Source organism: Zootoca vivipara, chromosome 13, assembly GCF_965207765.1.
Source record: "Zootoca vivipara chromosome 13, rZooViv2.hap1.1, whole genome shotgun sequence".
Classification (NCBI taxonomy): Eukaryota; Metazoa; Chordata; class Lepidosauria; order Squamata; family Lacertidae; genus Zootoca; species Zootoca vivipara.
In genome coordinates this window covers 20,439,974-20,983,662 of record NC_142596.1, presented here as the reverse complement: position 1 = coordinate 20,983,662, position 543,689 = coordinate 20,439,974, and the positions used below count along the sequence as shown (strand labels likewise).

The 543,689-nt window shown below is 43.5% G+C and overlaps 6 protein-coding genes and 3 long non-coding RNA genes across 47 annotated transcripts; 3 read left to right on the top strand and 6 right to left on the bottom strand.

Annotated features, from left to right (window-relative positions):
• Positions 1-66,358: 66,358 nt before the first annotated feature.
• MEF2A (myocyte enhancer factor 2A) lies at positions 66,359-149,739 on the top strand. Of its 15 annotated transcripts, none has more exons than XM_060282510.2 (11): positions 66,359-66,595; positions 93,044-93,243; positions 102,246-102,449; positions 119,415-119,552; positions 121,929-122,148; positions 122,255-122,314; positions 138,611-138,801; positions 139,596-139,619; positions 143,135-143,261; positions 146,002-146,128; positions 148,125-149,739. In XM_060282510.2, exons 2-11 carry the CDS (start codon positions 93,190-93,192, stop codon positions 148,465-148,467), a joined length of 1,488 nt encoding a protein of 495 aa, XP_060138493.1. In that variant the 5' UTR covers positions 66,359-66,595; positions 93,044-93,189; the 3' UTR covers positions 148,468-149,739. The 15 variants fall into 15 exon arrangements, with proteins under 15 accessions (XP_060138493.1, XP_088513028.1, XP_088513026.1 ...); XM_088656898.1 differs by lacking the exon at positions 119,415-119,552 and adding an exon at positions 119,219-119,350 and having other exon boundaries at positions 66,367-66,595; XM_035132268.3 differs by lacking the exon at positions 66,359-66,595 and adding an exon at positions 66,740-66,843.
• A 10,133-nt stretch (positions 149,740-159,872) lies between these two features.
• Positions 159,873-166,615, bottom strand: LYSMD4 (LysM domain containing 4). 2 transcript variants are annotated; one of them, XM_088656908.1, is made up of 4 exons: positions 166,481-166,560; positions 164,271-165,664; positions 162,881-163,173; positions 159,873-161,334 (listed from the first exon to the last, which is right to left on the bottom strand). In XM_088656908.1, the coding sequence occupies exons 3-4, from the start codon at positions 163,154-163,156 to the stop codon at positions 160,756-160,758; spliced, it is 855 nt and encodes a 284-aa protein (XP_088513034.1). In that variant the 5' UTR covers positions 163,157-163,173; positions 164,271-165,664; positions 166,481-166,560; the 3' UTR covers positions 159,873-160,755. The 2 variants fall into 2 exon arrangements, with proteins under 2 accessions (XP_088513034.1, XP_088513033.1); XM_088656907.1 differs by lacking the exon at positions 164,271-165,664 and having other exon boundaries at positions 166,481-166,615.
• On the top strand, positions 166,572-191,468 carry LOC118092544 (uncharacterized). Of its 2 annotated transcripts, XR_015946841.1 has the most exons (5): positions 166,572-166,939; positions 168,139-168,300; positions 184,091-184,156; positions 185,703-185,756; positions 189,179-191,468. It is a non-coding gene; the product is annotated as an uncharacterized LOC118092544 (long non-coding RNA). The 2 variants fall into 2 exon arrangements; XR_015946839.1 differs by lacking the exon at positions 184,091-184,156.
• Positions 185,751-353,357, bottom strand: ADAMTS17 (ADAM metallopeptidase with thrombospondin type 1 motif 17). Of its 2 annotated transcripts, XM_035130683.3 has the most exons (24): positions 353,016-353,357; positions 349,083-349,450; positions 340,757-340,922; positions 324,233-324,405; positions 315,822-315,905; positions 314,694-314,851; positions 309,004-309,047; positions 282,293-282,398; positions 265,772-265,912; positions 264,432-264,582; positions 257,308-257,409; positions 255,068-255,213; positions 249,944-250,110; positions 248,759-248,886; positions 245,415-245,535; positions 242,489-242,563; positions 236,677-236,757; positions 226,456-226,613; positions 218,079-218,238; positions 216,515-216,650; positions 208,429-208,633; positions 202,035-202,187; positions 189,132-189,309; positions 185,751-186,371 (listed from the first exon to the last, which is right to left on the bottom strand). In XM_035130683.3, the coding sequence occupies exons 1-24, from the start codon at positions 353,098-353,100 to the stop codon at positions 186,220-186,222; spliced, it is 3,438 nt and encodes a 1,145-aa protein (XP_034986574.1). In that variant the 5' UTR covers positions 353,101-353,357; the 3' UTR covers positions 185,751-186,219. The 2 variants fall into 2 exon arrangements, with proteins under 2 accessions (XP_034986574.1, XP_034986575.1); XM_035130684.3 differs by lacking the exon at positions 242,489-242,563.
• A 12,165-nt stretch (positions 353,358-365,522) lies between these two features.
• Positions 365,523-422,942, bottom strand: CERS3 (ceramide synthase 3). 2 transcript variants are annotated; one of them, XM_088656892.1, is made up of 12 exons: positions 422,804-422,942; positions 407,496-407,678; positions 405,380-405,497; positions 397,630-397,748; positions 394,749-394,806; positions 394,113-394,163; positions 393,549-393,641; positions 388,946-389,074; positions 387,486-387,592; positions 385,432-385,588; positions 378,413-378,469; positions 365,523-369,055 (listed from the first exon to the last, which is right to left on the bottom strand). In XM_088656892.1, exons 2-12 carry the CDS (start codon positions 407,675-407,677, stop codon positions 368,930-368,932), a joined length of 1,197 nt encoding a protein of 398 aa, XP_088513018.1. In that variant the 5' UTR covers position 407,678; positions 422,804-422,942; the 3' UTR covers positions 365,523-368,929. The 2 variants fall into 2 exon arrangements, with proteins under 2 accessions (XP_088513018.1, XP_034986673.2); XM_035130782.3 differs by lacking the exon at positions 378,413-378,469.
• On the bottom strand, positions 422,909-448,604 carry LINS1 (lines homolog 1). 6 transcript variants are annotated; one of them, XR_015946830.1, is made up of 8 exons: positions 448,123-448,260; positions 446,573-446,840; positions 445,940-446,461; positions 445,757-445,846; positions 441,819-441,960; positions 441,261-441,595; positions 437,619-437,790; positions 422,909-423,041 (listed from the first exon to the last, which is right to left on the bottom strand). XR_015946830.1 is itself a non-coding variant. In XM_035130781.3 (8 exons), the coding sequence occupies exons 3-8, from the start codon at positions 446,369-446,371 to the stop codon at positions 422,984-422,986; spliced, it is 1,494 nt and encodes a 497-aa protein (XP_034986672.3). In that variant the 5' UTR covers positions 446,372-446,461; positions 446,573-446,840; positions 448,123-448,260; the 3' UTR covers positions 422,909-422,983. The 6 variants fall into 6 exon arrangements, 4 of the variants coding, with proteins under 4 accessions (XP_034986672.3, XP_060138666.2, XP_060138664.2 ...); XM_035130781.3 differs by having other exon boundaries at positions 440,996-441,595; XR_015946829.1 differs by lacking the exon at positions 422,909-423,041 and adding an exon at positions 433,666-434,852.
• A 9-nt stretch (positions 448,605-448,613) lies between these two features.
• Positions 448,614-493,354, top strand: ASB7 (ankyrin repeat and SOCS box containing 7). Of its 10 annotated transcripts, none has more exons than XM_035131366.3 (6): positions 448,614-449,047; positions 454,544-454,632; positions 459,757-459,851; positions 460,450-460,713; positions 471,884-472,489; positions 488,889-493,354. In XM_035131366.3, the coding sequence occupies exons 4-6, from the start codon at positions 460,503-460,505 to the stop codon at positions 489,026-489,028; spliced, it is 957 nt and encodes a 318-aa protein (XP_034987257.1). In that variant the 5' UTR covers positions 448,614-449,047; positions 454,544-454,632; positions 459,757-459,851; positions 460,450-460,502; the 3' UTR covers positions 489,029-493,354. The 10 variants fall into 10 exon arrangements, with proteins under 10 accessions (XP_034987257.1, XP_034987256.1, XP_088513022.1 ...); XM_035131365.3 differs by having other exon boundaries at positions 448,646-449,047; positions 460,447-460,713; XM_088656896.1 differs by having other exon boundaries at positions 448,710-449,047; positions 459,762-459,851; positions 460,485-460,713.
• LOC132593188 (uncharacterized) lies at positions 481,776-527,659 on the bottom strand. 7 transcript variants are annotated; one of them, XR_015946834.1, is made up of 10 exons: positions 527,469-527,659; positions 521,570-521,668; positions 511,219-511,316; positions 510,171-510,308; positions 509,848-509,991; positions 508,521-508,624; positions 487,329-487,420; positions 484,982-485,017; positions 482,521-482,580; positions 481,776-482,399 (listed from the first exon to the last, which is right to left on the bottom strand). It is a non-coding gene; the product is annotated as an uncharacterized LOC132593188 (long non-coding RNA). The 7 variants fall into 7 exon arrangements; XR_015946835.1 differs by lacking the exon at positions 484,982-485,017; XR_015946837.1 differs by lacking the exon at positions 482,521-482,580 and having other exon boundaries at positions 482,324-482,399; positions 527,469-527,658.
• Positions 514,461-518,512, bottom strand: LOC148683648 (uncharacterized). The gene is made up of 3 exons (XR_015946838.1): positions 518,442-518,512; positions 515,985-516,136; positions 514,461-515,752 (listed from the first exon to the last, which is right to left on the bottom strand). It is a non-coding gene; the product is annotated as an uncharacterized LOC148683648 (long non-coding RNA).
• Positions 527,660-543,689: the final 16,030 nt, after the last annotated feature.

Below are 543,689 nucleotides of genomic sequence, written 5' to 3'. Positions count from 1 at the left end.
CAGCGTTTCCATGTGCTGCTCTGGTTTGCCAGAAGCGGCTTTGTCATGCTGGCCACATGACCTGGAAGCTATACGCCGGCTCCCTCGGCCAATAACGCGAGATGAGCGCCGCAACCCCAGAGTCGGTCACGACTGGACCTAATGGTCAGGGGTCCCTTTACCTTTACCTTTAATGACAACTTAAAGTCAGTTAAGCCTGTGGCCCTCCAGTTGTTGGGACTCCCGGCTCCCATCATCCCTGACCACTGACTCTCTTGGCTGAGGCTGATTGAATCTGGAAGTCTTAACAGCATCTGGGATGACCACACATTCCCATCCATGCCTTAAGTCTTAGTGGTGAAGGGGTGGGTCTGCAGTCAGGGCTCTCAGATGTTTAATTAAACATAGGTTAACATCTTCCTGGAAATCTGAATCTGTTAAAAGAATAATAATAATAATAATAATAATAATAATAATAATAATAATAATAATTTATTTATAGCCCGCCCATCTGGCCGGGTTCCCCCAGCCACTCTGGGCGGCTTCCAACAAAACACCAAAATACAGAAATCCATCAAACATTAAAAGCTTCCCTAAACAGGGCTGCCTTGAGATGCCTTCTAAAGGTCTGGTAATTGTTGTTCTCTTTGACCTCTGGTGGGAGAGCATTCCACAGGGTGGGTGCCACTACCGAGAAGGCCCTCTGCCTGGTTCCCTGTAGCTTTGCTTCTCGCAACGAGGGAACCGTCAGAAGGCCCTTGGCACTGGACCTCAGTGTCCGGGCAGAACGATGGGGGAGGAGACGCTCCTTCAGGTATACTGGACCAAGGCCGTTTAGGGCTTTAAAGGTCAGCACCAACACTTTGAATTGTGCTCGGAAACGTACTGGGAGCCAATGTAGGTCTTTCAGGACCGGTGTTATGTGGTCTCGGCGGCCGCTCCCAGTCACCAGTCTAGCTGCTACATTCTGGGTTAACTGTAGTTTCCGGATCACCTTCAAAGGTAGATGTAAGCAGCTTATGGAAGCTTGAAATGTGCAGAGCTGGATTTGTCCTTTGGCAGGCTAAACCTGTGTAGGAAATTTGGAATACAGCTCTTATGTTAACTATCTGACCTTTGGGTGTGTATGTGGGGAGGGGGGTGTTCCAAACTAATATTTTCACCTCTGGTCAAATGAAACAAATAGCACCAAAAGAATCTTCCAAAGCTTAAAAAAATACAAAGGGGAGGGGCGATTGCAACTATGTCTGTTGCTCGGTGGTAATAACATACCCCTTACCTTTTTTCAGAAATTGCATGATCCTGCAATATATCCCTACATCTTATATAAATGTTTCTGCTGTTACTTCTCTTGACCTCTCTACAGTGAAGACAGTGTGTGCTTAGGTATGGCACAAGAACCTGCTTGCTTGCTGCCCAGAAAGCTCTGCAGTTTACATTGGAGAAAACAAGGGGGTGGGGAGGGAGGCTAGGAATTTTGCCATGAATAAGAAGCTGGTGACAGGTGGGCATTAAAATGGTTCAAGTCTGGCCAACAAACACCCTTGGCCTGGTTCACGCTCTGCATCACTGGATAGCTCAAACTCGTCAGGAGCTACACTGTATTTGATAGGACATCATGTATTCAGAGTTCCATTTGGTGTTCATGATCGGGATGTGAATCCACCTTTCCTTTGGTCTGAAAGGGCAAGGAAATGACTTGCAGCATAGGACTTCTGGGCTCGTCTACTAAGGCAAGAGTTGCCAATTTGGGGGGTGGGCGTGGGTACACAGGATTTTTGTGTGAGTGCCATGGGTGCAACCCTCTCTACTCACTTCTCTCCCCTTGATCATGCCCCCCTGCAAAAAAAAAAAAGTGCTACAAAGCATGCATTCATACTTCCCTTTTCCGAGGGATCTGGGTAAAATTTCCAGCAGAATTAATCTCAGCTCTGAAAAATATATAGAGCAGAAAGAAGAAGTAGGTCATGCAAACTTTTTTTTCAGACCTAGGACCCACACTTAATCCCAACATGCATTTGGGGACCCGTTTCTTAATCTTCTATTTGCATGCTGGTAGAAATCCTATTGTGACCCACTTTAGATCAGGTCACGGTCACTAGTGGGTCCCAACCAGTGAGTTACATGCCATCGCCATCATTCATATGGAGTGAAAAGCAGAGAGAAATTCAAGGTGCTGGACTGCTGTTTTCCAACTTGCTTGTTTTCTTCAGCTGCTGATGGGACTGTTTTGGCTCCCTTGCATGTTTGTTTTTAGTTTGCTGCAGCATTTATCAGGCCTGTGCTATGGGCTTCTCTCACACACCCACTGCAACAACAGCAGTTGGTGATGCCAGCCAGGACAGCTATTCTCGGAATAGCTTCCTGGCTCCAGTTGGCAATTTAAGCCGCAGAAGTGTGGCCCTGCCCAACCTCAGGAGGGAGGTTGCAAGACAAGCCATCTCACTGAAATGATGATGCCTTTTAGTTTCCAAAGCAAAGAGAAGCAGACTTTACTATGAAGTGACACAATGCCATTTTGCTCTGCAAGTTCCAGTAGAGATATCACTCTACGTGTCATTCAGAAATGAGCACAAAAAGGATATATGGTTGTGACTTTTCACTTTCAGATACTGGATTATAATCCCAAAGTATTTTAACCTTGAGCTTAAGAGCCAGAGGAGGAGCCAGTCAACTCTGCAGCTGCTGTACTGCTAAATGGGGAATCCGACCAGGGTCCTGGTACTGGTGTTTCAGAACAGACAAAGACTAAAGCTGGTGGTTCTGAGCCCATTGAACATCAGGCTTGGTAGTTTGAAGTCTGCAGAAGCTGAGGCAGAAGTCCCATGACTGCAATCCCCTGGGCCTAACTCATAAGAGAAATTGTACTTTATTTACTACCATGCCTGCAGTACAAGAGACTGCAGAAAACGGGGCAGGGGAAGAGAGTGCTTGTCTGCAAGGCACAGATTCCACCTTATAAGAGTCCCAGTCTCTAGGCCAAGGAGCTGCAGCCTGGAAAGGCCAACTGGAGGAACAGATTTGTATGGCCTCTGTCTCCCTCTTTCTTTTATTGGAGCACGTTTCTCACTTGGAGCTATCTGTGGTGCTGCAACTACCGGCCTGCCTTGCTGCCTTGGGTATCTGGTAAGGACAGGTCAAAACACAGGTTGTGGTCTAAGGCATATGAGACTTCCAACCTTTGGAAACCTAGCAAGGTGTTGCTGTAGGAGAGGAACTGTGAGCTACATCATTGGTGGGTGTTTTTAGAACTAGGGTAAAACACTCAGACGCCTGTGTTTTTGCTATTTCTACAAGGTATAATCTTGCAACTGTAATGACTGTTGTTACACTTACAGGATTAATTTTTTAAAAATATTCCTACATCAGCACTTGCGTTTCTATTTTATTATTCCTGTTATTAAATTGGTTTTGCGGTTCTTGATTTTCAGATGTATCGCTGTTCTCTTTGTTGTAAGTTGTGTTGAGCACAACTCTTTTGTGGAAAGGTGGTATATAAATAAAAGGTAAAGGTAAAGGGGCCCCTGACCATCAGGTCCAGTCGTGTCCGTCTCTGGGGTTGCGGCGCTCATCTCGCTCTATAGGCCGAGGGAGCCGGCGTTTGTCCGCAGACAGCTTCCGGGTCATGTGGCCAGCATGACAAAGCTGCTTCTGGTGAACCAGAGCAGCACACAGAAACGGCGTTTACCTTCCCACCAGAGCGGTCCCTATTTATCTACTTTTGATGTGCTTTCGAACTGCTAGGTGGGCAGGAGCTGGGACCGAGCAACGGGAGCTCACCCCGTTGCAGGGATTCGAACTGCCAACCTTCTGATCGGCAAGCCCTAGACTCTGTGGTTTAACCCACAGCGCCACCTGGGTCCCTATAAGATGATGATAAACCTGATAGGTCTTTGGCCTGATCCAGCAGGACTCACTCTTCTGATGTTCAAAATAAGTGAATTAAATTCTTGGTAGCCGCAAAATCTGTTCCATAACTTGCTAATCCTAGCTTCTACAAAGAAGAGAGGAGAGAGAAATGGACATTTCCAGTCATTTTTGATCTGGCACGATCTGTCAGTGTGAGCATGGACTGTGCTCTTTTCTGTGTTGTGTAAGTGACTGAGCTAAGAGCTTGCTGAACCTGGAGCCGGGTGTTTGCACCTTGGCACTCAGCACAGGAGGACAGACTCCAAAAGGCCAGGCAGCAACAAGCTGAGTCTGTTTCTTCCCGTAGATGGGTGGATGGAAAACTTAATGAGAATCGCAGAGACGGTGAGATACCACATGACATGGTCCTCCTTGCCAGCTTTCCAGTTGGAGAGCTTGGTGCAGTGGAGAAGGCAGTTCTCCAGGAGAAGTTAAAGTGCATTCACACCCAGAAAAATGGCTTTGGGTGGATGGATGCCATGCCAAAACAAGGGAATGATACTGTTGGGTTGGGTTGGGTTCCTCATTAACCATTCTGATGCTTACAGCTTTTCAAAGTTATCCTTATAGGCAAAGAACTCAATTCTCAATAACCAGAAGTTAGATGAAAGGATGTAAAAAGAAGCTCGCTCACTCTTTTTAAAGAGCTAAGCTTCTGGTTTCCCCCCTCTCCCTTGAGCCTATGTGAAGACCAGACAGGGAACTATTTTCAGAGGAAACAGCATCAGAGTTGGAATATGCGAGAAGTATGCTTGCCAGCTACCCTGATTTTGCAGACTGGATTTAAAGAAGAAACGTACTGTCATGCTTTGGATAAACCTCCTCCTTCAACCTTCTGACACATCTCTGTTAAAAGGTTTCAACTGGAAGAGAGGGTAGGGCCCTTTAGAAAGGAGCCAAGGAAACAACAATTGCCTTGTTTTCCTCCTCCGTGTCTTTATTTATTTATAAGGAGATTTATATCCTGCCTTTCCACTATATAACGGGACTCGGGGAAGCTCACAGAAAAGATAAAGACAGATTAAAACCATGCATCAAATAAAGCAATATTGCATCATAAAAATAATCAGTGAAGTTTAATAGGTGATACAGGCAGCAGAGGAAACAAGCCAGCAGTCATAAAAAGAATCAGCAAAATAAGTTTGAAAAAAATAAAATAAAATAGAAATCCATTAGAAGATACTGGAAATGTCATACGGGGGGGGGGGGAGGGGCAGATGAATTTCATGGGGCGTGGAGTTCTACAGCTTGAGTATTGCCACAAATATTCCCCCTATGGGAACTCTTGCTTTTGTCTTCTCCATACTGCCACCACACCTGTCAGCAGGTGGGTGGGCCCTTGCACACTTGTCTTTTGTTTCCAGTCTCTAAATATATATATATATATATATATATCAATTGTGATCTCCTACCTACTTCTCTGCAGTGTTGTTGTGTCCTCCTCTTTTCAAAAATTGTCCTTTTCAGAATTGCACAGAATATAGAAGTGGGCCAGGTGTAGCGTCTTCCCATTACAGTGCTGGAAGGCTGCAAGCATTTCCCCTTGTCTGCAGCTCCTAAAGCTGGGGTATGGGGAACATCAGGCCCAGGGGCCAAACGTCACCCTCCAAGCAACTCTGTCTGGACCTCGAAACACTCCCTAGCCCCTTCCCCCTCCCCAGGTCACCCCCTTCCGAAGTCCTGCTCCATGCTTGAGTGCATTCACCTGGTTGGAATGTTCTTTTTTGAACTGCAATAATGCTTCTTGCTAACAAAGAAGGTGAAGAGTTGTGGGTGGGTGTATGGAAACCTTTGACTCTTACATGGCTGCAGTGTAGCCTGCTGTACAAAGATAGGAGTCAGATCCATGACTCTGCCCACCATTTGCATGTGGCCCCTGGAAGGTTGCCCCAGAGGGCCCTTGAGCTGAGAAAGGTTCAGGAGCTAGCTGCTAAGATCATTTACCCTCTGTTCTATCTTGAAAAGCTTACTAGTATTTTTTTAGGGTGGCTGCACCCACACTTTGGAACTCCCTGACTCAGGACATTTTTGTTTAGGCAAGGCTATCCAGCCGTGCAGAATGTCAACAGTTTTAATCTGGTTTTTAGCTTCTCAATATTAATTATTGGGATGTTTTTTTAAAAACAACAACACAAAACCTTATAATTTTATTGTTTTATTCTTTCTGTAAACCATTTTGAGGTTTTATTATAATCAAGCAGTGTATTAATTTTGTGAAATTAGGTAAATTGTACCCCGTTCATGAACCAACCTTTTACAAAAACCCTCCCACTACTGCCACCTATATTAAGAATGACAATGTGCCTACTTGGAAGCAACCCCCACTGAGTTCAAAGGGGGTAAAACTCCCAATTAAGTGTGCTTAGGATTGCATCCCTAATACCTTTTATTTGTGTATGCTAACTTTCAAAATGTGTCTCTTACACTGCGATCCTAAGTACCTGTTGTCAGAAGAAAGTCCCAATGTGTTCAGTGGGACTCAGTCACCGTGTTTGGGATTGCAGTCTTAATTTCCCTGCAAAAGGAGTAAGACTCATGCAAAATATTCTTTGCAGCTGAGATCTTGCAAAGTTTACTTTGCTTCTGGTAGCAAATTAATGCAATTTAGGAAACCTCATTACAGTGGTACCTCTGGTTACAAACTTAAATCATTCCAGAGGTCCATTCTTAACCTGGAACCGTTCATAACCTGAGGTACCACTTTAGCTAATAGGGCCTCCCACTGCTGCCGGCGTGCAATTTCTGTTCTCATCCTGAGGTAAAGTTCTTAACCCAAGGTACTACTTCCAGGTTAGTGGAGTCTGTAACCCGAATTGTTTGTAACTTGCGGTGTTTGTAACCCGAGGTACCACTGTAATGAAAACAAAACATTGGAGATAAGCAGCTACAGAGACTTATTGAGTGTTGCTCTAGACAGCAGTGGAGCAAGCCGATCGGGCGCCTGAAGTGGCACCCAGGGGCGGGGTCAGCCAGGGCAGGATACTCCAAGGAGTCTGCCTGCCTCCTCCCACGCAGCCGCCCTACAGCTGAAGGGGAGATGGCGGGCAGACCATTTGGGCAGCATGGAGCCTGCGCGCGCCAAAGCCACCGCATCTCTCAGGAGAGATGCATTGCTCAGGCGTGGTGCAGGCCTCGCGGTGAGTGCCGCCCAGCATTTTGTCACCTCCCTCAGTGGTGACACCCAGGGCGGCCCGCACCCACTGCACCCCCCCTTGCTCCACCGCTGGCTCTAGAAACACTCTAAATTCGTGCAGAGCAGAGGGGAGACTCAATAGGCTTGGCCAATATCTTCCCTTATCAGAGTGTGCACCCTTTCTACAGGGCCCAGAATCCTTGGCAATACACAAGGGGTTCACATCAGAACCGCACAGGGCTTTTTTCTGCAAATGCAGAAAGTTTGGGTGGGGAGGAAACACTGGTATAGAATATTATTACTGTATAAAGTTTCCCCCAAATCATGGTAGACAAAGGAAGCATTTCATAGTTGCACAGCTGACACTGAATAATTCTGAAACAACTTGGCTGAGCTCAAACCTGAAGCTGTCAGAAGAGTTAGAAAGGAAAGAACAAAAAGGTCTTGCAGCAATCCCATTATATGAATTCTACACGGCCATCGCCGTGCACAAAACCTACCCTTTTACAGGCCCTCACCTCTCCTCACCTCACCTGTCTTCTCCTCCTGCTCCATATATTCCTGTGCCCAGACCCACATTTTACTGTGTTGGCATAAGCTGGCTTGTGGCCCTGTGTCAGATTTACAGCCTCTCAGAGAGACTTCAGCAAAGCTTTTTACAGGAAACTCAACTCATCCTGCCAATGATGACCGCAGAAGGACACCCTGCAAGTTGGAGGTGCTTCTGTTTGATTTAAGCTCTGTTAACACTGGAGAACAGCAAACCTAAAATATCCTTTTCAGTCAGGAACAGTCAAGGGGTCTGGAACAGCCAATTCTCCCTCATTTCTCTCTCACTTCTCACTGTTTCCTGGACTAGAAAGGTTGTTTACATTGATCAAGAGGCCTTTGTTGTATCTGTGGTTTAGATGCAGCTTTCTGAGTCTCCTTCAGCCTACAGCTCCTGCTTACTCTCCTTTTACCAGAGTTCCAAGATGGCCAACACTGCTTCAATCCGTTCTGTGGTTCAGGTAACTTCTCCTGAGGCGGCAAGTTCAGGAGGTAAGCTGAAGGATAGGAAGCTGCGTTACACCAAGTCAAACAATCAGTCCTGCTGTTGTGTATTGAGTCAAAGGATTTTATATCTGTATTATTATTGTCTGTATTTGCATTAGGATAAAGTAACTGCCTTTTGGTTCCAGAGGGTACAGCTACTATTGGTTCATTTAAGCTGCTGTATTTGGATCCTCTGTCTTATTGGTTTCCTCCAAAAGGCAGCACTGTGATTGCTTGATATTGTTCCCTCCAAAATGTATCCCTTCCTAGCTAGTCCCCTGTCCCTATAAATGTAGCTTTCCTCTCCTCAGTCTTCAGTCTTGTTCACTTTAATAAAGAGCTGTTACTAGAGAACTGTCTCCAGCATGTTATGTCAAGAGAGCTGAAATCACAAACCCCACGTCACAACAACTGGCGACGAAGGTGGGATCCGGAATGCTGAGGAGCGGTTAAACACAGCCCTGCCTCAGAGTCCGGATTGCAGCTTAGAACAAGACTCACTGGCCAGCTGAGAAGACGACCCTGCCCGCTAGGACAATGGAGAGTCCAAGGGTATTGGAGCCCTTCCAGCCATCAGAGCCCCACACATGGGAAGACTACGTCGAACGCTTCGAGTTCTTTGCAGTGGCTCAAGGGATCACCGATGCCAGCAAAAGAAGGGCCACATTCCTGAGCTACTGTGGGCCCGAGACCTTCAAGCTGGCCAAGGCATTACTTGCTCCAGCGAAGCTGAGTGAGACATCTCTCAAAGATATTCTTGCCTGCCTAACAAGCCACTTGGCGCCTACTGAGACCAAGATGGCCCGGCGGATGGAGTTCCATAAGAGGCAGCAGCATGCTGGGGAGTCTGTATCCACATTTCTGGCTGAACTCCGGAAGCTCGCTCAGCACTGCGGCTTCCAAAATCTGGAAGAGACTCTCCTGGATCGGTTTATTGGTGGTCTGAGCAGCAAGAAAGCCAGAAGACGCATCGTGGCTAAAGAAGAGGTTACCCTTGCTTCAGCCTTGAAGGAGGCCACCGCCACGGAGAATTATGAAAGAGAGGAGCTTGATGCCAGTCGCAAGGCCACTAAGCCACAGATAGAAGTTGCGCATGCCATGGACGAGCTAGAGGCTACTCCGAGCCAGAGCCCAGTCCGTGGGGTCGAGTTGGTGCGTCAGGCCTGCACAGTGCACAAAGATCGCCGAGGCAGTTGCCCAGGTTGTGGCGGAAACCATGAGCGGAAGAGTTGTCGTTTCAGGGATGCTATGTGCCGGACGTGCGGAAAGACGGGTCACATCGCCAGGGTCTGTAGATCGGCGGCGTCGGGAGCAACAGGAGCACCTAGACTGGAGCATCGCAGACCGCCCACAGCAACTCGTTTTCTAAAGGACTGCCACTACGTAACGTGGTTCAACGGGAGGGCCGTGCAGTTTCCAGCGCAAGGCAAGGCACACGTCAAGGTGAAGATTGAGGGTCAGCAGTGCGACATGGAGGTGGACTCCGGATCTGCATTCACCATCGTGTCGGACCAGACCGCGAAGACATTCTTCCCCAGGGGTAAGTTGCCCCCTCTGGAGCCCTTCCCGGCAACCTTGCAGTCGTACTCAGCAGGCCGCATCCATGTTATGGGAATGTGTGCCGTGAGAGTACAGTTCCGGGACAAACAGGCTGTACTCAAACTGGTGATTGCGAAGGGCAGTCGCCCCAGTCTCCTGGGCACTGACTGGTTCCCCGCCCTGGGACTGAGTATCTCAGGGCTTAATTCAATCCAAACCTGCCCTGAGATGAGCGAGGCATTATGCAAGGAATTTGCTGGTCTCTTTAATGGAAAACTGGGTTGTTATAAAGGGCCCCCAGTTGACTTCGAGTTGGACCCCGGTGTGGCCCCAATCCGACTCAAACCAAGGCGAGTGCCATTTGCACTGCAACCCAAGATCGAGGCAGAGCTGGATAAATTGGTCAAGCAGGGAGTTCTCTCACCCGTGGACTCTGCTAAGTGGGAGACTCCAATCGTCACGCCCCTTAAAGCAAATGGGGAAGTCAGGATATGTGCAGATTACAAATGTACTATCAATAAGGCACTCAGGGGAAACTCATACCCCATTCCAGTCGTATCACATCTGTTGGCTAAACTGGCTGGGGGCAAGGTGTTCGCCAAAATTGACCTGGCACAAGCTTACCAACAGCTGCCAGTAACCCCACAATCAGCGGAAGCACAGACTATTGTCACACATAAAGGGGCGTTCAGAGTTAACAGATTACAGTTCGGAGTTTGTGTGGCCCCAGGGATTTTTCAAGGGCTCATGGAACGCCTGTTAAGAGGTCTGCCGGGGGTCTTGCCATTTTTTGATGACGTTTTGATTGCTGGAAAAGACCCACAGGAACTGGTTGCGCGTGTCCGTGCAGTGTTGCTCAAGTTCAAGGAGGTGGGGTTGCAACTGAAAAAAGAAAAATGCAGTTTTGGGGTGCCAACTGTGGATTTCTTGGGGTTTAAAATTGATGCATCAGGCATCCACCCCACAGATGCTAAGATTAAGGCCATCATCGAGGCACCACGACCACAGAACAAGACGGAGTTGCAGTCATTCCTGGGACTTATTAACTTTTATCATTCGTTCTTACCCCAGAAAGCTTCGGTAGCTGAACCATTACATAGACTATTGCAGAAAAAGAATGTGTGGCGATGGGGGCGGGAGCAGCAGAAGGCTTTTGACTCCTTGCGAGGAATGCTGAGTAGCAGGAGCGTCCTTGCTCATTATGATGAGTCAAAGCCGCTGGTCCTGGCATGTGATGCCTCTCAATACGGTCTGGGGGCTGTGCTGAGTCATAGGGAACCGGATGGGTCGGAAAAGCCCATCTCTTTCTATTCCCGTACGTTGTCGCCCACAGAGCGCAACTATGCTCAAATTGATAAAGAGGCACTGGCTATTGTGTCCGGAATCAAAAGGTTCTATGATTATTTGTACGGTCGCCATTTCTCCATTGAAACGGACCACAAACCACTGTTAGGGTTGTTCAACCCAAACAAACAAACGCCACAAATTCTCTCCCCCAGAATGTTGCGTTGGTCAATATTCCTGAATGGGTTCCAGTACACCTTGACCCATGTGCCGGGGAAACAGTTGTGCCATGCTGATGCGCTGAGTCGATTGCCCCTTCCTGGCGGGAGCAATGAGGATCCTGCTCCGGCGGAGCACATTATGATGCTAGAAACACTTCCGGGGGCTCCTGTAACAGCTACGGATATAGCTGAGAAAACTAGGAAAGATGCTGTTCTCTCCCGTGTGATCACTTGGGTGGGGAGGGGGTGGCCAGGTGGTCCGCATGAAGAAAAATTCAGGCCTTATGCGACAAGGCAGCACGAATTGTCCATGCATAAGGCTTGTCTCCTATGGGGAGATAGGGTGATAATCCCAGCACCACTGAGAAACAGGGTTCTTGAGACGCTTCACATGGGACACCCGGGAATGGTCAGGATGAAGTCGCTAGCCCGATGTTATGTGTGGTGGCCTGGAATGGACCAGAACATAGAACAATGGGTACGAACATGCAAGGCATGCCAAGAGGTGCGGCCAGAAGTGGCCAGAGCACCAGTCCACTGGTGGGAGCAGTCCAGGACTCCCTGGAGCCGGCTGCACATAGATTTTGCTGGGCCATTCCAAGGGAAGGTCTTTTTGGTTATCGTTGATGCATATTCCAAATGGTTAGAAGTGGCGATGGTCCCTAGCATGGCATCAGCTGCCGTAATCAAGGTGTTGAGGCAGCTGTTTGCTACCCACGGGTTACCTGAGACCATTGTATCAGATAATGGGGCAGCTTTTGTATCCCAAGAATTCAGGGCATTCTTGGCTGATAACTTTATAAGAGGGGTCACATCCGCGCCCTTTCACCCATCCTCCAATGGGCAGGCTGAGCGCATGGTAAGAACAGCCAAAGAATCCATTGCGCGCTTAATGGAGGGTAACTGGTCGGCTCGCATTGCGCGAATGTTATTTTTGCAGCATGCGACGCCGTGTACTGCGACGGGCAAGTCGCCAGCCGAGCTGCTCTTAGGTAGAAGACTGGTAACGGTGCTGGATTATGTCCACCCAGATAAAATGCCAAACCGTAATTCAAGAGCAACCCCCCAGGCTGAGACTGACACAACAAGGTATCTCGCCCCTGAAGATCTGGTCTGGGTGAGGAACTATTCACGAGGTCCGCGGTGGGTGGCCGGTGTGATCACCCGGGCTAGTGGACCTGTGTCCTATTATGTGACCTTGGAAAATGGGCAAGTTTGGAAGAGACATATAGATCAGCTGAGGCGCCGGGCGCTCAGCAGGGAGGAGTCAGATAATTCATCCCTGGCTAATGACGCACAGCTGCGAGACCAGAGTGAAGATGGCCCAGAGGTGCAGTCACCAGGGGCTTCAGCAAATGAACCAGGGTCTGCTAGTCCTCAGGATGACGAGGTACAGGTCGGGGACCCTGAGATGTCTGGGACTCCATCTGTTCCTGACGAAACCCCTATAGCAGCCCCTCCACCACAGGTAACACCCAATCCAGAACCTGCAACACCTGTTGTCAGGAGATCAGGTAGAAGTTGTAGGACCCCACAGTACCTGAGGGATTACGTCTGCTGTGCTCACTAGGGGGGGAGGGGTGTTGTGTATTGAGTCAAAGGATTTTATATCTGTATTATTATTGTCTGTATTTGCATTAGGATAAAGTAACTGCCTTTTGGTTCCAGAGGGTACAGCTACTATTGGTTCATTTAAGCTGCTGTATTTGGATCCTCTGTCTTATTGGTTTCCTCCAAAAGGCAGCACTGTGATTGCTTGATATTGTTCCCTCCAAAATGTATCCCTTCCTAGCTAGTCCCCTGTCCCTATAAATGTAGCTTTCCTCTCCTCAGTCTTCAGTCTTGTTCACTTTAATAAAGAGCTGTTACTAGAGAACTGTCTCCAGCATGTTATGTCAAGAGAGCTGAAATCACAAACCCCACGTCACAACACCTGCTAGTTCAAGGGTGCAGAGCAGGGGCGTACCCAGGATCAAAACTAGGGGGAGAAAGCCATGGTCGTTCAGGGGCGGGGCCAAGGCACGGGAGGGGAGGGGCCACGAATTGAGAACGTGGGCTACAGGGCCAGCGGGCCTGACGACACTGCGGCGGCGGCGGCTGCAGCAGCGGCCACCTTGTGCTTCTGGGGCTGGCGGCGGCTACCCTGCTCGGCCGGAGAGGATGGGAGGAAGGGCCGTCCTTCCTATTGGGCTGACTGCTGTGGTGCGCCAGGCTGCCTGCCCAGCAGGGGGCGCATCGAGGGGGCATACAGAGTCGCTCACGCCTCCGCCTCGCCCGCTCTACTCCTTTTCTGCTGGGCTGGCGAGCGAAGGAGACGCGGCTCCCTGCATTGGCTGCTGCTGCTGCTGCTCTCGCTCAAGGGCGGCGGCAGCCGGTGGACAGAAGCAGAGGCGCCCCTGCAGGGGACGGGACGGGACAGCCGGCTGCCGGTGTCTTCTCCGCCGGACTGCTCTAGGCTCCTGCCATGCTCGGGCTGCGCAGACGGAGCTCTCCCCACTTGCTTGCTTGCTCTGCAGCCTTTTGTGTGTCGTGGTGGCAAGAGCGGGGCCCATTTCCCCTGGCAGCCGTCCGAGCCGAGCCATGGGCTGCATGTCAAGCGAGGAGCAGGAGCCGCCCCCGCCCCCTCTTCCTCACCCTTGGAGGAGGGCCAGCGGGGCGAGACCAAGCAGCAGTCTGCCCCCTGCCCGGGAAGCCCAACTCTGGCAGGAGAGCTCCAGCCCTCAGCTCCAACGGCTGCGCCTGTGGCTGAGGGAAACCTGCGCCCGCCCAGGCAAGGCTGCGCCAGGCCTGTCCCCTCGCTTCCCCTTGCGGTTCCCTAATGCCTCCCTGCCCCTCACTAAAGCAGCTGGGGGAGCCTAGCTGGGACAGAGGGAGAGGCAAAGCCCAGACCCTCACTATTTTCCAGGGACACCCCTGATTTGATCCTGGAATGACCCACTTTTCCTCAGGATGTCCCTATTTTCATTGGAGGGTATGGAGTTATCTGACCCCTGATCTGAAGGCAATCCTGTATAGGGAAAGTTTTCTTAATGTTTAATGTGTGTGTGTGTGTGTGTGTGTGTGTGTGTGTGTGTGTGTGTGTGTGTGTGTTGGAAGCTGCCCAGAGTGGCTGGGGCAACCCAGTAAGATGTGTGGGGTATAAATAGTAAAATCATTGTTGTGAAATGGGACATCCCTCTTTTCATTGGATAAATGTTGGAGGCTGTATTCAAGCCACACGAAATTCAGGGGTTTTCTACACACACCTCCACCCAGAAAAACAAAAGGCATTGTCACAGTTCAAGGATCCAATCCGGCTGGGCAAAAGCACTCAGGGTGGGTGTGGAGTAGAGTCAATGAGGGACATGACCTGGGAAGAGGCGTGGGCAGATGGAGAAGGGTCAGAGCTGGATGGAGAGGCCTGCATTTGGGCCCAGGGCTTAGGTTCCCTACTCCTGACATGGTTCAATAGCAGTGCTTGTATATCAAAGGCTCTCAAATTCTGTTCTAATCCAGTCATGGTGGCAGAATAGTCTGTATTTGATCCTGCACCTGATCTACCTTTCCCCCCTGATGATGGAGATCAAGGCTGTTCTTGACCAAGACCAGATTACCAAACAAGCTACAAGGCCCTAATTTAGGGTTCCTGGTTTTCACCATACAACACTTGTGTAGTTGTCTCATTCTCCCTGAAAAATTTACTAGCCCTTCCTGTTCGGACTGCCATGAGCATAGCTCCCCCCCCCAATCAAGAAAATAAAAAAAAATACTTAACTAACTGACCAATTGCATTGCAGATAACTTGGTTCTGCCCACCAACATTAAGCCCGCCCCCCCCCAAATCCTGGCTACACCCATGTGGGCTGCCCCAGGTCCTGTGCTTTTCATCATGCTGTGCTAGTCACTTTTGCTGTGAAAAAACATTGCCAAAATATGAGTTACGTATACACTTAGATTTCAGATTATTATTTTTTAAAGAAGTGTATTAAATGGTCCGCCAAGAATGACCTCCCCCCACCCAGCAATTTTCAAGTGGTGGCCAAAGTTTGAGAACTACCTTCCCACACAGACTGGCAGCAGCAACTCTCCATGTGCTCTACCACTGATCAGGTGCCTACATATATTTATTTCTTTAGTCAATGCGTGAGACTTTTCTGGTATTCTTCTCCTCTGCATCTGTGCTCCTTTGTGACTCAATAAGCAAAGCATGTGTGTCTCGTGTCCCTCCCAATGCTCTCCCCCCTCCGCCATGCACCATCCCGTGTCCTGAGGCTCCTTTGGCAGCGTTATGTATGTAGAAAGCAGCCACCCACGCACTGAACCAATGGCCTCCAGCAAAGAACGTGTTCTGCCGCTCTTTGCGATCTTGCCCTCGCCAAGGACGATATGCCAGGTGGATTCGAACTGAAACCTACCTAGGCTGGAAACTGGCTGGATGGCTCACTGTTACCCTGCTACGCCAGCCCACCTGCCTGCCCAAATTCGACTTGGCTAATTAGCAAATAGATGGTCTCCTGTGCAGAGGGGCTATTTTCTTCCATTCAGGAAGAGCCCCTTGTTCCAAGTGACAAGGAAGTCCTCCTTGGCAGGGAAAAGAAAACTCAGTCTACATCAAGACCGGCTTTGAAGTGGTCTGCAGTGCGGTAGCCTTAATTGTTAACCAGTTCAGGCTGCACCTATTTTTGAAGAGGCTCCTCCAAATTAGGCTGCGTGACTCACTGAGCTGGTAGCTTCTGTATAGCTTCACATGCATAGGGGTGGGGAGCCTTGCTAAAGGGCTGCATTCCCTCATAGGCAAAGGTCTGAGGGCCGTTTGCCAGTGGTGGACAGGGCCAGAGTTGAAAGTGCAGCCCAGTGTATTATTATTCAGTGGGTGTGGGCAGAGCAACAGATGTGACTCTCTTACAGACCATTTTCCAGCTGTGCCAGAGTCAGAGGTTTCTTAAATCTCTGTCCAGGCATGAGATCATCAACAGGTATCATCACATTTCAAGGTCATTCTATGGCCACATTCACACCATGCATTTAAGGTACTATGATGCCATTTTAAGCAGGCATAGCTTCCCCCAAAGAATTCTGAGAGCTGTAGTTATGGGTGCTGGGAATTGTTAGGACAGGGGTCAGCAAACTTTTTCATCAGGGGGCCGGTCCACTGTCCCTCAGACCTTGTGGGGGGCCGGACTATATTTTTTGGGGGGAAATGAACGAATTCTTATGCCCCACAAATAACCTAGAGATGCATTTTAAATAAAAGGACACATTCTACCTTCTCTACAGATTGAGAAGGCGATTGGGCCGCATCCGGCCCCCGGGCCTTAGTTTGGGATCCCCTGTGTTAGGAGGACTCTATCCCTCCAACGAAGTTCCCTCAGATCCTCCAAATGGTCCCAGATTTACAGAAGCCATCCTGAGTTCTGATTTGATCCCAGAATGTCCCCCTTTTCCTTAGGACTATTTTCATCAGAGAAATGTTGGAGGGTATGGTAGGATGTCCCTATTTTCATTGGAGAAATGTTGGTGGGTATGGAGTTATGTGAACCCCCCCCCCCCAAGCCAAGGAGATAAGTAACTATACAACTTTTGGAAGACATCTGAAGGCAGCCTTGTGTAGGAAAGGTTTTTTTAAAAAATGTTTAATGTATTATTATGTTTTTATATATGTTGGAAGCCGCCCAGAGTGGCTGGGGCAACCCAGTCAGATGGGTGGAATATAAATAATAAAATCATTATCATCATTATTATTGTAAAATAGGACGTCGCTATTTTCACTGGAGAAATGTTCGTGGGTATGTTCCCTGTCAGGGGCGTAGCCAGGATCAAAACTAGGGGGGGGCAAGCCATGGTCGTTCAGGGGCGGGGCCAAGGCACGGAAGGGGAGGGGCCATGAAGTGGGCGGGGCTAAAGGGCCAGCGGGCCTGATGACATCGTGGCGGCGGCAGCAGCGGCCACCTTGTGCTTCTGGGGCTGGTAGCGTTGGCGGCTACCCTGCTTGGCTGGAGAGGACGGGAGGGTCAGGCAGGCGAGAGGGGGTGGCAGGGCGGGCGAGGGCGAGGCAAGACACGGCCGCAGCCACGACGGCTCCGAGGCGTTGCTGCATATCAGCATAATATTTCAACCATGGTTCAAGCCCCACCTTAGGAAAAAAATCCTGCATTGCAGGGGGTTGGACTAGATGACCCTTGTGGTCCCTTCTGACTACAATTCTATTGATATATTACCATAGCATATGCATCATTCTGCTTTCTTGAATTGTCCTACTCCTAGGCATAGCATCCAACTCCTAGAGGCCTAGGTGCCCCCCCCCAATTACTGGTAAATACCGTATTTGAAAGAGTCATCCCCCCATGTTGATGGGCTTTCTATGTGGGGCTTATCTGCCCCCCCCCCGTATTTTATTAAGGATGGAAGAGGGAGGGAAGGAAGGAAGAAATAGAGAGAGAGATAACTCATATTTGTGGGTGTCTCTGGATGACGGTGTGATGCTGGAACTCTGCAGCAAGAGGACAGGAGGGTCGGGCAGGCGAGAGGGGGTGGAAGGGCGGGCGAGGGCGGGGCAAGGCATGGCCGCAGCCACGACGGCTCCGAGGCGTTGCTGCATATCAGCATAATATTTCAACCATGGTTCAAGCCCCACCTTAGGAAAAAAATCCTGCATTGCAGGGGGTTGGACTAGATGACCCTTGTGGTCCCTTCCGACTACAATTCTACGATTCTATTGATATATTACCATACCATATGCATCGTTCTGCTTTCTTGAATTGTCCTACTCCTAGGCATAGCAGCCAACTCCTAGAGGCCTAGGTGCCTCCCCCCCCCCAATTACTGGTAAATACCGTATTTGAAAGAGTCATCCCCCCATGTTGATGGGCTTTCTATGTGGGGCTTATCTGCCCCCCCGTATTTTATTAAGGATGGAAGAGAGAGGGAAGGAAGGAAGAAATAGAGAGAGGGATAACTCATATTTGTGGGTGCCTCTGGGTGACGCTGTGATGCTGGAACTCTGCATGTACAGGAGCCTTGTAAGCAGCTTTCTCTCTGCTTGATTTACAGCAGGCACGTCCAACAGGTAGATTGTGATCTACCAGTAGATCACTGGATGTCTGTGGTAGATCACTGGTAGGTCACTGACACCCCTAAAAAAAGCTCACCCAAAATTTTCCTCCTCCCTCAAAAAAGTTGAACTATGACCTGAAGCCCTAAACAAAAATGGGCCTCCCTCCCTCCTAAAAGAAGCTTCCCTTCCTTTAAAAAAAACTCAACAGCTTTGACCTGAACCCCCCAAAAGGGGGTAGATCACCCCCAGTTTTAAACTCTGAGTAGATCAGAGTCTCTTGGGAGGTGGCCACCCCTGATTTACAGTATACAGATGCAGGAGGAGGGGCAGACTGGAACACCAATGCTTTTTATAAACATCACTGTGTCTGTCAAAGCTACAGCCCCCCCTTTCTTATTCACTTCTTTTTAGCCTTGCAGAGCCACCTTAGTCAAATTGAATCCTCTGAGTCTGCACCCTCATTAAATCGCCAATAGAACTCTTAATGCTCCTGAATGCTCATTAACAACTCCCACTTAAGAACAATAGGGTGAAATGGTCAGCTATCGAATCTTGCCTGGGGATATATGCTCCATTGTCTTAACTGCTTAACTACTGGTAGCCACTTTGTTTTATTTATTTGATGTGTTTTTGTTACTGCTGTGTTTCCCCCCCCCCCCCCAGCAAGCGGAGACTTAGCTGCTCTTGCTAAAGCAAAGCCCTTTCCACTTCAGTTTTTGGAGGGGAAAAGTGCTGGTTATGGTCTGTAAAATACATTAATTTTTTTGCTTCTAGGGGGGCAGCTGCCCCCTCCTGCCCCCCTGCCTACGCCCTTGTTCCCTGTGAAGGAGGGCTGGAGCCCTGCAGTTGGTTAAGAGCTGCTAGGAATTGTAACTCCATGAGGGGTAAACTACAATGCCCATAATTCTTTGTGGGAATTAATGTGCTTTAAATGTGTTTTAAGCAGGCATCATGTTTTCACAACCTAACTCTACTATTGTGTAAATTCTACAATGAGAAGTGCACCCAGATTAGATCTTACCCTAGTTAAATGGAAGGTGATTATAGTAGTGTTGGGAACTCTTTTTCTTTACTCAGTGAAATATAAAAAGATTCCTGCGTGAGTGTTTGTGCTAAAGATAAACAACAAGTTATTCACTGTAAAGATTCAACCTTGGGAAAAGGCCCAGACATGCAAAAGGGGGTGGGGGTGGGGAGAAAATGTTCCACTCTCCCAAAAGCCAGTTTAAAATCATGAAAAGCTGCAAATGGCTATTAAGATATCTTTGAGGATCAAAGTTTCGACTGAGTTTGGCCAAGGGAGGGAGGAAACTTTTCATCTAATCTTCTTCAGAGCTTAAAGTAGGGCAGAATTCGGGTGCTCCATCAATGATTGTTCATGTTTTAAAAATAATTACTTAAGGGAGGTGGTTCCTTCTGTTTGTTCTTTTCCAGGCCCTCATCCTGTGTCCTTCATGCAAAGGACCAGATTTTGAAATGAAAAGAGAGGTCAGCGTGTGAGCCCCTTGCCTATTAGTACCCCTTTGATATACCAGAACAATAGACCCAGGGCGTTTACTTCTCCAACACGGTCTCTGTTCTTAAATCAAAACTTTCTTCCTATTTCTTTCTTATTAGATGCACTTTTTTTTAAAGGCACGCAGGAACTCAGGATTAATTCCGGATAGCAGGGACCCACCCAGAAATACAATCTTGAGTCTTATCTCGAAGTGAAGCAGAAGTAAACACCTTTTTTTAAAAAAGAGTAAAAATAATTTAAATTATTTTTTATATCTCAAATGGAAAAATAATAGAACACAGGCAATAGAAAAAGGCCACTGTGGCATGGCCTAATGGGTCAGAGAATTATTTGTTCAGTAGATAAGCTGCCGGTTCAAGTCCCTAGAGTGTGAAGAACTCACATTTCTCAACCATTTGGCTTTTTAAAAATCGCCACCATGCAATAAAAAATTGGGGGCGGAGCTTCCTGCAGCCAATCGGAAGCCGCGTCAGATGTTCAGCTTCCAAAGAACATGCGCAAACCGGAACACTCACTTCCGGGTTTGTGTCGTTCGGGAGCCAAAACGTTCGAGTTGCAAGGCGTTTGGGATCCAAGGTACGACTGTACAGTAAGATAAAAAGTACTGACTCAGTTTTAAAATGATGCAAGTATTTCTACAATTGTACAATTAATATAGTATGAAAATGACAGGCGTGCTCATTTCTTCCATTCTTAATGTGTTTTTCAAACAAAGGTGCAACCTTGCTTTGTAACCGACCCCTGAAAATTACTAGTATTGGCATCTGACAAAGCCATGGAGTACATTCCAGTGTGTGTGTGTGTGTGTGTGTGTGTATGACGAAAGATGTGGGACGTGGGTGGCACTGTGGTCTAAACCACTGAACCTCTTGGGCTTGCCGATCAGAAGGTTGGCGGTTCGAATCCCCGCGGCGGAGTGAGCTCCCGTTGGTCGGTCCCAGCTCCTGCCAACCTAGCAGTTCAAAAGCACGCCAAAAAGTGCGAGTAGATAAATAGGTACCACTCTGGCGGGAAGGCAAATGGCGTTTCTGTGTGCTGCTCTGGTTTCAGTGTTCCGTTGCGCCAGAAGTGGCTTAGTCATGCTGGCCACATGACCCGGAAAAACTGTCTGCGGACAAACGCCAGCTCCCTGGGCCTGTAAAGCGAGATGAGCGCCGCAACCCCAGAGTCGTCTGCAACTGGACTTAACTGCCAGGGGTCCTTTACCTTTTTTATGACAAAAGAACAGGAGTGTGGACTAACTGGCCCTTATCCTAAACTGTGCAAAAGCACAACGTGCTCCAAAACGCACACGCACACACACAAATATGTTCGGACTTTGTCATTTGTAATGGAAAAATATTTGCCAGATGTTGTCTCTTCTCGTCTCCCACGCTGCTCAGAACCTGTATTAAATGTCACTTTTTGGCAAAGAGCTCAAGTGTGTTATTTGAGAAGAGCCAAGAACATAAACTATACCAGGGGAAAATAGCTGACTTGGAGTTTAAACTCTCTAGCTCAACAAAGGATGGCAGAGAAGAAATTCGATTCGGTTTTTGTTTAAAGGTGAATCTACCTACCCTGCATTTCTTGAAACAATATTTGCATTTCCTGAACCTGGGCCATCCTTCTAAATTCTTACTTCTTTGAAAACGGAGTGGCTCTGCTGCTGTGTCTGCACCACACCACCTGCCCTGCCCACTTTATCTTTTCCTCCTACTAAACAGCAGTGACTCACTAGCAAGGGAGGGCCTCTGCCCTGCTTCTCCACCCGCTCCTGCTATTCACCATCACTGTTGCCCCTTCCTTTGGAAGGGGCTCACTGCTAAGGAGTTTTGTCAAGGCCTCTTTGGTCAAAGGCAACAATCCTTCCAAATACCAGTTGCTGAAACTGGTAGGGGAGACAGCTCTTGTGTTCGGGTCCCGCTTGCGGGTTTCCCAAAGGCACCTGGTTGGTTACTGTGACAATAGGATGCTTGGTTAGATGGGCCATTTGTCTAATCTAGCAGGCTCTTGTTCTGTTCTTTGGAGACTCCCTCCACCCTAGATGTCAAGAACTGGCTGGGCACCGAGGAGTGGTGGCTGGATCCTGATGAGTGGGGACCGGAAGAAGGGAGTTTGGAGACTGACTTGGAAGAAGGGATCTGTGAACTGGGGGAAGCTATAGTAGCCAGGAGATGAGAGTCAGAGGCAGGAGAAGCTGCAGGTAGGGGAGGGTCTAAGCTTCAGTGTACCTAATTCTAGAGGGGCCCCAGAAGTGACTTTAGTCCACATTGCTTAAAAAGTTGGGGTCTCATTTGAGTCACACTGATTTGAGTCAAATTGATTGATTTTTTTGCTGTATATATTTCAACAGTCCCAGGTTTTGAGAGTCACTAGCACAGACATTGTAAAGGTGTGGTGATCTGTCATGGAATGACCCCATTGAAGAAGATAAGAGTGGCTACCAAGACCTTGTTGCTGGTTGTGAAGGAGCCCCCATGACAGTTCAAGCTTCAGGGCCCCCAAAATGTAGATCCGCCACTGGCTGCAGGATTGAAGAGTGAAGAACAGGTGCAGGAGGAGGAAGAGATAGGTCAGGCAGGTGTAGAGTCAAGGGCTTCCACACCTCCTCTTCCTCCTGTCCCCACCTCTCCTGATCTATTGTCTCCCAGGACCAGAAGAGAGATGAAGAGGGAGGAGCAGAAGCAGGTTACATACAGGCAGTGTCTCCACCTGCTTACGTGCAGCTTGGAGGGGTGGAGAGAGATTCATAAGCTGAGGTCGGGGACCTTATTGGGTGCACACATAGGAGTAGCTGAGAGATGTAGGACTGATGGGCATGCCTTTTTCTAGCTTGTAAGTGTGCTTTTTGATAATAAAGAGTTAATTCCTCAAGCATTCTGTGCCTGTCACAGTGACACTAGAGCTAGCCTGGAACTGCGGAATCTACACAATAAAGCCAAGAGGGTGAAAGGGGCCTGCATGTTGGTCCTCTGTAATATCACCATGATCCTCTGACTTTGAGGATCCCAGTGATATTACAGAGGACCAACATTTCCTTCTATATTTATATATTCATAACAGCTCTGCTTGATTGATGAGGCAGAAGATTAAATGGGAGAGAGAACTCTTAATTAGATGGAAAGCATTCTGCAACTTCAAATTTAAGGCCAATACCAAGGAATTGCAGCTCCTTGATAAAAAAGAAATGGCATCGCCAGATTAAAAGAAAAGGGGGGGGTGTAGGAACTAAATTCTACTCAGAGTAAGCCCATTTAAACTAATGGACCTAAGTCTTATCCATTAGTTTCTATGGGCATACTCTGAGCATGATAACATTGGAACTCAATGGGTTGTATCTGATGCTAATCCTGCTGAGAGCAGAACCACTGGACTTAATAAACCTAAAATAGTAATGAATTTCAGTGGGCCTACTCTGACCAGGACTAGCAATGAATACAAACCTAAAGTTTTGTTCTTCATACCCTCTGGACTGTCTAATCCAGGGGTAGGAAACCTGAGGCCCGTGGGCCGGATGCGGCCCAATCGCCTTCTCATTCTGGCCCACGGACAGTCCGGGAATCAGCGTGTTTTTACATGAATAGAATGTGTCCTTTTATTTGAAATGCATCTCTGGGTTATTTGTGAGGCATAGGGATTCGTTCATCCCCCCCCCCCCCAATATAGATCAAAACATGGTCTGAGGGACGGTGGACCGGCCCACGGCTGAAAACAATTGCTGACCCCTGGTCTAATCCATGTCCAGTTTAAAGAAAAGGAACCATAAGAAAGGAGAGGGTGGAGGTGTTGCAAATACAGCAGCAGGGATCATTCAGTTAGTAACCTAAGGGTTAATTGTGTTCTCAGTGCCAACTATCTTGGGGTGGGGTGATGTCGCCTAGCAACCAGGTCAGTGTGGCATGATCCTTGCTTAGCTAACGTGAATTCTGTGTGGTTCTGAGGGAGTTCTTATCCTGTATATGTTGTTGTTGTTGAATGTCAACCTGCTACAAATAAGGCGTGACCTAAGAAAAACTAATCCTCCCTGCTCCTTTCTCCTCAAGTTATACACTGTTTTTGTTCTGTTTCCCCTCAATAACATATTATCACTTTCTTTTCTCACTGGATTCCATATGTGTTATTCAAGTGACTCTGCTAACAGTGGGAAAGCCTTAAACTTGCCCATCTAAAAGTTGGCATCTGGACAGCAAACTAGGCAAACTACTTGGGTCAGCCTTCCCCACTATGCATCCATACCTATATATACATTATACAAATCTATGTTCTCTTTCACCTACCTTTTGGCATGATGCATGTCCTTTTGGCTATGCATGCATGCTCAGTGCACAAACAAGTTTACCTTCCTCTACGCACCCACTTTATGCACTTCCAGGCTGTGTGAAAAGGACTCGTTTTTTGCGCCAGAATTAGTGAGAAGTCAATATTTACCTTCCCTGCCCCAGACTCTGGCCTGGAGTTGATTTTTTTAAAAAAAAATGGATTGGAAGTGGGTTGGCAACTTTAATATATCTACATTGGCACCATGAGAGGAAGAAGGGAGCTTGGTGGGTCCAGAGCCAAGCTGGTGTAATAGACTTTGCTGGGCAAGAGACAAAGACTGAGCAGAATCTGGTCACGGTTAGGGGGTAAGGATGGGGTTCAGTTCTCAAAACCTTCCAGGTTCACATTTCCAGAAACAATACGTGAAATGAAACTATAAGGTGGATGTACCATGTGAAAAGGATCTAGCGGTCTTAGAAGGCAATCAGGTCATGTACTCATAGCAGTGACCCGAGGAAGAAAGGGGAGGGATGCAGAAAAAAGAAACGCCATTGTGCACCTGCAGCAGCACAACCAGATGCCTTCATTTGCCCCAGCTGCAACAAAACATGTCTCTCCTGTATTGGTCTCTACGGCCACAGCAGGCACTGTAACCTTCCAACAGTTCAACTTCACCTCCAAGGCGCAGTCCTCCATTGTCTCCCAAGACAGATAGATGCCAACAACAAGAGGAAGACCACAATTTTAACGTGAGTCAACAGTGTGATGCAGGAGCAAAAGAAAAAAAAACTAATGCTGTTCTAGGCTGCACCAATAGAAGTATAGTGTCCAGATCAAGAAAAGTAAGAGGTCCACCCTATTCTGCCTTAGTCGGACCCCACCTTGAGTGCTGTGTCTATTTCCAACAAAGCATTGGGAAGGACTTTATGAAGGTAGGAGCTATTCGACAGTGGAAGGGGCTACCTAAGAAGGTGATGGACTCTCCTTCATTGGAGACTTTTAAACAGAAGTTTGGTTGGCCATCTGTCAGAGATTCGTTAGCTGTGATTCCTGCATTGCAGGGGGTTGGACTGGATGATCTTTGGGATTCCTTCCAACCCTACAATTCTCTATGGCACAGCCCAATCCATTTAGAGATTTTTGAACCAATTCAGTGGACTTTGTGTAACTGAACTAGCTCGTTCCATGCTCTAAACCATCATTAGCCAAGGATTTGATTGAGCCCAGCGAAGGAAAAAATATATATGCTGTGGTTGACTTAAGTGATTGACACCTTTTGATTTCAAAAGCATCCGTCCTTTGTCATTGGCCTTGCGTTTTCCCTCTTCCTTTCCCCCACCCCTTATTTTTAAACTTTTTTTTTTATTCCACCGTAAGGGAAATGGCTTGCAGGATGTGACACAGAATCTGCTTAAACATGAGAGAAGGAATAGGCTCATGATACAATGCCCCACTTCCCCAGCCCGTTCCCTGCTCCCAGGGGTATTCTGCAACCATTTTAATGAAAAGAATGGTGGCTTAAAAGTGCTGTCAAGCTCAAGACGTTTTCACTGGATAAAAACCACATATGGTTGTTGGTGGGGGGGGGGCTTCCTCTCTTTTTTTGAGGAGCAGCTTTAAATCTTTCAAGCTTCGTGAAATGAAATTTGCTTGGAAATATGTTAAAATATGCAAAGGGGTGAAGCTGTGCCAAAATGCGTGACAATGATGGGATGATTTTAAAACCCTGGTTCCAGGACCTAGCCGCTCTTGAAAGGATCTCATAGACGTTGCAGCAGCAGAATCCTTTCCCGGCATATATAAATGCATTTAAAAATAATAAAGGCAGACCATTCCTCTCCCCTAGTTAGTGATGGTAAGGGGTTACTTTCCGGAAAAAGAGGGTGAATATAAAAGTCCACTGAAAGACTGTACATCACTACAGAAATCAGGAGCGCCTTCTCTTTCCTGTTCCCGAGAAGAACACACTGACTTTATTGCTGTGATCATCCATGACCTACATTTCGGTTTTCATAGCCTTGTGCGCTCTCTAGCTTTCCCTCCCTGATCTTGCTACACTGAAATGACCTGAAAATGGATGATTCATGTTCTTTCAAGACCTGGAAGGCACAGGTCAGCCTTCCCCCCCTCTCTTTGCACATCACATTTCTCCCTCCTGGCATGCATAAAAGAACACAGGAGGAGCTCAGCTGGTTCACGCCAAAGGCTCACCTAGACATAGAATCATAGAATTGTAGAGTTGGAAAGGGACCCTGAGGATCATCTAGTCCAGGGTTCCCCAAACTTGTGTCTCCAGCTGTTTTTGGACTACAACTCCCATCACCCCTAGCTAGCAGGAGCATTGGTCAGGGATGATGGGAATTGTAGTCCAAAAACAGCTGGAGACAGAAGTTTGGGGAAACTTGATTTTGTCCATATTCCTGCAATGCAGCTGTCCCATATGAGGACTGAACCTGCAACCTGGGCATCATCAGCACCAGGCTCTAACCAACTGAACTATCCAGGTTCCACAGTGGCCAACCAGACACTCATGAGAAGCCCGAAAGAAGGACCCAAGTGCCACTGCACTCTCCTTACTTGTGAGTCCCAGCTGCTGGCGTTCAAAGGAAATCCTGAGCTTGAGGGACCAACAGCTTGACTCATCATAGGGCAGCTTCCTGTGCCCTAAATCAGCCTTCCCCATGGGAGTTGTTGCAGTCCATAAGAACTTGCTGAATCAGATGAAGAAGGCCAATCGAGTCCAGCACCCTGCTCTCACCGTCACCAACCAGATGTCTATGGGAAGCCCATAAATACAATGCGCCACTAAGCTAACTATGAACTTAACCACAGTCTCTGTAATGCATGAAGCTCCACAGCTGTGCCAGCGATTGTTTGAAAATTAAAAGCAGCAACTGCAGTGACATCAGCTCAGGAACTCAGAACACTGTTGTGTGAGCATCACTGTGATCTTGCAGGCATCTCTTTATTTTAAAGGTACTACATCCTGTTTCCCCACACTGCAACAGCCAGCAAGGCAACTTACAAGCATGGCATCCAATCAAAGCCATAGATGAGGCCTAATTGTTTCTGGCATGCTGCTAGGATGGTGGTGTCCGCCAGTTCTAAAGCAAGAGAAGTTTGGGCATTGGGCATTGTTTGGTGGGGAAGATGCCTTCAGTAACCAGAGAAGAAATGGATGGGTAGTAGCAAGGGGCAAGAGATGAAGTTTGCATGTCATAGTGGCCAGCCTACATGGGGATCCCAGTGCAATAAAAATACATGCATATATTAAAGACAGGCTAGAAATATTAAAAGAAGAAGAAGAAGAAGAAGAAGAAGAAGAAGAAGAAGAAGAAGAAGAAGAAGAAGAAGAAGAAGAAGAAGAAGAAGAAATCCAATTAATTATAAGGCTGCAGCATAGCTGTGCCCTTTCTGCTTCCTGTCAAGCAGTGGGCATTGGTGTCAGTTGTACAATACTCACGCCATTACAATTTGTCTACGATAACAGAAGCGTGAGAAATATTTCCAGTCCAGTCCTGAGCTGGATTTGGCTTCCTGCTGTGCAACAGACAAAAACCAGACCAGATTAATCAGGGAGCCTGCCCAAGGCGCAAGAAGAAAGAACAGGGAGATTTTTTTCCCCTCCTGTCACTGTAGCTGACTTGTTATAATCCTGTGAATTTTGCAGGTCCTTAACTGTCATTGGAGTGGAACTGCGTTTATTTATTTATTTGTTTTTGCAGGAAGCAAGAGGAGGGTCTAATGTTAATATACTTGGAGGGCATGATCTGCAGGGAGGTTTTCTGGCACGAGGCCTGCAGAAATAAGTGGGAAAGAGCTTAGAAGCATATATGTTCTCTGTTGCGTGCAAGTTTCTCCAATTTGTTTCCACGGGGCTCACACCAAAGAACCTACTCTGCCAAGGATGGGTAAAAATCAAATGCAGGTTGCATTTAAAGATGAACCCACCAAATGCACAATTTCCAAAAGAATATGCCAACTGAAATACAGCCTTTTTCTTTCTTTCTTTTTGAAATTCACACTTTTCTGAATTTTGCAATGCAGAGCCAAGTAATGCATACTAAAATGGATATACATGGGTAAAGTGTACATTAAAAAAAACCTGCAAATTAGTGAACACAATGTGCACAAATGCATTCTATTAGGGGAAATGGCTTAGCAAAAAATGCATTAGGAGCAAATGATGCCAAAATGCTGGTGAATTGTCATTCACCATTGCAAACTGATGTGAAAATGAGGAGAACTGAATTTAAGAATGAAGAGGAAATGAGAAACAGAAAGGAACCAAAATTGACAGATTCACCCGTTTCTACCCTCAGCTAATAATGTCAGTTGGCGTTTGTTATAGCTTCATTTCTTGCAATGAATTGGTAGCATCAACAGAAGAGCAATTGCCCACTCCCCGTTTTGCGTTGCAAGGGAAGCCACAGGTGGATGGGAAAAGAAATTGGTCCCCGTGGTGAAGCGATTTCCAGGAGCTGTGTTAGCGAAAACAAGAAAGAATCTTATGGCAACTGAAGGACTAAGACATTTATTACAGCCTAAGCTTTTATGGCACACAGTCTGCTACATCAGATTCATGAAGTCGTCTGCACCCCACGAATGCTTATGTCATAATGCATTTGTTCAGTCTGTCATGTGCTACAAGACGCGCTGCTTGTTTGTCTTCCGTTTGTTTGTGGTGCAGTCATTGCAGGCAAGCCAGATATACAGACCACTGCTGTCTGTCCCCAGAAGATTGAAAAATCAGTGTGGAAGTGGTGGCTTGGTGTGAAACAAAGCCACAGTATGTGGCAAGCACAGCTGTCTCTGTATCTTTCCTGTGGTTTGGTTTGTGGGAAATTCTGCGGGAACGCAATGCCACCACCACCACCCCCCACTTAGTTTCCATGTGCCCGGTGTGCAGAAAAACAGAGGAGCAGCACCGTTTTTAAAAGTTGTTAAATATGTGTGTAGGTCAGGCATAGGCAAACTCCGGCCCTCCAGATGTTTGGGACTACAATTCCCACCATCCCTAGCTGACAGGACCAGTGGTCAGGGATGCTGGGAAATGTAGTCACAAATATCTGGAGGGCCGGAGTTTGCCTATGCCTGGTGTAGGTGGTCCTTCAATATAGCCAGTTCCCAAATGGTTTAGGGCATAGGGGACGACAGAGGACAAGATGGTTGGACAGTGTTCTCGAAGCTACGAACATGAGTTTGACCAAACTGCGGGAGGCAGTGCAAGACAGGAGTGCCTGGCGTGCTATGGTCCATGGGGTCACGAAGAGTCGGACACGACTAAACGACTAAACAACAAAGCTTAGGAATGCCTTCCCACAGTACACTGCTTTGAGAAGCACCGTAGCTCAGTTTCAGAGCATTTGTGTTGCATATGGACAAGCCCCAGGTTCAGTTCCTGGCAGCTTCAGGTGGAGCTGGCCCTGAAAGCCCAGAGAGTCACTGCCAGTCACTCTAGATCAGTGGTTCCCAAACTTTCCCTTTTATGAACTATTTGAAAATTGTGTGTGTGTTGGCAGACCCCCTTCATGTTTTTTCTGCCTGTTGTAGCAACTGTAACGCACTGTGCTGGATGCTGTATGACTTTTAATTGCATTTAGACAGGCACACTGAGGACATACACCTTGAATGAAGCTTGTGGACCAGTGGTGGTCCATGGAGCATAGCAGGGGTGCCAGCTCATAGGGTCTGAGCTATTCTGCTCCCCATATCTATTGGGAGGGAGGAGGGTCCCCCAATGTAGAAGGAGGCTTAGTGTGAGAAAGGAAGAGCCAGTGACCATTGAATTCACACTGTGCTTGGCTCTACATTTCTTCTCCTCTGATGATGCAATGTTGCGCATGTGGCGCAAGGCCCCCTCAATTTTCGGTGCAAGTTGGCACCTCTGGACCATAATTTGGGACTACGGGTTTGACATAGTGATGTAGATGGACCAATTGGGCTGGCTCAGTATGAGGCACCCTCTTATGTTCCTGTGCTTCTACTTATGTAAGTGCCTGGAATGCTAATTCTATTTTATTATATTTTATGAAGCGCCCCAGCTGGGTGTGGGGAACAGTTTTACAACTGTTAATATTATTGCTCCGATACTCATGTTACTGTTGGTGAGAGACTGAGGTGAAGCCTGGCAGTTTTCTACTTTATTTTAAAAAAGAAAGCAAGCAGAATCAGGTTTTGAACATTTTTTTTGCTCATGTTTGGCCACAAACATTCAAATCTCAGTTGCAATGCTCAGAGGAGTGGGCCCTTGTAGAAAGAGGGTCCTGGAGATCCCAATAGATCAGGGCTGGGGAACCTTTTTCCACTCAAGAGCCGCAGCTCTGCACATGCAAGTTTCCAGGGGTTGTGTGCAAATGATGGATGGAGCCAGAGGGAAAAGTGGACCATGGATGCAGAGCATAGACATGATTGCCTGATCCACCATGAATTTGTCCAGCCCTCTTTTAAAGCTAAGCACTCTTCCACTTGCCCCTTGCCTAGAAAGCATAGGTCCAAGCAGTTTCCCCCTTTCCTAGGGAAAACCTGCTCTTTATTGCTCAATTGGGGCAAACATCAAGCTGGAGAAACCCCCAATTTGCTCCAATTGAGCACTAAAGAGTGGTTTTCCCCAGAGGGGAAGCAGCAGGGCAAGAGGAAGTGTGGGTAAGTCCTTGGTGGCCATCACTGACACACTATGACAGCGAGTTCCATAGTTTAACTTTGCACTGCTTGAAGAAGTGATTTTTTTTCATCTGTCCTGAATCTTCTAACATTCAGCTTTGTTGGATGTCCACGACTTCTTGTGCTATGGGAGAAGGAGGGAAACTTTTCTCTATCCGCCTTCTATATGCCATGCACCATTTTATTAAATTCCGTCACGTTCTGTCTTCCTCCTCTTTTCGCTAAACCAGGCATTGCCAAACTTGGCCCTCCATCATCCTTAACTAACAGGACCAGTGGTCAGGGATGATGGGGATTGTACTCCCAAAATAATATGGAGGGCCAAGTTTGGCCATGTTTGCACTAAACCAAAAGGCCCTGCAGCTACTGAGGTATATTTTGAACCTATTGTAGGACAATTGTGTTTCTGCCTGTCCCCCACTGGCCAGTGTATCTTCAAAATTACACTCTTCTGGTTTTTCCAAATAGTTGCATAACAGCCATTGGTGGAGTATCAGAATGCAATGTACAGGAGTCAGACCATAGCTGCCAAGTTATCCCTTTTTTACAGGGATTTTCCCTTATGCTGAATAGGCTTCCTCGCGAGAAAAGCGAAAACTTGGCAGCTATGAGTCAGACTAAAGCAGAACACTGCGAGATCTGCTTTGTTTTCCAGGAGAAGCATGAGATCTACCAGGCAGAGCCTGGTGCGAAAGGCAACACTTATTGTTTAATTAAATAATTGTGACCAAAGTAATATTTTGTGTGTGCCAGAACTGAGCAATTCTCTCACACACATACAAAAATTCAAGTCTTTTGAATGTAAGTCCTGCTCAGAATAGACCCACTGATATTAATGGACACAACTAACTTAAGTCCATTAATCCCAGTGGGTCTACTCTAAGTAGAACTTACCTAGGCTTGCCATACGTCTGGAAAATTCCGCACATGCCTAGAAATTGGACGCCTAAAATGGCGTCTGGGGATTTTTATTTTTATTTTGAATTTCAAGAGCTATCCGGAATTTCCAGGACGTATGGCAACCTGGGTTTTTTTCCCGTTTTGGGGGGTTTTTTCCGTAACTTTTTTTCAAGAGCTTGGGGGAGGAATTCAAGGGGAGGCTGTGCCCTGGCGGCAGTGGAAGTGACGAGAGGTCACTTCCCTTGGCCCGGGAAGGGAGGGAGGCGATGCAGCGGTGGGGGGGGGGCGCAACTGGAGCTGCATCTGTTGTAAGCCTGGCTGTTTTCGTTTTTTTCAGGTTTTTTTTGGGGGGGGAGTGTTTTCACATTTGTTTTTGCCTGTGCCTTCCCCTGCAGCAGTAGTGGTGGCCCCCAACAGCCGCCCGATGCAGGGAAGTCCCAGGCAGGACTGGAATGCCGTGGGTATGTGGCAACCCTACCCAAAACTTTATTTTGAGAGGGGAAAGCTAGGGTTGCCAGAGTCAATAGAGGACAGGACTTCTGTGCCTTTGATTGCCCTGCTCTCCTTTGAGTCTGGAAACCTTAAAGAGAAACCAGCAGACCGTTTGCTTGGAAATTAAACAAAGGGTCTGCTGGTTTCTCTTTAAGATTTCCAGACTCAAAAGAGAGCAGGGCAATTAAAGGCACAGAAGTCCTGTCCTCTATTGAGTCTGGCAACCCTAGGGAAAGCTCAACAACTTTCCCTGGATTTTCACTTTTGGGAATATGGCAACCCTAACTTACGGTAGGCCCCATATGCACCACACTTTTAAAGTACTATGATACCACTTTAAATAGTCATGGCTTTCCCCAAAGAATCCTGGGTAGTGTAGTTTGTTAAGGGTGCTGAGAGTGGGCAGGAGAACCCTTATTCCCCTTAAAGCTCTAAAGCTCCCATCCGCCCAGCCAGCTTGGCCTGTTTGGCTTAACAGTCAATCCCTCCTCCCAAGGAATTCTGGGAGCTTGAGTTCCACAACTTGAGGAGGGGGCTTGGATTCTCTGCTGCGACTTTAATTAGATGGTTTTTCTTTGCTTAAAGAGAAAGTATATATGATTAATTCTTGTTTTCCTCTTGAGTTAGCTCAAAGAAGTTCAAAAATTTCAACAGGGCTTTGTTTTTTTAAACAAGCAGTTGCTTTTAGGAACCTGAAGCACAGACGAGATTTTCAGGGTTGGGATTTGTATGGGAAAATTTATTACCAAAATAAAGCAGAATAAGCAAGGAAGGCGGCACAGAGGCCGCCATGACTAACTTGTGAAATTCCTGGGAGGGAGGGAAGGAAAGCAGGTTCACATAGATCCCGGGTGTGCAAAATTGCAATAAACCACACATTGTAAATGATTTTGCAAAATGATAACACAAAATGATGTGTGCAGAAGAACATCGGTGGAGCTTTGCAGGAGAGGATGATGCAATGAACAGAGATCCACAGAAATCAAGGGCTCCCACAGTTGCAGGGTGAGAGGAAAGGCGCTCAGTGGTTAGAGCAGGGGTCACCAAACTAAGGCCCGGGGGCCAGATGCGGCCCGATCACCTTCTAAATCCGGCCCGCGGACATTCCAGGGAATCGGCATGTTTTTACATGAGTAGAATGTGTCCTTTTATTTAAAATGTATCTCTGGATTATTTGTGGGGCATAGGAATTCTCCTCCAAAATATAGTCCGGCCCCCCACAAGGTCTGAGGGACAGTGGACCGGCCCCCTGCTGAAAAAGTTTGCTGACCCCCGGGTTAGAGTATCTGGTTTGCATGCAGAAAGTCTCAGGATCAGTCCCAACCATGTGGGACTGAAATCCTGCCTGAAGCCTAGGAGAACTGCTGCCAGTCAGTGTCAGCGGTACTGAGCTAGATTGAGCCAATGGTCAGACTTGGTAAGAGGCAGCATCCTATGTTCTTAAAAGTAGGTCATTTTTAGCTGGCTGGCAGACGCTGGGAAGAAGCAGTCCCGTGTGCTCTGAGTCTGTTAAACCCAGGGTCCATAGCTGATTCTGCCCTGGGGCTCTGCATTGTTGTTGTTTGCTGCGAAATCTTTAATATTGTTTTTCAAACAGGATGTTGCCCGACTTTGGAACCCACTCCTTAAGGAGGCTTGGCCATCTTTGACAAAGTGATCTTCCTTGGGGTAAAATGTTGGGCATTTTCCTTTTGGCATTCGTGTTGGTTTCTTAGAGGCTTTCTATTAGTATCTATTGTTTTGTGATGGGTTATGTTTTGCTCAGGTCATGTGGGTCCAGCAAAGCTTTACTGAAGGTTGGAGTAAATTTACACACATTTGGAACATCAGAAAGCCACCTTATCACTAGTCAGACAATCCACTGGCCCATCTAGCTCAGTACTGTCCACACTGACCGGCAGCAGCTCTAGAATCATAGAATTGTAGAGTTGGAAGGGACCCTGAGGATCATCTAGTCCAACCTCCTGCAATGCAGGAATATGCAGCTGTCGCATAACAGGGATCAAACCTGCAACCTTGGTGCTACCAGTACCTCACACTAACCAACTGAGCTATCCAGGCACTTCAGGCAGGAGTCTTCCCCAGCCCTACCTGGAGATGTTGGGGTTGAACCTGAAACCTTACGCATGGACATCCAGCTTTGTACTGTATACACTGTGACTCTCTGTAGCATTGATCCATCTAGCTTTGTACTGTATACACTGTGACTCTCCAGGGTTTCAGACAGGAGTCTTTTCCAACCCTACCCGACGTTGCCAGGGATTGAACCTGGGACCTTAAAAATACAGAGCTGATGCTCTACCACAGAGCTGCAGATAGAGGGGTGTGTCTGTGTAGAAACACCTGACTTTTGTCTGGCTGGAATGTAGACTACTGCACATAGTAAAGAGTCCATCCTTTTGCCTGTGGCCCTGCCCACCTCTGTCATGTGGCCCCTGGAAAGTTGCCCACAAAGGAATGCGGCCCTCGGACCAAAAAAGGTTCCCAATCCCTGCTCAAGTTGCCTGTGTAAGATTCTCTTATGTCCTACGACCTACGTATACATGGTATATAGCTCTGTTATGCGTCTGTGTGGGCACGTCTAGAAAGCAAGGAGCACGGCTGTGAAACGTGAAGCCGATTCCTGCAAACTCCACCCTCCTCCTAGGGGTCCAAGCGCACACAGCGGACGCCAATCCAAATAGCGGTAAAGTAATAAATTCTGGCAGTCGAGACAGATCCTGGATCCCTCCTAAAACAAAGCAAATGCTGTGGGGGGGAAGACATGCAGGGAGTTGTGATAACTGTTCGCGAAAGGATATGAGCTCTTTGGCCACCTGCTTTGCTCTTTCGGAGAGGCGCATGAGCCACTTCGACGGAGCACAATACCTTCGTGTAATGTACCTCTCAGCTTTCCAGCTCGCGGCATTAAAAACATCCTGCTTCCTGCAGCCGTGTGCCATCTGCCCAGAGCAATCAGCGCGGATCAAAGCATGTGCTTCCCAATGGCCTGGATGCTGTTTCCTCTCCATCCGTGGTTTTGTTTTGGGTATGTCTGAAGTATGCTGTGCAGCCCACATCTTGCCCTGCATCCTCCGCTGCCTGAGTTAGTGCTCCACTTGCAGATTTCTCTTCGTCTGCGGCCAGACAGCTTCCTCTGTGTCTGATTTAATGCCGGAGAGAACCCAGAAGAGGGAGGAAAGCATGGCAAGAAAAAGGTACCAACCTGGGGGTTGCGCTTGAGTGGCTCTTCTGGGGCACAGCTCAATGGCAGAGCATTCACTTTGCACACAGAAGGTCTCAGGTTCAATCTCCAGTGGCATCTCCAGGTAGGAGACACCTGAAACCCTGGAGAATTGCAGCCGGTTAGTACTGAGGCATTGCTCTGACTCATTATAAGGCTTCATCTGTTTCCATGAGTGACCCACACTGAGCTGGTTTCACCAGGGGCTGGGAATCTCCAGCTCAGGAGGCCAATGTGCCCCTCCAGGGTTTCTGATCTGGCCCTCAGGTTACCTTAAGCTCCTTACAGGAAAGGTGAGATATAAATGTAACAGTGAAATCAAATTTAGTCCCTCATAAAGCCTGGCTGCATCAGAGGGAGAAATGAGGCCACAAGCCGCCTGCCCCATCAGCTTGGCTGGGAGCAGCTGTAATTTTCGCTCCTCCTTTCCCAGAAGGGGCCTGTGCAGAAACCCCAGAAATAACATTTGATTATTTCCCTCCTCCATCCCTGTTTTTCTTCTCCTTTTGCATCATGTTTGAGGAAGGTTGTAGGCAGTGCTATTTTTCTAGAAATAAAGAGGCCAGAACACACCACAAACACTTCCCTTGTTCTCCTAGAACAGCAATGGTGCCCGCCTAAGAGGTGCTGGAACTCAGTTCTGGCAAGTTCCGGCTGCAAAAAAGGCCCTGATTGTAGGTCATTGATAGGTAAAGGTAAAGGACCCCTGGTCGGGCTGCAGTGCTCATCTCGCTTCGGGCTGATGGAGCCTTGTTTGTCCACAGACAGCTTTCCAGGTCATGTGGCCAGCATGACTAAACCGCTTCTGGCACAACGGGACACCGTGACAAGTGCTAGAGCACACGGAAACGCCATTTACCTTCCTGCCGCATACTTATCATACTTACTTATCTACTTGCACTGGTGTGCTTTCAAACTGCTAGGTTGGCAGAAGCTGGGACAGAACAATGGGAGCTCACTCCGTCGCCGACGATTCGAACCGCCAACCTTCCGATCAGCAAGCTGAAAAGGCTCAGTGGTTTACGGTAGGCCACAGCGCCACCCACTCTATCACTCAATCAGTGTGGACAATACTAAGCTAGGTGGACCAGCAACATTCCCCACTTCTGATTCCTAGCAACTGGCATTCATAAGCCTACTTCCTCCAGCTGTGGAGGTAGAACATCATCATCATGTCTAGCAGCCATGGATAACCCCACCCTCCATGGATTTATGTGATCCCACTTTAAAACCATCCAAGTTGGTGGCTGTTGCTGCATCTTGTGGGAACAAATTCCATTAGTTTTAACTGTGTGCTGTGGAAGAAGTACTTTCTTTTGCCTGTCTTGAGTCTTCCAACATTCAGCTGCAATTCTTCTATGTTACAGTTCTTATAATGCAGTTATAGAAGTTGGCCTTGATGAACAGCATTCGTTTTCCCAGAAGCGCTCTGCTCCCCATCAGATCCAGAAGAAGTGCGACAGTTAAAATCTAGGCCAGCGGAGTAGGCATTCCTTCAGAGAGCTGACTTGATGGCAGTCAGAAGCCTCACAGGAGGGGTCTTGAGGGAATAGCCCTCCTTCTGCCAGTAGTGGTTCTGAGGCTCTGTTTACACTGCACATTACTTCCTCCAAAAGAACCCTGGAAACTGTGGTTTGTTAAGAGTGCTGGGAATTATAGTTTTCCAGGGTAAACTATAGTTCACAAGTTCTTTGGGGGAAGAAATGTGCTTTCAATGTGCTTTGAATGCATGGTATGAACAGAGCCAGACGACTCTCATCACCCCTGGAAGGACATTCCTCCACCCCAGAACAGATCCAGGAGCAGAACAGTTTTAAACTCACTTTTTCGTTTCCTGACATGGCACACCTCACAGCTACTTTGCAATCTTACAAGCTGTCTGAGAAATCCTCCCTCACCCACAATTCCCTCCCTCTCTATTAAAAAACAACAACAGGCACGCATAAAGGTGCAGTGCCATAAGCCGTGCACAGATTGAACGTTATTAAAAGGAGGCAAAAAAGAAAAACGAAGCGCGATTGCAGGAAACGTTTCTTCCAGTCCTAAGAGGAGATGGTCTGCAGCAGTGGCGGCTGTTCCGGAAACACAAGGAGCAGTTGCGGGATGTCAAAGAAGATCAATCAAAAGGAAACCATCAGGATGGCAAGAAAGGGTCTGATATGAAAAATTAAAAGCTCAGAGGTCTTTTGTTGCGAAGCCACAATGCTGTGTGCCATCTCAGACCACTGGCCTGTGGTTTAGGAATCTGGAAAGAACAAGCTCAGGCAACATGCATGTGGCCCACTCTTGTAGGGGGGTGCTATTTATTATATGTGCATGCCAGGAAAAGGGTACCTAAAGTACATGACAGCATCAGAGGGAAGGAGCGGGAATACAAGACTCAGATGCCTTTAAATGAAACCACGATTGGAGGCAGTCATGTTACGCCTAATAAGCCTTGTGGGTCTGTTACATCTTTCCTGGATTTGCCCACTCCCCTCCTCTCTGTTTTCCTTTTCTTCGGAGAGCCAGAAAGACAGTCTCCAGAAAGCAGAGTGTGGAATCTGACACTAGCATGTAAGCAGGAGAGAGAGAGAGACCCAGAAATGGGATGCATTATTTATGAGCAGAAAACAAGGCCTCGGTGTTAACAAGGGCAAAGTTATTTCAAGGAGAAAATGGCTCCTATTATGTGCCATCAACCCCAGCCAGCTTCCCTTCTGGAAAAATATCAGTATTTACAGGACGCTTCCAGACAGCACAAAACCAGTCCAAGTCGCATCTTATCCCCTTGGGCTAAACACTGTTCTTGGCTGTGTGGTGGTGTGGAGAGCCTCTTGCCCTTTGCTAAGCAGGCAGAGGAAGTTTGACTGTGGAATGAGCACTGGGGGGGGGCAAACCTTGGTCTCCTCAAGTGGCAAACTCTTCTCTCTCTCTCTCTCTCTCTCTGTTTTACATTTCAAAATTATCAGCTGATTCCTTCCAAATAGGTAAATGCACAGAGACATCCATAAAGCAGAACAGAGAGCTTTTTCTGAACGCTGTGTTGCAAGTTGTCTCTCTTTTGTCTATCAGTTGAGCATACAGTGGTACCTCGGTTTAAGTACACAATTGGTTCCGGAAGTCTGTACTTAACCTGAAGCGTACTTAACCTGAAGCGAACTTTCCCATTGAAAGTAATGGAAAGTGGATTAATCCGTTCCAGACGGTCCATGGAGTACTTAAACTGAAGCGTACTTAACCTGAGGTATGAGTGTAATTGGTTCCGGAAGTCCGTACTTAACCTGAAGCGTACTTAACCTGAAGCGAACTTTCCCATTGAAAGTAATGGAAAGTGGATTAATCTGTTCCAGACAGGTCCACGGAGTACTTAAACTGAAAATACGAGGCATACTTAAACCGAGGTATGACTGTATGAACCAACCTTGCCTTGATCCAAGATAGGATACCCACCCACTGCTACTGGACCTGGGATATTAAGCAGCAGAACTTTTAGCTCCTCTCACAGCCACTCCTGCACTAGCAGGAGTGCCGAATTGGCTCCACTGGTGTGTTTGCCTCTCTTCCCAGTAAGCAGCAGCAACCCACCTGCCAAGAAGCTAACCTAGTGGCTCCACCCCAGCCAGCCACTTTGAGTTGTAGCTCAACAGCGGAGCATCTGCCTTGCATGCGGAAGGTCCCAGGTTCGATCCCCGGCATCTCTGCTAAGGGCTGGGAGAGACTTCCTGTCTGTAATACTTGAGAGCTGCTGCCCATCAACGCAGAGAAAGAAATTGATCAGTGGCCTGAAGTAGTATCGTAGTGGCCCGAATATAATCTGCACCCACAAATAAGCTGCACCTTTAAAATTCAAGGGGGGGGGAGGAAGAAAAAAAGACAATACCCAAATATAAGCCACTCCCTTAAAATTGGAGAGAAAAAGAAAAAAGTCAATTACCGGTATAAGGCAGCTTCCTGTGTTATGGATTTATTTAATTGGCAACACTTATCCTGAGCAGAATTTGGTGTTACTTAATACAGAATGTATTTTCTGCCTCAGCAAAAAACCCAACACCCCCGCCCCCCGCAACCCAACTCTGGATAGGTTCCAGAGCTGAAACAATTTCTTTAGGGCAGACAGGGAAGGTGAATCCTGTGTCCCTCCCCTCCCCTCTCACCCCACCCCGCCTGCAGCTGCCATTTGACACTGGCTCATTGGTTCCACCTCAGGCTTCATTAACAGTTATTGCTTTCCCTCCATCCTGCTTTTACAGTTCCTAAGTGAGGGGGGGGGGCTGTTACGCAAAGATACCCCATGAGGAATAGCAGGAGCCCTTTAAGCAAGTAATGAAAAGGAGCTGCCTCAGGTCCTGTTTGCAGGTAGGAGCTGACAAGGACTCCTTCACAAAGCACATATTTTCAGTGCTTCTCCGCCCCCCCCCCCTAAAAATGTTTAGGGGTACTTTCATTTTCCTACTCATATTGAAATACTGCCCTTCAATGAGGCCAAACTTAGATTCAGAAAATGTTTAGGGGTATGTGTACCCCTTCACCCCCCACGAAAAAAAACACTGCATATTTTACTATGTTTTTATATATGCTGTAAGTCGCCCAGAGTGGCTGGGGAAACCCAGACAGATGGGCAGGGTATAAAGGAGATTATTATTATTATTATTATTATTATTATTATTATTATTATTAAACTATGAAATCCACTCCCACAAGAAGTACTTAAGCCAACCATTAAAGGTAAAGGTAAAGGGACCCCTGACCATTAGGTCCAGTGGTGACCGACTCTGGGGTTGCGCGCTCATCTCACATTATTGGCTGAGGGAGCCGGCGTATAGCTTCCAGGTCATGTGGCCAGCATGACAAAGCCACTTCTGGCAAACCAGAGCAGCACATGGAAACGCCGTTTACCTTCCCGCTGTAGCGGTTCCTATTTATCTACTTGCACTTTGATGTGCTTTCAAACTGCTAGGTTGGCAGGAGCTAGGACCGAGCAACGGGAGCTCACCCCGTCACAGGGATTCGAACCGCTGACCTTCTGACCAGCAAGCCCTAGGCTCAGTGGTTTAACCCACAGCGCCACCTGGGTCCCAAGCCAACCATTAAGAGGGCTTTAAAAGAGGGTTAGACAAACTCATGGAGGATAAGGCTCACAGTGGCTACTAGCCATGATGGCAATGTACTACCTTCACTGTCAGAGGAGGTTGTTGGCACCTGTCTGTCTCAAGAGACAATGGAGTGCGCCTCCAGGGGTGAAGTCAAACCACTGGAGAATCACACCACCTGCTGGGGCTACAGAAACCAGTATCTCACAACTGCTGCCTCCTGCGTTGTTTCTGCTGCATTAGCAGCACCAAAGTGACCTCTCCAGGATGCTAGCCTGGGCAGTCTGTATGGAGGCTCTGGGCTGCCCAGACGACAAGATGCCTCTGGACCTCGCTGATGTGGTCCAAAGGAAAGTAGAGCAATATGTTTGGCACCAGCTTGCCTGCAGGAGTTGCCAGAAGGAGGCGTACAAGGGGCCATCCAACCTTCTTAGGGATTTGTCTGGGGTTTACTCCTTAGCTTTTTCTTCTCCCACCTGAATACCAGTTGCTGAGAATCACAATTTGGGAGCGGGCTGTTGCAGTCACGTTGTGGGCTTCACATGGGCATCTGGTTGGCCACTGTGAGAACAGGATGCTGAACTAGATGGGCCTTTTATCTGATCCACCGGGGCTCTTCTTATGAACCACAAGAGCTTCAATGGGTAAGGCTGGTTTAGGATGTAGGAAACTGCCCTATGCTAAGTCAGACTTTCGGTCTGTAAGGATTGTATGTGAATTCCAGTTGCTGGAAACCAGAGGTGGGGTGAGTACTATTACACTCCTGTCCTCCTTATAGCCTTCCCGCAGGCATCTTGCTGACCACTGTGTGAACAGGATGCTAGAGATAATTGCTGTACAATAGTAACTTTCCAACTCACAGTGGGGAGCTGTTTCTCCTTCAAAACCCATCTGTGTTCCAAAGCATTCTTGTGCATGTTCCCTGTCAGTACGGGGCACATTGCAAACCCCAAATAATCATCTGTTCTGTTGCATACCCAACAAATCACTGCATTTAGCAGGAGACGGCCTCTTGCAGACACCATCTCATCAGGAGGTTTATTCTGTAAAGTTTAGGAATCAGGCCTCTAGTGTGGTGGCACTGAACCTTTGGAGCTCCCTTCCATTAGATATCAGATTCTGTCTTTTGGGCACCTATTGAACATCTTCCTTCTCCAACATGCCTTTTAAGCCTTTTTTAAATAAATAAATAAATAAATAAATCTGTATTAGATTTGAAATTCACAAAATGGCTGGTGTTGACATGGTCTGTTGCAAAGCACCCATTTCACAGAAGACAAACTAGTCAGTCTAAAACAGGCACCCCCAAACTGCGGCCCTCCAGAAGTTTTGGCCTACAACTCCCATGATCCCTAGCTAACAGGACCGTGGTCGGGGAAGATGGGAATTGTAGTCCAAAACATCTGGAAGGCCGAAGTTTGGGGATGCCTGGTCTAAAAGAGGGAGAGAGAGAAACTTTCCTAAGAAACTGAATGCAAGGCAGAGGTGGGCCGTGTTCCTTTGCAGCTAGGCATGATAGGGAAGGGGACATTGATAATGACCGAGAAGCTTTGTTTTTCAGGGGGGAAAAACAAAAGAAGCTCATCCGCCATGATGGATCTTCTTCTAATTGCAGTGCTTTCCAGAGCACAACCTGAAAACTTCCATAGAAAACGCCCCCCCCCCAATCATTTATGACTTTGAAAGCTGGAAAACAAAAACATATCTGCAGCCAGAGGAAATTGTACAGACAGATCTGTCACACCATGTCTCCCGTGCCGTTTAAAGCAGATGAGAGGGAGAGAGCCCCCATGACCTCATTTAATATTTTCTATCTTGGTTCATGGTGATTTGAGAGGCAGAGGTCGGCTGATGGAGAAATTCAAAGGGTCCTAATGAGAGCAGCAATGTGCTCCCCTGTTCTGATCATCTCCCGGGTGATAACACTCCAGGTGATCTTTGATGTCACACGCTGTGACTTCCAAAGTACAGCTGAACTGATCTTTCTGTTTCATCGGGAGGTAGGAGTTTGATGCTTGAATAGCCGGCTGTACAACACTTGGCCATCTTTCTTTTCTACTGTTATTCTTTGAGAGGGCGGACATGATTAGGTTGATGGTAAAGGGCACTCGTTCTCTTACAATTGGGATAGAATTGGGTACAATGCTGGTGAACAGCTGGGTGTGTCACTTGTAGCCTCACATATAATCTGTATTTTTTTATTTAAAAAGTGGAAGCAATTGGCATTATAAAACTCTGGCAAAACTTGAGTGCTGCTTTAGATTTCAGTTGCTGGTTGGGAACAGAATGCAACAGGACATAGTGCTTATTGTTCCTTTGCAGCATGTCCAAGCAAAATCATTTGCATCTTACCTGCACAGGAGATCTCGTAGTTATTTCCAAAGGGGGGAGATGCAAAGGCAACATTTGGATTTGATGGGTTGTTTTTTTCCAGAGGAACAAGGAGCCCTGAAGACATGTTCCTTTGTTCCAGAGGTACCAACAAGGTAATCAAACTCTGTCTTGGGCAAACGCCTTGATGAATATGCAAGGATTTTGCATACTTCAGATCTGTGCACACTGTAGTTTTTTTTTGTACTGCATTCAGCCTTGAACCTGCACAAAAATAAATATAAGAATAACTGTACACCTTTCATTCAAACAGTATTTGTCAAAATATATTGATCTTTCAACAATTTACCAAAGATGTCTACATGCTGCTACTATATGTAGAAATGATTAATTGTTTTATCCCAAGGCTGTCCCATGTGGCAGAGAACAAGGAATGCCTTTTCTATGAAAATGCCTGCTACAACCTCAGTTGGAACACCTTAAAATAAAGACTCCCCCCCCCTTTACGACAATTGTTTTATTAATATGCCAACTTCAAACACACATTTAATCAATTAATGAGTCAGTCAACTAAAACTAATAAACTAAAATGCCTTTAATCTGGTGACTATATCATAATTTTACATATTATTATCCATTATCCATTTGCTTTCATCTCCTCTCCCCATTCCTTTTCCCTTTTGCATTGTGTCTATTCAATTATTAGCTTATGAGACAGAGACCACCGTATTTTAATATATATACAGCGCTTAGAAAATTGTTGGTTTTAGTAAGTGTTATATCCAGTGTACCACAAAGTTGAAGTCACTTAGCCGTATACTGGTTCCACTGGGGAAATGTTTTGCACCAGCAAAATGGCATTGCACAAGAGAATGCACAAGGACAAGACCCTAGACAAATCCAGAGTGAGGTCCATAAGATGTTTGGATGGCATCTTGTACACCTCTTTCTGGCAACTCCTGCAGCCAAGCTGGTGCCAAATGTATTACTCTGCTTTCCTTAATCACTTCCGTGAGGCCGAGAGAGGGATCTTGTCGTCTGGCAGCCCAAGACCTCTATACACAGTGCCCAGGATTGTGCCCTGGGGAGGTCAGTTTGGTGCTGCTAATACAGCTTCACCCCCAGAAGCACACTCCATTGTCTCTCGAGACAGACGGATGCCAACAACAGCAGCAAATGAGGGTCTATATGTGCATCTGTGTGATATGACAGTGACCCACCTGCACTATATATCTAAAGCAGGATCATACCACTTTAAGTAGACCTACATTTCTGAGTTCCCTGTGGACAGGGATTGACTGCTAAACCACCCCCAAAATGGTGGCTCTGTGAGGGTAATAGGGGTCTCCTAACAACCTGCCGCATCCTCAACAAACTGCAACTGCCATAATTCATTTGGAGAAGCCATGACTGTTTAAAGTGATATCATAGTGCTTTAAGTGTACTATACAGGTGGGGGCCTAAGTCTTTACAAGGGCTGCTGCATTTTTAAAAGATGAATAGAAGAAGGAATTTCAACAGGTGTAGCTTTTCATTCTTCTCCAGCAAGCACAAGTGCAATTTTCCTGTCTAATAACTAGGGATGGACAAATCTATAGATTTCATTTTCCCACAATTTCTCTTTCCTAACCTTAAATTCAGTTTGCTACATTTCTGCAATAAAGTGTGATTTTGCTAAGCCCTCACAATATTTTATCTGCTCTGTATGCACATATTTTTTTCTATGCAATTTTACCTAAGATACACATTTCAGAAAGCAATAACATGCATTTGGGCATTTTGTCGTCGTCCCCCCAACGTGTACATTTTTTGTACTAAACTTTTGGGATTCGGGATTGTATCACAAAATTTGGAGAAGCATGAATTTTGGAGGACAGGTGCATTTTGGTCCGCGTACCATTTCAGAAGTGTGTATTTGGAAGATTCACGTTCACCTGTGAACCACACCAGATATTTCCCTTCTCCTTACTCACAACAACGTCGCTCCTCAAGCAGTACACTAGCTTAGGCTTCACCAGTGCAACCAAACACATATTTTCCCTCCTTCTGCTAAAAACTAAACAGTCACATCAAGTCAGTTTGTTCTCTGAAGCTTTTAAAAGAGACGTCAGCTATGCTTAGTGTGAAGTTAGGGCTGAAGTAAAAGCTGGATATGTGCCCAGTCCAGTCAGATGGAAATTACATCTTGCACAGGAACCTAAATGCCATCGTCCTCAGCCCCCTTTGCAGCCGGAACTGTGTTAACTCCCTTTTATCCCCCGTGTTGCATCTTCGTTTTCCTACAGATATGACCGTACTTCCCTTCAGATATGATAAATCATCTCTGGTAGCACCACAATCTAGGGCACAGTGAGCGATCATCTGGAATTTCAGATGACACTTAAAAGTATAATAACAAGTAAACAAAGCCCAGGAGGAAAATGTGTCTTGAAATGTGCAGTTCATGTTAGTAGCGCGAAGTAATTAACAAGCTGAAACAGCAAGAGAGGAGCTGCGTGGCTTCTAGTTCTTCAGAAGATGCTGGAAACTTAAATGGGCCAGGTACTCAGACCATGGGGACCACTGGGATAAGGTCAGCCATGACCCCTGTTTATTATACCCTAAGCACTGGTGTTTGTTTGAGGCTGTATTCAGATCAGGGGTTCTCACACAAAGGGCTGCCAACCATTGGTGGCCCATGAGTGTGATCCACACCTTCTATTGAAAGATTGCAAAATAGTTGAAAATGATCTATAGTTGGAGCTGAACATGGTTCATTTCCCCCCCACCCCGAAAACTGAGATGGAGACCATTTAGATCAGGTCTGGATTTTTCCAATGGACTAGCAAATTCCTGGCCTGGGGCCCATTATTTTCATAACCAGTAAAGGCTGGTCCATCAACCCCAGTCTGCCCTTGGCCAACCCTGCCCTTGCCTGCTTTCTTGTTTCTTTCCAATTGCCTTTTATAGAGTGAACATTATCACACATTATCTTTTGTAGAAGGCAAAAGGTTTAAGTGGTCTGCCAGTTTTCAACTGGTCTGCAGGGCTTCTGTTCTGGTTTTGTTGTTACTGAAAACTATCGGTAAACCAAAATGGAGCAACTCTACATTGACATGCATTGTACAGTTATTTTTATAGTTGCCAACATGTTGTTCTGTTTATTGACTTTGCGGTAAAGAACACTCTAATGACAGGTCTAAGGCAGGGGTGGGGATTCTCTGGTCCACAGGCTTCCTGAGGCCTGCCAGGCCTTGGAGTTTGACTGACTTGGCTATTTTAGGCAACCCGCACCCACTTTCCTTGCTCCTGACATCGTATACGATATCAGGCATGAGAAACCTCAAGCCGCAGCTTGAAAATGAAGAAGAATCAGGAGCACACCTAGAGTGCATTCCCAATAATTCCTTTCAATTGCCAGTTTGAACTCAACTCAATGCAAAGGATTTTTTCCCCTCAAGCATGGCTCTCAGCAAAATAAAAAACGAAACTCTCCCAGAAATAGAAACTGGGGAGAAATTGGGTTCAGTTTGCATTTAAATGCAAACCTACCTGCTGCTCACTTTCTGCAGCAATATGCAAACTGAAACATAGGCACCCTTCAAAATTTGCAGTTCCTTGAATTTTGCAAAACAGTTAGCAAGTCAAGCAATGTGTACAAAAATGCATATACTGGGGGCAAAGTGTACACAAAATGCATTATTGGGGGGAATAACATGCAAAAAATGCATCATGTTAGGGAAACTTGATTTATGAAATTCTATCGATTAGGCAAAATTGCATACAAAAATGGGTATATTGGGAGAAATTTGCACTAAGATGCCAATGAATTTTCACAAGGACTTGAAAATAAACAAATCATGAACCACTGTTAAGAACCAAACGCAAAACTGCAAAAATATGGAAATCGAGAGAAACCAACACTGACTTATTTGGCCATCTGTAGCCAGAAGTAGGACAGGGGACTGAAATGTTGAAGGAATGGAGAGAAAAGCTTAAACTTAGGACGTGGAAAATTTCCCAAATAAGAGCAAGGGTTGCACCAGGCCTGTACTTGAGAGAACTGGATGTTCCATAGCTCTTTCTACCTTTAGCCATTAGGACCTTTACGCCAACTCTATACCTGGTTTCTACTGTCAATTTCACTCGATTTCTAAAAGCAATATACAACACATATGGATGTGGAGATTCAGTGGGTGTTTTTGCCTGGAACGCATGAGATTCTGTCAGCAACTGTGAACATAAATGACTTCTTATGCTTTTCACTCCATCAACGTCAAGCCAGCATGTTGAAGGCCTTGTGCTTTTTCTCTGCGATATAAAATTACATTCTTTCTTCTTTTCTTTGCTGCAAGTGAGTTTTGTTGTTGTTGTATAATGCTGAGCACTGAGCATGAAATGAGTGGATCTTGTTTGTTAGTGGGGTTGTGGGTTTTTTGTTACTGGTTTGTTTTTTTAAGTACTGATGCTTCGTCTCTCGAACGATTGAGAAGGCAAACTTGGCAGGCAGGCAGCTCACCTGTTTTCTGCCGTCACGGCATGATAAATAGCTTCACAGAACCTGCCACTATGCCTGGGACACGCCTTTTCAGATGGCACCAAGTGTAAAAGTGTCATTGCAAGCCAGAATGTGGTGGAGGGAGGGAGAGAGAGAGAAACATTATCTCCAGCATTATTGGACATTCTCCCGCCACCCCCCAAGTTATATTTATTGTTATGTCCTGTTAGTTTGGAGGTGGTGTGAGTGGGAGTCACCAGATTGACAACATCCTACCTTGGAATACTTGAAATTTTTTCCAGAGCTTGGTTCTGTAGCTTTCCACTGAATCAGTGGTTTTGGAAATTCTTGTCTAGAGGCATCACTGCTGGTGTACTTTGTCAGTTATCCGCAGTGGTTCAACAAACTCACGCTGGCATTTCAAACAGTGCAGCTTTAGGCATCCAATAGGGCCCCACTGAACTCAACAAATCTCTTCATCTCTTCTTCATAAGCTGTCTGATTCTCATTGAATCAAGTACAGTGGTACCTTGGTTCCCAAACAGCTTGGTTCCCAAACATATCAGCTCCCAAACATCGCAAACCCAGATCGCTCCAGCACCCCCCTGCTCCGTTTCTTGCCGCGGCTGGTGGGCAGGCGCAGTACACAGCACGGTTTCTGTGCGGTGCCCCCCTACCGGGCTGGCGCCCTAGCGCCCCGCACCACCCAGACTACCCCTAGAGCCTGCCCTGAACCCAGAAGTAAGTGTTCTGGTTTGCAAACGTTTTTTGGAAGCCGAACATCCGTTTCAGCTGTTGGCATTGCTTCCGGGGCCAATCAGCCAATCAGAAGCCGCACCTTGGTTTGCGAACGTTTTGGAAGTCGAATGGACTTCCAGAACGGATTGAGTTCAAGAGCCAAGGTACCACTGTATCTTCCTGTGATCAATGTCCATCGAAACAGACCTATTTAACTATTAATTATATAAAAGACAGAAAGGAAGGTTATATCCCTTAGTGTTCATAATACAGGCATCTGCAGAAGGGGAAATAGTGAATTCCTTAGTGCAGCCGATTGCGGCAGGGCTTTCTGTCCGTGTCGATCAGCTGCTTGGGGAGCCCTGCTTGCAAAAGAACAATGGGGAGCTCCCTTTAAGCTCCTGGTTGTTCCTTTGTAGTCTGTGACATAGGATGGCATGGTTTCTGAGGAATGGCCTTGTAGGTCAAATGGGGAGCTGTGCCAGCTGCAATTTGGCCCCCAAACTGGAGGTTCTGCATAACAGGGCTGTTTGTTTCTTGCTGTTTGTATCCGCCTCTATGGACCTAAGGACTCAGGGAAGCTAAATGCAATTTAATTGCCTATATGGGTCTAAGTTTCAAGAGCTCACAGAAAAACAGACACAAAAGGAGAAGAGAGGCAGGGGGAAACCCACACTTTTATTTTATTTTCCATTTTTATTTTTTAATAACTTTTCAAATTTTACATTTCAAATTAAACATCATCTATTATACTATACATTCAATAACTTCCTTCCCTCCCCTTCCAAGGTTTATTTAACTTATCCACCATTCCTGCATATTTTGATATATCCATCTAATTTTATTTTCCTATCTTAAAGGTAAAGGGGGCCCTGACCATCAGGTCCAGTCGTGTCCGACTCTGGGGTTGTGGCGCTCATCTCGCTCTATAGGCCGAGGGAGCCGGCGTTTGTCCGCAGACAGCTTCCGGGTCATGTGGCCAGCATGACAAAGCTGCTTCTGCCGAACCAGAGCAGCACACTGAAATGATGTTTACCTTCCCGCCGGAGCAGTCCCTATTTATCTACTTGCACTTTGATGTGCTTTCGAACTGCTACGTGGGCAGGAGCTGGGACCGAGCAACAGGAGCTCACCCTGTTGCAGGGATTCGAACCGCCGACCTTCTGATCAGCAAGCCCTAGGCTCTGTGGTTTAACCCACAGCGCCACTTGGGTCCCTTACATCACTTCAATATATGTTATACTGTTGAATTTTACTTTAATACTGCCAGCGTTTTCAACTGCACACAATTGTCTTCAAAATATTTGACCCACAATTTTAAAACTGAACATACTTTATCCCTATCCCAAAGTACATTTACTCAGAAGTAATTCCTGCAGAGATCAATGCGATTCACTTCCTAGCAAACCCGCCTAACACTGTGCTGGATTATAGCCACAGTATTTCATTTTAAAAATAATCTGTATATATGTTTTGACACTTTAGAAAATAACATTTACCCAAAAAAGAAGAAGTGTGTGTGGTGGGGGAGGAATCTTGAATGTTAAACTCCATTTTACCATGTTCAAAGTTGCCTTTTGGTACAATTTCCCAGCGCTCGCTATTTTGTTTTTGAAACGTTGCCTCTTAAAATTACATAGCTGTGTTGCTTTCCAACACAATGTGTTGATGAGAAACCTGTTTAAACATTTCATACCAGAAGGCAGGACCAGATTTCACATCCAAGAACTTGCCAGATGGAGGCTTAATTCAAATGAACAAATGGCAAACAAATGATCTGTGCATCTGTAGGGACTGTTTATGAGTTACCCGTGCTTAAATTTTTGAAAAGATGCAGGAAAGCACGAATGCCTTGACGCTGATTCTCTGGTTAGTTGGTGGTCCACATGCTATGGGACGCTTTTATAATCTAGAACAGGCATAGCCAAACTTGGCCCTCCAGATGTTTTGGGACTACGACTCCCATCATCCCTAGCTAACAGGACCAGTGGTCAGGGATGATGGCAATTGTAGTCCCCAAACATCTGGAGGGTCAAGATTGGCCATGCCTGAACACCTGGAGGGCCAAGTTTGGCCATGCCTCTTCTAGAACTTCATGATTATTAGTGCTCATGATGGTTTCACGGTGGTTAGATGCAATCCCACTTTCAATACTGTTTGTACTTGCAAAGGTTTCGGGGGCAGTCATCCTGCTTCATTTCCAATCAGTGCATGTCTCATAGCTTCTTGCTGAAATCCTGTAACTTTTCACACATTTTCCTGGTTTTTTTTTTTTTTTGCTGTTGCCCCATTCTTCTTGTGCTATAGCGCCTGGATGGCAATAATGCAGTAACACTGGGGAAGCATTGCAGGACAACTAATAAAACAGGATGTTATTTAGATGATCCACTATAACCCCAGTACAGTTTAAATCCACCACCAATACAGTATAAATACTGTATAAATCCACCACTAACACACTATTATTGCATCAATGACATGCTGCAGAAGACATCAGTAGAATACACACACACTAGTCTGAAGGGGTCCTTAGTGGAGTCACATCAGGAGATAATCGGGGATGTTTGAGAATTCTATCAGAAACAGAAATGGGAGCAGAGAGGTCAGGAATGGAAACCACACAAGTGAGTATGAACAATATTCATTACTGTTGTTTTTTTTTAGCACACAAACATTATGAAAACAATCACATTGTTAATTGCATTGTTTTTAATGTTCCCCTTCAATTGAAATGCATTGAGATCCATTGTGCAATTAGTTATATGCAACCTTTGGCCATAGCGGATAGCCAAGGTGGATAGTGTATGTGGAAGTTGAATTGTAGCAGAACTGACATAGTGCTGATTGTGATGAACATAGGCCAGGAAGGAAATCATGTATATATCCATAGACATAATTCAAGCCATTCCTTAAGATCAGCTAGACACAATCCTGCACAAGTTCTGACCTCACCAACAGTAGCACTGGAATCGTGGAACTCTTTCCAGAGGAAATGGATCTCACCCTCTTCAGTAAGGCGGTGAACAGGGGACCTATGTCTGTTGTCCAGCTTCTAACTGTTGGTGACTGCTAACTTTAAGACCCCCTCCTGCTCTTCCATCTTTATCGTCAAACCATAAAAACATAAGAGTCTACTGGATCAGGCCAATGGCCCATCTAGTGCACCACCCTGTTCTCACTGTGGCCTTCAACTGTGAAGGCAGAGCATAGCCATCATGGCCAGTAGCCTTCTCCTCCATTAATTTGTCTGATCCTTTTTAATGCCTTCTAACTTGGTGGCAATTGCTTTTCTCCTGCGGGACCAGGGTCCATAGTTAAACTGTGCACCGCATGAATATGTACTTTCTTTTATTTGTCCTGATTCTTCCAACATTCTGATTCATTGGATGCCCTCAAGTTTTCGTATTATGAGAAAAACATTTCTCTATCCACTTTCTCCACGCCATGCATAATTTTATGAATTTCTATCAGGTCACCTCTTCTCTAAACTAAAAAGTCTCAAATGCTGCAAATCCTTTCTTCATGGGGGAGTTGCTCCATCCGCATGATCTTTCTGTTTGCCCTTTTCTGAACCTTTCCCAACTGCTTTTTGAGGTGAGGCCAGAACCAGACTTGAACCAGACAGCCCTTCAGACAGGGAGCACCTCAAAACAGAGGACTGTCATCTGAAACCCCTTCAAATTGAGGACTGTCTTCTGTAAAGGAGAGCTCACATGGCTGTCGTAGCCAGGTTTCATCTTTACTCAGCACATTTCAGCAGCCCCCTTTGGTCTTGGATTGACTGTTGTATTTAAGTTCCGTTGCTCTCCTGATGTTTTTCTGATGCTGTTTGTTTGTTTGTTTGTTTGACACTGTATGTGTGGCTGCTGGTAGCTAGAGCACAAAAGTCCCTGGACAGGAACAGTGCGAGTTGGAATGTCGCCAGTGAAAGAGACAGAAGTCTGAGTTCGGCAGCCAGCAGCAGGCTCCAAGGGCATGCTGTTTACTTTTGGAGAATGGATGCCTGCTATATAAGTCACCAAGTACTTTATGTACAAACAGAGTACAAGCAGAGGCGACAATGCACCCCAACAGGGCAAGCAACCCACCACCCTACAAGGTTCCCCCCCAATCTCTATATTCATCCAGTTCTCTGTTGTCTCAATGGATCTTCTGAACTGCCACACTGCTATGTACACACAGACAGAAAGACACCACATATATAGACACATACACACCTCATCTCTGACCCTTGCCCATTAGTTGGCTGGAGCTGTGTGTGTGATTTTCTTTGACATGGGTTCTTCAAAGGTCACCCCCCCTGGTCACTTTGTTAATTTCATTTCAGAGGAGAAAGGGTGGGCTGTGAACGGTGCTCAGGCAAGCAGGGAGCAAAAGACTTGTTTATACAACACTCATCCTGATTTGTTTGCACAAAGTTTCTGGGGAGGTTAGACAACACCAGCTATTTATGGAGCATTCATTCTGATATCCCACATTTTCCAGCAGGAATGGGATGGTGGAGGGGATTTGATTCAGTTTGCATTCATACTTTCTAACCCAGTATGGGAAATGAAACACAAGCATCCATCAAAATTCCCAAGATTCCAAATTTTGCAGGGAAGTTCTCCATACAAGTAATGTGTACAAGAATGCTTACACGTGGGTAAAGTGTGCATCAAAAGGACTATATTAGTGAACACAACCTATACAAATGCATTATGTTGCTTTGTATATAAAAAAGTTTATTTTCCACAAAATTGCATGCAAAAATGTGTATATTAGAATAAATTGACACAAAAATGCTGATGAATTTTCATGAGGAGTATTTTTTTAATGGAAAGCACTAGAGATGTGGAGAAGTGGACTTAAAGTTTGGGGGGGGGAATGAGATATGGAGATAAAATCAAAATGGACCGATTCACCCATCCCCATTTTCTTGTGCATTTCCCCATCAATTCTTTTAGTGCAAAATGTCCGGTCTTGGGGGAAGTGTGGGATGGAACACTGGGGCAGACAAGTCACAACAGTTCCTAGAGTGTCCACTAACAGGAACTCACCTGGAGGGACACCTGACTACAGGTCAGTTCCTATTCCCTCAGACATGCAAATGAGTTGGATTAGACAAAAGCCCTAGCCTGCAATCTCTCTCTCTCTTAGATACTTCCTCCCTCGATGAGGACACATCTCCAGAGAATCTCCAGTTAGCATGGTTCTCACTCTAGGCCTGCAGCCAAGAGTGAGACCAAATGGAGTCTTACTTTACTAAGTAGTCTCTAGATATATATGTACTTGTAACTTTTCTAAGCAAGCCTGCCTTTCTGAGATTATGCTGTAACTCAGGATGAAACTGTAAGTAAACTCTATCTTATTTTATAAACACTGTGTTGTGTATTTCTTTTAAGAGGGACAAAGGGGACCTTTGCCAGGAAGTGTAATATTGAACTATAAAGTGTAATATTGTTATAGAGATTCTAGCGAATCTAACGCACATGCTTTGCTGCGCACAAAAGGGGAATGTCACTCTGCTGATATTGGAAGCTTGCTAACACAAGCTTGGATAGGATCTATCTAATAATATATCCTAATCCACATCCCTAACATTCCCATAGGAAGCACATTTGTTTTGCAACATTCACACAATGGTTGGCATAAAATGCCTGCCTGTATTATCTCCCACATTTATTCGTGGGAAAATCCAATAATGAATGAAAGAAAGAAACCTCTCTTGCCAATGACCCATTTGCAAATTAAACCCCGTTTGGAAGCATATTTTATGGCTTTAACACCACACCACCTTCCTCCCCCCCATTTTAGAATTCTAATGAGCTCAAAAGCAAGTTTTGTGACATTTTGGTTGGTCTTATAAAGGCATGGTCTGGTTATGGATTTTGGAATCCTTATGGGCCCTCCTGACTTTGTGCCAGCTTGGTGACCCTGAATCAAGTACAGCCTTCTGCCCAAGGATCAATGCCAGTCTGCATTGTAACACTATGGGGCCAAGTAATACTTTTCACAAAAAGGAATATTAAACTTTAATTTAGCTTCTTTGGAGCCATGCCTAGGCAGCTGCCTTCCCCCCACCTCCCTTGTGTAAAATGCCACACTGTATAATATGCGTATGTACACACTTAGCTCTATAAATACTCAGAGTCATCACACACTTCTAAAAGGGGTATATGTGAGCTAAGAAAACACAGGGGACAATACAGTTCCTAAGAGAGGCCTGGGTGGTTTCCCTCCTGCTCCTCAGGGTTGTTAAAAAGAAGGCGGCACAGACTCAGATGGTTATGAAAATTAAAAATCGTCTGAAGGAAACTTGTGAGAAGCTCTGGTTAAGGCTGCGGCTCAAGAATCCCAGCTATGTTATGTCAGAATGTTTAATTGCGAGCTGCAGTTTAATGAATGGAAAGATATGGCAAAAGCAGGAAGCAAAGGGAGCCTGTGAAAACAAAACTCCAATTGCCGTTTTGGAAACTGAAACGTCCGCTAATATCTCTGTGCACGCCAGTATATAGTGTTACAAGGAGGCATTCAGAAGATCGCATTCTCTGGCCCTGAACCAGTTACCACTTAATGCAAGTATTTAATTTCTAAAATCAGAGGATGCAAGGTTGAAGCCTGCCTAATAGTCACACTTAGCTAGGGAGGGGGAACCCTGTGGCCCTCCTGATGTTGTTGCGCTCGAACTCCCATGAGCCCCAACCAGCCGAGACAACGATCAGGGATGATGGGAGTTTTGGTCCAGCAATGCCCTTCCCTGCTCTAGGTCCTGTTCTAGAGATGTGGTTACTCAGTGGTACACATGCCCAATCTGTACATGCCCAGACTTATCTAGCTCTTTTTACTTCTCACATTCTTGTTGGGGCCTTGAAAAGTCTGGCTCGAAGTAAGATGTAGATGAACATTTTTTATGTGCATGCACATTATATGATTATGTATATGCCATGTCCAATCAGACATGTTATCCAGATGCGAAAGATTTTCAGTTTCCGATGGAAAACTGGAAACGGAGAGGTTTTCCATTTTCCAGTTTCCCACGGGTAGCATCTTGTGTGTTTTAACTGGACTGTTCTCTTTAGATTATACGTATAAATTAAAAGTGAATGGATTAAATTCAAGAAGCATGAAAATTAGTAAGAGTGCTAGAACAAAATCACAAAAAATGACATTGGGCATTGCAGCCCTAAACATACTTATCAGGGAGTAAACCCCGGTGAAAGAACTGGGGCTTGCTTCTGAGTCAAGTTGTGTAAGATTGCTTTGCACTGGTCAAATGCATTCCTTCTCTCTCTGTCTGTCTCTGACTCCACTTTCCAATAATTTTCTTTGAACTGAGAATTTATTGATAAGGAATATATTCACAATATTATAGGCTGAATCAAAACCAAGCTAGTCACGCTTAGCTTCCACTGAAATCAATGTGAAATGTTAGTCACGACTAATTTAAACTCCATTGATTGACTAACCTAATGTGGGCCCAACCAATAATTTAGTTTTAAACTCTCCCAATAACAAAAATCATATATCCGAGATTGATTATTAGAGTGTGTGTATTCCCCAGTAACGACTTCAGAAAGCAGCTTAACACTCTTGCTCTCAACGCTCCATTGAAAGCTACAGGATTCCCAACTACATAAACATGCATAACATTGAATTGTAAAATACAGCAAATTAGATAATCAACTCTAAAATATAAACCAGCAAACGATCAGATGACAAGAACAGCTGCAAGACCAATCAGACTCACAAAAGATAAGAAGCTCAAAGGCATTGATGAGTGACATGCTCGAAAATGCTTTAAAGATGGTATGGAATGTTGTGAGAAATTTAATTCTGTAACTGCAAGAACACCCCAGGTTGACAAATATGGAATTGATGCCGTTGATTGCTACAGAAGTGACAGGTTGCAATTCTATATGCACTTAGAATCATAGAATTGTAGGGTTGGAAGCTTTCCCAACAGGGCTGTCTTTAGCACATGTACCACTGGGGTGCAAAGATCCACCCAGTGCCCCCAAATTTAGTTTAGCCACCCCAAAAAAATTTTTTTGGGGGGGCGAACTCAAAGTTGTTGAGGATTTTTTTTGAGAGGTTGTTGAGATTTTTTTGACCTTTTTGGGGGAGGATAATTGCTCACCTGTGACAACGACAAAGCGGGAATAACTGCTTTTGTCGGGAATATCGGGAATATTTGACGCTACAGAGTAACAGAGCGACAGAGGGGGGGCGGGGACTTTAGCTCCATTGCTTCTCACTGCCGCCGATTGAGAGGGGCCAGTGTACAGTAGGTATACATTTGGCGCCCCCCAGGATACATTTGGCACCCTCCAGAATACATTTGGTGCCCCCCATAATTTGGCGCCTGGGTGCCCCGCACCCCTTGCACCCCCAGGTAAAGACAGCCCTGGGTCCCAATGATCATCTAATCCAACCTTCTGCAATGCAGAAATCACAGCTAAAGAATCTCTGGCAGATGGCCTGGGATTAAGTCACATTGATCTCTTCAACCAGGCGTTTGGCTGATTAACATCCTATGGCCTTTTAAATGTGTCTGTGGAAGAGGGCTTATCGGCTTGTTTTGCTTCTGCTGTTTTATTATGTACCTCGTGTTTTCATTTTGTATTTTTATGTTGTGAACCATCCTGTGATCCTGTGAAGGGCACTATACAATTTAAAAAAAATTGGAATGAAATGAAATGGGCCTTACCTCTGAGTCGACATGCATATTATCATGCTGTTAATGCTTTTGTTAAGAGCCCACTTTTTATTAACTGATAGCTATTTATGAGCTGTGTTTTTGGCAAAGCCTTTGCTTTCATTCTTTCTAGTTGATTGATCATCTGCCTTGAGAAACCGTTGATCAATCAACATAATTTAATGCTTCTGCACATTACCAAAACCCCAATACAAGGGGCTGTTGGTTATAGTGGAGTCATGGAGTTAATTTTCTATTTATTTATTTATTGCATTTGTATCCTGACTTTCCTTTGGGGAGTTTCAAGCCAGGTGCTGCTCAGACCCAGATCTGTTCAGTTTCAACAAACTCACAGTATCATGTTCCTTTTTGGGGTGGGTGGGATGTGGTGTGGTCCTCACCCTACAATTGAATAAATTGCACTATTAAGGTGGAAATGACATTTTAATTACCCCCCCCCCAAAGTCAGTTTATTATTTATGTCACCAATTCAAATCTGCACTAGGCTATTTAAATTTAGTTTCTGCTGATTAGTGCTTCCAAACAAACTACAGTACCTTTTAGCCGGTGGCGGTTGGTATATTAGGGCAAATGGGGCACTGCCCCACTATCTTCAGTCTGTCCTCAACCAAACCCCACTAGTCTGCCTTCTTATTTACAACCACTCCAGATGCTGGAACTGCCTGCCAGCTTCCTCCTCCTTAGCCTCAGTTTTGCCCCTTGAACAATTCAGCAGGGTTGAGGAAGGGAACAGAACATCAGTCATTGCCTCTGTTGCCACCTGCTTTTGGTCTCCCTGCCTTCTGCCCTACCAGCCGAAAATAGCTGCCATTGCTTTTATCCCTCAGAACAAAATCACAGTAAAAGCATATAAAGGATTCTCACCCCCCTGGGTGTTAATTGCTGGGTTGTTGTTGTTTTGTTTGCAGTAATAAAAATTAACATTATAGATGTTGCAAAATAAAAGAAAATCAAAATAGTTTGTTAAAAAAAGAGAGAGAAAAGAATGGCAGGCACAATTGCTTAATCTACTGTAGGTTAATTTACCTGGAATAAAGGGTGGCTTGTAAAGGGTTCCTTCCTCTTAAAACTATAGCAAAATAAATTTAAAAGTGTTGAGGTGGCAGCACTTTTCCATCTCTGGTCTTCATCTACTAAGGTGGCCCTCGTGGTTTATATGCAAATATTGTTTATTTATACTTAGGGCCATTTATGGTGAGGCAATTAAAATTTAATTTCTTGATGTTTCATTAAAAAATATATCTCTCTCACACATACACCCAGCGGTTGGTTTATGTTAATAAGCAGCATGGTGTGAAAACTCCAGCGGATGAGTGTGAATCCCAGTGAGACCTGCATTTTTCTCCCTCTTTCATTTTTATTTATTTATTTATTCATTCATTCATATAGAGTGTTTATATGATGCCCAATAACATTGTTCTCTGCGTGACTTACAAGACATTAACATACAATAATAATCACAGAATGATAAAATCTGCGCAAGAAATTCATAATTTTTTTAAAAAATCAGAAATTAAAATGGCATAGAGAAAGCTGGAGCAGAAAGCAAATAAAAAGGAGGCCATAAATCAAACGTTCAATGGAGTCGAAAACTCATAATTTAAAAATCTGGGACAATAAAAGTGGGTGCCAGACAAGTCTATCTGCCTCTGAAAAACAGTTGCTGGGAATTGCAGGTAGGCAGAATGCTATTGCGCTCATTTCCAGCTTGCAAGCTCCCCACAGGCATCGGCTTGGCCACCGTTTGCAAAGGATGCTGGACTAGATGGTCATGGCATGGGCCGGATCCAGGAAGCTTGTTTTACGTTGTCATGGGGAAGGCATTCTGTTTCTTTACTGCAATGCATTTTATCGATTTATGAGTTCCCGTACATCTCAGGCATACCATACAAACAGGAAAAAAACCCATTTTTAAAACAATGCAAAATACTGTACTGTATGACAAAAGATAGTGTTCATGCCACCCCAATCCCCATGAGTGGTGTGAGGTTCCAGGGGTTGCCATTCTTGCCAGGGTCTGTGTTCCCTTTGGGAGACAATGAGGCACAGCAGAGACTGTGGTGCCTTTAGGATATATAGTTTTATTTATGCATATATATAACCTGCACCTAGATGGAGCATTCACATCCTATGAGAGTATAGTTTCCCTCCTTAAGGGCAGCACTCGATTCAAAAGACAGCAAAAAGCCATCATTTGTGTCTCTTCATTCCAGCTTGTCATTCTCATTTCTCCTTCTTATTGCTGTTAACCTTCACACATTCCTTCTCTATGATCAGAGCTCAAGGACACATTCCACCCAGGCAAAAATGCTCAAGCAAAGTTCGAAGGACAGCTGGTGTGGGGTGTGGCTTAGGGAAAAAGGGGTGTGGCCTGAAGACAGCCCCATAGGCCAGAGAGAGAGAGAGGCCTAGAGGGTCGTATCTGGCCCCTGGTCCTGAGGCTCCCCAGTCCCAAGCTACAGCTTCCAGACCAGATTATCTGTCATGGCGGCCACAGAAAAGAATCTGGCACGCTGCAAGCATGCTGGGGTCTCCACCAAATCCTGTAACAATCAGCTGGTGTAACCTGGGTACAGGATTCATAGCTGCCAAGTTTTCCCTTTTCTCGCGAGGAAGCCTATTCAGCATAAGGGAAAATCCCTTTAAAAAAGGGATAACTTGGCAGCTATGACAGGATTGCTCTGGTACAGTGTGCAAAATATTTCTCCTGACATTAAAACACTGACATAAGGGGAAAACAATTTTTAAAAAATCTCATCTGTGGCAGCTGATTCTGAAGAACAAACCTGCAATCAGCACTTGGAAGTGTTTGAAAGAGTTTTTCTTTTAATTTCTCTCTTTTTACCTGTAACTTCAGTCTGGCAAATGCATCCTCCGTCCCCATTACAACATTCTTATACAAGCTGTGTCTGATCTAATCTTATGTACTTTGGCCACAAATCTTGGAAAAGCAAATATTCCCAAGGCAATTGAAATATTGAATGCCCTATATAACAGCATGGAAATATGAGGCAGTTCATAAAGTGGAGTTTGTAAAGTTTAACTTACATTTTGTCAACATTGCAAGGGATAGGGGTGGGAGAGGAAGCAAGCATTTATATATTTTTATTGTACTGGCTTGTTGTGATAGCAGTCCCAAGGCCAAAGACTCACCTAACATTCAGTTTAGGGAAGTGTTTGGTTTTTTTTTAATATAATTTTTATTAGATTTTAACAAGAAATACAGGAAAAAAGAAAAAGGCACAAAAAAGAAAAATACAACAATCAAAAAGAAAACAAAAAACAAAAACAAAAACAGATTCAGACTTCCTCATTTCCCCTTCTTGAGTTCTTATTGTTAAAAATAGTTCTCGCATTTTCTCATTCTAACTTCACATTCTTTTTTCTAAATTTCAACTTTTTCATTGCTATTATCCATTCTCCTTATACTTTGACCTCTTTTCTCTTAACATCCTCTCTCCAAAATTATTATTATCTAATCCCTAATCTCTTTCCCTTACCCAAAAATATATAAGATTCACATCCAGATTTATTACCCATTTACTTCCACCCACACAACAAAGTTCCCGCCCCCCCTTCCCTGAAATCGAAGTCTCCAGATGTATCAGCCAGGTTCTTCATACAATCCTTAATACATTCCAAGATCAGACCATATTATTTCAGACAATACCAGATAATCCAAAACCCCTCAACCCACCCCTAGTCTGTCCCATACCAACTTTTGCCGAACTCTTGCCCCCCTCTTCTGTAATCCCATCACTTTATATCTTTGCACCTTTTCATCATCTTTCTGCCCCCCAACTGTTTGCATCCTCCCCTCTCTCACCGGGGCGCTGATTTTCCCAGCCTCTTTTTTGGGGTGCTTTTTTGCTTTTACCCTCTCCTGTTTCACTTCTCTCACCAGTGAAACAGTGTTTTCTCCTGCTTTTCCTCCCTGTTCCACCCCTCCCACCAGTAGAACAGTGTTCTTTTCAGGAAATAAATCCATTGGTTCAGCATATTGTCCTTCAATATTATCTTTCTCCTCTTCTAGGTTTTTTACATGCGTCACTCCAGCACGGTCCTGGTCTTCCAATCTTTTTTCTTCTCCCTTCTCCTGATCTTCTATTTCTATTGGTTCCTGTGTTTTAAAGTCAGAAACAAATGTCTCGACAGTCTCTTCTCTCAGGAAACAGTTAGGGAAGTGTTTGTATGTAATGCAGATGTGCATGAATCTGTCAATTTTAGTTTCTTTCAGTTTCTCATTTTTCCACTCTTACATTCAGTTTTTGATATTTCTGCAGTGATTTGTGATTTTTTTAATTTTAAAAAACTACCTCATGAAAATGCAACTTTTTACTAAAGTGCGCATGTATGTAGTTTTGACTAATAGACACAATTTTTGCAAGAAATTTCCTGTAATATAATACATTTTTGTATGCTATTTTCACTGGCATATGGACTTTTATGCATACTTACCCCCAAGAGGGTCAATTTTCTACACACTGTTTGGTTGGGAACTGCATTGCAAAATTCGGTGCAGTATAAATGTTGAAGGATATGATGCAGTTCAGATATTGGTTCAAGAAGTGCAAATTAGGTAGTTTTTCATGAAAATTAGAAATATATAGAGATAATTCCGCCTTTATCCCTAAAGCAAACCTGTGCTTTTAGCATTTCTATTTAATGGCTCCCAAAGTGGCTAATAAGCAAATAAATAAAAATCAGAAATGGAAAAGGAGCAACATAAAATAAAAAGAGGTAAAACAGATGTGGCAGATAATGTAAATATCACAGCATAAAAACCTTTATAGATTAATAGAAAACTTGCATAAACCAGTAGTTCTTAACCTTTCTGGGGATTCAAGGACACCTTAAGAATTTGATGAAAACTGTGGACAGCCTTCCCAGAACACACAAGCACAACATTTTGAACATAGTGTATTTTATTGTATTATATTTGTTTTGTGCCCAGTTCAGCGGTCCCCCTGAAGGCCATCCACAGACGGCCCCCCCAGGTGTCCGTGGACTGCAGGTTAAGAACACCCAGCCTAAACAAAACCTCAGTTTGTGGGTTAGGCAAAGAGAATTCCATAACTGGGATGTGGCCACAGAAAAGATCCCCAAACAATCTTGCATCACTCTGTGTTGGAATGCAGAGATTCACAATGCTTCTGCTCAGCCTTTCCTGTTCCCCTGTCTGTATGCTCTGGTTACGGGTGTGATCATAAGCATTGTGAGCACAACTCAAGGAATGGCATTGGGTGGGTATCCCTTGAGTCAGAGCTATCTGCTTTTTGTTAACAAAATGATTTCTTTCTGTGCTTCTGGATAAGCATGAAAATGCTTTTTTAGAAAGGAACCTGTGCTGCTCGAGCAAGTGACACTATAATGGTCAGGGAGTGTTTTTGTTTTGTTTTTTCTGTACTTCCTGAACCTGTAATTTGAATGCAATGCCTACAATAAAAATTTCACTAAACATGGTTCTCTCCCATTTTCAATACTCCATTAACAGCATGAGTACGTGCACTGGGATAGCATATTAGAAGATCATATATGTTTTTTATTAACATGCAAAAACTTTATACATTTTGCCTAGGGTTGCCATGTTTCACAAAGTGAAAATTCAGACATTAAATTGTTGAGCAAAATCGCAGAGAAATTAGATGTTTTTGAGCTGATTCTGAGGAAAATTGGCAAAAACGACACTGCCGACATGGGCTAGGTCTGCTTGCGGCTGCAGTATTCTGGGAAATGTTGGGATGTCCAGGAAATCACTAATTTTGCCGCTCAAAGGAGTATAATCTTATACTAAGTAAAAGGTTAAGGTAAAGGACCCCTGGATGGTTAAGTCCAGTCAAAGGCGACTATGGGGTTGCGGCGCTCATCTTGCTTTCAGGCTGAGAGAGCCAGTGTTTGTCCACAGACAGCTTTCCGCCTCATGTGGCCAGCATGACTACTAAACCGCTTCTGGTGCAAAGGAACACAGTGACAGAAGCCAGGGCGCACACAAATGCCGTTTACTTTCCTGCCACAGCGGTACCTATTTATCTAGATCAACAAGCCCAAGAGGCTCAGTGGTTTAGACCACAGTGCCACCCGCGTTACCTTTAGTATTTTACTGGAGACTAAACAAGGGAAGGCTGGCAAAGTGGTGGGTAGAGAAAAGGTCATTTCCCCCCTCTAACACTCCTGAAACTCCCCCACCTTGAAAAACTGAACAGAGCTACAAAACGTCTCTTCCAGGGTACGCAGAGCAGCCAGCAGACAAGCTGCAATGTTGCAGCATTAGGTCTTACTTGTTACATCCTTTACAATGTCAGGGCACACCCCACATTAAGCATTAGCTGAAGCTGAGCTTTTAATACACCGAGGATGACTCAGACAATCCTAGATCTCCTTCCAATTTGAGAGGAATGGGAAATACCCTGATTTAAACATTGCCAGGAGCGCCTGTTGTCAGAAACGGCTAAGATACTCTACACCAGTAAGAGGCCCAAACAACAGGAGATCTATGCCGCCAGCAGATAGACTACGCAGGTAGAAATGGAGCCACCATTACTGTATAAGTTTAGGATTGTTTCTGACTACCTGAACATTATGCAGAGTGTTTGGAAATGCATTATTCATAGTTCTGGTCACCAAGAGGTTTGGAATATATTCTGCATGTCAAGACTGTATATCCTGAGCTTTATACGAGGCTGCAATCTGGGATTTATATTTGTTCACCATGATAGAGCACCATCTTGAAACAATGCCATGGCCAATTTGCATAATATTTGCATGCATATGCTGGAGGCAACTTCAATACGACACATAAGCCATGTACTTTTGACTCTGTTCTGTGTCAGAAAAGTATTTGAAGCAATTGAAATGACATGTGTTGGGAAGCGTGACAAGACTTTCCTCACCAGCTGAGTCTTCAGCCAAAAGCTTTTGTATTGCTAATATTTAATGGGCAAAACCACAAATAGCTAATAAAAATCAGGAGATGTTTTGGAAATGTTTTACTCACTTTTAAAATGAAATATTAACACCCATTTTTAAAAGGAATGAGCAAAGCGTCAAAAGAGATAGGGTTTTATTTTTGAAAAACATGGAGAGTATCCTGTTCTACAACTTGGGCATAGTTTGCATTAAAAGTTATAATGTTAAAGGTTAATCTGTAGCGCTTTTTATCGATATCAAGGATTTTAAACATATTGGAATTGAAAACTGTTTGCACATTATATTTTACAGACAGTGGGTGGAAGTCAACGTCACACTATTGCAAATATTCTATCTACACAAGCATATCAGGTTGCCAGGCAGAATGATCTGCCCCTTCCTTCCCCCTGTGTGCTATTCTAGGGGTTTTCCTGCCCCCCTATACAGTGGGAGGAGAGGGAGAAGGCCCCATTGCACAAGTGGACACCCTGAAGGTGTTTGGTAAGTGAAACTTCCCCAGTATTTCCCATTTGCTTTACCATTTGGCAAACACTAAAGTTCAACACTGCATTTATAAAAAATAGTTAACAGAAATTCATTTTTTCTGAACATATATTCTTGGGATTTTTGTTGTTGTGGGGGAATAGGAAGACTATGAAAGTTATGAATACAGGGCTGAGTTTAATGTGTATTTGAAGTTTCCCATTTAAGTAGCACTGTCCTCATGAGATCCCTCTCAAACAGCTGCTATCCAGCTAAAATGTGGACAAATCCACAGTTAAACCTCACAGGTCATACCGGTACTTTTGTAGTCCAGCAACCTATGGAGGGGCACAGCCTCCCCGATTGTGTCCCACAGTCTCATATGATGTCATTGCTTGAAAGAGTCACCTTTTAATGTAAACCATTTTCTCTATCTCAAGGTGGAACTTCTCCACTTCCTTGCATTACCTACCCTGTTGTTTCAGCCACTGCTTATCTTTTCTGGTACAGTGGTACCTCGGTTTATGAACACAATTGGTTCCGGAAGTCTTTTCATAAACTGAAGCGAACTTTCCCATTGAAAGTAATGGAAAGTGGATTAATCCGTTCCAGATGGGTCCGCGGAGTACCCAACCTGAAGCGTACTTAACCCGAAGCATGGGTGTAATTGGTTCCGGAAGTCTGTTCATAAACTGAAGCGTTCATAAACTGAAGCAAACTTTCCCATTGAAAGTAATGGAAAGTGAATTAATCCGTTCCAGATGGGTTCGCGGCATTCGTAAACCGAAAATTCGTAAACCGAGGTGTTCATAAACCAAGGTTCCACTGTACTGTATTGGAGTTGGGGCAACAGAAAAATGGTTGGGGAGTGAGGGTGCTGGAGCTCAGAGAGTTGAGTGCTTCTTATCTCATGCTCATTTTACCGTTAAAAATAACACACACACCACTTTTTATTTCAATGACTGAGCATGAGAATGATGGCCATGTTGTTGTCTGGGTTGGCTATCCAAATGGCAACAAACATAGAGGTTTCCTGAGGGCGCTCATGGGCTGGCTGAGCAGTCCCAAATTGGGCAAATCCAGTCTGAAGCTGGGAAGGCACATCTGTGGCCCTCCAGATGTTGTTGGACTTGGGATTGTTTCTGCATCCAACAACAGGCACCAAGAATGAGAAATTGGGGTGTTTTGTTTTTTGTTTTAATACAAGACGCTTTATTCAGAGGAGCCCCTAAAACAGTCTTCTAGAACTTATTATTAACACAATGAGTCCCGTCTGATTGGCTGATTCTGCTTCCCTCCTGGAGCCTGATTGGTCTTTTCCTGCAGGTTGTTGCATTCTAGGAACCTACTTGCCTATTGTTCTTGGTACATAACAGTTACCAAGGTTAATGGAAAGGGATGATGGGAACTGTAGTCAAGTAATATCTGGGGGCCCATAGGTTCCTCACCATTACTCTAAGGGTCAGACCTCTGAGCATAAACAGGTCAATAAAAGATTGCAGCGAGTATGCATCTCCCTCACAAAATTACGCAAGTCCTGCACTGTTTTATTTATTTAACTAGAACTATATACTGCTTAATAAGGGGGGGGGGAATAGGACACATCTAAACGGTCTACCTAAAACGATTTGTTGCTTAACAGTTTTATTGTTCTATTAAGTGTCCTGTTTGGGTGAAATGTGTTGCTTTCAAAAAAAACAAACAAACACAAATGGATTTTTAAAAAACAAATAATTAATGTATAGAGCCAAACAAACTATAACTAATGGTAAAATTATCCACGAGATTTAAAAGTGAAGTAGAAAAAGAAGCTGGTTTTATTGAGAACAAAACAAGTGACATTTCTACATTACATTAGAAATTGCGTGAGGAAAAGTGTTTTGCCCCTGTGCCAGGAGCGACGTGATTGGCTGGCGGCAGGCGGACAGTTTCTCTCACACAATTTTCAACCAATCACTCTTCTCCTGTCACAACGCATATTTCGCGTGTCTCCAAGCTTTTGCCTCGCGCGGCGTGTGAAAATATTATGTGGCGCGTTCTTAGGCTGCTTTTTGGGTCGCGGACGGTAAAGTCTCATATACTGATCTCGTCTAGCTACGGAGGCTGAAAGCTCAACCTATTCCAAATCCGACCAATCCTCGCCGAGGTAAACTGAAGGGAGGGAATCATTCAATCTGCGCATGCGGCCCGCTCCCCTTCCTTGTCTATGCGTCTCTCTGGAGGAAAAAAGAGAAGCCAGCGAGGACGCTCAGAGCGCATGCGTGCATCTCTTTACACTTTCTACACCGTGTCAAGGACCGGCTTCCCAGTTCCGATTGGTCATTTGTTATCCTGTGTATCGCGCTCTGATTGGAGCCGCCGCTCTGTCAAACAGAGGCAGAGGTATCCGCCTACTAACATTCCGCTGATTGGCCGTCAGCTTCCTCCGTCCATTGGTTGGACCTTGACAGTCTTCTCTCCCGCCCTCCGCCCAATCACCTCGTGGCATTGGGGTCCTGACGGTGTGAAGAACGTAAGAGGCCGAAGCGTTCCCCTACTGCTAAGCGAAACATAGTCCTCGCGGCCGGCGGCTGTCTGAGAGGAAAAGAAGTGAGCCAAAGAGAGCCCAGGGACGCGCGCCGGGCAGTTCGAACACCCGCGGGTTCTGTCGCTGACTTAACCGGCCCAGGAAGCGGGGCGGCGGCTGTGTAAAGCGGCGGAGGAAGACTAGAGCGAAGGGTGTGTGTGGCCCGTATATTGCCCGCCTAGAGAGGCTTGAAGGGGAGTGGGCGGGGGTGGAAAGGAGTGGAAGTAGTTCCGGCAGCACCTTGGCCGTGTTTCCTAAAAATAGCGCCCCGTGGATATCCGTGCGCCGGTGTCAGTGTCTCCGGAGGAGCCTCAGTTAGGGAGGCGGCGGCAGGAGCAGCGGAGGAAGAAGGAGGAGGAGGAGGCGGCGGCGGCGAGAGAGGAAGGAAAGAGGCAAACGGGTGAGCGAAGAGGGTAGGCGCGGGTGCTCATTTATGGAGTGGGGGAGCGGCAAAAGGGAGGGTTGTTGGAGGAGAAGGTGGCCAAGGAGTTGGGGGGATGTGATATGTTTTACCCCTCAAGTCCTTACCCCAAGTTAGGGAGGTGATGGAGTTAAGGGGTTGGGGTGTTCTGCGGGGGGGGGGCATAGTATGAGAGAAAATGAGGGAGAAGGTTCCTCCCTCTTTCTGCTCTCCCCCCCAACTCCTTTGCCACCCTCTCCCCCCCCCCTTCTAGCTCAAACAGTTGCAATTTGGGCTGAGAGGGTGAGCCTAGCAGATGAGGAGGAAAATCAAAAGTTTCTGTAGTATCTGTGTGATGACGATGATAATTGGTAGCTAAAATGCACATACAGTCTCTGGGCAGTAAAAAAAAAGTACACGTGTGTTTGTGTGCTTGTGTGTGTGTTTCTCCGAATACACGTCTAGCTCAAGTCGTTGCAATTTGGGCTGAGGGAATGAGGGTAGGCGGTGAAAGGGGGAAATTAAAGTTTTTGTAGTATTTGCATGAAATACTACATGAAAATAATAGGAAGCAAAAATGCACGCACATATAGTCTGGGAAGCAGAAATGCACGTTTGGCTATATTTGTGTGTGTGTGTTTATACCCTAGTATGTATATGCACTTGTGTGTAATATAAAAAAATTCCTTCAGTAGCACCTTAAAGACCAACTAAGTTTTTATTTTGGTATGAGCTTTCGTGTGCATGCACACTTCTTCAGATACATATTGTGTGTAATATGTTTATGTATATTCTGATTTGCTCATGGCTGTAAGCAAAATGTTTGTGTGTGTGTGTGTGTATAAAACACAAATATCTGAATGTATTGTCGGTGTGTACATATACATATATACATGTGTGTATATATGGTTTTTTTACAGACACACATGCTTAAGTTAATGCCACAGTCAAATAAAAATTACATGGCTATATATATAAAAACACCAGACGTACACACAATAAGACATAATACTTTGTGGTGGTTATGCATCTGTTTCAAGATTGGGAAGAGGCACTTTTTGGCGAGCTAAGTTTGGGTCATAATAAGATAAAATAATAGCTGAAGTGGTTTGTTGTGCCTGCATTAAAGGATTGTGCTGCTTTCTCCCCTCTTATTTCTCTCTTCTCTCCCCCCCCTACAAATCTCTGGATCCTTTCCCCATTGATTTTTGGGGGATTGGAATGTTTTTCATTTCTATTTCCTGCTTTTTCTGTCCGGATCTGGACTCGCAGTGTATTAAGATATCAAAAAAGGCATGCTTGGTTATTATTTTTTAAGGGGGAGGAGTTGTGGAATAAGAGAGACTTTAGGGAATGAGTGTGTGCTAAACAGAATCTACCCCCTCCTTCTACTGAGGCTTGTACACAAGAAACATTGGGGGGGGGGGAAGGAAGGAAGGATGTAGGCAGGCTTCTGGTTGATAGAATCATGTTCCCTCTCATAGACTATTAATTCGCTCACATTGTCTCCTAGAGATATCTTTTTTGTCCCATTTTCTTCCACTGTACCCCTTAGCTGTGGTCTGAGAGGTTGATAATAGTAATTTATGCATTGACTTGGATGAGTGTGAGAGCAAGAGATTTTGGAAGTTATGTTTCTCCATCTCCCTCTTTTTAAGAAATGGTGGATTGGTATGTGGAGATGAGGGGGGACTTGTTTCATTTTTGGGGTAAAACTGTACCCTCATTTTATGAATCTGATGTGTGGGTGGAGAATATGGGTAGCAGGTTAGGGAAAGCGAATGGTGTTTGTTAAGGGTCCAGACAGGCCTTCAAGAGCTAACTTTGCTAACGTAATGGAAGGGATGACAGTCTTGTCTGTGGTGAGTAGAGAAGTGGATATATTTGTTTTCTTCTGTTTTTGTTTTTGCTTAGAGTTGTGAGAACCCTCCTTGATAAATGGCAGGTTTTGGCTGGAAATACTTCTCCGTATTCTTTAAGATCAATACAGGTACCTGTTTTGGAAGGGGCAGCAGGGAAGATGTCAATTGAAACAGTTTCTGTTGTTTGCCAGATAATTTGATATTGGAAAGGTGTTGTGGTGTGTGTTGTTAGCAAACTTCAGGGAAAGAAATTGCACTCCAAAAATGCATACGATTTTTAAGCTTTATTTTGACTGCCAGTGAAGAAATAAAGATTACAAAGCAATTGTTTTTTCTGTCTCATGCAAAACAGCACTTCCATTTGAGGAAGCCCATTTGAGGTTACCTCAGCTTATAAAGTTACTTTTCCAACATTCTTTTCCTGTTTATATAGGAACCCTGCTGTTGATAAGGGAATCAAAGTGTTAAGCAAGTATTTTGTCCTTGTTAATGTTCTAATGACATGTTGGTAGACATTCTTCCCTTTGAGTGTGTGACTGATTGTCTTTGTTGCTTACTATAAAGAACTGTGTGAGTGACTTGCAAGGCCTTGTCACTGATGTTTATCCTCGCACATTTCCCCCCTCTTGAAACTCTAGGACTAAAAGGGAGAATAATAGATTGTAGGGTATGACAATCTACAGTCATACCTCCGTTTATGACCACAATTGGTTCCGGGGAGCCGGTTGCTCCCTGAGTTCGTTGCTCCCCGAGGCACGCTTCTGTGCATGCGCGAAGCGCCAATAGAGAGCTTCTGCGCATGCGCGAGCTGCGCAGATCGCTTCTGTGCATGCGCGAGCTGCGCAGATCGCTTCTGTGCATGCGCGAGCTGCACAGATCGCTTCTGCTCATCCGAGCGCCGCGGAACCCGGATGTAAACACTTCTGGGTCCGCAGTGGTCGGAAACCGAAGTGGTTGCAAACAGAGGCAGTCGCAAAAAGTGGAGGAAACAATTTCTGCAAACAATTCTGCAAAGTTTACCGTTTCTCTAAAGTTTGGGTTACTGTCCACTGGAATCACTGAAAGGGTTAGCAATGCACAAGTGCCTAACCACTTCTGGCTCAATGAATCTCCTGTGTTGGGTGAAGTTATTTGGGGAGAGAAGGGAGAAGTGGCATCTGGAAATGCAAGGTAGTGATGTGTTATGGGGTGTATGTATATAAGGTCTTAGCAAATTTAGATGATTGATAGCATTTTGTAAAATTTCCTGCTTTTCAGGGGGTTGGGTGGTCTTTGGGGCCCTTCCAACTCTACAATTATATGATTCTATGAGATTCTGGTATGAAATTTAACACTGCTTTCAATAGAACCACTATTTCAAAGCAGCCATATTTCTTGATAACCTGTAAGAGACTTAATATGAAAGTTTAGCTTAAGATCTTTCAGTTTGTTCAGGAGTCACATTGGTTGTTGCTGCTATGTAAGCTTTCAAAATATAGAAGAACGCTGCGAGAAAAGAGACTGATGCTTTACTGCAAAAGGAAATAATGTCTCTCTTAATTGATTGCTGCATTGCCACCTTCATTTAAATCTGTGAATGAATGTGTAGTAGATCACTAGATTTCTGTGTTTGAGGGCTAGGTTGCACATTGTTGAACATATTTGATTCACATTTCCGTATCCTACTTGGCCAAAATTATACACAGTCTGTCATCTTATTCAGCAGTTGAGGAAACAAGAGAATGCCATCTTGAGCTGAAGGGCATGCATATTTAGTTGCACGTAACAATTGCCTGTATTTCTTCTGGTTGTGGTAGATGCTAAACTATGCATTGATAGACTTCAATTAATTTGTTCCAAAACATTTATTTTCAACTCTTCATTTTTTTAGTGAGGTTTGCAATGCTATCAGTGTGGAAGGAAAGTATGATACAAATCCAAGGGTATTTGAACCTTGCTGAATATTGAGTAAACTTTTAAACTCTTATTTATTTATATACAAATATATTCTGCCTCCTGGACCTCAAAAGCACCCCCCCCAAAAAAGTGGTTGCCGGCTTGTAAATCTTAAGCCCAATTAAGTTTTTCAAGAAAATGGCGGCCAAATTTTAATGTACATTTCCCTTATTTAACTGTAAAGGATGACATTTCCAGCGTCTAGCTTTTAATTTCAGAAATAATTTATGATACTGTAACTTTGGATATTCTTATCTGTGCATCTCAAATATGAAGGGCCCTGTAAAATACCCAGAAATGAATACTTTTCATTTCTCTTGGTGTGGGCATTTACAGAACAAGATGGAAAACCTCCACATAGTTGTGAAGGATTAAATTATTCTTCAGAGACTTTCTTTATTATATTATAGTTATCAGCACCACAGTTGTCTTGAAGATATGGAAGTTCAGATAGAAAATACTTGGGAAGATTCCTTTAGACTTTGATCAGATCCTTATCTTCAATCATAGTTTACACTCAATCCCTACATTTTGTGATTACGTAGCTTTCTGATCACATATGATTGTGCAGATAACAATTTAAAAGGTAGTATGGCTCACATCTGCAGCAAAGTGGCCCAGAGTTTTGATACTTGCCATAACATGGATTTAAACTTAGAGATTTAAAAGCTCAAATTATTTTTTCTTGCGCAAGCTTCCTAAATTTCCAGCTCACATCCTTTAAAAAAAAGCCACTGTTATAATTTCGTTCCATTTAAGACATTTTGTTTTGTCCTACAAATTGTTAGGAGCAATATGTTAATCACATCTAGTTCAACAGCAACTAATAATAATAATAAATAAATAAATAAATAAATAAATAATGTGCTGACTGATACCAGCAATTCAAATGTCTTGAATTTACTTTGCCAGAGGCTTTCTTTTAACAAAAATAAATATACTGATTCTGGAACATTCACTTTTGATTCACTAGGTCATAACTTGGTGGCTAGTATGTGTACATGTTGTTGTACAATGTGAGGGGACTAGATGTTGATGCACTCAACTTTCTAAATGTTTGAATGTAAATTTATTAAGCAGAATATCATTTAATACTAATGCATGCTGAATGAGTTGATTTGCACTTAATGCTTGGGTTTGTTCCAGCTTGTGCCTATAGTGCTAACCTTCAGTGTTATGTGCACAAGCTGGAATGAGTCCAAGGTTACAGTGGGAGGAATTCTATAGTCTCACTTTCTGCAAATCCTCAGGTTTCATTATGTATGAACCAAAGCCAAACTAGTTGGTTTACAACTGTCATGCTTTGAACTTGACTTGTTTAGAAATTGATTAGCATTTGTTTTAAACCAAGGGTAGTCAGTGTGGTTGGTGAACTCAAGATACTATTAGGCTACAACTCCCAACAGCCCCAGCTAGCATGGGCCAATGGCAGAAATTAAAGTCCAGCAACACCCAGAGGGCACCATGTTGCCTACCCCAATTTTAACCCATTTTCTGGTTTGAACATAACAGGCTAGTATTTCTGGAAACTGAAACTAAATGCAGTAGTAGGCATTCTCCTTGTCATGCAGGAAAAAAGAGGGGAGTGCTTGGGCTTCTTTCAGCATGTTCTGTGGTTTAGCGTTAAGTGCAAATGAGTCCTATGCTTACTTATCTGCTGGAAATACTGGTAAAGAACAGCTCGATCCAGCCCCGCAGCAGTTGTCACTTATGAATGTTCATATGGATACAATGTGCTCTTGAACAAATTGTTGGAATTCATTGCCATGTGGAAGAAGTTTGTTCCTCTGCAACTGTCAAAGTGCTGTGACATCATATGTGTTGCTGCCTGACCTTTTGGCTTTGAAAATGAGTGTGGGAGTTTCCAGTGTACAGGGATTAGTGGGATCAAAGAGGAGGTAGAACTCTGTGCTCTGGGGATCAACCTCGTGCTGAAGAGCAATTAGTCATGTACATCACTGCATTTGTGTGCTCATCTTGCTTTTGCAAAAAAAAGAAGAAGAAGGTGTGCACATGTACTTACTGTATTGTGCTCTTGAAGTGTGTGTGCAATGTAAAGTAAGTACATTAAAATTACCCCTTACTGGTTCAGGGAAAGTGCATCAAACTACTAGCTCAGGAAAAATGCATCAAACAATATAACTATTTGAACAGGTTTACTAGTACATTGCAGGAAAAAACAGCTTGAATTGAAGTCTAACAAACAGCTGTTTGGTTAATAGTATATTGTCTCATATCTGTAGGCTGTGCCATAATTCACTTGTGATTTATCTGAAAACTTGGCCATAGCAACTCTATTCTTGACCCACTTTTGCTTTCTCATCTCATCTTCAGCTACAGTTCTCATACTGTAACTGGATTGTTACAAGATATTACAGCTTCCTGAGTTTTCCTTAAATAAGCCTTCTTGAAATGTACTGCATGTGGACGACTGTCTAATTTAGAACTGTATCTGGCGTAGTATCCAATGAATGAGTAAAATATAGCAACAGTTGAAAACAAATGCCTCACCAAGGAAGTCTTATTCCTACGCCCACTATGTAGTGAACTGAAATTATTATTAGTTCTTCCACAGTATTCTTGAATGAGTTAGTATGTGCTTTGTTTCCTTCTCTTCTGTATTTTTAAAAAAAACAAATGCGCTTTTTAAAAAACATGCTACACTTAAAGATCAGTAAACCTGCCACTTAAATTTTGTCTATTTGTATTTAGAGTTCAAAAGCCTTGTAATGATTTTTGGTGGATACTTATAAAGAACATTTTTATACAGGAATATTCTGAATAAATATTTGTGGGTATAGATGCCACTAGGTATATTCACAGGATACAATTAAGGTATGGATTTTCTTGGTTGGATATCACCAGTTGAAACGGCAATGACTTGTCACGTCCAGCCTATAGTGGCTGTCAATTCTGGTGAATGTGACAGCTGAAAACCTAGTTCTCCTGCTTTCATTTGTTTCATTTTTGGTCATGTTACGTTGCTTGAAGATTAATGGAAGGCATGTCACAAATGTTCAGAGCACTGGGGCTTCTTAGGATACAGATGAGGGAATTTCTCTTAGAATACTTCTGATTTTCTGATGTAGGTTGAACTGTGGTCGCACCATCACTGTTGAAGTCCAAACTTGTGCAAAAATGGAAGTTTTGACTGAAAATAAAAGGCTATTGGATAGTCAATCCCCCCTCAGTCTCCCCCCCCCATCTTCATTTGTACACCCACCCTCTTTCCAGTTTACTTCATGCATTTGGATGAAATAGATTCAGATTTATGAGTGTTCTGTTCCTCTAAGCTGCCAGAGCTGTTGTCTTTACCTTTGGAACAAGTAGCAAATGTGACCTTGACCTCATTCACATGTACCCTTGGGAGTTGGAAGCTGCTTCCCTATGCTGTGGTTTGTGTACTGCTCACAAGTGTCCGTGAATGGCTTGTCCAATATTGGTGCTCCAATTCCACGAATCTTTCTACCCTATTGTTACCCTGCTGGGATAGTAGGGCAGTGATTATTAGCATGGACCCTGCCCATGTGATTGCTTGTTCTGTGTTGTATGGCATCACAGCAGAGAAAATCATTGGGAGAAGCATTAGAGGAATTAGGATAGCAAGGTGTTGGGGCATTGTGTTAAACAAAAACAAAGAGAAAGTAGTCTAATGATTAAAAATAAATTAAGAAGCCACAATTATTACAAATAATTAAGATGCCACGATGCAACAATTGAAGGTTGGCATGAAATACTTTCAGAAACGGAAATGTTAGAAGGCAAATATATTTATGAATAACAAGACAGATTTCATTGATGTGGCAAAACATTTCAGCTTCAGCCTTTGTTAGCTGCTCTGATAAAAATGAGAGGATACTGTTGCCAAGGTGGCAATTATAGAGCTTTGAAGATGGAATGTTCAGAAGGACTTCATTTGCTGAAGCTAAGTGATGTTGGTACTATCATCCAGGTTGAAATAGTGTGGTATTACTGTGTCCATTGTGCACAACCAGAAGTTTTTTTCTTTGCTAACATTGTACGCTCAGTTGATAACTGTTGCAGTTATTGATACATCGGACAGAATATGGTTCTCAGAACTAAAATGTTTTATCAACCGGTTGTTCCACTTAATTGAATAAAATTCCACATTTGTGGTTTGTAAAGTGTTTGCAAAGGTCAGTTGTGGTTTTACCTACATACTGAATATGACATCCTGGTTTTTGTACTTGGTAATATAGATTATATTGCAGGACTGGCAGGTGATATACTATGTCCTACCTATCCTGGTGCTATTGAAGGTAACTGTCTCCATGAAATAAACACAGGTGATACAGAACCAAATTGATTAATAAGGCAGCCAAATACAGATGTTACCCAAAAAGAAACATAAGCATAAATTATTCTTAATAATTATGCATAACAGTAAAATCTTGACCTATACTGTACAATAAATAAGACATACTTAAAAAGAAAAATATTTGTTCTCAAGAGAGGCCACATGACCTTGTCTAAGTTGGGTAGCCTTCACTGTGAATTTCGCTGTATTAAATATTACAGACCCATCTGTACTGGAAAACCTATATTAAATCTTATCCATACCACTGAGGGCATTAGCCACCACTAAAGATTTCTCTATCTTTGCTTAGGTATTTTATTACATTTTACTGCATATGCAAAAACACTGATCTCTGGGGATTTTCTTAAATCTCCCTTCCAGACAATTGGCTTCATAGTCTGAAAATGCAGGCCTGAAAGTACGGTACATTGCAGAGAAAATGTGGATTTACTTCAGGCAAGTATTTCTCTTCCTTGCGGTGTGAGTTTTAGGTGGGAAAAATATCAGAAAATCTGGATAAAGTAATGTTCTGTTCTGCAAACAGGTATTGGAGCCACACTTTAATATTGTAATGGCTAAGTTGGATTTCAGCAGCAAAAAAGTCACTGGGCCTAGTCCATGTGTCCTCATTCTTTTACTATTAGCTGTCCAGGTGTTTGTGGAGGATGACTGAGACTGCTCTGTTATACACAATTTGAACCAGTTCATTTATTGTTTATCACATTTAAAAAAGAGAGAGAGAAAATTTCCCTCAAAATGAAATATAAAATTGGCATTACTTCTGCTTCTTCCTGCAGGTGGGCTGTGGGGGTTCCTGGTAGGAGATCTCGGTTTACGCCTCCGTTTACGAAAACCTCCCTTTACGAACGCTGCAGACCCGGAATAGTTTACATCCGGGTTCCGCGGCGTTGGATGCGCAGGTGCGATATGTACAGCTCGCGCAAGCGCAGAAGCGCTTTATTGGCGCTTCGCGCACGCGCAGAAGCGTGCCTTCGGTGAGCAAATGCCTCGGCGTTCGCAAACCGAGGTACCACTGTAATGTACAAATAAATCTACAGTGGTACCTTGGTTTATGAACACAATTGGTTCTGGAAGTCTGTTCATAAACTGAAGCGTTCATAAACTGAAGCAAACTTTCCCATTGAAAGTAATGGAAACTGGATTAATCTGTTCCAGACGGTCCGCAGAGTACTTAAACTGAAGCGTTCATAAACTGAAGTGAACTTTCCCATTGAAAGTAATGGAAAGTGGATTAATCCATTCCAGATGGGTCCGCAGAGTACTCAACCTGAAGCGTACTTAACCCGAAGCATGGGTGTAATTGGTTCCGGAAGTCTGTTCATAAACTGAAGCGTTCATAAACTGAAGCAAACTTTCCCATTGAAAGTAATGGAAAGTGAATTAATCCGTTCCAGATGGGTCTGCGGCGTTCGTAAACCGAAAATTCGTAAACCGAGGTGTTCATAAACTGAGGTTCCACTGTATTGGGCACTACCATAGAAATGAATGGGTTCTGAAATGCCCCAGATTTCCACCCCATATGTCAACTGAAGAGTAACCTTGGCAGCAGAAACCGAGGAGTAGCTCTGGTTTAGCAAACTTGCCTGCTCAGTATGCAAAGATCATGTCTTGCCTGTGTACAGTTTGCATCAAACCATCACATAGGATGATGGCTTGACTTGTAAGGCAAGTTGTTTGAATAAATAATATCTGCATATTGCACAATATCAAAATAGATGGGCTGTGGATCATAGTTCTCTGTTCCCAGTAGTCTATTTCTAATAATCTGTTCATTGAGTAGAGCTTCCTCTACTCTTAACTGGATATTGAGATCCCACTTCAGACTGTACTTCCTTTGCTGCCTCTCATCGTATCCTAAAAACCTGTCATAAAGACTGGCAATCATTCTCCAGTTGGTCTCCCACTGTAAAATTCTTTATGTAAGGGGCACATTTGTGATTACATAATAAATAATCTAGCTCACTCCCACTGTTTAAGGAGGAGTATGTAAAATTCCCTTCTGTGTTATCCTGTCGCCTCCACAGGTTTTACAGGAATTGGAATTACAAGGACAAAATTTAGATTTACTGATAGGTGGTAGAAGTAGAGCTCTCAGTAATAGTTTGTGAAGACTTGGAGGCTGGTGAATTGCTTTAATAGGAGGCTTGTTGACAGCTTCAGCCAGACATTCAGAGTTTGCCAACAATGGGTAGCTTTCTCTGATCACCAGGTGATAGATTTCCATCTAGTGTCTCCCAGCTACCACAAATAGGATATGCTGTTCATTGTTTATTGACACCTACTTTGATGGAGGAGGTTTTTTCTAGGCAGGATGTAGGCCTAGTGGATGTTGCATTTACAATTACAAGAAAGAAATCAGTTACAAGAAGAGAATATCCTCTGGGCAGAAGATGTTCGCTGGTCCTTCTTAGATGTTGTTATGTGTTGGTACAAATTAGAGCTAAGCTGTAGAGTGTAGACAATTAAAAAATGTTTTGCTTAGCATCATTCCTGGTACAGGTATTTCTTGGCCTTTACTGGGTTTGTTTCAGAGTTTAGTGACTATTTTGTTGTTCTTAATGTTGAGAAGGACATCTAAGGTAAGGGATATGTGGATTTTCAGTGTCGGTACTGAAGGTTAAGTTGATAGTTAGGTGTATAGAATTGATGTAATTTTTAAAATTGTCCTAACACCCTTTTTACCATTGGTCTACCATAAAGATACCATCAATATAAGTCAATTACTACCATATAAGTCATTTGCTAACGAGCTTTTTGAAGATGTCCTAGTTTTTCCATGAACAGATTTGCATACATACATGTACACACCCTGCTTGATGCCAAAAGAAATCAAATGCTTGATCCAGATGGTTTCACAGCATGTTATTACAAAATCTTTTCCTCTATATTAGTCAAAGCAGCCATTGAAATCAGTTAGTGAACTATTGAGGAACAGTACATTATACCTGAAACACGACTGGATACTACTATTGTGATAATTCCTATAGAGGGAAAATACTTATTAGTTACCTCATGCCAATTTATCACTTAAACCTCTAGTATAAGATTTTTACTAATACATTACGGTATTATGCACAAATACATATATAGAAACAGCAATCAAGTAGGCTTCATTTGGAAGAGGAAAATGAGAAATAATATATGTTTATTAGATTTTGCATGCAATAAGGAAGAGGAAATGGTGGTGCTGCTCCAATATGCAGGAAAGGCCATTGACAATTATTGAGTGACCCTTTTTATCTGAAATACTAAAATATTTCAACTTTGTAGTGTCATTTTGTACATGGGTATAAACTACTTAATGAAATCCAGAGGCAAAAGTATGTCCTAATGGGATTATTCTGTCAGGTTCTAGACAGTTTCCTGTTATTGCCTCTGTTTATTCTAGCAATCGAATGGTTAGCAATTATAATGAGAGCATAAAAAACACAATAGTGGTTAAATCAATAAATACACAGAAAAACATTTATATGGATTTGCCTCATGCTCTGTCTTTCTGATTTCCAATCCTTTCCACTCTGTTCAAGTTTCTCCTGCCCCATCACTTCTAGTGTGTCCCACTAAGCTTCCAAATGGACACCAGTTTCCTAGAATGATGGAGCACCTGCTGCTCCCACCATTCTTCACAGATACTCATGGACCACAGTTTAGGAACCTCTGCTTTAGTGGTTTAAACAGCTGTAATTATCAATATATGGAGCATTGGTGACTGACTTAACACTAGCTCATAGTGGTCACACTTCTTAATAATTACTTTTCATACTATAAACTGATGAGAGTTGCTATAACATGACTAAAATGTAGGCTTAAAAGGTAAAGGGACCCCTGACCATTAGGTCCAGTCATGACCGACTCTGGGGTTGCAGCGCTCATCTTGCGTTATTGGCCGAGGGAGCCAGCGTACAGCTTCCAGGTCATGTGACCAGCATGACTAAGCCACTTCTGGCGAACCAGAGCAGCACATGGAAATGCCGTTTACCTTCCGACTGTAGTGGTACCTATTTATCTACCATTCTTGCACTTTGACGTGCTTTCAAACTGCTAGGTTGGCAGGAGCTGGGACCGAGCAACGGGAGCTGACTCCGTTGCGGGGATTAGAACCGCCAGCCTTCTGATCGTCAAGCCCTAGGCTCTGTGGTTTAACCCACAGCGCCACCCGCGTCCTTAGGCTTAGATCCTTGTTAATGTAGCGTCTGCTTATGAGGGGTAAGAATTGCCTCCCCGGTCAGGTAGGAAGTCTTTGTTTTGAAGAGAGTGATTGTTGCTACTCCTTTCTTTTTTTCGGCTACTCATGTGCCATACAGGTATGTGTGGTAGTACAACATTGTTAGCAGTTCTTGTAGGGTATATTTACAAAGTGGATGTATAGGTTTTTGTACAACATCTAGGAAAAACTGACATTTGCAAGGGCATCTGTTGCTGGTGCAGAACTGGCAGTTGTAACATATAAACTGGTCTGTGGCCCTGTTCTCAGTCCAAATGGAATTATTTGCCAGGTTAGATACTCAGTTTGCTATTGGCCTGATGCTAACTTGACATGGATTTTGCACACCAATAGATCATGTCAGAGTTCCTGATGTTTTGGGTGCTCTTGGCACCCAAGCCAAAACTGTTGGTCACTGGGACCTTGCCCCTTTAGCTCAATTATGTGCATGTCTTCCTGGAGCCAACACCCACTGAGTTCAGTGAATTTCATTATCAGGTAAGCATGCACAGGATTGTGACTTTAGGCTACTGTGCTATACCCACTTAACTTGGAGCTGCTCTAATGTTTCTGTCTACTGATGTTTTAGTCTGTGTTTTTAATTTTGTTTTTTGTATGTTTTGTTATTTTCTGTAAGCCACTTTGAGACATATAGTGAAAAGAGGGTATAAATTCTATAAAGAAATCTCACTAGTTTAGTATTGCGCTTCTCTCTGCCATTTACACTTGTACTAAAATATTGGTGATAATCCAAAGCATTAAAGTAGATAAACTGAGTTGTCTGCATTTTTGAGAACTGTCTGTCTACTGGTCTCATTTAAAAAAAAACCAAATTGTACAATCAGTGCTACTCTTAGTGGCAGAGTTCTTCACAGATCAACTGTGCATGTCAAAAGTTCATATGGCATTGTTCTAATGTAGAGTTGAAAGGGTAACGGTTCCCTGTTTACTTTACTTAGGGCTCATCCATGCCACATGATGTCCTCTTCATCCAAGTAGCAGTCCATAACACCCCCCGCCCCTAATCTGAATATTTCCAGTCTGTGGATAATCCAATAGGGGAAGAAATCCAATATAAAATCACACAATACATGACTGAGTGCACTGAAGCACATTCTGTGGGTAGGCTTTAGAAGGGTGGTGATGTTTTGCTGGATGCCATCTACGTATTACCTCACCACGACTTCCATGTTGTTTCTATCAGTCCAAAGGAAGGATGCAGCCCACCCTTTTTCACCTGCTGTTGCTGAAGGCATATTTGTGGGTTGTGTGTTTTTTCACAGCTCTTTTGTGTAGAAGTGCTCTTGCACAAAAATAGCTGCATGAAAAATAAAAAATAAAAATTGCTCTTTTTGTACAGGGGTGGCAGGAAATGAAAATGGAAAGAAGAAGAAGCTTTTCAGAATGTGAATATGTATGTATTAAAGTAATATTTGTAGCCATGTGTGAGGGTGTTTCTAAGATAAATGGGATTAAGTACTTTTGTCCCACTTTCATGGCTGCATGGATTAAAAGTTCTGTCTTGGAAGATGTGGGTTTTTTTGGTATTTGAAATAAGGATATAATGCTTCACATCTTTTCAAAGCTTTTGATTCCTATTGTATTTTTTTTTGGCAACTGGTTGTGAAGGGTGTGTGTTAATGTTGCATTTGGAACTTCAGCTTCAATGTTCAATTCAATCCACTGCCATTTTTATAATAGTGTGTTAAGGTTTTCAGAATGGATCTATTTTGTTAGCTATAGTGAAAACAAAAAAAATGTTTCTTACCATATCTTTAAAACAGATGATTGCTGAAGCATACATAATCACTCCAAAATCTTACGTTTTTCACAATGAATTTACAAAAATGCTCCTGACATTAAGTTGTAATGGGGTCAGTACTACTATCAGACACTTGAACTGTGGGAAAATAAAGGAACGTGGGACAGGAAAAGGAAGCTGAGAGTGAGGCAGCCTCTTGAATGTTTAAGGTGCATATGGGATGATAGTCACACATTTCCATCTTTCCTAGTTGAGACAGGACACATGATGCAATGGGAATAACATGGACAAATCCCAAAAATAAAATCAATAGATATCATGAAAGGGCTCTCACAAGATCAATCCCTTGAACAGTAGACTTATGATAGATATACCAATATATCACAATGTCTGATACAAGGATAGAACTATGTAAAGGCAAATGAGGTAATGTCCTGGGAAATACTACTACTTAGGGTTCTAAAACTGATACATACCTTTACCCTTTTACAGCTGCTATTTTATAGTACAAAGCAACAGGGGTGGCAGGAATAATGAGAGAAGCATTGACCAGCTTCATGGTTTTCCTCACATCACTATACATAGTAGGCTACATGCACACATTGTGATTCACGATATATCACCATGTCAAATATTATGAAACTGTTACCACAATACAGACTTCAAACCAGTTTTGGATAATATATTGATATATCGCTCAGCCCAGGGGTCAACAAACAGAGATGCACCAAAGTGTGTTTTCCAAGGTTGTCCGAGCACTTGGTTTCAGGAAAAGATTCAAAATTGTTCAGAGCCTTTCAAGTTGGTTATGGTTACAAGTCTGGAATGAAAAGACTTAAGAGTTAATAATTCTGAATTGTGACTATCCAAAATATTGTTCTTAACATTTATTTTGCCTTGCGTGCCTGCACTCCTAGCACACTGCCTGTTATGTCAGACTGACCTAGCACAGCAGATCCTTAATACTGGTCCTTGACTTGATAGTATGTTATGCTGCCAGAATTGAACATACTGTAGTAATATTGTCCATATCAGTTCTGAATATGTGAATTATGGAATGTGCTTAATAGGATACTTGAGTAACTTTTAAATAAGGTACGTTGACGCTAACTGCCGTACTACCCAGTGTTGTTTGTGAAAGGGAGCTGATGTGCCCTGTTTTTGCTTAGAGCTTTATAAACACTTGCAATTGGAACTGCACCTGCATCTTAGAGTATTACATGCCCCATGTTGTCAGGTGGCTTCAAGCTGTCAATTCCTGTTTGAATTTTTTGCTCTTTCAGTTGAATAAATGAATGTCTTGAGGTATTCCAGTGAAAGTTGACATGAAATCAACCCTGCAGACTTTCTGAACATGTACTTCAAAAGGACTTAGTTCACTAGTAATTACTTAAAACTCCTTTTAAAAGCAGTTCTTAATCTTAAAAAGTCATTAAGTACAAAAATCTAACTTCATAATTTGTGCAGTATAAAAAAAACACACTGCTTTGTTTTGCTTTGCTGCTTCTGTAATCCATCTTTTGTGGGCGTGTAATAATTTTGTAATAAGGGACGTGGGTGGTGCTGTGGTCCAAACCACAGAGCCTAGGGCTTGCCGATCAGAAGGTCAGCGGTTTGAATCCCCGCAACGGGGTGAGCTCCCGTTGTTCGGTCCCAGCTTCTGCCCACTTAGCAGTTCGAAAGCACGCCAAGTGCAAGTAGATGAATAGGTACCGCCCTGGCGGGAAGGTAAACAGCGTTTCCGTGCACTGCTCTGGTTCACCAGAAGCTTAGTCATGTTGGCCACATGACCTGGAAGCTGTCTGTGGACAAATGCCGGCTCCCTTGGCCTACAGAGCGAGATGAGCGCCACAACCCCAGAGTCGTCCACGACTGGACCTAATGGTCAGGGGTACCTTTACCTAATAATTTTAGAAATTCTTTGTTGCATGTTTAAGTTTTGTCTAATTATGAAATCACTTTAGGCAGTGAACTGTTACTGTCTTTCCTTCTGTAACAGTTCTAATTTTTTATCTTTCTTAACATAGCTACCTCTGCTTCCTGGCTCCCCCCCCCCCTTACACCTTATAGAGACTTCTGGGAATTATGGTACAGCAAGGAGTAACTCTAAAGGACTGCACTATCATTTTCTAGGGAAAATTAACTGTAGTTGTCAGAGCAAGGCTCCTGTTGATTATGTACCTTGATGGCTCAAAATTTGCCACTCTTTGTAACATTTTCTTAATAGCCAAGATGAATGAGATACGTTTTCTAAATTTTGGGCTATGCAACAACAGTAAGGTGATGTCATGAGCCGTGCTTTCTTGTCAAGCAAAGCTTCCTTTTAGGTATGACCTGGTAATTGCTGAAGCACAGTGGACTCTAGGGAGCGATTCAGCCTCTTTGTCTTATGTTACCTTGGAATTTGCAGGTTGTGGAGGCTGTAGCTCCTCAAATAAAATAATTAAAATAAAATAAAATAAAATAAATAGCTGGTTTGTCCAGTATTGTGACAAAAGAGCCAAAAGAACAGCATTGTAGAATTGGGGGTGTTGGGAAGATAGGGCTGATGTTGCTTTAATCAAAACTCTTTCTTTAACCGGAGTGCTGGAGAAAGTGCAATCTCTCTCTCTCTCTCTTAAAGAATTAACAACGTTTATAAGACTCCAGTACATTCTTTTATGATGGAAACATGCCTAACAGCTAACCTTAATTTTATTCTGCTTTGGGGGAGAGGAACTGTGGTAATAGTGCTAATGATGAACAAGGAATCCCAGAAGCAACATAGGAAAAGAATGCATTGCATCATGTCACAATTGGCTGTATTTGAAATGTGATATTTAAATTGCCTTGCGTTAAATCATTATCCAGAAAATGGACTTGTTTTAAATTGGATTTCTATTTTGAAGCTTAGATTACTGGAGCAAACATTACTGGTTGCTATTACAATGAGAACATAAGGGTTGTAACTAAATGTAGCCTTTATGCAAACTAGAAGCATAATCCCAAACCATGTGATCCATGTAGTTAACAAGCATAGCATATTTACGTTTGCTTAGACAAGAGAGGCATCTCTGTTTTGGTTCTCTGGCCAGGATACTAAGCAAGACCACTTGCTTGAAGATTGATCCAAAATATACCACAAGCAAGGGCTGGTAGCTACTGAGCAAATTACTGTTTCAGTGAGGGAGAAAGTAAATATCCCTGATATTTAGTTGGTGGAACAATAAATATTCATTAAATTGAACAGTGCTAATTAGGAGAACTTAAAGCAGGAGAACATAATCATGTGTTTGGGCTTCAAGGGCAATAGCTCCTGGATCCTGTTGCTTTGTCTTGGTAGTACCTGGGCCCTCTGGGAAGGCCATGATGTGCACTGTTTATGGCAACATGAGAACGGGCCTTTTCTACAGTGGCGCCCTGTTTGTGGGATGCTCTCCCCGTGGAGGTTTGGCTGACAGCTTCTTTATGCATCTTTAGGCACCAGGCAAAAACATTCCTCTTTAACCAGGCCTCTTTAACCAGGCACCTGATGCCCTTTTAAAATATGTTGTGGAAGTGGAGATTATTCGGTTGTCTTTGTTCCTGTTTTGATCATGTATTTTTTCTTTTTTATATTGTGATTATATATTGTGAACTGCCCTGAGATCTTCAGGTATAAAGCAGTATACAAATTTAATAAATAATAAACATAAAAATATGTGTGCATGCACGTTCCTGACTTATCTGAACTTTATTTAGAAATTATTTTATAAGAACACTTGTAAATACTGTATTTTAAGACATGACAATTCAACAGCACACATTTCTGTTAAAATTGTTTACATTTTAAGAAAAAAAACTTACATACGTACAAAAATTTCTTTTTATGCAGTTTTTCCACATTTGAAACCAATCTCAAAACCAGGCCTATGCAGGGTCAGGGGCAGCCAGGTGCACTTGCCCTGGGCCTCAGAAGGCTAAGCCACCTAGGGGGCTCCTTTTTTGTTTGTATTTGGGGTAGGGTCACTAGCCATGATCCTGCTCTTTTGCCACTTGATTGAATATAAAATGTGAGAAGGCGGCTAAGCACATCACAAAAAGTCACATTGGTGCTGTATCCATTCATCTGGTTAGTACTTTTGTGAAATAGTGCCTTTTTAGAATCAGAAAGATTCTAAGCTGCAGAACTACATGATAAGTAATTAACTGATAGGAAAGATTTGCTAAAATCTTGGCCGGGGAGGGTGGGATACAAATAATAAGTTTATTATTATTATTATTATTATTAAATTTCAATCATCTCTATTTAGCAAAACAACATCATTTTAACTGACAACTAATTAAAAGTAGATGACTTACAGCAATGCAATTTCCACGAATGTACAGAGTTAGGCAGAAAATCATTTTTAAAAACAGTGAATAACACTGTCCCCTAACCCCTGTTTATTGCTGATGCAAGTTGAAATAGTAGACTGCTGTGACTGTAATATCAGCTGTTCCCAGCCAATCATTAATGGTCATTGCTTCAGCTGCTATAGCTCTTCAAGCAAGCAGATAGCGAAAGAGTAGCGGATGTACTGCCAGCCTTGGATCCCTTGGCAGTGATTTCGTTTTCTGAGTCAGATTTGCAAAGACCTCTGGCCTATAGTATATCTCTGCTATGATCTGTTTGTAGAGTTTACTCATAAATCATGATGTTGGAAAATGCATGTATTATCACCTTTTACAGTTTAATTCATGTGTGTTAAGCTGTATGGTGTTAATAATGGCATGTAAATGTGAAACTATAAAACTCAATTTCTGGGAACATCCATTATAAAACTATGGCAACTTCATTTTAAGCACCTAATTAGTGCTTCTTATGAAAGGTGTAAAAGTATTTTTGTGTTGTGCAGAGTGGGGATTTGGAAGGTTTGAACAGACCTTCTATCCCCTAAAATCCCATTGTTTCCAGGAATAGACTAGGAGATGGGGTGGGGGGGAAGCAGTGCCCTGTTGGGATTCTCCATGAGTGTGTGCAGCAGATACCCATGTCACTTTAAAGTGACGTGAGTGTATAAGTTGGGTGAAGGAAACTATAGTAAATGGTCTATACCAGGGATGTCCAACAGGTTGACTGCAATTAACAGGTCGCCCCCCAGTTATTAAAAGTCGACCGTGGTCTATCGCGGGCTTGTTTTTGTCCTGGGGGGAGAGCATTTGGCCCTGCCCCTCCCTTTTTCCTTTAGCTGTACAGTACATGATTTCAAGAATGGAAGACGGAGTTGTCTCTGGCAATCTGACCTGCACCCCTAAAAAAAGGTCAAGAATTTAGACTTGCCTCCCTAAAAACAGCTCATCAACTTTGACAATTTTGACACCCCCCCAATGGGTAGATGACTTCCAGTTTTTTATTCTGTGAGTAGATTGCAGTCTCTTGGAAGTTGGACGTCCCTGGTCTATACCCTTTGCCCAAGGTATGAGCTACATTGAACTTAGTGGGACTACTTTATAGATGTATTAGGATTGGACTGTAAGTCAGCCGCTGCAGTGTAAAAACTGTGCTAGTTGATTAAGTGTCAATAGTTTAAATGAATCCGCTTTGACAGTATTTTTAAAGCTCAAATGTGTGATAATCATGTTAGTGAATGGATAATCTGTGCTGCATATTCTAATGTAGAAATAAAACTGATTGTTACAACAGCTTGCAATGCATGCTTTGGAAAGTAAAATAATGTATAGATGCATTAATAGCATCAGCACTGGCTCTCTGTCTTCCTCTTCTTCCTGCCTCACTCAGGAGGGAGAGCAGGATCCTGGGAGAATGCTTATGCTCCTGCTATGGTGGCTAGAAATGGCCTTAAATTTTATAGTTATTTGGCACTTTCACCTTTCCTAGAGTGAGGCAGGGAAGATGGGGAGGGTGCAGCAAAGAATTTGGCTGGCTGGCAGGCATTGTTGAGCAGACAATGAGACAAATGAGCAGTTGGTCCCGGTGTGTGTGTGTATGCGTGCCAGTTCACTGTTCCGCCACACTCTCCACCTGAGATTATTGCCTCTGCTTGCCTTATGAAAGGTTAAAGCCCTGTTTGTGGTGATTTATGAAGTATTTTGCACATTTAGGCAGCAAATGACGTTTTGAGTAATGCTTAAAACCATTTAGGTAGCCCAATCTTGTGCATGCTTACTCAGAAAAAAATAGATGTTCTGTCGGGTTAAAGGTAGATGTTTATTAAATTGAAGCCTAAATCATCTTAAATTCAATTATAAATGGAGCTCTCAGGTACAGCTATGATTCCAAGGGGCAACCTTTAAAGGGGAACCAAAATGAACTGAGTTCATCTTATAGGAAATATAAGCACATGATTCATCCTTTAAAAAATGTAAACCTGAATGCTGTTTCCATCAGAGCTATACATAGCTAGTCCTGGTGGGCAGTTTTGAGAATGTAGTAGGAGCAGATAAGACGAATCCTTCCCATGACCTTCAGGCAGCAACCCCCTTTGAACAGCTGTCCCCCATTGCCCTGTTCTCTTCACCTGGAATAGATGGAACTGCATTCTTTCCAGTGTTAGAAACTGAGATATGAATGGCACCTTAAACCTAGGTTATGGGCGCAACAATGGAATGTCTAGGCACACTTTTTAAATCACAAGAATACAAAGCTGAAAATGAATGAACTGCAGCTAAAATACTATGTTTGTTTTCCACATGGTCTAGTCCAGGCACCCCCAAACTTCGGCCCTCCAGATGTTTTGGCCTACAATTCCCATCTTCCCCAACCACTGGTCCTGTTAGCTAGGGATCATGGGAGTTGTAGGCCAAAACATCTGGAGGGCCACAGTTTGGGGATGCCTGGTCTAGTCTTTCCCCTCCCCACCCACCTAATATTCCTAAGAGGGTCTCTTCTCCAGTCTTCAGAAAGTAGCTGGTAGTGTGGAGGCAGAAAAAGGTCCTCCTTTCTTTCCACTCTACAGTTTTAATCCAAAATCTTAGGCTCAGTACTGTATCCAGAGCTCAGATACTACTTGCACCAATGAAATTTCCTGTTGCAAAATGCTCCTAGAACGATGGGTGTTTTGAACACTGATTCTTGCCTATTGTTTCAAGATGCCACGTAGCACATATTCCCCACATCATTCTTCCTTGCTCTCCCACTTATTATGTGCTTTTCTGGATTGACAATTGAGATACTACAGTGGTACCTCTGGTTGCGAACGGGATCCGTTCCGGAGGCCCGTTCACAACATGAAAAGGCCGCATCCTGAAGCGCTGAATCTGTGCATGCGCAAAGCACGATTTAGCGCTTTTGCGCATGTGCACGCTCCAAACCCAGAAGTAACCCGTTCAGGGACTTCTGGGTTTGGCGCGGGACACAACCTGAAAAGACGTAACCTGCAGCGGATGTAACATGAGGTATGGCTGTACCTAGTTTTATAACTTAATTCATGCACCTAGAAAAAACAGATCAGTGTTTCTGACCTGCTTCTGCTTAGGGAAGAAACATTGCATCTAACTTCCTGATCTATGCTGCTCAGCCAGAGTGACTTTTACAAACTGTATCAAGGTGCTGAGGCAGACGCATGTGAGAGTACATTTCACTGAAGTTAGGTAGACTTAAAAGCTAGCAAGTTTAAAACTAGGTGGTAGAAGAAAATGTTGCATATGGATCAGTACTCCATCTTTTTTTTTTAAGTGTGCAGTTTGTATAATAAAATGTCATTCACAAAATCAGGTTTTTTATTTGTTAAAGCAGATGGTGTGAGGAGTTCTTCTGAGAAAAACTGGTTAGTACTTGCCTTAACAAAACTATATATCAGCAATAAATAAGTTATTTCATAACTTTGAACATAAGAAAATGTATGCCTTAAGCACTGTTGCACAAGGGTTTTACTTTGGAGTTCAGTGTGTTTCATGACAAAATTCCAAATGTATTCTCCTATTCCGTGACAGTTTAAGTTTACCCAGGAGCATTTGGTGAGGGACTTTGTCAAAAGCCCCCGCTTCTTATTTATTTAAATATATTTTTAAAATTGGTGTCAATGCTTTAATCAATATACTCCACAACTACTCCCCCCCTGCATCTCATAATGTCCAACTGCATTCCTTTTTTTCAAAATTATTTCCTTCTTTTCTGTTCTCCATTTGGGCCAGGCTTCCATTTTCTGAAAAAGCCATCAGTTAGTTTCCTTGACGATGCTTTTTAACCATGCTGGCTAAAAACCAGCTTGATGGTACTTTTTTGATCCATGCTATAAATTCTAGCTGAGCTTGTGGTTTTGAATACCCTGATATTGAATCTTTTCCCCTTTCCCTTTCAACTTCCTTTTTACCAATCACTTCATTTTTGAAAAGTTTCTTTTTTTGAAGTGAACTGTAACTGCCTTGGCGTTCCTAATTTTACAAGAGGGGTAAAATGACAAAGGAGAAAAAAGAATACACCAGGAGGAAGGTGACCAAAGTCTATCTAAATAAAAAACGTCTTTAACTGAAAAACTGCAGCACTCGGGTGTCAGGACTCTTGTTTCTGTGTCAAGGGTCAGATGGAGACTTCTGATATACAGCTGTCCCTGTGAGCCCCATGTCTGTTTCTGGGGAGGGGGTTGTGGGTTTGTTCTGCTTCTGTTTGTTTTTATTATGTACTAGCTGACCTGGCCACGCGTTGCTGTGGTTCTTTCCTGTGATTCTCCCCACTCTGTCCAGACACATGACTTATACTGCCCCCTCCTCCCCCCACCCCCGGCTCATCCCTGTATCATCGCCGTGCCCCCAAGTGTGTGTTGGGGGAAATGATGAACGACTGCCTAATGCTGCCAGGTGTTTATTAATGCAGCCACTGGGAGAGGCTTTGGGCTTGGGCTTTGGGGGTGGAATGGCTGTTTTGGCGGTTGTTGGACGGTGGTTGATGATGTAACGATTTGGTCCCGCCCTCAGAGATCTTCCTTTCTATTGGATGCTGCTGGAGTCTTCAGAGCTTCTGCTGGTCATTTCTAATTTGCACGCCACTTTTTGTGTTTATTCATTATTTTAGGTGTGAAAGGTGTGCTTTTTTGGGAAAAAAAATTATGCTAGATCCCTCCCTGATGGGCAAGGTACGCTTTGTCCTAATTTGATGCAATTCAGTTCAGCGGTTATGGTGAAAGGCTGGCACATCTGCGCGTGCAATGCCTACATTTATATATATATATATAGATTATGTGTTTTTATTTTGTATTTTTATGCTGTGAACCGCCCTGAGATTGTCAGACAAATAAAATAAATGAAATAAAATGTAGGACACAGCTTGTGTTCTAAAAGGATATTTTGTGAAGTTTAAAACTGAGTGGCTGGTGCCTTGTTCAGTTCTGTATCTTTGTTACCTTTGCCCTCTCTCTATTGCCCTTTAAGATACAAAATGTCACCAGGACAGAAGCAGTCTTCTCTGTTCAGTCAGCAAGTATGTTGGTCTAGTACAGGGGTAGGCAACCTAAGGCCTGAGGGCCGGATGCGGCCCAATCACCTTCTCAGTCAGGCACATGGACAGTCTGGGAATCAGCGTGTTTTTACATGAGGAGAATGTGTCCTTTTATTTAAAATGCATCTCTGGGTTATTTGTGAGGAATAGGAATTCGTTCATTCCCCCCCCCCAAAAAAATAGTCCGGCCCACCACATGGTCAGAGGGATGGTGGACTGGCCCATGGCTGAAAAAGGTTGCTGACCCCTGGTCTAGTAGTTATTCCTCAGCAGAGGCAGGAATCTAGTAGTTATTCCTCAGCAGAGGCAGGAATCTAGTAGTTATTCCTCAGCAGAGGCAGGAATCTTGCTATCTTACAGCAAGTCAAACTGCTTGTCTGTCTAGCCCAGCAGTGTGACTGGTAGTGGCTCTTCAGAGTATTGGGCAGAGGTATTTCCTGTGCTTTCATCCTTTTGTTACCTTCTGCCCTTGCTAAGGATATTGTTTCAATTAAGGATGCCATGTGCAGTGGGCATTTGTATTCAGTAGTGCTACCTTCCTAAATGTAGCCTGCTCCATGATGTAAAAAGGGGTAGTATTCATATCAAAGACACATTTGCACTCTTTATCTACACAAAGCTGTATTTTACACTCTGAGCCCAATGGTAACACGTGTCCATTTTCAATTTCTTCTAACTTTTTCTCCTGGGCATTTTAATGATATTCTAAGCTCTAAAGACTTAGATGTCAGAGGGATATTCAAATGGAATTTCTCAAATTATATTCCTCTTATCCATTTTTAATGCTGCATCAGAATATCATGGCTTTATCCTCAGTTGAGGGTGAATGTGAAATGCTATCTGACTAATCTCCTTGTGCTGCCACTGCTTATTAACTCTGAGAATTGTGTTTAGTGCATTTGCCCATTTTCCTATACATGGCTGAAAGGTAGGGCATTTTGTGACAGGTAACTGAGACAATTTGTGTTGATTTCAGTAAGCCATTTCCCCCTTTATGGGAAAGATTTAGAAGACTGCAAACTCTCTAATCCAGGCATGGGCAACCTTGGCTCTCCAGATGTTTTGGAACTACAACTCCCATCATCCCTAGCTAACAGGGCCAGTGGTCAGGGATCATGGGAATTATAGTTCCAAAACATCTGGAGAGCCAAGGTTGCCTATGCCTGCTCTAATCAATCCTATTTTTAAAATTACTTTGACAGACTTAGATTGGTGCCAACGGTCTGTAGACCATGGTTGGTCTTGATAGCCAGTCCATGGTAGTTCTTTCCCATTCTTCCCACTTCTTCAATCTAGTGTCAGATGTCTAAAAAGCAGCAAGAAGTCTTGCAGTGTTGTTTCCAAGATTCAGCACCCAATTCTTCAGGTGCCTGGATACATGTGGGGACTTTCCTGATTTCACACTGGCAACAAGCAGCAGCCCTGCTGCTTATTTAGTATTTCTGAAGTATAAAGTAAAGACACAACACTTCTATAGGCTCAGGAAAAGAGTTGGGAACTGCTTGATTCTGTGCACTAGCTAAACAAAAGGTTCATTTGTCAGTGATGAAGTGTATTTGCAGATCTGTGTTCAAGATGAGCATCTTTACATAGGGCCATAGGCCCAAGGCTTGAGGATACCAAGTGGGGATTTTTTTTTCTTTGAACGTTGAATATGTGTGCACGCACACACTTTGCCCATGGAGAATAATAAAGATAGGAAGGTTCATTTGCTCAAAATGCCTTGTATGTCTATACTGTATATTGTTGCTTGCAAGCATGGTAGCTTAATGCATTTACTTGCCTTTGTTGACTTATCCAACTCCTGCCTTTTCCTGTACCTGTGTTGTCATGTACTCACAGACTTGTACTTTGTGTTCCCTTTACTCCCCACAAGCAGATTCCATTCTCTCCCTTCCTGACTTTCTCTCACCATAGTTCACAATGTGTGGAATCAGGCAAAGTGTGTTTGGTACTAACCTGGATTATATCTGATTGGGTCCCAAAACATCAATGTGTAGTGCCTGCTTAGTTTATTGCAGTCTCTGATATATATATATAAGCTACTCATTTCTGAGGAAGTTTTTTACATTTTTAAGGAAAATGTAACTTGTGAGCCCCAGTACATATGCACACGTTTCAGCTTGCAAGCCTTTTCATTTATGTGGATGGTGACACAGGCTTATTGGAAAAGTTTGCAAGCAGCAAAGAAGTGTTGGATTGGTAATTGGCTTGTTAGTGATGTGTGAAAACTTGCAAGTTTTACAGTAATGAATATAACCTTGAATTTCTCAGCTATTTGTCAGCCTGTATGTTCCTGTGAAATAGTCTTTTGGGAAAATGGAGTGCTACATGTAGAAGTCTCAGAATGGATTTATTTTTAAACGGCATTCAGAAGAGGTTTTGTTCTTGAATAGCATCTTCTATTTGAGCATGCACTATTCTCCAGAAAGAAAAACCAGGAGAATAACTGGTGGAGTTCTTGACTTTTGTACCTCTAAACCATTGGGTAACGAATGCAAACTTTTGAATTGGGTTCTGTGACTAAACTCTGTGTCTTGATCAGAGTACAGTGAACGCATCATATGATATAATTTACTGTATTTCATTCTGATCAGAGAAGAGGCTGTGTTGGTTTGCATTTGACTTGTAATATTTAAACATTTGTGATGTGAAATACGTACTTTTGACACCAGAAACCAATTTTTATGTTTTTCTATTCTAGGCTTTCGTTACGACAGCACAGTGCATGGTCGAGGAAAAGAATTTAGGATTTAGTCCTGGAAGACAACTATCTATCATGTGCTAGGATACAGAGTTTGTGGATACTTTGACTTTTGTGCTTCTGGATTATAAAGAAGGAAAGTGAAAATGGGGAGGAAGAAAATACAGATCACAAGAATAATGGACGAGCGGAACAGACAGGTGAGAAATAATAATGTTAAGCAAAGGTGGTCATTTGATATGGCTTCCCCAATAGCAGAGTCCTCCTCATCTTTTTTTCCTCTTGTGCCATGTCTATTAGATTGTAAGCCTGTTTGGAGATTTGTCTTACTTTTATTGATGCTATATAAGTAAATAAGGTGCTGTGGAAGGTTTTTTGGCTGAAGAGTGGGGGTAAAATGCTTTAAGTAAGTGTGTCATTAATTTGCCAATAACTTGATTTAACGGCATCTGGCTCCACACACTTTGTTGACAGAGCAGATACTGTTTGAGTCATGTGTGAGCCATGTGACCAAATGACCAATAAGAAAAAGTATAAAATATAGAATAATAACTAAGATCTCACAATCCAACAGTTTAGATCAGTGATTGCCAAACTTGGCCCTCCAGCTGTTTTGGGACTACAATTCCCATCATCCCTGACCACTGGTCTTGTTAGCCAAGGATGATGGTAGTTGTAGTCCCAAAGCAGCTGGAGGGCCAAGTTTGGCCATCACTGATTTAGATATTTTCTACCAGCTTCATGAATTGCACCTGCCTAATATTGATTTTTAATTGGTTGGCCCCTTTTGTTGTCTGCTCCCCACCCCCAACATATTAATCTGGCAAAATTCCATTGACCCGGATACAAACTTCCATTGACATTGATACACCAATCTATAAAAGAGGCTCCCAAAGCAGGCCCTAGTATTCTTTTTTCTCAAAGTTCACTACTGAAGAGAGGTTTATGCCAGCTTCCTGTTGAAACTATCAACACTTATTGTTTTAAGGGGGTGGTGGTGGAAGATAACAGTTTGACCTATTGGCAAAATCAAACACAAACTTGTATCTTTTATGGGGGAAAACTCACAGCATCAGACATTAAATTAGCATTTTAACTATATTTGTTCAGTAAGATGAATATAGTAGTAAGGAAACTTCTCATGTTTTCAGCCAGTTCTTGTAGAAATACTATTTCTATTACTTAGCTGTACTTTTATTATGTTCCTTTACACACACAAGATGTCTTAAACTATTTTTACCAGACCATGTGGTTGGCTGGACTATATGTTGAAAAAAAAAATGAACGAATTCCTATACCCCACAAATAACCCAGATATGCATTTTAAATAAAAGCACACATTCTACTCATATAAAAACATGCTGATTCCTGGACCGTCTATGGGCCGGGTTGAGAAGGCGATTGGGGCGCATCCGACCCCCGGGCCTTAGGTTGCTTAACCCTGATTTTTAGTAAGTACATAGGGAGGGAAGTCTTAAAACATTCCTCTTCAGATAGGATTATACCTCAGCTCTATCCTGTATACAAAGTAACTGATACTCTGGGGGATTATAATTAACATGAGACTGTAATTGTAGTGGTAATTACAAACTCTTATCTGCCTGAATGAGCTGTAGGCCATTTATATAATTGAGCTAGATGGAATAAATGGTTGTAACTGGGCTATCAAAGGGACTCAGTGTCAGAATCATCAAATAGTCTTCTTTGTTAACAATTAAGAGAGAACTTTTCCCCATGAAATAAGTGTATAAAAGCATTTTGCAATTGCTTATCAGGTCTGTGACCTTTTTGTTATGTTTTTGCAAAAGCAGAACATTAGATTCTGCAAACATTAAAGCCCCTGATGGACTTAATAAAAGACTGAGAAGGCTTGCCCTTCACTGTTGTACAAAGTTGAAATCATTTTATGCTTTCTCAAATGCATTGTTCTGGTTTTAGATGTTTTTATTGCACAGGAGGAAAAATTGGCTGTTATTACACTTCACTTGAAGCTTGGGTATAGCAGTTCCACTTATGATTCAGTCTAAGATGGATTGCTATAGTGTGGGCAAATCTCCATACAGTGTCAGTGAAATGGTTGGGTATGCAATACACGTGGGTGGGCTGAGGTTAACTACTTGTCCTGAAGAAGTAACTGCTTGTCCTGAAGAAGAAAGCTGCACTTGAGGCCACCCTTATAAGTTATTCAATAGGTGGGTGACATCCACTGCTTTACTTATCTAGACTGTTCCTTCTCCCCACCCTACCAGTTGCTTATCATCTCCCCTACTAATCTAACCCCACCACTGGAGCAGAGTTGTTAGGGTCCTTAATGAGACACCCAGATTTACATACTGTATTGGCCCGAATATAAGCCGCACCCGAATATAAGGTGGGGGGGGGATTCAGTATATAAGGGAATATAAGGTGGGGGGGATTAAAATTCAAGGGGGGGGAGACAATACCCAAATATAAGCCGCTCCCTTAAAATTCAGCAGGCACTCACACCCATTCTGTTTTACCGTATGTTTGTTTCAGCAGTGATACCATAAAAGCAAGTTTTTGTAAGGTCGCGAATTTAAGCCACACTTTAATTTTTCACGGTCAGAATTTGGGAAAAAGGGAGGCTTATATTCAGGTACTGCCTGCCTTATACTTTGAGCCAAGTTGATGGTTTTGCTGTTGATGTTTAAAGCCCTAAACAACTTGAGACCAGGATACTTTGATGAGTGCCTCCCTGGATCATTTTAAATTAATATTTAAGATCTTATGAGGAGATCCTGCTAGCTGTTTGATGACTAGTAGATTGTCACCTGAAAATGACTTTATCATGGTCTCTCTCAGGTAATTTGCCAGGCGATGACAGGAATGATTTTTTTAAAGCCTTTTGAAAACTTAACTTTATGCAAACTTCTCTGGACTCTGACGCTTACATTAAAACAAATTATTTAGTACACTGCTCAGGTTTATTTGTGATACTCAATTGTCTATTTTCTTGTTTTTATTTAATTTATTTTAGGTGATTTTATTGAATGTTGTTGGTATTCTTGCTGTTGCAAACCATTGGTAAACTTTTATTAAGAGATATGGATAGATTACCATGTTGTTCAAATGGTAACTTTATAATGTAGGTAGAAGTCACGGGATAAGCCTCAATTTATTGAGAATAGTCACAGAGCAGGGTGTGCCTGAAGAAATTGTCACTATGTGATTATGTTGTTATTTTGCCACAATGGAGTGTGTTTTTCCCTGTGAGACATAAATTGGGTGGGTGATCTTCCATGGGTTTGGACGCTTCAGCCTAGGCTCACAATTGCTGCCCAAACTATGCAGTTTTCTAAAGGCAATTTGAAGCAACTGGCATCCTGTAAGGGTAAAATGAGAAGGTGGGAGGAGAGCCATGTATATCACTCTGTGCTCTTCGATGGATTAAAAATGTAATGTCTTTGTGGCGCTGAGCAATATATGGATATAGAACTAGATAATACATTTTGGTAAATTTCCTTGTCTGCTATGTGAAGCAAAAGAGAAATTGGGGTTTGGAAGAAGTTTGTTGCAATTTTTATAAGTGCCAGTTAACTGGGTTAGTGCGATTGCAGGGGAATACTTTTCATATGTCTCCTCTGTATCTTATAGTCTGACCCTTAAGTATAGTAGTAGTTGTCCCCTTCATTTCATTGTGTAATACATACCCTAAGTAGCAGCAAAAGTAAATTTGTTGCATTTCATTTTGTTTCAGCATTTGAAATGGTCTAATTCAGGCATCCCCAAACTTTCGCCCTCCAGATGTTTCGGACTACAATTCCCATCATCCCTGACCACTGGTCCTGTTAGCTAGGGATCATGGGAGTTGTAGGCCAAAACATCTGGAGGGCCGCAGTTTGGGGATGCCTGGTCTAACCAAAAGCTTGTGAAACTTTGTAAACATCAAATGAACTTGGAACTGCCTATTAATTGTCTCCAGAAGCCAAAAGCCTTCTGAAAGTCTTGTAATCGCTGCAAAAGGTCCTAAGCAAAGAGGTGTATTTGACCTTATAGCAGTCTTTACTTCAAAACTGACGAACTGTCCAGGCAGCTCAAAGGAGAAATGATCTTCCATCATCGAAGGAGTTCAAAATAAGAACCAGCAGCTTGCACTTGGGCCCAGAAATGCCAGATAACTAGTACAGTACAATTTATTTTTGCTTTCCAGTATTCGTGAGGTGGTGAGCTACAGCATTCTTCACCTGCATGAGCTTCGGAATAGTTTTCATTGACAATCCCTGTAAAATGCATTACAATAAAGGCAACTCCCACCGTACATGCTGGTTCAGTTCTACCCTCTTGTACGCAGACGATACTGCTCTCCTCTCCTATTCCAGAGTTGGGCTACAAAGATATTTAAGAGCATTCTCCAATTACTGTGAAGTGAATCACCTAGCAATTAACTACTCCAAGTCAAAGATTCTTGTTTTTTCTAAAAGTTGGCGTCCATTCAATTGGTCGATTGGAACCCAAAAAATGGAGCAAGTTAAATGCTATAAATACTTGGGTGTCACCTTTCACTATAACTTAAAATGGGTGACCCATCGCAACAGAACAATTAATTTAGCAAGATGCTCGGTTGCACAAATCAAGCGCTTTCATTTTCTTGGTGGGAACCAATTTGTACCTGCAGCAATTGCTGCCTATAAGGCAAAATCCGCCTCCCAGCTTCTATACGGGATCCCCTTATGGATATCCAGCTTTAACAACAAAGTAGAAGGAGTTCAATCATCCTTCTTTCTGCAAATCCTTGGAGTACCAAAATGTGTGCCATACTTGGCTATCTGTGCAGAATTGGGCCAACACCTTCTTGAGACAAGAGGTTGGATCATTACTTTTAAATACTAGTTCTAAGGGTTATGCATATAAAGCAAAAATCGCATATAGCTAAAATTGCTTTCAGAGCCATTATTACTCACATTATAGGTGGGGCATATGCTTATTCCCCCTCTATGGGAGGAAGAAATAGCTGCTCTGCAGCTAGGCAGCCCACCTTCTATAAGGCTGCCTGTAAGGGGAAGGATCAGAGGTGGGAGGAAGCTGGAAGACCCAAGCAGACCCAGTGCAAAGAGAGCTTTGTAAGTTCTTCGCCTTTCCTTCTTGGCACACCCTGTGTTTATTAGCTAATGGTTCAGTGGTTCTGGGGGTGGTGGGGATCCTCTTATGGGAACTCAAATTGTTCTTTGAGTTCTTGTGAGAGCATCCCCACCACTTGCAGAGTCACCATTCTGCCAGCCCAAAGAACCCTGCTTCCAGGGTGTACAGAGTGGTACTTGTCCAGGCAGGTTCAGGTTTGTGGAGCAGCAGAAGAGAGGAGGAAGGAGACAAACGGAGAGAGAGAGAAAGCCAAGCACATATAGTCATGTGTAATGTGCATAAGATGCAGGTTTATCACAGTCCCTTATAGAAGTTGCAGAAGTAACTTCTGTAGCACAAGAGTAGCACAATCCTGTGTTGTCAAAAGGGGCTGGAGCTGACAAAAGCCACTCCTGGTCACTGCCTATGCTTGTTCAGGAACAAAAAAGAGCACCCCCAGGTGTCAAACATGTTCAGATGCAGTGATTACCACCTCATCTATCACAAGCACAATTGATCCCTCCAAACATTGGGATTACCTAGCAAGAGCAGCACTCGCTTTCTGCTGGATGATCCTGAACCTGACCTTTGGGATTTACGTGCTCTATTCAACCTCTGTCCTTAAATTACAGTATTTTGTTGCTCTGAATGTATACAGACAAGGTCTGCATGTGCACTACTCCCCCAGCCCCATCCTTTTGAAATGATGGGAAAGATACTACATGGGCAGGAATCTCCTTTCTCCCCCCACCCTGTCATTCTATATCACCAAAGGTTTGTAAGCATGTAGTCTGAAGCAAGGCAAGAGAGTCCTTACTGCTGCTGGTCCATATTTTACTCCTCACCTACCCAGAGCCTTTGCCTTTGCCTTTGCTGTTGTGTTTCACAAAATCTAAAGCCACTTGTGAATTTACTGTTCACAAACCTGCCTGTTTTTATTTTCCAAAGGGCTTATGGCTTAAGCTCTATAGCTTCTTGAACCACAATAGTGTAGCTTTAGGAATTTTGTACCCCCAAAACAATTTTTTTTATCAGCACAAGCATATATACTAGTCCAGCAACTTACTCTTGAAAATAGTTAGCAATTGTATAAGAACAGATTTTACTTAAAGAAATCATTTCAGCTTATGGAGTGCTAATGCAGGCAGTCTAATGGAAAACCCAATTCCTTCTGTACTTAGAGCAGTGCTGCTGGTGCATTGACCTAATTGTAAAGCTCATTATCTGAATCAGATAAAATTATTGAGCTGAGAAGAATAAATCATAACTCTTCTGATTGACGCTTATTTAACTTTGAGAATCTTTTGGTCATGGGTTATATGTTATCACTTTTTAAAGGTTGCTGCTTTGAACCAAAATGTAAAACTTTCCAGTTATCTATTAAGTGCATTTGTGACTGTTATTATTGTTTATTGAATTTATATCGCCCTCCTACTCATTTAATCCCCACAACAACCCTGTGAGGTAGGTTAGGTCAAGAGGCAGTGATTAGTCCAAAGTCACTCATTGGCCAAGTGGGATTTGAGCACTGCTCTCCCAGATCCTAGTCCAGCTTTCTAACCACTACACCTCACTGTTTCTCTAAAACTCATAAGAATGAAATGAATACTTCCAAGAAAATCTTGGGTAAGCTATTAATAGATGTTCTGTCCACTGGCAGAATATTGTAATTGGTTTAGAATTAAGGTTCCCCCATGTGGTGTCCATGGACACACTCAATGCCCCCCTGTATCTGCCGAGGGTGCCCCCCATTTTAAAACTGAGACTTTAAAGCTTTCTGTTGTTGCTGATGTTTGGGTGGGCAGACTGCCTGCTCCTTTTTGTGGGGTGAGGGTTGTTGCCTGCTTTTTGAGAGGGGTTTATTTGTTTTTGTGCGGGAGGTATTTTGCCTATTTTGAAGAGGGGAATCTGAGCATCACCAGTTTTCTTCTAAGAAATGAGTATTTCACAGTGCCTCCAACAGTTTGCTAGATTTCCAGATGTGCCTCTATGCTTCAAAGATTTGGAGATCCCTGGCTTACAATATGTAGGAAGAATTGGTTCTGCTGCTAGAGGCAGGTAGACAGAGTCTGTTCTGTTTTTAGAGCTGCTAACCACATATCAGAGTCACCTCAGTCATTTCTGTGGCCTTCTTAAATTATGCAGATGAATTCCTGAATAGAACTTTGTAGATTAGACATGCTTTGCTTAAGCTTTGTCTTTGGCAGGTCTGGATATTCTTTTTCTAGTTACAGTATCTGGTAGACAAACTCCCCACCCCGTGAAGTTTGCCATGGAATAATATCATCTAGGAATGCATTCCTAATAGGACTATGTGAACTTCCTTTCTGGATGTGTGCCAGATTTGTGTATATCTATGTACTTTATTTGACTCTTGGTCCCACTTCTTACACATGTTTGGCCAGTGTCCCAGAAAGAAGCACGAATGAGCACATGGACAGATTCAGATAAAGAACAACTTTATAATGCTTTGGTTTATTCTTCTGCAGTAGAAATTCTGTGTTCCTGTGGGACCAACTTGGTTGTGTTTCTGTGGGAAAAGCCTGAGTCTTGGAGCAGTTTCACACACTAGCTTCTATAATGTAATTGCTTTTAGTAACAACTATAAGGAAGGCTATCCTAGATTCTCTACATTCCTTTGATCACTGATGGGAATCTGTGGCCCTCCAGATTTTTTGTTGGACTACAGTAACTCCCATTATCTCTGACCATCGACTTGCTAGGGCTGATAGGAGTTTTGATTAGAACTACTTGAAGGGTCACATGTTCCCAACCCCTGTACTTCAGACAAGTAATATATCTGCTTTGATTAAGGGCACCATTGAAGCTATACTGCCATGCTTGAAGAACGAAAATGTTCATGAAATGTGCATGGAAGTTGTGTGTGTTGCCCCTCATACATTCTGTTTTAGTCTTCAGAGATTTTCACAATGAATTAGATTTGCTGGCAGTAAGTTTAAAATCTACTGGGTCTCTGCTTTCTAACCAGGTTTATTGGTTTGTTCTCTGTTGCAGATACTTCCCCCCCCCCAAGTCACACTGACCTTGTTGCACGTCCAGCTTGGGAAGTGACAGTCTGGTTATTTATGCCTGTTTTGCTTGGCCAGGATATCCATAGTGAGCTAAATGACTTGGGAGCTCAGGAACTCTCTGCCTGACCTTCCTATAGCATCAAATTGTGGCTGAAGGCATAAACATGGGATGCAGAGTGACAAAGATCAGTTGGAGGGGCCAGTTGAGCCGTCTTAAGAGTACACTTACTTATTTTATTAAACAACATTTATATACCATGTGATTGTAAGAAAACCTCTAATTAATTTACATCAGGGCCATAGCTGCCAAGTTTTCCATTTTCTCGTGAGGAAGCCTATTCAGCATAAGGGAAAATCCCTTAAAAAAAGGGATAACTTGGCAGCTATGATCAGGGCATGTTGTCTGAAAGCCCATAGGGCAACATAGGTTCCCTCTGATGTACTGTAGTGGGTATTGAATAGTGCCAACAAATTATTGGATCCCCTTTCCTTGTGTAATCATTCACAACCGGGTGGTTACATGGCTTAGCCGGCTTATAACCTAGATGACCTTCATGTAACAAGTATGTTACCCTGTATTTAGCTGTTGCTTGAATTTTATGTCCTGGTTTCCCAATTCAGCTTGGAAACCTGGAAGACCTGCCTGCTGCCTTGCTAGCCTCTTTCTACTTGGTCTTGAAGTCAGGACCCTGACTAACTTCAGCTACAAAAGCTGAGGCTGCTGAACAGACTCTTGAGCTGGGGTATTTTGAGGAAGTTTTGTTGGGAGTTTTGCTGCTGTTATTGATATTTTTTTTGTATCTTTATTTTGATGTTCAGTTTGGTTATACAGTTTTTGATGTGTTTCATTTATTTTTATGACTACTTTGTTATGTTTGTAATTATGTAAATCTTTTCATATTGTAAGCCGCCTTGAGCATTGTTTTAACTATGGAAAGGCGGCATACAAATAAAATAATGATGAATTCAAACCTATTTTGCTCATATGTTTAAAGGTGGCCATTTGATGGTCCGTTTGTAATGAGTGCATACTCACTTACATTGCTTGCCAGTGGGTTTTCTCAAATTCCTTTCCCACTTTTTCTGTCTAGGTGACCTTCACAAAACGGAAGTTTGGATTAATGAAGAAAGCCTATGAATTGAGTGTGCTTTGTGACTGTGAAATAGCACTCATCATTTTTAACAGTTCTAACAAACTCTTTCAATATGCCAGCACGGATATGGACAAAGTTCTACTCAAGTATACAGAATACAACGAACCCCATGAGAGCAGAACCAACTCTGATATTGTCGAGGTAACAAAACTGTAACCATGAATGAATCCTCATACCTCATTTAGTTTTAGTAAAGCCAACCATACCCTTCTGTACAGTAAATAAAGTAATTAATTTCAATCAACAGTATTTTAAATGATACATTACTTTATCCAAAGCTCTCCAAGATGGGTAACAAACATGAATAAATCACTGGAGGCTGCTCCTGAAGGAATCTTTCTCATAAGGCATTGCATGGATTTAATTGAAAGACACCAAAACCAGGAAGCGCCCAAGGATAACAATCAGAAAGGAGAAATATATTGCAAAGATGCCAAATGATCACAAAGCCTTCTGTTACAGAAGAGCTTGTATTGCACGTGTTTACTAAGGAATAAGAAAGCAAGCCCTTGATAAAGGCATTCTTGCTGAAATACACTGAGCATATTGAACAATAACATATTCTATCTTCTTGGCATCTTTGAGATATACTTCCCCTTTTTGTTTGTCATTGTATCAGCATTATTGCCACGTTAAAGCTGAATATCTGGGGCTGTTTACTGTTTTCTGCAGGTTGTGTTAGCACTCTTTATTATATATTTAAATATAAAGATATTGAAGAAAACAAAGTAGTTTATGTAAAGTATGTACCTCTAGAGAATGAATCTGATTTTTCCTTTCAGAAAACAGGAACTCTGCAAAATCTTGAATAAGATCCTTGTACAAATATGAGATGAGATTAGCAATAGCTATGTTAGACTAATTTAGTGTCTGCATTGTGGAATAATATATATGTGTTTAAATTAATTTTTAAAAAATCGGTTTTTACAGTATGGTTTTTCCATCCACTCTTCTTTACCAAATCAAATCTAAGGGCAGCCTTTAATATGACTCTCTTGCAACCAGGCAATTCCGCTAGTTGTCTTTTGCAGAGGAACCATACTCTCATTTCTGCTGAACTACATTTCATTCCAGGTTTACTCCCATAGTTGTACACTTTTTTTTTATTTGAAGTTTGTATTTTGTTCTGACTAGTATGTGCTTGTTACTGAAGGAAGCATGCAGTAGTTTGGGATTTTCATAGTTTTCTGGTCACACATGACCTGACTTATAGCATTGTTTTGGGTTGAGCAGGATGTTTGTGACTTTATATTAAGGTCCAGTGTATTATGTTGAGTGTTGTCAAACAACTAGAAACTTGCTTATGTTAGCTCCCTCCCCCAAGGGGCAGGTTCTTGTGCCCAATCTTGTGCTACATCTCTCTGAAATGCAGCTCTGCTCCCCCCCAGCTCTAAGCTTGGAACTGAGGAGAGGAATTCTGCTCCTAGCTTGAAGCTAGAGATAGGTGTGTTGACTTGCTTTTGACTCTTCACCTGATTGGTGATCAGAGTGCACTGTTTGGCAGATTCTGTCTCCCAGTAGCAGCTCTGAGCTAGAGATAAAGGATGGGGACTTGTTATTGTTCTGCACTTGTACCTGGCAAACACAGCCAAATAAATAATCCCAAACTTCAGTTGAACTTCGGAGCTAGGGAGGGGGCATGAATCATTCCTTCTCTGATGTTCCAGGCTTTGGAGGAAGCTTTGGGCTCATCCCTGAATGTTGTTTTAAAAAAATCCCAGTCACAATTCCAAGAGCCAAAGACTTTTTAGTTTCCTGCTTTTAGTATCCACACAGATAAGTTGTCATCATGGGACAAACTAAATTATATGCCATAACACTGGGAAGGGAAACCTCTAGCCCTGCAGGCGGTGTTCGACTACATTTCCTATCATCCTGGACCATTGGTCTTGCTGGCTAGGGCTTACGGGGGTTGAAGTCCAATAACATTTGAAGAGCAACAGGTTCTCCACCCATGCTTTAGTAAGCAAATCCAGTTCTTTTGTTGATTCTAAAATTGGTTACCTTTCATAATTACTAATCACGTTTACAAATAAATCTTTGTTCTCAAGTTCAATGTACTACTTGTGCAACAGGAATCTACTGGCTGTCCACACCATGAAAATTATTGTATAAAGCTGGGTGGTGTCTCTTCTTAGGCAAGTAGCAAATGGTTTCTGAGGTGAAGATGGGTGGGACACATAATCTTAGTCAACATTCTGAATTGCTCATTTGTAGGTATTCTTCCTTTATTGAGTTGGCAAATACTGTATAGATACTTGTGGATATGCAGAGATGGACAACAGTTCTTGCTGTGCACTAGAGCCTTCTGTACGTGGAAGTATCTTGCCTGTGTGTCAGCCAAGAAAATTTAGCTGTTACATTCAGGTAACACATGGGTGATTACAGACTGTAATCTGTTTTAACTGTTTTTAAAATTTGTAAATTGTTGTAACCTGCCCTGCAACCTACCCTATTTTTCGCTCCACACGAGGCACTTTTTTCCTCCTAAAGTAAAAAGTAAGAGGAAATGTCTGTGCATCTTATGGAGTGAATGAGTGGTCCCTGGAGCTGAATTGCCCAGGGGCGAAAGGCAGATCGTGCTTTTTTTTAAGAAAGAGCTAAAGGCTAACAAGAGGGAAAGAGAGTGTTGAAAGGACCCGCTCAGCAGCTGATTGCAAGAGATCGCGAGGGAGATAAGGGAGCTAGCTCCCTTCCCGCCTTGCCCAGGCCTCAGTTGTTGTCTGCAGAGGGAGGCTGCTTGTTTCCCCAGCGACATGTGACTGGCTGATTAGATTATCTGTCTGGAAACTGTAGAAATGGGTCCCTTTCCTTTCCTAGAGAAGCTGCAGAACTGTGAGTTGAACCCCATAAAACAGGATTTTTCCCCTTTGCAAGGTAAGCTCAACAACTTTGAGCTGATCCTCAAAAATGGACTTTCCCCCCTTTGCACAAGAAGCTTCCTCAAATATTTAATGGGGGGGGGGCAAAGGCACCTAGGCCTCTAGGAGTTGGCTGCTATGCCTAGGACAATTCAAGAAAGCAAAATATATTTTTTTCTTGTTTTCCTCCTCTAAAAACTAGGTGCATCCTATTGTCAGGTGCGTCCTATGGAGCGAAAAAATACGGTAATCCTAAGGAATCTAAATAATGATGGTGATTAATCTGTCCAGTGAGAATCTCTCCTCCCATATGAAATATCTAGAATATTACCTAATGAACTTATATTTATAAGTATCACAATAGCTTCTTTGACTTCTGGATATATTCCCTTTTGTACCCTGTGTGTCTGACTATGCTTCCCCGCTTTTCACAGTAAAATCTAGACTAGAAGGTTTAGGGTTGGAGTAAATGCATTTACTGTGGGTGAATATGTTTATCCTTTGTGTTGATTCTTTGTAAAAATCAAGGTTACTTTCCTAGTGCAATGGTAGCATTGAAGTGGAAAAGGGCGGGGGGGAAATGAGGCCAGCTGATGGATTTTTTCCCTTTTGCTTGGGCATGGAACCTCTTTATGCTTGCAGCATGCCTTGTGTGGCTGTTCCAGCAAATTATAGTGAGTGGATGAAAATGGAACTAAATTGCAACACTTCATTGACCTTCAGCAGACCTTATTTTATGTAATTGTATAGTTATATTTCACAGTTCATGGCGTTGTGCCAGCATCAGGAGCAAACTTGGGTCTGGCAGAGGAATAGCCTTCAGTGCTTGTGACATGGTGGCATGCAATGCCATGTGTAATGCAATGGTTTTTGCAGCAGTGGCAACATTGGATGAGGCAACGAAGAGGTCAGTTTCTGGGTAGTCCTGCTACTTTCCATCCTATAGGTCTGAAGATTCAAAAGAGCAAGAAAATGGCATCATAGGATAAAGTGCTAGGTAAGGGGGTTTCTCTGGATGCAGGTAGAGCTGGGTGGCTCTGCTTTGCTTACCATGTACTGTTTTGTGACTTAACTTAAATCAGATTGTAAGAGAAGGGTGTGCACTACACTGCTGCTTGCAGTATTTGAGATGTTTTAAGCAATAGCTAGTATAAATATCCAAATAAAAATAAATACAAACTTTCAGAAGTTTCTAATAAAGTCCTGTAACTTTAAAGTTTAGCGTTGCTAGAATTTTATTTATCGCACTACCGTCCTTGGTATGCTTCATTTTTCATCTTGGGAGACCTCCAACAAAGCTTACAAAAATGTAATAAAACACCAAAAAATGAAACAAGCAGTATAACTATGAAATCGCATGAAAAGCACAAGAGCAGCATCACAAACAGAAATAAAAATATTCAGTGGCACACATACTTACTCAGCATTCAGAAACCTTCCTTAGATGACTAGATTCCTCCCCCCTTACTGCTCACTAAAGTGCAAGTATACTTCCTTGGGAGGATGTTGTACAGTCATGGCACCACAATTGAAAATGTCCTGTCCCTTGTGCCCACCCCACTCATTTCTGAGTGCAAGACCTCGGAAGCAATGACAGGAAGTAGACTTTTCCAAAACTGAAAAATTTCCAGTGCTTGATTGGTCCTGTGGAAATTTTCCATCCCAGAAGTTGGTTAATAACCACAAATGAAGGCCAATGACAAATATTAGGCAAGATAGTTTCAAAATGTTCAGTTTTGTTTGCTAAATACAAGCAAAATAATCATGTTAAATTAGGTGGCTCTCTAAGGCAGTGTTTCTCAACCAGTGTGCCTCCAGATGTTTTGGGACTACAACTCCCATCATTCCTGACCACTGGTCTTGCTAGCTAGGGATGATGGGAGTTGTAGTCCCAAAAACATCTGGAGGCACACTGGTTGAGAAACACTGCTCTAAGGCATCAGGACATTTTCTAATGCAATTTACCTGCATAGGAAAAATTTTCAGTTAATTATTTTCCAGAAAAGACACATCAGTCCTCAGATGTTGATGAAAATGTAGGAATAGGTAGATGTATCCTGAAGCAGTTCTTCAAATATCCCTGCACCAAACTGCTTAGGACAAGATGAGAACTGTAGTCCTACTACATCTGGAGGGCCACAGGTTGCCCACCCCTGGTTTTCAGCTTTAAAGGTTAACACAAGCACCTTGAATTACAGCTGGAAACAAACCTTTGCTAGTGAATCTGGCATAAAAATCTGACATACACTGAGAAAATTCCATTAGTAAGTCTTGCTGCCTCATTTTGGACTGGCTGAAATTTTGGACTACTGCTCAAAGGTAACCTTAGGGAGAAGTGTTACACTAGTTGAACCTGCTATGAATGATCTTGACCAGGTCTGCTTTTTCAAGTGTAGAATCCATAAATGGTATCTAAACTCAACTGCCACTTTTAGTTGCAGTGCATTTTAGAGCATCTAAATGTATTTGGAAGTTAACTATCTGGGTTGATTGTGTGATGCATTACAAAAAGCAAGCTGCCAAAACTATGTTTACTGTTTAATTTTATTCTTTGAGGATAGCGATATAGCTTTAAAGCTCTGAAATTGCATGTCATTGTCTGCTAGTTCTGTCCTCTTCTATTAAAAGAGCACTTATTCAGTACAGCCCCCTCATTAATTTAAAGTGACATAGTTCAGGCAGTTGTCTAAAACGTGACCTACCTTCTTGTCCGTCCTGTGTGACACTAAACAGCATCTCTACTAGTCACACATATGGAAAGAAGAACATTTTAATACCTTAAGTTGAAGTACAATTTTAAAATGTTGAAATCGCATGCAGAAGCATGGCTTTAGTGCAGGGGTGGGAGGCCATGAGTTAGGTTTCCAGAGAACTTCAACATGGATGTTGATTCATTTGCTGTCTTAGCTTTTTACTGTGCTATTCTTGTTTAACCCACTGTGCTTTATCACTGGGCGGGAACAGGTGCAAATGAAATGAGACTCATTCAGCAATATATTTTTGTATTTTTCAGGTTTGAACGTAATTTCCATGCTCTCCTATATACTAGGGTGAAACAGCTCTGTGAAGTGTGCAATAGTGGCAACAGAAACAGTTACTAAAGCAGTTCACAGTTTTGGTTAAAGTTGCTGCTTTTTTGAAGAGCAGTTTAGCATTTAGGCCCTGATCACTCAGTGGCTCTTACTGACTCTGGTAAATGGAACCTCTCACTTGCCACGTGTGGCAATTGGAGTTTCCAATTGGCTGAAAGTGACCACTGTTAGAGAGTTAAATTTTTCTGCTTTGGAAGCAAGGGGCTGCATCCCTTCAGCATACTTGGTCTGTGCTGAGTTGGGCTGAGTAGCTGTTTTTAAAATATGGCCAGTCTTGAATTACTGTGTACTTCAGATAGCACAGGTGGTCAGTGCATGTACCTCATGCAGCCCACAGGACCTCTGAGAACTCTGCCCTTTCAATCCCAAGCCAGAGGCAGAAGCTGTAAAGAACATGGAAAAGGTATCCCAGGCCAGCGTAAACAGTGCTTTTGAAAACATGGATCTACTCGGAGCCATGCTTTCAAAGGTAGCCTTGCCTGGAAGTGTCAGCCACCACCATGCCCCAGACAGGGAGAACTGAACTATAGAGTAGGGAACCTTAGAGCCACGGACCCAATACTGCCCTCCAGGCACCTCTATTGGGGCCTTTGAATTCTCCCCAGCCCACACCCCTCACTAGCCCTGCTTTGCCTGACTGGAACATGTCCTTGAACTCTGATAATGCATCTTACTTGTCTGAGTGGAAGAGAGAGGGGAGTGTACTGTAAAATTTGCATTTGTTCCTCTGCCCATTGTCTCTACCCACCATTGTCACGTGACCCCTAAAAAGTTGCCCAGAAGGAAATGTGGCACTTGAGCTAAAAAGGATTTCCTACTCTTGTTTTAGAGGCTGAGCTATTATGCAGTCTATTAATAATTCTTTGCCTTTCTATGAAGATGCTGTGAAGGATATTGTTCTAATAAAAACTCAAAAACATATAGCAGTATTATTGTGAAATGGACACACACAAACCAGCACAGTTCTGCCAGATGCAAGCTTGAATAAATATGTCTTCATACACAAAATGTGTAGTACATTCATAGTCTGATCTAGTTCTAGAACAGGAAGAGGTTTTCATTTAAAGATTGATAGTTCAGTATGTTTGCTTTGAAGGCTGTGTAAAATAAGAACCTTACAGGGTCTTCTGGTCTGTTCCAGGCCCACAATAGTTGATGAGCAGCCAAACACCTGCATCTAGTTCTATAATAACCAATCTTAAAGCAAAGCAGATACCTGGATTTTCAGATAGACATTTACTTCATGATGCTGATAGAAGGGTGAAATTTAATGAGTGAACTTATGTCAATGTTTGTGTGCCATTTTTTGCTATGTTCTGTCCCTGCTTGGAGAGCGCTCTTATTTTCAAGTGAAAAGATACACGGATGAATTTGCTTGTTGTGCCTGTGTTAAAATATTTTAAACTAATCCTAGGTTTAGGGCTAGTTCCCTCAGGACCATGGCACACAGGGAAGGGTAGTTTAACCCTTCCTTGCACAGCCACAATCTCATTGGCGGCACCCGTCCCCAGAGCACACACAGTATTGCAATTAGCAATAGGAAAAAAGTTTCCATTGGATCATAGTGTTGTGGTCCTGATGGAAATTGGGAAGGGGCTTATCCTCACTTAGAATTACATTTTTAAAATTTCTTGATTTTAGCAAGATCATTGTGATTGATGTAGATAGGTCCTCAAAGAACTGCACTGGCTTGTGACAAGCCTCATTCAAAGCCCAAAGGCAAATTTGCTTCTGTTGGACCCCATCAGCTAAGAAAATGTGATGGATCTTTGGGAACCCAGTGAGTTGGTCTGTACAGTGCAAGTGTAATATCTGATAAGTTCTTAGTTTGCCATTGTTATTAGAATTGGTGTGGTTTGTCTTTGACACATGCCTTTTGCTTACTTTATTTTCTGGAAGGGGGAATTATCCAGCTGACAGTTACAAAATGTGCCCCCCCCCCGCCCCTGTAGCAAAATGAATTATTTTAATGCCATGTTCCTTGGTTATTTTTGAAAATGTTGGTAATCTAGAAAAACTTATTGGCCAACCACTGAATTGCCAAAAACCCTATTGCTAAAATTGTAATAATTCAGGATGATGAAGATCCATAATTTTCTTCTATAGTTGCATGTTGGGACAAATTCTGGTTTACCTGCCTCCAGAAAAATGGAACGTATGGGCTTTCCCCCTTGACCTAAAAAGAAACTAGTTCAGCAGAATTAGAAGCATTCTAACTTTGACATTGTAAGAAACCGTTGAATTTTCTATGGCTGCCTCTAAAGTCTATCTTTATGTGTGCCCAGAGGCTTTGTGGATATGAACTGTGGCCATCTAGGCAGAAGAACTGCAAATTGCTTTGGAAACTCCCCTAGATTTCTTCATTCCAAAAAACACACAAGCTGTTCAGTGATGGAAAAAGGAGAATGCCACTTGTATGAATCTGCTAGAAATGTTTAATAATATTTGTCAAGGGCAAGCTGAACATGGGGCTGTTGTGATGTACTCAGTGGCGGAGGAAGGGGGTGCGGTGGGGGCAGGCCACCCCGGGTGTCTTTGCTGAGGGGGGGTGACATTTGGCACGCCGCCCGCGACTCCCAAGCCTACCCCAAGCCTATTATTATTACTTATACCCCGCCCATCTGGCTGGGTTTCCCCAGCCACTCTGGGCGGCTCCCAACAGAATATTAAAAATACAATAAATACAAGTGGTAGGCATTTGTGACCACTGCAACCTGTGCTTCTCTGGAAAGCAATCCGTTGACTCAATTGTTTATTGCTTCTGTGTGCAATTAAAGCAGAAGTATTGGTGGATTGACCCTCTCCCACTTATATCATCCAAAGTGAACCTTGAAGGAGAAATTTTGAATACAAAACATTTTTCATAATGATTATTTTAATCATATAAATGCAAATTAATATTTGTAATTTAATATAAATTTATCCTGTATCATTCTATCCTGCCTGGTGTCACAATATCCTGCCTGGTGTCACAATAAACCTATTCCTAGCCACATTGATTGCAATGAGTCTTGTTTTCTTCAGCAGTGTGTTAATAAATGTATTTAGGATTTCAGTCTTAGAAGTATTTTATTTTGTTTGCTATATACAGTGGTACCTCTAGTTGCAGACACGATCTGTTCCAGGGTGCCGTTCGCACCCCGAAAAGTCCGCCACTAGAGTGGCGCGCGATAGAGCGCTTCTGCGCATGTGTGAAGCACGCAGAATGCTTATGCGCACGTGCGTGCGGCAAAACCCGGAAATATACACTTTCGTGGTTGCCGCGTTCGCAACCCGAAAAGCCGCAACCTGAAGTAAACTCAATAAGAGGTATGACTGTATATTAAAAAAGGCCTGAGAGCATGTTTATTTGCAAATATTAGAAATTTATTAACATTAGATGTAAATAATATTTCATGCTATATGGGGGTTATATTTTCCTATGTGTGTTTATGAATGCTAATTTTAATTGGAATTATGTAGCATACTGAATATGCTATACTATAATAACAGAAGATGGCTCTTTTCTGCAAATTGTAAATATAATTGTGAATGCAAGCCTTTACATGTTCTTTAATTTGATTAAACTCTAGGTAGAGTTTCATTGCACCTGGAACTTAATACCTGCATTTAAAAATTAATCCTCCAGTCGCATAAATCTTGAGTACCTACAAAGTCAAACTGAATATTCTGTTCAATCAAGGTTAGATTAAACTGAAACGGATTCCAGCTGGCATTATACCAGGCTGTTTTTGTAAATCCAGCCAAATTGTTGCTTGACATTAGGGATTACAGAATAATATAACAGGCTGGGTATTGTGTGTGTGGTTTTTTTAAAATTTAAAAATATGCTTGTATTTGTATTAGGCATCATGGTGAATTTTATGCAGGTGTTAGGAGGATGTAGAAATCCTTTGGAAGGGTGCCAAAATATTTAAGCATAAAATAGAATCATCATTTGTGTTTGCTTTTAAGTATGAGTGGAATGAGGATTGAAGTGTAAGTCACAGATAAAAGTATTTTTTCTTGTACTCACTCCTATGATGTAAAGGTGTGTAATCAGCTTGTCACCAGGTGAGCTGCATGGCTGAACAGGCATTTTGTCCCATGTCTTGGATGTCCATATTCGGTGTATAGTGCCATACTAGTTATATTTGGAATTGTCCTTCGTGTCCTCAGTTCAGGAGTTTGGAATGGTCAGCCTTCATTGTACTGACAAGATCTGGGGGACCACATCTGGAGTAATGAAAGTAAAGGTATGCCAAATGGACAAAAAGTAGTGGGTGCCATGAAGTCCGGGAGATTCTAAATGATACGACCCTCTTGTATAGGACTCTGACAACAATCTATTGCCAGTGCTTTCAAATTGCTGCCCCACTGCTACAGCATATAGGTCTTGGGCATGCATACAATTCAGCCAATGATAAAATATAATACATAATTTTCTATATAACAATACAGGTGCATAATAATTAGGTGACAGCAACTTCCATTACTCCATTCTGTTCTCACCCCCGCCTCCAACCACGACAAGGTTAATCTTCATTGAAGTGTGACCTTTTACTATCTGCATCCTTCTGAGCTCTGAGCATGGATTCACCATTATGGAAATAGGGCACTGATTGTGATGATGAGGTGGCCAAAGACAGCTGGTCTTTGTAGAATTGCAGTTTGCTTACATACATATAATAATAAGGTAATGCTGTCATCATCCTGCAGTTTGCTAACAAATGCTGCTGCAAGCTACAACATGACAACAGCCTTCTGAGAGCTGTTGGGCCATCACAGCAGCATTGGCGGGTGAGGAAGAAGGGAAGCAGAGGAGGGAGATGGCTGTGGGTGGGTGCTTAGGTGAGCCATGGAAGAACTGTCCAGAAAGGGCGGGGCAGCTACTCAGCAACTTGGAGGCAGCTGGCTGGCTGGTCCCCACAAGCAGCAGAGGAACAGTCAGGGCAGGACAGGGAAACTCCCCAACAACCATCCTGCTCTGCCACCACCTACTGCCTTCCTCCTCCTCACTCTCTACTGCTGAGACAGAAACAGTGTTGTTGATCTGAGGCAGGCAATATGAGCAGGAGGAGGTCTAAGGGAAGGAGGGTGGGTTTGGTGAGGTCTAAGGGGATTAGACCCTGGTGGGGGTTAGTGAGTAAAGTGAGCAGGGGCTCAGCCCCTAGTAGAAACATGGTTCTCTTGGATTGGAAGAGCATGAGACTAGGACCGTAAGCATTCAGTGTTTGCCTTCATGATTCATGTCCACACAGTTGCTACTGCTGATATATAGATAAGTGAGGTGGGGATGGAATTTACAGAATATATGCTAGGGAACCTTTAATCTCCGGTCCTAATCTGTTTTGAGGTTATGATCATAATGTTAATCCAGTAATAGACAGACAAAATCTGTTGGTCCCTCATTGTGGAGAAAGAAGAGAGTAACATGTCTCCACAAAGAAGGCTCTCTGTCACAGCAGCTGACCTTGAATTTTGTTTAGAAAAGCTTTTTTAAACAGTACAAAACTCAAAATATTTGAAGTACCAAATAGAGGATATGATGCAAAGTGTAATTATGATGGGATTTTGGAATCTTTTCTTTTTGCACCGTACATAGGTGCTTTCCCAACATTTGGGTCTTTCTCACTTTTTGAGCCATGGTGGAGTTGCCTGATAGAAAACAGCCTACTGATTCTGCCCAGTTAGATTAGAGCATTCCACTTGTGCCTCCCTTGACACAAAGAGTAACAGTTTACTCTTATGGTACTTGATAATGATAAAGTAAGTGGTACTCTTATCAGAGTTGGGCCCACAAAGGGATGTTTCTGTGTATGAAATTAGGAGACCAAATGCTTTGACTTTGACTTGTTTTATCAGAAATGGGAGACTGTAACTTTAAGTGGCCCAAGAGTGACAAGAACTTGGTTTAGAGTGAGGGTTTCCAGAATCTGAAGTGGGAGATTGTGAAACCTTTTCCTTCCTTCTGAGTTAAAGCAGGGTTAATTCCATTAATTCCATTCTTAATGTGATAAAAATAAGAATTACGAAGAGTGCATATGTTCTTTTGTTCTGAGTTTAAAAGGATATGCTTCAGAGTGTGGGATGAATTGATTCTAGATTTTTCCGTTAAGACACAGACCGAACACTCCACAATGCTTCTAGATTAAAATATAATACACACATCACACACAAAATAAGGATTGCTGTATTTCTTGGAAATAGTCAGCAGCCTCTGGCTTGTACGGACCTACTTATTTTTTACCCTAACTTAAGATAGTGTTTTTTAATCTACATTTCTTTTTTTCTGGCTATTCAAGTATAAAGTGTTGAGACATGTTGGGCAAAATGTGTGTATTCTGGTATGAATGCCACAAACTTTCTAAATCTATTCATAGTCTTCAGTAATTTGTAAAGGTTAACTGTAATCCAGACTGTAGTGTTAACGTTTTCCCTGCTGATATCAGTGTAGAAGACTGGCAGGCTTAGCCTTGTTGAAGGTTTGGGAGGGTTAGCAGCTTTCAAAGTGCTGGACAGCAGGGCCATGTATGGTTAAGTCCATATACATATCCACCTGATTGGTTAGACTGTGCTGCTAAGTGTTGTGACAGGTGTTGCCGAAAGCTACACCTGTTTTCCTGAGAATGCTGATTTAGTGGGAGTTCCAGGCACAGTCTGTGGGACTTGCAACACCATGCCAAGTAACCCGAGAAGGAATTATATCTAACTGATGGCTTGGGATCTTTACACAATTTGATTGTTTTATGTGGAAATGCTGAGTGTACTTTGGAGCTCCTAGGAAAGAAATTTAGCCAAAACTTCCTATATCTGTATTTGCGTAAGGCCGTTGTCACAGCAGCACTCTTGTACACATTCACAGGCAGCTCTTACCCCTCTTTTACTGCATGAGCAAACAGCATGTGTACAAGTCATTGAGAGGGGAATGAAGGAGCCAAGGCAGCCTGAAAGGAGCCTGTCTGCCTGTAGCAGACCTTCTTACCAAGATGTTGGGTGGTGGCTCCTGGGAGAGATCCATAAAGGAGGGCAGTGACATCCCCCAGATCCTTAGAGGCAGCCACACACAGAATACCCTATAATTCATTCCAGTGCTGGGATGGGGAAGTAATGTGGGGAAACCAATCTACCAAAATTGGGGAAGGGACGTTCCTGACCGAATCAACCTGTACCCACCCAAGCATGGCTTGACCGCCCATATAGTTCTCTGGCTGCATCGCTAAAATAGCTGGGGGGAGGAAAGAGGGAAAGGCAAAGCTGCCCCCCTCCCGCCTCCCTTTCCCTAACTTCTGATATCAGTCAAGAGGGTGGAACGGGGAAGATCAAAAAGTATTTCTGTATGCTACAACCGCGGCTAGAACTTTATTAGCCCCAAAATGGAAAATACAGGAGTTACCGACCATTGAGGAGTGACAGACGAAGATGATTGACTATGCAGAGTTAGCAAAGTTGACCTGCGGGATCCGAAACCAGGGAGAGACAAGGTTCCAAAAGAATTGGAGTAAATTTGTGGACTATATGGAGAAAAACTGTAGAAGTTTAAAGACACTTGCAGGACTGAAATAAATCCTGCGAATTGGTTTTAATTAGTTGGATTAAAAGAAACTGCGAGATAGGAGCTGAAAAGAAAACCGAATGATGTGAGGGAGGGAAGTCAACGCTCGGCAGAGCAAAATGAATTAGAATAAGGGAATAGAAGGGAAAATGCAAAAAATTTATGTTATTTTTGTTTGTTTGTTGTTGTTGTAGTTTGATTGTTCAATGTTGTGTATTTGGAAATGTAATAAAAATCATTTTAAAAAAAGAGGGTGGAATGGGGTGAAATAGGAGAGGACAGGGAGAAAAAAGGTGTCAGGAAAGGATGAGAAAGGGTTGTAGAAGCAGGATGGAAAACCCACCCTGGCTTTGCAGAAAGGAGGAATGTGAGGGTTAAATGCCAAAAGGTCTCATTAGCTTCTAGCCAAGCCATGTTGTTGTTGTTTAGTCGTTTAGTCGTGTCCGACTCTTCGTGACCCCATGGACCATAGCACGCCAGGCACTCCTGTCTTGCACTGCCTCCCGTAGTTTGGTCAAACTCATGTTCGTAGCTTCGAGAACACTGTCCAACCATCTTGTCCTCTGTCGTCCCCTTCTCCTAGTGCCCTCAATCTTTCCCAACATCAGGGTCTTTTCCAAGGATTCTTCTCTTCTCATGAGGTGGCCAAAGTATTGGAGCCTCAGCTTCACGATCTGTCCTTCCAGGGAGCACTCAGGGCTGATTTCCTTAAGAATGGATAGGTTTGATCTTCTAGCAGTCCATGGGACTCTCAAGAGTCTCCTCCAGCACCATAATTCAAAAGCATCAATTCTTCGGCGATCAGCCTTCTTTATGGTCCAGCTCTCACTTCCATACATCACTACTGGGAAAACCATAGCTTTAACTATACGGACCTTTGTCGGCAAGGTGATGTCTCTGCTTTTTAAGATGCTGTCTAGGTTTGTCATTGCTTTTCTCCCAAGAAGCAGGCGTCTTTTAATTTCGTGACTGCTGTCACCATCTGCAGTGATCAAGGAGCCCAAGAAAGTAAAATCTCTCACTGCCTCCATTTCTTCCCCTTCTATTTGCCAGGAGGTGATGGGACCAGTGGCCATGATCTTGGTTTTTTTGATGTTGAGCTTCAGACCATATTTTGCGCTCTCCTCTTTCACCCTCATTAAAAGGTTCTTTAATTCCTCCTCACTTTCTGCCATCAAGGTTGTGTCATCTGCATATCTGAGGTTGTTGATATTTCTTCCGGAAATCTTAATTCCTGCTTGGGATTCATCTAGTCCAGCCTTTCGCATGATGAATTCTGCATATAAGTTAAATAAGCAGGGGGACAATATACAACCTTGTCGTACTCCTTTCCCAATTTTGAACCAATCAGTTGTTCCATATCCAGTTCTAACTGTAGCTTCTTGTCCCACATAGAGATTTCTCAGGAGACAGATGAGGTGATCAGGCACTCCCATTTCTTTAAGAACTTGCCATAGTTTGCTGTGGTCGACACAGTCAAAGGCTTTTGCATAGTCAATGAAGCAGAAGTAGACGTTTTTCTGGAACTCTATACCATACAGCATATAGTTTATGGCAGTGGTATCCAAACTTTTTTCAAAGAGGGCCAGATTTAAAGTGCCATGGGGGCGACCAAAGTTGTTGACCTTTTTAAGGATTGCTATTGTTTGACCTTTTCTTAGGATTTTACCCCAAAATTGTTGACCTTTTTTAGGATTGAAGTTGTTGAGCTTTTGGAGTTGGAGTTTTAAAGGATTTTACCCCAGGAAATAAACTACCACAGGGGCCGGATTAAACCGACCAGCAGGCCGGATTAGGCCCCCGAAATGAACTTTGGACATGCCTGGTTTATGGTATTTGCTTCTACAGGGTGCAGTGATGGTATTAACTTGGATGGTTTTAAAATGTGATTAGACATACTGTATTCATGGAGGATAAGGCTATTAATGACCACTAGCCACAATGGTTATGTTCTACGTCCACCGTTGAAGGCAGTATGCTTCTGTATAACAGTTGCTTGGAATCTCAGGTGGCCAGGAGTACTTTTGCACTTATGTCTGACAACTGGTTGGCTGCTGTGAATAGAATATGCTGGACTAGATAGGCCTTCTTTTATCTGATCATTGTCTTACATTAAGACAAGCTGTTACTAGCAGTGGTTGCTAAGAAATTACAAGGCAATAACAGTTTGAGATCTGTGTAGGTTTGCTTGAAGACCATGAGAGTTCAACTTCTCCAGTGGTGTTTATGAAGTTCAAATAGTTTTGACTAAAGCTTCTCTCCCAGTATTTCTCAGAACAAAATCTTATAAGTAATAAGATGGGATATATTCTCCTTCTTTCTGGATACTATAGGTGCTTATTATTTATCAACCGATTGGATTTCTAGTTTGTAAACTAAGCATGAATGTTATGAGAAAGTGACTTGGGTTCAGAACATACTTTCCCATTAGTGATTTTTTAAAAACACCTACAGTTTTACTGTTAGTTGGATTTTAAACACTGGTTAGAATAGTAGTTTTCAAATTTCCAAAGCCCAGGGAACCTTACTAATGTTGGTTTGTCTTCCAAGGAATGCCTTCACCTTGCAGGAAATTTTTATTTTCAACTAGAATCTCTGGTTAAATTACAAAACATGCTTAAATTTACAAAATAAGTTGCACATTATAGAATGTTGGAGTGGAAGATGGAAGGCAGAAAAAAGCTGCTCAACCCTTTCTATGCCGGCTCAAAAATTCACAAAGAGAACATACTTACCAGCTTGTGGAGAGAGATTTTTGAGCTGAAACAGTGCCAGAGGGGGGAAAGGATTAAGCTGTCTCTGCTTGCCTTGGCTCCCTTCATTCCAGATCTCAGGGCAGTTTTGGCTTTTAAAAAGCCAAGAGAAAAAATAACGCAGAATCCTGTTTAATGTCCAGTGTGAGCCACAGGAGCTGTTAACCTGGATTAGTTATGACTTTACTTGATAAATGATCATTAGAGTGCCTTGCAAGGTAGATTATTCCCTATCTTCTGTCCATCCTTGTTCTGGTATATGCTCTCAGTTCACACAGGGCTGGTGCCTACAATGTTCTCACAAATTCTTTTGTGGCTATTTTTAATTACCAGAGAAAATAGGTAGTGGTTGATGAGCTACAGTATTACAGTTTCTGACAGAAACCCCCATCTCTTAGAAAAGTTTGAAAATCACTGTAGCAATTATAAAGGGCAGGGGAAAAGAGAATTGTAGGTATTGTATCCAGTGCTAGTCTTACATAGAGTAGGCCCATTGATTTTGGGATAGAACCGCATGTGTTTAACAATACAAAAGTATCAGTGTATTTGGATACGCTTATTTCAGTGGCTCTGGTTGTAAAACAGTGTGTACCTTCTTAATGCAAATTTGCGATAAAAAAATTATGGCAAGTTTAGTATTGTCTGTGTGAATTTTCCAATTGTATTTCAGACTTTAAGAAAGAAAGGCCTTAATGGTTGTGAGAGCCCTGATGCTGACGATTACTTTGAGCACAGTCCACTATCGGAGGACAGATTCAGCAAACTAAATGAAGATAGTGATTTTATTTTCAAGCGAGGCCCTGTAAGTACTTTTCTTAGCTCCTACTTTTTATTTGTTGATTCTTTTTATTAACTTCATTATTTAGGCTCTGAACAAGAAGGAAAACAGAGGGTGCGACAGCCCGGACCCTGACACTTCATATGTGCTCACGCCACATACAGAAGAAAAATATAAAAAAATTAATGAAGAGTTTGATAATATGATGCGGAATCATAAAATCGCAGTGAGTACTGTGGTATGGCTTGTGACTTTATTATATGCATGAGAACATTTTGCAACATCTCCTTAACTTTGAAAGCTACATTAAAGATAACATCGTTGTACGAGCTTATAAAGCAGAAATATCCATGCAAGATGCATGAATCTGAGACAGAAATCTTGGGATTTTTGTATGAACTCTGAGAAAGGCACTTTGTATGCTATATGTGATTTGGAAGGCAGCAGGAAAAGCCTCTTACACAGTCAACTTCCTAAGAAGCACTGCTTTCATTAAATTTCTGGTCACAGGGAAACAAAAATGCTTACAGTGTCTACTTTGTTAGCTGAAATCAAACAAGGCCTAGTACAAACCTTTCAGGCCCAGAGAAATCCATTCTGTACAGGCTCCTGTCTTTCTTCAATCTTTTCTCAGTAAACTACAGTGGTACCTTGGTACTCCAACAGCTTGGCTCCCAAACGCTGCAAACCCGGAAGTGAGTGTTCTGGTTTGCGGATGTTTTTCGGAAGCCAAAAGTCTGACGTAACTTCCGCAGCTTCCGATAGAGTACAGGAAGCTCCTGCAGCCAGTCGGATGCTGCGCCTTGCTTTTCGAATGGCTCCGGGAGTCCAGTGGGCTCCCGGAACGGATTAAATTCGACAACCAAAGTACCACTGCAGCTGTTTTCTGTTATTTTGCCATGTATCATCCTAGATCTGTGAAAAATATGCTCCGATAAATACAGTAGTACTTAATAAACGTTAATATATTTTCAGAATTGGGTATTTCTTGGTATAGAAATCAGTTGCCTTTGAAGTAAAAGTACACAAAACCTGTAACTCTTAAGAAGTTAAGGCAGTCTGTATATTGTGATCAGTTGTTTTCGTCCCTCACTAAGAAAATCAGAGAGAGAGAGGGGATTATCAGCATATGCCATTGAATAATTGATCAGATAATTACTGTCCTTAGTCTATAAGGGAAGCCATATTTGAGTGTGATTTTATTTTGAGAAACGTTTGTAAGCCGCTTTGAAAGTGTTTAAGACCATAAAGCAGGATATAAGCATTCTACATAAATGAAAATAAACATGATTGCACAACTATAATTTCCCAATTTTGTTGGCAGAAGCTATGACAAATTTCTTAAAAACCTTGTCTATTGCTAAATATGTCCTAATATTCTTTCATTTTGTTCATTCCAAGACTAGCATTCTGTACACACCAAAAGAAGGGTTTTTTTTAAAGTCCTGTGATCTATTACTCTCTTAAATGAATTGCTAAAGGAATTTTTCAGTGTGCTACTTAAGGCAAAAATCTAACTTATAGTGATGATGTGTTGCTCATATAACAATAGAAAATAACATGGTCATATTATGGTAAATTATTTACCAGTCAAACTATAAGGAAGCTGCTTTTGTTGGTTCTTATTTTATATAGCACCATCCAAGTACATGGCATTTGAAAAGGAGAGGTCCCTGTCATGACAACTTTACAATCTAGAAATTGATATAAGGGCTATAGCAGAGGTAGTGGGAGGTAGTAGTGAATTGTGGAAGAATATGCAGTAGTTTCTGTTACATGTTTTTAGGTATAGTTGAGTAGATTCTGGGGACCAAAGACCAAAAAATTCTCAGATGGGTTTTTGAGGAAGTATTTGAAAGAAACAGGATTTAACATAAGATGTAATGGTTGCTTACATGTACTTAATCATAGTGCTTTTTTTCTTTTTTTACATAAATTGCATTCCTTCAAATCCAATCTTAAGCTAAATTACAAAGAATTATGCATTAATTTATTCAAATTTTTTACTTGAAATATAGTTTTAAAAATGAATACAAATATAATAGCACAACTCTCTAGCTTTTTTGGAACTTTCAGCATAGTTCTATAGCAATACATAATGTGAAGAATCAGGTTTGCCTTGGAACTTTTAGAGTTGAAATAGTATGTTGTATTTTCCAGTAACATCCTTTCCTCCCTCTTTCATTGCATGTTTAAGTGCTCTCAATTACTGTTTCTGATTGCAAAGGGATAATTTTCATTTTCTGCAATAATCAAAATGCTTCTTAAACGTTTGCTAGAAAGTTACAGGCAGATGCCCAGAACATTTTTCATTTTCTACATACGATATTTTGTAAAACATATCTCCATGTGACCAACTTGGAGTAATTATCTGTAGCTCTTGGTAATTATCGGTATCTCTAACCAATTTTGAGAGTGCTAAGTGTGGTTTGTATGTAACAAATTTGAATAGTTTGCATTACATAATTAAGATGTGTGTGTTCTATATGTATGTTTCAAAACTCCTTTTAGAAACCAAGAAGCTGTTTTCTAACATTTTGATTAAAACTTGAGGAAAGTGTAGCTCTTTAAATCTCACATGATTTCCCCCCACTCTTTTCAGCCTGGGTTACCTCCGCAGAACTTCTCAATGTCGGTCACTGTTCCTGTGTCCAGCCCCAATACTTTAACCTACAGTAATCCTGGGAGTTCCCTTGTATCCCCAGCACTGGCAGCAAGTTCTACCTTGACAGACTCTACCATGCTGACCCCTCCTCAAGGCTCATTGCATCGAAATGTGTCACCAGGAGGTCCTCAGAGACCACCAAGTACAGGCAATGCAAGTAAGCAATCCCCCCCCCCCAGTTTCAAAAACCTGCCACTCTTTACTTTTGTAACATTGCATTATCTGAGTGAAATAAATATTCTTCCTCTGTATCCCCCAATTAGGTGGTATGCTGTCCACAACAGATCTCTCAGTGCCAAATGGAGCTGGTTCGAGCCCAGTGGGTAAGTTTCGAAGTTTTGCATTTTGAATACTGCAAGAGGTTTAATTGGCTTAGGAATGGATGAAGAAATCAAAGCAAAAACTGTTTCTTTCTGGACTGACTCTTCTGAGCTGTGGGAAAGGATATCTGCTACTTTTTATGTCCAGCATTTGCTTATGCTTGTTATATGTACCGGTAATATGTTCTTGGATATGTCCTTTTTGGTGTAAGTGCTTAGAAAATGTGGTTACCCTAAATCAGGCATCCCCAAACTGCGACCCTCCAGATGTTTTGGCCTACAACTCCCATGATCCCTAGCTAACAGGACCAGTGGTCAGGGAAGATGGGAATTGTAGTCCAAAACATCTGGAGGGCCGAAGTTTGGGGATGCCTGCCCTAAATTTTGGCATCCAAAGTCGTAATGAGACTTGAATCTTCATAGTACCGTAGTTTCTTCTATTTGAACTAAGTGAACTCTTGAAGGGAATTAGCTACAAGGATAATAGAGCCTATGGGCATGTTTTTATCTCTCTCTGCTTCTCATGTAACTGAGCTTTTTTGCTTTTGCCAGTCTGCAGTTTGTGTAACTTTCTGTAAATCATACTGAAAAAGAGCAGTCTCCAAAGGGTTGGGGGCGGGGGTGGCATCAATCTGTAGGCCTGCATGTCAGCTTGACTTTCGAAGGGGAGCTCCAGATATTTTCCTTGCACTTGTTGACAAACTGGAGAGTGGTGCTGCTTGCTTCAGTCAGTGTAGAGGCATCTGTGTTCCAGTTCTCAAATTACCGGAAGATGGCATGAACACCTGCTGTCAATGTTACGTGCCCACTCACAACATCATTTGATGGTGAAGGATCAGTTAGCTCAGATCAGAGAGCATAGAATCATTCCTGTGAAATCAATTGATTTTTCTATTAGAGCCCAGTTTTCCAGTATCACTGTTATAAGCTAAAACATAAATGTCTGGAAGGCCTTTGATAACAAAGACTATATGTATGTGAATTTGAGGTTGCAGATGGCATGCTGGCTGTAAGAACCTGAGCCCTTCCTGCTTTTGCTCTGGCATTCTGCAGAATTTGTTGAATTCTAGTAAAAGCTTAGGCATGAAAATGGATATAAATTAAGCTGCAGTTCAATTACTTTTTATGCAGTATTTATGAATGACAGAATTTTAGAAAATGTATTTATTAAAGGTTTTTAAACAAAATAAAATACAATGCAATGTGATTTAAAAGGTAATATACAATTGGAAAAGATATTTTCCTGTTACAATACAATTTTCATTAACCAACCCAATTTACAGGTAAATTCACATCCAGGTATGGAGGATTCTCCATGTAGTCATACGGTATGGTGCAGACTGGTGAAGATTAATAGTTAATTAATGTAACTTTAAAAAGGGGGCCAAACTTCATCAAACCAATCATGTTTCACGATGCCCTGTACCACTCTCAAATGTTTGGAGAGGGCTATGGACCAAATAACACTCATGCACTGCTTTTTAGAGGGCCCATTAGCTGACTTCCAACACTTAGCAACTTTTTTTTAATATCCACTGTCAAAAGACGCACAACCAGTTCTTTGGTTGGTGTACAGAAAACTTGGATGGTGTACAGTGCCATTGAAGCAGTACCTTTAAGGATGCATCTTGGATTCTGGCATTTCCTTCGCATATCCTTTCCCAATCAACATCTTCAGTACACATCTTCCCACACCTCCTAGAGACCTGTTTTGTCACCCACTGATTACTTAATAAGCAGTATATAGATTACTGAGGCAGACAGTCTCAGTTGCTGGCTCAACCTGATGCATAAACCTTCAAACAGTGTCCATGACCATAGCATGCCACTCTTTCTCATAAGTTCCCTCCTTCCCCAAGGACCACACCAGCTGTTAAATTGGAGCCACAAGGCTTTAACACCTTGTAACTTCTCCCTCAAAATGTTCTTTGATGAGGTGGCCCTTCACCCCAACATCTCTAATTCTATACAAATGCTTAGACTTCTATTCTTTAAATTGAGTATGGGACTGAAACTGCCTTGGTCGCGCTGGTCGATGATCTCTGGCAAGCTAGGGACAAAGGTGAGAGCTGTTTCCTAGTTCTGCTGGATCTCTCAGCGGCCTTTGACACCATCGACCATAACATCCTTCTGGACCGTCTAGAGGGGCTGGGAGCTGGGGGCACTGTCATACAGTGGTTCCACTCCTTCCTCCTGGGGCATGTTCAGAAAGTGGTGTTGGGGGATGAGTGTTCAGACCCCTGGGCACTCACTTGTGGGGTGCCTCAGGGTTCCGTTCTCTCCCCCATGCTTTTTAATATCTATATGAAGCCGCTGGGAGAGATCATCAGGGGGTTTGGGCTGGGTGTTCATCAGTATGCAGATGACACCCAGCTCTACCTTTCTTTTAAATCAGAACCAGTGAAGGCGGTGAAGGTCCTGTGTGAGTGCCTGGAGGCGGTTGGAGGATGGATGGCGGCTAACGGATTGAAGCTGAATCCTGACAAGACAGAAGTACTGTTTTGGGGGGACAGGAGGCGGGCAGATGTGGAGGACTCCCTGGTCCTGAATGGGGTAACTGTGCCCCTGAAGGACCAGGTGCGCAGCCTGAGAGTCATTTTGGACTCACAGCTGTCCATGGAGGCATAGGTTAATTCTGTGTCCAGGGCGGCTGTCTACCAGCTCCATCTGGTACGCAGACCCTACCTGCCTGCAGACTGTCTCGCCAGAGTGGTGCATGCACTGGTTATCTCCCACTTGGACTACTGCAATGCGCTCTACGTGGGGCTACCTTTGAAGGTGACCCAGAAACATAATAATGATAATGATAATAATGATAATTTATTACTTATACCCTGCCCATCTGGCTGGGTTTCCCCAGCCACTCTGGGCGGCTTCCAACAGAAAAATAAAACACAGTGATCTATTAAACATTAAAAGCCTCCCTAAACAATTAATCCAGAATGCAGCAGCTAGACTAGTGACTGTGAGTGGCCGCCGGGACCACATAACACCGGTCCTGAGAGATCTACACTGGCTCCCAGTACGTTTCCGAGCACAATTAAAAGTGTTGGTACCGACCTTTAAAGCCCTAAATGGCCTCGGTCCTGTATACCTGAATGAGCGTCTCCACCCCCACCATTCAGCCCGGACACTGAGATCCAGCACCGAGGGCCTTCTGGGGGTTCCCTTGTTGCGAGAAGCCAAGTTGCAGGGAACCAGACAGAGGGCCTTCTCGGTAGTGGCACCCGCCCTGTAGAACGCCCTCCCATATGATGTCAAGGCAATAAGTAACTATTTTACTTTTAGAAGACAACTGAAGGCGACCCTGTTTAGGGTTTTTTAAAAATGTTTGATGCTGTACCGTTTTGGTTGGAAGCTGCCCCCCAGATGATGGGCAGGTATAAATAATTTTATTTTTATTATTATTATTATTATTATTATTATTATTATTATTATTATTATTATTATTATTATTATTATATTTGTGCCTAAATTCAGGGTGATCCAGTGGGGGGAATCAGGGGGGAGAATGCTGGTGCCAAACAATCACTTCAAGACTTCCAAACTTCCATAGTAGCCTTGAAAAATGAAAGATTAGGCATGAACTATTAGCTACCATTACACCAACTCTGTAATGCAGATGATAGTGGCTCCTTTTGGATGCAATTTTGTAAGCAAGGAATGCTTCCCTCTCCACTCCCCTTCCTCCCTTTGATGCATGCTGATCCTGCTTAGCTGAAGTGATGCTTTCTTTTTACATTCAAACCATGGTTTAAGATCCTGGTTAGTAAACTGACATTAAACCACACTTCCTTGTTTGGCATGTCAAAGAAGGGAGAAGAGGACTGGAGAGTGTGCAGGGCAGATGCTTCCGCAGAGCTTTCCAAACTATTGCTTAGCAAGCTGAGTGTGTTACATCCAAACTAGGGCAGTAAATCTAGCAGCATTTTAAGCCCATCAGAAGTGAAACTCTGCCACTTCCTGGATCTGCCCCCCCCCCGCCAACTTGGTAATAAATTTAAATATGTCACTGTAGCTTTTAGCTAGGGCATTCAAGTTTCACTGTATTACTGAACGGCCAGCGTCCAGTATTTTGTCAGGATGCTGTGACTTGTCAGTTACTCCAGTGACACACTGTGGCAGGTGGGAATTAACCTCCACCGTCCTGAAAATACAAACTGAAGTCTAGCAGATGCATTCTGAAAGAGGTCCTGCTTAAACTGGAATACGAATTAATAACAAACCACAGGCATTCGCTACATTACTTTATTTATCTAAATATGCTTCGGTCGCCTTTTAGGACAAAGCCGTTGCATGGCAACTTACCCCAAACCACAAGTATTTATATAATAATCCAAAAATGTAGTAAACATTTCAACAATAGCAGTCATCATTAAACCATTTAAATCAGCTGAAATGTTTCAGTATCATTTTTTTCATCCAGCATTGTCAGGGAGTAAATGGGTCTTTAAAAGCATGTATTGATGGTACCATATGCCCATTTGTTGGAATTCTACAAATGTGGGACCACCATGAGAAGCGCCTGTCTCTTGTGCACACTAACTGAATTGATATAAATGGCAGACCTATTATAGACTCTCTGAAGCTGATCTTAGAGCATGGGCAAATGCATACAGGTGAAGGCAGGTCCTTCTAAGGTAATGTGACCCCAAATCAGTGGCAACTTTAAAGATCATTACTAAATTGGCCTAGAAATCCATGGGCAACCAGTGCAAAGGGTTGCCCAACTTCCCCATCAACATATAGATGGGCACATGTTTGTTTAGTTTATTTACTGACATGCTATAATCTTATAAGGTTGCTAATAAGTAGTCCTCTGGGCAACTCCACAGCATAAAATGACAACATGGAATTGAAAATCCAATATCACGAAAGTAGCTTACACCTGTTGAACATTCTACATAGTCTTCAAAGGCAGACATGTGTAGGATACACTTTCGTATTCAAGTCTGGATGTCATTAGTGCATGTGTAACATAGTTTAGGTAAACCCTATCTAGGTAAAATCACATATGCCGCACCATCCTGAATACATAAAGGCACCCTAGCCACCATTGGATTTCCACAGACAACACAAAGTGCAGGAGAACCCCCAAACTCTGAGGAAGTTACATCAGAGGAGGGATGTAACCCCACGCTAGTCTGGTTCCAAACATCCATATACTTAGATTGGTTTCCACAGTCCTTCTGTGTTGTCTTGATTAAATTTTAGCTTGAATGGTTTCATTCATCCCAAAACTGACTCCAGATACCAATTCAAGGGTTTCACAGCCTCCCTGGGATGAGTATGCCAGAACAAGGGCTAGAGCTGTGTGTTACCGTATCTGCATACTGATGAAACTTGCACCCTAAATCTCCACATAACTTCTTTTAGCAAGTGGTAATATTTCAAACTAGATCTTAATTCTTCTTTTGAAATTCCCTATTTTCTCTCTTCTCCTTGATGCTCTTTAGATGTTTCAGTGGCAACATTGGAGCAGCTCTTCCAAGGATTCATCCTGCTACTCTGCTGTAATATTTGAAAACATATTGACCAATGATGATTCCAATCACATAGGTCCTTATCACACATTTGTCACCAAAGCAGAATTCAGGGATTGATAGTTGAGTGGTGAAGTTGAGTGCAGTTGTCCATTACACAGGGTCTTCTTACATAGGAACAATATTGGAACATAGGAAGCTGCCTTATACTGAGTCAGACCATTGGTCCCTCTAGCTGACTGGTAGCAGCTATCCAGGATTTTAGAAAGGGTTCTGTTTCAGGTCTACCTGGAGGTGCTGGGGATTAATCCTGGGACCTTTTGTGTACAAATGAGGTGCTCTGTAACTGAACTTTGCCTCTTTCTCCTGACCTAAACTCTTAAACATTACTGTGTGAATTAAACAGCAGAAAAATGGTTTAAAATCACTCCTGTAACATCTAAAGAATACTGTAGTATAGTCAGTTAAAGATCTGAGTGTGATGGGCACCTCCCTTAGAAGTATTGAAATGTTAATCTCCTGTGGAAAACAGTCATTCTTAGGTTGACTCAAGGCTGAACAAATACTAATATCTGTAATTAAGGCTGAAAAAAATCAGTCATGCATCAAATTGTATCTCTCTTCTCCTCCACCCAGAGGGTACAGTTTTGTGGATGCTGAAAGCAAGAGGAGAGATAGTTAAGATTGTACTGTATTGAAGCCAGAAGTTAAAATCTTCATGTTTCAAAGAACTGTTCATTTAGCTCTTGTTTTAATTTATGAATTTATGAATTCATATTGTCCAACAATTAAGGAGCTTTGAGTTTTTACACTGAGCCATATCCCTTATCAGATGTTCAGTGCTTATATCCAAAGTTAAATTGTCTGAAGGCAATGTGTTCTAACAATTGGCTTTCTATAATTTATGCTAGAAATTAATGTCATAATGAACTCCCTCTGAGGCACTGAGACAGAACCAGGGTTTTAGTCTGCCCGGGAGACTGTTAAGGGGCACCTGCTCTGTGTGACAGATAATAATCTATTCTGAGACAGGGCATCTGATGCAGTTTTGCTTTACAAAACTCAAATGTTGCATATTTGGGTGGGGGCAGTGGCACATCACCAAGCACAGGCACCCTTAGCCCCAGGGCAATATCAGTTTAGATCTAACCTTGGTCCTCGGTTCCCAATTACAGTGGTACCTCGACTTACGAAGGCGATCCGTTCCGTGGCGCTCCTCAGAAGTCGAAACCCCTAATTGGAAACCACTGCTCTAGATATTACTGAACTACAAAACTCATCATACTTGGTCATGCTGTTTGGGGCTGATAGGAGCTGTGGCTCAGTAACACCTAGGGGACCATGTGTTAGCCATCCTAAGTTTAAACCCTCCACATATAAATAGTTATAAACACTGGGGGGGGGGACAGGACCAAGCCAATTCTTCTCAAATGTCCAAACTAATCTTCCATTTTTAATTCCATTTGGAGTTAAATGGCAAAGAAATGTTAAACGTAGTCCAGCAAAATTGTACCCACCCCAGCTGCATTCATACCTGCTGAGGGTAACACTTCATGCATCTGATGAATTGCATGATAGTTCACAAAAACTTGTGCCATAATATTTGCCTACTCTAAATGAGTAGATATTGCATATTCAGTTGTGTATCTATTACTCCTTTGAATATAAGGTTTGTTGATTTTGGTGTTGTTTTAATAAAAATGAATGCAAAAATGCACCAGGGAGAAGGCCACCTGAACTTCTTGGGGGAGGGTATTCCAAAGCACTTGGGCCACAACCAAAAGTCTCCCCAAGAAGTAAAGCAATCTCCAAAATAGGTGTAATTTGAATTAAAGCCTTGCATATCTCAGTTGCTGAGAGAGTAGGCTTATGTAGAAGGAGGCATTTTCTGAGATAATCGGGACCTAGGCTGTATTGGGTTAAAAGCCCTTTGAAGTGGCCTCCGATGAATTGGCAGCCAGTGAAAGCCTTTTCCCATGGTTGATTGCTTAGTATCACCAGATGTTATAGAAAAAGTATAATTTATTGAGAGGGTGAGGTGGGGTGGGAGGTAGATAGACAGCTGCCACATTTGAAAGGCAAATGTGTCCTAATTTGATAGAGTAGTACGGTAGCTCAGCATTTCACATGGTTGGTATGTAAATAATATTGGTGTTGCAGTAAAATAAAGTTAACACACAGGAAGGTTAGACTAGAAAAGGAATCAAGCTGTTAAAATGCTCCGAGAATACCTTCCTGGAGGAACACTGGCTAGTGGGCCTCACAATCTTTATTAAATATCAATGCTATATGATAATGACATGTAGACCTTAATGGCTGGATTGATTAACTACCCCCACCTCCCATTTGAATGGAAGAACCTGTATAGCTGTCTAGTAGAGCAGGCAGATACTAGCTTGATTGCATCCAGATTGGGTTTCCATGAAAGCTTTTCATCAATAAGCAATCCTAGGTATTTAAATCAATGTACTTGCTCGAGGGTGTGACCATCTAATGTCCACGTAGACTTGGTAACCCTCTTACCGAATCATAGCTGTCAATTTTCCCCTTTTCTCGTGAGGAAGCCTATTCAGCATAAGGGAATTTCCCTTTAAAAAAAGGGAGAACTTGACAGCTATTTACCGAATACAGCAACCTTAGTTTTGGCATAGCTAACTTTTAGGTGCTCTTTTTTGCATAGTTGGCCAAATTTGACCAGCATCCTTCTGAGTCCAATTTTGTTCAAAGAGAACAGGACCATAGCTGCCAAGTTTTCCCTTTTCTCGCGAGGAAGCCTATTCAGCATAAGGGAAAATCCCTTTACAAAAGGGATAACTTGGCAGCTATGAGCAGGACTAGGTCACTTTGCGATTTCCAAGAGAGGGAGAGAAGAAGGAAGGGGATGCCATCTCAGGGATGAGATTGATGATGATAAATACAAAAGGTACCAATATGCAAACCTGCTTGACGCCTCTCTTAATCAGGTAATGAGTTTGTGAAGGGATGTATTAAGCTTTAGAAAGTATAGAACCAAAGATGGCATTACCAAAACATAAAAAGCAAATAACCATAATATTAACATTAAGAATAAAAACAAAAAACCAGTAACCAAAATTTTAACTTAAGTCTCAAAACCGTTGTTGTAGCTGATGTATTTTTACCAGGTTCTATATCTGATTCCTAAAACCCAAGAGTGTGAGGCTATGCTTGTGTCTGTCTTCTAAAGTGGACAGACTTTGATCTTACAGGCTTTACAACTTGTTTTTTTCCCCTAGGGTCCTGAGAAACATCAACCTGAGCTCGGTACAAAAGACATACACCCAGCATTAAATAATTCTGAGACTAAGAATTTATTCTGAGTGCATAGTCCTTGCACACAGATATCTTCTCTGGGATTTTTTAATTTCAGCATTATAATTTAGAGTGGAGATGGGGTCATTTTGTTGCTGCTGTTCCAAAGTTTGTGTCTGCTTTGCTGCTCCCCAGTCATCTCACTGCTGCGCTGCGCTGCGCTGCGCTGCGCTGCGCTGCGCTGCGCTGCGCTGCACTGCACTGCACTGCACTGCACTGCACTGCACTGCACTGCACTGATCCAAGCCATTATTTGGCTTAGCATATTGTCTGAACCTGGACTTGCCATTTAGCTCTCTTCAGACTGACCATGGTCTGTAACCAAGGGTTGTTCCTGGTTTGCTGTTTGTGGCTTGTCCCGAGAGAACTAAAGTTCTTAACCGGAAGTACTATGTCCGGGTTAGCGGAGTCTGTAACCTGAAGTGTTTGTAACCCGAGGTGTTTGTTTACCCAAGGTACCATTGTATAAGTTAATTAAATAATAAAAAGCCTGAAGTATGGGGAGCGTCACAAATTTAAACGCTCTTTCTTTTCTGTACTCTCACGATGTGTCCAAGCTTTGATTTTCTAAACCACATAATGCTTCCAGGTTTTCTATTGTCAAATGTAAAAAAAAGTGATGTTAACATCCACAATTCATTTTCAGATGAACACTGAAGGCAGACAGTACTTTCCAGGCACCTGTCTTTATTGTGTAATTTGTATTGTGGTGCAGTTTGTATTGTGGAATATAGAACACACTTATAGAATTAAAGAATGTTGGACTAGAGGGCATACAGCTAGGAATACCATATTAAAAATGTGAAGGTGATAGAATAGTTGGCATTCTTACTGGTTTTTGGTTTTGGTTTTACATTACCGCACAAAACAGCATTTTCCCCTCAGATAATCATATTGGTAGTAATTATTATTCTTTGGTTTAACCTGATTAACATTTCCTTTAAGAAAGAAAAAGGGGGAAAGTCATCAAGTCATTAAGAAAGAAAAAGGGGGAAAGTCATTAATGCCACACAATCCATTAGATCTGCTCTATCTATGAAAATACCTTTAATAACTTGCAGAAATTGCTTCTTAAAAATGTGTCTTGCAGTGGATGGATTTTTTTAAAAATTCAAAACAACAGTTCCTCTTCTCAAATGCTTTCCCAGGGGTAACCAGTACAGTCTCTTTTTCTCTTTTTCACATGTTTTTAAAAGGTGCAAATTACTGGCTCTAATGTGTGCACACACATGCATTGTGCCGTGAAGAGGAAGCTGGCATACAAAGGGTTACCCTGGCTACATTTGGGAAAGCTGCCTGACTATTACATCATCTTGTAATCATTATCTGCCTCTGGCTCCTGACCTTATGCTAAAAAATCCTGCACTTTTAACTGCCCTTTCACTTGGGTTTATAATTTGATATTCTTGGGTTACCAAGGTTTGCATTTAGTAAGGCAGCTTCTAAGATTTTGAAGAACAAATATATTTCCGGATGTTGTGGGAGAAGTAATCTTCTTGACTTAAGCATAGACATAGTCATGCACAATAATCTCTCTCTCTCTCTCTCTCTCTCTCTCTCTCTCTCTCTCTCTCTCTCTCTCTCTCTCTCGTGTGTGTGTGTGTGTGTGTGTGTGTGTGAGAGAGAGAGAGAGAGAGAAAGAAAGAAAGAAAGAAAGAAAGAGAAAGAACATTTCTTAGGTTGAGAGTATTGCTTATCTCTTGCACACAATCTTCTCCTTCCTATTTTGATGCCTTATCTAGAAAATGGCTCTGTTTTCTGGCAGGCAGAGTGCTTCACATCAGTCTGCCTGCCTGAGTGAGGCTCGGCACTGTTGAGAGAGGCTTATGTCTGACAGTGCCATTAAAGGATATGAAATGTTCTCTGAAAGACTGACAGTCCCTTGTAAGAAGGGCTGCAGGAAATGACTGTATTGGGTGTGGAAGGAAAAGCAGAACTGCCTGCTTGCTTGAAGAGAGTAATAGGAATAGTTGGTTAAAAAAAAAAGTACCCCACACTGATGTAATTCCCATTTAAGATAAACAGAATTTTCAAGGAAGTATTCATGAATTTATTTGCTTTGAAGAAACCCCATTGCAATTAAGGGGGATTACCTGAGGTAAATATGCTTCGTGCATGGACATTTAGACTTGTGTTAAAAGACTTTTGAATAATATACAAGCTTCAAGCAGCTGTCTTGTATGGTTGTGAATTCAGTTTCTAATAGACTTCAGCGAAGCAAGTAGACTGTGGTGTTATAAGAAAATGCTCAAGCACAATTAACATTTTCGGTAGCTTAGTGGGTAAATGTGGGCTGTAATATTGGTGATCTTGAGCCCTGTGATGCATTAGCCTTTATCTTAAAGGAGTTGACTGATGAGAGTAAACATGTGATGTGTTCTGCCTCTTAAAGTGCCAGGCAGGCGTTCCTAAGCAGATGTTAGAGACTTCTTGGTGCCAAGAGGCATCACAGCATGGGTGTAGCCAGGATTTATGTTAGGGGGCAGGCTTCATTTGGGGGGGGCAGAACCTCAGTTAGCTTTTTAATTGATTTACTTGATTTAGGGGGCAGCTGCCCCCCCCGCTACGCCTATGCATTACAGTACAGTACATACAGTGGTACCTCTGGTTGCGGACGGGATCCTTTCTGGAGCTCTGGTCAGATCCCGAGGTTTCCGCAACCAGAGGTGCCTGTTCTGCGCACGCACACGGTGTGATAGAATGCTTCTGCGCATGTGCACGGCGCGATACAGTGCTACTGCGCATGCGTGCACCGGGAAAACCTGGAAATATACTTCCGGGTTTGCCGCGTGCATATGCCGAAGGATACGTAACAAGAGGGGCGCGTAAGTAGAGGTACCACTGTATAGGCCTGCAGAAACAATTTTGGTACTGCGGCCTTCCCTGTGATACCATGGTGACTCTGAACAGCATTAGTAAGCTCATGCATGCAACACCTTGAAGCATTCCATTTGTGGAAGAGTCATTGCTCAGTGGTGGTAGCAGATGTCCTGCATGCAGAAGGTTCTGAGTTCAGGCCGCAGTCTGAGCAGGTGGTGATGGGATAACTGGACGAGTGGTCCGTCCTGTTTTTGCCTAAAACCAACTTCATTGGCTGATACTGTTCTGGTGAATGGGTGCAACCTGTTGAGCAAATTGCAGTTGGTCATCCTTTAAGGCAGGGTACCCAATGTGCCCACCAGATGTTCTTCAGCTCTCTGCTAATAGGGGGCTGATGAGAATTGGAGTCCAGCATCATTTGAAAGGCATCAGGTTGGCTCCCCCTCTTTTAAGTTTTTTTTCTCTTTGCTTTTCCAGGTTTCCTCCAGCAATTAATTTTATTCTAGACTAGTAAAATGCAGGTAGAGCTGGTTAGATGCTTAGTGTCAACTTCTTAGAAATCAATTGGACGTGTTTTGCAAATACTGCCTATCGGTTGACTTGTTTGTGTCAACCAGCCTTCTCTGACTCTTCATTTTGGGCTTGGGTCCCACAAGCTGTTCTTGTGTGTATGTATGTGGCCAGAGACAAATGCTTGACCAGATTCCCATCTTTTTCAGCCTGGTTACAATTACTGCATGTTCTTCCACATGCGAGAATATTTATGGTTTGTGCAATACTGTTGCTAAGCTACAGCCATAGTGCAATTGTTCAGACATTAAAAATGTGTGCTTCTGAAGGACACTTGTACATTGCATTCAGAAAAGATACAATGGGAGCCTTACAGCCTCAATTTTCACATGCACACAGTTGCAAAATTTGAAACTGGAATTATAACAAAACAACAACTTAGTACCTAAGACTAATGCCATGCTGAAGCCTTCTCTTCAATTCTGGGAAATCTGCCCTCTCCACCCCCACAAAAAAGAGAGAGAAGGAGACAGTTGATTTATTGTCCCTTTCACAGCATAGGAAATAATTATTACTTAAATTCTTCTGGAGAGCACGGCTTTGCTGCTTCCCTTAAGTTACAAGGTGGCCAAAGGGTGAGGGATCTTCTCATGTTGACTTAAACCGCCCTCAGTGCACTCCATAGCTTCTCCAGTGTTCCAGAGAGTGAGACTGCCCAAGAGGCTGCCTGCAGCATATCTGACAGCCTGGCTGTGTTTTATATGCATAAAGGTAAATGGGCCCCTGACCATCAGGTCCAGTTGTGTCCAACTCTGGGGTTGCGGCGCTCATCTCGCTCTATAGACTGAGGGAGCCGGCGTTTGTCCGCAGACAGCTTCCGGGTCATGTGGCCAGCATGACAAAGCTGCTTCTGGCAAACCAGAGCAGCGCACGGAAACGCCGTTTACCTTCCCGCCGGAGCAGTCCCTATTTATCTACTTGCACTTTGATGTGCTTTTGAACTGCTAGGTGGGCAGGAGCTGGGACCGAGCAACGGGAGCTCACCCCGTTGCAGGGATTCGAACCACCGACCTTCTGATCAGCAAGCCCTAGACTCTGTGGCTTAACCCACAGCGCCACCTGGGTCTCTTTATATGCATAGTAACCTCAGAATTTGCAAATGTGATTTGTTGTATACCTTTGAGCCTGTCAATATAGATATACCATAGCTATTTAGCTATAGATATAGATTGCTATGGCGTTTTAGCCACAATGCAGGTTTGACCTGATTCTTTCTTTCTTTCTTTTTTTAAAAGAATTGCCTGGCTCCCAGGCTCTCCCATGAGCGTTTTCTATCTCACTTTCCAGAATGTCAGGGAAGCTGTAGAGTGCTGCAGAATAGCCTGAAGAGGCTACAGTATTTATTAAAGAACAAATACACTCCTATCCCTCAGCCACTTCATAACTTTAACATTTGAGATTGTTGGCCTGACGTATCTCCCCTGCCCTTTGTGGGAGGGGGCAATTACATATCACTCTTCCCCCCACTAATACCTGACAACCAGAATGGGCCAGATTATTAGAAGGATTTTATGACAGTTCCAGGCAAAAGGTGGCTTGCTAAGATTTAACAGAAAAATAATGGGGGGAAGACATGGAGAAAAGAGATGGACAGACCAACCAGGATGGAATGGCCTGACAACATTCAATGTCAAGCACCGCAGGCATATCTACATATTTAGGTGGCATTCTGTCCTCTTACCACAGGTGATGTTTTAAATAGGTGCACATTCACACAGAAGTGTGAAACATTATTCTGTCCTATGGTTTTCAAACACTGTCCCAGGATTCCTCAGATGCTTACTGGGATTTCTTAACAAGACCACTTAATAACAAGTAAGCTTCCCGGAAAGACAGCTTGCCCACCACTGCTGAGTTTTTTCTAGTGCCCCCTCTTGGTTCATGCATGGTGACACTGAGGACCAGCAATACTGGTTGGTATGAACCTTAGAATATGCTTTGGACTCTGGGTGTTCCTTGGCAGATGAATTTGATTTGAAATTTGAAAGGTAGGGAGTTAGAATGGTGGTTTTCTTACTACCATACTTCCTTAACTTATTCTTAGCTCATTTGCTCAGGAGGCTTAAGGACATGGAGTGAAGAGCCCATTATATGTTGGTTTTTTGCATGTCTCTAAATTGAATATGAAATTTATTACTTGCTGTAATAAAATAGGTCACAGGGGTATACTCTGATCCAATTAATACTATAACCTACTTGCTTGAAACATTTCGTAGTCTATTAACAAAAAATTCCACACATGGTTCTGGTTGGGTTAAGAAATCCTGCTGGTGTGATATTTTTAACAGAATGTTGAGAAATAGCACCTTAGGATAAATGTAGTTGTTGGAATATAATAGGTTTTTTAATGTCTATTGTGCAAGGTGTAATAAGCACCAATAATTCTTTGCAGCAACTACTATATTCCAGGCTCTCCTGTGCAATTTCCATTTATTTCAGTAAGTTTTTCCGAATTCTTTTCCATTCTAAACAAAATGAGAGGCCTTTTGGGGGGTGTTTTGTGTGTGTTTGTGAGACCCACACCATATCCCATTACAATTTCACAGGTTGCTATTAGGAAATGGACAACTGGAACCTCAACAAAATGTTGCAATGTGGAATGTTTCTTTTCAGTATGTCAGCCATAGTGCAAAAAAAGTTGCTTCCAGATTTTGTGGTCCTATGTGTAAATGAGGTTGAACTAGCCAAAACCTGAGTGTTTTCTGTGAACATGCTGGCTGTGGTCCTGCTCCCAGTTATGTGCAATAATTACTTATCATTAAGATAAATGGGATTAACTGTGTGCTGGTTTTCTAGAGGGGTAGTTGTGTTAGTCTGTTGCAGCAAAGAGTCTTGATGCAACAAATGTATTGCAGCATAAGCTCATGGCAAAATAAATGCATTATTGTTTATAAGGTGCCACAAGGCCTTCTGTATATTGGATTGGATCCACAGTGAGTTTTTTAATTAAAAAAACAACACATTTTTTTAAAAAAAATCTGTCAACACACTCCTCAGGCCTTTTTAACTGTTTCCCCCCCCCCCCCAAAGAAGTTCATCAGATGTCATGTAAGCCAAGACCTAGTGTTCCTATTGTCAGCAGGATCTAATGCCTCCTTTGGTGGCATGAGAGTGCGTAGGACCCTGTGTCAGACGAGAGTGCTAAAGCTACTGCAAACGCTATGTTAAAGAACAGATGGCATTAGAACATCTCTGTGACTGTTGCACCTTCTCATCAGTCAAGCTGCTATATCATACCTTAAAGTGGTGCCATCTCCACACATTTACTTTCATTTCCCCCAGGGAACGGTGTACATTCCCCACCCGCTTTTCTAGCCGGCAGAATACAGCATTTCTCACACACACCCCACGCCAACCAACTCTCCTGCAGATCAGTGTTCATCAAACTTACTTGCTTAAGGGGATCCTTTCCTCGGTGACTTGTTTGTTGCAGAACTCCTGCACGCTGTGAGTGATTCTGGGATGTGTCCATGCATCCTGCATGGCCAGGCTTGCTAGGCCTCTCCGTTGCTAAGCAAGACCTGAAAGCTTAACCCAGGACAGTGGTAGCCAGTGTGCTGCCCTCCAGATGGATGGAAGTTGGAGTCAAACAAAATCCCCACGGCTACTCTTTGCCCTAGAGCACAGGTTCCTAAACTGTGGTCCGCAAACTTCGTTCATGGGGCTGTGGTGTGTCAAATAGTCATACAGATTCTAAATTTCATTTTTATTGCTTTTATTTCTTAACATTACAGTTTGAATAAATTTAAAATTTAAAAGTCCTACAGCATCTAGCACAGCATGTTACATTTGCTACAACAATTTTAAAAAAATATTGAGTGGTCTCCCAAGAGCCTCAGCAATTTTCAAGTTGTCTGTGGAGAAGGAAGTTTAGAATCCTCTTCTCTAGAGTGTATCAACATTCTCCCAAAGCTGTCACTTTAGAGGGCAAATCAGGAAGCTGTATTTCGGGGACGTTTCTCCACCAGTTTTGATCTTATTGAGCTCATGCAAAAGCGATTGTCCAAAGTTTGATGCCCATATGTTCACTCACATAGTGTATGATCATTTATTTTTGTCTTAAGTTGGACTTCTTTTGCCTCTTCTCTTACTACAGGAAATGGTTTTGTGAATTCACGAGCTTCACCAGGCCTGCTTAGCAGCACCGGGGGTGGGAATGGCCTAAGCAAAGGGATGCCTACAAAATCTCCGCCTCCCCCTGGCGGGGGTAACCTTGGGATGAACAGTCGCAAGCCAGACCTCCGGGTTGTCATCCCTCCCTCTAGCAAAGGCATGATGCCTCCATTGGTAAGTTTAGCTTTATGACTTATTAGTAGCTTGGAGACAGACAAAAAAGACCTTGATCAGGAAGCTAAGAACAAACATTGGCTTGAGAATGTGGTTTGGTGAGAAACAAACTTGCAAGCACTGATTCAGATGTTACACAAAGCCAGGCGCTCCATGGTTTGTTTTCCTGCTCAACTAAGGGAGGAGCGAAGTGGTCACAGTGAATGGCTTAGTGTTGCGTTCGAACGCAGGCACTGTCAACAGAGCATGCCCATCTATAAGGGCAAACAGATGGTACTGTAAACATGATTCCTATTCCTGCACTGGAGGGCATGTTCATGTGAACTTAGCAAACAGTGGGATTTTTTTGGAAGCAGTTTTCAAGGGCATAAGGGCTTGCTTTTCTCCAAGCAAAGTACATTGAGGCTTCTCCAAAGTAACTGTGTGTGAATTGGTCAAATTCGGGTGTGGACCCTTGGCTTTTGACCATTTCAAATGTGCCTTTCCCATCAATTGTATGTTTACAATAGGAGTCAGTAGACAGGCTGTAAGGTTACTATACTAAGAAGAAGAAGAGTCCTGCTGGGTTAGAGCTCTCTCTCTAGCTTAGCACCCGGTTCCCCCACAACTAGATGCTTCTGGGAAGCTGGCATTGTATCATGTAATGCTTCATTGCCTACTGAATCACATCGTAACTTTGGAATATTAGTGAGGCTAAAAATAGCTAGCTCATCAAGCACCAACACGACTCTTTCATTCTTGAATACTGTCCTATTCTCAGTAACCTTATTATTCCTCTTATTTGCTGAGTACAGTCGGAGGAGGATGAATTGGAGTTGGTGAGTCTGGGTTCCTATTTGGTATGAGACATCAAGATCCGGAGAGCTTTCATGTTAACTGTTGTAGCTTAGACCAGCATTCCCTTTGCTGCAGAGAGAAGCCGGTTGTGATTGGTTTATCTCAAGTTTCTACATTGACCAACAGAATATGGAAAACTAATAAATATTTGCCAAAAACATTAATATTTTTACCAGCGGTATTGCAAAGGGGAATGTTGGAACAGAGCCTCTAACAGCAACTGTCCACTGTGCACATTGAGGAGCCTTGAAATTTTCTTCTAAGGCACCTTATATTCCATGTCAAACTCTGCAGTGATTTACTTCACTCATGAAGTTCTGCAAATTGTAATACAGTTCCTGTGTTGTTGTTGCTGCTGCTGCTTTGCTTCTTGGAGATTACATCATTCCTGGTGAGGTCACCATTTTAGAGATCAAGTTAATTTCATGCTCTACAAGAGAAGCAAACCACAAGGGGGTTCCCTGTTTACCAAAAGAAACATACAATTGCAAGCTATTTTCCAATCTAGTGGGGAGGGGAACTGTTTTAGCCTTTTAAAAAGGTTTTTCACAAAGTATTTTTTATGATTTGGTCTCTGGCACATATAAAGCTCTTTCTTTGTTGGCCAGAACCTGGCTGTCTTTGCTGTTCTAGTGCAATCATTTTGGAAAGAACTGATTTATTACAAACCTGTGTGGAATTATTGTAGTGCTTTTTATCGATTATTTTAACCCCAGACATGTTGCTGATAGGGGGCTCTTGTTGCATGAAAGCATGGGATTGCTGTGTTTGTCTTGGCAAATGCATCGTGTTCGGTACTAGGTGTGTGTTCTCAAACCAAAATATAAAGTTCTGTACAAGGTGTAATGGAGATTATCAACAAACAACCTTTTGCTTCTCTGCATCCATATGCTAAGTGCTAGTGATTATCAAAAGCCCTATAATTTGTTGCACCTGTGCTCAACTTCCAGAGGGAAAAACGTCTTTTCCCTAGGAAAATGCTAAAGTAACAAGGGGCACTTAGCAGAATTCTGCTAACGAAGTCATTATCGTGTGCTATTTTAAGTCATGCTTGTCTTGTGGGTCTAGCAGCAAAGTTCTGCTAGTTTCGCAGCAAAGTTCTTTAGGACCTCCGTGCATAATCTGTTGTGTAGTTCTACTTCTTCATAAGAAGCAGGGCAGATAATTGTTCAGTTACAAAAAAGAAAAAACCAACCTTTTGGTTTAGCGTGTTACGTTAAGGGCTTTCCATAATTCACTCATTCTCCAAAATACAGCAAAATTGTAGCTTTTCAGACCACGCTCTTCACAGGGTGGTATTTATGCAATGTGAATAGTCTGCTATCCTATCTTGTGGTTCGTTCAAGCTTCACCATTACTTTGGAACTGGATGGCTGTCAGTGACAGAGGGGTTGAGTGTAAGTCCCAGATTTGTCTGTTCATTGGAATAGACCCATGGAACCTGTGTGAGTGAAGTTACCATTTCACATGACAAGCACCCAACTGGCAAATGCCATCCACGTAAAATATCGGTAATAGTTGGAAGGGACCTGGAAGGCCATCTAGTCAATGTCCTGCCACAGATATTTATCCATAAGGCACAAGACAAATAACTATTTTAGCACCTTCCATATTCACATTTTGTGAAGTAGATGGTTTTATAAACTGGGAGCTAAAGATGTGCGGAGTTGGTCAACATAAGGTTAGCCAGTGATTCACACTCATGGCCCAGTGGTTCCTATGAACAACTTGCGGAGGGTGTAGCTGTGTTAGTGTGTTGCAACAAGTCTTGTGTGCGCACTGTAAAGACACAAATTTATGATGACATAAGCTTTTGAGGATTAGAGTCCACTTCAAAGGGCTGCTTGTTTCTCCTGCATCTCAATTATGAGATCCACAGCTTAGATACTTTCCCCTGAACTGTTGTGATGAAACATTACATAAATACGGAAGATGTTCCTTTTATTAATTTGAAGCATTTCTAGTATGATGATGAGCTTCACGCTAAAGCCTCCCATTTCAAATAATGAATGCATAAAATGCAGGTGAGGCATCTACTGCTTTGCTTACAAGGTTCAAACACAGTCTGCAGTCCTGGTCATCTAGCTGAAGGCTGCTTTTACATTTTATAGCATTTGAGCACATACACATGAGACTTGGTATGTATCTGCACCGCAACCCCAAACCACTCAAAGGAGATGCATGCTTATTTTAATTCCTTTTAAGCATCCAGTGTTGCTTTTATTGTGCTCTGTGTTTATCCATACATTCTCTTTCCATCATAATTGCACTGTTTGCATTGTGCGTTGGGTGTGTGTGTGTGTGTGTGTGTGTGAGAGAGAGAGAGAGAGAGAGAGACTGTGGCTAAATCTTGCAACCTGTCAAAAGTGCAACACTGAAGTAGCTCTCAATTTCAATAGACAAGGACAAAGAGTGGTTTCAAATATGCAAGCTTATAGAAGAGGGTTGCCCTCTGGTGGTGTGAGTTGCTTCCTGCAGGGAAATATGCAGCTAGTTGGAGAAAAAACCTCCTCCAAGCAACTAGGTCATACGTTTGTCATACAAGTTGAAGGTAGCTGAAGCTATATTTCTGCTCTAGGCAAATATTTCAGTGTGCTTTCTCCATACCATGCCTTTCTCTAGACAGGGAATAGGGATTGTAAGGGTTTTCCTGACTGGACCTCTCCACCCTCCCTGTGTTGCATAAGTGAGTAGAGCAGGAGGAAAGGGCTGCAACTGGGGAGATAATAGGGGGAGATAATACAGTACTGTCCCAGATTGTAGTGGCAGAGGCTGCTACATATTTCTCTCATCCTCTTTACCCCCCCCCCCAGCTCACCGTAGGTTTTGCAGAGTAGCCTGGCCTCTCTTGAAATCTAGCACCCCGGGCAGCTTCATGACCTGCTTTATTGGGTTTAGCTTGTCGCAAAGCTGGATTTTTTAGTCTTGAAATTCAGTTGCTTAGACAGCTCCATTTTTCTCAGCAATTCCCCTCCCCACCCCCAAAAAACCTCACTCCATTGCACCTTGACCAAAGAAACTAAACAAACCCAAATGTTCTCACTTCTGACATGTGGACTGAACTAGTTTTGTATCATCTGTAGAAACTCTTCTTTGACAAGGCATATTACTAGTGTGGAGGGTGACTTTGGAGAGTTGCGTTTATTTTGTGGTGTGTTCACAATCTCCTTTTGGTGCAGTTGGGTTGATAATACTGCACACAATGCATGGTATATTATTTCATATAGTACTACTTATGGCCTTACCTCTTAGGCTTCATTTTACAGAATGCTCATATGGAGTTGAGTGTGACTGGTCCTGGGTTAGTCCTGGTGCTGGGTTAGTCTCCCCTCTGAATGACAGTGGCTCAGAAATAGGTTTACATTTTCCTATCTCTGATGTTTGTCTTGGCTTTCGAGAAATATTACACAAAAGCCATAGACAAGGAAGAGGTTGCCTCAACCTGTGATTTGACTTAACTGGGTTCTATGTTTTTGTTTAATTTTTTTTTTTACAGAACACACAGCGGTTAAGCAGCTCTCAGTCTACGCAGCCTCTTGCAACACCAGTTGTGTCTGTGACAACTCCAAGCTTGCCCCCACAAGGATTGGTGTACTCTGCAATGCCTACAGCTTACAACACTGGTAAGCTACTCACTTGTTTGCTCTCCCTTCTCCCTTGGGGTTTTTTTTTAAGGGGGTGGGGTGGGGAGAAGCCACTGAGAATAACACAAGATTTAAAACTCCAAGAAATAAAAACTTAATAGTATTTTAAATGTCTTAAATTTGAAAAGCTAAGAGTTTAAATGCTAGTGAAATTAAATTTGCCTGGCACCCAAATGATAGTAAAGTAGTAGGTACTATGGAAGGTTCCCTGTTGGGTGTGTGTGTGTGTTCTATGACCTGCCTCACTTGCAGTCCGAAGTGGTACACTCCAGAATTCTGCCACTTCATTCTGCGTAATATGTTGGTCAGCTGTTCGAATCTCTGAAGCAGCTATATCTTGCCAGTGTTCTCTCCCCCCCCTTTTAAACATTTTTTTCTGAAGTATGCTAGATAGTTATTTTAATTTAAATCATGATAGTTTGACTTAGTCCCTGAAGTTATCAATATCTACTCTGCAGACATTTCTGTAGCGAGCTGTCATAGCTGCTTCGTGAAAGCTTGAAGTTAAAAACAAAATAAGTCTTGTTGGTAAAAAGCAAGCAGTGAGGAGACCCCAGAAAACAAAACAAAGCCTGTCTTTACAAATAATAACCTAGTACCTTGTTAAGTGTTTGGTGTGGTCACCGGGAGGTCCCATCCACTCTGTTTTTGCTATAGGAACTCAAACATCTATGGCAATGTCATATTGGGCTCCTTTGACATTGTGCTGGCACAGCAGTTGGTGTGCCTTATCCTAATCACCTACTTGCTGGCACAGCAAATTTGCAGGGATGAGCTCCTAGAGAGATGTGTAATCAAGCACCTGAGGTTTAAACTGCTGTATCTCAAAGACGATTCAATCCCTGGAAGCTCCTGTTAAAATATAATTGAAGGACTTTGACCTCTCTTAATAGTGTTGTAGGCCCTATTAGATGCTCACACCTCTTTCATGAACATTCAGACCTAATTTAAAAGATGTCTCTAACTTACATTTATTTTATTTTATTTATTAAATTTGTATACCACATTTCATCTGAAGATCACAGGACGCTTCACAACATAAAAAGACAAAATGAAAACATAATAATAATAATAATAATAATAATAATAATAATAATAATAATAATAATAGGAGACACAAGCAACATGCATTATGATATTTGGATTGATTTTGCATATTCAAGTGTTCTTGATTTTGAAGTCCAAGGAAGTTCTCTTGACTTCAGTCTCTGATATCCTAGACGATAATTTATGGATTAAAAAAACCACCCGGAGATGAAAATTGTAGCTGTCTCACGCGAACACACTTTTATCTCCTTTCCCCCCAAGAGGGTAGAGCATATATAAAGCTGTATTAGAACGTGATTAAGTGTAGAAAAGCTTTTACAGCTTTTACAGCTCTCTTTCCAAATTCAAAGGAAAAACAAGTGATAATTATGAACTGAAATAACTTCTTATGTGTGAATCAGTAGTGATAACACTCTAAGTACTATATATCCTAGATTTAAAACTAAAATATCTAATTGGTCAAGAACACAGAGGTTTAGTTTTGCATGCTGCATTCATGCAACTTTTGAGAGAGATGTTGTTGCCTTCAACTGTTCGAGTCAGCTTTGCAGCACATAAAATGAAAAATGGGGCTAAAAAAAAGACAGGTAACATGCAGTTCTTCAGTCTTTGTTATGCTGTCCATGGGAGCTTGCTGTTAATTCCATCATTTCTCCCTTCCTTATGAATGTGCACTTAGAATTCATTTTTGGTATATAAATTCTATCAAGGATTATTGTACTTTATTTGTAAGCAGAAAGCAGAGAAGAGACTGTCATGCACAGGCTCACAGCTCCTACCAGTGTTTCAACATTCATCCCCCAAGAGTGAAAAGAACATTTAAAATCCCCAAACTGCCCTCAAAACATCTGTGAGGTCCCAGGACTTAGAGAATGTGGGTAGCAGGGGGCAGGGATGGTCCGAAGGTACCAGAAATCAGCAGACTGTGTGAGTCTTATCAGTTAAGTGTATGTTTGAGAACAGTTCAGACATTCCAGTTTTTTGCTGCGGGGAGGAAGAAGAAGGAAGTTGGCTCTGTCAGACTTATTGTAAGAATCCTGGAGAGGTAGGTTAAGTTTGGGAGGATGTTATGAGTGCAATCTTTCTTGCTATACTATATAGGAATGTTTCTGGATGAAGTAAATTTGAAAGCATACCTTTCTCCCTCTCCAGAGCCAGACCTACCCAGCCCTGCAATATAGCAATAAAAAAGCTCAGATTTGGGACTCAACCTGACCTGAGCCATTTAGCACTACATAGGAGACTAGGTGAAGGTCAAGAGAGAGAAGAAAGAAAAGGGCTACATTTTTCCATTTTCTTTTGAGTGGATTATACAGGAACATAGAGGGGGGAAATCAGCTTTAGAACCATTGGTTCTCTTTGGGCCTAGCCTTGAGAGTCACTTGAATGGAGGGCATGTGTGAATTACACTTTTTAATAATGGTATAGAGAAAATTTGCCCTTTGGGTCTTGAGGTGAAGTTAGCAGTTTTAAGATCACAGTCTTCCAAACCAGGCTCAAAGCCGTTCTGCCATAGTGTGCCTAAGGGAGTTGTCATAGATTCAAATGCCTGTCCTCAACACAGTGCTGGCTGGTATCAGCCCATGGATCTGTGAAACTGAAACTTGCACTTTCTGATGAATACATGGTACAAATAATTTATTACCCTTTCTTGCTCCTTTCTTTCTTTCAGATTATTCCTTGACTAGTGCAGACCTGTCGGCCCTGCAGGGTTTTAACTCCCCAGGAATGCTGTCATTAGGACAAGTATCTGCCTGGCAACAGCATCATCTAGGACAAGCAGCCCTCAGCTCCCTTGTGTAAGTGGGAACACACTCCCGCCCCCATTCCCTGGAGGATTGGCAGCCTTTGCTAAGCTACACCCAACTAGGCACCTCTTGCATTTAGCCCACAAGCTCAGACTTGGCCCTATATGGTTAGGCACAATGCTCTTTAACACTACACTTTGAGTGGGTTGGGTATACATGGGTAGCTTCCTCGGTGTACATACTGATTTGTGACTTGTAGATGTTTTGCAACTCAGTGGACGTGGAAAGTTATTTTGTAGGGAAATCCTTCTGCTCCTGGCTTGTGCATTCATTGTCCAGCACACCTCCACACACACACACACCATGCAAATAGTGATATTTTAACCTTCACTTCATTTGAATAAATACTCCAATACAAATGCAACTGAGTTGACCGTGAATAAACTAAGTGGAGGGGTTGCCAGGAACTAGGCCGCACACTTAGAGCTTGTGCATAAGGCACTAAATGGATTGCCGATCTGAGCACTCAGGCCTCTATTACTGAATTGAAGGAACAACAGCACTTAAAAGTGCTCTATTAGTCATGTGCAAACTTGTTGTTTTTTATTGTCCTTCATGACAGTTTCATTAAGCAGACTGGGGAATGAGTGATCTGAGGCACCCTCTGCATCCTCTATGTTGGGAGCTGCTCCTGGCAGTTGACTAGATGGGTTGCTTTGGATTGCAGCAGTGTAGCTTGTTCTGTAGTGGCTAAAACACTGAATGGCAACATTATTATCTTACATACACCTGTTTTTAAAACTGTTGATTGTATATATATTTTGATAGATTTTATAGTGTGCTGTTTTTATCTATTTAATGAGTATTTTATGTAAACCGCTTAATATATTTTTTAATTAAGTGGTTTATAAATCTTGCTCCATTGGTTGGGTTAATAATGCACTGTCCTGGACTGTCTCAGCATCATAAATCTGGGTGGTGCATGAACACCCATTGTGCATAGCAATTGGCCTGGTTTGCATGCAATGCTAAGCCATGACTTAGGGTTAGGTGTAATAGCCTCTGTGAGCCTCAGCAAAGCCTTGGACTCATAGACTCCCACCTCCCCTCATAGGAATACAGTGGTACCTCTGGTTGGGGACGGGATCCATTCCGGAGGTCTGGTCGGATCCCGAGGTTTCCGCAACCTGAGGACTGCTTCTGCGCGTGCGGTGAAACCTGGTAAAATATTTCTGGGTTTGCCGCATGTGCAACCCGAAGTTTATGTAACCAGATGGTTACGTAAACGGAGGTACGACTGTATAGGAAGCTGCCTTATACTGAGTCAGGCCACTGGTCCATCTAGGTCAGTACTGTCTTCACCAACTGGCAGTGGCTCTGCAGGGTTTCAAGCAAGGGACATTCCCAACTCTACTTTAGAGGTTTTCCTTACATGCAAGCGGTATATAAATTTTGTTAAATAAAAGAAATTAAAGAAGCATGTAGATGCTGGGGTTTAAACCTGGGACCTTTTGCATGCAAAACAGATGCTCTACCACTGAGCTACAGCTCTGCCCTCTTCCTGCACAACCAGGAGGAATGCAGTTGGTCAGTTGCAAAATAAGCTAACTTCAAACCTTGACTTGTTTTAACATACTAGAGTTTATTTTTTAAACCACACTTCCTGTTCAAACATACCAGCAAGCCAGAAATTGGGGGAAGCAGAACGGAATCTCTATGTGCTTGTCTTTCTGGTCACACAGTGGGAAGGGAAGGGGAATGAGACTTGGGGGTGGGGACATGCAGAGTCATGGTTTAGTGTTGCCCGCGAACTAGCCCATTGTCTTTTGGAACAGAAGGGTATGTTAAAACCTGCGTATATGCAGCCAGATTTGTTCTCAGTCTTGTCCAGCGATGCTGCTTTTCCTTTTCCCCTGCCATTTCCTTTTGTATTTGCCTTTCTGAAAGTTTGGATGGCGGGGCTGTGCTTTGCTTATAGCTCATCTCATCCCTATAAATAACATTGCTTTTCTCCTCCCACCCCACCTCCGGTTTTAATTTTTACTAGGACTGGAAGCCAGTTATCTCAGGGTTCCAACTTATCTATTAATACCAACCAAAACATTAACATAAAGTCCGAGCCAATTTCGCCTCCTCGAGACCGAGGGACCCCATCCGCGTTCCCCCAGCAGCAGCAGCAACAGCAGCAACCTCAGCAACAATCACGTCAGGAAATGGGCCGCTCTCCTGTCGACAGTCTCAGTAGCTCCAGCAGTTCGTACGATGGCAGTGACCGGGAGGACCCGAGGAGTGACTTCCACTCGCCGGTTGGACTGGGAAGGCCCCCCAATTCAGAAGACAGAGAGAGCCCGACCGTGAAGCGGATGAGAATGGATACTTGGGTGACATAAGCTTCCCCTTCTCCCTTCCGTTTCTACTTTTGAGTTATCCCAATGAACAGTCCTGACATATCTAAATTTATAAATAAGGACATGAAATAAATATTTATATGTATATACATACATGCATATATATAAATATATATATCTTTGTATACATATACATGTGTGAGTGTGTGAAGCAAGGCACACATACTCTCTCTCTCTCTTTCTCTCTCACACACAAAATCAGCAGGCACTTAAATACCAACTCCTCCTATAGTTGCAGATGCCCCGTGGTTTTTAAAACACAGTATAACAGAAAGAACCCTTTATAGGTATTGATCTAGTCTGGCACTTAACCTGGACTTTGCTCCTTGAATAATGTAACCTGTTTTGCAAAATAAATGTCGTACCCGTATGTAATCAACCAAACTAGATGGCCGAGGCGTGAGGGCTCGCCTGTAGTCGTGTTCCTGTGTGTGTGTGTGTTTTCCAACAGCCGTACTGTCCCCTGTAGTTAAGAGTACGCTTTGTAGCAGCAGAGCCGTAGAAAAAGAAAGCAATACTGTATATAGAATGACCTTTATATTACCCAATCAAGCATGGGTCTCTCTCTCTCTTATGAAAGGGTGCATGGAGAAGGGCTGGCAATGTTAAAAATGAAACAAGAAACCCCCAACACCTGTATTTGCACGTGCAAAACTATACTGGGTCAAATTAAGGGTCCCCCCCTTTTCCTTTTACCAAGTGTGAAAGAGAGACATAAAGAACGTGCATGGAATATTCAAAAGATATTAGACTAGAAGATAGTCCATAAAGAAAATTTTAATATATTAAGTTATAATTGGAAAATGTTTGAAATCTTTATTACGTTCCTCCTACCTTTTTTAAAAAATAGAGAAAAACAATTTTAGCTTGTGTATATTTTTTATTAAAGAAACCATACCCTTCTCTAAGACTATATAGAAAGTTATATACAGTACTTTTGAACACATTCTGCTATGAATTATTTATATAAGCCAAAGCTGTATGGTGTCGCGCCTTTTTTTTTTTTTGTAGAATATAGTTTTGTTTTTTGATTGTCTATTTTTTTGGTCTTTTGTTTTTAGGGGAGGAAGGAAAAAAATATCTTGCAGGCAGAACCTTGGGGAAAAATAAGCCATGAATACTTATTATTCTATATGTAAATTTAAAATTTGAGCCAAACTTCGTGTATATAGCATCTTAAATATATTATCACCTTTTGGTGTAAGTACCTATGTATTGTACGTTCGCCAGATTAAAAAAGTATATTTTTGTGGATTGACGCCAACTTGAAGAAAAAAAAAGGCGAGGTCCTTATTAAGTAGAGTATTCACTGTTTAATATTTACTATTTTGTTCAATATACTGTACTTCCTTTTGGATTTTAATTAATATTATCCAGATTTTTTCAGAGGGTGTTTTAAAAAGGGGCCGTTCCCCACTCACTGGTGGTGAATGTGTGTTAAAACATTTTTGTGCTGTATGGTAAGGCTTCATAATACATTTTATAAATATATATATACATATATGTGTATATATATACATATATAAATATATGTATATAGATAGCAAAGTGATACCCACCCTTCCAATCCCATCCAGAAAACCTGGTGTTAAGTTCATCCTGCATAAATAGAAAATAAAACGCATTTTTTTTGGGGGGGGAAGGCTCTGGGTTGTTGCCTAGCTTAATCATACTCAGAGTTGACTGATTTGAAATTGACATGGCTGACTTAAAAGTCAAGTAATTTCAGTGGGTCTGTCCTGAGTTAGAATTAAGGTGGTTACAACCTGTTATTTTAAAACTGCCTCTTTGGGGGTGGGGGGAGATTATCTTGTTGTTCATGCTGAAGTAGCAGAAACATACATGAGAAGCAAAAAATAAAAGGTTTTGAAGTGGTGTGTGGGTTGGGGACAAAGTGTTTCAGAGGTTTCCTTTTTTTAAATGCTTGGTATCCTTTAGACAGAGTACCACCTCGAATGATGTGACTGGTCAGTCTTTGCATGTGTGTCGGGGCGGGTAGGGGACTCTGATTCTACAATCCCAGCTTGAGAGCTGCTTCACATGATACCTGTGGAAGCAAAACATTTTCTGAAACATCTAACTGCAGGGAGCAATAGTAAGCCAGCAGATCCCTGTGGCATGTTTACATAACCAAGCATGTTTTGTGATGCATATTTGAGTATGTACATGCTACATCTTTAGGGCCAAACTAGATATGGTGTTGAACATGTCCTTGCATTTTGATGTGCACACGTTTTAAAGCAGGGGTCGGCAAGGCTTACCGGGCAAGTGCCGGATCACTCCCGCGGAGATCCTCCATGGGTTGGACCGGCACAGTGCGACACTGGAAATCACTTCTGCTCATGCCCAGACACCAAAAATCACGCCTGTGCAGAAGCGATTTTCGGCATCTGGGCATGCACAGAAGCAATTTCCGTAACCACGGAAGAGAGTCCGGGTGGGTCAGTTTGGGGGCAGCTCGTGGGCCGGTTAAATGGCTTCCGTGGGGCGCAGGTTGGGGACCCCTGTTTCAAAGCATTCAAATTGGTAGAGGTAGGATTTTAAACCCCTCTCTCCTGTTGCAGTTGACTCTTCCAAAGCTGCTATTTGGATTAGGAGAAGAGCTCCCTTGATATTTATTATTATTATTTATTAAATTTGCATACCACCCTTCATCTGAAGAGCCCGGGGCGGTTCACAACAGAAAAATACAAAATGAGAATACAAAATCTATAATGAAGCACAGTTTAATATACTGTTGCATTTGGGCATACATTAGCCGTGCATGCATGCAGTAGCTGAACTAGCCCCTCTGCCAAGCCCCTTAACCTATTATAGGAGAAAGTAACGCCAGCTTAGCAGCCAGCGCCCATAGATTGTCTTTTGCAACCACTGGGCAGGACTTCAGATTGCAAGTACTATTGTAGAGCTGTTGAACCTTTGGAAAAGTAATTTGTATTGTAGCCTGGGTAGGACTTGTGGCCTGTGGGCCAGTTCATGCCCAGTGTTGCCCCCTTGGGAACAGTTTCCAGAGCTTGTAGGCTGGTGGTAAATACCCAGATGCCACATATGAGAGCCTGGCCCCTTCAACTAAGTGGGTTTTATACAACTAAGATCTGCTGATGGTAGACCCACTGCAATGTATTGGCCTAAGTTAGTTATAATAATATTAATAACTGAGTAGGAACAGCCCAATATGTTTCACATCCTGACAATTGTCTTTGCTACCCAGAAATCAGGATTTAAAGCAATCTAAACAACTTTTGGCAAAATATCAATAAAACTAAGCAAGAGCCAAGAGTCGAATGGAAGCTCTCAATTTATTTTTTTCTGTAATATATCCTCAAGTGGCTGTCTTAGTTATTTATTTTTAAAGATGAGCATGGTATGGGCAAAACTATGCCCTGTATAACTCATTTCACCTATAATTCTTCCCCACCTTATGTAAAAGCTGTACAAACTGGTGGTGGATTATGTGCTTTATAGCTGGCTCCGATTTAGTTTTCATTAAGGGTTCTTTAAATGCATAAGCTTCTAGGATCTCTCTTTCTCTCTCTCTCTTAAAAGCATTTTGAGGAACTAATGCACACTAGGTACCCTAGTCTTGATAGGGTAGAGCAGAAAACGTCCCAGTGGTCTGTCAGCTTCCTTCCCCACCCCCACCCCACCCCAATCACACTTAACACAGAAACCACACCACCGCTTCATAGATACTTTTGATGCTTCGAAATGGTATGATTCTCCTGCACTATTTATGCACCTACATGAACTTTGCTGTACATTTGAATGGGAGTTCTTCATTTCACATTTACTGTCTGATTTCTTGTGTGCCTTAATGAGATGGCTTTGCTGACTGTATCCCAATAGTCTCTTATTCCTATGCAGGTTTGTAACGAGTTACATCAACTCCCCCCCCCCCCCCCGTTTAAAAAGAAAAAGATATAGTTTGGGCTTAGTACTTGAATCGAGCCAGCCAATTTCTTTCTTTCTTTCTTTCTTTCTTTCTTTCTTTCTTTCTTTCTTTCTTTCTTTCTTTCTTTCTTTCATTCAAATTCTTAGAGTCAGACTGTTAACTCTCAGCTAATCTCTTCGTTCCAGGATCAGGTCCTATCCATTGTCTCCTGCAAAAGAGCTTTACATCATGAAAACAAAACATGCTGACTTTTTAATATAATTAACACTAATAATGTAACTCTAGATGTTTTGAAAGTCTTACACATTGGTCCTAGAGATAAAGATAGTTGCAGCAGGGCAGAGGATTGTGTGTGTGTGTGTGCAGCTCTGTCCTGTACTTTGGCATGGGAGTGAGTCAGTGTTTCTATGCTGTCATTTGCTATTCCTTCGTACCAAATATTAGATTTTGCACTGAAGTACCTGGCCCCATAATGGCCCAAAATGCCTTTAGGGTGGTACATTGATGAGTTCCCTCGCCAGTCCCACCACACTGCTCCATTGAATAAGAACCTTAATATTGCAAGGCACAAAGTTAAAAGTCACTTAGCAGTATGCTACCCCCCCCCCCCACTGGTGAAATGTTTTGCACTGGTAAAACGTTGTTGCACAAGAGAATTCATAAGCAGGTTGCTAGTAATTTGGTTGTGCAATAGATTGCAACGTCTGTTGTGCAACAGGTTTATGCTAGTGCAACTGCTGCATCAAATTCCACCTGCTAGCACTAGAAAGTTTGTGCTAGTGGATAGAGCATTGGCTACAGCCCCAAGCATTGTAGCTAATATGGCAGTAGAGGCTTTTGATGGCCAGAATCCTCAAACAAGCTCCAGTTTCTGAGCAAAGGTATCTCATGCTTCATAGAAAACCATTTTTGAAATGTGAAGGGAGTTAGGCTACACATCATTGCAGGGCAGAGGTCGGGGAGACAGAAGAGGATGCTATTTAAACCTGCTGAAAAATCATTCTGGGTGCCTGCAGGTCCTTTGCTATGCCCAAAGTAGCTTTACATCTCTCAGTCCCCTTAAGCCCAAGGTTTATAGGGCAACCGTTTGAAGCCATTCCAGATGCGAAGGGAAATACATGGTGTGTTTTCTGCATCATTGCTGCTGTAGAAGCAGGGGAATTGTTGCTTGGAAGAGCTCCTTTGCCACACTCCCCATTTGGGGGAAACTGCCACGCCAGGCCTGTTAGCTTTTCAAATGCAGGGTGCTTTGGGCCAGGGAGTGCTTTCAAAGAAGCGACAATCTCAACCTCTGTCCTTAGCAGGTTCTGAGGTGCTACTGGCTCTTTAAGAGGGCTGTACCACAGGTCTCGCTAAGATTCTGCTTTTGCTAATTCAGCAGCAGCTTGTACAATGAAGCTATTCAAAGACACACACCCCTTTTATTTTTAGAATCACGGAATATTGTGACAGTAAAAATAAATAAAGTGTAAATAGAATCAATGACATTTTAATTGAAGGTTGCAATTGGATTAAATCTTGTGCAAATCCAGATTGCTAGAATGGGGTCAAATGTTGCATATGGTAGACATAGCAATACTGACTTGACTTGACATGTTCGTACCTGGTATCTCTTTTTTTTAAAAAAAGAAGTAAGGCATGTTGGAAATGCTTTAGCCTTTAAACTATAAAGGACACTAATGCATTGACAAGTCTACTGTGCGCACAAGAAATATATAGTAAATAAGGAACATAAATGACTCCTGCCAAATCAACCCTGGGAAGAAGTTTAAAATTTAGAATGTGAAAAGACTTTAAAAAAAATATTGGAAAATTTCCTCACTTTGCTGTGCAAGAAAACACTGCTTTGCTATATTTAAAAAGAAAAGCTTTTTTTAAAATAAGAAAAAATATATGTATTTGGTAAATGTTTGTAGTCAACAGTTCACAGACGAAGCTGTTTGCGGTTAAAGCCGTCTGGCGGCACAAGCTGGACTTTGTTGCCATCTTTGAGACGAATCTTTAAGAAAAAAATTAAGTTAATCTTTTCCCCTGAATGTGGTGTTTTTTTCTTCATTATACAATAAATATTCTAGTGAACTTTTTATCAAATGGTTAAGACAATGCTAGAAGTTGTTGTAAAATATTTGTATCTTGCATTCACTAAAGTAAAAATACTGGCTTTTACTGTGTATATCGGACTCTCTCTCATATTTAAACTGAAGCTCTCAAATCTTTTTTCCTCTGTCAGCACCTAAACTTGGATTTGGTCCTGTTTCCTTGCCTGTAAAGATCCAGGCTTACAGGTACAAATGAAGCACTTGCATATATTTGAAGGTGTATCCCACCCTACATTCCAGCTGTGAGCCAGGTAAAACAAGATGGACTTGAAAGTGTTTCCTTCTGGCTTAAACTTCACTGTTTAAAGAGGAGTGGCCCTCCAGATGTTGTTGTACTGTACTTTCCATCAGCCCCTAACCATTGGCCATGCTGGCTGGGACTGATGGGAGTTGGTGGTCCAACATCTGGAGCACCTTGGATTCTCTGCTTCTTTCACCTTTTTTTTCAAATGCATGACTAGCTTTTAATCCTGGTCTTCAGCATTTGTTTCCAAGGTTCATACTTAATCCTCTTTTTCTCTTTCTGCCCAGATACCTAGATTACAAAATTAAATAAATCAGTTGCCTGTGCAGTGAATTTTGGCTGCTCCCCACCCCCCCACCCCACCCTGGTTTGCTTTTAAGTAGTTGTATAGAATAGGGAATTTTTACAAAGGCAAGCAGTCTTCCTTGTGTTGTCACTCAATTTTCCCCCAACTTTTTTTTTAAAAAAAAACTTTTAACATGTTGTGCAGACACCCTTCCTGTGTCCATTTGTTCATCACTGATTCAGTAGGTGGCGAAAGACGCTTTCTTTTGGCCTAGTTTTAAACTTCACCACTGAAAATGACTTGGGTTTCTTTGGACTGAATCATACCTTTTTAGAAAAGCTGATTCTTGCTCTCACCTTCACCTACGTGTTAGCTTTACTTCCTGGCATGAAGAGCAGGCTGGATTTATTAGTGGCTCCAGAAAATTTGTTTAATTCCTTGGGCTAAAAATATTCAAGAGTGTAGCTACAGGTGCTTAAAAATCAATTCACTGTTGTTTTTCTTAGCTCTGTATGTTGACTTTTTCTGCCACCTAAACCTGATTTTTGTGCAACTTTGTGTTAACTAATAAAGTTCTAAGATCCTGAACAGAGCTGGAACAAAGCACTTAACATTATTTACAATATTTGTGGCCCCTGTGAGTAGGAAACAATGAAGCATCAGGCATAACTTTTCCAATAGGAAGTATCCTCCACTTTGGTATACTAAATGTTATTTCAAAAAACCAAACCAAACCAAACAAAAACCAAACCCAAGTTCTCTGCCACAGACCATAAACTTTTTGTATTAAAACTGACATAAATCCAATTGCGCTAACTTTGAACATAGTTTGAACATAAGAAGCCCATCTAGTCCAGCATCCTATTCTCATAGTGGACAAACTGATGCCTATGGGAAACCCATAAGCAGGGCCCGAGTCAGGGGCGTAGCCAGGATGAAAATCAGGGGGGGCAAGGGGCGGGGAGCAAGGGGCGGGGCCAAGGGGCGGGGCCACATCGGAGCAGCCCGAAATCGGGCTGCTCCGACTCCCTCCTTCCCCTCTGCGATAGGAAGGGACGAGGGGGAGCCAGGATCAGTCCGAAATCGGGCTGCTCCGACTCCCTCCTCCCCCTCCGCGATCGGAAGGGACGAGGGGGAGCCAGGATCAGCCCGAAATCGGGCTGCTCCGACTCCCTCCCCCCCTCCGCGATAGGAAGGGACGAGGGGGAGCCAGGATCAGCCCGAAATCGGGCTGCTCCGACTCCCTCCTCCCCCTCCGCGATAGGAAGGGACGAGGGGGAGCCAGGATCAGCCCGAAATCGGGCTGCTCTGACTCCCTCCTCCCCCTCTGCGATAGGAAGGGACGAGGGGGAGCCAGGATCAGCCCGAAATCGGGCTGCTCAGACTCCCTCCTCCCCCTCCGCGATCGGAAGGGACGAGGGGGAGCCAGGATCAGCCCGAAATCGGGCTGCTCTGATCCCCTCCTCCCCCTCTGCAATCGCTGGGGCAGGTGGAGGGAAAGCCCCAGAGCCGCGCAAAGCGGTTGCCTGGCTTTCCCTCCGCCCGCCCCACAGCCAGCCGGCTAGAAGGGAGGTCTCCCTTCTCCCTTGCTGGCTGTGGGACGGAGGGAGGGAAAGCCAGCCAAACGCTTTGCGCGGCTCTGGTGCTTTCCTGCCGCCCGCCCCACAGCCAGCCAGGGAGAAGGGAGACGGCACCGGGCGGGCAGTGGGGCAGGCTGTCCAGTGGCCCTGCTTCTAGGGGGGGCAATTGCCCCCTCCTGCCCCCCCTGCCTACGCCCATGGCCCGAGTGCAACCCCCCCTCCCCACTTGAAATCCCCACCCACTGGTATTTAGAAGCTGGGGGGAATTGTAGCCCAACAACATATGGTGGTCACTTGATGGGCTAAGCAATGTCTGGTTTTCAACATTGTGATGTATCGCCAGCTAAACATTGTGATACACTGCTGTGTGAAATAAGGATGGAACTATGTAGAGACGAATGGGAAAACGTTCAGGCAGCTGCTACTACAGTACTTAGGAGTCTAAAACTGATACATTTTTACTTACCTTTAACATATTGTTACAGCTGTTATTTTATAGTACAGAGCAACATGGTTGGCAGGAATCATGTGAGAAGCGATGACTGGATTTCAGTCTCCCTACATCTTGTTTTTTCCCCATAGCACACACACACATTGCAATATCACCATGCCGACTGTTATGAAACTGTTACCACGATGTGGACTTCAAACTGATTTTGGATGATGTATTGTTACATCACCCAGCCCTGATGGGCACTGTACCCCAAACAGCTGGAGGGCATGACCACTACTACCCTCTGCTCTAGACTGGCATAAGGATGCCTCTCAAATATTCTCTTACTGGTTCCCTATGTGTACTCTGCCCTTGAATTTCTGTGCTAAAGTAATCTGGATTCTCCACCAAGAAAATCTGAATTATGTGGCCTGCATACATCATGCAATTTTTTAATGTTTGTTTTTGCTAGTGATGGGAAGGGCAAGGACACTGAAGCCTAAACCACTAGATCTGTCCCCCACTTAATTTTCAATGGCTGATGACGTACAATTTTTTTATATATGCTGTAAGCCACCCAGAGTGGCTGGGGAAAACCCAGCCAGATGGGCGGGGTATAAATAGTAGACTAGAAGCTTTTTAAAATGAAAGCTGAGATTGTCAGGAACCTGATTTCTGCAGCCATTGGTGTATTCTCTTTCCCCCCTGTATGGAGCTGTGCTGAGTCCATACTCTATTGCTGAACCCCTTTTTAAAAACAACACATTGCAAGACAGATCAGCTTGGTGAGTCATGCCTGATCCTTGGCCGGGATTGACATGTGTCTAGCCAACATGAGAAACTCCATGCAAGTATTTTTAAAGGTCACTGCTCTGGATTTCCTATCTTAAAAGTCTTGTTTGTTTTTCTTCATAGCTATTTGATTGATATCACAGAATAAAAAGGGGGCTTCTTGCAGAGTTTTCTGAACACAGTCCTCACCTTCTGCTCTGCCATACTGTTCTGGACCCAATTCCTCTTTGTTGTAACTGCGTTGTCAAGTTTGCTACGAGAGAGGTGGAATGGAAATTAATACAGTACTTTGTGCTCTGGCCCGAACATTTAGGGAGTGTCGTGTTTTGCTGTCTGAAAGATCTGCAGCTGAAACAGATTTAGCCTGTTTTCCATTACGATGAGCTTTTGCCAGTTTCCATGGGCATGGAGTTAAGACTTTGGGAGTGATTAAAGTGTGTGTGTGTGTGTGCCTCCTGCCCCACTCCCAAATTAATGCTTTATGGAGAGAAGAAAAGAAAGCCTAGGTGGTAATAGCTTTTGCTGGTCTGAAGAGGCCCTGATCAGCCACAGGAACAGGCAGGTAATTACTTTGGGCTACAATGCTGTTTGCTCAGTTATAGTGATTCAAAGCATCTACTGTATAAATAAAACTGCTTTTCAGGGCACAGCTCTCCCAGCACCATGTACAAAAAGAACACAATATACAGTGTATACACCGGGTGTGTGTATGTGTGTGTGAGAGAGTGAGCCATTTTGAATTGCTTTAGGGATAGCCAACATGATGTCCTTCCATTTCTTGTTGGGACTACAACTCCCATCAGTCTCGGCTAGCACAGCCAGTTGTTGGAGATGATGGGAATTGAGCCCAGCACGGCAGTGGGCCACTCTCTCTCTCTTAGCTAGTCACTGCCTCTCAGCCTAGCCTACCTCCCAAACTTGGTGTGAGGATGAAATGGAAAGCGGGACCGCTCTTTATGCCACCCTGAGCTCCTTGGAGAAAAGGTGATGTTTAAATCCAACAGTAAATAAACAAGCAGCTACGGTAGAGGGCACCACATTGGTTATGGCCACACCTGCTAGTTTGGGAAAGGCAGCCTTGAAGAAATAGATTTCCTTTTCTGCCTTTTGTGTTTGCCATCTTACCAGAAGGACCTCTGGGAGCAATGGGTAGAAACATATGGCTGAAGGCGCTGAAGTCAAACTTGCAAATGGAGCCAATGTGAAAATGAGAGGAGTCTTCCCCATCTGTATTCAGGGGGGAGGAGATTCCCTTCCACTGATGTTTAGAACCATCAGTCAAGGCTTGGGGTCTTAGCCCTGGCGCTTGCTATGAGAAAAATGGGGCAGGAGTGCCCACATATGACTCTTTGCCTGCCTTGTATACCCCACCTTTTCTCAAAAGAGCTCTCAAGGTGGCCTATACTCTCTTCCTCCCTGTTTTACTCTCATAGCAAGCCTTTTACGTAGGGTAGGCTCAGGCTGAAAGGCAGTGGCTGGCCCAAGGGAACTTCGTGGCTGAGTGGGGATTTCAATCCTGGTCTGCCAGGTCCTAGTCCAACATGCTAACCACTCCAATCCACTGGCTCTCCCCTTTAACCTTTGCATCTGTCTTAAAAGGAACAGCCGCCATTTAGTTCAGCAGTGGCTACAATAGCCTCGTCAGAGAGGGCACAGTGCATCAGATGATTGGTCCATTTTGTTCAGGGCTAGCTATTCACAGACTGGCTGTAGTTCTTCAGGCAAATTTCCCCAGCCCTACCTAGAGACTGAACCGGGCACCTTCTTCAGGCAAAGCAGATGCTCTTTATCACTGAGCTACAGCCCTTCCCTAAGCAGTGATGGTGGAGAGCATGTGGTATGTGGAGAAGAGAGGATGAAGATCACCAGCAACACCACCCTGAGCTCATTAGAGAAAGAGGTGGCGATGCAAGTAAAATCATAATCCTTGTATCTCCCACGTATTTGTGTATGTGTAAACCAAGCTTGAGATGACAGCTACCGTAGCTTCTTCTCTGCTTTTTTTAGCAGAAGTGTTTATCCAAAGAAAGCTTTATTGTATGCAAATTAAGACAAGATGACTTAATAAACTGGCATTTAATTTAAATATATATCTATATCGCCCAGGTAATAGGCTAGGCCTGTTTCCTCAGGAAGACCAAACCTCAGAGTCTTGAAAGAGGTAGCAAGCATAAAATGAGATTTGCCTCCAATAACACAAGAAAAGGGGGGTGGGGGTGGGATATGATCACACCTCCACCTTAAAGTGCTGTCATACCGCTTTAACAAGCCTCCAAAGCATCCTGGGAGTTGTAGTTTTGTTAAGGATGATGAGAGTTGTTAGGAGACGCCTCCCCCAATTCCCCTCACAGAGCTACCATACTCAGGTTGGCTTTACAATTGACGGCTCTTCCCAGCAAACTCTCAGAATTGTAGCTCTGTGAAGGGAATAGAGCTCTATGAAGTCTAACAACTCTATGAAGTCTAACAACTCTCGGCACCCTTAACTAACTACAACTCCCAGGATGCCCTGGGGGAAGCCCTGACTGTAGAATGTAAGGTGCAAATGTGGCCAATTTTTTAATAGTGAAAAGGGTGCACAGGGGAGGAGTGCTGACCCTTCTCCCTAAGTGCCATTTCCCCAGCTGAGCCTGCTTCTGATATCTGTCAGAAGACTGGTACTGGGGGGCACACAACCTACAAGAGGTTTCGGGTTCTGCACCCTTACTTACACCCCTTTTTGCTGCTTAAAAGTGAGCCATCCCACCATTCCCTTTGTGACTGACCAGCCACTGTCCATGTCTTGCTCTGTCCCGGTCTTCCTTGATCTCATTTCCAAGTTGAGCTCCTACCAACTTAAGAAGCAACTGATCTGTTGTTGGCTCATCCCAGAACATTATTTCAAAAGCAAAGAGACTTTCCTCCACTTTTTGAGGGGTGGGGTAGGGTGGGATAACAGACAGAGTCATCCCCCTGACGGAAGGAAGTCTCTGTGGGTTTGGATAGTGGGCAGGGGTTCTTTAAGCACAGGGAGGACGGGTGTCCCCCTCAGTGACCCGTCAGTGTTGTTCACAGAAAGAGTTGTGTTGGAGGTAGTAGTCACTTCGAGCTGCTGGGTTTTAAAATAGACAATATAAAACACTGGCAAAATTATTCCTACGAGGAGCATAATGAAAACTGCATTCCACCACTGGATCCCACAGTCTGCTCCAGCACCGATTTCCTTCCTCCCGGAAGGTGACCGGTTTGGTGTTTCGATGTAATAGTCTGTGCTTGGGGAGACGTCCAGCAGAGTTGCTTTCTCAATATCCTGGTCGATCCCTCTGAAATACTGATCGATTTGCTCAGTGTCTTCGGAGCTGACGTCTCCCTCTTTGGACCCAGACAGTTCAGCAGGCAACAACAGACCAGCTCTCTGGGCAGGCAGCAACGCTTCCTGGGTCTCTGTTAACATGCCGTTGACCTTGACTGGAATCCTGATGGATTTTAGTGCATACAAGTCTTGCTCCTGGATGAAGTTGTTGACCCGCTTGATATCTGCAACCTAAGAGAATTCAGAAAGGGGAGATGGGGTGGGAAGTCAGTTATCGAGCTCTTTTTTCATTGTATATAAACAGCTCCTCCTAATGCAAACATTTACTTCATGAATCGCTTCCAAGGGGACACCCCAAAGCAATGTGCAGTAATATAGTAAACGCATATATCAGTGTGGGCCAAACTTGGGTCTCCAGCTGTTTTGGGACTACAATTCCCACAATCCCTGACCACTGGTCCTGTTAGCTAGGGATGATGGGAGTTGTAGTCCAAAAACAGCTGGAGACCCAAGTTTGGCCCACACTGTCATATATGAAACAGTTTCATATACAGTGGTACCTCGAGTTACAAATGCCTCAGGTTACAAACACTTCAGGTTACAAACTCCGCTAGCCTGAAAGTTACCTTGAGTTGAGAACTTTGCCCCAGGATGAGAACAGAAATCGAGTGCCAGTGGCACAGTGGCAGCAAGAGGCCCCATTAGCAAAAGCACACCTCTAGTTAAGAACAGTTTCAGGTTAAGAACGGACCTCCAGAATGAATTAAGTTCGTAACTGGAGGTACCACTGAATAAAAACAACTGCATATATAGGAACAATTTTCAAAAAGCAGAAGTTTAAGACAACAGCAGCATACACACAAAATCAGTTCAGATCCAATGCAGTGACCAGCTGGGATAATAATCTCCCATTTAGAACAGGTGTAGGGAATGTTTGGCCTGCCAGGTGTTGCTGAACTACAACTCCAATCAGCCCCTGCAAGCATGGCCAATGGACAGAGATGTTGGGAGCTGAGCAGTTTCTGGAGGGCCAAAGGTTCCCCACACCTCATTTAGGAGGGTTGTTGAAAGAGGAACCTCTTCAGTATGATATGGCAAAATGTGAGGGGAGGGATGTAGCCTTGAGTTCCTTGAGGCTGGACAAATGGTCAGATTCGCTAAAAGGCAGCTTCCTATGCTGCTGATGGGACAGGAAGCAAACATCCTCTCCTGCAAACCCAAGTACATAGGAAGCTGCCGTCTGCCTAGTCAGACCCTGGTCCATCTAGCTCAGAAATGGCCACACTGCCTGGTTGCAGCACCACAAGTCTACCTGGAAATGCTGGGGATTGAACCTGAGGCTTTCTGTATGATAATAAGGTGCTCTGCCACTGAGCTACTTTTTCCCCAAGTAAACAGAATTCAGCAATCCATAACTGGCCACCTTTTTTTTCTAGCTGACACTCTCGTTCCAACTTCAAAGATGTTTCACCCAGCTATTTTTACTGGGTGAGTTACAACAGCTAAACAGTTTATTGGGTAACAGCCAAACAATTGTTACTCCTCTGCCACCCAAACAACAAAATGATTGCCACGCAAGCCTGGAAACTCCCAGCTTGACTTGGTTGTCAAAGGCTGACCTTGGGTAGGAGACGCCTTCCCCCATCTTGCCTGTCAGTGGAACAGAACAGAGTGCTCTTCCTTAGCCTTGCAAGGTTCTGAGCCAGAAATGTAAAAACAAAACCAAAAAACCCCACCACGGACATCATCAATCGCTTCCAAGGAAGCTGCTTCTTACTTTGCATCCATACTGCAGTGCCAATTTGTTCAGATTGTCATCTTTGCTAACTTGGCGTTCCAGGAGAACCACATCCCCAACTTTCTCTGCGGCAGCGTTGCGCCTCCGTTGCTCCTTCCCTCTCGCTCGCAATTCCATGATGTCGAGCTCCTCCTCTGACGAGGAGTCATCTGAATCCGACGGCCTGCTTCTGAACAGGTAAATTTGGCTGCTTGAGAACTTTTGGATGCTGGCAGGAGCCTGGAAGGGCTGAGTCAGTGCCTCACTCAGCCTCATGCTTTACAAAAAAAACTCTGCAACACAGCACAAAGCATTTGGATTTATTTATTTTTAATGATCATAAAATGAACAATATACCTTAACAACAGTTGGGAGTCTGGGATGCCACAGACAAAGCTTAGCTCAGCAGCCATGGCAGAAGGGTTCAGATTACTCGTTATGCTAAGTAAGCTCTAGGACAGAGACTCAGACCATGCCCATCCTTTAGATTTTGCTGTGACTCATACTCTGACAAACTTCTTTCTTTTTATCATCTTTAATACTGAAACCTCAAGAAGAGCTTTTTCCTTTGGCTATTTCTGTGGCTTCCTGCACTGCATACAGGGTTACAGAAGGGATGGAGGAATCAACGTATGTCTGGGCTATTCCATATCAATTCTGCATTTAGTTCATCCACAAATCTGCCGCAGAAAATGGTCAGAACAATCTGTGGATTAAGAAAACAACAACCCTGCAACTTTTTTTGGGGGGGTATTTAAATACATATTCTCTCATTGTACATATTTTTAAACTATCATCACCATCATTATCTGCCCTTTACTCTTAAGTTCCTAGGGCAGGTAACAACAATTAAAACACAGTGTTAAAAACCGTTTAAAACAACTTACAGAAACAAGGTGGGTGCTAAAAATATACACCTCAAGTGTCTAATGCCAGAGTAAAGAGCTGTGACTTCAGCGTTTGTCAAATCGGTATAATGAAGGTGTCAGATGCACCGCTGGGGGTGGGGGGAAAGGAGTTCCACAACTGCCACAAAGCCCTTCCCCAGCCATCCCTCCCTGGGTTTCTGAGAACATAGAATGATGACCATTGAAACAGCCTTCTACGATTGGCCTGCATAGCTTAGTACTGTCTTCACCAGACATAGCCAATGTGCTGCCCTCCAGACCTTGTTGGACTCCAATTCCAACTGGCCCCTGCCACCATGGGCAACAGGGAAGATGTGGGTTGTAATCCAGCAACATCTGGAAGACACCATATTGGCTACCCCTGGTCTGCAGCAGCTGACAACAGCATTCCAGCATTTCAAACAGGAGGACACCTGGGATTCAACCAGGGTGTCCTTTGGCTTTATCCCTGAGCCCGTCCCCAAAGCAAAGGTTGAACATACCTTCCAGGTGCTCAAAGGTCCCTGTGACAGGAGTGACTCTGCCATCCAAGGCTAAAGATCTTTTGAAAACTTACACACCCTGTTTCAGAACTCTCTATGTCCCAGAACAGCCTGGCTTGCTTCAATGACTTGTCCACAGGCAGGAGTTGTGTCGGGGAAGGCTCAGAGTGGCCCCTTCAAGCAAAATCACTTTGGAACCTTCAGTTATCCCATCCCTTGATAAATGATCATGACTGGGCCATAGTCTCTGCCCCCACCCAGTAGTCTTTTTCGTTAAGTCCAAGGATGGAAAATCAGAGCCACATGTTCAGGTTATCTTATTCCCAGGTCTTTGATCTAATCCTTGGGGGAAATTAAGAGCTACGGCTGTTCTTATTTACTAGAACAGATAAGGTTCCTGCTGCCAAACTAAGCCAGAGATCCTGTTTCCAACAGAGAGGACAACCGGATACGTCTAACAGGCTCTCAAGCAGCATGAAAGCACCCTCACTCTCATCAGCATAGGATCTCCTTCCTAGGCCCCTCAAGGCTTTCTCTGTACATAAGAATTATGCCAAAAGGGGACATCGCTGTTCAACTTTCTATTGTTTTGGCAGCCTATCATATTTGTGCCCTAACCCACCTGATTATCATCTCCCAAATCAACTATTCTATACTGAACTTAAAAATGGAAAGCGTAATGCTGGTGGTCAACAAAAGAGGTTCAAAGACTCTCTCAAGGCAAATCTTTTAAAAATGTAGTATAAACACTGACAACTGGGAAACACTGGCCTGTGAGCGCTCCAACTGGAGGACAGCCTTTACCAAAAGTGTCGTGGGTTTTGAAGACACTCAAACTCGGGGCAAAAGGGAGAAACGTGCAAAGATGAAGGCACGCTTGGCAAACCCTCACCGTGATCAACTCCCACCCGGAAACCTATGCCCCCACTATGGAAGGACATGGATCAAGAATTGGCCCACAGTCACTTACGGACTCACTGTTAAAACCATGTTTATGGAAGACAATCTTACTCGGGGGAATGATCGCCAAAGGAGGAGGAGGTAGGTGTTGCTTTAACAAAAACATTGCCCTAAACTGCAGGGGGGACGGGACGAATTATAGCTACCTGCATTCCCCATTCCCTATTACCCTCCAACCAGATCAAAAGTTTCCTAGCAGAAAATAGTTGTGCAATCATGTAATTTTGGACTCTGGACTCAATTTGGCACACAAACAGCCTTTTTAGATGGCAATGTGTGTCAGCACAGTTTGAAGTAAGCTGGCCCTGCCTTCTTTGGGAGCCCTCATGCTTTTTGCTGAGTCTCTGCTTGAAAGGCCCACTCTGAGGTCACCGCATCACTAGCAGCTCCACACATTAGGCAGTAAACAGCCTGCGTAGAGACTCCAGGATGTGCTTAAAAGCAAAACCATATCCCTTCAATTAGTTGACTAGCACAAAAGGGCAACAGGTTCCTCCCTCCCCCCCCCCCAACCTACTGGGCTAGTATACTAGATGCACAAAGCTTTAGTTAGCATCCCAAACTATGACACACACATCCTCCACCCCGGAAGTCTTTAGTGCTGCAGTCCTGAATTTCAATGCCTCAGTCATCCTCTGCCTCGTTCTGCGTAAGGGGTAGAGGAGTCCTACCAGCACACCTCAAAGAAAGCCGTACAAGTAAAAATAGAAAAACGACTCTCTCTTCACATCAACACACGCCTGACTCCCTTTCTAAGCCCCTGGAGCAAAGAGCAAAGATTCCGACACAGCATTTGTTTACTTTATTGCAATGGAAACTGGTGCGTGTGTGTGTGGAAATGCCCAGCCAAATTCTCTTCTCTGCCCACTCCCAAGCAATAAAATGAAACACGCGTAGCGCGAGATCCTGGCCAGATCTGCTCAGAGGTAAGTCCTAGTGAATTAATGAGGCTTACTCCCAAGGAAAGTGGGCGTTTTAGTATTGCAATCTAAACGCCTCCAAAAGCAAAGCCTCCAGGGAATGGTCTACTCAGAGGCAAGTCCTACTGAATTAAATGGGGCTTACGCTCAGGAAAGTGTGGGGTTTAGGATTGCAGCCCTCCAAAGAACAGAGGAGCCCCCCAGTTGAAGGGGAACACAGAACTCCCAGGTTAAAGGGTGTCCCTTCCAGATTAGCTGCTCCTGCCCCTGAATAGGGCTCCTAATCTAATGCTCCTCATCTAATCTCCGCCAAGCACCATCCAGCCCTACCTGCTTTTATTGCTGGCGACCTGGTTCCCAGCAGCCCCTCTTCCTTCCTTCCTCTCGCTCCAGCTGCCTGGCCTCACCCGAACTTGCTGTTGGCTCCCTCTTCGGCCGGATAGTTCGGAATGGCCCAGGAAAGGCGGGCAAGAGCAGCGTGGCAGCCAATCGCCTGCTACAACGGGCACGGCTTGTGCTTGGTGGGCGGAGGCGGGCGTAGAGCAGTTCCTTGAAGTCAAGTTCGGCGGAGAGGTCAGCGCAGGAACGTGCCTCAGGAGGCGGAGGAGTGAAGCGCCCGTTGGCCTTAAAGGAACAGCAGCCCTGTTTTTTTGGGTTTTTTTTACCTCCCTTCTTTCTTTGCTCCCCATAGATATTGGAAAGTGTGGGGATAGGCAGTTCGCTAGCAGCAGTAGCAGGGGGCTGAGCTTGCTGGGGCCTCATATGAATAATTGCTGTCAAGAATATGAGGTAATCGCTGCAGCCAGATTCTTAGGAACAGGGGGTGCAGCCTTGTTTATTGCATTTTTATACCACCCTCTCCTCCAAAGAGCTCAAGGGGATGCCCTTGTTTTTCCTCCCCTTCCCCGTTTTAGCCTTACAACAACCCTGCAGGGTAGGTAAGGCTGAGAGACAGCGACTGGGCGAGGTCACGCAGGTCTGAACCCCCAGGGTCTTTCCAAGCTCTAGGCCTAAAATCAGCTTAGTAAATTTGCAAGAACTCTGTAAAATAGTCCAATATCATTCTTTCCATATTGCTGGTGGAAGGCTGGGGATTTGAACCCGGGGCTCCTAGATCGTAGGCCAGCACTCTAACCACTACACTGTACTGGCTCTCAAGTCAGGATAACTTGGCATCAATGAAGACAAGGAAGACTTTGCTTAGACCTGCAATTCCTGTTGCATGCACCTAGTAGACGCAGAAAGTGTTTCCAACTTTATTTTGTTCCTTGCTTTCTAATTTTGTGGCATATGTTTGATACATGTTTAATATGTTCTGCCAGCTTGTCTCTGATGTAAACTGTGCCAGATCTTGCCAGGGAATGGCCCTCCTTTTTCCAAGAGCTGCGTGCGAGATTTCTGCTTCTCGCACGCAGTCCATGCAATCAATAATTTTCACATGCCTCCCTTTGTACACACATTCTTGAGTTCTTGTAGGGGAACTCCAAGCTGCAAATGCCCCAGGCCCCATAAACCCTCTGGGAGCCCCTGGTTCTGCTGGTGAGCTTCCGAAGAGACATCTGCTTGGCCACTGTGAGAATGGAGTGCTGGCCTAATGGGCCCTTGGCTTGGTACAGCTGGGTTCTCCTTGGCCTCTGCCATTGTTGGACCGTGCAATTGGCCAGGCTATTAGGAGTCTTTTGCTGATCAAAAGAACAATTCAGGTTTTAGCAGCAGACTTCAGACACAGAGCTGGAGAACACACCCTGTTGTTTTGGAACTGATTGTGCATCGCCCATGGCTTTGGTCTGGATCAAACAATATGGCATGCATTAGACCAACCTTTGCCAATCCAGTGCCCTCCAGATGTTCTGGATCCCAACTGGGTCTGCGTGCTGTCTGGGGCTAATGGGAGTTGTAATCAAAAACATCTGGATGACACCAGGTTGGCAAAGGATTAAATAGGCTTTTCTGTCTTTCCTCTCTTGAAATCTTTCTTTTTTTAATAGAGCAACATTCATCGGCAAGGCGCTTAAACGTGCAAGTTGAAAGATCTCTGCCCCAAAGACCTTGCAATCTAACCTTCTACATGGGAGATGCGTGTTCCTCCTCAGTGAATTAATTCCAGCTTTTGCAACATCACTGCCTGGGGAGAAGCTTATTTGAACGAGGTATGTAAATTTGGCGCCAGTCTGTTTACCTTGGCACTTTCTTTCTTTCTTTCTTTCTTTCTTTCTTTCTTTCTTTCTTTCTTTCTTTCTTTCTTTCTTTCTTTCTTTCCCTTCCTTCCTTCCTTCCTTCCTTCCTTCCTTCCTTCCTTCCTTCCTTCCTTCCTTCCTTCCTTCCTTTCACAGAGTTTTAATAAGATGTTCCTTGGATGGAGAATGTTTGTGTGTGACAAAACTACTGACAGCCTCACATGTGTTATCACATGTGTGTGGTTTTGGGCCAAAGCAGGCATGACTCTTAACTAAACAAACTTGGGACTCAGTTTGTTTTGGGACCCAAGTTGTTGTTGTTGTTGTTGTTGTTATTATTATTCATTTCATTAGATTTCATTTCATCAGTTGCTTTTTTGCAATTAAAAAGTCTCAAAGCAACTTGACAAAAATACAATACAATACGATACAGTATGTGACTTTTCAGACTAAACCTTTAGTGCAGCTGCACTGTGGAGCACATCTTCCCTCAAAATTAGACAGCCATAGTTTTCATCCTATTCTAACACCTTAAAAAAATTATCCAGGCCTTTGACCAGGTCTATTCACTGATAGGAACTTGTCTCCATTTTTTTGGAAGCTTATATTACCTGCTTTATTGTATGATATTCTATGATCCTTCTAAACGTTTAGCAGTTCATCAGTATTTAAAACAAATGAAAACATAATTGTCACAAGGATCAAGCACGATAACTCTGAGCTGTGTGAAAGGTAAACGAATCTGCCAATCTCTGTTTCTCACTGTTTCTCACTTTTCCAATATTTAATTCAGTTCTCTACATTTCCACATCACTTTTCTGCTATTGTTTTTTTTAAGTCCACATGGAAAAGGCATAAGCATTCTAGTGCAAATTTCTCCTAATATACACATTCTTTATGCAATTTTGTGTAAAATACACATTTTCACAAAACTATTTCGCATTGTATAATGCATTTTTGTATGGTGTTTTCACTTGTATGCACACTTTACCCTGGTACATGATTTTTTTGCACACTTTACTTGACTAAAGAACTGCCTTGCAAAATTTGACGTGTGAATTTTGAAGGATGGATGCATTTCGGTTCGTGTATTGTTCTGGAAAGTACAAATTAAGTGGGCTTCCCTTTCAATCCAAGCTGAGTCAGATTTGTCCTGCCTCCCTATATATAACTGTTATAATGATAATTCTCCATAGCCCTAGAATGGACTTCCCTTTGTTTTGCATACAGTATATCATTCTAAAAACACTTGGTGTTCTCCAGCCAAGGCTCAGGCTGCAGCTGTTCAAATTGGCATCCGACTTGAAAGCTTTGTCCAGTACTTGCACAATTAGATATTGCAACCCATAAATCGTTTGAGCGATTATTACTTTCGACATGATTCCTAATCTGGGATTAATAAAAAGCGGAGCCTAGTGAGATAGCAGGTTGTCTTTTTCATCATAGTTGGCCATGTGGGAATCCCTCTTAACGAGATCAATGGCAAAGAGTCAAGGCATTTTCAGAACTCAAAGGTGGCCAGTGAAAGGGAGGTCTTTTTATAATCCTTTTGTGGTGGTAACCTCTGGCACTTAGAGTATGTGTTTGTTTGGAATTTTTAATATTGTGCTTTGTCTAATGCCGTGTTTCCCAAACGTGGGTCTCCAGCTGCTTTTGGACTACAATTCCCATCATCCCTTGCTAGCTAGGGAGGTTGGAAGTTGTATTCCAAAAACATCTGGAGGCCCAAGTTTGGGAAACACTGGTCTAATGGGACAACAGGTTAGCTTTAGTGGAGGACAACAGGCTTGCCATCTCTTGCTGTACTTAGAAGAACACATGACGCTTCCTTATACCAAGTTAGCATTGTCTACACCAGGGGTAGCCAGTGTGTTGTTGTTGTTGTTATTTATTTATTTATTTATTTATTATTTATACCCCGCCCATCTGGCTGGGTTTTCCCCGCCACTCTGGGCGGCTTCCAACAAATACCAAAATACATTAAAATATCACAGATTAAAAACTTCCCTAAACAGGGCTGCCTTTAGGTGTTTTCTAAATGTCAGGTAGTTTATCTCCTTGACCTCCGATGGAAGGGCGTTCCACAGGGCGGGCGCCACTACCGAGAAGGCCCTCTGCCTGGTTCACTGTAGCTTTGCTTCTCGTAGTGAGGGAACCGCCAGAAGGCCCTCGGCGCTGGACCTCAGTGTCCGGGCTGAACAATGGGGGTGGAGACGCTCCTTCAGGTATATAGAACCGAGGCCGTTTAGGGCTTTAAAGGTCAGCACCAACACTTTGAATTGTGCTCAGAAACGTACTGGGAGCCAATGTAGGTCTTTCAAGACTGGTGTTATGTGGTCTCGGCGGCCGCTCTCAGTCACCAGTCTAGCTGCCGCATTCTGGATTAATTGCAGTTTCTGGGTCACCTTCAAAGGTAGCCCCACGTAGAGCGCATTGCAGTAGTCGAAGCGGGAGATAACTAGAGCATGCACCACTCTGGTTAGACAGTCTGCGGGCAGGTAGGGTCTCAGCCTGCGTACCAGATGGAGCTGGTAGACAGCCGCCCTGGACACAGAATTAACCTGTGCCTCCATGGATAGCTATGAGTCCAAAATGTGTGGTATGTGTGGTGGAAGCCTCCAGATGTCATTGGACTACAACTCCCATCAGTCCGAGATACCATAAACAAATGATCAGGGCTGATGGAAATTGCAATCCAACAGCATCTGGAGGTCACCACTTTGGCTATCAACAGGGGTCTTTCCCAGCCTTACCTGATGCCAGGGATTGGATTTGGGACCTTGTGCAAGCAAACCAGATACACCCTACCTTTGTCCTTTCCCTTGTATTTCTTTGTCTATCTATAGTTGGATATTCTATGGCACTCGTATTAAAGGATAGATAGTAATCTTGAGGTCAGGAACGGAATGGAGAGCTTGAGGCCCTCCTGGTGTTGCTGGATTATACACCATCCCCTTGCTGGCTGGGGTGGGAGTTAAAATGCAAGATTCATGGCAGATGAGGCTATAAATGACTCCTAGCCAATGGTAGCTACGGTATGTTCTACTTCCATTGCTGGAGGAATGCCATTAGATGGGTATCACAAGTGCACTGCTGCTCACACGTCCTGCTTGCTGACCTGTCAAGGACACAGACTCTGCAATCATCACCTGAGGCCCTTCTTTGGTTGCCTCCTCCATGAAGAACGGGCCTTTTCTGCAGTGGCTCCCTGTTTGTGGAAATGCTCTCCCCAGGGAGGTTCAGCTGTCGCGTTCATTGTACACTTTTAGGCACCAGGCAAAAATGTGCCTCTTTAACCAGGCCTTTAGCTGATTAACAGTCTATGTCAGGCACCCCCAAACTGCGGCCCTCCAGATGTTTTGGCCTACAACTCCCATGATCCCTAGCTAACAGGACCAGTGGTCAGGGAAGATGGGAATTGTAGTCCAAAACATCTGGAGGGCCAAAGTTTGGGGATGCTTGATCTATGTCATTTTAAGCGGAAGTTATTCTTTTGTTTATTTTTGTTCTTGTTTTTATTGTGCACCTTGTGGTTTTATTCTGTATTTTTATGTTACGAACCACCCTGAAATCTTTGGATGAAGGGCAGTATAAAAATTTAATTAACAACAACAACAAAAACAACCAAATATTAAATGTAAACAATGCTTACATTTAATATTTGGTTGTTGTTGTTGTTGTTATTAACAACTAACTTAGATATGATGCATTTCACATTGTTAAAACAGAAAGATAAGTTTAGGCTTGATAAGGAAGTAAGGGTTGCATTTTAAAAATCGAGAACAGAATAGGAGGGGGAAATACAAACATTTCCCCTATGACTTCAAAATCTGGAATTTTTACATCTCATCCTACGCAGTGCTTCTGGGTACAATAGTTATTTGCCTTATTAGGTAACAGGTTATTTAAGGCGTAAAATTTGGCAAAGAGTTCACTGCCATGTTTGTGATGTGTATATAACTTGATGAGTATCCTTTATTTTCTTTTTGACAAGTGTCCTTTTTCTCAACGGAAAATTTCCCCTAAGCAAGGTGCAAATTTTCCATCGGGATGAAAACATTGAAGGAGCAATTTAACAATTAGTCAGCAGGTGACACTGTTGCCTTAGATTATAGCGAAATGTCTCCTTATAAGCTCCTTATGAATGTACAGTAATAAGCCCTGTTTTCTCGCTATATATTCTGTTCACAAGTTGGTACATCTGCTGCTGAGGAGATGAAATAAGGTCAGGGTGGATCTGTGTAATTAGGGGCCACAAGAAAAGATGCCTGTGTGGTGCTCAGACAGAGTTTGAGGCCAGGAAATACCTGATCCCCATCCCAAATGGGAGTGTTGGCAGAACTGGTCCTACCATTTGCAGAAGAAGGCTGGGAAGTGACGAGATTTTGGAAGTCAAGAGCTTTGTGTGCCTCATAGCCTATCCGTGGGGCTGGCCCTACCATTAGGTGGGGTTTGTTTATTTATTTTACGACTTCATACACCGTTAAATGCCAAAATTGGGTTCTAAGAAGTCTGAGGTAGCATATGCTGGAAGCAGTGGTGCCAGTCTCCGGCCTGATTTCCCTGACCTCGCCACCCCCAAATTCCCCTCAGGGCCTGAACTCAAGACTTGTGGCAGTAGAGCACATGATTTGCATGCAAAGACTCCCCATGTTCAGACCCCAGCATCACCAGGTTAGGCTGTGGAAGTCAACAACAGCAATTCCACATGCAGCCTACGCAGGAAATGGAATGACTGAAGGAGCTGCCTCCCTTGAAGCACCCTCTATTTCTTTGGCAACAAATTGCCCCTAGTTTTCGTAAGAAAGGGGGTACGTAGTAGACTTGCCTATGTAAGGCTGTTGGCTTAGCAAAAGAAATGGGTCTGACCATTTCAGCAGGCCTCTTCTTCTCCAAACCCCAGTCTTACAACTACTAAATCATATGGCTGCTGGTGATCCTGGGAATCATTTAGTCCAGGCATAGGCAAGCTTGGCTCTCCAGATGTTTTGGAACTACAACTCCCATGATCCCTAGCTAACAGGGCCAGTGGTCAGGGATCATGGGAGTTGTAGTTCCAAAACACCTGGAGAGCCAAGATTGCCTATGCCTGATTTAGCCCAACCTCATTTCTGCAATGATCTTTTACGATAGTTTTAGTGGTGTTAGTTTTGCTGATCTGTAGCCTGCCTTAGATCTACATATATTCTGGATAGGGTATGGGTATGGGCATGGACAGTGGCATGCAGTGAAATATTTTGTAGGGGTACAGTTATTGGCAGAGGTGCCAGCTTGCAAGGGTGATGTTGGGGACATCGTGTGTGTGAAGGTGGTGGAAGGGCTCTTGGACCATGTTGAAGTATTGCGCCTCCCTCCCTAAGCCAGGCAGAAGATTCCTAGCCTTTGGGAAGGAATATCCTGGGAGCATTTAGGGGACTAGCCTAGTCTCCTGACTGCACACCACTGGGTATGGGGAACTTTTGGCCATCCAGGTGTTGCTGAACTACAGCAAGTATGAACCTCAGCAAGTATGGCCAATGTTTTCATTTTGTCCCCCGTGTGAACGATGCCATGGCCTTTGGCTAGCGCAATAAAGTTTATGTATGAATGAATGAATGAATGAATGAATGAAGTATGGCCAATGATCAGGGCTGGTGGGAATTGTAGTTCAGCAACATCTGGAGGCCTAAAGGTTCCCTGAACCTGTTCTACAGAGAAGCAGGGAAGAGATGTAACTAGCAGGCAATAAAATAATTAATAATAAAGTATTAAAAATGTGGGAGGTGATGATAGGGAAATATTTTGGTTTGCTGAGCCCAACTTCTAATAAACCTACATATGTGCGTACATATCATTAGTCCTGTTTTGTTGGAACCTTCAGTTATACTGTCAATAATAATTTGATTATTTGAAACCAAACATCACAAAATGAGAGGACGGTTGCCATGTGACCAAATGCAAGTTATTTCATAAGTATGCTTGTCCCTGTTCAAAGAAGTGTAGCTAACGGGCAGTGGTGCGTTGTCCATATTAAAATCAAGGAATGGTGAAGTAGTCATGCACTGGTTTTTGAGATGCAACTGGTTTTCCCTCCCTCCCCCCCCAGACTTCTCTTCTGAGAAAAGTATGGCATTGCAGTCAGATTACAGAGCCTGAAGCTTGGAGGGAGGTTGCAATGGACACTTCCAGAAGGAGACTGCAGAGGACCCAAGAGCATTTGGGAAATTTGCTGTGATATGTCACTGCTAGATAAAAAGAGGAATGAGGCGGCTCTGGCATCTCAACAAAAGGATTTCTAACAGCAGAGCTGAGGAAAATCTCTGCTGGGGTCACCAGAGAGCTGCTGTTCATCAGCACTGGGTTAGGCTGGGTGGAGCAGTGGTCTTGACTGAGTATAAGGCAGCTTTGCAAGGCACAGCATGTATTAGTTACCCTCAAAGTTGAATAATTACTGCTGGTGCAAGTGGCAACTGCAGTTATTCATGGAAAAGAAAGTAGACATGTCTTGGATGCACCTTATACGTTTTTGCCAAGGAGAAACGTGTGGGGAAGCAAATGAATTTGCAGGCTGTAAAACAGCAAGCGAGCGAGAGAGAAATGGCTTAAGTTTTGTTAACCACCTGTGCATTTTTTTAGGTCATGGAGCAAGTCTGTTGGACAGAGTGCTTCTGTCCCGCCAGCAGCTTCCACTCTCCATCTGAGAGCTGGAGGAAATTCCTGGAGTCCCATGATATAGACATGTGCGTGGCTCAAGAAAATGCAGGCGGAGCTGGGCCAAGAGACAGCTCGCACTCCAGCTTTGCTGCCTGCATAACAAATGCCTTCTAAAGAAAACTGGAAAGTCTCCTCCAAGTAAATTTGTCTGGCAAAGGTTAGGACCCAGTATTAATGTAGGTTGTCTAGCTACTAGATTTCTTGTTTCTGACTTAACTGTCTATGGGTAACAGACCTTTTTACAGGATCTCTCCTGAAGTCATTGGCTTTTAATAATAACAATGTAGTTTTTGTTGCTGCTGTTGTTGTCGTCAAACAATCAGTTAAACTTATACCCCTCCTACTCCAAAGAATCCAGGGCATTAAACACACAAAAGATAAAACAATAAAAACATCTAAAGACAATTCCACTACAGTTACAACCTTCAAAAGGCTTAGTGAAAGAGGAAGGTCTGTGGTAGGTGCCAAAAAGACAGCAGAGATGGTGCTTGTCTAATATTAAAAGAAAAGTGCTATTTGAAGCAGCCACCCTTCTCCTTTAAATGAAGGGTGTGTGTGTGTGCTTCAAATAGTGCTTTTGCGAAGCGCCTTAAGGCAGCCCCTGCACTCAACATTTCAGTTGGAATGGGAGCATGGGGACTGCTTTACATCACTTCTCAAAAGTGCTGTTTGAAGCAGCTTGTACACTTGTCTTGCCCCCTCTCAGGAGAAACGCATGAACTGTTTCAAACAGAGCTTTTGAGAAGTGCTTTAATCTCCACTCGTCAGTTGAAAAAAAAAATATTTTTATTAATTTTCCAATTAAAACCAATTATATCACATTCAATATTTCAAATTATACACATATATATATCAATCAAACCGAATGTTATGCCAAATCATCTAAAGAATTTTTTATTTGGGTTCCCATGCTTCAAGAAATTGGGAATTCCTCGCAACTGTCCACTGCCGTCTTTTTTCTAAAGTTCAAATCGTCCTCCAAGTTCATAATAATCCAGATCTTCCCCTTACAGTCACATAGATGTTTTCCACTTTCATCCGATTGTTTCCCAGCTGCTGAGATAAATATCAAACAAAGTTTCACAGATGTTCTTTCTCCTGTGTGAGTTAATCAGTCCAGCCTCCCCATAAATCTTCTTAATGGAGCTCCCTGTTGCGTCGAAGCAGCACGAAGCAGCGCCATCTTAAAAAGCTCAAATCACTTTCGTTTCCTCTCATAGCCATGAAGATTTACGATCATTATAGAATTTACAGCTTTTCCAGGCAGGAGACCCAAACATCAAAACCATAAACTCTTGGTAAATTAATGGATCTCCTTGCCCTATAGCTGAACTTAGCTTCAGGTCGCTGCTCCAATTTAAAGTGCGTCACAGCTCATAAATCCTCCGAACGCGTCCAGAACTCCTTCCGTCCGACTAGGGGGGGGCTTTTCTCATCGGCAACTCCACATCTTTAAAAAATATGCTCGGTAACAACAGTTATAAAGTTCAACTCACACAGTCTTTTGCTTCTCTTTCACTCCAAACAAGCCAGGACATCGCGTCCGGGAAGGTACGAGGCAACAATATGAAGAAAAAAAAATAAAAACTCACTTCCCTTATCGCTCCGTCCCCATCAATCCTTCTTCCAGATGCTGTACAATCTTTGACTCCTCTCCCTCAGCAGCATAAATTTCTCAGCAGTAAACAGCGCTTCTTCCCCTCCTTCTGAAGTATGTCCATAGATTTAAGCCTAATTATCTTCTTTAACCATGGAAATCCCCGCCATGCAGATTAGCGTCCGGGAGTCCTGGCCCTCGTAAGTGCTCAGCCCAAGCTCCCCCCACTCCAAAAACAGTCGGAGTGGGTCTGGGGGCATCGCGGGCCAGCGGCCCCTCTCCGTAACCCCCGGAGAGGGTAGGGGGTTGCCATTTACTCCCCTAGCAACCGCCAAATTCCTTACGAAGGTCAGAGAGATGGAAAACAGGTCCGCCATTCCTGCAGGCGGAAACCGGAACCGCTCCACTCGTCAGTTGATGAGCAGGGATTGCCTTGACTACACAACACAGTTCTCTGCTTAGAACATGGCACACAGCCAACACAGGATTAAATCCTGGCCTCCCAGACCTCATCAGGGCAGATGGGCATGCTTTGAGGATAATGGCTTTGTGGACCAAACTGGATTCACTGGTGGGCCAAGATTAGCCTGCAGACTGGAGGTTCTCCACCCGTGGTCTACCCTGACTGGCAACAACTCTGCAGGGTTTCGGGCAGAGTGTGTCTCCCAGTCCAACCTGGAGATGCCAGGGATTGAACCTGGGACTTACTACAGGCAAAGCAGGTAGTCTACCCCAGGCTTCCTCAACCTCAGCCCTCCATATGTTTTTGGCCTACAACTCCCATGTTCCCTAGCTAGCAGGACCAATGGTCAGGGATGATGGGAATTGTAGTCTCAAAGCATCTGGAGGGCCGAGGTTGAGGAAGCTTGGTCTACCACCAAGCCACAGCCCTTCCCCCAATGGGTTGTTTGACTTGTTGGCCACAAGGGGAACTAGTGGTTTTGGATCACACTCTCAAAGCTAAAATGCCAGCATCTTTCTTTCTTTTTTGCCAGCCCCACAGATTTTGTGTACATTTTTATCTGCAGGTAAAAAAACTTTGATTGATTCATCTACCCAAGGGAGCAGTTCTAAAGAGCTTTAGACTTAAGGGTTTTTGTTTTGTTTTTAAGGAGGCTGGTAATGCTCAGCTGCATTTCTGGGGATTGAAATGAAAAGGTGTTCCATTATCTGGCTTGCTGGAAAGGAATTCCTATCCAGAGAAAACCTCTTAATGTACAAACAGTCAGACTGGCTTGCTGGTAAACTCTCAAGAGACTGGTAAAGCCGTCAACTTCTCTGAAGACTTGAGAGCGAGTGGAGGGAACAGGTGGACTCCGAGGACTGGGGAGCGATTGCTATGTTCTAAAAAGTAAAACAAAAAACCCCAGCCGCCCTAGGATTCTTATTCAGGCACTGTTTTTTGAAGCACTGTAATGGTCTGGTTTTGCCTGTCCCTGATGAACTCAATAGAAGACTGTTCCAAAGGGAGCTGGAAGCAAGAGGGAAGGTACACGGGACTGTTGTCCCTTGGAAATCAGCCGGTTGTACCTGCCAGACCCACTGTAGATGCAGCTCAAAATTACAGGAGGGCGTTTATTGGCAGAAGTTTCCAGTGGCTCCAGCCAAACCTATTACAGCATTAATTCTCACCCTCCCAACTTAATGCAATGCCTCTTGGCTTCCTAGGGAGCCCCCACAGGCCTTCTGTTGTTTAGGGAGTTCAACAATTACAATCTCATCTTGGAGTCTTCCAAGGCTAATGATGTGTTAATAGAGAGCGACCTTTGGACAAGGCCTGTTGTGTTTTGCTGCCGTTTTATAGCCTCGATGGGAGGCTGCCTTGGTTAGTACCTTGGATACCTCCAAGAACAGGAAGGCAGCATTGGATCGAGGAATGGTTATTATTATTATTTAAATTTGTATACCGCCCTTCATCCGAAGATCACAGGGTGGTTCACAACATAAAAATACAAAATGATAACATAAGATACATAATTCAAAAACCATAAACAAACCAATAGCCCCTCCTCCCACAAACACATTGAAAAGGTCATAGAATGTTTAGTCAGCCAAAGGCCTGGTTATCGAGAAACATTTTTGCCTGGCACCTAAGGATATGTAATGAAGGTGCCAGGCAAGCCTTCCTGGGGAAAGCGTTCCACAAAGGGGGAGCAACCACATAAGAGGTTCTCATGTTGCCACCCACCGGAACTCTCATGGAGGGAGTATATGAAAAAGGCCCTCAGATGAAGATGGCAGGGTCTGGGCAAGTTCATATGGAGAGAGGCGTTCCTTGAGGTATTGCAGTCCTGGTCCGTTTAAGGATTTATAGGTTGAAACCAGCACTTTGAACCTGGAAACTAACTGGCAGCCAGTGCAGTCGGGCTAGGATTGGTGTAATATGCTCAGACTATTTTGCGTAGGTGAGATGGGGCACTGTGGCAGGCTTCCCTTTGCCAACCAAAAGTGCAAAAAGGGTGGCTTCCTCAAGAAGAGGAGGAATTCTAGCAGTTGTGGAGGAAGATCAGATGAACAGCTCACCTCTTCCACTGATGGTCTCTGGCTGCTGGCTCCAAGAGCAAAGCAGCAGTTCTCCAGCAGTGAAGCTTGTCAATGTACTGTGGAGCTTATAGTCAGCTAAGCTTCTAGGGCTGCCTTCGATGGAACTTGTACCCTGTTCCCAAGTGGCCTCCCCAGTGGCTTGCTTTGGCTCCGAGTGTTGCCACTTGGTGCTCAGTTGGTAACTGGAGTTTTGAGTACATATGGTTTGATTGCAGCATTGGGTTTGGTGGGAGAAGATTAATCTCCAGTCTCTCTTGGCCTGAGCAGTAATATTGTTCAGGGTGTTGCCACTCCCCGTGCCCCACTTTCGGTCCAACTCTGGTTGTTACAAGGGCCTTGCAGCTGTGCCAGCATCAACATTCTTCACTGTGTTTTGCTGCCTCAATGAAAGTACAGGAAGCTACCTAAAACAAGCCAGGCCAATGGTCCCTCCAGCTTTGTATTGTCTATGTTGACTGGCAGTGGCTCTCCAGGGTTTCATGCAGAGGGTCTCTCCCAGCCCTACTTGGAGATGCCAGGGATTGAACCTGGGACCTTCTGTATGCAAAGCAGATGCTCTAACCACTAATCTGCAGAGCACACCAGCTTGAGCCTATGGGGCAGCTGGCAACTGACTCCCCGGCCAAATTGAGCCCCATCATAACAATTACAATGGAACCTCGAGTTGCGGACGTAATCTGTCCCGGAGGCATGTCCGCAACTCGAAGCGTTTGCATCCAGAAGTGCCGCGTTTGCACACACGGTGTGATTTAGTTCTTCTGTGCATGCGTGAGCGGCAAAACCTGGAAGTAACCCATTCTGGCAACACGAAAACACACAACCTGAAGCAGACACAAAATGAGGTATGACTTTAGAGAAGGGCTAAGACCCAGAGGAAGTGATTTCATTTCCTGATATTCCGGTGGGGCTGCAGCAGTCAAAGGGCCATTTAATGAATCCCTGCTTTTTCAGATGCTACCAATGATGACACATAGCACATCATGTTCCATTGCCTTCTGTGGGTTATGGATTCTGCAGCCTTAATTGTGGCTGCACATGAGGCCACTGCTAAATACAATTTTGGCCTGGTGGAAATGCAATTGAACTGATTCACTTTACACAAGAGAAAGCAAGTACAGTATGAGTTTAGGATCATGGTGCCAACAGAGCAGGCTATCCAGAAGCAACTCAGGTCTGCATGATACAGGTAAAAGCAAGACTTGCAACTATTATGGAAAAAATACATTTATTGTTGTTGTTATTGCTGCTGTTATTATCTTATACATGTTGAACCTTAAAAAAAATCCCCAAATTGGAATGATCTCTTTTAATATACAATTTGTTGCATTATCCTTGACTGGAATTATTATTATTATTATTTGTTTACAGCACCAGAGTAGGGTGGGGCAAGGAATTAGAAATATTACCATGGCTACAGTTCACATGGAAATTAATTATTGGGAAATATATCTATATCTATATATATATACACACACATTTTTGCACTTGGTATTGAAAAACGTAACACAGTATTATTACCTTGCATTAGAATAAAATATCAGTATCCAACTGCAAAGGGTTTTTTTCTAAAAAAAATCATATAGACAAAAGACAAAATGATAGCACCATATGATAGTGAGAATCTACACTCCGTATGTGACAACTTGTGCAATTACAAATGTACAGTACTTAAAAGCAGCGCATAGAAAATGGATTTTAGACAATGGGATTCCTACCCTTGTAATCCAAGAGGGCTGGGCTCAGGGAGCAAACCAAAGGCGTTGCTGTAGCTACACTGAAACCAACAGATGCCTACACAGTAAGTACAGATGAAGAAGCCACAGCCACTGTATATTCTGGCTGTGGGTGCTCCTCATGCACCCATAAACACAACATTGCTGGCATCAAAATGGCAGCCTGTACTCCCCATTTAATCTGGATTTTCCTTTTCCCAAGAAAGCTTGGTAAAACAAAACAAAACAAAACATGAAAACAGGTTGCATCCAATGTAGGATTAAAGTCACTTACTGGCATTCTTGCTGCACTGCTGGAAGATTGTTGTGCAAGGGCACAATGACATGATAAAAGATCTGTGCGTTTAATGGGGAGATGGACAATAGGTCTGGTTTAGGAGGCGGAAGGTGAAAAAGAAAATGTAGTGAACTTCAGCCTTGCTTCAGATCTTGCAATGGCCCACCAGACTTTTTCAAAACCAATTTTTATTTGAACAAACCCTTGCACCATCTCAGCGACCGTTTTGGAAACTGCCCTCAATTTCAAGCACTTAATTCACTGCACAGCAGGGGTGGTGGGAACCCATGGCCAGGGGTGCCAACTTGAATAAAATATTGGGGGGCAGGTAAGCCCCACCCTGCATAATCCATCACATGACACAGCACGCACAGACCATTTGAACAGCAGTGCTCTTCAACTTGGGGATGGTGGCCCCTCTAATATTTTATTGGAGGGGACTGAAGGGACCTCAACCACTAGGAGTTGGCTCCCATGCCCGTGGCACTCTAGATGTTGCTAGACTCAATTGCCCATCTTTCCTGCCTGTTAGGCATGCTGGGCTGGGACTGGTGGGAGTTAAAGAGTCCAACTGCACTGGGAAAACCACAAGTCCTCCATCCCTGCTATACAGCATAAGTGTAAGAGTGGCATGCTGGGTCAAATGAAGACCTAGCCTAGCATTCTGCTTCTAGTGATCCTCCAAGAAGGCACACCATCTGTGCCTTGAAGGGGGTTACCGTTTCCATGTTGTTTATCCCCAGCACAAAATATTGAGAGGTACACTGCTTCTGTGCACAGAGGCTCCATTAGCAATTGTTGCTAGCACCAATTAGCCCTAGCTCCCATGGATTTGTCTACACCCATAAAAAAAGCCATCTAAACTAATTCTCAGTCGTACAACCCAGTCTCTGTATCTGCAAGGGTGAGAGAGGCTGGCATTTCATAGTGCAAGGTAAAAGATACCTTCAGCATGCAGGATCATGGCTCTTTTGATTGTAGCCTAAGCCATGATGCTGTGAGCTAGCTGATGAGGTCTGGCTATTCGGACCATTGCCAAAGTGATGGAAATGAGTTGAAGCTTCTCTGCCGGTCCTCCTAGCACAAAGGCTGGCCTGCTACCCACTCCATCCCAAACAAGACTTTTTCACAGCACCGAACTGCTGGGTTGGGGTCTGAAAGGAACCCCGGCACAACACTGGTACTCTGTAGGGCACAGGCAGGCTACCAACCTGGGATGGGCCTGAACTCACAGAGCAGAAGCCTGCAGGAGCAGAATGAGGATGGGATGACCATTTTACTAGAAGCATCTGACCAGGGATCACCTTAGTATGTTGGTTTGGTTCATTCATGAACAGTTTCCTAGATGTAGCCATAACATCTAGGAGACACCAGCAAAGAGGCCTGAAATGCAGTCTGAATGTCTTTCTATGATTGATTTTGAGGAGGAGAATAAGGAACACTATAAAGACATAACACAGGCCAAAAAACACTACTACAAACACCAAGTGAACTCAACAAGATAAACTGGTTGGATAATTATTAGCTACACTGTACAGAAATTTGATAGAATCCAGAGAAAGTTGGGCAAATTTTTATTTTTATTTTTTGTGGGGTGGTGGTGGTGGAATATATTACCTATTCCTCATCTCGGAAGCTCACATAGTAGTGGAAGTCAGGTTGTTTTATTGTAACCTCACAACAACCCTGTTTAGGTTGACTTCCCCAAGACCATCAAGTGAGCTTTCAGGCTGAGGAGGGATTTGAACCCAAGTCTCCCAGTAAAGTGTAGTCCTAAGCATGTTTATTCAGAAGTAACTCCTAGTGAGTTCCTACCACAGTCACTCACCAATGAGACTTGTGTATACCATCAATCAGCCAAAGTCCAATTGGTCCCAATCCAACACAAACTCTCTGGATTAGATCTGATGTTAGTTCCCATAAACTAGACAAGAAACAAAGGGTTGTAGCCAATGTTAGCCTACCTCAGAGGAGGCCCACTGAAAGTAATGTACCTAAGTTAGTTATCATGTCTATTCATTTCAGTGGGTGTACTCTTGAGTAGGTCTAGCAGTGGATCCAATCCAAAATGTGTAATCTAACAGGAGACCAACAAGCTTTCCCCATCTTAGGGAAGTTTTAAACTACAACTCCCATCAGCCCCAGTCAGCACAGTCATATGATGCTGGGGACTGATAGGAGCACAGCTGATGGGAGTTGTAGTCAAAAACAACAGGAGGGTAGGCAGATGGGGAAGGATATACTAGGCTCACCACCAAGACTAAACAGTGTCTTTGCATATGGCAGCCAAGTCATCATTGCAGCCCTGCCTGTAAATATATGTATAAAGAATAAAGAACCACAGAACCCCACCCCACAAACAACCCGATAATACAGAAGCAGGTTAGCACCAATGGAGCTCAGCGAGTGAATAAGCTCCTTTTGATCCAAACATTCTCATTGCCTTGAGAAGGGTTAGAAGCTGGTCCTGAATTTTCGAGCACCATTATCTTTGTTTCCATCTTGATAAGACCCCAGGTTTGTACTCTGCATAAACCCAGTTCATTGTCTGCCATCTGCCATGCCTGAGGATTTTTTAAAAAACCAACTTGTGTAATAGATTGATTTCAATGTCTTGTCATTGAACTTACTTAAAAACAAAAACAAAATGCATGTCTGACTGCACATCCAGGGATCTTTGTGAGTTCTGATTTCAACTCAGGGCCATTTCTGTATTAGGGGTGTCAGAATGTCCTAATATGAATTTGGCCTTCTGGTCAACAGAGTTGCAGAGGACAGAGTGGCTTCATGGAGCAGAGCCTCCCATTTGCTACCTACTTGTCACCTTAGCGAAGGTGTTGAGGTGGAGATTCACAGCTTAATCTTCATCACTGTGGCTGGAGATGCAAACATGTGACCTGAATGCACTTTATTTAACAGAGCACACCCATGAAAACGGCAATGCCTCTCTGCTTACAGCACTGCTTGCCATAGAGCCTGTGAAAGGTAATGTCTGAACTGCATCGGTCTTCAACAGCAACCCTTTTTATTTCTTTTGAGAGAGAGGGAGAAAAGATTCCCACCACTGAATGCAGGAGCGGCTGGGGCGGTGGGGTAGAGTTGTCCTCCCAGCTGCTTATCTGAACTGGTGGGGTGGGGCAGCAGCAAGGTTCAGCACCGCAGTAGGAGAACCAGATTGGCTGTGCTGGGTCCTTCCCACAGCCCTGTCCTGCCTCTGTACCATCCAGGTGAGCAACAGCAATGCCGCTGTTGGGAGGGCAGCTCTGTGGCACTACCACACTGGTCCAGATCGGAAACGATAAATGGTGTCCAAACTGGAGTGTGGGTGTTTGGAGAAGAGAAACAGGGATACACCTTCTGTCCAGGAAGAGATAATGTAAGGATTCTCTTTCAAAATAACAGAGCCGAGAAGATTTAACCCCTCTTTTTGCTAACCCCTGTACCCCAAATTCAACACATCTAATTCTGTGATCACCGCACGGATGTCCGGACTTCTTGCAAAATAATAGGCAGCACAGGAATGGGAACCTGTGGTTCTCCAGATGTTACTGGACTAAAGCTCTTACCTTCCCTGACCACCAGCCGTGATGACCGAGATTGATGGAGTTTGGAGTCCAACAACCTCCAGAGGGCCACAGTTTCCCCATGCCAGACATAAAAACTTGCTTTCAATGCTTAGTGATGACCCTTCCACTGAAATTTCTGTGCCACATGTGGAGGTTCATTATACAGCTGCCATGGTGGATGCAGTGAGCCAGGCATGTTTTTATGCAGCTCAGCTGGGCTACTGAAACTGGTCTGATGGAAAACTTCACGACTCAACTTGATGTACCACTGTAGAGTTATGAAGCATTTTGAGTTGAACTGGGTCTCTTGGGATCATTACAGTCGTCTTCTATTTATGTATTGCAACACTGGATAAATAAAGCACCTTAATAATAAAAAAAGGCAAAAAGAATATATATTGGCAGAGAGGAAGTGGAATGTCAGCCCTTGATTCGTTTTTCTTCTTCTTTTCACTCCTTTAAAATTATACTCAGTGGAATGCTGGCAGCAGCTGTGGCGAGCTCTCTGCAGAGATTTCAGATGCGTTCATCCACTGCTGTTTGGCTTTCAGGAGCTTTTCTGGCAAGGCCTTTTTTAAAATAAAAATAAAAATTAAGCATTTCATTAATGGTTCTTGCTTTCAAGCCATCCGGCCTCCGCCCGCACTTTCGGGCTGGGAATGGAACGTAGAAGCCAAAGGCTGAAGCATTAAGTAATGTCTCTATCTACACTGAGTTATTTGCCAGAGGCTTACCCTGTTGAGGTACATATAACTTTAGTCAATTTAATCACTTTTCAAATCTTTTCCTCTTTTTTTTTTTTAAGTAAAGGAAAATGGTAGCAAGCCATCCAGTGGCTGGAAATAATCTATATATTACTGGGGTGGGTGGGTGGGTGGGTGGGTGGGGAAGTCGCAACGTCAAAACATCATAAAAATCTCTAGGATTGGCTTCGAGACTAATTTGTCTTTCTTTCGCTTTTTCAGTCGTGGATTGCTTTGGTTCATCCGGTCTGCAAAAGGAGTTTCAAGTCCTATTAGGTAAGCATTGGAATCCACCAAGTCTGAATGGCTTGCTGAAGATCTGGTAGGCAGCTTACCCTCAAGCTTGCAACTTTTCCTGGCTGCACTGGGCCAAGGTCCATCTATTCAAGCATTTTGACGTTTTAACAGTGGCCAGCCAGGTGCCGCTGGTGCCCGGCGGAAATGGCCATCCCCTGTTGTTGGTCACCAGCACCTGGCATTCAGAGGTAGACTGCCTCTGTGCATTGGGGGGGGGGGGTTGTTCCCATTTTGCTGTCATGGCTGTTTAACTATCGACAGACCTATCCCCTCCCCCCATGAATTTTGTCTAATCCTTAAAAGAAAAAGAAAAAAAAGCCATCTAAGCTAAGTGGCTACTGCCACTATCTTGTGGCAGGCAGTTCCATAAGTTAATGACACATTTTGTATGAAGCAGTACATAGGAGCTGTAATACCCTAAAGGAGCAAAAGGCGGGTGTCATTAACTTTTCAATTGCATCTTGCTTGCATAGAAGTCTCTGCAGGTCTGGCAACAGCGCTGGTACCACCTCATGTCCTGGCAGAGATTTTTCTCCCGAATCACACGGCAGTATACCATCCACTGGTCGCCTGTGCACTTGTAGGTCAGAGCAGCTTTTAGAATATAATGAAGGGTGGGAGGAAGAGAGAGAGAGAAAAAAGATAGAAAACGTTTTCTGTGGAAGGGGCTGGGATCACCACCATCACAGGGAAAGGTTTACACGACCCACAATACTCTGTATTTATGAACATATAAAAACTGCCTTATCTAGAGCCAGACCATTAGCTCATCTAGCCTGGTATTCTGGCTGGCAGCGGTTCTTGAGGGTTTCCTCCTAGCCCTCCTACCCAAAGTCATTTTAACTGGGGACTGAACTATGGGCCATGTTTTCCCTGCATGCTTAAATTAACTTCAAGCACATCACCTGAATAAACTGAATAAAATGATCAAGGCTCTGGAGCGTGGATGCCCCCTGCATGCACCAGGGCTAACAGTCAAGCAGAGGAATAGCTAGGCACAGCTGATCCATTCTGTATCTCTTATCTCTGTATCTCTTATTTGTCCCGGTCTTAAGTTCAATTGTTGACATCTGTTTTGAGATTTATTTATTTTTAAAAGAACCCTCATGGAAATTTGTCAGTATTTTACTGTGGCGTTTTCTTTGTTGTACACATTCTTGTAAAGCAACTTTCCCTAATATAATGCACTTTTTGCATAATTTTCACTGCCATGTGCCTTTTTTAACACATTACAGTGCAACACCTCCGTTGATGAACCTTTTGGTTTTCGAACGCTGTAAATGCTTTGGTTTTTGAACACGCTTTGGAAGTCGAACATGCCACTTGACTTCCGCTGAGTGCAAGATCCTGAGGGCTAGCTGTCGGCTATTGAGTTTTCAGTTTTTGAATGTTTCAGAATTCGAACAGTCCAGAACAGATTACATTAGAAAACCGAGGTACCACTGTACAGTACTTGATTGGAGAAGTGCATGGCAAAATTAAGAGAATTGTGAATTTTGAAGAATGGGAGCATTTCTGTTCTCATCTTGTTATGGAAAGAGGATCACATTTCTCCCCCATCCCCACCTGGTCACCCTGAAGCTTGCCTAAGGCTGCCTAGTAAGTTCACAGCTGCTGGGAAACTTGAACCACTTCACGCAGGCCCCATGCCATAGCTCTCATGAAGTATACAGAGTCTAAGGCTGGGAGGGTCTGAAGCTGCTCCTCCTCCAGTCCTTTCCACCACCTCTCCTCTCATACTGGTGCAGGGTGAACACAGAGGCTCGCTTTACTGATCTGGGAGGAAGGTGGTGGCACAGATCAGCGATGCAGGAGGTGCCCTGGCTGAATCTCTTCTCAGGAGCTTTATAATATACAGCAGGTGTGGGAGACCTTTGGCCCTGCAGACGTTGCTGAATGACATTCTCCTATCCCTCCTGGCCATTGGCCATGCTTGCTAGGGCTGATGGGAGTTGTAGTCCAGCAACCTCCAGAGAGCCAAAGGTTCTCACTGCTGATATACACACATATAGGGTTGTCAGACTCAATAGAGGACAGGACTTCTGTGCCTTTAATTGCCCTGCTCTCTTTTGAGTCTGGAAACCTTAAAGAGAAACCAGCAGACCCCTTGTTTCATTTCCAAGCAAAGGGTCTGCTGGTTTCTCTTTAAGGTTTCCAGACTCAAAAGAGAGCAGGGCAATTAAAGGCACAGAAGTCCTGTCCTCTATTGAGTCTGGCAACCCTACACACATAAGCACCGTGCTAGGACGTGGCAAACTAGGAAGGGTGTTTACTTTAGTACTTGACTTCCTGGGAATCTCCATTTTCACTTGGGTGTGTGCTTTGCTTAATTTTTAAACACAAGTTTGTAGCCCTCGCAATTAGCAGGCATGTTTAAAAATGTTTGTTCAGAGCACTGTATACCCAGGGACCTCCCATTTACCATATGTGGGAAATATTTGAAGTGGACATTTTCCAAATGAAGGCCAAATGTTTCCTTTCCACAGAAGAGGAAATCCACATGTGTCAGGAGGATCAACTAGACAAAAGCTTTCCTCCTGGGAGTAGTAGTGATTTCAGGGGTGAGGTGTTTCATCAGGACTGCAGTGGAAGAAAGGAAAGATATGAACCTTCACCCCTCCTTGCTGTGGCTTCCAGTCTGGTTCCCCCACCCTTCCATGGACATTGTTTAGAAGGGGGAACCCCTAGACATGATAATTGCATTTAATCAAGGCCAAACAGCGACATCAGTTAGGCATCTTTTTTTGAAGGTTCTGAATAGCCACTTTCAAATGTTTTTTAAAGGCTACTTTTATTGCTTTATTATTTTTGTAAACTACTTTGAGGTTATATAAATATACTTGATGTGACTGAATAAGTCTATCCAGACATGTAGAAGCTAACCCAGTATTTTAATGTGGTTTTAGCTTATACAGTAGTGGATTTTAATTATTTTTGAATGCTTTTTAAAAAAATTAACTGGGATTTTTTTTTCTGATAATTTTATTGTTGTTTTTTCCTTTTTTGCAAACCACTTTGAGGTTTTATTATAATCAAGTGGCATATAAATATTGTGAAATAAAAAAATAACTAAAATAAACTTGATGTTACGGAACAAGCCGTTATTGGATCTCCTGCTGCTTTTGTTCACTTTTAAGCAGGGTTGGGGGCTCCAGTCAGAGTAATGCTGGTGGGACAGAGATGGGCTTAATCCTGATCAAAATGCCCTATCCTCTGAGCTGCTTTTAACCCTGCTGAGCAGCTCTGCCAAGCCATACCTGTTCTGACACTCTACACATCAACACAAAGTCATTGGAGAACGGTCGTTGGCTTCAGAGTTTGTTTCTTTAGGGTGGCAAATGTAGCCATACTTACCAAGTCTTGGTGAGGTAATTGTGTTCACATTGATCTTCTCGTTACAGGCCTCTTGGTGACACTGTCGGTAGGCTGCAGGCTTGGAGAGGACAGGGCAGTCGTTGCCATGGCGGCCTGTGACCTTGTGCATACACTGTACCACACGGGACTGAAGGCCTTTCCCACAAGTTGAGGAGCACTGGAGAAGAGAAGGTGACCTTGGTGAATTGTATATAAAAGTGGGAAGGCCCATGAAGACAGCGGAGAGGCTCTTGGGATGACATCAGATGATGCCCAATTTGGCTTTGAAAATCCCTGGCAAGTGATGCAGTTAGTTGATGCTCAAACGGCAATATTTTTGGACAGCTTCCCTTTAAAGAAGGATGTGCAATTGAGCTCTGCTGGCTAAAGCTGTCCCTCAGGGGTCTTCCAGTCTCCATTAATGGCAGGGCCCACACCACAGGAAGAGGAGGAGGAAACAACCCTTTGAGACAAGGGGAGAAGCTATTGTGGCGGTTCAGAGACAACAAAGAGGCTCCAGTCCAGTCTGTGAGGTGGGGTTGAGTGGAAGACCACTAGAAATCAGGAATGGGGCCTCTGGTCAGAACTGGTGCATCCTGCACTTTTTAAACATGTTCCAGTCATCTGCAGACTATGAAAACAAATTCACAATGTCTTTTACACAGGCACACATACATCAATGTGTGTTACTTCAATATCTTTTATAGTGAAATGTGAAAAAAGTTCTCTCCTTGCCAAGTTGTTTCTAATCTAATAAACGTAATATATTTTCCCATGCAAATGGGAAAAGTGACTCAGCTGCCTTCCTTGCACTACCAGGAAAGTGCAAATCCCCTGACCAGGTTGCTGTTCTGATAGTTCCACTCAACTTGCAGCTAACAGCAGCAGAAGCGAATTGAAGCGACATAGGATTGGCTGTTAACTCTCACTTTTCTGCATTGACCCTGTTGCTTTAAACATCTACTGCGATATACATTGTACCTCCCTTGCCAACACATGATGCTTGTATGCTCTCCATTGTTGCTGTTCTTGATAGCTCCATTTCCTGATATGTAGGTTGGACGTCTAACATTACTAAATATAACCATTTCCTCACACTTGGGGCTAGGTCCATATAAATCTATCTGGGTGGTCCTTTCAACACAAGCAGACAGACCTGGTTTCTCGACAATGCCCAGCCCTTCTCACAGCTATTCCCAGCTTCAAAAGGGTTTGACTACATTAACACACGTTTGCATGATCCTGCCATGAAGCATGTAAAAGATCTATTGCAGCCTGTAGTCAGTGGAAGAGTCACAATTATGGCCCCAAACCATGTAATATGTGGGATACGAATTTACCTGTTGCTTGACTAGTATCTCTCATGTTTATGAAGATTTTATCAAATCAAAATGTGAGCATGTTTGTGTGGAGATACACATACACACCCCTCGGCAAATGTTTACCTGCCTCTACATTTATGTGTCTGCATCTTTGAGCCCACAGAGAGGGCAAAGATTCAAGGTTTCCTCCGCCTTTTCCACAATTTCTGCCAGCTCTGCTTCTCAATACACAAAGAACCACCAAGTGTGTGTGTTTTTTCTCTTTCCTTGCCTTGAGCTTAGTTTGATTGCTTCTCCTGGGAAACCAAGATCATCACCTAGGCTATGCAATTAGTCTTTTCAATGCCAGGAAGACAGACTTTAACATCTATCTTGAACTGCCTGGGTTTGGCAGCTAAGGAGACATCTGGCTTATTTTAGGGATGGGGTGGGGGGTGGGGAATAAGCTTTCCAGGAAACGGGGAATACAGAAAAGTGTACACATGGGGATTCTTGCACACATTGCGTTGTACTTTGGGAACAGCAAGCATGCTAAGGGCAGAAGGGAAGTAAATGTTGATAATGCTGTAATTTGTACCAAAAATGTTAAATCCTGTCAGGGGGACTCCCTACAGGGAGCCTCCCCCCCATCATCCTGACCAGCACTTCGCCCAGCGATAGCGCTAGCAGCGGCTCAGGGGGAAGCGGAATGGAGGAGGGAAGGCTCAGCGAGGCATCAGAGCTCCAGCACTACTCTGACCAACAAGTGGAGGAGGGACGGCTCAGGGAGGCATCGGAGCCCAGGCACCGTCCCAGCCAGCAAGGGGAAGAAGGGCCACCACTCCTTCCGACGCCCGAATTGAGGCGCACACCCAAACGCAGAGCGAAGGGGCGGCGTTTCGGGGTGCCCAGGTTATTATGCTGGCCCCGAAGCCAACGGGCACCATTGCCAGGTTCTGAGAGTGACTAGGCGGTCATGTTTTCTGCTATCTCTGCACTGTAAATAGCATGCACAATAAAACCTTTAAAGACACAACGGACGAGCATCTTTACTCGGGAGTAGCTGCAACAACACCCTGACAAATCCTATACAGCCTGACTGGGAGATAAGTCTCACTGATTTCACTGGGAGATAATTTTGATGTCCTGGTCCAGATATATAGTTCAACAGTGCACTAATTGAACCTGTAAGATGTGGTGGTGGAAATGTATGTTTGAATGGTCCCCATCAAAAAAAGAAATCCCTGAATATATAAAATAAGAATGGTAAGGAGCAGACTTGGCTAGAGCCCTTCTCCCTCCTAGGTTAATATCCAATATATATATATATATATATATTAAACTTAAAGAATAATTTCATCAGGCATGTTAAAAAATTCTATTAGCTGATTCATAAACACATGCACATTCATATTGATGTCTCATGTGGCTGATATTTGATTCAGAGAATCAGCAAGTTGAAGAGAGGCATACATGGCATCTAGACTTATCAAGCAAATCCAAATCCCCATCAGATGCCAGTCCAATTTCTGCTGGAAGACCCCAGTGAGAGAGAGCCCAATACCACTCTAGATCAGCCTTTCCTCAACCTTGGGTCCCTAGATGATTTTGGACTACAACTCTCATCATTCTTAGCTAGCAGGACCAGTGATCTGGGATGATCGGAGTTGTAGTCCAATAACATCTGTGGTTCCAAGGTTGAAAGGCTGCTCTAGACCATTGCTTTCACTGACAAACTGCTCTTGCCATCAAAAGGTTTCTCTAAACGTTCAACTGCAAATTGCATTAGCTCCACCTTTTTGCAGACACAAATTTAGCTTTTGCTGAACTATAATATTCTGTACTACTGCTAAGCCAGATATTCCCTGCCTCTCTATACCTGTACCTTTTTTTAAAGAGGGTTGTAGCCCAATGCTTTACTGAATTGAAGATAATTTCCGCCCTCCCTTCCCAACAGGTGGGCGGGGTTTGCGAAACTGAGTGGGCTTACCTGGTCTGGTGCCTCCCACCTGGGTTTGGGTGGGTATCATCCTGCCCCCGGCCTGGGAGGACAATGAATGGCCAGCTGGGGGTGGGGCGAAGGCCAAGGGAAAGAGGTTCACCCACCCATCCCTCCCAAATTAATGATATTTTCTTGCAACCTAATATTTTGCATTCCAGGTCAGTGGTCGCTGCTATGATCGTAAGATGGTTGCTGTATTCAGAACAGGGAATGAATTTTCCCTGCATTGGCAGGTTTCACCTTCCCCGTAGCATTTTGTCACAACTTTGGCAGTTTTTAGGCCTTGGCAAGGTATCCTTTAGTCTATCTTCAAGTTGGGGGGAGGCATTTCATGCACCCCCACGCAGCAGCGTTTGCAGGGCCCGTTAAAGCGTTGCTTGCAGGAGTCCCTGGCCCTAGAGCGGTGGCACGTAGGTCAAACTCCTGGCTGAGGTAAGGTGGGAGGGCACGCTGTGTAAGTGTGTGCTTTACAGTCCCCTCCCACTGCACCTCATTGCCCTGCACATCCTCAGTCCCGGACGGACTGAGAGGGTTACATGCCAAGGCCTATGCCAAGTTCCCCACATTCTGAAGTTAAATAAAGTTGTGGCCAATTTGAACCCATACTTTGGTCTCTGGTCTCATTCTTTGGGGGGTAGGCTCCACGGACAGGGTTCAGCGCCTGTGCTCACAAATTATGTCCACAGCAGTCCAACAATCTACTATGCTAGAAAGCCAGTTTTTAAAAATGAATCAAGATTAGTCTGGCAGGATGTATACATGCCTGTTTCTAACTCATTGGCTGTAGTATGACTTGTATGGGCCTTCTTAAAGATTAAAGATTTGCAACTGGCATTGGATTCTGGGGTAGATATATGAGGAAAATTCTTGTTTGGAGTAGATATCAGGTGGTGTGAAGTGGTATGTCTGCTCACCCTCTCGGTGTGGTGTCATGGTGGGACGGCGGAGGCTCTTCTAAAGGCCCCGACAAGAATGGCATAAGATCAATGCTCAGTCCAAATGGGCGGCAGGGGCGTAAGCCCGCAGCACCTATCAGGAGCCGGATCCAAACCTGCACCCAGGATTGGCAAATGGGGGTGTGGGTTTGGATACGGGCTGGGCCAGAGGCAGAGCTGACGGTGCAGGAAGGCTTCCCTTAGGTCCAGTGATTTAGCTGTGATGAAGCATGAAACTGCTCCCCTCTCCCTTCTCAACCAACTATCCCACTCTTTTTAAAACTTGAATGAAAAGTAGACGTGAATGTAGCAGATGGATTTCCAGTAAATCATTCACTGACAGAACATGGCTGTAGTTTCATACCCTAAAATGAAGGATTGGATCCTGAGATGAGGATTTGCAAAATCAATATCCTGCATGCCCATGCCATTAATTTGGGCTAAAGCTTCCAGAATTAATTAGTACATGATGCATTTTTTTCATAAACGGTCAATCAACTCCAACAATTACTTTTAGCATCATTAATTCAGAACTAATGGAACATACATGGGCAGGATCTGGGTCAGTTTATATGGGGAGAGGAGGTATTTGAAGTACTGTAGTCCTGACCTTTTTAAGGCTATATGGCTCAAAACCAGCACTTGGAATTGGGTCCAGAAACTAATAGGCAGCTGGTGCAATTGGACCAGGATTGGTGTCACATGCTAAAACCATCTTGCCCTGGTGAGCAACCTGACTGCTGATTTCTGCACCAGCTGAAGTTTCTGAACAGTCTTCAGAGGCAGCCCCACGTATAACATGTTGTAGTAATCTAACCTAGAGGTTACCAGAGCTTGAGCAACAGAAGTTGGGCTATCCCTGTCTAGATAGGGGGACAGCTGGGCCACCAATCAAACCTGATGGAAGGCACTCTGTGCCACCAAGGTCACCTGAGCTGCAATCTAATTAGTCCATAGCAGACTTTAAGGTACGTACTTTTCAGGGGGGGGAGGGGAGAGCAAAGGACAAAGAGGGAAAGAAACACCAAAGCTATATAATGATTGTCCCTAGTATTGTCAAAAACCATCTTTCAGTTTTTTTGTGTCAAGGAAATGATTTGTTTGATTCCAGTGGGGGTAAGAAATAGAACGCCTTCTGAATTCAAGGGGAATAGTTCAACATTGGGAAAAGGAATAGATTACATCGAGGTGAGAAAAAAATGTATTGGATGATCTTACAAGTATATTGTAGAATGCAAAGGGGCATCTACCTACCACGTTTTTCCCCAACTGCCTCCAAGCTGTATTTTTTAAAGCCCAGGTGATATTGAGAACAAGATGGGGCCAGCATTTTCATCTCTGCGTGTAATTAAAAATGACTTCACCATTTTCAAAGAGCAGAGAGTTCAAGATGACAAGTACATAAATCCATCTGCTTCCTGGAAGTATGTGTATGCCAAAGTAGGAAGAGAGGGGAAGGGGGATGCGGTTGGTAAGAAGAACACATGAAAGGCAAAAGCAGAGGGAGAGATGGGAAGCCTGACCTGCTCCATTGGCTCTGCTGGCCAACTTTGGCTCTTTCTCTCTTTGAATAGTTTCCATCCCAGATGATCATTATCAGAACTAGTGCCTTAATTTTTCCTTTTCCCTCCCCATCCCTTTTCCCTTTTGCATTGTGGCCCCAGCCACACTTAAGCACTGTTCAAAAACTGCAACTGACCAGCAGTGGAAATAAGGGACCGATCTTTCCTACAATGGAGAAAGTGACTTTTCCTGATGGTTGTGATGACCCAGAAGTCCCTTGTCTTGATTTCTAGCATGTAGTCATAGAACCACTTTGCACAAAGCAACCCAGTCTCAGGTGATACCAATGTGAAATTCCTTTACAAATGAAGCATCTGAAAAAGTGAAGATCTGATCATCTAACATTACTGATAATCCACACACCCCCCCCCCCCATGCACACTCTCCCTAAAGGAGCTCTGGCAACCTTATCACCTTATTGCTTTCTTTCTTGGGGCAATAATAAATCTTGCAAAGAGCTGCAGGAAGGAATGCAAACCCAACTGTTGCATCAGCAGAAATTTCTGCAGGCGACATTTGTACGTGCAACATCTGCATGTTGAGCAGTACGCAGAGGATCTGTACGCGTCCATGAGGATTCCATCTGCACAAGCCCTCTGGCATGGGCTGAAGAATCACATGTTCTAAATGTCTGGCTGGCTGTGTCTCGTATTTTTTTTTTAAAAAAACAACCCTCCTCAAAATCTCTTTGCAAACATTTCATCATTGCTCCAGAAACAAACCAATATGTAAAATTGGGGATGGGCATCATTAAACAGCACAATATCACCTGTAATCTGCAGACAGGTGCTATCAGATGTATTTTGGCTCAACCCACCTAAAACTAAAACTTTTCTTAAGTTAATCCAATGGAATTTCTCCTTGTCACTTTCCAATCGACCTAGAGGCTTGCAACGGCTACATCCCATCATTTTGGGTTGTGGTTTCAAAGCAGTATGTAGTTGCAGTCCCTGACCATGTACACCTCTCCTGTTCTTATGCATTCACTTACCCAATTTTCCTAAATACATCAATATCCTCTTTTCCCCGAGCAGTATTATCCTTTCCATACTACAGAAGATGTGGGAGGCTGAGGCTAGGCTGACGGCCACACCATTCACTTAAAGCACATTTCGAGCACAAGTCTTCTCCCAAAGAATCCTGGGAACTGTATTTTATCCCCACAGAGTTACAATTCCCATAAATTTTTAACAAACTACAGTTTCCAGGGTTCTTTGTGGGAAGCCATGTACTTTAAATGTATAGTTTGAATGTGAACTGAGTGTTGAATGCAGGGATGGGGAACCTGTGGCTCTCCAAATGTTCCTGAACTACAACTCCCATAATCCCAGGCCTTGTACCATACTTGCAGGGGCTGATAGGAGTTCCCCACCCCTGGTTTAATGGGTGTCTGCATGAAAAACTTTGACTTGAGAATGCGCAAAGAGGCTTTGGTGAAGGCTACAAGTTTGTGGTGTTTTAATGGGGCCTTTCTGTTTTATTGTGCAGTGTCTTAGCTTCTGTGTCATGATAGCTCTTATACCTGTGGCAACAGCTAAAACAGAACATTATCTGTAATACAGTTTAATAGAAATATTGTTTGTAATAAAATTTCCCCCTGTGTACCTCGGATTTCTCTTGTTTTCTCTCTCTTTATTCTCCCTGGTTTTATAGAATATGGTTTACACTTGATCTTGCCAAAATGATTCAGTTGCAATTAGAAATCTCTCATTACTCCTACAATGATGGATGACTGATAATCCCACATAGAAGACATCTTGGGGGGACGGCACAAAAGAGAGGTTATTCTAACAGGAAATGAGACTTCCCCCAGGTTTCACATGTCCTACTGGGATGGATACCTGCAGCCAGGATTGCAGAAACAAGGATGCCGAAGAAGCAATTGGCAGCTCCTCACGGCAGGGGAGGGCAGGTGGCTAGAGGCAATTTTTCAAATGCACTTTATCATGAGTGACATGACTTGGCGGCGGCAGCAAGAGCCTTCTCAATGCTCTCTCGTTTGCCAAGTTCTCGCTGATGCTTCAAAATGTGTTCCAGGCGGATATGGGTCCCCGGGGTGCCTTGTGGAGAGGCACTGCCAGTCAGGTGCGTGACATGGAAAGTAAGAATCATTTCCCAGCTTGGAGTGGGGGCATGGAACATGGGCATTCTGCCAGATTCCCATGCTCGCCACCCAGCGAGGGGGGAAAAGAAGGGGGCTGCTTGCTTATCATAGGCTGGCCTTAACTACATAGCTATTTATCTCCTACTTGAAATAAGTAAATAAATGCACATTGTGATTCTGCCTCCGGGAGCCAGTTTCTGCTCTGCCTTCTCCACTCTTCTAGGAAAGCAAAGTCTTGCAGCAGTAGCAAAGTGTTAGTAGTGCTGCAGAGTGGGCTGATAAGAGTCAGAGCTGTCAGCCGGAAAGTCCCTGAGTCAACTCTTTTCTCTGCTATGAAAATTACTAGGTGATCCTTAGGCAGAGTTGGTGGAGGAATCCAGTGGAAATGGAAATGAGAGTGTGAGTGGAAATGGATGACGTTTGCTTATTTGTCCCACGTCCGGAACAGAAATCAATCCAGAGAACATGATCGGTATTTGCTGTTGTTGTTTTTGTCTGCAAGTGATACAAAATTGAAGATGTGTACCCCCACCCCCACTTTTGCATTGTGTTTCCTTTGCACGGAAAGGAATGCTGTGGAATCATTTAATCCATTGCAATTAATTATGTAGAATTCCACCACAGCAGACAGAATGACATGGCTTTTGTCAGAAGCCAAACTGCAGTGGAACGGACACAGCTCTGCATGCAACGAACATGGATTAGAACACAAATCTGTGCCTTCTTACACCCCTAGCCTGAGGCAAGATCCTACAGTGACAACAGTACTTGCCTATAGGGTGGCGGTTAAATGTGAACCACTTTTAACATTGTAAAGCTATATATAAATCTTTACTGTTAAGTAGATACATGCCCTGTAGTTTCCTGGATAAGCGTTGCTCCTGAGGCTGTGTTTGTAAGCAGCCTGCATGCAAATGACTTCTTGGAGAGTCCCCTAAACCTCCAGAACAGATTGGGTGGGGGCTGCAGGCAGATATAGACTATCTGCCAGGAAGGAGAAGGAATGGCTGAAAATGGCCCCCTCCCTCTTTCTGCTGATGGATGTGTTCCATCAGCAGAGCAACAGCCATTGGGTTCCACCCATAGGCTTCAGTATGAAATAGGAGACCGATGGCTTTAGATAATTATTTGAGGGCCCCAAGGGCTAATTCAGTGAATTAGTATCAGCTGAATTCCACTCTTGCCTAGAAATGAAAGAAGCATAAGCTGCCAGTTGCACCATCACTGGTTGCTGTAGTTCCACAGCCGTCAGTCATTGTACTTTTTTCAAATCCTGCTTTATGACAGTTCGAAGGGAAAAACTGGAGAGCACTGCAACTATTTCATATGCTCCACTCTGAAAAATAGACTCTATGGTCAATTCATAGCCTGAAGAGGAGGGGTTTTTGTTTTGTAAGCCTCAAAAAATGTTATTTCACCTGTTAATACACAGTGGCTATTTATATTGGCTGGCCCTTCTGGTTCTATGTTCCAGGTTATGAATAATATAATGTTCAATATTCCAAACATTTGGTGATAGAAATTCTCAGTGCGACCTAAATATTGGCTTAGCAGGGAGTGAGTAAGTGAGAAGGCCCTCTCTCAGATGCAAGTTCATATAGGGCCCCTCCAGCCATCCTTTTTTATTGTACATATGATGATTTGTGCTCTTCATGCTATCAGAGCAGTTATGCATGGCCCTGCTTTCAATGCTCTTTGTGCCTGCAGAGGTTTGGGGGCAGTAATACTGCTTCATTTCCAATCAGTGCGTATCCTGCAATTTCCTACTGAAATCCGAGAACTTTTCATATCACAAATGTTCTACAGTTGGTTATTGATCCCCTTTTGTTGTGCATCAGCTTCTCTGGACAGCAATAATGTGGTCACATAGGGAAGCACTGTAGAATAACTATGTAATAAAGCAGAATTAATCCAACACTGACCCTCGGGTCAGTGTCAATAATTATTGCAGAATATACCCAGAATAAAACACCAGTCTGAAGGGGCCCATAGTCACACTTACTTTGGCCACCTGATACCACAAACACTCTTGCTGTCAACTGGTCAAAAGTGGAAATTTCACCCAGAATGGACTAGGTAGGTTTTGTTTTTGTTTTGCTAGAATTCAGTCACTAACAACATAATTCAATGGTTCTAGATTCAGGTAGGTGGCTGTGTTGGTCTGATGCAGTCGAAATATATTAAAAAATAAAAAAATTGTCGAGTAGCACCTTAGAGACCAACCAAGTTTGTTCTTGGTATAAGCTTTTGTGTGCATGCACACTTCTTCAGATACAGTAATACTGCTCTGTGTATATACTGTGTGTATCTGAAGAAGTGTGCATGCACATGAAAGCTTATACCAAGAACAAACTTGGTTGGTCTCTAAGGTGCTACTGGACATTTTATTTTATATTTCAACATAATTCAGCTCTAGTTTTTGGAAACTAAGGTGAAGCTACTGAACCTGTCTGGTTTTTGTTGCATTCTGTGTATTCTTTTGGAAAAAGCAGCTTCTTTGTTTAAAGACCATTAGGTGGGCAAAGATAATATATGTATATTAACTAGACATGGGATAGAATTTTGTTCAGACTGCATTTTTAAGTGAATTGACCTAATTTGCAGCTTCCAGACTATGCACAGATATTAATGCAATATCCATCAGATTTGACACTTCTTCAAATTTTGAAATATGGATCTTGGTGTCAGGGGACCCTGGGAGGGGAGCGAGTTCGCCCAGGGACAGGAACTAAGGGGACCAGCCGAGCAAGCCGGAAGGCGGTGCAAGGGCTCTGAGCGAGGCGGAGAGGTCTAGGGATGCTACCAACGCGCGCGGGGGAGAGGAGGTGTCCGAGGTATCGGAAGTGGGGGAATCGAGGGGGCTGTTTAGCAGTTCGGGGGGGTCCTGGCCCCGCTCCCTCCCCTGAGGTCCGTAGACGGGGAAAGCGTCAGGAGCAAAGAAGGAAACGAGGCGGGCCAAGGTTGTTTTGCTGGTGTAGATCGAGACGCGCACCAGTTCTGGATTCTGACTCGGAATAGGCGGCCATGTCTTTCTGAACTCGTTGTATATAGTATTAAAATCTGAAAAGCCACCACTGAGCCTTGGTGGTCTTTGGTTGTGGGAAGCCGCACACCAGCCCTGACACTTGGCTCAAGACATGCATACAAAAATGTGAATTTTGAGGATAAGTCTAGGAATGGATGCATTGATATATAAAAGAAGTATTTAAATATCCTCCCCTCCACAGGCTTATATGACCAAGGTAGAATACAATATTCCTGGGAAATTTCTGTTTCTTGTGAAAACATGGAATCTAGTAATGTAAAGGGACTTGATATACACGCTAAGGAAAAATTAATAGAATATTTGTCCACACTGCATTATGGAAAGGGAGAATTTTTGGCTTTCTACCACAGAATTCTCAGCATCTTACTGAACAAAACTGTCAAAGGATCCTGGGAATTAAAGCTGAAACAAAAAGGTGTAAATCTGTGACACTAACTATAGTCTCTACTTTCTTAACCTAACATTTGCTTGGCTCCACAAAACCAGATTTATATGGTCACATACAGCCCAGATATAAAGAAATCATATGAAGCCCCAGGGATGTGCTTGTACTGCAGCTGCCCCAGTAAGTGTTTCAGCATAGCCAGAATGCCAAAGTTAGAACGTCTGAACTATGTGGTCTTCTTATAAGGTGCTCTAGTAGGCCTTGAAGGAAAGATCTTAAAGAGATCCACCAATCCACACAGAGGAAGCCATATTTCAATCCTCTCCCTCTTGGCTCATCTCCTGTTACTCCACTGCTCATTTATTCAGTCACCCTCTGCAAAAGGAAAACCCCCAACATATTCAAGTAACAAGCATGCCTCAGAACAATGAAATGTTGTCCGTAGACCCATTTACGAATGTGGCTTCTTGGCCTTATATGTATGTTGCTGATCTCAGTCCAAATATACCATGGATAATTCCTGTTCCAGTGGGGTAGGCTCAATCCCAGTTTGAGAATTTGGAAGTGAAAATAAACTATTGTGAGAATATATTTCGAGTCCTCCTAACTAGATGGGTGTTTAGGAACAGCTTCCTCTCCTTGGCTCAGTGGCTAATAATACATGGGCACAGTATCAAGAGTTTGGAAACCATAAAGCAGCTATGGGGGCATAATTTCACATGGGCACACCATCAACGTCTCCACCCTGTTCTTGAAGATTCCATCCATGCTTGCAATCCTAGTTTTAACAGAGCTAAACTGAATTTTCCTACATTTTTCTCATGCTTCTATGATTTACCTTGGATTTACTTGGCTCAGAGAATGGGAATAGTGTTTCCTTAGCTATATTGCACTACATGCAAAAGCTTTGATTCCTCAGTTTGATTAGTGTATACAGTCCCCTCTGCAAACATGAGAGCAAGCAATGTAGAGGGGCTGAGAGCCACAGGAATCTGCCTTTATGCCAAATCGGATCATTAGTCCACCCAGCCCAATATTGTTGACACACCTTCCATTCTGTGTAGGGAACCTGCTTCTGTGTGGCTGTTTTGGGCCAAGAGAACACAATGGAAGCCTCTTGCACCCTGATCATCCTTGGATACTAGAATTCTCCAGCAGGGATCCCTTGGGAAACAGAGTTAAGATGAGCAAAGAAGATTGCCTGCAATGGCAGTGGGCAGCAACAGTGGTGGAACAGATGGAGGTTGGTAGAGTTATTTCCAGGGGCTCTCCAGGGTTTCAGGCAGACCTTCTGGATGGAAATCATGTGCTGCACCACCGAGTTGTGGTCTTTCTAAAACTTAATAATCACTAAGAGATAACCAGTGGCCGTATCTGCACTACTGAGTTAAGCAGGCATCCCCAAACTGCGGCCCTCCAGGTGTTTTGGCCTACAACTCCCATGATCCCTAGCTAACAGGACCAGTGGGCGGGGAAGATGGGAATTGTAGTCCAAAACATCTGGAGGGCCGAAGTTTGGGGATGCCTGGAGTTAAGGCTCCATACAGGACTGAAAGCATGGCCTTACCTTGGACCAGTCTCCTGTTTTCCACTCATAACAGCCCGTGTAATCCTCGCACTCTTCCTCATCCCTCGGCCTAGTGGCTGCATCACACTTCCCTTGGGGGTTGGTGCATGTGACAGTTCTCTTCTTCTTCCCCTGCCCACAGTTGGACGAGCACTGCAAAGCAATGGGCACAATCACTGGTTGTTGACGAAAACTGACTTGGACGAAAACGGAACAAAAATCTATTGTTGCCAACAAGTTTTTCCTAAGTGGTTTCAGATACAAAGAGTTCTGCTTTCCCAAATGTTTCTCACAATAATCTTCATAAAATTTTGATCGGGAGATTGCGGGCTTATTGGTGGGAGATTGACATTGGGTGTTAACTCTAGCCATCATCCATCCAAGGCTATGTACACACCATATCTTCAAAGCACATTTAAAGCACACCCCAAGAATCCTGGAAATTGTCATCTGGGTGGGAATTATAAACCTGTGAGAAGCAAACTACAGTTCCCAGTGTGCTGCAGTGTGTGTGCATGCTTTAAAAGTATGGTTTGTATGCAGCCTTATATTGTTCATAAATACTACTGAATTCAAAGACAGGCTTAACAGACAACTAGGACTGTTATCGATACATTCTCTATTATGGGGTGAGGAGGATTTCACCAATACAGTTGTTCAACCTTCAGTTTAAATGTGCAAAAAAAATATGTTTCACACCAGAGCTGATCCTAAATTAGTTTGACTGGCAGATAATTTTGGAAGGAAAACTGAGCTTAATAATATTTCAGACATAAAATATTGTGAGCGGCATTTTTAATTCAAACTGTAATGCAATCTGTGACATAAAGGAAACAATAAAAACACATAAAAATCAATACAAATGTTTAATGTGGACACATCATGAAACCACCTCATTGAAGTTCAAGGATGGGCTACAGATCAGCTTGTGAACTTCTGATGTAGGGCATCAGCAGGGAAAAGTGTGGGACATGGCTGAATATTTAGCTCTGCCCCCGATGTCACAGCTTCTTTCAACAACCACATGTGAACATGGTTCTATGCACAGTGCAAGCTCCTGCTTGCTACACAAGTGCTTTGTACCCTTGGGACATCCACACAATCAAGGATTCTGTTCACACAAAATTCCTACTCATAAGCCGTAGCTTTTGCATTGGCCTTCCTGAACACATAATTACATGCAACTAGGGATGTAGGAAGCATTGTTTTCTGTTCTGCCCATTATTTGTCACATGCAGTACTGTTTCCGTTCTGCTGCAGTTCCTCTTCTGCCAAAGACTATGTTACTTGTCTTGCCACATCCATTGAAATTGTATCCACTGAGATAAAATCTAGAATTGTGCAAGTGCTTGCCTGTTCTGCTTTTCAAGCTAAAATTTCTAGCTTTGGGGCAGAGAGATAAAATATTTTCACCCATACCCTTGATCATGCACAATGTATTCACTTTGTTTTCCCTGTTTCCCTCTTCTGCTTTTTGGTATTTTGTTTATTTATTTAGTTGTTTATTTATTTAGTTTCGGTTGAGAATTCTATAGGATGGTTCTAGCCAATCAAAGCTCATATACTAAATGCGGTGAGGTCACAACACCATGCAGCCAATCATACTGGCTTACATGCTGACATCACAGAGAGCAAATACAGCTCATTAAGAGTGAGGGTAACGCTGGCTTCTGGTTCCACTCTCCCCCATGATAGCAGGAGATCGTTGGCAAAGGAAAAACAAGGATGTTTGAGGGGACCGTAATTATCCTTGCAAATTCCCCCCAGGGACTGGGGGGGGCAGGCTTTACTTGTAGTTTGTCTCAGTACCTGGTTCTTGCTCCAGCATGGAATGTGGGGGGCAAGGAGGCACTGAGTGCAAAAGCACTTCGCCTGCCGAAAACCTTCCAACACCGCCATTAAGAAGCAGAGGTTCTCCTGTTAATTGGAGCTTAATTGGGCTAAAGTACAGGCATGTGCTAGAAGAGGTGGGATCACAAACTGCGGAACAAACCAACTGCAAGGTCTTTAAGGTCTAAACCTGAATAAGACTTCATTCAGTGCAAGACGGTGGGGTGGGGTGGGAGGGGAGCCTTTGGTTTCTTTATTTAAAGTTTTCTTCTCTACATTTATGATTTGGTAACCCTCCTCTGAATGTTAGTTCAGATTATATTTGTACAAGCGAAGATGGAAGAAATTGGATTATAAATATGGAATATAACATCAAATGGAACTGTGTGTTTAAAAAAAAGGAAAAAGGGAGGGAAGCTCTATTTTGTAAAAAGGTTTACGATGGAAACTTAGAGCTGACTCTTCCCCTTTATTATTTACAAAGTGATCCGTATAACACTAAGAGGACTGGAATTTAATTTAATTGGAAGTATAATTGCTTATATATCTTGAGTTGGAAGGAACAATGAAAGGAGTCTGTGAGGCACGGGACGGAGAAATTTCTGAAACAACAATGGGATATCAGCTTCACCCAAGGCATGACAGATAACAGCAACAACAGGGGGGAAGAAAGATAACATCTTACAAGGACAGGAAGAAACACCATGGACAGAATAATTGCCACACACAGGAAGAACAAGGATATAGTTTGAGTTCCTCACTTGCAATTTTACAAATCATTTGATGCGTCAACACGAATAGGAGTTATTAATATTGCATTGTTGTATAAGGGATTATTATTATGACCGGAATGCAATTGAAATTAGTAAGATTTTGGAACGCAGAAATAAAGAAAACCATCAAATCTAGCATGCAGGGTGGGCACTTTATCTAAATTATATAATTAGGTATTGAACAATTAGTATTAATAATTGTATTATAATTGGTATTGTTATAATGAGGCTATTATTGGACTGCAATTGAAAACTAATAAAAATTATTATAAAAAAAGAGAGTGAGAGTAATGCTTCTAGCCCTAGTCACATGAGTATTTCTAGCCAATTGGGAATATGATGATGTCACTAAAGGCAAATAAAGCCTGTTCAGGATAATATTTGTCAAATAAATGAGTAAGCAACATTGCCAAGCAGTTATGGTGCTTTTTGACACTGCGGAAAATGTTCACGAAACTGCTCAGTCCTAATAAAAACTCTAACTTTTTCTGGAGCATCAATCTTCACACACACACACACACACACTCTTCAAGGGATCAGCACAGAAGAAACTGTGGACTTGACATTGAATAAATAGTTGGAGATATGAGATACTCCATTAGATCTTTTGAATGCGCTCCAATAATTTTCTCTATTTAGGGGGTCTAGGATGAAAACAGGACTCAACTTGATATACGTTACAATAAACGGGCAGATCTCAGCATGCCTGTCTAATCATCTTAAAAAAATACAATCCAGGCAGTCATGACCTGTTGACCCTGTTAAGGACATGAATGACAAGTGTTTATGAGCTGGCAAGCAAACAGACATGCTTTGAAATACTTCACAGAAACTGCAAAGTGACTTATTGAAGAAGAAGAAGAAAATCTGGGAAGTCTTCCACTTAATTTATGGCTGCTCATTGCATGACCCCCTTATGGAAAGTAACATCTTCATAGTGTGAAAGCAAAAATAGAATTCTGCTGGCTACTGGGAAAGATTCCTTAAGATTGTAAGGATGCTGAAACTCAACAGCTGTGTCTTGAAATGAGTGGCCGGCTATAACCATCCTCAAAAAAGAAAGAGGCTCAATAACTTGGTCCTGTGGAGCAGCATTAAAACACAAGACAGGAAAGGATTCAAAAGGCTTGCCAGCTGCTTTAGTCTCCTCCTCTAAAACAGGAAATCAGGATCAGCCAGACTCCACTAAAATCAGTGGGCGCAACAAGTGTCATTTCGGGGAATGTGCAAATTCTCAGCATATGATAACAGAGATGTGCCCTAAAATGCCTTGCAGTATAGCAGAAAATGTTGAGGCACAAGTTTCTGATTGAGTTCCTTATCTGAACTCTAAGCCTTGCACTGTTGGTTCCAGGATTCTGTTGGTCCTTGGGCATGGCATCAAGTCAGAAGAGGCAGGACATGAAAACGGAGAATTCTCCTTTACTGCATCAGAACTTATTGGTTATTCTGTGCAATATAAGAATGGTAGGCAGCGAGGGCAGTGGGCCTTCTGCTAGTCTTAGGGACTTGCCAAATGCCTGGCTTTGTTGACCTCTGGAGCTGGCCGTGGTATTTCTTCTTTCTCTTTTCCATGATTGCACTTATGAGTTGCTTTTTTTAAAAAAACAAAAAGCAAACTCAAAGTGACTTACAGTATAATACATATTCTGACCTGTGGAAAGGAATCCTGACGAGACCCTCTTGGATTGTGTAAATGTGTGAGAGCAGAGAGTTGTGCCCAACCACTTGGGGTGACAAGTCAGCCTTGCTGGAAACTTGCTTGGCTTTTGCAAAGTTTATGCACGAGAAGTATAAGCAGATTTGTTCAGATTGGTACTAGCTGGGCTGATGCATTTCATTTGTTAATGTATGCAGTCAAGACAAAGGTCTTTTTCAGCCTCGCAACCTGAGATCCTTTTAATGGGAGATGCCAAGGTCTGAACCAGGGCTGTCAGCATGCAAGGAACTGAGTTATGGCCCTTTCCCTTAAACATAACCAGAACTTAAAAGGCCCTGAAAAGCAGAAGCAGGGAATCTTACTAATGACTATATAAAGTAGGACCAGATCTACACATTCCTCTTCATATATGTCAGTCCACTAAATGTGGTGGAGCAATGCATCATCTCAAAAAATTGCTACCGTGCCCCATTAAAGTAAGAATTCATTATTTTTCTCCACAATGAAAGTGAACCTTTGCTTTATGATTTAAGAACGTAATAGTTTGACTAAAAACCAGATTATATTTTGCATTTTATTCAAGTTTGGCAGCCAGAAAAACCCAAAGCAATTCATGTGAAATATACAAGAATTTCCACCAGCACCGTTGAGATTATTATTTCATTTTAAGATTATTCATGCTACAAGTAAACTGTATTAACCATGTACAATATACTTAAAATGACATAACAATTATTCTCCTTCTCAGCAACATGCAGCAATTAACAGCAAATGCCATCTGAGACTTTTTTTTAACAAAACAACTGGTTTACATTTACCAATCAAGACACAAAATTGATTAAAGGAAAACACACCTCTCACTTTAACGTTATTTAAAAAAACATGTATTGCAAAGAAGTGGTTTATCTGGATCCTTTATCTGATGAATCTCTCATGTAGCACAATTCATATTTGTGGAACAAATTCAAGATCCAGATACTTAGAAGCTAAGGATTGGCTAACCCTGAAACCCAATGCCATGCACACACTTAAGGAGCTTTGCTCATTTAATTTAGATAGGAGTCCGAATGCAATCAAGGCATTCATTATATTAAACATTCAGCTGATCCTTCACCCCTCTAGAGCCAGAAAACATCTTTTAAAGTTTTTGTGATAGGAACTCAATAATGTCAGCTGCAAAATATGAACTACACCGTAAAAGATTATGCAGAGCTAGTGGCAGGACTCAATATTGTTAAAAGTCACAATATTACTTTTGTTAAAATAACCTCTTGGCAGCGATATTCCTAAAATCTATTTTCCTGAAAGCAATCACAAGACTCATTGACACAACCTTGAGCAAACAAGGCAAAATGGCATGTTTTGGTAGATACACAGCAGAAGAACATTGGGGCAGTGGGGAGAAGTATTGGACCCATGTTACTAAAATTGGTCTTACGTCAATCACTGCCTGCTTTTCCTAATACATACAGAGTCACTGTGCATTAGGAAAACGAATACGCCTGTGAATACGCCTAGGGCATTTTGCTCTGTTGCATGGTGACTAGTTTTACCCCCCCCCCCCCATGGTGTTATATGTGTGCTGCTGGCCTGAAGGAAATCATGGAACGCACTTCTTGAACCACCTAAACAATCAAATATTCTTGTGGCACCTTAAAGATGAACAAATTTATAATGACATAAGCTTTTGTGAACTCAAGCTCATCATATGATATAGTATGGATGCATGGGGGCAAACCCCACCAACTTGAGCTGCTTCAGGAGGTGCCATTGGATATGTCCCAACCCTAGGTTCTGGAACTGGATTCTGGGAATCTGCTTCTGCAGGTGCTATTTGGGGGATGTAAAAGCACCTACATCAGGGTAGTCAACGTGCTGTTCTATGGGTATTGTTGGACTACAACTTCCATGAGCCCCAGCCAGCATAGGCAGTGGCCAGAGGGATTAGGGAGTTGTAGTCCAACAACATCTGGAGGGCACCCCATTGGCTAATCCTGGCTAGAGAACACTGATTCTTAATAGCCTGGGGGGAAATATCAATTTTAAGACTTCCACAAAATGCCCCCTTGATATTTGGGGTTTTTATCATGGAATTTCTGTCTTTTTCCTCCCACCAAGACTTCCTTCTTACCTTAGACCACTCCGATGCTTCCCATATGGAAAGGCAGTCTCGTCCTTCACAGCTTTGTATTGGTGTCGGCTTAGGGCCGAGGCAGTAAAGATCCCTGGTGTTGACATAGGTGCCATTCTGCAGCTGATAGACACATGCCACTTCTCGGATCTGGATGCCTTTGGAGCAGGTTGCAGAGCAAGAGCTCCACTGCCCAGCCACCCACCTGTTAAGAAAAGAGAGAGAAAGGATTCAATAGGGACACAGCCCTTTGAGGCACAAAGCCACTCATCAATCACTGCCCATCAATCACTGCCTCTTGTTCCTGCCCTGGGTGGGTGTCAGGCCCCACCAACCTGTGTCCAAGTTTTTTATTATTTGAAACCCTACATTTTTTAATGCAGAATTAAGAGGCTTTAAATCTGGACACAAGTAACCCCTGCAGTTTCCTGGTGGTGGGAGATTATGTAGGACAGCAACCTAAATAATATTGATGTTCTTTTCCAAGTCAGGGTTATTGAAGCACACTTCATGCTTATGAGTAATCCTTTCTTCCTTGGGCCCAGGTAAGTGTCCTCCTACCTTGTGTAAGCTGGTTTAAAGACAGGAATGCTTTTGGCATGGCCAGTTCCCCTTATAGACAATGCACCTCAGAACTAAAGTTGCAGGGGGTTCTGGGGTGCCCTCTTTCTGCAGCTCAAATCCTTGAGCTAGATCTGTATACCTGTTTAGTGATGCAAATTGCTTGCAATTTAAGTGCCTTAATGAGAACTATATAATCCCATAAGTTAACAGCAAGTGTTGCCCGTCTCTTTTCATTAAACAAATAAGTTGTATAAAAACCACCCAAGCCATTTATACCAAGGGTCATTTGGGAGCCTGTGGCTTGCAGACCATTGTTATGCTGTTTAACTGAAGCAAAGTTGCTCATGGACACTGAACATCCAGTTCTAAAGGTCTCCATGCCCCCTTTGATGCTCAGCTGCTAATGCTAATGCTAGCTTTTCCAAGCAGATCAACTAAAACTATCAAGAGGGGCAAAACCATCAGAAAAGTAAAAAGAACAAGAGGAGATTTCAGGAGTGATGAGGTCAGAGTATGAAGAGGAAAAGAGAACTACAGTGGTACCTCTACTTACGAATAACTCTACTTACGAATGTTTCTACTTATGAATGGAGCTCCGTCCGCCATCTTGGATGCTGTTTAGATAGGATTTTTTCTACTTACGAATTTTTATATAAGGTTGCTTCTACTTACGAATTTTTTCTCCCAATGCATTCCTATGGGATTCGACTTACACATTTTTTCGACTTACGAATGTGCATTTGGAACGCATTAAATTCGTAAGTAGAGGTACCACTGTACCAGAGAACATTTGGCAATTATGACATCTGCTTTGTTCAAACAATTGACACAAATAGTACACAGCTACCCACATCACATTGCAAATAAGATTCACATTATGATCAGCTCACAATGAAAAATCCTGTAGCCTTACATTCTCAGGTGCTGTGAAATATAACTGCTTGTCCCCAGAGAGATATGGACTCTACAGACCCTTTTGTCAGTCTGCCCTTCCAATCACCCCATATAACTAATTGCTATTTTGTTGAGACCTGAGCAGCAGAAGTGGAACTTTTTGGAGGTCATGGGAAGAATCAAGTAAAGAGGAATGTATTTGATAAATGCCTATATGGCATCTCTGCTAAGTGCTTCCTATGACCTGTCACAGAGGAAGATCCCCTCTGTAATTACAGGAATTCCTCCTCAAAGTGAAGAGCTGGAACAATAGCCCTGTGTGAACATGAAAAATGCATGAGGAGGGGGAGGGAGGTGGCAATCACAGCACCCCTTTTTCAGGAAGTTGGAATCCTGGTCTGTCTTTCAGATCTGTCAACTTGATTTGCCTCCCAACTAAACTAATCTTTGCAACCTGATGCCAAGGCACTGAGGGCCCCTCCAGACTGATTTTTTTTAAAGCCCGGGAGTATTCTGCAACATGTTCTTGACACACACACAGTGCTGTAGTGCTGAAATTATTTTGCTTTATTAGTTGCCCTGAGATGCTTCCCCCATGCTACCACAACACTGTTGTCTGGAGAGGCTACAGCACCATAAAAGCAAAACAAAAATAAACCACAAAGTTTGTGGTATATATAAAAAATAAATACGCTGAAATGCGCTGAGTGGAAATGAAGCAGAGTGACTGCACCAAAACTTTTGCAGGTGCAAACCATAATGAAAGTGGGAACCCGTGTGACAGCCCTGATAGCATCATGAGCACAAATAATCATGAATATGCAATAAAAAGGACACCCACAGGCCACAATTTAAGCACTGGAGCACAAATTACAGATGCGTTGTTAAATATGTCATTGACTGAAAGTCCCAATCAGATAGGGGTGGTGAGATGAAGCTGGGAAGGGGAAAGAGAGGGACTGCTTTACTAATTTACTGTCCTCTCCAGGAGCAGGCATGGCTGCTGTCCACTCCGTGCTGAATTAAGTCTAGCAACGGCATTGTAATCTCCCTGTGATCTATAGCTATTGGCAAAGAAAGGAGAGAAAAGGATTGAGAGCAAAGAACAGTAGAGATGAAAGGAGTGAAAAACTTGGTAGGAGCCACCCTGGTTGTTTGCCTCCAGAACTCACAGTTCGACCGCACACCATACAGTCCTGAGAAAAAGGAGGCTGTGACCTCACTTAAAGGGGAAAGGAATGGGAGGAATCAGAAAGGAGAAAGCCTCTCACTTTCTTTTCCAGTTCGGTGGTCTGTAAGGAAACAGGAAGACGGGCATGAGACGAGCCAGGAATTCAGTACAATGACAGATGGGAAAATGGACAACCCAGACTGCACTCTTGTCCAGGTCTGGCAGAAGTGTCCTTTCATGAACTCGGTACAAAGCTGCAACACGCATGGGGGTGGTTGTGGAATAACTTGAGTTTTAACTTGGTTAAGGACAAATTTACACTGACACTGTGTCAACCATCTTTTTAGTGCCACTTTCTTGTTTTTTAATGAGCATTTTAAAAATGTTTTTATAAACTGATTTTACAAAGGGGGGAGAAAGAAGAGGCAGAAAAATGTTTGGCTAGGGGAGCAAGATCTTCAAATTGCTGATAAATTATAAACATAATTTTCTCACCGGTTTTGAGTGGAATTATTGGAACATGGAACTCTTTCAGACGGTTTGTAGAACTCTGCCTCTTTGAGTATTCAAACACTAATAATGTTTTCAGTATGACAATTCCAAGTATTCTAGTCTTCCTCAATGAATTCTGGGAATGACACTTTGCTGGGGATATTGAAAATTCTCTCTTAGAGATAACTAATCAGAATGTCTGTGTATGCTGGTTGGTTTTTTATTTATTTAAACTTCATTTGCCACTCTTCAGACCTGGCTCTCAGATCAGCATCGTAAGTAAAATACAATAAATGCAATAAGTAGGAATATGCTAAGAAAACAACAAATTGCACAAAAAGTTAAAAGTCCAGCATTAAAAATAAAATACATCAACTTAAACAGCATAATCAGATTTTTTAAAAGTGCTACTAACAACAAGGTGGCTCAGCAGAGGTGGTCCTGCCTCCCACCATCACATGCCAAATTTCAGATGGTGAGAAGTGGAGACAAAGCAGAAACTCTACAGATTAGATTAAAGTGTGTGGGGCATCATTTCTCTCTCTCCTTCATATCCCCTTTGACTCCTCAGCATCCCTTATAAAGTGTGAATTTCTCATTTTTATCTACCAAATCATAGTCATTCTCTGAAATTCACACTTCTGCAAATTTTGCAATGCAGTCCTCTAGCCAAATAGCATGGACAATAATGAACACACTGAGGAATGCATTAGTGAAAATAACACACAAAAACTGCATTGCAAAAGTGTATATATTAGGCAAAATTGCATACAAACACATGTATGTTTGGAGAAATTTACACTAAAGAATGCTGATGACTTTTACTGACTTTTTCTGTTGCAGAAATGGAGAGAACTGAATTTAGGGTTGGAAAAATGAGAAACACAAAAGCGGAACTGACAGACTCTCCCATCTCATCCGAAGAATGACCATGTGAATTTCTGATAGCAATAATGTCAAATAGCAGTACAAACTACAGGGAAATCAAAGCGGTAGCTCTTCTAAGAACCAGAGAGCAGAGCTCGATGTAGAAAACAGGAGAAGTTCTTGCAACGACGCTATAATAATTCTACTTGAACTCTGAAAGCAAACCCAGAGCTTCTTTCTTTAAAAACACACACAAAATAAACTATAGTCATGGTGAAAGAGAAAGGTCTCTTTAAGATGTTCTCGGTCAGAGAATATGCCAAGCATGCATTTCTAATATCTGGGTGGGCAAACACTAATGGAAATTTAAATTCTACAGAGACTTAGAGAATGTGCTTCGGAAAACGTTTCCATTTGGCAGCTTCCGAAGTGTGAATGTGTGGTCGACCTGGAGGGAGCGAGAAAATGTTAGGAGAGAGGGAGAGGCGTGGCCTGCTTGGATGTGAAGCACTGTGTGGTTGTTGGTTGCCATGGTGCTGGTGGCAAAACGAACCAATGAGAGCCCCACACTCTAGTTGTCCAGCCGAGGATAATGGCCCTTTATTGTAACTCTAAATTGGCTCAGGAACTCCAAACCAAAAGCAGCAGTTCTGGAATTATATTAAGGGGGAAGGATTAAAATCCATAGAGTAAGGCAATTTAGACTTCCCTTTCTCAACACAACTGGGCTGGGTTGGCACCACTCTTGGGTCAACCCTGGCTTTTTTTTTTTTTTTTTGCCTGTGGGCTAGCAAAAGGAAAATGAAAGTTTGGGGGTCAGAAATGGCACATGCAGGCGGTTCCGGAAGCTTCTTCAGGTGCGCTAGAAATCCACACAGACCATAAACCAGAGAGTTGGACCACTCCATGGCAAACAGAAAAGGCTCAAAAGGTGCTGTGGAAAGCTGGATTTATTTTTAGAGAATGACCTGACATGTTTCAAGCTTTACATATCTTTTTCAATGGTGTGTTTTTCCCTTTTGCAACTCTTTCAGAGAGACCAGATTATTTTTCTTCAGCTGGTTTACCTCTCTGTCAATGATTCTTTTGGATATTTTCCTCCCAATTTGCCTAGAAATCTATACTGCCGTGAACGTGAAGGCTTGAGAGGAGGGTGGCGGAGCAGCCCCACAAATGACAAGCGTCCACTTGAGATCAACCAGTTTTAATTAATTTTAACACCAGTAATAACTAGATCTGAACTGACACAGGCCTACCTTAAACACAAGCAGACTGCCCAGACTAAGCCAGTCCCTAGAAAAGAAAAGAAGCCTCTGACCATATATGAGCAATGTATGGGCTTGACAAGTCGCCAGGGGATTTGGAGACAACCACAGCAAATACCTTCTCTATGGCTTAGTTTTGAATGAGGTAGCAAATACATTCAGTTTCTTATGTGCAAGACATTTTTCTACATGGAGGAGTACTTATCTATATGAACCCCCACCTGCAAACTTAAGTTGTACAGTCCAGGCACAGGTTTACCATCTCAGAGGCAACTTGGCTTAGGGGCCCTGGCTGTCCTGACTTGGCACACAGAAGTTATTGAAGGATCACAATAAAAAATAGGGAAGGGAAGGGCTCTGTTAAGCTCTCTCATTTTTGTGTCGCTCCAGAAACATTATGCTCATTAAGAAGCTGTCTGGCAACTTATTTAACATCTTTATCAATGACTTGGATGATGGGCTTGAGGGCATCATGAGCAAGTTTGCAGATGACACCAAACTGGGAGCGGTGGCTAATACCCCAGAGGACAGGATCACACTTCAAAATGACCTTAACAGATTAGACAACTGGGCCAAAGCAAACAAGATGAATTTTAACAAGGAGAAATGTAAAGTACTACACTTGGGCAAAAAAAAAAATGAAAGACACAAATACAGGATGGGTGACACCTGACTAGAGAGCAGTACATGTGAAAAAGATCTAGGAGTCTTGGTAGACAACAAACTTGACATGAGTCAGCAGTGTGATGCAGCAGCTAAAAAAGCCAATACAATTCTGGGCTGCATCAATAGGAGTATAGCATCTAGATCAAGGGAAGTAATAGTACCACTGTATTCTGCTCTGGTCAGACCTCACCTGGAATACTGTGTCCAGTTCTGGGCACCACAGTTCAAGAAGGATACTGACAAGCTGGAACGTGTCCAGAAGAGGGCAACCAAAATGGTCAAAGGCCTGGAAACGATGCCTTATGAGGAACGGCTTAGGGAGCTGGGTATGTTTAGCCTGGAGAAGAGAAGGTTAAGGGGTGATATGATAGCCATGTTCAAATATATAAAAGGATGTCATATAGAGGAGGGAGAAAGGTTGTTTTCTGCTGCTCCAGAGAAGCGGACACGGAGCAATGGATTCAAACTACAAGAAAGAAGATTCCACCTAAACATTAGAAAGAACTTCCTGACAGTAAGAGCTGTTCGGCAGTGGAATTTGCTACCAAGGAGTGTGGTGGAGTCTCCTTCTTTGGAGGTCTTTAAGCAGAGGCTTGACAGGCATATGTCAAGAATGCTTTGATGGTGTTTCCTGCTTGGCAGGGGGTTGGACTGGATGGCCCTTGTGGTCTCTTCCAACTCTACGATTCTATGATTCTAACTAATCCATTGGTCCATTTAGCTCATCATTTCCCACACTCCGGCTCCCTAGGGTTTCAAATAACAATGGAAGAGAAATTCAATTCAGTTTTCATTTAAAGGTGAATCTACCTAATTTGTGCTTCCTGAAGCAATATGAAAATTGGGGAAAAGCCATCTTTCAAAATTCACACATCTTTCAAAATTCTGTGATGTAGTTCACCAACAAAATAATGTGTCAGGACTGGCTCTAGGCCCGCCTCCGGTGGCGCGGGGCGCCAGGCCACCAGGGGCACCGCTGCGCCCGCTGAGAGGCGCGGCTGAGGCTGCCCCTGGTGCGCCTCCGCTGTTCAGCGGCTTCAGGCCGCTCTCCGGAGGCGTGTGGGCCTGGGGCTGCCTCCGCCGCGCGCAGGGGCATCGCAACAGGGGCCGGGCAGCACCCCCTGGCCCAGGGCCGGCCCTACGGCAGGCTGGGTGGCGCAGTGCAGCGGCGCCTGCCTGCCGCGCTGGGAAACGGGGCGGGGGGGCGCCGGAGGGATCCATCGCACCACAGCGCCGGGCATGTGCTTAAGACGGCCCTGTAATGTGTAGAAAAATGCACATTCTATGATCTCCCAACACCCTTTCTTGTGTCACTCTCAGAAGGGTCCCTTGGGTATGTTGGATGAATGATGTTTAAGAATTAAAATATCAAGTCGTTATATTCCCCCAGTGGAGCAAAAAAAGAGAGGCTGGGTGGTGCAGATCTACCAAATAAGTAGAAAATGCACAAATGCATTTGTAGATTAGTATGCTTGGAAAATAGGAATTTGGATGCAGTTCCATGCAGCTCCAGAGGTGTTATATAAAGCTTAAAACAGTTTTTAATGTATAAATATAAAACCTGCATTGGCGAGAAGGCTCAGTTCTATCACAAATGCCTTGTTTGTGCTTTCTCTGTTGCATTAACAATGCTCATGCACATAAATAGTGCATGGGAGACAACAATGCAATATGAACCTTTGTATATGAAAAAGTTTATGATGACTGTAATGGGATCTGTAAGGGGGTGGGCTTACAGGGAACAGCCACCCCTCATCAACTCCAGTTCTTCGAACGGCTCTGACAACAGCGGAGGGGCAGGAGACAGGAAGGAGGAAATGAGCAGAGGGGTGCAGGGCTCAGGCAGCATCCAGAAGCACTGCCTACAACCCGTGATACCAGCAAGGGAGCAGGAGCCAGCAGAGGTTTCTAGCAGGGAAACATCAGAGGGGTGTCCTTTCAAATTCACCCCGGAACTGAGACGATCAGTGGCTTGCAAACGTAAGGGGCGGAGATTTGGGAGAGGAGCTGAAAAGCGTGATTGCGAGAATCTGATGATACTGAGTAGACATGTTTTCATGAAGCTCTTGCACTGTAAATAATATCCACAATAAAAGTCTTAAAGACAAGATGGTTTGGAGTGTTGTTGCTCGAGGGTAGCCAGCAACACCCCTGACAGGATCCTTACCTTGACTGGCAGGGGTGCACATTACATCTTCTGACCTGAGGCTCAGGACGGGTCACCCGCTGGCAGGCACTGTCATTCACCAATATCATAGTCTTGTTAACAACCCGTGTACAGGACACAATGGTTTTACGTTCTCCTGGATGCAAAATGGGGGAGGTGGTGTCATTCATTAAATTACCTAAATGTTTCCTTTCTTCAGAGGCAATCTGATTTCAAAAATATCACTAAAAGAAATGCCTTGTTTACTGAATTCCACGTGGTTGTGAACATGTCCCTATCTTCCAACATGGCTACTTTCCCACAGCAACACCCCATAGATATGGGACTCCAACCCAAAGAGCACTGCAAGATAACTCTTCTGAGCGGTTGAATCTAATTTCACCCATATCCATTATCTGGGAGACTTTGAAGCTCGCTAATTTGGAATGGGGCTTTCACAGCTCTGAGGCCTGGTATCTGTCCGCTACAGTGTTTTGTTTTGTTTTTAGAAAAGCTTTTCTTCTTCAGTTCTGAAATGCTTCAGTTAAGGATTCAGATGGGCGAGAACTTGCTCTGCATGCTCTGATCAAGGGGATTGAGGAACTCCCCTATGAGGAAAGGTTACAACATTTGGGGCTTTTTGGTTTAGAGAAAAGTTAAGTAAGAGGTGACATGATAGATTGTAAACCATCCTGTGATCCTTGGATGAACAGCAGTATAGAAATTTTTATAAACAACAACAGAATACAGTGGTGCCTCGCTTAACGAATGCCCTGCTTAACGAAATTTCCGCTTAACGAAAGGATTTTTCGAGCCGAGGTTGCCTCGCTAGACGAATTCGTTTTATGAAAAAATTGTCTAGAGAATCGCGGTTTCCCATAGGAATGCATTGAAATTCAATGAATGCGTTCCTATGGGCAAAAAAAAAATTCAAAAAAAATTTCAATGCATTCCTATGGGATTCGCTAGACGATTTTTTCGTTATAAGAAAAGACCCGTGGAACGAATTAAATTCGTCTAGCGAGGCACCACTGTATCATAAATTTATGCCTGGCATAGAGAAAGTGGATAAATAGATGTTTTTCTCCCTCTTTCCTAACACTAGAACTTGGGGACATTCAACGAAGCTGAATGTTGGAAGATTCAGGACAAAAGAAAGTACTTATTCACACAGTGTTTAGTTAAACTATGGAATTCGCTCTCACAAAGGGCTACTGGCTACGATAGAAGCAGTAATGATTCTGAATACCAGTTGCTGGAAACTGCAGGAGGGGAGAGTGGTCTTGCGCTTGGGGCCTGCTTGCAGGTTTCCCAGAGGCATCTGGCTGGCCACTGTGAGAACAAGATCCTGTTCTAGATGGGCCATTGGCCTGATCCAGCAGGCCTCCTCTTATGTCCTAGGATTGATCCCTGGTATCTCTTAAAAGATTTCGGATAGCATGGTTGAAAATACCTCTTTGCCCATGACCTTGGAGAGACACTATCAGTGAGACAAAGACAGCTGCAAGGTTGAGTACTGTTCTGCAGGCCTTCTACACTAATGGACCACCTTAGATAAATTATTTTAGATAAACAAAACCTTTACCTCCTCCACACTGCACACTACAACCTTCCCATCCGCTGTGGGTCCATATGTACAAGGAGTCCTGATGATGATCTGGCTCACTTCTGTTTTCGGAAGAGTAGTTCACAGGAATGGTGTATTCGTAGTGGATCCCATAATTCTGGTCATGGAATAACAGCACCTAGTTGAGAGCACAGGAGACAGACAGTTGCTGAGGCTGGCATGTGTGGGGTGGGGAGGCAAGACAAATAAATGGAAATCGCCAAAACGGCAAAGCAACCAATAATAATAATAATAATAATAATAAAAGGTTTAGGTCAAGGGATTTATGAGTGAAATATAAACAACACAGTCTACTTCTGGGGAGTAGAAGCCCTGTGGATGCGAATCCATCTCCACAGAGGAGATCATCTGGAAGGAAAAAATGTTTGATTTACTGTAAAACTACGTGTCTATAAAAACCCTGAAACCTAGATTTAAATTTATTTAGTTATAAAAATATTTATATGCCACAATTCATTAAAAAGATCAGAATGGTTTACAACAATTATACATAAAACCATTAAATAAGAACAATATTAAAAAGTTAAAATCAGTAATCACCTAACCTTTATGAAAAGATATATGCTAAATTGCCCACATAAGCCTGTATTTCTTGTGCTGAACTAGCTGAGAATGAAAGCAGTCATCTACCCTTGCTGTTGTCCCTCTAGCAACTGGCATTTGATGGCACATTCCTTCTGAACTTAGAGGACTTTTGACGGTGTAATGCTCTAGAAACTGTGCACTGTAGTTTCATATTGTTTTATTGTCATTATATGCTGTGCCAATCTGGCAGAGAAAAGGCAGCTTGTAAAGGCCTTTAAATAAATAAGATTATACCTTTAATGTGAAACTTGCAGTCTCAACTCCCCACACCTTCCCCAAGTTTGCTGCCGGCAACTCAGCTAGAAGTAATTACTACTGCAGGAAATGTGAAAACCAACCGAGCTTACTCTTAAAGCGACTCATTAATGATTCTGTTGAATTAAGATGCCATTGACTGTACAAGTTTAAATTTGTTTGGGAGGGTTCAGGTGTGCTGGAAGGTGTGCTAGTACTTGGAACAGGTTGGAATGAAGACGGGAAGGCCAGGGGGATGGGCGGGCAAGCAGGCAGGTGACACTGTATCTCATTGCAGTGAAATGGTACATGAGTTTATTGAAACAGCCCGAGGTATTAAGGAGCCCATTGAACAAATCAAGCCATAAATAAACATGGTAGTGCGCTGTCTAATGTGTGGTAGGGAACGGTGCCAACTAGAACTGATCTGCCCCTCTGACAGCTTGAGGCATCTGCTACTGCTTAGACTTTGTGGAATGAGACAAAATAGGTAAAATCAAATGCTGCCTTTTATAAGGTTGCACAGAGAAGCTAATGAACACCGCCCATGTACCAGTGGAGGCTGCTCAATTAGGGGAAATGGAGCACTGCCCCAACAACCATAGTCTTCCCTTAAGTAAAGGGACCCCTGACCATTAGGTCCAGTCGTGACCGACTCTGGGGTTGCGGCGCTCATCTCGCGTTATTGGCCGAGGGAGCCGGCATACAGCTTCCAGGTCTGGCAAACCAGAGCAGCGCACGGAAACGCCGTTTACCTTCCCGTCGGAGTGGTACCTATTTATCTACTTGCACTTTGAGGTGCTTTTGAACTGCTAGGTTGGCAGGAGCTGGGACCGAGCAACGGGAGCTCACCCCGTCACGGGGATTCGAACCGCTGACCTTTAACCCACAGTGCCACCCGCGTCCAGTCTTCCCTTAGTAGGTCTCAATTGCTCGCCTTCTTTATTACCTCCCATTGCCCCCAGCACCTGATTTCTCAGAGGTAAGTCATCTCTAAACACCAAAGTTCTATTAACAATTTTATTCTGTGAACCACTCTGAGAGCTTATTATAAAAGGTAGTATATAAATTTAATAAAAAAAACAAAAAAAAATGTTGCATGCCCAAAGAGGAGAGAAAATGGTTTCGTGGAAGTAGTATAGTGCTTTGCCAAGAGAGGTGAAGGAGTGCTGGTCATAGTAGCTGTAGCTTTATAGGGGGCATTGCACAACACTAAGCCCAATTGTCACCTTGCTTGGCAAGGTGCTTGCCAGGAGAGGTGAAGCTGAGCATTTCTGACACAGAAAAAAATATTTTTTTGCTACAGTCTTTCAATCTCCCCACCCCCAACAGCAACAGAATGCCATGCCAGGTACATATGGGAATAGTTACTAGGCATTCATGGAAGATAAGTCACTCTCTTGTCATGTTCAACTGGAAATTAGACCCCCCAAAATCATTTTTTTCCTGTAAAAAACAAAACAAAAACTAAACCAAGTGTGAGGAACCTCTAGATGTTGCTGAACTACAACTCCCACCATCACTGTCCATTGGTGATGCTTTCTGGGGCTGATGAGAATAAAGTGACGCTGCCTCAAAGTAAATGCGTTCTACTAATTTTTAACCTAGCACAAATGAGATCAAAGTGGAAACTGAAAAAGAAACATACTTTTGAGGTAACGGAAGGAAGATCACTTTTGTACTTAGTACAGTGGTACCTCTTGTTGCAAATGGGATCCGTTCTGGAGGCCCGTTCGCAACATGAAAATGCTGCATCCTGAAGCGCCGCATCTGCACTTCTGCGCATGTGCAAAGCGCGATTTAGCGCTTCTGTGCATGCACGCAGCTTACGGACACGCCGAACCTGGAAGTAACCCATTCCAGGACTTCCGGGTTTGGCGCGTCCGTAACCTGAAAAGACGCAACCCGCAGCGGACATATCATGAGGTATAACTGCGCCCAAATATCCTGTAGAACCTTGAAGACATGGCTCCAGACACTTGCATTTCGCAGAGAATACTCATTGCACCCTCCACCTCACAGCTGTGGTGCCCCCTGTGGCTCCATGCCTAGTGGGGCTGAACCGGTCCCCCATACCCTGCAACATTTCTCCGATGAAGATGGGGACATTCTATTCTGTATCATGAAGATTCTCCCACTTTTGATCTTGCTGCACACTTATACGTCATATAGCTGTCACCTTGAGCCAATTACCTCTCAGCCTAACCTACCTCACAGCATTGTTGTAAAATAAAAAATGTGCGAGGGAAGGGATCATGTACAACACCTTCAAGAGAATGAGAGGAAGGGCCAGCTCTCCAGTAGCTCTTATGAGCTGCCCAAAGGAGGAGGCCAGTGGCAAGCACATAAAGGCAAAGGGGTAATCCCTTGCAGCCACCATTGTCATTGTTGCCCAGGAAACACACCTGCTGACCCTTCTCCCAGAGCCTGGTGCTGGCACAGCTGGCAGGGGAAACCAGGACATTCCGGGATCATATCGGAAGCAGGGGTGGCTTCTGTATTTCTGGGACCATCCTGGAAAAATCGGGACACTTGGAGGGTATGCTGTCCCCACAGCACCACTATATCTGCCTCTACAAATACCACCAGTGTCCAAGGGGTGGAAAATTCACACTCCCAAGTCTGGGTTCAGGATAGCTGCTTATGCCCCAGGCCTGGTCATGACAGTGTGCTAATCCCTTGCTACTTAATTATTTTGTTTAAGGTTGGGTGTTAAGTGTTAAGTGAAGGTGCTGAGGGCTGAGAGTACTCCAGCAAACATCTGCTTTGGACTGTTTGGTCTGGTAGATCCTGCCTTCATGAAGACATTCGGCCAGATAACCCTTGAGGCCCTTCCAGTCCTTTTAATTCTATGAAAGCAGGCACTCATCGCCTTAAAGAATTTTTTGTGTGTGTGCTGATCTGTACGAAAACAGACAAATATCTTTTGCAAGATGGGGAGAAATAAAAAACACATCTGTAGCTACAGAAGGAGCTTTATTAGTCTGAGTTGGAAGCCAAAGCTAAGACAAACCAGACAATAAGCTATAGTTTTAAAGCTTTTTGCAGGATCCAAAACACTCGGCACTCGCCAGCACAAGACGTGAAGCCCCACCCTGCTCTTATTTAAGCAAACAAGATGCTAACGACATTGCTGTACAGCTCGGAGGAAGCCGTCGTATTTGGAAGCATCTCATGGGCTGAGATGGCCTTCGGTTGCCAAGTGGAGGTCTGAAGCAGATCTAGCTACACAAACACTCATTTATCCAAGGAACATACTTACAGTAACATATTTGGAGAAATGCCTTGGGTATTTAAAGGAGGAAAAAAAGAGGGGGAAAGGCAAGCTCCTTCTTTAAAAAAGAAAAGAGAGAGAGAGATCTTTATTATCTCAATCTGGGAACAAGGCTAGAGAAGCTAAGGGCTCATATGAAATAGATTTCATGCCATTGTTTGGCTGTGTGGGTAATTGGGTTTCAAACAGAGGTCAAGATGTCTTCACTCAGGTGATTTGCGCTTTGTCAGTCAATGCTGTTCTAACAGTCTTCAGAACAAGTGGTTTTCAAACTGCATTCCAGGGAACCCTGAGGACCCTCGGAAGCTGCAGAGGCCCTCAGCCAGAAGGTCGGTAATGGGGAAAAACAACCTGCTAGGTGGTCACGAGTCCTACATCACAAAGAACAGCCCTCCCTTTGAAGGACTGTCAGAGCCACCCCACCACTTTGAAGGCACTCCATATTTGAAGAGCTGCCAGGTAAGGTTTAAAAATTAAGAACAATTAACAACTCTACACTTTTATGATTCTAAGGGAGAACATCAAGGGCCTTGAAGATGCCCATCAAACATTAACAGTACTTGGGCAGCAGAATGAGCAGGGACAACACTCACCTGGTCATGGTCTTCATCCCAGTAGGTTGAGATGTATTTCTAAATTATTGTAATTACTGTACTGTTAAATTAACATCTACACATATGAATTAGTATGAGCACATTTCATTTCTGGTAATGTAATAATAATAATAATAATAATAATAATAATAATAATAATAATTTATTATTTATACCCCGCCCATCTGGCCGGGTTCCCCCAGCCACTCTGGGCGGCTTCCAAAAAAACAGAAATTCTAAAATACAAAAAAATGTATTTAATCGTTTATTCTTCTTTTGCAAATATATCAGTAGCTAAATTGCAGCCAACCTAGGACTCCTTATCTTCCTCTGCAATGTGCAACTGCAGAGGACTATGGGGACACATTGGACTGTGGTCCCTTGTGGGGCAGAGATTAGGCAAAAAGGCCTAATGAGTGTTTCACATGAACCAAGTGTACATCTTGGAACATGCTCCAGATTCCAGAATCTTTCCATGATGCACTGGATTTCTGTAGCATATGCTCACCAGGCAAATTAATGTGGAAAGGGTTCCTTGAAGTTAGAAAGTTTGGAAACCAATGGCGCTTTCCAAGTGTTTTTGACTACAACTCCCATTAGCCCCAATTGGCATGACCAATGATCAGGAATGATAGTAGCTGCAGTCCAAAGCATTTGGAAGGCAACAAGTTTAAAAGACTGGTTTAAACAATGTTGGCTATTCTTCCTCTTTATTATGATTACAGTATTTTCAAGTTAAGCTGCTTTTCAGACAGGTTATTGAAGTTGCAAACAATAAATGCCACATATTAAAAACAATTAATAATAATAATAATAATAATAATATCAAATCATGAAGGGCACATAATTAAAGTCCCAGGCATAAATATAACCATCTGTTTTGCTTTTTCTGGGATATAGAATCATAGAGTTGGAAGAGACCACAAGGGCCATCCAGTCCAACCCCCTGCCAAGCAGGAAACACCATCAAAGCATTCCTGACAGATGGCTGTCAAACCTCCATTTAAAGACCTCCAAAGAATGAGACTCCACCACACTCCTTGGCAGCAAATTCCACTGTCAAACAGCTCTTACTGTCAGGAAGTTCTTCCTAATGTTTAGGTGGAATCGTCTTTCTTGTAGCTTGAATCCATTGCTCTGTGTCCGCTTCTCTGGAGCAGCAGAAAAAAACCTTTCACCCTCTTCTATATGACATCCTTTTATATATTTGAACATGGCTATCATATCACCCCTTAACCTTCTCTTCTCCAGGCTAAACATACTCCCAAAGTTGTTCCTCATAAGGCATTGTTTCCAGGTCTTTGACCATTTTGGTTGCCCTCCTCTGGACACGTTCCAGCTTGTCAATATCCTTCTTGAACTATGGTGCCCAGAACTAGACACAGTATTCCAGTATAAGTTACAATCAGCTCACATCTCTCATATTAAAGCTACCGTGTTTCCCCCTTTTTAAGACACCGTCTTATAACTTTTTTTCCTCAAAAAAAACCACGGTGTCTTATTTTCAGGGGATGTCTTAAGGCTTGGTGCTCTGTGCAATCACACATGACACTTTCTGGCACATGCAGATACAGATCAGCTGTAGCGCTGAAATCAGCTGTTCCTGGTTCAGGTGTAGCGCGCGCCCAGCGAAGTCAGCCCTGAGAAGGGAAAATGGCATTTAAAAATGCCATTTGAAGTGATTTTAGCCTGTCGCCCAGAACCGGCTGCTGCAGCGCGGAGCGCCCAGCAGCGCCCGGGGGGAGCGCCCAGCAACACGGACAGAGCGCTCAGCAGCACCAGGAGGAGCGTCCCACCGTGCCAGGCGGCGGGGTGGCAGGCCACCTTGGCATGGCGAGGAAGAGACGAGGCCGCTGGCTCGGGCGCTCCTGAGTCCTGACCCCAGCCGCTTCTACGCGGCAGCAGCAAAAGAGCCATGCGGCCACATGGAGAGGCTAGCGCCCGAGCGGGAGACGCGATCTCTGCAAAGCTCTGCACTCACTTCATCCGCCCGACGGGAAAGCGAAGTGGGGAAGAGAAAAAGAGAAAAAACCGAAGCGGCTCTTTTTCTCTTCCCCACTTCACTTTCCCGTCGGGCGGATGAAGTGAGTGCAGAGCTTTGCAGAGATCGCGTCTCCCGCTCGGCCACATGGAGAGGCGAGCGCCTGAGCGGGAGACGCGCTCTCTGCAAAGCTCTGCACTCACTTCATCCGCCCGACGGGAAAGCGAAGTGGGGAAGAGAAAAAGAGCCGCTTCGGTTTTTTCTCTTTTTCTCTTCCCCACTTCGCTTTCCCGTCGGGCGGATGAAGTGAGTGCAGAGCTTTGCAGAGATCGCGTCTCCCGCTCGGCCACATGGAGAGGCGAGCGCCTGAGCGGGAGACGCGCTCTCTGCAAAGCTCTGCACTCACTTCATCCGCCCGACGGGAAAGCGAAGTGGGGAAGAGAAAAAGAGAAAAAACCGAAGCGGCTCTTTTTCTCTTCCCCACTTCGCTTTCCCGTCGGGCGGATGAAGTGAGTGCAGAGCTTTGCAGAGAGCGCGTCTCCCGCTCAGGCGCTCGCCTCTCCATGTGGCCGAGCGGGAGACGCGATCTCTGCAAAGCTCTGCACTCACTTCATCCGCCCGACGGGAAAGCGAAGTGGGGAAGAGAAAAAGAGCCGCTTCGGTTTTTTCTCTTTTTCTCTTCCCCACTTCGCTTTCCCGTCGGGCGGATGAAGTGAGTGCAGAGCTTTGCAGAGAGCGCGTCTCCCGCTCGGGCGCTCGCCTCTCCATGTGGCCGCACGTCTCTTTTGCTGCTGCCGCGTAGAAGCGGCTGGGGTCAGGACTCAGGAGCGCCCGAGCCAGCGGCCTCGTCTCTTCCTCGCCATGCCAAGGAGGCCTGCCACCCCGCCGCCTGGCACGGTGGGACGCTCCTCCTGGTGCTGCTGAGCGCTCCGTCCGTGTTGCTGGGCGCTCCGCCCGGCGCTGCTGCGCGCTGCAGCAGCCGGTTCCAGGCGGCGGGGAGGCAAGCTGAAATCACTTCAAACGGCGTTTTTAAACGCCATTTTACCTCCTGGTTCCAGGCCCCCAGTTGGCAGGCATGGGGGTATGTCTTATTTTCAGGGTATGTCTTATATTTCTCAAATGCTTAAAATTGTTGCCCTGGCTTACTTTTTGACTACGTATTAAAAAAGGGGAAACACGGTATCATTGCTGGCTTATCATTAATTTTCAGAACTCTTTTAGATGTTCTGCTTTTCCTTTGCAGATATCTTCCATTAAAAGATTAAGTCTGATATAACAGTTCACGTATCTATGGATTAATTTTGGAACTGACCCTACCTACTAAATTTCTATTGCACCCTTCTTGCAAGGAGATCATGCTGTTAAAGATGAGCTTGTCCCATTTTAACATAACAACAGCCCTGACAAGTACATTACCCATTGCTCAATGTTACCCAGTTTCATGGCCTACCCAGAGAATTAGAACCCAGATCCTCCTTTTCCAATTTGAATATATTACAAACCACACCACACTAGTTTGGAGGCTTCTATCTGACTTTGATGCCTGCATGTCAGTTACTCTTGTAACTGAAGAAGGAAGTAGTTAATAATGAACACCAAAAAAAAAAAAAAAACAATTCTACCACAACGAAACACTGAAAGCAGACAATGAAAAAAGCATCAAATTACCATCAAGTGGAGTGGTATTTTAGTTGGTCCTTTGGCTGAGATTTTCTCCCATAGACCTCTTCTCACATACCGAACAGTGGTTCCTGCAATCTGAAACTCACCAGGAAGTTCGATTTTCCAGTCACTGTTAATGGATTTCTTACTGGAATCTTTCAAAGCTGGAAAGAACCAAACAACATGGGATGAAACGGAAAGCAAATACCTCACCAGAGAGAAACTGCTGTTGCCCAATTTCATTTAGGCTGACAGATGTTCTTTTTCTGGGTCCTAAGAGGTTATCCTAAGTGTTCCTCATTGTCATATCTCAGCTAGGGGATTCCTCATCAGAGGATGACCTGAGGTCCAGCATTACAAAAAACAAAACAAAAAAACCCACAGAATCAGGCTCTATTGGATGGCAAGGAGCCAGGATCCTTAGATGTAGCTGAGGAGGGGTCATTTGCATCGTAAGTGAATTTAGCCTCTGGAGAGATGGCGCCTCAAACACAGGCCTCCATCCAAATAATGTGTATGAAAATGTGTATATTGTGGGGAAATGACCATAAAATACTTAAATTAGTGAAAATATATAATATTTAAATATATAAAAATGAGACAGCCAGCTTGCAAAAATGCATATACAGTAGTACCTCGGGTTACGAACGCGATCCGTTCCGGATCGCAGTTCGTAACCCAAAAAGGTCGTAAACCGAAGTGCCATTTTGCGCATGCGCAAAACGCGATTTTCGTGCTTTGCGCAAAGCGCGTGCGCCACTTCTGTGCATGCGCGGAACGTACGTGCGACAAAAAATACTTCCGGGTTTGTGGAGTTCGTAACCCGAATTGTTCGCAACCCGAGGTGGTCGTAACCCGAGGTACGACTGTATATGTATATAGCAAGAAAAATTGCTTATAAAATATGTATATTAGATAAATTTACATAAAGATGCTGGTAAATTTTCATGAGGACTTAAAAAAAATCACAATCTACTGTGGAAATGTGGAAAACTGAAGGTTGGAAAAATGAGAAACTGAGAGAAATACAAAATGACAGATTCATCCAAAGCCAATAGAAATAATTAATGATTGGACAAGCGCTGTTAAAATTGATCTGGAATTGGACTCAACCAAAGAAGCTATTTCTCAAAATAAGAATAAGGGTCAAGAAATAGCTTGGTTTACCCAGGCCCAGCTATGAACCCTTTTCATTATCAGAAGTGCAATGAAATCTGAATTCCTCACTATACCCACCCATCATATGGACCCCAACCTGTATCATGTGGGAGATACTTCCGTGACAGATCTACCCCCTCTATTACCTGGCTGTGGCTGTATGTAGGACTTTCCTTATTTCCTGGTATTTGGTCTGTTTCTATGGCAGTTTTAGGGGTGGTGGTGGTGGGATCAGCAGCTGCTAGAGCCAGGTAGAGGGATGGGTGGGGGTGGAAGTGAGTATGGTAGTTACAAAGGATGGTCCTTTATTTCAATGGTGAGGAACATTTTCCAACCTGAGGGCTGCATTCCAGCACTGGGTGAGGAAAGAGGCAAAATATGGGTGGAGAAATGGATGCAAGTTTTACCTTTTTGTACAATAGGCAACATTCCAGTCATGCAAAAGTCAGAGGTTTCTAAGCACACACCTCTCTACCCAGGCAAGCAAAACTGCATTCCAGTTGGGCCAAAACATGAGTAGGGTCGCTGACAGGTGTGTCCTGGGGAGGTTAGGACTAGGGAGAATCCAAAGGGCCATACAGAGAGGACTAGGGGGCTGCATTTGTCCCTGGGCTTGAGGTTCCCCTGTTTTATTTAAAAGGCTGTCCAGTCTAAGTCTTGTTTAAAGATTTTTAAAATCCTCAGAAGGAATGAGTACACAGGCTTTGAAGTTGCCCATCTACAGTTAGCAGCACCTGGAATGAGCTGGCACACAGGTCACCTGGTCATAGTCTTTCCCCTGTATAGCAAGATGTATTATACAGTACTGGTATTTAAATTATATTATTTCTACATGTGCATCTCTTAGAACGTGCAAATTATATACAAATACATGTCATCGTCTTTCCTATTTTTCAGGGAGCAGAGGTTTCTTCTTCAGCTCAGATGACAATTTTTGCTTTGCATAAAGCCAAGGAATTACAAAAGTTGGCAACATCACTGCAGAATATGCAAATCCCTAATATGTCTATTCCACTCTGGGCTCCTTTGAGAGGAATATAAATTGAATAAAGTAAACAAATATTATGCAGAGGGAAATATATTCATCTTCATGCCACCAAACATGTATTATGCTAAGCTCTCCTCCAGATCACCGGTAGCGGTAGGCACTTCATCATCTACTGTCGCTCCATACTCCAGCAGAGCACTTCAGAGCTACTATGAGGGATGTAAGAAGGCACCACTTCCCATTCTGCCCTGTATTTGTCACATGCAGCAGTGTTTCCATTTTGCTGCAGTTGCCTTTCCATCAAAAATTCCATTGTCATCATGCCCCATTCATTTCAATGCAAAGGGAACACAATGCAAAGGGTGAAAAATGTAATCAAGAACTATCATTCGTGGACTGAAAGCAACAGCAAATATCAATCATATTCGCTGGATTGATTTTCATTCTGAACATGGGACGAATAAGCGAACATTGGCAATTTCTGTTCCCATTTCAGTTTTCCCTAACCCTATTGCATAACCTTAATCATGTTGCCTGGACATATCTGAAAAAAAACTTTATAATCATTATTAATATGGCACCTTTTAAATTAAGCTTCTCATTACTTTAACTGCAGCTCCTGATTTTAATTAAACCACTCAAAGCTTATATAGCCCGAAAGCCAATAACTAGATTTATCCATGTCTGGCTCTTTGAAACATCTCTTTTCCTCCTGGATATGAATTGACCCCATTGGTCTGTCTTCCAAGCTTGCGTTAAAGTCCAGTCTTTTGCTCAATTCAGACTCTTTCCAATTCACTTCCCTGCTTTATGGATACAAATTATAAGGCATTTCCTGTTCAAGGTAGTTTGCAACGGCAACTAAGCCAGGCGGCGTGGGATGGATGTAGGAGGAAAGAAACTGCTCCCAGCGAATGGAACATCAATTCAACGTGAAGCTGGGTTCATTTCCAATGCGCCTTACCCAGTCCACAGTGGAAACAAGACCTACTTGGCCTAAGCTTTGAGAGTGTAATTAGCTCCAGCCATCACTCCAAGGTTAAACACAGCTATGTTTGCACAAACCTGAGGACTTATTAAAGTTACAGTGGCAGGAAATTGTAGTACTTTGATTTCCTAATTATTCTGCTTACCCTGTTGGATTCTTGCCCATGTTCTGCTGCAAGGCTTTGATAACAAAGCAGTCGATCTCTGAGCTCAGAGGCAGCAGTACACTTTAGAATTAACAGGGAAGTCAGTCAGCAGGCCCTGCCCATGTAACAGAGTGAGGCAAAATGCCCACAGGATTTAACTGACATGCAGTTTCTCCCCAGTCTTGTATATGTAAGCATGGTAGCCATAGGTGATCAAAAATTCCATGCATTTGAGCAAGTGGCCTATGTCCTCCCATCCACCCCATGCTCTGCATGTAAACCAAGGAGGCTGGTAGACAAAGGAAATCTTAGAATTACGAATGAGCAAATCTACGGTATCAGTTATCAGCTTTCATTCCGTTCGCCACATTTCCACACCATTTTATTTTCCTATGCAAAGCCTTCAGTGTTTTAAGATGAATTCTCCTAAGATACACATTCTTTTGTGCAATTTTGCCTAATATACACATTTTGGTAAACCAGTTTTCCTCAATTTTCACTAATACAGTGGTGCCTCGCAAGACGAATTTAATGGCGGTGGTGGCACCGCTTGCTCGGGGAAGGCAAGTGCCGCCGCCGCCAGTCGGGCGCTGGGCTCGGGGAAGGGCACTTGGCTCGGGGAAGGCAGGCAGCCTGCCTGCCTTTCCCGAGCCAAGAGAGCAAGCGGTGCCGCCGCTGCCAGTCCCCTGAGCCCAGCGCTGCAGCCCTAAAAGGGAAAAAACCAGTTCTGTACATCTGAAGCATAAACGGGATCTGTGTTGTGCTGATTAGCTGGCCCATCATCATGCCAACCCTCCCCCCACCCCCAATTTTTCCCCATCCCATTCTTGATCACTTTTGAACTTTACTTTTGAAACAACAACAACAACAACTGTACACTTCATATTATAAAGACATTTGCTCCTTATACATCACACCTATTTTAATTAATTTCCCACAGAGATCTGATAATTTTTACACCTCCTTCCTCCTGTCAGATTTTTCTAATGAAATTACTAAAAAGTGGCAAAATTGTATGCATCAGCATGCATTACTAGGAACTAGATGGTTAAAACTCCTTACTAACTATGGTAGCACTCATGTTACAGGTAGGTAGCCGTGTTGGTCTGCCGTAGTCGGAACAAAATAAAAAAATTCCTTGATGTACAGATGGTATTTGACACCGGTTAAGTTAGCTAAAATGTATCATAATTGTGATAACAAGTGCTGGAGATGTAAAGAGGAGGTAGGATCCTTCTACCACATGTGGTGGACTTGCCCCAAGATAAAAGGCTTCTGGGAAATGATTTACAATGAGTTGAAGAAAGTATTGAAAAATACATTTTTGAAAAAACCAGAGGCCTTTTTACTTGGTATAGTTGGGGATGAAATCCCAAGAAAAGATGTCAATCTTTTTATGTATGCTACTACGGCAGCAAGGATCCTAATTGCGAAATACTGGAAGAAAAATGAACTGCCTACTACAGAAGAATGGCAGATGAAGATGATGGACTTTATGGAACTTGCGGAACTGACAGGAAGACTCCGGGACCAAGCAGATGAGATGATGAAGGAAGATTGGAAGAAATTCAAACTATATTTAGGGAAATATTTTAGAACATAAAAGACTGAGCATCTATGGGAATATTTTGTTGTTAAGGCATTAGGGAGGAACAAGATGGGAGGAAAAAAAGACAAATGAATTAAATTTAAAGGACTGAGGTAAAAAGGAAAGGAATAACAACATGATGATTAATATTTGAAGCAATGAATAAGAAACTGCTAAAGACGATTTGAAGAAGAAAATCAGCTAGAAGGGATCTGGGGAAGCACAAGAAACAATGGTTGTAAAAGTTGAATTAAGTTGATATCTGTTTGAATGTATTTTTATTTTCATGTTTTGTATTTGTATTGTATATTTTCTTGTTATTTGTTCTTTTTTATTTTTCTTTTAATATTTGTTTTATGTGTGATGTTGATGTGTATATAAAACCAATAAAAATTATCTTGGAAAAAAAATCCTTCCAGTAGCACCTTAGAGACCAACTAAGTTTGTTATTGGTATGAGCTTTCATGTGCACGGTAGCGCTCAGTAACCCATCCGAAGCATGACTGTGAACATATGACAATGCACACATATCTTAGGGGTTTTTTTTGCTATGTGTTTAATCCTATATAATAATCTCCAAGATGTCCCTGCGTCCAGTTGTCCCGTGTGTCCCTGGGGTACTGCGCATGGGCCCCAGGGACACAGGGATTGGACAGCAGAGACGACGTACACACACGCGCACACGCTCTCCCCCCCCACCCCTCTGCCAACTGCCGCTCCCGGCCGGACAAGCGCCTCAGTGTGCTTGCGCTAAAGAGCGAGGAGGAGGAGGAGGCTGCTTTAGCCCCCTTCCCCCCCTACGACCAGCAGACCAAGGGGCTCAGTACCTTGGATGCCGGTCTGGTGGGACATGACGGCAAGCAGCCGCCAGGAACTGCCGCCTCTCGGGCCGGGGGCAAAGGCAGGAAGCGGCGCCGGGGAAAGAGAGCCGCAACTCAGCGCCTCGCTTGCCTTCGCCCCGGCGGAGGCTCCTTCGGGCCAGGCAGCGGCGCCAGGACTCGGGCTGGAGACACCGGGAAAGCGGCAGAGACGTCTGCTTCCTGTCGGCGGCTGCGAAAGAGGAACGGAGGAGGAGAAAGCAGCGCTTTCTCCTCCTCTGTTCCTGTCCCCCTGCCGCCGACAGCAAGGACGGGTCCCAGGGTTCGGAGAAGCGCTGCACAAGCGCTTCTCCTAACCCTGGGATGTCTGCTTCCTGTCGGCGGCTGCGGGAGAGGAACGGAGGAGGAGAAGGCAGCGCTTTCTCCTCCTCCGTTCCTGTCCCCCTGCCGCCGACAGCAAGGACAGGTCCCAGGGTTCGGAGAAGCGCTGCACAAGCGCTTCTCTGAACCCCAGGATGTTCTAGCGCCCGTTATTAAACGGGCTGAAAACCACTAGTTTGTAATAATCCCCTGTTTAGGGAAGTTTTTAATGACTGATATTCTAACGTATTTTTATTTTTTTGTTGGAAGCCACCCAGAGTAGCTGGGGAAACCCAGCCAGATGGGCAGGGTATGTATAAATATATTATTATTATTATTATTATTATTATTATTATTATTATTATTATTATTATCTGTTGGCCTGTAAATTGCAAATAGCATTTGTTTGGCTGCAATTTAGTGGCTGTTTTGTGATTGTAATAATAATAAAGAATTGATCTATCTATCTATCTGACAACAAATTATTGTAGAGGTACTGTAAATGGATGTTGAATCATTCAGTCTTTTTTTTTTTTAAAGGACCAGCCACAGAAAAAGGACTGCCACCTAGGCCAGCTTGCCCTGCAGATGCAATTTGAGCTACATTATGTCTGTCTTCACCCTAAGTGACATCTGACAAAGCTCAACTGGCAGTAAGCATCCAAATTAATCCAACCAAGACAAATAAAAATGCTGGCTTCCAAAAGCAGGACTTCCAATGCCCCAGAACACTGGCAGTCATTGTTCTCCAAAGCTTTGCTATGTCAAAGTCTTCCGTGTAGGCGTAATTTTAGTCCACAAAACTGGCTGCCGGGTAAGCAGAAATAAAAGCAGTAGCAGGCAAGAGATCAAAGAATGGCATACTGTAATCTTGGATGCTACTCAGCCTCCTGGAGGAGACGAACCTGAAAAAAAATGTCGTATTTGTTGCAGAATGCAGCTTCCTGAGCATCCCAGCTCCCATTTTTAATAATAATAATAATAATAATAATAATAATAATAATAATAATAATTTATTATTTATACCCCGCCCATCTGGCCGGGTCTCCCCAGCCACTCTGGGCGGCTTCCAACAGAAGAATAAAATGACAAGTCTCTAGCTCTTATAGGTGTGAAATAGGGCTGGGAGGGTGCGGGCAATGCCTAGACTAGAGAAATTACAAAAGCTAGAGAGAAGGTTGACAGTTTCTATTGATCAGAGGCTTCTTGCATAGACACAAAGAACAACAAATGTGTTGACCTGCGTAATCCAAGGCTGCAGAATTGAAGTTTTCTTTGGTATTCAATTTTGTCACCATCTCCCCAAAAACAGAGCATATCTCTGCCCCCTCAGTGTTTACTCACATTTGCAACTGCACCAGCTGACAGCACAGAAGGGGCTTTGATCAGCCACGGGACATAGAGGTGATCACACACAAGTTAAGACAAGCATTTTGATGTGTAGTCTGTATCATATCCATTTATTTATTTGGAACATTTTGCTCCTTTAGAAAGCTCAGAAAGCTTCCATCTACGTATTGATAAACCCCACACTTGCTTAGCTTCACCATTGTTAAGAAGAAGAAGAAGAAGAAGAAGAAGAAGAAGAAGAAGAAGAAGAAGAAGAAGAAGAAGAAGAAGAAGAAGAAGAGTTTGGATTTGATATCCCGCTTTATCACTACCCGAAGGAGTCTCAAAGTGGCTAACAATCTCCTTTCCCCTCCTCCCCCACAACAAACACTCTGTGAGGTGAGTGGGGCTGAGAGACTTCAAAGAAGTGTGACTAGCCCAAGGTCACCCAGCAGCTGCATGTGGGGAAGCGGAGACGCGAACCCGGTTCCCCAGATTACGAGTCTACCGCTCCTAACCACTACACCACGCTGGCTCTCTTTGAGGATTACAAGCTCCTAGAGTCTAGGCCAATCCCCTTGTAGGGATTGTAGGTGACAGTGCAACTGAACCAAAAGAACACCCCCTGCCCTGTTTATTATCATAAATTTATGTAATATATTTGAATGCCCTCTTTTCAAGAAAAATCTTCCAAAAGCCAGCCATGCATCAAACATACAAGAAAACACAGTTTAAGGTAATTACATACCCTCTCTCTCTTACACACACCAAAACAATATTTCAAAGCATTACTAAAATTGAAGGAGACCAATTCTAAATCAGCATATTAAAAATATCAAAATCAGGCAGAAGTCCAGAAGTTCTGTAGCTCACATCTAATCAGTTGCTAAAGGCAGTGGTAAGATGGCAAGTTTTACTTAAGGCCTATTTGAAACCCATAAGGGATGTGGCTTGTTTGCTGTCCCATGGAACTGCATTCCACAGTTATGCACCCTTTCCCATTCCTCTGTCAAATTTGTAAGGCTTTTGGTGCAGGGACATGTCATCTTATTCTTATTCTGTAAAACTGTTGTGCACATGAATGCCAATAACAAACACCATATCATGGTGAATTCTGGTGGCGAGTGCAGACAGAAATGAAGCCAAAACAAGGAGGGAAGAACCAAAATATTCAGGGAGACCTCAACAGTTGCAGAACACAAAAAAGTGTTGCTGGTCTCTCTCCCACCCCACCACCCCTTATTCCCCCCACCCAAATCTCAGAATCCAAGAGTGTCTGTTGGAGAAGTAAAATGGAAAAGTGCAAGGCTTGAGTTGAGTTCAGTATCAGATGTGGCTCAGTAGCCACAGAATGTTGAACAGTAGTTGAAAAAGAAACACTTGAACAGGAAGGCATGACTGTCTGGTATCATTAAGAAGACACTGAGCAGAGTGTGAGGAAATGACAGGGTGGCCACTTATACACTGAAGAAAGGAAGTAAGAAATGCATTGCCACAAAGGAGGGCACATATTTACATATGCTTATGTACAAATGCAAATTTAAAAATAATTACTATATTTGAAATGCAAAGACTATAGCAGTGAGGACTAGGGCTAGGTAGCTTGTGTGCCTACTCAGTTTGCTGTCCAGGGTCAACTTTAAAACTCCTGCTCTCCTTTATTATGCTTCTTTTTATCTTCAAACTAGGAGGGATAACCCTTTAAACAGAGAATTCCTCCAAACACAGAAATACTCGCTGACAGTGCTTCAAAGAGAGGATACCTTGGCACCTCAGGAAAGACTACAGCATCCTGTTATAGGTCCCAACTTTCAGTAACAGTGTGCTGGTAAGGATAATGTTTGAACAATTACAGTTGTAGCTATCACTGTATCTCTGCCTTGAGGCACTTTCCCCTAAAATCAGCTCGCATTTATCAGCCCTAAAAGGAGCCCTTGGAACATTTGGGGATCAAAGAGCAATGGCACATGACAGCTAGTTACAGAAATCAATATTACTTCCTCTCTTACTTTGAGTTGTATCCCAAGTTAGTTGAACTTGGAGCAAACCCATATAAATTAATATGAGATAGTTTCTGCCTCACACTGCACCCATGAAAGGGTTAAGTTGAAGCAGCTTCAACGAGTCCCCTGGTTAGGACCTCATTCTCCTCAGAGGGACTTAGAAGCATTTGCAGTATTTGTTCTCTCCCAGGTTAGTCCACTTCTTTCTTTTGGAAGAATGAAGATATAAGAGCAGGGACCATGTCTGGCTTCCAGCTCCCCAGACTCCAAGTGGTGAATCTTCCAAACAGGAAGATTCACACAATCTGCTTTCTTTCATTAACATGAAGATTGCATGTTTTGTTTCTGAAACGGAAACTAATTATTTTCTCTTGAAAACGATTTCAGAACCTCCTTTTAAAATCTTTCTGCTCACTGGATGGGAACATGTTTAAAGCCTCATTTCTGTGACTTCTGATGTTTTGCGTGTAAAGTCTTTTACTTCTTTAAAAAGCAGTGTACGTGGTTCATTTTAGCCTATGCCTTTTTTCCTGGCAAACACATGTGAAAAGGTGGACGGGAGTGGATACAATTCTTGCCCAGTTTTAAAACTGCTTGGGGCAACCAGCCATTGTGAATCCCTGCAAAAGGGAGACAAACGGATCAGATGACTTCCCAGTATCTCACCAGATCTCTCTCTCAACAATGAATGAAGTCAATGAACTTAGATCTATTAATTTTGATGGGTCTACTCTGAGTATTTCTTGGCTGGAGACAATTCACTGTATTTCAGGATAGCAAAGTACGAACATAAACAAAAGGGTAAGATCAAACTATCAGTTCTTTCTTTCTTTCTTTCTTTCTCTTTTACCCAGAAAACTGTGGGCAGGTTTATCCTCCATCACACGGATCCGTCGAGCACCAGCTGGGATCACTGCTGCTTCAATGTAACCTGGGGCAAATGAAAAGGACACATTGATCATAGTATCTCAAAAAAAACAAATAAATAAGAAAATAGATACTGGGTACTTGTGATTTAACATATGAACTCCATAATTTATTTTTTAAAAGCCAATTCCAATTTACATTTTGATGTGGCATTCAAATTTCAGTGTCATGAAGAGGAGGGAGAAAATATCTCTGGGTGCATCTTAAATGTGCTTCCACATCTGAGATTACGATGAATAAAAGTCTAGTTGGTGTACTTTGTGCATGTTGACATTATCAGAGATGTGTCAGGTTGCTCAGGAGTTGCAGATATAGGCTTATGATCCTGAATCAACAAACCTTGTTGACACAAGTAAGAAGACCCCTGGTATTTCAGCTACACCTCCTTGACCAGATAATTCATTAGATATCTTTGTTTGCAGGAAACTGTTTCATATATCTCTATCTATAAGTAGGTTACCCACCTCTCAGCCTAACCTACTGCAAGTTTGTTGTGAAGATAAAATGAGGGGATAAGAAGCATGTGTGCCACCTGAGTTCACTGGAGGATGGGTGGGATAAAATCTTAATTAAACAAAAAATAAGTAAGCAAAGTCTGTTTAAAAGAAATAGCAATTGTGCTGAAGGTCTTCAAATCATCAGGTTTGGGAGCTGAGCTCCTGCTCATGTATATTGTACTCTTGCTCCATGCCTGGCATAAAGGAGGAGCTGTTGATTTAATAGTTTAACCTGTATGAATGACCTCTTAAAAAACAAAAAACCTCAGGTATGCTTTTGCAAAGGTCCAAGAGCATTTGTTACTGATCATGGGCTTAAACAGCAGCATCTGCAGCAATCAAGAATTTGTTGGGTCAGCCCACTAGATGATATATTGCAAACTCTTCTTTCTCCAAACCTGTGGGGAATCTCATGTTCATCTGGTCTCTGCTAGAGGCAACAAGCAGGAAGGTGATATGACCCAAGGGCACCTATTTCAATGTACGGTACATTCTTGGTTTCCCCTTTTGTTCTTGTCTCACTCTCCTAACCCCAATTTGCATTTCCATGTTACCGGATCTCCCCACCTTGACTGCACATTACCTTTTTCATTTTCTTCTCCCCTTGTCAGGTTACCAAGAGAAGCAGCCTGACCCCACCCCTGAGGGAAAATGGAAAACACAGTGGTAGCAGGGATCTGTATAAAGACACCAGTGAAGGCCAGCTGGATGGATGCAGCAGTTTAGGGACCACAAAGTACGTTGCAATAATAATTGTATTGCCGTGTAGGGATGGACAAACGGGTCAATTTTCATTTCTTACCATTTCCCATTTTTTTCCAATCTTATGTTCAGTTCACTACACTTCCATTATCAGTTTGCAAATTTTAAGTCCTCATGAAAATTCACCAGCACTTTATTACACCTTTTCCCTGATACACATTTTAACATGCAATTTTGCCTAATACAGTATATACATTTTTGAAATCAATTTTTCCTCCTGTGATGCACTTGTGTCCCCCCCCCACTAACATATGCATTTTTATCTGCACATTGTCCTAATATATACATTAGTTGGGGAACCGCATTGCAAAATTCAGAGAAAAGCAAAATTCAGAGAATAGCAGTGTTTCTGTGTGCATATTGTTCTGCAAAGTGCAAATTAGGCAAGTTCACATTAAAATTAAAGTTCACATTAAAATGTGAACTGAATAGGATTTCTTCCCCATCTCCTACTTGCATGTAGTGTTGGGTTTTTGTTTTTGTTTAAATATGCTTTTACCACAATAATGTAACCCATAATGGTCAAAGCAAACAGACAGTTGACATATACAGTAGTGTGGTGTTGGTTTTTGGTGGGGTTTTTTTAGTGTGCGCTGTCCAATTCGAGACTTAAAATGACATTGCAGTCACCACACTCTCTAATGGCAAAAATCTTTTGCCAAAACTCATGCACTAACAAACATACCCAACCAACAATGACTACCAGACATGAACACATCGGAGATGAGTGATTAATAGCATGACACTATTACAAGAACATGACACACATGACAATCACACCCTGTCACCACTTTGGAACATGCCCAAAATCTACAATGTGTTTTCTTAATGTTTTTTCTATTTTTTCATTTTTTTAAAAAGAAAATTAATTCAAGTTATGTTTTGCCTGGCCCTGGCCCTCTAGGGCTTCCAAGCCAGATCCTTCTAAAATTGTGGCATCAAATGACTCAACCTGCTGGACAAATCCAACCAATTTCAACATTCAGAGGAAAGCAGGGAATCCACCACAGCAGAATAATTTCTCAAATGCAGGCCACTCCCCACATTACAAGTGCAATATGTGAAACAGCTGGCAATATGTGAAACAGCTGGCCACCAATAGAGGTACAATGCTCCTGAATCTAACTTCTTGAAGGGCTCGTGGTAAAACTCTTGGACATGTTCCTTTGGATTAAAAAAAAATTAAGAATAAAAAAGTTGGAGATTTTAGCAACAACAGATTACAGAAATCTAATCCGGTTGCGAATTCAATAAATGTACTACGGATACATGCAAACTCATTTCCACTATTGCTCTCTTGAGCTTTAGAATTCATTCATATGTTGCTTCGCAAGGGATTAATAAATTAATGGAAATAAACTTGCCAACATTTGGAAAAAACCCGCATCCCTTAATACCTTTTCCATTATATGCAAGCCACATTTCCTTTGGCACTTAGTACCTGCAGTTTCTCCTCCAGAAAGATCAACAAGTCTCATTTACTTTGAGCAACTTAAGTCCCACTGCCAGGACTATGACATCCCATATTTTCAACAGTATCCAGCCTATTCTTCTAGGCTGCGATGATTCAGGTTTGAAAGAATCAACTATATGCAGTTGTGGGATGGTACCATTGCCTACATGTCCTGCCCATCCATCCATCCATTAACTTGAGAGCACTTTTGTTCTAAAGATGATGCTTTGAAGGAGCACTTCATTATTTGATCATTCATAGCACTGTACACAAGCATGCTCCACCTCCGGAATAGCGCTCTCTCTTTTTGGCATGCAATGATCTTTCTGGATAAGCCTGCATTACATCAATGCTTCAGGAATGCAAAGCTGTGATTGAAGAGAATCCTGCATATAAATTATATGGTAGAACACAAATTAGAGGAGACACCTGAACAGAGATAGAGGAAGGGGGGGATAAAGGGAGAACCAAGACTTTCGTCACCATGAAGATTAATATGTGAAGGGTAGCCTGTTGTATCTTCACCAAGAAGGCTAGAAATAAGTACCGGAGAGGGGGTGGGAGAGGAAGCAAGGTTGTTGAGGTATTTCTATTACTAGGCAAAGCTGTTTTCCCCAGCCAGCCAAAACCAGATGTTGGTGTGATTTTCAGTGAGGAAGCTGGTATGGATCTTTCTGGAAAGTGGTCTCTTCAGTGAAACAGATATTATACCGTGGCTGTAAGTGCTGCAAAACTTGCAAATAACTTTCCTTCCCGCCGCATGTTACAAGTTGTGTGGATCAAAAGAAAAGCCAATTTCTAAACAAGCCTTATTGCACCAACGTAGGATGTAAACGTCCTGGTGCAACATAAGGAGAAACTTTCCAGCAGAGCAGACCCACCCACAGCGGCTTTGAACATGTGGGACTGCCTGTAGTCCCACCCTGTGTGCATGCATGGGGGGGGGACGGGACAGGGACAAGCAATATAAGCCCCAGAAGGTTGCTGAATGGAGTATTTGGACATGCACATGCTGCATTTGTGGTGTGCGAACTGTTCTGGCTTTCAATCAGCTACCTTGTTCAAGGTCTTGCTATCATATAAAGCTCTGAACAATTCAGGACTAGGTTACCTGAAATACTACCTGCTCCTCTGTAGACCTGTAAGAGCACTTAGATCTGGGGCATAGCTGCCAAGTCTCCCGTTTTTTGTGGGAAACCCCCGTATTTTAAACTGTTTCCCGCTGGCAGCCCAGATTGGAAAAAATCCAGTAAATCCCCCGGATTTCCTACCTGCCAGGGAGGCTCCATTTTGGGTGCCGGCGCCGCCCAATTTCCAGTGCCCAGACATGGGTAGCGCGGCACCGGAAGTCGCTTCTACGCATGTCCAGACATGCGTAGAAGCGACTTCCGGTGACGTGCCACTGCTGATCCCGCATTTTTCAGCGGGAGACTTGGCAGCTATGATCTGGGGAAATTACAATATATCAAAGGGTGGTGACCTGGAAACAGGCATTTTCTGCTTTTGCCTGTACTGTGGAATGCCCTTCCCTTCTGCCAAATGTGATACAGCAACCATCAGAGGCTTCAGACATCTTGTGAAGACTTGTCTTTTTGCCTTGGCTTTCCTCGACCCATAAGATCGCGCCTTGTTTTAAGATGAATCCCCCGAATCATTGTTTTATTTGCTTTTATACTTTTTATGGGTTTTATGTTGTAGTTTTGTTTTAATCAACAGTGTTCTATATTGCACATAATGTTTTTAAAATCTCTAAGCACTAAGTGGATTGAGAGAAGCTTTTTAAATAAGTAAAACAAATAAGGAGCTTGTGAGTATAAGCTGATGTGGCCCTGACAACTAGCAGTCCAACACCTGGAAGGGAACAGGTTCCCATAATGCTTATTTTCCCCTTTTCCATTCAATATTCCAGCTCACTCCCACACATTTTTAGACCCCAAATATAAGATTGGTTGTGTGTCCTTGAGCAAAGTGCACCCCTTCTGCTGCTGCTCTCTGCTGGGCTTTGTGTAAGCTTCTCACCTGTGTGGCAGATGCATAGAATAAGAGATGGTACACTCAAACTTTAGTCGAGACTATAAACTCACTGGGCTCCTTAGATGAAAGGCATCAACTCAGTGGTGTAGTTGTCAGGGGTCAAGGCAGGGGGAGGATCTGCTGCTATTTCTGCAGCAGTGTCCCTGTCTCGACCCAATCAGCATGAAAGGGGAACTCTTTACCCACTGTATGTTCCAAAGCTAAGCATTTAGGAACACTGAAAACATAAGGTGTGCAAGTTCTGTTATGTACAATATGTAAACAGAAGACAAAGCACAATATGTGCTCAGAAAATAGTAGATCTAGCTAAAAGGGAAACCAAGGAGAGCATTGATTATTACAATTCATCATTATTTTTATTGTTTAGGGAAGATTTTAATGTTTGACAGACTGCTGTATTTTAATATTTTGTTGAAAGCCACCCAGAGTGGCTGGGGAAACCCAGCCAGATGGGCAGGGTATGTATGTATGTATGTATGTATGTATGTATGTATGTATGTATAAATAAATAATAATAATAATATTCTTGTATAACCTTAGAAGGGGCATGCATGTGAGGGTGTGTGGCTGTCATGAAATAAACCTGCACCTCTGACTATGCCACTTCACTACTGCATAATCTAGCAATTTACCCTATTTGTTCTACAAGCCCTTACAGCTGAAACATAGCCAACTCTAAAAGTTGCATTAGAAAGACCAAGGCAAAAAACAAGGGTATTGAATTTCCCAAGATGTGCTTTTTTCACAGAGGACAGCCAAAAGATCCTTATAAAGAAGGGATTTGTGTATTTTGGTTGCAATCCCGGCAAGTCGTGCTGAATATATATGCAAAAGGCTTTAACATTTATCAACAGCTCTTCCTTCCTTCCTTTAGAACAATACCATTTCCGTGTTTTGATCCAACCAGAGGAGGGAGAGAGAGAGAGAGAGACCCAACACCAAATAGCATCTACCCCAGAAGCACCACAGACAGCAACCAGGCTTCTTACACGAGAAACACTTGGGGACTCCCTTTGCCTTTGCCATCACACACGTGGAAACCTTCTTACATTGACTATTGGATACTGAGAAAAAGAAAGGAATTGGCATGGGTTTAGTTACAACACTTGCTCTGTTTTCATGAGTCAGCAATCACAAAATATGAGGTCATTCAGTGGACCCCAGTGTGCATGTATTACACGGTTTCATTCCAAACATCTTTTTGCTATATCCAACACAGTGCCTGCAAGTGTAACTCTAAGCACAGGTGTCACCAGCATTTGGCAGAATTGTGCAATATAAGTATAATTTATAACCGCTTGCATTTAAAAAAATGAATTATTTTCTTATAAAATTTAAATATCTGACCAAGTTCAATTATAACTTTTAGAACGGTTTACATTTATATATTTTAAAAGGCAACACATTCTATTATAACACAAAATAAAAGAGCAGCAATTAACATTGCATGCCCAGCCAAAGTCCCCTCTCCCGGCGCACATAACTGCTGAGTAAAAGGAATGGACACAACAACTGTCTGGGATTTAAACGGGCACAACTTTATTGATTTCAGATGTGGGAAGCTTTGGCATAGGCATCGGGTGTGCATCCCTCTCAGCCCCCCCCCCCCCGGCTGGGGGAACTGAGGCATGACAGGGTCTATTTGGGGGTGGATCCACTGCAAAACGCAGGTTTGCTTGGATGGCCCCCAAGCGCCAAGGGAAGCTCTATGGCCTGCTAGCCCTATGCAGTTGGCTCTTTGGGCAGACACTTCCCTCCAGACCCCTCTAACGGGGTACCCTGTTAACATCACCACAAGGAATAGGGGTGGGTGAATCACCACCTCACCACACCCCGATTAGATGAAAGACTACATGATTCCGCCCAAGGCCTAAAACGCCAAAGTTGTGACTAGTGATATGGGGATGGCGAAACCTGCAGAGCAAGGAAAATTCCTTCCTGGCTCCGAAAACAGCAACCATCACAAGGCTACAGCAAAGCCCGGCTAGCTGAAAAGAAATGGTTAGAGCAGTAAACAACTATTAATGAAGGGAGGGGAAGAGTGGGTGGTGCTCCCGGCTGACTGGATGCTGTGCTGAGTGGTTGGCTGGGCTAAGTAGATGGCCATGCCCCCCCCCGGGCCACCCATGGATTGGCTCATTTTAAGGAGGGGTTTGGTGAGAACTTGTGAGCCTCTGCAGTGGCCATTCTAAAATAGCGCTGCATGTCTGCATGAAAGAGGAAGCGTCACGTCAAGCTGCAACCGCTACTCACCGTCAAGACGGTAAGTGGTAATTAAGAGCAGAAAAATATTAAACAGTTCTAGCTGCCACCACCTTTAATCACAGCACCAGAGCCCCCCCCCCATCACTGCCACCGATCATTGTCCTCGTGGATTATGGCATTAATTTTTTCAAGAATAAAAAGGAAGGATGATGCTGCCATCCTTCAAGAATGTAGATACTACCTGAACTGGTGAAATGGTTCACACACACACACACACACACACACACACACACACACACACACCTGGCTTCCACCACAAACTTGGTTATTTCCAATGCAGCTTCATGCAGTGTTATAACCAGTTCTACTTGTAGAACTTCTACTTGAACTAATATTCAATTGCATTTTAAATTTTTGCTTGTCGCGCATTGCCCTGAGCTCTTTTTAAAGGAAAGGTGATTCATAGCTAGCCTAAATAAATAAATAAAATTCTGATATGCTATTTCACAGTCTGTCCTTGGCCCACCTTGGAGATATTAGTAGCCATGGCAGATGCCCCAAGTTAGGATTATGCCAAACACTGCAACTCTTAACGGTTAACCCCAGAGGAGCTTTGTTGAAATGAATGGGAACTGCACAAGAGAATGGATCTCAGACATTTTTGTAAATTGTTTTATTATTTTAAAGAACTGTACCCTTACTTTATTCCCCCCTCCCAAAGGGGATCCAAAACAGTTAATAAAACAGAAAATATCATTCAGTATTCAATAACATGTTTCACATACACTGTTCCTAACAACAGCAATAATAAAGCCAAAATATTAACATAATAAATCAACAACCCATAACAATTTCTAGGAATTCTTTGAAACCCCTAGCCAAGATTGTTCCTTGTGCACCAACCTATCAAAATGATTGAGTCAATGAAAATGGGGGTAGAGTATTGCCAAAAAAGAGCACATAGATTTGCATAAAACATGTACATGCTGTTTTAGCCATAGTTATTATAATCAACATAGAAATACAATACGTCTCACCATAGTGGAAAAGACTGACCAAGTGAGTTTTATGCCTGGCCTGCCAGCTGTTGCTGGGCAATTTCAAGGCCTCTGCTTTCCTTTCTTATGGTTCTTTATCTTGAACCAAACAGAAGGCACATTGAAGTGAAGGACTATCCTCTGGAAATCCTTTAGAAGATGGAGGACTGTCATCTGTAAAGTAGGACACATGGCCACCCAAGGGCTGAAAATCAGAACACCACAAGTTTATAGGACAGTGGTAAGGCAGGCACACACATTTATTCTAAATGGTAGTTCACAGCATGCCTTGTCTGCTACTTGTCTTCACTCTTGATCTGCATGAGCTTTGGACTATGCATCTGTTCATTGTAAAACAAGATGGTACCGGTAGCACACAGGGAACAATAAGGACCAGTAGATTCAAAGCTATCCTTCTGAAATCTGAAAGTGCAAGGCCTTGGGAAATAAAGATCTTTGGGGCAGAGTGTCTTGAAACCACAAAGTTTGAATCAAAATTGAGTGACTTCAGTCAATCCCTGTATCAAGCTGAGTATCACATTGCTGTTAACAAGTTGAATTTCTTAACTTTGCACTCAAAATGAAGCACATGCCTTAACTTCTGCAAGCACAGACTTTTTTGCATTTCACTTCTCCCATGCCAAGCTATTGAGACTGCCCAGTATCTACTCACCCATCCCTTTAGTATGGTTGAAGTCTCCTTTCACCACTTTGCAGGTTTTGCCATCTCCATTGCAGATGCCGCAACGATCTTCTTTGGCAGCTGATCCGATGATCCCATCACAGCCAATTTTCTAATGATAACAAGAGGTTCTTCATTATTTTGATGGAAAATATTTGCAAAGGGGTCTGTTTTGATTAAGCACAGGATTGCAAAGAGAAAACTGGGCGTTAGAAGAGGTGTTGTTGGGTAGGGCCAAAGTTGCTGTTAGAAAGGGAAACTGCAAAATGGATCTATTAAAAAAAAATCAATGAGACTCTTGCCAACATCCTGCCCTCCTCTGGCCTGATCCACTTCAGCATTTGTCAACCCTAGGTGGAGGTTGTGATTGATTGCAGTTGGGTATAGGGAGGACTTTTGGAGAGTTAGTTTTGTGTTTTTGCCTAATGTCTTACGGTGTGTATGAGTGTTTTCCTTCCTTGTGATAAGTTCCTGTGGGTTCTGCTTAAGCACCTGCCACTCAATCTGGAGAGACTCCTCCCCCTGAAGAGGACACAAGAATCTGAAGACCCTGCCTGTCTCCAGAAAGGGGAGTCATAACTATCAGGAATGTCATTCCCCCCATCTGTAAACTGAAATTCACGGTAAGAAAAAAAAAATCCCCTCTGATATGAATGTTTGTATGTTATTTTCACTATGATATGCATTTACACACACAATTTACCCTAGTACAGTGGACGTAATCTGTGATGGAGGCACGCCCACAACCCGCAGTGTTTGCATCCTGAAGCGCCACGCCTACGCAGGCGCCATTTAGCGCTTCTGCGCATGTGCAAAGCGCAATTTAACGCTTCTGCACATGTGCGAGCGGCGAAACCTGGAAGTAACCCTTTCTGGTACTTCCGGGTTTCCTGTGGTCCACAACCCAAAAACACGTAACCTGAAGCAGCCGTAAGATGAGGTATGACTGCATATGCATTTATGTACACATGGAGAACTGCATTGCATATTTTGTAGAATTTCAAAAAATGACTGTGCTTGTTTTGGGAAGTATAAATTAGGCAGCTTTGCCTTTAAATGCAAACTGCATCAAATTTCTCCTCCATCATTAGACTCCAGTGCAGGTGTAATGGAACTACATTTCCCCCCCACGCCCTCCCCTACCTGGCACGGGTCGCAGGGCTGTGGATGCGGCAGTGGCTACTATACTCCATTAAACCCTGCCACTGCTGGTCAGGGATTTGGACTTCATCCTACGTGTCTTTTGGCTCCCACGTACGTCAGGGCCATTTAGCTGTTGTCTTGGGAGTACTGCCTTACAATATTGGGTGACTGCCTTTTGCAAAACATCTGTGATGGCTGTTACAGAAATTTAGATGTTGTTAAATCCCTTCTTTTCAGAAACTTTTAAACTCCATTGGGAAAGGGCTTACATTTTGCAAGTAAAAAAGAAAAGAAAAAAGAATACTGTACAAGGGGCAAGTTTCCAGAACTTGGGGTGAGGGGAAGCTCGAGGTGCTCTTAATAAACATAGCTATTCTAACACAATTCTCAAATCATTCTTGTTTTTGGATATTTTCCAACACTCACATAGAACTTTAGAGTATTTAAAGATGCTATTATTGAATTCAGCAACCAGCTGGGATGTTACAAAGAGAGAATTATTGTATAAAGTAGAGAATAATGATCAGTGGTGGAAACAGTTGAATCAAGAAGAAAATGCTCATGCCTATTAAAAGAAAGTGTGTGTGTGTGTGTGTGTGTGTGTGCGCACACACACACACACACGCCTGTGTTCAAGAAATGCAGGCAATTGTGTTTTATTTACTTGGGGTAAATACTTAGGGTAGTTTTACAATGAGCTCCAAATAGCCTACATCCAGGTCACTGAGGGCTTTACAGATTAAAAACAACACCCCAAATTGTGTCAATAAATCAGATGTTAGGAAACGGTGTTTGAGAAGGTTGGGGTATACCTAGGAGTTGGCCAAGTTGTCAGCCACAAGAATCCAAAGAAACCAGAGGATGCACTAGAAGTCCTCCAGAAGACGCTTGAGCTCTTGGGCAAATACCCTTGAAGAACATCACTTAACCTCCTCCAGCTGTTCAAGTCTAATATACCAAGTGCACATCATCATGCAATATTGGGTTACTGCAATGCGCTCCATTTGGGGTTTCCCTTGTGCTTGATCTGGAAGCTATAGTTTGTGCAGAATGCTACAGTACAATTGCTGACAGAAGTGAAACCCTACCAGCATATAACACCTCTGCTCAGAGACCTGCACTGGTTGCCAAAGTGCTACCGGTCCAAATTCAAGGTGTTGCTATTAGTATATAAAGCCTTTAAATTTGGGTTCTCAGCGGTTGTTGGACTACAACTTCCATCATCCCTAGCTAGCAGGAACCAGTGGTCAGGGATGATGGGAGTTGTTGTACAACAACAGCTGGAGACCCAAGTTTGAGAAACGTTGCCTTTGGACCTGCTTACTTGGGAGATTGCCTTACCCCAGGCACCCCCAAATTGCGGCCCTCCAGATGTTTTGGCCTACAACTCCCATGATCCCTAGCTAACAGGACCAGTGGTCGGGGAAGATGGGAATTGTAGTCCAAAACATCTGGAGGGCCGAAGTTTGGGGGTGCCTGCCTTACCCCATACACGCCCACTTGGCTGCTTCAATCTATAGAACCGGCACTGTTACAGGTGCAACATAATACTTCAATGCATTTGTAAAAAACAAAACAAAACAGACTTTTAGGGTGGCAACACGCACACTTTTTTATGTTCTAAATAGTTGGTTTTCACTGGTTGTTGTTGTTTTATTACCAAGAATTTAATTGTTTTATTCTTGTTGAAAAACATGTTGAGGTTGTAAGTGGTATATAAATCTTGTGAGATAAATGAAATGAAATGAAATAAACAATGCTTAGCATAGAAACCTAGCTTTGCATATACATGCTCAGGTAAACTTTGGTTCAATATGAAAACATCTTCATATCCTGCATTTAAAAAGACTGCGCCATCTCTGGGAATTCACATTTCTTCTAGCTTTCAAGAATTCTCACTGCAGCAGGAAGATATGACCCAGGGACATAATTTTCATGTGGGGGTATTTTCAAATAAACAGTTCTCGGCCCGAAAACCGAGGCCCTATGGCAAGAGGATGTAATCACAGCTAAGCACAGTCACAGTTCCAGTAATTCCCTGAACACATTTTATACTACCTGCTAGCCTTTCCCAACAGACATGCCTTTGCTGAAGCTTAACATATCATCCTCATTATTATCATCTTCCATAGTTAAGTCATGCACAAGGCAAATATTATTGCTTAGAGAGAATAACAAAAAAGTTACTCCACCTGGCACTTGCCATGAACGCAGAGGTCAGTCTCGTAAGGCCCGCATGGTGTACCGTCGACTACCCTGTCAGACACCAACACAGGGGAATCCTTTCCAAACAGGGAGCAATAAAGTTCACAGGGCTTATCTGAAACACACACACACACAAAAAAAAAACACCAGGCAAGAAAATTGACTTTAACCATCTCATGTACACGAAGCACTTGAAAATTATTGGGACATGTATATGATATGCAACAGATAAGATGGTATTCAATTAATGCGAACTGTCAGTGCAAGAATTTATCCTTGTGCAATGGGACTTCCTTCCATAGCTGCCAAGTCTCCCGTATTCCCCGGGAAATCCCCGTTTTTCCAGCTGTTCGTAGCTGAAAAAACAGAATTTTTTGTTTTCCCCTGGTTTATTCTGGCGCTGCGGCCATTTTTGAACTGGGCGGAGCAGGCTCAGATGCGACTTTTGATGCTGCTCTGCCCAGTTCCAAAATGGCGGCAGCGCTACTTCCGGTCTGCTACTTCCGCCCGGTCCCTTATTTCTCCGACAGCAACTCGGCAGGTATGCTTCCTTCCCTTCTCTTCAGATCTAGGGGGCCAAAGTGGGCGGGGGGGGGGAGTGGAAAGATGTTCCACTGCACAAGCAAAAATCATTATGCCAGCAAATAGTGCTACTTTGGATACAAACCACTATTTCGTATGGTAAAAGATGTAAATTTACTTGTATTAATTTAGATAAACATGGATACCAAACCCACAGGCAATGCAATTCCGAATGCTTGGCCCCCAACAATCTCACGGAACATCGTAGAACAAAATGCAGTGCAACAGCAGGTTTAATTTGTTTTTTAATTATAACAGTTGCATCTGTTTATGTAACTAGATGTAACTGCCCTGAAACTTTATGATGAAAGGTGGGCAAGAAATCTTATAGGCAGACAATAAAATAAATATAAATCAGCAAGTTATATTATCTAAACTATCACCACCAAAACAACAGTACTGGCCTATTTGGTCATTGAAAAGCCAGCACAGTACATATTCTAAATGAATTGCCACACATATGTGTATATCACTCAGTGACTCCATGTTAATAAGTTTAAAATAATACATAAACAAAACCATAAAAATAAAAAACTGTACTGAAGGGTGGGAGGCAGGGGGAAATAATGTACAAGCGTACAGAAATGTACCATCCATGATGACAGCAGTCCAAAGGCTTTTCTTCTTGTTGGTGTACCTCTCATGAGTCTGGCACTGCTGGTCTCGGAATGTGGGCACCCCTTTGGGGCAGGGCAAGTTTTCACAAACTGTGTGTTCGACACTCGTGCCACGGCAGTTTTTGCCTCCGGGTCCAGGGCTGTTAGTGAATAAACACATGGGTAGCCATTAGCAGGAGACAGCTAATGGATCATAAATGCAATACTGTTGTCAGCGTAGGACTCTGAGATGGAACTACAGGGTCGCACCCAGCAGAATGAACCAGAGGGGCCCCACATGCAGGAGGGCTGTTTTGTCATATTTGAAGTAATACGTGTGTGTGTGTGTGTGTGTGTGTGTGTGTGTGTGTGTGTGTGTGTGTTTAACCTAGCAAAGGGAGAATGTACTGTAGACCTTGGAAGCACACATGTCTGTCTGAGCAGAATTTTAGCAATTTGAGTTGTGCTAAGACTAGATGAGCTCTCAAAGGGAGAAAAAAGTAAGGCTTGTGAAAGACAACTTCCCGTGTGAGGTCTACCAAATATTAATCATGATAGGGAAATGGAACATCCATTCCCAGAGGAAGTATGCCTTTTAAAATCAGCTTTGGGGAGCAAACAACAGGAAACCTGCATCACCTTTAATCCCTGCTTCTGGCTTCCCAGTAGTATCTGCAAGACCTGTTGTAAACAGAATAATGGACCATATGCACCCTTGTTAGAATCCAACAGGACTCTAACCACTCTTAATCCCAACCACTAAAATCATTATTATTTTTTAAAACATTGCCATGAAATAAGCAGCATTTGTGTCAGCAGAATTTTCTGGCCAGTTAACTGGGAGGTGAAGGTTAACCAACAAAACCACTAGTCCTCATTCCTCTCTAAAAGGTACTTTTTTTGCTGACTACGGCACTGTAACCCTGATGGGGCTGCCAGATGGGGAGACAGAACAAGAGCCCATCGAGCCCACTACTCTCTACTGCAGTGACTTTCAAGCATTGGCCTGTGGACTACAAGCTTCAATCAGATGTAAGGATGGAGAACAATTGAGAATATCTGTACTTGGCCCTGGCCATTATTTATTTACTTTTTTTCCTGATGATGGAAACAGGCTGTTTTGAACAGGGCTGGCTTATCAAACAAGCTAACAAACAGTGCACATCATTTTCATAGTATGCTGTCGGTGAAAGACTTGGGCTCTTCATTTCTTATCACCTTCAAGTCTAAATACAGAAGTGGGATAAATGCTGAACCTGTCCCAGGAGTAAAGCTTTTTTCACATAAACAACTTTATGTGAAGTTGACTTCACATGACTTTGCTCATGAAAACAAGCAAATCCCTTGCATTCGAAAGAAAGACTACGGTTATTAAGAGTTATGCATGTGCTTCGGTTTACAGAACAAAAACGTTTATTATGTAATCCATTAAGTTCCTTAGAATTTTTCAAGTGGTCTGGAGGTGGAGGATCTACTTCAATGGGTAGCAGCAGTCCAATATCTGAGGCAATGGTCCTTTCCAGCCAAAAGGTTCTTCAACCAGATGCTAGGAATTGACCCTGGGACCTTCTGCATGCAGAGCATATGATCCAGCACTCAGCTACTGGCCCTCCTTAACTCAAAACTCACCACACTGGACTGTCATTTATAACATCCTCTTACCACCCCCATTGATTTCTAAAGCTCTTTACATTTAACACAGCTGCTGAGTTCTAGCATGCAAAATGGTTGCACAGTATGGGTGGGGAACATGATCTCTGTATACACAAGTTACCTTGTTAATAGAATCCGCTGAATAAAATCCAAACCCGAATGCTTTCCTGTCTCAGATGCTACACGTGGGAGAAGCTCATGCTAAAGCTCCCGGGATCTAATCCTCGTTATCTAAATAAGGCCTAAAACATCCAATTCCTAAATCCTCCTTGGCCAGGCAGAATTTCCATAAAAGATTCCAATCTGCAGCTGGAACTCATCTGCGTCACCATGCCAGGAATAGAGTGTCTTTTGTGAAGAACCGTGCCACTACCAAACACACACACACCACAAACACACACGTGTTTAATCAATGAAGTTGGGGAAGGGCCACAGCTCAGTGACAGAGCATCTGCTATGAACGCAGAAGGTCCCAGCCCCAGGCTCCGTTTCTGGCATCTCTAGTTAAAAGAATAAGAACACAGGAAGTCACCTTATGGCATTGAGTCAGACCATGGCTCCATCTAGTCCAGAATTTACTCTGATTAGCAGCAACTCCCTGCGATTTTGGAGGGGGGGGGGGCTTTCCCCTGCCCAGCATGGAGACCAGGTAGGATCAGCTTGCAAGTGACATGAACACCCTCCCCTGCCTGAGGCCCTAGAGCAGGCGTTGGCAACGTTTTCCGGCCATGGGCTGGATCATCACCACTGACGCTGGTCTGTGGGCCGGACACGCTCCGCACTTGTGCAGAAGCAATTTCCAGTGCTGCGCTGCCCATTTCCAGAGTGCCGGAAATCGCTTCTGTGCATGCTCGGACATGCGCAGAAGCGATTTCCAGCTTCTGGGCATGGGCAGCGCGGCACCGTAAATCGCTTCTGTGCATGCCTGGACATGCGCAGAAGCGATTTCTGGTGTATGGGCATGCCCAGACGCTGTTTCTGGCATCTGCATGTGCCATTTTCGGCACCACTCAGCGAGTCCCCGCGCCGCGTGCCGCCGGTTTAGCGTGGTGTGGTGCGGGAACATGCCGAGCGGGCGGCTCGGTGACCGGGCAGCTCATGGGCCGGATAAACGGCCTCCGTGGGTTGCATCCAGCCCATGGGCCAGAGGTTGCCTGCTATGGTTAGTTAGAACAGGTAATACTGAGCTAGATGGATGAATAGCCGGACCTGTTGCAAGCCAACTTAATGTGTGCCTATGCTCTTTTTTTGAAAAGGAGTCAAATACCTGTTAGAAATGAAAATGCATCAATGGCAAAGGAAGGAAGGAGGGCAAAACTCTTGAGACTAGTAGCAGCATGGTAGCCAAGATGCTGAACTGTGAGCTAGCAAACCCAGGATTCCTATCCCACCTTTGCCACCAAATCACTCAGACGTTATTCACGTGAAGGAGCGATGTGGGGAGGAAAGGGCTGTGAAGTCTCACCTCTGCCCCTGGCAGATGACTCAGGGTTTCCCCCAGCCCTGTCCCAGCTTCTGCACATTCCCTTTACTTGGAAACAAAAGGGGGGGGGGGAGTGCTGTTGCGCTCAGGTCATTCTGGTGGGCTTGCTATAGGCATCTGGATGGTCACTGTGAGAACAGGATGCTGGACTAGTTGGGCCTTTGGTATGATCCACTAGGGCTCTTCTTATGTTCATTTTCTCTGGCTCCCGGAACCCTGATAATGGAGGGCTCCGGGACTCAGAGAGGCCTAGACGCACAGGTTTCCCTGCCACAGACATCCATGTTGTGAGGGACAGGGGATATCGCGAAGTCCCTCCCCTCCTGAGTTCAAGCCCATCCCCGAGCACAGGGGGAAGCAGAGAGAGTTCCGATTCCAGTGGGGAAGCAGGAAGTCGTGTCCGAGGCTCAGGCAAGGTAGAGGAGCCAGGGTCCCAGGTGGGACAGGAAGGGGCAAATAAGGGGGGGAGACCCATCCCCCCAACTCCGGAATTACGCAGAAAGAGGAGAGGAAAGAGGATGGGTCTACCCAGGCTTTTGTGTTGGAGAAAGACGCGCCAAAAGCCATTCGGAGGTTCTGAACCCGACTGAACACATAGCTCCGTGTAAATAGCAATGACTTCAGCACTGTAAATACGCAGCACCAATAAAAGAATAAAATGCAGAGCTGTGTAGAGTCGTTACTCTGAAGTAGCCCGCTCCGGCCACTGTGACACATGTTAATTCCGGGATCAGAAGAGACACATGTCATTTTACACCCCACCCCCCGGTCCCTTTATGCAAGTAATTTAAAAAAGAACCCCCCTCAAAATTCATCAACATTTGAGTGTAAATTTCTCCTAATATACACATTTTTGCAAAGCACTTTTTCTTAATATAACACATTTTTTGTATGTTATTTTCCCTTAGGCATGCACATTTACCCAGTATATGCATTTTTGTACTCTTTGCATGGCTGGAGAACAGCAGTGCAAAATTCATTTTAAAAAGTAAGAATTTTCGGGGGAAATTCAGGAAAGTGGGATGGCTGGGTTTTGATTTGCATATTGTTTTGGAAGATGGACAAAATCAATTTTCTCCTCCATCCCTGGCAGAGAACACCACCACCATTACTGAATTCCCCAAACGAAGTATTTTTTAAATCCTCAACCAATAGTTTTGGACAGCAAATAAACCAGCTGCCGAAGAACAAAGAATGCAGACAGGAATATAAAGTGAATCTATAGAGAGAGAGAGAGTGAAACAGGATCGTGTGCCATTTACGAGCCAAGAACTTACATGAGCAAAAGAATGTGAAAAATCAGCGCAAAAATCTGGTGCATTAAAGTAAGAGGCACCGGAGAGATTTGGTTTTACTGAAGTTGATGCACACATTACATTTCTAGTCCGCTCAAGCAGATTTTGTTGACCCCAGATATCCACATAGCGTGTACTATCTAGGCAACTATAGATGAGATTGGCACACAGCATGGTAATTTCTGTGATTTTTCATAGTATTGGGCCTTGAGCAATGCTGCAGCTTTGAGTGATGTGTACTGGAGAGTTAGCTTATGCACAAAAGAAATGAGGAAATGGCAAGGAAAGCAGACCAAGCTACAAAGGAGTCTGCTGAAGTAACGGCTGTATCTTTTGGCCTCTTCCACAGCCTACTTTATTTAATACATTTGTATACCACAGCTTTTCTGTGAAACTCAAGGAGGCATACAGGACCAGAAGGTCTTGTGTCGTGTCAAGGCACGGTCCAACCCTGGTTTGGTTCAGCCAGAGCATCTGTTTTGCACGCAGAAGACCTTAGGTCCAATTCCAGGCATCTCCAGGTACTACTAGAAGATAACCCTAGCTGATACCCTGGAGAGCTGCTGCCAGTCAGGGTAGACTATACTAAGCTAGATGGACCAACAGTCTGACTCAGCATAAGGCAGCGTCCTAGGTTATGTAAGATTCCTTCAGGCTTTAATGTCTCCTTGGAATGAGGCAACTTACGGTGGATTGTCACATTTGCGTTGTCTGAATCTGGCACCGGTCCCACACGTCCTGCTGCACATGCTCCACTGGCTCCACATGCTCCAGTCTCCATCTACATGTTCGGGGATGGGAGTTTTGCTGACACACTCCCCAGTTCGGCACCACTGGAATGGAACAGGGGTTAAATAGCGTGGCCAGTGGCTTGAACGCCACAGGTGCTTTGAAACAAATAAGGGAATGGCTACAAGGATGCAGTTAAGCACAAGCGGAAGCACTTGTTAAGCTGAAATAAAGAGAAATTACAGGTATATACCAGCCATTACCACAGGCAACTCAAGGTGCTTCTCATCTTTTTATCTCCATATCAACCCTGAGAGATGGTGACCGGCACAAAGTCACTCAATGAACTTCATGGTTGGAGTGTGTGCCCATAGTTCTGGACCCTTGCGGTCGCAATATCCTCTTGGAATTAGGTAAATAAATATTGGAGATAAATGTTTCTTTACTCTTGTCATCAGGAGTCTCTCTATATAGAGATTAAAACTCTTTCTCTGAAACTGAACCCCCGGTGTCGTTTTGACTATCTTTTGTCCTTGCCTGGGCGCAACTTAAAGGACCCTTAATGGCTGATGTAAAAGCAGTTGTAAAAACTGCAATCAGAGCCTTGAAACACTTTTGAGGTGATAGTATTATTATTTATTCAATTTATATTTTCCCGCCCTTTATCAAAAGATCCCAGGGGGGTGTACAATGTTAAAAAGACATCACAGAACATCAATGATAACAACATAGTAAAAAACATAGTAAAAAAAAAACCCATACTGATAGGCAGCCTAATACAGTAATAAAGCAATCATCCTGAGAAATATGCCAGAGGAAGATGGATGGGACCAACACTCCAGCTGGGTGTTAGTGAGCAGAGACAAAGGGGTTTATGGGATGTAGGATTTCAGTTTGGATGGTGTAAGCAAGGAAAATTGTTTGGAGCACCATGTGGGCTGGCTGGGGCAGGCTCTAACAAAGAGACAGACAGCCTGGTTGATTTATCTGTTCCGAGACTCAAGCATGCTCTGCTTATTGGAGAAGTAAGAGAACTCTGAGGAAGATTTTTTGGGGCATACCTGCCAAGTTGCTGTCAGAGAAATAAGGGACCGGGCCGGAAATAGCAGACCGGAAGTAGCGCTGCCGCCATTTTGGAACTGGGCGGAGCATGCTCAGAAGTGACTTTTGATGCTGCTTTGCCCAGTTCCAAAATGGCCGTCGCACCAGAACTCGCACTGCAGCAATTTTGGAACCGGGCAGAGCAGCATCAAAAGTCGCTTCTGAGCATGCTCCGCCCAGTCCCAAAATGGCCACCGCATCAGAATTAACTGGGGAAAAACAAAAAAAATCATTTTTTCAGCTAGGAACAGCTGGAAAAACGGGGATTTCCCAGGGAAAACGGGAGACTTGGCAGCTATGTTTCGGGGGGGGGGGACTTATCTGGAAGCCTGTAGTCTGCTGCTTAGAGCATTCTTCTCTAAAATAATAAGAAACCAGTATCAGATACTGATACTGCCAATAGTAAGAGTACAGTAGGCCCCAAACTACCTGCAGTTAACTTACACGATCATAGCCTTGCACACTTTGCGAATGAATGAATGAATGATGGGAGACCTGAAAAAAGCCATCAGAAGGGGCTTTGTGAGATTTCACAACAGCATCCAGAGCACTTGTACAACCTTCCCAGAGCCTGGGAAGCAAGGCAAACGACTTAAAAATATATTTCTGTGCTAGGCTTTCCTGCTGTGGAAATTTCTAAGCCCTCTGCCTTGCGCTTCCCAGCCTCTAGGAGAGTAGCACGAGGACTCTGGAAGGCTTTGTGAGGCTCCCAAGATCTTACCTGCTCAGTGCACCAGCATTAAACAGGTAGGGAAAGGGTTGTCAATTTCAGGGTGTATGTGTCTTCCTGACTGCATAATTTTGCCTTTGCGCACAACCCCCCCAGAACGTAACCCCCACGTAAGTTTCTGGTCTACTGTATTGAGGCTCACTAACTCTTTGCCATAATGTAATTAATGCACACCCCACACAACGATTCCTTAGGAAAACATGCAAAAACATTATCTGAGTAGAAAACGGTCTTGAAAAGCAAGTGGGAGGGCAACTCTTAGAAAACTGATACTGTCGACTGGCTAGAAAAATTTGCTATCAGGCAGCATAGAGACACAGCAAATAAATAAAAAGACCAGGCCTGAATTCTCCCTTAGGGGGGTTACCTTGTCTGCTCCGCATTCTGTGCCATCCAGAGGAGGGTCCAATTTGGTTTTGCAAGATGCATCTCCTTCCACAAGGCACCAGAGACCAGCACACATCAAATGCTGCCAACATAAAAGCAAAGGCATTTTGTCCTTTTTTTCCGGAGATATCAGCTATTGTTTGTGAGGGAGAATGTCTCTCATGTGAATCCAGAAGTATCTGATTGGCTTCATTTTTAAGCAAAGTGATATTTTCAAAGAACAACACTGTTATGTTTTCAGCACTAACCACCTGGGCTGGAAATCTGCATCCACACACACACACACTTGACTGGGGGAAATGTGATACTGTACTTTTTATTTCTACCATATCCCCCTCTTCTCTTTCTCTTCCTCATTCCCCAAAGAAATAAAGTAGATGCTTTTGGTAAACAATCTAGCTGCTTATTTTAGATCAATATGGGAGCTTGAGACTTCCCGATCTCTGCAACACCTCTCTTCTCTGCTCATAATCTGCACCAGTTTCCCCCCCTCTTTGCCTTTATTGCAAGATGAGTGCCACAACCCCATAGTCGCCTTTGACTGGATTTAACCATTCACGGGTCCTTTACCTTTAACTTTTTACCTTCCCTTTTTGTATGCAGCTTTGATTAATATACACATGTTGGTACGTATGCTATTTTCAATAATGTGTGTATGTCTATGCACATTTCCCTCTAATATACCGTATGCATTGTTTGGCTGGAGAACCACATCACACAATTTGTTGAATTCCAAATGTGCCTTAAAAAGATCCTCAGAGAACCTCACCAGGACAATTTGGGATGACCTCTAAAGCATCAACAGAACTGGGGGTCTTGTGTATGTATGTGTGTTTTTAATTTAATTTTTCTTAAAGATTTTTTGTGATACAAAACAAACAATAAACAAGGAAAAGTACATATAGTGTCTCCAGTTTCAATTCATAGACTCTTTTTTCACAGTCCATTTACATTCAATATGCGACACTATGGCAATGAACCAGCAAAGAAGTTCTACTTTTGTTATTGCTCAGAGACACACACAAAAATCTCATGTGAAGTTAATAACATGTCTAATTGCTGTCCTTGTGTTTTATGGTTTTCGTAAGTTGGGGTATTTAAAAAGTGTGACTGTTTTCACTTTGCTGTTTTATATGAAGCTTAAGTGTTTGGTTTCACTGCTTCTGTATATTGCAAGACTTTCCTCTTACTAGAAAATATTTTTCATATTATTATTATTATTAAAATGTATTACAACCCATTTTACACTTACTGGAATGTCTTAAAAATGTTTGCATGGGTTTCAGTTTGGCTGATTGTCAAAAGGCACTCTGGCTTAATGGGGGGAAAGGAAAAGGAGGGAGAACAAACTTTAAATAGAATTGTAAAATACAATGTGGGAATTTAAGAATATCCAAATTTTTAAAGTGATGGCTATAAATAAGCAAAGGGCTTGAGAAACTGAAACACAAGCAGCTTTGAATTAACTTCGACAGGGGATGGTGTGGCAATGCAAAACTACAATTACGCTTCCTTTGAATTAGTTAAGATCTGTATTGTGGAATACCAAGCATAGCTCCTCTCTCTTAAACAAAAAACCAGCCCCAACATTCGCTGAAGGCATTCTCTCTAAAGCTGCTGCATACTGACAAATTAATCTTCCTGCAAAACAGTATGCCACAAGAGGCTGCCTTATAAGTTCATGGGTTGCAATAAAACAACCGAAACAATCTGCCTAAAAAAACAAAAGAGAACTCAGGATCCAACCCCTGGAACCCACAAGGTTTTAAAAAAGTGATCCCCTGTGTGTTCCTGATTTGCTTTGTCCCATTTGCCCTCCTCCTATGTAAGTTTACATCTCTCTCTCTCTCTCTCTCTCTCTCTCTCTCTCTCTCTCTCTCTCTCTCTCTCTCTCTCTCTCTCACACACACACACACACACACACACACACACACACAGTTGCCTAGGATGCTAGTCCTGCTCAGAGTAGACTCACTGAAATGAATTAAAAATCCAAACATTAATTTCAAAGGATCTGCCCTAAGTAGGATTTAGTTGCATGTAGCCTTTTATTATGACCAAAGTATCTTACCCCAAAAGATCTGCACAAACCAGTTTACCTGAATGCATTATTCTCAGGGTGGGGGGACTCATTTGTTTATAATTGCATAATCATATGGGACTAAATTGCATTATGTTGTAAGGACATTTTATTAAGAATTGTAAAGTTGGAAGGGACCCAAGGGTCATCTAGTCCAACCCACTGCAATGCCTGGAACCTGGCATTGGGCTGCAAGAATGTACTGTAAATTATCACATTTTCAAAATGTCTGATAGCCAAGTTCCACTACTTTTCACAGCCTGGGAGTAGTGGCTCCCTCTGATTGTACCCAATGTTTTATGACCAACAAATTTGCTAGGCAATTTTTTTAAAAAGACACAAAAATGAGCATTTTTCTAGCAGATTTACAACTTTGGGAAACGGGGGGGGGGCGCACTGGAAGGATCTTTGCACCATGGCACCAGATATACTTAAGACGGCCCTGAAGGCAGCGGCTGGAGTCGCAAGCAGCAGCCTTGGCTAAGCTGTTCCTTTCCCTTCAGCTCCTTCACTGTCTCGCAGCCCCTCCCCTCCAGCTGACTCTGCCCTGCCTATGATATGAATAATAGAATCATAGAATCGTAGAGTTGGAAGAGACCACAAGGGCCATCCAGTCCAACCCCCTGCCGAGCAGGAGACACCATCAAAGCATTCTTGACATATGCCTGTCAAGCCTCTGTTTAAAGACCTCCAAGGAAGGAGACTCCACCACACTCCTTGGTAGCAAATTCCACTGCCGAACAGCTCTTAATGTCAGGAAGTTCTTCTTAATGTTTAGGTGGAATCTTCTTTCTTGTAGTTTGAATCCATTGCTCCGTGTCCGCTTCTCTGGAGCAGCAGAAAACAACCTTTCACCCTCTTATATATGACATCCTTTTATATATTTGAACATGGCTATCATATCACCCCTTAACCTTCTCTTCTCCAGGCTAAACATACCCAGCTCCCTAAGCCGTTCCTCATAAGGCATCGTTTCCAGGCCTTTGACCATTTTGGTTGCCCTCTTCTGGACACGTTCCAGCTTGTCAATATCCTTTTTGAACTGTGGTGCCGAGAACTGGACACAGTACTCCAGGTGAGGTCTGACCAGAGCAGAATACAGTGGTACTATTACTTCCCTTGATCTAGATGCTATACTCCTATTGATGCAGCCCATAATTGCATTGGCTTTTTTAGCTGCTGCATCACACTGCTGACTCATGTCAAGTTTGTGGTCTACCAAGACTCCTACTTTCACATGTACTACTCTCAAGCCAGGTGTCTCCCATCCTGTATTTGTGCCTTTCATTTTTTTTGCCCAAGTGTAGTACTTTACATTTCTCCTTGTTAAAATTCATCTTGTTTGCTTTGGCCCAGTTGTCTAATCTGTTAAGGTCATTTTGAAGTGTGATCCTGTCCTCTGGGGTATTAGCCACCCCTCCCAATTTGATGTCATCTGCAAACTTGCTCAGGATGTCCTCAAGCCCATCATCCAAGTCATTGATAAAGATGTTGAATCAGATTGGGCCCAAGACAGAACCCTGTGGCACCCCACTAGTCACTTATTTTCAAATCCAAAACTTGGCAGCTATGATACCAAGTGATGTGTAATATTGGTGGGAAATGACTGATTGAGCTGCCTTAATGTTACAGAAGAGAGAGAAGGCAGAAGTGTCAGTAACTGAACTGCTCAGACCGTACAAGAAGGCTAGGGCACATGATAGGTCCAGGGAAGATGAGAGAAGCATCAGCAGCAGAAGGAAGGAGAAGGCAGAGGCCTTCAGGGTCAGAAAGCAGGGATCTCAGAAGTGCAGGAGGGCACAAAGCACTCCAATATGAAATTTAAATTTAAAATAAAAAGGGATCATAACTCAGTTCTCCACCACTTCATTATTGGTCACATAGGCAGATTTCTTTTTTTTTTGAAACACACACACACACGAATTTTAAATTTTTGTGTGTGTGTGTATACAATCCTGCATTGTATATATTTGTATACCATCCTTCATCCACAGATCTCAGGGCAGTTCGCAACAAGAGAGCTTGAAAATGATGAAAAAGGAAGTGCCATGAAGTGGAATGGGCTCAATCAATAACAAAAACACACACAAAAAAAAACCAAGAAAGCTGACAGCTTGAATTAAATCCCTAACCACAACAATTTAAAGCACAATCTAAATACAGCTTTAAAAGGATAGTACTGCTGGTTTCCTCATTGAGGAGTTCCTGATAAAGTATCTAGGAATCTCAGGGTTTGCTAGAGATCCAGTTTGAAAAGCAGAATTTTCTGTATTCCATTTAGAGAGCATTTACAGTATTCAAATCACAATGATCATGCCCCCCTTAAGTTAAACTTCTGAAGTATGACAAGGTCAAAGTGCACTGCATCTAGCTATTTAACAAGGCTATAAATCTTGGGGGAAACAGCTGGTGCTGGGATCAAGGGGTTCATCTTTTTGCCATTATACTGAAATATGAACATGAGAGCAAGTGAAATGTAGCAAATTCTTTAAAAAGAGAGATATAAAACATTCTGCTCCAGTCACCTGATTTATACTGGATATAGTACAGAGGCAAATAATTTGGGGAAAATGTAAGTTCTATGAGCTGCAATTTTCCTTTCAAGCAATTGCCCTTAGTGTGACAGAAGACAGAAATCCAGCTTATGTTTCCCCCACCCTACCGCCAATGATACCCATTTTTAAAAGTTTGGTTTTTGTAAATCCCACACAGGATGACTTTATTCCATTCAGTAGTATTGGTTTCCTCTTTTACCCTATAACATGAACTAACAATAAAGTTCCGTTCAACATTAAGACCACATCCACACATACATAAAAAGCACTTTTGTTCCACTTTAAAAGACATGGCTTCTTCCCAGATAATCCTTGGAACTGGAGTTTGTAAAGGGCCTCGTAACAACTCTCTGCTCCCTTAACAAACTCCAGTTCCCAGGATTCTTGGAGAGGAAGCCATGGATTAAGAGAGGATTAGAAAGTGTAGGGGCCATAACCCTCATTTCCTTGAACAATAGTAAAATAATATTACACAATATTGAAACTGGTTGGACAATTGTGCCTCAAATTCGCAGAGGGTGAATTGGGGACGCCATTCTACTGAATAATCTCCAGGGGGGACTGAAATTCTCTAACAGTTAAAAAAAATGTCAAAACATTCATTTCCAATGAAATTTGGCTCATCCCTATGTTAGTGAACTAGTTGTGCATGTGGAAATCTCAGAGTCACACTGTTCTTTACTCTGACTCTCCAAGGTCAAGGTCTGGGACCCGTACTTTCTAGATAAGGGACAAGCAGAGAACTATGCATCGTTGTTGTTGTTGTTGTTGTTGTTGTTTTACTGAATGTTATCTTAACACCAGATTTCACACGAAATTTCAGCAAATTCAGTAGGGCTGATTTATTGAAAGCTTGTTTCCTTTTTGTAACAAATGTTTATATTTATATTCTGTTTTTCATATATTGTCTTATTGGATAAATATTGGCTAAAAGAACAGTTTGCCAATCTTTTCTGCAACTTAGACCAACTTCTCATTTTAGCCTTCTTCCTCTACTCTACTTATTTCTTGTAGATATTCTGGATGACAGAGCCCTAGCCCTTAACACATCTACTTTGAAAGAAGTCGGATTTCAACATAATTTACCTCTCAGAGCCCTCTCTCATTCTTGATCTTTAGTACATCAGATACAGATTTATACTTGTACATATTAGGCCACAGCATGGCTCAGGATACAGCAGGTAAAAATAGTGACTCCCCACCTTAACCACCATTTTGCATTTCGCTGTATGCCACCTCTCCCAACATATTATTTTGCCCTTGGCTTCAGTTCAGGGGTGGGGAACTTTTTTCAGCCTGAGGGCCATATTCCATTCTGTGCCACAGTTCAGGGGCACCTGCCATTGGTGGGGAGAGATGGAGGGGAAAGTGTGCATAACCATAGATGTGGGTTTTACCTTTGTACAGTAACTAATTTCTGTACACATTCACACACACACACACACACCACGCTACGCCACTGTTGGCCAATGCCTCAAGTTAACTTACTGGGCATACTATAATGTCCTCCCCTATAGAGAATCCTGTGCAACTCTCAAGGGTTCCACAGCTGACGTGCAGGGGTTCCTCAAGAGAAGGCAGCACAGAAAGGATTTCCTGAAGGTTGAAAACTACTGCAGTAGGCCAAGCAGCAAAATACATATGTATATATAAAGGCCTCAAGCCAAGGAAAGCCAACCAGCTTCTCAAAGGGAAAATAATTGAGAATGTCCTTTCTTTTAACAGACACTTCCTGGGATGGTCTTTAAAGATATACACATTCAGAACGTCTCTCAATAACAGCGAGCTTGGTGGTCCACATTCCCCGAAAAACACTACTTAAGAAGGTTTTTAAAATATTTTTTGTGCTCATTGTTTTCATGTTGCATTAGCTGCCTTCCCGATCCAGAATAAATAAAATGGAACAGTTAAGGCTTGAAGTTCATTCCCTCTGCTACAGCACACAGTGAAAAGTTTTATTAATTTGGCACGTCTCATTTATGTAACATTAAAAAATATAAATGGTTCTTATTTTCTGTTTTATATCACATTTCAAGTTCCTGGATTTTTTACTAAGGGGAAGGGGGGGCATTTACTGAAACAATTACCTCCCTAAATAAAGAGAAGAATTACGAACTACTCTCTCTATTCTAAGTGCGACCTCTAGAGGAGAAATGGCCAAAGTCTGTATTCTCAAGGGCCACTCTGTAAACCACACAGCTGTCCAGGGGCCAGAATAAATTTTGCCACCCAAACTGGCCTCCTTGGGAGTGATGAAACTCCATAACAGAGCTGCCATTGACTTTGCAGTTGAGTTCATGTTCTCAGGCGCAGAATTACATGCTATGTACAAAATAAATTTCTTTATTACTTCCATCTCAAAACAATTTGCCCTTATAAATAAAACTGTGGGCATACTTTTTTTTAACCCTGCTTGGGGCCTTATGGTTCGGTCCCCAGATTGTTTATGTCCCAAATGGGTTATCTTACCTCCATATTTTTGCAGAAAGTTGCATTGGTTCCAAAGAGGATCTGGCATTGCTCATCTGCACTGTAGTGCATTCCTGGAAGTTTGTAAGGAAGTCGCACAACATATCGGCTCCGTGGGTCTGTTACCAGTAAACAGGTGCTAACTTTTGACCTGCAGATATAAGACATATTTTGAAGGGCATTGTGAGAGCATTGCTCTATTTCATCAAATGACTGCATTTTCACAATATAACGGACTTCCAATTTAGCAACCTCTTCAAAACATGCCTCCCAACAGTGTACTACTATGTACACTTATTACCTCCTTTTTAAGTGACAGCTTGCTATGAAACTGTGCTATGTATTTGATTTGTAAAAAAAAAAAAAGGTATACAAAACCATTCTGGTCCATAATGAGTGCTAAAGGAGGCTTATACAGTATTGAAAATCTACAGAACAGAATTAACAGCATCAATATCACAATAAAAACAAAAATATCAAATATCAGATTCCCATGACAAAATGCGTTGGCTAAAATCCAGAGAGTTAACCATGAAATTAATGTTCTGATGGATTATGGTCTCAGAAAGGGATTATAATGGAGCTGCTAAAAGGGGGGAAATGGTTATAATCTTATGAAGGGTTTCGGGTAAACTTTGATCCCAGTTCAGACCTTCCCCAAATTCAGCATTGGGAACAAATTGGCAGAAATTCTAAGTAACAAACTAGGCACAATGGTAAAAATGTGACTACCACCAATAATGACAATCACGTGTCTAGCTCTGCTCTCCCTCTCCATAATATCTAGAAGAAAACTTCTCTCATGACATCATAGCATTCTATATCTTCCTACCTCTACTCCAGTCCCTTGGCTGCCAGTAGTGAAAGCTGGGAAAATGCATAATTTTGTGATGCCATGATCTAAGTTTTCTACTAGATGTTATGGAGAGGGATGGGAGAACTAAGACCCATGGTATCCCTTATGCCAGGTTTGGCCCAAAGAAGAATAACAACTCATGAATGTTACGTTTCTCTATTAATTTCATGGCAACGTTGCAAAAGCATAGAACTGGATTCTTCATTCAAACCGACATATTTCAGTTGTCACAAAACACTGGCAAGGTTTGATTTGAAAAGGACAGCAAAACTGGGATTCTTGTCAAGAAGCTGTCAAGGTGCTGAAATATGGGTATCATAACATTTCTGATCTTCTGCCAGTAATGTCTGCAAAACCCAGGATTCAAAGGAGACAGCTTCCACCTTCTGGCACCCACCATTGAAAATTGTTCATCATTTCTGCAGAGAAGACAAGAGACGGGTGTCTTGTGATTCAAAGGGCTTGCTGACAACAGCATTCTTACTTGAGAAACTTTTCAAGGTCATCACGACTGCAGGAAGACCAGGATAGGTCACTGGGATTCCTCCCCTTCACCCATTCTCCGGACATGATGTGAGATCTTCCAGCACAGGACAAGTGGTCATCATCATGGCTCATCCCCATGCTGTCGGAGAAGAAAAGTAAATAAGTAAACCAATACTGTGAATGGGACACTTCCATTTGCAGTTGCAGCTTCTCAATTTCAGTTTCAAAAAGTAACAATATATTGTTTATTTCTAAGAGATAGCAGATTCGTAGTACTGGAAAAGAGTTTTTCAGCCAGATAATCCAAGCTGTAACCACACTAGAGTCCCATAGACTGGCTTGCATGCTGGTACCACTCAATTGGCAGCACCGTCTTCGCAGATTTCCCATTCTTGTGGAACTGCCACAACATTCCACCTTGACTCTGGTCCCAGTTCTGCCAGGATATGCACCTTCAGCTCTACATTATCAGAGATTAGAATCTAGCTGTTTCAGGGCTCCCTATGCACAGTAATGTCACTCGGATCAGTGATCCAGGATGCAGAACTGAGGATTTCTGTCTGTCATTGCTAGGTTAATGGAAAGAAATCTTTCAGTTTCAGCCAGGTAAGTAACTGTACACAGGGTACAAGGCTAATACCTGGCAATCACAAGGTACAATGGAGGAGTGAACACAGAAGCCAATGGCCTCAAATGGTGCCTTTGTGTAAAGACCTGGACACAATGCAAGGCTCTGTACTTAAAGGAGCACCAGATTTAAATACAATAATTAGCTGTAAAACCTCCTTCAAAAACTTGAAAGTGAGATCATACTGAGCACATTTATCTAGATGGAAAATGAAAACTTGTACAGCAACAAGAAAACCAGGCAGGGAAACAACCTATCCTTTCTTCCAAGGAGTTCAACACAGTGTAAATGGGATTGTCCCCTTGTAACCTCACAACAAATGAGCTGTGAATAGGATCAGGCTGAGAGATAATGACTGGCCTAAGACCATCCAAATGACCTCATAGTTGAGCAGTGATTTGAACCCAAGTCTCTCTGGTCTAAGTCCAATGGTCTTCCCACTGCTCCTGGGTTTTTGTGGCCACAATTATGCCCAGTTATGGAATGACATTAATGCAATTGTTAGGTTAGTGGCCTGCATCTGACTTGACAGGTCTGGAGTAATCTGATAACAGCCAATAACCATGTTACAGTGAAAGGCATGTAAAACAAAACTGCTTCTTAATGGCTGATGGTCTGTGACTTGATAGATGTTGTGTGTTTAGGAAAAACTGTTCTTTTCAATGCAGCAAAGGGCCCACAAACCTCACCTAACAATGCAGCACTCTTGCAGTTGAGGCCATGTAATCCTTGCCTCCAATGAGCTGCATTATTTCTAAAGGGAATTCTGGGAAAGCGGCTCCTCTGAGCCACTTTACAAAAGGTCTCCGTCTTTTCCTCACATCTGTTCATGCCTAAAAGGCTAAAGCGAAGGGGGCGGGTGGGTTGTCAGTAATTGCCTTTGTGGTTTGAGTTGGGATGCCTCCATTCAGTCAGCATATATATTCTCACGGCTATGCATGTAATTAAAAATGACTGTTAATCAATGCTAGTAGCTAGCACATGCTGCTTTAAAATAAACTAATGAACAAATATGAATAAATAACAGAGCAAATTTCCCATTCACTCCTCATTGAAATAATCCCAGAATTTGAAAATATTTCCAGAGATCACAGGTCTGAAGCTTTTGGTATGAAACACACTCATCCTTCTCCCCCTTTGGAAAAACAAGTCTTAGATATTCCCATAGGGAATTTCCTAAAACAGAATATAGTGGATTTTTTTATTTTTAAGGGTCTATTAAACGGGAATATTGTAATGAATCCCTGCTTTCTCTTGTCACACATTCCTCTTCTTGCACAAGCCTCTTCATAGTTAATCTAAGCAGGAGTAGCAAAAATGGTCAGAAGTCAGCCATATGCAGCTGCTAGAAAAGCTAGAAACAATGGGCAGATGTCAAGGTTGAGACTGTTGGATCAAATCAGATTAACATTCTTAGTTAAAGCAATTTTTTACATTCAACACCCATTCACACTTGAAATTAAAAGAAAGTGTGTCTTATATCACATACAGGCTGGCTCATGCATGGAAGTACAACTTGTCTGTGCAAAGAAGCTACCTCAGAGATCAAACACAGGCACAACTTCATTATATAGTTTTAACTAATTCATGCATGGCTTTTCTGGGGGACGGGGCCATTTTCCTAGCTCTTACAGCAGTGCAGCAAAGCTGGAAAATGTACATGCCATACTCTGGTGAATGTACAAAACGGAGACCAAGCTGGACCTGTAAGTTCATCCAGGACTGATACCTTCTGTGGAGTGCAACATGGGAGCAGGGAAGAGACCCTGCTGAGTATCCATGCCCATTATCACATGTGCCAACTACCCTGCTCCCAGCACCTGTGAGAATGGCCAAAGTCCATCTTGGCTGTGAGTCCAGGAAGACTTGCTCACCACCTTACAGGCCTTTTCCTATCTGGCCTGGGAGGGTGCGGCTCTGAATGATTCCAGTGGGAGAGGGGGGGTTGTTGCCGTTACTGATATTTTGTTTGTTTTTGTTTTTTAGATGATGATGATGATTTGTATACCACTGTCATCCAAAGGTTACAGGGCGGTTCATAACATAACAAAATGAAAACATAAAATACACAAGAAAACAAAAAACAAACCTATAACCCCCCCCCCCCCGCACAAACACATTTAAAAGGCCATAGCATGATATATGTGGAAATTAATTAATTTGGTTGTGTACATTTTGATGTTTTATTTATTGTTTATGACTACATTTGTTATGTTTGTAATTATGTAAAAACAATTTCATGTTGTAAGCCACCATGAGCATGGTTTTAACTATGGAAAGGTGCATACCGTACAAATAAAATGATTTATGTTTGTATGTATGCCTCCAGGTGGAGGGCCTTTGCACACAAATCTGTATGTTTGAAGGCTTCCATGCAACTTGGAACTCTGCACAATTGCAGTTCCATGTTGTGTGGAAGCCTTTGCATGCACTGCTGTACACAAAAATCTCCCCTTGCAGACATTCATGCTGTATGCACGAATGCCACTGGGTCATGCTAGTCGGAATGGACCTGAACCCTGCTCTTGTTGCTGTACATGCAAATGATAATGTCTGAATAGGACTCTTGTGGTCAAGAAGCTGGGCTTTAGTGCTCTACCTGCCTCATCCTCTCTATGGAGAACTACACCCCCCCATGTGCAACTACATGAACACACTATGCAAATAAACAACACGCACAGCATTTGCTTAACTTATGTCAATTAACCCAGTCAAATAACTTAGCCTTTCTTTGTGCAGAATTTGGAACTGGTTAGTGCAGCGCGCACACAAGTCTAGCTACTGCCCTGAGGCTTTGACCAGCACTCCTGTTAAAAATTGATGGGAGCCTTCCCAGTGATTACGATGCAGAAGAACGTTCTTCCCAATGAAAACTCACAAACAGTTACATAAGCCCTTCTTCTTTGTCCCATTAAAGCTGTATTTTCCCCCTTAGGGTCATTGCAGATTTCCATCCAATGCCACAAGGCCATTTCCCCACCCCAATAAAAGTTTTATGGCGAGCTGTGTTGAAACATCTACTTTTTGGGCCAACGTGCCAAGAAAAACGTGAAGCATTGCTGAAGCTTCCTGAAGGACAAAAGAGCTGCAGCTCCACCTACGACGCATCCTCCTGTTAATGCAAGAGCCAAGTATGATGCAAGTTGGAAGTCGCCTTTCCAATGCAGAGACCCCCCCCCCCCGGTTGTTGTTTTTTTAACTCACTCTTCAGTCCTCAGTGGACTTGAATGTTAGGAATTTTTATTGGTGTTTCATACTAAAGCTGCAACACTGGAAGAAGGCCAGTTGCTAAACCGATTCAATATGTTAAAAGTGTTTCGGCTCTGAAATGCCTAGCCCGGCAAATCTTCAGGCACCCATGCGTGAGAAAAGAAGCAACGAAGGAAGGGCCCTGGTTGAGAGAAGCTGGAGTTTGAACTGGGGGTTGTCTCTGGTGCTAATTCTACTCAGAGTAGACTTGCTTAAATGAATGGACATAACTAATGTAGGTCCATTAATTTTAATGAGTCAATTCTGAATAAAAGTAGCACTGGATACAACCCTTGGAACCTCACAGGAGGAGGCTCCTATTCAGGATTGTGCCTGCTTAGCATCCTCAGTAAAATGGGACATGCAACAGTGTCCCCTGTGATTGACAGACATATAAGGCCTCTGGATTGCCTAGGCCTAATTTTCATTACTACCGGCCTGGTTTTATATCCTTGCCTGGTCAGGAAAGCAGAGCTTCCTACTAGGGATATCGGAGAATTCTGACAAAAACAGAAGTTGCTAATCTTTGCTTATTCGCCCCATGTCCAGAATGAAAATCAATCCAGTGAATACAATCGCTATTCGCTGTTCTCCTTGCTTTCAGTCTGTAAACGTTACATAAGTCATTATGTCCCCCCATTTGTATTTCGTTTCCTCTGCACTGAAATGGAACAGCGTAACAACAACATAATTTTATGGAAAATTATATTAGCTGTATTGAAGTGAGACTCAGCGACCAGTTCAATAGGCTTCTGTGTGTGGAATGGCAAGATGGAGGCCATCTTGCCCTTTACCTCAAGAAGAAAATGTATTGGGTCGCCTCTGCTGCCAAACATAACATGATGCCTACAGACAGGTGTTTTGACACATGGTAAGAGTAAAGAAACTCAGCCCCACTCTAATGAATTAATCTCTCTCCATTGCCTACAAGCATGCAAAATGGATATTTTATTCATCAGGAGAGTGCTTCCTTGGCAGGTGCCAACTTCCAAGCTCTGTTGTAATCCAACAAACGTTATGTGCGAGTCCATTTGCTAGCAACAAAATCCTCCAGCTCAAGAAGTCTAACACCAAAAGGGTATGAAATTTCAGCTGTGTCCATGTCCCAACCACTTTTGCCTGCCCATCAATAGTATTTCTACTTCCTTTTGACGTGAGAAAGGCTGCATTCCAGTTGACAGCCCCTCATAGTTCCCAGCTCTCCATTATTACTCGTATCGGAGCAGCTGGGAAAGATAATTCAAAATCCTAGAGCCATTTGGCTTGGCTGCTCCATAAACTATTTTAGAAGTGCATTGTGCAATCTTCTCTGCCTTCTCCACAGGGAGGGAGGTGGCAGAAGAAATTGTAGGTAATGACTTGGTATCAAAGCAACTCCACAACAAGACATATAAGATGAATCCAAAAGTGGAATTGGCAAGCAGCGGTGGGTTGCCTGTTTGCCTATAAACCCCAGAGCTAATGAAATCAAGTTATTGTATAATAACATAAGAGAATGAATAAGCCACTTGAAAAGAGATACCTTTGTTTCGGAAAACATTTGTCGGAACGTATTGATATTAAGTTGAATTATAGTGTAAGGCAAGGGAAAATGACATATCTTGAACAACAGACACATTTTGAGGATATTAAGTTTTAAATGGATGGGATCTTGCATGTCTTCTAAGTCAGGGGTTAGCAAACTTTTTCAGCAGGGAGCCGGTCCACTGTCCCTCAGACCTCGGGGGGGGGGGCGGACTATATTTTGAAAAAAGGAACCAGTTCCTATGCCCCACAAATAACCCAGAGATGCATTTTAAATAAAAGGACACATTCTACTCATGTAAAAACATGCTGATTCCTGGACCGTCCACAGGCCGGATTTAGAAGGTGATTGGGCTGGATCCGACCCCTGGGCCTTAGTTTGTCTACCCATGTTCTAAGTGATGCCATCATGTTGGAGTTTGGTATCAGAGTGCAGAAATATATAGTCTGGTAAGACTGCTGGTTGAAAGAATAAAGAAATGTAAGATTTATTACTTCTGGCAAACAAAGCCATTGTGGGTGCAAGCTCAAATATGGCCATCATGGAGACATGAGGTTATAACAAAAAGAAGTCTAACACTAACTGACTTGGAGGAGAAGAAGGAAGGAAGTAAAAGCCCAAGGAAAGACAATCTACATGTACTGAAGAAGGAATTGCCAAGAGCAGAATAGATTGCCTCTTTGTCAATTGCCAGTCCCCCCCCCCCTTTCAGGTAACTTATTGCCAACATTGTTGCTTTCCTCCCAATATATCAGAGGTATGTTTTTCAGTAAGTCCTGCATGTACTTCTATTCATATAGTCGAGATCTTCTGCACAAAACTGCTTTGGCAAGCAAAAAACAAAACATAACCAAAAACAATGAAGGGTAAAAAAAAGCAAAAGCAGGAGAATAAACTAAAAGCTACTTACCCAAGGGCCTGGCTACACCGAGCTGGATTTTTGAACTATCTCCCCTCAAACAGCAGGCCAATGCCATATCACCAGCTGCTTCTAAAAGGGCCTTTAATTTCAAAAGCAATTTGCCATGTGGCAAGTGGGGTCACTTTGGAAAAAAGCAAACCCAAGTCCAAAGCGTCCACAGAGTTACTTGCACAGTTCTGTGGACCCCCAACCACTGTCCATATCCTCTCTTCTGCCTGCCAACACAAATAACAATTTGCCATAGAATGCAATTGTGAAGGGTGTGCCCAAATAGTGGATCTGAAGGTCAGATGTGCTCCAGGCATCCCCAGAACAAATGTAGCTGCTTGTTAATTCTGGGATTGTATCAGTGCCAGGAACACATATCCCCTTTCAGATTTGTTGTTTGGGCACACCCTTCCCTATTGGCTTCTATGGCAAATGGGGGCTACTATTAGTGATCAGAAGATAGCTAATGGATAATGGTTGGAGGATGTGTAGATGTCTGCATTACATCCTAATAGTTAAGCAATCTACCTTCTTTCCTTATCACCACGATTTGCAGCAACTGTTGACCTCTAGCATCTTATCCAGTTGCAGGTGGGAAGAGAATCTGGTGACTTCTGTATTCCACGGGGAACAAGTTTCCCCAATTCTACCCCCTTCCTCTAAGCTTTTCCTTAAGTATGTGTCCAACATTCCCAGCGAAATGTCCCAGTGCCAGAAAAACAGCATTGTTTATAAGCATCTTGCAGAGTTTTACTTCAACATACTGGAACTGTGTGGAGAATGCGAGGAGTGCTGAGACATTTTGAGAAACCTAGCCAAAATAATCTTAGTTTAATCAACAGCACTGCAGCTCAGCTGTCTACCCCCACTTGGGCTCATTCTGCTGAGTAAGCCAAAGACACACAGAATAGCTAGGCTATAATGAGCTGGCAAAGCTTACAGCTGTTTTGTGCCAGGATGGTTCTGGTTCAATCCATCATGGCCTTTGTTGGCAGTAATCTCCTTTGCCCAATGACGCAAACCCAAGTAGAGCAGGAATGCTTTCCATGCAACTGTTTGCAGAGTGTGCATACTGCAGATGCAAGACAAGTTAGCGTGTGCAATAGGTAAAAATGTATGCCTTGTTTCTCAAAGGAAAACAAATCTTACATATATAGTGTGGATGTTTAATTGAAACACTAGTGGCTTCTATTGTCCCAGCGGTTTAGTAGGTTTTCCTGGTTCTAAGGCCAACAGCTGAAGAGCATGCTTAGATGGCATTAAAGGAAGGGATATTTGCTCATTACATTGCCTTGAAGTTTTCCCTAGTTGTTCTATGATAGCCTTATCATAGTTAAGGCACACACAAAAGACACAGAAGTGGATAAAGGGAAATATGGGTAGCTGGGATTTACTGCATGAGACTGGAAAGTGGATGGTGAAGTGTGGAGTTAGTGCAGCCTGTGATTTCACACAAGATTCATGATCCAGGCAATTTTAGCAATGGCCTCCCCCATTCGCCACAAAGGTCTAAACCTCAATGGCCTGAAGCCAACAAAAGAGAAAGACTGGGCTATATTCAATGGGGAAATGAACACAAATGAGAGGGAGGGCCATGGCTCAGTGGAAGAGCATCTGCTTTGCATTCAGAAGGTCCCAGGTTCAATCCCTGGCATCTCCAGGAAGGGCTAGGAGGGAACTGAAACCCCGGAAAACTGCACATAGTCAGTGTAGATAGTATTGTGATAGAGGGATCAACGGTCTGACTCAGTATAAGGCAACTTCCTTTGTTCCAGTTGATGGGATTCACCTAACCAGCCTTGTCAGTGGATACCCTGTGCAAGGAATCCCACTTGTGCAATTGGATTTTCTCCTCTCTCTTCTCCCCTGCACCCACACAATTGGTTTGGGGGCAGCAGTTGGCGAATCCCCAGAACAACACAGAAGGGGCGCAGGTTAATTTCATCTGGCAAGCTGAAATGCTTGTGCAAACAGAACGATTAGCAAAGTATGATGTAGTGAAATGCATTCTAAATAAATAATTAGAAAATAAATCAACAGATGGCAATAAGAAGCACCCAAGTGGCAACCTTACATTAAACGCAACCCAGCTGCCATCGTCAGAGTGATGATATCTGTGGAGTTTGCAAATGTCACCCTGGAATATGAAACCAGTGTAAAAAAGAAACAAATGTTGTCTTTTTTAGTGTTGTCAAGCTGAGCACAGAGTACAAATGAACTCTGAAAATATGTTTCCATTTTTCTATGGGTAAAATAATTAATAATTAAAAGGACAAAAAATGTAGAAAAGAAATAGCAGAAAATCAAAACAGCACATGGGCAAACTCATGGGCATACTCAAGAGGTTTCCCAGACATGGGCAATAAATAATAATAATAATAATAATAATAATAATAATACCCCGCTCATCTGGCTGGCTTTCCCCAGCCACTCTAGAGAAGTGCAGTGGAAAGACCTCAAATTAACCTATTGTTTTAAGGGAATATACAGATATCAAGAAATGGCAACTCCCGAAAAAGGAGTACAGTATACCGAAGGAAGGGCGACAGCAGGGCAGGGTAGGGCAGGGTAGACTTACCTCTGTTCCAAACTCTGTTCAACTCAGTAACGTGGCCTAACAACCCAGAGGAAGCTATACTGGCAAAAGGGGTAGTGTAAGTCAAACTACTTTAAAGGCTTGTTTTCCTTCTGCCAGGCTCTGCCAGTAGCCTTGCTATCAAATGAAGTTTGGAGTAACAGTAAATAGCACTGCCATAATCTACCCGGCTCTGCTCCTAAACAGAATCTGGAATAGAAGTAAATTATACCAGCATGATTTGCCCTGGCGTAAGTTATGTTGGCTTCCTATAGTTTGGATTGCTCTGTTAGTTTGCTATTGCCACTTGAAATGCCTGTTCTTAGGAACCTCAACATATTGTGCCAGCAGAATTTCTGCAGTATGTGTCTTTGGAAATCATAGTTAAAAGGGGAGGTGCTGAGCATCATATTATCAATGCTGAATCATATATCTCAGAAGGAGAGTCTAGTTTTTGTTTTTCATGCAATGACAGCCATCTGTAAGTGAAAACTAAAATCCTTAACATACCTCTAGGGGAAACATGAGGGATTTTTTGTTTGTTTTAAAACAAACATCCCTAAGTCGTCGTCATGACATTCCAGAAATCCTCTCTCTGGCCTGCTTCATTATTTGGCTTAATGTCTGCAACGTAGCCTGTGCAACGCTGAGTGAAGCCAGCAACCAGGAAACCTAAAGAAAAGAAATGGCCACCAGCCAGTTTGTTGTTTGTGGTGGCCAAGATACCGGAATCTCCCTCCCATTTATTCTGGGCTGTTCCAAGGGTCCCTTGCGAAATATTTCAATATTTTAATATGTATTACAGGCAAATCTCTGCACTTCACACATCTGGATAATTGCTTTTTTCGACTTCCTGCTTGGGGAGTTGAGAAAACTCACTTGTGTGCCCACGTTGTGTGCAGTGGGATGTAATTTGGTACAGGCCTCATAACTGCTGGAGACAAGTCGCTCTCAGGCTTGTGCCTTGTGGTTGTGTTCTAACATCTTTCTCTGCTCCTACAGACTTCTGCGTGACAAAGTCTTCCAGACACAAGCTCCCTAAGCTCTCATCTAAACCTTCAGTTCAACAAGATGCATCAGACATGGCAAGCTAATGAAAGGGGTCCCAGCGGTCCCATCTCCTGGGAGTAGGAAATAATTACACAGTGATGAAAAGGGGGAGGGGAGAGAGATGGCAAATGAGATTGCCTGATTCAATATGCACCAAAGGCAGTTGAACTAAGAATAAGGCTTGGAATGTGTGTTGCCTAAACCCAAGGGCTTTGCAGTCTGTTGCTGGAGGTGAGGGCTTGTGCTGGAGTGCGGAGATTAACAAGCAGGAGGCTTTTGAGCAGGCATTGACAGAAGGCTTGTCCTGTGGCATTTAATACTAGGCCTAGCCAATCCAAAGGTTGCACGTTGCTGGCATGTTGAGTGTCTCTGTTCCCTGATTCTATGCCTGATGAGGACAGTGCATGTAGGAATGTCTGTTTCTGTTGGAAACAGAAACAGGAATGGAAATTGCCGCAGTTCACATGTTTGTCTGAGGTCAGCAGTGGAAATCGTGCAAGCAAAAACAAGCAGCATTTGCTATCAATTTTTTTTTTAAGTCCACAAACATTACGTAAATAATTATGTTTATTTTGGCCATAGCAGATAGCAAGATGAATAATGTAGGGTTTAGTGGAAGCAGGACTGTAGTGGGTGGGAAAGAGTGCTGGTTGCAACAAACACAGGGCAGGATAGAAATCACTGATACATTTCCTTACAAGAAAGATTGGGATAGGAGTTTAGAGATGGTTCCTGGCAAATGTGTGTGGGAGGGTGCACCCACAGTCTGGGGTGCTTAAATAGGTTAGTTTCTAACTTTAGAATGTCCTTTCCACAACCTTAGGCCCCTAGATATTGTTGGACTACAACTTTCATTATCCCCAGCAAACATGGTCAATGTTTAGGGATGATGTGACTTGCACAGGGGACTTGGGTTTGCAGAAGACTGCTTTAGACCATGGCATTCCTCTGCTCTACATGAAGATCTTTGTGTGCAAGCCTCAGGGCAGGAAGGGTACCCACCAGAAGTTGCACCGAACCATGTAGTTTTTTCCTTCTCTTTCTTGGCCAATAAAACATTCTGTAAAGTTTATGGGCTCTTTCCTTTTTATTGCAAATTCACAATGATCTGTGCTCATTATGCTATTGGAGTGGTCATACACAGTCCCGCTTTCAATACCATTTGCATCTGCAAAAGTTTTTAGGCAGTCACACTGTTTCATTTCCACACAATGCATATGCTGTAACATCCTGCCAAATTCCCATAACTTTCTATGCCACAAAAGTTCTGGACTATTTTTGTTCCGCTTGTGTTGCGCTATAGCCCACTCCGGACAGCAAAAACATGTTAGCACAGGGGAAGCATCAAAGAGCAACCAATAAAGCAGAATAAATCCACCATTAATCACTATTACTGGGACGCGGGTGGCGCTGGGGGTTAAACCACAGAGCCTAGGGCTTGCCGATCAGAAGGTCGGCGGTTTGAATCCCCACGATGGGGTGAGCTCCCGTTATTTGGTCCCAGCTCCTGCCAACCTAGCAGTTCAAAAGCATGTCAAAGTGCAAGTAGATAAATAGGTATTGCTACGGTGGGAAGGTAAACGGCATTTCCGTGTGCTGCTATTTTTTCCTCGGTTTTATTGTTCTATCTTTTTGTAAACCACTTTAAGGTTTTTTACAATCAAGTAGTGTATAAATTTTATGAAATAAATAAATAAATAAATAAATATGTGGCCTTCCAAAAATACAACTTCCATAGGAGGTGGGGGGTTTTAAGAACAGAGGAAAGAAAGAAAGAAAGAAAGAAAGAAAGAAAGAAAGAAAGAAAGAAAGAAAGAAAGAAAGAAAGAAAGAAAGAAAGAAAGAAAGCAATGTGAGAACCTATAGTTTCAATACACAAGGAGATGTTTCATGTATATACTAATCCGCTCTCTAATGGATTCATTCATTAGAATAAACTCTGCCTGAAACTTTTTATAAAGCAGCTGTCTGTAGCAATGTTTTTGCAGTAAATCCAAGCAACACGAGTGGAGGATTTCAGAATCCGACACATCAATTAGTAAGCTCATTCACTTTTTCCACAGCGTAACAGCCGAGGTTGTTTGTGAATGCCAAAACTGAAACTTTGATCTGAACAGACATCATTTGTTTTTCCTCCTGTCAAGCAGCAATACATCTTACCCTTTTAACCCACACCAGGAAGCTCTACCAAGAGATTTTGCTGAAAGCTACAAATATGGAAGATTAGGTATTTTTGGCAAAGAACTTTTGGGGGAGGGTGCCTAACTTTTCATCAGACATAATACATGTGCTGCGTTATGTTTCTCCATTGGAATCTCCGGGTATATATATTTTATCTTATTTTTATCTTATTTATTTATTTATTATATAGCTATACTGCCCTTCATCCAAGGATCACAGGGCATTTTACAATATAAAAACAGAAAAACATAGTAACAAAATGAAATAAAATAAAATAAACCCATTCACAGCTTAAGAGGCCATAGAATGTTTAATTGGCCAAAGCCAATTGTAGAGAAACATTTCTTGCCTACATATAAAGATATGTAATGAAGGCACCAGGTACAAACAAGAACATAACCATACTACAGCTATAAACATACTGTTATGAGTTGTGGGGGGTGGGTGGGTCTGTGTGCCTGAGTCCCCTTCTAATTCCTGGATCCAGCAGAGGTTCATTTCCTGGAATAGCCAGGTTAGCTTCCTGGTGAGGTAATGGCCCTCAAAGCATGGGTCATTAAGGTAACAAAAGAAGTGGCTCTGAGACAGATTTCAAATGGGTGTGCCCCAACTCACTGCTGATGTAGATCTTCACTCGCCCCTCTTTCTTTGGTGGGGAGGGGGCAACCTATTTTGTGGTTTGCCTCAGGTGCCAAAATACCTGCCTCCAGGTAAAGTTACTACAATAACATATGGGACTGCCTTGCAAGATGGTTTGGAAACTGCAGAATGCAGTGGCCAGACTGATAATGGGCCCCAGCCAATCTGGCCATGTATGACCAATTCTGGACCAAGTGCGCTGGCTAATTATTCATTTCCAGGCCCAGTTCAAAGTTCTGGTTTTAACCTATAAAGCCATACACAACTCAGGACCCAACACTTAGCTGACAAGTACCTAACCAGATCACGAGACTAATGGATTGGGGTTTTTTTTTTACCAGCATCAGACTAACTGGAAGTTATGAGAGTGGTGTTTCAGGTTTTTGTGGAATGGTGTGGTTTTAGTATACAGTGGTAAGCTTAATGGTTGTGTGTCCTTGCTATATTTTTATTTATATTTTGTATTAAACTGCCTGTACACCACATTGAGACTGTTTTGTAAACCATGTCTAAGAAATCTAATAAATAATAATATTGATGATGGTGATGATAATTGTGGACTCCTCATTTGGGTGTGCTGGAAAACTACTGAGCTACAATATCTTTTTGACATAGAACAATGGTGTCCTCACCCTCCAACTCAAAGATTAGTGTGTTGTTAAGGTTGAGAATTGATATAACAGCCTGGTTCATATGGTTCAAATAAAAACAAGGCTTCCCATCGTTCACTTCTGTTGAAACCATTCCCAGTTTGGCTCGGCCGCTTTTCAGTGTCAACAGAAGGGGAAGAGGACATTCGTTTTCATCTTGTCAAGTCTGGTAGGAGTTGAAATATTTCCTGTACCTGCCCCAAGTACTCCATCAAGAATTGAGAAGCCATGTATTTCTTTTTTACAGTTACTGAACACTATCAGGTACAATAAGCCTAAAAAACATTATGATTATTATGAGTGGAGTTCGTTTTTACATGAAGGCATGATGTTGAACCCCATACAAACTTCACCCGCTCCTTTAAGTATTCAACATACTGTATGTATTTGGGGAAAAGTTGCTTCTAAACTCAGCAAAGATGATTTTTTTTTAAAGATTCACTTTAAAGCAAATATTTGTTATTAAAATGTTTCCAGTAAAAATGTTTGCAGATCTGTGTCCAATTATTTCTTTTGAGGGTTTTTCCCTTCTTCCCTTTTCATTTTAGTTTTTGTGGTATGCAAGTGTATGAGCTTAAAATAGAATCATTGATTCTTTTTCTGACCTTTTGCAGAAGTTCGTAAAGTGGGTTCGTGGGAAATGTAGCTGAAGGGACAATGTTGGAAGGACAAATGCAAGAAATCAATCAGTGTGTGACTTAAGGGGTTAATTCTGTTACTGGTCTGGCTGACAGAGGACTCTGATTGTCTGGAGGTTCTAGTCATTTGGAAGGGAAAAGATGGTTGAGATTTGGCAGGTGGCAGGAGGGAGAAGGAGGTTTACCTCAGTTTATGTGGTTGAATGTGTCTCCCTGCTCTCAATTAGGCCTGCAAATAAGTTTCTCCTCATCATACCCTATTCTTGTTCAGTTTGTTATCAGGAAGGTTTCTTTTCTCTGGACTCCATCAACTTTATTCCAGTTGTTCTGCTAACAGACAGAAAAGGAATTCCCAACCTCAAAATCAATATCTTCCTTAAAGCTGTTGGCTTAGTACAGATGTGGGGAACCTTTGGCCCTCCAGATGTTGCTTAACTATAACTCCCATTATCCCTGGCCATTGACCCTGTTTGCTGGGGCTGCTGGAAGTTGTAGTTCAGCAACACCTGGAGGGCCAAAGGTTCAGCACCCCTAGCTTAGCACCTCAGTCTGCATTCCTAACCAAGGGTGTGATTCCATGTGCGCTTTCCCAGGGGTAAAACCCTTTGATCCCAAGAGGACTTGCTTCTGGGTAAACATACATGCAATTAGATTCCATGTAGTTGCTCTTCATTCCTTTGCTCACCAAAAGGGTGTCGGACTCATTGTTCAGAGGGCCCCCCTCCAGGAAGTTGTGCAGAATCATGCACAGACCCTCTCAATGCTCCAGAAAAGGTGGTACCTCTGGCTCACCACCAGTCACTTGTAGGGTATCTGATGCTGTCTGCTGTATCATCATCATCATCATCATCATCATCATCATCATCATCACCAATATTATTTACCCACCTATCTCCAGCAGGTCCCAAATGCAAAACTGAAAACAGTTTAAAGAGATTACAATCACAGGAATAGATGGGCCCCTGAAAACACACATTTCAGATGTCAAAGGCCATGGTAAGGCAAAATGTATCTGACGAACATTTTCCGAAACCATTTTCCACCATCAAATAAGCCTGCTCACATACAAGGAGAAACCTGAGCTTACAGCTTCTGCATCAGCACAAGCTTCTGCAGTTGCCCAACTGGCAACTATTTCTGTTTCCTTGGCGGTCATCCCTGAAGACAAAAAAAAAATGTTTGCAATCTCCTGGGGCATGTGCACTGATGGTTTCATAAATAATATTGCATCTGCTTTGGCATTCTGTGTTGCAATAATCCTTGCAAAGTATGAAAAATAAATACCCTCCTTAAAAGCATCTTCTTCTTTGGCAATCACTCATAGCCAAGTAAGATTGGTGGCGCTGTGGTCTAAATCACTGAGCCTCTTGGGCTTGCCGATCAGAAGCCTGGCGGTTCAAATCCGCACAATGGGGTGAGCTCCCGTTGCTCTGCCCCTGCTCCTGCCAGCATAGCAGTTCAAAAGCACGCCAGTACAAGTAGTTAAATAGGTACCGCTGTAGTGGGAAGGTGAACAGCATTTCCGTGCGCTCTGGTTTCCATCACAGTGTTGCATTGCACCAGAAGCGGTTTAGTCATGCTGGCCACATGACCTGGAAAGCTGTCCGTGGACAAACTCCGGCTCCCTCGGCCTGAAAGCGAGATGCGCGCCGCAACCCCATAGTCGCCTTTGACTGGACTTAATTGTCCAGGGGTCCTTTACCTTTACCTAAAAGCATCTACTCCACTGATGTATAACTACTGAAATTCTTTATCCTTAAGCTCAATGTACATAGTCATTTTTATCAGTGGAAAACCAATGTGAGTTGGTTTTTTTTAATGGATTAATACATGCTATATCAAACAAAAAACAAACAAACAAACAAACAAACAAATAAATAAATAGTTGTGTGCCCCGAGCCTGAACAATTATTTACATTTGGATTTTTAAAAATGCATTTTTGATTTCCTATTATTTGCTAAATCCAGAAGCCTTTTGGACAGCAGAGAAATGATTGAAGTTTGTAGGGGCAGTCAATGCTGCCTTTGTGTAAATATAAACTTCATCTATAATAAATGTTCTACTATTGACTATCAGAGTGTGCATTAGCAATGTACAAAGGTAGGCTTAAGAAATGTTGCTGTTCTTCTGCTGGTGTTACAGAAACTCTTTTGCCTTTTCTTAGAATTCCTTAAGGCAATTCATCTAAAGGGGGGGGGAACTTTCAAAATGACCTCGAATATCAAATTGGTGAAATCCAGAGACCGCCTTGGGAAATGCTGAACAAATTTTACTAGTTTCACTGAAATATTTGGTTTTCTTTGAAGTTCACTTACGCTTTGCTTAAGAAATACTCATTACCATCCAGTCACAACAAATATGAAATTTCACTAGGAATACTAGCTGCAACAACAGCAGCAATCCATAACCTGTATGGACAACTCTAGTTACAACACCCTCAGACACTGCTGCAAATATAATGGTGACCTCTTACTTGTGTCCCAATTCATGAGCAATGGTAAATGCCAGGTTCAGCCCATTGTCTTCTGCAAGAACGCACTTCCTCTTCGCACTGCAGATGCCTCCAAGATAGGCAATCCCTGTAAAAGATAATGAAGGGTTCCATCAGTGCCAGCAAAAGCAGCTCATGCCTTTCACAAACACGTTGAAGCAGCTTGTCATAAGAAATAAAATTATGAGTCATTAAGGAATAATACTGAGCAATTTGCTCACAGATTGCTCCAAGGAGGAGGTGCACCAGGATGGAAATCCAATGCCAAACAAGGAGGGGTATGACAGAGGTATATAAAATCGTGAACAATCATCAAAACACTAAGCAGAGAGAAGTTACTTTAAGACAGGTGGCTAAACTGTAGCCCCCCAGATATTCATAGCTGCCAAGTTATCCCTTTTTTTAAGGGAAATTCCCTTATGCTGAATAGGCTTCCTCGTGAGAAAAGGGAAAACTTGGCAGCTATGCAGATATTGCTGGACTATAGTTGCCATCATCCCTGACTGTTGGCAATGAGGATGAGGCTGATAGAAGTTCAACATCGGGAGGGTCGCAGGCAATCCACCCCTGCTTTTAGGATGCTAGGACTTGGGATTTAATGAATCTGAATGGAAGTAGGTTCAAGGGAAACGAAAAGGAAGTACTTTCTTGGTGCAAGTATCAACAGCCTTTAACATTTATTGCCACGTGACACTGTGATGTTATTAGGTAAAGTGGCTTTTTCTTTTAAAATCAAGTTCATGAAGATGGATAAAAACTGTTGATACATAGGTCTATCTTAGCTAGGAATGGAAGCCGAATGTTGAGATGTAGTCGAACTTTGTTTTTGTTTTTATGTAAAATCAAAATTACAAACAAAACAAAATAATCAAAGTTACAAAACATAGCAAGTCAGGCTAGTCGTAGGAAATTCGGGGCTTAATTGGCTATTTATCTGTAAGTGACAATAATTACAGGCTGATCCTGCCCTTGAGCAAAAAGAGACCAGACCTCTCACTAAATTTCAAGGATTTTTATTAAATCTGGGTCATCAAGGCAGAAAACTGGTATCTGTTATAAATTTATATAACCGTAAAGTTGGAAGGGACCACAAGGGTCATCTAAGTACAACCCACAACATGGGGTTTGAATCCATGATTATTAAGTCTCATGCTCTACCAACTGAGCTATCCCAGGTCTATCATTTATAAGGAACTTGTTGATATCTCTAAAGGCTCATTAGAAGGCTTTAAACTTACCTGCATGAAGGACCTCCACCTAGATGACCCTAAGTGGAATGCAATATGGGCACCTACGATCTATAAATCAACCTCAGCTCATGTAAGGGAATGTTCCTTAAAAATTCTGCACAGGTGGCACTGTACTTGTGTGCAGTTTCTCATATGACTTCAAATACCCCACAGGTTATTGTGGCTGCAGTAGCAGGAGAACATTTTTTTCACTTCCAATGGGAATGCCCTCTGGCATCTAAATTTTGGACTGACGTTTTGGAATAAATATTTTAAAAAATTAACATTTCCATTCAGGCCTCCCCACAATTTACCCTTTTGAATTTGTGGGATGATCAAACAGCAACTTTCTGATTTAAGGAACTTCTTATATGGATGTTGGCTGCAGTGAGAACTTATTTGGTTTAGTACATAACTTAAACTCCTGTCGTGGTTCAATAAAATGTAGACTGGCTACTGCAGTGAAAATAACTCACAAATCACACATTTCCAAGGGTAAGGAAGATGCCATTTGGCGAGATTTCCTTTATGTGATAATGTCCTCTCTGTGACATTATTGACTCTCTATTCATCTGGAAAATACAACTGTACTCTTATGTTCTGTGATATTGATTATGCTTTTTAAAAATAAAAAATAAAAATCCAGCTTTGATTACTAGATGATGCATAAAAGGTAAAAGGTAAAGGACCCCTGGACAGCGAAGTCCAGTCAAAGGCGAGTATGGGGTTGCGGCGCTCATCTTGCTTTCAGGCCAAGGGAACTGGTGTTTGTCCACAGACAGCTTCCTGGGTCATGTGGCCAGCATGACTAAATCACTTCTGGCACAATGGAACACCATGACAGAAGCCAGAGCGCATGGAAATGCTGTTTACCTTCCCGCCACAGCAGTACCTATTTATCTACTTGCACTGGCGTGCTTTCGAACTGCTAGATTAGCAGGAGCTGGGACAGAGCAATAGGAGCTCACTCCATCGCGGGGATTCAAACCACCAGCACCAAACCATGCTCAGGGGCTGCAATTGCTGCAGGGTAGGATATGTGTAAATATTTTGCACATGTTCCAACATGTAAACTCATAATCAAATGGAACATAGGCTTGCAGTTGGCATAAACTGTTCATATAATTGACAACTTAAGCCTAGTATTCTGATGGCCAACAGTGGTCAAATCAAATTCCTCATGGAAGTCCACAGACAGGCCACACTAGAGCAATCTACCCTCTATCACCTGCTGATAATACCTAGCATCTGGTGTTCAGAAGAGCATCAGCTGTCTGAACATAAAACAGATTTGGTATTGGCTCTGTCATAGCAATCAATAAACTTATATTCACATAGTCATCCAGTATATGATGGAAATACTGTAGTCACTTCCACTCCAATTTTCAAAAAGGAAGTATTCTTTATTCACTCTGCTTTCATTACCTCTCTGGGTACCTGCTTCCAAAAGGTTTCAAATGTGACCTTTGCTGAAACCACAACATTCAGAAAGCTAGGTAAACACTTCAGGCATGTATGAACAAAACATGCACCCATCTAAAGACTGTTTTTTTGTTTTGTTTTTGACTTTAATTAGGACCTTGTTTAATTGGAAAAGGGGGGAACTAAAGCCCACAGTCCTTCAATAGCAGCTTTAATTATTTCAAGCTTAGTTTCCCCACCCCCAGCTAAGAGACAAGAGATCTATTTACTTGCACTTACTCCCACACAGAGGTGGCCTGGGGTTCAGTTGCCTTTAATAGAGTGAGACAATGGATCCAGCTGCAATATGCAGGGGCCATTCTCACCCAGTTTGTTTATAAGGTTGTTGTTGTTTAATGTAATCCTATATAATAAAGTCCAAGTTGTCCCTGCGTCCAAGTTGTCCCGTGTGTCCCTGGGGTACTGCGCATGTACCCCAGAGACAGAGGGATTGGACGGAGAGACAGGACGCACACACGTGCACGCTCTCCCCCCCCCCACCTACCATTTCCCTGCGGCTGCCAACCGCCGCTCCTGGCTGGACTGAGCGTTGGCGGCGGCGGGGGGGGGGGAGAGCGCGCACGTGTGTGTGTCCAGCAAGGACAGGTCCCGGCAGCGGCGGACCAAGAGGGCGGCATCGGGCTCCGGGGCCTTCCTCAAGCCCCTCAGGTGTGGGGATCCAAGGAAGGAAAGGTGGCCTCCCGTCTGAGCGCTACCCAGCCGGCGGGAGTCCGAGGCGAGGCAGCCTCCGCTTCTTCTCCCCGCACCTGGGCAGGTCCTTGACGAGGGCCTGCAGCTCGGAGAGGAGCTGGTAGTGGCGCTCCTGCTGACGGGCCAGCCGGTCGCCCCCGCCGAAGCCTCCCAGTCCTCCAGCTCCTGCTGCTGTGGCTCCGGCGGCCAGACTTTCCCCCGTCGTCGTCGTAGGTGAAGCCTGCGCCGAAGCGCACCATGGCTGAGGGAGGCGGCTAGGCCCAGGCGCCGGACTCCGCCTCCCCTCACGCCTTCCCCTCGCGCGCTTTCCCTCCGTGAGGGGCCTGCCCTTCAAGGCCAGGCGCTGCTTGCCGTGCCCGCCCCCTGTGCCTCTGGGCGTGAGCAGAGGGCTGTCCCTCTCTCCTCCGCCGAAGCGGAGGGCGAAGGGCGGGCTGCCAGGCGCCCACAAAGGCAGGGTTAGGTGAGACCGTGTGTGTGTGAGGGGACGGCGGCAGGAGGGCTTGGCCGGCGCTGGGGAAAGGAAGGGGGGAAGCCTTTGTGTAGTGAGGGGAAGAATAGGGGGCTCTCTCCTTCGCCACCCTCCCCTCGAATCAGCCCCCCTCTTCCCTTTGTCTCGCCTCCCTACCCCCTTTTCCCAGAGGCGGGAGCGGTGCTCGCTCCGGAACTCATTGTCGGGCAGCAACGCCTCTGAGCGTGTGCAGAGTGCCCACACTTTTCTAGCGCCCGTTTTCTAAACGGGCTGAATGACACTAGTATAACATAATAACATAGAATTTATCTTATGAACCGTCCTGAAATCTTTTGATGAAGGGTGGTAAAATAAATTAATAATAATAATAATAATAATAATAATAATAATAATAGAATAAATATATTCCCCCCTTACCAGTGAAAACTTTCAAAGGCTCATGAGTGTTCATACAAAATGGAGTGACTGTATACAGTATTTGGGTTCATGCTGTGAAATTAGTCAACATTATACGTTCTTATTGCATGAAAAGGTAGGATCATTTTCAAGACCATGAGACGTGTGTGGAGGAAAACTTAATCATCATATTTAAGGAAGAAGGAGTAGCATTATATGTAACAGATGCATACACCTGTGAGGAGATCCATGATTTGGAGCGTGGAGGGCAGGTTGAGAGTATATTTACATGTGAAAAGGATCTACTGTACTGGCCTGAATATACATAAGCCTCACTTCCCCCCCAAATTCCGACTGCGAAAAGTTAAATTGTGGCTTATATTCGCGACTTTACAGTATTTCATCCAGGAGCGCACGGCAAACAGCGGCAGGAGCACGGCAAAGCGGTGCCCGCCCCATGCATAGTCCCCCGTCCTCTCCCCCAAGGCCAGGAAGGGAGAGAGCGAAGAAGGGGAAAGGCCATCGGCAATGCAGCATGCCCCCCCCCCCGAGTATGCGGCCAGGAACAGTGAGAAATCAAGTGGCTTATATTCTGGGGTTTTCTTCTTCTTTTTTCTCCCCCCCTTCCAATTTTAAAGGTGTGGGTTATATTTGGGGGTGGCTTATATTCGTGCCAATACGGTAGTTGTCTTTGTGGACCACAAACTTACATGAGTCAACAGTGTGATGCAGCAGCAGCAAAAAACCAAACAAAAACCAAAGGTAATGCAATTCTAGACTGCATCAACAGGGCTGTCACATAGAAAATGGAGCAAGCTCGTTTTCTGCTTCTCCAGAGAGTAGGACCTGAACCAATGGGTTCAAATTACGAGACTTAACATTAAGAAGAACTTCCTGACAGTCAGCGGGAAAGGAAGCTGCTCGGGCGCCTGGGGCGGCGCGCACCATGGGGCCTTGAGAGTCTGCCTGCCTACTCCTACTCAGCCGCCCTACAGCTGAGGGGGGGGGGAGGCAGCGGGCAGACCGTTTGAGCAGTGCGGAGTCTGCGCGCGCCGAAGCCACCGTGTCTCTCCCAGGAGAGACGTGTGTCTTGGGTGCGCTGCAGGCCCCGCGGTGAGTGCCGCCTGGCATTTTGTCACGCACCCCTCAGTGGTGATACACGGGGCAGACTGCCCCTACTGCACCCCCCCTTCCTCCGCCACTGCTGACAATAAGAGCTGTTCAGCAGTAGAATGGACTGCCTGAGAAAACAGTGGACTCTCCTTCAGTGGAGGTTTTTAGAGTGGATTATTTAGTTATGATTCCTGCATTATAGGGGGTTGTGCTATTGTGTCCCTTCCAACTCTACAATTCTCCTGATTCTCTGATCATCCTTATTCTTTTTTGGAGCAGTATCTTGGGGGGGAAAGCAGACACAGAATTTTTAGAGTAGCCCCAAAGGGCTTTTCACCTATGGTGTGAGCCCAGCTACACAACGTGCTTAACACATGCCAGCATGCTTGATGCCAAATCAAACCCCTTCTCTAATGAGAGCCATATCCTATCAGAATGAAATAAGCCAACGCAGCATAGCAACAACCCTTGTTTTAGCACAATTCAGCTTCAGAGTCTTTTGGACATGTTCTCAGTAAAGCACCAATTTTAAGCCCTTCTTAACTGGCATGTTAAAAGGGGGGCAGATAGTTTACCCTTTTTTGGAAGATGCAGTTGAGTAGAAAATCTTCTACCTTTTGCCAATAAACTAACACTTAATTAGCTAGCCAAGTACAATGCAGGGGCCTCTATGTGGCAACTTTCCATCATGTTCTGCTGTTTGGCAGTTTTTGAAACCTTTGGTGGGAAAAGCTTGGCCATCATACTCTTATGTGCTAAAAGAAAATAAGTGAAAATTGCCAGTGATTAAGGGGGTGGTGTACAAGGAAAGCTGAAATTCAGGCTTACATGAGAATTATAGGCTTATATGGGTATCTGGTATAGTTAATTAATTACATGATGAGGTGTTTGTTACAGCATCCAGAGGACAAAACTGAACATCAGGGCTCCTATATGGAAGAACACAATCAGCAAAATGATCCATAAATATTAAAATATACTTGCAACGTTAAAAAATATACTGTATATAATAAGGAGACAACGGACAATAACACAAATAGGACAATGAATAACAAAAGTTAAATAAACTGGATGCATGAATAATAATACTATGGAACAACTGATCATAGGTCCATTTTTACCATTATGCCTATTTGAAATATGTCCCTATTAGTCCTAAGTCCTTAGAAAAGGTTTTCTTAAGAATTGGGGGAGGGGGCAATTTGTAATTCCTCTTGTGGATCAGCAGGTGATAAGAAGTACGGTAGCTGGGCAGCTTCCTTCAGAGGCTGTTCTCTGAGATGCAGACAAAAACCGGTAATTCACCCTTTCTTCCCAAGGAGAGAGGAGTAAGGATGAAGTGGGAGGTGATGGGTCAAATCCAGGTACCATTCCCTCTAACAGCACACTGGTTTGGAAACAAACAGGACCACTAACAACATAATGAAGATTTCTGCTTTACCAGGGAAACTGGTACATGCCATTTTAAAATTACTCCCCTGGGGCAAAATGTCTCACACACAAAGGGGGGAAATAAGGACTGTACATAAGTGTGTGCACAGTCATGAGTTAAACCACTTGTTCAATGAGATAATATCCAGCAATGCAGAAGGGCTGTCCAAGACCAAAAGTGCTCTGCTTGGGCAACACTACCAACAGACATGCTTTATTCTCTTCTTTGACCCTTGTGGCCCTTTTCAACTCTGCAGTTTTCTGATTCCTCTGGTATAGCAGTGGGGAAACACCTAGCACAAATATCTGGTGAGATCCTCAGAGAGTGAGGTGGAGAATAATTTAGTGGCCACTCAATTCAGAAAAAAGACAAACCCAGGATTGGATAATGACTACCTGTACTTTACCCATCTCAGCAGAACCTGGAGAAGTGAGTCCAGAAGACAGGAAAAGTTTTCCTGCAACTTTTTAAAATTGCAAGTCACACTTGTAGGTACTCTTAAATGGGATGGGCTCTCAGGCCACAACCAGGTTTACCAGGAATATCTACAGAAAAAACTTGACAACATTAATTTGCAGTTTTTAAGATACCAGCTGGGACCTGGTGCTATTTAAGAGAGAGAGAGAGAGAATATTAACATTATGTCTAGCTTGCCTCTTCAGAGTACCATGTTTCGCAGGCTGGAGAGCTGTGGGCTTTTCAAGCTGAGGATGGCTTTAAAAGGTCTTATGCCTTTTAAAGTTATGCTTATGTGGAGTTGAATAAATGGCTCCAATTAATCAATTCATATATTTGGGCTGAACAGTTGTGGTATGTGTGTGTGTGTCTACAGGCTTGGTTGGGAAATCTTTTTAAAAAAAAACAAAACAAAACCAGAGACCACATTTTCAATCAGCTTGTGTGGAAGTGAATCAGCAGGAGAAGCCAAAGCTGGTGTTCCTTTGGTGTTTGATCAATTCCAAATTTGACCACTGTTGTATAAGGTTTACTGTATGATTTCCAGTCTATGTAACAGCACCAACTCTTGCAATATATTTTAAGATGGGGCTGGGGGTGTGGAGCGGGGGAGAGAGTCTTACTTGATACAGTTCTTGTCTTACAAATGATACCTAAGCCAATTCACTCATTTCCCAAAACCAGCATGATTTAATGTTAAAAACAAGCCCAACACAGGAGCATCAGATGCCCAGCCAAAGCAACATCAGCGCTATATTTTCAAGAATTGGCAGGGTTCCTTTAAAAATTACTCCCCGAGGGAAATTGTGTAATTGCAGCATGTAACTTCTGAGTTTGAGTTTGAACATATGATGCTATCTAGACTTGAACAGAAAAACTGCACGCAACTATTAAAAAATGGGTTTATCCCAGTTGTTACATGTAAACATTTTGCAGCTGCTGACTCTACTGCCAGCTAAAAAGGACTCTGCTTAGCTCTGCAAGTAGCCCTTTACAATTTCGCAAAGCAACACAGCCAGCCCATGAGGACATTGCCTAACTGCAGAGGTGATACATCAAATGTTGGTGGATGTAAAGGCTAATGCTGTTCCCCCTCAATTAAGCCTTTAATGATTATTCGCAGGAGCTCCTGTTGACAGCTAAGAAACGCGTAATCAGCTCTGTTAGCAAGGTAATTAATGAAAAATTAACTGCTGCTACTTTTAATTCGTCAAGGAAAATTCTAATTCTTAGGGGGGTGGGGTGAAAGATGCAAAATAGGTAAAGAAGCAATGACTTTAACTAGACCAGTTGCAGGTAGGTAGCCATGTTGGCCTGAGTTGAAAAAAAATGAAAAAAATTCCTTCAGTAGCACCTTAAAGACCAACTAAGTTTTTATTTTGGTATGAGCTTTCATGTGCATGCACACTTCATCAGGTATCAGGTATGAAGTGTGCATGCACATGAAAGCTCATACCAAAATAAAAACTTAGTTGGTCTTTAAGGTGCTACTGAAGGAATTTTTTAATTTTGTTTTAACTAGACCAGTATATGATGTGTGAATTTGTTCAACCTTTAAAAGATTAATTCACAGATAAGCTTCCCCATCCAAGAACCTCAGAGAACTCCATGGGCTAGCTCACACTGTATTTTGCGAAAGAATCTCTGAGTTGACTGTCGCAGCTATCAGTTGCAATTGTTAATCATACAGAGCTCAATTTCAGTCTTCTCTTGCTGCAGCTGACCACTCATTCACCCGCCTTATGGCAGTATCTGGTTTCTGTAGCAGCAGACAAGAACAAGGAAGTCACAGGATGGTCAATTTCACTGCAACTCACTAAATTCCTCTCTGCTATTTCAGGAGGCTACTAGCTGCTGCTGAAAGTGTAGATGGTTCGGAGAACTAGGCAGTCAAGGTAAAGGGACCCCTGACCATTAGGTCCAGTCGTGACCGACTCTGGGGTTGCGGCACTCATCTCACTCTATTGGCCAAGGGAGCCAGCATACAGCTTCCAGGTCATGTGGCCAGCATGAAAAAGTCGCTTCTGGCGAACCAGAGCAGCGCACAGAAACACCGTTTACCTTCCCGCCGGAGCGGTACATATTTATCTACTTGCACTTTGAGGTGCTTTCGAACTGCTGGCTGGCAGGAGCAGGGACCGAGCAACGGGAGCTCACCCCGTTGCAGGGATTTGAACCTCTGACCTTCTGATCGGCAAGCCCTAGGCTCTGTGGTTTAACCCACAGCGCCACCCGCGTCCCGTACTTTTTCAGCTATCAGAGTTAAACACTGCAACAGTCACCTAAAGGCTTCTGGCCACATGTAAGCTCACCTATAGGCTTCTGTGTTAACTGGCTCTATGCTCTGGAATTTCAGAGAAGTGCCCTTTGGATCTATAAATTGAAACCTCTTTGCAGAATTCGACCTCAGCAAGAACAAGGGATTAACATCTGCTGACACAGATCAGTTTGTCCCAACTTTGGTTAGACAACAGGATGCCAAATTCTGGTTTGTATTATGATTTCACTTCCATGAAAGGAAACTGGTGTCCTTAGCAACAATTGTCTTTGTCACTATAGTTAATGAAAACCACACTGGAAACAAATAAAGCCTTTACCAATTTAAAACTACATAGACGATCAAGATTCCTTTGCAGGGCTAAAAACTAGGCACAAACTTTTCTACCAGTGATTTTTTAAATAGTATTACAGTAAAAGCGCCCAAATTCATGCCTGCAAGGAAATGCTTTGGATGTGGTGTGCTCACTACCACAGATCCATCACCATAAACCGTGACATCAGAACATAAGAGCAGTCCTTCTGCATCAGGTGAGAGTTCATCTAGTCCAGCTCCATCCTGTCCTCACAGTGGTCAAATCCCTTCCTACAGTTTCAGCAATATCCCTTCCTACAGTTTCAAGCAACTGGTATTCAGCCATACTTCCTCCAAGAGTGGAGGCAGAACACAGGCAACATGGCCAGTGGCCATTAATAACCCTCTCATCCATGAATTTTGTCTAATCCTCTTTTAAAGCCATCCGGCTTGGTGGTCATCATAATCTCTTGTGGGAACAAATTCCATAGTTTAACTATGTACTGTGTGAAGAAGTACTTTCTTTTAACATATGAAATGCACAGAAGGACCAAGGACCTAGGTGTGGTGTCAGAATTCAGGATAAATTTGCTTCTGTCTTCCATAACTTAGATTCTAGAATCATGGCAGGTCAGTCTGTTTAGGTCTCCAGAATACCGCACGGTCTAGTATTGCTGAATGCTGAATACATAATTCCCCCTGACCTCTGATAGCCAAGATAAGTATTGTTGCATGCCACCTCAATCTCTTGAGCAGTGGAAGATTCCAGGGGTTCCAGAGTCTGTGTTTCTTTTTGGAAATGAGGCACAGCAGAGACTGTGGTGTCTTTATGACATATGGTTTATTTACACATATATACAACCTGAGCCTATGATGGAGGGGATCACAGCATTAACAGTCCATGGGGGTCTTGTTTCTCCCATGGCAGGATTCATAAAAAAAATCAACCATCGTGCTCTGACCCTCTCTCCAGCTTGCTGCCTTTACCCGCCTGCAACTTTCCCCCCTCCTAAATTACACCTTTAAAACTCTAATTCAAACGCTGCCTTCTTCTTCTCACTGACTATGAGTTGTGAGTTGGGTGAGGGGCCCCGTGCATTTGCTGTCTGGCCCAGAGCTTTGCTCTGTTTTCTGAATGGCTTCTCTCCCAGGCAATTACCGGTACCTCATCAGGAAACTGCTGGATACAGGGGTTTAGTGTTCGACACCTAGTTTAGCACTCCAAGCATTGATTAAATTCTAACACTTACTGGGTCCAGGAATTATAGGTAACTGGCACTCACAAACTCATAACAACATTTTTTAGGACCATAGCTTGACTGTAATCTGCTTTAACTGTTTATAACAGTGAACTGTATGCAACTAAATTCTATTCAGAGTGGACTCTCTGAAAATAGCTAAGTTAGGATCATTAATGGGTCTACTCAGACACTGGCGTAAGGAAGGGGAGTGCGGGGGAGTGCACCGTCCCTGGCAGGGTTTCATTGCGGCTGCCCCCACAGCCTGCGTGGGCACTCCACCCCCAGGACGCGCACCAGCCCTGCCCCCACCTGCTCTCCACCCCCTGGTGCCAGAGCATGAAGCTCCGCCACTGTACTCAGTGTAAACCTTAGCTGAAAACCAGCCACTGAACCTGGTATTCATGTCTATCAATTTCAATAGATCTACTCTGAGTAGGACTAACACTAGATACAACCCATTGTACAGTATTTTTAAAATTGCAGTAAACCGCCTCAGAACTTCATGGTGAATGGCAGGTAAGAAATCTATTTAAAAACAAACAAACAAACAAACCCAAATAATAACAATAATGGTAAAGTTTCAGATAGCACAACATGAAGATTTGGACAAATGGCTTTGTTAGATTCATGCACTTGCCCCTCTAGGTTTACAAAATCCAACAAGGAGATGAAGCTGGTTGGACCAAGGTGTGGTCAATTCTTTGACAGGCAAGAGCTATTATCCTCATGCTTGGAACGCCCTGCCTGAATCCTTTCCTCTGTATTTTAAAGCAAGTCAGCATATGTATATATGTGCTTATCATCATCAAACTGCCCCCCCCCGCCAAGTCATTACAGAGGACCAGGGCAGAGTGAAAGCAAGATAAGCAGGAAAAAACCCCATTCATTTTGACATCTGCTCTATGTACAGCAGGACACTCATTATCCCATTAAAACAATCCCTCCTATTCCCTCTCCAGATCCAAGAGCAAGTTAATAAACACCACAGATCTGGCATGACACAGTGGCCCCTTCAATTATGGGATTAGCCAAAGCAGAGGAAGTAGAGCATCATCTTAATGTTTACTCAGCTTTGATGTGCTGATGTCCACATTCCAAAACAATCCCACCCTCTGACAACCCTAGAGAGTATAGGAGATGTAGGCTGCTTCTGCTTGCTTAGAAATCAAGTGGAAATGGAAATGCATTTCCCTGCTCAACATTTCAGTTATTGTCAAATATTTTGAGGGTTAATCAGGAAGATCCTTAGCTCAGGCACTGCAATTAGGATGCTAATGCCTAGAGTGAAAAGTAAGGCCAAAGTTCATATTATTTATCCATGGTAAGGTAAAGGACCCCTGGGTGGTTAAGTCCAGTCAAAGTCGACTATGGGGTGTGGCGCTCATCTCGCTTTTCAGGCCGAAAAACACTTATAGAATGTTTTTTAAATATAACTGCTTTTAGAAGTTTAAAATTATCGTTGCTTTTAGAATGTTTAAACTGTTTTAGAATGTTTTTGCTTTGTTTTTGTTTTTAAATTATAGATCTGTTTGTCACCCTGGGCTCCTTGTGGGGTGGGGGAGGGGAGGATACATATTCAATAAATAAAAATTAAATAAAACTGCCCCCAGCTAAAGATGTACCAAGGACAACTGTTCTGCAAACTCTGCAGAGTTTCGAAAGTCAGCTTTTCATTCCGTATTTTAAGATGAACTCAGAGACTTCCTTCTTTTCCGGTTTGCCCAAACCATCTGTATCAATAAAGTATTTTGGATAGAGACAGGGAGGCTGTGCAAAAAGAAGGGAGCAGGGAAGGATGATGGGACTAAACACAAGTCTTAAGCAAGACTTTTCTGAGCAAGAGAGTATCAAGGAATTCACCATAAAGAATCACTGATGCTTGGAAGCCCACAGCATTCAAATACAAAGGCTGATGCAGAGAGGAGCAGGGGGAGGGAAACACCTGGCAGCTGGAAGCAAAGTTTATCTGTCTCCTGAACCTCCCACTCTGTAGGTATTTTATCCATTTGAGAGCTGCTTGGGCTAAAGGGCTCCTCTCCTATACAGTATCTCTTTGCCTGTGGTCCTGTGACAAGTGACTGGGAGCTGCTGCTGATTTTCTCCTCTCCTTATTTTTTTTTTATGCTGCTGCTGTTAATGAGAATCTGCATTTTGTTGTTTAGTATTAGAGCTGCATTCATATAATTGTTTTGACTTGTACAGTATGTTGTACAGATATAACACATAGTGACACGGGTTGCATTTTGTAAACTACCCTGTGGTCTTCTGACGAAGTGGCGTATATAAATTTAATGACGAAGGAGCAGAAGAAGTTAGGAGCACAGGAAGCATTAATATTGCTATCAACTTTCATAGCAATATGGCAGCACAAACACATAACAGAAGATAAATTTAAAAACGAAATGGACACCCATGGCAGAGAATTCTTCATCCAGCTGAGGGAAAGGTATTCATTCAGAAGAAAAACATATTCAGTTGTTTCTGGAAAGTGTAGACATTAGGGGCCTGTCGTATCTTGACGGGAATGCTGTTCCACAGAACAGGGGCAACCACACTGAAAGCCCTTGTACTAGTCCATTTAGCTCAGAATTACCTATACAGATGATACATTATAGATAGATAGATAGATAGATAGATAGATAGATAGATAGATAGATAGATAGAAACTTTATTTGCATTAGCCACTTGCCATAGCAATAAGATAAAATATACTGGGTATAGGTAAAGGTAAAGGACCCGTGGATGGTTAAGTCCAGTCAAAGGCGACTATGGGGTTGCAGTGCTCATCTCACTTCAGGCCAACAGAGCCGGCTTTTGTCCACAGACAACTTCCTGGGTCATGTGGCCAGCATGACTAAACCACTTCTGGCTCAATGGAACACCATGACAGAAGCCAGAGCGCACGGAAATGACATTTACTTTCTCGCCACAGCACTTCCTATTTATCTACTTGCACTGGTGTGCTTTCAAACTGCTACCGGTAGGTTGGCAGAAGCTGGGAGAGAGCAACAGGAGCTCACCCCGTCACACGGATTCGAATCGTTGACCTTCTGATCAGCAAGCCCAAGAGGCTCAGTGGTTTAGATCACAGTGCCACCCGCTCCCCGGGGGAATAGAGCTAAATAGTTAGCTATACAGAATACATTGTGGAGGTTTACCGGTACATCAATGCAAATGACAGAATTGATACATGATCCTTTAGCCACAGATAAAACATGTGAACCAATAGGCTTTATTTTTATTTTTATTTAAAAAAAGCTGAACAATGTTAGAAAGTTAAATAGATCTTATTCTAATTGCCCCTGCTTCAAAATTAGCCATTTTTGCTGTCGCCTGGTAATCTTTATTTGCCAAAAGAAATGACACAGTAGCGGTGGTTGAGCGGCCTGGTATAGATAGTAGTAGAGGGGTAATAACCTCACTCCTCAAATCTTTATAAATAGCACAATCTAGCAGTACATGAGCTACTGATTCAATACTGTCATCTCCACATAGACATAAATGGTTTTCCAGAAGAATTTTTTGAAATCGACCCTCAAGTACGGCTGAAGGCAGCATGTTCAATCTTGCATAAGTGAAAGCACATCTGTATCTTAGAACTGTTAACTTTTGCAAGTATGGTGCCAATGTGTCAAGAAGACTGGGTGAAAAAAATCATACCATGGACTAAATTACCTTATGGAGGTCAAATTATTCTGTCGTTCAATGTCATATAGGTGCTGTCTAATTACATTCTTTGGTTTGCTGAAGCCCAGTGTTAATAACTGTTGTGGTGATAAGCCAGAGGAATAAAGCTTTTAGATGACAATCTTAGTCACTCAGGCACTCTCACAACCATCTCTCACTACTAGGGTTAGTAGAACGGTGGAGGATAAATTCAGCCAAAACCAATAATTAAATGTCCTACGCCAAATCTGTGGAGGGACGCGGGTGGCGCTGTGGGTTAAACCACTGAGCCTAGGGCTTGCCGATCAGAAGGTTGGCAGTTCGAATTCCCGCAACGGGGTGAGCTCCCATTGCTCGGTCCCAGCTCCTGCCAACCTAGCAGTTCGAAAGCACATCAAAGTGCAAGTAGATAAATAGGTACTGCTACAGCGGGAAGGTAAATGGCGTTTCCGTGCGCTGCTCTGGTTCACCAAAAGTGGCTTAGTCATGCTGGCCACATGACCCGGAAGCTGTACGCTGGCTCCCTTGGCCAGTAAAGCGAGATGAGTGCCGCAACCCCAGAGTCATCCGTGACTGGACCTAATGGTCAGGGGTCCCTTTACCTTTACCTTACGCCAAATCTGTAATTCAACAGAAGGAAGATTAGCCTCCAAGCGCAGTGAAGTGTTTGGAACACAGGGTGGGAAAGAGAAAAATTGCCTTAGGAACTTGGACAGAACAGCTTCTGTGAGTCCAAGGTGAGCACCTGTACAAATCAGATCAGAATTATCTACAGTGACTGGCAGCAGCTATCCAGGATTTCAGGAAAGATTCTTTCCAAGTCCTGCCTTTAGCTGTGGGGAAAGCAGAACTGAGCATGATCGCCCCAACAGCATCATGAGGACAAAAAATCACAAACGAACAATAAAATTGACGACTGGAGGGGCCCCTCACAGAATTCCAATAGGAAAAGTTTCCCAGAGAGATGAAAAAAAAAGTACTAAACCAGTTTAAATAAAGACAGTGTGGAAATGCACGGAATAAACTTTAGTCGAGTTGAGGAATGTTTTATCAGCTATCCTTGCATTTTCAGAGTCCCAAGGGTATAAATAAAATGAAGGAGCCATGCTCCCCTCAGAAGTAGTCCTTTATTTTTAGAAAGGTTACAAGCATCCAGACACTGAGCTGGCAAGACACAACTCGTTTCTGTGCTACTTGGGTCAAGGCCAAGTTGGACCGTCTCAATGGAACGATTCTGAAGGTCTGAACTCTGAACTAATGCTGCTGCATATGGCGTAGCGATGTTTCCCAATTTAGACACCTTGCATCTTCACTCACAGGGCCAACTTTTCCACAGGCTTCACCTCCTCACACTTCTGTATGCTGATAATTCCAATAGTCAATTGTTTTGGGTGGCGTGCATAGGGAGTTTTATCTTATTTTATACTGAGTGCTGACATATCTCTGCAGTCCTATCTGATTTGGAAACAAACAGCCGGCCAAGGCCTTGACCTCACTAACACTCCCTTTCAAAAAGCTTCTAACGTGGGTCGGTAAATACATTAGACAGCTTTTAAAAAGACATGGCAGTACAAAAAGGACTATGTAAATGAAAGCTCTAAATTACATTTTGGCTTCAACACAGAGACCACAGAAGAATGAGTAGGAGAACAATGTTAGCTTGCTTATCTTGGGGATCTGCAACTCAACGATCTTAGCAGGCTTTAGAGACAAATGAGTTGCATTGTGTCGGGAACCAGCTTGCCTTCTATTTGCAAAGCTGTATGCCGAATCCATTTTTCCCAGAAGGGAGTTTTCGACATGCTGTATTGAATAATATATTATGATTATATTGACTTTACGGGTCAGGAGGCTGATGGCAGGGATAGGAGATGTTTAAAGATTAAAATATAGCCTCTTTTCACATGCAATTTATCATAAAAATTGCTTTGCTGAATCAAACAGAGTTCCATATAATTGCTTTGCTGAATCAAACAGAGTCCCTGTTATTTGTCCCAAGAATTTAGGGTTAAGCTAGAGATGCACATGGTGGGGTGATCACCTACTTGCCTGTGGGGCTCCCTGAAACCTTAGAGAGGGGGTGGAGAGAGTTGAGGCATAGCTAGAGCACCAAGAGCAGCACATGCACCCTGCACCCGGGGACAGGGCACACTAATGGAGCATCCAAGGAGTCTGCCTGCCACCTCCTCCTCAGCTGTAGGGCAGCTGAGGGGAAGTGGCAGGCAGACGCAAGCCCCACACTGCCATTTCAGGAAGTCCAGAGCCTGCAGGCACCCAAGACACCACATCACTCCCAGGGGAGACGCGTGGCTCAGGTGCGCTGCAGGCCCAGCCATAAGTGTGGTGTGGTGCCCAGTGCCCAGTGCCCCCAACCCCCCCCCCTTTACCAGCTATGCCTCTGGAAGAGAGAGGGGAGGACTGTCCCATGATCTTCAGAATGCAGTGAATACAGTACTGGTGCAGTCTAATAATTTCATTATTCTTGTATCTGTACAAGATGGGGATTTTTGTCAATTGCTGCCTTTGAGTCCAAATGTGGAAGCAGGATGAAAACTGAACCTCCGGCTGAAGATGACAAACATTACACCAATTTTACAGAAACTTGCTCACAAAGCAGGCATCTCCTTCATGTTAGAAGATGTGGTTGTTAAAATGTGTGCTATGTGCCAGTTTTGCATTGTAGAACAAAGGAAGTTTAAGAGTTCCACCAATTGTTCCACTCTAGCAAATCTGAAGTGGTCCCGAAAAAGAAAAAGAGTTTGAGAACTGTTTCTTTTGGAGAATTTGGTAGACATTTCTTTAAAAGAGACCATATCAGCGTAAAACTCTCAAAAATAAAATGCTTGCACTAGAAGGAAGTAAAGGGTTGCATCCAACTCAGAGTTTCTACTCAGAGTAGCCCCACTGCAATTAATGGACCTAAAATACACATTTCTATAAACTACACTAAGCAGAATGAATATTGGATATGACCCAGTAAACCTAGGAAGTCAAATGTAAGAATATGATAGCTAAATACTAAGAAAACACAAGAACCACGGTGCTTCCTAGAAGCAAGTCACAGCACATTCTGGCCCTGAAGCGTTTGGTCTGAATTCAGACATCCTCCTCCACCCCAACCCACAAGAGGCTCACAGAGAAGCGAAGCTTCAGTCACATTCACTGAGGCGTTGCATGCAATTATTGCCAATGGGTATCTCCTATCATGTCAGCATACTGTGAGGTAACAATATATTTTTTCATTCATACAGACTCCAACTGCTTCCCCCCACTTTTCTTTTTTCTTTTTGCTTCACCTAAGGTTTCGTTTTGGTTTTTATCACTTCCCCTCCATCCCCAGACCTGCTGCATCATTGCTTGTGCATAAAAAGAAACAAAAAGGTAAGATACAATTTCTGCCACTCCACTAGTAACAGCCTTTTTGTGGGAGCTTAAGGTCATCCAAACACAACCAATGGGATGGTTAACACATCCTGTTGTAGATCAGGGGCTGATACCATGGATGTCACTTTTGGCTTCTCTCTGCTTCTCATTCTCCTAGTCTTTAAGTTCTGTTCTCTGCATTTCCAAATCAGTTTACAAGTCATCACGAACATACGTTGGCATTTTAATGCAAATTTATCCTAATGTATATTTTTTAAAATCCAATTTCTGCAATATACTCATTTTTGCAAGCAATTCCCCCCCCCTAATATAAGGCACTCTCATACATTAGCTTAACTGTTATATATATTGTTATGCACACTGTCATATTCTTGTACGCATTGCTGACTTAAAGAACTGCATTGCAGAGTTCGCAGAACTGCACACTGTGAAGGATAGTTGCAATTTCGTTCGTGTATCGTTTTGGGAAGTGGAAACTGGGTACCGTAGGTTCACAGTAAAATGCAAACCAAAGCAACTCGCCCCTCAGTCCTACTGATATCACCGTCCAAATCCGTGTTCCGCCTCTGGGTTTTTCCCACTCTCTGAATTTCACTTCAAAAATGAAATGGTGAAAATTCCTGCCATCTGATCTAAGGCTGAAACTGCTTCCTTTTTATGCTGGCAATGACCTCCAGTTTTTTGGCACTGGTTGTAAACACACCCACGTTTATTTATTAAAATAAGTTTTTATTCTGTCTTTCTATTAAAAATGCTCAAGGAAGATAAAAGCAACGTTTCCACCCTACCAAAAATGGTAGGGTGGCGGCAGGGGCACTGCTTACATGATCTCCTGTCACCACTACCGCTGTGGCGTACTAGGAAGATGGGGAGCAAGGAAGCAACAAGTTTCGTGCAATTGGCTCTGGCTGTGTGTTGGCACTGCCCTGATCTCACTGTCACCTCGCCCCTGGGAGATCAGGTGAGTGGCATCACCCCACCCTCTAACTGCTACTGCACCCTGTCAATGCCACCCCCTGATGTTTGCATGTTTGACCAAGATCTGAAGGGGAAGCTGGCTGTACTTGCACAGGCTCCTCCATGCAACTTATGCAATGGTAATTTGTTCTCTGCTCAAACTTCTGCTGAATGTGCAGAGATGGTCATACAGTGTGGTCCCACTCTTTCTTATAATTCCTTTATGAGGCTAACTCATTCATTCATTCATTCTTATGAGGCTAACACACAAACATGACTTACCGGTAATAGCTCTATTTCATTTCCTCTTCCTTTCCCTCGCTTACTGGCCACCACTGACTTTTAATTCTATTGGTTGTGGCACCCCATATGATTCTGTTCACAAGCACCCATAATCTCACATTAGATAAGAGATGGGGGAGAAATTCAGTTCGGTTAGAATTTTAATGTGCATCTACCTGATTAAAACAGTATGCAAATCAAACAGCAGCTGTTCTTTGCACTCCCCCAGGCGCAAGCCTGGGCAGTATGTATGGAGGTCCTGGACAAGAAGACGCGCCCCCCCCCCCCCAGCCTCGCTGATGCAGTCTAAAGGAAAGCAGAACAATACGTTTGGCACCAGTTTGGCTGCAGAAGTTGCTGGAAGAAGGTGTACAAGGCACCATCCAACTGTCATAGGGACTCCGCACCAGATTTGTGTAGGGTTTACTCCTTAGCCTTTTCTTCTCTCAAAGATGTCCCACAAAGCAAGGGAGGTTTAGGATCAGAGTTTTCCTTCTCCTAGATGGGCTACCTTCCCAGGTTGATGAGCCCCATCTGCCCCTCACTTCACTCTATAGCATGAGCAGAAAACGCCTTCTTGACCATTGGGCCCACTATTGGTCTTGTCTGCTCAATCTGCTGGAGCTTGTCAAATGCAGAGTAAGTCCCTAACTTACCGAGGATTTGAGACTCATTGGCTACCCTTGCCTGGTTTAGCTGGCCAGTCAAAGCTGTTCCCAGGGTGTGGCAGCTGTCACATGCTGACAGCTTCTAGGAACCACAGGTGAGAGCTGAGTATAGGCTGAGGACCAAAGGTAGACAAACTACCCCAGAAGGAGCATGGCATGTCCCCCACCAGAGGTACTACCCCATACCTAACACCCCATATACCTTAGAGAAACAATATAATGCTGAGTAAAATTATTTCCTCCACCACCACCACCCCCCAGGAATCTATTCAGTTGCAAAGAATGGGCTACTTTCAAACTGAATATCAAATGTGGAAAATATTTGCCACAGTCACAGCTTAAACAGCAACGCTTTTGCACTGACTTTGCTTAACGGTCCCTGTTACTGAGGAACTGAATATGAAATGCCATGTGATGGGAGGCCTAACATTTCCCAACAAATCCTCTGGATTAAAAGCAACATAAACAGCTTCCAGGCATAAACGTGTGTGCGCGCACACACAAATTATGCTGAATGTGTATTGCTCCCAATCTGATCATACCAGCTGTCACAATCGTTTTACACCTGTCTAAACCTTGGAAAGTTTTGCATTCCCTATTACAGCAACACAGAGAGACCGAAATATCCTTAAAATATGTATGCCAACTCTGCTAATCGGAATGTGTTCTTTCTGAATAAAATTGGCCCCTACCAATTATCCAACTAAATCTTGCTGTCCAACTAAAAACACAACTGATGAACAATCCCAGTAGAGCCTTCAAAACCTTCATGCTCTCTTGCGACGCTCAGAAAAAATGCAACAATTCTAACACTGCTTCCTCATAAGTAATTGGAACATAATATTTCATTACTACTCACATGACATACAAAAGGGGTCAAAGACCTGCGCTATTAATAAAGGTCTACAGTTATTTAAGAAAGTTCTAGGCTCTTGCTAGGGGCACAGGGCATCCCAAAGCAGATATTTCAGACCGAAGAGACTGTTCAGAGCTCTAAGACACCAGCAAAATAGCTACACAGAAGCAATGCTTTCAACCCGTAAACCACAGAACTCAAGTAACAGCACCAGAACCTAAATCGAAGCTAAACAAATGCTAAAAGACTGTCCCTGATGGCTGAAATGGCATGGAAGGGGAAACTGTTATCTTTGGAAGTGTGGGAATGGCCTGCACAGATTTACTGTTTGCATGCAAAATGTAAACTCCAAGAACACTGTCACAAGAAGTTGAGTTCAAGTCCATGACCACTGTACAGTATGTGGCAAATGGATACATCTGGAAAGACTCCTGGAGATAACCTAAGGAAGTGGCAAAAGGCCAATCGTCAGCAAGAATCTGAGCATGGATTTATCTCAATGTTGAGATTAGTTGGGATTTGCATTTTCTCAGCAGTGAAGTTGCTGAGTTTTTAATGTTCACACTGGAGTACTGTATTTTACTTATAAGCTTAAGCTCTTTGAAAATGAGGCAGCGTATGCATTTTTAAAATAAACTGCAGAATACTAGCAAAACCTATAATGCAGTCATGGCTAAGGTAATGCCTGACTGCTATGCATGTTTATTTGGAAATGTGTTTCATTGTGTTTAATGGTAGTTACTGGTACTCCCAGATACCAGTAAGTATGCATAGGGTTCAAACTATACAGTCCAATAGAAGTCTGCAAGGTGCTGATGGGAATGTGGGGTCTGAAAACAGGGCTTCCAGCAGCCAGTCTCCCAATGCCTTACGTCCAGTGCTGCTCATAAGAAGTTCTGTGAGTCAAGGGAGCCCTCTAGACTTCAGCACCAGCCTGGATTCTGAAAGCTGACCCCACAAGCCAGTCAGGATCTATCTGTACCATAAAGCCTAGCACCTCGGTTGGACCCACTCATATTTAGAACAAACTCACCTCTCCTTTCTTTGCCTCATCCCACTTGTTTGTCTGCCTGGTCTGGAATCTGATCATCGGCCCATCTTAAACTTGGCCATGATCAGACAGTCCCAGTGATTTCGAATAAGTGTGCAAGCCAATGTCAAGTGTGTTTACTCAGAAGTAAATCCCACTGTATTCAGTGGGCTTCATTTGCCAGTAAATGTACATGGAATTAGAGTTTTAAAAAGCTAACTATAAGAAAGAAATATTTGCATATTGGCCATGAAGTGCTCTTTGGGTCTCCAATAAGTGTTTACAAAACTCCCCCCCCCCCCGCAATACACTCCAGTTCTCACTGGACCTTATTTTAAAGCTTTGGCAACACCCAAAAGTGATAAACTCCAGGAGTTGCAATTCTCTCCATGGAACATCCCGCCTCCAGTTCTAACACACTTAAGTTATTCCGTCCACATCTGCCTCCAAACAGACCTCATGCCTCACACACCCAGTAGCTGGGAAGGATTCCAAAAAGCCTTTGTTGACATTTGTTTGGCTGAAGTTTCTTAGCTGGACATCAGTTAGGCTTGTGTCTTCAGCCAGTCCAACTGCATATACGATTGCCTGCTTTCTGAGATACGTAAAGGATGTGCTTTAAATCACAATGAAATTGGAATTTGGTTGCTTTTGGTAGACAATATTCTGCAAGCTGATACTGAGGCACAAAAAGGCTAAAAATGTTTATTTCAAAGATTCTAGCAAAGTGAACAGGGTGGAGCAAAACCAAAATTACCTCTCCCAGTTAAGGACAGCAATTAGATTTACTATATCAGTATACAACCATGTAGTAAACTTTGGCAGTTTTGAATGGCTAACTGCAAAGGGAGGGCATTTTTAACTGCAGCTGGAATGACACACTGGCCATTGAGGTAAGATATGAACCATATATAGCACACAATAAAACTAGGGCTGAGCTGAAAATTCTCAAATGAGTACTTTTGGTGGAAAATTGGAAGAGGTGATGAGCCAGACACTACTTCATTGATTTGGGGGAGGGGCTGGGCAAAACATTTAGTGATGGCAGTGGAAGTACTCTCACCAGCTCCGTCCTGGCAGTCATCATTGCTCCCTGCCCCCTCAATGTCTTGAATGTTCTGTTGTACTCAGGTTCTGCTTGAGGGCTCCCTATAGGCATTCTCCTTCATGGGGGAAGAGCCGTAGCTCAGTGGTAGAGTATCTGCTTTGCATGTAGGAGGTCCCAGGTTCAATCCCCCAGCTCTCCGGGTATCATCAGGTAAGGCTGGGAGAGACCCCTATCTGAAGCTCTGGAGAGATGCTGCCAACCAGAGCAGACAATACTGAGCTCTATGGACCATTGTCTGACTTGATAGAAAGCAATTTCCTATGTTCCTATCCCAGGACAGGGAGGCATTTTAATTGGACTAGTTGGCTTCAAAATCAGTAACGACTAACGGGTATGCAAGCAGAGGGGGAATAGGGGACCCGGCTACATTAGTAAAGAAAAGGTGTTTTATTGCGTTATAACACTGTGACACCAGAGGGCACTGTGGAGTCCCGTCTTTCACCAATGTGATTTCCCATTACTGTAGGAAGTTTACAATGCATTTTCATGAACTGCTTTTTGATGTGCCTAGATCCAGTCTAGGAAAATGTGCCCTGGTGAACTCTTCAGGGTGAAGGGATGCTTATCTGATCTATCCTTTATTGCCAACTGGTCTGAGGGAACATGAAAGGGGAAGCTGTCCTGGGGCTCTGGAGGAATCATCCCTCTGAATCAGGGGTCAGCAACCTAAGGCGCAAGGCTCCTCTAACCGGCCCATGGTGCCCCCTGCCCCCCCCCGCACTTACCATCGGGTCAGAGGAACACTGAAAATAGCGTGTGCGCATGCTCACGGGCCCTCCTCCGACCCAGAAGAGCACGCGTGCGCACACGCTCTGGCCCATCCTCCGACGGACGGCGCATCGACCGGCCCGTCTTCGGATAAGGTTGCCAACCTCTACTCTGTATGATGCTGACCAGCATCCAGCAGCCTCTCTTGACTTGCCTTCAATGCAAGTGGCTGAAGAAAGTCACAGATGAGTTAATTTTCAGATCCAGTGCCTGGTGACATCACTCAAATGGGGAGAGGGCAGGAATTTCTCCCAGCTTTATCCTCAAGGTTAGGGATGCCCCCAGGAAATAGCTAAGCCAGGCATCCCCAAACTTTGGCCCTCCAGATGTTTTGGACTACAATTCCCATCATCCCTGACCACTGGTCCTCTTAGCTAGGGATCATGGGAGTTGTAGGCCAAAACATCTGGAGGGCCAAAGTTTGGGGATGCCTGACCTAAGCTAAGGTCATCCAATTGCAGATAGTTGCTATTACAACAAAGTTGTGACTCTTTAAACTCAATTCATGTCTAACATTTCCATTCCGGTCTGCAAGAGCAGAGGAGATTGCCCTAAAACCCGCAAAGGGTTACAAACATGCTGGCCTACAAAACAAGGTTAGACTCTGACAAGCTATGCAAAGCTCGTCCAGTCTCCTTCCACAGGATATTAAGAGCGAGATGCTGAACTCTCACTGTTTGGCTCGCGCAAAGGCAGCGTGGCTGGAACAGAGATTTCAGCAGGAAACAGGAGAACTGATTCAAGTCACAACACGAGAGATATGGCTGAGGGCTGACGGCTGCAGCCCACAGACTGTTTAACTAGCTTCTGTCAACAGGGAACCCTGAACAGCATAAAAGCAAGGCCGCCTGCATTTCAGTGGGGGGGGGGGGCGGGGCGGGCGAGGCTGTGGGTTCTTTGCTGCTTACAATGCTATTGCTAGAAATTTGCATGCCTTTCCCATTAAATCCTCCTCTCTCTCTCTCTCTTTTCAAATAAAGAAAGAATTCAGCTGTCCTTTGCGGCCAGGTAACCAATTGAGCAAATACACTAAGTGCCAGCAGACTCTTTCCAACACAAATGTGGTTGTTCTGATTCTTGGAGGGGCCAGCACAGTCTTATCCCGCATATACATACCTACATATTCCCCCCCCCCTATTTTTGAGCTTGCTTGAGTCATTATGTAACCTTCAAAGCTACCTTGGCAGTTGAATTCCATTCCCTGAGCAGTCCATTCCAGCAAGCACACCCTGCCAAAATACAAATGCAAGCCGCCTGGTGCCATTTTTTTCTCTCTCCAGCAAGCACAGCTTCCAAGAAAATACTTCGGTTTGTGCAGAATCTGGATCATTAGATATATCTGGGTTAATACAAGTTGAATGGAGAATACCGGTACACAGAAACACTGGCCACTGTGCCTAGCCATCATTTTAAAATTAATTAATTTATGTTATTTGTGCGCTGAAACTTAACATAAAAGTTCTCTGGGCAGCTGAAGAGGGAATTGAGCTCATTAGGAACATAAGAAGATGCCTTATACTGACGTCAGACCAAATTGCTTAGTTTCAGAAAGGCTAACTTTCAACCATAGTTACTGAAGCTGGATAGTTTTAAGCTAACCATGCTTACAACTGATGATACATGCAGGTACTGTACATAAAAAGTTAGTTAGTCACTAGTGGAAGTTTCCAAATTCCTCCCATTTATGACTGTACTAAAATCTGCAAACACAAACTGAGTATTTGATAAAGTCTACAGTTATAATCCTAAACACACTTTTGGGGGGCATAAATCCCAGTGAATTCAGAGAGACTTACTTTTGAGAAAATATGCTTAGTGCTATAATGTTAACAGAAAGCAGGTATGGCAGGGAAATATTAAAGCTGAAAAAATATCTACTTCTCCAAAACATGCATTAAAGTCTTCACACAAAATACATATTTCTAAGGACTGGAGTTTTGCTCCTACCCAACTAAACTGAACTATGTAAGTTATACCATAAATACTCTATACTCAACTATGAGTCCTCAACTATCACATGTTATTATTTAAAACATTTATATTTGACCTTTCTAGAATCCCCAAGGCAGCTTGAAAAAATGCTCCCCACTCCCAGTCTATGGGACATAGATGATTATCAGGCTTTGGCTCTAGAAGTACATGATATTCTTAAAGAACATTACTTTTTCCCTTAATTGCCTTGCATTTTCATTCAAAGTACTCTGATTTATTCCTTGTAAGCTGCAGTTTTAGGACATTCATTTCTTATTTACAATGAAGAATAGTTCAGTTTAGCAAGAGTTAACCCAGATGCTGATCGCTTTAGCAGCTTCACTCCACAGTTCTACAATTTCCAGTGTCACAAGGTCAAACCAATTAAGCAAAGATGAATCAATTGCCAGGTCTAGCACACTGTGTAGAAAAAGTTGAGGGAATAAATATGAATATGCAAATGCATTACGTACAGGCGAGTCAACTTACGCTGGGGTTACCCTGCGTCAAAACACATTGGGTTAAATGGTGGGTGACATTGCCAAACTTTTTTTGCCCGCATGCCCAACCCTCTTTCTGCTCCCTTTAATTTTTTTTTATAATTATTGCCAAGCAGGTAAAGCTAAATGCGCACAAGTTAAATGCACGTAAGTTGCAAGTTATCTATAATGTTTTATGTGCATTGGAATTAGTGACAGTGGTTTCTGAGCTTGGTCAGAAAACTCCACATATAAAATAAAGGCAATATGGATCAGAACTGGGCAAACTGTGGTTCTCCAGATATTGTTGGACTACAACTCCCATCATTCCTTACCACTGGCCATGCTGGCTGGAGCTGATGGGAGTTGGATTCCAACACCATCTTAAGTGCCTTGGTTTCACTAACCCTCATAAAAATGGAATGTAATCACTCAGTTACTTACCCACAGTGTCACAGGGCACATCCTTGTGGACACAAAAATCTGTCCTAAAAATAATAAACAGCAATTAAAAAGATGAAAGGCTATGATGCACAACATATTCATTAAAATAAGCATATACATATAATAAAACCATTGAATGCAGTCTTGCACATTTATATATGCACTAAACACACAGTGATAAGGCTTTGAAAAACTGCTCTATCGGAGCGAATAGAAAACCTTTCTAAATTTAATTATGGTACCCGGGAGTGGGTGGCATTTTCAGGGGCATTCTCCGCAGCTGCAGTCTCTGAGGTCACCCTCCCCACAGCAATTTGGTCTGAAATGCTCTCCCCCATGACGTAATTGCTGGGGCAGGAGAGAGTTAGTGTGCAGGCGCATGAGTGTATATAGACATCAGAAGAGCCCTGCTAGAACTGATCCTCTGTCAATCTGTTTAATCCCCATTAAATGTTGTCCAAGTTTTGTGTGCGCACGTGTGCCCGCATGCTTGAGTGTACAAGAAAATACGCTGGATGTGTGTGCTGTATTTGAGCATGGGCAAGTAGATAGCCATGCCTACTTCCGCCTTGCTTGTGCCCATCGCCAGTATGTGGCCCCTCAGAGGGCTGACCAAGAGGGAATGCAGCCCTCAGGACAAAAAAAGAGTCCTCTGGCTTTAGGTGGACTTACCCACCTCGTTACTTTGTTCCAATTAATTTTTAACAAAACCAAAATATTTGAGATGTTTGAGAATTTCAAGCTATGAACGTAATGTTCTAATGTTTTTGAACTTTCCCTTTAACTATTGTATGCTGTTTGTTTCATAAAATGGAATAAACTACTAATATGTTTAGAAAGCATTATTCTTACTATTTTACCCCACCCATCTGGCTGGGTTTTTAAAAACAGTTGCTCCAGGGATTGGGAAAGGAGGCATATTGTTGTGACATCCAGCTGGCACTATCCAAGGCCAGCTTTTGCTGCAAACTCGCAGAATCAATCCCTCCAACCCAACTTTGACCATACAGTTAAAATGTTTCCAGATCCATTCCTAGTGCACTAACCATGCTCTGCCCATCTTTACAACTTGGCGATTCAATGCATCATAACTAAAATTTATTAAATGCACACTGTCAATCCATTGCTTTCATTTTTCTTTCTCCCCAAAGCCATCTCCAGGCTTCTCTTTCAGGAGAGTCATCAAAAAAGATTTAATTCAGGCTGAAGCAAAAGAAACTCTTAAGCTGCTACCAGTGAACCAAAGGAATCCAGGGCTGCTCTACTGCATCTAAATGCTTGAAATACAAGCCTTTCCACAAGGCGGCTGATGACATTCTGCTCTTGACCCAGCTGGCGCAAGCACCCTCACAGGAGTTCCCAGAGCCAGCTCGACAGAAGTTTATTTAAGGATTTATTATGTTATATAAACTGGTAAATCAAACAGATGCTTTTATTGTGAACTTTGAGTAAGTGGCGGGAGGCCACGGCTGGAAAAGCCTCTTCCCCTAAGGGGCTTGCTAGCTTAGCAAATAAAAACACGACATTTCTCCCTCTTGCACTCTGGTACCAAAATTATGACAATGGGAGCTGGTGGTTCCAGGCAATTCCCTGGATGCTCCCCTCTAAATGCCACTGCTCCACACTAGAAAACAGTGCAGCAAAATTAGACAGCTGTGATTGATTGACAGGACTGCAAAATCATCTTATCCCTCAACACCAAATGGTCCAGCGGGGAGCTCTTAAAGTGGCAGCGGGAAGGGGAGCAGAAAAAGAAAATGTAGCCAGCTAGCTGAGTATTTACATTATGCAGAATGAGGAGGTTGACTGAGGTGGTAGAATTATGAGCTGTGTCTACACTAATCTCCACTAGTAGCCTACAAAACTATGCCAAACCTTTCTCCCTAATGTCCTAGCTTTTTATAGACGGGTGTTTTATGTCCGTATGTGCAAGAGTGTGAGAGCATTACAAAAATGCATTTCCACATCTACAATCTTAACTTGATTCAGCTGCAAAATCCCTAGCCTATCTGCTGGCCATTGCTCATAACAACAAAGATTTGAACCCTGGTCCACCACTAGCCATATTCTGTGATAGAATGGCTCAGAGGCCATATATATGCACACAGCTGAATGTGGTGGTAAAGAGGGCTGGACCACATAAGGAGGCTGCCTTATACTGGATCAGATCCAGTAGCAGCCAGTGCAGAGGGAGAGGGATAAGATACAGGGAGCTCAGTGTAGAGAGGTGTGGTGGAAAGGAAGGAAGGAAGGAAGGAAGGAAGGAAGGAAGGAAGGAAGGAAGGAAGGAAGGAAGGAAGGAAGGAAGGAAGGAAGGAGCACATCAAATAAAGGTTCTTTTTCAGCAATTAGCATAGAATTACTGGCAAATCTCACCAGAACTGACATTTTGAGGTGAATTTAATTATTGCAGAAGAGAAACATCTGTGGAACTTCAAGGGCAGCAAAAGAAGAATTTCTGATAAGATTAGGGAAATATCTCAGGGTAGTTTCTGCACAGACCTATGAAAACTTTTCCTTCATCCTTCAGAAAACCATTTTAATTGTGCCCCCACCCTCTAGCTTCAGGACAGCTTGCAGAAAGCAATGGGCAAAGGTGAAATTATTATTATTACTACTACTACTACTACTACTGCCCTTCATCTAAACAAAGTGCATAGTTAAACTTTGGAACTCCCTTGTAGAAGAGGCAGGGTTGGCCACCAACCTGCACGACTTCAAAGGAGGATTAGAGAAAATCACTGAGGATAAAGCTATCAGCGGCTATTACTGGTGACTACTGTGTTGGGCCTCCACTGTCAGAGGCAGTATACCTCTGAAGACCAGCTGCTGGGAATCACAGTTGGGGAGAATTCCATTTTTGGACTTCCCAGGGGCATTTGTGAGAACAGGATGCTGGTCTAGATTGCCTTGGCTTTTCTTATGTTACAACATGATATAAAGGTGGGGTGCAATCACATAAATAGAAATTTAAAATACAGCTTCCCAGAGATAAGCTGCATTTGGCTCCTCCATTGCCCAAACAAACATAGCCTTTTGCACAAAATCCAGAAAAAAAGTTCCTTTTTAGAGGCTGACCCTTAAGAGCTTAGTTCTTATGCTAACTCTAGCAGCTGCAGCTGTTGAAAAACCAGCTCCTGCTTTTTCCTGGCTTAGCCCTTCCAAACTGGACACACTGGGGAGCATCCAGGGACATATACATGCACTTTGAAAGCCAACGTTTAATGATGAAGCCTGCAGCACCTAGCTGAAAATGCTAACTTTTGTGCCATAGAAACCAAAAAGAGTTGAGCCAAGAAATCTTCCAACTGACACACTGTCCTTTCCTATGCAGGGGAAAGTTCAAACAGGACCCAAGAAAAGGCAAAAAGATATACAGTACAGGAAGGGAAAGGTTGTGGCAACACAGCGCTGGCTTATTTTGCAGGGTGGATGTGGTTTTGCTGAAGCCCTGCATTGGTATGATGCCCAATTCTCTCACAAAATGAGCTAATCTTTGAGTCCATTATCCAAACCAGTGGCAGCTGGAGCGCCCCATCTATTATTACTTCTGTAAACTTCTCCAAATCCATATAATTTGGAGGGTGTCCCAAGTTTTCCCTGTGTGACCAGCTGCTCCAAATGCTTAAGTACATGTGGCATTCCCTTTGGTAAATCAACCCAGTGGGTAAGGAAGGAGAATAGGTAAAATACTGGACCTTTGCTGCCCCTCTCAACATTATATTGTGTGCTTGAGTGTGTGTTAAAGCTCACATCGAAGTGGGGAGAGAAATCAGAGAATCCCATCACACCTCAGCTACAGGGTTCAAAGAAGAACAAGAGGTTAGCACTTAACCTCATTTTGAAGCAAGAGTGTTAATTAATTTACATTATGTAATGTAATGTAATGTAAATGTAATGTTACATTTTGAAGCAAGGGTGCTAACTAATTTAAAGCACAGGTAAATCTGGGAATCTAAGGTATCACCTGCTCTCACTTTTTTTTGCAATTTCTATACTCTGCTTCTCCAGCAATGCTACCCAAAGGGGTCCATATGCAATAATCACAGGGGCCCTGATCCATGTGCCTTGGGATTCTGAAATTGGACTGTAATAAGTCAGGACTTTTCAGCAGTGGCAACCTCACTGAGGATCCTCCTGCTGAAGAACGTGCATTAGACCAGCCCCATTTGATATTTTTGAAGTTGGTTAAGACCTCTCCTCTGCCTGGCGTGCTCTGGTCCATGGGGTAACGAAGAGTTGGACACGACTAAATGACTAAACAACAAGACCTCTCGCATCCTGTAGGGACTTTAAGCTCAGCTGTTAATTCTGTGATAAGATTTCAACTTTGTTTCATGAGGCTCTATTGACCATTTAAAACTGTTCTTTTATTTTAATTGTATTTGGTTTGCAAATCACCCTGAATCTTAAAAATGAATAGTTATGTCGACACCAAGGGTGGATTATGAAGGAGGGGGAAATGCAACACAGGGAAAAAAATATGGCTCTCCCCATCCCACCATCTGGCTGGCATATGTCTTTGGAAATATTGTGACCCTTTCACGTAAAAGGGTTTACCAAATATACATACGAACCATTTAAAAACATAATATTTGTTTAAACTCAGTTTCAGTAACTCAACTAAGTTTTCTGTGAATCTTAAGCAAAGTAAGCTGTCCCACCAAGCTTTGAGGTCTCTTGTTTACAATAAAACTGCTGCGAGGAGAGGTCAGGGAAGCTTCCTCTCCAGCATGCTAAGGTGTTGGCAGTCTGACCAGAACATAAGCTAGGAAGGATGAAGCAGGGTGACCAAGCTAAGGATGCAGCACTATTCAACCTGGCAGAGAATAACAGTGGGGTGAGACATGCACTGCAATGGGGAAAGGAAGTGGGAGTGAAAGGAGGAGGTGCAGCAAAGAGACTGCAGATGAATAGAAGCCAGTGCAAGAGAAGGAGAAGAGTGGTTTTGCTATTGATAATGGCCAATGCTTGATAACAGTGCTGGGCATTTAATAAGGATAAGTGATGAGCAAGAAGCCCATTGTGCCAATAGTTCAGCCATTTCCACTTTCCACTAGGGCAGGACAGAAACAGCAAGGAGGAGTCCAGCTTCTTTGGACACAACACAGAATGAAAGACCCTGCCCAAGTCCCCAGTGAGGAGCAAAGAGTAAATGGATATCTCTTGCATACAGCACTCTGGGATAGGTAGGCACTGTTTTAAGAATCTCTTTCCATCTCTCCAAATGACAGCATCTTGTCGGAGAGCCTCTCAGAACCTAGAGCCAGTGCAAGTCATCAGTGGGTTCCGCTAGACATTCCTTTTTATTGTTCATTCATGATTACCTGTGCTCATGATTATACCAGGGCAGTCACACGTGATCCTGCTTTTAATACTACTTATGCCCACAAATGTTTGGGGGCAATCACACTGCTTTATTTCCAATCCCACAATGTCCTGCTGAAATCTGGTAACTTTTCATACCAGAAATGTTCTGTTGTATTTTTGTCACGCTTTTGATGTCCTATAGCCCCTCCAGGCAGAAATAATGTGGCAGCATTGAGGAAGCACCACAAAACAAACTAAAGCAGAACAAATCCACCATCAGTAATGCAACTATTATTGTATCAAGAACATGTTGCAGGATGCACCTAAAATAAAAAAGCCAGTCTTGGAGGGCATCAATCAATAGGAATTGAGATCACTACCTGGTGACAAAGACAGCAGCATCCACTGGAGGGGTGTCATCTCGTGCTCCCGGCACCTGATTATTTCCAAGGTACTTTGCGCCACCAAATTCTTCATTTTGCCAATGGCAAAAACTCTCCAGGGACCTCTCCCCATGATGCCCAATGGACAGCTTGGCCTTCAGGAAACAAAGAGGAATTGAGGAGACACAAAGCAGGGAGGGGATCAACCCAGGTGGCAAATCTGCAAGCAATGAGTTGGCCATCAGTAGAACATGAACCAAGAATCTTTCACGGCAAACTAATGTGGACAACATATGGGCAACTAATATGGGCTGGAGGAATAACTCTACCAGGGCTAGCTTTCACGTAGGCGGCTGCCTAGACTAGAGGACCACTTTGCATGGGAAAGAAATCCTGCTGCAAAAGCAGAGGGGATGCATTTTCACTTTGCACTAGTACAGGGAGCAATGGGATGACGATTGCCAAGCAGTATTTTAGCAGCCCAACCAATAAAGTCATGTTCTATCTAGTAACCAGCACTGGGATCTGCAAAATCATTTCTGGGGAAGCTTCACCCATGACCCTATAGATTCTCTACAGTTCTGCCCATACTCTACCAGGGTCTACCCTAGTTTTGGTCCCTGGTTTCCAGATTCTGCCATGGCTGTGCCTGTGCCCTGACAGATTTCTCCACACTCCATCCCTACTCCACTAGATTTCTTCAGACTTTGCTCTAACCCTACTCTGCCTAGGAGCATATATAAATATATCATATATCATATATCAAAAGTAGTCAATCTTAAGGATGAGAGGAAGCCAAATCTAGCAAGGAGAGTTGGCCTACATGTGACGTCGCAATATGAGGATGTGGGCTTCCAGACTTGGGGCAAAAATTAACTGCAGCCCACCAGTGGATACAGGTCAATTTCAGGTAAACTGGCACTTCCTCACTTCGGGGGGTGGGGGTGGGGTGGGACCTCACCAAAGATGGCTACGGCACGTGGGTTGTGGAACTCTGCAATCTGTCCACTGCTGTTTTATTTAACCCATCTATCATTTAATGGTTATCATATCAAATTATACAATTTCAAACAGTTGTTTTGAACAAAATAAAAACACCACCACAGCAGCTTGTCAGCAACTTACAGGACGGCTTTGAAGGAGGACAAGCTTAGTCACTCGAATGTTGACTTTAACTCCAAGGCTCTGGTGTTGAAACATGTTGTACACCTGAACAAAGGCAGCAACAGACAACAAGCTCAGAATATCATTCCACTGAAAGAAGTTAACTAAAACAAAAATGTTTCTCTGCTATTTATTCAGCAAATAATCTAATGACCATGACCTAACATACTAAACTACTTGCCACAAATACAAAGAATTTAATTCCATTAACAGTACTTCAATAACTTGCATACTATTTTTCAAGCAAATAGCTTCATGCACATATCTCAGTAGTTTTTACAGCCTTACAGAAACACAGGAAGCTGCCTTATAGCAGATCAGACCACTGATCCACCTAGCTCTGTACTGCCCACACGGCTGACAGTAGCATTCCAGGATTTCATGCTAGTACACTCCAGCCCTACCTGGAGATGCCAGGGATTGAACCTGGGACCTTATGCATGGAAAGCGGATGCTGCACGGCTGAGCTATGGGTCTTCCCCAACCTAACTTCTGCCTGACAAGAATCAATCTGCTTACTTTACTTCACCTCTCTTTAAGATAAAATGAAAATGGCAGCTGTAGCCCTCGGGCAATGCACTTTAGGGGAGACTGAGCAAAATAGAAAAAAATTCCTTCAGTAGCACCTTAAAGACCAACTAAGTTTTTATTTTGGTATGAGCTTTCGTGTGCATGCACTCATACTTGGTATCTGAAGAAGTGTGCATGCACACGAAAGCTCATACCAAAATAAAAACTTAGTTGGTCTTTAAGGTGCTACTGAAGGAATTTTTTTCTATTTTGCTTTGACTCAGACCAACACGGCTACCTACCTGTATTTAGGGGAGACTGTAACCCAGGTTTGGCTCACAACTCACTAGTGACTAGCAACTAATTCAAAGTTCTAAGACACCAGACTACGGACGCTGTTTTAAGATTTCTAATGAAGGATTAAATAATAAATAAATAAACAGTGGGGTCCAGTCTTTTCGGCAACCGTGCCACAAATAGGGATGGAATTCGGCAATATGGCGCCCTGAGCGAGGACGAAATTGGACTCCTCCTCCTCACAAAACATATTTCTATTTTAACAATAATTCCTTTTGGTACCATTGCTTTATTGTTGATCTTCTCAGTAGGTACCCATATAAATATAAGTGGTGATGGCATTATTTTGCTCCCCCTCCAAGCTTAGTGCCCTGCGCAGGGGAACCACCCACACCAGCCCTAAATCCATCTCTGGCCCAAATTAAGTCAAAGAGAAAGTGTTACTTTGCTGGGAGGTACTGTATAATAAATCTGCACCCACCCAAACAGCTTTGGTGGGGGAGTGCTTTTTGTCAGGCAGAAGTGTAGCACTAGCGTCTGAATTTGTTGCAGCCTCACAGGCCCAAATCCTGTGTTCAGAGTTTCTACAAACTCCTCTGCCTGTACAATCTGTGATACCTGTGCAATAGAGCCCCCCCCCCCCCCCGGTTTAAAATATTGTGCCTTTCCTTGTGAATCCAGAGCTAGGATTTGACTCCACATCTGCCAGCCCCGACATAGTAAACCAAACCAGCTCTCTTATGTACACAAATGCTAAGCACATGTTCCTTAAATTTGACTCATCTGATAACTTGCATATCCACAGGCAGCTCTTCCTAAGAAGGAACAAAAAATTTTTAATAAGCTCTCCAAGGGCTAAAAAGAAAATATATGGGTTTAAAACCAAACAAAACACCAGGCATTGAAAAGGCAGCTGAAGGAAAAAAAGATAGATGTTTCTGAGGGAAATGGATGGTTGGGCACTATAATCAAAGGGAACACTGAGGTCAAAATATAATTTTAGAGTCATTGAAATAAGTTGAAAGACTGTGGTTTATGCAGGTCAAAAATACTGAGAACAGTGCTATCAGAAAGCAAAACTAAATAATGGTGCATTTTGGACTTCAGGAAATAGAATGGAAAAGCAATTTCCTTGAGTTATTCATGTGCAGTATAAGAGAATAGAAATATGAGTGAGTACAGAATGGCACAATCTTAAGTTAGGAAGCTCAAAAACGCAGCAGGAAACTAGTTTATATGGTGATCTCCAGACTGTACATGCCAGCTAGACAGTTCAACTCTTTTACAGATATGTAATTAAGCCCAGAACTGTATTTCCCATTCCTTGGTTGCACAGATACCTCATGTTAGAATATATCAATCATTCAAAAATTGGAGGAACAAGAAATATTTGCACATCTTAAGCATCTTCTGTACATCTCGAATTATGCTCTTCCCCACGAACAAAGGGAACTAAATTCAAAGCACAAATTTGTGTTGCATAAATCCTAGAGTATTGTGTTGTGATGAGACGTCTGTCTTTTCTGTAACTTGATTGCTTGCTATCGGGCAATGCCGACACCCGCAGAGCAATCTAGAAAGGGATGCCCAGTGGATCAAGAAGATTTCAGTAAGCATAGATGCCTAGCAGTTTGTTTTGTGCTGCAAAGTACACTTTTGGCTTCTGAACAACTGTAAGGATATTAGAACAGCCCCTGAGAATACAGAAGATGGACGGTCTCTGAGCTACCTAATAGCTGAAGGTATTCATTTAACAGGTATTGATGCCTACAAGATGCTTGAAGAAATAAGCACTGGCTGCTTCTGATAGGCAGTGGTGGCTGGCAATTTCCTGCCTCATGAGTGAGTTCCAGCTGCTTGGCTGCACTCCGCTGCCTTAGAGGTCCTCACTGGGCTTGGTGCCTGGCAACACCAGGAAAAACTAATGATGAGGGCAGGAAATGATGCCTGAATACATAGGGCACCATGTGGACATAATGATATTTCTGCTCCTTAAGTTGAAGACTGGTATGATATTGGGTCCATTGTAGCACTACGTTAAAGTCACATAGCAGTATATGCCATGAATCCCTCAGTCCCATCAGGACTAGGCATGCCACGGCAGTCCCAAACAGAAGAGGAGGAGGATGGAGATAGACCTGATGGAGGGCAGGATAACAGGCACCTGGAGATGAAGGGTGGGAACCTACCCCTTGTAACTCCAGGTGTCACAGATGGGGAAGCAGAGCTACTAGCTCTCCCCACTGCCCCACTCCTGAGGTGTGCAGAGATTAATTAGGTAGCAGGGAGATGCTGAACAAGAGGAGCTGGAGGCAGGGGGACAGGACACAGCGTTGTCACCATGAACAAAGTGTCACTGTTGTAGGTGGGATCAGTTGCACCTGCTTAGGAGGAGTTTGTTGTTGTTTAGTCGTTTAGTCGTGTCCGACTCTTCGTGACCCCATGGACCATAGCACGCCAGGCACTCCTGTCTTCCACTGCCTCCCGCAGTTTGGTCAAACTCATGTTCGTAGCTTCGAGAACACTGTCCAACCATCTTGTCCTCTGTCGTCCCCTTCTCCTTGTGCCCTCCATCTTTCCCAACATCAAGGTCTTTTCCAAGGATTCTTCTCTTCTCATAAGGTGGCCAAAGTATTGGAGCCTCAGCTTCACGATCTGTCCTTCCAGTGAGCACTCGGGGCTGATTTCCTTAAGAATGGATAGGTTTGATCTTCTTGCAGTCCATGGGACTCTCAAGAGTCTCCTCCAGCACCATAATTCAAAAGCATCAATTCTTCGGCGATCAGCCTTCTTTATGGTCCAGCTCTCACTTCCATACATCACTACTGGGAAAACCATAGCTTTAACTATACGGACCTTTGTAGGCAAGGTGATGTCTCTGCTTTTTAAGATGCTGTCTAGGTTTGTCATTGCTTTTCTCCCAAGAAGCAGGCGTCTTTTAATTTCGTGACTGCTGTCACCATCTGCAGTGATCAAGGAGCCCAAGAAAGTAAAATCTCTCACTGCCTCCATTTCTTCCCCTTCTATTTGCCAGGAGGTGATGGGACCAGTGGCCATGATCTTGGTTTTTTTGATGTTGAGCTTCAGACCATATTTTGCGCTCTCCTCTTTCACCCTCATTAAAAGGTTCTTAAATTCCTCCTCACTTTCTGCCATCAAGGTTGTGTCATCTGCATATCTGAGGTTGTTGGTATTTCTTCCAGCAATCTTAATTCCGGCTTGGGATTCATCTAGTCCAGCCTTTCGCATGATGAATTCTGCATATAAGTTAAATAAGCAGGGAGACAATATACAACCTTGTCGTACTCCTTTCCCAATTTTGAACCAATCAGTTGTTCCATATCCAGTTCTAACTGTAGCTTCTTGTCCCACATAGAGATTTCTCAGGAGACAGATGAGGTGATCAGGCACTCCCATTTCTTTAAGAACTTGCCATAGTTTGCTGTGGTCGACACAGTCAAAGGCTTTTGCATAGTCAATGAAGCAGAAGTAGACGTTTTTCTGGAACTCTGTAAAGGAGGAGTTTACAGGTGCGCATAAAGCAGACTCACCCTTTACGAGCTTGGAGGAAGAGGCGTGTCACTCGTTGTGGATCACTCGTCTTCCTCATGTACCCTCACAACTCCTGGACCTGTGCTTCATACTGTGCCTGAACAAAGATCTGTTTCTTACTCTGAAGTTAAGTGCCACTGTTGTTGCATTCTGGGGTGGGAGCCGGACAATATACTGTACTTGTTTTGCTGGCAGAAGGTTGTTGAGCAACCAAGAGGAAAACCCTGCTCTTCCCAAAATACTGACAAATAATGCTAGCTTTGCAACTCTACTAGTAATTAGTATATCCAACTATATCAAATTTTGGTCATCTTCAGATGTACCTAATGGAAGAACAGATCTACAACTTAAGAGTGACTTTCTAAGACCTTTGTGGTAAGAGGCTGCCCAGATATTGAAATCTATGGAACAGTGATGTTAAAAATAATCTGCTGTTTGGTTAACCTAAATAATTACTTTTCAAATATATACTTTCTTCTTGGATTTGAAATGAACTTGCCTCTATTTCAAGAAAGACCACAGGCTGACTTAAGAAATTGTAAATGTATATTCTTAGTGTGGCTGCAGCTGTTGCTAAACCATGTGATTAATTTAAGAGCCTCCTGAAGCTGCAAGCAGTAACATGAAATTAGTGATCCCTTGAACATTATTAAAAAGGAAAGTTTATATGTTAGATTTTTTGAATAATGTTGGGCTTCCCTTTGTAGTTTCCTTTTGGATTTTAAATCGCCCTGTTAAGCCTGGTCTTTCCACTTGCAGATGCATCTTCGAGGCAGAGTTGTATGCGGAAATAATTGTTCTTTTCTTCAAAATACACTAATCTCTATTTTGGGAGTAAGGCTTTTATTCCTTGAGGCGCCGTTTGGCATTCTGATGTGAGAGGAAGCTTGATGTGAGAGGAAGAAGGATTTTTAACATTACATTATCCATCCCCCTTTTCCTGGATGGCTGAAACAATATGATGTGGGTAATAACTATTATTTTTAGGTACCCTGCATCCTCAATGTATATGATGTGTTACAAAGACCAAAAAGCCTCGAGACAGACAGGTTGTGCATTCACAGAAGTGACCAGAGGAGGAATGACCACTGGGAGCAGAACAGAGAGAAGAAATGAAATGGTGCATCAGCAGCAATACAACCGGACACCTTCATCTGCCTCAGCTGCAAAAAAACATGTCTCTCCCATCTCAGCAACCACAGCAAGTCTTCCAACAGTTTGACTTCACCCCTAAAGGTGCATTCCTCCATTGTCTCCCGAGATAGACAGATGCTAGCCAGCCTTCAAGTGACTCAAGCCAGCCTTCTCCAACCTGGTGCCTTCCAGGGTTTGGGATTACAAATCCAATCAACTCCAGTCAGCGTAGCCAATGCTGAGGGTTGATAGGCATAACAGCCCCAAATATCAGGACTACAGCAAAAACAAAACAAAACACTTCCTGCACACAGACAACTAGCAAATCAGGGAGACAGCTGTTAGAACTTGCTTTCTACAGCAAGGGGCTTTGATTTTTGAAATTTTCCACCTGTGGTCCCAGGTGGAATGTACTACATAATTCTGCCAGACCATATGCATTTGAACTCCTAGTTCTTTCATAGAAAGCACTCATCACCACCAAAACCTGACCCTCAGATCTAGACGAAAGCACCTAGACTTCTCCATAATGGTTTCCCTGGAACATTTAATTTTTTAAAACAATATATTCATAAGTCAATGTTGTCTTAAGGCACAGTTCAAAGCTTTCAAAAGACATTTAAAGCAGAGATTTGGCTTTAGGAGCCCATCATCCAATCTGTGTCTTTTGAAATAGTTTTTATTTTTGTTTTCTTTCAAGTTGCATCTATTTCCACCCCTAAATTCATATCCTCATTCAGCAGCTGCAAAAATAAAACCATATTTTGTAATGTTGGCTTTCCTTCCCAACAAACAGATATTAAATTGCTTTAAGCAGATCCTAGCTTTTTATACATATTTTTTAAAAAACTATAAATATAATGAGTGTGCTAATATGCCATTTTAAGTCTTACTTTGTGGTTTGACTGTAAATGTAATGCCTTATAGCAAGGAGTCAAATTAATAAATCCGCCCCCCTCCCCGACAGCAATGCTCTATTTGCTTAAATCCTGGCATACATGCCAAAATTAACATTCTGGTTTCTTTTAGAAGCAGCTGTTCGTCCTGCCATGTTGGAGTAAAGAAGAAACTAAACTTTGCAAGGCCAAAACCTGAACATTTATCAACATTCATAGGAAGACACCCATGACTCTTTGCATCCTTAAGCCTTGGTGGAAGTTCATCATTGCTCTCATTGACCATTTGTAATGCAAAACTAGGTTCTACCTCTGTAATTTAACACTAACATTAGGGTGGGTAGTTAGTAGAGGCAAGGGAGGCAATTATATTTTATTTTTTTGCACTGTCAGAGGTACTAAGCAGATCCTACCCAGGATAAGAGCAGCAGCCATTCATTTATGTGGGCAAAAATAAAGGGGTGCAAAGGGGGACATCTTAGGGATTGCAGATAAACTTGTCCCATACTCTTGGCATCCTCAGTTTCCTGGGGAAGGAGAGCATTTTGACTTTTTAAAATATGGTCCTAGTTAATAAATGAAGTTATCAATCTCCAATAACTTCAGCAGGTCTGTTCTGAGTAGAACTAGCATTGGATGCAGCCTAATGAATTTCTCTTCTTTGGTGCTCTTAACAAGAATCAAAAATTACAGAGAATCCAAGCAGACACTGCTTACAAAATGCAGACTAAGCAGGTGGTGGAACATACCACACAATCTGAAGGGCATTTATAACGCTGTGTTAGGAAGCTGGGGTAGATAATTCTTGCAGAGGCAACCAATATTCCCATCCCACCCGTAGGGATGGGAAAATCTGTCCATTTTAGTTTCACATAGTTTCTCATCCCCCCCCAATCTTAAATTCAGTTCACATTGCAATTCACATCTGCATCACTTTGCAATTTTTATTTAAGAGACCTCATGAAAATACATCAGTGTATTAGTGCACATTTCTACTAATATACACGTTTTTAAAAGCAGTTTTCATTAAAATTATGCAATTTTGTATGCAATTTTCACTAATATGTGCATTCTTAGGCACACTTTCCCCTAATACAGGCATCCCCAAACTTCGGCCCTCCAGATGTTTTGGACTACAATTCCCATCTTCCCTGACCACTGGTCCTGTTAGCTAAGGATCATGGGAGTTGTAGGCCAATACATCTGGAGGGCTACAGTTTGGGGATGCCTGCCCTAATACATACATTTTTGTACACAGAATTTGAAGGAGTACTAATTTCAAAGGACAGCTGCATTTTGGTTTGTGTATTGTTTGGAGAAATGCAAATTAGGTAGGGATGCACTGAAATGAAATTTCTCTCCCACCCCTAAACCCATGAGGCAACAAGAAGATATGATATGGTTTGCCAACATTTAGTGCTGTTTAGGAGACAAGTAGGGGGGAATCAAGATTAGAGGTCTTTGTGGAATGAATTATCATATAAAAAGCACAAAAATGAATTGGTTAGAGTAGACATCCTAAATGTTGCAGTTGTGTTGTTAACTTAAGGAAGTACTCTGTGTTGCAAGAACCGTTTCTCTCCATCAGTATTACTTGATTCATTGCTGTGAAAAGAGAGCTCACATGCAATTACAGTGGTGCCTCGGGTTACGAACTTAATTCGTTCCGGAGGTCCATTCTTAACCTGAAACCATTCTTAACCTGAGGTACCACTTTAGCTGATGGGGCCTCCTGCTGCCGCCACCGCACGATTTCTGTTCTCATCCTGGGGCAGAGTTCTAAACCTGAGGTACTAATTCCGGGTTAGCAGAGTTTGTAATCCGAAGTGTTTGTAACCCGAGGTGTTTGTAACCTGAGGTAACTGTCTAAGATGTTTCATATCAAAATGTATAAAGAGCCCAAACTCAAATACAAAAACTAAGCATCAAAACATAGGACTAGTTTTGAAGGCAGACACATCTCAAGGAACCAAGTGAACCTACCATGTTCATCACAGTCAGAATGAATCTTTGAGCAGCATCTGCCCCATGGTACTGGACCATATCAGCATCCGCCACCACGAGTGTTTCCACTGTGTATTCATTTGTGAGCCGAATAGCATTCCTCCGCTCTCTCCAGTCATTGGTAAGCTTTGCCTTTTTTTGCCTCTTCTTTTCTAGAAAGCAAACAACACGTTCAAACATCTTTTCTAGCACAATATTCTCCTTTGATGCTTTAACTTTGAAGCAACAAGTTTCCACTACTATTGCAATAGTTGCACTGGATTCCTCTGTTGTACCACATTCAAAGTCATCTGTCCACTAGGAACTGGAGCCCTTTCACTAGCAGAGAGAGAATGTAGCCTATTGAAAATTGTAGATATGACTTACATAGGCCCATTAATTTCCGTGTGTCTGCTCTAAACATATCTTAGCTCACCACAACCCATGGACTTGGCTGAGAACCAGTGACACATGACATGGCTTCCAACCATATATACCATGGTTTCTCAAGCTAGTGATTAGGTGAGGTATCTCCATTGGCTCCCACAACTGTTCTGCTGAGTCCATATTTAGTGGTACATTCTCTTTTAAATTCCCCAGTGTAGTTTAGCTATAGGGAATAGCCCTGCTCTATTCCGTCTTGGTCAGACCACACCTGGAGTACTGTGTCCTGTTCTGGGCACCAAAATTTAAGAAGGATATTGACAAGCAGGAACATGTGCAGAGGAGGGCGACCAAGATAATCAAGGGTCTGGAAACCAAGCCTTATGAGGAACAGTTGAGGGAACTGGGTAAACTTAGACTGGTAAAGAGGAGGCTGAGAGGAGATGTGATAGCCATCTTCAAACATCTAAAGTGCTGTCACATGGAGGTTGAAGCAAGCTTATTTTTCCTGCTCCAGAGGCAGGGACCTAAACCAATGCATTCAAGGGACAAGAAAGGAGATTCCAACTAAACATCAAGAATAACTTTCTGACAGAAAGAGCTGTTTGACAGTGAAACAGAGTCCCATGGACATTCCTTGCTTGGAAATTTTTAAACAGACGTTGGATGAACATTTTACGTGTATGATCTAGTTGAGATTCCTGCACTGCAGGGAATTGGACTAGATGACCTTCCAACTCTACAATTCTATGATTCTGCCTTCCTAACCAGACTAGAAAACTATATTCATTGCCTCAAAACAGGCTGCCCATTTCCCTTGAGCAAGGATCTTTTAAATAACACAACGGTCACGGCCTCTGCTGCCACTGTGGGCCCCTCAAGGCACACCTGAAACCAATACCCTTCTCCTCATTCATACTTCCATTCTGTCTCGTCAGTGCCTGCATTTGTTCACATCCAGTCCATCCTCTGTCAAACTGTCTGGCAACCGTTCTGCTATATTGCTTTTCTGCCTAAGGCACCAACTATCATCACTCAATATAGTTTTCTCCCCCCGCTTCTAAACTGAAGCAACAGACAAGAAATTGAACGCCACCACACACCCTCCTCCTGAAAAAGAAAAAGAAACACACAGAAGCAAAGAGAGAGAAAATGCATGTTGTGGAAATACCCTATTGTGATAAAGATCTACCATATATTCACTTTTCTTAAAGATGGTAATGAATAACAACAATTTACACACCAGTGGCTTAATCCCACTAGGCTTGCCTGGGCAAATCCGCATCCGTGTGTGTGTGTGTGTGTGTTCAAAAAACAGGATATAGATTATTGTTAAGCCAGATATACAGCCCACCGTATTCACAGAGGTTTGGGGTAGGTAGCAGCAAATTTCCACAAAGTTGGAGGGCTTCTATTGGCAAAGGGTTAGCAATTTAATTCCATCATAACATCAGCAAGACCACCTCCACTCGAATCAGACCTGGTTTGTCCAGGTTCAAGGGAGAGAGAGGCAGTTTCCAGTTACCCAGAAAAAATCTCTTAGTAGCTCAGACTAGCGATAGGGATAGAAGTTTATAAAATATTGCATGGCATGAAAAGAGTGGGCACAGAAAGGTTTTTCTCAACTGGGATTAAATAGAGAGTAATGCAGGGACATTGCAAAAGAAAGGAAAAACTTGCATGCATGAAAAGCTCTGAACCCACAATAAACTCAAATCTGGAAGCATCCTGAATAAGCCGAAACAATGAGACAACTGGCCCTCATTACATGGTTTGTGGGCTGTGTTTGTTGTAGGTGACAAGTTGTGCAGGCCTGACCCAGGAGGATGAGTTTATTCCATCCTAATTGTTCAGTCTCCCCCCCCCCAAAAAAAACCTTTTCCTTTTACCACCCCTGGTTCTCACAGCTAGTACGATAGACTGGCAAAAAATACTAATGATTTATGTAGAAATCTAAGTAAATGTATACAGGACTCAGATGTTGAATGAGGCTGAACAAAGCTTTTACACTTCAGGAGATGGGTATTTATGCTTTTCAGTTCTTGCCCAGCAATAAATGTTGCCAGTTTTAAGAAGCAGAGGATGAGCGCTATTGAGGAAAAGCAGCTTGCTAAGATCTGCTAAACATTACAGGATTTGCCATAAACTGTTCAAGTGAGTGTTGGGCCTAGTCGCCTGGCAGTGACAGCATACACTTTTGCCTTCACAGCATTGCAAGGCGCAATTCTCCTGCAGCGACAGGAAATAAGGATCTCTGTACAATACACAATACCCTTTGCACTTATCTACTGGTATACCTACCTACCTACCTATAAGAATTCAGAATTGCTCAGTCATTCCAATTGTGACCTGCCGTGATTAAATTACAAGAAAGGTATACGTCGGCCCTTAATGAAACCCCTTAAGTTCCACACCTGACTCCTCCTAATTTAACCCAAATCACAGACACCTCCATAACCTTCCCCTATGAACAGTTGCCCCATCCCCTATGCAAGTCAAACACTGAACAAGGGTGGATCTGAATAGGCAGCCAAATTAAACAAAAGCCATACACAGCTGGAGACCAGACTGCCCTCTTCTGCCAGGCAGAGGGCCCACCAACAGACACGGGGGATGAGATACGGGCCAGGGGTGGGGTTTCAATAGAGGTTTGGGGGCCAATTATTGCCCTCGCCCCATGCAGCCTTCCAACAGTAATCGGGGGGGGGGGGTACCGCCACCCCGGATTCTCCTCTAATTTGAGGTACTGATGCCCAGGCAAGTCTTCAAGGGTTGCTATGATGCCACTTTAAACAGCCATGGCTTCCCCCCAATAATTCTCTAGGGTGTATTTTGTAAAAGGTGCTGAGAGTTGGTAGGAGGCCCCCGTTTCCCTCCCAGGGCAACAATTCTCTTAGGGGTTTAACGGTCAATCCGTTTCCCCAGGGAATTCGGGGTATCACTGCCCTTAAAGTACAGTTCCAGAAACTTTGGGGGGGGGAGCCGTGACTGTTTAAAGTGGTATCATAGTATAGCTTTAAATGTAGCCTATGGTTTGAATGTGGCCTATGTTTCCTGCAGTTATTGCTCAATTTGAGGGGTTCAGGAAGCAAATACAGCTGGAGTTTCTCCCCTTCCTCCATACAATAATTCTGAGCAAAAGGTTATGTTTTTTTCTCTTCTTTTCAAGCCTGCAGAACCAGGATTCCAAACTGATAACCGGGCATCGCTGCCTCACACCCCCCTTGGCAGTCATCAAAATGGCTCGCTACCTTGCTTAGCAGAATATGGGCTCTCCAAGTGGAGGGCTGAAGCTTCACGTTTTGTGTTGAAAGAGCTGCACGTCCAACTTCACTCCAACACTGCCACCCCTCTCTGCCGCTCACATCACCCCCACCGCCAACTCCTGGCTCATAAGCTACGAAGTGTTTCACGGGACCCAGTATGAGGAAAAACTCAAGAGCTGTCCGTTGATGCTGGCTGTCAAAAGATTTTCATTATTGAGGTGGGAGAAGGTTTGCCGGTTGGCAACTAACCTGAGGCAAACTGGAAGAGGAGAGGAACAGCTGCATGCTGGGAGTTGGCAGCCATGACGGCTGGCATTCAGAGTGCCTTTGCATCCAATGCCCACTTGTTCCTCACCAGATGATGCAAGTGTGAGGAGAGTTCTGTGGAATTTTTCAGAACGTTCCTTCAAGCACTCTTCTTTCCCACTGCCTCTCTCTCTCTCTCCCACCAACCTATTCTCCATGGTTAAAGCCCTACACTGTATTTCTTTCCCTTTATTTGAAAGTTGAAAGAGAGACAGAGAGGGAGTTATTCTGGTCTCATAACCCAGAGTAACTGCTGTGAAGTACGGCTGGAGCTGGACACAACAAAAAAAAGAAAGAAAATAAAATAAAACTGTGCCTGGCAATGAGCAAGCCTTCAAAAAGAAATGTGTCAAAGTAAAAGAGGAAGAATGGTCACATTCACACCAAACATTTAAAGCACTATGATATCATTTTAAACAGTCATGGCTTTCCCCCCAAAGAATCCTGGGAGCTGTAGTTTGTTGAGGGGTGGCTGAGAGTTGTTAAGACGCCTATTCCCCTCTCAGAATTACAATTCTCATCCTGAACTAAGTCCTAGTACAGAGTTTCCTGGGAAGAGAGGTTGACTGTTAAACCACTCTGGGTTGGCTGACAGCCGGCAGAAGTGACCCCAAGAATCCAAAGCTACAATGAAGTTAGAGGAAAGTGATCCCAGATCCTCCACCAAATGGGATAAAGATCAGCACTGATGCAGAGGCTCAGGCTGTCGTTTATTCAACCATGTTTTTCAGGGACTTGGGCAGACCTTAGATGTTCCCACAGAGTGATGGAAATGGCCACAAACAAGAGTATTTGGAATTCTTTTAGTGGGGCTGAAAGGATCCTGCAGGCCTGTGTTGGACTGGAATGGCCTCTAGTCATTACAAGATGGAAGGAGGAAGCTCTCTGAAAACCTCCAGCAGCACTGAAGAAGGCTGAAGCCACAACAGCATATCTCCCCTTTCTCCTCTAGTATCATCTGATTTATGAACCTTGGAATGGTATTCCCTCTGTGAAGCCAATGAAACCCCAAGCTAAAATAAACAAATAGCCAAACGGGCGTTAAAAACCATGCAGCTCGGATGTGTAAGCATGAGAGTCATAAAACCCAAGCAGACCGACTGGCAGAGAAATGTACATAACAAGCATCGAAATCTGACGTTTTTAATGTTTGATGTTTTATCGTATTTTTAATGTTCTGTTGGGAGCTGCCCAGAGTGGCTGGGGAAACCCAGCCAGATGGGCGGAGTATAAATAATAAATTATTATTATAATTACCGAAGGCTATTTCAAATGGTGATGTTGCAGAGCTGGGTAAAATGCCAGGGACTGACACTTGGACCCTTCTGCATGCATAGCATATGCTCTACCCACTGAACTGAGGGTCCTTCCTTATGCAAAGCAGGAGTAGCAAACTTACTTTCATTCATTCATTCATTCATTCATTCATTCAATAATCACATACTTCCAAAGAGCTCAAATTGGCCCCCTCCCTTCCATATGATCTTCAACAACTCCTCTATGAGGTAGATTAGGCTGAGAATTTGTGACTGGCCCAAAGTCACCTCACTGAAATGGGTGGCCAAGTGGGGATTGGCACCGTTTCCCCAGGTTTATTTAGTATTTATTTAACCAATTGCATGATATAATCAGCCTTAGCATCCTGAAATAAGCCCTAGTACAGAGTAAACTGGGTACATTTTATATATAGAAAAATGCAACAGTGATGATGGCAACATAAGAAAAGCCTGTTGGATCAGGCCAGTGTCCCATCTAATCCAGCATCCTGTTCTCACAGCGGCCCACAAGCAGGACCCGAGTGCAACAGCACTCCCCACTCCTGCAGCCTCCAGCACCTGGTATTCAGAAGCACATTGCCATGAGTTTGTCTAACGCTAACCCATTGGTAGGTAAACTAAGGCCCGGGGGCCAGATCTGCCCCATTGCCTTCTAAATCCGGCCCGTGGATGGTCCGGGAATCAGCTTGTTTTTACATGAGTAGAATGTGTCCTTTTATTTAAAATGCATCTCTGGGTTATTTGTGGGGCATAGGAATTCGTTCCCCACCCCCTAGATAGATAGATAGATAGATAGATAGTCCGGCCCTCCACAAGGTCTAAGGGACAGTGGACTGCTGTCCTGCTGAAAATGTTTGCTGACCCCTGGCTCTAAACCAAGGGCGTACCCACCATGCGGCAAGTTAGGGCAGCTGCCCTACTCTAGAAGCAGGGCTGGTGGGCAGAGGCGGAGCACAGCCCGGCGGAGCGCGAGTTCGCCATTCCCGCCGCACCGCGCCGCACCCTCCCTCCAGCTCCCCGGCGCGCCCTCAGGCAAGGCCAAGCGCGGCGGGGAACCAGGGAGCGCGGCGCGGTGGGCGGGAACGCCGAACTCGCGCTCCGCTGGGCTCCGCCTCCGCCCACCAGCCCTGCTGCTAGGGAGGGGCACAGCCCGGCGGAGCGCGAGTTCGCCGTTCCCGCCCGCCGCGCTGCGCCCTCCCTCCAGCTCCCCGTCGCGCCCTCTGGCAAGGCCAAGCGCGGCGGGGAACCAGAGAGCGCGGCGCGGCGGGCAGGAACGCTGAACTCGCGCTCCGCTGGGCTGGGCTCCGCCTCCGCCCACCAGCCCTGCTGCTAGGGAGGGGCACAGCCCGGCGGAGCGCGAGTTTGCCGTTCCCGCCCACTTTGTGGCCCCTCCCCTTCCGTGCCTTGGCCCCTCCCCTTGCCCCCCCTAGTTTTGATCCTGGGTACGCCCATGCTCTAAACCTCTTTTAAAGCCATCCAAGTTGGTAGCCATCATTGCCTCCTGTGGGATTGAATTCCATAGTTTCACTATGCAGTGTGTGAAGACTCACTTTCTTTTGCCCGTCCTGAATCTATCAATATTCACCTTCCTGATTATAGTGATATGCAAAGAGCTTGTGGCTCCCTCCTTGTCTTTCCACCGGCAAATGAAGACTTTCTTATTCCAACAGGTTTTTGGGAAGTGGCTGTTTTTAAGGAAAGGGCTATTGCTGTGATGTTTCATGCAACTATTTATATGTTTTAAGTGATATTGTGTGTGTGTAATCAATAGTTGATTAGATAGATAGATAGATAGATAGATAGATAGATAGATAGATAGATAGATGATAGATAGGATTAAATTGTCCCGCCCCCTTTGCTTTTAGCTGTTTCTATTTTATATGTAAGCGCCCATAGAGTGAGATGAGTGCCGCAACCCCAGAGTCGTCCGCGACTGGACCTAATGGTCAGGGGTACCTTTACCTTTACTGCTGCTACTACTAATAGCTGGCATCCCATTCTCCATCCCACCAGCAGACAGTCCAGAAGGGATCCCAGCTGCAACTCTTGGGGAGGGGCAGACTTCCCTGTGCTGTCCCCAACTGCATTATTAACAAGTAGTCTCCACTGTAATCCCTAGTAATGTAAGCAAATACCTTGGACTACTCAGGCAGCAGATTTGCTGAGTAAGGAGATGTCAATTTACACAGCCAAGCTATACGATTAAGCTCCCACTGACCCTGCAAGTTCAGCATTCTTCTCTTATGAAGTGGAGAGGGAGAGAGAGAGAGAGATTGCTCCACTGGGGATAATTCAATACAGTACCAGCTTTCAGGTTGCTTAAGAACCCCAAGTAATCAGAATGACTAAGGTAGAGGATGAGCAACCAGCAACCTGAGCTGCCAAGTTCTGCCCTCATCCCTCTTGCCAACTTGTGTGTGTGTGTGTGTGTGTGTGTGTGTGTGTGTGTGTGTGTGTGTAGGAAGAGATGGTTATAGCCATGGAACTTACCAGGAGTCCATTGTGGGAAACTGAGCAGGTGGGGCCTTAGCTCACCACCCTCTAACTTCTCAAAGTGTCCCTGAGAGTGTCCCCAGAGTGCTGACCAAGTAACTAAAGGAAGCAACAGCAATACAAAACATACTCTCTTTTTAAAAAATTGAATCTGTGCAATTGCACAACCTTCTGAGTTTTTTTATAATAATTTTTATTAATTTTACATTTTTTTCAAACTTAATACCATTTTCATAAACCAATATAATAAACCTTTGGCTATATAAGCCTAAGACTTCCCTCCTCCCCGGCTCAACCTTCTAAGATTTTACGTTTACAAACAGGGCTTCCCTTGGAGACTGGAGAAACTCCACTTGGTTTAAAATGCAGAACCTAAATTGCTGTCTGGGGCTGGGTTTGTGGAACACTTCCTGCCAGTTTTAAAACGACTGTGCTGGTGCCGCCTGATTTGTTTCCAAGCAACGTTCAACATGCTAATCTTAACATTCAAAGCTCTAAGCTATTTGACTACCTCCTTCCACATGAACCTGCCTAAGTATTAAGGTCTTCTCTTAAAGCTCTTCTCTAGATAACCCTACCTTCAAAGATGAGGCAGATGATGCCAAGAATATGTCTTTCTCTGGCATGGCTCCCTGGATCTCTAATATTCTCCCCAAGAAAGCTCACCTGGTGCCAAGATGTCTTTTTCAGTTCCAGGTTTTGCCAACTATTTTATATCTGTGAGCTATTATTTTTAATCTTGGTTACTATATTTTAAAATGCTGCTTTATGTTCTTATTTAATAGTGTTTATTGTGTTCTTATATCTTCCACGCGAACCTGAGGTTGTGTTCTCTGCCCACTTGGATACTATACTCTCATAATAATTTCTTTGGAGCCCAGGTACTGTAGATGGCTAAGCTGGTTCCCTGGGGGTGGGGGGTGGGCTGTGAAGCATTTTTATCTGGCCCTCATCTGCCCTACCAAGATGTAACCAATGTCACACTCACATTTAAGGCACATGCCCCCCGCTCCAGTTTGTTAAGTGTGCTGGGAATTGTAGCTCTGTTAAGGGTAAACTGCAGTTCCCAAGATTCTTACAGGGAAGCCATGTGCTTTAAATATGTGATTTAACCAAAGTACGGTGGGGCAGAGATTGCCTACAGTTTCACTTTCAGAAGTTTTACACAGTTGGATGAGAAAGAAATATCTCACATACTATAGGATAGACCAGGCACCCCCAAACTTCAGCCCTCCAGATGTTTTGAACTACAATTCCCATCTTCCCCAACCACTGGTCCTGTTAGCTAGGGATCATGGGAGTTGTAGGCCAAAACATCTGGAGGGCCGCAGTTTGGGGATGCCTGGGATAGGCCCTAATGTTATAAGGGAAGAGGTGTAGCTCAGGGGCTGAGCATCTATTTTGTACACAGAAGGTCCCAGCTTCCATTCTTGGCATCTCCAAATAGGGCTAAGAGAGACCTTGGAAAGTCACTGTCAGCCAGTGTAGGCAGTACTGAAACTAGATGGACCATTTGTCTGACTTGGTAGAAGGCTACTTCTATGTTCCCGTCTCATAAGAACATAAGAAGTGTAGAATAGTGGGTAAGAAGGATGAAGACACAGCTCTCAAAACAACCAGCTCTTTATTTTAGCTCTGAGTCCAGACTGAACAGAACTTAGCCAACTGGCTTATATAGTACTCAATAACTTGCAACAGTAACAAACTTCCCCTAGCTACCCAATCCGTGAACAGCACTCTCAATCCTTTATTTGCATGTTGTGGACCTGAGTGAGAACTGCAGCCACAGTGGGCAGGGTAAGAACTGCAGCCACGGTGGCCAGAAGGAGTACTGCAGTTAACTTAATACATAACACCCATTGTGGACCTGAGTGAGAACTGCAGCCACAGTGGGCAGGGTAAGAACTGCAGCCACGGTGGCCAGAAGGAGTACTGCAGTTAATACATAACAAGAAGAGCCACCTGGATGAGGCCAATGTCCCATTTAGTCCAGAATCCTGTTGTCACAATGGCCAACCAGATGGCACTTTGACATCTCTAGATAGTAAGCAGCCTATAACTGGAAATAAACAAATAAGGGAAGTCTAAAAAGCAGGACCTAAGCGGGTCAGCACTCTCCTTACTTGTGATTCCCAGCATGCTGCCTCCGTTGGTGGAGACAGACCACAGACGTCCTGGCTAGAGGCTCATCCACTGAACTGCACACTGAATAGATATTTGAACAGAAACAGCAACCTCCACACCACCCTGGCTCTAACTGCCCTCCAGAGGAGTTGTGCTACCCTTGCAGCCCTGGACCACTAAAGTTGTTCACCTATAAATTATGCTATTTAGTGTTGTCACTTAATAAGAAGCCAAAGGTATTGGGGAGTTGTTTAAAAACGGTGTGCCTTTTTATTAGATTCTTAAATGATTTAGCAATGGTGTAAGGGAATTTCATATGGGCATCCAAGATGGTTGAAAGTTCCACAGCCTATAAACTGAATTTGTGATACATCGAGCACAAGCTGCCATCAAAAAAATGCACTCGTTAATATTTCAACAGATACTTCCTAATATGGGATAATAGAGGTTTCATTACATTGCATTCTATTTTTAGTATGTGCAGCCTTTGGCCATAACAATGGGTTTTTCAAGCCAAGTTAAACCTACAGGAAAAAAATAACATGGTGGAGAGAGAATCATTAAAAATACACGGGGAGGAGAGGACTTAATGCAGGAATAACGTGGTCACAATTAATAAGTGTTTGGGGAGATGGCCCACAGCTGATACCTGAATCAGTACCTGGACCCTTGGATGAGAGTGAAGCAGGGAGATACTAAACCTTATCTGGAAATTTCAAGTTTTTGTTTTTGTTTTATTTCAAACTTTCAGGCACTATGTTGGAAATGCAGTTATAGGCTTACAAATTTAGAGGTAAAAGTCCTTTGGGCAATCTTAGATTCATTTCTGCATCAATCGTATCTACAGGTTGGATTACTGCAATGCACTCTACGTGGGGCTGCCCTTGAAGATGACTTGGAAACTTCCATTGGTTCAAATTGCGGTGACCAGGTTACTGGCTGGGATTCTGTTTAGATCTAACATGCCCCGTTTTGAACTGGTTGCCAGTTCATTTCCAGGCCCAATTCAAGGTGCTCACATTAATGTTTAAAGCCCAAAATGACTTAGGCCTTCCATACCTGAAAAACAGCCTAGTTCCCTACAGACTGGGAAGGCAAAAGACAAAGAGCCCAGCAACAGTTGGAGTCAGAGTCAATGGCATGCAGAACCAGCTAATTCTAGTTTTTCCTCAATGAGTTTTATATTAGAAACACTGAGACTTAAGGAGGAGGAAGCTGACAGGCAGGTGACACCTCCTGCATTGGATATACATTGGCTCCCAGTACATTTCCGAGCACAATTCAAAGTGTTGGTGCTGACCTTTAAAGCCCTAAATGGCCTTGGTCCAGTATACCTGAAGGAGCATCTCCACCCCCATCGTTCTGCACGGACACTGAGGTCCAGCGCCGAGGGCCTTCTGGTGGTTCCCTCTCTATGAGAAGCCAAGTTACAGGGAACCAGGCAGAGGGCCTTCTCGGTAGTGGCACCCACCCTGTGGAATGCCCTCCCACCAGAGGTCAAAGAGAACAACAATTACCAAACCTTTAGATTAAGGCATCTGAAGGCAGCCCTGTTTAGGGAAGCTTTTAATGTTTGGTGGATTTCTGTATTTTAATATTTTGTTGGAAGCCGCCCAGAGTGGTTGGGGGAACCCGGCCAGATGGGCAGGGTATAAATAATAAATTATTAATTATTATTATTATTATTATTAAGTAAGAAGGCAATAGGTGGGGCTGGCTGGGGGCTGGCTAATGGCAGGCTGAGGTTGGTGGAGCAGGGCCTTGTTGGTCCTAATGGACCAGCCTTGAAGAACATGATCAATCTAGAATGTATCAAACACACATACACTGTGCACTACAGGAGAAGAGCTGTAATGAAAAAAATATTTCACTACCACTGATCTTCTCGCAGATATTACAGTTTCTCAAAGAATTACAGGGTTCCCAAGGAAAAAAAGATCCTAGCTCAGAAACATGCATTGTTTGCATTTATATTTGCTTATGCAGAAAGAAGCGTGTTAAAAATAAAGTTATCCCACTTCTTAAAAATAGTTTGCTGTAATAAATTCCTACCTCTCTTTGGAGTATGACTCGAGGCTTTAAATGAAGAATGTGGTTCAACTGAGCCAAATTTTAGGCAGTTGCACATTTAAGAGTAATTTATGAGCTTGGTGTCAGGAGCATTAAATTATCACATTTCCTCAGAAGATGATCTGCCTTGTTTTGCACTCTTGAGCCGCATTTTATAAGAAGTCCTTTCTAGGTAATGGGACTTTAAATCACCATCTGAGACCTTTGGAACAGACCTTAAGAAAGGCACGTCAGATTTCCTAGAGAAAACACCACATTTATAGCTAATTTAAGAAGGCATGCCTTTCTTTTAGTGTCTGATATCTACTTACTTAAACAAGAATGTCATCCTTGGCCCCAATAAATACCTGAGATATTCTTTTCTCCCATAAATGTAACATAACTTGTATAGCTGTTTCAGAACCCACAAATTAGAGTCTTTTCTAAAATAAATCAATCAGTTTATACCAGAGCTATTTTTAACACTTAATAGTCCCCAACCAGATTTTTTCTGCAAAGTGATAGAATCTATTTGCAAGATTGCCACTTTTTGGTCACTTCTGTTATCCACAACAGAATTGCAAGCAAATTGCAAGGAAATATCCTTTCCAGCAATATAAATGCACACAGAACTATGGTTTGTACATCAAATTCTCAACTCCATAAACTACAATTCTGCCAGAGCTGAAAAAATAAGACTCAAGCTGTTTATGCCTAGTCATGAAGAAGATATTTGAAATGCCTTGGGTTCAATATATAGTGGAACCTCGGTTTATGAACACCTCAGTTTATGAATTTTCGGTTTACGAACGCTGCGGACCCATCTGGAATGGATTAATTCACTTTCCATTACTTTCAATGGGAAAGTTCGCTTCAGTTTATGAACAGACTTCCGGAACCAATTGTGTTCATAAACCGAGGTACCACTGTACATACTTCTTTGCAAAGCTTCCTCCCCCTTTTTTTATCTCCTGTATTTTATGTCTTCCCATCTAGTAATACATTTCAAAATATATCATCACAATGCACACACTTACCACTCCTTTAGTCACACATGCTTGTCTTGTAAACATTGTCATCACAAGGAAGTAGATACAAAACCACTCAGATAAATTTTGCTGGTCATCAAAGATATTTCAACTGCCTACCCTAAAATTCTTGAGATTTTTTTTTCCAGGTTCCTCCTCATACAAATATACACATTAATTTTCATAGCATGAAAAGCATGTCCTTATATATATTTTTCAGCTTCTGCTCTGAATAACTTAAGTTTGTGGCTAGATGCGACAGCCTAAATACCAAGTTCCGGAACCAAAGGTCTCTTATGGAATCCTGGCCAACTCCTGACTGCACTGATGGGTGCCATTCTAATGAGGCCTTTGATTCTCATAAGAACCTTTGGAAAAGTGATCCAAGATCACCTGGTCCCCAAACCATGTCATAAGGAACAGGCTCTTTTGTGTGTCACAGCAGATTAGAGTTTCCCCACCCTCTCCCCTCTTAGGCACAAAAACGTTAATCCAAACAAGACAGGAGTCAATTAGGTTATTAACACACTAAGCCTATTAGAAGCCATGACATCACATCTTTCTTGAAGCGAAAGGGAGAAAAAGCAATCATTATTTTCTTAAATACGCACAGACACACACAAATAAGAAAAGGGCCTAAGGGCAATTCATGAAATTTAAGATTCACTAGGCTAGCTGGAAAATACTGAGTTAGAAGATACTGTAACTATTGCACTTAACTAGGGATGCGTAGAGCACTCCTGCCCAGAATATTTTTGCAAATCCAAACATTTCTGCCTCTAATGTTCGTTCAAAGTAAGAACCTCTTAGTTTCTCTTTGAAATTTCACTTTCACTGAAATTATTATTATTAATTTTTTTATTACATTTATCAGTTGCTTTATACAAAACAAAAAGTATGAAACGCAATGCATAATAGCACTTAGGGGTAACCAGAAATGGATTGGGGGTGGCGGCAGGCTGTGACCACAACTCTGCTCTGGCGCTCACAACCCCTTGCTCAACAGCAGCTAAGATAGAATCATGTTATAAAACTCGTATGCCTTTCACACCTTGCTCCAGTCAGTATATCTTGGGATTCCAGTAAAACACAAAGCAGATGTCACAGCTTAAAGTCTGTGCCCTCTCTTAGAGTTTCTTTTGCTCCACAGCCATGCAGGTTGCATTTCCCAGGGAGACATGCCACTGGAAGTCAAGGTTCTGCCTGTCTTCATAACAATCAAGTCTATGGCTAAAACAAGGTTTTCATAGCTTAGCCAACACAGCACAGCCCACTTGGAACTGATCAGGGTCCTGATCTGCATTGCTTACAGGAAGGGGTGTGCAGAACCACTGCAGGAAATGTAATTAGCCTTATTGGCATTTTTGCTTACTTCAGAATTTTGGAAATTTTTTGCTCCAAATGTTCAGCCATGCTTCACTCTCTAAGTTCCCATTAAGTGTCACATACCTAGAATAGATAGGAATCAAGGGCACAACCATTTCTAGCATTGTTTTGAGAGGCTGCCTTGCACCCACCAATCAGATGGGGCTAACCTAATTTATATATTCAGAAGGAAGCTGTACTGAAATCAGCAGGACTTGGGGTGGGGGTGGGGGGGAGAGGCCAGAACTCATTGCCATTATTTGCATGCAGAAAGTCCCAGGTTCAATGCCTAGGGTCTCCACCTAAAAATGTTCAGGTAACAGGTGCTAGGAAAGACATCTCTAGGTACCCTGAAGTCTGATGCTGCTAGGAAGGAGGTGGCTCTGAAATAGATGGAACTTGGCTGAGGGGTCATAACTCAGATGTAGAGCATGAAAAACGTAGTTTGCATGCAGAAGGTCCCGGGTTCAATCCCAAGCTTCTCCTGGTAGGATGGTGAAATACCTCATTCTGGAGAGCTGGTGCTAGTCAATGTAGACAGTACTGAGCTACATGGAACAATGTCCTGACTCAGTATAAGGCAGTTTCCTGTATAATCACAGTAGAAAATACTAGGCTAGCTGGATAAACAGTCTAGCCTAGCAGTAGGCAGCATCCTGTGACTTGCTTTCGAATATATTGCAAGGAATTCCAGGGATCAAACCAGCAGCTGTACTGGTTAAGCATTAGTTCCCTACTCCCTGCATCAGGGCGGGAAACTCATGTCAGAATATAAAAGCTGCAGACCACAACACTCCTCGTCATCGGTCGGGAGATCAGATGACCTGAGAAAGCCAGTTATGTCACTGCCCGCTTTATAGCTACAAGAATGGCTGCATTCCCTCATATCAGATATGCCTGTATACTTCTATAATGTTCCCCTGATCTTTGCTTCTATTGCTCAAGACATTTGCCACCTCTCAAGCCCGTGTGAGCTGGACCTTGCTAGCACTTAAACCTGCACAGAACAGAGATATGAAAAGAGTGTATCCATGTTCTTTGGTAGGTCAAAGGGTTACACAGGATGAGTAAGGATGAACAGCTAGACCCAAAGGCTGCATATCTTATAACATTCCACCTACAGTGCTATACCCATTGGAACTTCCTTCTGTTACAGTTGCTGTCTCTTATATTTTCAGTACTTTTCAAGCTTTTCAAATTAAGATGTTTATATTAGTATGTAGGGACGTGGGTGGCACTGTGGGTTAAACCACAGAGCCTAGGGCTTGCCGATCAGAAGGTCAGCGGTTCAAATCCCTGCGATGGGGTGAGGTCCCGTTGTTCGGTCCCTGCTCCTGCCAACCTAGCAGTTCAAAAGCACGCAGTGCAAGTAAATAAATAAATAGGTGGGAGGGTAAACAGCGTTTCCGTGTGCTGCTCTGGTTTGCCTGAAACGGCTTAGTCATGCTGGCCACATGACCCGCAAGCTGTACGCCAGCTCCCTCGGCCAGTAAAGCGAGATGAGTGCTGCAACCCCAGAGTCGTCCGCAACTGGACCTAATCGCCAGGGGTCCCTTTACTCTTTACCTATATTAGTATGTATCTATGCTGGACTCGAAATTGTTTTTATTGCTGGTAAATGTAAGAAATGTAAGTAGGATTTGATCAGAAGAGCACTCCTTGGTTTCTACCAGCTGGAATTTGACTGTTACTGCCTCCCACCATGGACACAGAGCAAAGCCATTCTGCTTAGGAGCCACTGATTGCTTTATCCTCCATGAACTTGTCCAATCCTCATTTAAATCAATCTAAGTTGGTGGCCATCGATGCCTCCCATGGGAGCGAGTTCCATCTACAGTGTGAATACGTACTTTCTTTTATTTGGCCTGAATCTTCAAAGATTCAGCTTCCTTGGATGTCCACAAGTTTTAGTGGGGGAAGAGAAAAACTTTCCTCTACCTACTTTCTCCATGCTATGCATAATTTTATAGACTTCTACCACGTCACCTCCTACTTTCCTTTTCTCAAAACTAAGAAGTCCAAAAGGCTGCAACCGTTCCTCATAGGGGAGTCACTCAATCCTATTGATCCTTTTGGTCGCCTTTTTCTGAACCTTTTCCGACTCTGCAAACATACAAGCAAGCAAGCAAGCAAGCAAACGAATGAACAGGTGTGCGAGGCCAACTCCAGCTGCAGCAACCACCACTGCTCCAAGGAGGCCACTCATTCACACACCGACTTCCAATAACCCACCTGCAACCACTCTGCAGGGCTCAACTGGGATCTCCGACTTGCCAGGATGTGCCGATCTGGTGGCCCGTTTGTGCCTGATGAAGTGCTCTTTCCCATCAAACGAGGTCTCGGAAGTGTTCACTGGTTGTATCTGCACCTGTTCTGATCCAATCTGGATATAGCCAACCTGTTCACCACAAAAACAAAACAAAGAAGTCATTGGAATCACATTGACCAAGAATATCCAATAACTTGGCAGCCAGGAGGGGAAAAAATATCCACTCCGTTAGGCAAAAAAGAAAAAAAACATTTCTACTATATGTTTATGAGCTCACTGGGCTAAGTCTTATCACCACATCACACTTAGAGCTCTAGCAAAAATTTAGCGGGCCATCATTGCGTGCTCAGGCGTACATCAAACTTTTAAAAGGGAAATGTTCATCTCCTTTTTTTTACTGTTACAGCTGTATGCAAGACCCACCAGATGGGTACAGGCTGAGAATAAGGCCAGATATTTCAAGGGGGAGGGGTTGTTTTTAAGAGAAAGTTCTATACCAGCTAGGCAGCCACCCAAATAAGTTCTCTGCACGTACATATGACTGCTGGGATGTGGAACAGCTGACTGCATTAATGTGATTTACAATCTACATTACATATGTGTTATAAATTACACAGGCCACACACACACAACACGCTAGTCTTTGTCTTCACTTACACCCGGGCAGTCTCGTTGACATACTTTAGCTATATAGCATCATAGGAAGATTACAAACTAAAATAATAAAACTGCTCACATTTCTTTTTAACATTTCCAGGAGAATTCAGCCAAGGCAACAAGAAGATTGTCTTTCTCCTCTCTTGATTTACATTCTAGGGTGCTTTCGGTACACTAATAACAGAAGCACAGGTCCAACGTGGGCTCTCTACTTTGGAAGTTGCTGAAGAGGAAAGCTAATATTTGGGGCATCACTATATCACAATAAATGAACAAGAACATACCAAGAGCTCTGCTGGATTAGGCCAAAGGTCCATCTAGTCCAACGCCCTTGTTCTCACAGTGGCCAACCAAATGCCAATGGGATTAGAGCAGGGTTTTCCAAACTTGGGTCTCCAGCTGGTTTTGGACTACAATTCCCATCATCCCTGACCATTGGTCCTGCTACCTAGCAATGATGGGAGTTGTAGTCGAAAACCAGCAAGAGAACCAATTTGAGGAAACTCTGGATTAGAACTACCAATAGCCTTATCCTCCGTTAATTTGTCTAATCAGGCAAACAATTTAAGAAGAGCCTTGGCATCGTCCTCTATATTGCAGGGCTGTTGTACTCAGGCCCTGCTTAAGGCCTGCTTGGGCACCATGGCCCAAGTTTGGCCATCTGCTTGGGCACCATGAAAACAGGATGCTGGATTAGATGGGCCATTGGGCCAAGCCAGTAGGGCAGGCATGTCAAACCTGCGGCCCTCCAGATGTTTTGGCCTACAACTCCCATGATCCCTAGCTAGCAGGACCAGTGGTTGGGGAAGATGGGAATTGAAGTCCAAAACATCTGGAGGGCCGCAGGTTTGACATGCCTGCAGTTGGGCTAATCTTCTGTTCTTAAGACAGGCTCATCATCCCCTCCCTTGATAACCAAACTGGTACCAGGTACAGAAAAAACAAGCTTTAAATGAGTCCCGGGAGGGCCCTCATGTTTCCCCATTTACTATGGGATCACACATCCTCCCCACCCCAGTCACTGAAACATTACAACTGGATGTTAGAAAGTTCTGGCTGAATGAGAAATCTTGGCCTGCTTTAGATCAGACAAATCCAGCCAAGTACCTCATTTGACAGGCCTGCACAGCTGTGACCCAGCAGCCCTACCCAGGCCTCAATAAGCCTCCTGTTCTTGTTGCCTGATTGGGCATCCAGAAACCAGGGGAGGGGCTGGGTATATGGCAGAGCAGCGTTCAGACTGCCATAGAATCAGAATTGTAGGGTTGGAAGGGACCCTGAGGATCATCTAGTCCAGGAATATCCAGCTGTCACATATGGGGATTGAACCTGCAACCATGCCATTATCAGCACCATGCTCTAACCAACTGAGCTATCCAGTGTTGATGGATCACATGTTGTTCAGGGCTGTTCTATCCATTCAGAAGAAAACCACCCTGTGGGCTCCAGCACAGTGAGCTAGAATGGGCTGAACAGCACTGAAGTGCGTTGCAGTGCATTTGAGGAGCTGTTTATGTCAACTGATAGCATTTTGCATCACTTAACTAGAATATTCCTTATGGAAGAGTTAAAAGCAGGGATGTCGGAGAATTCCAATAGAAACAGAAACAGGAAATTGCCAATGTTCACTTATTCGTCCTGTGTCCAGAACGGAAATGACTCGGCACAGAAATGTCATTTTTCTCAATCCAGAATTGTTGGCGCTTCTCTTCCAACATGCTGCTTTCAACTTACATTGATTCTGGAGCCTGCCGTCTACAAGTGTGGGTGTGGTTGCCTGATACAACCCTACTGGAAGGATTTTTTTATTTATTTATTTTTTTGACTACGTCAACCCTTGATTTGGTTATCCATGCCTTCTCCTTCCTGCGCTAGCCCCAGGTGAATAAAGAAGGAAGTGGTGATTGCGATCTTGATATACGCCCACCCACAACCACATCAAGCAGGTGTTAATACACACCTCGCCATTGTCAGGACCACCTACATCTGTTTTCAAATGGGCACAATGTGGGGTTATGCAAAATCAATCTACAATGAGCTTTTATTTTCAGAATGAAACCCATTTTCTCAAGACTACATAGAGAAGACTAAAAAAGACTACCAGTACATAGAGACAACATGGACCCAGTCTCCATTATAGATTACAGGAAAAAAATGTTGCATCTTGCAGTCCATGCCTGCAAACAATGAGTAATTGCTTACATGTTTCATGTGATTGTTTCTGTAAATTATATAAGTTTTATAAATTTGTCACAGCAGACAGCAACACAACTAATGTACCTTTTGGTGGAAGACAAACTGCAGTGGGATGGAAACAGCCCAGCATAGAATGGAAAGCACTGCTTTCTTACATCCTTAGTTAAAAGACTATCACATCACACTTACCGGGGAGGGCTTTCATAGCATGGGACTATGGGGCATCGTTGCACAGGTGGACTTCTTAGCTCTGCCACCATTAAATATCTAGGAATGGGTAACAACACTGGGCTGTGCTAGTCTAGACTGTTGGTTGGCCGCTCACAAGGACTGACTATGTTTCCCTCTGGTACAAATGTATTCCTGACACATCAGGGAGGAGACTAGACTAGAATTAACAAACTGGAAGAAGTTCAGAGGAGGTCAATGAAGATGGTCCATGGTACAGGAAGCAGACCTACATAGGATTGCTCTGCATTCATCACCCACCACCTGCCTCTCCTTTGCACACACGTACACACACACACACACACACACACACAGAGAGAGAGAGAGAGAGAGGGGGGGGGCTCCAACCAGACAGAGAACAGTTGTCATTGCCTGTAGAAAGAGTAGTGCCTCAGTTTCCCAGAGCAAAATGCCTTTCCTGCCTACTTGGAAAAGTTGAATGAACTATGTTGTTCACTCATGGAAAAGAGGTAGGAAATAATAGCCCTCTTCTAATACCTGAAGGGCTCACACACAAAACAGGGGGGAAATTAGTTCTCTGCTGCCCCATAGGACAGGACTGGATCTCTTGGATGTAAGTTAGAGGTGGAACACGAGAATAAATTTTCTGGCAGTACGAACAGTTTAGCTTTGGAACAAATTACACAGAGAGGTGGTGGCAATTAGCATTAAGAAACAACCTCCCATTGGCACCAGCAGGAACATCAGAACACAAAAGCCTGCAGGATCAGGCCAACAGCCTATCTAGTCAAGCATCCTCTTCTCTCAGGGCCTCACAGCTCCCTGCTCCCCCTCCTGTCCACATCATCAAGGCAACCATAGTTACTACTCCTCACTGAACATCTGGATAGGTCTTCCCAGCATCAGCAGCTGGGCATAGTTAGAGGATCATGTTCTCTGCGCCTCCATCCCATGTGTTTGGTAGTGCTTTTCAGGATATGTAGTTTTTGCCGCAATCTGTTCTCTGCCAACAATGATGCAGTTAGCAGGGCTGGAAGAGGACCAACAATAGGAGAGGGTCCATGTTCCTATCTGTTGTGGTTAGTTTACTGCTGAGCCCATGTTATTTTACTTGTGCATGGCACACAGATGTCATGGACACAACTGCTGTTCGCGAACAACCTTGGTTTTGTTCTTCCGCAGATGGGATTCCCGTTAAAGTTATGCTGCCTGGCTTTTAGGAGATAGAGGGCTTGCAAGCAACCTGCTCTTCATCACCGCAGAGCTATTTCAGCTTCAGATCATGGTACAGTACATAGTGAGCATCGCTGTCATGGCAGGAATCAGGACAATACCATGCTCTGCCCAACTTTCCAAAATGGAAAGTGCCTTGAGGCCATTGCTCAAAGGGGTTTCCAGTGATAGAACAAGTGCTTTGATTGCATACTCGTCCCTGGCATCTCCAGCTGACGTGATCTCAGCCAGCGGGCCTGGGGAAGACCTCTGCTTGAGGCCCCGGAAGGAGACTGTCACTCAGAGTTAACAACACTGATCCGACTCAGTGTAAAGCAGCTGCATATGTTTCAGATGCTGGGGAAAATAGTTCAAAAGGAGAAATATCTCAAAGTGATATGTACAAAGGATTGCTCAACAGCTGCTTCCCACTCTGTTTCCCACCCAGCGCTTGGATTGCATGGGGGAGAGGCAGCCCCCTACCTTCTTCTAACACTCCCCTTAGCTCTTGCTATCACCTCCTAAAACAGGAGTTGTGATATGACTCCCCTAGTGCCCAAATCTCTCCACCATGTCTTTCTGCGCCTGGTTGTTGAAGACAGTCTGGTCTCTGCACTGTTTTGTTTACTCAGGAGGTTATCTCAGACCCACCCATGTTATGGCCCAAGGGAGGATCTCTCTTTAACCAGTTGTGCCCCCCCTCCAGCTGCAATGCCCTTTTGTTTGGTCAGTTAATCCCTCCTGCCAAAGCAAGAGTTTTGATCTGACACCTCGCCAGGGTCCCCACTACCTTAGAGTCTGGGGAATTGGCTGCAGAAGCTCCCCAGACAAGTGGAACTGTTTTAAGATTTTGATTTATTATCTGGAGAAATATCAGGATCCAGAAGAATCTCAACTCCTAGGCAAAAAAAAGTTCTCCTTCTCCAGTTGTCAGTGGTGGTGGTTCGGTCCTAACTCAAATCAGTATAGAGATTCTTCCAATTTGAGCTGCATACCTTTGTTGTGCTGCTCAGGTTATAGGGGATACAAAGGGGACCTGCACCTCTTAACTTTGTTTGGCAACACCCTTAGTTTGCCGATTTTAATAACAAGGGAAAACAGGGGCAAGGGTGTTAGGGCGTCCAGATTGTAGATTTCAGCAGCTTCCTAAATTCCCTCCACAATTCAGAGTCCATCAACCTAACCACAGTCCCATTCGGATGATACATTTAAAGAGGTGTGACACCACTTTAAGCAGTCATAGCTTCCCCCAAGGAAACATGGGAGCTGTAATTTGTTAAGGGTGCTGAGAGTTGGTCCCCTCCCAAAGCTACAATTCCCAGGGTTCCCTGAGAAGCAGGACTGATTGTTAAACCACTCTGGAAATTGTAGCATTAGGGGGCAAATGGGTCTCCTAAGAACTCTCAGCACCCTTAAACTACAGTGCCCAGATTTTGTTTTTTTTTGGGGGGGGAACATGACTGTTTAAAGTGGTATCCTACGGTAGCATTTTTAATGCCTGGTGTGGATGTGGACCATGTCTACTCAGAAGTAAGTCCTACTGGATTCAAGGAGCTTACTCCCAAGTAAGTGAGGTCGGGACATTTTCCCCAACTGCCAGCAGAGTGTTATTAATTCCCCTTTCTACCACCATCACTTCTCAAGCAATAAAAGTTGCCACTACAAATGAATTCCCGTTTAGTTTATATTTTTACGTGGCTCCCCCCCCCCCCCCCGTTCCATTGTATACTTTTCAGATGGCTTCAGAGCCCTAAGAGCTTGGTAATTTATGAATGAGATTAACAAAGTGTCCTTTGCAGCAAGGGAAAGGTGGGGGGAGAACCCTGTCAGCATTTCACGAGGGGGGGGGAGCAGCATTCTCATTTTCAAGCTTCAAGAAACCTTTGGTGGTGCTCAGCTCCAGCTCCCAACATCAATCACAAAAGACGCTGGTATCCCATTATCTGAAAGCAGGTGCTCACCTGAGGCACAGTGCTTGCCCCTCCTTCCTTAAGGACTGTCTACAGCACAGCTGCCCAAACTAAGCACCCCCCCTGCTCCGCCCACTCCTGCCCTGAGGGGCGACGCCTGCATTAGGTGGGGAGGTGGGAGGGAAGGGGTGGGGTGGGGAGGACAGGCTGTGAAGAATTCCATCCTCATCGGCATTCCTACAGAGCCACAGAAACATTGCAGAAAGTTAACAATGTGACAAGACTGATTGGAAGACTGGGAGGCCAAGCTGAGCCTCACAGAATCACAGAGTGGGAAGGGATCCTGAAAGTCCAACCTCCAAATCATACAAGTTGGAAGGATAATCTAGTCCAGCCCCCTTGCCATGCAGGAATATGCAGCTGTCCCATATTGAACCTGCAACCTTGGCATTATCACCACTATGCTTTAACCAACTGAGCTATCAATGCTCATTCATCACTAAGGGCTAGCAGGGTGACAAGATGCAAAAGGGGCCATTGTTCCTGCAGACTGGAGATTCTTTTCTTTTTTTTTTAAGCCAGCAATTTTAGAATTCTGCCCCCTACTGGTTTACAAGGTGTGCTCTTGGAGCACCCTGCTGTTCCTCAGAAATGAAGCCAGGATTCCCTCTGCAATTCGATCCATAAGGGCAGATCTTTAAGCAGAAGCTGGTCTGCCCTCTTTGCCAGCAATGCAAAGGAGCATCGGAGGAATAGTTTAGCATAGAGTTTCCCAAACACTGGGCCAGAGACGACTAGTGAGCCATGGTACCATGGCCCATCTTGTCCCCTGGCCGTGCAGGGCTAATGGTTACGTTAATGTCAGCACTCCCCATATGGCGAGTCAAGATGGGTGAGGGTCAGAGAAATTTTGGGGGAAGGGGGGAGGCTTCCCTTCTCAAAGGGGAAAAGACCTGAGGAGGTGCTGAGGGAAATTAGAGACAGCAAAAGTTATTGAAAATAAATAAATAAATAGTAGTAGCAGTAGTAACAACAACAACAACAATAACAACAACAACAACAACAACAACAACAACAACAACAACAGAGAATAGAAAGGAACAGAGTAAGAGAGAGTAACTGCAGCAAAAGGAATTGAATGTAAGTGTGCTTTACTTTGAGCCTCTAGCAAACTCATATTACAATATCCCCAGGATGAGCAACATTTGTTTTGAAATACAGGCAAGATAGACTACAGAACTCCTTGCCACACGGAAAACACTGTGGCAAAGAATTTAGCAATGACCAAAGGCTAATTAGGGATCAATAGAAAACCATGTCAGTTAACAGCCACCTAATTAAGCCAGACGTTACCTCCAGCCTCCATCATTTTGAGACTGGTAGGCTTCAGCAATTGTCAGCCCTCTTAAGTAGGCCCCAGGAGTAAAACATTAAGAGCACCTCCTGTTCCAGGGCATGCACCCCAGGCACAGTCTAAAGAGGACTGAGCCTACTCAGGAGCCACAAAATGCTGCTGAGTAGGGTTGGAGTGGGGAAATGGAAAACATGGTGGCTGAAAAGGGAATGGCTGGCTGGCTGTAATTCTGACATCAGAAGCAGGCCAAACTGCTACATTTTTCTTCCACTTGTCAGTACGAAACTGACACCGTAACCTGTAACTAACTGAAAATTGTAATTACAGGTAGGTAGCCGTATTGGTCTGAGTCGAAGCAAAATAAAAAAATTCCTTCAGTAGCACCTTAAAGACCAACTAAGTTTATATTTTGGTATGAGCTTTCGTGTGCATGCACACTTCTTCAGATATGTATCTGAAGAAGTGTGCATGCACACGAAAGCTCATACCAAAATATAAACTTAGTTGGTCTTTAAGGTGCTACTGAAGGAATTTTTTTATGAAAATTGTAAGAGAATGAACAGAGGTTTGCAATGCTGTTCCCTAGCTTGACCAGGCTCCCCACTTTCTAGGTACAGGGGCCCTCCCACCACCTCACATTCCTGTCTCTTGACTCCCTTAACTCCCTGCCCCACCCAACACTCTCTTCCACAGGCTCTCCTTCCCCAAACAACGGCCTCCCGCAACACCAGACTGCGCCCATCGAGGGCAAATTCGCCCAGAGACAAGTACCAGCCCGCCGCAGGCACTGAGGGAAGCGAAGGAGTCTGCGCTGCGGTTGAGCACGTGCCCTGTGTAGAAGCAGAGGCGATCCAAGTCCACTCGGCGGCTTCTTCGGCCCATGCCAATTTCCTCCACGGAGAAACCCGGTGCCAAAAAGTGCCCATTTCGGCGAAGGTTCAAGTAGATGTCAGAGCCTGGATCAGAGCCCAGCCCAGCGGGAAGTCGGACGATCAGCACCTCGGCCTCTTCTTCAGGCTGCAGAGGCACAGAGCGTCGCTTCCTATGCTCCTCAGAGTGGATCCCTCTGACCTGCAGGGAAGGGATCTTGTCAAGGGGCACCTGCTCCGGGATGATCACCACACCCAGGTCCGCATTGGCTGCAAAAAGAGACACACAGAGAGAAAAGAAAGGGGTGGGAGAGCATCAGCAGCCATCAGCAATACAAGCCAGATAACCCAACTCCCAGGTAGAAGGTTATATTCACTGTTAGTTGTAAGGACGCAAGCAGGTGCCTGTTTGGGGCTGCCACCCCATGAAATCTACCAAGTCGGGTTGGTGGCTTGAGATACAGCATCTGCATGGGTCAAATGGTGAGGCTGGGCCACAGGCCAGATGTTCGCAACCCCTGTCTTAATTAAAACCACAACCTCACCAGAGCCAAGCCTATTTTCAGAACCTTCTTTGCCATGCTAGAACCTCCCAGCCTTACACTGGAGTCTGTAAGAAGAGGGCACCTCTGCACATATGCAGAGCGAATCCCCTCTCCAACAACATGCAACCCCCTTTGGTACATTGTGACTGAGAAGGCAGAGCTCTCTGGTCAGAAGTTGAAAATGCTGGACATTTATTATTATTTTTATTATTATTATTTTCTCAGTACTACTACTTTTTACAACTGATCCTTTTTTGTATTTGTCAATCTTTTGATGATGCTTTGTCAGAATTACACAACATCTCTCTGTGTTAAAGGATGGCCCCACTATTTTTCTTTTTTAAAAAAAATCAGACATGGTGGGATTCAGATTTAGGTTCAGGTCATATCCTTCCTATTTCTCCCCCTTTGTTCCTAATCCTCCTTTGTTCCCCACAGGTGTGTGGGGAAGGAGGAGGAGGAGGTCATCTGTGGTTACTCTGTCAACTCTTAACAGCGACGGAAAGCACTCTGCATATGCTCAAAGGCACATAGGAATGGACAAAGGAAGCTGCCATACTATCTGCCCATCCATTTCTGTTCTGCTCTGACTGGCTGGGCCTCTCCAGGGTCTTGGGCAAATATTTCTCTCTCGTCATCAACGCTCTGAACCTCTTTTCTTTAAATGGAAGATGAGAAGGCTTGAACCTGGGACCTTCTGTGTGCAGTGCATTTAATTTATTTATTACATTTATATCCCATCTTTTTCTCCAAGGAGCTCCAGGTGGCATACATTGTTCTCCCCATGTAATCCACAGAACAACCCTGGAAGGTAGGCTGGCCCAAGGTCACCCAGAGCTGAGTAGGGTTTGAACTGCGGTCTTCCAGGCCCTAATTCAACTGACCGTTGCACCACACTGGCTCTCTAAGGAACATAGGAAGGTGACATGGCTTGATATTGTCTACACTGACCAGAGGTAGCTCCGAAGGGTTCCAAGAAAGGGATAGAATCATAGAACGATAAAATTGTAGAGTTGGAAGGGACCTCAAGGGTCATGTAGTCCAAGCACCTGCAACACAGGAATCCTGCCTTGGGTGGGCTTGAACCACCAACCTTCTGGTTTAACAGCCAGACACACTGACCCATTGCGCCACCTGAGTATACATGTTCCCAGCCCTACGTGGAGGTGCCAAGTATGCACAACAACTGCTCTAGCACTGACCTATGGACTCTTCTCTAGCATAGGCTAGGGTGGGGAATCTTAGGTCTCCTGCTAGCATTTAAAGAATCATAGATGAGGATTCTCTAGTCCAAGCATATGCAGCTGTCCTATGGTGGGATTGAACCTGCAACCTTGGTGCTATTGGCACCGTGCTCTATCCAACTGAGCTACCTAAATTCCCTTGGTTCATACACATTCTGCTGCACTTCTGGGTCAGGCCAAGGATTGTCTAGCCAACGTACTCATGATGCTGAAACACAAGAGCCTTGCTGGGCCATGCCAAAGGTCTATCTAGCCAAGGGTTTCCCAAACTTGGGTCTCCAACCGTTTTTGAACTATGGTGCCCATCATCCCTGACCACTGGTCCCGCTAGCTAAGGATGGTGGGAGTTGGGCCTCCAGCTGTAGTTAGACCACAAGTGTGGCAAACCTAGCCCAACATCATCTTCTCACAGTGGCCAAACAGATGCCTGTGTGAGACGCTCAAAAGCGAGACCTGAGAGCCGCAGCACTCTCCCTGCTTGCAAATCCCAGCAACCAGTATTGATGCAATCCTGTGAGCTAGATGGACCAATGGAACAATTGCACTAGGTCTTTCCCATGGGACTTTCGGTAGCCTCTCAGAGCATAAACAGAGCCCAGGCTGGATCAGGCACAAAGTCCCATGTAGCCCAGCATCCTGTTCTCACCGTAGTCACCCACGTGCCTATAGAAAGTCTGCAAGCAGGACCAGAGTGCAACAACTCTCTCCCCCCTTGTGATTCTCAGCACCAGCATCAAGAGACATACATGCTAGAGCACTCATCACAGGTAGACTTATCCTCCATGGATCTGCCAGCCTCCCCTTCTTATTTGCCCCCAGCATCTTGACACTTATAATTTAGACTGCCTTTGAACACAGAAGCTCCATTTACTAGGGAAGCTTGGATAGCTCACTTGGTTACAACGTGGGGCTGATAACGCCAAAGTTGCAGGTTCAATCCCTGTATGGGACAACTGCATATTCCTGCATTGCAGGGGATTGGATTAGAAGATGATCCTCAGGGTCCCTTCCAACTCTACGATTCTATAGTTCTATCTATCATAAGGATGGAAGATGAGTCTGTTGCTGGATGAGGGCAGTGGCTCATCTTGCCAAGCATCCCATTATCCCAGTGGCAAGCCAAATGCTTATAGGAGGCGCACAAGCAGCAGCTCTTTACCCTCCTGCGGTTTCCAGGAACTGGGATTCAGAAGCACAATGCCTCCGGCCATCAGGGTCAGTAGTCATTGACACAGCACCTTTCGTTTAACTTCTCACATATCCTGTACCTACATCCCATGCACTGCCCATTATTTAGCAGCTTAATAAAATAAATAAATGAGATATATTCCCAGATCAAATGCCCTGGTCGTTCTGAGCCAGCTGCAGGCAGAGAAGAGGAGCGAGAGAGAGAGAGAGGTGGTGGCTCTTTTTAATTTTATTTGCCGCCAGTAGCTACAACTTTTCATTTAGTTGTGCAGCATAAAGGGAAAGTGGGGGAGGGAGATAAATAACCGAACAACGCCAGAGTTTTCTTGCATCGTTCAAGAAAAGTATTTTAGATATTACACACACACACAAGGAGAGGGAAGGAGGGAGAGTGTGGAGCGGGGACTCACATTTCACCAAACCTATTAAAAAAGAGGGGAGAGGGGAGAGGGGAGAGAGAGAAGGGGGGGGGAGGTTTGCAAGAAGACCAGCCAGGAATAAAGAATATACAAGTCTGGAAACAGATACATCCTTTTGGATAAGGAAAACTGGGACCAGAGCCATATAACGGAAGGGAGGGTGGAAAAGAGAGAGAAGGAAACGAACATGCCATTTGGCTTTGCAAACTTTTGCATCTTGTTAAGGGGGCGGGGGAGAGATGCAACAAATAGGGGGCTTCCCCAAAATTACTGTATCTCGAAGGGTTGGTGTGCGTTTTTAAAATGCATGCAATTTGCATTCCAGTCCGTCCGTGCCCCCCCCAAACTTCCCTTCCCCGCGCCCGCTTCCAAAATGTCAAATCCAGGGAGACGACATAAGGCAGAAGATTGGGGGGGGGGATCCGCAGAGGCACCCTACCTGTATAGGTGCCCGGTCCGCAGAGCAGCAGTAGCAGCCGCAACAGAAGGGGGAATATAAGAGACAGGAAGGAGCCGTCAAACATTTTATTGCAGCCGAGGGGCCTCCGCAACTGAGCTCTGCGGTGCAGGGAGAAGAGGAGGAGGAGGAAGGCGAAGAAGGGCCGTTGATGGCGGCAGCAGCAGCAGCAGCAGCAGCGGAATCCCGACTTGCAGCGAAGCCCTCCCAGACTTTGGAAAAATTAATTAGCGCTACAAACTCAACGTGGTTTACAGAAAGGGAAGAAAGGGGGGGAGAGAGAAGCGGGGGAGAGAGAGGGAGAGAGCATCTCCTCCCTTCTTCACTCGCAGGTGCTGATTGGAGCTTAACCTCCCGGAGCTACACCTCCTGCCCACTGATTGGTCGTCGGAATTAACACACTCGGGTAAATAGCGAGGTTGTAAAAGGAGAAGCGGTACACGTGGGTTGCGGGCGAAGGGGAAGCGCCGCCGCCAGGTGGCGCTACAGAGGCGGTTGCCGGTTGGTTGGTTTTGCAACCTGGTGGGTTCAGGTGCGCTTAGGTCAGAGGCGGGTTGAGCCGCGCTGCCATCTCGGGCTCTCCTACCAGGTTGACCTGCAGAAGTTCAGCAGGGGACGTTTTACTTGGCTTGGAGATCAGGTGCCTGGGGGAAAAAAAGGGTTTTCCCCTTCTGCGTTTCTGTGCATTGGGCTGGCTGCTGTTTAAAGGCACAGCCACAGGAGTGGCCCAAAAAAGTTGGCAACCCTTATGGCCATGCCGTGATATTCACCTCCGCATGTTAGCTAGCTGTTGAAAGTACAGTACAGGACCAGGAAAGGGTGAGGGGAGATGAAGTACAGTTGATGGATACCTTTTTATAGTATTTATTTTACATACAAAAGCCAGTCTCAAAGGACAAGCGGATTAGGTGTAGTCGTTTTTAATGGTAGATGAGAAGGAATGTCATTGTCAGCAAGTGTGTGGTTTGTCACGAGAGAGAGAGAGAGAGAGAGAGAGAGAGAGAGAGAGAGAGAGAAGCTGTACCTGCAGAAAATTCTCTCCTTTGCCCAGCTAATAAAAGCCCTGCATCCCTGCCATCCTTCTTTTGCCTCCAGTCACCTTGCCAGAATGATTAAGTTTCAACTGGAAAGAGGTCAGGGCAGAGCCTTTTGGGAAACACTTCTTTGACCAAGAAACACTCTGAGGCTGGGGACTTGGAGGAGTCTGCAAGAGTAAACTGCTCAAAGTTTGCTTGCCTGTGTACAATATTTATTTGCGTCCTGCTTTCAGAGGTGACTGGTGCCCATTTGAACTGGTAGGGCAATAGCAGTAGGTGATACCAGAGCCAATGACAGGAAGAGCCACCCAATTCTCTGGCTGCCAGTTTGCTTCTGGGAACAACTCTTCAGAAACGCACCATGCTATGCCCACGGAGGTTGACTCAGTCCTCAAATTATGGACAGGTAGGAGGACCCTTAATGGCTCAGAACCAGGATACCCGAGGAACTGCTGGAGGGCACCAGGTTGGGGAAGGCTGCTGTAGGCTGATAGATCATGCCTGGCTCATCCAGTAATGGCTATATGGAGGGCCTGTGAGGATGTGCTCTCCATGCAGAAGATCCAGAAGTCAACCCCTGGCATCTTCAGGCACAGTTTGGAAACACTCCTGTCTCGAATCCCCAGAGAACTGCTGCCAGGAATTGTAGCCAAACCTTCCCTCACCTGTTACCCTCCAGCTAGTTTAGAAGACGGCTCCATGAAGTTCTCTCCTGTGAGGGGTCTAAATGCAGCATGAAGGGATCCCTGGAGGGCAACAGCTGCCTTCTCCTCCAGACTGGGACACCGTCGCCAGCTCTGCTCCTGGAGCTGATCTGGGGCAAGGCAGTCAACCACCAGGTTTTGTGATAAAAAAAATGGGAAGAGGGCATCCGGGAAGATGGCACCCCAGATTTTGTCTTCAAAGTGTTGGAGGGTATGCTCTCTTGTACTAATAGTACTGTCTACTTCTTCTTCCTCCCCTATGTATTTCCAGACATGACCCAAACCATTTACTGACCTTGCTTTAGTGCCCAGACCTTCCTTTACTCCCAGACTTGCACTCTCCTCTGGGTGCTACTTGACCACCTCAAGTTATCTTATAGGAAACAAACCCTTCCACTGCTCCTTGTTCTACATTTTATTCTCTCTCTCTCTCTCTCTCTCTCTCTCTCTCTCTCTCTCTCTCTCTCTGTCATTCCTCTTTGTCATTTTAAATATCCAGCAGAGAAGCCAAGTTTTGCAACCATTATTGCAAAGTTAGTAAGCCTTCAGAGACATCAGGCATATGTTATAGACATCTTTGCAATAAGAATCCCTTTGGCTCTTGGCCTGGAAAGCAAGGGTTAAGTTGGCTGCTCATCAAAGTAACTTTCCTCCCTACATCCCTTCCCCTCTTCCAGATAGCATCTCTGGCTTCCTCTCAAGGGGATATCTATGTAGCATTGTACTTGTGACAGCGAAGCTTCTGAAACAGATTAGCTGCTGTCCAGTTTCGCTGAAGGCAGGGAACATTGGCAGTTTGGCTGGGGCTGAAACTTCCCATGGACTGAAAGGGACAGTATTAAGGACTGAAAGCTTTGGAAGGAAACTCAGGAGGTGGGGAAACTAAAGGGTAAGCAGCCTGGGGATAAGATACCCGTGTTTCTCCGAAAATAAGACACCGTCTTAAAATTATTTTTCCTTAAAAAAAAAACCACTCTGGCTTATTTTCAGGGGATGTCTTATTTTTTTATTAAGTACGGTACAGTTTAACCTACAAAGTTAAACTGCCTATCAGTATGTCTTATTTTCGGGGTATGGCTTATATTCCTTGAATGCTTAAAAATCCTGCTATGGCTTATTTTATGGCTATGTCTTATTTTAGGAGAAACAGGGTAGTTTCAGAGGTCATCTCTGCCACAAACTTGCAGAATAACTTTATGGTCTTAGCCTGTGTGTGAGAAACTCTTGAAGGTTCCAGGGGAAGGTCCATATAGCATCTGCTTTGCATTCAGGTGGCCCTAGGTTCCTTCCCCAGCATCTCCAGGTAGGGCTGGGAAAACCTGGAAAGCCACAGCCAGTAAGTATAGACAGTACTGAGCTTAGACCAATTGTCTGTCTCAGTAGGAGGCAGCTTCCCATGTTCCTTCCTGTGGTTGAAGGAAGTGTGTGATGGAACATAGGGCAGTAATATGCAGAAAAAAGTAATTGAAGCAGGAAGAGTTTTGAATGAAAAGGCAACGAAGACAGGCAACCGTGGTGAGAATGGGGTTGAACTTTTGCTTCTGCAGATTAAGTTATTATGCTCTCCAGCCACCCATGTTTGTCCTTGTGCTTAATGCACAAGGCTGTAGATCTGGCCTGGGACAATCACCTTGTAAAGTCTTGTGAGTCTGAGACACTATCTGCGTTGGACTGATGCCTGATCAGTCGTTGTGTGAATGGCCTCTGGACCCAGAGTAAGTTGGATCCTTTCAGCCACATCCCTGTTTCTGGGGGAAGCAGAAGAAGCTTGCAGAGCTAGTGGTGCATGGGGTGTGTGCCTAATTGCATCATCAGGTTTGTCGCGGGGTCCACAGCTGTCCTTCCCAAGCATGGTTTGAACGAAGTGGGTGGGTAATACAGAATAATTGAACCTTTGGCATATCTATTTGATATTCTGCCCATTTTAGCTAGGCAGCAAAATGGTGCTGATCATCCCAGGCAAAATCATCTGGGTAGCACAGAGCTTGCTGTCAACCCTAAAAAACACTTAGGCATCACATATAAAATGCTCTTGTCTGCTAGCTGGTTGATTTTTGTGGCCTTCCTAGAGAACAAACACATGGCAACATAGTCATGACTTGATGCCTTTTCTCATGAGTGTAAAATGAGAGTCATCATAGCGATCCACACTTAAAAGTAGAAGTGGGCAAATGTGTCCTCTTTTTTGCTCTTCAAAATATGGCAACCCTACGCCCTATTCCTCTCAGCGAGTTATAATTCCCAGAGTTCCCTGGGAGGAGGGATTGATGGTTAAACCACTCTGGTTCAAACCAGAGCTAGGGTGTGAATTCTGTCCAAAGATCCCTAGATCGTCGCAGAAATACAACACCCAGATCTCCTGGATTGGGAGTTGTGTTGATTACTAAGCTTTGAGCCTGTTTTAAACTAATATAGTATAGACCAGCAGCAGCTAGCTAGCCTCTGGCCTGTGGACCAGCTTTGGCCCGCCAGACCCTGCAACCTTATCTCCTGATCTGATTTCCTGTGCTGGCTGGGAATGATGGAAGTTGTAGTTCAAAACGTGGGTTGTGGAAGGCCGGCACAAACAAACCTTTAAGAGAAAGCCTGGTTCGCCAATTAATAAAATTGGACGGACTGCTGACAGCCCAATGAATTCTACCTATAATTAACTCTACATGGTGTGTTGCTCATTTCATCCTATAAAGCAGTCGTGGCGGGCTAGTCTATAATAACCAAAGACTCAGACCTATAATCAGAGTTGGCCATCTTCTGGATGATTTGGAGGGGGGGCAGTATGGGAAGTACACCACAATTTCTATTTTGTATCAATAAAAGATGTTTGGTTCTTATGGATGTGTAGATAGGTTTGAAAACCCAGAGTCAGTGTTGACAAGATTTTGCAGTGACCTCTGAGCTTGGCCAAGCTACATCTCTCTTCTTTGTTGCCTCTGTTTACTTGACAATACTAATTAAATGTTTCGCTGTACCTCTCTCCTTTCTTCTCCACTACCACGACACTATCAGTTCTGGTCACTTGCAATCGTAATTATGCAAAACTGGGCTCAAGATACGTTGTTCAAATCAAGGAAATTTGTTCAAATTGAGGACAATGCATGTATTAAATGAGTACATGTATTTGCATAATGTGTTGCCTGTAAACAAATGTGCATATCCAGGTGATATAAAGGCAGCGAAGTTTGCAGGGGTAGGGAGACCTCCAGGTGTCATTTAAGTCCAATTCCCAGATGGCCAATGATGGCTACAGTAGTCACAGTCCAGCAACATCTGGAGGCTCGCCAGGATCAGGCCCCTAGGAAAGGGGAATGTTTCATAGTGTTTGGGGGCAACCTGGCAGATTCCATTATGCATCCTGACAGTCATTTGTTACAAAGTAAATGGAGATGGGGGGTGTTTTCTTCACCATAGTCCCTTAAGCATGGTCCTCGCCTTCTCCTATACAGAGAAGTGTGACTCTACCGCCACCTAGTGATCATTTTTAGCAATACCAAAACTGGTACTGAGGCTGCAATCCTACACACACTTATGTGGAGTAAGTCCCCTTTGCCTGAATAGAGTTTAATTCAAAGCAGACCAACAGCAATAGGAGGAGGATGGGATATTATTAGCAAATGGCACCAATACTGCACTGGCTGCCAGTTAGTTTCCAGGCCCAGTTCAAAGTGCTGTATTTGACCTATAAAGCCTTAAACAGCTAAAGACCCCATATGAACTGACCTGGACCCTGCATTCATCACCTGAGGCCCTTCTTCAGATGATACCCTTCTTCGTGTGCCCTCTGCACAAGAGGTCTGTAGGGCAGCAACCCGAGAACGGGCTTTTTCTGTGGTGGCTCCCGGTTTGTGGAATGCTCTCCCCAGGGAGGCTTGCTAGGCGCCTTCATTACATATCTTTAGGTGCCATTGTTCTTCAGTCAGGCCTTTGGCTGATTAAACAATCTATGCTTTTTAAACTGTGGTGGTGTTGAGGATTATTGTTTTTGTTTGTTAACGTGTTAGGTGTTTCTGTGTTTTTATGCTGTAAATTGCCCTTTGATCCTATGATGAAGAGCAATGTATACATTTTAATAATAATATGATTGTTTCTGGGATGGGGATTGTGCCTTCTTCTTCTTCTTTTTACTTTGGAAGTTGTTTGTTTGCTATATAGGGTTAACCGCTTTAAGCATCTCAATTGGTGGGGGAAAGTAGGATAGACATTTTAGGACCAGTAAATAAATACTGATAAAGCACGATCCAATTGCAATTAAAATTCTTATATAGCCAGATACTGAAAATAAAAAATATAGTGCACTGTGCTGTTGGTCGTGAAACCTTTTGCACTGGTTGGCTGAGCTTCTGTGATGACAAAGTGTTCGCAAACATTCTAAGTGTTCAAGGAACAAAGCTGACAATCTCCACTGTCCAGTAACTATGAGGGAAGAGACTGTTGTTGGTCTGGCTGAGATTTAAAATTCACAGAGGCAAGAGCAGCTTTGTGGCTCAGGCAAAGGACAGTGATCCTGGAAAGGAAGGGTGCTGGGAGTCAGAGATCCACGAGGCAAAGTTGCTTAAGTAATGGTTCAGAGTAGGCAACAAATTGAGGAACTGATTGGTGAAGGAGAAGGCAGTATGAACCAAATGCAGAGGATGAGAGTGGAACAGGGGAAAAATATTTTTCAAATATTAATGTGAAGTCAATAGCCCATTCTTTGGCTGATTTCTTGCATTGTGGCTGTTCCACTGGGTGATGCTAAAGAGAGCCAGTGTGGTGTAGTGATTAGAGTATTGGACTAGGACCTGGGAAACCTAGGGTTCAAATTCCCAATTGGCCATGAAGCTCATTGGATGACCTTGGGCCAGTTACTGGCTCTTAGCCTAACCTACTTCACAGGGCTGTTGTGAGGAATAAAACGGGGAGGGAGAGAACCATGTGGGCCACCTGAGCTCCTTGAAGGAAAAGTGAGATATAAATGTGATAGGTAAAACAACAACAAAACAGCAGTCATCAGTCTGTGGTGACCGATCACACAGTTTTTAATTGGGCAGTTTTGGAGTCTCCCCCCCTTTAATTCTACCTCTGCAAAACTTAGGGTTCCCCCCTGAGGCTGTTGATGCTTCCTCCGCCACCGGCTATGTGTTGGGGTGGGTGGTGCCATTTTTGCCTCCTAGAAGTGGCCGTCTGAGCAGGGATATCAGAAACAGAGGGGAGGGTGACTGATAGCAAAGACTCTTGATACTTGAGGGGGGGTCCCGGCTTGAGACAAAACATGTACAGTACAAAGCCAAAATAGTGTCTTAATGGTCAAAGGCCTGGAAACGATGCCTTATGAGGAACGGCTTAGGGAGCTGGGCATGTTTAGCCTGCAGAAGAGAAGGGTAAAGGGTGATATGATAGCCATTTTCAAATATATTAAAGGATGCCATATAGAGGAGGGAGAAAGGTTGTTTTCTGCTGCTCCAGAGAAGCGGACATGGAGCAATGGATTCAAACTACAAGAAAGAAGATTCCACCTAAACATTAGGAAGAACTTCCTGACAGTAAGAGCTGTTCGACAGTGGAATTTGCTGCCAAGGAGTGCGGTGGAGTCTCCTTCTTTGGAAGTCTTTAAGCGGAGGCTTGACAGCCATCTGTCAGGAATGCTTTGATGGTGTTTCCTGCTTGGCAGGGGGTTGGACTGGATGGCCCTTGTGGTCTCTTCCAGCTCTATGATTCTATGATTCATCATCATCATCACCACCACCAGAAGGTCAGGTGAGCCTTACCCAGTGGCCTCCCAAAATACTTGAGCCCTCGGAATGAAAATGCGCCTCCTGAACATCAAAGCCAAAGCTTGCTGCATTTGGTGCCTTCTTATTCCGTGGGACGCCTTTTGAACTTGCAATGAATGAAGAATGAGGAAAAGGGAGGCAGAGCCCCACAAACAATTGACAGCTGAGCAAAAAGCAGGGCGAATGGGGAAGTTGCTAGCTGAGTAAATAGATGATATATCTTCTCCGCTGGGGGGGGGGGGAGTTGGGAGCAACCGAACATCAGCAATGTTGCCCCTATAGCAGATTGTTATGACTTCACGTTCAGAGTGGGCAGAGAGGAGAAGTCATATGTTGAAGCTCAGGCCACTTTCTTTGGCCTCACCTTCTAATAAACCCACAGCCTCCAGTAATCCTGTTGAGGGGGGGGGAGAGGGGCTGTCAGCTAAATAAACTTTCAGAACCCTACTGGAGTCCTCTGTGGTCAGGGAGGAGGGAGATTAGGTGCCTTTGATCTCCGCATCTCTTTGATTGGGAATCCCACTCTTTGACAAGGGATTAACGTCAAGGTCTTCACTTCCTCTCTGCTGCTTAATACCTAGGCTGACTTAGAAGACAGGGTGGAAAGCAGAAAGGTTGCCCCCCTTTTCTCCCTTGCAGGGGGTCCTAGAGTACTTGCCAGTTCCCACCCCCACCTCAAATCTCATCGCTGCAGTTTAAGTTGGAGGCTTTAAACCAGGCACGGGGCTCCTGTGGTTCTCCAGATGTGGTTGAACTCCAAATCCCATCCACCCAAGAGCTGTAGTCCTATAGTATCCATGTCCAGGTGTGGTTGAACTTCAAGTCCCATCCATCCAGGAGCTGTAGTCCTATAGTATCCGTCTCCAGGTGTGGTTGAACTCCAAATCCCATCCACCCAGGAGCTGTAGTCCTATAGTATCCGTCTCCAGGTGTGGTTGAACTTCAAGTCCCATCCATCCAGGAGCTGTAGTCCTATAGTATCCGTCTCCAGGTGTGGTTGAACTCCAAATCCCATCCACCCAGGAGCTGTAGTCCTATAGTATCTGTGTCCAGGTGTGGTTGAACTTCAAGTCCCATCCATCCAGAAGCTGTAGTCCTATAGTATCCGTCTCCAGGTATGGTTGAACTTCAAGTCCCATCCATCCAGAAGCTGTAGTCCCACCTCCAACCCTGTTCCCATCACCACTTTTGGTCTGTTGCAACTGCTCTGTTATGCATGCTGCCAACACCAATGGCTGGATCGCCAATAGCTAGCAGAAGCCACAGTTCAGATTGAGGAGTCCATTGGGGATGAAAGGCCTCAGGCAAGCGAAGGTGCATTGAGGCGAAGAACGTAAAAGCCTACTGGATCGGGCCAATGACCCAATTAGTGCAACATCCTGTTCTCACAGTGGCCAACCAGATGCCTGTGGGAAACCTTCAAGCAGAGCTTCAAGCACAAGAGCACTCTCCCCTTCTATAGCTTCCAGCAACTGATGTTCAGAAGCATTACTGCCTTCAACCATGGAGGCAGAGCACAGCCATCGTGGCTAGTAGCCTTTGATAGTCCTCTCCTCCACAAATATGTTGAATCCGTTTTGTGTTTTTTTAAAGCCATCCAAATTGGTGGCATATCTGTCTCCTGTGGAAGTGAGTTCCATAGTTTAAATATTCCCTGAGGCAAAGTTCTAAGCAAGGCTAAGCCGTGTTAATATGAGAGACTGTACTCTCTCATGTTTACTGTTTACATGGTGTGGAAAGTGGGCCTCTTCATGTATGATTTTCATACATTTTGGTGCATGGCTGCGTTTTTAAGTACCATAATTCTTCTGAAACCATTTTTTAATAGTTCCAGCTCGTGGTCATCACCTCTGGCTTTTTTGTAGGTGTTCAACAATATATGCATCCTTAGGGATCTTCTATTCATGTGCTTTAAATACTTCTATCACTAATGGTCAACTCATTGTCTGAGCATCTGCAGCTGAAGGAACTAGGCAACAAACCCCTGTGGAGACCCTGTTTTTCTTTCAAAATCAGCAAAATGCAATTTCTTTACCTTTCCCTCCTTCACAGTTTGGGACATGCATAACGCCAAAACTCACATATTCCCCTTTGTTTTTGGATAACTCAATGGGAAATCTAAATTATAATACATGGACTAGATGAATCCCAAGCCGGAATTAAGATTGCTGGAAGAAATATCAACAACCTCAGATATGCAGATGACACAACCTTGATGGCAGAAAGGGAGGAGGAATTAAAGAACCTTTTAATGAGGGTAAAAGAGGAGAGTGCAAAATATGGTCTGAAGCTCAACATCAAAAAAACCAAGATCATGGCCACTGGTCCCATCGCCTCCTGGCAAATAGAAGGGGAAGAAATGGAGGCAGTGAGAGATTTTACTTTCTTGGGCTCCTTGATCACTGCAGATGGTGACAGCAGTCACGAAATTAAAAGACGCCTGCTTCTTGGGAGAAAAGCAATGACAAACCTAGACAGCATCTTAAAAAGCAGAGACATCACCTTGCCTACAAAGGTCCGTATAGTTAAAGCTATGGTTTTCCCAGTAGTGATGTATGGAAGTGAGAGCTGGACCATAAAGAAGGCTGATCGCCGAAGAATTGATGCTTTTGAATTATGGTGCTGGAAGAGACTCTTGAGAGTCCCATGGACTGCAAGAAGATCAAACCTATCCATTCTGAAGGAAATCAGCCCTGAGTGCTCACTGGAAGGACAGATCGTGAAGCTGAGGCTCCAATACTTTGGCCACCTCATGAGAAAAGAAGACTCCCTGGAAAAGACCCTGATGTTGGGAAAGATTGAGGGCACTAGGAGAAGGGGACGACAGAGGACGAGATGGTTGGACAGTGTTCTCAAAGCTACGAATATGAGTTTGACCAAACTGCGGGAGGCAGTGGAAGACAGGAGTGCCGGGCGTGCTATGGTCCATGGGGTCACAAAGAGTCGGACACGACTAAACGACTAAACAACAACAATTTTTTCTCATATATGAACTTTCATCCACACGTTCCCTCAATATACTTTAAAAAAAAATAGTATACATCTTTTGGCTGGAGAGCAGCATTGCAAATTTTAGAGGAGTATGAATTTCAAAAGATAGCTGTGATTTAGGAAGTGGAGATTAGGTAAGTTTACATTAACATCTGAACTGAATTCCTCCTTCATCTCTAGCACATAAACAAACCATGATACAGTATATTGAAGAAGTTCTCTGTCTTGGTTCATTATTTGGATTGTACTGTAAGATTTGATATTGTCATGAATTTAGGGTTGCCATATTTCAAAAAGTCAAAATCCGGACACAAAAATTGTTAAGCTTTTTTTTTGCCCCAAAATCTTCCTGGACATTTCAGCAATTTTCACCCGGACACTGCTTATGTCTGGGAAATTCCAGGCATATGGCAGTCCTACAGGAACTGTCAGGACAACAGGGAGGAGGAAGAGGATCCTGGCTACACCCCTTAGGACACACCGGGGCAAGCAGGGGGTGGGGACAGAAGTACTCACAGAGTGACGGAGGATAGCGAAGGGCTGGGTGTCAGTGCACAGGAACCAGAGCAGCAGAACACTGCAGGCTCTGAGAAGTAGGGAGCAATGGGCTCCAGGAGGCAGAGGAGAGCAATGGCCCACAGCCCAGCTCCCTAGCTGGCCAGGTGGGGCTCGCTAGCTCTGGGAAGAGGTGTGTGATTCCTCAGCTGGAGTAGGCTTGGAACAGGTGAGTGTCACCTGCCTCATCAAGCCCAGATGTTGCAATCAGCATGCAAAGTACACAAGTGAAGCAGAGCTGAGGGGTCTGCTCAGCTGCCCTGTTGAGGGACGTTGACTTGAATGCTCCTGGACTTCTATGGGACCATGCTTTGGGTTTGACTCCGGACTGTGTTTCCTGACCTTTGGACTTGTGTGGATTGACCCCTGGTCTTTGAACTTTGGATTTGACACACTGACTTGCTGCCAGGTAGGCCAGGGGTTCAGGACAGATCCAGAAGCTGCAGTTAGTGTAGAATGCTGCAACATGACTGCTGACAGGAATGAGGCCTTGTCAGCATATAACACCTGTGCTCAGAGATCTGCCCTGGTTGCCGATACGATACCAGGCAAGGTTACTATTAGTATATAAAGACCTGTAGTGGTGGCAATTGTATTAGTGCCCATTCTGCTGATATGTCAATCAGCCAAATGTGGGGTAACATACCCTCTAACACAGGCACCCCCAAACTTTGGCCCTCCAGATGTTTCAGACTACAATTCCCATCATCCCTGACCACTGGTCTTCTTAGCTAGGGATCATGGGAGTTGTAGGCCAAAACATCTGGAGGGCCGCAGTTTGGGGATGCCTGCTCTAACATATTTCTGATGAAAATAGGGACATCCTGAGGGAAAGTGGGACATTCTGGGATCCAATCAGAAACTGGGACAGCTTCTGTAAATCCGGGACTGTCCCTGAATAGGAACACTTGGAGGGTCTGGGGTAAGGCAATCTCCACTTGAATTAGCTGGAACTAGGATCTTTCCTATCCACCATGCATTTCCAGTAATAAACTTAGCTTTCCTATTTTCCATAGTCAAGGTCTTGGGGTTCTCCTCCAAGCAGGGATTTCAGTGCAGAGTTCAAACTTCTGCTGATACATTTAAACTCTAATTGCCACCATTTAAAATATCATCTCACCCATTATATGCCCCCCCAAATCATTCCACTCTGCAGGAAAGGGCAGATAGAATCTCATCAGGAAGTATCCTGTATGTATTGTATAGAAATGGGGCCTTTAGTGTGGTGGCTCCTTCCCTTTGCAATTACCCCCACTACACACCAGGTGGTTCTTTATTTTCTTATTATGGTTTTTTTTTAAAAAAAACATATGGAGTTGTTTTTAATTGCTGATGTTCTTATTGCAAAATCATGTATCAGGTATTTTACTGGAAACCATTCATTAAAAAAAACTAAACCAGGCTATCATCATTACAATGGAACTGATGTAACACAAAGAAGATGAGACAACACATTTTTAAAAAGGTTTATTGAAAAACCAGTCTCTGTACTGGAACCTCAAGTACAACATCCTGAAGTCTTAAAGGAATAATAACTTCCACCCACCCACAGACTGCATGTCCATATCTGCACTGGATCCTGGTATTCCTTGACCCCTCTGTTCTCCTCACCGATCCTATTTGGACAAGCAGCCTTGCCAGGCCCTGGTGGGGCCCTCTTTCACACCCACCCATTTTTCTAATACACAGTAGCACAAGGCTCAAGATCCCTGGCTCGCCCCTTCTCTTCATAGGAAGCTGCCTGATCCTGGCCTATCTTGCTCAGTTTTTGCCTTCAACGGCTGGCAGTAGCTCTCCAAGGTTTCAAGCAAAATACTTTCACCAGCCCTACCTGAACATGCTGGAGATTGAATCTGAGCCTTTCTGTGTGCAGAATGAGTGCTCTGCGACTGAGCTACGGTCCTTCCCCAACCAGTCACTGGTCCTACAGGCTACTTGCTGTTCACCCGGTCTCAGATGCTGGCCACTTCCACAAGGCTCCTCATCAATCCATCTGGTGCTGCTGCTGCTGCTGAGACAGGAGTTCAGGGCTGTTTCCTGACCCGTTTCCTTTCTGCCCCTCTTTCATTCCCAGCTGACAGTCAGTGACAGAACTGAATACACCAAGTCATTGCTAAGAAGTGATAGCTCCTTGCAAATGGTGGTCCTAGGTTTCCACCTAGGATTGGTCCATCAATAAGGCTAGTCCTAGCTCTCTTGAATGTAGCAAAGAAGCAACTCCCTGGGCATTTTCATATAAAGGCAGAGGTAAATATATAAATAAATACGTACACATGTTAACAGGTAGGTGACGTTGCAATTTATACATAGAGAATACACACACATCCAGCCCCCTCCCAGACCAAAGAGGAGAGGTTTTACAACACTTGTGCGGTTCAAATGGGGAGGGGGGGATAAAGTCACGAATACAGAACCAATAGTACTGTTCCTCTAGCTCAGCCTTCCCAAATCTGGGGCTGATAGTAGTTCTAGTCCAAAAAGATTTCAGGGCACCAGATCGGAGAAGGCTGATCCAGAAATTGCTGCTGTCCTTTCTCCCTACCAGATAAGCAGCCAAATGAGTTGGGGGTTGGGGAGACGCCACCTGTGGAATCTCTTGGGGGATTAATTGTGTAACCTCAGAATAATTATTTCTGGTTTCCTCAGGAACTTTGGTTTCCTCTGCACTTTGGAGCAGAGACGATGCAAAATTGAGAAGAGGCCAATTCTAAAGTAGGAGTCAGTGAAGTTTCACTAAGTGGTGTCTCATGCACTGGGCAGTTGTTTGGCAAAGTGGTTGCTGGTGCCCAGTGGGAATGGGAGACAATAGGTGGCACCAAAGTCATTGACAGGCAGAGCCAGTCCCTTACCAGTTGAAAACAAGAAGGTGAGGGCTAGCTGAGGACACAGTAAGGTTTGTAGGGCAGTGCCCCATTTGCCCTAATGGACCATCCTCCACTGGTTTGGTCTCAATTTTCTGCGCATAATCCATTATTTTAACTGACTCTTGTCATATGTAACAGTTGCTCACCTTTCTTTTCTAAGCTTTCTTCTGCCTATAATTCAATGGCTGAGACCATACAACACCAGTCCTGAAAGACCTACATTGGCTCCCAGTACATTTCCGAGCACAATTCAAAGTATTGGTGCTGACCATTAAAGCCCTAAACGGCCTCGGCCCAGTATACCCGAAGTAGCGTCTCCACCCCCATCATTCAACCTGGACACCGAGGTCCAGTGCAGAGGGACTTCTGGCAGTTTCCTCACTGCAAGAAGTGAAGCTACAGGGAACCGGGCAGAGGAGGGCCTTCTCGGTAGTGGTGCCCTCCCATCAGATGTCAAGGAAATAAACAACTATCTGACTTTTAGAAGACATCTGAAGGCACCCCTGTTTAGGGAAGTTTTTAATATTTGATCTTTTATCATATTTTTAATATTCGGTTGGGAGCTGCCCAGAGTGGCTGGGGAAACCCAGCCAGATGGGCAGAGTATAAATAATAAATTATTCTTATTATTCTTATTATTAATGGGCCAACCTGAAACAGAGGCAGTCGTGGACTCCAGATGTGTTACTTGGTTTCTTGGAGGATATATTTTTTTTAGAGAGAGAAAGCAGCAGGCTTCAATGGACACCTCACTGCAAAGCAGTGTAACAAAAACATAAAGGAAGAGGAATTCTTTATAGGATTTCAAGGCATCATCAAATGAGCTGCTTTCCTAAAAAAAATAAAAAATACAATTCCCACTTGGCACAGCTGAGCTGAGAAAGAAGCAATATAGCCCAACCCAAGGCCTTCCATGCCCTTCAACTCCAGAATGATCTATGCATGGGATCACTGCCACCCACAATTTGCACAAGGCTGCTGGGGGCCCAGCAAGGAATCTCTAACTCAAGAGGTAGGAAGGTGGTGCTGAGCTGTCAGGAACCACCTGGGCTAGGACCAGGAGCTCCCAGCTCTCCATGCAGCCACTGTGTGGTAAGCCACCAGATAAGCCATTTGGACCATCTTCCAGGGCAGAGAAGGCCTGTAGCTCCATGGTATGGCATTTGCCTTACATGAAAAAGGCCCCAAGTCCAATGCCCGGCATCTCTTGGTAAAATGGGGAAAAGAATCCTATCTGAAACTCTGGAGAACTGCTATGTAGACAATGCTGAGCAAGATAGACCTGACTCAGTCTTCCTATGTTCTCAAGCTCCCCACACACAGGGTGGCCGCTGGGCCCTCCCACAACTTCTTGTGCTTCTACCATCAAGTAACAAACCAACTTAACAACAATTCCCAGAGTGGCTTAATGGTCAATTCTGGAGAAAAAGAACCTTGGTAGAGTTTGGTCCGCGCTGTCTCTTCCTAAGGTTAACCCTCCCAAGAAAGAATTAGAAGCAATTCTCAGGTAAGCAATCAACCAATAAAAGGCTTGAAACTCAACAAAGATGGCCTAATGCCTTACTGAAAAAATTCTGGTGGCAACAACTTCCATCACATAAAACTCCGCACTTATGAAACCATGTTAAAACATTATTAGAGACTCGGCAAAACTGTTTAAAGCGCTTATCAAATTCTAAGTGTGTGAGCAGCTCGGTTTGAAACGATGACACTCCAAGACTGTTTGGCGATCCTTGAGAATTCTCAAGAGTTGAAAAGGTCAGGATTGCCATGTACCCGTATGCAGTGTGTTAGAAAGTGGCCCATTAAACACATTTTGTCGAGTTAAGCAAATTATTCTTGCTCTTTTAAGAAACTGGGCTCTCTTCCAGCTCAACTGGCCGGCAATAAAATCAATCATGGACTCCAGTTAAGATGTTGACGCTAAGCTCTCTACTGTAGAATGGGTTTCAGGCGCAGCAAACAGCACCCCAAGGAGAAGGCGCTGGCAACACGCTAATGATTATTGTTGTTTAGGAGAGGGTGGCTCAATCCATTCTTGCTTCCGTTTTTGATGCACTCCTCTTCGACATCACTGAAAGAATCTTCTTCTTCTTCATCACTCCTTTCATCTTTCACGTGCTAAGTGGGGAGGGGAGGAAGAGTATTAGTCAACATTCACAGATGCCAACACACACATCCTTCTGCTGACGGCAGCAGAACATATAGTTAAACGAAAGGACATGGGCTGTTGTTCAGAAGGAATGGAAACAGGCTACTTTGATTCAAGAAAGAGGTGGCAAATCAGAGGTTGAAACTGATCTGAAAACACTCGCGCCAAATCTGCACCCTACACTGGAATCCTCACGTTTAGAAACTCAATGTACAGATTCAATTACATCGTCCCAGGTTACATTGCACTAAAACAGAGGCCAAAGGTGCTTGAGAACAAAGAATAATTTGGTAGAAAATACAGAGGAGGAGGAGAAGAAAAAACAGGTCAGGGGGAGCAAAGGCCTTTGGGTCAGAAAGGAGAGGTAACATGGTAAACCGTTCAAATGGATCTGTGTCATTTTTTCTGCCCTTGAGCAGCAGGAAATTCCCACACCTATACAGAGTTACTCAGTTGTAAGAACTGAATCATGTAAAACTGGAACTCTCATGAACAAGTAGGATGCAGAGGGACAGTGAGTGTAGCAGTACCAGTACATTGTCATTGTCTCACCAGTACCCCTCAGGGCTGGGCAACTGTCAATTTCAGTTTCCCTCAGTTTCTCATTTTTCCATTCTTATGTTCAGTTCTCCACATGTTCACAGGCATTTGAAAATTCATCAGTGTTTAAGTCTGAATTTCTCCCAGTGAACACCCATAGCTGTGTGAAATAGCTGTGCGACTCTACCATTGCACTTTAAAAGTGAAGCAAGTTCCATCCACCAATCTCTTGCAGGAGGAAATATTCCCAGTGCTTCCATTTCAGTCTTTTCCAAGCAACATCAGTGCAATCCCATGCATCTCTACTCAAAAGTAAGCCCTTGTGAGCCCACAGGTAAGTGTACAACGGCCTTAGAACATTTTGGGATAAACATTGCAAAAGAAGTGCAGGCATTTTATTCACTGGCCTTTCGGATCTGTCCCAGGTCTACAATTAGTAAAAGACTCCTATTGTTAGTAGCTAGTCTGCCGGCAATTGTCCGTCATTGTCCCCCCACTCCCCTTTATCTATTAAGTTTCCATGAAGTAAAGCTAAGAGGGAGAATTAAAGCATAAACTCTACCAGCTTGACCGCAAAACATAAACTTCCTGGGGTTCTCTCTTTTGTCTTTTCCAGAGCAATGCTCACAAGGGTATCCAAACAAACAAATCATAGTGTAAATACTGTAGGATAAACTTGGCACACCATCAAATAGAAGGAAAGGAAAATTAACCTTCCCCGCACAGACAATTGATGAGGTATCATTTTGTTCAAATCGCCCACTGGCACTTCCTGAGCTAAGGACTCACTTTGCATTTGCAGTCAAAAGGCAACAATGTTTTCTGGGGGTCTGCGATGATTACCACCAGGAGCACACAGGGAGGAAAGCCTCCACAAATTAAAAAAGAACAGACATGTTGAGCACAGAGAGAGAATAGGAACTGGGCTTACTGTCCAGTTCTGGGTGTGCACATGCTGGATTTGCTTGTGACTGAGCCAAGAAGGGTCGTGGCTCAGTGGGAGACCATCTGCTCTGCGAGCAAGAGGTACCATATTCAGTCCCAAGCATCTCCAGGTAGGAATGTCCTGTCTGAAGCAGTGGGCAGCTGTTGGCAGTCAATGAAGGCAATCCTTGACCAGATGGTCCCTTGATCTGACTCAGCAGAAGGTAACTTCCTATGGGTCTAAAGATCTCGAGGCTGTGTTTATGAGGAAATGCTTCCTTGCCCTGCCCCGCCCCACCCCCAGTGTATTATCTGGAAGTTGGTTGAAATATTAATGGGACATTCATCCATGGACACATAAAGAAGGCTGTTGCTTTTGTGTAGTGCAAGCGGAAGAGGAAAAGCACAAGGAAAGATCTTTCTGCCTGTTTTGCACGTTCAAGACTATTTCATTGCGCTCTCTCTCTCTCTTTTTTTAGTGGACTGTGGAATCTGCTCTGAAATTATGTGAAATGTCACCAGATCCTGACTCGAGATGTTCTATAAAAACAGCTGCCTCAAGCTAAGATGTGTAGAGCTACATTTTGAAGCCCGGCTGAATAGTTACAAGGATAATAATTCCAGGTATCTAAATCCACTGAAAAAGTCAACTTGTGTTAACCCCAACATGTAAAAATAAAATAAAATAATTGTGAATAGGCCTGGATGATGGCCTTCAGTTGGCCTATTAGCAATCCATTCATGCGGTGATAAGACAATCTTCCTTTTTAATTGACAGTAGCGTACGATGGATAGTCACATGGGAGGGGAGTTTCAAATAATCCAGATGCATCATGGGAGAATTATAGAATGGTACTAAAACTGTTGAGTCCATCAGTACAATCCAGTCTGCATTGGCAATCTGTATACAACACAGAGACCCATTGTGATTCTTTACTCAGAAACAAGTTCCAACATCTCCAATGGGGCTTGCTCCTGAGGAAGTGTGCAAAGAATTATAGCCAAACAATTGATTGTGAGGACACCCTGAAAGAACGAAGGCTTTCCCACCCGCACCAGTCGCAGGAGAAATCTGTTTGCCCTGCTCCCTTTGTACCACTGGAAAAAAATGATTGTTTCAGTTCCTGCCTCTGCAAGCCTGCAAAGCCTAGTAAGAAAAAGTTACTTATCTCCTCTGCCTCAAAGTGCCCAGCCTGGTGATAACAGAATGAAGATGCAAGGAGGGAGGTGCAGCCCAAGATAGGAAAAGAGGTGGTTAGGGGAGCACCTAAAAGGTAAAGGTAAAGGGACCCCTGACAAGTCCAGTCACAAACGACTCTGGGGTTGTGGCGCTCATCTCGCTTTAAAGGCCAAGGGAGCCAGCATTTGTCTGCAGGCAGTTTTTCCGCAGACTAAGCTGCTTCTGGCGAAACCAGAGCAGCGCACGGAAACGCTGTTTACCTTCCCATTTATCTACTTGCACTGTGTGCTTTCGAACTGCTAGGTTGGCAGGAGCTGGGACCGAACAACGGGACCTTACCCCATCGTGGGGATTCAAACTGCCGACCTTTCGATCGACAAGCCCAAGCGGCACAGTGGTTTAACCCACACAGTGCCACCCACTTCCCAGGGGAGCACCTAGCTACTTTAAATGAATTCAGATCTCCAGGGCCTGATGAGCTGCACCCAAGAGTACTAAAGGAGCTTGCAGAGTTAATCTCAGAGCCTCTGTCTATAAGCTTTTAAAATTCTTGGATAACAGGCGAGGTCCCTGCAGAGTGGAGGTGGGCAAATCTCACCCCCCTCCTTTTTGCTAGAGTTACAAGCTTGGTGTATCGGGGGAGTAAGAGCTGTTCGACATTGGAACAGATTCCCTCAGAAGGTGCTGGGATTTCCTTCCTTTTGAATTTTTAAACAGAGGTTGGATGGTCACTTGCCATGGGTACTTTAGTTGAGATTCCTGAATAGCAGGAAGGTTGGGCTAGATGACCCTCAGGGCCCCTTACAACGCTACCATTCTATGACCTCCACCGTCTCTCATTTTCCAGGATCCAGAAAAGCCAACAGCACTCAATATCAAACTAGTCTCTTAAGTTACTGCTCAGTTTTAACCAAGTGGAGACTGCAATAATTCGCAATTAATTGTGTACTCCGTGGCTTCCTATAAATTCTGCAGGTTGTGTTATTGAAATCCACTAACTACTCCAGGGTATGTGACTTTGGGAGAATGTCAAAAGCTCAGGCAGCTCCGCACAAGTCATCACATCCCATTGCTTCCCCAGCGAGTCCAATTATAAATCTCCTCTTGGCAATGAAACAAAGGCCGATATAATAAGCATTTTGGTGCTGTTACAGAATTTCTTTGTTAACCCTAAGACAAAAGCTTAGAGTTGAGCTAAAGGGCTCCTTGTTATTAGACTTTGTTTCACATTATGAATGCTTCCTTAGCCAAAAAACAGACTTCTCAGGTTGGGGTGCATTTTATCGAGTGCTGTCATCGCAGATCGTCTGGGCAGTTGAAATGACTCTGCTTGCTCAGCCCTTCAGAGGGGGCCAGGCCCAGACTCAGCTTGCAAGGTGGGATGGAGCTGCTTGGCCAGCTTCCTAGTGGGGTGGGGGGAAGGGTCACTTTTGCTTATCGGTGTGGGAGTAAAAGACCCCAGGCCTGAAAACCTTCTGCTTGAGGTTGCTGACAAGGGGTGATGATGGAAGCAAACGGGGATTGGATGCTTACGTGACAAAGGAGAAGTGGTGTTCTCAGAACTTGTTATCGAAAACAAATTCTTGGGATGTAGATGGAAGAACAAAACTGCAAGGTTAGCTGAAGCTGACATGAAGTAAAACCTTCTTTGAAACAGCTTGGCTACATTCACAGAACCACAGCTGCAAGGGACCACCAGAGTTATCTAGACCGCCCCCCTGCAATGCAGGAATCTTTCACCCAATGTGGGACTCAAACCCATGGCCCTGAGATTAAGAGTCTGATGTTCTACCAGTGATCCACCGTATGCAGTCCTTGGGCCACTTTTGGTGGTCCTCGGCAACATTTGATGCTCCCTGCCAGCCTTTGCTCTGTTTCCCCAAAACCTGGTAAGTGGGGGGCTGGGTTTTGGGATGGAGGCATGAGTTCCAGCTGAGAAAAAGTCCTGGCTATGAAAATGGGTGGAAAAAGCCTGCTTCCTTTGGAAAATTTACCTGAAGAAGGAGACTCTCTGCTGGGTTTCTACCTGTTCCTCACAAGCAATACAGCCTTTCAAAAAATTGAACTTTAACAGATCCTGCATTGCAGAAGGAAAGATTGGATGACTCTTTGGTCCTTCCAACTCTATAATTCTAGATCTTTGCAACCCTAAAATAATTCTCAAATCCTTTCGCCAACACCAGGAACAGGAACGTTGGAGGGAGGTTAGAATAGTGCAGACTTTCCAGCAGGGGTAGTCCTGCAAATGTGTTTGCACCACACCAATCTCCCTTCTGCCTCCCCACACTGTTAAGCCAGTGTGACCCACCTACTGGGAAACTGGCATAGTGGCTCTGTCCCACTTGGAGAGGAAGGAAGTTGCCTGCTTGCCCACATGATCTTGCCCAGTGTTTATATTTAAGAGTTTCTCATCCTCACACACAGAGAAGCGAGCTGCCTGGAATCTAGGAAAGACGCTAACTGTTGTCTGCATGCCAATGGGGTTTCCCAGAACAATCAAGTTTTCTGGGAACTTGGGGTTGGCACCAAAGCACACTGCTGTGTGATGCCAAGGGTGTTAGCATGGGAGCAGAACGACTCCCATCACGCAATAGCGACATGCAAAGATGAAACTGAGAGTCCAGTTGGAACTTGCACCTGAATTGGTTAACAATCACATTCACAAGTTGGAACAAATGGTTGCAGAGAGAGAGGAGCTGCTGGTGAATTTGCAATGGAATAACCTTGCCTTGCCCTTTCTCCATCCTGGCATATGGCAGCAGCACAGGAACCAGAGGTCAGGTGAGCACCACTGCCCTCCTTCCCACTACTGAAGGTGTGGATCTGGTTGGTATGGATTTTCTGGGCAGCATTTTCCTACAAAATCAAAAGGGCTGTTCTCTGCACAAAAGCTCCAGTCTTCCCTTTGTGATTTTTCCAAGTGACATTACATCCAGAAGGGAATCCCAAGATCCCTTATTACTGCATTGCTGTTTCCAGTTGCTATGTGAAGCCATCAAAGTGCTGAGGAAAAACCTGTAGAGGACAAAAGGTTGTACAGGAAACTGAGGAAGTACATCTTCCATTGATGCTTTCTGCCCTCAAGTATTTTTCTCAAACATTCAAGGGTGGAATCCTCTGAAATGGGTATTGCTTTTGCCACAAGAATGTTCAGCTTTGGGGAGTAAGAATGGTTTCTGAATGAGCTTATCAGGCAAGTGTTTACGGATAATGTACCAGAGTGAAGGAAGTGTGAGAAAAGGTCACTTTGCTGATTTTCTTCCTGCGGCATTTTGAGATGTTTCTTTTCAGCAGATATCCTGTTCAGCTCCCTTGACTGACAGGTTTCTGGGCCAGTATAAGAAAGCAAAACGCCTTCTTCTTTGATTTTCTATAAACTGAAAAGAATTCATTGGGTGGAGATCGGCATGTTCTTTTCAGGAAGATCTTTGCCTTGGCAGAAACATTTTACACTCTTGACTGCAGCATCAGATTTCGATCTTGTACTCCAACTTTGGCCAACTTACTCTCCACGAAACACATTCCAGAGCAGGGATGTTGCACAAAAGCCAAGGGTTTTTGCTTTTGTTTTTGACTGAAGAGGAAGTCAATAAAAAAGGAGGAGAGCTTCACACTATATAGAAGCCATCCAGCTTCTTGGAATTTTCGGCTGAAGAGGAAATGGCACCATTCCCTATTCTCTCTCTCTCTTAACAAAGCCACTCTAAAGTTGAATGGGATAGGAGCAGCAAGGGGTGTGTGTGAAAACTGTATCCTTTCACCAGCAAAGTTGCTGCCAGTTCCACAGTGTTCCAGGTAGGCTGAGTTGCTTAAGCAACATTGCCCAAGTGTTCATTTGCTGAGTGGAAGATTTTTAAGTCACAGGATGTAGGGGGTAGGTGAAATTACAAGATAAAACAGAAGAATAAGGAGATGTTAACAAGATGAATCTGTGCTACCACACCCTGTAAATCAAGGCCAGTCGATACAACCCATAGAATCAAATAGGAAAGCTGATCTTGGTCTGAATATTTTCAGGTAGGAAGACTAGAGTTTCTCCTTCAATGAAAGCTCCACAAACATACCGGTAGAAAGCTAGCAGGTCATTGAGAAAGGCTTGGCATCATTTCTCCCTGACAGTTCATTTATCTATATGCAGGGAGTTTCTTGTAGGAACATTTGAACGCAAGGACTCCCCACCCAAACACCCACATGTGTCCTGAAGCTAAACAGCCCAATAAAATATTTACTACTTGAGCCTGTTAAACTGTATAAACAAGCCTTCAAATACCACAATTGGGGGTTGGGGTGGAGTGGAGTGGGGTAAGGCACTAAATATGCTCAACAAAATGGCTGCTATGGTAGTGCTGTGGAAACCTGTGGCCCTCCAGATGTTTTTGGACTCCAAACTCCCATCACTCCTGGCATCATCCCATGCTGGTTGGAGATGATGGAGGGTTGGAACCCACCAACATCTTGAGAGCAATAGGTTCCTCATCATAAGATTAGAGCAGAGGTTCCCAAATTGTGGCCATGGAACACTAGTAGTCTGCACACTTCATTCAGGTGGTCCATGGCATGTCTGTGAAGAATGGCAGGGGCAGGGCCTGTGAACGGTAGGTGCAGTGGCTACTCAATCGTTCTTAGAACCTAGTGGTATGCTCAGAAGGTGAGCAGAATGGACTAGCAGCAATGGGAAGAAGAGGCGCTTGAAGGGAGTGGGGAGGGTTGGTAGCAGAGTAAATGGGTGGCTGGAATTTAGAAACTTCATCTTTATTTGTGGAGATAAGGTTTTATTGCACTGCAATTTGAATTGTCTGGAATTCAAATTGCAATGCAATGAAATATGATATATAATAAATAAAAGAAGCCATGGAAATACAATTTAAAACCATAAAGATTCTAGCAAAGTGCAGTGTGATTGCTACAACAGGTAGAAAAATCCTTAAGTGGTCCACCAAACCCTCATCAATTTTCAAGTGAAAACTGAAAGGTTTGGGAACCACTGGATTAGGGGGATGCATACCATTTATCACCAAGATATGTTGGCACCTGTCTGTCCTGGGAGACAATGGAGGAATGCACCTTTGTGGGTGAAGAAAAACTGTTCGAAGATTGCATGTTTTATTGCAGCTGGGGCAGATGAAGGCGTCTGGTTGTGCTGCTGCAGATGCACCATAGCATTTTGTCTCTCTGTGCTCCTTCTAGAAATCATTCCTCCTCTGGTCACTGCTATGAATACATGACCTGACTGTTTCCAGGCACTTTGGTTGTCTACAAGGGACTCCCACACGGCAGGGTTGATGTGGCCAGCCTTCATGCTATGTTTGCAGATATCTTTGTAGTGCAGAGTTGTGGCAATGACCAGTGGCTCAGCTGGCTTCCAGTGGAAAACCAGGCAAATGCATGGAGACCAACGGCAGCTAGTTTCCATGTTCTGAGGCAGCAGACCTGAATACCAATTGCTGGGGACAAATAGAAGGGGAAGGCTGGTGCATTTGTGCCCTGGTTGTGGACTTCCTGGATGCATCTGACTGCCTGCTTCTGGAAACAGGGTCTTGGAGAAATGCACCCTTAGTCTGATCCTGCACCCTGATCTGAGATTCTTAGTGGCAGGAGTTTGGAAAGACTATAGAGATGCTACCAGGGATATAGAACACATGGGAATTAATGAATTGTTTGGGGGGAAGTGAATAGCAAAAGTGTTGCCACTCTCAGTGCAGTTAAAATGCAGTGGTGTAAGATTAAAAGGAGAATCAGGATTTGCTTGTGTAACTCCATGCCACAGGACATGCTAATGCCTGGCAGTATAATCATATTTTTAATTAGTGCTAAAATTCAACAGCTCTTGGTAAAGACTACCACAATGGCCCACCCACACTCTCCCTGTTAACTTCATGGAAATGTGAACAACAGGAAATGGAAATCTGCATTCCTTTCTTCAATACTGAACAGAACTTGCCACTTTTGGAGACAGAATTGCCTAATTGTAGAGATCTCAGATGGCCAGATCTCTAATGACCTACTAAAATGACCTACTAAAACAGGCATCCCCAAACTGCGGCCTTCCAGATGTTTTGGCCTACAACTCCCATGATCCCTAGCTAACAGGACCAGTGGTCAGGGATGATGGGAATTGTAGCCCAAACATCTGGAGGGCCAAAGTCTGGGGATGTCTGTACTAAAAAAGCCTGAAGAAGCTGGTTCACCAAACAAGGTCCTAAATGGCAAAAGTGATCCGAGTGATTTCTCTGATCAACCATGAAACAACAACCGTGTCCCAAATCAGTAAAGACGAAAAGGAGAACAGAAGCCAAATCCATCGGTACATATGTCCCAGAGCAGAAAATCTCTCCCACTTCTGGGGCAATCTAACTCCCTACTGCAAGACTGTTAGTCTACTAATAAACAAAAGGAAAAGATGAGCCTCCATAGAGGCCAGTGAGTCTCAATGGGACAAGAGGTTGAGAGGAAAAGATGATTGTGGGTAAATATGATTCATACAGAACTCAAGAGAATCAGGCACCACAGACATGATTTACAGAACAAGCTGCATCACAGAGGAGATGAATCAGTAGTTCGATTTCAATGTGCCGTTTTGCAAATGATTACCATTGGCTTGGAGATTCTGTTAGGTGCCCCAGGACACCAGGGTGGAGCATGCATCCAAGGTGAGCATGCGGATGCCAGAGTTGGTGCTTACCTTGTCCGTGCCAATTTTAGCCCAGGCTGGGATATGTGAGATAGGAATTCTGAGCACCTGGAAAGGATAACTGACTATAAAATGACTGGTGACCAACATGTGAACAGCAGCTCCGAAGATGCTGGGTTTGCTCTGCTTTCATTTGTTGTTGTGTTGGAACAGCTCCTGACCTGCTGCTTCACACACCGGAAAGCAAGATGGTGCAATGTACCACAACTGTAGCAGCAAGGACTCTTCTGTCACAACTGGGGGGGATGGGACTCGAGGTTGAACTTGAAGGAGAAGACAATGTTTTAATACAGTAGCATACTTTACCACGTCTCTGGGGTTTTCTACAAACACGACTGCCTTTAACCAGTGGAGAATGTGTACGGTAGAAAGAGAGGCAGATATTGGCTATGGCAACCTAGAATCATAGAGTTGTAGAGCTGGAAGGAACCACAAGGGCCATCTGGTCCAACCCCCTGCAATGCAGGAATATGTTGCCCAACGTGGAGCTCCAACCCGAGACTCTGGGATTAACAGTCTCACGCTCCACCGACAGAGCTATCTCAACCTGAGGTTTTTACGGCAGAGGTGTGGCCCAGGCTCTACAGTGCTCCCCACATTACTTGATCCAAAGACTGAGATAAAATCCTCAGGAGTCTTTAGCTTCCATTACCCCACCTCCACCCACCCCCAAATGGCATGATCATAGAGGTAAGCTTGAAAACCTGTTTTCAAAAGGAGAACATGAAAAACAAGGCAATCTCACCCTACATTCTTAAAGAGCTTATTAGAGACAGGTCATAATTAATGCTTTGCATGCATAAAGATTCAGGTTTAATCCCTGGCACCTTCAGGTGTGTGTGTGTGTGTGTGTGTGTGTGTTTGAGGACCAAAGGTGGGCAAGACCCTCACCTTAAACCAGGCGTGGCCAAACATGGCCCTCCAGCTGTTTTGGGACTACAACTTCCATCATCCCTAGCTAACAGGACCAGTGGTCAGGGATGATGGGAATTGTAGTCCCAAAACAGCTGGAGAGCCAAGTTTAGCCATGCCTGCCTTAAGCCAATGGTAGGGAACTTTTGTTCCTTCAAATGTTGTTGAACTCAAATTCCCATCAGCCCAAGACAGCATGGCCAATTGTCAGGGATGATGGGAACTGTAGTCCAAAAACATCTGGAGGGTGAAAGGTTCTCCTTGGTGCTGGCAGGTGAAAATCTATGGTTGCGGTAGAAATAAGTATAGGCAGCTTTGGTGGCCAGTACCAAGAAAAACATCAGCATACAATCAGTTTCACTCCAGTTTGCATTATCTCTTCGCATCAAAGCTTCTCACAAGGTGTTAGCAAAACTGTAATCGTTCAGACCAAAATTACAGTGGTAGGAAACACCCTTGGCGAGGAGCCCACAAAAAATGCTGAAGCAACACCAAGCTAAGTTTCTTACTCAAAATGAGATTGTCGATTGGCTCAAAATATGGCAGTGTCTGAACCCTGAAGGCTTTGCAAGTGAGACAATATTAGCAAGCAAAAAAAAAAAAACCCAACAAAACTGGGTGCAAGAGATGGAGAGACATTTCACAAGGCTCATGTTAAATCTGCCCCACCCAGCACATCACCCAGTGCATCAGTTTCAAATGTTCAGTCCCGGGTGTTAGAGAAGGGGTAGCTGACATAGTGCCTTTCGGACATCGTAGACTGCAACTACCATCATCCTGACCATTGGCCACGCTGGAGTTTCAGTCCACAAGAACTGGAGGGCACCATATCGGCTACCGCTGCATCAGAGGCTTAACACAGGTTTGGGATTCTGTTAGTGCAGTATCCATCCCATTTCTAATGGTCTCCCTGCCCAAATTACTGGGGTTGATCTCAGAGGTAGTGCTAAGGACCTCAAGGCCTTTGATCTCGGGGGACTTCCACATGCAGATCTGAGCGCCTTTCTCTAGAGCTCTGCTTTGTTTTCCCATTAACAAGTTCAAAGAAAGCAGAGGAAATCCAGAATGAGTATCTGGAAGCAATTCTGGGTTAGATAAGGGCAAAAAAGAAAACCCTGATGCTTAAGTCAAAGAAGGTAGAGGCACTGTTGGTCAGAAAGGCAGCTGATCTGGATAGAGATTTGCAACCAGTTTTAAAGAGGGTTGCACATCCTCCCGAAAGTCAGTTAAGAATATAAGAAGAACGTGATTGATGAGGTCCATGCACAAAAATGTGCCACTTGCCCTGGGCGTCATTTGCCCCAATTTGGTTTGAGTGATTTGATTCTTTAGTTTCCATACCGCTTAATGTATTTAAAAAATCTCTAAACAGTGTACAAAAAACTGAAGCAACAACAGACAAAAATACAGAGTTATATATAAAATTGTTACTTTTGTTACTAATATGTATAAATCAATATCAGTTCATTTTCCTTCTAACACAACCTCCCTCTCAGCCTCTAGGGTCTCGCCCATGGTCCAAACAAACTCTCCGCTCACCCACAAAAAGTCTCACAATGTTAAAGAGTTCCTGGAAACAGCAGGCATCACCTGAGTATCTCACTCTAGACTTGCTTTTTATGGGCAGGCCCCAGGTAGCTGGTTCTTCCTTAGGATGCCTGATAATTTAAGGGGCTGTTTTTGATCTCTGAAGCCCTAAAACATTTGGGACCAGGCTGTTTGAGAGATCATCTGTATGAACCCCTCCTTCTCAGGTGACTGGATTGGCTCTGCTCAAAGGAGGAGGAAGGAGCTAGGCTTTTCCTGTCACATGACCATCTATTCTGAAGTCACGTCCACACAACATCCATTTAAAGCACTCTTATACCACTTTAAGAGTCCAGGAGAATCCTGGGAGCTGTTTGTGAATTGTAGGTTCATGAGATCAGATCCCTCAACAAAACACAGTTCTCAGAATTCTTTGAGAAGCCATGGCTGGCATAGGAGTGATTTAACTGGATGAATGAATGAATCTTTATTTGCGTCATCCATCGGCCATAGCAACAAAACAACAATGTGATATACAAAGGACAGGGGGGGGAAGTTGATTATATAAAACACACTTTAGGGTCCTGAATCAGCAGTCAAATAGTGGACTTTATTCTGATTGCCACAGCTAAAAACCTTGCAACCTTTGCTGTCATCTGCTCAGCTTGATCTGCCAAGAGAAAGGACACTGTGGCAGTGGTTGGGCGACCCGGAATGGACAATAAAAGAGAGGTGATAATCTCATTCCTCAAGTCTTTATAGAGAGTGCAAGCCAGAAGGGCATGCACCGATTCAGTACTGTCATCTCCTCAGGGACATAAGCATTTTGCGTGTGGAATCTGTTGGAATTGTCCCTCAAGTACAGCCGAGGGCAATACATTCAATCTTGCGAGGGTAAAAGCGTGTCTATATTTTGGAATTGCTAGGTTGTGCAGATAGGGTGCCAGAGAGTCGAAATGGGAAGGTGGAAAATAGTCATACCATGGGCAAAATTTCCTTATTGTGGCCAAGTTGTTCTGACGCTCAATTTCATTTAGGCGCTGACAAATTAGACTGTTGATTTAACTGGATGCTGCGGGTGTGACACGACACGCAGCATGGCAATCTAATGCTTGCATAGGGTATAAGTCAAAAACTCAAAACCTACAGGCATTCTGAACATCTCAGAAAACAGCAGGATCCTTTAATAGCCATGCTCTAAAAGTGTCCTGCCTTAATTTGCCTCAGTAGTATAGATGCATAGCCATCCTTTATACTCATTCATTCAGCTCTGGAAAGAAAATACTTAATCTCAGCGGATTCCCTTTGGCGAGATACTTTCCATGAGTACATCATTTCACATCCTCAATTCCCCACATGTTTTAAAGCTTGTCCCTAAAATATCCACCCTATGTTTAGACATTATGGCTCTGGACATGTTTCAGTGATGCTGGAAGCTTGAATCAAGAGGGCATTGTAACTACAAGAGGGAGTTGTATTACAGAAACAAAATGTGCTTCTTAGCAACAGAAATCCTTGAACATCAAGATGGTAGCCCAAACCACAGAAAACAGGGTTGGGAGTGGAGAGTGGATTCTGTGTTACTATTCCCTAACATAAACTGACATGGCAAACAAAACGTCTCTTCAAAAACACAAATTCAGGACGACCAGTTAGAAATCCAACTGGTGACCTGGCGCTTTGCAGGTGCATAGTAAATTTATGTATAAAAGTATTTCTATACCACAAATGACATAATTCTATATCACAAAATATTAGGGTGGTGTACAAAGTTAAAACATGATATGAACTGGCAGGACGAGGAGGAGAAGGAGGAGGAGAAACGGGATCCTGGCAAGGAGTATAGCCAGGACTGGGACACACCAGGGCAAGCAGGGGATGGGGAAGGAAGTACTCACAGGGTGACAGAGGATGGCGAGGAGATGAGGATTAATGTGCAGGAACCACAGCATTGGGACCCATCACCAGAGCCAAAGGGGCTCCTGTCTCCTCTCTGAGGAGTAGGGAGAAGCAGGAGTAGCACTCTAGGAGGCTGAGACAGGCAAGAGCCCACAGCCCAGCTCACTAGCTGGCCAGGTGGGGCTTGCTAGCTCTGGGAAGAGGTGTGTGATTCCTCAGTAGGCTCAGAACAGGTGAGGGTCACATGTCTCATCAAGCCCAGATGTTGCAGAGCTGAGGGGTTGTGTCTGCTCAGCTGCCCATGCTGAGGGACCCTGACATGGATGCTCCTGAACCTCTATGGGACTGTGCTTCGGGTTTGACTCTGGACTGTCTCCTGACTCCTGGACTTCAGGCTTGGCTACTCGGATTAATCCTGGACTGTGTTTCCTGACCTTTGGACTTTGCTTGTGTGGATTTGGACTTGGCATACTGACTTGCTGCCAGGTAGGCCAGGGAGGACAAAACACACACAGACAAAAACACAGATAAACTTTAAGGTGACCAGCTAATTAAAACTAAAAACTGAACAGGGCTGTCTGGAGGTGTCTGAAAGCCAAAAGTGAGAATGCCTCTGCCAAATATATGCTGGAAGAGTATCTCAAAGGCATGGGACCGCCAACACAAAATGCCCAACATCCAGTGTAGGCCGATTGGGCCTCTGTAACATGTGTTAATACATCTGGAATGGATAATATTGGTGATTGGGCTGGGATATAAGGGCTCAGACAGTCGTTAAGGCAGTGTTTCCCAACCAGTGTGCCTCCAGATGTTTTGGGACTACAACTCCCATCATCCCTAGCTAGCAAGACCAGTGGTCAGGAATGATGGGAGTTGTAGTCCCAAAACATTTGGAGGCACACTGGTTGGGAAACACTGCATTAAGGTATAGTTATTTTGAAGCCACAAAGCAGGCATTCTTAACCTGTGGTCCATAGACCATCAGGGCATCCATGAACAACACACACACATACACACAAATTTCCCCAATGCAATAAACTTAGCGTTATGCCTTTATTTGCATTTTACTGGGGAAAGGGGCCCATAGCTTTAAGCAGATTCTCAAAGTGGTCAATGACCCCCCCAAATGGTTAAGAACCACAGCCATAAAACATTGCTTGTAGAATTCATGTTTCTACAAGTAAAGAACTAGAGATGAAGGAGGATCTGCATCTACTTGCTGCTGAAAAGAGCGTGCCAGACAGCTGGAACACAGGGTCAATCTAGCTCTGTATTTGCCTAGATTACAAACTCGATTTGATTTGACCCCTCTCCAGCCTTTCGTATGGGAAAGATGCCACGGACTGAATGTGGTATCTTTTTCTTGCAAACTATCTGTGGCATCACTGATCTATGGCCTTTCCCCTGAGAACATGGGAAGCTGTGTTATCCTGAGCTAGACCACTGGTCTATCTAGCTCCATGCTGTCTGCACAGACTGGCAGCAGCTTTCTAGAGTTTCAGCCAAGAGTCTTTCCAAGTACTGGGGGATGCTGGGAAATTGAGCCAGGACGCTTTTGGGCTCTGCCACTGAGCTACAGGCGCTCCTCTTCAGGTTTTTGTGTAGTGATACGAAATACATGCTGTGATTTCATCATGCTACCAGGTTCCCTACCCTCAGAAGCAGCAGCCAATGAAGTGAAATAGGGATCACCTTGTGCATTTTGCATGAATCAATGATACAAGGAAGAGGAGGAGATGGAATACTTTGGCAATGGTCACACATTTCCAACAGCCAGTGGTACTGCCCCTGAGGTTACAATTCGGAATTGCCTTAATTCCTGCTGTTGATAAAAAGTAAAATTTGCTTCCTGAATGAATACCACCAAAAAGTAACTAGACACAGAGACAAAATCTCGCTAATCGAGGCCCACATCTAATTGGCATTCCCCTTAACCAGCAATATATAGTTGCAGGAGTGGGGGTGGCTGGAAGAAGACACAGAGAGATATGCATTTAAATATCTAGCATAGTGCCAACTTCTTCTATAAACAGACGATCTCGTGACATGGCCTGTCAAGCAGGTTGCTTTTGAAATCCGCTTAACGGCTTTGGAGACACAAGCTGCCTTCACAGCCAACTTTACCACCCCTCTGGAGAACGGATGGGGAGGGAGAGCCTGCTGAAGGCATCCCAGATGGCAAAGGAAGGGCAGTATTATGATGCACCACTGTACAGCCAACTGCTGTTTTGATGCTCCATTCCTAAAATACTGTGTAAAACTATACACACAAACACAAACGTACAGGGGTCATACGAAGAGACATGGACATAGAAGCCCACACCAAGAAGCTGAGGTCCTTTTGACCCCCCCAACAAAATATTTGAGGGGGCTGGGCCCCCAAAGTTGATGGGCATCACCATTCAAATGGTTTGGAAGAGCCCTGTCATGTGATCAGTTATGAGGGGTGGGGCTTACCTGCCCCCCGATATTTTATTCAAGTTGGTACCCCTGGGCATGGAGGGATGCATTCTGGACCCCAGGCCTGAGTTTTCCTGCCCTTGATGTAAACGATAGTTCTTAAAAAGCAAAGAGTTAAGAGAACTGGGAGTTTCCCAGTTTATCATTATCAAATGGACTTCTGCCCAAATCATACACTTACCCAGATGCTTTGGCTGAAGTTTAAGCCTTACCTTTATAAAGATGAATTTCTTCAGAATTTTGAAAACTAAGTAGCCCCAGTACAGATGCAGACATTGCAGGATCAATAATGGTCCATTGAAGACGAAGTATGCTAGGGCGAATGTCTGTGTATAATAGAGAGGATAAACCAATGTGGCTCGTAGAATCCTGAAATAGAAGAAATTTTGTGACAAAGTGTGCATGGGAGGGGGGGGGGACCCCGGTGGATTTTAAGCAGTGTATACCTTTACTAACATCCTCATGCCCTGCTTTGCTTTGGAATTCCACAAGATAAAGAGATCAGTGCCATTTTGATACCAGCAGTTGAAATCTGTGCAGCCTTGAAAGGTTCAATTCGCCATCTTGATTCAAGATGGCACCAAATCATGTCCAAGCATGGTTGAAAACCTGCTCCTTCATCACAGGAATGAGGTTCAACTATGGTTCAGAAATGTCTGGAGACTAGCACCTGCAGAGGAAACAACTCATGATGCAGCAGTATTGAAAGGAAAAGAGAGAAATCGGGTGTTTTCTAGGCCAATTGGTGGCCATTGATTACATGTGGCCTGGAGAACATTACGGTATGTTGGCTGCATCAGTACTGATCTTGACTTCCTGGTTGCTTTTCCTTTGTTAAAACTATGTTAGTGTGTGCCCTATCTCTGTTGAGTGATAGAGACTATGATAAAAAAAATCCTGTTGAAGGGATGCAAAACCAGATAGTAAACAAACATGGGTGAAGAACACACTATAGAATATGGATAATACTTACCTGACTTCTGGCAAGAGGGGGGGGCATTTACATTTTTCTTCTTTGTATGGCTGTTATTGTGCTCCTTTAATGTATATTATTGAAAAATCAATAAAAATATAAATATTTGCAGGGGGAAGGATTGAGGAACTATCAGTTCAGCCTGCCGCCTTGATTCAAAATGTCCATCTGTTCATCCAAATACAGATGAAATCCTACTCCTTGATCTCAGGAATCATCACGCAAAATTTGGTTACAATATCCCAAGAGGTGTCCAAATGCACAGAGAACAGAGAAAAACCACTTTCCAAAGAACATCATGGATCACTGTAATTGTGGTTGACTTTTATGCTGCCCTTAGGGCATCAAGGCAGTGTACAGTAGTTAAAAGCAAAATGCAGAACAAAACAAAAAGTCAATTTTAGCGTTTGCCTTTTTTAAAAAAATAAAAAACAGATGCTGACAGAGCTCAAACACAGATGAGAGCTCAAATCAAAAGGCAGCCAAGAAAGGTTTACTATCCTAAAGCTCATCATGCTCCTTCCATACCAAACATCAACACAAAGTTCATGGACCATGTGTAGAAGCAAAGGCACATTGTTGCTCTGTGCCTTCCTTCTTCAGAAATATTAAAGGATTAAAAAAGGAAAGTAAAAAAAGAAATTTAAAACAACCTCTATGGAACTTGCCATATTCATTCAGTTTTTCAACTCAAGATTGCTCCTGTTTGTTTGCTTGTTTTCCCACTTCTGTATATCCCAGTGAACCCCTCTACACCTGCAGGGAGGTCTCTGCCTCTCTTTATGGGTGGTGCCATTCAGGCAGTATTATTCATTCATTTATTAAGGGCATTTTTAACCCGCCTTTCATCCATTGATCTCCATCCCTGATCTAAGGGCCTGGGCAGGCAGATGCAGGAATAGGTGTTCCTTTTTGAATAAAAAATGCCACTCACCCTTGAACACAGCCAACAGAGGGCACAAACACAACTATAACAGAAGTTGAATGATATATAATTGTAATATTGGAGTCCAACTAATGCATCCCATCAGTGTAAGGATCTCCACTTGTGCAATTGAACTTTAGGCTCTGCTCCTCTCCTCTCCCCACCCTCCCCGAATCTGCTCCAGATGGTTGAGGGAAGTGTAGAACACTTTTCAGTAAGGGCAAGGTGGGAGGAGAAGCAGGGGAGTTCTATAAAGAAAGTGGAAATTCCTATCTGGATAGGCCCATTACGTAGTGCTACATTGGATACAACCCTTTATTTTACCCTGAGTGTGTGTTCACGTGGCTAGTCCATATGAAGCAACTCACCAAAAGGGGTAGAAAACCATTCGCGTGATGAAGAATGCAATGGAGAAGATAACAAAGAAGAAACTGCAAGCTTTCTCCCAGCGAGCGTAGTTGAACATCTTTGCTGCCTGGAATGCAAACAAATCCATTAGGCAACATCCACAAATTTAGGAGATTCCCCCTTTTCAAATCTGCAGGTTTATCAACCGGTTGCACAGTGCGGTAGAACAGCCATGAGCTGGTCCTTCTTGGTATGGTTCTCTGCCTTGTATGAAGGAGGTCCCTGGTTCAATCATGGGGACGTCCAGGTAGAGTTGGGAATGTTCCCTGTCTGGAATCCTGAAGAGCAGTTGCTGGCCAGTGCTGACAAGACTAAGCCAGATAAATCAATAGCAGCTTGCTTCTTACTTCCATAGGCTTTCATACACTCTTATCTAATCTGCAGTCTGCCACTCCCAGTCCTTTCTAAACCTCCCTGGAAGAGCTATCAAAGCACATCTCACTGCACTACCATCCCATCCCACTGGTACTGACACCTTCGGCACCCCATACTTCTGGCCCAGTGCAGATAGGGAGGGACCAATGCTGCAATTCTTCCTATGCCAGCATCTTCCCTGCACTGCTCCTCTCCAATGCTGTTCAATAACTATATGAAGCTGCTGGAAGTGGTCATTAGGAGATATGGGGCATGGTATCATCAGTATGACACCCAGCTCTAACTCTCTGCTACATAGAACTCAGGAGAGGCTCTGACTCTTTTAAAACAGAGCCTGGATGGATGAGGGCCAACAAGGCTGAAAGTGAATCCTGGTGAGATGGAGGCACTGTGAATGAGCGGTTCTCGGGTCTGGGAGTTGGGTAGTTCACCGGTTCTAGACAGGGTTGCACTCCCTCTGAAGGAACAGGTACATAGTTGGGGGGGGGAGTATGCTTCCAGAAGTCCATTCACAAGAAAGGGGATAAAACTACCCCCCAAATAATCGCCCTATTAGTTTACTCAATGTTCCCTCCAAACTTTATGCTAGAAACCTAGCCAAGATACCTGCTTGGCTCCACAAAAACAACATCTGATATGAGGAACAAGGGGTGGGGGTGGAGGCAGACTTAGAGCTGGCTATAACACTACTGACCAATGCTTCACACAGTCTCACGTCATTTGCAAATATATGAATAAAAACAAATACAACCTCTTTGCCAGCTCCATTGATCTATCTACCACTTTTGACCCAGCCAACCAAAATAGATTGAGGGAGAAGTTCTCAAATGCTTGTTATATAGACCTTTGAAAGTGCAAAGTAATTTTCAAAGGAAAGCACTTTCTTTCCCAATGGGACATCAGCTGCCCTTCATGTGGAACTGGTTTGACAACGACGGAGGCCAAAATTGAAGTCATTGCTTGTCAAACCAGATGTCTGAATGAGCAAAACAAAGAACAGTATGATCTCATAAATAGAAGGCACTGGAAACCAAACAGCTTTTACCTCCAGCCAGAAATCTGCAGAGTCATGGATGAGCATGACCAGCGTTCCTATGCGGACGTGATTGGTAGACCAGGAGCAGAACATCAAGGCAAGGGCAGCAAAATGGTGAATCACATGGGCTTTAAAGTCCTGTTGGAGAGAAGAATAAATAATAACCCTCTTCTTCAAACAAGTTTAACAGAAATGTGTTTGTTACACCTGACATCATGGTCGGTGTCAGGAGTTGGCACTGATTGGCACCTCCTGAAACCCATACTCCACCAGGGGCGCCCTGCCAATCCCTTGCTGCTGCCTCCTATTCACTTGCCTTCCTTGTCTGAGCAAGTGGTGACAAAGAGTAGTAGCATCTGCATGGTTTCTCTATCAGCTCTGGGAGATGCTGCAGATTGAGCCCAGAGGGGAAGGCCAGTGAGTCAGAAGAAGCAACAGTGGCGGTGGTGAGAAGGGGACATTCAGGAAGGGAGCCAATTGAGAGCATCTTGACTGTCCCCGGCCTAAACACGGAATCTGAACTCAAGAAAACAGGGCTGGGTAGATGCACAGAAGCCAACGCGTTGGGTAAGGGCTTTGGTTGTATAAATAAAAAGGAGGTTGCCTGATTCTGTGTTCCTTCCAGAAACTCTGGGTTCGTTACATTTTGCAGGTGTACCAAAGCCACATCAATATAGGGACCATTAGTACCATATTGAAGATGGACCATATTGCTTTGAAGAGCATCACTGCCACCATCCCCATTCTGTAGCTTGTGCAGATGACCGCTGCTTGGTTCAACTTTCAGCAGCAGATGCATATTGGAGGTGGAAGTTGATGCATCTTTCATAAAGACAGAACTGTGCAAAAATTTACACATGGGTGGTAGGTAAGGACCAATCAGTCTATTCACAGTATGTATCAATGTCACAAGTGTTAATTCATAAGCTCATCCCATCCCATCCACATTATTCTGTACATCTTTAAAAAGCATGACATTTAAATACATATTTTTATCACAAAATCTTTTCTCACATGCAGTTTATCACAATTATTCATTTCTAAACACTTTTCATCCTGACATATGTGATCATTTTTTTGGGGGGGGCAATGTTTTGCAACATTTCTTGAGCTAATGTTGTGCTGAGACAACATTTTCCAAAGCTCATCAAGGAAGACCCACTGGGAGCTGTCCAGGGTCCTGATTAGCTTGATGAGACTCTGTTAATGGCTACTACTTCTCCATAAGGGGTGCGGATGGCGCTGTGGTCTAGACGAGTGTTTCCCAACCTTGTGCCTCCAGATGTTTTGAGACTACAATTCCCATCATCCCTAGCTAGCAAGACCAGTGGTCAGGAATGATGGGAATTGTAGTCCGAAAACAGCTGGAGGCACAAGGTTGGGAAACACTGGTCTAGACCACTGAGCCTCTTGGGCTTGCTGATCAGAAGTTTGGCAGTTCAAATCCCCACGACGGGGTGAGCTCCTGTTGCTCTGTCTCAGTTCCTGCCAACCTAGCAGTTCGAAAGCACGCCAGTGCAAGTAGATAAATAGGTACTGCTGCGACAGGAAGGTAAACTGTGTTTCCGTGCGCTCTGGCACTCGCCATGGTCCTCCGTGCGCCAGTAGCGGCTTAGTCGTGCTGGCCACATGACCCGGAAAACTGTCTGTGGACAAACGCCAGCTCCCTTGGCCTGAAAGCGAGTGTGGCAATCCCATAGTCGCCTTTGACTGGATTTAACCGTCCAGGGGTCCTTTACCTTTACCATACTTCTCCATCAATCACCAAACCCCAGCACATTGCTGGATGCTTTCTGGCTCTTTTTCTGAGTGTGTTCAGCAAGATGATTGTGGTGGGGCACAGCTTACCTGTGGCAGAAGCCAACACCAATGCTTGCAAGTGGCAGTATTGGAGCAAGGGTATCTGAAAGTCAGTCCTGTTCACACCTCCACACCTCTACCCATTTGCTGCTACATTTGAAGAGAATTTTATGTTCTGAAAGAAGTTGCCTTCTTTCACGAGGGAACATCTGTAGTATTAAATTACTCTTGGGACCTGGTATCAGAATGTTTTTACAATGTTTTTAGCTGAAACTGTTTTTAGAAACTGTTTTTTAATGAATTCTTGTGGGTATATTTGCCTCTGTAGGAAGAAGTCCCAGAAAGTATTCTGTAGGAGGAAGGGCAGAACTAAACTTATTAATAATAATAAATAGCATTACCACTCACAGTGATTATGTGGGAAAAGCCTGCCCCTTTGAGAGTTTCTTACTTGTTGAACTCTAGGTCCTCTTTGATACAGAGAACAACACAACCTCCAATATGCCCATCCCTGTCCTTCCTGCAGTTTCCTTTGTGCCCATTAATTGTTCCTCGGAGCCATCTTGGCTTGGAGTCTTCTAGCATTAATATATCAACACTGATACACAGTATGTCTCTCAAAATGCCTTTGGCACGGACTTCCGGTCTGCTGCGCTGCCGAGAGGGCGCAGAAGCCTCGAGCTCCGAGGCTTCTGGCTTTCGCGGGGGGGGGGGGGGGAAATCCCGCGAGGGCGCGCGGATCCCCAGAAACCCCGGGTTGAGCTTCCCGGGGGCGTTTTTGGCCCGGCAGAGCTCCTTAACGCGACTCCTCCGCTACCCGAGAAGCCGTAGAGCTCTCGAGAGTTAGCGGAGTGGTAGTTGCGGGAGCCATTTTGGGCACTCTCATCACCTTCCGAAACGAAGCCCTGAGCCCTCAGGCAGTTAGCAGCGGATGCCTTCCGTGAATTAAAGGACTGGAAAAAGTGAGTAAAAATTCTAAGCGGCAAAATCTTTTATTAACGATGGACATAGTAGGAGATTAAAAAAAAACGGAAGTCGGTCTCCTACATTGGGCACTTTAAATTACAGTAACTTGTTCTCTGACAAGGAAAGGGAGTGGAGCAACTAAATCATCAGAAATAAGACTTTGAAACCCTCCAGGAGACCGGACCTTGGTTGCTGGAGAGATCAGTAAATGGACTTACAACTTTGCTGATACTACGAGGAGATGACATGGTATATATGGATTAATGGAATAGCCAGGACGGGACTCAAAATGGATTCTACAGTGTAATTTGATTCCTGCCACATCCGGTTTTATTATCTGCTGTTTCCCACGGGATTTAAGACCAGAGACGATGGAAGTTCCAACACCATCACAGGATTCCTATTACCAAAAGATCTTTCTGGAACTTTTGTATATCAAAGAGGAACTGAATAAGAATAATGGGCAACTGAGTCAAATTAAAAAAAGATTGGACGTGCCAGGTGATGATAAAGAAAAGGACGAGGAAAGAGGACAGATCAGCTCTGTGACAACACAGGAGGAATTACAAATGACAGACAATAAGGATATTCAAGAAAAACCTAAAAGTTACAAAGAAGAGGAGGAAGAAGGACGGCAAACTGTCCCACATGTGAGAGATGTGGGGCTGATTCAGGACTTGACTAAAGAACCCCTCAATCGGGAACCAGTGAGGACCCTTGCACTCCCAGTGAGAGAGGGAGGGTGGGGAAGCCACTGGCTAACTGGGATGGGAGGAGGGTGCTGGGAAGCAATAAGAAAAATGGGGAAACAACATGCTGAACTCACAAAATATTGTGGGAAGGTTGCAGTGAGGGTGGGAGTGGGTTAAAAAAGTCATGTATGTGGTTAAAGGCTGGATTAATGGAAAAAGTCCGGCACTGGTATGAACTATGGAATTTACTGATTTTTCTGGATTATCTGGGCCCGGGGGAAGGAGGGAAGAATGAGTATTAAAAGAGAATTCTTTTCTGATGAAAATTTAAGTTGGGGAAGTAATCAATCAGAATGTATGTATATAAGAATTGAGTGAATTAGATAAAAGTGCAAGGATTTAATTAGAGAGGTAATTTTAAATTAATGGGAAAATAATTGGTATTATGTGAAAACTGTTCCATAAGGATTTCAAAATGGGGAACCAATGGGGGGTGAACCGGGGGAGTCTAAATGATATGATAATGTGATAATGAATATTAGAAATTTTTGATTATTTCTTTTTTATGTATTTTTTTTGTCTTTATATGTGTTTTTTTTCTTCTTCTTTTTTTGTTTTTTCTTTTTGTCTTTATATTTTGTATTTTTGTATGATTTCTTTTTTGCGTGAAAAATGAATAAAGATGAATTTTTTTAAAAAAATGCCTTTGGCACGTGCATTTCACCCTGGTTTCTCTGAGTTGCTATCATGAGCCCTTGCGCTTTCAGTGTCCAGTTTTCTCCCAGCACTAAACTAAGTACAGTCGTACCTTGGTTTTCAAACAGCTTAGTTCTCAAAGTTTTGGCTCCTGAACTCCGCAAACCCAGAAGTGAATGTTCTGGTTTGTGAACTATTTTTGGAAGCCGAACACCCGACGGGGCTCCCGTGGCTTCTGATTGGCTGCAGGAGCTTCCTGCAGCCAAACAGAAGCCGCGCTTTGGTTTCTGAACGTTTTGGAAGTTGAAAGGACTTCTGTAACGGATTCCATTCGACTTCTGAGGTACGGCTGTATAGCACTTATGGAACACGGCAACGTTTTTCTCCTCCGGTAAAAAAGGGCAGAAAATCATGAAACATTTGTGGACCGTAAATTGTGAACCGTTATCACGACTTGCCTTCCTTTTGGTGTCAAATCCAAGAGTAAGCAACAGCGAACTATAGAAACTCATCTGGAGGATGTAGTACCAATACTGGGATGCCAGCAAAGTCTGGAAAGAGAAAGAATGCCCATTACCTCTCGAGTCAACCAGACAGTCTGGGGGAGGGCAGAAAACACTGGTATTGGTGTTAGCACTGTGGCCAAGGAATAACAGAAGGATGCCAAAAAGAAGGGGGGCAGTTATGACCCTGGGACAGATTTTCCCTTCTTTGGGGGATGAGGCCAAGGACTTTGCATGCAGTTCCATCCCCAGCACCTCCACGTAGGGTTGGGAGAGACCCCTATCTGAAATCCCAAAGAGCCAGTCAGTGTACCAAGCTAGATCAACCAATAACCTGGCCTGGGGAAAGGCAGCTTCCTATGTTCTTATGCACTCTTCTCTTTTTGACTAGTGGGCATGCAAAACTCAACATGGGGTGGGCAAAAAGGTTACTCTGACCCCATCAAAGCACTGTGAGACAAGTCTTCAGAAAGAGGGGACAATTAGAATGCTAAGAGAAGCAGCACAAACAGCACTCACGTGGAACGGATAGTTGACCCAAACCTGCCAAATATCATAAAGCCAGGGTTTCTAGAGGGGGAAAAACAAAACAGAATCAGGCAGATAATTATCATTATTTTCCATGTTGCAGAGTGAGCGCAGCACACTGACTGAGCAACTGTTTCAAATCTCACCTCTGGCACAAACTCACTAAGTGGCCTGAGGCAAGTCACTCTCACTCACCTGCCACTTACTGCCATTTGCAATATGAGGATGGTAATTACAGCCTACCTTAAAGAGTTCTTTTTACTATTAGTGGGAGAAACCACTTACAGATGTCCTGCAGAGCTCTAGCATCGGGGGTGGGGTGGGGGGTGGGGAGAGAAACCCCTTCACTACAACATGCAAATATCTGTGTTGGACTAAGAGGTGGGCAGGATAATTCCCCAGTTCCGGCTTCCTCTTAATCAAATAAAATTGCATAAATCCCCATTTATAAGACTAGATTTGGGATTATAATGACAACAACTGCTGAGAAATTGGGAATCTAGCCCATATTTTGCAACAAGGAAAAATGCTGGGCACATGGCAAATCTTGCTTTAGAGAAAGCAGGATCAGGCCTTAGTTTTGAAGATTTTATTAAAGGTTCAATTGTTATCTCCCATTTAACTTACATCATAGAGAAATACTATTCCAGCAATACATGATGTCAAGTAGAATATAAATCGCCAACTGCAAACGAAGAAGGGGAAAAGGATTTAAGAACACAGAAGTCACACATCTGGAGTAGACACAATGCTGCCCAATTTTCTATACATATTTTGGAGATCAAAAATATCACTTCTTTCCACCTCCCTCATTTCATCCTAACTCCTTTTCCTTTCATTTTCAAAGTTAAAGTTTGGGGACTCCAAATTAAGAAAACACCCCTCAGCACTACTCATGTATAAGACGAGCCCCAATTTTAAACCAATTTTTTGTTTAAAAAAAACCCTAGTCTTTTACATGGAAAAATACGGTAAACTGTAGTTAGCTTTAACATTGTTTCTGATTACTGCTAGTAGTTAGCTGAAACTGGTTCAAAAATCCTACTTCTAATTATGATTGCAAAGTGCAGTTTTGATGGGCATCAGGGGTGGGGGAGAGAACTGATTCAGTTAACATTTAAAGGCAAATCTAACAAACTTGCACTTTCTGAAATAACACAAGAACCAAAACACAGACATGCTTCAGAATTTTACACTTATATTAGGGGAAATTGTGCCAATACATGCATATAATTGTGAAAATAACATACAAAATGCATTGTGTTAGGGCAAGTGGCTTACAAAAATGTGTATATTAGACAAAACTTCATACACGAATGTGTTTAGTGGGTGAAATGCACATTAAAATGCTGCTAAATTTAATGAGCTTTTTAAACACACGTACACACACAAACACATTGCTGTAGAAATATGGAGAACTGTAGTTAAGATTGGAAAAATGAGAAGCTAAGACAACTTAAAATAATCAAATATCATTCCTTAATGTTTGGTGAAAAATGCCAGTGCAGATATTTTTTGTGTTGGCATCCGTCTATCTCAGGAGACAGTGGAGGAGTGTGCCTTTGGGGGTGCAGATGTAACGCTAGCTAGAATCACACAGCCCAATGAAAGGAGGTGGAAAATTTGTAATGAAGTGGAAGAAGGAAGGACTAGGTGAATATGGTACATTGCAGATGTGTGGCCACCCGCTAGACCACTGAGCCAACATCAAAGAAGGGAAAGCAATACCAACATGAGCAGACTGATTCTATGCATTGTTGGCAAAGTCATTTAAGGGAGAAAAAAACTCCTGATAACACTTCACTAAGCAAACTCAACTTTCTTAGTTCAGGCCTTGTACAAAGCAGGAAGACATTCAACCAAACATACTGCCCTGGGCTGGCCAAGTCAGGACAATGCACATGGAGGGCTTGCTGAGGACCTGGGGGAAGGCTCCAGCATGATGTGGGTATCTCTGCTAGGATTGGGGAAGCCTAGTGGTGAAGATCCGGGGTGGGGTGGGGGTCCCTCAACCTGCTCTCTCATCTCATCCCTCTCCGCAATGAGAGTCCTGCCTGCTTCTTCTCTTCTTCCACAGTGCCTGCCATGCCACCCACCCCAACGCTGTCAGACACTGGGAGAAGCTCTTCCACCAGGCCTAGCTGCCTCTCAGGAGGCAGAGACACCTCCCCAGGCATCTAGATCTAGGAGATACCAAAGGTGAAAGGGACAGAGGGCTCCACCAACTGGGCATAGTGAGATATTCCAGAAACACTTGCTACATTAAGTTGTGTTGGTTCCTTTCCTCTTTATGGGACAGCAAGGGCGTGACAGCATCTTTTGACATCTTTTGACCTTTAGCTGTATTCAGGATTAATTGTGTGTATTGCCTGAAGTGCCTTAACCCAGTTCTCCTTTGAGTGTTTGTTCCTCAGGAACTGAAAGCCAGGACCATACAGATGAAAACTCCCTCAGAAGTAAATAGCCTATCAGAGATGACTACCAGTGAAAATCATGCCGCTTGGCTTAGTTGCTAAGCAACACCTCTACCCACCCCCTTGACATTAACAATAGCAGAATGAACCCTTAAGTTACACAGTGAATAACCTCTGCTGTTTACCTGGAAGTAAGCATCGTGTTATTTAGTGGGACTTACTTCCAAAGGGTCTTTGGCAGCTAAGCTTTGGCTTTTGAAACCAAGAACTCAGTTTTGCTTAGCTATTCTGAGATCTGAGAAGAAAACTAAGCAGGCAAAGTTAAAAACAAAATGGTACCCGGGATCACCTGCAAGTTTGAACCTGCGAAGCGCAAACAAGGTGATGTTTAAATTGCCATTACTCCTGCACTGTGGAAATAAAGTGATGTAATACATGGAAAGTTTTGGGTGCGGGAATGGGAGGATCAGAGGAACCAGATAATTTTTATTCCTAATATTCAGAATGATGAAATATTAGCTCTCCCACACTGAGTGATTTAGTCATATGTAGGGATTAAGGAGAAATCCAATTCGGTTCAATTCAAATGCAAAACAAGAAGCGAAATGAAACACACTCATCCGTCACACTTCTCTGAATTTTGCAATGCAGTTCTCTAGGCAAGTAATGTGTACCAAAAGGGTACATTCACATATTTGTACTGTATATGTATATCATACATTCAAGGGCAAATTCATATATTTGTGAAAATAATGCAAAGGGCTGCGTTTTGGTTCTCGGATTCTTTTAGAAAGTGTTAATTAGTTACGTTTGCCTTTAAATGTGAATTTAATTTAATTTCACCCACCCATCCCCACCCCCTAATTGGTACAGCCCCTACTGAAGAGTCAGGGATCTAATGTTTTGTCCTTACAGAGCTAACAGATCTGTGACTGGGCATTCTCGCTTCAGTTTGCAGGAGCGGGCTCCCATGATGGAATACTCTTCCATGCAACTATAATGTGGGAGGAGAGACAGAGAAAGGTCCTCCTAGCCTCTTCTCCCTGGCATGCTCATTTTCTACACACACAGATGGCAATGCTGCCTCTTCTTACCAAGCTTCCTGGAATTTCTTGTGCAGAGTTGGGATATCTTGATTTCGCCGCCGGCGGAACCATTTTTCCACCAGGTGCACCGTCCAGTTACACTTTTTGGCTAATCCACGTATCTCCAACTGTAGGGAAAGTCAGTGGCACACGCAGGTTAGAGGCAAAGTAAGGACAAAAAGAAAGGGCCTTCTCATTTCTAAGGCTGCAGTTTTCACCCCTAGGAAGTAGGCGCTTCTTTCTGACATTGACTTCCCACGTTTTCTGGAGGGCAGGGGCTGGCTCAAGCTTGTTGCAGCGAAAACAACACCTTAAGGACTCGTGCATTTATTGTGCATAAGATTTCATGGCCATTCAAGCAGTGCATAGAGTGGGCTAAAGTGCACAAAAGCTCATGGCATATAATGTGTTAAGTCTTTCAAGGTGTCACAAGACTTTTCGTTTATGCTTTGTTTTTTTTACTATCCACATTATGATTTTAGGATCCTGTGTGAGGAGTAACAAGTAACCGAAGGGGTTAACTGTGTACTGTGTACCACCTGACCACTGAGGAAGATATCATATTACAGAATGTGCCAGAAGTGTTTCTGTGTGTATCAGTTGGTTTCGTTTCTGCCTGGGAGACGGTCGCAAGATGTCTGCGCTCTCACCAGGTTGTTTGTTATTTTCTCTTTAAAATAAACTCCAGTAGTTATTAGAACACCTTGGACTCTGTGTGTTCTTAAGAGGCTTTTTATCCAACGGCTATACAAGCTTTCGCTGTGTGAGAAGAAGAAGAACTCTGCTGTGTGTGTTTTACTGCCAGCCCGGGTCTATGGAGCAGAAGCGCTAGAGAAAGCGCGCCGGGCAGATAATTAGTGGCTCCTAATTGAGTCATAAACAACTCAACGGAGCCCTATACTCGTCACAGGATATGGATCATAGGTCATGGGCCACCTGTCACAGGGTCTGGGTGAACTCTCGATTGCTTACGTTTCTGGTCGTTTGGCGGATGAGGAACTGAGACGCCAGAAAGAATCGGCTGAGAAGGGGGGCCGTGGGCGCAGAGAAGCCAGTGGGAGTGCAGTAAAAGGCGCTGAGGAATCCACTGTGAGTGCGTGCGCAACAAGGCTTTGCTATCGGTGCCAGCAGCCTGGGCACGTAGCGAGATTTTGCCCAGCTCCGGAAGCAGCCAAGGTCACTCAGCCAGGTGCCAGGCAACCCAGCGGACGTGGTCGTGGGACCAGCCAGCAGCGCCGAGGCAGAGGACGTGGGAAAACTCCAGATAAGCCTGTCAGCCGTCTTTCTGCTGCCTTAGCAACGGTTCGAAACAGAGGACAGGACAGTTTCACTTTTATTATCGACTCAGGCAGCACCCATCATCTTGTACCGCCTTCAGGACAGATCCTGAACTGCAGGCCACTTGAAGATGAAAAGAGCCTGCATCTTGCTGATGGTTCTTCTGGAACAATTAAAAGCAAGGGTGTTTTTTATATGCAATGCTTAGACACTATCCTTGATTTTTATGTTGTACCAGGCATGGAGAATGGTCTTTTAAGTGTGTCTTGCTTATTGCGTGAGGGTTTTGAAATAAGTTTTGCCAATGGTGTTTGCAAAATTGCCAGAGATGGGGCTGAGCTGGTAAGCGTTACTGTTGGGTCTGATGGTCTGTTTGTCCTAGATGGGAGGGGGCAAGCAGGTGGAAGTAACACTGGTGATGCTCAGGCTAAAAGTGCCAATACCCCAAAGGGCACAGAGGGCGCTATCCATAAGGATTGTATTCATGCTTGGCACAGGAAATATTGTCACATGTCTTTTCCTTATGTGAAAAAAGCCCCTGATTTTGTCAAAGGTTGCAGGTTCAAGCCATGTCAAAAACACCTGCAATGCCGCGCATGTGCGAAAGCGAAGACGAAGAGATGCTCTTATCCTAGGTCTGAGAGGAAGAGCACAAAACCATTTCAGTTAGTGCACATGGATATTTCTGGGCCTATGTCAACGTCAAGTTTAGGTGGTTCAAAATATGTTTTGTGTCTTTTGGATGATTTCAGCCATTTTTCCTGGGTCATAACACTGAAAGAGAAGGGGGAGGCTGCCAAAGTGATAAAAGAGTGGGTAGCCGAAGTAGAACTACAGTTCTCCGTCACTGTCCAGTGTTTTCAGAGTGACAGGGCGGGAGAGTTTTTGAGTGCAGAACTACAAGGGTTCTTCCGCAGCAAGGGAATTAGGCACAGGAAAACCGCTCCTTTTAGTCCACAGGAGAATGGTTTAGCTGAAAGGAAATTTAGAACGCTGTCTGAACTGGTAGAGGCAACGTTGTTTGATGCAGGACTACCCCAGAAGTTTTTGGGGGAATGTTATAAATTTGTGAATTATTGTTCAAACCGCGCTTTTAATTCAGTTGTGGAAAACACACCCTACTACATGTTGTATGGCAAAGTTCCGAAGGTGCACTATTTCAGAACTTTTGGGTGTGAGGCTTGGGTTTTGATTCCAAAGCAGAAGCGCAGAAAGGGAGGATCAAGATCCAGAAAAATGATCTTCTGTGGTTACGAACCAAACTCAAAGGCTTGGAGGTTTGTACCAGCAGAGGGGGACCAAACCCGCGTTCACATTAGCAGAAGTGCTACGTTCTGTGAACAAGAGGGCTGGAGACGCATTCATGCTAACCCCGAAGTTCTTCTTGACTGGTCTTCAGGTTTTGACCAGGAAGAGGAAACTCAGGTAGCTGATGCTGGAGTTCCAGGTGCTGCAGGACCAGATCCAGGTCAGGCAGCTGGTCCAAGTGGTGTAGCTCCTAGGGAAGTGAAGCAAGTAGTCAGAAGCGCACCGACTTCACCCCAGGTCAAGCCTGGGAAGTACAGCAAACGTGGTAGGTCACCCACTTCACCCAAAGCAAGCCCAGAGGGGGCTGCAAAGCGTAGTAGGTCTCTTGACAGTGCTGCTAGTACGAGAGAGCCACAGTCAGAGACAAGCAGTTCGGATTTAGAGGGGGAAGATGTGGGACCAAGGCGTTCAAAACGCACCACGAAAGGTAAACCACCTGAAAGGTTTTCAGCTGTCAGTGTATGGTCGAACCTAGCAGTGTGTGAGCCTGAAAGCTTTGAAGAGGTGCAACAGTTGTCAGTGGAGGAAGCTAGTAAGTGGAAAGTTGCAATGGAGAAAGAGTTGAAATCCATGCAATCTCTTGGTGTGTATAGCCTAACACAGCTGCCAGAAGGCAAGAAAGCAGTCAGTTGTAGGTGGGTCTACAGGCTGAAACCCACAGTGACTGGAGAGCCTCAGTACAAGGCTAGATTAGTGGCTAGAGGTTTTACTCAGAAGAAAGGAATCCACTACACAGATGTCTTTAGTCCGACTTCGAGATCGGAATCTTTCAGGATGCTTTTAGCGACTGCAGCGCAGAGAGGCCTAGTGGTCAACCACTTTGATGTGGACACCGCGTATTTAAACTCTGACCTCCAGGAGGAGTTGTACATGTTGCCTCCTCCAGGGTTTGAGAGTGACGTGCCAGGTCAGGTGTGGAAGCTGCACAAGTCGATCTACGGTCTGAAGCAATCCGCTAAAAATTGGAATTCATGTCTTGATTCTGTTTTGAAGAGCCTAGGTTTCAAGAAGAGTCTAGCTGACAGTTGTCTGTATCTCAGAGGTGAAGGAGAACAGCAGGAACTGTTGCTTGTCTATGTTGATGACTTGATTTGCTTAGCAAAGAGCCAGATACAAGTGCAGAAGTTTGCAAAAGAGCTAGGCAAGAGGTTCAAACTCAAGAATCTAGGTGCAGTGAATGTTTATCTAGGTGTGCAGATAGACAGAACTGAGGATGGAAGTTTTTTGCTCAGTCAGAAAGGCAAGATTGAACATTTGCTTGAGAAGTTCAGAATGTCTGACTGTAAAGGGGTCAGAACACCCATGGAGACAAACTTTGTGAAAGAGTCACAAGTGAAGGACAAAGTAGCGTTTGAGAGTCCTGAAGTGTTTCAGTCAGCGCTAGGGAGTCTGTTGTATTTGTCACAATGGAGCAGACCAGATATTGCTTTTGCAGTCAATTTGCTCAGTAGAGAAGCATCGAAACCTAGCGTGCATGCTTGGAATGGCATTAAGAGAGTGCTTAGGTATTTGCAGGAGACCAAAGAGTATTGTTTGGAAATGTCAGCGCAAGGTGAGCCACAACTCACTTGTTTTGCAGATGCTGATTGGGCCAATCAGGAGGACAGGAAGTCAGTGACTGGTTTGGTAGTCAAGTTTGGAAATGCCCTGATTGGTTGGCGGTCGCGCAGGCAAAGCCTAATAGCAATGTCTTCCACGGAAGCCGAATTCTGTGCATTGTCTGCGACATGCACTGAATTGGAGTACTACAGATGTTTGGTCCAGGAAATCTGGGGTGATTGTAGCCAGCCCATCACTGTTTGGGGCGACAATCAACCATCTTTGAGACTGGCGGAGTCTGGACAGTTCAAGGCCAGAACCAAACACTTAGACATCCGCTTCCGAAACGTATGTCAGAGCATACAGGTAGGCTTGGTAAAGTTGAGGTATTGTCCAAGCCAAGAGAACCTAGCAGATGGGTTCACAAAACCCTTGAGTTTCCAACGGCATGGGGAATTCTGTGAAGGGTTGGTTTTGGGGTAAGTTTGGATACCCGCTATCCCCAGTGTTCAGGTGAGAGGGGGTGTGAGAAGTAACAAGTAACCGAAGGGGTTAACTGTGTACTGTGTACCACCTGACCACTGAGGAAGATATCATATTACAGAATGTGCCAGAAGTGTTTCTGTGTGTATCAGTTGGTTTCGTTTCTGCCTGGGAGACGGTCGCAAGATGTCTGCGCTCTCACCAGGTTGTTTGTTATTTTCTCTTTAAAATAAACTCCAGTAGTTATTAGAACACCTTGGACTCTGTGTGTTCTTAAGAGGCTTTTTATCCAACGGCTATACAAGCTTTCGCTGTGTGAGAAGAAGAAGAACTCTGCTGTGTGTGTTTTACTGCCAGCCCGGGTCTATGGAGCAGAAGCGCTAGAGAAAGCGCGCCGGGCAGATAATTAGTGGCTCCTAATTGAGTCATAAACAACTCAACGGAGCCCTATACTCGTCACATCCTGAGGGTTCTTTCTTATTCAGAGCTTGGTTTCAACTACTGTACTAATGTGGGAAAGGCTCAATTCTTTCATTGATAGATTGTATTGGTGGATTTGTATTCTCATTGTGTATTTTTCTGTTGTGAACTGCCCTGGGATCTTTGAATGAGGGGTGGTCAGTGCTTTCTTTAAAAAAAAAAGGTTAAGGGGTACTCTAATTTTCCTACTCGTACTGAAATACTGCCCCTCAATGAGGCCAAACTTAGATTCACAAAATGTTTAGGGGTATGTGTCCTCCTGTATCCCCCCAGAAAAAAGTGCTGGGGGGTGGTATACAAATTTAATTAACAACAATAATAGATTAACCAGCAACATGGCTAACCTGAAACTAACCTCAGGGGGACTTCCATATAATTGTGTACAGGATTATTGTATTTTAATATTCTGTTGGAATCCGCCCAGAGTGACTGGGGAAACCCAGCCAGGTGGGCGGGGTATAAATAATAAATTATTATTATATTATATTACATTACATTACAGGATGTCAGCCTAAATTGATCCATTTTGAGATATACCGGTACCACACTTGTTTATAGGACTGGTTCAGAAGCTGCTTTGGGTAAATGGGCACCCCCTCACCTGTCTCTATTTATTATCCTGCCGGCCAACTTTTTGCCTCCCCTTTCTTACTCCAACACATGTGCTGCTGCTAAGTTATGGTGCTTGCTCTCTAACCATTTCAAAAACTACCGTCTTCTCTATTTCTGATTAAAGCCTTCCCATGCTTGTGCGGAAATTGTTTGGCATTTGAGAGAAAGAGCCTTTTCAGTAGTGGCCCCCCCTAGGGATGTATGAAGGCACTGTTTTCTGTTCTGCCCTCTATTCATTGGATGCAGCACTGCTTCCGTTCTGCTGCAGTTCGTCTTTTGACAGAAGCTACGCTAGTGGTCTCACTGCCTGCTGTGGTGAAATTACATAATCTATGTAAATCACACTGTTTCCCCAGAGAGGTCCTCCTGGGACCTATCTTAACATCCCTTTATCATCAGGCAGAGACCTTCTTAAAGATTTTTTTTAAAAAATGAAATTGGAGTATACCTTGAGGACACTGTGCTGGCTACTCCCTGATTTACTGTGATGTGCGAATGTGGCAAGAAAGAGAAGGAAAAAGCAGGGTACAAATGGGTGGAACTCAGGGTTTCCAGATCAAGGGTCTGGAAACCAAGCCTTATGAGGAACGGTTGAAGGAGCTGGGTATGTTTAGCCTGGAAAAGAGGAGACTGAGAGGAGATATGATAACCATCTTGAAATATATTAAGGTCTGTCATATGGAAGAGGGAGCATACTTGTTTTCTCCTGCTCTGGAAGGTAGGACTTGAACCAATGACTTCAAATTACAAGAAATGAGATTCCGACTAAACATTCAGAAAAAAACTTTCTGACAGTAAGAGTCATTTGATAACGGAAAAGACTCCCACGAGAGGTGGTGGACTCTCCTTCCTTGGAGGTTTTTAAACAGAGGTTGGGTGGGCATCCGTCATGAATGCTTTAGCTGAGATTCCCACATTGCAGGGGGTTGGACTAGATGACCCTTGGGGGTCTCTTCCAACTCTATAATTCTTTGATTCAGTCCTGCCTCACATGTGCCTTAACTTCCTGAATGCTGCTGCTATTTTCTCCCTGAATTGTGAGAAATAGTCCCTTGGAGGATCAGAGCATGAGGATCAGTGGCGGGGTCAGCTCCCCTCACCCACACTAATTTTGATGTACAGTTTTTACATTTTTGGTTTCTAATTGTTTAAGAGTTGAAAACCAACCTTTGCCCAAGGACTCAGGCTGGAGGCAGTAGGAATAAGTGAGGAGTAAGGGGAAGTGGTGAGGATCAAAGGTGCCTGCAACTCCTCCAAAGTCTACAGGGCAAATCAGGAGTGGCCCAGAGACCACTTGCATTTTGAAGCCATCCTTTCCAGAAAGGCTTTATTTAAACCGGCACCAGAGGGAATGTGTGTTGCTCGAACTGGCTGCATGGATGTATAACATTTTCAAATTTTTGGTGTTGTTTTGCTACACTTTACTGCATTTTGTACTGTGCTGGGAATTGTAAACTGAATAGGATTTTCATTATGAAGTTAATGATTCAGGGCCTAAAACGCAGGATAAAAATGTAACATAAATGTAATTATGAGAGCCACTTGGAATTTCCAGTAGTGGTCTAGCGAGGGGGATATATAAGTTTTAGAAAGCCATACGCATTCAGAACTAAAGATGCTGGAGAATTTCAACAGAAATGGGGGGGTGGAAATTGCTGGTGTCTGCTTATTTGTCCCATGTCCAGTACAGAAATCAATCTGTTGTTGTTGCTTTCAGGCCACAAATTATACATGATTATGTCCCCCCCACCCCACCATTTGCATTGCATTTTCTTTGCACTGAAATACATGGGATGGAATAACGTAATGACCATGTAAGTGGCATGCATGATTTATGTACCTAACTGCATAAACTGCTAAGTCACAAAAGACAGCAAGATGAAGAATGCAGTTTTTGGTGGAAGAGGAACTGCAGCAGAATGGAAGCAGTGCTGTGTGTGACAGATGCAGGGTGGAATGAAAAACAGTGCCTTCTTATACCTCCAATGCAGACAGGCACAGACAATGGTTTTGAGAACAGGAATCTACTAAAGATACATCCTTTTAAAGAAACCTTCACCTGTGATGGTCTTTTTGTGCACTTCTTGAAAAAAGTTTCCAACGTGGGATTCTTCTGGGGCCGGACACGCTTCATACTCTTTATGCCCATGAGATGTGCTAGAGGAGCAGCAATGCACCTGGAAAAGAGGAGCCCTTTTTTAAAAGGAGAAAGAAATGGCAATGATTCTAATAGATTTCGGTGGAAACTGTGCTATCCCCTGATGGGTTTGCTTTTACTGCAATACTGAGACATGATACCTGTGCCTATGGAAAGGTTTTTGCATGGAAAATCAGCCACTCTTACCTGGGGAGAAAGGACTGTGCTGCACTTTGGAATAAAGTGGTACCTTGGTTCTCAAATGCCTTGGCACTCAAACGCCTTGGTTCCCAAACACCGAAAACCTGGAAGTGTTCCAGTTTACGAACGTTTTTCAGAAGTCAAACATCTGATGTGGCTGCCAGCTATTGCTTGCAGGGTACCTGCACCACTCAGAAGCTGCGCCTTGGTTTTCGAACATTTGGGAAGTCAAACGGATTAAGTTTAGCGCTTTTGTTTTTGCTATTTATTTTGTGTGGTTTTTTTGTTTTTGAGGCTTTTTTGGTTAATTTGTTTTTGTGACTGTGTGGAACCCAGTTCAGCTACTGATTGATTGATTGATTGATTGATTGTGTGACTGCGGAAATGGATAAAAGCCCCCCATCCAAACAATGACTATCATCTGTGCAGGTAAGAAAAATACTTAATTTTAATCATCTACAGTACTGTCTTATTTATTTTATAGTACAGTACATTGATTATTACTTTCATTTTAGGGATCAATGGTCTCGTTAGATAGCAAACTTCATGTTAAATTGCTGTTAAGGGTTTGTTTTAAAAAGTTTGGAACAGATTAATCCGTTTTGCATTACTTTCTATGGGAAAGCGCGCCTTGGTTTTGGAACGGATTAAGTTTGAGAACCAAGGTACCACTGTACTGCTGGATAAGAAGAGATATAACAGGAGGGGTGGAGTCACTGTGCTGGCTTTGCAGAAGGCGGATTGCTATTGCTTACCAGGAGGGAAATAGGTGAGGTGGTGCAGAAGTCAGAACGATGCAAAGCTTAAGGACCGTCCAGATTAGCTCTCCTAGTGCATTTGCCTCTCTGCCACCTCATCCCTCCCTGCTCATAAGTAGCAGCAACGCACCTGCCAAGAAGTTAGCATAGGAGTTCCACACCTACCAGACAAACTGCTTCTGATATATCCATATATATAATTGCTCCCATCTCTTTCCAGCTGTCAATTTCTTCAGAGGAGGATGCCTGGAGTGTGGCTAAGAGATGTTGCTTCAGCAATGCGGCAACTCAGACTGATGGCCTGAGTAGGAGAACTTGAGGCTGCACCCCTTCCTGGCATTCAGCCAAGCTCTGATCTGGGCAGGTGCTTCCATGTACTTCCCCCTCCTCCCAAGAAGTAAAAGTTGAAATATTATATTCTTCATTCATTTTTCTTGGAATACTTGTAAATAGTTTAAGACATGACAGTGCAATAGCAAAAGACTTCATTTCCATTGCTGAAACTTAAATAAAACGAATAAATAAAGTAGTGAGGTCAGCCTTAGCTGGGGTAACCCAGAAGGATGGGCGAGGTATAAATTATTATTATTGTTATTGTTATTATCATCATCATATCTGCCATTGATTCCTATCTTGGTGCATATTACTGTGAATTAATGCATGCAACTTTTGTTTTATGCTATTTTATCCCTCAATTTCTTTCTTTACATATGCCTTCATCTTTGTCTTTCAACACCACCTTATCTTTAATAATAATAATAATAATAAATAATAATAATGTGCAGTAACCTGCTCTAGGTTGGGCCCACACCTCAGTTTTAGATCCTTGGGAGGCATGTGGTCTAAGGTATAAACTCAATGCTACAAAAATCTATTCAGCTAGAAAGAGAATATAAAAAAGGAGCAAGGCACTTACTTCGAGAGGCTTCAAGACCAAACAAGAAACAATTCTAAGGAAGCTACACACAGCTTCGTAACATTACAGCTATGTGCGGCCAATTTGAAGTAATCTTCCCATTGCCTTAGCATTCTTGGAGCTTTGGAAAAGCAATAGATAAAAGTAAAAGAGAAATAGATACCTTTCAACAAAGAACCTAAGAGCCAACATCCCAAATGCATATGGAATTGTGACCAATAACTCGCGTGGTTTCGGAAAGACGTATCCATTGTGATCCTCAAAGTTCGCCCAGCTACAGTTGGCAGGCATCCAGATGTTCTCCCACCAAAACCAGCTATTCACAAATTTTATTATGTGTGCCATTCTGAGGGGAAGGAACAGGGGGCAAATTAGTCCGTGCTAGTCTATTAACAAACACACGCACCGAGACTGCGACCGCTTTGTAACATTTAGACATGAACACGACAAGATCTTCTGCAACTGCATGCCAACTAAATAATGCAAATCAATTCACAAGTATATACACATCTAAGTATCAGTAGTAGAAATTGTGGTGAGGCAACAATGTTCACCTGGGAGGAGGAAATGGGTGAGGCAGTGAGAAGCAGGAGAGACGCAAATGCACTGGGTCATGTTGCCCTCTCCTGCTAAGGGTATTTCTCTATGTCAAGGACAAGGATAATTTTTTTTGGTACAAGTCAGACCCTGACTCTTGAGGCTGTATCACATAATGTGTGCATGGAGGTTCTCCATGTGAGTTCTCAATATTTCCTTGCTTGTGATTTATTTTTTAAGGTCCTGATGAAAACCACCAGTATTTTAAATCGAATTTCTCCTAATATATGTGTCTTCATGAAATTTTGCCCAGTATATACATTTGTGCAAAGCAACTTTCCCTGACGTGGTGCATTCTTGGGTATTATTTTCACTAATATATGCTTTTTTATGCATGCTTTATTTAAATACATGGTGGTTGTTGTTGTTTTTTGTATTTGCTGCTTGCATTGCAAAATTTGGAGACGGGCCCATTTCAAAGATGGCTATGTTTCAGTTCATATACTGTATCAGAATGCACAAATAAGGTAGGTTCACCTTTAAACACAAACTGAATCAAATTTCTCTCCCATTCCTGTGCGTGTCCTCAGCTGCAGGCATAAGTGGAACTCCAGCATTAGCACTAACGCACACACGACAAAGAGTACTTCTAATCTACCACGTGAAGCGATACTTGCTTATCTGAATTCCATCTATACACATGCTTGAATACCTCTTGCCAAAATGTGGGAAAGCACCGATAGAAAGTCCTGATAGAAACGACTCCTTTTTTGCATAAGCTAGGGTAAGAAATTATTCTGCTGGTTAAATTAACTGCGTTGTTAAGATGGGTTTGTGCAATACTAAGGTGCAACAGGATGGATGCTGGACTTGATGTGCCATTGGTCTGGTCTAGCAGGCTCATCTGGGGTTCTTATAGGGGCTGAATGCAGCCCTTGAGCCCTCTCTGTCTGGCCCTGGGTCTCTCCCCGGACCATGATCCCTGCCACTAGGCCACATGTTTCATTGCCTCTGCTATGCAGCCTCAAGTGCTTTTGCCTGGCTGGAATGTGTCACTGGACTGGGATAATGCTTCATGCTTGTGTCTCAGGGGCAGGTTTGGGATGGAAGTTGCTGTCTGCTGAAGAGGAAGAAGAGGAGGATGGTGTGGAGGATTCTGTAGGCAGCGAGAAGCCTGAGAGAGGATGGGACCCTCACCCTTTGCCTTTAGGGATTTTTGTGTGTTTTTGGGTGTATACCGTATACAGGTAGATTCCTATGCAAAGCAGCCAGCATTTCAAACATTTGAAACGTTTTTTGTTTTTTTAAATCTATGAGGTAAAACTAAAGGCATACTGAACAACTTTTGTAAGAGTGCCATGCTTCAATGCCTTATAAAAAACAAAAAACAACAACCGCAATTGTTGTATGAAGAAATGCTTTGCACCCCCAACTTACAGCCTAGAGCAAATTTTTATTACTGAACTATAAACCAGAGCAGGCTGAACTTTATAATGGGGACTTCTGAAAGGCACTCATTCACGGTGAACAGATGCCATGATAATGAAGCCAGCCTTTTAAAGAGGCTGCTTAGACATAGGCTTTAAGATAAAGGGTCTTTAAGCATGCCAGTCACAACTGATGGTGTGCTTTTGTGTGTGTGTGAGAGAGAGAGGGAAAAAAAATGACTTAACAAAAAATTTATATCAGTAATAGTAAACTCCCACAGAAAACAAAGGCAGGTCTGACAGAAGTCAGAACACAATATGAAAAGGAGGCCTTTGGGGCGTAATTCTGTAACATTTGAAAGTACCCTGAAATATTTGAAAACTGACACAATGCCAGTCATTGTGGCAAGCGAAAAGCTAGGCCACCCACTGCCTGGGGGCAGAAGACAGATTTTACCCCTCCCCCAGCTTCCCCATCCCATTCTTCCACAGCACCCCCAAATTTACTTGACCCCACAGATCTTGATAGGAGCCAATGAGAATGGAGTCAGTCCTGTTTTGCATAGCCCCTCCCCATTTTATCTGCATATCACTATCTAGGTTCTGAATGTAGCCATCATGACTCATAGCCAGTGACAGCCTTACCCTCCACGAATTCATCAAGTGCAGTAGCAGCTGGTACCCTTTGTGTCTGGCAGGGCAGAAAGCAGGGAGCCCAACAGTAGGGGGCGCCAGAGCCAATGACAGGCAGAGGCAACAAATTTTTCTTTTTGCCTCCATCTGGTTGTAAGTGACAAAGCAAGTAGGGGGCTGCTGGGCAGCTAACAGAGGTTCATTTGCCCACATAAATTGGGTCTCCACTGGCCAAGTGCTGAATGAACATAGTGCAATGTGCACACATAAAAAGCTCTACACTCTCCAAAGTGTGGGGAAACCATTGAAATTACATATGCAGCTAATTTTACTTCATAAAATTTACACGCCGTTTGATTGTAAAAATAAACTTCAAAGTGGTTTACAAAAACAACAATAAGATCACCACTAAGAAAAATTAGCAACAATTATTTAGGACACTAAAAAAAATTAAATAGACTTATAAACAAATTAAGACTCACATCAACTTCCTAAACATCTGTACAGGCTTGTCTAAACAAAGATGTTTTTTAGCAGATATCATTAAGAGTACAGTACAGTGAAAGCACCTGCTTGATATCAATAGTCAGGGAGTTCCAAAGGGTAGATGCTGCCACACTAAAATATCAGGTTCTTACAAATGTGGAATGGATCTAATGTGGATTCTGTAATAGTGTTAGTTCTGCCGACCGAAGCTGATGAGTGGGTACATTTTGGGTAAGGTGATCATGACAGGATTCCCATTTCTGGAGGCACACGCACACACACACGCGCGCACACACACGCGCGCGCACACACACACACACAATGTCTTGTGGAAGATGGAGCAAGCTTGTTTTCTCCAGCTCCGGAGGGTACATCTCAAACCAATGGATTCAAGCCACAAGAAAGGAGATTTCGACTAAACATCAGGAAGAACTTTCTAACAGTAAGAGCTGTTTGACAGTGGAACAGACTCCCACAAGATGTGGTGGACTCTCTTTCCTTGGAGGTTTTTAAGCAGAGTTTGGATGGCCATCTGTCATGGATGCTTTAGTTGAGATTCCTGCATTGCAGGGGATTGGACTAGTCACTAGATGACCCTCGGTATCCCTTCCAAGTCTACAATTCTTTGATTCTATTGCAAGGAATGTAGAAGGATAATGCTTATATTGAACCTGCCAGCATTCAAACATCACAGAGCTTTGCAGTTTTCAGTAGGGCAAATGGATAAGGAGCCATTGCAGGCTAAATGATGCAAAAAGAGAGCACCTGCCCAACTGAAGTTGCAGAAACCAGATTTTCTGGCTGCCATAGTACCACAGAGCCCTGACTACAGGCAGAGAACCAGGTGGCTCTGCAACTTGTTCTCCAGTAACCCAGAAATGAAAGGAGTACAGCAGGCTAGACTCGTCCTTCTGGCTAAGCAAAAGGATGCTGTGGCAGTTATATTAGAACAGGTCACGCTGTGCACCAGTGCATTGCCACACTTCTCAGCGGGACTTCAGAGGTTTAACAGGACTTTGGGCACTTTTAATAATCAAGCAGCTGATCCATAAGGCAGCCTTATCACAAAACAAAAGGGCAGCATACCATATTATCAGGAGCTGGAAACTTCAGCCTTGTATATGGCTGCCCCAAGTGGTGAGTGATGGGAACTGCAGTTTGGAAGAATACCCATGCTGTGGGCTCTGGCTAGGGTTGCCGTAATTTGAACAGTGAAAATGCGGACAGAAAAGTTGTGGAGCTTTGTTTTCTGCCAAAGTTGTCAAATTTGCTAAAACAAAACAAAAATATTGTTTTCCCGGACATTTTTAGCAATTTCCGCCCATCTGGCAGTGATGGCCACCGACTTGGATGTCTTTAAAAGAGGAATGGTGTAGCAAGAAGACTGCTAGCACATTGGCAAAGCTAAGCACATTCCAGCATGTTTTCAAATTGGATGGGGGACCGCATGCTGAGATTCCTGCACTGCAGGGGGTTAGACTAGATGACCTCAGTATCCCTTACAACTTTATAATTCCGTGATTCTACCTCTACAGTTGGGGGCATTAGGTGTCTGAATACCAATTGCTGGAAACTGCAGGAGAGGAGGGTGCTCGGGTGCTCAGGTCTTACTTGCACCCTTCTCACAAGCATCTGGTTGGCCACTGTGAGAGGTAAAAAGTAAAGGAAAAGGACCCCTGGACGATTAAGTCCAATCAAAAGCGACTATGGGGTTGTGGCACTTATCTCGCTTTCAGGCCAAGGGAGCTGACGTTTGTCCACAGACAGCTTTCCGGGTCATGTGGCCAGCATGACTAAACAGCTTCTGGCGCAGCAGGACACCGTGACGGAAGCCAGAGTGCATGGAAACGCCATTTACCTTTCCGCCACAGTGGTACCTATTTATCTACTTGCACTGGTGTGCTTTGCTACTGCCAATACTGAGGAGTATATTACAACTTTTTGAAAAGATAGGCATCAGCAAACACCCAAAATGGAGTCATGTTGATTATACAACCTCAGCATTACATTCAAGATGAGCTTTCAGCAACTTGAAACTACACAACTCTGAAAAATAGTAGAGATGTACCGAATGTAGGGTTGCCAGACTCATGGCCACTGGTCCCATCACCTCCTGGCAAACAGAAGGGGAAGAAATGGAGGCAGTGAGAGATTTTACTTTCTTGGGCTCCTTGATCACTGCGGATGGTGACAGCAGTCATGAAATTAAAAGACGCCTGCTTCTTGGGAGAAAAGCAATGACAAACCTAGACAGCATCTTAAAAAGCAGAGACATCACCTTGCCGACAAAGGTCCGTATAGTTAAAGCTATGGTTTTCCCAGTAGTGATGTATGGAAGTGAGAGCTGGACCATAAAAAAGGCTGATCGCCGAAGAATTGATGCTTTTGAATTATGGTGCTGGAGGAGACTCTTGAGAGTCCCTTGGACTGCAAGAAGATCAAACCTATCCATTCTGAAGGAAATCAGCCCTGAGTGCTCACTGGAAGGACAGATTGTGAAGCTGAGGCTCCAATACTTTGGCCACCTCATGAGAAGAGAAGACTCCCTGGAAAAGACCCTGATGTTGGGAAAGATTGAGGGCACTAGGAGAAGGGGACGACAGAGGATGAGATGGTTGGACAGTGTTCTCGAAGCTACGAACATGAGTTTGACCAAACTGCGGGAGGCAGTGGAAGACAGGAGTGCCTGGCATGCTATGGTCCATGGGGTCACGAAGAGTCGGACACAACTAAACGACTAAACAACAACAACAATGGTCATTATGCTGCATAAACTGTATAAACATCTACTATGGGAAATAACTGATTTTAACACATCTCTATAAGCCATTCTGGAGATTTTATCTTTCTGGTAGAACGTGTATGTGTTTGTCCATCATAGGGATCCAGCAGGCCCTGCTATCAGATTGTTCTTGACATGATGAGTTACTAATTAGTTGCCTGCAGCCAGAATCACTACCGGTACTTTCTGATACTTCTAGGAAACATTCAGGGAAGGCTGATTAACCACAGCTGTTATGGGACACAAAGTTTCTATTGTCCCTCTGAAAGACCTTTGGATATAGCTGCTCTACAACTGTACACCTTTGGTCCCAAGTGCCTGTGGAATAATTTAACAGGCAAACCTTGCCTCCTGGCTTAAGTTCTGGAAGTGCATGGGTCTTCTGGTCAAAATATTATCTTTTGGCTTTCCTTCCTTCTTTTGGGACTTTCATTAGTTGTAAGGTGTAATAAATCTTCAGGTATCTGCAAATTAGCTCTAATAACCTTCCCATTAAAATGGTTGAGCAGGAGACCAACCATTTTCTAGTGATGTGCTCCTGTAAATCAACAGGGACTTGTACACAATCAAAAGCTTTCTTCTTCAGATTTTTGACTGTCTGGACCAGGGCCGGCTCTAGCCCCGCCCCGTGGAAACCATGCTGTGCGCTGCGCCCGCCCACTGGCAAGAAACGGACCAGAGCGATCTCCGCACCACAGCACCAGAGCGCCCGACGTGCTTGAGACTGTTCTGGTCTGGACCAAGCATCCCCAAACTCGGCCCTCCAGATGTTTTGGGACTACAACTCCCATCATCCCTAGCTAACAGGACCAGTGGTCATGGATTATGGGAATTGTAGTCCCAAAACATCTGGAGGTCCGAGTTTGGGGATGCCTGGTCTGGAGAGACCTTTCTATAAATCCATTTGACTGGGGAAATTTGGGGCTTAATGTAATGTGTTGAAAATTGCATCCTTCAGCAAACTGCCTGAATTCTGCAAATGTGGAACATTGTCACTGAACATTTCATCGGGAACGCCATGCCTAGCAAAGATCCCTATCAGGCTGGCAGCTACTGATCTACTGCTGGTACTTTGCAGTGTGCATATTTATAGAAAGAGGGAACAATAATCTGTGACTATTAAGTTGCAGTTGCCATATTTCAAGGAGTAAAGATCCGGGGACTCGCTGAGTGGTGCAAGAAATGGCATCACACGCAGATACCAGAAGCCGCGTCTGCGCATGCCCAGATGCCGAAAATCGCTTCTGCGCAGGCGCGATTTTCGGTTTCCAGGCATGCGCAGAACCTATTTCTGGCTTCCGGGCATGCACAGAAGCCAGATTTCAGGTGCCACGGACATGCACACACGTGATTTCCTGCACATGTCCGCGCATGTCCAGCCCACAGATGATCCGGCCCATGGCCAGAAAACCTTGCCGACCCCTGCTCTTGATCCTAAGCTTCCACTGCCTTGTGGGATATCTTTGTGAGAAGAAAAGGCTAAGGGAGTAAACTCTCCAAGATGGTTGGATGGTGCCTTGTATTCTGGCAACTCCTGCAGCCAAGCTGCAAACGTATTGCTGTTTTCCTTTGGCCACATCAGAGAGGCCATACACGCTGCTCAGGCTTGCGTCCAGGGGAGGTGCATTCCATAGTCTCTTGAGACAGATGGATGTCAGCAACAACTTACTAGCATGAGCAATTAGCATGTGGAGAGTTAATTAACCTACATCAATGTCCCAAGTGTGTACTAGCCTTTAATCCTAGTCAATCCACAAGTGTTGATGAAATCTGGTGAAGCCCTTTGCTATGGGTTCCCAGAAGCAGGGATTAACCATTATTAGTACTTCAAAACATCAAAAGAGCTGGGTTTTAGCATGGAAATAAATAAAGGAGGCTTAGTTTTTTTTAGGAACAGGAGGATGGAGGGGTGGTACCAGGAGGTGGTGAAGGACCCATTTTTTTTGGGGGGGGAGGCTGGGAAAGATGCCTTGGACTGCTGTGGAGCTGCACTGCTGTGGGTAACAAGCCCCTCTTGATATGACTATGCTGCAAGTTCTGTACTTGTTCCATACAAACTAAAGGTGTCTATATGTGAATAAACCATATTTCTTAAAGCTACAACAGCCTCCGCCGTATCTTGCTTCTCAAAGGAACACAGACACCAGGTCGCCACCTAGGAACTACTGCATTGGACTACCGCAACATGCTCTACGTGGGGCTACCTCTGAAGGTGACCTGGAAACTACAACTAATCCAGAATGTGGCAGCTAGGCTAGAGACTAGAAGCAGCCATCGAGACCACATAACATCGGTCCTGAAAGACCTACATTGGTTCCCAGTACGTTTCTGAGCACAATTCAAAGTGTTGGAGCTGACCTTTAAACCCCTAAATGGCCATGGTCTTGTATACCTGAAGGAGCATCTCCACCCACATCGTTCAGCTACTGCAGTCCAGTCTCCCCTCTTGCTGACTGGGGCGGCGCCTGGGCTCCGGCGTCTCGCTGAGCCCCTCATCCGCTGTCCCTCAACCAGAGTGGTGCCAAGGCTCTGACCCGTCTCGGAGCCCTATCTGCCCGCTCTGTTCCCCAGAGTGTAGCCAAGGCTCGGACGCTGCACTGAGCCCTCCCTCCATTCCTCATTTCCTCCTCCTGACTCGCTGCTCGTGCTATCACTGGGCAAAGTGCTGGTCAGGATGACGGGGGGGAGGCTCCCTGTAGGGAGTCCCCCTGACAACAGTGAACAAATTTAACAGCGCAAAGGTCATAACAAAAGTACTGACAAGACATGCACAATGGTACCTTGGGTTAAGAACTTCATTCGTTCTGGAGGTCCGTTCTTAACCTAAAACTATTCTTAACCTGAGGTACCACTTTAGCTAATGGGGCCTTCTGCTGCCGCTGTGCAATTTCTGTTCTCATCCTGAAGCAAAGTTCTTAACCCGAGGTACTATTTCTGGGTTGGCAGAGTCTGTAACCTGCAGCGTCTGTAACCTGAAGCATCTGTAACCCGAGGTACCACTGTACATACCCTACTATACTGCTCAGCTGGGACATCATGGAATTTCAGAAGCCATTCCAGCTTCTGACTGAATCCTGGGATGTCCTGCCTTTTGATTCGGCGTTCTGGTGGGAGTCAGCTGGTTTGCACCAGAGCAGCTGACCAAAAAACGAGCGTTCCCATTTGGCTCCCCCGGTTATTGGAGGGCATGAGCTACCCAGCGAGAAGCAGAAGTAAGTAGCAGACAGCTTCTGGTGAGCATCACAGATGCTAGAAACCAGCTCTTAGCATACTTGACAAATAACAATAAACATTTTAGAAATATTAAGCTGTAATAAATAAGCTTGTGCGCATGAGTGGAAAACACCCTAAGAAAAGCATAAAAAGGATTGTGTAGAGGCTTGAATGGAGCCTGTTCCTTCTTGGAGGATTTGGAACTTGCTAGGCAATTAATAAATATCACCTACTGGGTGCCTTGCTTCATATCTCGGTCTCGCCCAGTTATTTCCCACCTGGACACGAACTGACAGGTATTGAGGATTCTACCACAGTAGCAGGCTGCCTTATACAGAGTCAGACCAAAAGCCCATCCAGTTCAGTATTGTCTATGCTGACTTGCAGTGAGTCAGTGTAGTGTAGGGGTTACAGTGATGAGAGACCAGGGTTCAAATCCCCACTCAACCACAACACTTGCTAGGAGACCTTAGGCCAGTCACAATGACTCAACCTAAGATTCCAAATATAGCAAGGAAGAGAAGGAGGAAGAGAACCATGTATATCACCTTGAGCTCCTTGGAGGGAAAAGTGGGATATAAACGCAATAAATTAATAATAATAATAATAAATACATTCCAGAGAAGGGACATTCCTAGCCATATCTGGAGACGCTGGGGATTAAAGCTGGGAACTTCTGCATGCAATGGAGAGGCTCAAGCACTGAGTCATTTTCTACAACCTCAAAGCTCCCTCTATTCAAGCCTTTTTCTTGAAACCAGGATATGGAAAAGATTGGCATGGAATATAGGAAATGGAAAAGATTGGCATGGAAATGAAAAAGCATGACTGCTCATTCAAGAACACCTAACAGGTAAAAGTCTCTGGAAGTTCAGCTTAGCAGACCCTACTATTACAGAATGCAGTGCCACAGACAGTTTTGACATAACTTACAAAACCTGTTTTTAAAACAGATTATTATGGGCAGGTAAGTGGAACTGGGTGAAAGGCCCTCTTCCTAGGACCTAGGAACTACTCAGTACTCACAGTTATCAAGATGCTGCTTACATAAATGATGGAGGAAAAATCCAGTTAGGGTACCATATTCAGACAAAAGTGTATGTTTTGTAACTTGGGGGGGGGGTTAGTGATTTTCATGTCATTCTGATGTTATAAATGCACTGTTCTCGGTAAAACCTGGATTTATTTTGAACAGGAAATGTTGTCTCATAAGGATTAATGGATTTTGCTGTTTTGTAAATTGCCTTCCTCTGTACTGCAGACTATTCACAACCCATTTACCCTGAACGCATATAAGATTTGGAAGACCTGGCAACAATGCCTTTCCCACTATTCCTCCCTAAGGTGGTTGATCCATCTCTGTGTAAAGCTATTATATCACAGGAACAGAAAAAACAAGCTCAGATTGCGTTACTTCTATGTTAATGATATTCCTAATTCGGGGGAACAGATCAGATTAAAAATGGGGGGCCGGTGTCTAAATTGTTTACAGAAATATCAACTTTGGCATATACTGGGAGATGAGTCACTTCAAGTGCAAGCTTCTAGATCTCTGACTAATTTTAAATCTATTGTATTGAGTCAGGGATCACAGAGGCAAAGCACTGGTCTCTATTACTTACATAGTGCTTTTAGAATTTACCACTGGGTCCGCTGCTGGGTCTGAAATGTTCTTGGGAGAAGGATTTAAATATAGGAGTCTGAATGGAAATCACCCTGGTTAGCAAGGCCTTATAAATCTCTTTCATCGTATGTGTGGTTCTGCACAAATGGCATTTGTACACCTGTGATGTCTCATATCACATTGCGGTCAACACAGGATTGCTGGCAGAACTGTGGGCCCTGACGGACATTCTTACATCATGCCCTTGGGTGTCATTATTTTGTTCTCAAGGATATCGAGAAATATCTAAAATAATTAAATGGCAGGTTTAGGTCTCCCCACAACATATCCACTGAATATGTGGACTAACAACATGAAAACTTTTTGCTCTAAATAACTTTTAGCTGCTGCTAGAATTTCAATAGCTCAGCCATGGAAAACCCTGAAAAATCTATGTTTGTCTTTGGACTTGGCTATTGCAGAAAAAATGTGAACATAAACTGCATATATCCAGGGAGGCTCCAGAATACTTTCATGTCATCTGGTGGGATTTTATTTCCTATGCTTGACATTCATCATCCACACCTGCTTGGGAAATGAGGATGTCTTCATTTATACTGGTGTGTCATCATTTCTTTAATTTACTTTTTCCTTTATATATGTTATGATGTAATGTCCTGCTACTGTACTTTTGGACTGCTGTAATGGTAATAAAAGTCTAATTTAAATACATAACTAAATGCACTCTCTCTTTTATAGCACTTGTAAATGTTGTATCTGTCATAAGTATTGGAACGTACAAACTGAAACCGATCGAAAACCAAGGCATGCTTCTGATTGACTGGAGGAGTTTTCTGCACTCAATCAGAAACCATGGCAAACATTCAGCTTCTGAAAAACATTTGCAAACCGGAACACTTACTTCTGGGTTTGCAGCATTTGGGAGCCGATTTGTTTGACAACTAAGCCATTCGGGAACCAAGGTACCACTGTATTAAATCAGGGGTCGGCAAGGTTTACCTTGCCTGGGCCGGTTCACTCCAGTGGAGATCCCTCTGTGGGCTGGAGTGTGCACGCCCACGATTTCTGGCATCTACATCTGAGCAGACGCGATTTCCGGTGTCTGTGTCTGCGCAGATGTGATTTCTGGCACCGCAGAAACGAGTCCCCATGCCGCGCCGGTTTAGTGCAGCACTCAGGGACTCGTTGAGCACGTGGCTCGGTTGGGGGGGCAGCTTGTGGGCCAGTTAAACGACCACAAGCGGCCCATGGGCCTTAGGTTGCCGACCCCTGAATCAGACTCTTGGCCCATCTAACTCAGTATTGTCTACGCTGACTGGTGTGGCAGTTCTCTAGGGCTTTAGACAGGGACAATTCCCATCCCTACCTAGAGATGTCAGGGACTGAACCTGGAACCTTATTGTGTGTAGAGCAGATACTCTGCCACTGAGCTATGGCCCTTACTCCACCCAACACAGCTTCCTTGTAGTCAGAGGTGTACAGCTTAGATGCCTGATATCCCATGAGTCCTTGATTCGGGGGTTGGCCTCATTAGGCACACATAGCCCAGCAGGGCTATGGCTGCTGACCACACAGAGCCTCCTGGCTCCGCTCCTCTTCTTAGAACCCTAAACAAACTACAGCTCCCACAATTCTTTGGGAGAAGCTACGATTGTTTAAAGCGGCATTGTAGTGCTTTAAATGTATGGTGTCTAGAATAAGAGAACAAGAACATATGTTTAAAGAAGATTGGGAAATGTTTACTGGGGGAAACTGTACACTTGAAAACGATGGCAGCATTAAGGTAAATTCAACAGTGTAAATAGGTCTTGATGGATATAATAAAGGAATACTGAATAGTTTAGTTTGTGTAAAATATGCAGGGATTTGTGATATGCAAAATGAACCACGGAAGGAGAAGGGAAGTCACTTATATTTTAAGGATGTTTAAATGAATATTCTAAATTGTAAAACAGAAAGTTTAATAAAAATTACATACAGTATTGTATGGTGTGAATTTGCCATTAAACGATGTAAAACAGTGGTTCCCACTAGGTGGTATGCGGATCCCTGAGGTTCTGTGGCACCATAACTATCAGAATTGTCAAAAGTAGAGGGTCCATGGCTTCTGCTTTTGAAAAACAGGGGCCCCACAGTACTTACTTAACGGGGAACCACTGATGTTAAAAAAAAAAGAATCAAGCTTTATTCATTATAACTCCAGCCAGAATATTATATGCTAATGCATGCTGGGGATAAGAAGCCTAATAAATCAGATCAGATAAAGAAAGTGTGGAGAAAGCTAAGCGTTGTCAGACAAGGAAGGAAAAAGTGTGACTAAGTAACCGGTAATAACACAGTGTATATAATAAAGGGAGTTGGGAATTTCGGGCCAGGGAACTGAATATACCAATTTGTGAAGAAAGGAAAATAGTATGCTGAGGAACATCAGTAGCAGTATTTATTATAGTTATCACATATTGTGTTTTTTATAATATACTGTAATAAATGTTGGAGGCCAGAGTCTGTGTGTGCAAGTCACCCATCAATGCTGGAATTAGTAAAAGTTTAGAGTAGTAGTAGTAATAATAATAATAATAATAATAATAATAATAATAATAATAATAATTTATTTATACTCCACCAATCTGGCTGGGTTTCCCCAGCCACTCTGGGCGGCTTCCAACAGAAGAATAAAATAATCGATTAAAGATTAAAAGCCTCCCTAAACAGGGCTGCCTTCAGATGTCTTCTAAAAATCTGGTAGCTGTTTTTCTCTTTGACATCTGATGGGAGGGCGTTCCACAGGGCGGGGGCCACTACCAAGAAGGCCCTCTGCCTGGTTCCCTGCAACTTGGCTTCTCGCAATGAGGGAACCACCAGAAAGCCCTCGGCGCTGGACCTCAGTGTCCGGGCAGAACGATGGAGGTGGAGACGCTCCTTCGGGCATACTGGACCAAGGCCATTTAGGGCTTTAAAGGTCAGCACCAACACTTTGAATTGTACTCAGAAACGTACTGGGAGCCAATGTAGATCTTTCATTGATTAATTTGGTTTAGGGAAGCTTTTAATGTTTAATAGATTATTGTATTTTAGTATTCTGTTGGAAGCTGCCCAGAGTGGTTGGGAAAACCCAGCCAGATGGGCGGGGTATAAATAATAAATTATTATTATTATTATTATTATTGCTAACGAGACAGGCCAGCTCAGCAGATGAGGCTCACTGAAAGGAAGGCTGACGACGGCCGGTCATTAGATTAGCCCATCCAGGAAGCCGCCAAGAGGGCAAAAATGTGCCACATAAGGAGGGGGGGAGCCCCTCCCTAGCTGTGCGTTGGTGGTGGGTGGAGACCAAAGCGGTTTCAGATTTCAGGGTGAATGACATAAGTGAACAGAAAAGGCTTATCAGTTTTGCAAGCAGTTTGGCAAGCAGAGCAACAGAGGAGAACACCATGTGGGCTGGCTAGGACAAGCTGTAACAAGGAGACACAGAGGGCATGACTGATTTCTCCTTTTGCAGACCCAAGCATGCTGCACCTATGAGAGAAGTAACGGACCCTCTTGGGGTGCAATCCTGAGCACCCTCTATCCTAGGCTCAGATTGTGTAAATGCACCACATTTCATAAAGACACCGCTGTCTGCCCTGTGCTTCATTGTCCAAAAGGAAATACATACAGAACTTGGTATCGGTGTGGCGTGTAACAATATTTATTCTAGTCAAGTAACACTGTGGTATCATTAATACAGTAATTTCATATCAGGTGCTTTCTGAGAATTAATCATTTAGTGTTGCTCCTGTGGCTGATGGTGATGATGTAAATTGTGTACCGTTTTTATGACTTAATCATTATACAATAAGGCTTGCACATTTGTTTGTTTTTTAAATCCCAGCACATAGTGAACAAGGTGTCTGGTAGAAAGGTAGGAGGCTTGCCTTCTCTCTCCAATCTTGGATGTGCCAACAATTTTTTTATTACATACTCCACACAATATGTAAAAGCAATTAGTCATGTGATTTCCCCACTACCACCTGCAGGTACAACAAGTTCAACACGTTTAAGGGATCAGGAGGTAAGAATAGTGAAGCAACATATATTCGGTCACAGTATCCTATTTATGACTTTATCCATCTAAAATCATTAGTTTGGGTTTTTAGCACTCTACCCAAGCAGCAGTCTTTCCCTGTCTGCCAGAATATCATCTGGATCTGTTAACTGTTTTTTTTTAAAAATAAACATCAGGAAAAAGTAATTATCAATGGCTGCATTAAAATATTTCAGCAGTTACAAGGTGACAAGAAAAAGAGAATGTAACTCTATCTATCTATCTATCTATCTATCTATCTATCTATCTATCTATCTATCTGTATCTATCATCTATATCACACAAGCACACAAACACCATTTGATTGAGGTGGTGGAACCCTCAAGACAATTTACAAAAAGAATCAAACTATTAAATTGTCAGTAAAAAAAAACCCAAGTCATTTAAAACCTTCAAAAAATAAAATCAACAACATGGGGAAGGCCAGATTAAAACACATGTCAAGATTCTACATGTTTTTGCTGTTATTAAAGCATTTCAAGTCAGTTAGTACACCTGCCATTCATTAGGATGGTGAGTTGTTTCATTGTTTTTTCGCATAAACTCATTAATTTCAGTGAATGGGACCCGCAGCATACAACTGTTAGCATTAACTGCGTTCCTTAAAAAGAGAAAGAACCAAACCAGCAGTCCCACCTACTGCAGAATGAAGATCAAGTAATGAAAGGAGACAAAAAAGTCCTACCTGGCCGTTTCACTCCAGAGAGTACGTTACATCTCCTAGTGAAGAAAATTGAAGAGGCACAGCGGCTTTCTCTGTGGTAACGCCCCATTTGTGCATGCTTCTAAATTCTTCAGCGTCCCACCCACGAAAGTTGCAATTCAGGATTCCTGACTCAGGGCAATCCTCCTATTGTGTAAAAGTTTAGGATGCACCTCCAGTGGAACAATGCTGATCTGCTGCCTTTGGTGCTTGTCCCAACCTTGTAAAATGAGAGAGTGAGTCGTTGTTTTATGGTATCCCTTAATCAGGGAGGCAAATACAGCAGTGGCAGGAGGGGATTCTTTAGTTTAAAGTTGAGTTTCATGTAAGAATACCCTGAAGGAGCCACAATGGGCTCCAATTTCATGGGATGCATTCCTGTGGTGTATGGAAAGCTTCTTTTTTTAAAGGCACATATGTATTACAAGCATTACATTTTTAATATATACATATGAAAAATACACATGAAAGGCACAACATTTTAACAGGTGAAGAATCCTATGCCACATTCACACCACACATTTAAAGCACTACAAGACCATTTAACAAATCATCATCATCATCATCATCATCACTTTTAAATTGTATACCGTCTTTCTATCTTACAATACCCAAAGTGGTTTACAAGTTGAAGAAGCAAAGAATGTACACCTAATAACAATCTTATGCAATACAAAAATGTGGCAATAAAGCATAACTTTAAAATAAGCAACCTACATCAAATAGTCCAGAGTCGTTCGCGACTGGACTTAACTTTACCTTTACCTTTTTTTACATCAAATAAAGTAACATTCAACAATCGTTTGTATAGAAATTACACTTCCCACCAAATAATTCTGGGAAGTGTAATTTGTTACGGGTGTTGTCAGTTGCTAGGCAGAGCTGTGGGCCCTGAGGCAGTGAACAGCGAACAGCTAAGCTGTACAGATCAACAAGTGTCAATCAATCAACCTTTATTGAGGTCCAAGACCAGATAGCATCATTGTTGGGGGGGGGGGCTTTTTTTTTAAAAGGAGATTTCATCATCAGTTTTACATTAAAACAAACCATATAAATGTTCATGTCCATTGCACCTAATATATGCACTTATTGCAAGCAATTTCCCCGAATATGATGCATGTTAATATGTTATTCTTATAAATAAAAGCATTTTTGCATGCACTTTCTGCCAATATGTATATATTTTTGGAGCTGGAGAAATGTATTGCAAAATTCAGAGATATGTGATTGTTTTGAGGAGAGCTGCCTTGTAGTTCATGTATTGGTACAAGAAGTGTGAATTTCATGTGTTATTTAGTCGTGTCTGACTCTTCGTGACCCCATGGACCAGAGCACGCCAGGCACTCCTGTCTTCCACTGCCTCCCGCAGTTTGGTCAAACTCATGTTCGTAGCTTCGAGAACACTGTCCAACCATCTCGTCCTCTGTCGTCCCCTTCTCCTTGTGCCCTCTATCTTTTCCAACATCAGGGTCTTTTCCAGGGAGTCTTCTCTTCTCATGAGGTGGCCAAATTATTGGAGCCTAAGCTTCAGGATCTGTCCTTCCAGTGAGCACTCGGGGCTGATTTCCTTAAGAATGGATAGGTTTGATCTTCTTGCAGTCCATGGGACTCTCAAGAGTCTCCTCCAGCACCATAATTCAAAGGCATCAATTCTTCGGCGATCAGCCTTCTTTATGGTCCAGCTCTCACTTCCATACATCATGTAGGTTCTCATTAAAATGCAAACTGAAATGATTTCTCTCCCACCCCTCTTTTTCAGGAAGAGTATACACCACTATGAACACTGGAGGTAGCTTTCTTTCCCACACCCATCACCCATTGCTATCTCAATTCTCCTCACAGATTGCCTGAAGCTACAAATCAGTATCGCCATCACCATATATATTATTAGTGCGGCCAAGCCTCCCTGGCAGGTACTGAAATCCGGGGGATTTACGGGATTTTTTCCAATCTGGGCTGCCAGCGAGAAACGGTTTAAAATATGGGGGTTTCCTGCGAAAACGGGAGACTTGGGAGCTATGGTGCATGGTCAGTGGATTCCTCAAAGGTTTCCACTGGTTTGACGCAAGACAGCATTTTGTAATAAGGGCAACATTTCTTTTTAATTTAAATGGGAGGAGGCGACACAAATCAACTCAACGAATCACCTCCAGCTCTTTCCCACAGGAGATCTATGACTAAGTGTTCTGTTTGTGGGGCTTGCTAGGGATATTTCCCAACTGGATTGGGGAAGGGAAGAGCAAGTTGTTTCATGCTTTAGGTGAGAGGCCACATTTTCCCGTGTAACAAGATCAACAACATTAACACCCACTTGGGATACTGTATATCTTTTCATGATTATGATGCTCATCTGGCCAAGCAAGCATATAAAATTTACATGAATGGAGGAAATCTAAGCTTTCCATGCATGGAAGATAACACCATTTTTGGAGACTACAATATCTATATGTCAAATTGTAAACTCAGCCCTGAATGGAACAATCAAACCAGCACTGCTATTGCACACCTTTGGCTAATTTCAGAAGAGGACATTTAATTGTGGGGTAATTAAGCAATGGTGTAATTAGTCCATTGGAAACAAGGCACAATTTTTCAGATCCAAGTAGAATTTGCTACTCTATGTTTGCACTTCAAGGAAAAAGCACTGCCTTCCCCCAAAATGTAGGAGAGACAGTAATATATTTGCATTTATTTAGTTACATAAAACAAAGTATTGTTCAGCAAGCAAGAAAGTGTTATACGAATTTTAAGGTCTTAGATATACGTATAATAAATGTTCATAAATGTACAAGGCAAGCACGTACATAAATATATAAACCAATGACTGAAAACAGTACAGAAGAAGTTCTGAAACCATTTTGACTCTCCCAAAACTGACCAAATGTTTCTCTGAAAGGAGGGAGGAAATGGAAAAACCTCCCCATTGTCTTTGTGCTCACAAATCCTGTCTTAAGGGCACATTTAAGATATGGATAGGGTGTGAGCCTGTGACCTAGCTAAGGAACTAAGTATTTATCATTACAAAAGACTGGCCAGGCTCTCCAGGTAATCCAGTCAAATGACCATTAATAGGTAAACTGCCAGACAGGAGATAAACAAGGTACTCAGATTTCTGCTGTAGACCACCCTTTTCTGTGATGCAGGTATGACGTATCTGGGGTGGTGGTTTTGGGCTACAACCCTTCTGTGATATACGTATGATGCTTCTGGGGGTGGCCTTGGACTGGAGGGCGGGCAAATTTAAATGTCTATATAAGGGCAGGCACACCTTTGTTCTGGGTCCTTCTTTTCTCCTGTGTGACAGAGAACCCCTGTTGCAAGAGTTTTTTATTTTGTTTGGAAAATAAACAATCAGGCAAGCCGCCTTGCTTTCAGAACTCTTGGTCTGGTCTCTGTCATTTCTCTACTGGAAAGAGCTACCAAATCTGGCTTTCTCTCCGGAGGTTTCGGACTCCCTACTGGGGTTGGAACCCTTTCAGCTAGGGGGTCCAATTTGGCCCCCTTATCTCAATTGTGAATTCAGTAGAACTGCTGCTGAAAAGCAAGGAGACAGTCTATAACTGCTGATCGATTGCTATTTTTTTACAGCTACACTTGTCAGTGACCCAAACTGCAATGTAAATATTGTTTTGAAATAGTTATGAAGTGCACTACTGATTCTTAACAGCAAAAGCCACCTTTAATATTTTCCTTTTAATTGCCTTTTGCATAGACATGTCAGCAGAATGGATAAGAATCAATTTTTTTAAAAAAAATGAATTAAATTGTATTGATTTCATTTATTTAAATAATAAAATTATTTCATTTATTTAAATGAGGGTTTTGGTTGGTTTTTTAGTAAAAAGTGTAGTGCCTTTAAAAAAAAAAGTTTAAAAGGAAATTTAGATCCAACGCAAATTAGATTTACAATTTATATTTTAAATTACTAAAGACCATATGTCTTATGCCACACTAAGCTCAATGGGATTTACACCCCAGTTAAGTATGTATGGGATGGTACCCTTCGTTAAAGGCTAACACTGTAGGAAAATGTTGCTTGGTCTTGGAATTGCATTGCTTCCAGCACATTTACAATGTGTTCTATATCAATTTTATCTGCTTTTCCCAGAGTCCCCATCTCATAAAGACAATCTCTGCCACCATTTTGAATTATTCTGAGCAATTCAGCTCCCTCTTTGTGCTGGGCTGGGGGCTGGACTGGGCAGAGGTGTCCCTCCACCTAGTGCTGCTAGACTCCATTAACCTACTGCCGCCCGCGGGACGGGACGGGACGGGGGAAGCAGGTATTAGCATTACTCCACTGGCACTGTGCTGTCCCTTCTACCTAGTGAATGTGCAAGCAGGTGTGCTGTCTGTATGATCCCTGCTGCTGGCAGCCAATGGAAAGCCCCCAGCAGGCCTTTCCAGGGGTGAGGTGGAGCCAGCTCGGGATCCATTTTGTTCTGAGCCACCATTGCGCCCAAACCATGTCCAAATGTTGCACCAACTTCAGGTTGGCATGATGATCTACTTGGCCCCACCACCACCTTCTGTCCTGGCCACCATATGCAGGTCTGTGGCAGTGGACATGCCTCATATTGTACAATTTCTTCCCCGCTTCTCCTTTCACACTTACCTTGTACTTTATTCTCTCTCTCTCTCTCTCTCTCTCTCTCTCTCTCTCTCTCTCTCTCTCACACACACACACACACACACACACACACACACACACCCTACCTCTACCAGTGGAGAAAGGCCCTGCTTGTGGCACAGCACGTTTCGGATGCAAAAGGACCCTGGATGAATCCCCAACATCTGCAGATAGGACTGGGGGAGACCCCCTGCCATAAACCTTGCAAAGAGGCTACCAGTCAGTGAATAGCTAGATAGACCAACAGACCAACAGCCTGCCTCTGTATAAGGAGGCTTCCTATGTTCCTCCTCCCTTCCTCTCTATTCTGCTTAATTATCGTTATTGAAAAATAATCTTTTATCACTCTTTCTGATTTCTTTCAACACCTCCTATGGCCCTTTCCTCTCAGAGGAGGGAGACCTCTTCTCTTCCCCCCCCCCACACTTTTACTCAGCATGCAGGAAGTAGCTGGAGCTTGCATTGGTACAAACAAAAGACTATGGTGAAGTCTGCAGTGCTGAGGTCCTACTGCTAGTAGACAGGTGGCCTACTGCTCTTCCCCTGGCCCATTATTTGAGAAATGTTACTAAGTGCATTATAAATGACATAAACTATATACTCTAATTATTCTTGTGGGAGGGCTACTCAAGAAATTGCAAGCATTGGGATCCCAGAGATGCCAGCCTGTATCTCACAAGTGGCAGCGCTACAATTCTGGTCGGACAATTGCTGTGGTCTATTGGGATTCTACCTCCTTTACTGGGAACCCTGTTCAGCAGACGGCCAATTTTGAGTCCACATACACTGTACTTGATGCTGGGTGCAGAGACAGAAAAGAGCACAGAAGGGGGAAGCTGTGGCCCTCCATATGCTGTTGGGACTCAAGCTCAAATCATCCCCAACCAACATGGCCAATTGTCAGGGATGATGGGAGTTGTAGTCCATCAACCCCTGCAGGGCCACAGGTTCCCCATCCCTGTAATGTAAATTCTGCTGGTAATCCATCCTCTTGTTCGGCTAAGTTTTGACTTTCAGTGGCTTCTAAATGGCATAGGGGTGAGGGACCTATTAGAATGGTCTTCCGCCAGAGGCCAATGGATCCAAATGACTTCCTAGCCGTCCTTTATGTCAGGGACAGAAGCTGCCCACGCTAGAATAAGAAACCGATGACTCTGCATTGTGGTGGTGAGCCACCAGAATTGCTTCTTGCCATGTTGTCCTAGTAATGAAGTATTCTCAGACTCTGGGATGGCATTGTGCAACAGGCTGGCCACTGGACTCTCCTGGATAGGAAGGGGACTGAAACTGTCATGGAAATATTCATAGTCAAGCGAGCACTGGAAGTTAGGGATTGTGGCCTTGCTGATTGCCTTGGATCTCTTAGCAGCTTTCAACATCCTTCTGGGATGCCTCACAGTGCTGGCACGGGGTGGGAGAGACACTATGTTGAAGTGACTCTGGTCATTCATCATCATTATTTTGGAGAAAGCGTGGGAAACTCTTTTCAACTTGATGCCACTCCAACCCACTGGGCCAAATAGCAATGGGAGGCAATGCCAGAGGCAAAAAAAAAAAAAAAAAAAAGTGAGTGGAGCAATCGACCTTTGTACAGTAGGGTACATTTCAGCCTTGCAATCCTCACCCGCTTATTCCATCTTGGCAAGCAAGAGATATTATTACAGTTCAAGACCACCTTCCAGCCAGGAAGAACTACAGGAGGGCATGCAGCAGAGCCAAAAAAGGTGTAGCCTGGGAAGAGTCCTGAGGGCTACACCTTGCTGTCTAGATCCAGCTCCTTGAAACTCGATGACTATTGGAGCTAGATGTCACTAAATTCAACCAAGCAACAGACAATCGTGGCTCAGCACTTTGTAAGATCTCAACCCAGCCCTGTCTAGGGCAGTGTACATAAAGAGTGCATTAAGTAAGATTCTTTCCAGGAAGAACATATAGGCTATGCTTTTCTCAAGCAACATTCTCCAGGGCAATCCTGTTGCAGTGGCACAGCAAAAACAGACAACAAATTACTTTGGTAATGTAATATAGTTGGGTATCAAATTAACATTGTATGAATCTGCCTCCCACACTGTTTTATCTTAGATCTGTCTTCCTTGTCAATGCTTGGACTTGGGGGGATGGTACAATGTTCTCAGACATTTTCAAGAGGTCCAACGCAGGTTAGCCTCCCGCTATATAAAATGCAAGGTTACCCAGACCATGATGGAGGTGTGTACAAAAAAAATAAAAAAATCCACTATATCAGTGATAGAAGTACAGAAAGGATTATACCGTCTAATCTCAATGCTGTCACATTGAGAGATGTGGGACAGAGAAAGGACATGCTACAAGAACCACTCAAGGAAAAAACAGGATGGGCCTTTGTACTCCCAGTGAGAGGGGGAGTACAGGGCATATTTGGGGGAAATTTTAAAAAGGCTAAACGATGTTGGGAGGTAAATAGAGGGAGGGAGAAACAGAAGGAGTGGTACAAAAAAGTTGGAAAGAGGATATGGGAAAGGGTGGGAATGGGGTAGAAGAATTCTATGAGGAATTAATGGACTGATGATTTGGAAGACCCAATACTGGCTTAAATTACGGAATTCGCTGAAATCTCCAGAGAATCTGGAATTGGTGGAAGGAGGGATGGAGTTCTTATTCTTATAAATGTATTATGTATCATGATATAAGAGACAATAATTGAAGGATGATTCATTGCTAGCAAAAAATAAAGGTGAGGGAAAGTTATGGATTATATATTGAAAGGTAAATAGAAATATTAGATTGGAATTATTGGATAAAAGGAGAGAAAAGTAGAATTGAAATATGAGATACCATGTATATTGAATACTGTTAATCTAGTTATTATAATGGACCCAATATGGGGAGAATCGGGGAAGTCCTATAACGAAGTTATGAAAAAAGATTTGATTGTTAGATTTTTATTTTTATTTTTTGCTTATCTTTCTTTTTTTTTCTTGCTTTGCTTTGTATGTATGGTATTTTGTTTTTGTCTTGTTTTTTGTATTTTTGTACGTTTGGTTGCTTGAGAAAATTCTTAATAAATATACTTTAAAAATAATAATAATCTCAATGCTGTCACAAGAGCTGAGCCACTTGACACTGTTTGACTATGGTCACCTGCGCAGCTAGTTCTACTAGAAGTGTATGAACTACTGCAGGGGTAGCCTATGTGTCCTTGGACTACAATTCTCATCTTAGGTTGCTGTGGAGCAGGAAGTTGGCCAGCAAAGTTCCTCCCAGCCCAAGTGAGCCTACCTTGCTCAGCCCCACGCTCGGAGGAAGGCTGTGGGAACTGGCGCCATGACTACAACCCCACCTACATAGTAATAATAGTAATAGTAATAATAATAATAAAAAAACAACTTTTATTTATATCCCACCCTCCCCAGCCGAAGTTGGGCTCAGGGCGGCTAACATCAGATATATAACACTGGTATAAAATCGAACAATAATTAAATTACCTCCTAAAAACAGGTCAAAATCAAATTAAAGCCTAATTAAATGGCTTTCCGCAGGGTTAGGTTTGGAAACAGTAACATGGGAAGTTAACCAGATTGAATAAGGTCGCAGAAGTACTTGAAGGCAGCTTGCAAAGGGGCTGAACAACTGGGGTGGGGGAGAGACGAGCAGGAGAGGGCTTTCTCTTCACAAACCCTTCCATTCTCGTAGGTGATCTGACTTCTCACCCTCTTATCTAATGTTTTCTACTCTACTGTCCCTTTGCTGCTCTTCAGTAATGAGGTTTCGGTGTTGCATTTAGTTTAAAAATGTATAAAGCACCCTCAATCCAAAACTGGATTTCAAGGCTAAATACGAATAATGTTAAAATTACAAAAGCTTTATATGAACTAACATTACAATTAAGAGGGATTTCACAATGCTTTCTTTTTAAGTGTTCTGTTCTACTTTATACTTACCGTATGTTTACATTTCCAGATTTGTTTTTTTCACAATCCTGGTCTCAACCATCCTCATAAACATGATGGGAGATGGATGAACATTGAGAAAGCATAGTCCATAGGTTCAGCTGGGATTCCATCTTTAAATCCAATATTCCCTCTACTGCATCTCATTGTTCTAATTATTTGTAATACGCTTAAGAGCAATCTCTAGTGCCTTCTTAAAACAGCAGCAATTCTCAGCTATTACAATGGAAAAATCCTATCGCCATGCTTAAAACTAGGAATTGCATTCAGTATCAATTTCACCTGAAAAACGAGATATTCATGTGTGGTAGCTTCCCATACACTCCCTGCTTACATCACTGATATGCAAAAATATTTCCCAATTTGTACCTAAGCACAGCACGGTGTTTAAGTCTGCACAATTTGTGCCAATGCAGAGTTGCTGAAGATAATCATAAAGATTAAGAAATGTTATCTCCTGCTACTTTTCCACAGGGCATATTACAAAAATACATTGTGCAGTGACAAAATACTTTCAAATGAGAAATAATGGCACAATTTATTATGTAGATAACTCATTGCCCTCCTTATATCTTCTTTCCAGGAAGAAACATTTCTGGTATGGGAAATACATTCTTTCCAAACCACAGTATTTTGCAGTTTGAGATGTGTGATTTTCTCTTTGAAGCAGGTCGCTTCAAACTTTACATTTCTCTCTCTTATTTCTCAATCGGCATAATTTATTATTACTATTATTTGTTTGCAGAATCTGTACCTTCTCCTCCAACAAAAATGCTCCCAGGCTGGCTTATGTACAGTCAGTTAGAACAAGGCACTCCCTGCCTACAGGCTTACAACCTAAGGGGAAAGGGTCAGGGAGGGGAGAAGTGGGGAAGAGAGAATCAAATTCAAGCCAGTTCCTAAACAGTTGTTCTCAAAGACCAGCTGGCACAGTTCAGGAGTAGGAGGTGCTCAAGGGACCTGGTCTGTTACAGCACATCTGATGGAGTAAGTTTTGCTTCCTATCTCTCTGACACTGGAACAATCTAATAGAACACTGCTCCCAGGTGACAGTTGAGAAAGTGAGTTCTGTTTCCCAACTACATTCAGAGTTCATCCTATTGCATTTAGGGCTTCACTGCAGCCTACTGCAGTCCTAGTGCCCCTCCCCTCCCAATAATTCTCCTTGCCTCTTATTTGTTTCTGTTTCTTCCTTGCTCCAAGTAAACCTGTTGGTCCAGGCTTTTCCTTTTGAAATCTTTGCAGAGATTTACCTCTGTATATACTAACTTGCCCAATGTTTTGTAAGAAACTCAGTAAGTTTCAAACCTGCAATTGAAGCCTGTGTTTTCTTGGCATTTCCCCCTGAAATTGGTGTGTAATGGACACATTCCCATGGACTGCACAACCCTGGGCATTTTGCATGCATGTATAACATTTGAACAAGGACCTATGTTGACATCATGACAACATTTGGCTTTGAGAATCACTATTTTTGCAGGCCTGTTATGTATCAAGCAAGTTGTTCTTATATATCAGATGCAGCAGGTAAATGAAGAACATTTGCAGACCTGTGGTAACCCACCAGGCAGAACACAGTCCCCATAGAAGTGCTGTGATGTTTCAGATGCTTGGTACACTCAGTGTTTTTGCTGCCTGCATGGTGAAAAAGAGAAGGCTCGTTGATTCCCTGCTAGGCCATCATACAGTGGTACCTCGGGTTACAAACACTTCGGGTTACAGAAAGGTTTCAGGTTAAGAATGGACCACCGGAATGAATTAAGTTCGTAACCAGAGGTACCACTGTATATGGTAAGTGGACTGTGTTCAGTTTGCTGTGGGGCAACAAGTTATAAAAGCCTATTAGAGGCAGAATACTCCCAGGATCCAGATTTTCTGCAGCAGTCACAAGTAATATCCTTTGCCCATGCCTTTCATTTCACAACCTATTTAAAAGATTGAAACTCTTGAGTTGCATCAAATACTGAGCAACAGGAGTTCCCTGTGCACCTCCAAATTCTCAGGCTGGTCCCTCAATCCTTTGGAGCAGATTTTGAGGGTGCAACAAGGGGGGAGGTGAAGGAGAAGTTCCAATGTGCAGGATGAAGTCTGTTGCATAAGCAGAACAGCAGCACTGGATAAAAGTATTAACTTTGATTCTGATTAATTATTTTAGACACTGTACATGCCTGTCCAGAGATGGAGCACACAGCTGCCATACTATCTCTTAAAAGTGACTGCTATTCCTGTTGAGAAAGGTTATGCATTTCCATTGGGATGGAGTACTGTACCAAGAAGACCAAAAATAAAATTCAGGGTTTTATTTTATTATTTTTTCTTTTTTTAAAGTCCCCCCCCCCCCCGGTAGCTGAATTATACATACCCACAGGCAAGACCATATCCTCCAGTCAAACACTTTCACACTTAAACACATCAATGGATTAGTCAGCGTTTCTCAGCCAGTTGGATCAGCTTTTAATGACCCATAGACAAATCCCAAAGAACGTGCCTCTGACCATAGGTACTGGTAAACTTTAAGCTTCTGGAAAAACTCATTTGAAAACCTGTAAGGGGGTGAAGGTGGGGGGTGGGCACTGCAGATCCTTAGACTTTGAACGGCTTTGAAGCAGATCTGTGCTCGCTACTAATAGTGTCAACAGAAGTCAAGAGCTTCAGGAGTGCACTTGGATTGTACGGAAAGAGATTCCTTCTGTGTAGTCTAGAAACCGACTCATGCACTTGTTGTAAACACTTCACTGATTTTTGAAGCACCCCTATTTCTGATCCAAGTTTATTTAGCAAAATTGTGGAGTGAAAAGGTGAGGAAGTATCCAAAGTATCCTGAAGCAACACACATCGTTCTGTCTGGCCACCCACATCCATAAGGCCAGTGACTTCTGCACAAGCTCGATCTAAAGGCGTCTGCCTCATGTCTGCCAAACTCTCCTCTTCTATCGATTCCACCTCTGAATCTTCTGAGCTTTCATAGTCCACCAGCCTTTGAAGGGCTCTCACCGAAGACGTATTATCAGACTCTTGCAAAAGGTTAGACCTGCTGGGTTTTGCAGCTTGACTGTCAGTATGCCACAGTGCAGACAAATTTGGGAAAGAGGTTGAAAGGATATCAATACCGGATGGGGGATCATATGAAGCATCCTGCAAATTTGAGTCTAGCCGGTAGGCACTTTTTTCTTGGCAGGAGAAGTTCACCATAGAAAAGCTGAGCTCTCCATTAGAGGTGGTCTTGAAGTATTTAGAAATCTTGACAAAATGGTCCCAGTCTTGTACAAGAAGCTTTAAGTATCTTACAAAATATTCCAAGAAGCAGGTTTCAGATGAAATCAAGAAATCAAGTAGAACTGTGGCATCAAATGAAATACTTTTCAGCAGAAATAAGAAGATACAATGGGGATTGCAGCCATTCTGATGTGTAAAAGCAGTCCAGGTTCCATCATCAGAATGACACAAGGAAAGACCAGCTTTATGCCAGAACCTAGAAAGTTAACAGTTGTAGAGTAAGCAATTCATTGCTTTTGGATCAGTGAACATTTTAGCAAAGTTCTGTCATTTACCATAGCCTGGTCCGAACATAATGAGCTTGGTCTAATACCCCATAGTTCAGTGCAATGCATGGTGTCCATGCACTTCATCCTCCCTCAACATTCCCAGGGCTTGTCAAACCATAGTTTCCAACTATATCTAAACCAGGAAACTGTGGCTTAATCTCCTACTTCAAAGCAGGCTATGAAACGAATATACGCTGCGAAAAGGGAGGTTACAGGGAACCAGGCAGAGGGCCTTCTTGGTAGTGACACCCATCCCTCCCATCAGATGCCAAGGAAATAATAAACTATCTGGCTTTTAGAAGACATCTGAAGCCCTGGACTACAATTCTCATCTGACCAAACTGCGGGAGGCAGTGGAAGACAGGAGTGCCTGGTGTGCTCTGGTCCATGGGGTCACAAAGAGTCGGACACAACTAAACGACTAAACAACAACAACAACAACATCAACATGATGATGATGATGATGCATCCTGGTTCGTGGTCAGCGATCTGAACTCATTAGGACAATGCATTACACCATGTTGTGAGCTTCCCAAAGTTATCAGACTGTGTGTTGTTCAAGTATAACTGCTTGCCTAGGTGAATCCTTTGCCTTATCCAGCAAAGCAATTCTTATAGTTTAAAAGAAACAAAAAAAATGCTGAATTTATTAGAATGATTTACAAAGATAAATAGTAATTAAATCAGTATGGAAAAACAACATGCATGGTAGTCATGAATGTGATGAAATACCTAGAGAAGGTTTTCCAACTTGAAACTCTCAAAAGTCAGGTACTAAAACATAAAATTTTCTGAAAGTAGTTGTCACCCAATTACAAGGGTGCAATCCTCTACTCACTTACCAGGAATTAAGCCACTGGACTCAGTGGGGGTTAGTTCTCAGCCACATACATAGGATTGTGCTGTTATTTAACTGTGGAAGTGCTAGACTATTATATTTGCCTAAAGGTGAGGTTTCTTTAAGGTGATACATGTATGCATCAGAGTGGACACACATCTTATAAACAGTATTCCCTCATATGCTAGAGAAAGGAAATGGCCACCACACATGGCTTTGAAAGCAGCTGCATTAAAGACAGATTAAATCTTTTTTTAGCTGATCAAAAGGCTTAAATTAATCAATGCTACAGTCTGCATTTATTCATTATACTTACAGCCCAGCTTTCAACACAAAGGGTTCCTGTTTACTAAAACACTACATGATTGAATATTTCATTAGAATACAGCAAATCAAAATATAAAACCAGAAATCCAATATATAATGCAACAATTGCAATTCTGCAGCAGAGACACCAGTTGCTCTTTCTTTTTTTTAAAAAAAAACCCTCAGCCACCCCCACAAGCCAAAAGGACATGATACTCCTTGATTTGGTGTTGTGAAAGTATAATTCTTGGAGCAACAATAAATTTCTATACTGTTTGGGTAGTTCTGCACCTATAATTCCCAAGATAAAAGCTTTGGAGTTGGTTTTCCTTTTTTTTTTTTTTACAAACTTTATCTTAAACATCTTTTTTTAACTCACTATATATCGTTTCCCAGTAAACTTTAACCATTCTACAAACCACCATATATGATAAAAAATACCTTATTGTTCTTTGCATTTCCAACACTTAATTCGATTTTGATTTATACATTTTCCCCAATCTACTAGGTGTTAGATACCATCTACACAATTGTTCCCATGTTTCCATATCTATATTATAACAAATATCTATCATAGCTGCCAAGTTTTCCCTTTTCTCGCGAGGAAGCCTATTCAGCATAAGGGAAAATCCCTTAAAAAAGGGATAACTTGGCAGCTATGATATCTATTGTCCAATGTATCATTGATGATTTTACTTGCTCATCCTTTGTCTTTGACAGCACTTTAATATTACATTCCAACAGGTGCTTTTCCAATTGTGATAATGGTTCTCCAAATCCTCATTTCATATCTTTCATAAAAACTTCATTCAAATGATATTGTATCCATGTTGTTAACATTCCTGATAAATCCTTAAATTCATTTAATTTAAATTCTCTTCCATCCTCTCTTACTAAATGTCTATAAGTTGCCCACCCTTCTGTCATAATCTTTTTCTTTACTGCTATGGCTTCCAATGGTGAAAGCCAAAGTGGTGTTTTTTTCCTGCAATATATTTTTCTATTTATCCCATATGTACAAATTACTCCCAGTTATATGGTTTGTAAATCCATTATGTAATTTCACCTTTTCATACCACAAATAAGTGTGCCAACCAAAAATGTTATAAAGACCTTCTAAGTCTAAAATATTTTTCAATGTCAATCATTCCTTCAACCAGCATAGACAAGATTACCTCATAATATAATCTCATATCTGCCAGGGGGGAAAGTTCCTCTCTCTTTCACATTTATCAATATTTTATATTTCCAGTTTTTCCCCTTGCCATATATATTTAGAAACATCTTTTTGCCATACATTGAAACATTCTTTCTTGCCAACCACCAGGATTGATTGAAACAAAAATAACTTTTTTGGTAATACATTAATTTTTACATGGTGTCCTTTTTAAGCCCATTTCTACTGCTTACTCCTACTCCCTGAAGTTAGCTTCAGGCTGAATTGTTACCTGAAATATAGATGAAATCATTTTCTTATTTGTGATGCCCAATGCTTTTAATAAATAATTAAATGCTTTATGACTTCAGAAAAGTGAAAATCGACACTGACCTTTCAAACTTTAAATGAACTGTTAATAAAGTTTTCGCAGCTTCCAACATGTCGTCGTCTTGTTCTATGAACAGTGCAGAGAGCCATGCGCAAGGATGTTCAGATGCGTGAGATGACCACACGTGGCTCTTTAAGAATACCAGCAGTGGGTGCATAATACTCTCCAGATGAACTGAAAGCAAAAATGAGAAGGAGAAGAATGGATTCTTGTGAGTCAAGCTCCCTTTAATCAAACCAAATATTCACTTTTGAGTGTTCCCAAGTGTGCCTTTTGCACATGCTCTAGACTGGCTACTTATTGCTAACTGCTCTACTAAAAGGTTTCAGAAGGAATACAGAGGGAAAGTTTCAAGAAATAGTGTAGATTGTGCATATTACCTCCAAATACCTTGTGATGGTAGGCAACTGGCAGCCTGTGGAACAAATCTGCCGTAACATTAATTTAAGTTCATTCCACATTATCCTAAGCCTGGCTAAATGATAAAACAGCCTTTTCGAACCCAGGCAATCTTGCCAAAGCTGGCTGGCGAAACGAGACAAAATTGCCAGAAATGCATCCATGCACCACCATAGTTCTCTCTCTCTCTGTGCTTCCCACTCCAGTCACAACATGGGCCTTTTAGGCTTGGTGGAGGTATAAGCAGACGGGTAACAAATAAATGTTATTTGGAAGAAAGGAGTTATGTTGTGCAACAGTAGCACCCCCTTTTGCACTATTTGCCTTTCATTAGAGATATTTACCACTATTCCAGAGGTAGCTGTTGAGCATTTACAACCAGATGGACTAAAAGGTAATGGTAAAGGTAAAGGGACCCCTGACCATTAGGTCCAGTCGTGACCGACTCTGGGGTTGCAGTGCTCATCTCGCTTTATTGGCCGAGGGAGCCGGCGTACAGCTTCCAGGTCATGTGGCCAGCATGACTAAGCCGCTTCTGGCGAACCAGAGCAGCACATGGAAACGCCATTTACCTTCCCGCCGGAGCGGTACCTATTTATCTACTTGCACTTTGACGTGCTTTCGAACTGCTAGGTTGGCAGGAGCTGGGACCAAACAACAGGAGCTCACCCTGTCACGGGGATTCGAATCGCCGACCTTGTGATCGGCAAGGACTAAAAGGTAGCTTGAGACAAATCAGGACAAATCGAGCCCCCAAAGGGTTGATATTTATCTCGCAGCCCTATAAACAAGTATCTATCCCTATATACAAGTATCTAGCCAGTAAATGCAACACATCCATAAAACAGCATAAAAGGCTTCACATTTGGGCTGGTGATAGACCGGAATGGGTGGACTGAGCTACACTTTATAAAAGGGCTGGTCAAAACTGAAGGGTCTTGAGCAGATATTTCATACCAAGTACATTTGGTGTTTGGTTAATACTAACAAGCAGGCGAGGAGTTCCACAACCTAGGCTAGTTTCTAGCTTCTAGGAAAGTGAAACTTGATGCTTTGTTCAGAAGGGTAAAAAAGGACCTGACACAGCAGATTGTCTGCCACAGACAACAAACAGGAACCCTGAGGCCTAGGTCTTCTGAAATGTGCCAAACTGGTTCTATACATACATATCATTAGCTCCTCCTTTAAAGAATTAATTGATTCCAATTTCTTAATCAACAGTCTATGCACCAAGACATTTATGGGTGGAACTTTCTAATTAGATAGAGGAGACATGCCAAATTATACTGCATGGTGAATGTGAATTCTCTAGAGTTTTTGTACTTGTCTTTCAACATCAGCTCATACTCCCAGCCGCATTTGGAACTACTTGGCCACATATACCCCCAAAGCCATGATGGAAGCAATCTCAAAATCTGAAAAGCCATTTTAGTTAGCTAGCAGAGTAACAAAGAACAGGTGCTGATACACACACAAAAGCAATTCACCATTCTAGGATTTCCATGCATTTTCAAGACAAAGTTCTTTTCATAACCTCACTACTTGATATACAAAACCTATTAACAACTTGTTAAAAACCACCTTTAGCATCATCTTTTAAACTTCCTATTAGCAATACTCACATCAGAATTAAAAAAAAACCTCTGGGGGAAAAGAGTGGCCTTTGCTTAGTCCTCACCAATTAAAGTAGTCCTTATTTACATAACTAAAGCTTTAGCTGCTTTGCTTGTTGGTATCCGTCTGTCTCGAGAGACAATGGAGGGTGCCTCTGGGGTGAAGTCAAACCACTGAGTTAGCAGGGTGCAAGCCTGGGCTGCGTGTATGAAGGTCCTGGGCTGCCCAGACAACAAGACCCCTCTCTTGGCCTCACTTGATGTGGTACAAAGGAAAGCAGAGCAGTACATTTGGCACAAGCTTGGCTGTAGGAGTTGCCTGAAGAAGACATGCAAGGCACCACCCAACTGTCTTAATCTACTGATTAAAGCTTGCAGCTTAAACAAAGTGCTTGGAGAGCATGTATCCAAACAACTATCTGGTGCCTTGATGGGCCTTCAGGCAATGTCTTGTCTCACAGGAATCATTAAACTTTTTAGATCCATTTTGGTTTTCTGAGCAAGTGCTGTGGGTTCCACTACTTCTGGTTATCCTCTAACCCATACACAGATAGGAAGAAAGTGCACATGTAGATGTGGGTGCCAATATGAACTGTTCCTATGGTTTATTACTGTAGATAATGGCAGCAGTACAGTCGGCATAACTTGATATTAAAACAGACCCATATTGCTAACCTCATCCTGGTGCTATTTATCTGAAACGCATCCTGGAATGCATTGGTAAACTCCTTGTCTTAAGAGTAAGCAAGAGTAAGGTTAAGAGTAAGCATATACTTTTCAACAGAGAAGGTAACCACTCACCACCTCAGGACCAAGGCAGATGCTCAGAAGCACTTTGTGTCCTTGGGTGTAATGTTGCCAAACCCTAGTCTAAATGGTTACTTCCAGCAGCTCTTGCAACTCACAAACAGAAGGGAGAGGTGGAAGTGTTTCGAAGAAAGGGTAGAAGGGATTCTTTTGTTCAACACTACAACACTGCCAGGCCTTATGTGGCGTGCTGCCAAAACTGTCAGCCTGCACCAATTATAGAAGTAAAATTGGCAATACGAAGTAGAATTGCCCATTCCCGTGAACTGTTGATCTAGAGAAGAGGCACATGGAGAAAACTGCAACCGTCCGGATGTTGGAATCACAGAATTTTTGTAGAGTTGGGACCCCCCCCCCAAGCAGTATTCAAAGCAGGAATCACAGCTAAAGAATTCCTAACATGTGGCCATCCAACCTCTGTTTAAAAGTCTCTAATGAAGACGAGTCCGCCATCTTCTGAAGTCAGGGAGATTGGCCTATCACCCTTCCCTCTTTCTAAAGGTACCCCTCTCCCACAAAACTAATTGCTGGGAAGGGTTTAAGCCACTTTGAAAACTTACCTTGGGCTTCGGCTTCAGATGCAGAATCTGTTATCTTAACCTCTAAAGCTTTAAGCAAAACCAAGCTTAGGGCTCTTAGGGTCACTTGAGCAGGACTGCAACAAAAACCCACTTCTGGCTTCACCTGACTGCCTCCATAGTAGCTCGCCTTTTCACTAAGGGTAAAACGATTCAGCCACCCAGTAGCTACAAACTGCAGAACAACATCAGCAAACACTAATCTGTCCTTGTCAAAATGCAGGTTGGGGTGGGAGAAAGAAGGCACCTTTCCTTTGATTAGGTCTTCACCAGCCTTGTGAAGAACACATTTTTTGAGCAGCACGATAGCTTTCTTCTTGATTAAATCATGAACGGGTGAAGTGACAAGACCCAACACGCATGAAACGTTCAAAAGCAACATCCTTTGACAGACAAGGTTCAGTGGTGCCTGAGTTCTGGAGGCCACAAGCAGTTCAAGGAGGTCCAGAAAGCTGCTCAAGTCATTTGTGGCTTTTGCAGATACTGGGCTATCTTGGGCAATCTCAGAATAAGAAGATGGAATGCGGTTGTAAAAGTCTTCAAGCACATTGTCAAGAGAAGTAAGAATCTTCTGTAGCCCACCTGTAATGACAGCATCAAGCAGTGTTTCAGGACCATCTCTAAGACAGTTTAGTTCATCTACTTAATTAAAGCAGCTTTGTAAAATGTTAAACTTCTAAATATTGATTTTTGCTCTAGACAGAAAAGCTCACAGTAAATATTTTCAGGCACACAAACTATTCTAGCATATGCTGCCTTCTTCCCCTACAGGTTATTTACAAAGTAAACCTGGTTCAAACAATACCTCCTTTGCACAATCCTTCATCTTTTAAAATTTCACTGATCACGTTTGTAAGAGTCCACAGGCATTCCGCTACATGACTGCTCTTGGGAAACCCAGACAAAGTCTCTGAACAAAAAGCAAACCAGGCGCTGTTCAGGGAACCCTGAAAAAAAAGGAAAAAAATTCTCTATATTAGGGTTCAAGCAACTGGTAGACCTGAAGAGGTGCCATCTGATCTCTTCTCCTCCTACACCTGAGCATTTGGGAATAGCCTTGAGACTCCTAAGAAGCACAACTTGAATTCAGAACACAAAGACCAATGGTGGCTTCCACAATGGATAGTACATAAAAAAGATAAAGGACCCCTGGATGGTTAAGTCCAGTCAAAGGTGACTGTGGGTTTGTGGTGTTCATCTCCCTTTCAGGCTGAGGGAGCCAGTGTTTGTCCATGGACAGCTTTCCAGGTCATATGGCCAGCATGACTGAACCACTTCTGGTGCAACGGAACACTGTGATGGAAACATCCCAGCTCCTGCCAACCTAGCTGTTCTAAAGCATGCCAGTGCAAGTAGATAAATAGGTGCCGCTGCCGCGGGAAGGTAATGGATAGTACATTCTGAAACGCGCTTGACGTTTTCACAGCAAAAAACATTGCTTTCTCTCGGTCAAATTAATGAACTATGAAGGCAATACTGAAAGGAATGGGAATTGCTCGATCCTTTGGCAAGAGCTCAGCTATATCATTAGAAATGTAGAAAGTGAACATCTTATTCCAACTCACTGCATCTCTGTTTACTGTATCTATGGGACAATCAGCTGAAAGGTTTTAGCTTTCAGAAACTTTTGGCATGGATGCTGGTAGCTGCTAAAGCTTTCACTGCCCCCAAATGGACAGACAACTTTACAGGACTTTCATATAAAATGAGGATGCAGCGTTTAGCATTGGGGGTGGGGGTGTACCTCATAAATTATGTGTTGCCAAAGGCTCGGAAGACTCTGAAAAACTCTTATGATGTTGGGTGGGACTTTATCTTAAATACAACAAATACAGATACACAGGACTCCCTCTCCACAGTACAACATGAAATTTGGCTTTCCTAATGGTCTTGGGCAAAAGATTCCTGCATTACAGGGGGTTGGACTAAATGATCCTCATGGTCCCTTCCAACTCTACAATCTACCTGATACCCTTTCGTATCTCTCTATTTTTATTTTGTTTGACTTTGATTTACTCCAATAAAAATCTTTTTGGGGGGAAATTATAGAAAGTGGGTCTGTAGGGAACAGACAGATTTTGCAAGGAAGTTGTCACCCACTAAGCAGCAGCTGGGATTAAGTTGAAGGTTGTGCATTTGGAGAGTGGATCATGAGATATTGCAACCCTTAATGCACTGTGCAGACATTGTCTTGATCAGCCCCTTAAGAGTGCAAACACTTCTGAAGACGGAATAACAAAAATAAAGTTTCTCTTATGTTATGAAGCCCTCTGCCTGATTATTCTGGTACTGCACTACCAAAAGAAAGCTAATACAGTAGGCTTGTAAAACAGCAGAACAGGCTTCACCCACGTCCACCCTCTGGATGAAACTCTGAGGATGCGAAAGTTGGCTGAACATGGCAGAGAATCTGTATCAGAACCCAGGCATGCATACACAGAGCTCATGCTTAATAGGGACCACATGTGCTGCCACCATGGAAGCACCAGTCAGTACCCAACACCCATAGCTCTCCTACAGACACAGAATAATTAGCTTAGCCTTCTCTCTGGCATGATAATTTTCTATGTGCATTGAATTGTTCTTTTTTTAAAATGAGAGAGAGAGAGAGAGAGAGAGAGTAGACAGGCAACAGATGAGACACAAGACATGCAGGTTAGTCTGGGTATGCTGGTATTCTTTTAAGAAAATCGTAAAGGGAGTAGCAATCAAAATTATTTTACTATATTCTGCATTTCTATACATAATATTCAATATATCTAACAGTAAATGAATCAAACACAGCACTAAAAGCACAATACAAAAATCTATACAGTGGTACCTTGGTTCTCAAAAACCAAGGTGCAGCTTCCAATTGGCTGCAGGAGCTTCCTGCAGCCAATTGGAAGCTGCGGAAGCCACGCTGGACATTCGGCTTCCGAAGAACGTTCACACACCGGAACATTGACTTCCGGGTTCTCAACGTTCGGGAGCAGATTTCAACTAAGCCGTTCAACTACCAAAGTTCCACTGTACAGTGGTGCCTCGCTAGACGAATTTAATTCATTCCACGGGTCTTTTCTTATAACGAAAAATTCGTCTAGTGAATCCCATAGGAATGCATTGAAATTTTTTTTGATTTTTTTTTTTGCCCATAGGAACGCATTAATTGAATTTCAATGCATTCCTATGGGAAACCGTGATTCGCTAGACGAATTTTTCGTAAAACGAATTCGTCTAGCGAGGCAACCTCCACTAGAAAAAACCTTTCGTTAAGCGGAAATTTCGTTAAGCAGGGCATTTGTTAAGCGAGACACCACTGTACTTCAAAGCAGCTATCATACCCCACGCCTACTGAAAGGAACAGTCTTAACTCTATCAGGCTGTGGCAGAGGGAGAACTGGGAAGCAAGGCTACTTCACTAGCTCTTTGGAGACAGGACAGGTTCTTCCTTTCCTCATCTGTTATTGGCAGTGGCCAATGCCTTCAAGACCAGCTGCATTTAGCTGCTCCTCTCCCTGAATTGTTTCAATTCAAGCTGGTCATTATAAAAATTACAGTGCAGCTTTAACAACTGATGTCATTATTTCTGTTGTCTCCTTTCATAAACTTTCTCATTTTGTGCCATGTACCCAGGACAAGGGGTGAACGGAAGGTAGATCAGGATCTATTGGAAGATCTTTGAGTGCTTTGCTATAGCAACGATTTCTGACTCCCAACAATAGCAACAACAAATGACTTTTCCCAGCTCAATTTGACTACTGAAATACCAGAATAACCAAAAGCAGACTATTGTGTGGAAGGACTGTAAGTTCAGTTCAGATAGTGAAAACAAATTCCTAGGCTCAGAAGGACCTTGTACTTTCAATGCTAGTGGTATTTTGTACCCAATTCTGGTTAGTGCATATTGGGGTTCTAGCAAAAAGAACAAAGTAGATCATAAATATATGAAGTCTTTCCACTCATTCAATACTGTAAGCCTGAAGTCAGAGGCAGTCTTGCTTTTATTAACCTTATATAAGCCACTCAGAGCCTTTCCAACTGAAGAACAGAATAAAAGCTGTAAATGTAAAGCTTTAAATAACAGTTAAGTAGAGAGGAAGCTCTCACCAACAAAGACATTCTACAATCTAGGCACTACCATGAAGAAAGCCCTCCTCTCTCTTGCCCCTGAAGATCCAAGTGTTTTTTCTGACCATGTTTTGAGTGACTGTTCTACCCTCACACACCACAGTAAAAAAGCACAAAAAAAACCTGATTGAACCAGCCTAGGATGATGGAGTAACACTACAGAATCTGATTAGTTAAAAGAAGAAAAAATGTTTCATTTCTCACACGCCACCTTAAAAATAGCCCTGCCAAGTAAAGAAATATTGGCTGTTTAATCAATTAACAGCATTTTCCTATAAGTCTACTCAGAAGTAAGCCCCACTGGGTTCTATGTAGGTACACAGTTGCAGCCATTTACCCAACAGTAAGCCCCATTGAACTTAACAGAACACCCCAAAATCCCTCTTGGTGTGCAAAAGAAAGCCTTTTCTAAGAAGATATCTGCCGTCCACAGATTTTAAAGTACTTAAATAAAAAATAATGAACTTTTAAACCATTATGATTGATTTAAAAAGAATCCCCTAATTATTCACACAGATTTTTAAATCAACTGATTGATGCAGCTGACTTAATTACACACCTACTTCAAAAAAACAGAGTGAAGCAGAAAGCTGTTTTAGTGGGAACTAGCCCAAAGCCCACTTTGCAACTCACCTCTTCTGTTAGTTGAAAATGCACAAGGAAGACCAAAGTTTTGGAAGCCTGATAAGATAGTTGTTTATCAGAAACAAGTAACAGATGAATCTGCAATAAGTGGAAAAGGGAGGAATTTTAGATAAGGGATATCTTAGCAACAGAGCTATTTGGGGGTGGAGGGGAAAGCACCCAAAAACTTACTAATTTTGAGTCTATGTTGGCTTCTTTCAGAAGAATTCTAATAATCTCTACATATTTCTGTTTTGATTCAACTGCCACCCCTTGGGATTGCATTTTGGATAGCATCATCTTGATCAAGGTTAACTGAAGCAGCATAATTTCTCGTGAATGGCATACTGAACGAATCACACTTTCAGATGTGTCCGGCTCATCATCTGTCTTGAGGGCTGTAAACGCTGGATCAGAAGAGTTCCGAGCACCAGTGTTAGGAGAAAACGGACTCATTGCCCATGATTTGCTAATTGTTGATGACAAGTGTTGCAGTGATACAGGAGGATTTAGAAGAGCTGCACAAATATGACTATCTTTCAGAAATAAGGCATCTACCAGCATATCATCATACATTTGCTGGAGAGAGTCCCCATTGTGGGAAAATTTGGTATTTTCAGTCATTCTTTGCACATTCACATTACAGAGATCTGAGTTGGTTCTCCAATAAGCAGGGAAAGTTCATCATTTCATGCAGCTTTTTCTCTGGTGTATCTAGAATTAAAGGCAAAAGTGAATATCATCATCATCAGGAGATTGTTAAATCAGCAAGAAGACCAAACAGTTTAGATTATTTAAAGGTAAAGGGTAAAGGGGACCACTGACCATTAGGTCCAGTCGCAGACGACTCTGGAGTTGCGGTGCTCATCTCGCTTTACTGGCCGTGGGAGCCGGCGTACAGCTTCCGGGTCATGTGGCCAGCATGACTAAGGCACTTCTGGCGAACCAGAGCAGTGCACGGAAATGCTGTTTACCTTCCCGTCAGAGTGGTACCTATTTATCTACTTGCACTGTGACGTACTTTCGAACTGCTAGGTGGGCAGGAACAGGGACCGAGCAATGGGAGCTCATCCCACCACGGGGATTCGCATACCTGGGGGATGTAAATCATATTTCAAGTGAAGCAGACACTAATGAGGTCACCCTCCCAGAAAAGTATGTATAACATCGCAGTCTAAATCTGCTACTATTGCATACATTTTATCAAGAAAACACATGGCTTTGGCAAATGAAACATTTCGGCCAAACAAAGACACATTTCAGAACTACCGGTATGTTCATTACTGAAAACTCACTTATACCTGAGACCATTAAGAGAAATAAGGATGCAATCTACTAGGTTAATCAACATAGGTTGTTTCTTAGGTTAATTAGTATTGTGATTAGCATGACACTGTTGTAATAGGAAGCGTTTTGAACTCTTTAGGGGGCTATATAATAAATGGTACAAATATTAAGTAATATAACGCACAAGAACTTTTTTGCATCCTAGTCCTTCCCTCATACTGTATACCTAATCTTAAAACTTAACAATATACGGTACCCATCTCTTCCTGTTAGTCCTTCCTTGAAACCTAATACATTTACAGAGCAGAATGAGGTGGTAGGATCCTGAAGAGGCTGAGTGGACTTTTTGCCCTGCATATATTACAAAAACCAAAATGTGAAGTCAAGAACTAGCACAGGATGAACAGAGCTGCACACAGGATGCAGGGAGTTGATGAAAGATAACAGCTCTGTGATGTGCTAGTGGTTGGTGAGGGATAATTCCATTTTTATTTTTTTTTCTAGGACGGTTCATTAAGAATGTAAGAGTCCTGCTGGATCAAACCAAAGGCTCATTTAGCCCCCCCCCCGGCTATTTTTCTGACTGGAAATTGTTTTAACTGTTTTTAATACTGGTTGTTGTTTTTTAAATAGATATGTTGCAACCATGTAGGGAAAATCAAGTACCTTGGGCCAGTCATTGCCTCTCAGTCTAACCTACCTCACAGGGTTGTTGTGGGGATTAAATAAAGAGGCAAACAGAGGCACAACTTGAGCTCCTTGGGCGGGGGGAGGGGGAGAGGTGGGAAATAAATGCAACATAACAGTAGTCCACCATCTTGTTGACTCTTTGGAAGGCCACAAGCAGAGCCAAAACATAATACTGTAACTCCTCTTCTGCTCGCGATCCCCAGCAACCGGTTTTCTGAAGCACGCTGCCTCTCATAATAAAGGATGCCCTCCCCACACACACGTGCAGTGTGGTACAGTCCACTCAACCCGCTTAGGGCTCTACCACCGCGTCCCGAGAGCGCAAAGCACCCCACCCCCGGCAAGGCCCTCCAACAGCATCACTACAACGAACGCCCGTGCGTTGCTAGGCAACCCACCCCAGCTTCTAGGCCTAGCCATCGAAGCAGCGCTAACACCTCCTCATCGAAAGTCCGAGCGACCCGCCTTCCCCGTCGCAAAAACAAAACAAAACCCTGACTCGCGCTTTCCGGCACTAAGGGAGATAAGGAAGGCTCCGCCCCGCTCTTTCTCCTAGCGAACCGTAGGACATATAGATATTTTAATTTTAAAAATTATAGAGTGACACCAACACCCGGAAGTTCCGGTGGGAGCCCATAGAGATAGGAAAATAGTAGAGTGAATCCGCGCAGCATGAACTTTAGGAATTAAACGGAAGCCGCTACCGACCATCGCTTTGTATGTGGGGAGCTCGGGGGGCAGCGCCGCTCTCCGTCTCTGGACGAAAAGCCCTTTTTCTGCACCCGGCGTTAGCAGGTGAAACAACAACAAAAAGTTACTGCCATGATTCCGGAAGTGTCGAAAGGGAGTGCAGCGGGACTGTGCCCCTTATGATGAGGCGGAGGGAGTGGGTGTGGGGGACAGAGAGGAAGAGAGCGAGTAGGGGGAGGAGGGAACGGGGATGTGGGAGGGGAGGAGCGCTCGGAACCCCCGCGCGGCCCAATCGGGAGAGGCGGTGGGCTGCGGCGCGAGGCGGAGGGGAGCCGAGCGCGGCCGCTGATTGGCTGGGCGCCGGGGTCAGCCCCTGCCCGGTGACCCCGGAGTGAGGAGAGGAGGTGGCTCCTTCTCAGTCAGTCAGTCGGTCGATGCAAAGTGATTCCCCATCCGCAGCCGCTTCTCTTCTTCGCCCTCCCAGCCGTGCCTACGGCTCCCTTCTCCTCCTCTAGTACGCAAGCCCTTGCCCCCCTTGCCCCGCCAGCGAGGGGGCGAAGTGGCCGCGGGCTGGCGGCTGGGCCGGGCCCCTGAGTGACTGAGAGAGAAAGAGAGAGACGGAAAGACAGACAGGTAACGGCCGGCGAGGAGGGAGGGGCTTAGCGGCCCCCTCCCCCAATAGCAGCACGGGCTGGGGGAGGGGGAGAGGTGGTGGCAGCAGCAGCAGCAGCTGTTATTATTATTATTGGGTGAGCCTCACCTGGGATGGTGGAGATGGGGCAGGGCAGGGATAGGATATCTGCCTTTGCTCCTTCCTGGCAAGCTAGAGAGGGGTCTACTCCGCTAGAGGTTTGGTGGGGTGCTTAGCCCCTTCGCCATATCAGTAGGGGTGGCTAGGTTTACCCAGTTTTCCTTTGCAACTGCTGTTTCTCTAATTATTTATTTCAGTGAACGCTCCTTAACCTAGCTTTGGAAGCAAGCTTTATGGCTGTAGTTGTTTTTGTAATTGTGTGCGTTTGTTTTTAACTCTTATAATCTATCCTGGGACCTTTGGGTGACAGGTAAGAAGGCCACTAAATAAATGTAGACCTTGCAGTGAAAGGCTAGTAAGAAACTGGAAAAAAATAAATGCTATATAAAAAAAATCCTAGAACCCATATAAAAAAACCCTAGAACCCTGCTAGAGTCTGGCAGAGGGTGAGGCAGAAAGAGTGTTTTGTTTCTCCTGTAGTAGTTTGCAGCATTTTTGTGCTGAGGAGGGGGCTTCTCTTCTCTGATTTTTTTATTTTTTTTGTGTGGCTTCTGTGCTAGTTGTCATCTTCTGCTTGTAGTTCATCCTGGCCATAGAAATTGAGCTAGTGTTTCAGTGCAACCTAAAGAACCAACTTACCATTGTTTATTATCCTGTAATTGTTGCTTGGCCGCTTTATTGTATCCACATAAATAACTTAATTATTTTATAATAGCTTCTGACAGCGATATCCCTCCCTCCGCCAAAGTGAAAGACTCATGGTACATTAAAGGTCATTTAATCCAACCTCTGCCAGTGCAGGACATCTGTTGCTACAGTATCTCCCAAATGTGGCAATCTAACCTCTGATTAAAAAGCTGTAATGCTGAAGTGCCTATCACATTCTGAAGTACAGTAGTCTTTTCACAAAAGGAAGCTTTTACTGATGTTTAGTTTCTCAGTTTCTGTACATGTCTACTTAAAGTTCATTCCATTGAGTTCAGTGGAGCTTACTTTCTAATGATGTGGTTAAGATTATAGTGCTAGGTTGTGTGTTGTTGGGGAGGTATGAAATGTAGCCACTTATTATTTGTCATGCTTGGAGGAAAGAGGCAGTTGGAAGCTTGGGAGCATAGTTGGAGATTATAGGAATAGATTCAGAAAGAATAAATGTGACTCATTTGGAAGAATCGGGAAGATGATGGGATGGGTTAGTTGTGTTAATAAGAGTTCTGTTAGGGTGGGTGGAGTTTGCTTTCTAACAGCATCTGACTGGCCACGGGTTTCCCATATCTGGGATAAGGGAAGCAGGTAAATCAAGATAAGTTGATCTGGGAAGGGTATGTGGTGAGGAATGAGGTGACCTATATTGTCACTTCAGTGCTCAAGTTCCACTCCTTATCTGGGATGAAGGAATTGAAAAGTAATGGTGAGTTCTTTTCTTTAGATTAAAAACTGTGTTTAGAATGAGAAGCCTTTCTGAGTACCTCAGAGATTTGGTATTTTTGTCACCTTCCACAGGTCTCGCTGCAACGTAGAGAATGCAGTAAAGCAGCTCAGCAGTTTAAAACAGTAAAGAAAAGAGCAGCAGATAAAACAGCTATACCAGCTAGACACTTATAGGATATACCAGTACCTATTCACATAGCTGGGATGCTGGTGACGCTGTGGGTTAAACCATAGAGCCTAGGGCTTGCTGATCAGAAGGTCGGCTGTTCAAATTCCCGCGACGGGGTGAGCTCCCGTTGCTCGGTCCCAGCTCCTGCCAACCTAGCAGTTTGAAAGCATGTCAAAGTGCAAGTAGATAAATAGGTACCGCTACAGCAGAAAGGTAAACAGTGTTTCCGTGTGCTGCTCTGCTTTGCCAGAAGCGGCTTTGTCATGCTGGCCACATGACATGGAAGCTGTACGCCGGCTCCCTCGGCCAATAACGCGAGATGAGCGCCGCAACCCCAGAGTTGTTTACGACTGGACCTAATGGTCAGGGGTCCCTTTACCTTTATTCACATAGCTGGGAAGGCATGTTTACAGTTGTTTCTGGAAAGTGCAGGTAGTGGGCATCTTGTCATATATTGACAGGAATGCTTTTCCATAGAACCACACTGCTCCCTGCTCCAAATTACTGTGGAGTGGGCTTCTGAAATCTTAGGACGTTGTAGGAGAAGCTCCCCTGCAGATCGCAGTGATCATATGTGGGATATGGAAGAAGTTGATTCTGCATAGCAGATAAACACATCTGCTCCCATTACCCACTTTCTCTATGTTCAGAGTGGATACGTGGCCTTTTATAGCACTCTTTTCAGTGTGTGTGTGGGGGGGGGGGAGTTAATATACTGACATCCAAGTATATGGCAATTTACAGAGTGATTGTAGAAGATGGGTCCCTCCTTCAAGGATTTTTCACTTTAAATTGTGCTGTGGGGAGAGGAGAAGAGAGAAGGGCAATAGAGGAAGACTAAAGGCATGAAATGGAGATAATTCTTCTAGTTCTTTAAATATAATGTTCAGCTCATATAGGAGATCATAGAAATAGATTTTTTAAAACTGAAATATTTAATAAAGGCTACTATGACACAGCAAATTAACAGTAGCAGTGAATATCCAAGGTGTGAAAGCTCCACAGCAAGTATGCTAGTCTTAAAGGAGTGATTTTCAAATTGTAGAGCAGGCTACTCTGAGGGAGGTGCAGGGCACAGAACATCTGAAATTTTGGAGGAGTTTCAGGACAGGATGATGAAAAGCTAGGATTTTCCTTCACTCACTAGCCAGGATCTGGGTGAGTTTGAATGCTCTCTGGTGGAGCATCCACATTTGATATATTGGAGGGGTGTGTCTGACTGTATTTCCAGTGCCACATTATACTAACATGATTAGGGAATAAGGGAGCTCTGCTAGAGCTGCTGCTTTGTTGTAAGGCTTGTTCTTGAGGAGGGGGGAATTGGTGGAAATGTATCTGATTCCCCTTTTTAAGGCCAGTGTACAATTAGGACCACCATCCCTAGATTTCCACAGGCAGCATGTGAGCAAGACTCTCCACACACTCACCCATAAGACAGTTTATTGGGGGACAGCCATAAGGTTGGGTAGGGGTAGGGCTGTAGCTCAGCAGCAGAGCACCTGCTTTTTATATAGAAGGTCCCGGATCCTGACGTGTTATTCAGAAAAGGAACCCTAGTTTAAAACCTTGAGGAACACTGCTTTAAGGTGCCATAGTAATATATGTGGTAATATATGCTACAACAGAACAACAATACTGCTTAAGTTTGATCCACTTAATATTGTCATAACCTCATTCCTTCCTTAATTTTAAATACAATTGTTCCCTCCTTTATTCTCCAGGGGCTTGGACTTAAGTACAGTGGTATCTCAGGTTACAAACACCTTGAGTTACAAACACTTCGGGTTACAGACTCTACTAACCCGGAAGTAGTACCTCGGGTTAAGAACTTTGCCCCAGGATGAGAAAAGAAATGGCGTGCCGGCATTGCTGAGGCAGCGGGAGGCCCCATTAGCAAAAGTGCAACTCAAGTTAAGAACAGTTTCAGGTTAAGAACAGACCTCCGGAACAAATTAAGTTCGTAACCACTGTATACTGATCAGGCTTAACCTTTGCCGTTTTGGGGATTGCCAAAATCCGAAAAACTGGAAATTGGGTGTCTGCTAATCTTATCCCTTCCCCTTCACTGCCAGGAATTTTGGGGGGAAGACAGCACACAGTCAGCAGGTCTCATTGTTATCCCTGAGTGCTTTTTGGGGTCCACAAACTATTAGATTCCAAAGAAACTGTGCTTCAATTTTTAAAAGTTTTAAGATTTTAATTGGACGCCAGATTATGAGTTTCAAACTATAACAGAAAAGGAAACAAAATAATCCCAAACACATTGCCAGTTTCAAATATGAAAAGTGTATACAGTACGGGTATCTCAGGTTTGTCGTACTCTGTAAGTGAAGGATATACTGCGTGTATGTGAAAGCAGCAAGTGGATGCAGAAATAACTTGCACATACTCTTCCATGTAGCTCTAAGACTACTGAAGCATAACAGCAACGTGTTTGAATCAAAATCTATATTTCTGAAGCTTATTATTTTGGCCATCTGTTTTACATTTCTGACATGATCCTTAGGTGGTTGTTTATAGCACACTCTTATATGTATATGCTCTGAAGCAAGTTCCATTGAGTTAAATGGGGCTTACTCCCAGCTAGGCTGTTATAGGATTGCAGCCATAGTCTTTTAAAACTATCACAGGGAAGTCTTCTATAGCCTAGCCCAGTGGTTTTCAACCAGTGTGCTATGGCACCCTGGGGTGCCACGGGCAACACAGACCTCTCTGTCCCTCTTTTCTTCCCTCCCTCCTCTGATGCCTTCTTACGTCTCTGCCTCCCAAAGGCTTGCATAGTTGTTTATTGCAGCAGCCCTGGCTATAAGCTCTGCAGGCAAATGGGTGGGGGTGGGGGCAGCTCAGAGACCCAGGACGGCAACAGCAGCTGCCTGGAGGACTCCCGAAGGCAGAGGAACACTCTACAAGGGAGGGTATTCGAAAAAGGGTGAGAGGCTGCCAGCTCTGGAGGCAAGTGGTGCTCCTGGGCTCCTGAGCCCCACAGGGGTGCCACAGAAAGAATGTAGTTGGTTAAGGGAGCCGTGGACTCAAAAAAGGTTGAAAACCTCTGGCCTAGCCATTTCAGAGTTAAGTGTTTCCCCCTTTTTAATCTTGCAGGATCTACTTAAAATTGTTAATTGGCCTGCACGAATTTGGTTGTGACTTTGTACTGTATCATGGAATTCTGTGGGCAACCTAGGGATAGTTGCCATCTCTCAGCCTAACCTACAGTGGTGCCTCGCTTAACAAACGCCCCGTAAGACAAAATGTTCGCTTAAAGAAAGGATTTTTCTAGCGGAGGGTGCCTCGCTAGACAAATTCGTTTTACGAAAAATTCGTCTAGCGAATCGCGGTTTCCCATAGGAATGCATTGAAATTCAATTAATGCGTTCCTATGGGCAATTTTTTTAAAAAAAATATTCAATGCATTCCTATGGGATTCGCTAGACAAATTTTTCGTTATAAGAATAGACCCGTGGAACGAATTAAATTCATCTAGTGAGGCACCACTGTACCTCACAGGGATTATTTACTATTTATTTATTTATACCCTCTCCTTCATCCAAAGGTCCGAGATTAGAAATATAGAGTCCAATTTTATTTCATTTTTTTAAAAAATTGAAACAGCATAAAACAAAATACAGAGTTTTGTTGTGAGAATAAATTGGGGTTGGGGAAGGAGACCAATAAACTGCCCTGCACTCCTTGATGGAAGGGTAGAGTAAAATGTAATAAAACAAGTGTAGAGTAAGGAATTATCTTGTACCAGCTGCAACCCTGGTTCTTCTTGTCATTCCAGGCTCATGCCGTTGCAGAATAAATTCGCAGATTTTGAATCCAAAACAAAAGTCAAGAGGCAAAGATGTAATGGAAGAACCCAGTATCCAGGTGACAAACTTCAATCCTGGTTTTTTATGCTTTCACACTATTTTGCGAGCGCTGTTACCCAGATTCTTGGCTTGCTGACAGTGGATTATAACTGTTGGCTGATGTCTTACATAGCTTCCACTGTGATAAAATGATCAAAATGTTGAGAGATGAAGTGGCATAGTTGTTTTCTCTTTGTATTTGGCTAGTTACCCTGGAAAATTTGGATGGCCTCCTAGAATTAGCTGTTCTAAATTTTACATAGCATGTATTGTGTCCAATACTGTACAGTATAGGCAATTATTGAAGCCTGATTCTATGCATGTTTCCTTCAAAGGAAGCTCCATTGTATTCCAATAGGATTGTGGCCTTCATGTAAAAAGGTCTCCATTTTGGATATTTTTTGCTTATACAGTACAGGTAATTAACCTATTGTTGTACAAGTTAGATTTCAAAGTGAAGAGAAGGCAGTGCAACTAGAACCATGTAAATTCATAACTATGGATTAACTTCTAGTTGGATCTGTGCTTTTCTGAGCATCAATTTCTATGCTACTTTTCACTTGTCTGGTTCAGATATTAAGCACAGATTCATACTGTATATGCTAAGATATGGAAGAGGCACTGCCTTTTCGGTGCACTGCAATTAAACCAGAAAGTCTTCAGTTAGCCCGTTTCTTGAGGGGGCAAGAATCATGTGTATCTTCACTTATTAAGCTGAGATTTTTGTCTGAACCATGGCATTTTGTGCATATCCCTGGAAATTGGATATCCTCTGTGACTGATGTATGTTTATAATCATAAATGTCTTGATGAGATTGGGCTCTATTGATATTCTAGCAGTGAAAGAGTCAAATGTTGTTTTTGTTCAGTGAGGCTCAGTGTGTTTAAGGGGGCTTTTTTAGTATTGCAGGAATTTGAAGATATGTCACCAGCGAAAGATTCACAAAGTAAACAACAAAAGGTGGAATATATTGGCCTTAACTGTTTTATCTTAGTTTGATTGAAATTCATCTTATGCTAAATATTTACATTTATCTGAAGGCTAAAGTATATTCAAATTTTTGTGCTGTTTTATATTGCAATGTTCTTATGGAGTCTTTGTGATCTTGGAGTTTTTTGCACTTGTGGGTTAAACCACAGAGCCTAGGGCTTGCCGATCAGAAGGTTGGTGGTGCAGATGCCCACGACGGGGTGAGCTCCCATTGTTCGGTCCCAGCTCCTGCCAACCTAGCAGTTTGAAAGCATGTCAAAGTGCAAGTAGATAAATAGGTACCACTACAGCAGGAAGGTAAACAGCGTTTCCGTGTGCTGCTCTGGTTCGCCAGAAGCGGCTTTGTCATGCTGGCCACATGACCTGGAAGCTGTACGCCGGCTCCCTCGGCCAATAATGTGGATGAGCGCCCCAACCCCAGAGTTGGTCACAACTGGACCTAATGGTCAGGGGTCCCTTTACCTTTACCTAAATTGCAATCATATTATAAAACAATGAGCATATACAGTAAAATTATAGATGACATTTTATATACAAATAAGATAAAATCTGGATAGTTGAACTGGATCATCCTGTCCACAGTCCAAAGGTCCTGTTTACTAATGTCAAAAGGGACCTCCCTAGATTTAGGATCAAAGTAACATGTGAGTAACATTATTTAACATTAACAAGTCTAAATTGGAATTAAAATCTTAATTTATATGTACACCAATAATATGCCTAGTGCTTTATAATCATTTACTCAGTGTTCCACTGAGGTGGGACATTGAGTCCTATTTTACAGTTGGCTAGTTGATGTTTAGCTGGAGTGACTTGCATAGGACCACCAGAAATGAAACATCAGTAAAGCAGCATTGAATACCATTTTTTTAGATCCAAGTCAAATCCTGTTCTGAATAAGTGCCAGATGCACTAATGTGCCATTGAAGCTCACCACGATCTGTTGACTGACTCCCTGCAAGTATAGGAGTGAGCCTTCAAGTGAGAAAGAAGGTCAGGAAAGAGGAGTGTTGTACATTGTCTATATGTGTTGACAGTTACAATCCCAAGAAAGGAACTGGGTCTCTGATCCTATGACCTGTGCATAAAAAGGCCATGTGGGTATACAGTGGTACCTCTGGATGCGAACGGGATCCGTTCTGGAGGCCCGTTCGCAACACATAAAGGCCGCATCCTGAAGTGCTGCGTCTGTGACGCAATTCGGCGCTTATGCGCAAAGCACACGCCAAACCTGGAAATAACGTGTTCCGGGACTTCCGGGTTCAGCGTGTCCGTAACCTGAAAAAACATAACCCGCAGCGGATGTAACATGAGGTATGACTGTACAAGCCATTATTATTTTTATTATTACTGGCTGACCCGGCCATGCGTTGCTGTGGTTCTTTCCTGTGATCCCCCCCACCCTGTCCCGATCCATGACATATCCTGCCCCTCCTTCCTCCACCCCGGCTCATCCCTGTGTTTCGGTAGGATACCCTTCCCTCTGTTGTCCCTGGGGAGTGTTGGCCCCTCCCCCCTGTATCTCCATACCTTGACCCCCACCCTTGGAGAAGGAACTGTTCGGTTCTGGGTTCAATTTCCCAGCATGCACTTTTGTCTGAGCCCTCTGTTGTCCCTGGGGAGTGTTGGCCCCTACCCCGGTATCTTCCTACATTGGCCCCCACCCTTGGAGAAGGAACTGTCAGTTTCTGGGTTCCATTTCCCAGTATTTACTTTTGTCTGAGCCCTCTGTTGTCCCCTCCCCCCTGTATCTCCATACATTGGCCCCTGCGCACGCATCGTGAACATTTCTATATATTTAGATTAAGGATCGGGGGTGATGATGCGCCCTGGGACCCAGAGAACTACTTTAAAAATCCCGACCGGGGGGGGGGGTTCAAATAGCGAAGCCCCGTAGCAACAGACAGGCCCAGGCAGATGGAGGGGGGCCATATGGGCCACTTGGCGCAGGCCTCCGAATCCAAAGGGGGTCTCAGTCAGCATATTCACAATCAGTAAGATGAAAAGAGTAACAAAAGGGTTAAAAACAGGGCCACATTATCCACCTGGCTTGGACCTCTGTCTGGCCTTGCAAGGGCCTGGCAACAGAAGGCGTGTTCTGAAGCACCCGAGTTGTTCAGTTCCATAAAAAACCCAGGAAGTGGCAAGGGGAAGGTAGAGGATTGTAAATCGAGGGGGGGGGAATTGGGCACTGCAAATATCTGAGGACTTAAACTGGGGAGAGAAAGTGCATGGTTGGTTTTTTTTAAAAAAGACGCAGATGCTTGCAATCAGTCGTAGTATATGTGAAATGGAGGGTAATAGCTCCCCCCCTTCAGATCCCCCTGAGCCTCAGAGTCCCCCTGAGTCGAGGCGAGATACTGTGGAGAGGGCAGGTTTCATCCCTGTGTCTCCCCCCCCACCCTGTTCTGACCCATTACGTATCCCTGCTCCCTATTTGGCCCCCACCCCACCCCCAGGCAGGCCCCTACCTCCACATGGCAAAGTGGTTATTTGGTGGGGGGTAGTGGTGCTAAATGGTAAAGTAAAAAACCCTTGCCGTGCAGGGGCCTACATAAATCAAAGGCCGTGCTGCGTTCTGTGATCCATGTGCTTGTCCTCTCCCTAGGAGCCTGTCTGATAATGGCAGCCTTGGTGGTTTCAGCTGCTTGGTTGATGATGTCATTTGGTTTGTGGGTGTGGCTTAGATTTCACAGGAAGGGAGGGGGTGGAGGAGGGTATAACGCCACTTGAGGGCGCTGTTCGACTTGGTGGAAAACCAGGTTTCTACCTGCCCAGATGTGAAATTTGAGGGATTTTTGTCCCCAACAACGCTCAGGGAGTGGCCTGGATCGTTGTGTCAAAATTTCAGGACGATCGGTCAAGGGGTTACGGAGAAAAGTGGAACACACACTTTCACGGTTTTTACATTTATATATATATAGATTATTTGTACCATCCTTTATACAAAGTTTACAGGGTTGTTTACAATGTAAAACACAAAAATACACGCCGTCATAACAAACAGAAACAAAAACCCCACTGTTGGATAGGCATAGATTGTTTAATTAGCCAAAGGTCTTGGGAGAAGAGGAATGTTTTCCCCTGGTGCCTAAAGATATGTAACAAAGGCTCCAGGCAAGCCTTCCTGGGGAGGGCATTCCACAAGAAGGGAGCCACTGCAGAAAAGGCCCGTTCTTGTGTTGCCACCCTCCAGACCTCTTGCAGAGGAGGCACACGAGGAAGGGCCTCAGATGGTGATCTCAGCATCCAGGTTAGTTTACAGTGGTACCTCTACTTACGAATTTAATGCGTTCCGAATGCACATTCGTAAGTTGAAAAAAATTGTAAGGTGAATCCCATAGGAATGCATTGGGGGGGGGAAACGTAAGTCGAAGCAACCCTATCTAAACTGCATCCAAGATGGCGGACGGAGCTCCGTTTGTAAGTAGAACATTCGTAACTAGAGTTATTCGTAAGTAGAGGTACTACTGTATATGCGTATAGGTGGTCCTTGAGTTATTGAAGGATTCCACCCCTAACTTAGACAGTCGCTCCAGAAGGATACCATGCTTGATAGTATTGAAAGCAACTCAGAGGTTGAGACAGAGATCATCATCCAGGGAACCAAAGTGGTTTCTATTCCATAACCTTACTTTAGGCCCCGAAACCAGGCCTAAACTGGTAGTGGCATTTCTATTCTATAACCTTTCTATTCCGTAACCATAACTTATTACTTGATTATTTGGCATACAGAGGTTTCACAGGAGGGGAATTATTTCTTACCCAGAAATCTTTAGAAAGAGTGTTGGGTGTATTTCTGTAGACTATAGTGAGGGGGCATCATTCACCCGCCATCTCCTACACAGGATAACCTTTAGGGTTTTAATGCTTGTACATCTATGTGCCTACTAGAAAAAATATGGGATGCTGATGTGCCAGTGTGTGCCAGTGTCGTCTTCCTTCTGCATTTTTTCTCCATCTTGTTCTACCATGCCAAGTTACATGTCTTAAATTAAGCATCTTTTTTCAAACTGCTTTCATTATTTCACCCTGTTTTAGACACCCTTGTGTTAAGATGCATGAAATCTATGTGACATTTGAGAATCAATGAACAATTTTTATTTATTTTTGCTTGCTTTGATCTAACAAGACTACGTTCTTTATTTCAAGGAAAGCAGTTCGCTTGACACATTATACCTGCCAACAAGGTTATGTATAATGAAGATGGGAAATACAACTAACAAAAAGTGACCTCTGGTTATAAGGTAACTATTTTTTTAATTGAACACTTAAACTTTGATTTGTTTTAGAAAATGTTAAAATGCCTCTTTCTTAGGGTAGTAACAGTGAAGGACATCCAGGATCTACTCATTCAGTGCTATCTTCAGTGATAGCATTAGGGATAAATGGCTGAGGCAAATAACAATAAATGAAAGTTTCATTGCACAATTACAATTTTTGGAAAGATATATCAGAAACTGAGGGGCAATGGATGAACAACTGATTGACCAATGGCATGAGGAAATCATGGCATGATTGACCAATGGCATGAGGAAACCAATATCTAGGAAATCATTTGGAATGTAATAAAATGTTACGCGTCTAAAACCTTGAGTACCATTAAATTTTGTTATGTGAAAGTTGACTTTTATAATTGATCCTTTAGCCTTCTCAATTGGCTATTTTGGGGGTACAGTGGGGACTGAAAAGCCCTGGCACATGGGTGCGTGTGTGCAGCTTTGTGGCTCCTGAGCTATGGAGGCTCCATGTAGCTCCATGTGGCTCCATGTTGCTATGGAGTATTATTGGCACTCTCCCTGTCCCCCTCTCCGAATCTGATTTATATTTACTGTGTTTCAGTAGCAGGTGACCTGTGAGACCTCATGATCCTTCTTTAGGAGGCAGATTCTGCGAGGATGTTACATCACCACTGCCGGAGGAACCCCGAACTACAGGAGGAATTGCAGATTCAGGCTGCGGTGGCTGCTGGAGATGTTCACACTGTGCGCAAGATGCTAGAGCAGGGCTATTCTCCAAACGGTCGAGATGCCAATGGCTGGACCTTGCTCCATTTCTCAGCAGCAAGAGGAAAAGAAAGATGTGTCCGTGTATTCCTCGAACATGGAGGTTGGTTGACTTAAATGAGGTGGGGTAAAATTTGACCAAGCATCAAGGATTTTATCCATCGCACATTCACTTTAAACTCCTGTTTGTTTGTTTGTTTGTTTGTTTGTTTGTTTGTTTTTATGGCAGTGGCCACATTCAAATGATCACATCTCTGCTTAGTAAGTCAAGATATGTGCAAACTTCATGAACTCCTTGCTTCCCACTTGGTGTGAGTATGCAAATGAGATGGGAAATGGCAGCATATCTTCCAGTTATGCCTGACTCTGGAAACGGTCACTTTAAAGTTAGCCTCCAGATCTTGACTTGACTGAAAGCAATTAACCATAGCTCCTGGTTGGGCGTAATTGGAAGCTATTGTTAACTGCCACTTCCTGACTTGTTCGCTCAAGGGAGAAATGAAGGAACTGCATACCTTATGAAGCTCACTCATATTGAGCTTAGGTTTTTATCATCTGAATGTGGCTCTTTTCGCGTTTGGTTTCATAAAATGATCAGGTAAGCTGGGTAGGACTTAATTTATGTACTTTAAATCTAATAGTGAATTAAAAAATAAAAAAGTGAGTAGGCATGGTATGGAATTGCAAAATCCACCACAAGGGGGCTCCCCTCTGTTAAGTATTTTGAATACTGTACTGTACATACCAGAGAAATAAAAGGTTGCAAGGATGCTCAAGGAATCCATTCACTTTGCATCTAGGCTATGTTAGTTTTCTCTTGTTATTTATTAATTAAATTTATATATTGCTCTTTATCTGAGGATAACAGGGTGGTTTACAATATAAAAAACACAAAAATATATAATATAATAACAAACAGAACAATCCCCCCCCCCAAAGTTTGAAAGGCAATAGATTGTTTAATTAGCCAAAGGCCTGGAAAAAGAAGAATGTTTTCAACTGGCACCTGAAGATATGTAATGAAGGACCAGATGAGCCTCTTTGGGGAGAGTGTTCCACAAACAGAGAGCCACCATCGAAAAGACCTGTTCTCTAGTTGCCACCTTCTGGACCTCTCCTGGATGTGGCAAATGAAGAAGGGCACCTCAGATGATGATCACAGGATCTGGGTTGGTTCATGTGAAAAGAGGTGATCCTTGAGGTCTTGCATTCCTGAGCCATTTAAGGCTTTGCAGGTCAAAAACAACACTTTGAATCGATCCTGGAAACTAATTGGCAATCAGTGCAATCAGGCCAGTATTGGTGTTACATTCTCAAACCATCTTGCCCTGGTGAGCAGCCTGGCACTGAATTCTGCTCTAGCTGAAGTTTCTGAACCACCTGGAGAGGCAGCCACATGTATAACATGTTGCAGTAACCTAGAGGTTACCAGAGCATAGACAACAGAAGTTAGGGGTGCAGCTGGGCCACCAGCCAAAGCTGATGGAAGGCACTCTGCACCACCGAAGCCAACTGAGCCTCAAGAGACAGCAATGGATCCGGTAGTATTCTCAAGCTGTATACCAACTCCTTCAGAAGGAGTGTAATGTCATCAAGAGCAGGCAACCTCCCATCTATCCAATCTAGAAAACCACCTATCAACTGCCTTAGTCTTACCTGGATTGAGCTTCAGTTTATTGGCTCTCATCCAGTCCAAGACACCTATAGATGTAAGGGAGAAGTAGAGCTGTGTGTCATCAGCATATCGCTGACAATGTACTCCAAAATTCTGTATGACCCCACTCCGCTGTTTCATGTAAGTGTTAAGTAGAATGTGGGATAAAATCTAATTCTGAGGAACCCCACATTGAAGGCTCCATGGGGCTGAAGAGCATTCCTCAAGTATCACCCTTGGGAAATAGACATCCAAGAAGGAACAACCATTGCGTGCTTTGAAACTTTTGTGTAAACCAAATATCAAATGTAGATGATGATACAGTGGTACCTCGGTTTATGAACACAATTGGTTCCGGAAGTCTGTTCATATACTGAAGCATTCATAAACTGAAGTGAACTTTCCCATTGGAAGTAATGGAAAGTGGATTAATCTGTTCCAGACGTGTCTGCGGAGTACCCAACCTGAAGCGTACTTAACCCGAAGCATGGGTGTAATTGGTTCCAGAAGTCTGTTCGTAAACTGAAGTGTTCATAAACTGAAGCGAACTTTCCCATAGAAAGTAATGGAAAGTGAATTAATCCGTTCTAGATGGGTCCGTGGCGATCGTAAACCAAAAATTTGTAAACCGAGGTGTTCATAAACCGAGGTTCCATTGTACTGTGGTACCTCGGATGTCGAACGTAATCCATTCCAGAAGACTGTTTGACTTCCAAAATGTTCTACAACCGAGGCGCAATGGGTGGTTGGCAAATTCCATTGAGAAAATGGAAAAACATGCCTCGGAAGCCGTTCGACTTCCAAGGCGTGTTAAAAAACGAAAGCATTCACTTACAGGTTTTCGGCGTTCAGCTTCTGAATCATTCGGCTTCCAAGGTGCTCGAAAACCAAGGTTCTACCGTAGCAATTTAAGAGGTGTTCTGTTTTTGTGTCTTTGGTTTCTTTGAACTGGTAACATAGTTTTTCTAAGCAGCTTCGAAGCCCAGCCATCATTGCAAATGTTCAAAGGGAGCTCCTGGGAGTGAAAAGATCTGATTTGGACCCATGAGAGCACCCATCTCTCTCCTCCCCCCCCCACTGGTACAGTGTCCCTGGGAGGCTTGGTGTATATTTACACATCATTTCCATAGTCGTTTGCAGTCCTATTTGAACATAGTCACAGTAGCAGCTGGTCTTGGAAGCTCCTTGGGAGTGGCTATTTTACCAGATTAAAGTTTCTGTCTTTTTAAAAGCAGGCTTCAGCCTATGTAGTAAAACAGGGATCAGCAAACTTTTTCAGCAGGGGGCTGGTCCACTGTGCCTCAAACCTTGTGGGGGGCTGGACTAGATTTTTTTGGGGGGGGGGAATGAACAAATTCCTATGCCCCACAAATAACCCAGAGATGCATTTTAAATAAAAGCACACATTCTACTCATGTAAAAACACCAGGAAGGCCCCACAAATAATCCAGAGATGTATTTTAAATAAAAGGACACATTTTACTCATGTAAAAACATGCTGATTCCCGGACCGTCCGCAGGCCGGATTTAGAAGGCGATTGGGCCGGATCTGGCCCCTGGGCCTTAGTTTGCCTACCCATGTAGTAAAACATAAGTACCATTCTAAATGTGGTTCTAGTACAGACTTTTTATTTTTGTTTTAAAACTTGCAAATAGTAAACAAACAACCTGGGAATTAACAATGTGAAAGTGACACAGACTGACCATCCCTGGTTAAGGGCAGTGTTCCAGAACTCTGTACTACAGGGATTGAACAAAAGAAATTGTGTGTATTATGGTTGAACCAGGAGTTGTGCTCGCACTTGGGGGGTGGGGAGCAAAAGGAGAGCCATTTGTGCATTCATGGGAAACCACAATTCAGAGGTGGCTAAAATGTGGCCCTTCATATGTTGCTGGACTACAGCTCCTGCATTCCTGAGTGTTGGCTATGCTTGCAGGAATTGATGGAAGTTTGGAGCCCAATGTCATCTAGCAGTGTATCTCAACCTTGGTCCGCCAGCTGTTTTTGAACTACAACTCTCATCATCCCTGACCACTGGTTCTGCTAACTATGGATGATGGGAGTTGTAGTCCAAACCAGCTGGAGGCCCAAGGTTGAGAAACACTGATCTAGAGGGCTACAGGTTCCCCACCCCTGCCATAGTTAATGGTTTCCAGGAAAGTATGAACATGGCCGCTATGTTCATAAAGTGAATTGGGGCCTATGTGCCTATGTAAAATTGGTGAATTCAAGACAAGATGGCAGAAAGACTGGAATTTAAAGAAAGGGAAACTCATAGAACTTTTGTGTGGCCTCTTACCGGGGAAATTTCTCTGTAGGCATGAGCTTATGGAACAAACTGGTCCAAGTGAATCATGATTTGCCAAACCCCAACAAAGCTTTGTACAGTCATACCTTGTTTTGTGTCGGGGATCCGTTCCGGAGCCCTGGACGCTAGCCGAAAAGGATGCTGGGCAAAGCGCCACGTCTGGGCATGCACGTGGAGCAGTTTGTGCTTATGTGTATGCGCGAAGTGCAATTTAGCGCTTCTGTGCATGCGCGAGCGGCAAACCCGGGAGTAACCTGTTCCGGTACTTCCCGGTTTGCTGCAGACGTTCGCCAGAATGGACGCTAGACGACGCAGACGTTCACAGAGGTATTACTGTATGCCACATAAGTACCCCTTCATGTATCTAATATATAAAAATCTAATATACCATATATAAATCTACTAGAGGCTGAGGTTTTACGATGGAAATGATTTTGAACACTCAAGGAAAGCATGATGATGTATTATTCAGTTCTGCTCATGTAGCTCCTACCTTCTCTTGACAATAGTGTGTTTATTGTGGACTCTTCTGCATTATCTTACATTGCTCCAGTAGAGTAGATTCCTCTTGCTTACCGTTGGCTATATTTTTAAGAAAAAGAAAAATATTTTTGTGTTGCAAGAAATAGTTTGTATGCTTTATCATTGTATATCTTAGATCTTGTACATAGTGCCTGATCTATATCTGAGTGCATGTGCTGTATAAACACAAAGCCCATTCCTTCTAGATGGTGCTAACTTATGGAACTGAGCATTTAATGAGGGGGTTGATCTGTGTCATGAAATATATTACTAGTTAATTAGGAGAATAGCACAGAAATAGCCTATTGCTGCCTTAAAGCAAAGGTTATAAATGATCAAACTGCATAAATAGTTGGCAAGTTTTAGCTTAAACTTCAAGTATTGCAAATTGTATGATCTTTTAAGGTCCAGTAGAATAAATTATGACCATTTTTTATCCTTCCTATGGTAAGTGTGGCCAGAAGATGGCAGTACAAGTGTTTGTAGAACTGCAATGAATTTACTCCCAAAAATTACCCTGTGTGAGTCTTGATGTCTAATAAACTCCACCTATTCCCTAGTTATGCAAATATTCATCAGAATATTTGATAGCTTCGATATCCAATGTCCCCCCCCAGTATTTGATATCTGCAGTTTATATTAGCTGTATTTGATAATTGCTAACATGTATTTGACATTAGCCATACTTTGATAGCTGGTAGGCAGTAGTATGTTAAAGTAGTTTTCAGACTTTCTGAAGGGAATACTGTAGACAGTAGTATCTGTTATACAGCTCCTGGACATTACAGAGCATTCTGTAGCATGTTCGAAGGTGGTTGCTTAGTTCACACAGGGCAATGCTAAGCTGCCACATTCCCCCTTGGCTGCACATTGCAGAGGAAAGATCAGTAGTGGTGGGCAAGCTATCTTCCAGTTGTTCTTCTCATTAGGGAACCCTAATAGGATTCTCTCCCTGCCCCTGCGAAAGTTTCAAAATCACTGTACTCATAACAGTGTGCTGACGATGAGCATGCAGTAATATTTAGTATTAGATTTTGAAAAGCTGACATGTAATCATTTATATTTTTAATCGTAAAACTTTTGATCTATAACATGAAATGTTATTTGATGGATGGTGGGGTGGGGGTAGGCTTCGTTGAAGAGATACCAACAAGTTCAAAGCATTCAAATTCTCAGATTAAAATTGAGTAAAACAACAACAGTGAGGACCCATGGTCCTAAATAGAATTATAGTAGCATCACTTGTTATAATACTGTTTGTTAGCATGAGTTTTTAAGTTGTCATGCAGATGCTTTATCAGAAATAGTCTAATTTAAATAGATTGGCTTCTATTCCTTCCAGTGGCTACTGAATACTTATAGACTTTCTGGAATTGTTCGTTGGGCAGAGTGGTTTTTTTGTGTTTGTGTTAAGAGCTAGTCTTAAAACTACTTGGTTTAACACCTGCACCAGATAATAACAGAGCAAGATAGTTACATTAACTGTGTTGCCCTAAAGTAGGGTTGCCATATTTCAAAAAGTGAAAATCTGGACACAAAAGTTGTTGAGCTTTTTAAAGTTTTGCCCATTTTTAAGGAAGTTCGCCAAAATTGACATGGGTTGCCTGTCATACATCCGGATTTTCCCGGACGTTTCAGCGATTTTTACTGGAGCACTGTTTCCAACTGCCGAATCCTGGCTATGTCCAGGAAATTCCAGACATATGGCAGCCCTACCCTAAAGTTCTAAAGCCCTGTTAGATGATTGGATAGAAAAATAATTTTTTATTGGAAGTTTCACAGTAAAGCCAACCAAAAAAACTACTCTTGAACAGAACTTCAGGGACATGCAGGAAGAACATGAGATTAAGATTTGGAGCAGCTGGGCTGACCTCAGGCTTGCTACACCCTTGGGAAAGCACTTGGTGAAAACTTCTTAATTCATTTCCTGGCCACCACAGTATTTACCCCCTGTTTTTTCACCTCATTTTTTTCCTCCTTTGCTTCCTCTGTTTGTCTTGAGAGAAACAAACCACCAGCACTGGTCTGCACTTAACATATACAGGCAATCCCCCATTTATGCAGTGGTTACGTTCTGAGGCACCGTGCGCATATGGGAAGTCATGTATAATTGAAGCACCCATTGGAAAAGCCTGGAATCACCCTCTAAAGCTCTGGAAAGCCTTTAAAAACCAGCAGCCCTACCAGATGGGCAGGAATGGTCTTCCTCATCGCTGGAGGACGATTTGCAAACAATGACAAGCAGGGTAGATGGTACATCAAAGTGCTTGGTTTTGGGTCAGATTCACTTGGTGGGGCTGATAGTGTATTGCAGAAGAACATGGGGATGAGCAGCTGGCAGTTTTGCCTCTTCAGCTGGTCAGGGCACGTTTGGGCAGCCTCCTGGTCCACAAATGCAGCTTCAATATGGGTGGCAATATTTTTTAAATTAAAATGTCGTTTGAAGTGGTCCAGCCAACCGCAGCTAGCTCAGAACTCCTTTGCAGGCTGCTTGAAGCGCACATGCAGCCTGAGAGTCGTCTTGTGCAAGGTGCTGCCACCAGTGGGGATACACTAGCAGTTCATGTCCTCTAGACACAGGTTCAGTGCCTCATGTGCCTTCACCAGGGCCTCAGTGTTCGAACCTCCCATTGTTCTAGGCACATTTTGTGACTGGTAATTTAATTAGCGCGAGCAGTTTCTGAGCCCTGGGTGCAGTCCTGTGCCTAAGATTTCAGATTAGAACTGCAGAGTGAAAGGAAAGGACCTTTTTCTTCCGCCCCACTTCCAGCTACTCTGAAGACTGGAGAAGAGACCATCTTAAGAATATTAGGGGGGTGGGCGGGGGAAGGACTAGACCATGTGAAAAACGAACACAATATTTTAGCTGCAGTTCATTCATTTTCAGCTTTTTATTCTTGTGATTAAAAAAAGCACACCTAGACATTCTGTCATTGTACCCATAACCTAGGTTTAAGGTGCCATTTAGCTCCTAGCTTTCATATCTGTTTCTAACACTGGGCATGTAGCTGAGGACTATGTAGCATGTAGTTGGGGACTATGGCAGTTGTAAGTGTACATGTACTTGCTGCCCCTGATGCCAGATGGGCAGGGTATAAATAATATAAAAATAAAAATAATAATTTTCTCCTGTATCTTAATGGCACATATGCTGGATTCGTTCCTGCCAAACTTGCGTGCCACAGCACACACACTCATGCCACTCTATAAACAGTCCAGCACTTCCAATTGCTCCTCCAGCGTTGGCGATGCTGTGTGTTTAGGTGCCATATCAAAGAACAGCTTTAAAAAACTCCTCCAAAACTCCCAACACAATTGCTCTCTCCCAATCTCATTTCTCAAACTCTCCACAGGCCTCAATGGTAGGTGCAAGGGCTCTTGGGACTGCAAGTGCAAAGGCCTGTGGGGTTGCTAGGTGCTGTTTCCACTCCTTTTCTGACTGTTTCATGCCTCTTCTGAGTCTGTTTTAGCGATATTTTTTTAAATTCACCCCCGGGTATGGCGTGATGCACATATACATGGTGACACACACATATTGAATGTACGTAAATGATGGGTTGCCAGTAGTCAGCCTCTGGCTTGTTTCCTTAAGCGCAGCAGAGTTAGGAGCAGGGGAGAAGCAAAGCAGAGGTGTTTGAGCAGTGTGCACAAGTTTGCATTGAATCTTAGTTTTTAAAGTGGTTTAAAGTGGCATTTTAGCCAGGTCAACGTTTTAAACTGTCCTTGCAAATATCTTATCTCAAGCTTTTATGCAGATAATGCCAGTGTGTTTGAATGCCAGGCACTTTGGCAATTATGTATGAGCAAAACTACTCTTAGAAAGGTTGTGTGTGAGGGGGGGGGGATACGTGTGTTGTGTTTGAATATCAGCTCTCTACACTGGTGGGTTTTTAAAGAATGAATCCAGATTTCTGGGAGTAGAGGGAAATCTGTGATAGTGTTTCTTTTATTATTTGTTACTGTACCTTATTTTCTTTCTCCTGTGGCTGATGTTTACATGCCTGAAAAACCTTAATTTTGTGAAATGGCAAACCCAGATTATTTTCATTTTATAGAAAATGCTTTTATCAAGATGAACTGAAATAAAATGTAGCTTACATACTTTGGAAATGCTGTGAACAACAGAGGGCATTCTTTCTTTACCTTATACAGTATTGTGCACTCCCCCCCCCCCCAAAAATACACATACAAGCTCATCTTGCCAGACCACAATACATCTGCATCTTGGGCCAGCAGATGTTGCTTCACGTGCTTCTTTTTAAGACCAAGAAGCACAAGGCAAAACAAAACACAGGAACAAGCATGATATTTTAGAGTTGAAGGAGCTTTGGTGCATGGAAATACCTTGAGCAGTTGGATTTAGGATGCACAGTGGAGGTCAGGGAGCTTGGACGGTGTAAGCAATCTGTACCATGTACTCCTGTTTGGTTTGTTTTTGACCAAGATGTGGAAACTGAGGAAGTGAATTGAGATGAAGCTTACTACAAGAACTCTGCATCAGTTAATTCGTATTTCAAGCAAATATGATTTTCAGTGAATCTACTTCTAATTTGAGCTGTTGCATGAGCTGGATGGATTGTTGCTCTGAATGAGGTAGTTTCCTGTGTTCCCATTAAAAACATTATAAATCACAACAGTACTAAAAACAATTTTAAAGACCTAATTAAAAATGATGCATGTATAAGTACATACTTCCCTTATAAAAATAAAATAAAGTGTATAGTGTGGAAGATCAGTGTTTTCCTTGCTCTGAAGAGTTAATTGTTCTACTGTAAGTAGGTTTAGCAATCAGGGTAGCGAAGTATCAGTTAATTGGTGCAGTCCTGTCGTAATAGTTAGACAGCAGAACTGTAGCTTTTACATTTTCCCCGTCTTTGCCTTTTCCTGTTTTGGCTTGGGGGGGGGGGGTTTGCCATGGAGGAGTTGGGCCGGAAAAGGAGCCTGCTACCAGGCAGAGTTTGGAGCAAAGACTTCTTCAAGAAAGGTACCAACTAGCACCTGTGGTTAAAACAAGCCATGGCTTTGCATTGTAGCATGTTGCCAGATAACAAATCATGGTTAGTCTGCTGAGCTGCATTCAGAAGTCTTAACAAGCCACACTTTGGCTAAACAAGGTGCTGTTCAGCATTACGTGTGAACCAGGCTAATATGCAATAATGCTGAATTTGTTCAAAAGGAAAGTGACTTCACCCGTAACTTAAAATACATTAATTACAGGTAGGTAGCCATGTTGGTCTGCCGTAGTCGAAAAAAAATAAAAAAATCCTTCCAGTAGCACCTTAGAGACCAACTAAGTTTGTTATTGGTATGAGCTTTCGTGTGCATGCACACTTCTTCAGATATCTGAAGAAGTGTGCATGCACACGAAAGCTCATACCAATGACAAACCTAGTTGGTCTCTAAGGTACTATTGTACTGGAAGGAGTTTTTTTATTTTGTTTAAAATACATTAATTTTGTTTGTTACTATGTTGTGTATTTTTGTGTGTTCTTACTGTAACCCATCCAGTGATCCTCGGATGAAGGGTGGTATAGAAATTTAATAAATAAAATTAAAATTCACCTTTTCAAATAGGCCCATGTTCCAAAATACAGCCTGCACCTGAGATTTTGGTTTATTATTTATTATTGTTTATTTGGCCCTGACTCTGCCAAACCACATCTTAAATTCTCTGAAGTTATAAAGCAACTTGTATTTTGAGGGTTACTACTAAATTGGGAAATTGCATACAAACAACAGTTGTGTGCCAATATTATCAAATTGTTTGGATCAGCTAAGACTAGAAAGCCATAAAGTAAAATTTTACATATTTTCAATTGGTGAAAGTGAAAAAAGAGAAAGACTAGCTCTTCCCCTAACTTTTTAGATCTCTCTATCTATATCTATATCTAATCTATATCTATACAGTGGTACCTCGGGTTGTGTACTCAATCCGTTTCGAGGTGCCGTTTGCACCCCAAAAAGTATGCAGCCTGAGCGGCGCTTTAGCGCATGTGCGAAGTGCCGATAGAGCACTTCTCCGCACTCGAGAAGCACACAGAAAGCTGCGCATGCGCGCGCGGCAGAACCCAGAAGTAAAACTTCCAGGTCCACCGTGTTCTTAAGCTGAAAGTATGCAACCCGCAGTGTACTCAACCCGAGGTATGACTGTATATCTATCTATCATCTAGCTAGCTAGCTTTTACAATGGTACCTCGCAAGACGAATTTCGGTTCCGGGGCTGCTCGCCGCCTGCCTGCCTTCCCCGAGGAAGCCCCGCTGTCGCCACCAGTCCCCCGAGCTGCGCTTCGGCTCGGGGGACTGGCAGGGAAAGCAGGCAGGCAGGCGGCAAGCAGCGCCCGCTGAGCTTCGGCTCCGGGGCTGTTGTCGCCTGCCTGCTTGACTTCCCCAAGCTTTGCTTCAGCTTGCGCTGACAGCTGTAGCGCGGCAAGAAGGCAAAGATCAGCTGTTCTGCGGCTTCGTCTTGTGAAGCGCGGCCATAGAAGGCTTCGTCTTGCGAGATGCCTCGCGCAACGTAAAACTCTTTCGACCTTGCGAGTTTTTCGTTGCACGAGGCATTCTTCTAGCAGGGTACCCTGTATTACAGTAAGTAAATAAAATGAACAGCTTATAGCATAATATAAGTACTAATTATTATGTGACCAGTGAACTGGTCAATTGCAAGATGGTTGGGTAAGATGATTTAGTAGGACACTCTCCCAAGAATTGTAACAATGTATAGAAAAAAATTCAGCTGCCTTTTTGTGTTCTGATAATAGCTAACCCATTGCAATTTTGTTTCACTTTAGCTGATCCCACAGTGAAAGACTTAATTGGAGGCTTCACTGCTCTACATTATGCAGCTATGCACGGCCGAGCTCGGATTGCACGCCTAATGCTGGAATCAGACTACCGCGTTGATATCATTAATGCAAAAAGTAATGATGGCTGGACTCCTCTGCATGTGGCTGCTCACTATGGCAGAGATTCGTTTGTCCGTCTCCTGCTGGAATTCAAGGCTGAGGTTGATCCACTCAGTGACAAAGGTACTACACCACTTCAACTGGCTATTATCCGCGAAAGGTCCAGCTGTGTCAAAATACTCCTAGATCACAATGCCAACATTGACATTCAGAACGGCTTCCTGTTGCGCTATGCTGTGATCAAAAGCAATCATTCTTACTGCCGGATGTTCCTTCAGAGAGGGGCTGATACAAACTTGGGGCGCTTAGAAGACGGGCAGACACCATTGCACTTGTCTGCTCTTAGGGATGATGTACTCTGTGCACAGATGTTATACAACTATGGTGCAGACACTAATACAAAGAACTATGAAGGACAGACTCCGCTGGCAGTTTCAATAAGTATTTCTGGAAGTAGCCGACCTTGTTTGGATTTCCTACAGGAAGTAACAAGTATGTATACTGGAAATCTTTAATCAAAGTCCTCCAATGGTCTTTGGGAGAAGTTGGTGGAAAAATGAGTTTCCTACTTAGCTGGTTGTTACTTGAAAGTTTAGGCAGGCCCAGAGAATAACCACTCTTCCCCCCTTCAGAATCAAGCTTGTATTTAAACTTGTATACATTTCTCCTGAACTAACTTGGATTCAAATCCTGATTTTTTTTGTCAGTCCTAGTCAATCAACGGTTCTGCATGTGACAAGAAGGTAACAGAGAATGAAGGCTGAGATGTGTAAAATACATTTTCCCAAGGTCTTTCTCTGGTTTACAAAGGAATGTTCAAAAACTGCTGCTTGCTCATAAATTATTTTTCACTTTTCTTTGTTCTTCATTAGAATGGGAGATGATACTGAATTATTTATCCCTTGGGGCTGCGAAATGAGCCTGGTTATTGTGTTGACATCCTTTGGACCTCAGTGATATTAACACGTGTATGTTGGTTCTTAAATTATAGATCTAAGCAATTCGTGGTTGATACCACTTACTACTCAGTAGTATTATTTGCACCATCAGTCTTTTTCTCCTCTTTGGCGATCAAACTTTACCAAACCAATTTCTTTTCCAGCCATTGCCTGACACAATATTTCTTCTTGGTTTGTGCTTATGCTGCAGTGTTGACATGGTTAATCTGTACTGTTTTCCTTTCAGTCACTAAGCCCCCAACTTATGCACATTTAACTTGTGCACATTCAGCTTGACGTGCATGGCAAAAAAATTTTTTTAAGGAGTGGAGTTTCGAGGAAAATGACTTTGGTAATCCCACCTGCCATTGAATCCAATGTGTTTTGCCTATATGTGATTTTGGCTTTAGGCATGATCCCCAGAACGTAACCCCACTCAAACCACAGGCTTACTTTTGAAGTAAGAGATAGGGTATACAGAATAGAGCAGAGCCAGAGTTCTTGTGACAAAACCATGTTATAACAATCAGCCTGTTATGTGTGTACTGTATGATAATGATATCTCACTGTAAGTGGAACTTGTCAAATGTAGGTAGCGTGTGACAACCCATAGTTCCAATTCTGTTCAGTAGTGTAAGGATCATGGGGTGGTTGCTCACGAGTAACCTCGCAGGACTCCAACCTGGTTATTTACAGGTTTATTGTGCATACTATGTACAGTGAAGAGCTAACAATTTCATGACTGCCCTAGTTACTTGCAGAATCCGGGAGTGCCCCCTTCTGGTTTCTACCCCAGCGTAAGGACTTGGACACCCCCAGTCTCCGCCTCCCCTCCTTGCGTTTCAAACCCTTGTGTAATTGGGGCAACGGAAGTAGCGTCTCCCTCTCTGAGTCCTCTGGGCGAGGGTGGTGCAAGGGCTCCGACACAGCATCCTCGAGCCCTCTCCTCCTCGTGCTGACCAACTCCCTCTCCTCCCCACTGGAAGCGTTGCTGCCAGGGCCGGCTCTAGGGGTAGGCTGGGGGGCGCAGCGCGGCGAAGCCACCACGCTGCGCGCTGCACCTGCCCACCAGCCGCGGGAAGAAACGGGGCGGGGGTGCCGGAGCGATCTGTGCACCACAGCGCCAGGGCGCCCGACCCGCTTAAGAGGGCCCTGGATGCTGCTATCCTGGCTGGACGAGGTGCTGCTGGAGAGGAGGGGCTGGGGATCCCTGTAGCCTGATCCACCCCCCATCTCCTCCTGCGGACCCTGTGGGGGCCCCCTGACAAGTAGCAATCACCTGTCTTATCTCTAGTCATTGCTGAGATGTGGGTAAGACTAACTTAGCTGTGTCTGAGGCTCCCACATTCAAGAAGTGTGTGTGGGGGGGAGGGTGTTTGATTGCTGAATAAGCTCGAGGAGGCATGTCATAGGTATATAAATTATCTGCTCACATTGAATTTGTACTTCCTTTGAAATTACAGAAGGATTAATTTTTAACATACAGATTGAGTAACAGGTTTAATACTAAACTTTGCTTCAGCATTATATAAGTGAAGTTTGGGCTTTTGTTCATTCTCCCTCACATCGCTATACCAGTTTCTATTCTCTCTGGTTTACAGAAACCATTAATTTATCATAATTTAAAGAACAACAACAACACAGATCTTTAAAGCATTTCCTTATTTTTTAAAAAATTGTCCCAGAAAACAAAGAGAGAGGTTACTACCATTTGCATTGTCAGTGTTTTTTGGACTTGCAGTTTTTCTTCATTTTTCTCTTCTCTGAAGTATAATTTCACCCAGTTTTCTTAGCATATAACAATGCATTCATATCCTTGTTACTTTGTATCCACGCACAACTCCTCTTTAGTAAAACACTTTCTCTGCAGAGTTTTTCTTCCAGCTTACTCTCCTCCTACCCTAGCAACTTCCTGTTTAGCACCCTCCTCTGTGTGGAAATTTAGGATTATTATTTTTTCTTGAACACTTAAACCTTTTTTTGTAAAAATTGTGCTTAACTTTGCATATGTTCAGATTTTTGAACATTAAGGCTGCAATCCTAAACACCTAGATTGAATTTTGCTCCATTAGACTCCATGGAACTGACTTCCGACTAAGGTATGTTGGATTGCCCTTCACCACTGTAGTTAAGTAACTTTTAGTAGCACTGTTCCTATCAATGTCTCCCTTTTAAAAAAACTTCTTGGTCTCCTTAACCCTACAGTGTAATTTTGATCTTTTTCAGTGTCCTTCGTGGATTGTACAGTGCTTTTCTATACTGTCTTTTTGTTTTCATCACATCCCTTCTATTGTCATAATCATTTAACCCTTTAAACATGTTCAGTGCTGTTGGCATGTATTCTCCTGATTTTGATTGTATGCCTTTCTTCATCAAAATGTAACGCCACACTAGCACTGGCTAAGATTTGTGGAATGGCTGAACTGAAAGATCTCTGTGCTGATTTTCTTCTGAGCCTATCCCTACCAAGGCTTGCTTTGCTCACATTCAGCTTGGCATACCTTTAGCACTACAGTGGTGCCTCGCTTAACGAATGACCTGCTTAACGAAATTTCCGCTTAACAAAAGGATTTTTCAAGCGGAGGTTGCCTCGCTAGACGAATTCGTTTTATGAAAAATTCGTCTAGCGAATCGCGGTTTCCCATAGGAATGCATTGAAATTCAATTAATGCGTTCCTATGGGCAAAAAAAATCCCAAAAAAATCAATGCATTCCTATGGGATTCGCTAGATGAATTTTTCGTTATAAGAAAAGACCCGTGGAATGAATTAAATTCATCTAGCGAGGCACCACTGTACCCTTGTACAACCCTTTGAATACTTAAATATTGAATAAGCAGCCACACTGGCTTCCTCCCTACACCTGTCATTTTCCTCTTTCTGATGCCCAGTGCATTCATGTGTAGCACACCCAGTGATCCTTGGGCATGGCCCTGGGCCTCTCTTGGCCACCTTGGTCCTATTGCATACCCCCCCTAAATGCTTTTGACTTGGCAGGAATGTGTCCTTGAACTGTGGTAATGCCTCTTGCTTCCTGGATAAAGGGTGGAAAGGGTTGTGCATGTGTGCTGACTTTAGCATGCCTGCAATGTAGGCAACTGTACAAAGGAAAGTCACATCCATTACTTGGCCCACTCTTGCCTTTGGTCCCATTCACCATGCAGCCCTTGGAATGAAAATGGTTCCTCGCCCCAGATTTAGGCCTTATTCCCAATATTTATTGCATTTGTCTCTGCCTCTCGGATGCCATTTGACAAGTTTGTACTGTACTTTAGCTAACTAAGTCAAGACCGCAGGGAGAGTACTCCCATCACAAAAAGTCAGTACAGGATGTGTCCATTAGTAAGTGGATTGAACCACTTCCAGCTTTTTTGGCAAACTTGTGACAGGCTTATGAAAAGCCAAGGTGCAAACTCATTCTTATTTTTGTAAAGGGAGTGGTTAGTTGCAGCACTTCCTTAAGCGAAAACCTCCAATGTGCGGGAAAGCAAATGCTTTCAGCATGAGAGAAGGCTCTTCAATGTTGATACACACCAAGCCCTAACATGAAAAGATCTTTGTCACCTGTAGTCATGATGGTAGCGCTGTATTTTATATAATGTGAAAATTAGTGTCTGAACGCATGCCTCTGCCCATTTCTCTATGTTGGCTTTGACAGTTTGACTAGGTGTCAACTGGGTGGCTTTGACAGTTTGACTAGGTGTTAACTGTTTATGGCGACAAAGTATAAAGCTGTAGTTACGAGGTTTATTACTGTGTTGCAGTAGTCTAAGCAAAAGGCCCCCTTCATGGATCAATGCCTTGTCGTGGCGAAGGGGCTTGAATAACTCAGAGAAGCTATGAGCTATGCCATGCAGGGCCACCCAAGATGGACAGGTCATAGTGGAGAGTTTTGACTAAACGTGATCCACCTGGAGAAGGAACTGGCAAGCCACTCCAGTATCCCTGCCAAGAAAACTCCATGGACAAAGACAACAGGCATATAAAAGTTATGACGCTGGAAGATGAGCCCCTCAGGTCGGAAGGCGTCCAACATGCTACTGAGGAAGAGCGGAGGACAAGTACAAGTAGATTCAGAGCTGATGAAGCGGCTGGGCCAAAGCCGAAAGGACGCTCAGTTGCGGATATGCCTGGAAGCGAAAGGAAAGTCCGATGCTGTAAAGAAAAATATTGCATAGGAACCTGGAATGTAAGAACCATGAGTGGAGGTAAGCTGGATGTGGTCAAAAATGAGATGACAAGAATAAATATCGACATCCTGGGCATCAGTGAACTAAAATGGAAGGGAATGGGCGAATTCAGTTCGGGTGACTATCATATCTACTACTGTGGGCAAGAATCCTGTAGCAGAAATGGAGTGGCCCTCATAGTCAACAAAAGAGTGGAAAAAGCTGTAATGGGATGCAATCTCAAAAATGACAGAATGATCTCGATACGAATCCAAGGCAGACCTTTTAACATCACAGTAATCCAAGTTTATGCACCAACTACCAGTGCTGAAGAAAGTGAAATTGACCAATTCTATGAAGACCTACAACAACTTCTAGAAATGACACCAAAGAAGGATGTTCTTCTCATTACAGGGGATTGGAATGCTAAAGTAGGGAATCAAGAGATAAAAGGAACAACTGGCAAGTTTGGCCTTGGAGTTCAAAATGAAGCAGGGCAAAGGCTAATAGAGTTCTGTCAAGAGAACAAGCTGGTCATCACAAACACTCTCTTCCAACAACACAAGAGACGACTCTACACATGGATATCACCAAATGGGCAGCATCGAAATCAGATTGATTATATTCTCTGCAGCCAAAGATGGAGAAGCTCTATACAGTCAGCAAAAACAAGACCTGGAGCTGACTGTAACTCAGATCATCAGCTTCTTATAGCAAAATTCCAGCTTAAACTGAAGAAAGTAGGAAAAAGCACTGGGCCAGTAAGATACAATCTGAATCAAATCCCTTATGAATACACAGTGGAAGTGAGGAACAGGTTTAAGGATTTAGATTTGGTGGACAGAGTGCCTGAAGAACTATGGATGGAGGCTCGTAACATTATACAGGAGGCAGCAACGAAAACCATCCCAAGGAAAAGGAAATGCAAGAAAGCAAAATGGCTATCCAACGAGGCCTTACAAATAGCGGAGGAGAGGAGGCAAGCAAAATGCAAGGGAGATAGGGAAAGATACAGGAAACTGAATGCAGATTTCCAAAAAACAGCAAGGAGAGACAAGAGGGTCTTCTTAAATGAGCAATGCAAAGAAATAGAGGAAAACAATAGAATGGGGAAAACCAGAGATCTGTTCAAGAAAATTGGAGATATGAAAGGAACATTTCGTACAAAGATTACCATAATCAAGGACAAAAGTGGTAAGGACCTAACAGAAGCAGAAGACATCAAGAAGAGGTGGCAAGAATACACAGAGGAATTATACCAGAAAGATATGGAGGTCTCATACACCCCAGGTAGTGTGGTTGCTGACCTTGAGCCAGACATCTTGGAGAGTGAAGTCAAATGGGCCTTAGAAAGCATTGCTAATAACAAGGCCAGTGGAAGTGATGATATTCCAGCTGAACTATTTAAAATTTTAAAAGATGATGCTGTTAAGGTGCTACACCCAATATGCCAGCAAGTTTGGAAAACTCAGCAATGGCCAGAGGATTGGAGAAGATCAGTCTACATCCCAATTCCAAAGAAGGGCAGTGCCAAAGAATGCTCCAACTACCGCACAATTGCGCTCATTTCACACGCTAGCAAGGTTATGCTTAAAATTCTACAAGGCAGGCTTAGGCAGTATGTGGACCGAGAACTCCCAGAAGTGCAAGCTGGATTTCGAAAGGGCAGAGGAACCAGAGACCAAATAGCAAACATACGCTGGATTATGGAGAAAGCTAGAGAGTTCCAGAAAAACGTCTACTTCTGCTTCATTGACTATGCAAAAGCCTTTGACTGTGTCGACCACAGCAAACTATGGCAAGTTCTTAAAGAAATGGGAGTGCCTGATCACCTCATCTGTCTCCTGAGAAATCTCTATGTGGGACAAGAAGCTACAGTTAGAACTGGATATGGAACAACTGATTGGTTCAAAATTGGGAAAGGAGTACGACAAGGTTGTATATTGTCTCCCTGCTTATTTAACTTATATGCAGAATTCATCATGCGAAAGGCTGGACTAGATGAATCCCAAGCCGGAATTAAGATTGCCGGAAGAAATATCAACAACCTCAGATATGCAGATGACACAACCTTGATGGCAGAAAGCGAGGAGGAATTAAAGAACCTTTTAATGAGGGTGAAAGAGGAGAGCGCAAAATATGGTCTGAAGCTCAACATCAAAAAAACCAAGATCATGGCCACTGGTCCCATCACCTCCTGGCAAATAGAAGGGGAAGAAATGGAGGCAGTGAGAGATTTTACTTTCTTGGGCTCCTTGATCACTGCAGATGGTGACAGCAGTCACGAAATTAAAAGACGCCTGCTTCTTGGGAGAAAAGCAATGACAAACCTAGACAGCATCTTAAAAAGCAGAGACATCACTTTGCCGACAAAGGTCCGTATAGTTAAAGCTATGGTTTTCCCAGTAGTGATGTATGGAAGTGAGAGCTGGACCATAAAGAAGGCTGATCGTCGAAGAATTGATGCTTTTGAATTATGGTGCTGGAGGAGACTCTTGAGAGTCCCATGGACTGCTAGAAGATCAAACCTATCTATTCTTAAGGAAATCAGCCCTGAGTGCTCCCTGGAAGGACAGATCGTGAAGCTGAGGCTCCAATACTTTGGCCACCTCATGAGAAGAGAAGAATCCTTGGAAAAGACCCTGATGTTGGGAAAGATTGAGGGCACTAGGAGAAGGGGACGACAGAGGACGAGATGGTTGGACAGTGTTCTCGAAGCTACGAACATGAGTTTGACCAAACTGCGGGAGGCAGTGCAAGACAGGAGTGCCTGGCGTGCTATGGTCCATGGGGTCACGAAGAGTCGGACACGACTAAACGACTAAACAACAACAAGCAAAAGGCATATTACTGCTCTAAGGAGCTTCCATTGATTGAGGGGGGGGGCAGCCAGCTTTAAGGTTGGATGCTTGGAACGTGGTTTCCTTGATAATCATAATCAGAGAGGACTCTGTTGAAGAGGACACTTAAACAGGCTAGTCTTCTCAAGGGAGATTATTTAATTACATTTTGTATCTATTATACTACTGTATTCCCTTTGTTAAGCTGAAAGATTTGTGGATTAAAAAGTAATTTGAAAGCCTTTTAGATCCTCCTTTCTTTAGACAACTACAACTGAAATGAATCTAAATTTTCTTTGCCAAAATTTGAAAAAAAATGTGTTCGGTGTTTTTAAGTCATGCAGTGGCTTCCACTCCTACATAATTTGAATCCTTTGAAATTGAGAACTTCATGGAATGTAGTTGTGGTCAATGGGGCGATTTTCCTGCATCAGCATGTTTCAATGTGTGGGAAAATATTCTATAACTTAGTATGAAGTTTTAAAATCATTTGCTTCAATTAATGGTTGTAAACTTCCTCTGCTTTTCAAGTCAGGTTGTAGATGATGGCTTAGTTCATCCTCTTGCAGAGATGTTGTTTTTGTGGAACTAATGTTATAGTGCATGTGATATTGTAGACTCTTCATGCAATACTAATCTCCCCTTGTTAGGTAGCTGATAGTCAAATGCCAGTTTTAAAATAAATAGTGTTTTATGAGACGGGGCAGGCTTTTATGTATGTTGGAGATGGATCAGACTCTTTCAGAGAAGAGATATCCTAGGTTCTTTTGGGCATGGAAAATAGGAGGCTAAACTTTCAAAGGGTTATGTAGTATCTGAGGTGGGTGACTGTTAGTCAAAGCAAACTCCCCGGCTATCATATTCCAAGCACATTTTCAAAGCATGCATGTTTGCCTCAAGAACATAACTGGGCTTTTTGTTCAGGTAGGTGCTTTGATATTGCCATATGTTTTGTGTGTTTATCCCCCAACAATCCCTTTATTCAACGCCCCCCCCCAAAAGTACTCTGTTTCAGGGAGGTTGGGCTGCCTTTGGGCATTGCAATACAGTATAAAAGTGAAATATCCAGTGTACTAATTGTAAATGGAGCTAAACTATAACATATGCTGAAGTCTTGCTGATTTAAATAATGCATTTGTAAGTGTACCACCATGTAATATAATTGCACACTGTGTGCAGCAAGTTTGAACACCATGAGCATGAGCTGTACTTCTATTGGGCTTGATCTACAAAGTGAAATAAGCTTTTAACAAAAAAAGAGACCTTGCGAGAAACGGCTGCTATCTCAGGATTTTGGAGTTTAGTTTAAACCACTTTTATATTCTGCTTTTACTGATGCTGGGGTTGGAGTGGATTTCTTACATGCCTGTTGAATTTTGATCTGCATACAGTTGCTATTGCCTGCCGCTGTGTTAGGCAACAGTATTATCAGTCTGTGTACCGTAAAGGTAAAGGACCCCTGACCGTTAGGTCCAGTCGCAAATGACTCTGAGGTTGGGGCACCCACCTCGCTTTACTGGCCGAGAGAGCAGGCGTACAGCTTCTGGGTCATGTGGCCAGCATGACTAAGCCGCTTCTGTTGAACCAGAGCAGCGCACGGAAACACCGTTTACCTCCCCGCTTGGAGTGGTACCTATTTATCTACTTGCACTTTGATGTGCTTTCGAACTACTAGGCTGGCAAGAGCTGGGACCGAACAACAGGAGCTCACCCCATCGTGGAGAGGCTTTTTAAAGAGCTAGAGTTTAATTGCAGCATTTTCAGGTCACCAAACAATGAATGGGTGAGTGGTACTAACCCCTTCAGTTTTGTAAGCAGATTTAACATAAATATAAATGGGTAGGCAGTTATTTATTAGATTTCTTACCAGCCCTTTACTGCAAGTTCCCAGGGCAAGTTACAACAATAATATATACAATTATAAAACAAAATAGTTGCAACCATAAAACAAAAGTGTAAACAATTACAAACAGTTCCATATATAAAAACAGAACAGACATTTAAAAGCAGTTCCATAAATAAAAACCATTGAAGTTTATTCCAGTGCAGATGCAAGACTGCACATGAAGCTATAGGAACCCAAAAGAAGGTTTTTTTGCACCAAGAACTCTGGCCAGAAATTTAAATGTTAGGAATAAATCCTACTCGCGAGTTACAGTCAAATAAGGTATGTATTCTGGTAAGACTAACAGTCTTGAACAGAACAAATGAATACAAACAAGAAAAAAGCTTCAAGTTCACTTCAAGAGTATATATAGTTTAAAGTGTTACAACTTAGAAAATTATAGTACATCACAGTGTAAAGACACAAAAGCTATCAACTAATAATATCCGTCAATGTCAGTCAGATTCCAAAAGTGTTCAAAAGGGTAGTTTTATATAGAGCCAGGATACAGAGTCGATTCAGTAAAAGAACCCAGGACAGGGCCCTGTTTCGATATGGACGTCTTCGTCAGCTGGTAAATATCAAAAATATCAAATAATAACAAATAATACATAGATTACATAAAAATTCTCAATTGGCATGGCTTAAGTTTTAAAGTATCAGATAGCATTATATAACATTTGGTTCCTTACCTAATTTATGAGATTGTGTTGACTTGTGAAATAGAATTCTATGTTTTTCAAATATTGTGTCTGAAAATAACAATAATGCATGTTTTAAGTCTAAATTAAAGTTGTTAATTATTAATTGTACGGCACCAAATAGTTGTATGTTTCCTCACCTGAGTTTGTGGCGATCAGCGTGTATCTAAATATTTCTATGCGTTTTCAGTTTGGAGGTAAGCTAATTGTCTTTTGTGTCTATACCTTTTTGTGTCTATACCTTTAAGAAGATTGAGAAGCCTGTTCCCCCCGCCCCCTGGAGACACATATAAGACAATTGTATTTTTAGTATTTGATTGTAATGTGCACTCTGTTAAAATCATATAGTGGGGGGAGTGGAAGCAAAACTACTTTGAAACCAAAAATAGCAATAGGTCATTTGATTGCTATAAGGCAACCATGCATTTCATAGGGGTGTGAATTGCTTCTTTTACCTCACTCTCCACTTGATATAAATCACATAGACAATTGAAATAATGACAATTGCCTTTTCCTTAAAACAGCTTTCTGGGCCTGGTGCCCATTTATGATGGCGTTTTAACTTGCAGATTGCACCTGAATTATCTAATGAAAGAAGCTTTGATTTTTATATGTATTTTTAAAGCAAATATAAATTAATTTAACTTTAATTTCACACCTACCTTTTTTCTTAATTACTGTTTGGGAGCCTTTTGCACAGTAGATAGTAACATCAAATATAGTTCATTGCTACCTTGAAATTTATTATTATTATTATTATTATTATTATTATTATTATTATTTATTAACCAAATTCATACTAGCTAGACTAAACATGGCATCTATCTAACACACATTTGGAATAATGTTCTCCATAGATTCTGTGCTTTGTGGGTGTGGGGTGGGAGGAGAAATGTTTCTTACGGGGGGCTATGATCTCACATTCCTTTTGAGAAACCAATTAAAACATTTTTGAAAGAAGAATAGTGGTGGGTAGAGGGGAGAAGTCTGCTCTTTTCCAATTATATTGCATTTTAGGTTGTTACTTTTTTGTGGGGTTGGGGGTGGAACAAAAACAAAAAGACAAAGCACTTCTTTGCCTTCACTGGAAAGTTGGGTCTTTGTGGGCATCCAAATGATCAGTGCAAAATTTTGCAGTGATGGAAAGTTCTTTTTAATCTAGGCTAAGTATAAGAAATGTTATACTGGAGAAAGAACCTCATTGTTTCTGGTCTCAAACTATCATTTAAAACCAGGCTTTGGTATGCATTTGAAATGGAAGGTTAAACACTAGCTTTCTCCCATTGAGGTAACTCTTCTGGGAGAGAGAAAATTTTCTTTTATAAAGCTCTGTTATATCATTGGCCACAAGAATCTAAAGCAAGCTGCAGGAGGTAGATTTTTTTGGCAAGTAGGGCAATTTTTTTTTATGGACACTCTTGCGCAACTAAAATGATCTCACCAATCAGCAATCAATCAAGGAGAACAAAAGAAGGAGAAATATACCAGGATATGAAGGTACATAATTGCTCTGATTTTGGTACTCTTGATTCATTCATATTTCAATTTTAGACCAGTATTTCAATTTTAGACCAATTTTAGACCAGTGGGTGGCGCTGTGGTCTAAACCACGGAGCCTAGGGTTTGCCAATCAGAAGGTCGGCGGTTTGAATCCCCGCAACGGGGTGAGCTCCCGTTGTTCGGTCCCTGCTCCTGCCAACCTAGCAGTTCGAAAGCACTTCAAAGTGCAAGTCGATAAATAGGTACCACTCCAGCGGGAAGGTAAACAGCATTTCCGTGTGCTTCTTTGGTTCGCCAGAAGCGGCTTAGTCATGCTGGCCACATGACCCAGAAGCTGTCTGCGGACAAACGCCAGCTCTCTCGGCCTATAGAGCAAGATTAGTGCCACAACTCCAGAATCGCCCACAACTGGACCTAATGGACCTTTACCTTTATCTTTTGACAATGATGGTTTTATTCCTCGTATAGACTGCAGACAGAAAACCAAATTGTGTGCTTCTGGTTTTCCAGCCTGGCCTAAATATGTATATTTAGGCCAGGCTGGAAAACTTTACAAAAAGTTGTTAGGGATGGGAGCTTTTGGCTCTTTAGAAACTTTGTGGTCTAGTAACTTCTATAGACTTCAAATTGCCATATATTACAAGTCTCAGGATAATATTAAAGGTGCTGGGTAACTGAATCTCAAAGGCACTATGAACTTATTAATGACTGACTTTAAGACTCTAATTAAAATATTTAGGTCTTTGGGCTGTTGTCTTAGTCTTGTGCCTGCCTTCCTGTTTGTGATGGAGTTTTTTCTCATTGGTTTTTTTTTTTACTTTCCCATTACCGTATCTGCTTCATTAAAGCAACAAACAACCCACCCACCCCCAGATACTTCAAATGATAACTATAACATGTCTGTGCTTGCTGTCAGATGAAATATGCTGGAAAATACACTGTTAACATATACCTGCTAGACTGTTCACTCGTAGGAATCAGCTTCTTTCTGGAGAAAGGCCAGATTTGTTTAACAAAGCATGAGAAGTTAGCGTTTTTTAAAGGGTTCCCCTAAGCAGTTCTTAAATTGCTGAGGTTTCAACTCTCACTGTCCTTTCCCACAAAAGAAAAATGTTCAAAGGTGGCTGCCATTCAGATTATTTTAAAAATGCTTCTTGTGGTAACATAATATGCAAACTTACTTTTAAAGTCAAGTGAAGCTTATGGTTGTAACTCATTCGTATACTTTATTTATAAAGACTGCAGAATAATATCAAAACCACTTAATGGAAAAGTCACAACACAGTTGTTTTCTGTGTTCTGGAATCTCTTGGTTTTTTTCTATGATGAGTGAATATGCAGGCTGAGGGGTGACTCATAAGGTCATTTTTAGCTGTGCATCGTGGCCCCATTACATGCATAAAGAAAGCAGTGCTCAGATTGGTGTCCCAGTGCTTTCAGGAAGGAATTTTCTACATGGAAGTAATGTTTGTATAGAGAATTGGGGTTCCTTGGGAAGAGTCTTGGGACGCGGGTGGCGTTGTGGGTTAAACCACAGAGCCTAGAGCTTGCCGATCAGAAGGTCGGCGGTTCGAATCCCCGTGACAAGGTGAGCTCCCTGCTCCTGCCAACCTCCGTGCTCTGCTCTGGTTTGCCAGAAGTGGCTTAGTCATGCTGGCCACATGACCCGGAAGCTGTACACTGGCTCCCTAGGCCAGTAAGCGAGATGAGCGCTGCAACCCCAGAGTCGTCCGCGACTGGGCCTAATGGTCAGGGGTCCCCTTTACCCTTTACCATAGCTCAGAGGAAGAGCATCTCTTTTACATATGGAAAGTCTTTTGTTGAATCCTTGGCAACTTGAGATTGGACTCAGAATGTTTCTAGTCTGAAACCTTAGAGAACAGCTGCTAGTCAATGTAGACAATACTGTACTGAACTTGATGGACTGGAGGTCTGTCTCTACATCAGGCAGCTTCCTATGTGCTAAGCCCAAATGCCCTCCTAAAGAGCCATTTTTTAACCAACCACATAAAATCAAAGTATTGGAGTCTGACAGATCACACTTGATAGGATGTTCCACATGGTGGGTGCCAGTTTGGAAAAGGCCTTGCTCATGATAGCTGCCCATTATGCCTCATGGGGTGAGAACTTTGGAATGAGGACTCATATGTTGAGGGCACGTTGAAAGGTACATATGGAATTCCCATATGTTCCCATATCTTTACATTGCAGTTATGCATAATCATTTAAAATCATAAGCTGATCACTTATTTCAATCTAAAACTCCCCATAATCATAAATTATTGAATATATCAAATATTTTAATCTCAAACCATTTTTCAGCTTGAGCACATCCTAATGCTCTTTGCTAATGCACTTGAGGAACACTATCCCCAAAATCATTCTCTCTTTGAACTAAACTATCTAATGAACTAAACACCAATGTACTTTGTTCATTGGTGTTTTTAATCTACTTTTTTGACACTCTTAGATTTCTCAGTATATTCTTTCAATTCTTTATCTGTGTGTCTATCTTCTGACAGTTTGAATTCCTTCATTAAAGTTTTTCCCCCTTAACTCGAGAGACTATATTGGGATCTCTTACCCAATTAATTTTCTCAGGAATTTTTAGAGCCACATCCACAAAAGTATCAAATCAACTTTGAATCTTCACTCCCCAATATATTAGCAGGACAATCTTAACTATAAATCTTTCATTTCATCCATCCCACAGACAGAATCCGTATCATATCAATTTGTTTCAGAATTCTTTTTCAGATAATCATATTTCAATACCTCCCAGTCATATCTCACATAATATATATTGTGCATCTCCTGTATACAAGAAAATTGTAGAAAATGAAGTGCATAATGTTGCATCAATACTGGACAGTTTGTAAACTATAAACATTTTTCAGCTAAATACTATATTTCCCTTTCCCTTACATACTATAATATATATTGCAACAAATCCATATAAAAAAAGAACATTCAAATTCCAAATCCTTATTAGTTGAGAAAATAACAGTCACAAAATCAAATTGGAATTTAGTATGTAGTAATGTTTTCGATATGCATTTCCGAATAGGTTCATGGTAATATTGGTTAACATTCCAAATAGTCAGAATTCTCAGACTTTGCTGAACAGTGTTATGAAATGGTCGCACCTTTTGATGATCTAAGTCACTTGTACTGGTGAGGTGGCCTCCAGCCATATACAGGTGTACAAAATACACACCTGGACGTGAGTCGCTGTGGCTGGTCTGTGTTGGAAATGGAACTTGTTAGCTGCCCCCTCCCCACTGGAAAAGGTGGCTCACCTGACAGCAGCTGCAGTTTTTGGAGTACCCAGCTTGACAGTTCTCAGCTTCTCTGTCTTTGAAGTAGTATTGCATTCACCTGAACTTGAGCCCTTGGGATAGAGTGGGTTATAAATGTTTGCTTAAATCAGGCTTATTAACTGTTGCCTGTACCAAAGGAACAGACAGCTGCTGTCTATACATCTAGAATAAAACTTGCTAATAAAAGCCTTCATTAAATTAGTTTGATACCATTGTATTTCTCTCTTTTTTGGCCATTAAATTTTTATTATTACTTTTTCAGATTTTAACAATTTGTACAATATGTAATGAACAGTTATACATTACTATATCACTTTTCCCATTCACTTTGATACCATTGTATTTCCGAATGTGCTGGCTTTGGAAGTCTTTTAATTATCATGTTTAATCTCCCTTTTAATCTTTCCAAACTTGGCAGAGGTTCTGCACTTAGTATTACCTCTTAATCATCATTAGATAGAGCTTGATTTGTTGCCTTCTTCACTTGTATTGCTTTTGCCTGATTACTAATAACATTTTACTGTGCCAAATGAAGGTTCACTGGTGTTGGTCTATAATCCTCCCCTCCCCTCCCTTTTTCATTCAAATGCAACCAAGAATGAGTAAGTTCTCTAGACACCAAGAGCCAATAGATGTGGCAACTGGTGCTTAACACTGGAAATGTCCATTGTTAGCACATTCCCAGGAAATGCTCTTCAGCTTATCAGGGGGAAATGTCAAGATGCTTAATAATCAGCTCTTAAGGAATTCTGCCCTAAGTGTGGATTGTCTGCCAACCCCCTTCAGGAGATCTGTTGCAGATTTGGATGTGAGATGTTTTTCTATAGACTACAGTCAATGTTCAACTTTTGATGTACACTTGTGAATCTTGATGCGACAATCTGATTCAAATGTTGTGAATGTCTGAACACTATTGAGATAATACTATTTGAAAGTTTCCTGAACTGTAGTTGTGGTTAGCAATCACTGTAGTATGTCCAGAAAAGGAGAAAATCTCAATCTCAATCTCAATCTCTCTCTCTCTCTCTCCCTCTCCCCCCCCCCCCAATATTCATGAAATCTCTCTGGGATTTTCACCTGTAAATACCATAAATTTATGTGAATATAAAATCATGCACTAGTGGTTAAAAGCAAATTTCTATATGGTTAAGTTTGAGTTGGCAGTACTTTTTCCCCCTGTGCATCTCATTCTGCAGTTAGCTTAAACTTTGTTCTTGGGCAACTCTGGAAGGGAACAACTCAGTGTTAGAGCATAGTAATAGTTAGTTGGCATGCAAAAGGTTCAAGGTTCATTCTGGCATCCTAAAGGCTATTGGGTAGCAAGGTTGGGAAAGACTTCTGCTTGAGACCTGCTGCTAATTGTTTCTAACTTGGATAGTTTAGTTGAAACCTGACATTTAACTGAACACACACAAAACCAGTTTCTAGGTCTATACATTTAGCTGTTCTGCTTCATAGTGCTTGTGAGAGTTTCTGTTTGTTTGTTTCAGCTTTCAATTACCTTTTAATAATGGCATATTCTTTTTATCTCCTTTTCAGGGCAGCCACGGAACTTACAAGATCTATGCCGAATTAAAATCCGCCAGTGTATAGGCCTTCAAAACCTCAAACTACTTGATGAACTACCAATTGCCAAGGTTATGAAAGACTACTTAAAACACAAATTTGACGATATCTGACATTTTTGCAAAAACGTTGGACGATAAGCAAGATTAGTTTATACTCCAGATACCTTTCAAAGGCTGGTCACCTTGCACAACGTATATCCTATGCAATTTCTGATTTTTTTTTGTTTTTCCCGAGAAGTCAGAAGGCAGGTATACAATTTCTTTGGGAGGGGGGTGTTTTATACCAAATGCTAGGTCTTACTTTTTTGTTATTTCTTGGTCCAAGTTTACAAGATCCAAGCTCTCTACACAACTTTACGATTGTAGTTTGGTTTCCCCAACCCCCCTCCACAGGGGTGAGTATCTTATTTTTTTATTTTTAGAACACTTAAACTTTCAGCTTTGAAATGAAGACAGAATGTCAGTTTTTCAAAGGGATCCTTCCCCTACCCCAATGTAGCATGTGTAATACTGTGAGATGGCTGAGTGAATGCTAAACAAAGTAAAAGTGGGAGACTTAAGGGAGTAATCCACAACACACTACTGTTGTATAGCCTCTGTTCCATGGGGAATCCCAGGCAGGACCCTCTGAAATGAAGGATCTACATAGCAGCAGTGCTTACTGGATTAAGCCTACTAGCATTGCTCCCGTGCCAAGGACCAATATGGGTATCCGCTTCTTCCTCATAAGGAGTCCTGGCAATTGATTGGGTTCCATATGGTCACTATTTTCTACCCATAAGGTGCTTTTCTCAGAATCATGGCTCAGGCTTGTAACTAGGGTGTTCAGAGTTTACCATAAACACGATAGCCCTTTGGAAACATTGCCACCTTCATTGTTTTTTTCCTTCCCTTAAAAAATAAAATACAAGTTGGATCTTTAACATAATAATTGTAGTTCCGATGTCCATATGTCTTATCCTTCCTTTGATGCCAGTATGTTCGCTGCTGTTTGTAATTAGGTTTTACACTGCTCAGATGCCTCTGTGGTCTCTCTGTATTTCTTTTTTTATAAAAACATTAATGGAAAACTAATCCAATTTCAAAGCCGATGCATCCTGTTTCTCATATGCAATATTTTTTCCCCAATTTATATTTTCTCCATCACACATGTGACTCACACACATTCCTACCCTGGTCTCAATATGATGTTCCTTACTTATTGGAATTGCTGCTTGCTTATTGGGATATATATAGATATTTTTGTTACCCCTCCCAAATTTCAAAGGCATCTAGTTTGGACTGTTGTGGCTCACTTCTGAGCTCACTTCTTCTTCCCCACCCTTCATCCCCATGCAAGAGGCTAATCTGTAGTATTCTTAAAACCAGAATCTGGTCTAGCAATTGGGTTTCCATATTTTTAAAAGGGCTCCATAACCTGAAACCTGTTGTGTTTTCAGCTTGCTTGATGTTAATTAGGACTTTGGGCTGATTCACCAAACTCCTAATTTGCTCTTATGGGCTGTGATGTAAATACAGCATCTCAAAATACCTTCGCTGACAGGCAGATCTGTAAAATTTACCATAAATCTATAGGTCACAGATCTAAATGGGAACCTTGTATGAACGATTAAGTTCCATAAGTATGTTGAAGCATAAATAATTGGCCATACCCATGGAAAACTTAGCCGCGGCACCTGGACCTTTTTTCTTTTGAAGATTCTATATATAACCCCACTGTAATGAGACTTTCTCACTAGGAAGAGGATAAGCTTCTGAGCACAAATCTAAATCTGCAAGAACCCAGCCTGTGCTTTTTAGGCTGAAACTGGCACATGTTTAATTATGGCACAGGTTACTAGTCACACCTTGGGTAAAGCCTGCAGTTTGATAGGAGGTGAGATTACAAAGGAAATGAGTTTATAAAAGTTATCCTCTGTATGCCAGTGGCTTTAGCATCCTGAGCTTTGGAATTCCATCTGAGATTCAACATGGGGAACATTATTAGTTCTCTCTGCAGTTTGCAATCACTTTTCCACCACTCGTTTCTTGAAGGGGAACAGAAGTCAGTAATTTAGGATCAATAGAGCTATGTAATTGATGCAGCATTAATTTCCATTCTCATAAGCATCAATCCTGTTGCTGTCAATCAATTACAAGGAAATAAGGTGGCAAATGACAAATTTTTGCTCAGCAACCACTGACTTAGAGTGCAAGGTATATCCTCCCAACACACATACCTCCCCCTCTCCCTTGTCACGATTCTACTTTAGAGGGATGTATGTTGTTGTTGTTTTTTTAAAAAAAGGAATTTCAATGGCCATCTAGTACCTCATTCTATTCTATTCTGTTTCGTTTGCCCTTAATTGGAACAGCATTCAAGCTACGTATGCTTCATCAGATGGTCTTTAGTGAATACAAGGGTTTCGCAAGTCTGGACAACAAGGTCCCTGTTTCTTGTGATAAGGAGCTAGGAGCAACTTGTCTGTTTTGATCTTCAAGGAAATGTTCACAAAAGCCTCCCAATCTCTTCTAATTTTTAATTTTTATGTTCTTTGGTATCCTAAGGCCCCAATCCAGTTTACTGGCGATTCAGGCTTTGATCAGTTTCGTTGACTTTCTTAAAGTGATGGTGCATTCTTACCAGCCTAGTAGTCTTTACTGGTTCAGGGATCAATTGTAAGGTGAATTTTATTCTGTCTTGCTGCTGTGACTTCAAAAAATATATATAAAGTGTATTGCTGATAACAAAAGTGCTATTTAATGAAATGTATAATTCCATTTATTTATTTGTTTGAGGTTTGTTTTCACGTCTCTCCCCTTGCCCCAATGTTTTAAGAATTGACACACTTTGAATGAAGTACATCCTAGGCCATATAGTAAAATTCCCTTAACCCTACTGTGTTATCCATTATTTCAGTAAAGCCATTTTACTAGCTGAAGGCAAAGTGGGGAGGGGTAACCTTGGGTCCCAGTTCCTAAGAAAATCAAGCCTTTGACTTATTAACTGGGTAGTTGGTTGTCTTTCTTTTTAATGTACAGGAGATTCCATAGCATATGCACCATGTTGAATTGGGGTCAAAGGGCAGAATGTGCATTGTGCATATCTCCATGCAAGCCCAACTGGATGAGGGGTTATACAGCCTGAAAGATTGGTACCTCTTTGAGCAAACATAACTTCTTTTTGAGAAGAGATTCAGAGTGAAATGATGTTGATGTATTTTGATTTTACCACTAAAAGATGATGGAAGCTTTCCATTAAATGTTTTGGCTTAAATTCCAAAAAAGAAAAAAGATAAGAGCATTTATCCCACTTCTTTAATATTTAACATTTTTATATATCTTTTTTTAAAAAAACAAAACAAAACACAAATTGGCAAACACACCAAAGAAATGGACAAGATGAAGATCATTAGCAAACCACAAACCTCATTCTTTTAAAAACAAAACCAGAGTTTTGTAAATATTTCTGTTTATAAATGTACAGCAGAGTAAGAGTCTGTTTTTTAGATTATTTAATTAGCATATTTCTAATCTATTTACAATATTAGAGACCATATTTGTAAATTCCCAAGGCTTCTGTTTCATTTTTCATTTTTGGCTTATTTCATTATTCATATTAGGAACAATCTGCCCTCATAGGGACAGCATGAAGACACAGCATTTTGTATTTGTTGGTTTTTGGTACTTCATACACACAAAGATGCCCAGTGTAGGAGTAACTGTGGCTCCCTGCAAGTGTTGGTTTGCAAATTAGAAACCAGCTACATGAACAAGTTTTTCCTTCTCTAAGCACAAAATCTCTTCCACCACCCCCATTCATTTTAATGCTATATCTGCACCAGTGCTAACCAGGATTCCCCTTGTCTATGTCAAATCCTGGTTAAGATGGCAACCTTATTTTAGCATTAACCACAATGCAGGTGCAATGTTTAAACCATAGTTAAAGCTGACACTGGACAACGAGAAGGAAATAATCCTTGATAGAGAAGGAGTGAGAAGGACCCACATTCCTTAAGCAAAGCCATGTTTACAAATCATGGCTTACCTTACAGAGAGCCAGCATTTCGTTTGCACCAGCCTCAAGTGATTGAGAATACAGTCCACTGGGAACGTTGCCTACAGAAGCACACTTGAAGCAAATTGGTGATTCTTGTCTGTGGCAAGCTCCGGTTCCTCTCAGCGGAGCATGAGATGGAGACCTTTGCTGTGGATTTTATGTCAGGTTTTAATGAAGGGTGGGCTAATGAAACCTGAAATCCCAGTCTAACTCAATATGGTCAGTGTGTTGCAAACTTCACTGTCAGAAGGATGATGTACCATTTTGCCCACCATTCTTATCTTCCATGCTGTTCTTTCTGTGTTAGCAGCATCATAACGTATTTTGTTCTTCCTTTTGTAATGTAAGGTTTTGCGTTGGGTCATTTTGAATTAAAATAATTACCAAATTCTTTTAAATCTGCTCCATTTCTTTCTTTTTTTAAAAAAAACATTCGAAAGTTTTCTTTATATTGCAATAGTTGGGGAGGATTACCTCAGTAGCTGTATTCTGTAAATATTGTACTTGAAGCATGGCCATCAATTTCTGGGCTTAGATCTTTCCCTGGCTGTTGAAATTGTGTACTTCTTAGACCTGGAATTTAGTGATAGTCTCAGGAAAAAAACTAGGATGGATGGATTTAAACCATAGTAATTTATATCAGCAATTTAAATTACCAAGAAGAAAGTCTATGTCAAGTAATCAATTAAATTCCAAATTCTCCATTTATTATTAGATGCTCCCTAATTAAAATTGCACACCAAGGTTCCTGTTACCATAAAAAATGGAAAACTTTCAGAGGGTACACTATACATTTCCTAAGTATGGTCTAAAAGAAATGCTTATTTTTAGATTAGATTTACTCTCTGTTAATGGGAAGAACTGGATGACCGTAGCACTGTTACAGTACTGTATCACAGTAAATGTATTTAATGAAAATAAACACATGTGGGGTATATAACTGCCCTGCCCACACACACACACACACCACTGCAAAACATCAATCTCATTCAGACACAAGGACAGGTGGAGACAGACCATGAGATGGAAGGTAAATTTCAATGGTTTAGGGCTGATACTTGGTTATAAATTGGGGTGAGGGGAGTCTGTATCCCAAGTGCAGCCTCAGGGACATGCTCAGCTGTCCTGCAACCCTCCATCACAGCAATTAGGCTTGGAATAGGTACCCCATTGAAGCAAAAGGGAGACTGTTATTCAAGCCAAATTGCTTCCAGAGTGGGGGGATCTTTGTGTATATTGCAGCTGGGGTAGGATGTATAAATGTAATATCCTGCAGTCTCTGTGAGGATCTCCCCTTTCTCCTAGCAATTAGAACTGGGGAAACCTCAAATGCTTTTTCAAGTCTAATATGGGGGGGGAGCTATGGGGTGTGTGATAAGTTGTGAAGTGTATGAATGGAAGTGTGTGTTATATGTGTATGAGAGTAGGTTGCCCCACCCACACTGGCCCTTCCCACTGTTGGTATGTGACCTCTTTCAGAAGGTTAGCAATGAGATAATCATAAATATTTACCGGGCTAATTGGAGTTTGGCATGAAATAAGAGTAAAATTTCACATGGTGATCAATCACTGGGCTAACTTGCCGGTCCCTGGTCCAGATAACAAGCCATATATTCATGAACTATTGGAATGTATAATGACTGATGATTATGATTTATCCCTAGTTTACTAATAAAAGTAGCATCTCATAAGTGGGTCATCATAGGTTTGCATTAAGTGCACATTGCATTTAACATCAATTTATTCAGGAAACAAACTTATAACTGAATCTTTTAAAAAGAAATCTGGTTTATTTGTCCACCCTGTACAAAAGTGAGAATTGACTCGGGAACCGTATATAGACACATCTGGTATCATAAAACCTGTTCTTCTGCAAAATGTCATGTCCTAGCAGGGAGCTTTCTGTATCCCATGGCAATGCTTTAGCAATGATGAACCATTTTTGTTTGTATCTTAAGAATCTGAAAGAGCCAGCTATGCTTCTCCCAGTGGCAGATAGAAAGTTTGCATTTAGCCCAGAAATGGAAAACATGTGGCTCTCCAGATGTTGTTGGACTCGCAACTCTCATCAGCCCCAGCAAGCCTTGCCCACTGATCACAGATTATGGGAGCTGTAGGGCCACAGGTTTCCCATCCCCTAGTCGTAGGAGTGTTGATATTGACTGACAAACGGTGATCCCCTCTTCTACAGCTTTTGGCCTGGACAAAGAGTGGCCTGGGAAGGTTTGCTGCCCTGGTCAAAGAGCATACGAGTGCTGCTTTTGATGCAGCAGGTGCTCTGTCATTCTGACAGAACCATTGTGGGTGGGCAGGGGAGGAATCATAGGCTTCAAGTTGGGCATCCTTGATTGGCCTTGATACCATTAATTAACACCTGTCCTGTCCTGGACTACCAAAAGGTGAGGTGCTGTTTTGCTTTGTCTCAAATGTCCTACGTCCCTTCTTCCTGCTTGCACTTGATCTAGCACTTGTTACACACACAAACACACACACACACACACACCCTCTATCTTCACTTGAGTTTTCTGCATTAATTCTAAAACAACGCTGATCTCAGCTCCACCATTGTTCCAACTTCTCTCTGACATCTTTGTTGACTCTGTTAGCATAAGCAAGAGGATATTGTTGCCTCTTCCCATTCATACTTGAAACACACTTAAGAGTTTCTAATGTGGTTTCTGTTCCCATCTCTCCCCCTGCCCACCACATAGGATATGTTGGGCTCTGACATCAAGTTAACAGTAGAATGCAGAGGATTTAATACTACCACAAGGCCAGCTTCACCTAGTAGTTCGTTTTTTTAATTAAAAAAAAATGCATACCTCAAGTGGACAATGTGCTACCCTAAGGCTGCTTGTTGGGCTTGGCTTAATTTCAACAGCTCTCTGCAAATGATTACCATATTTTTCCATGTATAAGACGCCCCCTAATTTTTGACATTATATTTAAGGAAAAGAACCTAGTCTTATACACAGAAAAATGCAGTAGTTCAAACATCTAGTACATGGACAGGGAACATCTTTCAGGACCAAGGACTGCATGGGCCCACTTGACAGTCCACCTATCAGTCACATGATTGACTGGTAAGTGAGACAAATTACCTGTCCAAGTGGGTCAGCAAGGTGTGTCCATATAAAGATCCCTGGAGAAACCCATAGTGACTCTAAAAACCATGCTCTAAAACAGAGTTTCCCAAACTTGGCTCCCCAGCTGTTTTTGGACTACAACTCCCATCATCCTTAGCTAGCAGGGCCGGTAGTCTGAGATGATGGGAATTGTAATCCAAAACAGCTGGAGATCCAAGTTTGGAAAATCCTGCTCTAAAAGTTGAAACTGTTATGTCAGTAATCCAGAATTCTCTGGGACAAGTAGCGTGCACTGAATATCTTTTAACAGCATCCAACTGGAAAGCAAAGCAAAATACTTAAAGTGAGGATGGACAGAGAGACAGAGGAATTGTGCTGAAGCGAGCTGTACAAATTTACTCTTGCCAGGTTTCAAGAGTTTTTCCCCTTCCATTGGCAGTGCTTTTGGTGAATATGGACTGCTAAACTGTATTGGGCTAAAAACTATGTCCCAGTTTATGTATAATGTTTCCTGTGTCTGCAGAATAATTAATGGTGCATGTTATTGTTTACAGAAATTATTCTCTGCAAGCTGTTGGTGAAAAGAAATTTATACAGGGCATAGCGCATTCTTTCCATAAATATGTTTGTCTAGGAGCATTGGCCTTATATGGAGTCATCTAGCTTAGTATTTTCCATGATGACTGACAGTAGCTTTCTGGGGTTTCAGGCAGGGATCTCTTCCAGCCCTCCCTGGAGATTGAATTTATCAATTTATCATATTAAGAAGTGAATTAGATTGCTTACTTAGCAAAATTAATAAAAGACTTTTACCAGAACAAAGAATTAAAACCCATTACCCTATAATGTGAGATGAGCGCGCAACCCCAGAGTCGGTCACGACTGGACCTAATGGTCAGGGGTCCCTTTACCTTTACCTTTACCCTAAAAAATATGCCTGGGAACTTATAGGGGAAAATTGGGATAACCAGGCTCTTATAACCAACACGTGTAAGTCTAATTAATGCATGAAAGGGTTAACATCATAGAGTAAGCTGTACTACGAGCCTTAGCTAGGTCACTCCCCCTCAGCTTGAGAGATTGATAATCAAGCTTATTGTTGTACACCAGTCTACTTGAGAAGCTCAGTGCTGAGTTTCCTCCCACCCCACTCCCAAAAAGACAAGTCTGCTGATACAGTTCTAGGACTTCTTCCCTCACAGATTTTCTGCTCACTTACCGGTAGTATGTGCTAATTAGCAGATGCTGGAAACAAAGAGGTATCCATGACTGTGCCTTGAGTAAACTGACACTTAAAGGTAAAGGGACCCCTGACCGTTAGGTCCAGTCGCGGATGACTCTGGGGTTGCGGCACACATCTCTATAGGCCGAGGGAGCCGGCATACAGATTCTAGGTCATGTGGCCAGCATTTCAAAGCCGCTTCTGGCGAACTAGAGCAGCTCACGGAAACACTGTTTACCTTCCCACTGGAGCGGTACCTATTTATCTACTTGCACTGGTGTGCTTTCGAACTGCTACCGTGTTTCTCCGAAAATAAGACACTGTCTTATATTTATTTTTCCTAAAAAAAACCCCACAGTGGCTTATTTTCAGGGGATGTCTTATTTTTTATTATGCGTCCAGTCTTGCCTCTTCCTTGAGGCCCTCCAGAACTGCGCCTATCACTATGTCTTATTTTCGGGGTATGGCTTATATTGCGCAAATGCTTAGAAATCCTGCTATGGCTTATTTTATGGGTATGTCTTATTTTAGGAGAAACAGGGTAGATTGGCAGGAGTTGGGACCAAGCAACGGGAGCTCACTCCATCGCGGGGATTCAAACCGCTGACCTTCCAATCGGCAAGCCCTAGGCTCTGTGGTGCAGACCACAGCGCCACCCACTTGACCTAAATTAAAGGTGAAGGGACCCCTGACCATTAGGTCTAGTCATGGACGACTCTGGGGTTGCAGTGCTCATCTCGCTTTACTGGCTGAGGGAGCCGGCGTACAGCTTCTGGGTCATGTGGCCAGCATGACTAAGCTGCTTCTGGTGAACCATTTACCGTTTACCTTCCCGCCAGAACGGTACCTATTTATCTACTTGCATTTTGACGTGCTTTCGAACTGCTAGGTTGGCAGGAGCAGGGACCGAGCAACGGGAGCTCACCCTGTTGCGGGGATTCGAACTGCCAACCTTCTGACTGGCAAGCCCTAGACTGTGGTTTAACCCACAGCACCACCCGCATCCCTTGACCTAAATTAGGCTTGACCTAATTTGGCCACAGATTCTCTTCCAGGCAACTAATGAGACCCCAATGCCTCTAGCCTGCCTTGTGCTCTTGAATGTGTGGAGCTGGTAAGTGGCCTTGGCAGGCTTCCTGGGCATAAGTGAGGGCATTGCATATGTACATTGCATTTGTATAGATGTTGATTTTCCATAACAAATAGCTTGCAGGCTCCATCAGATCAGCCAAACTTCCTGCTTTCATTGGCACTCGACACTTTTGCCTTTATCTTCTGATTCCCAGGCACTGATTTTTTGCATCCATTTTGGGTGAGATTTTGCCTGAAATCAGACAAGATCACGTGAAGCGCACAAGATGTGAGATCTCAGTCAAAATCGGCACAATCTCCCCCAAAATTGGTGCCAGTGGTGGTGGTGCTTCTCTATCAGTGGTGGATGTGGTAGGGCGTGTGGCAGCAAGAGGGCAGGATGCGGCAGCAGGAGCAGGTAGGTGGTGGTGGAAGCAGCAGCAGGGCAGAGTGGCACTTTCTGTTTTGCCTCAGGTGGCGATATGGGATGCGCTGTCCCTGGTTACTTGTACAGTTTATGTGAAACACTTTGAATACCTGATATGCGCTATATAAAATGCTAAATATGAAATACCAGTTTGAGGGAGTCGGGTGCAACTCCAGTTGCAAGCCACAAACGCTGTTTTCAAAGCAGAGATGGGTTTGGTATGTCACATTGATTTTTTTAGTATACACCAGGGGTGGCCAACTCCCAAGAGACTGCGATCTACTCATAGAGATAAAAACTGGCAGTGATCTACCCCTTTTTGGGGGGTTCAGGTCAAGGTTGTTGAACTTTTTCTATGAAGGAAAGCCCTGTTTTTTTAGGTTCAGATCAAAGTTGTTGACCTTTTAGGGAGGAGTAAAGCCACATTTTGGGGTGGTGCAGGGCAAAATTTGTTGAGCTTTTTTTTTACGAGAGCTAAAGTTTGGGGGGAGCCAGTGATCTACCAGTGATCTACCACAGACGTTCAGTGATCTACCAGTAGATCACGATCTACCTGTTGGATGTGCCTGGTATACACTATTAAAACATTGTAGTCGTCTGTGTGTAGGGCTGGTCTGCTAAATAGGCTTGCTTTGGAAGCCGTCCTCATGGCAGGCACACAAAAACCCCAGTCTGTATACAGTTCCACACAATAGGGATATTTATCCAGTTCTACAGAGAAGTTTAAACGTTGTGACTTTGCTTTTCACTTGCTTGATCTCCCTTCAGTGAAACTCATTGTAATGACTACTGTCGTCTAGCCTCTGTCTGGGTATAATGGCTGACCATTAAAAACAAAAACAAAAAAACCCAATTCATATCAGGAGCATTACTAATCAAGTATGCCTTGTGAAAGATGAGCTATTTTATCTGTCAAATAGATTCTGCCAACCCATTGCAACAGGCCTTTGGCTGTATGGTTTGGTTTTGATTTGGTTGTTTGCTTCCTTCAAAATCTAAAGTCCAACACGTAGATGTAGATCATGATCTACCAGTAGATCACTGGACATCTGTGGTAGATCACTGGTAGATCATTGACTCCCCCCAAAGAAGCTGAACAACTGTGGCTCCCCTAAAAAATGCTCAACATTTTACCTCCTTCCTATAAAAAAGCTCAACAACTTTGACCTGAACCCCCAAAAAGGGGGTAGATCACTGTCAGTTTGCAGTCTCCTGGGAGTTGGCCACCCCTGTTTAAAGCATCTACACATTTCAGGGGAGGAAGGCATAGAATCAGAGAGCTGGAAGGTATCTCAGAGGTCAACTAATCCAATCCCTCGGTGGTGCAGGAAAGCCACCTCTATAGCCTTCCAGATAGGTGCCCATTTAGCCTGTTTACACTCTGCATACATTACTGTTTACTCTGACCCCAGTGCATCCAGCTGCTGCTGTTTGAAACCATGTGAATTGTTGGCATTATGGTGATATTAGTTGAAGGGGCAATAGAAGGCATCACATGTGATGGGTACAGTAATAACTCTGGCCACAAAGGGCAGCTTAGAATCGGGAAGCAATTGGCTTGCAGGGGCATAAAGAATGTGGTTAGAGATATACTGGGAAATTAAGGCAGAATGGTAAGATTGAGCTACATTTGGAAGAGGAGACACCCAGTAGAAATGATGGAGCATTCATACAGAAGAAATTGGGGTGTTTTTTGTTTGTTTTTTGTTTGCATGAATTGGTGCTTATGGATACTGAATCAAAGGGATGGTTATACAGTACTTACAGCTCTACATTCCAGGTACTTGTGTCAAAGGGGCCGCCTGGATCAACAATTTAATTAACCACTTTTAAAGCACCTTAATATGTCCATTCCTGGATACTGGTGTGGAATAATAGTCAGATAAAAGGGTTGGTGGTCTTGTCTGTGTTTTCCATGCTCAGTAATTCCAGTGGATGATCATAGTACGTTTGGGTCCATCGCTCTCCCATCCCCCAGCTCCCAGTTGTATTGCCATTATGACCTTGACTTTTGTTCTTCTTGGTGGTTTAGGGGCCACAAGGACAACTTTGTTCAAAAGCAGTGAGTGTAACAAACGAACTTAAAACCAAACTCCTGCTTTTTCGTTTCTTATTGATTGCCCCTTTCTGCTTTATGACAGAGGTTAATGCAGAGAATGAATCTGCCATGACATTGTTTAAAACCTCCTTTATCCTTGCCTAATTAGGGGGGATACTTGAAGGGGGGGGGCTCATGCGGCTCAACACCTTGTTTCCTAAATGTCAGGCTTCATCATTTAGTGAGAGGCATAAAAAGAATCTTGGAGACCCCACTGCAAGCTACTTTGTGCATGATTGCGAAAACAATAAATGCTACGACTTTGCTGGGAGATAACATTTCCCCTTTATTTAAACATGTATTTTTGATTTCAGAGCAGTTTCCAACTGCATAAAACACAATATCAACAAAGCAAGGAGCCACTACAACTACATTTAAATGGTGCAAGGCAGAGTTCCATTAAAATCAGTCCATCTCTCTAAATAGCTTGGGTGAGAGGCTTGGTGCCTAAATGATGACAAAGAAGCTGCAGGTTAAGAATGTAGGAAGCTGCCTTAGACTGAGTCAGACCATTGGGCCATCCAGTATTGTCTACTGATTGGCAGGGCCAGATAGGGAACATTCTAAGCCCTGCTTGGAGATGCTATAGGTTGAAGCTGGGACTTAAATTGTGCAAAGCCAAAACTCTACACTGAGCAAAGGTCCAGAGTTGTATTTTGCCAAACCGATTGACCCCCTCAAGGTATGAAAACAGTATGGCGGAAAGACCTGGGAAAATCCACAGAACAAAATGAATGGGCTGCAATCTAGGTTTAAAAGCCCCTTGAAATCTAAGCTCTGCTTGAAGGTCCAGAAAAAAACAGCTTGGAGCAAAAACCGATGCTGTCCTAAAAATGAAAAACGAAAAACCCAAACCCTGAAGAAAGAAGAGGGGAATGCAAAAGGATTTGTAAATGCTGAAAGTAAAAGACCGCACTCATTTCTTCCTGCCCTGGGATAAAATGCTCGCTGGCTGCAGCCAAGATGGTGCCGCCCTCAAAAGAGGCCTCTTCTTCACTGGAGAAAGAAAACAGTAGCAATATTTTAAAAGAAGTATTTGCAGCACAACAATGAGCCCTAAAGAAGCTTATTAAAAATATTTGGAAATAACTACAGTAATGCTTCCAATGGAAACAAAACTGACAGAACTTAAATAGGGCTGCCATACGTCCGGATTTTCCCAGACACATCCAAGAATTGGGCTGCAAAATGGTGTCCAGGTGGATTTTTGCTGAATCGGCAAAATGTCCAGGAAAACCCGGACATATGGCAAGTAAGGCGATTTAAAAAAATAAAACTTTAAAAATTCTCCCAAAAAAGCCCTTTGTCCAGATTTTCACTTTGGGGAATATGGCAACCCTGATTTAACACAAAGCTTGACTTTCACAGAAACAATTGCAGTCACAAAATAAGTAAGCCAGAATCGTCTGTCGTTGGGACGGGCACGGCAGGAATTTCCCCCACTTGGCTAATTGGCTGGTGCCATTTGCGCTTCGCCTGCCATGTAGCAAATTGTCACAACTTGTAAGGTTGCGGATAGGCTCTGGTTCAGGTGATAGGGATGGGGGAACGCTCTCGCCATCCCAATGCGAAGGGTATTCCATTAAAGGAATCCAATGGTTTGGTCAACCCTGCGAGGGGTTGACCAGAGGGACATCTGGGCGGTGGACATAGCATGTTCCAGGCTTTCTGCCATTCCAGGTGTTCACCCTAGGCTGACCTATGATGGAGCTCTGGGTCAGCGCTACCTGCCATGGTGCAGGGAGCTAGTTGAACCAGAGCCTATGCAACCACTCACTTGCTGTAATCAATAAAGTTGTGGCCTAAATCCTGCCAAAAACCAAACCAAAAATTCGAGTCTTGTGTGAATTTATTTAAGGGGGGTGTTTGAAGGTCTTCACACGCAACGTCAAGTTCACTGATCATGCACCAGTTGAAGTGATCATACGACTGAGCGATGAAATCCAAACCTCGCCATTGTGTTCATTTAGCTCTATTTTAGTGACCAAACAATTTCCCCTCCTCCACCACCACCATACTTTGGTCACATCCACATCATAAAGCACACACCCACTCCAAAGAATCCTGGGAACTGTAGTTCACTCCCCACAGAGCTACAGCTGCCAGCACCTTTAAGAAACTACGGTATGGTTCTTTGGGAGAAGTTATATGCTTTTAACTCTATGGTGTGGGTGTGACCTTTCAGTACCTGAAGCCCCAGGCATGAGTGAGCTTGATTTTTGCAATACAGTGGTCCCTTGGTTCTCAAACTTAATCCGTTCCGGAAGCCCATTCCAATACCAAGGCACACTTTCCCATAGAGATTTATGCAAAATGGATGAATCTGTTCCAGACTTTTAAAGACAACCCTTAAAACAGCAATTTAACATGAATTTTACTATCTAACGAGACCATTGATCCCTAAAATGAAAGCAATAAACAATGTACTGCAATCACACAATCAGTCAATCAGTAGCTGAACTGGGTTCCACACAGTCACACACACACACACACACACACACACAAAAAGAGCCGCAAAAACAAAAAGGCAAAATAAATAGCAAAAACAGACAGACCTCAGTGTAACACTCAAAATGGAAGTGTGGCACTCAAATCAAAAGCATAACAATCAAATTGTCAGCGTAAGCCTTAAAATGGAAGTGTGGCAATCAAAACACAAGTGTAACACTCAAAACGGAAGTGTGGCACTCAAAATGGAGCATGTTCGGCTTCTGAAAAAAGTTCGCAAACCGGAACACTTACTTCCGGGTTTGCAGTGTTTGGGTTCCAAGTTGTTTGAGTACCAAGGCGTTTGAGAACCAGGGTACCACTGTATTCAGGGCCGGCTCTAGGTAGACCCCCAGTGGTACGGTGCGCCTGGGCGCCGGGCCGGAAACCATGCTGCGCCCTGCGAGGGCGGTGGCGCCGGAGCGATCTCCGCCCCTCAGCACCAGGGCGCACGACCTGCTTGAGACTGCCCTGACTGTATTCCACCCCTATAACTGAGAGGGAGGAATTGTGCAAATCAGGAATCCACACTGACCAGCAAGTAGAGCCTGTAAATATGTGAACTGCCCCTAAGTTGATAATGACAGGGGTTTTCCTTCTGCCATTTTCTAATTATTTGGCAGCAGCCTTGTGAGATGAGACACTCTTGGTATGTTGGCACTCTTTTCAACTGAGAATGAGAACAATGGGCCGTGTAATGAATTCTGCCTCCTTGTTTTCTATAAAGCAGCTTCCTCATTCTCCACAAGCCTCCTGTTTCTTTCAGGGATGGGCAATCTGGTTAGCACCAGGAGCGAAAGAAATGAAAAACCAGATCGCTTCGGCAAACTTGAGCGGTTTAGTTAGTGAACATGATTTCTGTCACCCCAGTTTCCTGTCCTTTATTCATTTTATTGATTTATGGCCCAGCCCATCTCAAAGAGAGAGAATACCGTGTTTCCCCCTTTTTAAGGCGTAGTCATAAAATAAGCCATAGCAGCATTTCTAAGCATTTGAGAAATATAAACCGTACCCCGAAAATAAGCCATAGTGATAGGCGCTGTGCGGAAGAGAGCACTGAGCTCCCCGAGTCAGCAGCAGCAACGCCGGCCGCAGCAGTGTTTGCTGAGTCCTTTCTTGCTTTTGAGACTTGGTTACTGTGCTGGCTTGGGATGGTGTGTGTGCAATTGCTGTTGCTGCTTCGTGTTTTTCAGCTGGATTCTCTGGGTTCTAAGCACTTTCCCCCGTTTGTTTGCGAAGCAGCACTCGGCTGCAGCCCCTGCCTCTCCCGGCGGCTGCAGGAGGCTGCAGTTGATCGCTATCTCCTTTTCCATTTCTTTTGTCTTTGAGCACCCGGCCCCGCCCCCTCTCCCCTTCGTGGAATGAAGAACGGAGTTTTAGCAGCATTTCCTCATTATAAAAAAAAGGTCAGGAACTTTTACTTTAACCTCAAAAATGGGATATTTCCTCTCTCTAAAAACAACTCTGACCTGAACACCAATAAAACGGGGGTAGATCACCTCCAGTTTATAAATCCGCAAGTAGATCGCAGTCTCCTGGAAGTTGGGCTCTATACTTTGGCTGATTGCAAGCCTTTGCATCTTTAAAAAACAAAAACCATGCGCCTCTCAGTCTTAATTTTCCTTTAATTCATCCCCCTATACCCTCCTCCAACCATTGCCTCCTTCCATTCCTTACCCCCCTCCATCTCTCCCCACTTCCCTCACTCCTGTGCGATCTCATTTAGTCATATACTTGCTTTTTCTGTTGTGTTGTCTATTTTATATTTAATATTATTACCCTTTATGATGTTATTTTTTCCCTTGCGATAATTATTTATTTTTTATCTTTAACTAACTTTCCTTTCCATATTTTTCCATATATAACTCAACACTTTCCCATTCCTTCTTAACTCTTTGGATAGAGTGCCCCCCATTATTGTTGTTAATTTTACAATTCCTGGATTTTTTATGGAACCGAACAGCTCGGGTGCTTCAGAATGTGCCTTCTGTTGCTACAGGGCTATGGGGCTTCACTATTTGACCCCCCCCCCAGGTTGGGATTTTTAAAGTAGTTCTGTGGGTCCCAGGGCGCAGAATCACCCCCGATCCTTTCCTTTGTCTAAACAGACCTCTTCCCCCCTGACTTTGGAAGGCTGTGCTTCAAGGGTGATACCAGGGGTTTTTTAAGACCTGCGCCTCTTAAGGATTGTTATGGTCCATAACTTCCATTGCTTTCTAAAGGGTTGGGGGTTTAAAGCACTGCCACCCCCACCCCACCCTGCAGGCGCTCGGAACTGGCAGCGCCAACAACGCGCCCAGCAGCGCGCAAAAGAGAGCACTGAGCGTCCTGAGCCAGTGGGTCCCAGTTGTACCAGCACTTTTTTTAAAAAAAGACACCCCCTGAAAATAAGCCACTGTGTGTTTTTTTGAGGGAAAAAAGTTATAAGACGGTGTCTTAAAAAAGGGGAAACACGGTATTAGTAAATGCCTGTAACAGAACACAGATGTCTTAGCCAGTTTCAGTACCACCTGCAAGATTTTCTGATAACTTACTTTGGCATACGTTTCTGAGGACTAGAGTCTGCTTTGTCACAGTTGTTTTGTAAGTTTTATGCTCTACTGGCAGACATTTATGCTTGTTGGATACAGAGGGCAACCCCCCAAATACTGGGACCCAACACCATAGGAACATAAAAAGACCCTGGTGGATCAGGCCAATGGTCCATCTAGTCCATCTTCCTGTTCAAGATGCTCAAACTCAGGATGAAAGGGAGAAACGTGCTAAGAGGGAGGCACGCTTGGCAAACCACGTTTATGGAAGACATTCTTACTCGGCCATGAGCGAGAAGAAGAAGAAGAAGAAGAAGAAGAAGAAGAAGAAGAAGAAGAAGAAGAAGAAGAAGAAGAAGAAGAAGAAGAAGAAGAAGAAGAAGAAGAAGCTCCAGCCCCCTTGATCATTTTGGTTGCCCTTTTCTTAAAGTTTCCCAACTCTACCAAACCATTTTTGAGGTGATCCCATGAAATCAAAAAAACTTGGAGAAATGTCATGGACCTCTTGCATTTCAGGGTCTTTGGGTCCCATTGTTTCCCATGCTTCCTCCTCTTCCTCCTCCTCCTCCTCCACCACCACCACCACCATTACCCTTGATTCCCAACACACATCTACACCTGCAATTGCATATAAGACTTTGTAACTGTGACAAGGTGTGCTCTAGTATATGAAAACCTATGCTGCGATCCATTCGTTGGTTTTCCAGGTGCTGCAGGACAATATTAGCATATCTGTGGGGCTCTAACAAGTGGGGCGAAAGGCAGTTTTTGCCTCCTTTCACCCCTATTCCAGCTCATGTGTTTTTGTCACTCTAGAATAGGGGTGGGGAACCTGTGACCCTCCGGATGTTGCTGGACTCCTTGCTCCCATCATCCCTGACCATTGGCCATGCTGGCCATGGCTGATGGTAGGAGAGCTCCCAAGAACACCTGAAGGGCCACAGGTTAGCCGCCCTCGGTTCTAAAGAGAGATGGAAAGTTGGAAGCTGTTACTTAGGCAAGACTAAATGGGTGGACCAAGTGACAAAATCCAAAAGATTGCTCCTAGATACAGAAGGCTTTCTTAAGAAGCATTATTCATCCTTCACTGCAGTTACTAGATAGACTTAATTTCACCCCCCACCCCACCCTCCAAATGGGCCTCCTGTTCATTTTAAGTGTCATTCAGTCTCAATGCCCTGCCTGTTCCCACCCTTTTGTATTAGCTATTACACATCCTTTCTGTTTAGTCTACAAAATTCTGGGGGCAACCTTTGTGGGGAAGGCAAGATAAAGAGAGATTTGTGAGCTGGCTAAGTGACATTTGGGGTCGTATTGTCTTCCCGGATGAAGTTAAACTACCCATTTAAAGAAGGACTGTTGCCAGGAAAAGAAAAGAAAAATCTGTTGGAAATGAGAGAACAGTTCTACCAAGAGTGGGAATAACGTCATTAATACCCCAGTGAGTTCTCTCTTCTTTAGTGAACCACGCTAGATCAGGGGGCCAGTTTCAAGTTCTTCTGCTAGTGCAACAGGACTTTTTGTTCCCTGTCCCCACCCCACCCCAGCACACACACACCAAATTAACTCCAGTGAGGTGTCGGGGGAACTCCCAGGACAGTGCACAGCAGAAGAAGAGGAGAGATCATTACATCTGGGAAGGTGAAACACATTAAAGCTACATTGAATTCCTCCCAGAGTGGCTAACATATGCCCCCCAGATGTGGTTGGATACCCAACACCCATTAGCCTTAGCCAGAATGGCCATTGACCATGGAAGATGGGAGTTGGAGTCCAGGAACATCTGGAAGACCACATTATGATGGGCCACCCCTGGTTCAGAAGACTGCCTTTTGAAGCTTTTGCATTTGCAGATAGTTTCAATAGACTCTTCCACTAGTCTTATCTATTTATGTATTTATTGGCAATGTTTCTATTCCACTTTCATTCATTAAACGCTTTCGAAGTTGCTTCATGTTACATAAAATTTTAAAAGTTACATTTGATCCAAACAGCAAAGTACTAAGGAAATCATGAGTCGGTTTTTAAAAGCAGCAACAGCAGCTGAAAAGTAGAGAATTCAAAAGCTCCAATCCTAAACATATTTACTCGGGAGCAAATCTCACTGAGCACAGTGGGTTATATCCAATGTAGCACTAAGTTAAAGTCACTCAATGGTACATTTGTCTCACTGTTGAAATGCTTTGCGCTCAAAGAACATTGTTGTGCAAGAGAATGCATAAACAGATTGCTAGTGAATTTGCTGCACAAGATGGACCAATGGTCCAACTCACTATATTGCAGCTTCCTGGGTTGTTCCTATTTGGGATTGTAGCTCATGTCCAACAGCTACCGGTAGCTATAGTTCTCATTTTCTATTCACGTTGCTGAGTGACTTCCCCTTGTAAATTGTGCTGAATAGGGCTCTTCTCTAGTCCCCACCCATTGCTGACAACTTTTTATTTTACATGGCACCATACTATTGCACAAGGGTAGCCAGCTATCATGGTGTCCACCAGATGTGGTGGATTTCAGCTCCCCAAATCCCTGACCCATTAGCAGTGGTGTCTGGGGCTGCTCAGAGTTGTGGTAAAGAAAAGCACCTGGGGGAATCTCTCACAATGCCAATAAAAATTAAATAGAGGCACAAATAAAATACATACCCACATGGTGCTGACAAGTTGTTGTTGTTGTCGTTTAGTTGTGTCCGACTCTTCGTGACCCCATGGACCAGAGCACACCAGGCACTCCTGTCTTCCACTGCCTCCTGCAGTTTGGTCAAACTCATGTTAGTAGCTTCAAGAACACTGTCTAACCATCTCGTCCTCTGTCGCCCCCTTCTCCTTGTGCCCTCAATCTTTCACAACATCAGGGTCTTTTCAAGGTAGTCTTCTCTTCTCATGAGGTGGCCAAAGTATTGGAGCCTCAGCTTCAGGATCTGTCCTTCCAGTGAGCACCCAGGGCTGATTTCTTTCAGAATGGATAGGTTTGATCCTCTTGCAGTCCATGGGACTCTCAAGAGTCTCCTCCAGCACCATAATTCAAAAGCATCAATTCTTTGGCAATCAGCCTTCTTTATGATCCAGCTCTCACTTCCATACATCACTACTGGGAAAACCATAGCTTTAACTATACGGACCTTTGTCAGCAAGGTCTCTGACACAATACCCTACACAAATGCAATGCAATACAATGCAATAGAACAAAAGAACAGCACCCTCCTATCACTCTCCTCTCTTTCTCCCCCAACTGTATCTAGAATGATAGTGTCTCATACAAAACACAAATGAACTGTGAAAAAGACTCCATAAATCAAAAGTGGAGATGCTATATGCACTTTCCCCTGTTTATTTGTTTGTTTTGTAGCCAAGAAAATCTCTAATAAAACTATTTTTTTTTTAAAAAAAGGAATAGGGGGCACTAGGTTGGCTACCTCTGCTATTGCATCTCATTCCCTGTTCTGCACAATTGGCCTAACTTCACAATGAATCACAACTTTTCTTTGTTTTGTTCGTTTTGTTTAGGCTCTATTTAGAAACGTGTTGCTGTATTCGGAACACTTCTTCATAGCTGTGACTATTGAGTTTGCACTGTTTGGAAATCAATGGATAGGTGTTGCATCTCTAGGTTGGAACATCTGCCCTGTTGTTTTTTCATGGGGCGGGGACAGATTCAGTCCCTGCTCTCACAAACTTACACAAGTCACTGGAGCTGTCAGAACTGACAGCTGTGCCAACCTGTTCAGTGTTGTGCCCAACAAAAGGAACGAGACACAGCTCTCAATTCTGGATGCGGAAGTCCCTAAGCTCATCTCCAGGAGAACAATGTGTGCCAAAATATTCTGGAACAAAAGTAGACATTTAAGAAAAAGAAGTAATCAGTGCAGTAGGAACGCTCTTCCTCTTCCAGCATGCTTGATTGCAAAAATCCGTAAACCCCAAATGTTCAGTTTAGCAATAATGTGTTAGCAGATCAAGCAAATAGACCTACATAACCACTGAATGAAATCATGCTGACGTCCCTCATCGCCGTAGTGGTTTGTTCTGTAGAATGTTTTCCATCACAGGGCTCTCAGTTTAATGTCAGAAAACACGACGTCACTGTCTCTGATTCAGAAGGTTGCTCCTGTCTTGGCTGTGAAAGGCAAAATAATCAGTATTCAAAAATTTAAATTCCCCTGAAAAGAGACTCTTACACATGCTCATATTGTGCAAGCTTTTGATGTACAATATTGCGTATCAATGTCTATCACTCCAATAGATGTTGAAAAAGGAAGCGTTTCTTTTTATGTAGGATATATTTCACTACTGCACCTGAAAATATTTTAATTTTAGCATGAATGTTAGAAGAATTCTCCATCCTCAACGGAGCCAACGGACTGTGCTTCTGTGGGAGTCACTGTTCAGGGCATGTCACCTCAGAGGACTGTTAATTCTGCTCTAACTCTGCATCTGAAATGATCCAAATAGACACAACGCAGGACATGATGATCTGCTCTCAGTTACATACAACAAACAACCGCATTCACAAGCCCATGTCCTCACTCACCTCCTCACCCCTTTATATTTTGAATATTTAATGATCCGAACACACCTTGTGCAGTGATTGGGCAGAATCCCCTCCCCCAAAACCACACACACACACACACAACCTGAAATGCAGACATGGAAGAAGCTAGAGGCTAGAGCAGCAAATCATGCAGAGACATGGCAAGCAGCCTCCTTCGATAGGGTACTTGGGCTCCCGCGAGCTTCTGGTTGATTCCTTGTGGCAGATTGAACAATTCTCTTGTGGCATGTAGTTTAGGAATTTAGCACGGAACTGCCAGTTTAATCTGAACAAAACCAGGCGGTATATTAAATGGTGATAATGATATTCCCATTAAAGATAAACAACCCTAAGAAGGAAGAACAGGGATTGGTGGCCTTGAATCAACAGCTAGCAGTATCTAGACGAGCCAACTGGTCACAGTCTATCTCCCTATGGTGAGAGATGTATCTCTACTTAGATTTGTAGTAATTACTGCTCGATTAACACACACAATCTTTCCAAGTATCTGTCCTCATTTGTTCTCGTGTTTGGCAATACTTAAGTGGTCACCCAATGTATCAATTGTTAGTTGAAAATGAGGGGCACTAGGAGCATAAAAATTGAATTTATTTCCCCTGAGCTGTCCAATACATAAAACCAGAGAGCAAAGTTGATGGTGAGGTCTCCTGGAGGCAGCTGCTTCCATGAACCACCCCCAAAAATGGAACAATAGGTGTGGCATGAGATACACTGATGTGCAGAAGTGTTTATTGCAAGGTAAACCTGCACAAATGTTATTCTCCAAAGCCTCATTTAAAAAAACAAACAAACCTGCAGATGCTCAGTAAAGTTTCCCTTCTCTTCTGTTGAGTGAAAAGCCTGGCAAGAGCTTTGATGGAGCAAAGGAGGGGACCTCTTCGCGGATGGATCTGCCAGGAAGGGAAAGCAGAAGTCAAGTCCAACAGACAGATAAAGCAGTGATGTCATCCATTTCCTGGAACAAGAGTCAATTCAGCCAACACATTCCAAGCCCCCGTTGCTCTGCTAGCAAAACAAGAGGACTCCTCTTGGGCAGCTTTGTGTATATCACAAAGGAAATTGCACCACTTGAAAATGCAGGTAGCAGGAATGCGGCTGAGTCAAGATTTCAGCAGAGGCTCTGAGTCAAGAGGAAAGAGGGCAGGACACTGGGAGTCAGGTCTCCCTGAGGAAAGAAAGATAGGAAGGGATCTTAGGCAGCGGATCAGCAACAAGGCATAATATTCTGAGGAAAGTGAAAGTGTCAGGGTCAATAATGACTCAGAAGCTTGAATTCTTGATAACAGTGGGCTGGGATAGGAATCCAGGACACATCTACTTAGGACATAGCTTACATGTTGAGTAGAGGCTTGTTTCACAAATTGCATTTGAGCTGCACTCTGTCCATTTCTGAAGTGTAAAATAAATTGTTTACTCTTTTTCTAAGTTCGTAACATTGGTATTCTCATTAGGCGCCACATTAGGATAATAAATACAGTAAATAAATAACTGAAAGTGGGGCAAAAACATGTCTTTCATTTTATTCTTCACACAGCACAGAGTTAAACTATGGGATTTGCTCCCAGAAGAAATAGAGGTGGCCACCAACTTAGATGACTTTTAAAAAGGATTAGGTAAATTCATGGGGAAAAGAGCTATCAGTGGCTCCCAGCCAAAATGGCTTCATTCTCCCTCCACTGCTGGAGGCAATATGTCCCTGAACAGCAGTTGCTGGAAATCACAAGTGGATAGAAGATGCTGTTGTACTCGGGTCCAGCTTATGGACTTTTCTTATACTGTACATCTGGATGACCACTGTGAGAACATGATATGGACAAATATGAGCTTTCAGCCTGACCCAGCAAGGCTTTTATTACAGTATCATACAGTTGGAAGGAACTATGGGCCATCTAGTCCAACCCATGCAATGCAATCTTTTGCCCAATGTGGGGCTCGAACCCATGACCCTGAGATTAAGAGTCTCATGCTCTACCGACTGAGCTATCTCAGCTCTGCATGTTATCATGTTTTTATTCAAACAGGTGTGCTGTGTTGGTCCAAACCACAGTTCCTTGTATATTGGCTCAAACCAGCCTCCAAGGACTGGAGCTTACTTCTCTACACTCTCTGATTGCTTCCTGTGAATTTCTGGGCATAATTAAATGCTGGTTTGAAACTTTAATTCCCCCTGATTTAATTGCAACTTATCCTAACATCTGTTGGGCACATGTTCAACGTGGAGGTGATGGCACGAAGTAATTTTCCCTGGGATGGTTGCCTGGTGCCAATCTTCCTTAACTTTAGGGACCACATGAAAACATTTCTTGATAAGCTGAGATATTTATGGGCCTTTTTGACATGCATGGATGCCCTTCATATGAATGAGTGAGCAAACCGGAATGTCTTCTATTAACTATAGTTTCCTGTTTCATCCAAACCAGGAAACTATAGTTGAGTTTCAAACAGCACAGGATATTAACACATGGTTTGAAGATAGCTTAATATCCTGGCTTGTTGGGAAGCTGCTAATGGAATATTACAGTAAATCAAACAGTTCCCTGCTTTGTTCCATCCCATCTGGGTAGGAGGAATGCACACACCAAAATGGGCCATTCATAACTCAGCTCATTAATTCAACTTAATATCTTGCACAAGTGGCTACTGAGAGAGAATAGATAAGAGAGTTCAGGACTTGGGTGTTTTGATCAGCAGCAGGCTCATTCACACATCCAAGTCCCCATTTGATGATGCCATCATTTATTTATAGTCCACCTTCCATCTAAGGAGTTCAAGGTGGTGGTACATGATTTTCCCCCTCCCCCATTTTATCCACACAACAATCTTGTGGGGTCGGTTAGGCTGAGAGGCAGTGACTGACCCAAGGTTGCCCAGTGAGCTTCATAGCTGATGGGGGATTCCAACTCAGATCTCCCAGGTCCTAATGCAACACTCTAACCACTGCACCACACTGACTCAATGTTCACTCAATGAGCATGCAAGTATGAACTGGGGAGAACGAGCAGATCTGATCACTGGAGTTAAAATGCTGCAGGGATCTGACAAAAAGGGTCATGCTGGCTGCCTTTATCTGGGGTGTGTGTGAAGGGAGAATACGCCTGGAAAAGAATTTTGCCATATGGCTTCAAGCCTTAAAGAGGGAAAGAGGTGGAGCAGAAAGTTTCCTGATGAAAAACAGCAGTGATTAAAATAATAATAATTCCCATACCGATGCAAATAAGCTGATGAGCTAGCTAGTCCTGTATTTATCACTGAGCTCAGGACAATGCTAAAAGCACAATTTCAAAAACGTCTGGGGGGGGGGTTTCTACACATGGATGTTCCTGTGATGTCAACCAGCACTGCAATTCCTAGCATTCCCTGTTTAGAAGGATGGATTGAGAAACCACTATAGGAATTGTTGCCTCCTAAGAATTCTCAGCACCCTACAGTTCCCAGGAGTTTCGAGGGTGAAGCCATGACAGTTTAAGGGGTATCATAGGGTGGGAGTTGTTGTTGTTGTTGTTTAGTCATTTAGTCGTGTCCGACTCTTCGTGACCCCATGGACCATAGCACGCCAGGCACTCCTGTCTTGCACTGCCTCCCGCAGTTTGGTCAAACTCATGTTCATAGCTTCGAGGACACTGTCCAACCATCTCGTCCTCTGTCGTTCCCTTCTCCTAGTGCCCTCCATCTTTCCCAACATCAGGGTCTTTTCCAGGGAGTCTTCTCTTCTCATGAGGTGGCCAAAGTATTGGAGCCTCAGCTTCAGGACCTGTCCTTCCAGTGAGCACTCAGGGCTGATTTCCTTCAGAATGGATAGGTTTGATCTTGCAGTCCATGGGACTCTCAAGAGTCTCCTCCAGCACCATAATTCAAAAGCATCAATTCTTCGGCGGGGTGGGAGTAGGCACACAAATTTGTGCTTATAGTGAGCATGGGGGGTGCACAATTAGGGCTGGAGGGATACGTGTTGGGTGGGTAATGCCCAACTACCCAATCCCTGAATTATTTGGGGGAAAGGTGGGATACAAGTGAATTACAATAATAATAATAATAATAATAATAATAATAATAATAATAATCTTTTAAAGTGCATTACATAAATAATATGTATGGGTGTTAGGGGTACCTCTGGTGGGGGACATGCTGCTTCTGCAACATTTCTTTGCAGGTCCCACTTATCGTTTTAGAAACTTTAAAAAGCACTGAATTAACAAGGCCGCCCCAACTAGCTCTGGGGGTGACGATAGGGTAGCAAATTGTTAAGTTGATTTCTTTTTCCCCCTTTTTTTCTGCCAGGGATGTGGGACGGGTTTTCAGCCTCAGATACCAAAGTCACTTGGGTATTGCTATAGTCCCAAGTGGGAGTTGTTCTGCTCTTCTGACCTGGGCAGCCAAATTTCTTTCGCTACCCCTGTGCATAACAGTGTTGCTGGAATGTTCTGTCATCTTTCATGCGGTGAAGAGATTCCAGGACACGAGCTGGAAAAGTGAATCACTTCTATGTGCTAAGATAAGCTTGAGACGCACCTCCTTTTGCCTGGAAGCCTCCAGTCACTACGAGATCATTCCAGTAACAGAAAGTGGGTTTCAGCCCACAGGGCAGGAAAACCACCAGGGACCTTAATCTGCACAGATAGCAATCAGGTATGGAATTGCCCTGTAATGTTACGTGCAGCTTTAGATAAATTGGTGTGATCGAAAGTTAAACTAACACGGCCAGTTTTAAATCCACACCTGCCAAGAAGGGTGAGCTTGGGTTAGTCAGGGCCATGTTTAGCCGAGGTTTGCTTTGGACCACATTCTCACCATACATTGAAAGGACTATAATACCACTTTAAACATGGCTTTCCCCAAATAATTCTGGGAGGTTTAGTTTCTTAAGGGTGTTATAGTCTCTTGTAGCAGTTCACACCTGACAGTGTGTGTTCCGGCCCCCAAAATCGTTATGCCACAACCAATTAAACTGGATGGATATATATATACCCATGTCCAGTTATCTATTTTTATTTCATAAAATGTATGAATGAATGAATTTATTAATACGGTCGCAGACCAGCATCAACACACACAATATCACAGATCATAAGACATATAAAAAATACAAAGGACAGTGTGAATATAACAAGGATTTAAATATAAAAATTAAAATTAATTATTAGCATACCCCCTGTAGTTAGCATTTAGGAGTTTGATCATTATGGGATACCACTTGCTTCCTGCGATTGATTGCAGACACACAGAATTTGGCTACATTTAATGTAGTCTTGGGATTCTTGTCCTCTAGCAGTAGTTTTAAACTATGGTGTTCGGATTCTTTCATGGACTTTTGCATAAAATGTATATACTGCTTGATTGCAATACAAAAACGTCAAAAAGGGAAAAAACACAATAAAGTTATCTGCAAAACCAGTTAAAAAGTGATCAGTTAAAACATTTTTTTTAAAAAAAGTTTAAAATCCATGATGAACTAAAAAAACCTGACTAAAACGCACGCCAACATTCTACGTATCTGGTAGGCCTTTCTAAACAAAAATGCTTTTAGGGGACACCGAAGTGTGTACAGTGAAGGCACCTACCTGATGTCAATAGGCAGTGAGTTCCAAAGTGCACTTGCTGATAAAAGATTGATTTCTTACAAATGAAGTAGGAATGAGGGATGAGGTAGTAAAGAGGTGGCAGACTGGATGGTGTCACTCCAGAGTACCACGTTTCCGAATGCTGTCTTGTGCTGAATGTTGAAAAAGCAAACCAAAACAGTAACAACCCCCTACCGTCAGAAAACTAGCCTCTCAGGGAGTGAGCTGAGATAGAACCTTGTTCTTTGATGTGCTAGATTATTCCCCCTCATGCTTCCAAAGCATATATTTCATGGGTGGGTGGGTGGGTGGGGAACCATTCAAAAGTGACACTGTCCCGATCCCACCTGCATTCTGAAATGATATTCTTTCTGTGCTGGTTGTACACATTAGGAGATTTACAAACCCTCTCAAACTTTGTTTTTTGAGAGTATAGCAGAGGATCAGCTCCTCAACCCCCCCCCCCTCCAGCTGTGTTTGTTCTCTTGGTGAAATACATGAAATTTTATGGGCTGCTGCCTGTTAACTAATTTGCTCCAGCAGACACTTCCTAGAAAGAGAGCTTGTCAGGATTAGAGTGGTATTTATATCCTTTCCAATATCAGCGAAGTGGGATTAGTTTCATCTTGTAAAAACACTTAATATTTGCTTGATTGGGGAGGTATTGAGAGCCACTCTATATGTAACTAGTGGCTGGAGTGTCCTCCAAGTATTTATTACAAGTAATCGGTGGAGTTTTCCTTGTGGATTTGGTTTTTTTTTTTTTCCCCAAGCAGGTATTCCGGATAACACATTTTGAGACTTCGGCTGCTACCGTAATCCTTAATGTTGAATCCTGTCCTCTGTGGTCATTTTCTCCTTTCTGGCATGTTTGGGGCTACAGCAAGCCTTTGCCAAAGCAGCTGGCTTTGAGTGGCATAGCTGGATGAATTCAGTGCAAACAACAAGCCTGGTGCGTGTTCTGTTAGGTCACATTTGCACTGCATTTTTCTGATACAACCACCATGGCTTCCCCCAAATAATTATGAGAATGACGCTTGCCTGGATGTATATCATATGTAGAAACATCTGAATTTTGCATGGCTAGGCTGTAACCTACTGTAAAGGTGAGGGTCACATCTGCTGCTCCACTCATTTTTGCCTCTGGCTCTGCCCACCTCTGGTATTTGCCCCAGAGAAGGTTGCCTATGTGGCCTTTGGACTGAAAGGTGTTTCCTACACCTGTTTTAGCAGACGGCTATATTGTATCTCATTTTTGTATGCTACTAGTCATATGGTGTGGTCTGTTGATGGACTCTCAGTAGTGGTGCTCACCCTGTGGAATGCCCTCCCATCAGATGTCAAGGAGATAAATAATTATACAACCTTTAGAAGACATCTGAAGGCAGCCCTGTATAGGGAAGTTCTTTAGTGTTTAATGTTTCTATATATGCCGGAAGCCTTCCAGAGTGGCAACCCAGTCAGATGGGTGGGGTACTGTTGTTGTTGTTGTTGTTGTTGTTTGTTGTTGTTGTTGTTGTCATTGATAGATGGTGTTTTTTGCCATTGGAATCGTTTTCATGTTTTTTATTGATTTTTTGTTAAAGGGGCTTTTCATATTGTACTATTGCATGGTTTCAATTATATGCTGAATGACACCCAGATAATTTTTGTTATCGGGCAGCTAATGAATACAGCAAGCAATGGGTTTTTTTAAAAAAAAAATTGGGCTTACCCTCATGTAACTGTGCATAGGATTGCAACATCTGCCTTGGAACCACCTGTCTTATTGGCCAGATGTGCCAGGCACTGAAGCATGACCAAGACCAGCTAAAGTACAAAGAGAGGAATTCCCTCCTGCTGGGATAATTTCTTCAGAGATAATCTGAAGCCATTGTGCATCTGTTATCTGACTTGTTATGGAATTTTCTGGAGCCTTGCTTGTAATTGGAGTGTGTGTGTTTGTGTTCTGTGGCATTGGACAAGGTCGGCTTTAAAAAAACACACAAACAAACAAACAAAGCAAAAGAATACAGGGGCATTCATATTAATTCAATGGAATGGAAGTTAGGCCTAGGGATGAGCGAATATGTCAACTTTGGTTTCTTTCAGTTTCTCATTTTTCCAATCTTCAGCTCCATTTTCTTCATTTCTACATCAGTCTGCAGAATTGTGGTTTTTTTAATGCCCTCATGAAAGTTCACCAGCATTTTAAGTGCAAATTTCTCCTAATGTAAACATCCCTGTATGCAATTTTGCCTAATGTGCACATTTTTGCCAAACAGTTGTCCCTCATGCTATGTTTGGTACTTTTAAAAATATGTGTGTTTATAAGCACAGTTTACACCTGTATATCCATTTCCATATATTACTTTGCTGGAGAACTGCATTGCAAAATTTGGAAAAGTGTGAATTTTGAAGGACAGCTGTGTTTCAACTTGCCTCTTGCTTTGAAAAGTGCAAATTAGGTAAACTCACCATTAAATGCCAGCTGAGCTGGACTCTCCCCACATGCCTGCCAACCTCAAAAAACCTTCCTGAGCACAAGTCATATGGACCTGGGAATGGAATAGCTCAGGGTTGAACAGTAGGAGCTTTATTTCAGCCCCCCCACCTTTTTTTTTTTTAAAAAAAGCAAGTTTGAAGAATATGAAACCTGAGCTAACAAGCAAAGCTTGGCATTCCTGAAGGATGGAAGCATTTGTCTTCACAGGAGCCCGTCCTCATATTAACCTGACAAAGAGAATCCTGGCGACACACAGTGAAGGGGCTGCCTGATTCTTGAAATAATTAGCCCCCTCCCCCAAAAAATGCCCATCACACATGACTTCACCTGGAGAATGCAGCCGTCTTGGTTTTCAGATTTATTTTTGTTTTGTTCTGCATTTTAGATCCTTTAGCCTTGCTTGGAGGAGGTTAGAGACTTTGAGGAGAGGACTAATGGAGTATCACTAGTGTTCTTGTGAGACTAGGAGGCTAAGTGTGATGTTGGCTGGTATTCAATGACCAGTAAAACTATATTATGCCAGGTGAGCAGTGCTGAGGCCTGGAAAAAACAGATTTTACTGAGGATGACCTATTTTACAGAGGACAGGTCTATATGGTGTTCTCTGTCTGAGGACTGTCCAGTCCAGGTCTAGCTTAAGGATAAGAAACCATAAAGAGTAAAGGTGGGCAAATCTGTCAGTTTCAATTTCTCTCAGTTTCTCGTTTTCCCCCAATCTTAAGTTCAGTTCTCCACATTCTTGTAACAGTTCACAATTTATTTAAGCGCCCGTGAAAATTCATCAGAAGTTTAAGTGCAAATTTCCTCTAAGGTACACAATTTTATGCAATTTCCCTAATATGCACATTTTTGTAAAGCAGCTTTCCCTAATATAATGCATTTTGTTTGTCATTTTCACCAATACAGTGGTGCCTCGACTTACAAATTTAATCCGTTCCGAAGGCACCTTCGTAGGTCGAAAAATTTGTAAGTTGAAAGCACCATTGGAAACGCGATTTCCCATAGGAATGCATTGGAAATGGAAAGATTTGGAAGTTGAAGCAACCCCATCTAAAAATTCGTAAGTCGAAAAAACCCTATCTAAGACTGCCACGGTTTTCGTTCGGATGTCGAGAAATTCGTAAGCGTGCAGCCATTTGCCCCATTCGTAAGTCGAAAAATTCAGTTGTCGAGACGTTTGTAAGTCGAGTTACCACTGTATATGTATTTATATGGTTCCCTGGTTCGTGTATTTTGTAAACATGACTTGAATTTTGCATTTCAAAATTCAGAGAAGTGTGAATTTCAAAGGGTGGCTGTGTTTTGGTTTGCCTATTCTTTTGGAAAGTGTGACCTTAAACTTGCCCTTAAACATAAACTGAATCAAATTTCTACCCCATAAAGATGGGGAGAACGAGCCTTGAAATCCAGCCAGACCAGGTGACTTGAAAACCCAGCTGGCCTTAAAGAATTGTTGCTTAGTCCCTCAGTCTGAACAGCTTGTCCAATAGTGAAAGGAGTAACAGATTAGCCTTTCTACCGTACTGGAAGTTGAGCACCAGTTAAGACCATGTCATCTGCCTCTGGCCCTATGAGCCCTTGTCAGCCTCCTCTGGAACCCATCTACCAGCCTGATTGTTGACCACATGATCTGCCACTGGCTGTTCTCTGAGAGGCATGCCGAGCTGTTTGGGAGTAATACCTCTGTGTCAGTTGGCACTGATGAGAGCTTAATCATGTATGATAATATTCACAAACTGCCAACAGCAAGAAATAGAATATCTTGGCAGTCAATGGCAGGATCATTAAAACACCCCCAAATTCCAAAATCATAAAATACAGAACAAGTGACCAACACTGAATCAAATCAATTCTCCTAAGAACGTTTGGCACAATGAAAAGGTTTTCAGCAGGCGATTAAATATCAAAATGGTAGGCCTCAGCAGGAACAGTGTTCCAAAATACTTGTGCCACTGTGAAAAGCCTTAGTTCGTACATACAGAAAACAAATGGGTAGAAGTGTGGGACAGTCAGGAGGGTTCTCCAGTTATTCACAGTGATCTGAGAGGCATATAAGGGACAAGGTGACCCTTCTGGTAACCTGATCCTAAACCACTGTTTCCCAAACTTTGGTCTCCAGCTGTTTTTGGTCAATTCCCATCATCCGTGACCACTGGTCCTGCTAGCTCATTGTAGCCCCAAAACAGCTGGCTACCTAAGTTTGAAAAACACTGTCCTAAGCAGTTATGGTCCAATACAGCTGGAGGGCACCAGGTTGGGGAGAGCTTTGCCATTTTTCTTTCACCAAGGTAAAGTAGGACGGAATCTGCAAAGATAAGCTATTTCATGGCGCTCCCCATCCTGGATTCCAACACTCTGAATTTAATTTTAGGCTCTGCTTGGAGTGTTTGGAAACCACTTTCATCAGGACAAACTTCCTCCTCCTGAACATAATTGTGTGGATAAGGCACATATCTGAAAAGAAAGAGCCAACCAAGGAATCTTCCCCTTGATAGCTGAGACTCGCAGGCTGCCTCTTGCAAAGAGGGTAATCCAAAACTTTCTTGGCTGCAATTAAGTAAATCTTGTGTCCTGAAGCAGTGAGATAATATCAGCATAGAAATGCTCTTTTAAAGTTTCCTGTTCCCATTGTATTCACAATCCCCACAGGATAATAATTCTCATTGACTAAATCCAAGGCCTGCTAAAAATAATTAACACAGGTGTGAGTCACCGGGATTCCCCGACTTTCACGAGCTCTCCCTGCAACTTTCAATGCCTAAGAAAGAATTCCAACATATGCGTTTTATTTAACCAGTCTGGGAAAATTCTGGCGTTTGTACAAAGTCTTGCAGAAATAGGAAAACAAAGCCCTAGTGAATAATGCATGTTGGCTGGGGAGGTATTGAAAAGAGGGATTGCAGCTTATAGCCAAGAGTTTGTGGCTCCAGCTCCCTCAAATGACTCTGCCCCTTATGCCTGTAACCACTTCGCAGAACACCTCCATGAATGATGTGGTCTCTGTTGGGAGAAAAACATCATCTTTCTAGTGAAGTCTAAGGTACAGTGCATTTGGCTGCATTAGGGCCCCATTTAATGGAGTCAGCTCCATAGGACTTACATCTGAGAAGGGTTGGGCGAATCTCTCAATTTTGATTTCTCTCGGTTTCTCACTTTTTTTCATCTGGATTCCATAAACTCATCTGTAGTGCCCCCTACCCTACAAAAAAGCATTATTCAGAAGAATGGTTTTGCACGACCAACAAAGGAAGATAATAGCACAATGAAATCCACAACAGGAACAATTAATTGCACATTGATTCAAAATCCAATAGAAACTAGTTTAATTAATTCGACAAAGGTGATGAACTCGATCCAGTGATGCCAACATTTCAAAATCTGATAGTCAATTACACCTCCAGCAACCCTGACACCTCCTTGCTTCTTAGATCCCTTCTATGTAATCCCAGGGGGGAGACCACCCACTTTGGGAGCCACTGTCCTAGAACAACCCAATTTTAGGGATGGAGTTGGGTGCATATATAGTGTGGCAAGCTCCCTCCTTGGATATGCAAAATGACTTTCCCTTAACTCTTTTCCACAGCTAGTTTAATAAAAGTGTCTTCCCAATGGTTGGTGGATTGAGTACACATCCAATCTGTAAGGACTAGATTTTCATAAACTTCTCCTATGGGAAGATTGGGATAGAAGTGTAATTTCAGGAGCATGCCCCCTTCTTTCCTCCCTTTTGACCTTAGTTCACAGGTGACTCAATTCTGATTTTCAGCAGAAGCTTCCTCCGGAATTTCAACCCGATGATGGGTGGACATTTGCCTTAGATAACTGCTGTGCTCTATCAAACATCAGATGCCTGAACCTCAGGCGATGGAGGAGGAGGAGGAGGAGGACAGCTTGGAAGAGGAGGAAGAGAAAGAAAATGGCCCATAAAATTTCCATTACTCTGAAAAGCAGAAACATCTGCTGAGGAGTGTAAAGTGACACGAAGAAATGGTGTTTACTGGCTAGGCACTGGCATCAGATCCACTCAGAACCCAGGCATGAAAAAAGAACTGGCGCTCCTATCTGTGGAATTACTGGCTCAGTGGTTCCTTACACATCATCTGCCCCTGGGTCTTCTCAAGAGTGGCAAAACGAGCTCTATAACAGCTTGGGTTTCTCACGTACCAGGGCCACACTCTTTCTCAGCTGGCTGAGAAACGTCGTGCAAGGCTGTGGCTGACATGAAGAGCTGTTTCTAATAACCGAGTGTTATGCAAAGTCTGGTCCACAATGCTCATTTTGCATGCTGAGCTTTTTTCTTTTTTTCTTTTTTTAAAGAACATTGATCTGGGAAAGCAGCAGTGAAGAAACCTAAGCTGTGCTTTGTCAAGGCTGGTGGGATGAAGTCATGGCAGAGGTCTGCAGAAACTGATCTGGAGTAGCAAAAGATTGAGCACACCCTGGCCTGCCTCCAGGCTCCCACAAGGCTCAAGGGCTACCAACTAGAGAGGGGCGAGCTTTCCAAAGCCCCCCCCCCCGCCAGATTAGCTCAGAAATTACGCTAACTTTTCTGGCCGGAGAATGGGAGAAAGCTCAGATAATTTCCCTGTGTGCAAGCTTGTGAGAATTTTCAGCTCCAGTGGTGCAGTGAGTGAGCCTACTCTATTTACACCACAAAGCAGTGCTGAGATTGTGAGTTCAAGTCTCACCTGGAGCATAAATTTTGGGGAAGGAACGGAGCTCAGCGGTATACAGAAGCTTGCAGGTTCAATCCCTGGCATATGCAGGTAGGGCTAGGAGGCCCCCCCTGCCTATAAACCCTGGATAGTTTCTGCCAGTCAGTGTAGACTGGGCCAAATGGACCAATGGCCTGACACAAAATAAGACAGCTTCCTATGTCTCTGTGCATCTCAGTTATCCACAATGTCCTTCCTAGTGAGGTCTGGCATTTGATCGACCACTTTGAGAATAGGGGGTTGGATTAGATAGTTCACTGGCCTGATCTATGAAGCTCTTCTGGTGTTCCTAGGTGGTAAGTGCTGCATTTGTGGATGGACCCTCCCCCTAATATGCTGATTAGGAGTGTGTTGGGGTTTCACAGCTTGGGAGACACCATTTTCCTATTTGCTTTGTGCACCACCAGTCTGCTGCCTGGTATTGTCAGTGGTTAGAGTGTTGGACTAGGCCTGGCAGACCCATATTCAAATTCTGACTCAGCCATGATCAGAGCCGTCTTTCCCATGGGGCTTACTGGCGCATTGCGCCAGGGCGCCAGCCTCTCAGGGGCGCCCCAGTGAGTGGGGAAGCTGTGCGGCTTTGCCGGCGGCCTCCCCTTTCCCTCCTGCACACCTGCCAGCTGCACCCCGTCAACCATATGGCAAGTTACAGGTAGGTAGCCGTGTTGGTCTGCCGTAGTCGAAACAAAATAAACAAATTCCTTCCAGTAGCACCTTAGAGACCAACTAAGTTTGCCATTGGTATGAGCTTTCGTGTGCATGCATCTGTATTCTGTATCTGAAGAAGGGTGCATGCACACGAAAGCTCATACCAATAACAAACTTAGTTGGTCTCCAAGGTGCTACTGGGAGGATTTTTAAAATTTTGTTTCAACCATATGGCTGGTGGGTGTGCAGCTTGCCTCCCAAGCCCCCGCAGGAGGAGAGTGATCCCTGCAGAGGCTTGGGAAAAGCTCGACAACTCTGGGAAACAGGGGTGGGGCGCCGGAGGGATCTTTGCACCACGGCGCCGGATATGCTTAAGACGGCCCTGCATGGTTCACTGCTTGTCAGCCTAGGCTACCTCATAAAGGTTGTTGTAAGGATAAAATGGGAATGGGGAACCACATCCATCACCTTGAGCTCCTTTGAGGAAAGGTGAGGTATAAATGTAATAATAAATAAATAACAGCATTACTAAGTTATTTAAGCCACAATCTCTACTCGTGCCAAAAGTTTAGGCCCACACTTTCCTATTAATGCATTTTGTGTTGACCACGGGAATCAGTGGTTCACCGAGGGCACGATATGAAGCCGCTTGCATTTTAGAAACCAGGCATTGTTCTGCATTGTGAAAGGAAACAAGGCGAGGGATGCAGATGTCCATCTCAGAACAATGCCAGAAGATTGAGGAAATCCATCTCCCCCCCCCTCCCCAGTTTGCAGCATAGTTCTGGCATGGAGCTGCAGAGAAGCTGTGGAACGTGTAATTGCTGTCCGGGCTGCTCCAACTAGTCAACAATGATTATGCCGAACTGATTCCAGCGCTCATCCAAAAATCATTTTGTTGCACAAAATCAATTTCTTCTCCACTTAAGGAGCAGGGATAGGCAAATCCGTCAGCTTCAATTTCTTATTATTCCAATATCAAGTTCTGGTTGCTACATTTCCAGTTTACAATTCTTTTTCAATGCCATCGTAAAAACAAAAAAAACAAAAAACCTTTCAGCATATTAGTGTATTTTTCTCTTAATAGTACATTTTTTCAGTCAATTCTTCCTAATGCATTGTCCTTTGTATGCTGTTTTCACTAATATGTGCATTTTATGCACATTTTACACTTTTTTGAGGAAAATAGTTTTTTTCAAAATTCAAAAAAGTTACTTTCAAAGGAATGATGCATTTTGGTTTGCACATGTTTTTCAGAAATTATAAATTAGGTGAGATTGTATTAAAATATAAACCAAACTGAATTACTTCTCTTTCCCTTTTAAGGAGGATAGTGCGAGGAGCCAGATGACCACAGTGCAGGCACCCCCAAACTCGGCCCTCCAGCTATTTTGGGACTACAATTCCCATCATCCCTAGCTAACAGGACCAGTGGTCAGGGATGATGGGAATTGTAGTCCCAAAACAGCTGGAGGGCCGAGTTTGGGGATGCCTGCCACAGTGATTGCAAATTGTGAGCTTCATTTGGTTTTCTCTTAATTAATTCATTACTAATGCCTCTTTTTCCTTCCTCATTTTTTTATAATAGAAAAATGTAGACACCAGGAGGGTCTTGCTTGGTGGAATCAGCAAGTGACTGACCTACTATTTCATTGGATTTATGGTTGTGTCTGGCAATTGATTTTGAAAAACGCCATTGCCATGAACAGAGCTAAAGTGAAACTTGACAGTTCGGAGATGGAGCTTGGAGGAATGTGCTAGATCATGCGTTGAGCTTGGAGAATTCCAATGGGGTGTCATAGAATTCCATTCAAAATGGAAACAGAAGCAGAAATTTCTGGTGCTCGCTTATTCATCCCATGCCTGGAATGGAAATCAATCCAGTGAATATGGGTCAGTTTCACTGCTCTCCTTGGTTCCAGTCCACAAACGATACACAACTGATTACTTTCCCCCTATTTAAATTGTGTTTCCTTTGCATTGAAATGAATGGTGTGGGGGAAAGTATGTTGTTGATCTAGGTTATGTAAAATATGTAAATAATCATGTAAATTGTGTTAAAGAGCAGGCAGTAAGACGAATAGTGCAGCATTTGCTAGAAACCGAAATGCAGTGGAACGGAAAGGGTGTTGGTTGCAACAAAGACAGGACAGAATGGAAATTGCTATCTTCTTATACATATCCCCAGCTTGGACAAACATGATAGAAAATCAGAGGTGGATCTTGGAGGAACATGGCAGGCTACAGGTGAAGCTTGGAGAATCTGGTGGATCTGGGTAGGGCCATGGTGGAGTCTGGTGGGTCATGGGTGAGCTGTGACCAAATCTGGTGTTTTAGTTCCATGCACTGGTTGCCTAACAGAATATAGTTCTGCTTGCTGGACTAATGAAATATGATGCATTGGAAACCCAAAACAGATTGCTACACAGGCTCTGCACGCTTCAGCTGCACCTGTTTTCTCACTGATCAACCAAGGTCTACAGCTATACTGAAATTGTCAATTCAATACATATTGAAGTGATGTAAGATAGGAAAATAGAATCAGATGGATATATAAAAATATGCAGGAATGGTGGATGAGTTAAATTAGTCTTGGAAGGGGTGGGAGGGAAGTCTGCGAATGTATGACATAATACACACACACACACACACACACACACACACACACACTCACTCATTCTAGAGCTTACATAACAGTGAAACCAAACTGGTTAATCTAAAGTGGTCTGTCTTAGCATGAATACAAACAGACAGTTATGAATGATAAGTTATTATTCTGTAAGTGTAATTACCTGATTGCCTATATTTCCCCGCCAAGCAATGAGAGGAAATTGACAAGTATTAAAATTCTTGCTTTCTTTTCTCCACCCCCCCATCTAACCTTGAAAATATTCCAAGAACAAGCCTTGGAAATATTCATTTGCTAGAAAACATCTCTTTCTGCTCATAACAGACCTATCCTGTCTACATATGCTGAGAAAGATATGGTGACTAAGGATCTAAGATATGATGATGGTGATGATGATAATGATGATGATGGACGGTATAGAAATTTAAGTAAGTAGTAGTAGTTATTATTATTATTATTATTAAATTTGTATACCGCCCTTCATCCAAAGATCACAGGGCAGTTAACAACATAAAAATATGAAATGAGAATGCCAAATACATAATAAAACAAAGCAATATAACATCAATTCCTCGTGAAGGAATTCCTGCAACACTTTATAGATTCTTCAAAGTTCCTCCGCAGGAACATCAAGGAACTGAGCACACTCCTTTTCATTATTATTTTTAAAAATATTTTGGCTCAGATCACATGACCATCAAAGCTTTCTTTCATATTCATCTTTTCCCCCCTCATATGTTTAGTGGAGGCCAGTGGACTGGAGAGCTGGTCCTCTGTCTTTGCCAAATCATGTATGCAGGAGAAATCATGTATGCAGGAGAAAAGTTGTTTAAGTAAATCTGGAAATGATAGTCTGCTGTCACAACTCAGACTTTTCTTATTAAAGAGTTGATCTTCCTTCAAAACAAAAGGAAAGAAAATCCCACAAACCTCTACCAGCATCTCAAAATACCAACATTTTAAAGGTTATGGTAATTTCCTGGAAACATTAAAAGGCAACAACTTACTCAGAGCTTTAGATCCCTTTTCTGTCTCCCCCCACAATTCAATATCAGCCCATTTGCTTCATTTTTCTTGGAAACAGTGCTATTACACACCCCAACATCTGATTTTCTATCAGTCTTAAAATGAGTTTGTTTCACGCAAACACTTGGTAATAAAATCCAGAGGAGATCTTAATCTCTCGAGCGCTTGATCTACAAATAGTCCTTTCCCCCCCTAACTGGCACGGACTCTTTGGACAATGCCCGTGTCTCCACCCCCAGCCTGGTCCTTGCATGCGTCAGCTGAATCCTGGCAGGAACAGGGCCTTGTGTTCTTGAACATTTTGGAAAGAATCAGTGTTCCTTGTAAAGTGCTTAACATGCTTTATAAATTTGCTCCTCGTAAAAAAGCAGAAAAGGGGGGGGGAGAGAAGGGTGATGGAAAATTGGTTCCTATGGCATTGCCTGTCAGTAAGAACATTTGAACTGGTCGGCCACTGTGAGAACAGTATGCTGAACTAGATGGCCCATGGGCCTGATCCAGTAGGCTCTTCTTATCTTCTTAAGAAGAGTTCTGTTGGATCTGACCCATCTAGCATAACCTCCAACATGCTGAATCCCCAAACCAGGTTACATGTCTTCCCATCTGTGCTCCCACGCAAGTCACATGACCCGCGTGCAATCATGAAGCCCAAAAGATGCACTTATTATTATTTTTAGCTGCCATGCTCTTACATAGATGTTCCAGTTTTTCTGGGGTGCTTGTAGGGTATGATCTAGCCCAGCATATTGTTTTTCATAGTGGATATATCTCTGGGACCCAGGTGGCGCTGTGGGCTAAATCACTGAGCCTAGAGCTTGCTGATCAGAAGGTCGACGGTTCGAATCCCTGTGACGGGGTGAGCTCCCGTTGCTTGGTCCCAGCTCCTGCCAACCTAGCAGTTCGAAAGCACGTCAAAATGCAAGTAGATAAATAGGAACTGCTACAGCGGGAAGGTAAACGGTGTTTCCATGTGCTGCTCTGGTTTGCCAGAAGCGGCTTTGTCATGCTGGCCACATGACCTGGAAGCTATACGCCGGCTCCCTCGGCCAATAATGCAAGATGAGCGCGCAACCCCAGAGTCGGTCACGACTGGACCTAATGGTCAGGGGTCCCTTTACCTTTACCTATATCTCTGGGAAGCCCAGAGCGCAACAGCACCTCTCTCCTCCACCACAGCTCACCCAGACCAGCCTTCCTCAACCTGGTACCTTTCAGATATATACTTACAGCAACTCCCAACAACACAGCCATATCAGATGTAGAACATCCAAAGTCGTTAGGCTGAGCACGTCGTGGCTCATGTGAATTCATCTTTTGTTGTTCTTCGAATGAACATAGGATGCTGTCTTAGACCAAGACAGACCCTTAGTCCTTTTAGCTCAGTGTTGTCTACACTGAGTGGCAGCAGCTCTGCGAGGGTTTCACACAGGCAGCCCTCCCTGGAGCTTCTGTATGCAAAACTGATGTCCTTCCACTGACTTGTGGTTCTTCTTTCTCTGCTTCTTCATGGTGAGGCTCTGCTGCCACTTATGGCAGATTCCAAGAGAATGTCAAAGCCTAGGTGAGAAGTGTTGAAACTGGGTGGCTGCAGAACAACCTGTTGTTGGAATACTCGGCTTAATGTCCTCAACTAGAAAGGAGCTCCGTAAAATTAAAGGTAAAGGTAAAGGTAAAGGGACCCCTGACCATTAGGTCCAGTCGTGGACGACTCTGGGGTTGTGGCGCTCATCTCGCTTTATTGGCCGAGGGAGCCGTACAGCTTCCAGGTCATGTGGCCGGCATGACTAAGCCGCTTCTGGCAAACCAGAGCAGTTAATCCTACAAAAATGAATGCATGGGTCTACACCGAGTTAGGGACTAAGAATGGATCCATCTCTATATTAGATATCGTTTCATTCTGCTCAGTCTCCTTTTACCCCTGAGGGTCTGAGAATGCAGAAACCACAGGTATTCATTGCAGCATGACTGAATCAATTCAGGATGCAGATGCTGGGAACTGCTTTGGCTGATATATCTAAGGATGCTCAACAAACTCATTTTATTTTTGGGTACCCTCAAATTCTTTCCTCGCTCCAGCAGAGATAAAAGGAAGGGAGGCATCTGGGACACGGTGACCATCAGGTGGTGCAAAACTATTGCAGCCTCATGGATGGTTCCAATTTAACACCAGCCCATGACATAAAACATAGTTTTCTAGGAAGAAACTGACATGAAACATAAGACACATTCTTAAGCACACATTTTCCTTCATCACACGATGCCCTCCTTGGGAAACGAGTAGGCACGAGTGCTATTTTCTCCCAGCAAATTTATTACTACACATCTGCTCCTAGTGCATGGTGGTAGCATGTGAGACTATGGAGAACGAAAGCTAATGTAGATGCTCTGAGACAATATTTGATACAGCCTTCCAGTGACTGTACCATTTGAGAAAGAGGAGAGTGCATCTTGATTCCCCAAAACAAAACAAAATGCTAGTTGACTGCTGAGACTGCGTATAGTTTCACAAGGGAGCTGAAAATGTTCTGTTAGGGATCCCCTAGCTTGGACAAATGGGAAGCTGCTTTATACCAGTGCTCAGACTAAATGGTACAATCTTGGAAGGGCTGTGCCGCATCCTTTAACTGAGGCTGTAGTTTGCAATTAGCAAATGGAATTTCTCCTGCCCATTAATAGTTCTTGAATCTGTGATAAATTGGGGGGGGGGAGGAACCACCCTGAGACCTCCAGGTGTAGGGCGGTATGTTAAATGAATGAATGACAAAGTGCACAACAGCCATTCCACTAGGACAGCCTTGGCCTACCTGGTGCCCTTTGGATCTTAGACTATAGCTCCCACCAGGCTGTGGCTGATAGCCGTTGTAGTCCCCAAATATGGAGGGCACCAGGCTGTGCTGGAGCCTTGTTCTTTGCGTAGCTCAACAGCCGATTCTAATCTTGTGCTCATAAAAAGGCATTGTGCAACCCCAGTGCAATTGTCATTATTATTATTATTATTATTATTACTACCTTGTGTACTTCCACTTGCGCAACCAAGCCAACTCTTACACTTTGGCGCTGATGTTTTGTTGGGTCTCGTGTCAGCATCATCGCTACCCAGTGCACAGCCTCCAAGTGTTGGCTGTTTGGAGAAGCTCGTCTCCCTTGACACATTCACAGCATGGAGCAGCTGTGGTTGTGGTGAATTAAATTCAGAGCCTCAACTTGCATCATCTTTGAGTGCCACAAGATGTTGGTTATTGCCTCATCACCTACAACAGTGCAAGACACTCAGATTCGCCTGCATTGCTGCCTCATATTGTTCAGACCACAAGTAGTTGTGTAGTGGTATATTCAGAAGTGCAGGATCCCATCACAATAGTCACAGCCACGCCTCCTTCTAAGACTAGACAACAACGACAACAACAGCAAATTTATTTATACATACATACATACATACATACATACCCCGCCCGGGGTATGGGTTAGACCTCAGAGCCTAGGGCTTGCTGATCAGAAGGTCAGCGGTTCGAATCCCTGTGACGGGGTGAGCTCCCATTGCTCGGTCCCAGCTCCTGCCAACCTAGCAGTTCGAAAGCACGTCAAAATGCAAGTAGATAAATAGGAAACGCTACAGCGTTTCCTTGTGCTGCTCTGGTTCGCCAGAAGTGGCTTTGTCATGCTGGCCACATGACCTGGAAGCTTTACGCCGGCTCCCTCGGCCAATAATGCGAGATGAGTGCGCAACCCCAGAGTCGGTCACGACTGGACCTAATAGTCAGGGGTCCCTTTACATACCCCGCCCATCCGGCTGGATTTCCCCAGCCACTCTGGGTGGCTCCCAACAGAACACTAAAAACAGAACAAAACTTCAAACTTTAAAAACTTCCCTAAACCTGCTCTATTTCAGCTAGATCTTGCATGGGCAAATGATTTAGAGTGCTCCAATATCTACTTTTGCAGCAACTTAAGTTGTTCTTTCCTTGAAATTTCATTGTAGCTAACAGAACTTGCACAACATCCTCTTGAAATTGTGCTTTCAGTGTTCCTAAATGTTTAGCTTTGAAGCATACAGATCAACAGCTTCTCCGTGTTCTTCCTGTGCACCTTCTCCAGAGTGACTCTAGAAGCCAATCCTCAGTGGCTGACCTCCTTTCACCCTGATTTGCTCCAATTACGACAAAAGAGCAAGAAGACTTTTTCTCGGTGGCTTAAAAGCTGCCCTTCCATGCTGATTGGGTGGCATTCGGAAACTGGAGACAGGGACCCTGCTGAGACTATGCTGCAGAAATAATAACTAGTTTTTCACACAAACCCAACAACCCCGGACCACTGCACCTCTGGCCCAAAGTACCAGAGCTGATGTGGATTTGAATCCTGACACACTGTAACAGTGGTGCCTGTTTGTTTGAAACTGGTGTTTGAAAGTGGACTGTACCACTTTCTTCTGGCTACAGGGGAGATCCAGGAAAGGCTGCACATTTGAAATTCATTTTCTGCTTATAAACACAACTCCCTGAACTTCCAAAACAGCAGATTGGGGTGAAGCCTAAACCAAACACTTCTCTCTGGCATGGGCATTGTGTACATAGAAGGTTCTGTTTATTTACACTTACTTATTAATCACTTTCCTGGGCCAATCTCTCCCAGAGAGGAAAAAAAATAGAACATCACTGTGTGCCTTTTTTTTAAAATAGAAACCTGAGAGGTACTAAATTAGAGCTTGGGCCAAACTCAACTGGTATAAGTCCTCCATTCTGGCTAATCTGAGATCGGGGTAGGTCTCACAAAGGGATGTTGTGATGGGAATAGGCTGTAGGGTTGGGTTTGGAATAGAAGTATGTTGTTGTTGTTGTTTAGTCGTTTAGTCGTGTCCGACTCTTCGTGACCCCATGGACCAGAGCACGCCACACACTTCTGTCTTCCACTGCCTCCCACAGTTTGGTCAGACTCATGTTCGTAGCTTCGAGAACACTGTCCAACCAACTCGTCCTCTGTCGTCCCCTTCTCCTTGTGCCCTCCATCTTTCCCAACATCAGGGTCTTTCCCAGAGAGTCTTCTCTTCTCATGAGGTGGCCAAAGTATGTATTGGATCCTCAGCTTCACGATCTGTCCTTCCAGTGAGCACTCAGGGCTGATTTCCTTCAGAATGGAGAGGTTTGATCTTCTTGCAGTCCATGGGACTCTCAAGAGTCTCCTCCAGCACCATAATTCAAAAGCATCAATTCTTTGGCGATCAGCCTTCTTTATGGTCCAGCTCTCACTTCCATAGATTACTACTGGGAAAACCATAGCTTTACAGTGGCATAATCTACCCCAGTGTACTCCTGCCAACCTAGCAGTTCGAAAGCACATCAAAGTGCAAGTAGATAAATAGGTACCACTCTGGTGGGAAGGTAAACGGCATTTCCGTGTACTGCTCTGGTTCGCCAAAAGCAGCTTAGTCATGCTGGCCACCTGACCTGGAAGCTGTACGCTGGCTCCCTCGGCCAATAACGCAAGATGAGCATGCAACCCCAGAGTTGTCCACGACAGGACCTAATGGTCAGGGGTCCCTTTACCTTTACCTTTACCCCAGTGTAAAGTAAGCTGGCTTCCTATCATTTAGATTGCTCTGCCTTACTTCCCACACATTCTGCAATTAACCAGATTTTTCTCACTTGGATGCATGTGCATCCACTTCTGGTTACCAAAATCCCCAGTAAAGTTCCCAGTTGGGTGTGTAGGTTTGTACCAACCAAATAACTGGTGGGGGAAGAAAATGAGCGACCCCGGCTCAAGAAGATGAACTGTAGCATTAAGAGCAGTCAATGAAAGTGAAAAGATGAAAAAGCTTTCTTTGCAAATCGGCTAGTTATGCAACCCCCCCCCCCCCATGGCTACGATTCAGTAGAAATCCCTCCATCACAGGGGGTTGGACTAGATGACCCTTGAGATAACTTCCAAGCCCACAACTCTACGATTAAAGAAACCCAGTGAGGTTCCTCTGATAAAGAGGGAAAGTTGTGTGCAGTTGGATGTAGTAATTAAGAAAACGTGTTCAATTTCCTTCCACAAAACATGTAAGCCATCCTTCAGAGCTCATCTGTTAGGGGTAGATTTTGTGCTTTTCATTCCTGCCAAGAGCTTAGATGCAACCAGAAGACAAAGAAAGGGAAAGTGGTGGGAGGTTGGGAGGGTGGAGGCACACCGACAGCCTTAAGTAGGAAGCAAGAGGTGTGAGGAGAGGGGGAAATCTTTTTGGCGAGTTAAGAGGATTAAGGAAGGCCCCAGTGTTCTGGGTTGCCTGTTTTCTTTGTGTGTTTTTTAAGGGATTCCGAGTTGGGTTTGCATTATGGATTAAGTTCTGTGTGACTGCAGAAGAAGAGAAAACAACTTGTTAAGAGAGGGGCTGGGTGGAAAGGTTGTTCCAAGACAATGGTTACAGCAGGCTTCATCAATCTGGAGCCCTCTCAGATGTTTCAGGCTACAGTTCCCAGCCAACACCACTGTAGTCAAAAACATCTGGATGGCACCAGGTTGGAGAAGGCTGGGCTGAAGCGACGGAGCTGTAAAAGCCATGGCCTGCTAAATTTAGGTGGATTTTATCTGAAGGCAAACGTCATCGCAGTTCACGTAGTTCACGTCTGATAACTGTGGCACCATTTCTGCTCCTGTATTAGATATGCTCTTAGAGATACACAGGGTTGTTTAAGCATTTTCTTCAATTCTGTTCTTTTTTTCTTGTTGTCATCTTTTCCCCCTTATTTTTTGTAAATTTTTGAAAGAAAGAGCAATAAAGATATTAAAATTAAAAGAAAAAGAGATACACGGGGTGGTGGTGGTATTCAATGCTAGCCTTACTCGGAGTAGACCCATTGAAGTTAATGGGCCTGGATAACGTAGGAACATTAATTTCAGTGGATCTGCTCCTGAGTAGCTGAATACAACTTCTAAAGCAACTAGTGCATAAACAGATACATAGAACAGTGTGTGTAACTATGTAAAAATATGAATTATGCTGCGAAAGTCTAGCATAGCATGGAAACTGGTGTTACATCAGACACTCAGACATAAGCACACTGGATCCAAGAGGCTTCCCAGTGTGAGCAAAGCTTGATCAGATCAAAATTGCCAAATGCCAGGTTTTGTCCCTTCATCTCTGCACTGGACCCTGTTATTTGGAGGAAAGTTTGGAATGATAAGAAGCTGAAACTTAATTCAGTGAAAACACATGTACTGTGGGTAGGGAATTTATTATTATTGACTTATTAATAGCCTTCTAAACCACTATCTCAAGGAAATTTGCATAGAACATCATTAAAAACAGCCAACATAAGAACAACAAACACGTTTAAAACAAGACTAAAACCCTAGCAAGCGGACATTCATGGGAAAGACACATTTAACCAGCTGGGAAAGCCTGTGGGAGACAAAAATGCATTCAATTGTTTCTGGAAAGTGCATACAGTGGGAGCTTGCCATATCTTGGATTGGGTGGAAGTGTACAACTGAAGAAGAAGAAGAAGAAGAAGAAGAAGAAGAAGAAGAAGAAGAAGAAGAAGAAGAAGAAGAAGAAGAAGAAACAACAACCACCTTTCATCCATAGATCTCAGGGTGGTTCACAGCATAAAAATACAATAATTTTTTTTGGCAAAATACATAATAAAAGTAAGAAAAACAACTAACCAATAGACTCCCTTCCTACAACACATTTAAAAGGGCATCTGATATCAATCAGCCCCGGGCCTGGTTGAAGAGGAATGTTTTCACCTTGTGTAGTTAAGGCACCCTGGGGAGAGCATTCCACAAACGGGGAGCCACTGCAGAAAAGGCCCTCATGCTGCCACCCTCCGGACCTCTCGTGGAGAAGGTGCACTAAGAAGGATGATGATCACAGGGTCCGGATTAGTTCAAATAAGGAGAGGTGGTCCATGAGGTATTGGGTGGAGGGGAGTATATGCATCGTCTCCTATTGAAAACTGCCAGCTGAGGGGTCCTTCTGAACTTCTATAGCTGTCAGTGGCTACTAGTCATGAGGGCTCTGCTCTTCCTGTCTGGTTGAAGGCAGGAATACTTCTGGGTATTAGTTGCTAGAAACCTCAGGAGGGGAGAATATTAATGTGCTTAGGTCCTACTTGTGGGTTTCCCTCAGATGTCTGGTTGGCCCTTAGCTTTTCCACCTGCTTTTTATGTTGAAACTGTTTTACTGGTCTGATCTGAAATTGTTTTGTGTTCAGATAAATTGTTCTTAGATACTTAGTTCCAAATCTGTTGCGTTCATTGTTAAGCCACCTTGAGAAAACTCTGATCTGCAAGGTGGCATATAAATTTCCTAGATGAATCAACAAGCTTACTTTTGACCCTTCCTCTTTGGAAGATGACAAAAGTTCTCCCTCTCCCTCTCTCCCTCCCACGGCCCATCCCGACTTCCATATGGAAAGCAGAACTGTTTTCCTCAGGCATACAACATTTTGGGCTTAATAGCTTGCCAGTGGAAAAATGACACTAAAAATATATTCTTTAAAAACTTTTGGAAGGAAGCAAAGGCGCCTCAGAAAAGGGGCAGAGGGGGCGGGGAGAGAAACAATTTTGCCAGAAATGATCTGGCTAGACAGCTGCGCTAGGTGGAAACAACGTGCAATAAAAACTCAAGGGAACCAATTAAATTGTGGTTAAATAGGCTTAGCCTGATTCTGAACAAAGCCAACAGAAAAACCAACTCCAAATTTGCCATTGTAGAAAGTGCTGGTGGTGTGTCTGTGACGGAAAAGCTTAAGGTCTCAACAGACAGATTTGGGATGAAGACAAGAGTTATTGTAATGTTCTTGACCATCAAAGGGCATGATTCCAAAATGTTAACCCCCCATCCTCATCATTTGGATGTCTTGCAACCAGAGAATGCTACCAGAAACTAAGGCTGAGCCCTGGCTTTGGGTAAATCCCGGATCCCGAACTGAATGTGGCTGCTGCGAGTCTGTAGTTTCATGGAACAGGTAGAGGCAACCCTGAATTGCTCCAGGTCAGGTCCACCCAGAGCGATCTGGGACGTGGTGGCAGCTGGGCGACAGCATGTTTAATTATGGTTTTGTACCATACTTAAACATATGATTGGTCTTGAGGGAAGAAGGAAACCTAGCAAGAGTAATTAAACCATTAGGGATGTGCAAGGCTCTCAGTTTGATTTGGGGCCCAGGTTCAAGTCTAAGTCACCCTGGGTCAGATTGGGCCCAATCTAAAACACCAATTTGTGCCCTGAACCAAATCAGGATGTGTGCTAGCTCTACCAGAAACACATGGTTGCCTTCTCCTATAACTTATTGAATTTTCCACAGAAACAGTAAATCCAGATTAAACAGGAAAATAATCAGGGTCGGCATCTTGATGAGCATGGCATGGCGTGGATACTGCACAAAGCATGCACCAGTTCTGCAGAAACACCCAAGTAAATAAAAACACACCACACAGAAGCCCAAATCATTAAGAAGAACCCTGTTGGGTCAGACCAAAGGCCCACTTAGTGCAGCATCCTATTCTTAGTGGCCACTCAGATGCCTCTGGGAAACTCACAAGGAGAACATGAGCACAAGAGCACTTTTCTCTCCGAGGATTCCAGAGACTGGTATTCAGAAGCAGAGGCGTAGCAAGCCCAGGTGTTACCCGGTGCAGAATTTTTTTGTCACCCCCCCCCCACGCCGCATTGCCGGGGTGCTGGCAAAGCTGTGCCCTCTTGGGAGCCACGGCTCCCGTCCGTCCCCCTCCTGCCCTCCCTCCCCAGCTTGCTGTAAAGTGGCAAAATGGGAGCCGCTTACAGTGAGCCAGGGTGGGAGGGAGGCTGGGAGGGGCGGGATCCTCTGCTCGCAGCTGCAGCCGTGAATGGAGGATCCTCTACATGTGGCTGCAGTGGCACGATGGCTGCTTGCGCCGCTGTGGCAGGGCGCCACCTTGTCACCCCCAGAGACGTGCTACCGGGAACTCACCACCCCGCCCCCCGTTGTGACGCCACTGTTCAGAAGTATTACTGCCTCTGAATGGAGGTAAACCTGGCATGGCTAGCATAGCTTCTCCTCCATGAATGTGTCTAATTCACTTTTAAGGACACCCAGGTTGGTGTGGAATCTAGGTTTTGCATTTCACACAGGCAACATGGAGTTCACTGGTTAGTAGCAACAGTTCTCAGCAGACGTCTTCCCCACACTCATCTGGGTCTTTTCTCTTATTCCCTTCAGCACCAGGAACTACCCTATGAGCCATGATTTTAAATTTCCCACAATGCCCTGACATAATCTTATTCTGGGGCATTGTGGGAAAACTAATGGTGGCCCCTAATGGAGCTATTGAAACTGCCTCAAGGGGGTGTTATGCCAAGGGCATTGTGGGAAATTTCAAGGTGGTGACCCAAGATAGGCAGGGTGATTCCACTTTGTGTTTATGGGGGGGTGGGCAAACCTTTTGGTACAGGGGCCCACATGCAGTGCATAGGAATTGGTTTTTCCAGAGCTAGTAGTGGAGGCACACAAGGGGAGGGAAGAGTAGGGTTGACCCAGGAATAAGATTGTGGGGGAGGCCATTGTGATGGAGAGGAAGGCATATTGGGATGACTCTCCCCATGTGTTGCCCATGATAGGGTCTCCTCATGGGTGGTTCCCCATTTGTGGAAAGCCTTCCCTGGTGAGGTACATTTGTTTCCCTCACCATTAACAAACAGGAGGAAGTCAAAAACATCCCCAATCACCCAGGCATTTGATGCCTGAAATACATTGTTCCTGTCAGCATTTGAATTATTAGCTGTAAGGATTTGTGATTGTTTGTAGCATGTACTTAATGCTTTTAAATGTTATTTTAAAACTTATTTCATTTTTAATTGTCCCCTTTTTTTCTTTTGTTGTATGGGACCCTGGGATCCTCTGGGAGGAAGGGTGGGGTGGGAATGTCATAAATATAAATAAATAACAAACATACCTCCCTTCCCATCTCAATCATGCTACCATATAGCCTGCCAAGCAGCTGTTGGGCTGGGCTGGAGGGAGCACAGTTTACAATAGGAGGAAAGCACATGGTGATGGTTCTCCATCTACATCCCCATCAAAACTGGTCAGCAGAAGTCAGCAAAAATTGGAGTCGGCAACGTTCAACCTATAGCAGACCCTCCAAGTGTCCCTGTGATGTCCTGGGATTCGGACTCAGAGGCTGAACCTGAGGTGTCCCAGCCTGCACAAGGTTCCCTGCCTCCAGAACCAGCTGAGCCGGGTCTAGGGCCTGAGCCTGAAGGGTCCTCACCTGCGCAGGATCCTCAGGTGCAGTCATCAGCTGAGTCTGCTCTGGGCCCATTGCCTGCAGCTGCTCCACTCCCATCCCCGTCAGGGGAAGCCGAGGTTGCCCCTAGGTCCAGTAACCCACCAGCCTCTCCTGAGCTGCAGAGGCTCGGGGCAGAGAGGCGAAGGGAACTAAGTTCTTGCAGGAGGAATGTTCACCTCCAAGCCAGAAGGAGAGGCGAGTCACCGGAGGATCGGGGCCGCCCCATGTCTCGGGGCAGATGAAAGCCAGCCAAACCCAGCCCCAAGTTGTGTGAGCAACATAGTTGCTACCGTGAGTCCGCCTGTGACCTTGTGCCTGTGCCTTGCCCTGCTCCCTGCCTTGCTCCCTGCCAGACTAACCCCTTGCTAGACTCCTGGTCCTAGGACTGGACTTTGAACCTGTTTATGGATGAACCCTTGGCATGTTCCTGACCTCTGACTACCTGGCTAGACCCACGGACTGTTTCCTGACTGCTTTCGCCCAGCCCCTGGACTTGGTTGCCTCACTTGGACCTACCACTGCTGACCTGGACCATTGACCATGCCTCTGCTCAGCCCCGGCTGAGTTTCTGGTCATCCCACCCAGCCCAGTCCACTGGGCTGGGCACCCTGGGGCCAGCACAGTCCCTATTTTTCAGGAACAGCTTACGAATGACTCGACCTATGAATGTTTCGAGTTACGAACAGAGTTCTGCCCGCCATTTTGGATGCGGTTTAGATAGGATTTTTTTGACTTATGAAATTTTTTTATTTCCCCCCCCCCCCATTGGCTTCGACTTACGAATTTTTCGACTTACAAAGGTCCGTTCGGAATGTATTAAATTCGTAAGTCGAGGTACCACTGTATAGGGAAGTTTTTTAAAAAATGTTTAATGATTTATTATGTTTTTATATATGTTGGAAGCCACCTAGACTGGCTGGGGCAACCTAGTCAGATGGGCAGGATATAAATAGTAAAATTGTTGTTGTTGTTGAATAGGACGTTCCTATTTTCATCAGAGAAATGTTAGAAGGTATGCTATAGGAAGGGAGAAATTTAGCAGCTGGGTGGTGGGCGGGAATCAGACAAATGCATGGGTCACAATGAAGACCTGCAACAATTGTAAGCACCCCCTGGGCTGTGGTTTGACCCCACATGGTGCATTTTTTTAATTCTTTTACATTTATTCATTGAATTTATACACCACCCTATACCTGAAGGTCTCAGGGCAGTTCACAGAATAAAGTCAGAATATAAAACCACAAAATACATAATCAAAATAAAAGTAACAACAACCCCCCATCATAGCTGCCAAGTTTTCCCTTTTCTCGCGAGGAAGCCTATTCAGCATAAGGGAAAATCCCTTTAAAAAAGGGATAACTTGGCAGCTATGCCCCCCATCCCAACACATTTTAAAGGGCATAGGATGTCAATCCAATCAACTAAAGACCTGGTTAAAAATCTTTGCTGTTGTTATTTGGTGGTATGAATGTTCTGCTGTGATAGCCTATGGCTAAATGCAACCCAACTGACTTGACTCAGGGCAGTCTACACAAATAGAAAAAAACAGGGGTTCAGGCCAGCATACAAGGACACAATATATGGCAAGCAAAGTACAACGAATGTATTCATCACAATGTATTACAAGGCATACAGTAAATGCAAGAAGTACTCCAGAATCATCAAAATAAGTACAATATTACAATTAATAATATATTTTCATTATGTCTGATGCAAGCAGGGCCGGCTCTAGGGGTAGGCTGGGTGGCGCAGGGCACCGGGCTGGCATGGGGTGCTATGCGGTGCGCTGCGCCCACCCACCAGGACGGAGGCGCCAGAGCAATCTCCGCATCACGGCGCCCGTGCGCCCAACATGCTTAAGACGGCCCTGGATGCAAGGGAATTCTTGGGAGTGGTGGAGCAACTGTAGCATTCAAGACTGGAGCCCGGTGATCCCAGTTTCAAAGAGAAACTCCTCCTTCAGCCTGTGAAGTTAACAAGGTCCCACATTGGGTACAATTAGAGGCAACAGGTAGAGGTGCGACTGCTAAAAATATTGTTATTAATTGTAATATTGTACTTATTTTGATTTATCCTTGAGTACCTCTTGCATGTACTGTATGCCTTGCAATAGTGGGTACATTGTGACGAATACATTCATTGTACACTGCTTGCCATATATTGTGTTTTTGTATGCTGGCCTGAGCCCCAGTTTTTTCTATTTGCATGTGTTCCTATATAGTGGGTTCCTTATTTTTGTGCCTGACCCAGGGCAGGCCTCAGCACTCCTGGGCCCTGCCAAGTGCTGGGGCCCCAACTGCAGTTCAAGGGTGCTGGGCGATGGCTCTGGGCCTGGGGAAAGGGGTGAAAAAGACTGCCCTGCTTCAGAGGCTTGAAAACATAGGGTTTGAAGGAAGAATGTTTGGTTTGCACCCAGACCCGAGTATCCCACTAGGCCATTTTGCTACTGAGCTACATTCAAGGGGCATAAAGCATTACACAATTCCAGGCCAACAGCAGTGTAGTGGCAAAGCCAGAATTGCAGGAGCCCTTCATGCGTAGGAATCCTCCACACTCCGTCACAACAACACCCCCTCAGTCTCACCTATTATACTACAATAATAATGAATGATGCATTGCAACACATATCTCTTTGGATAAACCCACAATTTCCTGTGCATGTACATGGGCAAATGATTTTGAGTGCTCCAATATCTTCTTTCAGAGTATCGTAAGTTGTGCTTTCTGTGAAATTCCACTGTACGTAACAGAACTTGCACCCTGTTTTCTTGAAACGGAAGCCTGTTGTGTTTCCAGGGTTCCTAAATGCTTAGCTTGGGGGCTTTTAGAACAGCTCAGGGTTTCTCCGGTGCACCTTCTCCAGAGTGACCCTGGGAGCCAATCCCCAGTGGCTGACTCACCTCCTTTCATTCTGATTGGCTCTGGTCAGCACAAATGGTGGGAAGCCTTTTTCTCACTGGCTAAAAAGCTCCCCTTTCGTGCTGTGACTGGTCGGCTCTATGATGCTGGAGACTGGGACCCTGCTGCAGAAATAGTACTGAGTCTTCACCCTCCTGCCCGCCACCACATTTGTGGATTTAGGGCAGCACAACCGGTTCCACCGGCCTCGGCGCTGAGCTTAGGGGGTGCTGCAGGGCATTGCATTTTTGATGTAGTGAATTGAGCAGAACAGAAGGCGAAAGTTGTGGGCGCAGAAATTCTAAATAAATTCTGGGGGTTTTCCTGTTGTTATTCTGTCTCTCACAACTACAATAAACCTACCTTTAAAATTATGGACTGGTCATTTCTTCGTCAGAGGGCAAACGAGCAAATTTAGCATGGGATCAAATCCTTCCCCCCCCCTCACTGTACACCTGCAGTAGGTAATCACTGAATACACCACGATCTAAAAGATCAAGGTATGGATGAAATATTGTGTCCCGAACAATGCAGTTCTTGTTGCTTTACATCCGTCTAAGGCCTATGCAAACATTTATACACCCCAAGTTGCTACACAAGTCTGAATCATCTGAAGCCGCAAACTGTCTGAACCCACAGGAAACAAACAGAGCAGTGGCTCAATGAGAGACTCAGCCAAAGGGACAAGTGTTGTTTCTGCAGTCACAATGGATGAAAGGATTCGTGTCCTTTCTGTATCACCTGAATAACTTCCTCCCTCTCTGTGATTCTTTTGATGTTTATTTTGATGGCGAAATTCATATTGATCTCATGGCTCAAATATTTATTCATTTTGGTTGTTAAAAAGAAGCATGCAGAGTACCCAAAGAGTACTCTGCTCTTAATTTATCAGCTGTTTGTTTTTTGTGTTCTTTTTTTCTATAAAAGAATAGCCTCGGGATGATCTTTCAGCTTAGTTCTCTTATGCAGTTCCCTATTCGGTGTTTTTTTAAAAAAAAAATGGTAAAGGAAAAGAAATAAATACAGGAAAACATGTTGTCCTGGCGATGATTTCATCCGCTGTTATCACCATTCTGTTATTGCGGTAAAGGAGATCAAAGAGTTCTAGTTTATGAAGTGGTGGATGGTCCAAATGTCAAGGGAGAGCTGGGCAAGGAGAAGGCCTCCGTGGTGGCCGCTTCGAAGTAACTCAGGGAAACAGGCTGTTCTTTGAGTTCAATCCAACTTTCTCCGTTTGCGATTAATCATAATAATAATAAGAGTTTGGATTTGATATCCCGCTTCATCACTACCCGAAGGAGTCTCAAAGCAGCTAACAATCTCCTTTCCCTTCCTCCCCCACAACAGACACCCTGTGAGGTGGGTGGGGCTGAGAGACTTCAGAGAAGTGTGACTAGCCCAAGGTCACCCAGCAGCTGCATGTGGAGGAGCGGAGACGCGAACCCGGTTCCCCAGATTACGAGTCTACCGCTCTTAACCACTACACCACACTGGCTAATAAGTGGTCCTCTTGCATCAAGCAAGGGGATGAGGACAGCTGTATGCCGTCTAGCAGACATCCTCTTCATATGCTTTTCCCAGGATAGAGCGTACAATACCAAAGGCCCCGTATATAGGCAGGGCTCGGTAAGGAGGAATCCGAGGGAAATGACAGCATAAGCCGATCGGCTCAAGCCATGAGCTCGCTGTGCATCTGTGCTAATACCATTCTGCTTTTCACGAGCCCCTCCAGAAAACCTCCGGGCTCAAGCTTCAACAAACATCTCTTAATTAAGAATTTAAACTGCTTCTCCAAACTTCAAGTCACAGCCCAATAACACACATAATGGAAGCCATTATGACTTATTTATTGGGTCTGCCAAGAGCCTCAGCCCACAATGTTTTCCTTGCATTAGAGGAATGGGCTGGTTCGTGTTCTTTGTCACCATTGCATCTCATAATCTGTGGTTGACCTTAAGACCTTCAGAAGCTGCCTTATGCCGAGTCAAGGCAATGGTCCATCTAGCTCTGTGCTGTCTGCACTGAATGGCACAGTTTCTCCAGGGTTT

Excerpts from the sequence above, each read along its gene's own strand:
- ASB7 (XM_035131366.3), top strand. The coding sequence starts at position 460,503 with ATGTTACATCACCACTGCCGGAGGAACCCCGAACTACAGGAGGAATTG. Across the intron at positions 460,714-471,883 it reads TGTATTCCTCGAACATGGAG|CTGATCCCACAGTGAAAGAC; the intron begins GTTGGTTGACTT and ends GTTTCACTTTAG. Across the intron at positions 472,490-488,888 it reads TTTCCTACAGGAAGTAACAA|GGCAGCCACGGAACTTACAA; the intron begins GTATGTATACTG and ends TCTCCTTTTCAG.
- LINS1 (XM_060282683.2), bottom strand. The coding sequence starts at position 446,371 with ATGACTGAAAATACCAAATTTTCCCACAATGGGGACTCTCTCCAGCAA. Across the intron at positions 441,596-441,818 it reads TGAAGGATTGTGCAAAGGAG|GTGGGCTACAGAAGATTCTT; the intron begins GTATTGTTTGAA and ends CTGTCATTACAG. Across the intron at positions 434,853-437,618 it reads GTTCATTTAAAGTTTGAAAG|GTTCTGGCATAAAGCTGGTC; the intron begins GTCAGTGTCGAT and ends TTAACTTTCTAG.
- LYSMD4 (XM_088656907.1), bottom strand. The coding sequence starts at position 163,156 with ATGAGGCTGAGTGAGGCACTGACTCAGCCCTTCCAGGCTCCTGCCAGC. Across the intron at positions 161,335-162,880 it reads CACTGCAGTATGGATGCAAA|GTTGCAGATATCAAGCGGGT; the intron begins GTAAGAAGCAGC and ends GAATTCTCTTAG.
- MEF2A (XM_088656906.1), top strand. The coding sequence starts at position 93,190 with ATGGGGAGGAAGAAAATACAGATCACAAGAATAATGGACGAGCGGAAC. Across the intron at positions 138,802-143,134 it reads AAGGCATGATGCCTCCATTG|AACACACAGCGGTTAAGCAG; the intron begins GTAAGTTTAGCT and ends TTTTTTTTACAG. Across the intron at positions 146,129-148,124 it reads GCAGCCCTCAGCTCCCTTGT|GACTGGAAGCCAGTTATCTC; the intron begins GTAAGTGGGAAC and ends AATTTTTACTAG.
- ADAMTS17 (XM_035130683.3), bottom strand. The coding sequence starts at position 353,100 with ATGTTTGACGGCTCCTTCCTGTCTCTTATATTCCCCCTTCTGTTGCGG. Across the intron at positions 349,451-353,015 it reads CGGACCGGGCACCTATACAG|CCAATGCGGACCTGGGTGTG; the intron begins GTAGGGTGCCTC and ends CTCTTTTTGCAG. Across the intron at positions 216,651-218,078 it reads TAGTGTGCAGTGTGGAGGAG|GAGAACGTAAAACCATTGTG; the intron begins GTAAAGGTTTTG and ends TTTTGCATCCAG.
- CERS3 (XM_088656892.1), bottom strand. The coding sequence starts at position 407,677 with ATGGCACACATAATAAAATTTGTGAATAGCTGGTTTTGGTGGGAGAAC. Across the intron at positions 387,593-388,945 it reads CTGCAGATTTCTGGCTGGAG|GCAGCAAAGATGTTCAACTA; the intron begins GTAAAAGCTGTT and ends TTTGCATTCCAG. Across the intron at positions 369,056-378,412 it reads CTAAAATTGGCACGGACAAG|CACGTGAAAGATGAAAGGAG; the intron begins GTAAGCACCAAC and ends CTCCCCACTTAG.